This window comes from Bombyx mandarina, chromosome 01, assembly GCF_030267445.1.
Source record: "Bombyx mandarina strain Sakado chromosome 01, ASM3026744v2".
NCBI classification, from domain to species: domain Eukaryota; kingdom Metazoa; phylum Arthropoda; class Insecta; order Lepidoptera; family Bombycidae; genus Bombyx; species Bombyx mandarina.
This window is the reverse complement of record NC_143208.1, coordinates 4,129,308-4,689,757: the sequence shown is the minus strand read 5'-3', so window position 1 is coordinate 4,689,757 and position 560,450 is coordinate 4,129,308. Positions and strand designations below refer to the sequence as shown.

General features: G+C 35.9%; 13 protein-coding genes, 3 long non-coding RNA genes, 4 other non-coding genes and 1 pseudogene across 27 annotated transcripts; 10 read left to right on the top strand and 11 right to left on the bottom strand.

The window, feature by feature from the left end:
* Positions 1-912: 912 nt before the first annotated feature.
* Coq8 (ubiquinone biosynthesis protein COQ8, mitochondrial) lies at positions 913-9,312 on the bottom strand. 2 transcript variants are annotated; one of them, XM_028179661.2, is made up of 9 exons: positions 9,090-9,312; positions 6,812-7,384; positions 6,516-6,732; positions 6,195-6,404; positions 5,945-6,060; positions 4,874-5,036; positions 4,573-4,775; positions 3,982-4,134; positions 913-3,370 (listed from the first exon to the last, which is right to left on the bottom strand). In XM_028179661.2, exons 2-9 carry the CDS (start codon positions 7,379-7,381, stop codon positions 3,083-3,085), a joined length of 1,920 nt encoding a protein of 639 aa, XP_028035462.2. In that variant the 5' UTR covers positions 7,382-7,384; positions 9,090-9,312; the 3' UTR covers positions 913-3,082. The 2 variants fall into 2 exon arrangements, with proteins under 2 accessions (XP_028035462.2, XP_089583795.1); XM_089727669.1 differs by having other exon boundaries at positions 6,812-7,110; positions 9,090-9,237.
* A 3,399-nt stretch (positions 9,313-12,711) lies between these two features.
* On the bottom strand, positions 12,712-22,196 carry LOC114246220 (phosphatidylserine lipase ABHD16A). 2 transcript variants are annotated; one of them, XM_028178673.2, is made up of 10 exons: positions 21,792-22,196; positions 21,602-21,698; positions 17,943-17,996; positions 17,542-17,849; positions 16,818-16,981; positions 16,041-16,294; positions 15,810-15,971; positions 15,397-15,581; positions 14,122-14,311; positions 12,712-13,725 (listed from the first exon to the last, which is right to left on the bottom strand). In XM_028178673.2, the coding sequence occupies exons 2-10, from the start codon at positions 21,689-21,691 to the stop codon at positions 13,603-13,605; spliced, it is 1,530 nt and encodes a 509-aa protein (XP_028034474.2). In that variant the 5' UTR covers positions 21,692-21,698; positions 21,792-22,196; the 3' UTR covers positions 12,712-13,602. The 2 variants fall into 2 exon arrangements, with proteins under 2 accessions (XP_028034474.2, XP_028034481.2); XM_028178680.2 differs by having other exon boundaries at positions 21,843-21,988.
* Positions 22,197-24,355: 2,159 nt separating this feature from the next.
* On the top strand, positions 24,356-37,127 carry LOC114246346 (protein GPR107). The gene is made up of 12 exons (XM_028178825.2): positions 24,356-24,569; positions 27,390-27,497; positions 28,265-28,413; positions 28,809-28,873; positions 29,798-29,889; positions 30,261-30,365; positions 31,371-31,654; positions 32,006-32,123; positions 33,651-33,781; positions 34,580-34,721; positions 35,305-35,456; positions 36,870-37,127. Exons 1-12 carry the CDS (start codon positions 24,483-24,485, stop codon positions 36,979-36,981), a joined length of 1,545 nt encoding a protein of 514 aa, XP_028034626.2. The 5' UTR covers positions 24,356-24,482; the 3' UTR covers positions 36,982-37,127.
* Positions 37,128-47,212: 10,085 nt separating this feature from the next.
* LOC114246672 (ras-related and estrogen-regulated growth inhibitor) lies at positions 47,213-67,162 on the top strand. Its single transcript, XM_028179338.2, has 5 exons — positions 47,213-47,373; positions 62,946-63,002; positions 63,109-63,182; positions 63,991-64,167; positions 64,892-67,162. Exons 1-5 carry the CDS (start codon positions 47,286-47,288, stop codon positions 65,123-65,125), a joined length of 630 nt encoding a protein of 209 aa, XP_028035139.1. The 5' UTR covers positions 47,213-47,285; the 3' UTR covers positions 65,126-67,162.
* Positions 67,163-69,754: 2,592 nt separating this feature from the next.
* LOC114247076 (nuclear receptor subfamily 2 group E member 1) lies at positions 69,755-82,363 on the top strand. 3 transcript variants are annotated; one of them, XM_028179914.2, is made up of 5 exons: positions 69,755-69,872; positions 76,018-76,089; positions 78,939-79,175; positions 79,257-79,975; positions 81,821-82,363. In XM_028179914.2, exons 2-5 carry the CDS (start codon positions 76,059-76,061, stop codon positions 82,001-82,003), a joined length of 1,170 nt encoding a protein of 389 aa, XP_028035715.2. In that variant the 5' UTR covers positions 69,755-69,872; positions 76,018-76,058; the 3' UTR covers positions 82,004-82,363. The 3 variants fall into 3 exon arrangements, with proteins under 3 accessions (XP_028035715.2, XP_089583738.1, XP_089583747.1); XM_089727612.1 differs by lacking the exons at positions 69,755-69,872; positions 76,018-76,089 and adding an exon at positions 77,944-78,292; XM_089727621.1 differs by lacking the exons at positions 69,755-69,872; positions 76,018-76,089 and adding an exon at positions 77,944-78,425.
* Positions 82,364-87,789: 5,426 nt separating this feature from the next.
* On the top strand, positions 87,790-151,182 carry SCaMC (Short Calcium-binding Mitochondrial Carrier). The gene is made up of 7 exons (XM_028177220.2): positions 87,790-88,190; positions 94,515-94,641; positions 95,857-95,944; positions 100,227-100,338; positions 145,649-145,807; positions 147,133-147,709; positions 150,324-151,182. Exons 1-7 carry the CDS (start codon positions 88,017-88,019, stop codon positions 150,506-150,508), a joined length of 1,422 nt encoding a protein of 473 aa, XP_028033021.1. The 5' UTR covers positions 87,790-88,016; the 3' UTR covers positions 150,509-151,182.
* On the bottom strand, positions 111,503-112,429 carry LOC149503464 (uncharacterized). The gene is made up of 2 exons (XR_016323163.1): positions 112,069-112,429; positions 111,503-111,959 (listed from the first exon to the last, which is right to left on the bottom strand). It is a non-coding gene; the product is annotated as an uncharacterized LOC149503464 (long non-coding RNA).
* Positions 151,183-156,150: 4,968 nt separating the features above from the next.
* Positions 156,151-167,581, top strand: LOC114245142 (ATP-binding cassette sub-family F member 2). The gene is made up of 12 exons (XM_028177180.2): positions 156,151-156,310; positions 156,453-156,614; positions 159,691-159,897; positions 160,916-161,104; positions 161,273-161,416; positions 161,684-161,807; positions 161,920-162,118; positions 162,750-162,929; positions 163,391-163,531; positions 163,928-164,119; positions 164,797-165,000; positions 165,656-167,581. The coding sequence occupies exons 2-12, from the start codon at positions 156,461-156,463 to the stop codon at positions 165,788-165,790; spliced, it is 1,869 nt and encodes a 622-aa protein (XP_028032981.2). The 5' UTR covers positions 156,151-156,310; positions 156,453-156,460; the 3' UTR covers positions 165,791-167,581.
* A 1,197-nt stretch (positions 167,582-168,778) lies between these two features.
* LOC114245188 (ADP/ATP translocase) lies at positions 168,779-172,473 on the top strand. The gene is made up of 4 exons (XM_028177250.2): positions 168,779-169,371; positions 169,474-169,735; positions 171,333-171,564; positions 172,003-172,473. The coding sequence occupies exons 1-4, from the start codon at positions 169,179-169,181 to the stop codon at positions 172,243-172,245; spliced, it is 930 nt and encodes a 309-aa protein (XP_028033051.2). The 5' UTR covers positions 168,779-169,178; the 3' UTR covers positions 172,246-172,473.
* A 272-nt stretch (positions 172,474-172,745) lies between these two features.
* Positions 172,746-423,357, bottom strand: Dhc1 (dynein axonemal heavy chain 1). The gene is given in 51 exon segments (XM_089727553.1): positions 172,746-173,132; positions 174,341-174,473; positions 175,284-175,436; positions 176,369-176,525; positions 176,605-177,580; positions 177,647-177,799; positions 177,918-178,086; positions 178,271-179,839; positions 179,937-180,185; positions 180,254-181,048; positions 181,233-181,503; positions 181,576-181,947; positions 182,120-182,612; positions 182,692-183,678; positions 183,754-184,115; positions 184,193-184,311; positions 184,401-184,697; positions 185,337-185,531; positions 185,997-186,207; positions 188,866-189,021; positions 191,980-192,152; positions 193,912-194,136; positions 196,256-196,467; positions 196,856-197,331; positions 197,423-197,622; positions 296,300-296,519; positions 297,119-297,378; positions 297,452-297,733; positions 298,038-298,237; positions 298,820-299,048; positions 300,294-300,442; positions 300,445-300,502; positions 301,446-301,492; positions 301,495-301,611; positions 394,065-394,203; positions 395,298-395,443; positions 396,159-396,298; positions 396,419-396,473; positions 397,190-397,463; positions 397,893-398,096; positions 398,388-398,569; positions 399,593-399,740; positions 399,877-400,100; positions 400,513-400,837; positions 401,476-401,757; positions 401,832-401,948; positions 402,803-402,963; positions 403,145-403,329; positions 403,410-403,675; positions 404,036-404,173; positions 422,949-423,357. Coding segments are annotated over 51 exon segments (14,019 nt in total). The 5' UTR covers positions 423,063-423,357; the 3' UTR covers positions 172,746-172,878.
* On the top strand, positions 197,717-292,504 carry LOC149503463 (uncharacterized). 4 transcript variants are annotated; one of them, XR_016323121.1, is made up of 6 exons: positions 197,717-197,755; positions 208,800-208,984; positions 246,485-246,527; positions 253,896-254,049; positions 265,461-265,592; positions 266,930-267,305. XR_016323121.1 is itself a non-coding variant. In XM_089727585.1 (4 exons), the coding sequence occupies exons 1-2, from the start codon at positions 264,172-264,174 to the stop codon at positions 265,484-265,486; spliced, it is 381 nt and encodes a 126-aa protein (XP_089583711.1). In that variant the 5' UTR covers positions 263,025-264,171; the 3' UTR covers positions 265,487-265,592; positions 274,246-274,425; positions 292,144-292,504. The 4 variants fall into 4 exon arrangements, 3 of the variants coding, with proteins under 3 accessions (XP_089583716.1, XP_089583711.1, XP_089583707.1); XM_089727585.1 differs by lacking the exons at positions 197,717-197,755; positions 208,800-208,984; positions 246,485-246,527; positions 253,896-254,049; positions 266,930-267,305 and adding exons at positions 263,025-264,526; positions 274,246-274,425; positions 292,144-292,504; XM_089727590.1 differs by lacking the exons at positions 197,717-197,755; positions 208,800-208,984; positions 246,485-246,527; positions 253,896-254,049; positions 266,930-267,305 and adding exons at positions 263,024-264,526; positions 280,415-281,591.
* Positions 319,272-322,143, top strand: LOC149503462 (uncharacterized). Its single transcript, XR_016323129.1, has 3 exons — positions 319,272-319,569; positions 319,945-320,037; positions 320,679-322,143. It is a non-coding gene; the product is annotated as an uncharacterized LOC149503462 (long non-coding RNA).
* Positions 325,864-327,384, bottom strand: LOC149503461 (uncharacterized). Its single transcript, XR_016323127.1, has 2 exons — positions 327,035-327,384; positions 325,864-326,660 (listed from the first exon to the last, which is right to left on the bottom strand). It is a non-coding gene; the product is annotated as an uncharacterized LOC149503461 (long non-coding RNA).
* Positions 346,380-346,451, bottom strand: TRNAD-GUC (transfer RNA aspartic acid (anticodon GUC)). Its single transcript has one exon. It is a non-coding gene; the product is annotated as a tRNA-Asp (tRNA).
* TRNAD-GUC (transfer RNA aspartic acid (anticodon GUC)) lies at positions 350,318-350,389 on the bottom strand. The gene has a single exon. It is a non-coding gene; the product is annotated as a tRNA-Asp (tRNA).
* On the bottom strand, positions 354,901-354,972 carry TRNAD-GUC (transfer RNA aspartic acid (anticodon GUC)). Its single transcript has one exon. It is a non-coding gene; the product is annotated as a tRNA-Asp (tRNA).
* Positions 361,190-361,261, bottom strand: TRNAD-GUC (transfer RNA aspartic acid (anticodon GUC)). The gene has a single exon. It is a non-coding gene; the product is annotated as a tRNA-Asp (tRNA).
* Positions 386,193-388,561, top strand: LOC114245762 (uncharacterized). The gene is made up of 2 exons (XM_089727596.1): positions 386,193-386,555; positions 387,301-388,561. The coding sequence occupies exons 1-2, from the start codon at positions 386,498-386,500 to the stop codon at positions 387,573-387,575; spliced, it is 333 nt and encodes a 110-aa protein (XP_089583722.1). The 5' UTR covers positions 386,193-386,497; the 3' UTR covers positions 387,576-388,561.
* A 5,864-nt stretch (positions 423,358-429,221) lies between the features above and the next one.
* RhoGAP15B (RhoGAP_ARAP and RA_ARAPs domain-containing protein RhoGAP15B) lies at positions 429,222-515,487 on the bottom strand. Its single transcript, XM_028178548.2, has 11 exons — positions 513,683-515,487; positions 512,909-513,107; positions 486,120-486,237; positions 458,587-458,708; positions 454,581-454,704; positions 450,656-450,868; positions 447,193-447,383; positions 446,566-446,802; positions 440,777-441,136; positions 439,654-439,775; positions 429,222-437,784 (listed from the first exon to the last, which is right to left on the bottom strand). Exons 1-11 carry the CDS (start codon positions 515,176-515,178, stop codon positions 437,652-437,654), a joined length of 3,315 nt encoding a protein of 1,104 aa, XP_028034349.2. The 5' UTR covers positions 515,179-515,487; the 3' UTR covers positions 429,222-437,651.
* Positions 515,488-531,033: 15,546 nt separating this feature from the next.
* LOC149503459 (U2 small nuclear ribonucleoprotein B''-like) lies at positions 531,034-534,604 on the top strand. The gene is made up of 3 exons (XM_089736143.1): positions 531,034-531,123; positions 532,708-532,940; positions 533,734-534,604. Exons 1-3 carry the CDS (start codon positions 531,117-531,119, stop codon positions 533,794-533,796), a joined length of 303 nt encoding a protein of 100 aa, XP_089592269.1. The 5' UTR covers positions 531,034-531,116; the 3' UTR covers positions 533,797-534,604.
* A 17,966-nt stretch (positions 534,605-552,570) lies between these two features.
* Positions 552,571-553,514, bottom strand: LOC149503458 (uncharacterized; annotated as a pseudogene).
* Positions 553,515-560,450: the final 6,936 nt, after the last annotated feature.

The window sequence follows — 560,450 nt, the reverse complement described above, 5'->3', positions numbered from 1 at the left end:
TGTTTACAACGGAAATAAGACATTAGATTTTAATGATATATTTTCTACGTTTTGCTACTACCTTTATGAGTAATTAAACTTAAAAAGTCTCGTCGTCTGTTCAATCCAGACAGTCTACACGCTTAAAATATCTGTCAGATAATATGGTCGATGCGGTAAACTAAGCATTGGGGCTCAGAAAAAACAGTGTAAGTATGATCCAGATACATTAATTACGACTTCTTCTTTTCGTGACATACAAAATAAGGATTACATAGAGATCATTTGATTAGAAAAATATATTTTACCGCTTTTTTCAAGTAGTTTTAATGTGTAAGATCTGACAATACTTAGGGTACCTATGGTAGGTTTAGAGACGATTAAAATATTATCTGGCAACACTAAACTCGTTCTAGATAATTCCAGCCTATAGTGTAATACTATTTAGAATGAAAATTGTACAGGCCATTTTAGGTACTCTGCAGAACTTATATTTATGAGTAGTATTATTTACCAAGAAATAATGGCAGCCCCCTCACTTCATATAAGGAACAGTGCTTAATACATTTTTTCAATCGGTAATTGGAGCTGTCATGGTTTATGTGCTATTGTTACTAACGTCAACGGGTTCTTTTATCTTTGGGGTTGCCGTGAATAATCTATAGAGTACCTAATCTCGGCGGCAGTTTAAATATATATTTAAGTGTTATCAATACTATTTAGTTTTCAAAATCAATGTACTATCGCTTTATTAATGTTCTATAATGCCTTTTTGATCTATAATATAGTTTCTGTGTAATAATTCGACTTTTATTGCACTGTCCTCCTTTCTCCTTCTCGCTCCTTTATGAATAACAAAGAATATAAGATGAATATATAATAACTTTAAAAATAATTTTAAATTAAAATTGGGTTTATAATAAAAAACAGTTAGTTTCCACAAAGCTGATTTTATTGAACTTAATTAATTTTACTCTTACAAGCTTAATAAAATACACATAAATTATATGATAATATTAACGCGCACTATGTACTATATTGTTCAACCACTACAATGTTCTTTGAAAAACATTTTAGGTAGGTACCTAAAATCTTTATTATTGTTGAGGTTGGCATTTGAAAAGATAGCACCGTACAAATGTTATAGACACAGGTATTTTAGAGTCACACTCATCACGTGTCAAATATTTATTGTTATTAAATCGAATGATGCACTTATAAGGATAGGGTATCCAAAGATTTAGGTTACAAGGATTTTATTTACACATAACTAAATATAACTAAGTCACTACATTTCAATGTTGTTTACATTTTGATATTACATTAAAGTCCTAATGAAATATACGATCTATTACGAAATAAAGATGATCTCTATATTCGACGTCGACTTTCAGAATAAAAAAACAATCATATTATGAAAATATATGTTTTTTAAATTATCTTCAGTAAAGAAATAGTGATTTTAGTATTTATTATAAATTTTATTGCAGTTCCTATAACTCTAATTTATTTAGCACCGTGCAATTGTTTATTTTTCATTTACATATTTGTATAAAACACTAACTGGAAAGTCTCTCATATGAAATTAAAGCCTTCTCGAATAACATGTACATCAGTTGCGCACATAATATTATCAGTACAATAATTCGTTTTCACTAATATTAAGTAATTATGCACATTAGTATCACAAGGCCCAATCTGTTAAAACTTTGAATAAAATCATTATCACTCATTATAATTGGTATATTACCCTGTCAAATAAGATATTTGTTACGACTAATAACTTTAAAATAATTTTCGTGTTATTGTGACCACTTCTCAAAAAGAAAATTTTAAATTATTGATAATTAATAAATTACTTTTCAAGATACATAAACAGTCTAGTTACAAATTATATTATTAGTTTGTAGCTTGCACTTAAAACTGTTATAGTCAGGAAAATCATATATATGTATGTAATATAATTACAACTTAAACCCACCCATCACTCATATTTGTATAGAATTAGTAACTTTTGATCAGCACGTTGAAAGTCTTAATTATAAGCATTTGTTTAAACTACCACACTATTGGCATTTAAAAAAAATCTTGAAATGCAAATAGCAGCTGTTTCAATTCAATTGGATAAACAATGAATAGTCAAAGACTTATTTAAAAATTATAAATATATAATTTTATCGACAAGTTTTTCCTCAACACTCTTAACTGTGACATTCAATTTGACTATTAGAATTCGTGTTAGTTCTATAAAAATTTATTCTAAGTATGCAACAAAATGCAAGAAATGCAACAAAATTAACATTATGATTGAAATCTATTAATAAAAATTAATAGTTTTGATCTCTATGTTAAATTCAATTGGTTTTTAATAAAATAGCTACTGAAAATAATTATCATGAAGTTGATTGTTCGATTTATAGTGAAAAACTTTTTATTCACCATGGTATATTGTTCTCGTTTTGTCGTAGAAAAAAGCAACTCTTCGAAAGCATGACAGTTAAAATACATTTTATAAAATAAACCAAAAATCTTATTGCCGAATCAAAAACTCTTTCCACCAACAACTTGTTGTGACATACTTGTTTTTATTTTTCTCATATTTTCGAATTTAAGAAAAGTAGCTTCGTTTTCAATAATACTCTTTAACACTACACCGTCGTTGTCAAATCAATATGCTATGTCCTAAATGTATTTTTTTTATTGCTTAGGTGTGTGGACGAGCTCACAGCCCACCTGGTGTGAAGCGGTTACTGGAACCCATAGACATCTACGACGTAAATGCACCACCCACTTGTGATATAAGTTTTAAGGTCTTAAGTATAGTTACAACGGCTGCCCCGCCTTTTAAACCGAAACGGATTACTGCTTCACGGCAGAAATAGGCAGGGCGGTGGTACCTACCCGCGCGGACTCACAAGAGGTCCTACCACCACCTACCATTACTTTGTGATGCTGAATAAAAATTTAACTTTAACCAAATTTCTTTACTTCTGTCTTATATAGCGTGGTTATAATGGTGCAAATGTTGAAATTACCAAAGTGTGCACACAACAAATATTAGTTTGACAACGACAATTTTGCTATGTAGATTTCATAACAACAATTACCTGAGGCTGTTGCTCTTATATTGATCGTAAATCTCATTGAACATATCCCTGCAGTTCATTTTAATTTTCATCTTCGAGCATAGCAGAAAGACGCCTGAGAGCTTCCTGTGCAATGAATATATTTCCTCCGGGGGCGGACAGAGTCTATGCGTTAGTATCGTCGGCACTAAGGCTTGTATCCGTCTGGTTGTTTGTTGGGTTCCGAAGTCGAAATCGCCGGAGCCTTCACTGGTGAATACTTCGCCCATTATCATGACAGTGTCAACGTGCGTTTCTTCCATGATCTGTAACATGAAACTGTATTATAGACCTAACGAATAACTGGTGAGGTAATGCGCAGTACTGCAGGCATGTGATAGTGTTAACACGATAATAGTAATTGAATATGAATTAGTCCATCTAATGTTTCGATTTTATTTTTCTAACTATTTAGTGAAGAAATGGTCAAAACCGAATTGAAATAGGAAACAATTGACGCCAAGACGACGGGTATAAAGAGATCCTGAATGTTGTTTCAAAAATAATTTACTTAATATTAAGATGCTTTTTCAATCGCATTGTATATTTTCAAAAAACGACAGATGGAAGTACGTATTGGTATCAGAAAAGCCCGCTTTTACATTAAGAAAAGTCTCAACAATATTTTTTTATGTTTTAAATTTTAATATATTTTTGATGCGTTTTATAAACGAAAGAAATCAACGTACCATTTTAATTATTAAAACCTTGTAGAGCAGGTGGTTAATGACAACAAGGGATTTAGACTTTATTTCAAGTTGGAGTCAATATTCTTGTTTAATATATATATTCGGTTTGGATTTGCTTGTCTCATGCGTTTCCAGGATACTAAATTCTAAAGCTCTTTATTTGTATTACGAACGATTATCGTACTCACTTTAGATTCATAGCCAGTCAAGAATTTCATCTCACGCGACATTCTCAATATAGCAGCGCGATCGCCCAATGAGGCTGCCTTAATTATCTCAATGTACTGATCCATGAATTCCTTGGAGTACTCTCTTGTAGCTCCAAAATCTAACAATATTACCTAAAAGCAAGAAAATATATGCGGTAACACACGTAAAAGTGAAATATTATTACTCACTTAAGATTAATTTACCTTTCAAGTGAGTACAAATTAATAATTTAAAGAATATGTATACTTATTTTAATGATTGTTTTTTTTTTTTTTTTTATTGCCTTTGTAGACAGACGAGCATACGGCCCACCTGATGGTGAGTGGTTACCGTTGCCCATGGACTTCAGCAATGCCAGGGGTAGAACCAAGCCGCTGCCTACCGCTTGTTTTTTTTATTGTTTAGATGAGTGGACGAGTTCACGGCCCACCTGGTGTTAAGTGATTACTGGAGGCCATAGACATGCGTGGGTGGGTGGCCACGTAAATGCGCCACCCACCTTGAGATACAAGTTCTAAGGTCTCAAGTATAGTTATTTCAATGAAACGCTATTTCTTATAAGCATCTACCTGTTTCGTATTAGTATTGTAGAAGAAATTGGCCCAATTCGGATCTGTTTGCATACATCTTAGTACGAACATTTCTCTGAGGCACAGCTTCATGATCTTGGACGCGATATCGACGCGTGTCTCATAGGATGCGTCGAATAGCTTATCGAGAGGTACGCCGTCTATCAGTTCTGTTGTTATCACTTCCTGTGCGCACAATTCGTCTGAAAAAATAAAGTATGCTGAAGATTATACGGTAAAAAAAAACTAATTTTATTGCCAATATATTATTATTATTATTTTAATATTTAAAGTTTCATACCTATGACGTCAGGAACGAAGTATTCAGGATACTGTGCCAATAGAGTCTTGAACTTTCTAGTACATTCCGCTTCGCGTATATAATCGACTTCCCAGGCTAGTTCTTTTTTCGCCACTTCCACAACGTTATCTATGAACATGCCTTTAGGAAACATGTTCCATACCTGTAATTATCAGTTTTAAGATAAATTATTATTTATCCTTGTACATATATATATTTGAAGGCCACAATTTATATATACATTCGTTTCATTATAATACGACAATGTGTGGTTTTGATACTTAATTACTGTGTGAGATGCAAAAACTTAAAAAAAATTAAATACTTTTTCTTCGAATTTTTTACACAGAGTTAATCAAAATTATTTCAATATGAGGTGCATAGAACATCGGGCCGAGAAAGCATAATTTGAAAACTCATTATCAAAACTTTCGCATTTTGGCCACTTTGGCCTGTATTGGCCTTCTAATTTTTGATGAATATCGCTATTGATATAAAATAGTGACACAAGTAACTTCTTTTGATTCCTAACTATAGTAGATCATAACATATTATGCACAGAGTAAAAGTATTTTTTATTGTGCACCAAAATTAAATTGATTACAGATCTTTTTCCACCAATAAAATAAAATGATTGATCTAATGTGTTCTAGATGTAAATCAAGAGTAATGAAAAGAACGAACCTAGACTGAAAAATAGGTACAGTGTTAGAGATTCACACAAAACATAAATGATACCTTTACATATCCAATAAAACAGGTACAATAAAACAAACATGATTTTACAACGGCTGGATAAACTTATATAATTTTTAACTGTTATCATATCGACGCTTAAAAGGCAAACGTGACTAAGCAACAATGCGTGAACTTTACAGTAGGCTAATTTAAAGTTAAAATATCTGAAAAAAAAATATTATAACGAATCTAGCTAGCGAATGAAAAGATTTTAATAGACCTAGAAATATTTTTTTTTTGCGGATCGAATATGGTTATTGCCTATCATTTATGCACAAAGCAGTTATCGCTTAGTCACGTTGCCTTTCAAGCGTCGATATATTCATTATTTACCTTCATAACTCCTACAAGGTTGTCAATGTCACTGTTGATCCCTTTCGCGACTCCGGGATATTGAACCTTCATTGCGACCTCCCGACCATTATGCAGTACAGCCAAGTGCACTTGACCTATTCAACAATAATTTGAGAAAATAGGCATAAAAGAGTAACAACTTTAAGATTTTAATACAATTTTTTTAAACTATGCCTTTATTTAAATTTCATTTAAAACATATCAGTACGATGCAACACATAAGATTTACCTATAGAAGCTGCAGCAAAAGGTTTCTCTTCGAAGCTTTGTAGTTTACTTCTCCAGTCGGGTCCAAGTTGCGAACTCATCACCTTTTCTACCTGCCATGCTGGCATGAAATCGGCAGACTGCCGTACTCTCTCGAATATTCGTTGAAGTTCCGGGGATATCACGGATTCGTCTTGTATACTTAATAATTGACCTAGTTTCAGTGCTGCTCCTGTAACCAGTTAATAAAATTTTATACTTTTTGTTTAGCTTAACTAGCAATTTAAGCTAATTTACTAGCAAAAAGGTTTTTTAATCATATTTGTATTAATCTTCTACACACCTCTGACTTTACACAGCGTGTCAACAATTCTTTCAGCATTAGCTGGAGACAAAAATGAATTAGCGGCTTCATCGGCTTGTCCTGTGACTGACTGCAAAGTATTGCGTGCATACTGTGCTATAGTGCCGACTCCGAGTCCAGCTGCTAGTGAACCAAACGAAATCATACGACCTATTCTCGACGATGGTACTACACGAGCTTTGGAATTTTCACTAAGCTGAAAATAAATTCAAATTTTTCAGTTTCGTATCGTAATAAATGAATAAATGATAAAAAAAACACCAAGCAAAACTTACAGATACACGTATTTTCTTTTTAGCAACTGGTTTTGGTATTGTTTGTGTTGCAAATTGTGTTGTGTTGCTCAAAGTTTCAAACTTAGGTTTAACACTTTCAAACTTGGGTATTTCTGTTTTAACTTCATCTTTCTCAATTCTGGATGGCTCAGGTTGCATTTTAATATTTTCTAGTGGTGATACAAATTCAGCTGGGCTATCTTTATTCTGAACTTGTTCTAAGGTGGCAAATGTTCTGTTGAATTCTCGATTCAACTCTTCAATCTCCTGTTGCAATTTGGGGTCCATTTCTACCTTGCCTTCGATATCAGGGTTTAAATTAGGCACATTCATTACAACATATTTCCTTAAGCCATGAGCAACAACCACTGCTCTTTCGATTACATCTTTTGCAGTATCAGCACTAGGTTTATAAGCTGTGAGTGGGTTAGTTGGGCATTGTTGTAGGAGTGGCCTAATGCTAGAGTTATTCCACATAATACTACATGCTTCCTGCTGCATCTTTGTACTGGCTTCAACAACTAGCCGTAAGCCACGGGCTACACCTATCAAATCATTAATGTGTGACATGATCTGAAATATGTTTAGTATTATAAGTTACACATAATAATAAAATATATAAATGGAATTAAACATTAAAACAATACAATATACTATATATTTACATATAAAACACACAGCAACAGCATTACATATAAAATGATATTTACAATATTTATTTATGTATTATAATAATATTAAGATATACCAGGTGTAATATATAATATACATATAAATATGCAATGTGTAACTCTAGTGCAATTGCAAGAGATTTCTAACATTTGAGATTTATACCACAACCATTTGTTTTGCTTGTTTTAGGTTTTTATGTTTTTGTTTTCTTACACAGCATGTAATACAGTAGATTTAAAAATCAACTATCTAGATCCATGACTATTAGATGAGGGCACACTTAACTTTGGATAGCAAGCTTGTAAAGTATAAGCTTACTAAAGCAACAAGTATTCATATTCACTTAGCTAGTAAATATTGAATTCTTGTTACATGTATTAAGGCAGTGATTCTCAACCACTGTTCCGCGGCACTTTTGTGTGCCGCCAAATTTCAAAAGTGTGCCGCCAAATTTTGCGAATACATATATAATAATGTTAATATTATTAAATTATATCATTTTAAAAGAAAAATATTTTAAACATGAAAATATTTAAATCCGCAAAAAAATATATTATAGTATATTTTAGTTTATTTCGTATATTAAAATTTTTTGATAAACTATTTATGCAGTGTGTTGTAGTAAGTAAATAATTTTTATCTTTTTTTTGTGTGCTGCCAAATTTTGAAATCATTAAATATGTGCCGCAACAAAAAAAAGGTTGAGAATCACTGTATTAAGGTATTATTTTTCCTTAGTAGTTTTCAAGATCGATTATGTTATACCCAGTATATTTCTAGTGCATTATTCAATGTAAAATAATATTCATTTTATTTTAATATACAATTACTTACACTACTAAAAATTTATATAACAAATACTAGATTAATTAATTCAAAGTTATATTCGAAGGTTTAATTAATAAAACTTATTTTATATAAGTAATTAAGTACCTATCAAGCAGACCATTCAAAACGGTTTTGCATCACTCAGTCATTTTTTATCATAAAGAGTCATGTAAGTCTCAAAGAGTCATGTAAGTCATAAATAGTCATAATGAAACCTCAACAATGTTATTAAAAATACGAATAATAATTTATGGCTCTAGAAGCAAATACACCAGGTAGGAAATTCAATTACTAGACCATAAAAAGCTCAATATGAGAATGCCAGTCCCTGCTATGTGAGATACAGTTTTAGTTGACAGTAGAATTTACACTTTGAATAGCTAACTAGATAATATGGTCCAAATGCAATATTATATTATTATATAATAATATAAATTCTGAGATATATGTATTTTAACTTTTTGGTTTTAAATTGGTATTAAATTTTTAAGCTGTAAGGATGACATCATGTGAGAACTGGGCGTAAGCATGTTTCCATGAATTTAACTCTGAATGGTGTAGTGGGTGTGCAATGAAAGAATTCAAAAAATAGTATTCAAGGCTAATGAAATTATTGCATAATAAAACAAATATTTTATAGGGTTTAATGAAAAAATGTTTATATTTGTAATTTTACCAATATTATTTAGTTTTTTAAATACGTAGGTAAACTTTAAATAAAACATAAAAAAACAAAATAGTATTAGTGAGGTTTATTAAAACTTCGAAATGTACTCACTGAAATTTTGTACTATTGTTATTTCAAGTTGTGAACCTAAGCTTTATATTTTTCAGTTTAAAAGAAAAGAAAATAATTACAAATCACTAATTTTAAAAAAAGATTCATCTCAATTTGTAGCCTAGTGCATAGACCATAGATTATACACTTAATATATTAGGCATAGACTATACACTTAATATTTGAGAACACAGCACAATCTCTATTCCAATTACGAAGTCTCATTTGACAGGTGTCAATAATCAAGTACTAGTAAAGTACCGCTCTAATCGATACTTGACGATATTGATATTCGATTACTATAACGAACACATTAAAATCGTATTCAGGTTCAGGTTACGGTTCCAAAGTTTAAATGAACAAAAATAATAAAAATTAACCAAAATAACCGAAAAATGGTTATAGTTTGACCAAATTTCTAGGTTTTTCTTAAATGCCCATAATTTCTAAACTGAATGGGATAGATTTTTTTCTCACGATTGTTATGCCGGCCACTCACATGCGCGCAAATATTTGTACATTGTACGAATGTTTGCGCGCATGTGAAGGGCCGTCAAACATTTGCGAACCCGTTTGCGCTTCCTCCTACACTTGTTTACGAATGTCTCACGAATTTCTCCTCCTTTTTAATTCGTCAATAGAACATTGAAGAGAAAAAGAGTTTTGAATTATTTCCCAGACATCATTAACAGCCATGCTGTTTTTATGGGATTTCTTTTGATGAAGATACGCTACACAGTAGACGTCACGATCTATGAAAATAGCGAAACGTCCGTTGCCTTCGCAATCCTGGGCGCAACTGGTCACACGAATGTGTGGGAGACTACGCGAAGGATCGCGGTTCGCGCGCTTTGATGTCTGTTAAAAAACCGACACAGCTTGGAATACCACGAATGCAGCGAAAACTTTGCATAATCATTTGCAAATGTCGTCCTACGCTTGCGGGTTTGTGTATTCGTGCGAATGTAAGTGACCGGTATTACAATCAATCCTGTCACCCGGTTTCGGCTTGACGTTAAATTCTGGGACACCCTGTAAAAATAGATATGAAGCAAAATGAGCTGAAGTTGATTAGTTTGAGGCTTTAATAAAATTGGAATGAAATTTAATGAAACGAGATGCAATCGGGTGAAATAAAGTCTCAGTAAGACGGTGGTTATTCACTGAGACCTTTGTGGACTTTTTGAAAGAGCCTGAAAGAAGCTATGCCTTTATTTCATTTCCCTATATTCCTGCCCTTTCGCAGATGTTCAACAGTTAATGCCACCGTTATTACACATTTAAATTTGAACAAAATCCCTAAGTGTTACTCCCAATAGTCATAGATAAACAGTAATATTTTGTGCCCTAATTTCCTATTTAATTTCGTATACCTACCTACATAGCCACACCATACACGGCGGTTTTCTCGATTGACATCTTCGATCAATAATAGTACTAGATTAAGGATCAGGAACAAAAATAAGACGCTCCAGTGGCCACGTTTGCAGACACGAAAACATCTTCATTTCTTAGAAAAAAGTTTAATAATGTTAACGACTTCAGTTTATTATAAACCTTAATACTTAAGCATAAAGTTTAATTACCATTGCAAAATATATGTATTTAGGTCCTTTCGTCAGAAAAAGAATATTATGGAATAAATTTAAAATGTCACTTGAACATAAAAAGTCATCAGTACAAAAATATTTATTCTAAAATGATACTTAAAGCCTAATTTATAAGGTTAAAAATGTTTGTTTAAAATTTCGTGCTTATTGTATTGTGGAACTAGATGTAGTTCTTGGTATTACATTTCAATGCTCAGAACACAGTAAGTATTGAAAGACATAGAGTTGCAGAATATACATATTTGTTTTAGGTTTGTTTTGTATGGTCGCAACTATTTTTGACCGATTCGAAAAAGTAGTAGATAATATTTTACATTGCCGCTATTACAACAAATAGGTGATAAAAAATAAAATTGAATAAAGTAAAAAAAATATGAAAGGAAACACGAAACATGTTTTCCACGTACTCTTTATACAGAAGTAATTAAAACAATAATGTAGGTTTAATTACCTTTAAACAGATTCAGTTTGTTATAAAGCTGTCTTTTAGAAGTAATTTTTATTTGAGCGGTTTCTTTTTTACAAATTTAATGTAATCTTATATCAATGAATTTTTCTATAATCAGTTTAATTTAGGCTTATTTTATGGCTGTGTTCGTTTCCCCCAGAAAACAAATCCTTTTCAGCATATACGCTCAGAATATTTACACATACATATAAAGTTTTTTTAATACTTTTTTGCATTGATTTGCCACCACCATTGAACAATTCTAGAATTTTTATAAGGGTTCTATATTTCTTCTCTTTCTTTCGCGATAATATATATCCATTGTGCACAGCGACAAAGGGCTACTAGGAAATCTACAAACAAAAATAACATTATAAAATAACAAAACTACTCTATGCATTCCCTGTCCAAGCATAGGTGATGTTTGTTACAATAGTTGGTGCCTTGTTACAAACATTGGCCAAACAATTACAATATTCGTAAATTGTGTTTTATTTACAATATAATTGTGTTTATTATTTTATGAAAAACACTTAATAATATAAATTTACCAAAAAAAGATATTCCTTCCAAAACCTTGGTGTTACGGTGGTTTTTTACTCAGTTTTTGAACGCGCATTGCAGCGTTTTGACGTCTTAGTGTTGGCTATGATTGGACCTCTATGGATTGGACCATACTAATTTGAAATAAGACCACAAATTTATTTGTGGTCTTATTTTTCGGGCCGTTTTTGAAGCGCTAATCGCGAATCTAGTGGTATTATTGATCGAAGATTGACATATCGAAATCTTTGAACAAAGGATCTATTTTTTATCGAAGCGAACCATTAACTGATCTCAGGGAAGAAAATCGAGATCAATTGTTCCGCGTGAGTCGTAAACGCAACTTTATAATATAATATGATTACGTGTATTATTTGGTTTCTCATGCTATAAACATAAATTCCTACTTCCCGAAAAGCAAATTTAATAAATCATTAAATAAACTACTCGAATAGATACTTATAATAATTATATTTTCACCCTAAGTAATGACAAACTCGACAGATAGCTTTACGGCTTATGTCTGTGAAAAGTCTGTTTAGGCATTTTTATATAAAATTTAATATTGAATACTCTTTGTATTAATCATTTTGGTTAGAGTTACTTTACAATTTAGAATACTCTCCGTAGAACATACGGTTTAAAACACCGAAAATATTTTTTTAAACCCAAAGATTTTAAACGATCTCTCCAAAGCTGACTGCCTCCACCTCTGACTTTCGTCTATAGCATAGTACGAAATCTTATTCAACATCTGCCTATTAGGAGACATGAGATACGGTACTTACCATAAAGAAGAACAATATCAGGCGGCGACCAAAAATTTAACTCACTCGAAATCATGATTTTAAAGAGTTTTGCGCAATATCGCTTAATGAAATTAAATTTTTTTGTAAAGACATCTGCGATATACCTAAGTTATTGAAACGTATAAGAGTTGACAGAAAAATACTACGTTACTAAAATAATTTAACTGATATTAATTAATTAGTTTAAGGAAATGGCTTGAATAAAAGACTAATTTGTTCTATTTGAACTTTAATTCTTCTAATACATATTAGACGTCCAGTCATTGGATTAAAATAGCATAATATCATGCAACACACTTATTATCTAAAACTAACTACAACACCAATTTCATTGACGAATATTAAAATACAGTAAATTCAATAGTCTTAAATATGTGATATTTTAAAATATTAAAACAAATGAGCGAGAACAATTGGATAATTGGATCCTTCTAAAATAAATAGTTGCTTATAAATTAATAAATACAAACTTATTTAATTTGAGAAAAGTTCTAAATTATCTAGTTACGTTTACTTCGTATATAACGTGTATATGTATCAGACAGTCTTAACTGCCACTCCATTTTGAGCTTGAATTTAAAATCAGAAATGTTAAAAATATTTGAAATTATCCATTATACTCCATCCATAATTATCCATTATACTGGTGATTAAATAAAACGAAAGATATTGCACATAATACGCCATATTTCGGCCGTATACACGAAGTCGTGTATATTAAATAGACACCTATTATTTATTAAACACCTCGAACCCTCTACCAGATTACGAATATCAATTAAGATTGACAAACTTGGAGTAATACTTTCAAAAACACATTAAAATCTACCACATCAACGGAACTCGTGAGCCTGTGTCACAAGCAGTATGAATAAATTAAGTTAGACATTAATCACCCTAAGGGTGTCACATGATTATGATTCAATGTGATAAAATATACGGGAAACATTTTAAATTTCATTTAAGACCTGAAACTTTATACCGATCCTTGCTGCGTTAGCAGACTACGCACCATAAATACCCAATTTCAAAATTACCATTCCTAGTAAAAGTTCCAAGAATAGTTATTAAACAATTACTGCAAAAGAGATATTGTAATAAGCTTAAGAATTAAGTTCTCGCTGCACACCTGGGGCTACCTCGAGCAACTCCATGATCATGTCAAAGTGGGTCTCCGGCAGGGCGGTGCAGTGGTTCGAAGCGAAGTCACGCATGTACAGCGACACCTAAATATTAAAGAGTAATGAGACATGACATACTAAACAGATTGATCAAAACATTATTGAGAGTACATTTAATACGTGAAGCAGAAACTTTGGACCCCTTTTTACGAAAATTGCACAGACAAAAGAGTATGAAATTTCTCACACTTATAGACAGTATAGAGAAGGAGTGCCGAATGTTAATATTTTTGTAAAATATGCATAAAAAAATCATTCAATCAGTAAAGAAATCATTAAACACACTACCATGTATTTGACACAACATATATACATATACTCTGTGTTTATTTGTTATTGTTGTTTTACTTTGTTTTACTTGTTGTGTTAACTTTTGTTATTGTTGAAAGTCTGAGAATAGATTATTAGTTAAAATTTAATACTTTAGCGTACATAACTTACCACATCCAGCACAGTACGTTCGTTGGAAGTGATATCAGTTTCATAGGCCTCCACGCGCTCATTCTCGGTCATGGCAACGCAGTTCACGAAAAGCCTCATATAGTCCTCATCTTTGGCGAGTTTCGGATGGCGATGGCTTATTACTTTCAACGCTAGGTTGTTGCAACGATTAGTGGTGATGTCGCCAGACCTTAAATTTTAAGATATCAGTACCCAATTTAATATAACAGTTTATTCAACTGAATTGTTTAACGAACTAACAAACGGGTAAAAGCATTTATATAATACGCGGTATGGTAAGGGGGTTAAGGGCCACCGATGCAAAGATGAGAAGTGTCCCCTTTTAATAATGATGAAATATGTATGTATATATATACAACTTTTTTTTTTATGATTGAATATTTACTGGTGGCCCGGAGGCCTTTCCAGTTTCACCAGAACAGGTGGGCGAGCAAAGGCTCAGCCAGGAGGGGTGGGACAGCTACCCGAGCGCCTCCGAACGAGACCTAACAGCTCAAGAGCAGCTGCTTCGCGAATGAATCTACTACTGGATCGGAATCGCGACCCGCTGAGAAGATCCGGCGAGAAACTCAGCGAGCTGATTCATGGGTTAGGTTGTACGGCGAACTCTTTGTCGAGTTCGACGAGTACGGTTATATACAACTATGAGGATTGTCGACCGTTGAATTAGAAGATGTCTAATCCGCACTAGACACACGTAAACCTAGTTTCAAACGCTTAGTAGAAAAGAACAGAGTTCAGAAGACCATTCAGCGTTTTTAAAATCTTAGGTACCTACTACCTAGTAACCTGGTTCGGCGAATGCTGTTGGAAAAGTTAGCAGAATCTCATGAACGTATTAAGATAAATTTATTTGTTAAGGAAATTTATTAATATATTCCTTTAATACTGTATAAACTATTTTAAGTATGTATGTATGTATGTATGTGTGTGTATATGTGATTGTGGATATATGTATATATATATATATACTTTTTTTGTGTATGTATTCGTAACTTAATATTTTCATTGCACCTACCACTATTTACTCTGTACTACCTTTGGTTGACTGGTAGAGAATGCCTTAGGCATTAACTCTGCTAATGTAAATTTTACATGAAGTGTAATAAATAAATAAATAAACGAAGACAGTCAACTTTTCTTTAATTTCATCATCATCATCATCATGGCTATCATCGGGTTGACCTTGTCTTTCAGTTTAATAAATAATAATTGAAGTTCCAAGAATAAGACTATCGTGTAACTAATAAGTACCTCAAGCAAATAATCTCATCGTCACCCCTCCTGATCAATTGAAGAGGTCCTTCGTACAGGTTGACTAGTTCGCCAATGTTCAGGTCCGCATAAGAGCGAATTACTTCCTTCACCAGACGAGACCACGAGGAAGGCATCTGATTCTTGGCCAGCGGCAAAAGGTCATCGAAGGTCGCGTCCAGGATCTATTCGAAGTTTACAATTTTTATGAATGGCTTATTACCGTATTTTTCTGTACGGTGGAACGAAATAAATATTATATCATCCTTTAAAGTAGAAGCATATATGTTCATAATATGTATAACATTGAATTAATTTAAAATTACTTAAGATTGTATGCACCCCTTTTGTGAATAATAGGTATATTTATGACTCAAATTGAAATTGGGAATTAATAATAGTGTGTATTTTACCAATGCTTTAATCGGATAGTTAGCGGCACCATATGCGGCTGTGAAACCACCGATGCTCCATCCGTAAATCACTATGTCTTCAGGGGCAAAGAAAAGCTCGTAAATGGCATACTGGATTACAGCGTCCATGGCACGCTTTTCCTGATCCGGGAATGGTGTTCCCTAAAAACAACATAATCATGAGTACAATAAATGCTATTTCCTTAGCGAATCTGACGTTTTTTTACTCACAGTGCTTCCGCCGAAGCCAGGGTGATTCCAGCCGAGAACGGAAAATCCACCTTTGACTGGTGTCGTCATAACGCCAATCTCATAGTAACCAGAGTTTCCCTCGCAGCAGATGATCAGGGTCCTACCTTTGAATGACTTGTGTCGGCTTTCTACGAACATTGTCTCGATATGGTTTCCGTCGGAAGTGCAGATCTTGGCACGCTCACCGTTGTAGTACTCGACGAGTTGAGTGCGTCCACTGAGCAGACCGCTCCCTTGACACGCACCAATTGATTAATAATAAATTGTAGAGATGAAACGGATAGTGGTTTGGCCGGATACCGGATACCGAATATTCGGCAAACTGCGAGACCGGAGAGCCGGATATTCGGCCCTTTCGGAAATATTCATGCGCGTTCGGATGTTATCGCACGTACGCAGAGATCGCGACGACTCGGTACGACGATTTGGTATTCATTCACTACAATTTTCCACTTGTTAATTTTGAGTATTAAACAAACTAATTGATAAAACAATCACTTTTGACGTACGATTATAAAAATAAAAGTTATCCACAGCCTATTGTGGTACTATACAAAATCGGATCGAGATCGGATAGTGAAAACATGGCCGTATATCGGATAGTTACCGGATATCCGTTTCATCTCTAATAAATTACGTACGTTATATAAAAGAACACAATGGCCGCACCGTATACAGACCCACTACCGGAGATCGAATATATAAACATAATAATTGAATTATAATTAAATAGTTACTCAATCATTCCACACTTACATAACAGATTATGTATCAAGAACAATGATCCTGGGTAGATGAGACGAATACCGAAGGTATGGGCCGCAATAAAAGCCAAAATTTGGATTATAACCCTCTGATAAACAGGTAAGTCCATGTTCGCGCATTTCGCAAAAGGGTGGTTCTGCAGCCAGCTCTCTTGCCTGTCAGAATAAAATGTTAGTAGTTAATGATACTATATAGTCCTTACGCGTTTTATTTAAATCTATATTTCCTATTGTAATCTGCAACAGAGATGTGCTTGAACATTAAACTTTACAGACGTCAACAACATTTCAGCAGCCAGTGCGGCTTAGAAGAGGACTAACTCCACCACTTCTCGTAGGTTTCGTAAAAAAAGAAATTAACAAGTTCCTAGGAATTAATCTGGTATTCAATCAGTCTATATTATTACCATCAAGAATTCATATTTACTGGCATTAGGTCGTGGTATGAACCGACACAGTTAAGTACCACAGCCCTATTCATTTACACCGCGAAGATAGCACGCGATCCGGTTTGAAGTGTGGGATGGCCATTCAACCACTGAGTCAGATTCCATGGTTCAAGGTAGAGGACATTCAGGATATGTCCGCTAGATCGTATGTACGGCCATCAAAAATTAAATACTGATATTATCGTAATCAGATAGCGAATACGAGGCCAAATACAACTATACAACACTCCTAGATATTTAGAACACTCCTATACTTAGAACACTGACCTTTCTTCGGGATCAGCGGTAAAGGTTACAGGCCAAGCGGAGAAGTCGAAATCGTATTTCCTGATCGCCTTCAGATACGCATTCTTGTCGTCCATGGGAGAGTCCAAAGTGTCAATGAATTTCAAATATTTCGGACTGTAAGATCTTCCATATGCTCGCATTACGAAGAAAACAGTAGCTATACAGCCGATGCCTCCGAAGAAGCGCATTAAAGTTTTTACTTCTTCCATTGAAAGAAAGCCACGTTGGATTATGTATAGGCAGATCAATGGAGTTGCATAATAACCGATTCTGATAGCGGTATAGGCCTGTAAATATTATAATAAACCAATGAATAAAAAAAAACCTTTCAGTGGTGTCTCTTTAAATTTATTAAAAATATATTTCGAGACGATAGATACCGTTGCAAGGGTCCTTTCACCAATCTTTTCAACTCCGACCGGGCGATACGGATCCTAAAAAAAAATTAATTTTATATGATTGAAAGATTACTGGTGGCCCGGAGGCCTTTCCAGTTTCACCAGGACAGGTGGGCGAGCAAAGGCTCAGCCAGGAGGGGTGGGATTTGCTAACAGCTACCCGAGCGCCTCCGAAGGAGACCTAACAGCTCAAGAGTAGCTGCTTCGCGAATGAATCTACTACCGGATCGGAATCGCGACCCGCTGAGAAGATCCGGCGAGAAACTCAGCGAGCTGATTCATGGGTTAGGTTGCACGGCGAACTCTTTGTCGAGTTCGACGAGTACAGTTACCGAGGTCCCTAAGCCTGCTCCTAATGTTAGAGCTGAAGGCGTCTAATGCAAAGGTTATTGGATCTGATGGATCCGTAAGGACGTGTCTAGGGCGGCGACGGTGACTGGCTCCTGCGTGATCAGGATTCGGGGAGTAGTCAGCGGCGGCAACGATAAGGCGATTATCATGACGCATAGCCTTATCGAAGTACCGTTCCGACGCTGACTTCATGTATTTCTGGATAGATTCGAGGCCCAGGTCGTCGTGTAGGTCAACGTTCCTCACGAACCACGGAGCTCCGACGGCTAACCTGCAAAAGCGGGATTGTAGAGATTGGAGGGTGTCTATGTGTGTGCGGGCCGCGTGAGCGAACACCACACTCGCGTAAGTCATGACGGGAGAAATTTAATATTAACGCAATACTGGTACGTACGGCGCAGCGTGTACGTTTATTTAAAAAATGTTAAAAAAGGTTCATGCTACTAGTCATCAAAAACTCGTACCAGACATAACGTTATGATTTCACTCATCAAAAACATTTTGAACTTGATACTGTCGAATAAGGTTTGAATACAATTGTGATATAATAAAAAAAACCCTAAGCCCAATAGCAGCAGTATAAGAGTTGTACTTTAAGTCTTGTGCTTCTATTATTTTTATTGCTATGATAAAATCAAAATATGCTAAATGATTAATTGCTATTAGAAAGAAATTTGAACTCCAATCTAGTTCATGACATGTAAAACGTATAATAGTTTTATCTTTTATTACGTGCGTTAAAGCTATAAATAAATTTATAAGTGTTTTTTTTTTCGGTTTTCGCCAATCTTAGACGTAATTAAAATAAACAAAATTCCATATTAAGCCTCAACGTAGTTTGAGTACTTTGAGTGTAAAGTAGAAGGAACATTAGTTTACGTTCCGGAATAATAATGTTTCAAAATGTTTTGTCATTTAGGCTCCTTCTTTTTGGCTTAGTTACAACTTCTGAGTGAGCGAAATGTGTTTATTGTTTTCGTAAAAAACAAATACATTTTTATTATTCAGCAGCGCATCATTTTTCGATCAGTAATTATGAAGTTAAAAAATCGGTCGTTATTTAAGTGAATAGATTTAAATAAATTTTACAAGTTTTTATAAATATAAAAAAAGTTGTTGAAAAACAAAATTAAATAATATTCGCAATGCAAATATCGATCAATATGAACTGCAGGATGCTTGCAACGCATACTCCTGAAATACGGCTGCAGTCAGAGAGTTGAAAAATCAATGGCTGCAGTGCGCCGACGCGACCGTCCAGGTCAATCGATCATTCAATTATATACCTTTAGCAGTTTACATAGTAGCTGTTTCTGTAGAGTGAAATTAAACCTACCCCTACCTAGATAAAGTTTATGAAATACTTCTTTTTTCGAAACTAAAATGACATCGCCGTTGTATAAAATTTGTAATTCCGAAATGATACACGGACTCTTTTATTTAATTCTATGTATGTATTTCTTTCAATCTTATACATACATGTCAACGTTTCATGTTTTTTTTTTATTTGTTTTTACCATGTTTATCATCGAGGTGGTACCATTGTTACATTTAATGAATGTATTGAACACTATTGAATCGGATTTTTTTCTTTTATTATACTTTTGCATTTACATATGTCAAATAAGAACTATTACTTCTAGATATAATTTTGAAATATCCTTCCTTAACTCTACACTCTTCTCGTTACAAAGTTAGCTTTCCTATTCAATAAAAAAATGCACCAGTGTTTTCACAGAAAGCTGCATCTGTTTAGTGTAATAAAAAAAATGCACCTATCTATTTATCTTATTGGGAGCTTCCAACTCACCAAACTTTTTTATTATTATAAAAACTTAGTTTAACTGGGGATTATAGACACAACATAAATACCATAAAGGTGGCTGGCATCTTGGTGTATCTTGTTGCATTTTTGACACCTTTTTACCTAAAAGATCTGTGTAAGTACATCACCAATTGTCCCTGAAATCTGCATTACAATTGTTTCACAATGTTTTCTTAAATTGATTCTTCTCAATTTTAAAGTTGATTATTCTTTTGTTTTAGACTCAAGGTAGATTCAAAAACAACTCTGATAAATACATAGACTTCTTTTGAAGTATCAATCATTTTCCAAATAAAAGATTCTCGACTTCCTCAAGTCGTTTATTTATTGCTTAGTATTCTGATAATTAACCTGTACTACTGCACCTAAATCTGTTCAGGGAAAGTTTTTCTGACAAAAAATATTGGCTTTTTTCAGTTTCCTATTAATGCTAGCATGGATGGAGTGTGAATGACGATATGAAAGAAAGAAAGAGAGAGAGAGAGAGAGAGAGAGAGAGAGAGAGAGAGAGAGAGAGAGAGAGAGAGAGAGAGAGAGAGAGAGAGAGAGAGAGAGAGAGAGAGAGAGAGAGAGAGTGAGGAGTGAGTGTTGACATGACACCTGATAGAAGAGAATGGAAGAGAAAAATCAGCTGTGCCGACCCCAGCTAGTGGAATAAGATGGAGAAAAAGAAGAAGCTAGCGTGGATATGAAACAGTAATTATAATAAAATATTTAAATAGTTGTGATTAAATTTTAATCAATCATTTCATATTCACATCAGACTTGACTGACTCAGTGGTGCAGTAGTTAGTACCCTTGACGGTTGGGCAGAGAGTTGTAGGTTCAGTGCCAGCACAGGGCAAACATTAGTGTGATGGTCAGGTTTGTTTGCTCTTTGTTTAGGTGTTTATTATCTATATATGTATATGTTTAAATTTAAATGTAGTACGAATGACAGTCTCTGATACCCACAATATAGAGAATCCTAATTTGGGGCCAGATGACAGTATGTGATTTGTTCCCAGTTATTTATTTATAAGAAAAAACTTACTTTATATAACAACTGTTTTCTCTAACTAAAATCATTAAGTTCATCTAACTTAGAAATTGTTTTCTATATAATAGTAAAATCATCCGCCATTACATAGTTGCCAAACATTTTTTTGATTAATAATTTGTTGCTTAATATTTCAGTTAAGAAAATCTGTAGTATGTCTTCTTCAATAGCTATTTCAATTCTCATTTTGTTTTTAAAAGACACATGGTCTATTTTTCTACTATTTTCATAAAATGTGTGGATATTGATTGGTAATATTTTCACCTACTGGTGCATTCAGACTTAGTATGAGGAAAGGGATTTGTCAAGGATATTGCACCCGGGCAAGGCCCTTAACAATGAATAGCAGTTCTCCAGCAAATACTTGAGTAAGTACTTGAATATGAAAGATTGAATGTAAATGTTTATCTTCATTGGTACACTTACCTCTTGTCGTCCATCGAAGTAAATCTTGTAGAGTCGAGGAGAAAACATGCACCGCCACATACGCCTCATTCTAGCCACAGTAGACCCCATGATGATGCTATATGTAGAAGTGAATGTAAAATTTAGAAATATCGATTGATAAAATTTTTTAGTTTTCTTAACGTTTAACAGTAATTTATTGTTATAATACCGTTTATAATAACTTCGTGTCACGTTGAATAATTAAGAAGTCACTATATACCGTTATAAGCAGAGTAATATTGAATTTTCCTTTTAACTCTGCTTAATTGAAACAAAAAAATTCGAGGTGCAGCCGTCCTACCCCGTAGGTATCTTGCCCCTCCATAAACCCCTCATATCGACTATTATCGACCGTCGCAAACACAATGCCACAGACTAGTAAGAGATATTTTCTTTTATTTTTTTAAAGGGATTTTATGACCCGGTAACTAAGGTACTTTAAGTAAGGTATTATTTTAATTAATATTCATAGTATTATGAAAAATTGTAATATGGAGTGAAATGAAATGAAATGAAATGAACCATGCACTAAATACACACACACACACACAAGCCAGACAGCTTAAACTTGCTAAAGGTTGCTAGCTTTGTAGTTTATTGAATACAGGTCCGACTAAGTGCCTATTAATGTTACGATGGCGTAAGTCCTTTTAACATCTGATTAACATGAAACTGGAAGGTTAGTGCATCCAGCGCGAATTTATTCTCCTCTGAACATGGAGTTGCTCCGAATACTTTGGACTTAGATCCTACAAATATGAGCGATAAGAGCAATTGTATGTGCGATCAAGCACTCTTGTCGTATACTGAACTTGTACAAGCAGCCGTAGACTTGGATAGTGGCTTGAAAATATACCAGAAATCGAGTATAAATTGGAGTTTAGATATGAAGAATACATTATATTTAAATAACATACATGAGTCGTCTATGATCGAAGGTGGCAATCTGTGCATTTGGACAAAAAAATGTTATTGATATGTCAATACAGATTGATTTGAATATAATGGTCTCCTTCAAAGAATACGGTTCAAAACCTGCATTAAATAAAGGTTAATACTTAACCTGTTATTTATCTAAGATGTCGTTCAGAAGAGTTTTGTGACTGCCAATGGAATACAAAGTCAATAATTCGTTTTTCTGATTTACCAATAATTGTCCAAAAGTCACATTGCCGGCTTTGATAATAGTCGACTCACATACAGATAGATTACATTAGAATAGAAGAAATCAGGCAAAAATGTGAATCACCATAATAAGTATTTAAAGGAATGAAGAACACCTAAAGAATGAAAAAAGTCTATAAATTAATTCTTCAATTAACTTCCATTATTTAATTTTGAATACCACTGTCGTGTACTTTTTTATTTAAATGTATTTTGTTTAAGTTCACTCTCCACATACAGTTATTTGAGATTAGGTATCCTTTAAAATTTTTTTTTACATAACATTTCAAAACGATATTTTGATAATATGAGTAAATTAATTATTTCAACTATATTTGGTGATGTACTTACATCATTCAGATCTTCCATCAAGCTGGTAATATTTCTCGGTAGATCAACAGTCTGAATGCTGTTGTTCGGAACTTGAGCTTAATAAGAAAATGTTATTATCTAGTAGTAGTCTGATAAATTAGTATCTATTCGTTATTGTTGTAGATGTATATCAGATGTTAGTCGTGGTAATTCCTGGTAATTTTCTAATGTAATTTGCACTGTAAGCAATTTTATTCAAAAACTAGCTGGGACGCTGAGGTCAGCGGTCCGCGGGATGCCCTATAAGAAACCTACGGTTAAGGTTACACATTTTAATAATAATAAAAAGATGATAAAACTCATTTTTACAAAAGGTTATTTACGATTTTTCATGATTTAGATGAGTTGGTAAGTCAAGTTTTAAGATGAAGTCTAAATACATAACAATGTATTGATTGGGATATCCACTTATTTAATCCAAGGAATAAAGGCCACACCTAATCTCTTAACCCAGTTAAAAATATCAGCCCCTAAGTACTTACTAAGAACGAAGAAATATAAACCGCTTATAAGAAAGCTCACTCTTTCGAATTTAGGTGCTTACTCTCTCTTAAATAGAATCCTTTGGGACTACATTAATGTGCACGGGAGTGCGGTCTCCGTCAACGTTTATTCGGAGTTGTCCGATTGCGCTGAACTAATTTTAAGTGATGAAATAGGTGTTTTTTCTAATTGTCTCACAGCTTATAGGAAAAATCTGCTGCGGATAATTTCCCAAGTAAATATAAATTAATCATAATTAATTAAATGTACTCAAGTTTTAGTTATATATTTTTTATTTTTGTTGTCAATGCACTGTCGATTGCACTTATAATTGAGGTGACATCTGCCATGTACTTTTGTCAGTTTTTCAATGTTTTTATTGATGATCACTTTGTTAGTGCAACTAAATTAATTAATTAATTAAAACCAAGGTGTGGCAGCCCTAGCAAATTTCTCTATTAACACTAATTTTGTCCCCAATAACCACTATTTTTGGGTAAATAGGGATAGCACCTATTTTTGTTCTTTTTTGCTTAAACTGGAATGGTAATTGCATAGCTTTAAATTGGATAACAAAGATACCCCCAAGACTCAATCATTTCGATCATGATATGGCATTTTAAACATCAACAAGTACCTTAAAATTGTCCATCAAGTTGGAATTTGTCCCTAATCACCCCATTTTCTGTACCTAATCTATGTGTATGCCTATTGCACTGAATGCTCTGTAATCTGTAGTTAAAATACATAATACCAGAAGTCAAAATTAAGATTTTCTTATTTTTTATCAAATTTGCGTAAATAATTTCGTTGTGCGCTATTTATATTTTAGAAATGAAACATGTTTCGCGTAATGAAAACAACTTTCCTGTACATCCTGATGGTTGTGGCTTCAGTTTCATGCAGAATACACAAACTGCTTCTTACGGTAAGGATATTACTGAAATGCTTACAGTTTTAATATTTTTGACAAATCACACAAAAATGTGTAACTTAATTGCTTTTACTTTTTAAAAGAACCATATGGAGTTTTCCCACCTTTTTTCTAATCTTTAGCTAAAAAGGACGTCAGGTTGTGTGCGTTGCTAAAACTTAGTACAAAATACATCTTGGTGATATCTAAATGTTAAAAATGTTTTGATAAACTTGAAAAACATTTTTTTAAACTATAAATGTCTAAAAACAACCTAAATAGAATGTTATATTTTTATTTATCTTCTCTTATACTTTAATGTCCTGAAATGACTGAGGCTGTACTCTGTAGGTTTTCTTGTGATTTGATCAGCAGTTTCTTTTTTGGGAAATTTTACAACAATATTTCAGTAAATCATTTTCCTTATCAACAACCAACCAATAAACCAACCAACCTACCATATTGTAAGACAATGACAAGCTATCCAATTGTGACAGTTTCATTGTGATATTTTTCTTTGCACCTATCCCCTCTTTACACTGATAATAAGTACCCATCAAAACCTTGTAAAATAAAATCTGATATTTTTATGAAAAACCTTGTAAAACAAAATAAATTTTTAATACAGGCTAATTACAGTTATTTATTTAAGTAAAGCATCTTATAAAACCTGTCTGTTAAACGTATATATATTCTGGTATATATTGTGGTTTTATTAATGGAAAAAGTGACATCTCTTAATGACCTAAATATTTTCATTTTTGTTTCCAAACATAATTTTGATCTTCGTTTCATTTTTTGTTAATGGTTTTTGACACAAACTACACATAAATACACTAACAAGCTATAAAATTAAAAACTTATCAGTACTAATATATAGAATCACTTTCACAGTAAACTTTTCGAACTTTTATTTGCTTGCTTTCACTTGAACTTCTTTGTTACATTACATTGCTCCATTAATTGGTACATAAAATCAAGATACACTTTCATCAGTTTGCATTGTGGTGGGTAGCCAACATACAAGACAAGATATTCAGCAATTCAGAAGGTTGCTTGTTCAAATCACATCGGGGTCATCAGTTTGTCAGGAGAAAGGAAAGATCTTCCACTGGGCGGGTGATATTGTTTGGTAGACTGGCACTCTGAATGTTGTCGTTCAGAACTTGTATATATGCAAGCTTATCTTGTTTAAAACATTGTGCGATTCAGGCAACTGTCAAATGCCTTGTGTTGTGTGATGGCTACCCACCACAGCATCATTAACACGTTGACTGCCTTGTAGGTCATTGGCGTGCCATATGTGGCAAATTGAAGTAATTATGTTGATTTCTCTTACTGAGTGCCTGGATTGCCTAATTTTGGATACTTTTGTTTTTAATTGATGTTTTAAACTTTTTGGTCTCTTAGAAATAGTTTCATTCTCAGTATCTTCGGATTCGTCTTTCATAAGTCTACTATATATTCCAGTGCCTCAGTAAGAAGATTGAACACAGAAATCGATATGATTATTCCAGTGTGCCAAGTAGGGCACTTAACTATGACAGTCAACGTGTTAAGCATGATATATTATCTCATAATGGGAAATGTCATTCAAATCAGTCCAGCTCTTTTAATTTAATAATAATTTTTAAATATTTTTTATATCTAAAAATAATTTTTACTTTTCTAATATATAGCACATTTCCACCCAGAACTTCCATATCTTAAAATTTTTATGTGCATGCACCAAGCTGTATTTTTGCTAAAAATGCTCAAGCGAACTTCAAATGTATTTTACAGTTCTCGTAAAATAGATCATCAATATGAAACAGCCATGCTATTGCTGTGACTTGCGAAGTGTAAGTGAAACACCATTTTGTAAAATACCATGTGTTATATTTAATGTTGAATTTACTATATGATGTACCAACTACTGCAAATTTTAAGGCAATCATATAAATTACTAGCTGACCCGGCAAACTATGTTTTGCCATATATAAGATTTCTAGGGAATTTCTAGTGTAGAAAAAAAAACTAATTTATTGTAAGTGTGTAAGGATGTGGTAAATGAGTGAAAGAGGTATGTAGTTCTGTGAACGATGAGGGAATATATAATAAAAATAACAAAACCTCATTCAACCACATAATACCTTAATATAACAAAAAAAATGTCCAAATAAAAAAAAAATGTTAGGGGTGGACAACCCTAATCATTTAGGGGTATGAAAAATAGATAGTAGCCGATTCTCAGGCTTACTGAATATGCATAAAAAATTTCATGAGAATCGGTCAAGCGGTTTCGGAGGAGTATGGGAACGAACATTGTGACACGAGAATTTTATATATTAGATTTAGGATTGGATTGGATTAAATACAATGGAAGCCAAAATTCCTCACCTTTATATTAAATGAACTGTAAGATATGGATATATGATACTGACTCCCTCAAAGTATTGCAACCCATAAAGTTTCTGTATCCACAGTGTTTTTACCCATTTTACTTGCCAAATTGTAATTATACAATATTATATAATAGCACTGATAGGCCAAGTTAAGTATGCACAGGATAGGATTACTATCCTGCTACATTTATACATTCCACTGTGACTTTCTATATATTGAGGGCTTTCACAACTGCTACAGTTTTTGTTGGTCAAAGGTTCTGGCCACAGTACTATTAATGTGGACTGAAGCGGAACCTTAGCGCTTGAGTCTTTTGATAAAATGTATTTTTAACCATTTATTTAAGTACTTACAAAGACTTAAAAGACAGCATTAAATGTAATCATTTCCGTCAAGAAATAATATCACCTTACAAATGATCTTCCTAAAAAATATTTTTTTTGTTCTCAGGATGATCAACGGAAGTATGTGGACATCACGACTTTCGGATTCCTTGAGCGTGGTATCCTAGAAGTCAATTTAGTTAACTTTATGATGCCTTCAGGACCTTTCGGGGAGGTAAGTCAATTGTTTAGAGTGTAAATTAAGTTTCAAAATAAGTTCCATAGAATATACTTCCATAGATTAGTTTTAATTTATCTATTGAGATGATAAAATTAACTATATATTGTCATTTAAAGTATATTAAGTACTAAAATGAAAATAGTACTTTTAGAGAGTTCATATTTCTTCTATTTTGTGTAATAAAAATGGATAACTGTATATACATGAAGTCAGACTAATAGTTAATGTGGAAGTCAGTGTATATTATAAACTTTTGGCTGTCAGTTTTGACTTTCCATACTTCTAAGGAAACAGTTCTCTCAAGCTTATTTTATCTTATGCCACTGGAACAAAAGCTCCAGTACTTTCTTAGTGCTGAAATCTGTTGAGGGTTTCGTAACCAGTACAATTACTGTTTCCTCTATTTTACAATGAATACTGATATATGGATCCCATCTTGAGTGGGATGATAGGAAAATGTTTTCGTGTATGTATGTATGTATGTATGTATGTATGTATGTATGTATGTATGTATGTATGTATGTATGTATGCAATATATTTATTCATAAAAAGTTACACTTTCATTTAAACCAAGCCCAGCAAAACTACTTATGCAGTTTGACTGCAGGCTTTATATAAACATAGCTTATAAATTAATAAATTAGGTTAAATTAATACAATTAATTTACGTAAATGGTTACAACGTATTTAACAAGTGTTTTTTCAATAAACTTTTAACTTAAAGTATATAATTTAATGTAAATACAAAATTTTCTTACAGTACGGCTTCACATTGGACCGAACAATAAATGACGCGATTAGTCCGTATTTAGCTCAAGGAAATTCCAATTCATGTTTCCTGAAAGAAAATGTAATTACTCCACAACACCCAGCCATAGTTTTCCTTAAAATGGATTTCGAAAACTTAAGGTAAACTTACAATGTAAAATTAAAATGGACGCAAAAAAATGTATTTAACAATCCTTCAAAGACAAACAACTTCATGGACGATGAGCGGTTACTGTTTCTCATCGACATACGGCTGCCCTAGCCGTTATCTAAACATAATATTATACATTTGAATTATATATTGCTTTGTATTATGTATTGTATGTAAAGACAGTCTTTTTTTCACAATTCGACAATTGTCTTTCTAAGGTATCCAAGGAATTTATTACTAAACACATATTGATAAAATAATACTTCTACATTCTGTTTGTGTTAAGTACGGGCACCTCTTAACATATATTCATTTTTGTGATAAAGATACTAATATCATAGATTTATAAGGTCATTCAAATAATAATATTTATTTTGTTTTTAAGGTTAAACGTTACATGCCGAGCGGCAAGCCAGCATATATATAGAAACAAAAGCGTCATTCCAAGAGGTATGCCTTCGATAAATCCAATCACAAATTCAGTGCTATTATCAATCATATTTTAATAGAGTGAATACGCAGGCGTGTTCACAGTCTGTAGCTCTGAACTTTTTAACACACTTACATTAGTTAGGCATGTAACAGTATATTTTAACGTGATTTTCACTTACTTTAAGCGTCGAATTGAATTGAAGAAGTTTCAATTTTATTAAGGACTAATAACAATATAATAATTTATTGAAATTGTCCAATTATCCTGATTAGAATATTTAAAATTAACGACGGTACGGATGGCTTAAACGATAGGGTCTTGGGCCACGTACTAAGGATTACTTATTTATTTGTGTTTTAATCTTTCTTGGTATGAATAAATAATATGGCAAAAAAAAGCACGGGATTGTGTAATAATGTTTGACTGCCTAATGCTGAATCTTATATTATTATGGTGCACAGTGTAATAGAAAATACCTGCGCCCGATCATAAATGCTATAAAAATATATATATATATATATATCTTTAGAGTAATGACAAGTAAATGATTTAGTAATTAAGCTTTATATAGTTTCAAAGGTGCCCCAGTTTTAAATGATATGTTACTTTAACATAATATTAATAAGTAAATATTACCAGATATGATATAGCAATTTTAATAATTAAGCTTGCCAAGTTCTTCGTCGAAATTTAATAAAAATAAATATATACATAACTTATTGAACTAGACACCTTTCATTAGTTACATTAAAAAAAAACAATCGATAGGTTTAGTTCTGTCAAGTAGACGCGACAGTAGCTCGGACGCGAGTTTCTAATCGAATTAATGAACAAACAGACAAAACTGCTAAAATATGTCCTGAGACACTTCTCAGAGTTCTATAAATAGGTACATGGTTGTTTGAACAATTACATACAGTGTTGCCTTATTTATTTTTCAGTTTTCCCTAACGATGTAGAAGAAAAATGTTCATATGATTTGCTACCTATTCAAAGGGAAACCAGAAATCAAATAGACTACTATAATACAAGTGTGAGCATATAATAGTATTATATTATCAATCTAAACCCACTATCAGCTTGGTACTTCTTTTGCCTTACATGCAACTAGTGCTCTGTCTGAAGTCACCTTTAAAATATATTTAAGTCTATTATTGGCGTAAGTTACAAAACACTCATTAATTTTTTTTTTTTGCTTAGATGGGTAGATGATTTTCTAGCCCGCTTGGTGTTAATTGGTTACTGGAGTTCACAGGCTTCAACTAACGTAACTGCCCAAACTTTAAGACATGCACAAAAATACGTTTTCAATAGACAGAATCGGGCTGCCTAATCAAGAACAAATTTTTATTTAAAGTATGTAGGTATGTAAATTGTTAATCCGTTACATTTTTTTTGTTACAGTTTGCTCTGTACATAACCTCTAAGAAGGAAGAAGGTCTGTACAACTTGTACTTCAATAACTGTCCCTATAAAGGCGAAGGGAACCCGACACCTGTTAATGCAATAGTGAGTAATGATCTAAAATTTTTCTTCAGGAATTGTTCTAAAAATGAGGACTAAATGTAGTTTGTACGTCATCATCATTATCCTGCCCTTCTCCCAGTCACCTGGGGTCGGCGCAACATGTTTTCTCCTTCCATACTCTTCTATCATATACCATTTCTTCGCTCACTCCCCTCCTACCCATATCGTCTTTCACACAATCCATCCATTTCTTCTTAGGTCTACCTCTTCCTCTAAATCCTTCCACATTCATAGTTAACACTCTCTTAACAACCTCATTTTCATTTCGTCTCATCACATGTCCATACCATCCCAAACGTACACTCCTCAGCTTCTCTGTCACAGGTGCCACTTTCAGAATATTTTTTATTATTATAAATTATTTCACGTATAGGAACATAATAAAAATACAAATACCAAAGTACATTTTAAAGTTATATAATATACTCATTTTATATTATATAGCGGCCCGCTCCGGCTCCGCTCGGGTCTTTAACAAAAATTTCAACGACGTTGTTTTATTTTTTTAAATAAATGAACACTTATTGCGGCATAACTATAATAGTACATATTATGCTGTCGCGACACTTTTTGTAAATAATGATGTGTTCTACAAAATCGTAGTAGATTATGTTATTCTATCATCAATAGTTTTCGCAGCGCACGCGATGTAAAGAATATTTTAGGTAATTTTTTTACGCCTTGGAATACATTATTGGAGTTTTAGTAAGGATCCCTAATTTTTTTCAAAAAAGATATAGCCTATGTCACTCGGGAATAGTGTAGCTTCCAAACAGTGAAAGAAAGTTTAAAATCGGTTCAGTAGTTTCGGAGCCTATTCAATACAAACAAACAAACAAATCTTTCCTCTTTATACTATTAGTATAGATTCATATTTATTCATTTCTTTTATTGCAATGATACAGTTCAATAAATTGAGTACTGCATCGAAGAATGCTATCGAGGATTGATTCTTAGAATTCACCTAAACAAGTAAATAATTTGCAGATTGAAATCTTCGAGAGCAACGAAGGAAACTACCTGTCCGCTGGTGAGATCCCGCTGCCTCTATTATATGCAGTGACGTCATCGATATTCTTGTTCTGCGCTATATTGTGGACGTACATTCTGAAGACGAGCAGACAGACCGTATTCCGCATACACATAATAATGTGCATCCTGGTGTATCTGAAGGCAGCCTCGCTTGCCTTCCACGGGATAAACTATCACTTCATACAGATAAGGGGCGAGCACGTGACGGCCTGGGCGATATTGTATTATATCACACATCTGTAAGTAAACGCAACGTTTATTTCACATTTCTCGACTTTGATATTATTTGTATTCAATTAATAATTACAATCAATTAAGTGTACTAGTACTAATTACGCAAATTATAATTTTGCGGGTTTGATTTTTATTACACGATGCTATTCTTTAACCGTGGAAGTCAATCGTGAACATTAAAGGTTCTTTTGATTGATTCATGTGAGTTTCAGTAAAATGTGATGTCTGAATCACCTTACGTCGACAACATGCGTAATGGAATTCGTACAGATTAGGTTGCATTATTACACAATAAAAAAATTAAAACACAAATTTTCATAGACAACATTTTGTATTATAGTTTTTTTTACTTGCAGGCTTAAAGGGGCAGTTCTGTTCGTGACTATAGTTCTTGTCGGCACCGGATGGAATTTCATCAAGCATATACTGTCCGATCGCGATAAGAAACTGTTCATGATCGTTATACCATTGCAGGCAGGTTAAAATTAAAATTGACTAGATTGTATTTTAAGACAAGAACTGGTGGTAGGACCTCTTGGGAGTCCGCACGGGTAGGTACCACCACCCCATCTAGTTCCGCCGTGAAGCAGTAATGCGTTTCGGTTCGAAGGGTGGGGTAGCCGTTGTAACTATACTGAGATTTTAGAACTTATATCTCGAGGTGGGTGCCGCATTTACGTTGTAGATGTCTATGGGCTCCAGTAACCACTTAACATCAGGTGGGCTGTGAGCTCGTCCATCCATCTAAGCAATAAAAAAAAACATATTTCGCCACGGACTACTACCATATAGGATACTTATGTTCCTATACTACCATCGTTCTAGATATTTATAAATCCGGTAAAGCAGTTCAGTGCCAATCCAATTGAGACTTCGATATTTCAAGGGTAATGTTTACTGCATGCGCCATCAGCACGTACCGTACATATACGCTAATAATAGAAGTATTATAACACAAGATGTATTTTAAAGCAATTAATCTGGCCAATATATTAGCTGTTAGTAAAAAATAGCTGCTGATATTTTCAATATCTGTAGTATCAACCTTATTTTAATTATAATATTTAAAATTATTGGATATATATTTTCGAGGAAAAAACAAAGTTTTGAACAATTTAGTCAGTAAAATATATGGGAGCACAGTTATTATTGCGCTCTTCTATCTAGTTATGTTAAGAAATAAATTTTATGTTCGATTAAGAGTCTGATATATAACAAGAAAAAATAATAAAAATACAAAAGCGCTGAAATACGTATTAATAGATAACAATTGCCGAAAATGAAACAACTGTAAAGGAGAGCCAATGAAAGTATGTCGACAAAATACTACATAGGTTCGACAGATATATTTTTTTTCAACGGACGCATGCAGAGAACTGTTTTTAAGTTCCCCATCGATGACATTCACTTGACTATTGATAAAAACAAGATCCGCGTATAGCACCTTTAGAATTGAAGGGACTTATTTTATTTTATATTTTTCCTACCCAAGCTAATTGTCTAGAGAGACCATATCAGCGTACCCTTAAGTAGTAGGTGAGCTCACAGGGCTCAAACCTAAAGATGTTGCTAACACGAACCCTAGCAAGTGCAGTGCTTCGCAGAATTGGGTTTTATACTTTCGTCGTCTTATAAACATGTATTCTATTAGTTTATAAAATTAAATTTTTAAATTAAATTCAAATTATAGTCTAGAAAGGGACAAAATACTGTAAGGAAAGTGTACTTTATAGATACACTTTCCGTCTCTATTAAAGCTTACAGTATTAAAATCGAAATTGAAAAATGACTATTATTTTATTATATTTCTGGCATTTACAAAAAAACAAGAATTTTGGATTAAGCCCCTTCAATTCTAATGGTGCGATATATTCTGTGCTTGGTTAATTTAAATTCGTTACTGAACGATTACTTTAGTCGATTAGAACTATTTAGTCGATTAGATTTAAGAGTGCTATAAGATTGGAATAATAAATAATGATATTTATTTTGTTGTTTCAGGTGCTAGCTAATGTTGCAGAGATAATATTAGCGGAAAGCGAGGAAGGCGCAGTCGAACACAACGCCTGGCGCGATATCTTCATAGTTGTCGAGCTAGTTTGTTGCGTCGCTATTGTTTTCCCTGTTGTCTGGTGAGTTCATGTTTATATATGAGGCCGTCAGCGCAAAAGTAGCCTAAGCTTACCATAGTCAGTATGGAGATAATGAGATTCGAATTTATCTCTACAATACTTCGTAGGCAAAAAAATGGGCCCTAAAATGGTGTTTACAAAGAAGAAAAGAAGGTGTCATCTGTTATCTACGGATGAATATAGGGATACGCCGATTTTGCATCATAATTTATTATATTTTAAATAAATTTCAATACATACGCACGAATATGAATTGTGGGTTCGGCCACTTTGGCGCTGATGGCCTCATATATAATTCTACTGTACGTGTGTATGTCACTGAACTCCACCTAAACGGCTGAACCAATTTGAATGAATTTCTTTGTATACGTTTGGGTGGCGCCCTGGATGGTTTAAATTTACTAATCAGCCCGGCAGATAGCGCTGCAGTCGGTATCTAGATTATTTATCTATACTGCAACTAAACGGCCTGATCGACATGAATGAATTTTTGTGTATGTATTCGTTCATTCATTTTATGTATGCAACGTCTGTCGGGTCCGCTAGTTCAAATATAAGATTAGAGTAAAGAACTAGCTTACCGCCCGAAGCTGCGTCCGTATGGATCGCTTTCCATATTACTGTGTTTACAATTATTATTACAATTGTCGACAAAAACATGAGGTCGGATCAAAGTTTTTGCTGAAAATGATTTTAAACGAAATTATTATTATTTTTTGTCACAATATTTGGCCTGTAACTAGATAGTGTTGATTGTAGTATGATTATTTATAGTTTACTCGTCACGTTTTGTTTTAGGTCGATACGACATTTACAAGACGCATCGACGACTGACGGCAAAGCGGCCATCAATCTTCGTAAACTGAAACTATTCCAGCATTTCTACGTGATGGTCGCCTGTTACATATACTTTACGAGGATTGTGGTCTTCATATTGAAGGTACTTGCTTACTAAATGTGATATCGGACCCAAGCGAACGATCCACTCACGGTGCTTTTAAGCTCTTCAAGCATCAATCAAGGTGCAAGCACCAAAAATGCCACTGTCAAAACAAAAGAGGAAAAGTTTGGTTAAAATAAATTTATGTCTGGAGGTGCGAAATGATTATCGAATCTCGATCAGTAGGAGAACAGTGATAGTAATAATAAAAAAAGATGTGTGGTGTCGTGGGACACCGGATAGAAACGAAGTTCTTTATTATAAAAATATTAATTTTAAGTTCTATTCGAGGTATAGAGAAAAATATTGATAAAAAAAAACTACTTTACAAAGTTATCAACTTTATTTTATTCACAATGATTTATAAAATATATATTATAATAATAACATACAAAGAAACAGCTATTTATATGAATAATAATAATAACCGTCATCACGTAGACTATACATTAGATAATGTATAGCCATCATACTAAGACTATACATAAATAATAAAAATCTTACGTTACGGACATTTTTTCCCGGATAGGGAACTTCGTTCCAAAAATCTGTCATAGTAAAATACAAAAGATTTCATCAACAGAAAACAGTGCGGTTCCAATACTCGTGGATGGACGAGATGTTCCGCGAGCTGGCCACACTCGTGTTCTTCCTGATGACAGGCTACAAGTTCAGGCCGGCGGCCGCTAACCCGTACTTCACGCCGACCCACTTCGATGACGTCAAACCCGAAGTGTACGTTTCCAATTGTCAAATAATAAAAAATGGTGCACGTGAATGAAGTGAAACTTCTTTTTCGATGTTCATTTTTTCAGATTAAATCAGATTGCTCTTGTAATAGGGAATGCTGTGTATAAGAGATGCGACATTTTCATCATTTATATTATATATAATTTAAATTATAGATAGAATTTTATTTTTTGTTTTTAAATGCTTCATTAAAATATTGAACGCTACTCGTTGCTAACGCTCGCGCTGGCCTGTAACAGGTATAATACGCGCATACGTTCGAGTGCCGCGCATTCATTCTCGCTCTGTCTCTTTCTAATATGGTTGCGTTAAACGTTTAACGCTACCTTGTTGGAAGTCGCATTAGAAGTTTCACTTCAATAATATTAATATGTATGTTGCTTTAAAAACAAACAGACGCGCTGACGGCCTTGAGATAATGCCTCGATTAAAAAAGCATTTACATTTTATAAATTAAAATACATGTGACCCTCCCATAACACGGTAGATGCGTTCCTACAAAGTCCCGTTTTGTGCGAAACCGTGTTATATGAGATTAGAAGCCAGTACAAAAAGGAAAATATTTTTTCTAAATGCAACATCTCAACTGTTCTTGGATATATATTTTTACCTATTATACATAAAAAAATAAGCAGTAAAATTTCATTTATTCCCTTAAATTGTGTGTTCATAGTGCACAATGTAATTTTCTAAATAATTTTAAACAAAAATCTCGTTATCGTGTTGTGAAAATACCATGTTGAAAGAGGGTTTTTGGGGAATATTTCTTTTGTTGTTAGAATGGAAATGTGTTCTAAAATACCGTGTTATAGGTGGGTTAATTGTATTCAAGACATCAAAATTGCATTTGAGAGCTCAACTTAATTAAATTATAAGGTACCAATTAGAGGTGTCGGTCTGACTTTATTGTTTTCTCTTGTGTCATCCTAATAATTTTTACCATGATTGTAAGTACATAGAGTTCACAATAGAGTCCCCATACCCAGTTAAGGTCATAAATATCAAAACAATTCGAAATTAAAATCGTGCCACATTTTCTTTAAGCTTGGTTTACATCATCTCATGTTGGGTCCGGTTTACATTCTCTTAGATTCCTTAGGATATCTTAGTCACTGAAAATATTATAAGTAACGTATGAACGGTTTTTTTTTAAATTTTATTTCATATATACCGCTGTGTAAACTAAATAAGGAGATAATTAACAATAAATTTCATGGTAATGATGTGATGAGCCAAAAATAATTATACAGTTTTTTAGTGAATATATTACTTATTTTGCGTATTCTTCTGATGGTTGAGATAATATAAACTGATCATACAATAACCTAAATAATAAATAAATACCTATACAATAGGGTCATCAAGAAAAAAATTAAAAATATATTTTGTTTTATTTAGATTATCGGATATCGGTATACTGGAAGGCGTGACACGAATACCGAATCGGGGCGAAAGAAGACGGGAAGACCTCCAGCCTTTAATGCAGGACGCTGACTACAACTCTGATTAAGCCTAGTTCATAAGTAGACACTTTTATTATTATTATTAATTTAACACTAATCATACCAACACTTACTGGTACCTTTTCTACCATAGCGGTTAGATAAATTTATACGACAAATATTACTCAAAATAAACAAAACAAAACAAAAAAAATGGTATAATAACTGTAGATTAATCGGTAAGAAAAAGTCATGAAGTCAGTACAAAAGCAATAAGATCATACGTGCATTTTCAATGCAAAAGTTCAAAATGGGTCATTTGACCCGTTATGGTATGTTTAGTGTTAAATTTCAAACCGATACATTGGTCGGATGATGGCCAAATTCAATACTGCTTCCATAGTGCGGCGTAATTCTTATGAGCGCGGCTTGTCAGTGTTCATATAAGATTTGAATCTTACTCGATACTTAATGTTATAATATCTGGTGGGTCATATGTTTTATTTATTAATTTTTGCAACATAACTAAATTGTGTATTATTCACGGAGAGAGCGGGCAGTTCGTTAGGCGTATGACGTTGAAAACAGTAATAAAAGTATTTTAAACACACCTAGTTCAATAGGAATTATATAGTCAAATTCGAATATTTCATCGAGGGCCAGCTTGACTCATCTTTTGTTTCTAATTAATAGCTGAGTTATACATAAAAAAAACAAGACTTTTCCGTCGCTTAGATTCCAAATTCAAAGTCTAATAGGAAAATATTATTTTTCAATTCAATTAAATATAATTGAATCAATTAATAATACTATTATTATATTAAGTTTAGGAACACTTCGGGGAATTTACATTGTTGTTTGCTATTTACAGTTTACCTAAATTAAATCTTCACATCTGATTTATGTTAATTGTATTCAGTATTATATTTTCAGTATATAAAAATAGTAGCTCAGTTTTTTTTTATGTTGTAGTGCTCGCTATTCAAGGGCAAGAAGAATTAATTTTCTTCGCGATACGTAATAGGGTCGCAAGTAACAATTTTTGCTACGAATTATAATTAAAATATCTAAAATAATCTTGTTGTTCTCCAAAAGTTGTAGTGTAGTTTCAAAATAATGATGAAAACGAATTATAATGAGAAAGCTTACAAAAAAAACAATGAAGCTTTTACTACATACTTTAAATCTTATAGAGCGGTAACCCTATATAATAATGCAGCCAATGTCAAAACGCAACTGACTACGAGACAATGGTATCTAATATCGAATACGGAGTCCGCTTTTGCGAAGCGAAATCGTTGAAATCACCTGTGGCGGGTAGCCATCATACAACGCAAGATAATTGACAGATGCCTGAATCTCGCTTACGACATTTTCAAGATAAAGTGCATATATACAAGTTCCGAACAACAACATTCGGACTGCACGTCATCACGGATCCTCCTGATCCATTAACGGTGCTTTTAGGCAATACAAGCACCGGTCACCGTCCTCGTCGAACCCGTCGCTTGCGACGAAGGGCTCCACGAGCGAATTAACCCACAGACACAGCCCACTGAGTTTCTCGCCGGATCTTCTCAGTGGGTCGCGCTTCCGACCCGGTGGTAGATTCTGCGAAGCACTGCTCTTGCTAGGGCGGTGTTAGCAATTCTCCGGTTTGAGCCCCGTGAGCTCACCTACACAAGCTAGGGTAAGCTGAAATAGCCTCTCAAGGCTATCAGCATAGGTAGGAAAAAAAAAAAAAACATTCGGACCGTCGGTCTACCGAGCAATATCACCCGCTCGGTGGAAGATCTTCGCTTTGTCGTATATCTGTACACACCCAATAAATGGATATTAAGATTCATTTTAAGGAAGACGAAAATAATTCAATGTTATATATCTCGGCAAATGGAAGCTTGAACTAAGTCGAATAAGACCTTTTCCTCGTAAAGAACAAGCACTTGACAAAAACCGTCACCTACATTGTAGTGATGATCGTATAATAAAATCAGTTCCAAAATACATTCAAAAGACAGACTTTGAATTGAAACGAAAGCTAATAGCGCCCTTTAGAAGGAAAACTTTAAGAAAAAGTCGACGGAAATAGGGAATTATAAAAAGAGGTACAATTCAAAAGTATGATTCGACATTATTGTATAATTAAACAGACTTTTTTCTTAAGTAAATGTGCTCAAAAGCGCTTTTAGTTAAAGATTCGGGGAAGCCAAATTAGTCCAGTTTTCTTGACAGCATAAACTCGATTCACGATAGGTGTTTGTGGTAACAGTAACTCTGTTTTGAGATAGTTTTTTGTTCGTTGATAAAATTTTAAATGTTGAGCTGATACTGCGACCCACGCCGAGTAAATAACGTTTAGTAAAAATATCATTAGCTTTAGAAGAACAAAGCCAGATACAGGGTGTCCCATAAATTAATCATAAGATGGCAACAGATTGCTCGAACACTGTCTTCTTATTTATTTTTTGGCTCCAGCACGGTTTGTGCATTAGCCATCGTCAAGTAATAAGATTTTTATAATTCGCCGTTTTAATTATTTACAGTAGGTAATAAAAAACGAAGGAAACTTAATCAATGGGCATGAAATGAAATGAAATGAGATGAGATGATATGGAATGTCATTTACTGAGACTTTTTCAGTGGACTTTTTGAAGGAATCCGAGAAGCTACCACCTGGTGTTAATTAGTTACTGGAGCCCATAGACATCTACAACGTAAATGTGCCACCCATTTTGAGATATAAGTTCTAAGGTATCAGTAGGTATAGTTACAACGGCTGCCCCACCCTTCAAACCGAAACGCATTACTGCTTCACGGCAGAAATACGCAGGGCGTTGGTACCTACCCGTGCGGACTCACCCTTTAGGCCACGACTTTTTAATTTTACTGTATAAAATTTAACGAGATATTTCTCGAAACCGAAACGATAACTTGTATTAAAAAAAAAAAGAGGATTGAAGCTCGATTGAAAAATGTCATTACTTAACTAAAAAATAACTAAATCTGAAATGTTGTTTTTATTAAAGTAACGTTTTTCATGCCTACTAAATTATGACGTCATCTGTCTTTCTATCTCGCTCTCTCGAGAGAACGTAGCATTTTTTGATTATTATTAATTCGTTGATTGCGTGGAATGCAAAATGCATTAATGAAATATGTATATTATTATACACACGGATTTTTAGTTCTAGCCTGCTAGTAATCGCTACTACAAACACCAATGGTCATAGTTTACGGGAATGATATCAATACAGCTTGTATATTAATGGGCTTTTTGTTAATAAGTGCTACAACAAGACATCTCTTTTCGAATCAAGTCGAATTTCTCATTATTGCCAGCTTTTTCAAGAAGTTATTATAAATTAGGCAGTAAAGTTGGTCAGTCCCTTAATTAATGTTGTCAACAACTTCAGGGAACAATTTCTGGTTTACTAAGTTATTTCACGTCGTAGTCCGAAAATCCGTTATGACAACGACCAATAATAATAATTCAATACACAAATTTCATAACAAAAATACCTATTCAGCTATTTTAATGGGGTAAACTTAATTGAAATACAATTAAAACAAATAATTTAATTGCAAAGTTAAATGTCGCTTAAACCAAATCACTTTTTCAACACTCGAATTCAAGATAAATTTTTTTAATTAAAGTAAACTTTAGTCACGTTTTCTTCTTATAGTCGGTTAGTAATTGAAAATGAATAATAAGTACGAAAACAAATAATAAATCAGCTAAACCGACAACGTTTATTGAAACGTTTCAGAAACAATACAGCGTTTCGTTTTACACAATGTGCTAATTGTCCATAGCCCACGTAAAACGAGTGCTTTCGTGTATGCTCGAATATTACATATATACACAGTTCAGTTGCGATTAAAGTCGGTTCACGACCACATCAGACTGTTCGAACACGTCATTTCGGATCGTCCCGATCCACTAACGTTGCTTTTAGGTACCTCAAGCACCGGTCATCGTTCTCGTCGAACCCGTCGCTTGCGACGAAGGGCTTGACGAGTGAATTAACCCACAGACACAGTCCACAGTGTTGATCCGATGGTAGATTCTGCGAAGCACGGCTCTTGCTAGGGTTCGTGTTAGCAACGTCGTCAGGTTTGAGCCCCGTGAGCTCACCTGCTGGGCGAATCTAGAATAACCCTTCGAGGTTACTAAAATAGGTAGGATTTTTTTTTTGTTCGAACGCATTATAAACTAACCTCCTCATATTCATTCAGATTATCCTAATAGTATTGAAATTGATTTCGAATTCGTTTATACTCGTAATCCAACCAACCAACAAAATGAAACTTTAATTATTTTCAGTCAATCGTCGTATTTATGTTCACGAATCAATAATAACGAAGACAATTAGTTTTCTTTTTGTTTGTTTTTGAGAGTAATCCGCAATGGTTTTTAAACAGACGAGGCTTTGAGATTGCCCGAGTTTACTTAATGAACGATTTACAAAGGACTTGATGTTAAGTTGTCGTGTGTGTTATATATGAAATGTGATCTTGAGAATGTAATATAAAATAAATAAATAATAATACACTCCTTTTTCTTCCTTCTTTACTCTTAGCTGTTTCTTTACTTAGATGTTACGTACGTAGGTAGTTTAAATTAAGTACCATAAAATATTTTTGATTACTTATTGAGAATTTATATGTCAGTGCTTTGCACTCGATACGTAGACGGCAGGATGGCAGTTCGTTACATTAAATTAATTACGGCTAGATTTTTGTAATTAGATTTGTGTATTTAGTCTTGTTTTCCCTTTCATAATAGTAATAAGATTTAAATAAATAGTAATACTGTTTTAATAGGTTATAATCTCCAAACGTTTTTATTTAAATATATTGTCATTTAACTTTTCGAATCAAGTAGATCAAAATTCACGAAATAGTATTAAACAGATTTATTACTAGTTAATAAAAATATATTTTGTTACATAAATATCGAAAATTAGCGTATTAATAATAAAACGTTTAAAAAATATAAGATTTTGTATCAAAATGGAAAAACAAACGTATGGAGTTTTGTTAATTGAGTAACCCTGAAGGCGATTTGAATACCAATAAAGATGCAACGTTTAAAAAAAAAAGTTTCCAAATCGAAAAAGGTTACTGAATTTCCAAAGGTTATACGAAAATAGTTTGAATTTCTTTTTCTTTTTTTAAATAATAAAACCGCATTCTTGTGTTTTAATTGTTTATTGTTATTCAGGTTGTGATTTGTACATTTGGGAATCGCGGTATTGAAATCTGTGTTTACTGAAAGCGGGCTGCACTCGATACGGTGACCTCGGTTCATCGGTTACGTCATTCAGCATGTAAAGCGAAACTTCAATGTGAACGTTTTAATTCGCGTGCGTAGTGAGCGACCTCTGTGAACGCATTGTAAGCCAAGGATTTAAAACAAATCGTCAAATGCGGAGGATGCTAAGCGATGCGATCATCCATATTTGAAATTGTACTTTTTTTTATTTTGAAGTAATTTTACGCATCGGTTTTTGAGTTTGGTTCAATTCGTAAAATTATTTTCTGTAAATTTATTTTTTTATTGGTGTCGTGTCATCGTTCGAAACGAAAGATTCAAAACGAATCATATGATTACGTAACTCAAAGCAATATTTAAACAGGAATAATACGTGTTTACAACGATAATAGATATTTATATTAACAAATAATAGATTAAATATTTAAAATAAAATTAATATTTACTATTATATTCACTAGGCACGTCCTCGCAACACCATAATTTTTGTAGAAACCTATTACTACTAATAATGATGTACCTACCGCTAGAAAGTGAGAATACCAAATGTTTACGTATATTTATAGCGTTTTAATAAAATCTATTCCAATTGAAGTTGTTTTCATTACTTTTTATTTTATTTGTATTGCTAAGATTGGATTAGCTCACGGCTTATCTGGTGTTGATTGGGTACCGGAGCTCATAGCCATCGACAACGTAAATACCGTCACATATCTTAAGATATGAGTTCTAAGTCTTAGTTCTATAGTACAACGGCCGATCTACCTTTAAAGCCTTATTGCTTCACGGCAGAAATAGGAAGTGTGTACCTGCCGCCCTACCCGGCCGTCTCACAAGACGCCCTACCACTAGTAATTAGTAACATTATTTATCATGGAATTAATTCGTGATTATATGCAGTGCGTATTTCATTAGAAAATTTGGTACCTGTCTATGGGAGTGACGCACTTTATCTATAAAGCTATATCTTGGAAAACTAGGAATGAAATACGAGTATTACAAATTGAGTTGCGCACATCGATAGCCGATATAATAGACATACATTGTACAGAAATGTTGGCTGTTTATTAGAGGCGGAAATCTAAGTGGAAGAAATGATTGTTCTGCCCTTCGAACTAGCACGCGCATTACTCAGTGGTAGAAATAGGTTGGATGGTCCATTGGATATGGAATTCCACACAAAGTTAGCACAACACTGTTTATTCACGGAACGATTATCGAACGAGCACTATGCGAAGGACTAGAAATCAACGGTACTACAAAGTGTAAATTTAGAGGCATCTATCCAATAAGCATGAATTTTAGTAGTCTCGTAGTTTCGCGTCAATTTAGTTTTCTTCATAAATACATTGCGTTACTAAAGACCAGTGATGATTAGCCCACTTAGTTTCTCGCCGGATCTTCTCAGTGGGTCGCGTTTCCGATCCGGTGGTAGATTCTGCGAAGCACCGCTCTTGTTAGGGTCAGTGTTAGCATCACTCCGGCTTGAGCCCCGTTAGCTCACCTACTAGTTATGGTTACGCTGAAATAGCCTCTCAAGGCTATCTATCAGCTTAGGTAGGAAAAAAAAGAAAAAAAAAGTGAAGGCAGCAAAAGTAATCATTGAATCCCATTATATCTACATAACTATCACTGGTTCCTCGGAAGATCAATGCAATTGTATTTATTGGAACAGCCCCGGACGAAAAGCAATCGTAAAATCTTTAAATTTGAACATAATACGATTGTTCTTACAGAATCACCAAACAATAAAAGCATTAAAACAAAAGACTAATTTAATTGTATTTGGAAGGTAAGTGATTGGCTCAACGCCAGGAAATGAAATCAAATGTAAGAATAGGGTTACTCTGATTTTTGCAAATGCAAAGTATGAAATTTAAGACATAATTGAGTTGACCCCTTTAAATTTACGTTAAAGCAATCCCGGTATTTTTAGGTATATACTTACGTCTTGAAAAGGACAGTTAAATTAATTATAAAGTCTTTCATTGTTTAGCTCACGGCTCGCCTGGTGCTAAGTGGTTACCAGATCTCATAGATCTCACAGACAACAATTGAATGCTGGCCACGCACATCGAAACACAACTCTTTAATTTGATTTTATAACACGAAGTTATTTCATCGTTGAAATAATTCGCGAACATTTTTTTTTTTATATCTTAGTTGGGTGGACGAGCTCACAGCCCACCTGGTGTTAAGTGGTTACTGGAGCCCATAGACATCTACAACGTAAATGCGCCACCCACCTTGAGATACAAGTTCTAAGGTCTCAAGTATAGTTATAACGGCTGCTCCACCCTTCAAACCGAAAGGCATTAATTACTGCTTCAAGGACAGAAATAGGCAGGGTGGTGGTACCCACCCGCGCGGATTCGCAAGAGGTCCTACCACCAGTAAAAATATTTTTTTTATTTGTACGTATATTTCATTAGAAATATTTGTAACTGTCTGCAGGATTTGAACACCATTCACCGTCACAGTCGCATCATTTCATACGAGTTCGCTGGACGTTTCATCCTTTAGGCCAAGAGGACTTCAACTTAATAATTTTCTAAATTTACTTATTGTTAAAATGAATAAATTTAACTTAAACTTCTAATTTTATGCTCGTTTAATGCAACTTTGTAATTTCCTTTTAGACAAAAAAGGATTATACCTAATATTGAATACTAAGTAGGCTGTTGTTTGATCATTTTTAATTAATATTATAAAAACAGAGAATCTCGGGCCCAGATTTTACGTAGAAGGCAGTAACACGTTTAATCGATTTTTATTGAATATAGATGTTTCTTGAATAAAAACTTCATTTAAATCTAATTTTATGTAAATTATTTAATTTTTTACTAAATTGTACTAAATTTTATTCACAATTAGGTCAAAGACTATACCTTCTTTAAAGGTAGCAACTATATTTTAAAATACATTATATGTGGATACCTTACACATGCTTGTGGCAGCTGGCACTAGATATTATCGATCTCACATTGCGGCGCCGGCTAACGACCACCGTGTATGATTGTATGAATTCAATTATATCCAACAGCTATAAACCGGAATACTAAGCAGCTCTCTAGGATGTTAACGAGGAATGGTAACCGTAAAATTATATTTACATTGCCTCATGTTGCTGAAGAATAGGTTAGTTGCTGTAGGATTCGGCAGAATGTTTTATTTGTTACAGCTGGCTTCGAACAAACGATGAGCCGATAGGAAATAAATAGTGTGGAGCCCAGAAACTTAACACTGCCACTAGGTCCACCTGTCTTACGACAACGAACGCCGAAGTCTAAATTGTATTGTATAGCGGCTGAAAGAACGCATGACTGCTCCACGGCACAAATAGAGAGACTTTTACTTATTATTTTTTAACATAATAGTTTTATAGATATTTTGAAACGTTTAGGTACTTAATTATGCATCTTAACGGCAAGTGTGTTCAGTATGCAGTACCTGCATACCCTGAGTCGACACTATTTCTGCCGCGAAGAAGTCAAGGTTTCTGTGTAAAGGATGGAACAGCCTCGGCCTTTTATGAAGTCGTCGTGGCCTAAAGGATAAGACGTCCGGTGCATTCGTGTTGAGCGATGCACCGGTGTTCGAATCCCGCAGGCGGGTACCAATTTTTCTAATAAAATACGTACTTAACAAATGTTCACGATTGACTTCCACGGTAAAGGAATAACATCGTGTAATAAAAATCAAACCCACAAAATTTATAATTTACGTAATTACTGGTGGTTTAGCGCCGCGCAGCGCCTCGCGCGCCTTTCTCAAGGCGTAGTCTCCCGGTAGGAATTGGAAGAAGAGGAGGACTTTGGCCTTCCTCTTCTCCCTCTTCTTCTCTGGAGGCGCCGGAGTCCGACATAACCCGGTCTGTTATCCCTCTCGACCGGGTATCGGCAAATGGATACCCCAGCGTTAAAAAAAAAAAAGGACCGGTTGTGAGTCCGCGCGGGTAGGTAGCACCGCTCTGCCTGTTCCTGCTGTGAAGCAGTAATGCGTTTCGGTTTGAAGGGTAGGGCAGCCGTTGTAACTATACTGAGACTTTAGAACTGTTATCTCAAGGCGGGATGCATGGTTCAATAGTTATAACGGAACATCCGTAAAAACCATTGTAGATATATTAGTATAGATATATTACAATTGCACGAATAACTTTGCTGAAAACGAGGGACAGATATTATTAATTTTATTGACACTTCACGCGGAAGGTCGATCGGAAATACAACTGAACACATTTATAAAGGTCGTCTTTCGTTGCTAATAGCGGGTGAAGTGGTCAATGCCAGCATCCGCATTATGAGACCGACTATTATAATTAGCCGTTGAGATGAGCCACATTGTAACGCTTTTATTAAAGTGTGCTTATAACAGTTAACACACTTTTTTATTTTTAAATATAGTTTTACTGTTATGAATCTTGACATTAATTTTAACTTCAACTTTTAATATGAAATTCTAAATCGTCTAGGTACGTTTATCCTCACAAAACTTAATGAAATACGGGTTTGATTTATGAAACCTCAAATCTATTTAATAATTATAGTTTTAGAACAACTGTAACACTGAATGAAACATTCTAGTATTCAATAATGAATCATAATGTTGCAATGAGGTGCTGGCGAGTCAGACGCCTCTTTGAAAATAAATCGCCTTAAATATTGGGACGAATGCCCAACATTTAATGTTTCAAATTTCGTTTCGAATTAACTAAACGTCTAAACTGATGTCCGTTGACGTCGACGAAGCGAATCGGGCAGGGTCGACGGGTGTAGCGAGTGCGGCGCGCGACATGCTCTCGATGGGCCGAGCGTGGTGAGCGGTGGGCGCCCGCGGTGGCGCGCTGGTGTTGGCCAAAAGCCACAGGCACGTGGCGTCGCGCGACGCGCTCTCCGTCGCCTCCACGTAAACATGCCTATTTGCAAGACTGATCTTGGCCAGATCTTGACCCATTAACACCGGTACCGATGTCAGAGCTGTCGCTTGATATATTTTTAGACGGGCGGGCGGGTGAGGGGGCTTTGTTTCGTGTTTACGTCGGCCGTTCCACGGGCAGCATTCGACCGACGCGCGTTACGGGACCATGATCGGGAGAAAATGTCCACGAGAGGGATAAGGCGGAAGAAGTCGTCGTTATCAGAAGTGAAAGTGGCGGTGATCGGTGCGCCCTCGGTCGGCAAAAGCGGTACGTGTAGTTAGTTCCAGTGCTCTCGTTGTGTCTGTGCGATCTTCGGTACTTATCTAGTGAGTGATTACAGATTAGTCTCATCGGAGTTATTTACAATTTTGTACGGTATCAAGAGCGACGTTGACTGTTTGCCTTTTGGAATAGATGTTCCACATCCGCGTGCTACTCAGAAAATTAGTACTTATGCCGTTAATATAAATTACAATCATGATTACAACTTTATTATTTAATTCGGAAAGGGTTAAGTATGCTCTAAATTTCGATCGTGACTCGTGGTGAATCACAGCATGGTGTTTTTAGATAATATAAAAATAATCTCGTATGCATAGTCGGTAAAGCGACAGACATTTCGGATATTAGAATAGCTCCTTTATATAAATAAATTCGATGAGGTACAAGTGTTGTCTCAAGGTTTGAATATTTTCAGATCGTGAACGTTTCCCGTCAATAAAACGAACGGATTCGATAAGCAATAAAACGCGGAATTTATTATCAATCATAATAATGTTCGGATCAGAGTTGGCTAAGTTCAGTTGGCCGCGTTGCTCCCGCCAATAATCGCAGTTGATACACAATACTGCGTCGTAAACACGCACGTAATAAATTAAAAAGCATCTGTTAATGATTAGAGTGAAAATCGAAATTTGGATATTCTATTTACCATTTTCTTATAGGTTATTGAAATGTTTATGTGATGATTTGAATACAAGAACCTTTGGATCGCTAAGGAGAATGCATTATCATTATTACGTACAGAATAAGTTTTAACGTTTTATAATTTTACTGTTTCAGAAAATTTGCTCGTTGCGTTGTGTTGAAATACTAGAAAGCTTTGCGAGCTACGCGATTGAATGCTTTATTTGTATGAAAAATGCATTTGGGGTTTTCTTTTGATTGGTATTTCAATATGTATATTTGTGTAGATACACCATACGCATAATAAAATATAAAAATAATGTATTTACGTTGACTGGCGTAGGATGCGGCTTACATTTTTAAATGTAACCCATATTTTTACTAATAGGGAATATAAATACTTTACTTTAAAATACTTATTAATATGTGTCCTATAAAATGTGAACAGAAAGGAAACGACATTTTCTAAACTAAAATCGTATATTGAAACGCAAATATTTTTTCAGTTTTGTCTTAAATCAAAGAATTTAACTAACGAACTCTTTGGGCAGAGGTAGCAATAGATTTGTTAATATAAAAAGGTCACGGTTGATTAAATTTTAAAGAAAATAGGCATATTTTAAGGAATACATACGTATAACGTAAACTCGGAGAAAGTTAAAAAAGGCTTTAAAATAATTAGATATTCGTAAAACGTATAGAGAAAACTGTTAGGTAGTACCTACTTAAAGAGGAGTACGGTTTGGGCTGGGATTAGGCTTTTTCAGAGCCACTGGAAGAGCTGAAATGAAGATGCTCAGGTACAGTTAAATATGAAGTGGCGGAGTATAATAAACAAAGCGGACCTTACAGCAACGTGGAGTAAATAACTAGGAAAAGAGATAGAGAGAGAGAGAGAGAGAGAGCCACAAAAATATTACACTATTAGAATCTTATCAGCAGATCAATCACTACATATTTGTTAACATAATGTCTCTTTGGTCATTATAATTATACAATATCATTGGATCATATAAAGCACCGAATACATCAACAATTGGCACGAACAAGGTCATGAAATAAGTGGCATCCCTTAGATGAAGAACACTTAATGACGTCTAAACGACGTCCCAACGAATTGATCGAGCATCCATCACAGGCGATAATCTTTTTAATTAAAAAAATACTGCTATTTAGAAATTTGGAACTCAGAAATAGAAGAATGAATAAATTAGATGTTATTATAGGCTGATAGTGAAATAGACCGACAACTGGTGTAGGTTTTCTTCGGATATATAATAACTATTTCGTTATCGTAGCATTGGCCAAATTAATATACTTATATATCTGGCTGCTTATATAGATACCACAGTCACAAGAAGATCCAAATGTCCATCGTTCTATCACTCCCATGCAGCCCACATTTTGCTTTTTTATTGCTTATGTGGATGGATGAGGTCATGACCCACCTGGTGTTTAATGGTCACTGGATGGTGTGGTAGTTGTACCTACACTTGCCGGCTCCCAAAACGCCCTACCACCAGGAATTAATTACGCAAATACGATTTTTTACGGGTTAGATTTTTATTACACGATGTTATTCCTTCACCGTGGAAATCGTGGATTCGTGAACATTTGTTAAGTACGTATATCATCAGAAAAATTGATACCTGTCTGCGAGATTCGAATATCGGAACCGTTGCATCGCAAGATACGAATGCAACGGGCCTCTTATCGTTTAGACCACGTGACGTTTTCAAAACGGACAGACGAAGACTGTCCGATTACCAACATCTGCACGTCAGCCCAATATTAGCCAAGTCCCAACAATCAACGCATGATAATGCGATATACATCAATTACTTATAAAAGGGATCTGTTTTACTCAGCATAACACCAACGTGTTCCTACCTGCTATAACTGCAGGCTTTAATATAGTGACAAGTTCATTTCTTCTCGTATTACACCGACTGTGCAGTAAATGCGTTACCTGAATGGTGTCTTATCAGACACACCTTGTTTCAGACAGTTCAGCTCAAATTTCCCCGGCATCGACTCATTTACTTAACGAACACCAATCTACTTCGTTCTAGAAAATTTAAGAAAATACAACTCAAAATTCAAATTAGCACATATTAAAAAAATCCTTGGAAATGTGTTATTTACATCGGCAATTAGTGCAGAAGAGAATTTACTCAACAAACCGTATAAACAGCCCTACCGTAAATAATTAACTCAAGGGACGGATTTGGAAACGTTATTAGGTATGCAATACGAAAACTAGCTAGAACATATATTTATAGTTATACTCGTATTTATGACAATATTAGACAATAAACTGGTAGATTGTAACTAACGGTTTTTAATATTTGGGTACATGATTGGAATTATTATTTAAATTTACGGATGCTCTAAGGAGTTATTTGAGATGATCCTAACGTTTATATTTTATACACTAAGCCGCGCCAAAACAGAGGAAGCCCTTTTTTTAACGCTGGGGAATCCATTTACGGATACCCAGTCGAGGGGGGTAACGGACTGGGTTATGTCGGACTCCGGCGCCTCCTGAGAGGAAGAAGGGGAGAAGAGAAGGGCCGAGGTCCTTCACCTCCCCCAATTTCTCACAGGAGACTACGCCTTAAAAAAGGCGCGCAAAGCACTTGCCCCGCAGAACCGACTATCAACTAAACCCAAACATAGAGGAAGCCCTGGATCTATCTGTAACTACCAGGAACCTTCGCGTTCATACATTGTCCTTTTAATAAATTTCTGCAGGGCCAAAATATTTGCTTTAATCGTGGTTCAAAAAAAGTTCTTCACCATTGATGGCAGGGCTGTGTCCTTGACTTTGGTTCTGACTCAATTGTTTTCAAGATTTTTGTTATAAAACCGACACTATATTTGAACCCTAACAATTAATTTTAATAATGGCAAGACATCTAGTTTTTTCGTTCCAGGACCATTTCTATTCGGGCATGGTCAACTCTGCCAATGATAGTATAAACACATAAATAAATTGACACATTGACACACATAAATCAATTTTCTTTTTACTAGTGGTTCCCCGGTAGTCGAAATTCGACTATAATTAATTGAAATTATAAGTTTGTACACTATTATGATTCTATTGTCAAAGACTATTAATATACTTCTACAATCACAGATTTCGCCAAGTCTATATGTACTATAGACAAATATTAATAAAGATAAACGATATTTAATCTATTCTCAATTTGACCATAGACATAAGCAATAAGAAAAGTTTTAAAAGAATAAATTTGCAATATGGAATCGTGTGTGTTTTAAATACATGTTAGTGTGTGTAATGTATTTTTTATTCTTTTAATGTAAAGGGGTACAAAGTTTTTGCTTAACTTATTAATATATATAGATAATTCTTGTTACTAAAATTATATAAGTAGTAGGTACTGTCAAAAATAACAGGGTCGCTGCTTAGCATGCGATTTACAGCCCCCTGCATTGTGACTTGGGTACGCGCCAGTTTAATTTTAAACCCCCATCATTATTTCGGTCCCAATGACGTACACATCGAGAAAAAAATAATTGTATAAACGTATTATGGTCGGTATTTATAATGTGACTGAAATTGCAGGAATTAATCAGTGCATAGCGTTAAAATTATCTAAAAATATCATTATTTATATAGTATATTATTCGGTTTTCGCGAATCGTAGAGTCAATAATCGTAAATGTAATAACGTTTAAGTAGTTTTAACTATGTTTTTTTTTTTAGAAACTCACTATACGCGTTCATAAAACTACATTACATTTTCCACTCAACGAGGTGAAAATATACTCAAGGTTGATCCCATTTCGTTTGTTTTAAATTCTAACTCACATCTGTATTTAAATAGCCAAAGACAAAACAGCTAAGCGCCCTTATATCCTCCGTTTGTCAGCCGATTTTTTATTTGCCTAATAGCTACTGAAAGGTTAGGTATCTATTAAAATAATTTTGATGTATGTAGTTTATTTTTTTAATACCAATAACAATGAAGAAAATGTGTCGATAAATGAATCTAAGTATTGAGGTGTCAATGAATATATTAGAATTTCTGCGAATTACAATCGAACATTAAATTTAATAATTGGATGTTGAAAATATGTATGTATCATGCAATTTTGAAATAGCAAATCTGCATACGTATGTAGTATGTACGTCATAATGAGTCAATGACATTTGAATAATACCTAGTTACTTTATTGGTGGAGGATACCTTCTTATTTTGGTTAAGCTTATGAATTCAAGCCTCATTTCCATTTGCGTTTATAATTTGTATTAAAATTTATGAAACACGAAACATATACAATGTAACATAATGTATTTTTTTATCATGTACTCAAGAGTAGTCTTTTAAACGAGTTTATTGACTTAAATATTTTTGAATTCAGTATAATAATATAATGATAATCATTTTATTATAGGGAATTCCTCAGTTTATACTAAATAACAACCGATTTGCGATTGAAAACAAATCAATATTTCATGATGATTAGTCTGGGAATGAGGTTGAGTTATATTCAAGCCTATTAATAAAACATTACATTACATAGAAACAAGCAATACTAATCGGCTTACGTAAAAACATACATATGTTTGGAATATTAAATACAATAAATTGTATACAACACGTAGCTACGTTGTTTATATATATTTACGTACTAAATACGTGGATTGTGGAATTCTTAGCCATTGACCTACATATGTATACGTACCATATGTAGATTGTACGCATCGGTAACATTGTTGACTGAATTATCGGAATTGCGAAATCTGGTTATTTTTGTCCGGAAACATTCGGGGGTACCTCAAAGACTTCGATCGTTTAGTGGAGACGAATTTCGAATACAAAGTTGGGTTCGGTTATCCGAAATAATCGTTCACTGTGAAATTACAGTTTTACTATATAGTATTTCAGTTACATTGCCTATTATTGTTGTCATGTAGGGTAGGTACCACCGTCCCGCCTATTTCTGCCGTGAAGCAATAATGCGTTTCGGCTTGAAGGGTGGGGCAGCCGTTGTAACTATACTGAGATCTTAGAACTTATATCTCAAGGTGTGTGGCACATTTACGCTGTAGATGTCTATGGGCTCCAGTAACCACTTAACACCAGGTGGGCTGTGAGCTCGTCCACACATCTAAGCAATAAAATAAAATAAAAAAAGTTATAGTAAATCATAGCGTCTCGTTGTATGTTGTATTCTAATACACGGATACTATGTATTATTAACTACATTTTAGTTATTAAATACAATGCATTCGTCCACGAAATTAGTTAAAAAATACGAACAATGAAATTCGCCCATTACGATCATCACTGAAATATTCAAAATATTTTCTTGAACGTCCTAATAAAAGCCCACGCTGTTTTACACTTCCGTGTGTAATATAAAAACATCTAAGACGGATTTTACTAAGCATTACCAGTTAATTAACCTACATAAATAAATGATGATGTCTTTTTTTTTCTATCTTTTCATCTTCTGAACTATAACTACTATTATGTACCCATCAATTTATTTTCTGTTTATTTCAATATTGAGATATCAGATAGACGCCCAGAATAGATCATTTACAGTTAAATGTTTAATTTTCAACAGATAAATTTATTTACAATTCTTTTCGGTTTCTGAGCTGGGGTACATCAAGACGTTTTGTTTTATCTCGAAAACGTGTTGCGAAAACATACGATATTTAGAAAGAAATAAGCCATCCTTTCGCTGTTTCTAACGAGGTTATTAAGGTGAAACAAACATAAGCCTGGTGCTCTGTCGACTAAGACTGAAAGTGAAATGACAATTTCTTCCTATCATATGGCATCCATGTTTATACGTGTATACCGAAGTTTAACTGACAATACTTTTACGCTTGTCGAAAGCGAAAAATAAATATTGTTTTCTTTAATCACGAATATGTACTTTTAGATTTAGTAAATATAAAATTTGTGAACCCGTTATTTAAAGCGTAGACAGCAGACGGATGTCTCTCAAAACCGTAGATCACACGCGTCAGCCAACTGAAATTATGTATATTACGTGCGACGTAAGAAACTTTAGGTAATTATATTATAAAGTGTGTTCTTTTCCTTCTTTATTTTTATTTTTTTATTGCTTAGATAGGTGGACGAGCTCACAGCCCACCTGGTGTTAAGTGGTTACTGGAGCCTATAGACATCCACAACGTAAATGCGCCACCCACCTTGAGATATAAGTTCTAAGGTCTCAAGTAAGTTACGTCTTATTACATATCGACGCTTGAAAGGCAAACGTGACTAAGCGACAATGCGTAAACTTTATAGTAGACTAATTTAAAGTGGAAATTACTGACAAAAATTCTATTTTAACGAATCTAGCTGTAGGATTGAAATGATTTTAATAGACCTAGAAATATATTTTTTTTGCGCATCGAATATAGTTATTGCCTATCATTTATGTATAAAGCAGTTATTGTCGCTTAGTCACGTTTGCCTTTCAAGCGTCGAATTATCTTCTTCATTTTCCAGAGCGATCATAAACACCCCTGTATATAGATGTAAGGAAGGCACTTAAAACGTTAATAAGAACACTTTCAACGACAGTGGGCTTTATTACGATTTTACCTCAGTCAGACTAATATTTTTTTAGTTGTTAGTTTAGTTTAGCCGTTGAGCTATTATGCACCGAAGTGAAAATGTATAAATCTTCAAAGAGTGCACGTACCTATCAGATATTTTTTTACTAAGCGTTCTTACTAACGACAATACGTTATGTTTTTTTGAGATAATTAAGATAACGACAAGAATTCCTTTTGTACTGTGATCACGGACCCTCCATCGCCCTCTTGCTTGGCGGCCTAAATTGCACATTAAAATGGCACATCAGATTGACTCGTAGGTGTCCACAATTTCTGAATAATATGTATTAGGTATGCCAGACGCTACTATCAAGTAATGGTTTTTTTGTGCTATGTATATTTTAGTCTTATAGTATGTATATTTAAAATAAATAATTTCTCATGACTATTTCATTTCGGAATGCGGTTGACTAAACAATTGTACATATACGAGTATAAGTGGACTAAAATAAAACATTTCAATACTTTTTTCTCTCTCGTGCTTGTCAATCGATTTTCTTGCTTACAATTTTAATTGTATATATTTTACTGAAGAATTTCAGTCTTTTATACCTTTATTCTTTTTCTCTATGTTTGTCTGCCTTAAAGTGTTAATAACAAAACAAATAAAAAAAACATATACATACACATAATTAAAACAAGTTTAAATCTTGAGGCGTAAAATTCATAATCTATGTTTTTATAAGAATAATTCAAAAAAAAAAAACTATATATAAATACGTATCTATATATTAATACGTGAAGCAAAAACTTTGTATCCCTTTTTACAAAAATTGCGCGGACGGAGGAGTATGAAATTTTCCACACTTACAGAGAATATAGAGAATAAGTGCACAATGCTAATTTTTTTATTAAATAATGCATAAAAGATACATTAAATCAATAAAGAAAACATTACACACACTACATACCATGTCTTTGACGCATACACGCATGCATACTATTTATTGTCAAACTTTTGTTCTTGACGTCTGTTGTCAAATTGAGATTAAATTAAATATTGTTTGCCTTTGTTAATATTTTATAAAGTGTAAGTCTTGGCGAAATTTGTGATTATAGAAGTATAAATTACAATCATAATAGTGTACAAATTTACAATTCCAATTAATTATAGTCGAATTTCGACTACTGCGGGACCACTAGTTTACTATAAATATGTTTCAATCGTAGAATCGTAATTCGGCATTCGATGGGCAATTAGGTATTTTACTCTCCCTCCAAATAATTACACGTGCAAGATTAAATATAAATTTTCAATTTCTTGGCATTTGATTCGAAATATAAATACCCCACAAAATAAAACATAAATAGAAAGCCGTTAATAGGATGATCAATGAAATTTATGTCACTGACCATCGTGTTTATGTGCTGATTTTCATACAAACTATTTCTATTCGAGACAAATTGAATAATGAACATTAATTTCGTAATTAAAGTATCTTAATATTACTTACGAAGGAAATTTAAGCTGTCCGAGTTTTTGAATGCATTCGAAGGAGTATGTAGGTAAATTGATATTGTTAGACGAGTAAAATTTAAATTAAATGGAACATAATCCATTTGCACTAGAAAAATCAATGCGCATTTGATATCAAGTAGGTATAGTCGTTTAACGAGCAACGAAGTATTTCTCAGGAAATTCGCGATAAACAAGAAAACTTTTCGAATTGTAAAATTGTTTATTCAGTTAGCTTATTATTAATTAAGACTTGTCAGTTAAACAAGCACCATATCCTGATCAAGTAGATCTAAAATTACGAAATACGTATGACTAACCCAAAAGTTAAACCTTGACTCCATATTAACTATATCCATCATTCGTTTTGTTGCGTTGGCGCCAACAACATTTAATTTAACATATTTTGAATGAATGCGTACATATTTTGTAAATTATTGTTATTTTATTCATTGCAAACGTGTTTAACTCTTGCATATTACAAATTCGCTTCTAGTAAGATGTTTGCTTATATTTCCCGTGCAATTATTAATCTCAATACGAATTTGAACTCCAATTCTGACTTCCGTTTCATTATTCTAATTTTTTATTTAAAATTAAAGTCACTGCGGTTTGGTTTGAAATTTATATTATATTTTATTTTAAAAACGTTGTTTTACGACGGAAACTAGACTAAAATTTAAAGATGGAATCTCGGATGAGTTCCGCAGTATCACCAGCGCTGCGGCTGCAATTCAAATAATCAAAGACATGGTGAGGTCATCCCCTGATAATGATCGGACAGTATTTTTTCCAAAATCAACATTTGGGAAATTTTGAATAAAGGTCCATTGGTCTGATACGCAAATATGTAGAAATGAAGAACATATTGGACGGAGATTCATTTGAATTGGCGTCAGAGTAAGAAGATATTCGTGAAGTGACATAATACTAAACACTTATATCGGATTGTGAAAAAAGAAATTTCTAAAACGTGTAGTTACTGTATGATTCGGTGAATCTAAATAACGAAAACACGTACCTACAAGTTGCGAGGTTACTCAACCGACACAGTACCTACTCAGCGGAAATCGAGTCACATCGTCATTTGTGATTAAAATTTTATTCCTAGGATAATCTGAAACACTCAACATGGCGATTAATCATTTAAACTTATTTCTGAAATTAGATAATTTTTTGTCAGTAATAAAATACCTTCTGGCTTACAATAAAGCAACAAATAAACGAGATTATCGAAAATAAAATTTAAAAGTGGAAATTTGACCATCTTAAATTCATATTAGAACAAGAGCGCAAACTTTTGTACACTGACGTCATCATTTAAAATTTTAATTCTATAACAACAAATGTGTTGCGGAAAAGGGATAGAGGGTCTCTTAATCCGAACCATTTCAAAGTCGTCACTTCTCAGAACTATACGAACCGATTTCAGTTCGTTTTTGAAAGCAAGTACGATTTATTTTATATTCCTTACTAAGCTTTAGAATTTAATAAACAATACAATAATACAATAGAGTTATTATACTAACAATACAATTATTAAACAAGTTAATAATGATTAGTACAAACATTCTATATCAATTGTAAATTTTCAATGTTTAAATTTTTTGGATACGAAATCAAAAAATTTAGTTGAATCTATCATAGGTGCGTTGTTATATGTGCAGAGCTAAAATAAGTTGATAAATTTCAATATCACAGTTAATAATTTAACGGTCATAGCGGTGTTGAAACATTAATACAGAAAACGAATTGAAATGATTTATTTTAAGATATCCAGTACCCGAGTTACGCATCAGCCTTGATGAAATCTGTCATTACGGTTTTTACAATATATCACGGCCAGTAGAGTACGCTATAAATTACGCCGCAACTATTAATCTTTTACGAGATTTTACATGTTCCGTGGAAACAACGTGTAGGGTTGACGCACAGGATTTTATCTCGAAAATATTAATTAAGCATCGATGTGTGTCTTATACACTTTTCTTGTCCGCAATGAAGTGTAAATAAAGTAAAATTACACAGTTAGCACATTGATTTAATGACAATATGAAAGAGTTTGTTGGAGCTTGCGAGAAAAGTTGCGAGGGTTGACCATAAGGAAGATGGGATGCCTGCCTGCGGTATGGACATAGGTAAAGTTGCATTGCTTGAGATGAGTATAGTGGGTAATACAGTAATGTCAACCACTTATAAACATAAACATTGTAATTCACCAAAAGTATTCATTCGTAAGTAACTACATACCTATTTATTGTCATTACACATCTCTCACTCTATCATCTCAGATGACACAAGTAACTAATCTTATACACGAAGCTACTACTAATGTAATAGTTGTAAATGCTCGTAAACGACACGATGTAAATAATTCATTTTATAATGTCCGTTTCATTTTATCATGGTATAGCAAAAATGAGCCGGCCTATGATTGACGATATAAGAAAAATAAAAATGTGCAGAATTACGACTTCACTAAAATAATACATTTTTATTGGCATAGAGGCGATAGTCGGATAATTATACGGCTGCGTAGGAAAGGAGAATCGAAGTGTGACGTCATAGATCGGCAGCCCCGAAGTCAATGTCACACTTGTAACTGGCATTTGAATAATAGCTTGTCCTTACAAACGTCGCGACTTGTAAGCTTCGATAGGTACATGGTGATGTAATTTTATTTCATAAACAAACGTACTTACTGTCGAAATTTAATATAAGAGAAGCGTTCGTTTTGTATATTTAATTAATACATCTATACTCTTAATATGTGATTATTTGCTCGAAGGCCGACCCACGTGCGCGCGGGTCTACCAGCTCGGAGAACTTGGAAAAGCACCTGAAGGCTACCAGCTATTAGGTAGAAAAGAAAAACGATTATTCCGTAGATTGATCCAAGGCGACCTGGCTACCTACCATATGTTTCAATGAATGCATACTCATTAACGATTCTCATAATGAACTAATGAAAGGAAATACGAAAAGCTTATATTCTCGCGTAGTGGGACATGCTCTAGTAAAACAATAGGTTCATTACGTCAGTCGTTTTAGGTGAAAATTGAGCAACATGGGCTTATCTGGTCTTATATAATTGCCGTAGCCCATAGGTATAGTATACAATACCATAGAGCCGGAAAAACAATACTGAATACCGAAATCGTTGTTTGTACGTTTGTTTGTTCGTATTTGTATAATAAGTACAGTAAAAGCTCCTTATTCGCTCTTCCTTCAGCCGCATTTTTACTATTCGCGGGTTAACAAAATGCGATCCAATCCCTATATTCGCGCCTAAAGATTTCTTTATTCGCGAATCTAATCGGTATATACACATTGATAAAAAGGATTCTAATATGTAGGTACCTATCCAACCGAATAACCTTTGTAAACATGTCGTCCTTAATCAATATGGTCAAAAACTGCAATTAAATTCATTTTCTTATAAACATATGTACTTGTTTTTTATTTTGTTATCTAGGAAGGTATCCTCTATTTTAGCCCATATATTATGTAAATTAGCATTGCATATTTACGGTTTCTGTATTCGCGGCATATTTACAAAACATATACGGAACATCTAAAAGCTCTATAATCGCGATCTTTTACTGTAGTCTAAAATATACACGCCTGCCGCAAATTTTATAAAATAGTGTTTAACTAGTCAATTTGAATATTTCTTTTTATTTTGTTAGAAATTACTATTTTTGTTTTATATGAATACTCATAGTAGAAGTACTTCGTATTCGATGCGCAAGTACTTTACAAGTACATATTACTTACTAGTACCTTTGTACTTGGGTACAGACATGTCAATCTATTTGAATATAGCTATCATTTTACCAATCAATCCTCAGATTTTTCGCGTAATAAATTAATAATAATCCTTTTAAAAACAAATATAATTACACATAGTAGCAATTACAAAGTTTTAACATGAACTCATACGCATAGCGGTTTCTGTAAATTTTGTACACAATGAAACAAACAAGCTACTCATATTCCTAAACTTCCGGGCAAGTACTTCCTCTCCCAAGCGCAGTATAATCGGAAACAGTGCATTAGTAACTTTATATGCAAAACAAACGTGACTTAAGAAGCGTCAGAGTTCGATTACTTTCAATAAATCATATGACTGAGTAGGATGTTTACGTTATTCGCATTCTCTACGATCGAATAGGTAATCTTAGTAGCTTTCGTTTCTGATCCGTAAATAGTATTACTTCAAATGCTGAATGTGAGAGTTAGCGTTTACAGTAGGTATTAGGAAATTGCGTTTGGCGTCATTTGGATAAATTAGAACGATATTGTGGTTTTCAAACGCATATGTATATTTAAAAATTGCATATTTCAAACAATGATGGAACAATTGTAGTAGTAGTAGCAGAGACCGACATTCGCCTACACGTATCCAAATTCAAATCGTTGATTCAATTTTCGACTTCATACGTTAAACTTCTGGAAATTTCAAAATAAACTTAACCATCGGTGTCAAATATATCAATAATCTCTACTCCTGAGAAGACCCGAAGGGGGATTCATACGTATTTAAAACATATTCTGACAGATCTGGGTCAAGGGATCGTATACCTACCGCCCCCGCCTGATGCATCAGCTCGCTGAGTTTCTCGCCGGATCTTCTCAGCGGGTCGCGATTCCGATCCGGTAGTAGATTCATTCGCAAATCAGTTGCTCTTGAGTTGTTAGGTTTCCTTCGGAAGCGCTCGGATTGCTGTTAGCAAATCCCACCCCTCCTGGTGAAACTGGAAAGGTTAGGCCTCTGGGCCACCAGTAATCCTTCAATCACAAAAAAAAGGAAAGTGTTATAGGGTCCCTTTTGCATTGGAATAACGGCTACCTAACTATTCATATTCATGCGTTCCGATGTGAATGGGGAAGAAATCTTTACTATAATACACAGAGCAATTGATATTGACACATATCATTTTCTCATCATCATCATCATCGTCTCGAGAGTCATTTTATTATCTGTGGCGGCATTTCATTCAGAGATCTATGTTAACATGGATAACAATACAGTTTGGTGAATTGTTTTATATTATTAATTTTATGTCTCATCAGGTTTAAGTATATAATAATGGTGGGTTTTTATTATATGTTTGGTATCTGTGAAACTGCACAAATGTAGAAAAATGAAACAAAGCCGCTGGACGTAGCGTCTCGGGTTCTCCAAAATGTGGATTGAGAAAGCTTTAGTAAATAACTATCATTTTGCTGAGACCTTATTTCATCCTATATTATTTTATTTCTTTTAATTCCATCCGAATTAATTACAATATTAAATTAATCAACTTTATCTCATTTTGCTTTGTATAATTTTCATATTATAACAGAATTTAAGAACATAATGTAATAAAAATATGTAACTTGGCTTAAAGGTCTCGTGCCCAGTGCGATCTTAAAAAAATACATGGAATACTAGGTGGACCATGAGCCTGTTCAGTTACCTAATAGAGGCTAGAGCGTTGAAATGATGAATGTTGAAATAATAAATTAGTATGATTTATTTTTTAATTTAAGCTATGTTTTGTTATAAGATACAAAATATATTCGCCAAACGTACCGATCTTGTTGTTTATTAGCAGGAAATTCAAATATCCTAAAATATTACACATACGTCTATCGATCGTAAAAATAAAATTATTCCAAGACCATACATTTCAAACTATTCATCGACTCGGACAGTTCATAAGTAAACATTAAATGTTACAGTTATATAACACATTTGTTCACTGTTTGTTAATTGATTTATTACTACCAAACATTATTATTAGAAAAATGACGTGAGAACAGCTAATGACATGATTTCAAAGTGAAGTTTACCCGGTTACCCTTTTCGGGTTTTGAACATTCCAGTTTTAGTCTTGTTCGGAATTTTGAAAATTATATAATTTTTCATGAAGCTTTTTATTAGCTTTGAAAAGAGCGTATTATGCACTTGATCGTGAGTGGACATATACAATGTCAGGGGCACAATTAACCCGCTGCGGGTTGATACCGTAACCTGTTTTTCATACATATTCTCTCTGTAGGCTTATTATCCTATTCTTTCGCCCCGTTTTGGTCATTTCTCCTACGCAGCGGTGGGCCACGGGACTCAAGTGGGAAGACCGTAAAAATTGTTTTTCGAACCGATTTAGCTTACTGGTCGGCTGTATTTGCGTCATAACGTGTTGGTATAGGATACATTCGGAACGATTTCATTAAATTATATGAGAATTTTAATAAGAGGAAGTGTGAAAGTAGACCCAGTAATCAACAAATTAAAGAGCGAACGGTTAGCGTGATATGGACATGTGATACGTAGAGAGAGGATGCATGTGACTAGGAGATGTATGGAAATGGTAGTGCAAGGTAGAGGGGGAAGAGGTTGACCGAAAAAGACATGGATAGAGTTTTTTTTCCCTACCTATGCTGATAGCCTTGAGAGGCTATTTCAGCTTCTCCTTGACGTGTAGGTGACCTCATGGGGCTCAAGCCGGGAGTGTTGCTAATACTGGGCCTAACAAGAACAATGCTTCACAGAATCTACCACCAGATCGAAAACGCGACCCACTGAGAAGATCCAGCGAGAAACTCAGTGAGCTGTGTCGATGGGTTAATTTATTCATCGAGCCCTTCGTCGCAAGCGACGGGTTCGGCGTGGACGGTGATCGGTGGATGGAGTATGTGAATGACGATATGAGAGAAAGAGGAGTGAGTGTTGAGATTATGGCTGATAGAAGAGAATGGAAGAGATATTAGCTCTGCCGACCCCACCTAGTGGGACAAGGTGGAGAAAAAGAAGAAGACATGGGAATTTTAATGAATAACAAAACTAAATAGTTATTTGTACTTTTTTTATAGCGCTCACGGTTCGCTTCCTCACGAAGCGGTACATCGGGGAATACGACCATCAACAAGGTATTATGTGATTTAACCTCAATTATACGACATGCTGGCGACAATAATACTGTAATATGAATACATGATTTCGCAATGTATTAAACTTACCTGTTGTTATTTTTAGACAGCAAATACAAACACGAGGCGTTGCTAGACGGAGAACCCATACTTTTCGAAATATTAGACACATGTCCAAAGGTAAGGAAATTTAAGTAACCGAGCTAATAATTCGCAGTTAATAATAATCGGTTTTAGGACAGGAGAAAATTTTAAGAAGGTGAATTTAATAAATTCGCCTTGTAAAATACATTTACTTAATTACTGTGGCGGCTCAGCTACCTGAAACCTTTTTTTTATCCTACCTTTGCCGGTAGCCTTATAGTGCTATGTCAGCGCTACCGAACGAATAGGTGAGCTCACGGAGCTCTAACCTGGTGACGTTGCTAACATTAGCCCTTGCTAGAGCAGTGCTTCGCAGAATCTACCATTGGATCGGAAACGCGACCCACTGAGAAGATCCGGAGAGAAACTCAGTGGGCTGTGTCTGTGGGTTAATTTACCGTTGCCGGACCCTTTGTCGCAAGCTGCCAAAAATAGTAACCGGTGCTTGAGGCAACTAAAAGCACCATTAGTAGATCTAGAAGATCCGAAATGACGTGCTTAGGGAGACGTCGCCTGTTCACCATTACGAGTATAAACAATCTTGTCCATTGGAAGGAAAGTTGCTACCGTTTTTCGCTTTAGTATATGCAACTTACGGGTTTACAGAGGACGATTGATTTTTTCACCTTACTGAGCTACCGAAACCTGTGTAGGATTGATAAGGGATCTTTTCTGTAGATTAATGGAGTAGCATGCTTCTCAGTACATGAACAAAGAAAACTAAATTACCCAATGTCCTATTTTCCTATTTAATTTGATGTCTTAAATGTTCACTGTATTCATTTGAACACATCATATTTCTGTATGTGTACCTAAATGAAGTTTTCTCTTTCTTAAATTTCAGAGTCTAAATGAAATACCTGGGAACGAGATAGCACAATGGGCGGACGGTCTATTCTTGGTGTATTCAATCACGGACCGGGAGTCCTTCAACTACGTCCGGAGAGCCAAACAGAGCCTTCAACCGGAGATACCTCTGACCTTGGTCGGAAATAAAGCCGATATGGTACATCTGAGGCAGGTGTGTAGTTAATTTCCTTTCTAACGAAGAATTAACGATACAGATCGCGGTCTGTGGTGACGTATTCACGGATTGATCTGTCTCTCTCTTATCTATACTAATATATAAATTTGCAGTGGTTTTTACGGATGTTCCGTTATAACTTCTGAACCATGCATCCGATTGATTTAAAATACATGTACTTAATGGATAGGCTAATATTTATATGAGTGTTGGACTTCCTAATAATAATGACAATAAATAATAATGTTAATTTTAAATACCCAGCAAAGAGAGAGTAGAGGGCGAGGGCGAGTACAGTTAGTAATTTATAATTTCAGGAACTTAAAATAAGTGCTTTTTTTACTTGGTTAGTACGTTTTAGCATCGTTTATCCGAATCAAGCTTTGTATTGCTGTCTTTGTTATTCCGTTTAAGTAACTAACATTAATGGAATCTGAGGGTATTTTAAAAATTATAGTCTAGCGAAAACTACAACCCTACAGTTTATTTACCCAGTATTAACAAATGTGAAAATTTGGAATGAACTCCCCTCCACGGTGTTTTCCGAGCGCTATGACATGTCCTTCTTCAAACGAGGCTTGCGGAGAGTACTTAATGATAGGCAGCGGCTTGGCTCTGCCCCTGGCATTGCTGACGTCAATGAGCGACGGTGATCACTTACCACCAGGCGGGCCGTATGCTCGTCTGCTTATAAAGGCAATAAAAAAATATGTGTTTTTAGGTGAGTCCAGAAGAAGGGGAGATCCTAGCTAAAGATTTCGAGTGTAGCTTCGCAGAGGTGGCTGCTGCTGAGCAAGTCAATCAAGTTGGTGAAGTGTTCCACGAGCTTTGCCGTGAAGTCCTCACGCTCCGGCGAAGGGCCAAGCACAGTTTATTGGACAGAATGCTGGGTTCAAAGTCAGCGTGCAGAGTCTATTGTAGAGGCAAAAGCGACAGCGCTTTACCCAAAGACTAGTACCGCATTTAGTTCTAGAAGGTTCTTACAGGAATGATGCTGGATAAGAGAGTTTAATGATCGTTTGATGGTTTTGTGTTTTGTTTGTTATGGCCATAAATGTGATAGTAAATGAATAATTGTGTTCACTTACGTCAAAATGTATTCGGATAACAAGTTCACGAGCGATCACACAATATGGTATAGTAACATATTGTGTGATCGCGTGAAAATCTTTAAAATTCAAAATTAATCGGTTTTTGCATTAATTTTCGCATTATTACAAGGTATTTTTATCAAATACTTCAGAAAAGCACGTAATTTTATAATAACTGATTTAAACTTAGATAAATAAATTGTAGATTTACAATAAATTAAACATTATTATTTAGAAAGTGTTTCTGTTGCGTTGATAATAGTACAATTTGCAGTGTGAGTATCTACGCTATTGTATTGAACTTGCGCACATGCTCTTGCACTGTGATCACAGTGATCAAAAAATGTAAATCAAACATTACAAAACTGATAGCTCTGTATTACCTGTGGTTTATCTTAAATTTTAAAAACTATTTTTTCATTTTCTTTGACAAAATTGCACCGTTTTTATAAGCTTCTTAATTGTTGTGTTTTTTTGAAAACTCTGGATATAGTATATAGCGGGCTTAATAGCTGGCATCAATATGATAAACAAAATATTAAGTAACGACTTCAGATGTCTTCCACCTTTTTTTCAAGTAGCACATAAGTGAGTAGCCAGATATTAAACCAGACGTATGTTCGTAATCATCTAAATTATACAGCACTCCCTAGTTTTATTAAGTGAACGCGCAATCTCATTCAAAGCGAAACAGTTTCGCGTCTCAGGATACACTTGACCTTGCGCGTATCTGTTAGTTTTTATTTGTACACAGATACAGTTACAGTTACAGACGAAAACACATTAGCAAATTGTATTTATTTTCATTTCACCGGCCATACCTGTATTCGTGGTTTTAATGTTATGTATTTTTCTATCACTGGTATTTTTAGACAGTGACTGTGAAGACAAAACGTTATTTGCAAAAACAACCGTACCTTTCGAAATTTGGGACATTGTCATCTAAGGAGAAGAAATTAGCATAATTCAATTAGCCAAGTCGAACCACTAATACTACTATATTATGTTTTTTTTTTTCTGGAATGTTTGCCTTGCACCAGACAAACTACATGGTATCTATAAATTATAATGGTTTTTTTTACATTTGATAATATTATTTATTAAAACATAGTTTTTTTTCTTAATGCAAACAATAAAAATATTTTCCTCAAACATTCACTGACATTACAATTGGTACAAACCCCTACTCTTTTTATTCTGGCTGTACCCATGGCTCTGACTTGACATGAAGAATTTATTTCGATTTAATATGAATTGCCGGTAGAAGTTAATATAGTAGTGACACAGTTTTGGTATGAACTATCGTTTCCTCTTCTTTATTTATAGTGTATTTTCAATTTATATTTCAACCAATCACTTTCTTTAATGAATTATGGACAAATTTAAATATAAAACTTTTAAATTCCACACACTGACACATTGACAGCTCGAACACAGAAATAATGCTAACCAATCATTGTTCTGTTATATTAATTTCATTTAATAAAATCATTTTTGTCTAATAAAACCGCACGTAGTAGTCAGGCCGATCCCAAATAAATTGCGATTATAGCCGGGAGAAACAAGATTATTGTGTGTTGAATTCCTATTCAAGAGATATATATATATATATATATAACAGTTTTGAATTGTTCTAGATAGTTAAAGATTAAAATTTATTACATAAGTAACTTCTATTTTATTTTTTTAAATCTTTTTGAATGTTATTGGAGTTAAGTACCCTCGATTTTAATTATTGAAGTTTACATCTTTACAATTGGTCACTGTGCTTGTATTTTTAAAAGTATCAATATTCAAGTAAGATCTCTAATTCGGAAGCCTTCGCTCCGTACATTGTGGTCGGATGTGTATCTGTACGGAGTGTTTTTTGTACTTAATAATAAACTGTTTTAAAAGTGGAATTGGTTGTTTTATTTTTATCTTTGTCGCCTTTGTGCGCATAGTTACGAGCATATAGATCATTACAACAAAATCCCACAAGATATTCAGAACCTACATATACATACGTTTAAGAAAACTATTAAAGAACATCTGTGCAATAAAGCTTACTATAAAGTCAATGATTATCTAGAAGATTGCACAAAGTGGGAATAAGTTGCTCGCTCCAGGAATTTCAATATTGTAATAATTGTTACATTATAATACTCATTGTAAAAATGAATATTTAAAAAAAATCTAATATTAAAAAAAAATCTAATTTAAAAAAAAATACATGCCCGCTGACTTTCTTGCCAACTCTTCTCAGGACGGAGGCTAGTTCTTGTGAATTGGCGGTAGTTCTTTTGACGTTCAACAAGTATGTACTTTCATTTATGTTCAATAAAAATGTTTTGATTTGATTTTATTTGATGGTGTGTGGTTACCGTCGCTTATGGACTTCGACAATAACACAGCGGAAACGCTGCCCATTGTACAATTTGTTTTCCGTTATACTTACCCGTGTTTGTTTGTTGTTTAGTAAACGGGCAGACCGACTGCGACAAGGCTTGGAGTATTACAAAATGGATAGTTTTTAAGTACGGTGTGCAGGGCCGAATTTAAACTTAATGCTGCTTCTGGGCGCCGGAAAAAAGTCCCCCCAATACTGAAATTTTACTTATAGTTTATATATTTTCTTCTTCAATTTTACTAGAAACTTCATTATAATATGTTATGTATTCCAAAAATATAAATATATATATGTGTTTTTTTAACAATTATAAATTTGGCACTAAGGCTGAATCATAATTACACATGAAAAATAATTAAATTTCCCTAATTCTGTTAAATAAAAATATCGATTATTATTTTAAATCTCCAAGGAAATAAATTGATTAAATCATTTTGATTATTAATTTTACCAAAAGTGCCAAAATTATAATTCACAAATAAGGGATGAATTGAATTTCTTGAATTATCAATTAAACAGAAAATTATTAATTATAGAATTAATTAATTACATAGAGCAATCTTGATAAGAAAAAAAATCACTTTCAAAATTTTGCCGCCCTAAAAAATTTAACGCCCTGGGCACTTACCCCGACTGCCCATAGTGTAAATTCACCACTGACGGTGTGACTGGCTACCCTTGCTCGTGGACTCAAGCTGTTAGTTAGCGGTCAGATTTCTGTTCAAGTCTCGTTAGACAGATATGTCAATGCACCAAAAAATTTAATGTTCACTGGAAATTCACCGGTCATGAATGCAACTGTAATGCAGTTTTAGTTCAGAACTCAACATTTCAGTGTCACCATGAAATTTAGTTAAATTTAATTTCTATAGATTAATTTTATAAATACTCCATAAAATAAGGAAAGTGCCCATTGTATGGTAATATATCAATTATCATAAGATATACATTTGTCTGTTCTGTTCAAATTAAACATTTTGAAGGAAGCAATATGGTAATAATGAGCTGCTATTTAAAAGTGACTAACTATCACCATCAGAAACCCAGTGTCAATGACAATAGGGTATCTGCACAAAGTGGCCCTAAAATTCTAAATAAAAGCGCCACCCTTCACCGCAGGGGTGACAGCTAAAGCACCAATCACTGGTCTGCATTTTGGTTACGTCACGACACGCCGTTTGACAGCTGTCAAATGACACAGATTTAAAGATGGCACCCTGATTATGGGGATGCGGTTATTGTCTAGTAGATTATTGATGCACTCATTATTATTGCGTAGCATCTCCCTTTGCAAGGGCTATTATTGATGTTTAAGTAAATACTTGTGTATTTTGACTGACAAAAATAATAGTAGTTCCGTATATTTCTGATGCGAATTTTACGTTTTACATTATATCTGCTTTACGAGTTAGTACATTATCGGTACACTAGGTATAATCAATAATTTAAGAAATTAGATATAAATACTACGGGCATATCAAAATATCATATTTTTAAAGAAACTTTGGTTATAAAAATAAAGAGAATGGGTATCATTTTATTACAATAAGATTATTTTTATTCAATAAAAATAATTATTTGATTGATTACATAATTCATAAATAAATGAAATAAAAATTTATTCTAATAAAATTGTATATCAGTACAATGTGTAGTAGTTAATTAATTAATATAATATAATATAATTTTAAGGCCATTTGTTAATATAATTTTATTACCATAAATTTAATTACTACATAGTTGTACAAATTATTTATTGTTAGTTAATTATTTAGTGGTTAGAAAATATTTAATAAGACTTGTAAAATTTTAGACAAAAAAAAATATGACTTAAATATCGAGATTCGCAGATTGAAAAGCGAGAAATGTAAAGTCACATTACCAAGAAGCTATGCTTTTAATGTCTATCAATATTGTTTATGTCATTGTTTCAAAATCAGATAAAACAAAAACTCCTTCGTAGTTCACTATCACGTTAACATCGCTTTATTGAATGGGCTTATCAATGGCTCAAATATGGGGGCTAATCAACCCCGTCGCCCCTCCCATGGCGTACAACCCCCGAGCGAGATCTGCGCGTGCGTCACTTCGCAATCAACCATCCCTGCGATGTAAACACTAATGTACCACTTCGAAAATAATTTAAAGTACCGTTTTAGAAATCTTAGTTTATAGTTTTTGTGTGTGCGCACCAAGGAACGTTTTGTTTTAAGGATATCACAGTGAGTTATTTTCATTTTAATCTTTAATTATTTACCTCTCTTTATTGATCTAAATTTGAAATCCATTTTGATTGGTAGGATTAATGTATGTAAGTAATTACACAATGCGAAATTAAATAGGAAATTAATCAGCTGTTGCGAATTTTGCTTTTGTGCATCGTTGAGAAAAGTCCACTTATGTAAGAAAATAAAAAATGTCTCCGGCAAAGAGATATGTTAATGAAAAAAAATATTTTAAAATTTCACGTTAAATATTGACGAATTAAACGTTATGAACGATTTGATGAAAGGCGTGTAAATAGAAAAAATCAATAGTTAATTTTACTATTCTGATTAAACAGATATGCTTACGCATTTTAATATGAAACTTAAGTAAGGTTCTGAATGTAAAATATTTGTAGCATTACTATGTTTAAATTATTCATTTCGTTGTTGTTTTTTCACATAAGCAAATCTGTTTAAAAAAAAATTGCTTAAATTGTTTATTATAAATAACGTCTGTATATGAACACTTTTAGATAGACATTGCATTGTTCTAAAACATTGTTGTGTTTCTTTGAAGTGCATTTAATTATTTGTTGATTTATTTTGAAGATGATTACATCATCAGATTATCATATGTTATATTTTTAAATATTTAAAGAAGCAACGGACAAATATGTAACTATACGCTATTTGGATAATATAGTATTTGGCTAATAAATATATTACCGAATTTTTCCTATTACATATACGACTATTATCAAACCAATAGATATCGCTGTTTCCTGCAGGATCTATTTACACATATAAACTTGTAACTTTCAATATGAATCTGCAATAATTTACCTGTTAACAAAATATATTGTTATATGTTTAATTTAAGAATAAATCCTACACTATTAACTACATGGCTTATAAGCTTCATAAATTAAACGTGCTTGTTAATATTTCAATTTTAGGAAAAACAATTATAGCTTAATCGGTGATATTTCTTCATAATGCGGTTACTCGTCTTGAAACTAAATTGACTATTGTAAACTTGATGGAGCAGACGGATACAGACGCGGACTTATAGTTCAATTCATTGCATAATATATTTAGAGAATTGGAAAGATGTTTTTAGAAAAAAAAAACCTTCTAGAATATTTTTATTTAGGATTGACAAACGAGGTCACAGTCCATCTGAGGCTGAACGGTTAGCGGAACCCCTGGAAAACACGATATGGATGTTGCTGTCTGCTTCGAAATATCTGTCTCTGATGAGTTTGTATATTGTTCTACACTTCAAACCGTTATGCTTTAACTTTCTTTCGTGACAGGAATAGGCAGGATGTTTTAAGATAACAACTAAGGGTTTTAATATATGTAAGACGAAGAAGACCCCTATACATTTCTCTTCAATCATCCATCTAGTCTATCACACTTAAAAGCTTGGAAATTACTACGTGGGTAAGTACATAAGATAGCTTCACCCTAGTGTTTCTATCATGAGTGCATCAGAATAGTTCCTTAAATTAATATTAGTCAATATAACCTCTTCGCATCTCGCACTTCGTATATGACTTTTAAAAATAATTTATTACAGTGTGGCGAGTGATATTGCTAGGTAGACCGACGGTCCGAATGTTGTTGTTCGGAACTTGTATATATTATATGCAAGCTTATCTTGAAAATGTCGTGAGCGAGATTCAGGCTTTGTCAAATATCTCGTGTTATATTATGATAGCTGCCCACCACATTACTACTAGTCAAAAGAAGACTAATACGTGGGATTATTAATTATCTAGGAATTTACTTCCCGATTCATAAAAATATCTCTATCAAAGTTCCTTGGTACATACAGTATACAACCACGACATGAGTAAAACAACACAAATACCTACCTAGAAGTAGTACCAGTAGGAACTGTTAATAGGAAGTACTAGAAGAGCTAGATTGTCGCATAGTACCGTATATCACAAGATAATATGTATCAAGTAACTCCAGAATAGTAATAGTTTTAGTGTAAAATCTGATTGAAGTTGGATCTGATTGAAGCAGTTAACTAGATTTTTTCAAAATGTTGGAGAGGATGCGAAAATATTTAATAAAATTAACATTATGAGTATTCTAATAACGTAGAAGACCTCCTTATAGACGCTGTGGTGGGTCGACAATTGATACGACTGGGAGTATGCGGGTGATACTTCAGATTACGACGTGTTACTTGCTCACTTATATTATTATTACATTATTATTAGATAAGCGATAAGAACAAACTTTTTTTGTTAAGTATGCATGTAAATTCATCGTCAGCGCTCAATAATACAAACTTATTTCTTCTAGTTTTAGTCATACTTATTATACGTGGCTATCGATTTATAGTAATTTATAATTTTTCTGTGTACAATTATTTGAAAAAAAGTAAACCAGCTTAATTTCAGTGATTAATAGTGAAACTATATTTAGAATCGGTATTAAAATCTTTGCGGCTTAGACTCTTGCGTTACGTACACACCTATTAAATTAATTACTCAATTTATATTTTGGAAATGAATGGATTAGCTCAGTATTTTTATTTTGTTAAAGCTTTCTGTTATTATGTAAGCCTAAATGAGTATTTACATGTGTGACCTGCTTTATAAAGGTAACCGGTGGCTTTGGGATTGGGAGAGATTGCGGGCGGCTCAAGGAGGCAGCTTTTCTCCTTCCTGAGGTTAGGTGCGCGATGATATTTGCGATTGCGGTTACTACAAATTTAAAAGTGAACATCTCTGATAGTTTTGAATAACTCTTTAACGGACATAACAAATCAAGAGTAAATATATATTTTTTGAAAAATAAAAAAAATCCCTTTTAATTTAAGTACAAGATTAAATTAAAGGAACATAATATTTTCTTTATCATTGATTGTATTTAGTTTATTTATTTATTGCCAACATAGAAGTAGAAAATCAATCATAATTTGCATCTGCGCTTAAACTAGGCGATAAAACCTGTATCTCAAGCAGCAGTGATCCTTTTTTGTTTTTTTATTGCTTCGATGGGTGGACGAGCTCACAGCCCACCTGGTGTTAAGTGGCTACTGGAACCTATAAACATCCACAACGTGAATGCGCCACCCACCTTGAGATATAAATTATAAGGTCTCAAGTATAGTTACAACGGCTGCCCCACCCTTCAAACCGAAACGCATTACTGCTTCACGGCAGAAATAGGCAGGGTGGTGGTTGGTACCCACAAGCGCGGACTCACAAGATGTCCTATCACCAGTAAAAAAGAATACAACAGCTTTAGTTCAGATACAAAAAAAAATAGAAAATTATTAGACAAAAATAAATCAGTAGACAATTAGACAATAATAAAACAAAATTGCATGTGCAATCGCAATTGATAAATCAATGAGTTGCGTTTTTAACTTTTAAGATGTTTAATCGAAAACGAATTCGGTAATTATGAGATAAGTACGTTTTGAACAAGTTGGTAAGCAACGTCTTTAACTGTACCCTGGTGTTACCAACGTTTTTCGAGTGACATTAACCTGCTCTACGAGATGTACGCTCATCAGCAATTTGTCTCGCTAAAACTTGAGAACGGCTGGACCGATTTGGCTAATTTTGGTCTTGAATTATTTGTGTAAGTCCAGATAAGGTTTAAAAGGTAGATAAATATAAAAATGCTCGGAATTAAATAAAAATAACAGTTTTGTTTTTCCTTTGATGTGTCGTCCCCGTCGGACGGATTACTTTTGTTTGTTTTAAGTTTATTTTATACAAAAGTTTTCGGTCACCGTTCTCGTCGAACCCGTCGCTGGCGACGAAGGGCTCGACGAGTAAATTAACTCTCAGACACAGCCCACTGAGTTTCTCGCCAGATCTTCTCAGTGGGTCGCGTTTCCGATCCGGTAGTAGATTCTGCGAAGCACGACTCTTGCTAGGGTTCGTGTTAGCGTCGTCGTCAGGTTTGAGCCCCGTGAGCTCACCTACTAGTTACGGTTACGCTGGAATAGCCTCTCTAGGCTACAAGCTTAGGTAGGAAAAAAAAAAGAAGAAGTTTAGGTCTTTTATTTATCGATTGAGGCACTACGAAGTCTGCTGGGTCAGCTAGTTGGGATAAAAAACCCTCAAAACAATTGATGAACTCGTTCCTCTTTCAAAAATGAGCTGCGATAAATTCAATACGATAAAACTGGTACCTACGTAACGATGTCCGTAATAAAAATGTTTCATTGACTGCTAGCGTTAAATGAATTTTACAAATGAAAAACGATAAAAGTCGTAATAAACGCGCTGAATTAAAATAGGATTTGTCAACTCGTTAAAATCAAAAATAACGGTGTGCCGCCACGGTAGTTGGAAGTTAATTTTAATTAACAACATAGCAAGTAACAAGTGGTTGTACAATTTAATATTAAAAAGAAAACCTTTGGTGTAATATGTGTACGTTTTTTTTATGTGTATAAATTATTGCATAAAAGTCTATATTAACCCCAGTTGCATTGAGAATAAATATGTTGTATATAAATTAGTTAGCTATCTGTTTGGTAGCACTAGATAGATAGAAGGAGCTCTTAGTACGTAGGTATAGTCTTTGTAAGCTTGTTAATAAAATTTTGGAATACATTTTCTTCATTATTTGCATTGATTTCAAAAAAAATACGGATTCATTTTTAATTATATACAATTTATTTGTGCCTCGTGTTCAATCTGTGTTTCCCCACTGTTAGATGTAGGCTTCTCTCATAGTCCTCCAATATGAAAGGTCCCTACTACGATTATATTTGTGCCTACTGTTCTCATTATGTGTTTTACAGTTTTAGTGCTAATGAGACATATCTTAGTTTGTAAAAACTGCGATTAACAGTTCACTTTCATCATTGAACTCAATCATGTAACTAAGCCGAATAATTGGTCTGCGTTGTAAAACGAAATCTGAATAAAACTGCATTTAAATGTAATTGAAAGTTTTAATTTGTGTTTGTTATAACAACATCTGCCATTAAGTCATTGCAGTACAAAAGGATTCCGCCGCAAAAGCTCTGCACGTTGAAAGCACAAACAGATCCATCGAAAAAAATTACGAACACTTTTTTGGCTTTTCGATTTTGAAAGCAAGAAGCTACCGACTTTCGGATGTTATTATTGGTATGGCTTTTGTTGTGAACCCTCCAGTGCGCACCCGGCCCGTTGGACTCGGCCGAGACTCATCCGTTCTATTGTCCAAACGTACTTACCGGGATTATCCCTACCTAATTACCTGTTTTTCGGAATTGTAATTATTTACAAAAAAAATACGCAATCCGAACGTCTGAAGTGACCGACTCAGTCTCGCTACTGTTGTTGAGTCGGCCCGATGCTTTTGTTTACATGAATACAATGACTTATGTAATAGATTATGTACAATTTTCCGGATTTAGATTTTCTATATTATCTTAGAAATCGATAGTTTATACGGTTTATAATTCTGATAAAACACATAATCGCGGTAGTTATTACCTATAACGTTTATTCCGACACTAGCTTTGACCTTAAATCACAATTGTCTGATGACTGAAAATGTCTCTGGTATTCTTTTAACAGCAGACGACGAGCAAATATCTAGTCAGTCCATCTATAATAGTATTCAAATGAATATCGTGCTTGTTTTGTATGATATTCAATTTCAATTTTTTGATGATTGATTTCAATAATTTTGATTTTATTGTTCAGTACAAACATGTAATAAACAGTTATATGACATAAAATAGGCATTCGAATTAAAAATGTTCTTTCACACGACATGTAAAATACAATTTACAATATACGTATAATACTATGAGAATTGTAAGTATTTTAAAATTAAATGCTTTACACTCAGGAACTCTCGACTCAACTACCATTAAATCGTGTTTAGAACAAAGCGAGCTATGAATAAAAAACAAGTGCCACTCGGCTTTGTTGCAAAAAAGATGTCAGCCAAGTTAGTTTTAGCACAAAAGCTCTTTATTTTCTTACATTTGTTACGATTATTCTCGATCGATTCTTTTCACTATAGGCATTTTTGTGTTGGTTTCTTAAGTACCATTAAGAAACCGCGACGATACTTGATTATTTATAAAATTGAATTCAATTCTTTACGATTGTACCTTATACAAAACCGTGGGATAATTTACTGACACTAATTTGTTATTTCATTTATGTTACAGGTAATCAGTATATTATAATATGAATTATTACTGCTGACAACATGGAAATGCAATCTATCCCTGCATCGTCTAGTAAGAACGCTAAACTCTATTTTACTATTTATAACACAACTGTTTTTTCAGATGAGACACTTTGTAGGATTACATTCTCAAAGCCATATTATTTTTGTTGTTCTGGCGTGGCCGCGAAAGTTGACGTTACTTAACAATAAATAATGTTTTTGATGAACAAGAAATTCCACAATGTAACGATACCATAATAGCCATAACCCTATAGCTAATTTACCGTGAGATGTGCGGGATGACGTGTAGTAAGTACCTAATTTGGAGGATGAATTTCCCACGACTGCACCGGCGCATCTGTCACCGCTCTCATTGCCGTAACTATCCGCCAACACACGACACGATATCCAACTATTAATTAAAATTATACTACATCGCGATATTGAATTTTTTATGTTAAACATTTGTTTTTCACTTCACTAAAGAACAGAGTTTTGATAAAATTTGACAATGCTATATTTGTTAACTTTTATTAAAACTAAAGAAAAACCATTACAGAAAGAATACTTACAGGAATATTAAAAATAATCTTTAAAATTGTTTGCTTGTTGTGTATTAGCAATTTATTATTATTTATTATTATTATTTATTTACCTAAAGATCGTTGATAAATGAAGATATGGATTGTCACGTTAATGGGATAAATTGACTTGAAAAATTTGCATATTAGAATTTACTAATATAATTGAACAGTTCTTTTGATTTTTTATGAACTAATCTAACACCTACATGGTACACTTCATATACACAACTTTTATTACTTCTAAATTAAGGGACGGACATACCCGTTGATGCGTGGGAAAATATCAACACATATATCTGTTACCAAATGGCTACTTACAAAGTGCTCTTTTTCCCATCGACGATCGTAATTAATAACCAGTCGTTTTGTTTTCCCCGGATAAACGTCACGCGACGGGATGAAACAACCCCGCAGGTGAACATTCGCACGGTTAAAACTGATAAGCGTCGTTAGGGCTCATTTAAAATGGGATACTTTTTTTATATTGGATGTAAATATTAAAGTTGTGATATTGTTAGACTAATTGAGGCCATTAGCGCAAAAGTGGCCTAACCCACATTTTTTTTATATTCAAGCTTATATGACGTATATTCGAATTTATTTAAAATATAATAAATTTTGATGCAAAACCGGCCTATGCATAATTTCACCCATAGATAATAGATAGCTTTGTAAACATAATTTTTGCGCGTATTGTTTTTTTGCTTACTCAATTTCAAATTCATGAAAATTCAAACCTAATTGCCTCCATACTATGGTAAGCTTAGGCCACTTTTGCGCTGACGGCCTCAATTATCTTCTGACGATGAGATCTTTCTCATAGTTCATCCAATCTTACGAGCAATACCACCAGTATCGTCATTTTATTCGTCTACCCCAATTCTCACCTAATATTGAGTGTGCGTTTTGGAATTCAGTGTGTGTGTGTGTGTGTGTGTGTCCGGGCCAACCGTTGTTACTGTACTTTTTTGTTGCTTAAATGGGTGATCGAGCTCACGACCCGCCTGGTGTTAAGTGGTTACTGGAACTCATAGACATCAAGAACGTAAATACCGCCATCCACCTGACACGTGAATCCTAAGTCTCAGTTTTACGTCTGCCTCACCCTTCAAAACGAGATCATCTCACCGACCCATGTGGGTACTCTGATAACAAATATCAAAATGTATCCGTTATCCTTATCAAATTATTTTTGAGGTTTGAAGCAAAACAATACTAATTCGTAGGTAGTCAAGTATTTTAATTGACTCGCAAACCTATAATTAATCATACATTTAAAATTATTACTACGTGTAAAACTACCCTAATTATTTAAAATACGAAAACTGTCATTATCTATGACCGTTTTATTGAGACATTCCCAAGCTCTTTGCTGTAGTGAACTGCATTGTCTCGTATTTTTGTATAGTAATAGTTTTTGTCGACCTTTTCATTCGACACCGCGTTTCCTGCCATGCTCGCAAGTGCTTACGTTAATACAAAACCGCTCTGACTGAATGCCTTTATGCCTTTTTGACTACGGCCGTGTTTGGAGGTGTATTAAAAGATGTATTATCTTATAAATGCTAAACATCTATCGTGGGACCGTTTCGAACAAATTATGAAGTGCAAAAAACATGCGTATTGTTAAACATGAATCAGAGCATTTGCTGCGTTGTGTGTTTAGACAATTTTATTTCATTACTATAGGTAATGTTCGTTTTGGTGTATCAGTAATATTGGATTTTTGTACAAAACAAGTTTAAGTTAAGTGTTTGAACAAGTGAGCGTGTATTGTCAAGAAAGAAAATCTTTAGATTGCGCCAAATGGATTCAATGACAGGTCATCATCATACATACATATACAAGGTCCGGAATCCGATGAACCTTTTTGTTGACCCTTCATAATTAACGATAAAACCAACCGCAAATCATTGACGATAATTACTTTGCTCATTTGACAGCTTCAAGGGCACCGATAGCTATAAATTACAGGCACCTCCCCTAGTGGGGCGGAGCCCTAGCCCACCCTGCCCCGGACGTCGATCTCATTGTCCTCAAATCATATAATTGTGACGTTGATTTATTAATCTTTAAAACTTTTTTTTTGTACCGTTTAGAATATAGATTTCTGATATATGTAACAATTTAAGATTAAATTATAATTTTCGGTGTGATGAGACAAGATTAGATGAGTGCCTTAAATATAATTCCACTTCCTGCAGGTTTAACTTTTTAACGTCATCTTAATTATCATTGTAAATTTTTGGCGTTGTTCTTCAGAACAAATACTACTAATTATTGTTTGTTGGTTCAGGTTAATTTTCACAAAATCGTAATTTTTTTGTTCAATTAGGTCGCATTCTGTACGATGTGCCATGTGCCGTGTGCCGCGATCACTCCTCGGGAAAGCATTACGGCGTATTTGCATGTGACGGGTGCGCTGGCTTTTTCAAAAGGTCCGTCAGGCGAGACCGTCGCTACACCTGCAAGGCACGCAACCCTGGCGGGTGTGTAGTTGATAAAGCGCATCGAAATCAGTGTCGAGCGTGTAGACTTGCCAAATGCCTGGACGCTGGAATGAATAAAGACGGTAGGCGTCAAAAACAAACAGAATATAAATTAACTATAAGGGTCCCCTAGCTTTGATAATTTATATGCAGATTTTTTTCAGCTGTTCAACATGAAAGAGGTCCTAGAAACTCTACGATTAGACGACAAATGGCATTATTTTTGAAGGATCCTGCGTTACCTACACCAGAAATGGGACTCACAGTTCCACCTCCATTAGATTTAGCGGTACCCAAGCACAACTTTATGTCCCCGCCGCAAAATTCCTTATTCCAACATCCGTACCCGTTCAATAGAATTCATATGATTAATCCTTCCGTAGTCAACATATCACTGAAAGCGCCTTCGCCTCCACCTATCACAGCTGCCTTGTTATCCCCAAAGGATCCAGAAGCGATGTGCGAAGCTGCAGCTAGATTACTGTTCATGAACGTTAAATGGGCAAAGAATGTTCCAGCGTTCGCATCATTATCATTACCAGACAGGCTACTGTTATTGGAAGAATCTTGGAAGGATTTGTTCATAATCGGTTCAGCTCAGTTTTTGTACCCATTGGACCTCAAGATTCTATCTGAAGGAAACGCCAGAATAGATAGCCGAGACGTGGAAATGTTCGAAACTTCATTAGCCGAAATTGTTAAAGTCCATCCAGATAGTAACGAGTATGCCTGTTTAAGAGCAATTGTACTGTTCAAAACGAGCTTCGTAGATGTTAATATATTATGCAGAGGTCAGTCACAGATAGGCTCTGAATATAAGAGGCTTCAAGATCTCCCCGCGGTTGCAGCGTTACAAGACCATTCGCAATTAGTACTAAATGAGGTGAGTTTTGAATTCGAAATGGTTTTTAATCTATATTAATATATAAATCTACAGTTGTTTTTACGGATGTTCCCTTATAACTACTGAACCATGCATTCGATTGACTTGAAACTTGGTATCCATGTAGAAAATACATGTACTTAATGAATAGATAGGCTAATATTTATATGAGTGTTGACGTCCTCATAATAATGAAAATAAATAATAATATTAATTTTAAATGCCCAGTGAAGCGCGCGAGTACGGCTAGTACAATATAATAACACAAACATTTAAAGATATTGAAATAATAATGACCACTATTTAAACTGTATAATTGGATGATTTTTTTATTGCTTTGTTTAGTGGACGATGTCATGGCTCACATAGAATTAACACGTTGACTGCCATGTAGGTCACCGGTGCCCTACGTGGTGCAGTAATGGTGGTGAAGTAATTATGTCGATTTCTCTCTTCGATTTTCTTCCTTAGGCGCCGTAATAATAATATGTACTCTAAGTAGACGAATCCGAAGATACTGAGAATGAATCCATATTAAATGAATCCATATCCAAATGAAAACATATTAGAAAAGGAAAGAAGGCAATGTTGACGCTTATCTTTAAATTAATATGTGAAGCAAAAACTTTATACCCCTTTTTACGAACATTGCGCGGACGGAGGAGTATGAAATTTCCCACACTTATAGAGAACATAGAGAGAAGTACAGAACGCTAATACTTTTTTAAAATTATGCATTAAAAATACATTAAATCAATAAAGAAATACATACATACATATAAATATACTCTTTGTGTATAGTCAATTATGAATGAAACTTTTGTTATTCTTTAAAGTCTGTGTTCAAATTGATAATAGATTAATATTGTTTGTCTTTAATATTATTTATCTATAGTGAGTCTTGGCGAAATCTAATATTATATATAATAGAATATATTAATATCTGTATTATTATAGAAGTATAATAGTGTTTGACAATAGAACCATAGTAATGTTTAAACTTTTAATTTCAATTGATTATAGTCGAATTTTGACTACTGCCGGGACCACTAGTTAAAAGAAATCGACATAATTACTAGAGTGTGCCACGTAGGGGACCGGTAATCAACATGGCAGTCAACATGTTAAGTAGTTAGCAGAGCCCATAGACATCAATAACGTAAATACCGCCACTATCCTTGATACATGAGTTCTGAATGAACACATAAGGTCTAGTTTTACAGTACAACGGCTGCCCCACCCTTCAAACCGGAAGGCGTTTCTGTTTCACGAAATGCAGCAGAAATTATCAGGGTGGTATTACCTACTTGTACCGCACCTGACCACCAGTAAAGTAGTCAATAATAATTTAAGCCGTCATCGAATAAAATTCTTACCTTATAAGATGTTTTGTTTGACAAATGTTCCTTGGTTATTCCTTGGTGTTAAATATACAAATTGTTAGTAACTAAATGTTTAGTAAGGACTTATAGAAATTCTACTAAATAATGAGCCTAAAAGAGTACTTCACTAATTTTATAAAATAAAAGCCGTACTCGCCCGCTTCGCTGGGCTTTTAAAATTAACATTATTATTTATTGTTATTATCATTAGGGAGTCCAACACTCATATAAATATTAGCCTATCCATTAAATACATGTATTTTCTACATGGATACCAAGTTTCAAGTCAATCGGATGCATGGTTCAGTAGTTATAACGGAACATCCGTAAAAACCAATGTAGATTTATATATTAGTATAGATAGCCGCTGAAAATGAAAGCTCGTGTTTGTTGTCTCTGTTAGGGAGACCTCATGGAATTTCTGATTTTTATAAATCAAAACTTAAATATGATTTTTTTTCAGTATACGACAAGGACCTATCCGCTGGACCCATCTAGACTGAGTCAAATCCTACAGCTGCTGCCGGTTATTAAGAGAGTCTCTAATCTCATTATAGTCGAGTTGTTTTTCCGTGCGACTATTGGGGAGATACCTATCGAAAGAATAATCGGTGACATGTATCGTACTACCAAAGATACGATTTAATTATTTATAAGGCTGTGAATTCATTGAGAGACTTAACTGCTTTTTGTTTCCAATACTAAAAATAAAGTTGGCCAATCAATTGTCTTAAATAAAATCCGCAAAATAAATTGACTCACAATACATAAGGCTTAAAATATCGGTTAACATATTATATAATGTGAATTCTTCATTATTCAGTGCCAGTTTTGTGTTTGTGTTGTCTTTTTTTTAATATTTCTATGTACCAAGAGTAGTAGTGTAGTAGTAATTGTAGTAGTAGTTGTAGTAATAAGTAGTAAAATTAATTTATAATTGTTCGGTACTCTAACTCTCTTGTACTTTAAGGATTTAAAGTTAATTTGAGTGTGTAATTAATGTACAGTGTAGTCTAATCATTTAATCTAGGAAGGTATTGAACAGTAAAATATAGTTATAATCTAAGGATTGGAACAGATTATCATACATGTTTGTTTAAAGATTTTAGAAAACAATGTGTGTCGGTATTCGAAGTGATTAGACATATCTATCTACCGTGAAATATTGATGTCGAAGTATCGCAAATCATATTTCTTTCTTGTGACAGAATTAGACGAATAATCCATCATAGTTTTACTCGTAAAATTATAAAAATAAATGTGATGTATCTATTTATATTAAGGAGAATCAACGATAATAGAATCTATAAATATTTATGATGGCTAGATATTAGAGATGTATCCTATATTTTAATGTATCATGATTTACTCAAACTTGTTTACTTCATAAGCCGATGTGGTGCTAATAAGAATAATTAAATATAAAATTAAGTAGATTATATAATATGTAAATTATTGTAAATAGATAAGTTGTTGAAATATGTGTCATTGAGGAAGTAATAGTTGTAGGTTTAATTCTAGTTTACATGGTTCTTTAATTCGCTTCATTACTGATTAATATGACATTTGATAATAGCCTACAATTAAGTTCATATGACGCAAATACTGTAATGTCCCAAGACAAAAGTTTGTGACCAGTGTGTTTTCATTAGTGAGACGTGTTCTTTCATAATGGGCCCAATTAAAAGGCTCAAAGTCACCCAAAGAGCAATGGAGAAGGTCACGGAATAGATATTCCGTGGAGAAGGTTATGCTCGAAGTTTCCCTGCGAGATTTAATGAACAGATTTGCAATAGAGCCATGATAACTACTATATCCCGAAGGATGGCGAGGTTGAAGTGACAGTTTGGGCCAAAAAGTTTTCAAACGTCCACTACCCCCCGGAAGACAGCGTGGGTAGCTCTCCCATAATGTGGCCCGGCGAACTGCGGAAGATCGCTTTGAATCCGCTGAATCCGAGCAGCCCAAGATCGGTAATTATCGCGAATTGTAGGCAGCGGCTTGGCTCTGGCCCTGGCATTACTGAAGTCCATGGGCGACGGTAACCACTCACCATCAGGTAGGCCGTGTGCTCGTCTGCCTTTAAGGGCAATATAAAAATAAGAACTCTGCGCCTGTCTGTCAAGTCAAAAATAGGCTTATGAAAATGATGAAAATCGTGTATTGTTCTATAAAAATATAAATCGATTGTTACTGTTACCGAAGTGTAAGTAATAAGTTCTAGTTGAAGTTGTGTAACATATTACATTCAACATGAAACATTTTGTAACATTTTAATAGCGTTTCTATTTAAGTAAAATTTAATAATATATCAACACGCTTGACTATAATACAGAACATGAGCTATGATGTAACGATTCTAGTGATTTAATCCTTTTCGTGGCACAATTCGAGTACGGTCCTCGGCCTGAGTCAGTCAGCCAACCTTTGTTGCAGATTTCGGTCAGGGATTTTATCTCGAATCAAAATTTTTAATCGGCCTGTTGTCTCTACATCATAAATGCTCTCATAAAAATTATTCTTACTTTGCTAAAGTGTAAATTTATGGTGATTCGTGTACATACATTAAATTACTACATTCATTACCTAATTTTGCGTTTTTATTTATTACAAACACTAACTAATAAATTGAACATAAAAACAATACGAACGTTTTTTTCTTAGTTACTTTTAATACTGTCTATCCGTCTGCAGTTACAACTATTTCTACGATAGTGATGTGCAATGTACAAGCCTGTGAAATGGCTTTATGACACCACAAGCGGGCCGCTCCGGCTCCGCTCGGGTCTATAACAAAAATTTCAACGATATTTGACGTTGTTTTAATTTTTAAAATAAAATAACACTTATTGCGGCATAACTATAATATAGACATACGGCGTCGCGACACTTTTTGTAAATAATAATATGTTCTACAAAGTCGTAGTACATTATTTTATTCTATCATCAATAGTTTTCGCAGGGCACGCGAAGTAAGGAGTATTTTAGGTAATTTTTTTACACCTTGGGTTACATTATTGGAGTTTTAGTAAGGATCCCTAATTTTTTTCAAAAAATATATTGGCCTATGTCACTCGAGAATAGTGTAGCTTCCAAACAGTGAATTTTTCAAATCGGTTTAGTAGTTTCGGAGCCTATTCGAAACAAACAAACAAACAAACAAATCTTTCCTCTTTATAATATTAGTATAAGTAGATAACATTACGTAAATGTTTTTAAGGGTTGCCCGCTACTGATTTAGAGCATCAGATTATCAGATTCAGGTGTGTCACTCAAATCTTGCTCATTGGGATGCAAACAAAAATTATACATTATGTTTGCGATATAAGCTAACTCAAATGCGAGGTGAAATTCAGCGTTTCACTACGTGGTCTACCGTAAATGCGCAGGTACGATAGAAAATAAAAATGAATAAACTGCAATCGAGAGTAACGCATCCATTTAAATGACTGCTTTATTTGCCGGGAGTGTCGTCGCGTCCCCATGTCACAATGTCATTGACAAACAACAGACTCCTGCTCGTCTGCCGTGACATGTGTGCGTCGCGGACGTATTGTGTCCAAATCCCCGATTAATCTCTAACTTTATGAGCCTTTGTTCACTCCCTTTCAAAGACTTTTCAATGGTCCCGAATTCACAATGTAATTTCGGTTGTACAGAAATGCACTCTGCGCCGATAATGATAGATATCGTTTTCTTAAATTGAAATCTAAAAAAAGGAGTGTACGGAATTTCGACCTTACCACAGAGCGCGAAAGTCTTTTTTCAGTCCATTCATAAATAAAGCTCCGTACAGCTCTGTCCGTATTAACTTCTAGAGTTTATAGTCTTTCGGTCGCGTCAATTTGTGTATTGTCATTTTGACATAATAGCCATGCCATCCCCATGGGCTTATTGGTTGAAATCTGAGGACAGTTACCATGAGCTTTTATTGCTGTCCTTGTCGCGAACCAGATCTATATAAAGAGAGAAAGGGATGGAAATTTGAATTGTGACGATTTGAAAAACCTACTTAGCAAAATATGGCTCGGTTATTGAGTGAATTTAATGAAGTACAATAGAGCGAGTCTATTATGCGTATGTCATCGTGATGCTGACTGTACGTGATTGTATTTCCAAATGTGACTTTTTTGTCATAGGATTAATGCGCCCCAAAATATCTTGTAAATAACTTTATGAGTCATTTTTTTCGTTTGAATTTCTCTTGCTCCGTTTTTCCATTCGAATTATGAATATCTGAGTTAGCTAAGATATGTTACGTGTGGATACTTATTGTGATACGGTCCTTTAAAATAATTAACGTAACACCATTTATTTTTTTCTCATGTGATTTTTCGACGGCAGAAACAGCATTGATAATGCTATATTCTACCCACTCGTTTTCGTAACACGCCATACCACTCAAACACTAGGGAGCATTTCAGCAAGGGAAATTAATAGAATTTCGGTCGGACAATTGGAGTATAGTATTAGTATAGTATTAGTATAGTATTAGTATAGTATTAGTATAGTATTAGTATAGTATTAGTATAGTATTAGTATAGTATTAGTATAGTATTAGTATAGTATTAGTATAGTATTAGTATAGTATTAGTATAGTATTAGTATAGTATTAGTATAGTATTAGTATAGTATTAGTATAGTATTAGTATAGTATTAGTATAGTATTAGTATAGTATTAGTATAGTATTAGTATAGTATTAGTATAGTATTAGTATAGTATTAGTATAGTATTAGTATAGTATTAGTATAGTATTAGTATAGTATTAGTATAGTATTAGTATAGTATTAGTCTAGTATTAGTCTAGTATTAGTCTAGTATTAGTCTAGTATTAGTATAGTATTAGTCTAGTATTAGTATAGTATTAGCATCTAGGTGAGGAGGTCCTACGATAACGAACGAATCTGAAACTGAAATTTTTAATTAGTAAAAAAAAAGATTAAAAAAAATATATTTATGCTACTTTGGGAGATACGTAAGTCCCCAAAATGTAGTAATAAAACAGTTCAATGCGCTAATTTAGATTGTAACTCATAGCATGGCTGTGGTTTTTTCCCCTACCTATTAGCTGGAAGCCTAAGGAGGGGGCTATTCCAGCTACGCCCGGACTAATCGAAATCCTGTAGAAAGATTGAATTATGAAATATTATTTTGGAAGGGATGAATTACAGGTAGAGAGGGTGGGGCTTAGTAACAGCTGCCCCAACGTCTCCTAAGAAGACCGTAAGGACGGTAAGTAGGACGGTAGAAACTCAGCGCGCTGATTTATGGGTTAGGTTTCACGACGATCTCTTCGATGAGTATACCGTACTCGCCGTAACCACTACAAGGGTTCCTATGTTAGCTCCTAATGATAGAGTGTAGGGATGTAATAATTGTGTTAGTGGGTCGGGTGGTTCCGTAAGAGCGTATAGGGGAAGGTAGGGTATCAAGGGTAATTGGCTCGTAAATTAGCCTGATTCGGATAGTAGTCAATGGCGGCCACGATAAATCAGTTTGCATGACACTTCGCCTTAGTGTAGGTATATTTTCAACGCTTAGGTAGGTACTTTAGGTGTTTTTTGGCGGTTTGGAGGCCCAGATCGTCTTACAAATATACGTTTCTCGCGAACGACGGAGCTCGGACTTCATTTAACGTCTCTCAATATTCGACATCTTCCAACAATCGAATTAAACTCAAAACCGCGATGATGGAAATGCAAGCGGTCTTCACAATTTAATGCCACAGTTCGAAAATTTGTGTAGCAGCGACATCTATAAATAAATTTAAAAACTATGTTCAGTTCTACATAGCTTTTCGACTTCAAATTCTTAAATTTCAATATTGAATGGTAAACTAACGCCACCTACAATCACTTAACAAAATTAACAGTTTAAAAATAACAGGATGGAACATTATTAAATTTGTAAGTTTTATGACTTCTTAAAATTTCCAAAAAAAAGTTCGTTAAAAATAAAAATTATTTGGTTAATATTCCAATATATTTAAAAACTATAAAGCTAATTTTGTCTCTTATTCTTAACTTTATTAAATATAACATACACTAAATATCAAATAACGTAACTACTCAAAAAACTTTTGTAGAAATTACTAAAATTTTAAACCACACAGGCAGCTTTAGTTGGCTACTAATACATTTATCTGTGGCCTAATTTTTCTATTGAAAATAATAGGGCTGAGAATTACGTAATTTTAAATCAATAAGTAAATGCCTTGTCACGGTTTTTTCAGCTTCGTACAGATGGCGCTAACAGTCGTTGCTGGCAAGAACCATAAAACGCACACATTCACACAAATGAACAATTTTAGTCAGTGTAATATAAGCTCACGGCCCTTGCGTTACAGTATACATTACAGAAATTTTAAATATTTCACTTAGCATATTGGGGAAATTTCTGCCTGGTGATGTCATAATTTAGTGTATGACACAATTACCACACAGCGCTCGTTCGCCGTGGTTTGCGCGTATCTCTGTGTGCGGCAGTGCGGCAGCGAGTAGCTGTCAAAGACTACTCAGCGCGAATCGAGTGCGAATTTCTAAAATGTTTCTGACCACGTATTTAAGTTAGACTAAAGTTATGTATGCCCACACGAATACTCATGCAATAATATTGTTGTGTTCATTAAAAAAACGTACTTACGCCGATAATAGAGATCATGGTACAGTGTCATCCGCCGTTGGAAATAGAAGAATTACCAAAAGAAGACGAAGAAAGGCTTGAAAAACTTTTTTCTAAATTAGACCATGATGGAAACGGGAAGATTGATATACATGATCTGTCTGTCGCCCTCAAGGAGCTGGCCCCCCACATCAATCGCAGCTATGCAGAGGTTAGAATGGTCATTTCCTTAGCTTGAACTAACGGTATCTTCTACCGATGAATTGTTCGTCAAGTCGATGACACGACACGTGTTCCTTCAAGCATCACCAATTATAAATTTAATTTTAATCACTAAGGTGCCCATTACCTGGCTTACCTACTGACATTGTATTCTATCTTCATATACTTTTTTTTAAATTACGACTAAGAAATAATCACCAACTAACATGATCTTTATCAAAACTATCAAAGATATTTTACAGAATACACTGTCGCAATTTCTTGTAAAAATTATATTAACACCAGTTAGGTACTTATAAAAAATGTACTATTTGACTTTTTTGAAAATGTAACTTACTCTTTATATATTCAAAACTACAATACACCACAGATAAATCATTGATATGTCAAGATTTAACTCTTATGGATAGGAATATATTATCTCTATTATATTTACCTTGTCACGGTATTATGTAAAGTAGTTGCATTATCTGTTTAATCTACTTGTATGTTTTCTGAAGGGTTAGACGATCAAGAATAAACTAGTCTTACGACCTTGACAATAGTATGACAGCAATAATATAAATATATAAATTTACAAATTCCCTAAAACAAAAACTCAGAATAAGATTCAATTAGAGTTAAAGTTTTATATTGCAAAACTGATATCAATTCTTATTTATGATAGTAACATGGTCCTGAAGAGTACAAAATTTATTCAAGAATCTTTATGCTAACCTGTAGCAGTCGAACAAGCATCCACCCTAAAATTTGTTTTATACAGGATGAATGAATATGTATGCTCAAATTCAAAGCTATAGAAATTGTTCAATTATTGCTATTATATCAAACTCGGGATATGCCTTGCACGGTGAAGAAAATGGGATGAATGAATATGTATGACCAAATTAAATGCTATAGAAATTGTTCAATTATTGCTATTATATCAGACTCTATATATGCCTTGCACGATGAAGAAACTGTAATATTCAAATGTTGATTTAATTTTAATAACAAACGAACAACACACATTACATATTATGTTGTTACATATTGTCATAATTTATAGTTACGCATTCAATTGAGAGTTTCCTGAATGCAGTTGTACAATGTTCAAGGTTATTTCTGTGTATGTTTGAATAAGTGGTTGGATAAGGGCATGATCCACCTAATGTTGAGAAGCTACAAGGCACCTAGTAACTATCCGAAGGCCGCTATGTACTTGAACAGTAACCAAAATAGAAAAGGGCGAGATTTTTCGTAAATATTACATCATGTCCCTACATTGCAATAAGAGCAAGGCTAAAAATGAACATAGATAAGTAACTTCACATTACTAGTACGTAATATTGCTTTAACTGCTTAGTAAAAAGAAAACGAAACCATTAGAATTAGAGTAAAAATTTATGATTAAAAGTGGTATGTTGCTGGTCTGATGAGTGTATTCATATAAATGATGCGATTTTATAATTTTTTCTGAGTATCACATGTTCATGAACGAATTTTATTTTTGCCTAAGGCCTAAGCCTAAGGGGCTATTTTAGCTACGCCCGGACGGGTAGGTGTGCTCACGGGCCCAACCTGAGAGTATTCGCTAACACTAGCCCTAGCAAGAGCAATGCTTCGCAGAATCTACCACCGGATCGGAATTGCGACCTACTGAGAAGATCCGGCGAGAAACTCAGTGGGCTGTATCTATGGGTTACTTCACTCGTCGAACTCTTCTCGAGTTCGACAAAGACGGTGACTGGAGCTTGAGAGGCCTAAAAGCACCGAGAGTGAATCCGGGGGATCCGACAAGACATGATTCGGGCGACGGCGGCTTTGCGTTGCCCCGTCGCGGTCGGATAAGTAATAAGTGGCGGCCACGATAACAGGGTATTCGTGCCGCGCTGCATTGTCGAAGTAGCGTTCTGACGCTTCCTTAAGATACTTACATATCGGTACTAGACTTAGGTCGTCGTGAAGATCCGACGGGTATCCTGCAAAAACGGGATTGGGTGACCTGGAGATAGTGGATGTGTGTACGGGCCACGTGAGCGAACACTACACTTGCACAGGTCATGACAGAACGTATGGAAGTTTTGTAGAGTGTCACCTTATAATCAAGGGACAATTTACTTCGTTTGCAAATCATGTGGTAGAGTCGACCGAGAAAGAATGCGCCTCAGTTGCGCACTGACTTAATGTAAAGCCCGAATGTCATCCCCTGTCGAGAGTGACGCCTAAGCCCACGGTCTTCGAAGCCCACGGTATGGGCTGGCAAAGATTTTTATGGCGGGAATGAAGCTACCGCGCCTAATTGGCGAAGAGGTACTAGCAGTAGTATCGAGAGGGCGACCGCTTTGCAAGAGCACGTCTGTGCATTTCGTGGGGTCAATGCGCCACTTCCGGAACCATTGTTCTAAATCTGTGGCCGCGATCTGGGCACGAATGATTTCAAGGAACCACGTGCAACAAAAAACCCCCACAAATTCGTTGACCTTGCGTAAATATTCGTAAGAGGGCGTACTGTGAGCACGCACTGGCGTTCCTGTTTGAAGCTTGGGGTACAGCCGTACCCAATAAAATCGTGATTTCGACCTCAAGTCTAAAGACCGATGGCGGCATTGATATTGGTTGATCTAATAACTAATTAATCGTTGGTGGATCTAGTTAAACTTAGTATTCTATTGCTATAGATTTTTATTTTCATTTTTGCGGATATCTGTCGTCGATTCGTGGAAACATCAACAACCTTACAAGGAAAATTATTACATTTTTCTAAACATTGTAATCAATTGCCAAGATTCAACTAAACTTCAAAACAAATTGATGTGTTATTTAAAAAAATCACAACAAAGTTAATTAATTATTAAGAAAATTCAAAGGCTTTTAATATTAAAAAAAAAAACTAAAATTAAAAAAAACGAACACGTTCAATCCTAGTAGGTAATTATTTATTTAAAACTTATCGTTAAAAATATTTTCAAAGTATCTAACATTTTTGTAAGAAAAAATATTGTACGCTCGGATTATCAGAACACAGAAGGATTAAAATTTCCAAGGAATAATTTAAAAGTATAATGCGGTTTAAAATTCTAAACTTTATAAAATCCTTTTATTTGAGTTTCCTGTCGAGTAAGGTCAGTGACCGCTGAATCTATTTTAAATGAAGCCTAGGGTGCAACAAAGATCTTTGCGTGTAGCCGGGGGAATTCATATAATTAGGTTTTTTCGTGTTGTCTTAAATAAGTTAGAATGCTTGTTTAAAATGATATCAAATAAATAAAGTTTTACTTAAAGCTAATTTTAGAACTTTTTCTGTTAGGCGAAGTATTTTGAAACGTTCTATTTGAGGAAAATTATCATTATAACCCAGTGATATCAGCTTACAAGTCACTTTCCGCCCCTTATTCAAGATGTATAATAAGTATAAAAATAGGCCAAACAAATGTGTGGGCACAGAACTCTGCGAAACTTAACTATAATTACGCACAATAAAGTCAAACCACGCGAGTTTATTTTTAATACAGCGTCGTATACCTTTTATTGAACACCCAGTCGCAATTTATTTTTACGTTGCAAAACTTCAATTAATGCATTCGTGGGGTTAAATAAAATAAAATTAGTTACCTTAGTCATTAACAAAATGATATTGATAAAAGCTAGGTGGGGACAGGATAATATGTCTCAGTATAGTAGTATCATTAGGATTACAGTTTTCGAAATACCTTTCAACAGGAGATAACCCTCCTCCGGAACCTAACGTATCCTTATAGTCAATTTCAATGATAAGCACCCTATACTCTATTCCAATTACGAAGTCCTTTTGATACTTCTGAGGACGTAACTCTTCACGTTCAATCTAAATCATTTACAATTAATTCACACACACAATAACATAATAACATCTGTTAAATAGAACTTCGTAATTGTTATAGAGTATAATGTGAACGGAAGATGTGGAAACGTAACTCGCCAAGCACGAATACCCGTACCTTTTGAAAATACTTCACTACGTTCGATACAATTTCTAATTAAAAAAACTTCGAGTTAGCATACATATTCATAGCCTAATAAACTGTAAGTTAGCTTAACCATGCATGGGTCATGTGAATGTCAAATTAAGAGTTCAGCGCCATCTACATTAACGCTAATCTCTTCCGAAACCCAGACATACTTAGCGTCCCATTTGTATTGTAATATATTTTAAACGTTGAAGTGGAAACGTTAACAATAATCCATAAAACAAAATATTAGAGGGTAAAGTATGAAATTGCCGATTTGTACTGAAAAATTGAAAATTTTTTTTTTTCATTTCCCATATTTATTTAATCAAAATATCTACCATTTACCTATAGGTACATTGCTGTCATCTAATAGGAAAGTCATTTATGCTTTTGCGATAGAGCTCTGATGATGTATATTCTACAAACTGTGTGACAGCATTTTGTACTGCCGCCTGGGAAGAAGAACACTTTTTATCACGTAGAAAGTTGTCCAAATCACGAAAAAAACGGTAGTCCATTAGAGCTAGGTCTGGCGAATACGGGGAGTGACGAATGGTTTCAAATTGCAGTTCCTGTAGTGTTAAAACGGTCTCTCGTGCTGTATAAGAGGTCTCGCGTTATTATGGAGCAATAATGGTGAAGATCGATTCATGAGTCGGGGCTGTTTCACTGCAAGCTTTGCTATCAATTTTCGGAGTTCAGCACAGTAGACATCTGCTGTTATTGCTTGACCAGATTGGAGAAAGCTGTAGTGAATAACACCATGCTGAGACCGCCAAACAGTTACCATTACCTTTTTATTAGTAAGCTTTGCTTTAGGACACTGTTGCGGCGGTTGATCTGGGGTCAGCCATTGCTATTTTCGCTTACGGCACTCTCCCAAAGTGGGCGATAACGCCCCCTTGTGGGCGCTGCAGGCCTAATGGGGGGCGGTAAGAGACCCAGACAAAAATAGGGGGCGTTGTGTAGAGGCTTGGGAGGCGATTTTTAATTTCATTTACAAGGACTCTTAGACACTACTAAGCTCTCGCTATAGTGGTTTTTAAGTAGGTAGAAAAAATTGGGGGCGCTAAATAATAATTTATTCTTAAAGTGGGCAGTAGACAAAATAAGTTTGGGAACCACTGGCTTACGGCTATCGTAAAGAATCCACTTTTCATCACATGTCAGAATTCGATCCAATATTCTTTCATTTCTGTATCGATTCAACAAGGCAACACAAGTTTCGACACGCGTTTCTTTCTGCGGATCAGTTAAATCATGAGGCACCCATTTTTCATATTTTTTTATTTTATTGATTTGACGCAAATGAGTCAATACTGTTGGTATGGTAACGTTAAACTGCCGCTAATTCCTGGGTAGTTTGGCTCGGATCGGCTTCCACCATCTCTTTCAATTCATTGGTATTCGAATGTGTGAGCGGTCTTCCACGTGGTTCGTTCTTCAAATAAAATTTGCATAACGAAAGCGTTTAAATCAAAATCACTCGGTGCGTTCATTAGCAGTCCCCTCTCCAAACACTACATTGATATTGCGAGCTGTTTCCGCAGCGTTAGGTCCGCGTCGGAACTCGTATTCAAAAATCACTCGAATTTTCGAAGTATCGCATCTTTTTTGTCTAAGCTAAATAAAAATAACTGAAATCCGATAATCGAATGTTGCACATTTTTTGAAAGAAGAACCTCATAGGTACCATTTGGAGAAAGTTTCACTCAAAAATGTTGAAAATGACCATGAAGTTACTATTACCTATTACAATGGAACGGCAATTTCATACTTTAACCCCTATTATATGCCGTCTTCGTTTTTGGTCTTTTTCTATTAAATGAGATTTTTGTTATGAAACTGTATCCTCGTCAATTGTTGAAATGTATAATGATGATGTCATATAGTAAGTAGATGTTACGACTTTCAATTGTAAAGATTTCAAAGGCATAGTGTAGGACTAGACTATTTTGGAAGAATGTATTGGTTTTGGAAAGGACAACCAGTGACAACTTAGCTAAAGTAGGACTGTTATACTAATATACATTTGTACAAAAATATTTTTTACATAATCGATCCGGACCAGTGTGCTTAGTGCGTTTTTTTAAAGTTCTCGATAGCGTAAAAGTTAACTCAAATTTGTATGGAGTTGGAACGTTTGCTTACTTTTGCCGCTTGAGGTACTCCTCCAACTAAGCACACAGCACAACATATTTGCACAGAGTTACAGTAAAAGCACAAAAAAACACCTCATATAAGAAGTTTTGTATTTTAAATATATAGCCTTATAATACCACACGTTTGTAATAATACACACACAAAATAAAACCAAATTATAATACTAAATGATATTTCAGAAATTTCTGGCCAAGTCGGGATGGAAGGTGGCTGGGGACGTGACACTATCCGAATTCATCCACTACGTCAGAGAGCACGAGAAGAACTTGCGGCTGCAGTTCAAACACCTTGACAGAAATCAAGACGGTAAGAACCTTTATATATAACTAGCGACCCGCCCTCGCTTCGCTTCGGAAACATTAAAACACACATGAAACCAAAAAAATAAAATAAAAAAAATTTAAAAAAAGTAGCCTATGTTCATCAGGGACAATGTCGGCTTCTAATGGAAAAATAATTTTTCAAATCGGTCCAGTAGTTTCGGAGCCTATTCGAAACAAACAAACAAACAAATTTTTCTCTTTATAATATTAGTATAGACTTAACAATTCAGTTTCTTCGAACCCTCAGACACAGCCCACTGAGTTTCTCGCTGGATCTTCTCAGTGGGTCGTGTTTCCGATCCGATGGTAGATTCAGCGAAGCACGGCTCTTGCTAGGGTTCGTGTTAGCAACGTCGTCAGGTTTGAGCCCCGCGAGCTCACCTAGTAGCTTAGGTTACGCTGGAGTAGCCTGTCAAGGCTCTCAGCTTAAGTAGGGAAAAAAAAAGTTTCTTCAGTATCTTAAAACAGCTCAAAGGCCAATGTGTAATCTTGTAAGCAAGAAGACGCTTGAATTATGAAATACGTATATGTAAGAACTCAATCGATATTGAGAAAGATAGAGCGACTAACTTGTCGTAACCATTAGAGGCTTTGTTATTTAACGTGTCTTTACCATGATTTTTAATATCAATGTGATTTCGATATATCGAGCTGTTAAATGCGCCATGATCTCAGGTTAACTGGGAATTGCGGGTAAGGTATTAGGAGCAGACAAATTGATACCATAAGTGGATACCACAAGTCTACTGTCGGGGCGAATTATCGAGTTCTATTAGTACCACCCAAAAACGGACAAGGAAGAGGGTTGACTAATTGGTCCGCTCCTAAGATTCTAACCGCAGTCTTCGGTCTATCTACCGTTGACAACATTTCCCCGTTTCCTCTTTTACAAATGGGTTCATTAAAATATATATGTAAAAAAATTTAGTAATTTCAGGAGATTCCTATTTTTGGGTTCCTATCATAATACATATAAATATTTTAAAACAAAATAAGTGAGATATATATTTCGTATGGTATAAACAAATTTGCTCTAATTTCATTATCCATGGAGGAAACAGGAGAATGTATATATGTGGATCAAACGCTGCCCGTCCCTCCTCTAATTATTGTTTGGCTGATAATTTTTGTGTTAAGTGGCCTTTGGGAAGCTTAGAAAATAATTCGTATTTAAAGCGTAAACGTATGTATTTTTCAGGCAAAGTGGACTTGGAGGAGCTTATATCGGCTTTTGCAGATTTGGGAATAGCGATAGGAAGAAACGAGGCGATGAATCTGTTAAAAAGGTACCTTTAATTTTATGATCATTATTTTGTTGCAATGCGCGAACGTTTTGGTAAAAGAATATATCCTGTGCACCGCGAATTTTTTACCCCAAAAGATTAACGAAGTACTTAAGGTTATCGAATTCGAAGGCTGCGTGTGTTCGAGACTTAAAAAAAAAACAGTAATTGAATAAGTAACATGTTTCAGAAAAGCGGTTTGGCCTTACATTTGGTAAGTCGAGAGTGAGAAATATAAATCATGTAGTCTCTCGCTTCGATCGCTATATACGCTATGGCCCCGGTTCTGTATTGTCTAACTTTACGATCGGTCCCAAGTCCTTTCGTAGCTCGTCGCAAGAAATTTTGATGATCGTTTGAAACAACTGAACCAAATAACTTTTGGGTACACGGCAATCCAAAGGACCGATCGACATTAACGTTAGACTACGGGCGCCGATTACACGACGCTAACTCAATGTTACATCGTCAGAATTTCTCAAAAATAATTAACAAAGATCATAGCGAAAAATAATTGTTACGTGGCCGTGTGAACAGTCCGTTTTGATAACACAGTGTGCATACAAAGTGTCCTCCAACGCTTGCCTTGTGTACGTCCAAATTAATAATAATGTGACGTGTCTTATAACGTTAAGTAAATTCCGTTCATTGGATTGTTTCGCTTGTCATAGCCACGTGCTCGTCCCCTTTTGGTTCGAACGAGTCATCCATCCTGTACCACATAAAAACTTTTGTATCCAACTATACTAATTCATAGCCGGAATCGCAAAATTTCAATGGAAAGTAGATGTTTTTATTCATTGCCACTAAAACTTGTTTACATTTTTTTTTTAAACTTGTTATATCTGTCTGGTAGGAATTGAAATTTTTGTTTCCTCCCTATCTCAAGGGACAACCACGAGACAAGTGCATTAACCTGTTTTTCGTAAATACAAGCCGGTGTGTTTTTGATACAATATGTTTTTTTATTATCAAGGTGTAAATATAATTGTATTGCATAATTGGTAATTTATTTTTATTTTTATTCTGAATCGACACATTTCGTGAAGGAAAGTATCTAGTGTGATGACTGTTCTATTACTTTTGACCAACGGATAGGTGATCGACTAGGTGGTCTTTGTTGACATGACCTACTCATCAGTTTTTCGAGGTTATCAGGATTTCTGCGAGCAATGTTTCCAAAGTAATTAAGTGTAAGTTGATAAGAAATTGTAGACAGTTTAGTTGTTATGGCGAGCCTCACGGCCCCCTCTTTTCGATTCACTCTTATTCTCCACTCTAGGTGGAAATTCAGCCAGTTCAGGTTCTGACGATGCGAAAAGTGTTGTGTTTTCTTCCTAAGTTACTACTCACACTTTTGCCACCAATTCCGCCATATTATTATTATTAAATGAGAACGCATAAAATTTTAAAATTATGTTAATTCTTTGTGCTTTACATATACCTATACTGTTATTGATAAAGCAATTTCAACACAAATAACATTTTTTCATTTGGTTCTTCTAGAACTTTCTGTACTAACTAAAATTTAATCAAGTAGAACACAAAATGACAACGTAATAATGTGATATTAACAAAATTGAATTTCACTCAAATGATTTGTATCGATGATGAACCCGCTCGTATTATTTCGCCGGTCGAGTCAAAGTTCATTGCTTTTTAACAATACGCCATGTAAATACATATTACATCATCTGTTGAAAGCAATTTGGCAAGTTAATTCCCATTAGCATATTGAAAAATACGAATAATTTCGTGCTATTTACTGCTTTTTCATGACTTATAAGTATTACGTTTTTTGGAGTATCAAAAGTTTATTTAAACTAATTTTACTCTTCAAACTCGGCTGTATTAATTTCATTTTATAATTTTTAAGTGTAAGTTGACGAAAACCACAGTATTGGAAACTTCGGGAACAGTAGATTGAAAATAATCAACGCGAGATTAAACCGTTATAGTAGTTTTATGTCTACAAGTCACGATAACACACAGAAAAAAAACTGCTATTAAAGTTCGTTCATGATACATAATTAAATTATTAAAACAGCCTTCATTTCACCTACGTTTGTGTAGAAGCGAATGGTAGTGTGGTGTCGACGATGTTGAAAAATGATAGCATCACTATTGACAGCGACAGGTGCAATTACATATAACTGTCTTAACAATACACAAAAACTAGGTATCTATAGTTCAAAATCTACAATGCTTCTATTAAATATAATATGACCGTACACAATAATTATTGTTGCAATACAATTGCAATTGTAACGGTATCGGAGGTCGCCATTGCGGTGGACTGACCAAATTAAAATCACAGTGGGAGCTCTCCTAAATGAGTGCAGTAGAATGGCCTCGAATAGGGTCAAGTCTGCCCCCTCCAACGTGACGATTACGAGCACTCGGTCAAGAGTGACACGATTGAGGAGAATTGTAGAGAAATATTCTTGCGACTTGAACAAGTTACGTAATATACATTACATGGAGACGTAGGTCGGAATATTGTGACCGGAAAACCTTAAATTCGTAAATGTGTACGGAAAACGATTTTAATGCGAACGAAAGTGAACTTTCACTTAATCCGATAACGCCTTAGGAAATTGGGTACGTTGACAAAGGAAACGGCATTCGTCGGTTTGATAATTGATAAAAAATATATCGTAGATTATAGAACAAAAATATCTTTCGATTAGTACAGGTTAACTTCTGTATATGTTTAGATTATCCATAATTATGAATGAAGCAAATCAATTTCACCGACCTCTCGAATGTAGGACAAGGTCGAGATATAGATGAACTTACACTAATTTGAGTAACAGCACAACACGTGTTTGGCATTTTGCATTCGTTTCAATAGAGATGATTACAAATTTAGAATTCTAACTAGTTCAAGTTCATTAATTGAGTGAAAGAGACACAGAAAGCTAGAGAGTAACTACGGAATTTAATGTTATTGTTAACATAGGGTAATCGTGCGTCTGTATTAACTAATCTGCGCATTAGCTGAACAAAGCTTTCGTTTTAATTGGTTGACAAAAGAAATTCCCGAGCGCTATGACATGTCCTTCTTCAAACGAGGCTTGTGGAGAGTATTAAGCGGTAGGCAGCGGCTTGGCTCTGCCCCTGGCATTGCTGAAGTCCATGGGCGACGGTAACCACTCACAATCAGGTGGGCCGTATGCTCGTCTGCCTACAAGGGTAATAAAAAAAAAAAAAAAAAATATATATATATAGCAACCTTGAAGTGCCTCTGAAACTTGACGGTCTCTATGCCTATGTTAATAGGGAAAGATAATACATTTCAGTAACGGTTAATGCTCTGTGTGTCAAGCGTTTTTGTTTATTTAATGAGATTTCGTTACGTAGTCATTCGTTTTTTTTTTTCGAAAATGTGGATAAGTATACAAAAGAGTAATAATTATAACACATAAAATTAATTATAACCTTAAAGTGTCAGTGAATATGGTTGCATTTCGTTCATTTAGCGAATACTATTTTAAATAATTGGCTCAACTTCACTGTCGCACAGCTGACTCGATCACACTGGCCTTACGCACTTGCGGGCATTTTATTGATGTTTTTCACCTTGAAACCCTACATTGTATAGCATCTGTGAGTAAAATGCATTGCAATTCATGAACGTTTCTTTGAAAACTTTTATAATTATTCAGATAATTTTTTTCCACGTTCATATTTGTGACACAATAAGACTAATGGATATTGCATTAACACCTCCCGAAAGCTGTTTCATGTTTCCTGTATATATTATGCATACAGTAAGCATACAACAGATAACTATTTCTGCGAAAAATTATGTGTTCATAATCATCGTAAATGAGATAATTATGGCGGTTAATTAATTGTGAGACACATCTTATTAATTAAAAAGCATTAATTAATCAAAACAAACTCGTAGTAAATAAATAATAATTATTAAAGAAAAGAAATATGTATAATTAAAATATAAATATCGGAACGCTTGTTTGTCATTACTCTCGTAAACAGATTCGTTGTAATTGAATATTATTACTCATGGACATTGCAATAAAGTCATAAAGCCAATATTGTAAGTTTCCTTTTTAAAACACTCTTTACATAAATTTTGACGAAGAACATATTTTATAACAGAAGTAAACCTATTCGTTTTTTTGACAAATAATATATCTGTTGTTGGATTAAATCATTGTCTATTCTCTAAGTAACGCCATCTATCCGTCATAGTTTGCAACTTTGAATGGAAATAATAGTATTTGTTCCCCTGTCTCTCAGTGCGCAAGTTTGTCCCCAGGATGGACCAGGATGGCAGCCTCAACATCAGCTACGATGAATGGCGAGATTACCTGTTACTCGCTCCGGCCACCGATATCCACGCTCTCATACACTTTTGGAGGCATTCCACGGTAAGTGTAGACATATAAGATTTTTTACTGTTGATTACTTCGACGCTTGAAAGGCAAACATGACTGAGCGACAATGCGTGAACTTTACAGTAGACTAATTTAAAGTTGAAATACCTGAAAAACATTCTATTTTAACGAATCTAGCTGTAAGTAGGATTGAAATGATTTTAATAGACCTAGAAATATATATTTTTTTCGCATCGAATATCGTTATTGCCTATCATTTATGTATAAAGCAGTTATTGTCGCTTAGTCACGATTGCCTTTCAAGCGTCGACATATTTTGTTATAATTGGAATTTCTTTATACAAGTAAAGTATAACGGTCTCCTGGTATACCTTTAATAAAAAATCAAAATCGATAAACTGATAACGGTACTAATGTTTCACTATGAATGACGACAGATGGCAGTTTTAACAAATTTTCGCCCAGAATAAAACAAGCATTGTTTGCTTCAAATTTGGCAAATGATTCGTACATATTTTTAGGCATATAGCAAATTACAAAATAACTTGCTATCTAATTTCGTATTTTTTTCCAAGCAATTTATTGACAATAATTTGACAATAGCAATTGATAAAAGAGTGTCCTGATAAAATGTAATTTTATCATTAATCAATGTTCACTATAGGACCAAAAATAGGGTCTTTCATGTCAACTCATAACTTGGCGCGGGTGTGAGGGGTCTGGTAAGCGTGGCCTTATCTAGGCATCTTCGGAGGCTTTCGCTACCTCGTTTCGTAGGTCTCTAGATCGACGATCGTTGTCGACAGTATCGTTATATCACGTTGACGAAGAATCAGCATGCATTGATGAGCTGGATCTGCCACCACCCACCTTTTTACTGTCACACTGCTTTTTTTTTATGTAGAAGATTCTCACTCGCCGTTTCCCAAATTAGAATATTTATTCTAAAATAATTAAGGGATCTTTTTTTTATTTTATTGCTTAGATGGATGGACGAGCTCACAGCCCACCTGGTGTTAAGTGGTTACTGGAGCCCATAGACATCTACAACGTAAATGCGCCACCCACCTCGAGATATAAGTTCTAAGATCTCAGTATAGTTACAACGGCTACCCCACCCTTCGAACCGAAACGCATTACTGCTTCACGGCGGAAAATAGGCGGGGTGGTGGTATCTACCCGTGCGGACTCCCAAGAGGTCCTACCACCAGTAAAGTTCAAAAAAATCAAAATACAGACTAGATTACTATCTGATCTCGTTCTCGATGGCGACGGGTTAGTGCGGATAGAAAGGAGCCGCCTCACGCTTGCCGTTTCCTACTGCAAGCTGTTGCACTTGCGGAAGTCACGCGCCAGCCACGACTCTCAATATCGACAAGTCTGTACTTGTACGAGGAGAACACGGCGCCACCCCTCTCATGTAGTGCTGATTGCGTAGCGGTACAATGTATTCCTGTTAGATGTAGAAATCTGCTCGATTCTGCATTTCCACCATCGCAGAAATCGGACATCGTTTTTCACAAAACGTCACAACAAAGCCACGATTATCTTATATGATATTCTACTCGAGCGATGAGGACATCGGTGTCCCATATGAGATATGGTAAAACTAGCCCACATATACCAGCCTCTGTCTACGAAGTTGTAGTGCATAATGGTGGCACTTCATCATAGACTTTCTTGCGGTCATACGATCTAGGCGTTTATCGAAATAGATTTACCTGGTGTGCACCGGGGTAAGTAGGACGGATAAGCGTTTCCGGTCGCAATTCAACAAGTCCGTGAGAACCTAGCGACCTACTTAAATGGCCCATAGATCTGCCGTGGGATCAGCTGTCAGCCAAAATCACGACTCTAGCATGGAGGTTGATTTTGGAGCAATTGGTTCCGTATAACATGAAGAGTCTCCCGATCGGATAGCAATGTACCTGGAATCTACTAATATTCCTCTTAAGGATCCAATCCGAAAATCTCTTAGTTATTCCTTTCCATGAGCAACTACTCTTGTCTGTGCGCCTGTACAACAAAATCCCACAAGATGTTCAGAACCTACATATACATAGGTTTAAGAAAACTATTAAAGAACATCTGTGCAATAAAGCTTACTATAAAGTCAATGATTATCTAGAAGATTGCACAAAGTGGGAATGAGTTGCTCGCTCCGGGAATTTCAATATTGTAAAATTGTTATGTTATAATTACTTATTGTAATATGAATATTAAAAAAAAAAAAAAAATATTTAAAATAAAAATAAAAACCTATATTTAAAAAAAAAAAAAAAAAAAAACATGCCCGCTGAGTTTCTTGCCAATTCTTCTCAGGACGGAGGCTAATTCTTGTGAATTGGCGGTAATTCTTTTGACGTTCAACAAGTATGTACTTTCATTTATGTTGAATAAAACTTTTTTTGATTTGATTTGATTTGATTTATTGTTTGAAAATTAAGCACGACTTTTGAAAAAGCCATTTTCAAACGCCTGTATAATCTAGGTCAATTCGAATCGTAATATAGTCATTTCCTTTTGCAATGTCGACGCCCCTCGTGATCAAAAACACTCGTGAATTGAGATTTATTTGTTGAGATACAATGGGTAATTCGAATGCGTTGTTCGAAAACAATGAAAATGTAGACGAATCTAGATTATTAGAAGTCCGTAGACTTGATTAATAAACATTATTTAGTGTTTTATTTCTGATTCTATCGATAATTTTAGAAGTCGTCGTGGCCCAAAGGATACGTCGCCCGGTGCATTCGTATGTAGCGATGCACCGGTGTTCGAATCCCGCAGGCGGGTATCAATTTTTCTGATGAAATACGTACATAACAAATGTTCACGATTGACTTCCACGGTGAAGGAATAACATCGTGTAATAAAAGTCAAACCCGCAAAATTATAATTTGCGTAATTACTGGTGGTAGGACCTCTTGTGAGTCCGCAAGGGTAGGTACCACCGCCCTGCCTATTTCTGCCGTGAAGCAGTAATGCGTTTCGGTTTGAAGGGTGGGGCAGCCGTTGTAATTATACTGAGACCTTAGAACTTATATCTCAAGGTGAGTGGCGCATTTACGTTGTAGATATCTATGGGCTCCAGTAACCACTTAAGACCAGGTGGGCTGCTACCCATAAAAGCCATAAAAAAAAAAACTCTTTTCTTTTTTTTATTGCCCTTGTAGGCAGACAAGCATACGGCCCACCTGATGGTGAGTGGTTACCGTCGCCCATGGCGCCAAGCCATGGCCCAAAGCCAAGCCGCTGCCTACCGCTTAATACTCTACACAAGCCTCGTTTTTTTATTTTATGATTGAAGGATTACTGGTGGCCCGGAGGCCTTTCCAGTAATCCTTCAATCATAAAAAAAAAAAAAAAAAAAAAAAACAAGCCTCGTTTGAAGAAGGACATGTCATAGCGCTCGGGAAACACCGTGGAGGGGAGCTCGTTCCATAGCCGGATGGTACGTGGCAAAAAAGATAAAAAGATCTCTGGAAACGCACTGTGGATGACCGCAGTGGCTCCAGGCTTCCTTCCCTCCTTTCTACTTTTCTGTGAGATTATTCGGAAATGTGACAATGTTACGCACTTGAACGCATGACAGCCGAGATAAGCAAGATTAAACGCACATATTTACCTACGTACCTCGCTGTATGTACTAATAGTAAAGGAGAGCGTGGGAGATCGACCTTCACCCATCAGCTAATTTGATGAGACATACCTTTTATCAAATATAATCTATTAACAAACATGCCTATGATGACTTGTCTATCGAAAAGTTTACATAGCTATTTTTAATTGAATTAATTTTAATCAATTTCTTTCATCATGTTCACTCTTTTTATAACCGAATGAATTTCATCTACACTGATAGTTTTTAACACACGGAATATGTCTAGGTAGGCTTACTGGTGGTAGGACCTCATGTGAGTCCGCACGGGTACCACCACCCCGCCTATCGCCGAGACCTTAGAACTTATATCTCAAGGTGGGTAGCGCATTTACGTTGTAAATGTCTATAGGCTCCAGTTACCACTTAACACCAGGTGGACTGTGAGCTCGTCCACCCATATGAGCAATAAAAAAAATATAGAAAGACCGGCATGGTGGCTAAATGTTCGAGTCATAACTTTTTACTTTTTTTCGAAAAGTGCTCATTATCTGCTTTCGCAGAATAAAATGTATTTTCATAGAAACGCAATACCTTGCGTTATTCATACTAGTGCAAGTTTTTATACGCTACCTATCAGCTAAACAGTACAGTAAACTCCTGAACGACCTACGTTTTTTCATTTATAAAAATGTCAGCTTCATCTAATAATGACGCAAATATGGTTTGGTATGATTTATTTTCAATACGCTTTTATTAGCTTCAGACGTATGTATGTTTGTAACGGAATCTTCGAATATGATTTTGACCCCTAAAAAACGTCGAATTAACTCGAAATTTGGTATAAACATTAAGGACCGATGACATATCAATATTTAAAAAAAATATTGAAAAAATTGAAATTCAACTAAAAAATGAATAATGAATAGTAGTTTAAAAAAACTTACAAATAAAAAAAAATAGTGTAAGAAAAAATGATTTTATTGTAAAAAAGCGTAGAGTGCATTTCAGGATATTATCAAATTAACCCTTCTACTCATATCTGTTAATAAAATATTTATAACTACTGATACCATGCACCCCACGCTTTTTTTTTACAATAAAATCATTTTTTCGTACACTATTTTTAATTCAAATTTATTAAAATTTATTATCTATTTTTTAGTTGGATTTTCTATAAAAGCGTATTTTGTTAGTTTTTTTTTAACTATTATTTATTTTTGGAGAACAGTTTAAACGGCCGAACTTTATTGCAAATTGCACTAAACTGCGCGGATATACAGATAATTTGTTTTGGAAATGTCAATCCTTTTTGAAATTTCGTTACATGACATTGAGTTGAACGTCTTTCAGCGGAAGCCGTCACTAGACACAGTAAATGACAAATTGTCTTCTGATTGACTAACGACTGCGATAGCAATGCCATTAATGCTACGAGTATATGACACGTTGAATCAGGACCGCATTAAGAAGATTGTATTCGCTTGATCATTTCTATTATTTAAGATAGAAAGTCAGATTAGGAAACCGTAACGCTCTCTATCATAGAATAGAAGAAAGCCGAAAAAGTCCTAAATAGCGCTAACGACATTTCAATAATTAGCTTGCACGGGTTTTTTTTATTGCTTATATGAGTGGACGAGCTCACAGCCCACCTGGTGTTAAGTGGTTACTGGAGCCCATAGACATCTATAACGTAAATGCGCCACCCACCTTGAGATAAGTTCTAAGGTCTCAGTATAGTTACAACGGCTGCCCCACCCTTCAAACCGAAACGCATAACTGCTTCACGACAGAAATAGGCGGGGTGGTAGTACCTACCCGTGCGGACTCCGAAGAGGTCCTACCACCAGTAAATAATGTGGTACCAGGTACGTTCTGAATAACTTCAACACCGGCCAAGCCCTCGAGTTTCCTCTAATAAATAGCCAGCCAGTTCAACGTCATTGTCTATAATAATATTTGCCAAAATACTACATATCTATATAATTTATCATGCAATAAAAACGATACTAATACTTAAATATTAATAAAATTGAGAAGATCCATTGTTGTTTATGAAATGAAAGTCGGTTGGGTAAGAAATTAGCCTAAGGGATTATTCCAATTACACGCGAACCGGTAGGCGAGCTCACGGGCTTAACGGGAGAGAATTGCTAACAGTAGCCCTACCAAGAGCAGTGCTTCGTTGAATCTACTATCGGATCGGAAACGCGATTCACCGAGAAGATCCGGTGAGAAACTCAGTAGGTTGTGTCTATAGGCTAGTTCATACGTCGAACTCTTCGTCGACGAGTTCGAGTTTACACTAGAGTAAATCTGTATTTGATAAAAAAAATATGACGTTTGACAGGCAAACGTGACTAAGCGACAATAACTGCTTTTGTACATAAATGATAAGCAACAACCGTATTCGATGCGCAAAAAATATATATTTCTAGGTCTATTAAAATAATTTCAATCCTACAGCTAGATTCGTTAAAATTTAATTTTTTTCAGGTATTTCAACTTTAAATTAGTCTACTGTAAAGTTCACGCGTTGTCGCTCAGTCATGTTTGCCTTTCAAGCGTCGAATATAGAAACACATCTATTAAATTAAAAACTTACTTCGTCCCTTGGTATAAGTAGGTGTGTCTGTCATTATATTGTTACAGCGTTTATCGGCTTATTGCGTCGTCGCGACGTGGACAATCCCCTACTATGTGACCTTAGTATGTGACACACAGTACTATCATATTGTACTATGCAGCGAACGTTCCGTCCTTAAGTAATGCGATTACGTTTCGATACGAGCAACTCATTCAATTAACCGGTTGCAGGGGCGGTTAACAAAGTTAAACCGGTGTTTGTTTCATCCACTTATTGAACAATATTGAGGGATTAATGCACATCGTACACCGAAACCGTGTGCAAAATTATACAAAACTTTGCCTTAAAAAATAAATACGTTACTGAAGCTTATAATAATAATGTTATTGATTTTAAAGATTCATCATGTTATGTATATGTTGAATTAAGAAAATTATAAATTATATTTATATGTATATATATATCGACGCTTGAAAGGCAAAAGTAACTAATCGACAATAACTGCTTTGTACATAAATGATAGGCAATAACCATTTTCGATGTGCAAAAAAATAATATTTCTAGGTCTATTAAAATCATTGCAATCCTACAGCTACTAGCTAGATTCTACTACAGCTGGATTCGTTAAAATAAATTTTGTTTTCAGGTATTTCAACTTTAAATTAGTCTACTGTAAAGTTCACGCATAGTCGCTTAGTCACGTTTGCCTTTCAAGCGTCGATATGTTATTAGTAAACATGCATAATGGTCCAAAGTTTCCGAGCGACACTAGATTATTTTCCCTGTAACAAAACTTGTTCTGAGAATGAAATTGTACATTTCCTCAATTAATCAAAATTGATACGTTTTCTTTGCGCAGTGGAATATTTGCAAAGGGTTCATTTCTACAACGCATTGAGTGTACGACGCCACTTCCACTTGTAGCCGTAGTGGGGTGATCAATCAAAATTGTGGGTGCGGTCTGCGACCTACAAACTATTCGTCGTTCCTAACGAGCCCATTTTGGTATTGTTTGGACAGTTTCGTTTTGAAACTGACGATTGCCCTATATTGATTTTACGGAACAAATCCTTATTTGTATCTTCTTATGAGCACTGTTATGTATCGGGATATTGTAATGTAACCAAGATTGCTGCGTTTCTGACGACACTGAAAAGTGTTTGGAGAAAACTTTAAATATCGAAAATATATTGTTTGGACGAGTCATCGAATTCCAGTGGTAACAAGTAGATAGGTCTGCTCCTAACTTGTTATCCGCAGTCCGGAGCGCTTGCAACATTGCAGAAAAATCAGGAAATGATATTAAATGTAAAAATCATTATAAGAACCCGTTAAATTATCTTTACAATGTCGATAGCCGCGAAAGTATAAAACAACGTTCATCTTTAGTCATTTATAGCCATACTAGGAATACAATTAAATACATCTCAGAAGGAAAAACAAAATAATGATCAAACGCTTTGAAATCAATTAAAAATGGAATAGCATGCATTTCCAGGGTTATCTAAAACAATGCTCCCAGATGCCATTTTGCCCGAGGTCATGATCCAATGACAGAATGGTTTTTTTTTATGATTGGAAGATTACTGGTGGCCCGGAGGCCTTACCAGTTTCACTAGGACATGTGGGCGAGCAAAAGCTCAGCCAGGAGGCTAACAGAATGTTACGGACCGCGTTTTCGTAGTAAAGTATGTATAGTAAAATATTTTCAAACAACAAAATTTATTCGCTTATAATTCACCCAAATAAATATATTGGTAAGGTTTTAAAAGAGAACATGACGTGTTCTGTTGAAAGGTTTCTTGAGAAGAGTGCATTTATCCTTTGAAACGGTGAAATGGTTTGTGTAATTGTGAACCGAAAACTCGAAAGGCTGACTCATTGCGGCAGAAATAGATAGAATGTTGGTACCTGAGTCGTATGGGTCGGTAATGCGTTTTATTACACATCTACAGAAACGTAAGTTATTTGTTGGTTTTATTTCATTGTCCAATGCAATTACTGTATGTCGTGTACTTCCGAAAAGAAATTACTTATTATTAAAAAGTCTTAATTAGTTAAAAAAAAAAAGACACTGTATTAAGTTATAAAACACCCTTTACACTATGTAGGCCGTGAGTTCGTCCCCATATCGATTCAATAATGATAATTAAAAAAAGTGGTTCCTGGAAACGTGTACCAGCCATGTAATAAAGATTCAAATCTAGTTAGCATGGCATCGCAGCTATAGCATTTCAGTCTCAAGCAGAGAGTTCGTCATATTTTATTCTACACCATATACCTAATCGCTGAATTGCGGTCGAAGTCAGCATTTTATTAACACACTAGCGATCCGCCCTCGCTTCGCTTCGGAAACTGTAATTTATTATTGATTTCTCCACTATTTAATGAATGTTATTATACATATAAACCTTCCTCTTCAATCACTCTATTTATTAAAAAAAACCGCATCAAAACCCGTTGCGTAGTTTTAAAGATTTAAGCATACATAGGGACAGAGAAAGCGACTTTGTTTTATACTATGTAGTGATTACATTTTGGTCTAAATTTAAATGTATTTGTTCCGTATACGCAAGTTTTTGGCACTCATAACATAAGGAACTACTACTTCTCGAGCTAGATTTGGACCGTTGAGTATTGAACGTGTTTTATTATTCATGTTAACGTATTTAAATTGATTATTCAGGAGTACTGCGTATATTTTTACTTTTCAAATTAAACCTTATTTACTATTGACACTAATGCCCTTCTTTATCTGAACTAAGAGTCGGCTTTCTCAACATTAAGTAAATTTTCGAGGGATATACACGAACAATGATACAGGTAAAAAAAAATTAAATTATTTGTAAAAATGTCGCTATATTTCCGATGTTTCGAATACATTACATTTTCCGTGTTCACTGTCGTACAGTAAAAGTCGTTTTAATTATGTCTACTACGACCTGCGAAAACTGAGAACAATAATACTAACTAGAGGTCCCGCAGTAGTCGAAATTCAACTATAATTAATTGGAATTGTAAGTATTTTTTTAACAATCATGATTGTATTTTATACTTCTATAATCACAAAATTCGCCAAGACTACAATATAAAAAATATTAACAAGGACAAACAATATTTAATCTCAATTTGACAACAGACGTCAAGAACAAAAGTTTTGCAATAAATAGTATGCATGCGTGTGTGCGTCAAATACATGGTATGTAGTGTGTGTAATGTTTTCTTTATTGATTTAATGTATCTTTTATGCATTATTTAAAAAAAAAATTAGCATTGTGCACTTCTTCTCTATTTTCTCTCTAAGTGTGGAAATTTTCATACTCCTCCGTCAGCGCAATTTTCGTAAAAAGGGATACAATGTTTTTGCTTCACGTATTAATATATAGATAATGTTATTATTAAAAATCACTAAGAAAATCAATCGTCTTGTTATTGAAACAAGACTCACATGCCCACCGTTTCATGATTGATTCAACGTGAGTAAAGCAATGTTTGCACTTTGTTCCGTTATACCGCGTGACCCTCACATTGCACGCTCAGAATTGATAGTGTAAAATGATAAAGGCTACACACACATAGAATTAAAAGACTCGTTTTAAATGAAAATAATATGAACAGTATTTGATTTTGTTTTTCATATTATTTGTAAGGTTTCCTAATTCATTAGCTAATTACCTATTTATTTGTATTTTTTTTATAATATAGTTGTAGTTTTTTGAGGAATAACTTATGATAAGCCGTCATCTGGCTTTTTTTTTATTGTCCTTGTAGGCAGACGAGCATACGGCCCACCTGATGGTAAGTGGTTACCGTCGCCCATGGACTTCAGCAATGCCAGGGGCAGAGCTAAGCCGCTGGCGACCGCTTAATACTATCCACAAGCCTCGTTTGAAGAAGTTAACCTCGTTTAACCATCCCACCGCCCGATACCGGAGTAAGATTCGTCACTCCAATCTAAAACTACTCCTGTTTATCCACTGTGTGTTTTGAGTGATCGTTTTTTCCACGTACTGTCCCTTTCTGGACCGGACTTCGCTCTATGTGTTCTCCCGAGCATTAAGACATTTCCTTCAATCCAAGTTTGAAGAAAGCCTTTAATGGCAGACAACTACTTGACTGTGCCCCTGTAATTATTAATTGTATGAGGGACGGGGATCAGTCACCAGTATAATACCATACCATACAATACCATATTGCAGTACGATACATTATCTATTCAGATATTCGAATTGGTAGAATTAATGAATGAAGCAAAGCAAATAAGTTCAGTGCACATTTATTCGTCTATCTAATCAACCATATTTACTTGCACACTTCTCAAAAACTATATCACCGATTAGACAGTGACTTTACTTGTTGTTGGATGTATTAAGAGCCCAAACGAATAGGTACGACCACACTGCCGCACAGTGGGTCGATTCTATGATTTTAGTGACTTAGGGACCAACTTTGTTTTTTTATAAAAAATTTTATGTAGATAGATAGAGCTCGTTAATCTCAATAATAATTGTTTTGGGCAAAAATTACAAAAACTTTATAGTTTGGTCAGAAAAATGTGTTTTGTGATTTTTTTGTATGGAGCGGGTCACATTAAATTAAATTCCTGCTAAGTACCGCGAGGTCCCGCTTTGAAACTTTATTTTCCTTATACCTTGTCTAGTCTACTATCATTTGATGCTATGAACATGTGCATAAAGTTGCAACTCTGCCAAATAAATGGATCGAAAAAAATTAATAAATACATAGAATAAAAACCTTTATATTTTTTTTCGTAAGTGCTTTTAAGTTAAATTTGATATGGATTAGTAACTAAAAGCACGTAATGATACCCATAATTACATAATACCTAACAACAATACATTTAGTATGTCTCTAATGAAGCAATCTCTCTAAATATTATATATTTTGTTTCACCTTTCGATCTTTGGGTCAGAAGACGAAAGAAGATTTTGTAAAATATCCTCATTAGTCGACGTCCTACTTCTCATTCTTGAATAACAACTCTCTGTATATTTCCGAAAATCTTTATTGGGAGCTTCCGCTGCCTCTTCCGAGAGTTTACCTATACGAATGGCACCAAAGTTCTTCATTATTGTATATCACTGCCATGTGCCAACAATTTATGAATACTGGAAGGTATACAATATAATACCAGGGATATAAATTAACATACAATACTGCAGTATATCTAAAAAATTCGGAAAAATTGGAAACGCGCTCTCCAGATGCAACAGAGTGAAGAATTACGTGAAACCTCTCTATTAAATCTTTACGTATTCCTTTATGCGGGCTGTTTCTTCTGCATCCCTGAAAAATCTTCTGGCAGTATTGCCATCATTGGTTATTCTTACTCCTTGCTTGACAACATCTATAAGTAAACCGCATTCCTTTTTAAACGCTTGCTGTATAGCACTTTTTCTGGTTGTTATTTTTTCTTTGTCATCGCCCCTTGCAACTCCATTTCTTGAAGTCCAAACGATAAGACGTAAACAAAAAAAGTGTCATTTTAAAAATTATCTCACAGGAAACTACATACGATGAAAAAATTGTGAAGTAATAAAATTATATTTACCGATATGAAGTAAGCACTCCATGCATCTTATCCAGGTATGTAAAGATGGCATTCCATACTGGAATATTTCTTCATTATTTTCTCTTTGATAAGCAAGTCACTCCAAAAAACTCTGACGGTTTTGCTTTGCAAATATCACAGACAGCAGAAAATGTTTCTGACAAATATGAGGTTATTTTGCCGTCTATCATCATCATGTGCAATTGATGCTTAACTTCAACTTGTTTGATTTTTGATGGCTGAAGTCTTTCTATTTCTTCTGTTATGCTAGCTTTTATAATTGTCACTGTTGACTGCGTTTCTTTTGTAAATTTAAACATTATTGGACGGCAATAAAAAGTTGATGAGGGTAGGTCGTTTTCCCAAAAAATTGTTCTATCAAATTTCTGAAGCCTTATAGGAACTAGACTGACCATGAAAATAGATGAATCATCAAACTCTGTTTCAGTTTTTTGTTTATAATTACTTTGACCTAGGGCTCTATCAAAGCCTATTTGCTTATAAGCAGTAGCTCTCTTGCAGAGTTCAAATCCGAAGTAATCACATCTAAAAGCCTATATAGCGCCAAGTTTAGTAATGCTTGCATTTTAATAGCAGCTCCTTCTTCAGTAATAATTACCTCGTCTTTCCCTGGATAACATTTGGTCTTTTCTTGCTTAATTTTATATTAAGAAGGGTATAAATCAGACCTATTTTCACTTGCTGCTTCTCTTAGGTTTATATACTGCCACTTAATTTAAGTGAAACTAATATTGCCTCATCGGTAGAATATGTACTACTTTTCACTTTACTTGTAATTAAATACTCCTTAACTTTTTCTAGATCTTCGGGGTGATTTGACAAGTGGTTCATTATTTCTCCTACATCTTCATTTCTAGTGTTTCTCAAACTAGCAATTGTAGTAGCTTTCATTTCATCCGGGGATAACGAAAGCGATTGGTAAATTTGTTCAATGCGTCTTCGTTTTTGCCTGGATCCCAATTCTTCAAAAGGTTTTCGAGGTGCAAAAATAGATGTCGAGGCTTCTGTAGTACATTTGAGGGTGGTACATTTTGAACATCTTCAGTATTAGAAATCTCGAGCCTTTCATGTGCAGTGTTGATAGCTTCAGATATCATTCCTTCGGGCCAGTTTATTGCACATTCTAACCAATCACATTTTTTTCTTATAAACTGTGCTAACATGCGACTACTTCGTTTCCATATTGCACTTATATTTGAACAAAATTGCGTACAGAATTTTTAGAGCTCAACATTTTTCTCTTCGGTCACGTTTATTTGATTTTGTAGGAATTGAAAGAGTTTTTTATTATCAGACAGCGACTGTAGTTGCTCTCTTAAAATCTTAATTCTAAATTGTTAACAAAATTATCAATTATAACGGAAACAGCAAGATCACAACGACAATCACGAGATGTTAGTAGTAGTACGAATAAACGAACACTAGTTAGTATATAATAAGCATAGTCACTTTATACTTCCAGTGACAAACAAATGTTTACTATATTTTCTACTACCCAGTAATGGCTGCTTAAATAATTATCCTCATTAAATAATGTTAACTATCCTAATAATTAGAGAGATTGCTTAATTAGAGACCTACTAAATGTATTGTTGTTAGGTATTATGTAATTATGGGTATCATTACTTGCTTTTACTTACTAATCCATATCAAATTTAACTTAAAAGCACTTACGAAAAAAAAAAAAGGTTTTTATTCTATGTATTTATTAATTTTTTTCGATCCATTTATTTGGCAGAGTTGCAACTTTATGCACATGTTCATAGCATCAAATGATAGTAGACTAAGCAAGGTATAAGGAAAATAAAGTTTCAAAGCGGGACCTCGCGGTACTTAGCAGGAATTTAATTTAATGTGACCCGCTCCATACAAAAAAATCACAAAACACATTTTTCTGACCAAACTATAAAGTTATTGTAATTTTTGCCCAAAACAATTATTATTGAGATTAACGAGCTCTATCTATCTACATAAAAAAAATTATAAAAAAACAAAGTTAGTCCCTAAGTCACTAAAATCACAGTATCGACCCACTGTGTGCCGCTTACGATCGAAAAGCAATCACGACTTTTAGTTTGAACAGTGGGACCGTCGTCACACAATACAATAGAGACTATCAATATCTCCATTGTATCGTATCTCGGCGGTGTTTACGCAGTGATGATCATGGCCTTTGGTAACGTTCAACTCAAGGAGAGCTATTAGATCGTATATCTTGTGCAACATAAAATTATGTCGATTTGAAAACTACAGTACTACGGCCGAGTAGCGAATCGGACCAAAATTTAAGTTAACCATTTATAATTCTGGTTATTTTCTTCAGACTTAATATGACATTGTTAGGTCAAAGTGACAAAATTATTGTGCTGTTATCAGTTTGCTTAGTGCGAGTTTTTAAACTTCTCGATCGCGTAAAAGCTAACTCAAATTTGCATGGAGTTGGAACAGCGGCCCTAGCAGCAAATGAAGGTAAGCTGAAGCTAAAGAAAGAAGCAGCCGGAAGCTGAGAAGTTAAAAACTTGCACTAAGCACACAGGTCTCGATACGTGTACAAATCTTCAAATTAATCACACGTCCTGAACTTTATGAAAATATTTCGTTGAAAGATTTCTTTGCACAGATACGGGTCAGGATAATAAACTCCAGTAATATACTCGTACTAGCCGTACTCGCCCGCTTCGCTGAGCATTTAAAATTAGCATTATTATTTATTATCATTATTATTAGGGAGTCCAACACCCATATAAATATTAGCCTATCCATTACGTACATCTATTTTCTACATGGGTACCAAGTTTCAAGTCAATCGGATGCATGGTTCAGTAGTTATAACGGAACATCCGTAAAAACCATTGTAGATTTATATATTAACATAGATAAATTTTCTGATAATATTAAGGAGATCACGTGAGACCACTTCGATGCCTCCAATGAACACTACTCTAACTCGAAGTTTTAAAATTTTCGTTTTTCACGAAAATCGCTTCACTATTTTAAAAGTATTACAAATTCATTATTGATGGTGTTCGAAGCAAGAGTAAATCAGCTAGTTACACAAGAATAAACCATAAATATATCTGCAATAATAAAGATTTTATCAACTTTTTTCGTTTAAACGTTCCTCCTGTAAACCTACGAAGTGTAGTGTAGAGTAGTGTTCATTGGAGGCATCGACTTGATAATGACACGTTGTGACGTATGTCAGATCCGAGCATGAGTCTCCCGGCGTGTCAATAAACAACACGAGACAAAATCAATTGGTCGTGAATCGAATTAGGAATGAAGATGATGAGGTTGTGACCCTTAATGTGTGCTTACAAACGTGCTCCATTACATTTCTTCAAATTGAGTGGGGTTTTCTTACATTTGTTGATTGGAAATGACTACGTGCTTGAGAATTACGGTTTGTTTCGTGACAGTATTGCTTTAAAAACCCAAAAAAAAAAAACGCACTTAAATAGCCAGCCAGAAATTATAACATACATTGTTTGACTATCTTGACTGTAATCAGATTATTAGGCCAGAGTAAAATAAAATGTATAGAACAAATTAACATATATCTTTTTTCTTTTTTTTTATTGGTTAGATGTGTGGACGAGCTCACAGCCCACCTGGTGTTAAGTGGTTACTGGAGCCCATAGACATCTACAACGTAAATGCGCCACACACCTTGAGATATAGTTCTAAGGTCTCAGCATAGTCACAACGGCTGCCCCACCCTTCAAACCGAAACGCATTACTGCTTCACGGCACGTATCTGAAATTTAAAAGTTTCAATATAAACACCTTCAATTAAATGATTACGTTGTCCCCGCCTGCGATACCTTTATTTTATAATAATAATTCCTTTTTTTATTTTTTTTATTTAGTATTTAAAATGAAATCGGAAAATTTGTTACATTTTACATAATTACTGCATATTTATTAGTTAAATGATACAATAAAATATAATTGCTATAAAACTAAATTAATTAATTTATAATTAAGTAACTCATAAGTTTGCAAGAAATAGGTTAGGCAATAATACAATTAATAAGTAGATACTATTATATCTTCATCCTTTTTTTTGTTGGTACACTTAAGAAACAAAAAACACATGTATACGATCGAAAAACATTTCCGTCTGCAGTCTGGGGCAATACAAAATCGTCTGATAATAAAATTAATGATCAATACGAGAGATTTTAAAAAAAATGTTAAAATAGATCGACAAACAATGAGACTTTACTACTTTGTCTTTGCCTATTTATATATAGATAACGAAGTCTTAATAACAGCTAAATAACTGATAAGCTCCCAATGTTATATGGTATCGTATATTGAAATACCGTTTTCAGTTAACATTGATTCTTTTATCCTAATCCATCATAGGATTATGTTGGCAAAGTCAAAATTCGACGGGACGATAAGGAATTTAATGAAGCCCAATTTTGTATTTATTTAATATTTTTTATTAGCTATTCACGAACTTTAATGTTAGCTATGTTAGTCAAAATGTAATGCGTACAAATCTTCATGTGTCAGTGGCGATCATTGGGTGAACTCTAATGAAATAATTGTAAATAGACATGCTTTAACAAAAACCGACTTCAAATAGAAAAAAAAAAGATACTCCAAAACACATTAATATACACTAAAAACAATAATCATCGGAATCGGTTGGCGTGATATTGAGTTATTCATTTATTTGTCGCGCACGTACTTAATGCAAATTTAAGACTTATATGGTTTTCTCATGGACACCACTATCAGAACTGTACTAAATTGAAATGGGACCACACGGGAAGCGTCAGCTTTCTAACAAAAAAAAGTATCATCAAAATCGATTCACCCATTCAAAAGTTATGAGGTAACAACAAAGATAAAAAAATAGTCGAATTGAGAACCTCCTCTTTTTTGAAGTCGGTTAATTAAATCGACTAAATTATAGAATTTTATTGAATTAAATATAAATGTTTCTATTAAATGTAGAATCAACTTGGTTTTGGGTTATATATTGACGGGTACTTGATGGGTCGCTAGTTACTACAATATCCTGCTTATTTTTTTTGTAAAGCAATACGATTTGAGGAGTTAATAATAATTGTTATTGCAATGCATATCTAAACGCCCATGTTTCGACAGCTGGAGGCATTCGCTTTGTGATAACTGCGGTTCCCGGCAATCGATTCAACGCCAGCCATCTAAGACAATCACACACAAAACCTCCGGGTACTATGTTCTATTGATAGTACAAGAGAAACTGATTACTATGCTAGTGTTTCCGATAAACTATCTAATGTTCCAATTTCCGTCGATTAATTCCCTACCGCACGATGCGGTCTGCATCCGGATTCTAGCAATATCAGAAATACACAATAGTATTATCAGTATTATCACGCAGTAACAACTAAAAATACTGGTAAATAGGTTTCAGGTGTAAAGCACCTTCTTATAAATTTTGTCAGAGGCAAATACGAAAAATAAATTGTTTCCTCAAACTAATGGATCTTATCAAAATATAACCCCTTGCGTTTCTCGCTGACTCTTTTTAGTGGTTTACATTTACAATTAGCATCCGATGGTAGATTCAACGCAGCACTGTTTTTGCTAGGGCAGATGTAAGCAAATTATTTTCAGCTGAGCTGCGTAAGCTGAAGTCGGATTAGACCCTACAAGCTAATGGTAGAGAGCTAGGCAAAAAAGAGTAGAAAAAATCACTGCTCATCTTTTATTAAGCTATACGAAAACTCCTGCATTCGGATTTAATTAAATCCCATATTTATAAAAAGTTTTTCATAGTTAAGGCCCGGTACTGAAATATGACCATAATTAATTTGAATTATAAGTTTGAGCATTATTATGATTCTACTGTCAAAGACAATAATCTTCTTTAAAATCTTCCATAATCACAGATTGCGTCAAGGCTACACTAACTAATACTAACACTAACACACAAGGCTAAATTCAGAAACGGGAAAATTTGGACTGCACTGCTTCGTTTTCGTAAATTGGAATCACTTTAATAATTTAGTACTCAACGAAAAGAATCATATATATATAAATTAAGTATTTTTATATTATGATGTGTGTCATACACGAATAGCTAAAGTCCTGTAAAGCGCAGAGCGAGACGGGCAGAAATAGGCCATGTTGCATCCTAGCGAAGGGTGCAAGGGATGCGGTAGTCAGTGCTTCGAAATTGAAGAGAGCGCGCTAGGTCCTGAAACAGGCTAAAAGTACTACTTTTCAGTGATTAAAATTTTTAATTTAAATTCATTTTTCGTTTTGCCTATGACTTTAAATAAATAAGATGTGATTTTCGTTCAACGAATATTTTGGACGTATTCTCGTGAACATGAATCCATTAAACTTTGTGGTGAGGTGTTCTACTTTCGAATCCGATTCAGATGTGAGTTTTAGCATTATTAATTGTTTTTTTTAAACATATATTATGAGAATTCAACCAGCACATTTATCAAATCAAATGCGTACTTTGGCGGACTAAACAACTTTAAACGAGATGGTTTTAATATGGACTAAAGTAAAAACGCAGTAAGGGTTGAATTCAATAAAATATATATTCGTTTTGTTGTACTATATTAACTATATTAATAATAAAAAAAGAATGAATGATGTCACTGAAAGATGTGGAGTCTTCTTTCCTGCTACGAAAATTCGTTGATGAGTAAAAATTTATAACATTAAACTCATTACAAAAAATTACAAGAATTTCAATTTACCACCGTTAGCGGCGAGTGCTGTATAATTAATCTTGAAAGTGAATTGGTATTATATTTTTAACGTAAATTGCTAGTAGGTATAATAGACATATTTTTCCATATGCAAGTTTTATCCAATACCAAACTATGATGGCCTGTAATCAATATTAGAAGGCATTTCCGCGGAGTTGAGTCAAACAATAGTAACGAATGTTAAGTTTCCTGAAGGATAGGATATAAGGCTTGAAGCATTGCGTAGTTATCACCATATTGAGAATGAATGCATCGATTTCACGCGCTTATGTTTTTATTGTTATAATATATAGTGCAAAAATATATTTTTCGAAATAGTTTGTGGATGCTATAAAACGATTGTCAACTTTTTAATATCATGAGGTGTATCGAACGTGCTCGGTGTAACAACAACAATATAACTTCTATATATTAATACGTGAAGCAAAAACTTTGTATCCCTTTTTACGAAAATTGCGCGGAGGAGTATGAAATTTTCCACACTTATAGAGAATATAGAGAAGAAGTGCACAATGCTAATATTTTTTTAAAATAATGCATAAAAGATACATTAAATCAATAAAGAAAACATTACACACACTACATACCATGTATTTGACGCACACACGCATGCATACTGTTTATTGTCAAACTTTTGTTCTTGACGTCGGCTGTCAAATTGAGATTAAATATTGTTTGTCTTTGTTAATATTTTTTATAGTGTAGCCTTGGCAAAATTTGTGATTATAGAAGTATAAAATACAATCATAATAGTGTACAAACTTACAATTCCAATTAATTATAGTGGAATTTCGACTACTGCGGGACCTCTAGTATAAATAAAATGGAATAATTTCTTACATGTCTATTTTACTAGGTCGTTCAATTAAAATTACCCATTGGTGCATCTCTTAGTACGTTTCCATGATTACATTCTTCGGTGAAATGTCTAATCAATAGCCACCTGATGGAATTGGCGTTCGACGAGATTCATTTAACCGTTAACTTATTTACGGAATCCTCTAGAGAGTACATCAGTGCTAGAAGATTTTGAAATTGTCTTTAATAAGTTTATGTAATAACTATAACTAGAGGGCCCGTAGTTGTCAAAATTCGACTATAATTAATTGGAATTGTAAGTTTGTACACTATTATGATTGTATTTTATACTTCTATAATCACAAATTTTGCCACATATTAAAAAAATATTATCATTGTGCACTTCTTCTTTATATTCTCTATAAGTGTGGAAAATTTCATACTCATCCGTGCGCGCAATTTTCGTAAACAGGGATACAAAGTTTTTGCTTCACCTATTAATATATAGATTGGTGATAACCAATAATTTGTGTACTGCGAAGTTGTTGAACGTCTTAGTATATATATAGTAAGTAATCAATTACGACGAATCCAATTACATTAATTTGAGTGGAATAATTACTAACGAGGGTATTAAACAAGCTTTCTGAGACCATAGTAGAATTTGCCGTATTTAAATTTACACGTTTCTCGTTGTTTTATTATAATTTCATGCATATTATAAACTGATCAATAAAGACGTGCTGTTGATGATTTATCGAAATTTCTTTATTAACAAGAACAGACTAAAGTGGTTCGGAAATTTCTTTCCTTTCGCTGTTCGAAGAAATTGCCTTACGGTTCCGTTGACTAATAATAATCACGTTTAAGCTTTTGATATTTAATTATTTCAACTTGAAGCGGAATTCCGATTTCTGCAGGCAATTGCATAAAGTTTCTTGAGTAAGGCCTCTATTCATTTTAGATTCATTTAATAGAATATCGCGGCTTAGTGAGGAATAAATTAAAATAAACGCCATAAAGTGTGAAAAACGTTTCCTTGTGTGTGTTTTGTTCTGATTTTCTTCAAATTATAGTTTATATGCGTTGTTATTCCTAGATCGTTAGTCATTTGTGAACATGTGCTAATTACGTATTATATTTAAAAAAAAAATACCAGTCTCCAGTATTCGAACACCAGGTGTCTTATCCTTTAGGCTACGACAACTTATAATATTATAATGTTCTTTCATTTTGTAATAATAAATATGTGGCTTTAAATGTAAAAATTTACTTGGTGGTGGTAGGACCTCTTGTCAGTCCGCGCGGCTAGGTACCACCACACTGCCTATTTCTGCCGTGAAGCAATAATACGTTTCGGTTTGAAGGGTGGGGCAGCCGTTGTAACTATACTTGAGACCTAAGAACTTATATCTCAAGGTGGGTGGCGCATGTACGTTGTAGATGTCTATGGGCTCCAGTGACCACTTAACACCAGGTGGGCTGTGAGCTCGTCCACCCATCTAAGCAATAAAAAAAAAAGAATTATATTCAAACTGAAATATAAATGGTTCTTTAAATTACATACATCACATTTAGTTAGATTTTTATATCATTTACTGATTTTAAGAGAACTTATGAACATAAAATATAATCGAGTCTGTCCCGTGTAACTGTTGCGTTGGCGTGCCACCTGCTGATGCAACGCTGGTCCGGGAATCGAAACACGGACCGCAGCAACCGCGACGTCAGTCATCAGATAGCCATTACTATCAGACGATCGAATGTTTTTCAGAAACTTCGGATAATAGTTTTAGACGAGAAGCCTACAATTTGGCTCAATGAGCTTTTTCAATTCAGTAATAACGTATTTGGTAGTAAATGTGTAATAATGTAAGGTTTTCATGGTTATTTACAGGTTTTTTTTACACAGCGAACCGCTTTTTTTTATCAATGTTTGTAGTCAATACCAGTAATTGTGTTAGCATTTAATGTGAGATCAATGTATATGATACCTGTAATGTTCTATGCTGATGTATAACATGTTGGTACCCAATAAATAAAATAAAAATATATACACGAACATCATTGAATATTTTGTTACACTCTACATTGTTCCGTACAAAAATAGTCATTTTATTCATACTTTGAACATAGTAAGAAAATTTAATTCATATTAAATTTGAATGCTATTTTCAGATTACACTATAAAATTATAATTCAAGCTTAGTATCAAAATAAACTTTACAAATTAACGTTAGGTAACGAAAAATAAATATGAGCATTAAAATCACTTGACAACTAATTTGAAACACTTTTAACTCATCCAACATTAAAATTTTCTATAAACATTTTTATTCATTTAACTTTAATAATGATACATTGTGGGCTTGAGGCATCCTCTATCAATCGACCAAGGGTGGTGTAGAGAGGTATTTTGTAGGTGCATTGCGTTATTGACAAAAATTATCGTATGTGTATTGTTATATATTATTATTATACAGAAGATACAGCGCCGTATATACCTACATACCAATTTTATACTAAACTTTCAAAAAATTATCTACTATCGGTTATAACCAAAATCATACATGACAACGAAGTATGAAAAATAGCTCTTAAAATAGTTATCGAACTTCGACATCGACATAGTTACATTTCAATTTAAAATAACGTCAAAGTAAAAATGAACTTTCACCTTTACCTTTATAACTTCAAACGGGTCGAAGTCTGTAACACGTATGAGTTCATACTTCATTAGTTTCATATGCATAATAATGTATTTATATCACATGCGTCAGACTTTACTTCTAAGGAAAAGGGATATACGACAGGTTTTATAACAAATCTATCTATCTATATATATATAAAAATGTATTGCTGTTCGTTAGTCTCGCTAAAACTCGAGAACGGCTGGACCGGTTTGGCTAATTTTGGTCTTGAATTACTTGGGAAGTCCAGAGAAGGCTTAAAAGGTAAATAAATATGAAAATGCTCGGAATTAAATAAAAATAACAATTTTGTTTTTCCTTTGATGTGTCTCCCATCGGGCGGACTCCTTTTGTTTGTTTTAAGTTTATTTTATACAAAAGTTTAGGTCTTTTATTTATCGATTGAGGCACTACGAAGTCTGCCGGGACAGCTAGTAAGATAATAAAAATATATGAAAAAAACATGAAAACTAAATATGTGGATTTTACTATCGCGCTAAAATACACTGAGCAGTAGCCTCGTAGGTTGTGGCCTGGCATACCCTTGACATTACTAATGACCGGTAATAAGCGATTTCCTATACGCGTGATCCTTAACATTCGTATTGTCAGGAAAATGTTTCCCTAGCTCAATAAGATAAAATAACCGCATACAATCCGGTGGATTATGAGCTAGTATGCCTTCGATATCAAGATAAACTTGTTGGAAAAGGAAAAATCAAAAGAATAGTCATAATATTAAATATTACCGACATATCATAGGAATAGAATTAATGATGTAAAGATTTATACATATATAGATTTGAAAAGGAAATATAATGCTATTACCGTATTCAAATTAAAAGATAAAAAATACACTAAACTAATGGATTGATCAACATAAAGCAAATAAATAGAACATCACTAACAAAGTACTTAAAATATTTCAAGGAAGAAGAAAACTTTAAATTATTAACCTTTTTTACTTTCGTAACCACAAAGTTTTAATATCATTAAACAAGGCTCGATTGACTCAATTTTACATACATATCTATCTAAATTAACTCCATTGACACTATTGACTCACAGCATCTCATCGCAATTTTAGACTAAAAAAACAACGAATTTCGTTTTAGGAACTATCGTTATGTACCCTTTTCGTCTTGAAGACCAAGTTTTTTTTTACATCATACTTACATGGCAACCCGTTATCGTGCTATTTTGAAATAAATATTTAAATAGAATTGACTCGAGTCTTGATAAAAACAAAACCTGCACACATATACATCACTTTATAATCTAGTACGTTAAAACTTAAATCCTATTTAATTGAAATCGAAGCCAATTTGACAAGTAGCATCAAACGCTAACTCTATCAGCTGCTTTTTTTTTAATTAACCATAATTGCCGTGATTCGCAACAGAGTATCTCGAATCATTCACAACTCGTTAAACAGTTTCGATACTTCGATACATTTACCAATCGAAAAGAATCGATATTAGAATTAATTGTCAAACTTATAATTAGATTGTAGGTGGTGATTGATACATCACTTTATAATATTGTACGCTAAAACATAAATCCTATATAATTAAAAACGAAGTCAATTTGACAATTAGCATCAAACGCTAACTCTATCAGCTGCTTTTTTTTTAATTAACCATAATTGCCGTGATTCGCAACAGAATATCTCGAATCATTAACAATTCGTTAAACAGTTTCGATACATTTACCAATCGAAAAGAATCGATATTAGAATTAATTGTCAAACTTATAATTAGATTGTAGGTGGTGATTGATACATCACTTTATAATATTGTACGCTAAAACATAAATCCTATATAATTAAAAACGAAGCAATTTGACAAGTAGCATCAAACGCTAACTCTATCAGCTGCTTTTTTTTTTTAATTAACCATAATTGCCGTGATTCGCAACAGAATATCTCGAATCATTAACAATTCGTTAAACAGTTTCGATACATTTACCAATCGAAAAGAATCGATATTAGAATTAATTGTCAAACCTATAATTAGATTGTAGGTGGTGAGTGAGGCCGTTGTTCCCAGTTCCGCAGTGTTCGTAGGCGACTAAAGCCGTGCGGATATGCCTGAACTGATACTGTTGCGGTCGCCAACGTCACACGACCTTCGGCACACGACCTAGTTTGCTGTTCAAACGTTCTCTGATGCCGGCACCGACAATCTCCTTGTACATACATACATTTGTTGCTTTCGTCACTATGCTTTGTATGCAAACTTTTCCTGTTCGAATCGATCACAATAAATGTTAGGTATCGATATTTCGCATAGATAATTTTTTTTTACGTAATAGCACCATGCCACTTTCTTGCAAATATTTTTTTTTGTAACTTAGTTGTGTGGACGAGCTCACAGCCCACCTGGTGTTAAGTGGTTACTGGAGCCCATAGACATTTACAACGTAAATGCGCCACACACCTTGAGATATATGTTCTAAGGTCTGAGTATAGTCACAACGGCTGCCCCACCCTTTAAACCAAAACGCATTACTGCTTCACGGCAGTAATAGGCGGGGCGGTGATACCTACCCGTGCGGACTCACTCACAAGAGGTCTTACCACCAGTAAAGGATGAAAATTGTAAATTGAAGTAAACGTAAGATTAAACCGTAAATTATTTTACTAAAAGTGAAGCCTGACAAGCATAGTTCATGAAAGCAATAAATGACAACGGATTTAATATTTAGATTCCACATTCACATTTTTTGTTTTATCATTAATTAAAATATCGACATTCCAAAATCCTAACCGTAAGTTTTTGTTTTTTTTATTTTTCAATGCTACCACGAAAACACTTTCGCGCAACCCAAGCACAAGTACACTCAGACTCCGAATGCAAAGGTCTTTAACGAGAATACTTCAACCGTGACTCGTGCCGTACTCCGTGCAGTGGTCAGGGTTATAAAACCAACGAGGCGATAATTAAAAGTTACCGGCGACCCATTGAATGTCGCGGCTACTCGACGTCATTAGTCCAGTTCAGTAACCGCTCTCACCTGACGCAATGATATGATAATTACTAGATGGTGACCGCTTGATTCGTATCTGCAATTTTATATCAGCTACTGTTTTTAGTAAATATTATGAGTTTATAAATCCAAGAAATTGCAGTATAACATCAGAATATTACATCATTAAAATAATAATGGATTTACATATATGAAAAGGTCGTAACCTATTATGTTTATTTTTATATTGCCCCCAAATTCACAATTGAATAATATGTTTTTGTGTTATTTGATAATATAAACAATTTTACTAATAAAATTCCATGAAAATACATATATCCTGTAAACACGACAAGTCAAATTCTAACAACATTTAATCTATTTTGGTAATTACCATGTTTTAAAAATAATTTCAGAAGCTTTTAACTGTCAGCAAGGGTTCGACAACGATTCAAATATTATTGAACTTTATCTCGTTTTCTGCAAATTACAAAATTATCCTTCAGTTTCAGTTCAGCGGTTTCGATTAATTCGGTAAAATTTCGTTCAATTAACTTTAATGATCAGTCGCTGTGTTCGCAGTTTTGTTCGAGTGGACCTCTCGTGTGTAAAGCGGTGTTATATTTTTTTCACCTACTCAATTATAGTAAAAACTAGCCGCACTCGCCCGCTTAGCTGGGCATTTAAAATTAACACTATTATTTATTGTCATTATTATTAGGGAGTCCAACACTTATATAAATATTAGCCTATCCATTAAGTACATGTATTTTCTACATGGATACCAAGTTTCAAGTCAATCGGATGCATGGTTCAGTAGTTATAACGGCACATCCGTAAAAACCACTGTAGATTTATACCTAGTCAGGTCATAAATTCTGTCACATGTTTAATGTAAAATAATTAAAACAAGTATATTCATTATGTATGGTATATGAATGGATACCAAAATGAACTTAACAAAACATAGATTCTTATGACACTAAAGTTTATTCAAAATGACCTCCGTGATTTTGAATACAGGCCTTCAATCTGCGCGGCCAGTCGTCTATCGCAGCACGAACGAGGTCCATGTCAATATCGGCGGCTGCCTTAATCAAGGATGTTTTGAGTGACTCCAAATTGGGATGAGGCTTTGAGCACGCCTTTTCCTCCAAGTGTTGCCATATCTTGTAATCTAACGGATTCAAATCTGGACTGGAGGAGGGCCAGTCTTCGTGTCGGATGAAGTCGATTTCACGCGCCGCCAGCCAGTCTTGTGTGCTCTTCGCTCTATGAGCTGGCGCCGAATCTTGTTGGAATACCTAGTGCCTGTTATTGAACATGGTATGAGAAACAGGTTCCACAAGGTTCGTCAGGACTGTATTTTAATACACAACTGCATTCGTTTTTACACCTTTCTCACAAAAATGTACCTCTGTTAAGCCCCAATAAGAAACTCCCAACCATACCATGAGCGAGGATGGAAAATGACCTCGTTGGACACGCGGAATACGTTTGCTCGCTTCTTCACTACTGTGTACACCTTATCATTTTGTTTGTTGTAGCTCTCTTCTACGGTAAAAATTTTTTCATCCGAAAAAAGAATTTCCCGATATTTTTTTCCCGCGTACCGCTTCAACAAAGCGCGGCATCTCTTCAGTCTCAGGTCCATTAGACGAGCATTCAAACGATGTCCTGTTTTTCTTCGATATGCCCGAAGCCCTAAGTCTTCATTTAACACCCTTTTCACCGTGGTTCTGCTTAACCCCATCTGAAGAGCCAACAGTTTCTGCTTACGTTTGGGATTTCTTTGAATTCGCGCCTTCACAGCTTTTATCACTGCTGGAGTCCTAACAGACCGAGGGCGACCACTTCTTGACCTGTCATCTACACTAGAGTCTTCATTGTATCGTTTGATGGTACGATAAACGAATCTTTTGGTTATATTCAAATTTTTCAGTATGTTAAAAATTTTAATTGGCGCGTAACCGCAACGATGCAACGCAATAACTGCAACACGGTCTTCTTTAAGCGTCCACTCCATATTTAAAAATGAGTAAAATTCTAAAAGTATACATTTTTATTTTCATGAACAATTCGGAATTCGAATTCAATAAACTTTTTTGTGGCCAGCATTCTAAAAGAAAAGTTTTTACTGTGTGACAATACTTATGACCTGACTAGTTATATTAGTATAGATTTGAAAGAAAAAAAAAACGAACACAGGGTCTACCAATCAAAAACTGACTGAAATTTCACTAACTACACTTAAATTGCCATACGTTTCTGAACTAGGCTCAGTACTTCCAGTCTCTGGCTCATCAAAAATTAACAAAAGAGAGCTGCTTATAAATAATGAATATACCGAACGTTTCTAAAAACAATCTCAAATAAATTTACGATGCTCTTTCATTAGGAGCGCTCGTTTATAAATTCGAATTATTTAATGTAGCTCACAAACGTAAAAACAATACAGTAATTTCTTTACATGACATCCTTCTTACTACATAAAAAAATATATTTTGTTATATGCATAATTTTGCTTGTGAAATCAGTCGAATACTTTTTATCTTACAACCTATAGAATAAGGTTCAAAATTGTATTTACAAAATAAACATACTTTTTGTCTTAAAACCTATAGTATAAGGTTCATAATTGTATTTACAAAATAAACGAATTCCGTCCTTGCGTCGTCCGTCCTTGCGCTGCTGACACGTGTATATACTATCCACGTGATAGTGGATTCAATATGCAATGTGCAACACTGAAGTGATGCTTCATTAATTTATAATAATAACATAAATACTCGGTGATTTAATGAACGCATTATACTGCTGTTGAATAAACATCGCATAGAAAAAGTGTTTTGGAAAAAGCGAACTAGGTCTTTCTTAATGTTTTACAGACAATTAAATTTCTATTCATATAAAAGTCGATGTCTGCATGTATGTACATATATACCTAGTCAGGTCATAAATTCTGTCACATGTTTAATGTAAAATAATTGAAACAAGTTTATTCATTATGTAACCATTCATATACCAAAATGAACTTAACAAAACATAGATTCTTATGACACTAAAATTTATTCAAAATAACCTCCGTGATTTTGAATACAGGCCTTCAATCTGCGCGGCCAGTCGTCTATCGCAGCACGAACGAGGTCCATGTCAATATCGGCGGCTGCCTTAATCAAGGATGTCTTGAGTGACTCCAAATTAGGATGAGGCTTTGAGCACGCCTTTTCCTCCAAGTGTTGCCATATCTTGTAATCTAACGGATTCAAATCTGGACTGGAGGAGGGCCAGTCTTCGTGCCGGATGAAGTCGATTTCACGCGCCGCCAGCCAGTCTTGTGTGCTCTTCGCTCTATGAGCTGGCGCCGAATCTTGTTGGAATACCCAGTGCCTGTTATTGAAGATGGTATGAGAAACAGGTTCCACAAGGTTCGTCAGGACTGTATTTTGATACACAACTGCATTCGTTTTTACACCTTTCTCACAAAAATATACCTCTGTTAAGCCCCAATAAGAAACTCACAACCATACCATGAGCGAGGATGGAAAATTACCTCGTTGGACACGCGGAATACGGTTGCTCGCTTCTTCACTACTGTGTGCGTACACCTTATCATTTTGTTTGTTGTAGCTCTCTTCTAGGGTAAAAAATTTTTCATCCGAAAAAAGAATTTCCCGATATTTTTTTCCCGCGTACCGCTTCAACAAAGCACGGCATCTCTTCAGTCTCAGGTCCATTAGACGAGCATTCAAACGATGTCCTGTTTTTCTTCGATATGCCCGAAGCGCTAAGTCTTCATTTAACACCCTTTTCACCGTGGTTCTGCTTAACCCCATCTGAAGGGCCAACCATTTCTGCTTACGTTTGGGATTTCTTTGAATTCGCGCCTTCACAGCTTTTATCGCTGCTGGAGTCCTAACAGACCGAGGGCGACCACTTCTTGACCTGTCATCTACACTAGAGTCTTCATTGTATCGTTTGATGGTACGATAAACGAATCTTTTGGTTATATTCAAAATTTTCAGTATGTTAAAAATTTGAATTGGCGCGTAACCGCAACGATGCAACGCAATAACTGCAACACGGTCTTCTTTAAGCGTCCACTCCATATTTAAAAATGAGTAAAATTCTAAAAGTATACATTTTTATTTTCATGAACAATTCGACATTCGAATTCAATAAACTTTTTTGTGGCCAGCATTCTAAAAGAAAAGTTTTTACTGTGTGACAATACTTATGACCTGACTAGGTATGATGATTTCGATGAAATTTGAAGGACTTTTTCAAGTGACCCAGCGATGTGAAATTTGGTAGCAACGGGACGAAATTCGGAATACGGTCCACCTGATGGTAAGTGGTTACCGTCGCTCATGGACGTCAGCAATTTCAGGGGCAGACCCAAGCCGCTGCCTACCAAACACTATATAGACGGTTTTCGTTGTTAAAGAAAACTCGTCCATTGTAAAAATAGAATAATAATATGTATTGAAATAGCACTCTTTAAGTTATTTTTGACGGCAACGAATTGCTTGAAAATTCAGCTGAAACCGTATCTTTGCGATGTAACATAGCAATAATAGAATGCCCAACGTAACGTTAAAACAATAGCAAATCTTTGAATCTTATTGTAAATTACCTAGACCTCATTAGAGTAAAATAAAATTGAATGCTGCACTGAAAATACCTCCAGTATCTATTTGTTTGTCTATTAAAGATATTATTGTATTGCATGTTAAAACTCTTCGTGTTGCATATAAATATTTTTTTCTCTATTTAGGTTGGATATGATGCTATTTTGAGACACAGAAACGAAAAACTGCTTATAAAGCATAATAATAATTAGTAACAATATGCTGTGTGTATCCAATTGCGTACGCATTTTTTTTTGCCTAAACGTAATACAAATAATAAACGTATCAATGGCATGTTTTTTTTTTATTAATCCTATTAACTTTATTCGAGCTTGCGTAACAATTAATGACTGCAGGGCTTTTGTTACTCAACTTTGTGCTAAATATGGTTTCAATTTAAGAAATTGGTAAAATTAATTTCGATGATTTTATCAATATTTACGGTGGTACCGTACCGTACTTAAACCTAGCATTGTTCCAGTTAAACTATCTGGAAAATAACTCCGTAAATAAGAAGTTGTGAGGAATATGAGTTAAGGCGCCTAATCTCTAATTGTTATTTCGACAACACAGGTAGCACAAGGATTTTTTTAAGTCCAAGGATTTTTTATTTGTAAAACTATTAAAAGAGTGTTAAGCCTGCCATAGTCACGAATAATGTGTTTTAAAAAATCAATCAAACAAACAGGTGATGAGACCATAAATCTGTATTCAGATAAAAAGTTCAAAAGTTTAACTTTAAGGAAGCTCAGCAACTTAAACGATCTTTGAAAATGAGCACCTATGAACAGTCGAAAGCAATTTAATGGACTATGACTTTCATTCTTGACGTCACGTCTGTCTATTTCTTCATTTAATTATAAAAGTAAGCCCTTGTCTCTCTCGATCATATTTTCCGACGTTTTTAATTTAAAACTTTGTATAGCGTAAACCCGGATAAGAGCGTCTTCGATTGTAACGTTTAACCAGCCTTGTCTTGTGTTCCCGTTTCCAGCATTCTCTATTCCGTCGTTTCATACTTTCTTTTGAGTGGATGGATTTATTTATATGTACAACTAAAGAGCAACTGCTTCGAGTGTGTTGTCTCGTCAGCATCAATATCAAATAGCACCTGTACGTCTTTTCCACATACTGAAATCGTTTATTGCTTCACATTCACAACAATTATTTAAATATTTGATCACCTGTTTTATTTTCGAGTTACTAACTAGATCAGAAATTACAAATTTATATTATAGTATTTCGGGTATTTTTTGTTAACGTAAACATTTACAGGAAAACATTCAAATGTGTAATTTACAAGGTAAAAATGTGTGTGGAATATTGGTTTTCCAAATATTGCTTTATGATATAATAATATGGATGCAAATTTAAACCACAAGGCAAAGTCACACACACGAGTACTATAGTCGTAAATATCTGTAGACATTCGTCTGATCGATGACTGATAAAACGAATAAAATTTCTATTTTCATTCTTTCGTTTCCTACGTAATCTGTCAAGATTGAGTGAGGATAAGATTTCATAACACCCGAAGAATTTTATCAAAATTGTTCCACAGGTACTTTCAATAAAACGACATTATCCGAAATTTTGCAAAGCGACAAAAGATTGTTATTCATTGCAACGAACAGCCCATCAAAACAATCAAATGGATTCTTTTCTTGAAGTAAATCCAAAAAGAGAACTTAAAAACGAATTGATTACGCGATCATGTCAATTTTTTGTCCTATCTAGTTTAGCTACGCCTGGACAGGTAGGTGAGCTCACGGGCTCAACCTGAGAGAATTTGCTAATATTAGTCCCTAGCAAGCATTGAGAAGATCCGGCGAGAAACTCAGTAGGCGATATCAACTTAGTCTCAATTAAAATAACCACTATTAGAAGACTAACACTTTCACCGCTGACACGTGTTGCGAATAACATGTTGTGCTTTACACGTGTTGCTATGTCGCCATCGGACATCGTTACGACCTCAAGTGCAGCGTACAATTATAATTAATATTTGTTGTAGGCATTAACGTATTTACTGCACGTTTTGTCTGTTAACGAATTCTGTGTATTTTGTCACTGAAATGGCCAACTTTAAAGCATGTACCTAATTAATTTAAAACTTTAACTATAATATTTATTTGATGGTAACAAATGTGCGATTAAACCGTCAAAGTTTAAATTAAGTCTATTATTCGCGAGAACGGAAGAAAATATTAATTCATTTAATTTTTGTAGCCTATAACTAAATCTAAATCTAATGTATTGTTAGCGCTTATTAAATTTCACTGTAAAAATTACTGTTGATGAAGACTGTACCGAGAATTACATAGTTCATACGGTCGAGCCCCCAAACTAGTCTTTCGCCTCAAACGTGCCTTCTTTATCAAATGCGCCCTTTGCCCTTCATCAATGTACGGATAATGGAAACATATCGTTGACTGATAACGCTATACCGCTCGACTGCGAAGCGGATCTTGCTTTGTACTTTGTAGAGAGGGGTTTCGCATTTAGTCTTGTTGGGCCACCCAGAACTGGTACCGCGCGGTTTTACGTCCCAGCCATTATGACGAACCAAAAAACGTCCGGACGCGCTTACTGACTCAGCCAGTCAGTTGTCAGTTGTGTGATGTGTCAGTGTGATACAGTTCGCTGAGGAGGTCTGACGTGTGTCCGTTATCGCGTCTGTCTTACGCAAACTCGAATATCACTAGTATTCTGCGATCTGATATTTAGTTCCAAAGAAATAATTCTGTGATTTAATTTATTTTATTTATATAGCAATTTTTCAAACATTAAATAAAATGTCTCTGGAATTGGAAGATTACACGGGAGCGACGGGAGACGTCTTTGAAGATTTTCTCATCATCTTTCGCAGATGTTTGGCAAAGGTAAATGGCAATCTAAATTTGGGTTAGCTAATAGCTAGTCTCTGTCCGGTTAACGAAGCCAACAGTCTACTACAGTTGACGTACATACGTTATTGATTTTATCGATACCTAGTGTGATTGCTTAATTTAAAAATGGATATGAACTCTTATTTAGACTTCTGGGATTACATGTTAAAGGTACATAAAACTCACAATAACCTTTGCGTAATAATTAAATTAATTGGAACGTTTTCAAAAACTACAAAGATTAAAATCTATTTTGATCCGGACACGTGAAATTTCGTAAAGCCGCCAAACTCTCCTACGACATTGAAATACACGTCATCAGCCTTTTACGTTTGTTGCCTGATTAAAAAATCCCACGTGTTTGATTTTTCCATAATTGAGAGTGACAGTTTAAGCGGTGCCGAACTATGCTAAACGAATGCCGATAGTAACGTTATCGTGAAACGTATTTATGTTAATTTTGTAATAGTGACCTTGCGTGGCTGTTACCTAGGCGACCGCAGTGGGTATGCTTGTTAGCTCTGCGAAATTCGGAACACTTGTGAACACTTCCTATTTTAAATTTCTCAAGTGAAATTCGTTGATCAGAAATTTATCATACACATTCCACCATATACATTTACACAAAAAGCTGAGCGTCTATCCGGCAGCATTGCGAATAACTTTCTTAGTTTAATTAGAACTTTCACTTTTACATTTTGCTCGAATATCGAACTCTGTGTAAAATTCACAGTAAACGAAAATTTCGAAAGTGTGCCATCACAGTCTTTTAAATATAAATCAGCTTACTTCAATGCTGGAAACAGTTAAATATCGACATCGAATATATTTATTTGGCAAAATAACACATTATTAAATGTAATAATGTATTATTTAGAAAAATACTAATACATGAGAGTTTTTGGTCAGTGTCAGATAAATTCATTGAGTTAAACACCACGCACAACTGCACACAGCTAGTTTCAATGTCATAACCGTAATATTGTAATGAATTATTAGAACTGAAACGGCACGAACTAAGCGAATTTCTGCGATTCTCCAACACAGAACGTTTTAATTGTTAAAAACATCGAATATATCGATGGTTAAAAAAGCTATTTCAAAAGGTACCACGTTCTCTTAATACCTTAAGACTTCAGGTAATAATAAAATGAAATTAAACTTCATACAAAAAGGCAAGAAAATATTTTCGTTTCTATTAATTATTTAAAATTGCAAGCATTTAGAAATTAGTCTGAATTAATTTAAAGATACAAATACTCCATTATGTCAAATATTGTTCAGTTAATTGCTTGGAAACTATTGATTTTAGAAAAATAAAAATGTACGAAGTGCTTGTATGAGTAGATCCAAAAAAAAGCAAGCACATTCATTCATGAAAGGAATGACTCCTTTCATAAAATGAACTCATTAGTTGAGTTCGGAAACATGAAACTGTCTGGAAATTTGAAAGGTTTATTTAAACGATGAGACGATTTATGTTTTAATTGAAGCAATTAAGTATGTATACTTAGTCTGGACATAAATACTGTTACAATTAAAAATAAACAAAATATTACGTTTGAATTTGGAATCTGTCATTTTTATATGATTGCTCATTGAGTTTTCTCATTTTGGCGCCAATACATTGTACAATATTTTGCGATATTAAAATGGAGTGGGGTGATAAAGAGAACCGAATCACTGTGATTGCATTACACAGAGCAGGTGTGGAGCCAAATGCAATTTTTAAAACTCTCCATACGCTTGGTATTAGTAAAATGTTTGTGTACCGGGCTATTAATAGGTGGAATGAGACCTCCTCTGTTTGTGACAGAAAAAGATCTGGCCGTCCACGTAGTGTTCGTTCGAAAAAGGTGGTGAAAGCAGTAAGGGAAAGAATTCGAAGAAATCCTGTCCGAAAGCAAAAGATTTTATCTCGGGAGATGAAGATAGCACCTACAACCATGTCGTGTATTTTAAAAGATGACTTAGGACTTGCAGCCTATAAGACACGTACTGGTCATTTCTTAACTGATAGTTTAAAAGAGAATAGGGTGGTAAAATCGAAACAACTACTGAAGCGGTACGCAAAGGGAGGTCATAGAAATTTTTTGTTTACGGATGAGAAATTTTTTACAATTGAGCAACATTTTAACAAACAAAATGACCGTATTTATGCTCAAATCTCTAAGGAAGCTTCCCAATTAGTCCACAGAGTGCAACGTGGGCACTATCCGACTCCAGTGATGGTTTGGTGGGGTATTAGCTATGAAGAAGTGACTGAGCCATACTTTTGTGAAAAAGGTATCAAAAGATCGGCACAAGTGTATCAAGATACCATTCTTAAGAAGGTAGTGAAACCCCTTAACAACATCATGTTCCATAATCAAGAATGGTCCTTCCAGCAAAACTCGGCGCCAGGTCATAAAGCTCGGTCTACGCAGTCTTGGTTGGAAACGAACGTTTCGGACTTCATCAGAGCTGAAGACTGGCCGTCGTCTGGTTCCGATTTTAATCCGCTCAATTATGATTTATGGTCAGTTTTAGAGAGTACGGCTTGCTCTAAACGCCATGATAATTTGGAGTCCCTAAAACAATCCGTACGATTGGCAGTGAAATTTTTTCCCATGGAAAGAGTGCGTGCTTCTATTGATAACTAGCCTCAACGTTTAAAGGACTGTATTGCAGCCAAAGGAGACCACTTCGAATAAGCTTTTTATACTTTAAATTGTTTTATATTTATGTATTAAATTAACACACTGTTTTTACAGTGTGTTAGTTATATATGTTATTATGTTATATATGTTATATATGTGTTAGTAATAAATGTTATTTGTAATAGATTTTTTTTTCCTTTGTCTCAGTATTTATGGCAAGACTAGGTAGTAATAACAAATATTGTTAATAAGAAACAATAAAAAAAGATCAGATTGAATATTAAATTTTTAAAGTTAAGCTATATTCTATATCAGCGAAAATTAAATATTTAATTTCCAAATAACGCAACGAAATTTAGTCCAATGCTTATAGTTGACTTTGCACTTGATGACAATGGCAGTCTTTTTGACGAAGAAAATTTTGCATCAATCGACATCTTTCAATGAATCTATAAATTCCAAATACACGTATGTTGGGTGTGCCGGCTAAAATGTTTTTGCAAAACGTATAATTTGCAAGATTTGACAGACATAAAGTTCTTTTTTTGCACTTTCGTATGCTAAAATTTAAATATAAATTTAACATCCATACAAATATTTATAAAAACTGCTGAAATTGATATTATTAAATGTAAAAGAAGTAACATGCCGCCCTATGCGAATTTACAAAATCGCACGCACAATACGTCCACTGCTGTCGAAATATCGAGGCTAAGCAAACATTAGTAAGTGCATCACTGATATACATTTTAACATCTTATCAGAACAAGAAAGATAGGCAGTCTGATATCGTAATTTTATTGGCTTATTTTAAGTGTCTACAAAGATCAATTTGTTCATTTTGAACCTTGAGTAGGTATACTTTTATTTTATTTTATTTTTATTGCTTAGATAGGTGGACGAGTTCACAGCCCACCTGGTGTTAAGTGGTTACTGGAGCCCATAGACATCTACGACGTAAATGCGCCACCCACCTTGAGATATCAATTCTATGGTCTCAGTATAGTTACAACGGCTGCTCCGCCCTTCAAACCGAAACGCCATACTGCTTCATGGCAGAAATAAGCAGGGCGGTGGTACCTACCCGCGCGGATTCACCAGAGATCCTACCACCAGTAAATCATACTTGCAATTAAATGTGTAACAACGACACCTTTTACCGGATTTCATCTTTGCTCGATTAATATTCCAAACTTTCAAAATAGGCAGATATTACATGCGTACCAAAGTTGACAATTACTTTTAATCTTTAATCTTCCTCTTTTACAATAACAATTGCCCATTACCATGATTCTACAACGTATAACGTCATTGCTGTCAGCTGTGACGTATTCAGCACTACATATTCAGGTCGATAAACGTTGACGGCTTAAAACGCCACTTTATTATAACTCTTATCGCCTTAACTAACCAGTAATAATATTCGTTATCATCCCAAAAAGTATTTTATTTAATAAACTTATACTGCTCCCAAAATGTCTGATGACGTTAAATTTTTGTAATTGAATTTGGGTCTTGCAGTGAAACATCATTTATTATAATGAATGATCATGAATGAAACATCATTTATGAATGATGTTATAAAAAAATTTATTAGAATTAACATAAAATGAGGAAATTTAAAAAAAAATATACGGCAATAAAGGGAAATTTGCGTGAATCATCATAAAATATAATATAATAGCGTCATAGATTAAAATTTGAATTAATTATAATTTACTGGGAAGTCCGCAGAATGCGTTGCTATATAAAGGTAACAAACAACACTTGTTATCGAAAAATGTTTCGTCAATATTCTGTGAAATGATAAAAAATCGTTGTAAAATAAATGCGAAACGAAATGCGTGTTACATACATTATAGAATGAAGTATGAGCTAGTCTTTCAAATAAAAAAATAAATAAACTTAAATACATATTATGTTGATTATATGAATTTCTAATTTATTATTGCTGTCTCTATTCTTTTTTTTTTCTATTATTTTGTCTCATTCTCTTTTTTTTCCTTCCTATGCTGATAGCTTTGTGTGGCTATATCAGCGTTACCCTGGCATGTAGGTGAGCTCTCGGGGCTCAAACCGGAGGTGTTGCTAAACACTGGCCCTAGCAAGAGCAGTGCTTCGCAGAATCTACCACCAGATCGGAAACGCGACCCACTGAGAAGATCCGGCGAGAAACTCAGTGGGCTGATTCTGTTTAAGGGACGTAAAAAAATTAAATAAATAAAAATAAAGACTTCAGTACAATACTTCATTCAAATCGTAGCCAACGCAGCAGACGTATGACGCGGCGTGCTCGCGTGTTGCGTCATCATCGTGACATTCCAACCTCTATATCTGTGACCGGTACAGAGCGTGCCGGAATATATCCTCGGCTAAAATTAACTATGTAAAATCTTTATTGTTTTGATTAAATAAAACGTGACTTATGCAATTTTGTTGGATAATTTGTGACAAGAACGACGTTTTATAGGACTTGACTGAAAGTTTTAAGTAATGCTCGTAGAATAAATATAAAAGTTTCTCAATTCAAATATTTAGTACTTAGATAAATCGATTTCAAGATAATTTCTATGGTTTTGAAATGATGGAATGCTTGTATACTCGTGTTTTCTTTTGTTGCGTCAAGTAGTGATTTTAAAACAGCTATGAAAATAACATAAAAAAAATTTTTTAATGTTGTAATGACTATCTCAAGGCTACCTCCGCGAATTTGCATTCAAGATTTTTAACAAATTCTTTAATGTTGTGAATCGAAGAGTATTTTCCTATATTCTTTGCAACACTTAAAATGTTTTAGAAAATAGGTACATGTTGTTTTGTAAATTTTAATGCTACAAGTCACAAGACGATAAGTGGGGGAAAATAAAACAACTATATAGATATGTAATTAAGATTTCAGACGAAAAGATAAAAACACACGTCGGAAAAATACGTTAAAACGCGAAAACCACGACGCAATTAGCATCGTGATAAGCGAATTAAAAAAAAGAGACGATTTTATTTATAAATTGAATTTGTTAAAAACTTAACCTACATTAAATACGTTCTTAACAAAAAATGATAATATTATTATAATAACTTATGGTCCAATATTCGATAATATAAAGGAATCGGCAACGGTGAGCTGCGGCTGGGTTGTGCCCCTGAGGTTAATGGGGTATTATTGGTATCCATGAGTGGTAACAACTTACCAGGTGGGCCGTTGACATTGCTGCCCATTATGGAATCATTATGGAAGACCGGGCTCAGTGGTGTAGATTGGGAGAGGCCTATGTCCAGCAGTGGACGACTGTGGGCTGATGATGATGATGGAATCAAGAATCTAATCAATATCAATACTGAGACCTTAGAACTTATATCTCAAAGTGGGTGGCGCATTTACATTGTAGATGTCTATGGGCTCCAGTAACCACTTAACACACCAGGTGGGCTGTGAGCTCGTCCACCCATCTAAGCAATAAATAAAAACTAGAAAGTAAACTTATAAGTTTCCAAACTAGAAGGAAATCGAAAAAACTCAGAACGATTACCATCTGCTTGAATTAAATTATACATTATGAAACTTTAAACATTGTTTAATAAGTGTATTATATAATAATTAACGCGCAATAATGATATAATTATTACGGCAGTAGTATTTGTAGTAAGTACATGTTCACATAATACCAAAATTAAAGCTTAAGTTTTATTTTCATACGTTGTTTTAAATTTTCATAAACAAACTTCGTAACGGACAAGTTCACGGATGTTTAATTTATAAACATATTGTTTTAGATTCGCATTTTTTTCTCGGCTCAAAATTAAAAACGATTACATTGATGAAGCGTTGAGCTCACGTGGTATTACTATTAATAGCATCGTTCTGAAGCAGAATGTTCGTGAAATACGCAATTTTCTCTATACTCAATGTTAAACTGGTGAAACACGAACAGGCTTAGGTATAATAATATGCGATTCAATGAAATACTGATAGAAAGTAGATAAATTAAAAGTTTTATTTGACGTAGACGATATTAATTATTCCTCGTCCATACAAAGTCAGTTGATTTATAGGTAACGTTTGCATATTCATAAAAAGAGTACTGAAATAACAGACAACCCTGCGATTTGTATGTTATCTATATATAAAAAAAATTATTGCTGTTCGTTAGTCTCGCTAAAACTCGAGAACGGCTGGACCGATTTGGCTAATTTTGGTCTTGAATTATTTGTGGAAGTCCAGAGAAGGTTTAAAAGGTAGGTAGATAAATATGAAAATGCTCGGAATTAAATAAGAATAACAATTTTGTTTTTCCTTTGATGTGTCTCCTTGATGTGTCTTTTATTTATCGATTGAGGCACTACGAAGTCTGCCGGGTCAGCTAGTCAAATATATTTTCGTATTTTGTATATTACCAAACAGTTTTCTGTTCGAGCGAATTCAATTCGGAGCTAAACACAATAATGTTATGTTTACCTCATGCTCGCACTTTAACACTGTCGTTTTCAGTTCCCTAGTGATCGCGTGCTTCACCTTATTGCATTTTCTTATCTTACGGGTCCAGCCCTAAGCTGTTGATTTCAATTATTGCTCAAGGAAAGGAATAGTGCCGTAAAATGCGAAATCAATTTAATGTCTGGTATTTTTTTATTATTATCTGAATTGTTTTTTTTTTTTTATATTCCAGTATTTAATACCAATTCAATACTGGATTCATGTGAATAACGATATGAGAGAGAGAGGAGTGAGTGTTGAGATGACGGCTGATAGAAGAGAACGTGGAAGAGAAAAATTAGCGGTACCGACTCCACTTAGTGGGATAAGGTGAAAAAGAAGAAAAAGAATATTTAATACAAATTCAAAAACATCTGTATTTAATATGTATAAAGTGTTCCCTTATTTGATACCGGGTGATGATAAGAGCTGCAGAGAGCTAAGAGAAGATTAGCATCTTCTAGAAATGGCTAAACTGCCCATATTTTTCGTATTCATAAAACAATACTTTTGAGACAACTAAAACCGGCAAAAAGGCTGTACACCGTGCCACAGCCTCATTCGGGTGTAAGATAGAAAGGTCCATTACACAAAAAAGTTAAAAAAAATACATATTTGTTTGTTCGGGCTTTTCATAATAAATGTAGTTCTTACTGAAATTGTTTTCGGTAGATTACAAATATTTTACTCTTATAACCTCGTCCTCTTGATAAACTGTTTACTTTTAATAAAAAGATTCATGCAAGTGTTAGCGACCGTTCATGTTCGCCAGATCACGGTCAAAACGGCTCATAAATGTGTCACGATCTGTGTGTTCGAATATTCGAACGCTACGTAATAATTACGTAAACATGTGACTTCAGAATTTTGTTGCGAACGTAGAAACATGCGAGACTATTTACGTACGGGTACGGCTTTTTGTTTGCTGACTGACGAATTTGTGATGTCACTTTAGTTTTAATATGTCTGCTTTATATTTGAGACACTCAGCGCAAAAATGGCCTAAGCTTACCATAGTTACCGCTGTGAGCGGCATGAGTTTTTAGTGAGGTTCAACTCTCACATACGGGATCTGGCTATCTTCTCCTGTAAAAAAAAAGCTTACCATAGTTAGTATGGAGGTTTCCTTGGGCCCGCGGTCTGCTCCCAACACCTTGCAGATCGTCAAGTCCCACATACCCTGCGCGCCCCCTAGGCGCGGGGACCTCGTAGGAGGTTAGGCACCAGGCCGAAAAAATAATTTAGTATGGAGGCAATTAGGTCTGAATTTTCATGAATTTTAATTTGAGTAGGCAAAAAACAATACGCGCAAGAATAATGCTTACAAAGCTATCTGTTATCTATGGGTGAAACTATGGATAGGCCGGTTTTGCATCAAAATGTATTATATTTTAAATAAATACCAATGTACCTACGTCATATAAGCTGGAATATAAAAAAATTATGGGTTAGGCCACTTTTGCGCTGATCGCCTCATTTCTACAATTTTGTGGTAAATATAGTATTTAATTTATGCTTTATATTGACGATGCGCTCACGGCTCACTTTTTTAAAGTGGTTTCTGAAGTCAATAGATGTCAGAACGTAAATACCGCCACTCACTTTGAAACATTACAACGAAATCTCAATTGTATTGTACAGCAACATTAGTACTGACAGTAACGTACGGTATTTGGCTCCGTAGTATTACCGTTGACTAATGGTCGTTAAAAAATCGACCACAATATACGGAATAGACATATTGTGGAATAATTATTTCATTTATGTCGGAAATAAAGGGAGAAATGGCCTGAGTAAATTGGTTAGGTTAACCAATTTAATATCACCAAACTGCAGACTTAATTGAATTGTGAATTTCCCAACAGTGCACCGAAGTGATCTGTAGCACGGATGATGTTGACCGCCTTAGAATAATACCTAAGGTCTTCAAAATGATAGTGAAAATTCGACTCTATTATTGGGTGTTACGAGTAAAATAATATTTATTTATGATGGAGTGGAGTTGGGTCTATTTGTATATTATTAATAAATTAATAGCAAAATACTAACATAAAAAAGGCTTCATAAAAATTCCACTATATAATGAAAAGTAAAGTTTTTGAACGTCATCATACACACACATACACATTGTCATATCTTACCAATGATAACAAATAATGACTAGTTTTTAGTCAGACCTCTTTAAATTTTTATCAAATCCAAAACGTAAATTTCTAATTAGTTAGCGTATATGCATACGGTAGAGGAAAAATAAATAGTAAAGTCTTTTTTATTAAAAACCTTGTCGCGATACCAAACTTTGGAATGTCAAATAGCTAAGGTCCGGTACCGTGGCCTTGACATGGTTGATGAGCGTGGAGGCGTGGTGAAAGAGCAATATATGCCAATTCATAATAAATTACCGCTTACAATTGCTGGCGTTTTAATGTCAGCAAAATTGTAAACATAATATCATAAATTTTATATTGATTATCACAGCATCTTTCACAAATGTTTGTACATTAAAAAGTAGACAGTGTTTGTCGCCAGACCTTGTTATCTATGTATATTTAATTAATCCGTCTAATACTACATGTGATTAAGTGTAATTTTCAATGGTAGAACAAAAAAAGACTGTTGTATAGAGCGTAACTATGAGGTTTTTTTTTTACAAACTTTGGATGCAAATTAAGAGATTTATGAAAATTAATAAAAATTATTAATTCGGATATAATACTTAAACAAAATTGTAACGTACGCATCTTGGAATACGGGGGGTCACTAAACATTACACTAAAATGTAGATAAGTACGAATAAATGTAAATCAGCTATAATTCATCCTATAAAACGAGGAGTTGAGACACAAACTTATTGGTGTCTATGAATCACTTTGTAAGGTTAATAAATCTGTCACATTATGTCACGTGTAATGTAAAAACCACCAAAATTGATATGCGATTTTTCAGCCCTGTAAACTTAAAATTTTACATGTAAAATGTATAGAACCTCGGTATTTTTTGTAAAATTTTTCGTTTACATGGGTCTACTGAAAAATACGCTGTTTTGGAACGTTTATTTTCCTTTCGCCACCGCTATTATGGGCTGGTGGGACTACAAGATGCCAAGCAATTTTAAATACACCACGGTAATTTCATTTTGATTCATAGTGTACTTTTGGTCTTTTAGATTCTTATCAGTTACGATTAATAATAACAATTCCATAATGTTTAGATTTTTACTATGTATTGTATATTGAATAGAAATTACATTCAAAATGTAAAGCAGACGCGATGCATGACATTTTCGCAGATTGCCTTCCGCGTGATTATTCCGTTCAACCCATTTAAGTACAATCGCTAACGCTGACGTCATGAGTTGAATCATAGTTTATCGAGTTTGTTCCGGATAGCACCAAGTCTCGTGCAGAATATTTAAATTATACCCGAATTATAATATACTAACATTAATATATATTTTTTTGAAACTCTTTAGGAATAATTAAACGCCAATTCTTCCTTTTGATTTAAAACATCCTTAAGTTCTATAAGGTTCTTTGTTTAACTATCAAACGCGCATTATTAATTATTGCTGCACTTTATGAGTTTGTTGGTTTAAATGTCATTATTTCAACTAAATAACTATGATGTGGTTTAATCCTGAAAATCATAATTTAAGTCTTCTATATTTGAGATTAGATTCAAAATAAATATCGTATAATCGATTTTAAAAGATATTTCTTAGTTATCTTAATAATTCGTCAAATTTTGCAGCGTGGAATGGAAAAATTGTCCCGTGTCATCGTCATCATGTTATCATTAATCCATAGCTGTCCGCTGTAGTAACGCATGGGCTCTCCTAATTTAAACCAGTGAGCCCGGTCTTCGACTCTCATCAGTTTCTTACCGGCTACCCCCAAATACTGGTCTCCGTCCTCGTCGAACTCTTCGATTACAACAAAAAGTTCGACGAGCGAACTTATAGTACACAGACCATGGAGATTCTCGCCGGATCTTCTCAGTCCGGTCACGATTCCGATCCGGTGGTAGATTCAGCGAAGCACTGCTCTTGCTAGGGCGAAGCACTACTTTTGTTAGCAAATATTCTCAAGTTGAGCCCATGAGCTGACGTAACTATCCTGACGTAGCTGGAATAGCTGGTTAGGCTACGAACGAATAAGTATAGGAATTTTTAAAGGCAAATTGAGAATAGGCGATTGGGATATCCATGTCCTGTCTTTTTTATAAAGTATATAGAATGAAGAGTAAACTTCTAATTTTAATATTATGATGTTAACAGGCGGACCAATTTAAATTCACAACTAAAATATGGATACAAAAAATGAATCGGAAGAAATTATACAAAGACGATCAGGACGAGGATGATCTAAACGACACAGTGTAGTACCAGTAACCATATATTCGTATATTTTAACTAGAAAACTTTTATTTTTTCTTTATAAAATCCGCTTCCATGACGTATGCGTCTATAATTCGAAACCACAATATAAATATGTTCATAGTACTAATCAGAACGTAATTTAAAAACGTCTTTGTCTATTTGCTACGTACATACATAATTTCGTAAGTTAACATTACAATATAAATATTGCTTTAAATTTCGCGACCCACCTGGTATTAAATGTCTACGGAAGCTCATATACATCACAAAATATTTCGCTTGATAAAAGAGATCGTCGTAGTCTCAATAAGATTGTACAAAAGCTGTCGCATCCTTTAAACTGGAATGTATGATTACGCTTTCTTCTCTCTTCTTAAACCTATGCCCACTCAACGCTGAGTGAGGTCTCTTCATATGCATTCGCATTCTTTTCGGTCTCTTGCCTTGCGCATCCAGTCCCTTACAGCTACTTTGACCAGGTCTTCTGCCCACATTACGACGTCCAGTACAAGGTTTTCACTTCAGTACTTTTCTGCTCCACCGATTGTCAATGCGATGGCATATGTCGTTAGCCCAATTCTAGTTTCTCCGAGAAACTATTTTGGCTATGTCAGTCAAACCAGTTCTTGTGTATATTTCGGTGTTTTGTACCGTGTCCGGTAGAGAAATGACCAACATAGCCCGTCGATGGCTCTTTGCGTGACTTTTATTTTGGTAATAATTTGCTTTGTGGTCGTACATTTCTCGACCCCATATACCATCACACGGAGAGCACACTGACAATTTCATAGGTATCTCTAGTATATCTTTAGTATCTCTGATTACGCTACTTAGCAAAAATATGGAAGGATTGCTGGTACGTACCCATGCTGTCCCAATACGTGCTACCAATATAATATGACATAGCCAGATAATATATAAATATATTATCAATAAATTATTATTAATGAAATTACACGTTAATAGGACACCGTTATTGGGTCGACTCGCCACTCCATATTTAGATCGTCGTTCGAGAAAATAGGACTTTTTATATAAAACCAACCTGCAAATTATAATACGAGTAATATCCATTGAAAGATGTCGATTGTAATCGATTTGAAAAGCAGATTGTATGACGGATACAACAAGTTGCAAGATAATTGTTTATAATATATAAATTTATTCATACCTATTTACTATTATTTATGTTAATGCAATTTTTAAATTGACCTTTAACCATAATACATTCTTACAATAGACTTATCCACATACTTAAAAAAATGTGAAAGGATATGTGTAAACTAGTGACGAAATGCAAGAAATTAAATTCAATTCAATTTGTGGCTGCTTGTAACGGGTTTTTATTTATTTATTTCAGTATCTAGACATCGGCGAGGATATGAACGTTCCCGATGACTTCACACAGAGTGAACTACAAACGGGTAAATGGTGGAGACATCTCTTGGCTGGAGGCATAGCGGGCGCAGTCAGCAGGACCTGCACGGCTCCACTGGACAGACTAAAAGTGTTTTTACAAGTAGGTTCCGTGTCTTATTAAATTCAAATCGTCGTGGCCTAAAGGATAAGACATCCGGTGCATTCGTATCTAGCGATGCAAGCCTCTAAAACACGTCATTACGGATCCTCCCGATCCATTAACGGTGCTTTTAGGTATCACAAGCACCGATCACCGTCCTCGTCGAACCCGTCAATTGCGACGAAGGGCTCGACGAGCGAATTAACCCATAGACACAGTCCACCGAGTATTTCGCCGGATCTTCTCGGGGTCGCGTTTCCGATCCGATAGTAGATTCTGCGAAGCACTGCTCTTGCTAGGGTCAGTGTTAGCATCAATCCCGTTTGAGTCCGTGAGCTCACCTACTAGTTAAGGTAACGCTGAAATAGCCTCTCAAGGCTATCAGCTTAGGTAGGAAAAAAAAACTGTGTTCGAATCCCGCTGGCACGTACCAATTGTCTTAATGAAATACGTATTTAAGAACTGTTCAACGATTTACTTCCATAGTGAAGCAATACCATCGTGTAAAAAAAATTAAACTCGCAAAATTATAATTTACGTAATTACTGGTAGTAGGACGTCTTGTCAGTCCGCACGGGTAGGTACCACCACCATGCTTATTTCTCCCCTGAAGTAATGCGTTTCGGTTTGAAGGGGCGGGTAGACGTTGTAACTATACTGATATACCTTAGAACTCATATCTCAAGGTGGGTGGCGCATTTACGTTGTAGATGTCTATGGGCTCCGGTAACCACTTAACACTAGGTGGGTTGTGAGCTCGACCACCCATCTAAGCAATAAAAAAAATCTTCTTGTCAATATCAGATGATTTATTTAAAGAAAATAATACATCTCAGTTGGATCCTGTGCTGAGTAAAATTACAATATTGTGTAGCATAAAGTCTGTGTATTATTAAAGTCTTAATTCATAGATATAAAACCGTTAACACGGTTATGAGGCTGATTGTACAAATATATGTGTAATACTTATCTATCTTAAATTTAATTAACCTCGCGGAAGATGGTAATGTATTATAAATACAAATAGCAATTTTGCCTCTCCGGAAACAGGCCCTTGCCAAATAAACGACAGTGATGGCTTGCAAATGGGAAGAATTCAGACGACCAATATTGGCCTGTTTATTAAATTAGACAAAACACATTAACGTTTGCCCGCGGTGACCGGAGTCAATTAGAAAACTGAATAAAATTTCGCTCTTCAATAAAGGCGATGTAAAATTTTCTTTGGTAACGAACGTTAATTCGTTTGGCTTTTTATTGAATTGTTTTCAGTCAAAGCGGAGTTGCAATTCGACAGTTTATAAGTTTGATTTTGCGTTTTCTAGGTGAACACAACTAGAGAAAATATGAGAAAATGCTTAGCGAAAATGTTAAACGAAGGTGGTATAACCGGAATGTGGAGGGGGAACGGAATTAATGTAATCAAAATCGCTCCGGAATCGGCGATCAAGTTCGCGGCTTATGAACAAGTTAAAAGGCTAATCAAAGGGGAGAGGAGTAACCACCCGTTGGAGATACACGAGAGGTTCATAGCCGGCGCGACGGCCGGGGCGATCAGCCAAACTGTGATCTACCCACTAGAGGTGCTAAAGACGAGATTAGCGTTAAGGAAAACAGGGCAGTACAGCGGCATAGCTGACGCCGCCAGGAAGATATACGCGAGGGAGGGTCTCCGGTGCTTCTACAAGGGATACATTCCAAACATACTGGGGATCGTACCCTATGCGGGCATCGACCTGGCGGTTTACGAAACGTTGAAGAAGAAATACATTAGTAAATATCAGGCGCACAACGAGCAGCCGGGTATCTTGCTGCTGCTAGCGTGTGGCAGTATCTCGTGCACGCTGGGGCAGGTGTGCTCCTACCCGCTCGCGCTAGTCAGGACCAGACTGCAGGCACGAGGTTTGTCAATTATTCATATCAGTAGCGTTAGTGATTTGTGAGGACAACAGGCGTGCCAGTATTACCAAACCCGGAATCAAGGCATATAGTTGAAACCGGAGCTTTATTACTGGCTAATTTAATTGTAAAAACAAGAGATTTTCAAGTTTAATCATTGTTAAGTGAGCGATATGTGCCTTATAAGCAAAATAAAGTAAGCAAAGGCGTCTCTGGCACATGTAGCGCCCGCGTGCAATCTTCACCCTAGCGTCTTCTAGTAAGCGCGCCTTCAAAATGAAATACCGACTACTGTATAACAGGTTCGTTAAAAGTGCCGAGGTCGACGCCCTCTAAACCCATTGCGTCCAAGTGAAACGCGCACCCTGAACCATAGGTAAAGCCGCCTCTGAAAGGAAGTCCTTCGGTTACGCTGGCATAACCTTTGTAGTTCCTTAGTAAGGGAAAAAAGTATGTCTAATACACAAAAAGGTTTCATTAAATCAGGTCCTGTATTTTTTGCATGATGTTGGAACTAAAGATCAAAGGAATTTACAAAATCGGTAATTTAGATTCGCCTACACCTACGTGTACATACAATACCGTGATATTTTTTTATGTATTTAAAACACTCCTCGATAAGATTTCTATAAAATATAGTTGACGCTATATTATTATATAGAAATTCATAATCATGCTCTGATACCTTTCTGATATCAGCTTTGTAATAAACAAAAATAGCATTGATATAGCGCAATAGACTTACTTTCGCTCGTGAGATATAGTATAATACGTTAATGACCCTTATTTGTGCAGCTCAAACTGAAAAACTAGAACAATAAATAACACACAGAAAAAGAATCTTAGACCATAAAACGCTTAGTTCCATTGTTATGACGGCTAGTCGCGTCTTTAGTTAAAAACAAAATTATCACAAAGAATAAATAAAAGGTATTTATCAAGAAAGGTTATTGATGTACTATAAAAGTCAAACGAAAACACGCGTCTTTTGAGACTTGATGACATACCTACTTCAGCTACCACAAACGATTGATATTTAAATAGAAGCAAAATAAAATACGTATATTTAAAAGGGGAACGTACTCGGAAGCTCTACCATAACATTGTTATAATACGATAAATGTTTTTAATCACAATTAAAAATAGTCATAAAAAGTATTTGCAGGCATATTCACAAAACAAATGAGGGATCTAGAATTTTACAACAACATTTTGCGCACTGGAAAAAAACGGTATTTGTGTTCGATTTAGTTGCGTTAATATTTTTATTTTGCCTAATCTCATAGTATACTCTTTAGTATTAACTTATATGATACCCCATACGGACTTGTTTATTAGCATTTAAAATAGTCTGTGTCGGAAGATTATAGTCTTTCAAACTAAAAATTACGAGATATGTGATTAAGTGCGGGTCCAGACCACCTTTTGCTTCCACACTTATATTTCTCTATTTAACATTCAGTTTATGTAATAAAACTTTATTCCCCTGAACAATTGGCACGACATTTAGATCCAGCTTAAAAAAAATTATATTAATTATTGAACGATTTGGAAACTATTTTTTTAAAATTCCGATAATCGTTTTAATCTATATTTTGCAAGCCATAATCAGCAGGCAACTTCATATCTCTAATACCCCCCGTGTTGTAAGGCATCACTAGCTCGTATCGCCAATCTGATTAAACCGCGAAGTAATTATGCATTCCCATTTTCCTCAAATGGATTGGATAGTTTGTCATTGAAATTGAGGGTTCAATATTATGTATGACGGTGAATATCGTTGTGGTGTCTAGGTATTTTTTTAATTCAGTTAATTACTAAATGTAAATTGGACTTTGAGATCGTACTCTAAACTAATCTTGTAGAAAATAAAAAATAAACTGTTGCGTAATGATTTTACGCGTTTTATTATAATAGTCTCGGATTATTTAATTATCTATTGCGACCAAAGGGCACCCATTATCTTCTTCTGTCACGAATTATTTCGACTGAACTTTCAACACATTTATGTACTACTTGTATTGTACTGCCTTACCTTGCCACTCTTCGTATTAATAATCAACATATCTGTGCAACAACTTCGTGCGAGCTCTTTAACGTTCTCGATAGCGTAAAAGTTAGCTCATATTTATATGGAATGGGATCGTTTGCCTACGTTTGCCGTTAGGGGCGCTGTTCCAACTGCATACATAATTGGCTTAACACTATCGAGGACGGTGACCTTCCTAGTCGAACCCGTCGCTTGCGACGACGGGCTCGACGAGCGAATTAACCCACATACACAGCCCACTGAGTTTCTCGCCGGATCTTCTCAGTGGGTTGCGTTTCCGATCCGGTGGTAGATTCTGCGAAGCATTGCTCTTGCTAGGGTCAGTGTTACCAACACTCCGGTTTGAGCCCCGTGAGCTCACCTACACACGTTAGGGCGAAGCTGAAATAGCCTCTCAAGGCTATCAGCATAGGTAGGAAAAAAAAACTGTCGAGAACGTTTAAAAACTCGCACTAAGCACACTGTTTGTTGAAACGACTTCTTTGCCATTGGTATCAATTTGTCGGTATCATCTCGAAAAAAATTAACAACACCGAAATATGTATATAGATTTGATAAATTTTCCAGAAAATGCAGCCAGAGGCGCGGAGGGTACAATGAGAGGCGTGTTCAGAGAGATCGTTCAACGTGAGGGCATCCGTGGCCTGTACCGCGGCATCACACCGAACTTCATCAAAGTGATTCCGGCCGTCTCGATTTCGTACGTCGTGTACGAGTACGCGAGTCGGTCTCTCGGCGTGAACATGACGTGATCAGGTTGCGGACCGTGTTTGTGGCTGACGACAATTCGCGGACACGCGGATGACACGTCACAGACACGACAACGACACGACACGACACCGCCGGGCGGGGAACGCCCGCGGTCAACACACTCTCTCGCAGTTATTTATTTACACACACACACACACATCACATCCTGAACTAAAAGCGTTGCCATGCATTTGTTTTACGATAAAAGAAAACGTGTACGCTGTAGCAGCTTATATGCGAATGTGAACTTTATTTCCAAGCCGTGTTTTTGATTTGTGGTCGTGAATACGTTGTAAGTTACCCCGTGGAAAGTACGAAATGGCGTTGAAAAGTATGAAAATAAATGCAAGTTTGTTCGCAATGGACTTATCGGTCAGGCCCAGACCGGTCAATTATTGTTTACAGCGTTCACGTTTTCTTAGCTCGTTTGTACCATAGCTCTCGTGCGTTATTTGTCTATTAATTTATTTTGTTATTGTAATGTTCCATTTTAAGTATTGATATGTAAAGAAAAATCTGACACTTGTTATATTTATAAGCTTGACATTTAAAATAAATTGTGTTGAAGTGAACAATTGGTTGCGACTTTGTTAAAATTTTGAGCCTGGTGTTAATAGTTGGTCAAAACGTGACAGGACGAGCATCTGTGATTATAATAAATTATGCATTTTTTTAATGTTTTCTTTTTATTTTGTTTACCTTTTCTTTTGGTTAGGATTTAGGTATGTAAGTGGTTGATTTAAGGGAGCTGTGATAGTATAAGCGTGATGTTCGTGACTACTTTATTTAATTGTCAATGTGTGAGCTCCTTGCCTTTTGTACACATGAGGTATTCAATTTAAAAAAAAAATTAGAAAAATCTACATTTGCATTCTCGTACGGCTGATCGTTGAAAAGGCTGCATTTTTAATTTGTATTTCAATTGATTAATATGCTTGAATTCTTCAATACTATTTCTTAATCGAGTGCTACTGACATGTGTTATAGTAAGAATTAATAAAATTAGTATATTATATACATATTATAGTATATTATAGTGGAATATATTTTGAAAAAATATTTATAATCGCAATACATACAGATTTATATATAAAAATAAATTAAAATTAATTGATATTTATGTCTACAGCAATAATAATTATATGTATTAACATGTTATAGTAAAATGCAAAGTTTAATATACGGAAGGGTTCGTGCTTTTAAAATGTATCTAGAAAAAATTAGTTTAGTAATTTCAATTAAATCAATGATAATTACTGTTAATCAATAATAAATCCAATTACGACATATATAAAATCTTCGATCTACCTTCTACTGTCTTTCTATTTCTATTGATCAGATCATCTGTCTTTCTGCTCTCTTATCATTATAATAAACCTAAAAAAAATATTTAAAAAATCTAATAAAAATACAAAATAAGGTAACGGAACGTAGTCAACCAGTGAACTAGTGATCCCATCCACCTGTTAAAAATATTTAATAAAAAGTTTAAATTCCAATGTCTATTAATCTATTTAAAAATATATTATATAGTTATGTCAAATGCCTTTAAATAAGTTATTTATGTACCTTGTTAGGCAATTACTACTATAAATAGTTCATGATATTATTATAATGTATTATAAAAGACGTATCTTCCTTCTAGCCTCATTACCGCGTTTAGAGTAAAAGTGTGATTGAAAAATTAAAGCAATTTGAAAGATCATAATAATCTATTTTATCGTGTTTTATAAACATGATTTTAGATTTTAGATAATGAATCTCGACGAAAATTTGTTATTCCAATAGATTATATTTTAATAGCCAACTTACAATGTGAAATTATAGAAGGCAGTGGTTTTTTTAATCTGCCAATGTCAACACAAAAGTTCAAAGTAAGTAATTTGTTAGGATTATATCCCAGAAGAAATATTGTCCGTAGATAAGTAAAGATTTAACTATATAGATGAATAATTACCACAAATTTTCTGTCCACTTTGAAATATTTTCAGCTATGACAAAATAATGAAAAAATATTCAAATTTCGATTTATAAAACTATGTACTTAAACAAATAGTCATTGTATGTTTCTTGAGTCTTGTAGGACAAATACATTAGATGATTTCTTTTAAATTAAAAAGGTGGCCTGTAGTTTTTAATATAAAACTGAATAAATGTTGTGCTTTAAAAAAAAACATCTTAGTTATTTTATTTCCTGCAGACTCAAGGGACATCCTCGTTACCTAATTCGATTATAGGTATAATTATTGATTCAAATTATAAAATTAACCTTACCGTCTTTAGAATATTATGCCTTACAATAAATAATATGAAAAAGTTGTGTACTTTTTGCGCTTGCATATTTTATTAGTGAAATATTTTCTGTTAAATATCACTGAATTATTGTTCGTTGATATTTTATTGAAGAAAATAAAGTTTAAACTCATATTATTAAAGATGTTTCATTTCATGAAAGTCCCAGTTGTTGCTTTAAGAAAAAAACATTTTTAGATGAGAATATTAAGAACACAGAAATAAAGACCTATAGTAGAGTTATTTTGTCCGTGCAGTTTGGGTCATAAAATATAGCCCGGCTAGGGTGGTGAGGTGGTGAGCATGTTGCGCGGGCGCAACGCCATTATCAATAAATACAAATGAGTCATCGAAGACAAGTACACGGCGGCGGGGTGGTATACGAAGGGTGGTGAGACATTGTTGTTATGTTATGAGTCATTTGTACTTAGAGTACGCGTCACTTAAAAAGAACGCTGGCGGTCAAGCTGCGCAGTAGGCTATTTATCGATGTATTTGGTGGTATGAGGTGCGGCGCGGGGCGGGCGGGTCACCTGCCGCATGCTTGCCGGTGTGCTATTGGTTCGTCAGTCGACCTTTGCTTTCCGCGCTGGGTTCACGTTACGTTCGTTCACAAAATACTATCGCGCACATAAGTTTTAATTACAAAATGGTTTTACATAGAAAAGTGAGAAAAATGATTTATGACGTATATTGTTTTATGAAGAAAGAGGCTGATAATAATGCAGTTGATAATTTGAAATAATGTATGAAACGGACCGCAGTGGCAACAAAATGTTCCGAGTCTAATTTAATTTTTAGGGTTCCGTACCTCAATAGGAAAAAAACGGAACCCTTTGATCGCTTTGTTGTCCGTCCTTCCGTCCGTCTGTCTGTTTGTCTGTTCGTATTCAGATTAAACATTTTACGCAGAAATTAAACATGTTTTTAATTCTATTTCATAAAATTCTATCTAATATATTATTTTTAATGTACCTACCATGTACGATCTTACCACCGTACAATTTTATTATAGTTACGGAATGCCGACCACCAACAGTACCAGAACGTCATGCTTACTCGCGACGCGATCCACTTTTTGCCGCGAATATGAATTTAATTACAGTCAAGAAAGTGCATCACTAACTATCGTACAATTCACATCAAGAGAAATTATCATCTTTATAACTTTACCTAAACTTTAACTTCAAACTTATGATACCTTTCTACGCTCTCCTGTAACATGTAACTGCACACAGTTACAAGAGTACAGAACTACTAAACTGTACATACCTATCATACCTATAACCAATATACGAAGCCGCGAGCGAAAGATTACTTCAAAAATAAAACAAAATTACTTAGTATTTTCGTGCGCGAGTGTATCCATGCGCAAACACACCCCCTCCACTTTCTTCCAGCGTTCTTTTTACGCGACGCGCGCTCTACCTGCAAATTATAGTACATTATGTCGAAGATAAATGTGTTTTTATGCATTCGTTCTCTGAATTTCTTTAGTGACACAATGGCTACTCCTTTGTTTTGTATCAAAACGGCAGAATTCATTCAAAATAATATTTGCACGTGTTGTTATCAACAATGTGTTAAAATTATTAGCTGAAATAAGAATAGATCCCGAAAAGTTACAAAGTGTTAATTTCTGCCGTTCTCGTTAACTTGCTGCGGCGATATGTGATGTAGCTGTTCGATTAGTGATTTTTTCTTTCATTTTAATCACTAACCCACAAAATGACAAAACTAAATACACTATCGATAACGCTTATCGACAACAATAATGCGCATCACTATGCTCGTCCATAACCCGGCAGGCTGGTTCTGGCCCAGCGGGGTATTCCAGAACACCAGCGGCATTGCCCGGGCGGCCTGGTAGGGCCGCTGTATTGCGGAGATCGGCGTCGTTGGTCGCCGACCATCGCTGCCTCGCTTCGACGAGCCGTCGATCGGGCGTTCTCGGGGTAGCGCCGCCCGCGTGTCTGGTTGTAGTGTTAACCGCGGGAACCGCCATACTCTGACCGGGTTCTGACCCCGGACGGAGATCGAACGTCGGGTGTAAGAGTGCAGGGGAGTCGTTTATTGCGGTAGGGCCCTAAAATTCCTTGGGCTCGCGGTCTGCTTCCAACACCTTGCAGATCGTCAAGTGCCACATACCCCGCGCGCTCCCTAGGTGCGGGGACCTCGTAGGGGGTTAGGCCCCCGGCCCGATAAAAAAGTAACACTTCTGATTAGTAATTGCACAACTATATAAAAAAAAAGAGATCGTTTTTAATTTATTTTCTTATTCCGTTAAAAGGTGCCCATCATCAAAGTTTGGAGACAAAAGAAATTTCTATTTAGAGTTAATGTAACAGATTTAATATCTAACGAATATTTTTACCCTATAAGGTTAATGCGAAAATATTATATTGCGGTATCGTTGCAAAACAATTGTTTTAAAACTTAAGTACCTATGCATATTTAAAGACCTAAAAAAACCGCGCAAATGAAACTATAAAGTAATTTTTTCATCATTACCCCTGTAATAAGCTACCGCTGAATCCCCAAAGACATTTACAATTACTAGTCTTCTAGTCCATTATGAATCAAGAAACAAATTTCAAATAGTTTGACTTTTAAATAATATAAACTATTTCGGCCCACCCAGATACACTAGTATATGTAGTAGTAAAAAGAGATAATATTGGAACAATATTTGCGTCTAAATAGGTACAAAATCTACTAATCACATTTTTTATTAACAAGAACATTATATTGCTGAAATTTCAACATAGAATGGATTTTTTAAATTTCATGATGATAGTGTAGAAATGCAAGTGGACACATTAATATTTCTTTTGTAGCCTATTATTATTTTTACCATTTGATTACTGCCCCATTCCTTATTCACTTTTGAGCACATATTCATATATGTTTATTTAACGGACAAAAACTATGAATCAACGTATCTACTGCATCCCATGCTAGCAAAGCGAATAAGGAATGAAGGTAATCGTTATATATATTTTTTAATAATATTTAAGATATATTTATTATATATATTTAAGGGATATTGGTTTCAAATATATTTATTGGTAAAATAAATTGTTTTCTATGAAACACAGTAGGATCTCACAAGGCACATTCGGACCATTGAAATTGTTTGAAAGGTAATCAACCTCAGAACTTGAATCCGGAGTCAATTATGCCATTGATTCTATTTTAAAAGTATGTATAAGTATGCATCACCATTGTGACTTAATTCCATAGAAATACTCAGATTAGTAGTAGGGTCATTCCAGCAAGCACAAGTGAAATAAATTTCATAATTTCTGATCGGACATTTTTCATACTTAGCGCCATAGCGTCAAAGTTCCGAGAAATATATTGTCTATGGTGTATGACGACGTACGAGTTGAAAATGATGTCAAGAACTACTCTATTCTGACTGAATTACTCTGTGATTTTGAATATATCTTTCTTTTCAATGCAGCACGTGTAGAAAAGAGGACGCCCGATTTATCTTAAAATATAGTTAGGTAAATATCGCTCATTGATTAATTCCCGATTTAATAATGTTTAGTAAACATAAGCAACTTATTTTTTTGGAGGTGTTGTGTCATTTTTTCGTGATTTTCCTTTTGTCGGTGAACTGAAAAAAGTGGAAAATTTGTATTGCAGGCCTAAGGATGCCGTCGGACGCGAAGAAAAGGGCTCAGCAGAAGAAGAAGGAGCAAGCTAGCGGCAGAAACAAGAAGCCGGTGGTTCGTGTGACGAACGAAGATGAAAATGGTATCGGAACTAATGGCATATCCAAGGAAGACCGTGAGCTGACGGCAGAAGGTAATATTATTTGACAATGCGAGGAATCTGTTCAATGTTTGTATTTTTTATACCTAGGTCATATGCTCTTTTAATATGTATCAACTTCTAACTATTTTCGTGTTTTCTTTATTGTGAACTAATTGCTGTGAACATAATACCTCAAATTTGTATTAATGTTCTATACCATAGAACAAAGTATATAATAAAAAATATATCTCACCATTTTGGACAGATTATGTATCAACACATACTTTTATTTTATATAATCAACAAGCTTATTTTTTTTAAGAATACAGTTCCGACTTCATTTCATAAATTATGTGCAATCAGATTGTTAAGAGAATTGCAATAGCTTTACTGACGAAATTAGTGAATGGAAACTGTAATTGTTGCTGGCAAGATTGTGACAATTTTCATCACTACCATACCATAATGCGAGCTTAGATTTTGTAATATTTTAACAGCAGTATAAAATGCTTTAAGAACTATTATTGGTTATAGTTTGGTAATTTAGACATTTTAGTCATTGTAAGATTAAGTAATATAGACCAGAGCCAACAAAAGTACTGTTTTCAAATAACCATGATTCATAATTTTAAGAGACATGAGGTTAAATGTTGATTTTTTGTCGAGGATTGCTAACCTCATCTTTCAATATACTCCCCTAACCCTGAAGAAACTTGATAAGACGATGAGAACAAGCTCATCTCAGCAACACGACATAAAGGCACTATACTGTGCAAATGGTCGAAATTCTAGCACTTGCCACTTCATTTTAATTAGCACCAAAAGTTATTGCTTTCAGGCAGTGACCAAAGTATTCCTCACAGTAGTTTGCAACCTCTTCATACTTACAAAAGATGTTAGTTGTAGATGTTTGTTAAAAGTACCATAATAAGTAACAAGGGCTAGCTATCCTCTATATAATCTGTAGCTGTATTTTTTTTAATTTACCAATGACTTTTATAGATCCAATCTTGTTCAGTGTAAATGTTGTTGTTTTTGAATGCTATCGAATAGATACATTTGACATGTTTGAACTTTTTCTTGCTAATCTATTTATTAATCTATCATTGTCTGGTAGGCATTGTGGTCATTGATTTATTAAAGAGAAATCGTAATCTGTTTTAAAACCTTCCTTAGCGATTGATTTAATACAAGACAAGTTCTTGAATTAAATTAGGTAGTGCTCTGCCTTTATATAGCTTGCAGGATAAGGTTTCAGCCACAAGACGATAAATGCCTTTAACTGTTTCTTGAGTATCGACGTATTTGTATTAGCATGAGCATCTTTATACATATATTTCTTCTGTTTGTGTGTTTGTCCCTGAACTCTTCCTAAACGGCTGGACTGATTATTAAATTAAATGATTTTTTTTTGTATTTGTTTGGGTGGCACCCTAGATGATTTAGATTCAAAAATCAGCCCGGCAGATGGCGTGGCAGCCGGTATCTAGGTTAATTATCTATGCTACTACTAAACGGTTGGATTGATTTGAATTAATTTTTGCAGGACAAAGTCTGTGGGGTCCGCTAGTAGTATTATAACAGTATAACACTAATGGATTTAATACAAATTTACCAATGTTAAAATGTACAATTTAAAATGTTACTAATTATATTAACACAATCTGAAATCAAATAATCTTTCATACTTGATATATAGCATAAGATTTTATTTTCAGTATGAATTATTTTTCTCACATTACTGGATTACACAGCACAATTGAAGTTAAAATTTCCAAACTTAGTTAAATACATAACAAGGCTACATAATGCGGTATTGTTTAGAAAGATAGACATAATTTGACTGTAAACTGACATTAATTCTGTTATGACTGAATGTGTTGTATTTTCAAGCAGTGAAATATCCATACTTATAGTAAGGATATTGCATTTTCAAACAATCAAATTACAGTGAAGGTGATAGATAGATGAGCGTCTTCCGTTCTTGACCCTAAATGAAATAGGCTACATCCTTTGTGTCTTGATGCAAATGTTTGTCAATAAAAACATATTAGATTGGTTTAGTAATGATTTATTAATGTTTTATATTTATGTGTGTATTTTATGTGGTGTATATTACTCACAACAACATTTATGTTTTTGTCTACTTTATTATAACAAAGTTCGGATTTTCATGTATATTACAATTATCCTCTAATAATGTATTAAATTTATCTTGGTGCCTATCTTGAAGGCGTTTTAGCAATAAATAGTAACTTTACAAAATTTTGAGTGTAAGTATTCTAAGGTTTAATAGTTTGCATACTTGTCATTTGGAAGTTGTATCCAAAATGAGTCCAATAGTGTAATTTATGAGTGCTTGATTGAATGCTGGTCAAATACTTATTCTTTACAAAACACAGATTCGGCTTCATGTGGAGTACTTCTCTCGTACTTGACGGCTCATAGGTGCCACCCATTCCCATTTGACTTTTTTTTTTTTTTTTGCTTAGATGGGTGGACGAGCTCACAGCCCACCTGGTGTTAAGTGGTTACTGGAGCCCATAGACATCTACAACGTAAATGCGCCACCCACCTTGAGATATAAGTTCTAAGGTCTCAGTATAGTTACAACGGCTACCCCACCCTTCAAACCGAAACGCATTACTGCTTCACGGCAGAAATAGGCAGGGCGGTGGTACCTACCCGTGCGGACTCACAATAGGTCCTACCACCAGTGAAAACCATTGACTCCATTTAGATAAATGTCATTTAAGCTATTGCAGTCTCACAATAATGCTCATCGTTTCAAACACTAGGTCTTTATTGTCTGTTTTTTTTAAAGCTATGTGTCAACTCAATATTAACATTACAACTCTGGATATCAGGGTTGTTTCTAATTTTACCCAGAAATTTATCTATAATATGCAATATAATTATAAATATAATTATTTTGGCAAATACATATATCTTTTGACGAATGTTTTTGTTTGCAAAGACCTCTCTCTACTTACAGTTAGGAGCAGGTGATGTCTTAAGGATACTGATGATGTAGTGAGTGATGGGTTAATAAAAAAATGTTGAAATTAACAAGGTGTCAGTAAACTCTAGTTTTTACTATCATACTTAAAACTTTTTTGTATTGCAGAGGCATTGTGCCTTAAGCTAGAAGCTGAAGCGAAAATGAATTCTGAAGCTCGTTCTTGTACTGGGTCACTGGCTGTGCACCCTCGTTCTAGAGATATCAAGATAGCTAACTTTTCAATTACTTTCTATGGGAGTGAGCTACTTCAAGATACTCTCCTGGAGTTGAATTGTGGGCGAAGATATGGGCTAGTCGGACTTAATGGGTGTGGTAAGTATTATTTTTTCTTAAAATCTAGCAAAACTAATAGCCTTAGAGGTTAAGCAGAGTATACCCATGAAAAGGGCAGAAGCATATCTTGATACTATTTCATAACAAGTTCATTCATGACAATGAATTTATCTAAAAATCAGCCCTGTGGAATTATTGTTGCAGTTTTATGAATAAAATCAAGATATTACGAGTTCTCTCCAGTTTTGCAATTTTGTAATTTAGTCTAAGGGGTAGGTCATGTTCTGTAACCAAGACAACTAAATATTATATAATATCGAACATTACACTTATAGTTTCTTATAATGAGAAGATTGTAAATATACTGTTAAAGATGATACCAAAGATTCCCTATGCGTTATATGAATTGAAGAAAAAGATATACCTTTAGTTGCGAGAAATGAGGTTATATTTCGCGTTTTGTATTGTAATTCTTTTTTTACTATGTTTCGTATAACTTACAGTTTTTGTGGTCACAGATGAGCTACTTCCATTTATTTAGTACGATATAAGACTATGCTTTTTTTCTTCTTAAATCAACATGTTATTTATATTTTTTATAAACAATATCAATAAATGTAAATCTTTTGCTTTACTGTGGTTCTTGAAGTTATATGCTACATTTAAAACCCATCATCATACAAAAATCTATTTTGACAAAATTATATGATGTTCCTAATTGCTTTCTAAGAATAAAGGAATTACAATATATATGTAGTAGCATATTGATAAACATTATATTGTTACTGGAGGAACTACTATATTAGTTTAGTGCTATAATTATAAAATTACTAAAGGGAACCAATATAAATTGTTCAGGTGTATTTACTACAAATTGACTATAGATTTACTATAACACAAAGTGACATTGTTAGAACTAATTATTCAATATGACTTTCCTTAACATTGAGTTTTATTTCCTAGTTGCTGCCTAGGTCATCAAGAAACATAGTCTATCAAACTGATATGTGTTAAAATCAATGTTGATAAGTCAATAATTGTCATTTTTTCACAACAGGAAAATCATCATTGCTTGCTGCCTTAGGACGCCGTGAGGTTCCTATTCCGGAACACATTGACATATTCCACCTGACTCGAGAAATGCCGGCTTCAGATAAGACTGCACTCCAGTGCGTCATGGAGGTTGACGAGGAGAGAGTCAAACTCGAGAAGCTCGCAGAAATGCTAGCCCACTGTGAAGATGATGGTTAGTAATGAATCACCAAAATCTTTCCATTTGTCTATGCCGTTGCATTAATACTATACTACTGCAATCTTGTAATAATAATATTAAGTTAATCATATTAATATCTAGTCTCAACAAAAAAGTGTTGGTTAAGTAAATGTTAAATTATCCAAATGGTTTTTTGTATAGAATCACAGGAGCAATTGATGGATGTATACGATCGTCTGGACGATTTGAGCGCCGACACGGCAGAGGCGCGTGCTGCTAATATCCTGCATGGTCTTGGCTTCACCAAGGAAATGCAGCAGAAGGCAACGAAAGACTTCTCCGGAGGTTTGTTACTGAATATTTCTACTTAAGTGCATTTAGATGTGGGAATGATTTTTTTTGTACTGTCAATTATGTTCAGTTTTATCTTGCGTTTGTTTTATGTTTATTTTAAACTACCGATCTAATCTTTCTTATTCTAAATAGTTCTCAATCTATCGTTCATTTACTCTTGATTTAAATTCTAAACTTGTAGGCGTTTTTTTCTCCCCTATATCCTGAATGTTACTTTTGGTTTAAATTCAATATATATTTACATTGTTATCTGAATAGGTTGGCGTATGCGTATAGCTCTGGCACGAGCGCTATATGTTAAGCCGCACTTACTGCTGCTGGACGAGCCAACAAACCATCTCGATTTGGACGCCTGTGTGTGGCTTGAAGAAGAACTTAAACAGTAAAATTCATTTTTTGTTTTTTAGTTTTGTAAATCCAATGTAAAGCCTCTTCGCAGTTTGTGACAAGTTTTATTTTTTTATGTAGTAATTTTTTTTTGTTTATTTCAACAGCTACAAAAGAATTTTAGTGTTGATCTCGCATTCGCAAGACTTCTTGAACGGTGTATGCACGAATATCGTTCATATGAGTAAGCGCCGTTTGAAGTATTACACTGGTAACTATGAAGCCTTCGTTAGGACGCGCATGGAATTGCTAGAGAATCAGATGAAACAGTACAACTGGGAACAAGACCAGATTGCACATATGAAAGTAAGTACAAACGAATAGTCCTGTAATCATGTATAACAGTTGCAAAACAATTCGAGTTTATATCACGAAATAGGTGGCAGCATACACGTTGCGGCTTCTTTTTGGTCGCCAGTAACAACTTGAAAGTAACTAGTACGAAAACAATTTACTGCTTACCAAGAAGCAAGAGGCAATCCTGTCATAAGGAGACGCGGCCGCTAACCGATCCATAATTATTAATCAACAGATATGTCCGAATAATTAGCGCAATTAACCATGTGTATATTATTATACAATGTAAAAGACCAACAAACACTTGCACAAAAAAGCGTACGAGGTAATCCGCATGAAGGCAATATAGTCTCTCATATACAATTAGAGCCATTGAGATAGCTGGTTACCTCCTATCCTAAACTAAAATAGACATGATCAGACCACATTGATGCACAAAACAATGCAGCGGTAGGCAGCGGCTTGGCTCTGCCCCTGGCATTGCTGAAGTCCATGGGCGACGGTAACCACTCACCATCAGGTGGGCCGTATGCTCGCCTGCCTACGAGGGCAATAAAAAAAGGCTATGTGCTAATTCGAAAGAAAAAAAAAACCACGTATATTTAATTATATGATTTCAATGAATATTAATTTTCCACAGAACTACATAGCGAGATTCGGTCATGGTTCCGCCAAATTGGCGCGTCAAGCACAGTCCAAAGAAAAGACGTTAGCCAAAATGGTGGCACAGGGTCTCACCGAGAAGGTGGTTGATGACAAGATACTCAATTTCTACTTTCCGTCTTGTGGGAAAGTACCGCCACCCGTCATCATGGTGCAGGTACAAAGTTTTATATGCTATTTGCTTTATTTATAGATGTGTGATTTGTCTAACATGGCGAAAGCTGTATATAACTATAAATAAAGCCTAGGTTTTTCAAAACAAGCCAATTAAGAAAAATCAGTTGATTTGAATCCAGGGACATCAAATCGTTTTTTTTTTATATTAACAATCACCATTAGTTTGTCTTATGTTATAAATAAATTTGCATTAATATAAAAATACACTTACATAATAATACACAATCAAACATAATCTTAAATAATTAAAATAATATTAGAAAACTAAGGTGTCTGTCTGTCAATGTGTGTGAATAAAGTTCCTTTAGTTTTTTAGGCTAGTTTTTATTGTTAATACTAATTGACTTTACCAGCTTTGGTATCACAACCTCTATTGTGTAGTGGACAATTTTTTTTTACATCCAAATACATCTTTACTGTACAGCTTGTATTTTGTTTCAGAATGTATCATTCAGATACACTGATTCTGGGCCGTGGATATACAAGAATTTGGAATTTGGCATTGACCTTGATACAAGACTTGCTTTGGTTGGACCCAATGGAGCAGGCAAGTCAACGCTACTCAAGCTGCTTTATGGAGATGTAAGTATCAAGTTTGTTGTAATTCACGTGTTTAAATTGTTTCAAGTGCTTTACACATTCAAAATTATATTTTAAATAACTTAAGTACATGTTTTTTGGTGGCAGCATACCAACAAACAAACTCATGATTTAGCTGATGCTATTGAGTAACTACCAGAGCCCATAGATTACAAAATACACATCGCTGTCCACTTTTACAGATGAACATGTCAAATGTCTTGTAATATAGCTAACCTATCCTTACCTTAATGCCTGGAAATGGTTAGTTGAATGGTCTCTATTGGTAAAAACTGAAATAAGCAGGACACGAATTCCCACTGCCATATCTGAACTGCTATTATATTCCTATATTAAAATCAATCCCAAAGTGTTTATGATATTTATATTGTTTTACAGTTAGTGCCTTCGACTGGTATGATCCGTAAAAACTCACATCTTCGTATTGGTCGTTACCACCAACACTTGCACGAGTTGTTGGATCTCGATCTTTCTCCACTCGATTACATGATGAAAGAGTTTCCCGAGGTTCGTGAGCGTGAAGAAATGAGAAAAATCATCGGTCGGTATGGTCTCACTGGGAGGCAGCAGGTTTGTTATTCAAGTATTTATTGTTAGTCAGCTATTTATTGTAGTAATTTTACTCCTGATAAGTTCGACATCAATTTAGTGTGAACGAATTCTATACAAATTGCAACTATAACCTATCATTATTTAGATAGTTTTCTAATTTATGAGAGAAAATTTATAATTTTAGTTCAGAAAATATTGGACAGAGCACTTTCTGAAATGCCATATGCTGTTACTGCTTACTGCTCAAAATTCTTTTGAAACTTTGAAGAAATAGTGTTCATAGCACTCAGGAATCACTGGAATGTAGTCTGTAAGAGATGAATACTGTGCTAAATTAGTGCAAGTTCACAATTCTATAAACCCTTTTAGAAATTAGCATGACTGAGATTTTCGATTGGTCAAACAAGATATATTTTTTGTCTGGCTGCAGTATAAGATTTGTGCTCACGGCCCATCTGTTGTTAGTTGGTTACCAGAGCACATAGACATCAACCACGTAAATACCTCCATCCATCTTGAGACATAGATTCTAAGTCTTAGTTTTTATAGTACAAAGACTGCCCCACCGTTCAAGCTGAAACGCATTACTGGTTCACGTCTGAAATAGGCAGGTTGGATTTGCCTCACATTGTGGGCTCACTCGTACCTACATGAGCAGACTTAAGACAACGATTCTAATTATATATTTCGATCAGGTGTGTCCCATGCGTCAGTTATCCGACGGGCAGCGTTGTCGTGTTGTATTCGCGTGGTTGGCCTGGCAGACTCCGCACCTGCTGTTATTGGACGAGCCCACTAACCATCTTGATATGGAAACCATCGATGCACTCGCAGACGCCATTAACGACTTTGACGGCGGCATGGTGCTCGTTAGTCACGACTTTAGACTTATTAATCAGGTTTGTATTGATATATTATATTTTATAATGTCCTCCTTGAGGGAATCGAAATCGATACCGAATATAAATTATAGTACTGAGTATTCTGACGCTCACTGGTCTTCCCCTAAAATAAAATTGGTAATTGAATTAGATACATTAGACCAAAAAATATAAGTTACTGTTCATCTAATATTAAGTACCTACTTATAATTTTTTTTTATAATTAATAGGATATAAAATTACCTTAAGACCGATTAAAGTCTCATGATTTGTATAATGGCTGTCCCACCTATCAAACTGTAACATGACTGCTTTGCGGCAGAAGTGGGCAAGATGATGGTACCTTCCCATGTGGGCTCGCAGCTTTATGTAAGCCTTGCTTGTTATCAAGTTATTTAAGTGCAATTGTATCCATATTGAAATTTCACATTTCACTGTGAGCATCCATGACCGCACTTCACATTACTTTAAAAAACAAGCAAGCCCGATTACGTTGCTCGTCTGAGCGGAACGTATCATACTAGTAAGATACAAGGGCTTTTTTTATTGTACATATCCCGTAATACATATTATGTATAAATTCTAGTTTGAGTCGAGATAAGTTTGTGATTTATCCCCGGTTATTAATTATTATTCAAGTGACATTGTAACAATCACACAATTGTTTTAACAGGTGGCGAATGAAATTTGGATCTGTGAGAACGGTACTACCACAAAATGGGAGGGTGGTATCCTCAAATACAAAGATCACCTGAAATCTAAGATATTGAAGGATAATGCGGATAGCGCCGCTAAAATACGCAAATAGTGACTACACAATAGTATAATTAACCCACGTCGCCTCTGTATCTTTAATATACTTGCTGGCTTTTCCTGCAGCTAAATATAAAAAAAAACTGATAAAAACAAATTAAATACAAACAGCCCTTGCTCTTCCTCATATATTCAAATTTGCTGGTTTATGTGTGCTGTCTTTTGCAATAACCATATTATAATTCTACATTTATTAGTTACTCTGTAATTAAAAGGGAATTAAAGAGTTATATTTTCTCAGAAAGGATCTAGTTTTCAAATTAACTATTGACAATTGGTATTTCTAATTACAATTATATGACATCATAATATTAGTATTGTGATAATAGGTATTTTGATTATAATGTTATTTATCTGTATTGATTATAAAATTAAAAAGATATCTTACTAAGAAATCTATCATTTTAGGTTATCGCAACCGCAGTAGATCGATAAATATAGTAATTTTTTTCTACCTTCCCGTTAAGGTTAGCCAGCAGGGATCACGTTTACGGAAATTGGTAAAAAATGCCTATTGCATTTTGTTACCTTGACGTAGTTTCCAACTAGGCTGTTACTTGTGTATTAGTAGTTTTTGATATTCGTATTCGCGTTTATGCTGTCGCGTCTGTACAGCAAGCACTTCGTCGTTGCAAATTTGAAATCTCCTATGCGTATAAATATATAATAGTTTTCGACATGATCCAATAAAACTACCTCTAGAAAAATAATTTAATCAAATATTTTTTTAGCACATAGGATACTTGATCTAAAATAAAATGCAAACCGACACTAAGGATTTTTAAAGATTGAGGCGTAATAAAGTAAAATATTGAGATATGGACATGGGAGTTTTTGCTGAGTTTTCAAAATAACTTTCATAATATATGAAAACATCATTTTGGCCCAAAATGTCACATAGGAGATTTTAAATTTGCAACGACGTCTTGTAGTTTTTTACTGGCACACAATTGTAGCAATAATAACGATAATAATAAAATTATTACATTACATTAATGGGCACTATACTGTAATATACTTTTGCATATTAATATTTATTTATAATATATTATTATATTTGAATTTTTGCAGACGTGACATAAATAATTTTGTGATACATGTAATTATTGATGGTAATAGCAAATTTTGCAAGTTTTATACAATTTGATACATTTGAGAAATAATTGTGATACATTTAAACCCGGACGAAACAATTGTGAAGATTTTGTTTAGAATGTCATTTCAAGATCTGTTCGACACGCTATCGGAGTATAGTAAGTAGTATAGCCGTTGTAATTATACTGAGACCTTAGAACTTATACCTCAAGGTGGGTGGCGCATTTACGTTGTAGATGTCTATGGGCTCCAGTAACCACTTAACATCAGGTGGGCTGTGAGCTCGTCCACCCATCTAAACAATAAAATAAATAAAAAATAGTATTAATATCCGGGTTTTACTGTATATAATAAGTACTAACTAGCATTTCTCTAATTATGACGATTTACTGTGATTTTTGTACCAATGTTGGCACAGCAATTGTTAATCAATGCTTAGAGATGTAATTGACTTTATAATGAAACGAAATTAGCATGTGTAATTGCAGTGTCAACTTTAAAGTCAACATTTTGACGATAAAATATTACTAAAGTATTTATTTTGTAATAATGATGAATTTTTGTTTTAAACAATTCCAAGTCACACAATAGGTTTAGTCGAGTGAACTTGTTAGAATATCATCCCATATGTATAATATCTGTAAGCTTGATCTGAGGCAAATTAATAAAATCAATAAAATGTCAAAACTAATTTGGTTTACTTTGTCTTTGTCACTTATTTAAGAAGATAATCGATCTCTCGTAGCCCAATTAACTTTGAAATTGCCAACCTTTCGTCTTTTGCTTTCGTCAGTCCTGTCACTGTCGATGTCTTAGACACGCCCATATCGATCCACCCTTCCCAGTGCTTTTGGACGCTTCTACCTTTAAAACTAGGAGCAACCATAATACAGGTCACTGTACTCTTAAGAAGACATCGACTTGAAACATCGCCAATAACAGCCCGCTTAGGCCTCACTGGAACTTTTTGTGATTGAGAGATAACTGGTGGCGACAGATGGGCGAGCAAGGGCTCAGCAAGGAGGGGCGGGATTTGCTAACAGCTCCCCGAGCGTTTCGAAAGGAGACTTAACAACTCAAGAGCAGCTGCTTCGCGAATGAATCTACTACCGGATCGGAATCGCGACCCGCTGAGAAGATCCGGCGAGGAACTCAGTGGGTTTAGGTTAGATTGCATGCACGTCGGTCTCTTTTGAGTTCGACAAGTACGGTTACAAGGATCCCTAAACTTATTCCTACTCCCAGTGTTAGAGCTGAAGGCGTCTAATGCTAAGGTTATTGAATCTGATGAATCCGTAAAGACGTGTCTAGGGCTTCGACGATAATTGGCTCCTACGTGATCTCTCGATCAGTCGCCAAGCAGCTGTCCTTGAACTGTTAGGCCTCCTTTGGAGGTGATCGCGCAATTAGCGAACCCACCCATATTTGTTGATTTGATTCCGTATATCGTTCCGTATATACCAAGATTAAAATTCAGAAAAAATCTAGCTTTTAACCCGATTCAGGAAATTATAACATCGCCGTCTATTACGCATGGATTTGAACTATTTGGTTTTAACAAAAAGGTTTGTCTTAGGAATTTATGCATCAGTTTGTCAGTTACGAACAAATAGGTAGGTAATTTTATTCATTTAATACTAATCAATATTTTAATATTCATAATCTAGGAGGCTTTTAACCTATTGCAAAATGGTCTAAGAACTCTTACTTGAAACGTGTGATTAAACGCATGATATTTCAAAAGTTTTAATTGATTTTATACGTAGAAGTAAGGATTTAAACAATTTAAAGCCATACTTTTAACTTTTCGTCTGTGTAAGCGTACGTGTGTGCATATTTTGTTGACAAATAATTTATTATCGCACCATGAATTTGACGTAACCATTGAATCAATTTCTCCTCGATTCTTAGTCCACTGAAATGTGATATGAAAAGTTAAAGTTCCTGAATAGCGTAATTTAATTAATTAATTGACAAATCCTCTACGTGCATGCAAACTTCCTGTGGTAAATTCTGAATTTAAAATTTTCTCCCATCGGATGCACGATGACAGTTTGAATGAAAGTGTCAATAAGTAAAGTTTTTGGTGAAATATCGACTTGAAATTATTTTGAAACAGTGGCTTAATTCGAAGAATGCTTAATCTTTCATCCGACACTCCTAAACGCTGATAATAATCCGTGGTAAGTTTATTCAAAATAATTCTATGGGTGTTGTGTGAGAAAATTTATCCTTATTTAATTTCAGCTTATTTCTAGGGTAATTTCTTATTGGTCAGTGTTTAGAGAATGTCGGATAAAGATAAAAAGAAGGGTCCAAAGAAAGAGGATGAAGCAAGCTATGGTTTTTTAAAGGATTTTTTAGCCGGTGGAATTTCTGCTGCTATATCGAAAACAGCAGTTGCTCCAATTGAAAGAGTTAAACTTATTTTACAAGTTCAACATGTGTCCAAACAGATATCAGAAGACAAAAGATATAAAGGTAAAAAAATCTGATGTTTTCAATGAAATTACATTTATGCACATAAAAGAAATGCATTGAATTAATTCTTTAATTTAAAATCTATCATTTATCATTTCACAGGCATGGTGGACGCATTTGTCCGAATACCTAAAGAACAAGGTTTTTTGTCTTTCTGGCGAGGAAACTTGGCTAACGTAATACGGTACTTTCCGACACAAGCGCTGAATTTTGCTTTCAAAGACGTGTACAAAGGCATATTTTTAGAGGGAGTAGATAAGAACAAGCAGTTTTGGCGTCATTTTGCTGGAAATTTAGCTTCAGGAGGTGCTGCTGGAGCAACATCGCTATGCTTCGTATATCCGTTGGATTTTGCTAGAACAAGGTAATATAGCTGATGGTGCATATTTTGAAGAATAATGTAGGTCGTCCTGACTAGCGTCGTTGGCTAGTCAGCGCTTGGCAGCGATAGGCAGCGGCTCGGTTCTGTCTTTGGCATTGCTGACGTCCATGAGGGATGGCAACCACTTACCATCAGGTGGGCCGTGTATGCTCATCTGCCTGCTCAGGCAATAAAAAAGAACGTAATGGATTAGACGCCCTGAGAACTAATAATTTTTATAAAGAAATTCGTACTTAATACATGCTCACGAATAAATTCTAAGATCAAGGGATTGTAGTGTTTTGTGAGCCTGCACGAGTAGTTCCCACCACGCTTTGGTTATTTCTGCCACGAAGCTGTAATGCGTTCTGGTATGAAGGGTGGGGCGGCCGTTATAGCTGTGCAATTCATACTTAGACCTCATGTACCAAGCTGGATGACTGCATTCACATAGTCTAGTCTTAGGGTCCCGGTAGCCACTTAATATCAAATGGGTCGTGAGTCCAGTCATCCATCTATGTAAAAAAAGCAAATGCATCTATGCAACTATCTGTGGCGAAATGTGCCAATCCAAATATAGACTGCTCTCAGTTTATTGGATATATTATGGGCAACCAATTCAACCCTTCCAGTTTTTTTTTCCTACCTTTGCTATGGATAGAGGCTTTTTCAGCGTCACCCTAACGTGTAGGTGAGCTCACGGGGCTCAAACCGGAGTGATGCTAACGCTGGTCCTAGCAAGAGCAGTGCTTCGCAGAATCTACCACCGGATCGGAAAAGCGACCCACTGAGAAGATCCGGCGAGAAACTCAGTGGGCTGTGTCTATGGGCTAATTCGCTCGTCGAGCCAATTAACCCATAGACAAACTTAGCACTAATATTATTAATTTCAAAAATCACAATAAAATGTCATTATACAAATAACGAACAGTTAAGTTCTATTAGGGAACGTACCCATACTACGTGACCAAGTTTTTTTGTTTTTTTTTTTTTTCGACCTCTCCCTCCCCTCGGTGATCACTCGTAGTATATGCTAAGACCCCCCTCTCCCTCTTTAGTTTTCACGTAGTAATTCATTATTATGATTTTTAATCGTTTCACACGCAAAAAAAAAAAAAAAATTGGTTTATACTCGTCTTTATTGCATACTAGCGACCCGCCCTCGCTTCGCTTCGGAAACATTAAAACACACATGAAACCAAAAAAAATTAAATATTTTTTTTTTTTTAAAAAGTAGCCTATGTTCATCAGGGACAATGTCGGCTTCTAATGGAAAAAGAATTTTTCAAATCGGTCCAGTAGTTTCGGAGCCTATTCGAAACAAACAAACAAACAAATCTTTCCTCTTTATAATATTAGTATAGAAGACTGCATACACACTTAAATTACTAGTGAATTATGTAGTGTGAGTTTACAAAGCGCTAAACACTGCGCGCTATATTCGAATATAGGTCGAAAAATTATGGATGAAAATTATTAAAAGGATGCGTCTTTCTTTAGAAAGGGCAGAATGCGGAGTTGGAAATGAAACCGGCTAAATAGGGTTGACAGTATTTTATTCGTCTTAAGTAATAATTTGAGTGTGTTTAACGCGTTACAGATTAGCAGCTGACGTGGGAAAGGGCAAGGACAAGGAATTTACAGGGCTGGTGAACTGTCTGATCAAGACACTCAAGTCCGACGGTCCTATGGGGCTTTATCGAGGCTTCGTAGTGTCCGTTCAGGGCATCATCATCTACCGCGCCACATACTTCGGATGCTTTGATACGGCGCGCGACATGTTACCCGATCCTAAGAATACATCGCTTCTTATTACTTGGATGATTGCTCAGGTCAGTTCTAGTTGCGAATTAGTTGAAAAGCATTGCAGGGGTATTAAGAAATAGCTTCCGATGTAGCTTGGTGGTGGTAGGTCTTCTTGTGGAGTTTACTGGTGGTAGGACCTCTTGTGAGTCCGCACGGGTAGATACCACCACCCTACCTATTTCTGCCGAGAAGCAGTAATGCGTTTCGGTTTGAAGGGCGGGGCAGCCGTTGTATACTGAGACCTTAGAACTTATATCTCAAAATGGGTGGCGCATTTACATTGTAAATGTCTATGGGCTCCAGTAACCACCTAACAGCAGTTGGGCTGTGAGCTCGTCCACTACGACTATGGAATATTACCGTTGAATTCAATGATATTTTGTTTACATATTAAATTATAGGCCTACCTAATATAATAGGTCATTAAGGTCATCATAATGGCTAGTTTATTTTGTGTTGAACAGACTGTAACTACAGTGGCCGGTATTGCGTCGTATCCCTTGGACACTGTCCGTCGTCGAATGATGATGCAGTCCGGACGACCACTCAATGAGCGCCAGTACAAGAGCACAGCGCATTGTTGGGCGACCATCCTAAAAACGGAGGGAGCCGGTGCTTTCTTTAAGGGCGCCTTCTCGAATGTCCTGAGAGGCACGGGAGGAGCGTTTGTGCTTGTCTTGTATGATGAAATAAAAAAAGTATTATAGATTTTATTACGGTTTCTATTTTTATAAAAAAAAATACAGCCAATATCCCATTTAGTTCTATCTATCGACTAATTCTATCGACCTAGCCATTCCTGCTTGTGTAGTAGGATGTGGGTGCGGATAATTAGCTGCAGTGGATGTACCTTTATCAAGTCGTGAAAAAACTTGCTGTTAAGCTAACTAGTTGGGAAAAGTATGTAATCTCTCGAAAATAAAACTGATTGAAATCTTATGCCTTTTTCTGCGCCCCTGACAACTTGTCTTCAAAATTTCATGGTCGGTTGAGTAGTAGTCAGACGTGATACCGTAACAAAAAAAAGCAATAGAAAAAATCAGCTCACTATCGGAATACTATCGACTAGGTTTATTTTAGTTGCCTTTGTAGGGAGACGAGCATTCGGCCCATCTGATGGTGAATGGTTACCGTCGCCTATGGACGTCGGCAATGCCAGGGCAGAGCCAAGCTGCCTACTGTTTAATACTCTCCACAAGCCTCGTCTTTAAGTTATTTTCTATACTTGTACTTTTGTTAATAGATTTTCTAAAATAAACAGTATTGATCTATTTTAAAACAAAAAGTATTTTCATGTAAGCAAACATTTTATTGAGGATTGTTTTGTGACATTCGTGAATTTATTTGATATCACACAGCAACGCTACTCCTCTGAGGGTCCAGTGTCGCGGATTACTATCGGTTTCAAAATCTATGGACCCGACATATTTGGCGTCAGTTCTCTGAGGCTTTCTGTATATAGGACATTCGTAGAGTCTAGGATCTTTTCCGGCAGTCGTGTTGATCGCGAATATATAGATTACTGGCATCTGTTCGTATAGAACTTTGGGTTTAGACTCGATCAGTTTCCCAGATTTTCGGTCCAGCGAGGCGCCTGCAATTATACACATAGTTAAATACATATCCAGTGGTAAAGTCTGTTCATATGTTTCTTTCTTAGCGCTGCTCTACGATATTATCTACCTTCAACAGTTCCTTTAATTTATAGAAACGTCTTTTTCATCTGTCCCAAAACAATGAAACAACCACAAGCGAATATGTTTGCAATGCTTATTTAAATATGTATGGCAAAAATCGTACTAGTTGCTTAAGTCTTTCGTCGCCACCTTTTCAATTGGCCTCGAACTTGAATATTGCAATAGTGAACTTGATCTTATCGATCAGACAAGTTCAGGACTATTCTCGTCAAATTGCTATTTTAAGAAATAATATCGCGCGAGGAGGTTATCGCTGGTTATGAGAACTGTGGCACGATAGAAATTGAGTCAGTTGCGACTGTTAACCTTATTAACGGGTCTGCCGAACCACAACTATAAAGCTACGTTGTGATACATATTGTTCTATACTTGTATTTTTATTGCTTTAATTAGCAATTAATCCATACTTCTATACTAATATATAAATCTACAGTGGTTTTTACGGATGTTTTTTTTATTTATTTTTTATTGCCCTTATAGGCAGACGATCATACGGCCCACCTGATGGTGAGTGGTTACCGTCGCCCATGGACTTCAGCAATACCAGGGGCAGAGCCAAGCCGCTGCCTACCGCAACCGTTATAACCACTGAACCATGCATCCCATTGACTTGAAACTTGGCATCTATGTAGAAAATATATGTAGTTAATGGATAGTCTAATATTTATATGAGTGTTGGACTCTAATAATAATGACAATGAATAATAATGTTAATTTTAAGCGGGCGAGTACGGCTAGTTTATTATATAGGTAGTTTGATTTTGATACTTCACCGAATAATTACGTTTTCATTTTGTAGTAGGTATGTAGGTTTTTACTGGTGGTAGGACCTTCTGTGAGTCCGCACGGGTAGGTACCACCACCCCGCCTATTTCTGCCGTGAAGCAGTAATGCGTTTCGGTTTGAAGGGTGGGGCAGCCGTTGTGACTATACTGAGACCTTAGAACTATATCTCAAGGTGTGTGGCGCATTTACGTTGTAGATGTCTATGGGCTCCAGTAACCACTTAACATCAGGTGGGCTGTGAGCTCGTCCACAGAGATAAGCAATAAAAAAAAAAAAAAACTTGTATGTTTATATATTACAATAAAGTTTCAACATTTACCTTCTAGAAACAGACCGTAGACGTAGACGCCTTCTGCTGGCCCTTCATGTACATCTTCTTTATTTAATTTGGTTATGTGGTTCTGAAGCACGACAGAGTCTAAAGCCCAACCTTTGTGGCTTCGTGTTACTTCCTGGGAAAGCGTATTTGAGATCATACACTTATGGTAATATTCCTACTTCTATTATCAGCCCACATACATCTATTGGTGGATTTAGTATACCACCAAGGCTCGCTATATCGACCGATCTTGCGCTGTCCGCATTTAGCGAGTTCCAGAGACCTGCCACAACTCGTAGGTGCACCTTACGGGAGGCTTACCCACGTTATGACAGTACGCTACCTAATAATTCTTATAATAAGACGTTATCTATATATTAATACGTGAAGCAAAAGCTTTGTACCACTTTTACGAAAAATGCGCGAACGCAGAAGTATGAAATTTCACGCGCTTAAAGAGATAATTTAGAGGAGTGCAGATGTTTATATTTCTTTTATTATGCACAAAAAAAATACAGTAAATCAATAAAAAAAAATTACACACACTACCATATATTTGACACACACGCTTATATCCTCTTTTGTTTATCGTTTAAGTCTGTGGTCAAATAGATTATAGTTACCTATAGCCTTGTAGTAGTAGCCTTGGCGATATCTGTGATCATAAAAGAATAGTCCTTGACAAGAGACCTTAACAATGTTCAAACTTATAATTTAAATCAATAATTATAGTCGAATTTCGACTACTTGGCGGCCACTAGTTCTAATAATAAGAGGTATAAGTTTAAAAATTAAAATATTATTTACTAGTATAAAAGGTGGGTAGTGTAAATATGCTGAGAGAATTATTGAAAGATTGAAAATAATTTTCTGTTTGAAATTAGGCTAGACGTAGACTAGATTTACTTTTTGAGGAAAAGTATTATTATTAAATGACAATTACCTGTCTCATAGCGGTGAGGAAGCCTTGAGGGTTAAAGAAGCCGGTCATCCAGAAAGCGTTTGGTCGTCCATTCTTCAGCCAAATGCGGTATTGTTGTTCCCGTTCCAACAGCTCGGTATACCAGAAACCAAGAGTAGCCGATTCCCATGAAACCTTAACAAAGGAGTCGCTTGGAAGACAAAGAATAGTTAGTCGCTCTAATAAAATAGCCTAATCGAAATACACGTGATATAGAGCGACAGTGGTAGCGTAGTCTATATTTATAAAAGTTGATATTAATACCCTACTGCCGATGCTTAAAATAACACTGGCTAGGTATTAGTTAAATAGGGAAATAGATGAACTGAATATAGCAACGAAATAATCGGGGGTTAATCGTCGTGGCCTAAAGGATAAGACGTTCGGTGCATTCGTATGTAGCGATGCAACGATGTTCCAATCCCGCAGGCGGTACAATTTTTTCTAATGAAATACGTACTTAACAAAAGTTCACGATTAACTTCCATTGTGAAGGAATGGCATCGTGTAATAAAATCAAACCCGCAAAAATTATAATTTGCGTAATTACTGGTGGTACCTCTTGTGAATCCGCGCGGTGGGTACCACCACCCTGCCTATTTCTGCCGTGAAGCAGTAATGCGTTTCGGACTGAAGGGTAGGACAGCTGTTGTAACTATATTTGAACTTATATTCTTATCGAACTTATATCTCAAGGTGGGTGGCGCATTTGCGTTGTAAATGTTTATGGGCTCCAGTAACCACTTAACACCAGGATGGCTGTGAGCTCGTCCATACAGCTAAGCATGGAGTAACTAAATATTTACGAAGGCGTACTTTCTGATCAAAAACCAAATTATCTGTATTTGTTCAAGTCCTCAAACAATTTCAATATATAAATATGAATTTGTTTAGTAGCTATCGACGAGCTTCACTATTATATTCACTATTATATCAGTAAAATATTTTGGAAATAATTTTCTTGAAAACGAAACAACAGCATAAATGTAATGAATCCTGAATTCAATCTAAATCTTTAAGTATTCATGATTATGGTCGAATTTCTCTGAAGCGTTTGTGTTTCTAACCTTTAACCAATTTTGAGGGATCCTCGCATCGTACATCGCGTCAAGGGATTCACGTAACCCTTGACTCATGATTATGGTGCCGTCTATGGCTAGCTTCAAGTCACAGAGTGTGGAGTGAACAGTCTTGATGACGCGTTGAATTCTATCGATCTCCTGTCTAAAACATCATGCGCGTTTAATTGTGTTGTAAACGAACTGATAATGTGTATAAGTATTAAAAACTTTTTTAAACTCACCTCAAAAAAATATTCATCGGAAGAAACGCGCCCATTTTTTGTAATGATTCGCGCACTTCGAATGACACATACTGTTTTGGTAGTTTCTCAAGCATGTCTTCAGCCAAACGGTACACAATACTTTCCCTGGTTTCACCACCCTGACTGCCTCCTTCTTTTGGTTGAACGTTCAATATTGTATCGAGAATATCTTTAGCGCTATTGATTTGATAAGTAATATCAGCGTTGCCGTGTAAGCCGAATACTTCCGGAGTGTCCGTCAATGGTAATTGATTTATATAATCGACGTATCCGTGTAAGTTCCTTGTTTGCGGGACTTTGTAGCCTTTGTAGAATTCAAAACCTGGTCGTAGTAGAACATCGCAAAACCATACGTTTGTGAAGGTAGTAAGTAAACGTTTATCAAAATCGTCTGTCACTCTCCCGCCGTACTGCACCTCACCGAGCATGTAACATATCGTGGGCCATGATATCCCTTTCTTAGGGTCGATTTCATCTAAATGGTTCTGAATAAATTGAACACTTGCAGCGTAGTCTGCTTGGTTGAATTCGTAAGGAATGTTCCACCCTAAAGGTCCGAATTTTCTTCTTTCCTGTACTATCGTGTGCAAAAATGCTACAGCATATAAAAGCGGTGGCCACTGCGATAAGGAGGAGTAGTCTAAAGTATCTTGAGTTATATTCTGGTATGTTCTTTTCATACTGGCTCTTATCCCTTGAGGCGGTTCATTTGTGAATTTAATGGCCATCTGTAGCAGACCAATCGGAAATTCTGTATGTACTTCTGTTGTTAGCCATAATCTGAATGATTCTTGAATGTGTTCGGTTTCGATCAGAGCATCCATGGCCTCGACACAGAAAGGCAATGATAAGTGAATGTTTTGTAGTAGAACCCATCCTCCTTCGTTCATAGAATCCGAGATCATTTTTCTAGCAACAATTTCTTGACCTTGACCCATCGATACTGCTTTTAAAACTGAAACGGAAAAAGACATATTAAAAATCCCTGATTAATTAATGAGATTTTATTGTTACTACTTACTTATTTCTTTCGATTTTGCTAGTGAAGCAATTTGAGTGGAGGGGTCAGAGCCGATTGAAAGAATACAAATCAAAGGCGTCCTCGGTTCTGATTCTTCCCATGTTGTTTCCAAGTTTAAAATCCGTCCTTCTCCATATTCCGGACCCAACGAATCTAAACAATATCAATATAAATAACGATTTAGTTTACATTAATTAACATTTTAAATTCTAGAAAATGAATTAATTTGTATTTTGTATTTATTGTCATGATGATAAGACTGTTTACAGACCCACAATGTATTTTCGAGCTTGCGATAAAGTTCGATCTGGACTCCAGGATCTAATGAGCAGGAGTTTTCGGAAAACATCGAGGCTGTCGTTGTATCCACTTGGAATTACTTCTTCCTCTGGCTTGGCTTTTTCGTACCACACTCTCCATTCTTTCTCATTTGTCGAAATCTGTAAGCGGTTCGATTCTAAATATCTTCGACGTTGTCTCGATATAATAGAAACTTCATGAATTTTGTGTTTGAGGGTGGGTAATGCTTTTATAATGTGATATATCTCTGGGTAGTGATATAGTCTGCTCATAAAAATCAAGTCAAGTTGAACAATAAATTGAGAAAAATAAGCAATATCATACCTTGGATAGAACGTCCGAAAATGTCTTCAGTTTACTAATTTCAACCAAATTCAGCCACGTTATATCCAATATCCACCTGAATGGCTTAGGAGTAACAGCGTTCAAATCTAAAGACGCTCCGCCTTTGATGAATGCCATAAATTCGTCGTGCGATATCAATTCACGCTGGTAATCAATCTTCATTGCCAACATTAATGTGAACAAAGCCTTGTGTCGCTCATATAAACTACGTAATGTGAATGCCCAAACCTCATGAGTCAAATATTTCAATATAATATTGATACGTTCCTCTGTAATATTACTCTTTGTAGATTTGGTGATAGAATTGTCGAATATAGTAAGAAATTGTTTCAGTGAATTTTGGTACATTAAATTGACATTGCTCATTTCTACAATTAAGAAGTAAAGAATGGATCCACGGGCGGCCACTGCTCTAAATTCTTCTCTGGCTTTAATTATTTTCTTTTCTGTTACTTCAGCGACTTTCAACTTTTCGTTTACTTCTTCGGCTGTTGTTTTGGTTATCTGTAATACTTGAATCAAAGCTTCATCATCGACTAGGGAGCCTTCAGAAGAAGTTAAACGACAAAGCAAATTGCTTTCTAGCTCTTTCATACTTCTTTGGTTCTTCATAACAGATTCGAATAGAGCCACCCTTTCTTCTTCAAGATCAGATTTTTCCATGAGAATAACTCTTCCTAGTAGTTGGTCTTCCAAGCCTTGCATTGTAACTGTGAAGTCGATAATTGAAGTTTTAGCACTTATTTCAGGTGAGTATGCTGGATTAGGTAATTTTGTTGTAATGTACAGCATGAATCCAGGCATCACATCACATTCTTTGTCACCTACAATGACTTTTTCTATCGAACCGGACTTTATAAAGTTTTTTTCCAAAACATTATCAATGACTGGGTCTAATTCCACACCAACGTCTTCTATGAGCAGAGGTCTGCCGAGTGATAGGCTATCTTCCAAATGAGTCCTAAAATATTTATGATTCAACGATGTGATTTGTAATTCATTTGAGCCTTCTTTGTTTTTAATCCAATTTTTGCCTTGACTTTGAGGATCTACTAGTAAAGGATAAGAACTAGATTTAGTGACAATCAAAGCGTTTTGTACCGATAAATCATCGTTAGGAAGTCCTTGTAGCGTCCATTCTGATATGGTTGCATTTTCCACTAACATATTTGTAATGTTCAAATCATGCGTGACGGGTATTTGTTTGCTTTTCAGTATTCCCATCCATGTGTTAAGAAGACTATTCCTGAATTCCTGGTTATATGGTCCACAGTAAGATAAGAATCCCGTTGCAAGAACTACATCTCCGACTAATCTTCCCAATTGCTCTTTGAAATCTTTGCTCTGCTGTGTCCATCTAATTTTCTCACCGCCGAGACCATTTATAAGGGCCGTAGCAGCCGTCATTTTTCTTAAACAAACGTTAGCAGCATCTGTCAGTTGTTGCTTCTCCGATACGGCCGATTCATATTGTTCTTTCACCTTCCTTAGGGACATCTCCCGTTCTTCTAATTGTCTTTCTGCTGATGCTAAATCATCCATAGCTACCTATAATGATATACATCAAGTAAGTTTTTTTGTTGTATTCTTAAATAAGATACAAAATAAAATTAACCTAGGATTTATTTTTAATTTAACAACATACCTTCAATCTTGCTTCTTGAAGCATGAGGTTTGCTTTTAATGGTAATACTTCTTTATTAACACTATGAAAGAAAGCCATGGCTTTAGTCCAAGAAAGTAAGCCAGCAACATCACCGCAAACACGTTTCGCTGTATCCATATTGTAATCTTCCATCTCGAAATATGGTACAAGATGTTCAACCATCTCATTATTTATAATATCTTTGGGATAGTTTTGAAGTTGTAACAAAAATGTCGTACTCGCCATCATCTGTTAATTACAAGAAAATTCATTTAATCACAAATCTTACATTGCGTGCATTGTTATCTCAATTGTACCTTCAAAGATTCAGCCCAGGATGGTTTCGGACAAGGTGCTGCAGTATCAGAAATAACTGGATGCAATCGCCTTTGAAATAAAATTAAAACGCAGTCCATGATACGCATGATCAAATGTGGCGGTCGACCGAGTTTCCTGACTGTAGCTATATGAGCTGGCTTAATGGTGTTCAATGCAGCTTCAGCTTCTTCTAGAGCTGGTTTTGCTGCCTCTAATTTTAGTTCAGCTTTTTCTTTTTCTTCAGCGATATATGCCACTAAAGCTTCAGCCTTTTCTTTAACAATCTGTACTTGATTTTTAACAATTTCTGCTTGCATAGCTCTTTCTGTTACTTCGGTCAAAACACGATCTGCTTTTTCAGACGCCAAAGCCAAATCTTGTTCCATCACGGCTAAATCCTTTTTCAAAACCTCCACAGAAATCGATGCTTCCCTTAATTTTTCTAAACCTGTGTCCATTCGTAAGGCACCGTCACCTAATTCTTTCTGTTTCATTTGATAGATCGTTTTGTATCCACCGATGAAGCTCAAGTACGATTTTGGAGTGACGTGAGATGATCTGCGGAATCTTTGGAAGTATTCTACGGACACATTTGAGACGACATCTTGAATAGTACCCAAGACTGTAACGAGTTCCTTTTTGACTTCTTTGGTGCATTCTATTTCGAATTCAGCAAGAAAATGGTCAGCTACAGAAACAAGGGCATCTTTCGGCCAAGGTTGAAACCAGTCAATCGTGCATCCAGATATTAATGCAGGAAAACGAAGGGCGCGATACCTGAAGGCTTCGCTCACCTAAAGATAATAGAGTAAACAAAACTTACCTAAGGAATTATATACTTCAAACGCTGGTAATCTTATTTTTCTATACTAAACAAATAAATAATCATGGAGATGAAACTTTAGAACGTGATTTTTTTATAATCACTTCACATATTAAAGTTAGTTTCTTATATTATCAATTCAAAAGTTAACTTACTGGCGAAAAGCATAGTACAACATGAAGATTCTGACAGGTTCTATTCAGGAAGTACTCCATAACGAGTTCGTTGGTGAGTGATCGTTTCTGATTTTCTCTCTTCATTATAGGAGTAAGTTCAGATATAATTTCTTGTTGCTCATCTTTGGTAAATAAATTAGAAATAACACCAGATGAAAGAATATTATTTAAATATTCCAGAAAACCTTCTTCTTTGATATCTAAATCTGTGAAGATAAATGTTGTTCCTTTGCCTTGAACACCACATGATCTGAAATATTATGAATTTTAGACAACATTTTCTTATTGAATTTTGAAATCATAATTTTTTTCGCAAATTTACCTGTAGAGTAGTTTTAAATCTTCCAAAAAGTTGCCAACATTATAGGATCTGGTTAAAGCAATTTGAAAGGATCTGTATCCAGCAATGAATGTTGATAACTTAGTCAAAGACTGTTTACCAGATCCTCCTACTCCAACGAGCATAACGTTTCCTCTGGGATGCCTTATAACTCTAGATATTTTGACTAGATGAAACATAGCGTCTGGAAAAAATACCAAGTCCATACCAGACCCTCGCACCATTTCATTGAATTGCGACAAGAACATTTCAAGTCGTTCTCTTAGTTCATTATAATCAAAAACAGGTTCGTAAACCTTCGGAAGTTCCATATCTGCATCTTCACCTTCTTCCCCGGTTGGCTCTGGAGCATCTCTACAAGAAAATATTCCTTTGATGACTGAATTTTTAAATATCAATTAAGATTGCATATATTTATAATTTAAAGTATAAACAAATTACATGAAAGCTAAGTAAGTTGTAAAGTAATTAATGGAAACTTTTATATAATGATTCAGTCGGTAAATAGATTGTTTTAAAGAATCACCTCATAAAATCAACAAAAACGGGTTCTCGTTCCATCATTTTTCGGTATTCCATACCCAGAATCTCTTCAGCAACTCCGTACAAGGCCTTATTGAACCAATCTTTGTCTGACTGATGCGTAAATCTGTCCGAGAAAACTCGGGAGCATTCGTGTTTCCACAGTAACATGAGACATTTTTCAGATTCGATAACTGTCGGCAACGTACCCACCATACCTTGCCACACTCTCGATAAGTCTCTCAAAGAAAATACATAGTGAAATTTCGCTGGCGTAGGTAATAAATTTTGTCTTGTTCGCATCCAAAGTTCTCTTGTTAGTGGAATAATTTTCTTAATCAAAGACCGAACTTCCATCGCAAAACCACGTTTGGCGTTGTAGTGACCTTCACCAATCACTTTGAAAATCTTATCTATTGACTCGTTATTTGGCAAAGGGCAGTTAAATATGGCAAATTGTCGTTTTAACCTCGATGGTATATCGTTTCTACCGCCACCTGCAGTTTAATCACATAAAATAATTAACAAAAAACAAAGATTAGATAACATTAAAAATATTATTAAAATGCCACAGACCCGGTTGTCCCATTGCTCCTAAGAATTGAATATCTACTATAGTAGTAAAATCGCCTGGTTTCTCCAAACTATAGAATCCTCCCATGCTCATAGTTTGTCTAACTATTTCATTGGTAATTTGATCGCCCCATTCATTAATTTGCGGTAAATTTATGTCATCAATAAAAACCAACATTTTTTTTCCACCCGGGGGACCGAATGTCATTCCACTACGTTTTTCTACATAACTTTCAATTGTTTTTTGGAATTGGTACGGACTCGTAGCTGAAGAGAAATTGAAGGACCGACCCATAAACTGTTCAGGGTTCGCGTTTTTCATATACGCTTTCATCATAACCGTTTTTGCAGATCCTTGTTCGCCCAATAATAGAACTGCTTTTCCCTGTTTGGCTATACAGTGAATGAGATAATTAATTCGAACGTTATCAACTATAGGAACGAGAATCGTTGAATAATCTGGTGTTGCAGTATCTGGGTATTGGTAATTCATCACTAAATCATCCCAAAGTTCCCATTTACCAGGTTGTTTGACGTAAAAATCGAAAACCACAAAAGGTTTATTGTTCGGATGTTTTGGAAGTTCGAGTATTTCACGGAAGTTACTTTTCAAGTATCCATCAAATTTGATTCTGTCGTTCGTTTCGAAAAGGGATCCAAAACCCCAAATTAAAACGAAAACATAAATTTTATGTAAATGTTCAGGCGTGAACAAAACAATTTCTTCGGTCTTTTCTTTTTCTTCATCGTCCTCAATGTCTCCGTTTACAGATTTGCTAGCCGAAGTTTCCTCTGTTTCAACAATTTGTGGCGGTACTAGACCTTCGAGGAGATTAAGCATTTGTAAAATGATATTGCTCTGCAATACTCGCATACTGAAATTTAGATTCTGAGTGCACCAAGTATACACAATAGGGAAAGTTTGTTCGAAAAGAGAACAGAAAACTTCTGCTTCTCTAGTCGAACGTGTCATCAACCAGGCGCGGAAAACTGTGAACGAAACATATCCATGTGGTTACTTACGAAGCCACGTAATAAAAAAAACCATCAGAAATACTATTATACCTGGATCCCAATCCAGTCCGGATGAGCTCATGTACACCATTCCATTTCTAGATACAGTGGCTGGTGAAGCGTTGTCTATGTTTTCAGGTTCAAATAACACTTTCGAAGTAGGGGACATAGTGAGACGATCTCCGTTGGCCAATGTCAAAGTTTTATTATCATCTAGCACAGAGTTCAAATTTTCTATCCAAATGCTGTCCACAGGGCCATCCAATACCAACCAGATATTCTCTCCAGTTTTAATTTTGAGAGTTTTCCTCCATAGGGCGGAAAATATTCCATCGGTCCAATCATTGGTTGCAACGTCGAGGCGACCAAACATTTGCGCTGCCGTAATTGCTTTTGGGTTCATCCGCATCTCTCTACAAATAGGTTTCTTATAACTTAATATGTAATTTTAGGTTTGTTGATTGTAAGAAATTAATTTAAAGTTACAAACCTATGTGGATTTTCGATTTCTGATAGTGCGCTCATGAGAGTGTGGATACACGTAGTTTTCCCGGCTCCGGGTGGACCCAATGTCATTATTCCATGACGTACACGCTGTGTCTCGTATAGCTAAGAATTAAAATTTATAGTATTTAAAACGAAAGCATCTTCGAATTATTTATTGACAAAAATTACTTTTACCGACCGACAATAATTACCTGTATTATTTTCAAAATCCATGGTGGATGGTTTATCAAACCAGACAAATCCACCTGTTTCTTTATTGCTTCTTCTAATTCTATATAAGTAGTCTTTTCTAACATCTGATTCGGGAAAAGGTCGGCCACTAAAGATATGAACAGGGGCTCATCTTCGTCTATCAACTTGGACAGATTCATGTCTCTGAGCACTCTCATGACAATTGTACTTTCATTATCCTTCGAGTTTACTCGTTTGACTGCGCCTAAAGTACGTAGAACCGATAGAATGTTCCGGAGGCCGAAATCGTAATGGACCTACGCAAGAAGAGATGCAGTAAAATTTTTGGTAAATAAGATCGCAAACTTAGCGATCTTTTGAAGAGATTGGAATTTTTTCGTTGTTAATTTTGAAGTCGTCGTGGCCTAAAGGATAAGACGTCAAGTGCATTCGTATCGAGCGATGCAACGGTGTTCGAATCACGCAGGCGGGTACCAATATTTGCATTGAAATACGTGCTTAACAAATGTTCACGATTGACTTCCATGGTGAAGGAATAACATCGTGTAATAAAAATCAAACCCGCAAAATTATAATTTGCGTAATTACTGGTGGTAGGACCTCATTTGAGTCCGCACTGGTAGGTACTACCACCCCGCCTATTTCCGCCGTGAAGCAGTAATGCGTTTCGGTTCGAAGGGTGGACTAGCCGTTGTAACTATACTGAGCCCTTAGAACTTATATCTCGAGGTGGATGGCGCATTTACGTTGAAGATGTTTATGGGCTCCGGTAACCACTCAACACTAGGTGGACTGTGAGCTCGTCCATCCATCAAAGCAATAAAAAAAAATTATACATAATTTAATATTACTAAATATAAAACAACAACAACAAAAAATGTAGTAAAAATATAGTAATTACAATTGAATTGATTTACAGTAAAACAAAATCTTACTTGTTTTGTTAATTGTTCTTCACACAATTTGTATAGCGTGTAAAACTTTCTGGCAAGAGTAATATTCTCTAAGAAGCCACAAGAGGCTAATTTTACTCTAATGATAATTTGTCTGTCCGGGACCATCATGGCTACAGTGCGAAATTGGATCTTGAGGTTTTCTGGGAGCTCTTTGCGACCGGCGTACCCTGGGTTCTGTTTGTTTTCGAAATGTACTTTTGTGAAATTAATTAAAAATTAAATTAAATTTAAATTACTGCACATGGATTTTATTCGTCTGTTTTATAGTGTCACAATCAAGAAAGCAACTTTTACAACAACCTAAGACAGTTAATTGTTATTAACACCTAGTTACAGCTGACGTAAATTTTATTAGCTCATATGGATATTTGAGTTTGTGTTACATCAAGTGTTGAAGACATGAGCTATTTTATAAGTCTCAGCTGCTTTTGGAATAACGTCTGGCATATCCTTCAAATTCGTGCTTAAAGGCTATTAGCATAGCATTAAGGAAGGAAACCACTCTTCATAGGAATTTAGATCACAATTACACTAACATGAGTATATAATAATAGTTTAGTTTTTAATAACGATTCAAACGATTTCTTCGCTAAATCAGGTATAAAATCAACCAACTCCAATCCGACTATTACAACTAACCATAGTTATGAATATCCCGAATTCGGGACACATGTCTGACGTGTCGCCATCAGTAAATATGAAGGATTTCTTTTTCTCCTTTTTAGCTGCGAGCACCACGGCTACCTGTTGTGCGGCCACTGATAGCACCGGCAGTTCGATGCGATTAAATTCATCAAAACATCCCCAGGAACCGGATTGCGCCAAACCTTTATATATCCGACCGAGGCCTCTGAAATGGAGCAAATTGGAAAATGCCTGTAGGATATACAGCTTTAGGAACACTCGATAGAAGCAATCGAAGAGTGTTCGGCTATGGAAAAGGATTTTATTATAAACAAAAAATGTGTTAGATATCGTATATGATCGAAATTCATTTTATTATTTCAAATTATAATTAATTAATTGGAACCAAAATACAATAGATTAGTATTAGGTAGAAAAATATTCGAACATTGATAGGATGTTATGATAAAACTCTGTAGGTACATATTTGGCTTCGTTAGAATAATTTAATATCATGTGGTGTGTCACAAGCTATAATAATTTTTCCCAGGCGTTCGTGCTCTTAATTTTTTACATATTATTACAATATTTGGATAATTGATCTTTTTTTAATTGCTCTTACAGGCAGACGAGCCACCCATGGACGTCAGCAATGCCAGGGGCAGAGCTAAGTGGCTGGCTACCAAATGATCTAGAAACGGTTAGTAGATTAGTGGTTCAGGACTCAAGAAAAAGGGAATAATTTTTCACATAAATACGAAAGCGAGTTTTGCAGAAATGTTAACCCCGACCTTTGTACTTTTAAACTAGAGAAACAACTGTATAATATCAATGGACAATAAACACTTAATGCTATTAAAACGAAAAGTTTCGCAGTATTGAAATGTTAGCAGTATTGAAATGAAAATGAAACAAAAAAAAATAAAAGTAAATACGGTTCACTGAAGATAATGCTTCTGGTCACAAAATTAGTTACAAATTAAATACAGATTTCTCGTGAAATATCCGTTTAGTGAGGACAGAAACGGAAGGTAATTATTATTTCACAAATATCGCTCAACAAACGCGTGAAGGTTCTTTAGAAGGTCGGGCAGTTCAATTCTCGTAATTGCTTTTATCTATATAATGTATTATTTTATTTACATCAAAATAAAGTTTAGCTTAGTAAAACTATAGCACAAATTGTATTGCTCTATAAAGAGAAAGAACATTTAAAGCTATTGCTTCCCCACTATTTTTGTATTTCAATATTCCAAAAAGCTTTTATATTTCTACTGTTCCTTCTTCTAATGTTTCAATATTCGAAATTATATTTATGTCATCTTTATAACATATATTAACCTCTTTTAAGATAAATCGTATAGAGGTTACATCTATTTGTTTTTTTAAAACTTAAACGTTCCATGTTCAACTGTCCAAAGACTTTTCTGCTTTGTAATGAACATAGGAAATTTATGTGGGACGAGATTTTAATACTAAGTATGTTTAATAGAGATATTTAGTTCAGTTAATCCGGACTCCGTGTTAAAGGGAAAGAAATTAATTCTCACTCTAAAATATTTTTTCGGTGCAAAAAAAAAACTTCTCGTTAACTTGCATACCTTTTTTCTACCAAGTAAAAATATACGACATGCTAATATAAAACGAAACTAATATTATATTATAAATGGCAAAGTTTGTATGATTGTTATTCAATGAAAAAAAATCAACTTGTACTGGTGGTAGGACCTTGTGTCAGTCCGCACGGGTAGGTACCACTGCCCCGCCTATTTCTGCCGTGAAGCAGTAATGCGTTTCGGTTTGAAGGGTGGGGTAGCCGTTGTAACTATACTGAGACCTTAGAAATTATATCTCGAGGTGGGTGGGGCATTTACGTTGTAGATGTCTATGGGCTCCAGTAACCACTTAATACAGGTGGGCTGTGAGTTCGTCCATACATCTAAGCAAAAAAAACAATCAAATAAAAAAAAAAACTCAAGGGCTGTGGACGAAATTTCATACACAACGATAATTTTTGCAAACAGCACATCTTTTTAACCAGTGCAAATGACGTGCCCAGGTCTACACCGGGTATATCTGGTACAGTTAGTACACCAACGTGCTTGTTAGATCATATGTATTACAAGTGTATCTACAGATTTACTGGTAGTTTATGGACTAGAAAGTGACCAATCAACTCTTTATCCAGGGAAAACGCAAAGCGTGGTTTTTTTTTTCTTTTTATTTTTTTTTATTGCCCTTGTATGCAAACGAGCATACGGCCCACCTGATGGTGAGTGGTTACGTTGCCCATGGACTTCAGCAATGCCAGGATATAAATAATAAAAATAATAAATATCTATTTAAAATTATTAAATTTTTAATAATTTTAAATAGACTCTTTCTATGCGGTTGAAACCACGGGGCATTTCTAGTTAAATTCAAAAATATGTTGTTTTTTTAATAAATAATGCAAAAGACAATGTCTCTTTAATAAAGCGTTAGCATTGAAAAAACAATAATGCGAATGAATGCGTTTATATCTGAATGTGGATAGAGGTTATTCCAATTTCCGTGGATGACTCAGCTACTTCGTGGCGTAGAAGTGTTCAGGCAAACACTTAACATTCGGTGGTTTGTAATCGTAGCTGTTCACCATGCTAGTTAAATATTTGTAAGATAAATATTAATTTTATTAAATACGGACCTACAGTATTTATATACTTTTTTATTAATCTCAATTTCACTAAAGGGTTTGTGTACCTGAATATATAATATTGAATGATTACGGCCGCTCTGACAAGAGTCATACGACAAAGGAGAAATACCTTTGGAATAGATGAAATAAATGAAATAAAAGAGTAACTCATTGAAACATGAAACATACGTTGATAACTAATGGTACCTGTAATCCATTTGATCCGAACAGTTGAAGACGACGACGTATTTGGCCAGAGTTTTCCCCATGTCTTTGACGGTTTCCGTTTTGCCGGTCCCCGCAGGGCCGCATGGAGCCCCGCCCATGCTCATGGCGAGGGCTTGGGCTAATGTAATGTAACATCTGTGGAATTTCGTGATTTTAATAAAAACAAAATCAAAGAAATGCTTTTATGAGTACAAATCCTTCGATACAAAATAAAAATAATGGATTTTACGTTAAGCTTTTATATTTATTTGTTATTTTCTTTTAACGGATCAGCTTGGATTATAATTTAGAGAAATATGAAAGTCGAGCAAGACAAAAGCCGGTTCGTTTTCTTTGCGACAGCAATTTTCTTAACTTTATATTATTATTTTTTAGCTTAAACGGAACATTATATATCATAAACTGGCTCGTCTAAACTTTTCTTATGGCGTCATCGAAAGCATAACCGATGAGGCACGGCGCCCTCTCATACAATATCATCTGAGACTTTGAAAGAGCTTAACCGACCAAGTTATTTTACAAAACAATGGAGATACCGTGTATGAGCACACATGAAAAGGCACTTATTAAATATAGCGGCGCGTTCTGGCTCCGCTCGGGTCTTTAACAAAAATTTCACGATATTTGACGTTGTTTTATTTTTTAAATAAAAGAATACTTATTGCGACATAATTATAATAGTTAGACATATGTTGTCGCGACACTTTATGTAAATAGTAACGTGTTCTACAAAGTCGTAGTACATGATTTTATTCTATCATTAATAGTTTTCGCAGGGCACGTGAGTACAGAATATTTTAGGTAATTTTTTTACACCTTGGGTTACATTATTGGAGTTTTAGTAAACATCCCTAATTTTTTTCAAACAATGTCACTCGGGAATACTGTAGCTTCCAAGCAGTGAAAGAATTTTTCAAATCGGTTCAGTAGTTTCGGAGCCTATTTAATACAAACAAATAAACAAATCTTTCCTCTTTATAATATAGATAGATAGTCAGATAGTATAGATAGTCATTGTAGGGACTAGTGTTGATTTTTGACTGGCAGAGTTCCTCAGAACGTCAACCTGAGGTGTACGCCTTAATCATATTGTATGATGTTTATTTCAAGTTTCAAATCGGAACGCTTGACTGCTATATATAGGTAAAACCTACTCGCGTGAGCTCACATTACTACTAATAGCAAAAGCTTGATTTAACAAACAAGAGTTCTATGCAAGTTTCTTACATTACTTATGTCCGATTTTGTTCACAAAGTTAAGTTATTAATTATGATTTGTGAGCTGGATAAAATTAATGATTTGTCGCATGTGTCGAGATCAGTATTGATTTATTATTATTATTGTGTGTTGTACAAATTAATTGGCAGGAAGCTGTTATTGGACAAATATATTTGTTCATAAAGCCGTTTTGTGTTTGACTGGGAAGATATTATATTACATTGTTATAAGTTGATCACTACGCTTCAGTGGAGAAGTAAGAATGAACTGATAAACAAAAGGTGTTCATTAGCAAACGAAAGCGCCCTTAGGTTGAAATCGAAGGCGTATTTTTTGTAAATTACAAAAAAAGAAACACTTTTTTTTTCTATGGGTAATGTTGCTTTTATTTTTACTTTACATCAAACGCTACGAAGGTCTAACAATGTTTTAGGCTCGGTCAACTGCGTAAACCTGTGAGACTAATGAAATAATAGTTACCTTCAGGTTAAGTTTTCATGTCAAACCTGGGTAACTGAGAACTGGATAAGTGAGAAAACTCTATAAGTGAAAGTAATAGCCAGGAAACGTCATTTTAAGCTCCCAAAACCTCTATTAGCGAGAAAGAGAAACCTCTGTAAGAGAGTCGTTTTTCCCTCATGGACCTCCGTAAGTGAGACTGCTACTTATCGCTATCTCTATAAGCGACAGTCGAGCTTTATTTATTTATATTATTTAGGAGGAACAAATGAAAAAACAAATTACAAATTTAACATCTGCTATTTTATGACGCATTCTTAACTTTTGTGGAACTTCCTTCCATTGTTTTTGTATTGTTTCCTCGTCAATATTGAACCTATCTATTTCGTGGAATTAAATAACGTTGTTATTTTATCGCGTTCTTTTCGAATGGACACGTGTGCCTGTGTACCCTCCTGTTTGTCGGACTTACTCAGTTTATCGTTAATCAATTGCGAAGGAAAGTTCTGTTCTGCATCATGTCAAAACGGAAAATTAAAGTACTGTCGTTAAGTGATAAACATAAAATAGTGAATGCGTTTGAATTCGGAAAATCGCGAATGAAATTCAGAGGGAGCATTAGCGAGAAACTCGGGTTAGTGCGAAGCACTAGAAAATTAAAAACCTCTTAAAAATTAGAAACCTCTATAAGCGAGAATGAGATTGTGCTCCCTTATCCAGGTTTGACTGTAATTAGTATTTCGTCAAAGCGGATCAGGGCCGTATTTCTCTATAATATATAAAAAAAAAAAATATGTATACAGGGTGTCCCACAAGGGTACAATTATTTATATGTCGTGGGCGGCGCCAGGGATGGCTGAGCGGTAGTTTCGTCATCACTCGTATTTGGTTGAACTCAGTTTATAAAAAGTCAATAAAACCTTCTGAATAATAATTATTGAAACTCAATACACACATCTTTCACAATGACAGGATAAACCGACAGTTTCGTTGCACATACCGACAGACCGACTGACTGACTGACTGCCAGAGACTCACTGACTGAGACGGACCGACCGTCTAATACGGACTGAATGACTGTCTGACACGGAATGCCACGACTCTGTCCACGTACCGCCATTTTATACTGTGGCGTTACGGAGTCTACCCTTCATTTTGTGATATTTATCAAAACAACATTTCATCATTTAAAATAATAATCAAAACCACCGTCTTAGTATTACTAAAAGTCGTTATCCACGACATATATATGTATATAAGTAAACCCGAGAATTTATCATAATGCTCCAATGCTTACTAAATATTATTTGATAGTATTTTATGAAATCTGACTTAAAATTTTTGGAAGCGTTCGTGTCTGAATTTTTATACTCACGACTACGTTATTACGGATTAACTTTTGATGTTAATCTCACCTGTCAGTTAAGGGAGTAATAACAAGCCTCTCGGTACATCCCAGATATTCGTTCTGGTAAGTGAACGTGACGTCTGTCACCGATATCCAGGTCTTGTCCGTGTCCTCTTTGAAGTAGAACCGGCATTGCTTCAGCCATTCGAAGTCGTTTGCAGAACGTACATTAAGACGGCACTGTTAATGATGATTCATGATCAAAATACGGTACATACACGGAAAAAAGTCCCCTTTCAAACGTAGATCATTGAACGTGTGGTGGTACTGGTGGTAGGACCTCTTGGGAGTCCGCACGGGTAGGTACCACCACTCCGCCTATTTCCGCCGTGAAGCAGTAATGCGTTTCGGTTCGAAGGGTGGGGTAGCCGTTGTAACTATACTGAGATCTTAGAACTTATATCTCGAAGTGGGTGGCGCATTTACGTTGTAGATGTCTATGGGCTCCAGTAACCACTTAACACCAGGTGGGCTGTGAGCTCGTCCATCCATCTAAGCAATAAAAAAAAAAACTTGTGATGTTGTTTGCCTAATGATTTTCACAATCGAAACTTTTTACTTATTATTTATTACTCGTATATTTAGAGAAGCTGCTGGTAACAGGCAAGGTACGCGGAAGAGGCCCAGAGGAAGAAGTCCAATGCGCTGGTGGGACCAAATACGCTCCACACAGCCGATAATAGGCAGAAGTGGCGCAGGAGAATCCAGAAGAAAGCTGTTAGAAGAGGCCACGACCCTCAGCATTGAGGATTATCGATGCAAGGACGAGGATATAATCGCAAACGTCAATTGCAGTCCTTACAAATTTTCGATAGTTAATAAATAAGAACGCTTTATACGCTCCAAAATGATAAATAATTTAAGATCCAATTTGAACTTTATGTATTACTAAATAGTTATCATTTATGAATAACGAAAACATTTTATGGAGCCATTTCAAATAATTTCTTAGGAAATATTACGAGTCTATTTTACAAAAAAAATTTATACATTTGAAAAAAAATAAAAAAATTAACAGCGTATTTTCTTTTTCCACCCAATGAACAATACAAATTCTGTTTTCAGATTCTTTTGTCTATTGTCCTTGCTCTTATTATAGATCACACAGGCCATTGTAACGCCAATAAACATTTTCCTGATTTTACTACTGTAATTTGAGATCCAAAGCTTTCTCAGCATTACTCATGATTTGTATGAAATTGTGTTTAAATTTAAATCTTTTACATTTTATTTTATCGATATTACACATAATAATATTCGGAAATTGTGTTTTTGTAATCAACAAGATTAGAGGGGTTATATTTTAAACATTTTTAGACATCTGAAAACACTTAAATATCAATAGGTAACCTAGATCAATAGTGGGTGACCACACTACACATTTAAGTAAAAGGACTGTTACGGCTACGACCACGAAAACTGTAAGGTTGTGTTCACACGGTATTGTCCTGCACGTTCGGAATGAATATCGCATAAATTCGGTAAATGTATTTTATGTATTATTTATAGGTACAGGTAGGATATTTAACTATTTCACTTAATCTTCTTTTTCTCCAGCTTATCCCACAATTTTTCTATTCCATTCTCTTCTATCAGCCGTCATCTTAACACTCACACCTCTCTATCTCTCATATCGTCATTCACACACTCCATCCATGTCTTCTTCGGTCGACCTCTTTCCCCACTACTTTGCGCTACCATTCATACATCTCCTAGTCACATGCATCTCCTCTCTCCCATCGCATGTTCATACCACGCTAACCGTCCGCTCTTTAATTTGGCAATAATTCAATAATGTCAATTTGAAATTAAATTTCATATATCATAACAGACATATGTTAACATAATAATATATCTATTAACAGTAGAACAGTCTGAGATTCGCGTGTATTCATAAAGGTGGCATACAACAGTCAGTCTTCATATCACGATAACTTACCAGCATATCAAAGATATCTCGCTGATGCACGTGAATGGTGATCAATGTTTCAAATTTGATCCTTTCGATCTTGAGCAGATCTCTCGTCGTCTGATCTATGAGGGTGTTAAGAAGTTCCAGGAATTTGTTATTGGTATCAGACATGATCTTCTTGTCTTGACGGGCCTGCATGAGGGCGGCCTCCGCGTCTCTTGTCCATATTATTTGGATCCCTAAAAGCCCGATCTGTGGATTGACGTATTCGACAAGTTTTAAAAGAAGAACTAAGGTATTATTGACCCTAAGTTATTTTGGTATTATCTAGCTAAAGTATGAAAGAGTCTCATAATGACGTAAACTTCTATTCATTCTAATAACAGCTCATAGAAGTTGTCTTTGCTATGGCATGGCTAACGATCACACTAGTCCGCGCGTAGCTGGAATAACCTCTTAAGATACAAACAAAAGGTAGGTAGGGGAAAGGTAGGGGGATAACACTTTGTATCTGTTAATGTAAAACTATTATATTGTTATCGAACCAGAAATTATTTAATATTTTTTATCGAGAATCTAGTGATTTGTTTAGACTTTTCGATAGGCATTTGAGCGGCAGTGTTATTAATAGAATAGCTATTTTAAAACAATAATGAATACAACCATATTACGAGCTCTATTTTGCAAAACGCAATTGTTTTCAATTTTAATATGATTTTGGAGAAACTGACAAGGGAAGATCTTCCACCGAGCGGGTGAAATTGTTCGGGAGACCGATGGTCCAATTGTTCGACACATGTATATTTACAACCTTACTTGAAATTGTCGTTAGCGAGATTCAGGCACCCGTCAAATATCTTGTGTTCTATGATAGCTACCGCCAAATAACATTACTTGTTTATGTTAATAGTATGTCTTAATTTTAATTCGTACCACATAGAAATTAAATAGTGTCAATTCTCGTATCTGCATTCGATTAGTCATTATTGGCTGGATAAAGCGCGAGTAGCATGTAAATAATTAAAAAAAAACGGTTTCTTGTCGGTTTGTTTTCTGTACGTAACAACTTATAGCATTTCGTTGGGGTGCGATACGACCTAGATCGATATTCTCATTCTGTCTCTTTCTACATTATATTCCATCCATAATTCAGAATTCCCGGGTTGACCCTTTAGGCTTCCCTTCGGTGATGTCATCTTAGATCTAAGCCACAGTAAAATAAGGTTCAATTCAAATTTACTAATAATGTAAGGGTATGACAAAATACATTTCTAAAATAGCGGCCTTGAAAATTTGTAAAATGTTGTATCTTTTGGATTAATGAATTTTTGAATTTTTGGATTAATTAATTTTTTGTTTATGTTGAAACTTAACGTTATTGTTTGTTAATTTTTTAATTTATATTTAATTAATGTGTTCTATTCTATAAGCCCACAGACTTTCACTGCTGGACATAGGCTTCCCACAATTCATAATATGTATAGGCATTCCCCCAAGCCTCGCCACAAAAATCGGTCCTGCGCTGCTTGTATTTAGCGGATTCCCGAGAACTTCAATAGGTCGTCGGTGCATTGTGCGGGAGGCTAGCCATTATGTATTTTTTTTATTGCCCTTGTAGGCAGATTTACGGCCCGCCTGATAGTGAGTGATTACCGTCGCCCATGGACGTCAGCAATGCCAGGGGCAGAGCCAAGCCGCTGACTACTACAAATCTTATATATAAAATTCTCGTGTCATAATGTTAGCTACCATATTCCTCTGAAACGGTTTGACTGATTATTATGAAATTTTATATGCATGTTCAGTAGGTCTGAGAATCGGTTACTATCTATGATACCCATAAGTGATAAGGTTTGTCCATCCCTAACATTTTATTTTTTATTTTTTGGACAATTTTTTCCTTTGTTATTGGCATTATTTGGTAATGAGGTTTTGTTATTTTTATATTCCCTCATCGTTCACAGCGCTACATGCCTCTTTCACTCATTTACCACATCCTTACACACTTACAATAGGTTAGTTTTTTTTTCTACACTAGAAATTCCCTGGAAGTCTTTCTTATATATGGTAAAACAACGTTTGCCGGGTCAGATAGTAATAGATATAATATAATAAATAATTATCTATCATTGAAGTAGTCGTGGGGGAGGGTGATGGGAGAGATGTGCTCCGCACTAAACGCTTCAATTTTCCCCCTTTGCCTTTTCATGAGTTCTGTCTCATGCGAGGTTTGGACGTTGGTTGTTGAGCGACAGAAGGTTTTAGTCAGTTCGACTCTGACATGCTCCGCCCTCTATCCGCAGTGGACGGCGGAAATCCGGCGATTTCGTCCTGACCAAAAAAAAAAACATTGAAGTAATCGTAAGCGTACTTGGGCAGGCATTTTGTCTAAAAATAATAGTAGGTTGAAAGCCGGGTCATTGATGAGCGATACGGCATTGCGAATGATCGAGTGTAGGCTACTCTGAGCGGATTGAAGTAGCGAGGTCAGCCACGTCTCCACCGAGCCTTCAGCCCTCACGGGACGTTCCAACTTTATCTCTTCACCCTCCGATGATATTATAGCTATCATTTTGTTGTACTCTGAAAAAAATAAAACTTTAAATTTTGATTGGAAACTTTTTAGGATTTGTTATAATATGATACGATTATGATGATATACTGGCGGTAGGACCTCTTGTGAGTCCGCACGGGTAGGTATCACCACCCTACCTATTTCTGCCGTGAAGCAGTAATGCGTTTCGGTTTGAAGGTTGGGGCAGCCGTTGTAACTATACTGAGACTTTAGAACTTGTATCTCAAGGTGTGTGGCGCGTCTACGTTATAGATGTCTATGGGATCCAGTAACCACTTAACACCAGGTGGGCTGTGGGAGCTTCGTTCATGCATCTAAGCAATAAATAAAAAGAGTAAAGCAGACAGAAAAAAACATTTTGAGCTAAAAAAGTAATTATCAATCTGAAATTATTACCGATATCGTGAAATTTTACATATCGAATGTTATCAAATATTGACAACAGATGATTCTGTATAGTGTGAGAGTCTGACGCTTGTCCTAATATTTCGAGTAAAGCAGGATCTGATACGAAAAAAAACCTCGGAAACATAGTACGTTTCCTTTCCAAGTACCCGCTGAGACTCTTTTGACACAACTCGAGCTGCTCTTGTAGATGTGGCAGCAGTTGCCGAAGTAGGTCATCGCCAACACAGCACGAGACCACACCGGGAGTTTCGTGAGCTCGCTGCATAATTTTCTGCCACGATTTATCTATTTTCGAAAATCGCTTAGCTTCTTTAGGCAATTGCTTTGCAATGTCACCCCCCACGAACACTGCTTCCAAATAAACCCACATGTTCTGCACGAGAAGCCACCGCTCTAAGATTTCGTTCGTGCTTTGCAAATCGTAAAGCCATTGTTGGATTTGCTTCCTGAACGGAGCATTGTATCTGTCGAAATAGAACATCATTTAATACGACGAAATCAAAATCAACCAATACTTTTTATACAGAACATTTTTTTCAAACACAAAACCCAGACCTGTTTGATAGCAAAGAGCCAAGGATCATGAGGCTATCTTCGAGCTGACCGATAGTTTCGGCAGTAGTGTCGCCTCGTAGAAGAAGTTCGCCGCGGTTGTTAAACGTTTGAAACGTAAGTTCGTGAACAGACCATTCGTTTGTCACTTGACGTAGCTTTGCCTCTATGTCCTTCTCCTTCATGGCTGAAATACAAATGTCCTGCGGGAAAGAGATAGCGATTACATTGCGAGGAAAACTAAGAGGGCGCGTGGGTGTATGTAGGGAGCTGTAGTAGCACGGTGTTCGTGTAAAACGTTAATCGAGGAGTGAACGGTGACTAGAACTGACTTACGTAAGTACCTCCTTCACGGGTTGTATTGTGAACAGTGTCAGCTCTGCGAATGTTTCTAACAAAGTATGTTCAAAGTTACCAATGACCCTGAGTGTGATGTGTCATAAAAATATCACTCACTAAACTAAACAATGTTATATGGAATTTAAGTGTCTCTGTGCGATAAATCTCTCTGCTAAAATTTGAGACTTAAGCACTTGATTACGATGAAAAACTTTTTTGATCGTTTTTATTCGTGATTAACGCAGGACATGAATTGCAAAATTATGCCCTTTCTTGCGTGACAAAATTTTAATGTTCAAAAACTACATAGAATAACAATCATGTGATTTTTAATCACGGAATAATGAGTATTTTTTTTTAAATTCGTAGTCTATATTACGTTACCTTTTTTGAAAATTATTACCACAAGAAGAAATAACAAAATGAAATTACATAAAAAAAATTCTTTTCCTCTATTTCGATATTATGATAATTTAATCTGTGAGTTTCTAATTATGGAACAGGATTATGGAATTTTGTTTCTGAAACAATCTCGAACACACAGAGAATGCCTACCATATCAAGCTTTTTAGAATACTCTTACGGGTCTGACGAGAATTTTATGGATTTAAATCGAATTATGAACTAGTAGCAATTAAAATCATGAGTAAATAGTTTTTATGTTTTAATTACGTACACACGTACTATCCGTAAGTGCCGATTAGTGCTGAAACTTGAACGTAAACTTTTATTGGAACTTCTGAACAGTTTTAGACTATAGTAACATCGAGATATCAATTACAATACTAATAGGTAGGTACCACCACCCTGCCTGTTTCTGCCGTGAAGCAGTAATGCGTTTCGGTTTGAAGGGTGGGGCAGCCGTTGTAACTATACTGAGACCTTAGAACTTATATCTCAAGGTGGGTGGCGCATTTACGTTGTAGATGTCTATGGGCTCCTGTAACAACTTAACGACAAGTGGGCTGTGAGCTCGTCCACTCATATATGCAATAAAAAAATAAAAAATAATAATAAGCGGCATGCAAATTGTAGAAACGGATGTATTTTATATAAATTAAGAGAATATAAAAACTGAACTTGTAAATTTTATTTAGTTAGAACTTGTAGAATTGAACGAGAAAATATAAAACACGTTTAATAACACTGATAAACGCAATATCTACGCTACTTTATAAAACTTGAAACAGACGTGTACACGATTCTCCTACGTTAAAGAGCCAAGTTAAATCAGATTAAGGTCGATTTAAATTCTTTAACGAGTTTTCAAACGACCGGTCTACCGTTTTGGCGAGCCTTGAATATTTGAATAATTGAAAACGGTAATTGTCTAAATGTACTTGACATTTTATTGGGTAATACCGAGAGCGCTCAGAAATAAACGTACAGTAATGCAAAATAATCAAATCCGAAGTAAGACTGGTTGGTAGCTACGGACACTCAATTACACATTTTCAAATCATTCAAACGTTGACAAGCGTACGAGCCACTCGATGAATGCTAATTCTGAATAACCAAATTTTCACACATAATTTTCTATTAATGTGTACCTGCCGAACATTAAAGTATTTCAACTACTAAGAAATGTTGAGTCATGGTTTTTTACTTATTTAATTAAACAAATAAATATAACATTTCAGAATTGAATCTATTACGTTTTCAATGACTTTCGTCATTACGGTTATACAAAATCAATCCTCTACTAAGACGTAAATACAGTTAAGCCTTCGTCAAACAGAACGCGTACTTAACGTCGCGCTCTTTTCATGTCACACCAATTGACTAGATGAGCCTAACGCTCCTTGACGCAACGTAACGCCAAATCATAGTGCCTTTTGATAGCAGTGTGAAAATTTAAAAGTATTAAGAATTCGAGTGATTCAGTATATGCATGGGTATTTTCTAACTATTTATATCATTTTTTCGGGCATTATCCAGTATTTTAATACACATTCACTCGGACGCTAAAATAAAATTTGTAAAAAATTACAACGCCTGACGTCGAAGCGTCCTAACGCCGCGACAGAGCGCTGCGTATTTATAGCGCTGGGGCTCTGTTTGACGGTATGTTTCTATATTAGTACAACACATCTCGGCGTCATAGCGCGGCGTCAGTTTAGCGCTCTGACGCGCGCTAATTACGCGTTCTGTTTGACGAAGGCTTTAAGGTTTATTAAAATTAATTTTTTATAACATGGTCTTGTTAAAGTGACATGTATGTACTACTACGAGTATTTCTATATCGTAGGCGTAGATGAAAATTTACATTCGCCTTTACGGACATTTCGGAATCTGTCAAAATTAATAAATTGATATTTAATATACTTAAAATTTCTCATAATTGCATCTAGCTGGCGCTCGTCACTAAGCCCGAATACGTTAGACATATTTGATTATCTATTAAATATGATGATCTAAATTATAAGAGTACCGTAAATTGGGGAAAATAGGGACTAGGGCTAGAATAGGGATAAATCCTGGTTGTCACAATGCTTTTGTGAGATTTTAATTTGTTGAATAGAAAAGGACTTTTATTTAGTGTTTAAGAATATTAAATAGTTTAATTTAGTCATCAGAGTTATGTAACTGATATTGAAAAGTTAATTATCTAAAGGTAAGTACGTACCTAACAACTAAACAGTGCCATCCCTATCGAAAACTCTGTTGTCCTCATACGTAGCCCGATTCACCGCAAAAGCCAAGGTGAATCAGGTTAAGCTAGTTTTTTAAGTTTTGTGTATATTTTTCAATGAACTATGTCTAATAATGCATAGTGTATGAAAATTTAAGCCTTCGGAACTATTTTAATCTCAATTTTATTGGTATTACCCTAAGAAAAATTGCTGACAATTTGTGTTGGAATTGGAAAGCGTCCCGATTGCCCTCAATCTATTGTAGTGCTATGTTACACTTTTTCACTTGATAGGGAATCTGTCAAAAGGCTTCAAACCATGAATATTGTTTTTTTTTTTTTTTTTGCCTTTGTAGGCAGACGGGCATACGGCCCACCTGATGGTGAGTGGTTACCGTCGCCCATGGACTTCAGCAATGCCAGGGGCAGAGCCAAGCCGCTGCCTACCGCTGTTTTGGGTCATTTATAATGTATAGTCGTATGAACGATTTCACGGGCTACCACCTACGCTTAAGTTATCGGATAGCATAGACAAAGCTAATCACGTCTTGAGAAATGAGGTCTAAATCTCAATATAGTACAATGGCTGACTCAAACCTTTTAAGTCGGAACGTATATCTAATTCGTGGTATAAATAGGTGGTATTGTGGTACTTAGCATCGCTTTGTGATGGGTACCTGCTCCGGTAGCCGGTTAACGCTATGTGAATCGTGAGCTGATCCAAACGTTGAGCACAAAAGCTCTTACTTAAGTATAGAACGATAAAGCGATGATACCTTAAAGCAAGCGTGTTTAACGTTCGGAAAGTTTATAATATCTTTGATACATTCCCTTTGTATATCCGAGATGTCTGCATCTATCTTTGTAGACTCTAACAACAAAGTATTTGATATTTAAGGAACAACATGCGGGATTTAATGGTAACAAAATTGTGCTTACGATTTAACGTTTATATTTTCGAAAACGTTATTTCGTCTGAGATGGTTTTAATTAAATAAAATAAAAAAAGAATTTCTCTATCTAATTACTAATGTACTAATGTTTAGGAGTGGAAAAGGGAATTATGTCTTGTGATCGACCGATATATGCCTTTGTCTAATGGAATAATAAATAGGTTTATTATAAAGTAGCTGACCCGGCAGACTTCGTAGTGCCTCAATCGATAAATAAAAGACGTAAACTTTTGTATAATATACGAGGGCGGGATGATAAGTAACTAGCCTCTGCTATTTAAAAAATTAAAAAAAAAAAATTATATGTCATTTTTAAATTCGTATCTCTGGCCACCTGCGTTCTAAATTTGAATTTCGTGGCGTGAAAATTTTATTGATTTTTTGTCACTTGAAAATATATTTCGTCAAGTGTTTTCAAAATCGATAAAACTGAACAAAGAGTGGTGATAAAGTTTCTTTACATGAAGGGCATGAAGGGGAAGATATCTATGACGAGTTAAAGAATGTTTTGGGTGAATGTGCTCCTTTTTATGCCACAGTAAAAAACTGGGTGGATGAGTTTAAGCGCGGTCGTACATGTGTCCAAAATGAAGCCCGCCCCGGACGTCCAAAAATCGTCACGACTCCGGAAATGGTTGTGAAAGTACATGATATGGTTTTAACAGATCGACGATTGAAGTTATATGAAATAGCTGACACTACCGGTATCTCGAAAAAACGGATACATCATATCCTAAGTGAGGAATTAAATATGAAAAAGTTATCGGCCCGTTGGGTGCCGCGATTGCTTACTCAAAAAAGAAGTCGGGTGCAAAACTCAAAAGAATTTCTGGAGCGTTTCAGAATAATAAAGCCGATTTTTTACGTCGGTTTGTAACAACAGATGAAAGGGTTCATTATACACGCCAGAATCAAAAATTTAATCAAAACAGTGGACGCAGTCGGGATGCCCGGCTCCAAAAAAGCCATGGCTGTAAAGTTGGCGAGGAAAGTGATGGCTTCCATCTTTTGGGATGCAGATGGGATCTTGATGATAGATTACCTTCCTAAAGGTCAAAAAATTAATGGAGAATTCTACGCTAATCTTCTAGATAATCTTAATCAATGTATTTAGCAAAAACGACTCGGTTTGGCGGAAAAAAAAACATCTTCCACCAAGACAACGCTAGGGTTCACACATGTGTTAGAGCTATGGCAAAAATCAACGAATTGAAGTATGATTTGCTGCCCCACCCACCTTATTCGCCTGATCTAGCGCCATCAGACTTCCACTTATTCCCTAAGCTCAAAACTTTTTTGGGTGGACAGACATTTGCCACAAATGATGAAGTCGTAGCCACTGTAGAGGAGTATTTTGTAGGCCCCGAAAGAAATCATTTTATGGAAGGCATAACTGCTTTAGAACGAAGATGGAATAAGTGCGTAGAGGTTCACGGAGACTATGTCGAAAAATAAAATTAATTTTATCATGGAAAGTTAAGTGTTTCATTATTAGGCTAGTTACTTATCATCCCGCCCTTGAAAACTTAAAACAAACAAAAGGAATCCGTCCGACGGGAGACACATCAAAGGGAAAACGAAATTGTTATTTTCATTTAATTCCGAGTATTTTCATATTTATCTACCATTTAAACCTTCTCTGAATTTCCACAAATAATTCAAGACCAAAATTAGCCAAATCGGTCCAGCCGTTCTCGAGTTTTAGCGAGACTAACGAACAGCAATTCATTTTTATATATATAGATTCTTCTTCTTCTTGCCTCTTCACATTATGTCAGGTTGGCGCAGCATGACCTCATATCAGGCGGCATAAGGCTTCGCATAAGCTTTACCACCGGCCGCCTAGCTGACGTCAATCCTTCAGTTATATCTGTTTGCTGAAGTCGTCGTGGCCTAAAGGATAAGACGTCCGGTGCATTCGTATCTAGCGATGCAACGGTGTTCGAATCCCGCAGGCGGGTACCAATTTTTCTAATCAAATACGTACTTATAAAACGTACGGGTAGGTACCACCGCCCTGCCTATTTCTGTCGTGAAGCAGTAATGCGTTTCGGTTTGAAGGGTGGGGCAGCCGTTGTAACTATACAGATCTTAGAACTTATATCTCAAGGTGGGTGGCGCATTTACGTTGTAGATGTCTATGGGCTCCAGTAACCACTTAACACCAGGTTAATCGTCTATCTAAACAATAAAATAATCTCCAGTGGTATATCCATTGCAAAGGGAAAAGGGACTTTTTCTGTTTATTATTATTCGCTTTTGGTTTTATCATTTGTATTTAATTATTAACACGTTCACAATGAAATACCAAAAGCTAAAACTGAATGCTTTTCTGCATTATAGGAGAAGATTTTTAGGATGTTATGACGGCTTCAATATCATGATTCAACGTTGTTTGAATTGTAAATCTTCACGAAAATTTTACGCTTGCTTAAAACGGATTCATTGCCAATAAAAATCCAAAAAATTGAATACTACTTTACAGTTAGGAGAGGAGTTTGTTAGGCAAGCGAGAGAGTCACAGAGCACCATTACATAATGTTCTGCATTCACTAACAGAATTTTTTAGTTTTGGGTGTTTTAACGTGTTAATATCTCAGGAAAGATCCACTTTAATGAACAGATTTACCCTAGATAAGACCACAACAGGTCTTAGTTAGTATCATACAACAGGCATAGCAATACTATACAATTATATATAACTAGTAATCAGGCAGTAGTCGAAATTCGGCTATAATTAATTGAAATTTTATTTATAAACATTATTATGGTTCTATTGTCAAACACTATTACTCGTAGACTTATTTAATATAATCACAGATTTCGCCAAAACTACACTATAGATAAATAATATTGAAGACAAAAAATATTAATTTATTTTTTGGCACAGACTTTCAACAATAACAAAAGTTTGACAATAAACACAGAGTTTAAGTGTATGGATGTGTTGTGTCAAATACATGGTAGTGTGTGTAATGTTTCTTTTATTGATTTAATGATTTTTTTATGCATAATAAAAAAAAAGTACTAACATTCTGCACTCCTTCTCTATATTTTCTATAAGTGTGGGAAATTTCATATTTCTCCGTCCCCGCAATTTTTGTAAAAAGGGGTACAAAGTTTTTGCTTCACGTATTAATATATAGATTACAGAAGTTGAGAGGATTTGCGGTTGAAAGGGATTTTTAGGTTACTTTTTGCTATAGGTTACCGTACGTGTGCGTAATACCAGATCGATACTCGGTTGGGGTAGCGGCCGTGAACCCAAATGAACTCGAACATATCCCCTCACGATCACGGAACATAAACACAATTGTTCTTTCCAATTTTATAGGTGTATTTAAAATATGATAAAACCATTGTCCGTTAATGTGAAATAGGAAAATCAGCACCTGCAAAATGTAAGCAAACGATAGTGTCAAAATTATTTTCTTAATACAAATAGTTTGACGCACCAGGCGAGCATAGAGTCGTAAAAGTCTGCTTGGCCACTTAGATAAAGTTGTGGTGAGATAGCGCGCTCTATTTAGAGTTACGTTAATGCAAATAAATTAGAATATATATAGATCGTAGATCCGTTGAAATTACAAAAGCACGTAAACGTGCTGTAATAAGTTCATGAAAACTAATTAGATTGCCTTGATATAATTTAAGTAAATAAATAAAATTGAAGTGTCTGAAAAGTTTATTATATTTACATATTATACCTATATTTACATTAACAAAAACAAAAAGAGTGCTTAAGTTTTTTGTCTGGCCTTTTGGTCTAACTAATCTTTGAAACGGCTTCCCCGTTTTGACGGGACTTTCACTGGTACATGGCTGGTACTAACAACTTTATAAGCTTTTTTTAGTTTAGAGAAAGAATTAGAGCTTCGCAGAAAAAAGTAACTAATATATAAACGATTAAACTCTAACTAATATGAGACTAAATAATTTGAGAAGTCAAATAGGGAATTATTTATTATTCTATATATTATTATGTGTATTTATTTATTTACAGTTATGATCTGCGGATTGTTAGAAGAGCTTATTCGAAGAGTTCGTCATCCTGCCTATTCTTTTTTCCGCTGTCATACAATACAGTTGAGACTTTGACATCAAGTCAAACGACTTACTACATTCATATTCTCTTGTTTATGGACCCTGGTAATCACATATCACCGGGAGCTTACGAGACAGATCACGCACTTAACAGTGCTAACTTTCAAGGAAGAATGCACTCACTATAAAATAAAAAAAAATATTTATAACATCACTGTAAATTTTACGTTTCACGGAGACAGTAAAAATTTGTTATAAAATATCTCTTGCATTGAATACTAAGACGGGCTAAAAGGCCGAGCTACCAGAGATATACGAATTTAAAAAAATCATCTTCTCGAAAGCTAAGTTCGTATAAGTGGTTACTAGGGCGTACCAGGACTTCATAACCGCGAAGAACTTCGTACGGATACGCCACACTTAGCCGCACTTAGACTTAGCTAGTTGCAAGGGAAGTAAGCTTAAGCATTTTGCATGAATTACCATTAGTATATTGAGATTTTTTTATATATTTTTTCCGAGCGAATAGTTCAGTAGACCTGTGTAACCCTGCTTAAATTGGTAAAAGGAAAATTCTACTATATTCTTGTACATGTTTTGTTGATGAAATTTCTTAGATTAAAGTTTCATTACGATGCATTTTCGCTGATAGTTCACGGAAACTTTACCTTTAAGACAATAAATTATTGTCCAGATATGGATTCTTCTACGTTCTAAGATCGTAGAAGTAAGTATCCATCTCGTTTTATTTTTCTAACTTTGCGACACAAAATTGCGTAAAATCTCAAATTGTGTATTTAATTGAGTTATGTGCTATAATTTTTTAATAGTTTTTGGAATCATTATCATATTTACCGACTTTTCCAAACGTAGCCCTTCTTTCTGACTATTAGCGGGAACAATTTCTGTAAATCAAAATGTTTTACGTGGGCGCGTTCAACGATAGACATAACCAGGACTTTAGAATGACTGAGGAGTTTTTTTTCATATTACTTCTATGAAATCTGTTAAGAGCCATTAGATTACATTATATTGTATCGTACATGGATGTCATTAGTGATTCAGCTTATGCTCTTAGTCAAAAACGAAAGGCACTTTAAGGGATTTATAAGCATAAAAATCATACAACGCACAAAGCGGCCTTTTCACTCATATTTAAATTAAACAGATGCTTACAGCATCTTTGTCTCGCTGACATCTCTTTCACGCATCGAGGGGTGGATACTTAGCCGTGTTTTTCTTCAACTACATCGAAGGAAATGGCTTTCCTACAGCTAAAAGCTATATAATACAGCTAGCCTTGTCGCACACCATCGATTTGTATCTTTTATCCCCTACGTTTCGGTTGCTTAACGGCCACAGCTTTTGTTAGTTCATTATGTCCTAGTGCAATCGGTAGTTTTCAGCCCACGTAAAGGTTATATATAATATTTCTTCTAAATGTCTGCCAACCAACTACTGACTATTTCAGAATGATAAGGAGCTTGAGTTTTTCGTATGGATTTAATGAAGCTGTCAATGCTGTAAAATCATCGAAACGAAATTTAAAATACACAGAATTTTACCTTGCTACTGTTTTGTGCTTTGACGGTAAATTGATTCGTTTCAATTGCCTCTTATTTTCATTTATTAGGTATTTGTAGGGTTTTTGTCGGCTAACCTAAATAATGCAAAAAATCAGTAGAGAACAGAGTATACGTAGCTACTCGATAATATAAACGTTTTAGAGTCCGGATAGAGTGGCTCCTGCGTGATCAGGATTCGGGGAGTAGTCAGCGGCGGCAACGATAAGGCGATTATCATGACGCATAGCCTTATCGAAGTACTTTCGTGTTTCTGAAGTCCCGGTACAGTTTGATACATTTCTGTACCGGTGCAGTTTGATCGACGATGGGGGTTGGAGAGAGTTAGTTGATATTTTTACCAAATTAAATTAATATAAATCAAATATTATTTTACCGTTTTCTTTTGGTTATTTATTAATAAATATTAACTCCACTCGGAGAAATAAACTTTTTTAATACGAAGAACCTAGCCTATTTAAGAGCTTTGCCTAGCCTTTAAGAATAATCTAGCCTAACATTTTTTCCTTACCTACACTCTGGTATCCTAAGGGACTATTCTGGCTTCACCGGGTTGGAAAGCGAGCTCAAGGCTCAGTTTGAGAGAGTTTCCTAACCACAATCCATTACCAATTATCACATCTTCAAGATTTTTGTAACTACGATGATATGCTATCCTGATATATTTTCTTAGTTTTTCTCCGAAGAATTTCAGAGAGAAGTTTGTGATGTGTATACATACCACAGTGTATCATCACAATTTATTTCTAGTGTTACAAATAAACTGCTTTATTGTGATGATATCTTAAGAATAATCTAAGATTCATGGCATTCTTTGTTGAAGTTATACTTCTTTCTTCAAAGCTTCAAATAATGACGAAGATTTTTAAAAGTTATCTATCACCTTACCCAGTTGGGTAAAAGCTGATGATATAAAATAATAATATATTAATCAATAATAACCTAAAATATATTGTTTTGAAAACTTGCCTTGTCCTCTCGTTCTACTAATTAATAAGTACCTATCTAGTTTTCATCAAATTTATTAAATATTACTTAGTAAATTATTGTTGTTGGAAGTGAAAAGTTATGTTGGACATTAAATAAACCTAAATGATGTGATATTGTGGATGTGGATGCCCTTAATAGTTACTCTACTAGGACAACATAAATGCGCGGTGGTAAAAATAGTTGCTTACTTACTATTGGCATTAACATTACAATGTTACAGCTATATTTAGGAAAAACATTGGTTGGGCACAAAAAGTCGCAGATACGTTTACACCAAATTCTTGAACTTCGTGTATCGAATGTATACTTCGAAATTATGACAATGTATTCATGTTGTTTAAGTGTTAGTTCCAACTTGTATTGTGAGCTGTTTATATAAAAACCCTAGTTTTATAATTAATTAGAAATGAATATGATTTTAATTGAATTTATTAACATAAATAGTATTAAAAAAAAAATTAAAATATTTGTTTGTACAGTAGTAGAATTTTATGGGGGCGTAGATGACTGTATCAGTTACTAGGACAACATAGACGCAAGGATACAAAACAGACAGATTATTCAAAGATGTATGAATATAAGAAACTTATGTTTCTAAGATTTTGATTGTTTACTTGAGTCACAGAATCGAAAGTTAAAGTAAATTCTGGGATTACTATGTTTTCTATGCTTTCTCATCTACTTGGATATGTGTTTTTACAAATTACTTTCATTACAAAAAAAAAAAAACGATAGCAACGACGATATTAAGAGCTCACCTGATTTTCTGTAAATAAAAAAGAAAACATTTTGTTTTTTAAATACATAAAATGTAAACTCATGGTTAATTTTCATTTCAGACAAGGTTTGAATGAAGCGAGTACTTCTTACTACACACACACATAATAAGAACAAGACACAATAAGAAAAACATCGATTATATCTACAAGTTCTGCCTTATGCCTATAATCGAATAAAAATACAGCGTTGCCTTAGTTGCAATTTCATAATTAAGAAATAAAGGACAGCGGTGGTTCAAAGTTCGGTAAGTTATTGATCTGTATAATTGTTTGAAGTTGTAGATTAATCTTAATGTGCTGTGTTATTAAGTGATAATGGGTTTTCTTTAAAAATATTTTAATGTATTTCTTATATTGTAAATCATAGTAGAACATATCAACGCTTGAAAGGCAAACGTGACTAAGCGACAATTACTGCTTGGTACATAAATGATAGGCAATAACCATATTCGATGCCCAAAAAAATATTTTTCTAGGTCTATTAAAATCATTTCAATCCTACAGCTACTAGCTAGATACTACCACATCTAGATTCGTTAAAATAAATTTTGTTTTCAGGTATTTCAATTTTAAATTAGTGTACTGTAAAGTTCACGCATTGTCGCTTAGTCACGTTTGCCTTTCAAGCGTCGATATGTTAAGTTTAGGAAATCGATCAACAGTGCTAATGGATTTTGTTAATTCATAAAAAGGTACGTTGACTTAATGATATTCGCTTCTAGTTGATGTTTCGTCAGGAGGTTTTATGTTATTCCTTCAGCGTGGAAGTCAATCGTGAAAATATGTTAAGTACGTATTTCATTAGAAAAATTGGTACCCGCCTGCGGTATTCGAACACCGGTGCATCGCTCGATACGAATGCACCAGCGTCTTATCCTTTACGCCACGACGACTTCAAAATCAGGTTGAAATGAAACAATAGAAAGTTACATGTTTCTGTTTTTTTCTAAAAAAGTAGTTTGGTTACGTAAGAAACTATCGAATTTAATTAAGTTTTAGATAGTTTAGCTCACTTAATCATTTCTAGCACCTATAATATAGATTCATTCTTTTAGCTGTAAAATAATTTTATATGTTTTAAATACCAATAAATATCCACTGGTAGTACCTCTTGTGAGTCCGCACGGGTACCACCGCCCCGCCTATTTCTGCCGTGAAGCAGTAATGCGTTTCGGTTTGAAGGGTGGGGCAGCCGTTGTAACTATACTGAGACCTTAGAACTTATATCTCAAGGTGTGTGGCGCATTTACGTTGTAGATGTCTATAGGTTCCAGTAACCACTTAACATCAGGTGGGCTGTGAGCTCGTCCACATATATATGCAAAAAAAAAAAAATTTTTTTTCCTATTTTCAAAGTCCAGGCTAAGCGTAAAATACTACGTACTTGTATTTCACTAGGGTGACGTTCATAATAATTCACAATGTTGATTAAAACTGACCTTTTAATAATTTTTTGTGAATATAAGTTGTGATGAAATTATTACCAAGACTCTCTTACGAGTTCTAACTTTCATAAATATACTTGGCAAGCATCAAGCAGAACACTGGGCGTCAGCTTCAGTAAAAGGCACCTTTATATATGCGAAGGAAACAATGTAAAATATACCATAGTTGGACAGAGATGACTTTTAAGTTTATAACCGCAGTTATGATAAAATAAACAGAATAAGTCAAAATGATGAAGCTAATGTGGCGCATGGTGTCAACGCAAACTGAAAAATGTTCCAACAAACAAATTAAAAAGTTTAATCTAACGTAAACAGTTCCCCTAGCAACGATTAACTGTATATCTACAGTAGTTACTATACTTTCGTTGCTAACTTGCTAAGGGATACTAGGAGTCCATAGACAGGAGGAATTTATACAGCTTCCTCTTATAAACACGGTGTTAAAGGAGAATTCTATGCACTCTTCGCATCAATAGTTGTCTCTAGTTGATTTTAAGTTAATTCTGTGGCTTATGCAAATGCTTGAAATGCTCAAAGCGGAATTTCAATTAATATAAATAAGTCAATTTGTGTCTAGTTTTCTCTGTGTAGTTCGTAAACAATAAGCCATTTTTGCATGTGATATAGCTTTAATTAAATAATCTATGTAAGTAAAAATATAAATTATCTTATTCTTATCATAATACTATTTATCTTATAGAGCGGGTATTTACAGTAGCAGATACTGAATGTTTAAGTATCTTTACACACAGATATTGGATAGATTAATAATACATAGCTCAGATATCGAAAGATACCGTTTTTTTTTTTTTTTTTTTTCCTACCTAAGCTGAGAGCCTTGAGAGGCTATGTCAGCGTAACCCTAACTTTTGTAGGTGAGCTCACGGGGCTCAAACCTGATGACGTTGCTAACACGAACCCTAGCAAGAGTCGTGCTTCGCAGAATCTACCACCGGATCGGAAACGCGACCCACTGAGAAGATCCGGCGAGAAACTCAGTGGGCTGTGTCTGAGAGTTAATTTACTCGTCGAGCCCTTCGTCGCAAGCGACGGGTTCGACGAGAACGGTGACCGGTGCTTGAATTACCTAAAAGCACCGTTAGTGGATCGGGCGGATCCGAGATGACGTGTTTTGGGCGACGTCGACTGCTTTCCATTCTGTCCGCAGGATCGGGAATGTAGTTACCGGCGGCCACGATGAGAGGGTTCTCGTGTCGTGCCGCTTTATCGAAGTGGCGCATGGACGCCGACTGCAGATACTTACTGATGGACTCTAAGTCCAGGTCGTCATGGAGGTCGACGTTCCTGACGAACCACGGGGCTCCGACGGCTATCCTGCAAAAACGGGATTGAATAATTTGGAATGACTTTAAGTGAGTGCGGGCCGCGTGAGCGAACACTACACTTGCATAGGTCATGACGGGGCGTACGCAAGTTTTGTAGAGTGTCACCTTATTTCTAAGGGACATTTTACTTCGCCTACATATCATCGGGTAGAGACGTCCTAGAATGAAGGCGGCACGATCGCGTACCGTCTTGATGTGGGGGCGGAATGTCATCCTACTGTCGAGGGTGACGCCTAAATATTTGACCTTCGGGGCCCACGGTATGGGCTGGTCGAACATCGTGATTGGGCGAACGGCGGGGGCGGGGGTATTGACGCGCCTAGTCGGGAGGGGGATGCTCAGCGTGGTGTTCGGAGGGCGACCCCTTTTGAAGAGCACCGCTGTGCTTTTCGTGGGGTTAATGTCGATGCGCCACTTCCGGAACCACTGTCCCATGGTGGTAGCTGCGGTCTGAAGTCGTCGATGAAGCAACGCCTTCTTCCTACACGAGTAGTAGATGGCGGTGTCATCGGCGAAGAGCGCCAGATGGGTCTCCGGAGACCGGGGTATATCGTTGATATACAAACTGAATAGTAACGGGGAGAGGGCGGAGCCTTGCGGGACTCCGGCTGTGACGTGACGGGGCCGGGAACGCGTTCCCTCGACTCGATATCGGAACGAACGGTTCGACAAGTAGTCTCGTATGATGAGCACGAGTCTGTCTGGCACTCCCATGTTATACAGTTTGAATATCAAACCGTTGTGCCAGACTTTGTCGAACGCCTTCGCTATATCGAAGAAGAGGGCTCCTGTCGGAATGGAAAGATACCGTAAAAATACTGTAGTTTTTATATAGATCATTAAATAAACTCGAACGGTTTTTTTATGCATATTGTTGTTCACTAACAGGATTCAGATAGCTTACATCGGTTAGAATGCTTCATTTACTGAATGGAAATAAAAAAATTATTGCAGTATTTCATAAAATTTAAACGTTAATAAAATTCGAATAATTTGTTTCATTCATATTCAATTCAATAAGTATTAGCGACTGGGTATATGTAATTTTTTGGCATAAATAGGTAGGAAAGAATTATTCGTGCTTACAACTCAGCCAAGATAGGCTGCCGGTTAGTGTGTCAGTCAAAATGGGGCATTTTTTTATTTTTATTTATATACTCTTCATTGTAAATAGCAGAGAATAAGGGCGTTAATGAATGATGTAGACTAGATTCAAAACACTTATACATATATAAGACGGAATTTGCGTAAGTTGATAATGCGATAATACCTTTAATGGAGTAAGCGATAAATTACAATGAATACCAAAAAAAGTATCACATTTTAAGTTTGTGGTTGCGGATAATCAAAACCGAAGTTTTGTTGCTAAACGACAAAGAAATTAAAGCACGTAAAATATAATTCAAAATTCAGTGGCAAGAAAACTTAAGGCGCTTCTCAAGAGAACAACAATAAGAAGTAACTGTGAAAGTTTTAATAACTTACGTTGACACTTTGTTGTCTAATGTATCTATCATCATTCACGTATCGACCACGTGGATTGTATCAGTTAAAATACGTACATACGTGGGCGCGTTCATTCATAGGCACAACTAGGACTCCAGAAGTATAGCGCAGTTCTATTTGAGGGGTGAAGGGAAATTTTGATGTGCATGTAGTAAAGGGGGTGGTACCAAGTTTTATAGCTGTGTGCATCGTATTGGTATTAATTGGAACATTAATTTTGAAATATGTTTTAGAAGTTAGATATTAAATATTATATTTTAAGTTACGATTGTGGCATCAATAATTTTGTTTCACTATACTAGTCCTTTATTAAATAGAATTTGAACTCCTCAGTGGGAGATATTGACTTAGGTAATTTTCGCAATTATTAGGCTCATGGAGAGCAATTTTAATCACTTCATTTAATCAGGTGAACTGTTATCTCGTTTGTATTCAAAAGAAAAAAATCAAAAAAAATTCAAAAATCATACCCGCAAAATTATTATTTGCGTAATGCCGTGAAGCAGTAATGCGTTTCGATTTGAAGGGTGGGGCAGCCGTTGTGACTATACTGAGACCTTAGAACTTATATCTTAAGGTGGGTGGCGCATCTAGTTTGTAGATGTCGATGGGCTTCAGTAACCACTTAACACCAGGTGGGCTGTGAGCTAGTCCACACACCTAAGCAATAAAAAACAAGAAAGAAATAAAAAAAATATTGATGGAGGCTCCTACTGGCTTATGATTCCCTAGTGCCCTGTACTAAGATATCAACCCACGCGGCAAGCAATGAGTCGCTAGAACGATCCCGCCGGGCCATAAAGAATTTGCTTGCATTTGATGATTGCTGAATTGGCTTGACAGCTCTTTTGATAAGCAGTCACCCAGACAGGCATGAATGTAATTGAACGCCGTCTTGAGACATGAGTCGTAATATTCGAACCAAAGTTATTCTACCAAAGGGGTCACGTTACTATTTAGCGGTAAAACGGTAAACGGCAGGCAGATGGCGATAGTGAGGCTTATGACTTAAATTAAAATGGGAAAAGGCATTCTAGATTAAGCTGCATTGTATTTGAATGTAATGTTTAATGAAAAAATTGACTGTTATAGCTATTACGAGTACATGCTACTTAGGTAATTATTATTGATTGTAATTCATTAGTGATGTACGTACCCCCTAGCTAGACCAAACCAGCGTATTTTGAAACTACCTCACTTTAAGCGGGTTATTATTTAGATAAAATAAACTCTAAGCTGATAAGCTGTTCTAAGCGTGTAAAAAATATTAAAATTTCAAGTAGATTTAAAAAAAATAACTTGTAGTTAGAGGTAAATTATAGGATTTAATGTTCATTAAAATATTTTGTAAAAACATTTTAATTTTATTCGTTACAAAAGATGATGAACAAAATAGTAAATGCATGTGCCATGTCGACTCTGTCCCAGAGCTCTGATACTTACAGCAGCTCTAAATTAACTCCTTCAATCTTTGTTGCCCTGGTAGTTTTTTATTGATGTTTCCCACGATAGTTCCCGTGGTGTCAACTTCGATAACCCGTATCGCGATAAAGTTCTTAGTCTCAATTATGGATGATAAGTGTCATATTCACGCCTTTATGGTAATCTATAGGTTTATACTATAGAGTGGTAGGTTGAGAGAGTAGGTTTATACTATACACCTTAGTTTAGTGGTTGAGTTTAGCGGTTTAGTATATTAAGGTAGATTTTTGTGGAAACGAAGATAGGTGGTGTTTGTACTCTTACACAGTTATTTACATCGATACGCGCTATAGAAAAATTACTATTATTGCCGTGGCACCGAAGATATCTTTGTTGTTTTTTCACAAAATAAGCAACTTACCGAAACGATAAGGATTTTTTCAGTTTAAGCCCGTAAAATCTCGTTGTTTGTTTACGTTGTGGGATTATGTCGGTCTGTAGAGCCTAATAATGAAATAAAAACTTCTAAAGGAACATTTACTGGTGGTAGAACCTCTTGTGAGTCCGCGTAGGTACCACCACTCCGCCTGTTTCTGCCGGTACGTAATACGTTTCGGTTTGGAGGGTGAGGCAGCCGTTTTAACTATACTTGAGACCTTAGAACTTATATCTTAAGGTGGGTGGCGCATCTAGTTTGTAGATGTCTATGGGCTTCAGTTACTATTTAACACAAGGTGGGCTGTGAGCTCGTCCACCCAGCAATAAATAAAAAATGCTCGCATTCGATCATATTTTTTACATAATTCTCTACTCACACTGTTATACATTTTTGTGAGATAGGTGTGACTTTTTCAGTCTATCGGTTTCTAGTACACCGTAGCAATGAAAATGTTGTAGTTACTTTTCTAAAGAAATTACAAGTAATTTAATTGTCCTTACAATGAAAGCAATTTTCTTTGAATTTTTTGTTCAAATCGAAGTAATCAAAATTAATTGATAAGTATTTCATATTTTCTATACTTTCATTAAAAACCATTCTACCCGTTTGAATATATAATAAGCGTGGTCTATATTAAGTAAAGTACATAGTTTTGTATATGTAGATTCTCGTATAAAAAAGGTGAAGTCTTTGATTACATTTTGCATTATGAAACCTAATGCTTCGATGTTCGTGACCACGTGCTAGTGTGTTTTGATATTAAACTTATTTTGCTTGCCGTGTATACGGTTACATTAGCAGACCAGACCGATTAAATATGTTGGTCTTTATCTAACTTGTATTAGATTCATTTACTATCTTTCTTGCACATTAGTAACAGATAACTCCAATGTAGGCTGACGCCCTAGTGTTCCAGTTGCCGTAGCAGCCAGCAAAATTAATAATAATTTGTATATTTCAATCAACACATTCATTCTGTCGATCATTAATTAGCGAATCACATTATCTTGGATGTGTTATGAATGAACCTGGCACCGGAGTATTTGTGTTTTATGTCGGTATATTTGGTAGTCCTATTAAAATTGTTTTTTTTAAGGGATTTTATGACCTGGTTACTTAGACCTTTAAGTCATGTCTTATTTTAATTTATATTCATATTTTTATGAAAAATGATATTATGGAGTGAAATGAAATGAAGATGATTAATTTGAGACATTAATCAACTGGGATGAAATTAAATGAAATGAAATGAGATGATATGGGATGAAATATAATCTCAGTAAAATGATGGTCATTTACTAAGATTTTTTCAGTGGACTTTTTTCAGGATCCTGAGAAGTTACGTCCAGCGGCTTTGTTTCATTTTCCCACATTTGTGCACTTTCACAGATATTAAACAGTTAATAAACCACCATTATTACACATTTAAACCCGAAGAAACACTAAACAGACAAAATAAAACAAATCACAAAACTTCACTCCTCGCGTTTCCGCCAAAAAGTCCTATTAAAATTGTATTGAAATTTTTTGAAGCTATCCACGAAGCTAGAATTGTCATCTATATTAAGACATATACATAGTCAGGTCATAAATTCTGTCACATGTTTAATGTAAAATAATTGAAACAAGTTTATTCATTATGTAACCATTCATATACCAAAATGAACTTAACAAAACATAGATTCTTATGATACTAAACTTTTTCAAAATGACCTCCGTGATTTTGAATACAGGCCTTCAATCTGCGCGGCCAGTCGTCTATCGCAGCACGAACGAGGTCCATGTCAATATCGGCGGCTGCCTTAATCAAGGATGTCTTGAGTGAGTCCAAATTGGGATGAGGCTTTGAGCACGCCTTTTCCTCCAAGTGTTGCCATATCTTGTAATGTAACGGATTCAAATCTGGACTGGAGAAGGGCCAGTCTTCGTGCCGGATGAAGTCGATTTCACGCGCCGCCAGCCAGTCTTGTGTGCTCTTCGCTCTATGAGCTGGCGCCGAATCTTGTTGGAATACCCAGTGCCTGTTATTGAACATGGTATGAGAAACAGGTACCACAAGGTTCGTCAGGACTGTATTTTGATACACAACTGCATTCGTTTTTACACCTTTCTCACAAAAATGTACCTCAGTTAAGCCCCAATAAGAAACTCCCAACCATACCATGAGCGAGGATGGAAAATGACCTCATTGGACACGCGGAATACGGTTGCTCGCTTCTTCACTACTGTGTGCGTACACCTTATCATTTTGTTTGTTGTAGCTCTCTTCTACGGTAAAAAATTTTTCATCCGAAAAAAGAATTTCCCGATATTTTTTTCCCGCGTACCGCTTCAACAAAGCGCGGCATCTCTTCAGTCTCAGGTCCATTAGACGAGCATTCAAACGATGTCCTGTTTTTCTTCGATATGCCCGAAGCCCTAAGTCTTCATTTAACACCCTTTTCACCGTGGTTCTGCTTAACCCCATCTGAAGGGCCAACAGTTTCTGCTTACGTTTGGGATTTCTTTGAATTCGTGCCTTCACAGCTTTTATCACTGCTGGAGTCCTAACAGACCGAAGGCGACCACTTCTTGACCTGTCATCTACACTAGAGTCTTCATTGTATCGTTTGATGGTACGATAAACGAATCTTTTGGTTATATTCAAATTTTTCAGTACGTTAAAAATTTGAATTGGCGCGTAACCGCAACGATGCAACGTAATAACTGCAACACGGTCTTCTTTAAGCGTCCACTCCATATTTAAAAATGAGTAAAATTCTAAATGTATACTATTTTTATTTTCATGAACAATTCGAAATTCGAATTCAATAAACTTTTTTGTGGCCAGCATTCTAATAGAAAAGTTTTTACTGTGTGACAATACTTATGACCTGACTAGGTATATACATAGGTGCTGAAGACATACACATATAAAACAATTATACCTGATACATAGGTAGGTAGATTTTTTTATGAATCTTTCATTTTACTGTGGTAGTCGGGCCCATTCCGACAGGAGCCCTCTTCTTCGATATAGCGAAGGCGTTCGACAAAGTCTGGCACAACGGTTTGATATACAAACTGTATAACATGGGAGTGCCAGACAGACTCGTGCTCATCATACGAGACTACTTGTCGAACCGTTCGTTCCGATATCGAGTCGAGGGAACGCGTTCCCGGCCCCGTCACGTCACAGCCGGAGTCCCGCAAGGCTCCGCCCTCTCCCCGTTACTATTTAGTTTGTATATCAATGATATACCCCGGTCTCCGGAGACCCATCTGGCGCTCTTTGCCGATGACACCGCCATCTACTACTCGTGTAGGAAGAAGGCGTTGCTTCATCGACGACTTCAGACCGCAGCTACCACCATGGGACAGTGGTTCCGGAAATGGCGCATCGACATCAACCCCACGAAAAGCACAGCGGTGCTCTTCAAAAGGGGTTGCCCTCCGAACACCACGCTGAGCATCCCCCTCCCGACTAGGCGCGTCAATACCCCCGCCCCCGCCGTTCGCCCGATCACGATGTTCGACCAGCCCATACCGTGGGCCCCGAAGGTCAAATACTTAGGCGTCACCCTCGACAGTAGGATGACATTCCGCCCCCACATTAAGACGGTACGCGACCGTGCCGCCTTCATTCTAGGACGTCTCTACCCGATGATATGTAGGCGAAGTAAAATGTCCCTTAGAAATAAGGTGACACTCTACAAAACTTGCATACGCCCCGTCATGACCTATGCAAGTGTAGTGTTCGCTCACGCGGCCCGCATACACTTAAAATCATTTCAAATCATTCAATCCCGTTTTTGCAGGATAGCCGTCGGAGCCCCGTGGTTCGTCAGGAACGTCGACCTCCATGACGACCTGGACTTAGAGTCCATCAGTAAGTATCTGCAGTCGGCGTCCATGCGCCACTTCGATAAAGCGGCACGACACGAGAACCCTCTCATCGTGGCCGCCGGTAACTACATTCCCGATCCTGCGGACAGAATGGAAAGCAGTCGACGTCGCCCAAAACACGTCATCTCGGATCCTCCCGATCCACTAACGGTGCTTTTAGGTACTTCAAGCACCGGTCACCGTTCCCGTCGAACCCGTCGCTTGCAACGAAGGGCTCGACGAGTAAATTAACTCTCAGACACAGCCCACTGAGTTTCTCGCCGGATCTTCTCAGTGGGTCGCGTTTCCGATCCGGTGGTAGATTCTGCGAAGCACGGCTCTTGCTAGGGTTCGTGTTAGCAACATCGTCAGGTTGAGCCCCGTGAGCTCACCTACTAAAGTTAGGGTTACGCTGACATAGCCTCTCAAGGCTAACAGCTTAGGTAGGAAAAAAAAAAAAAAAAAAAAAAAAATGTAGTCGGGCGCTTAGCCGGTTCTGTTTGGTGGTTAACAGAATTCTGCTTATCCTGGCCGCCAAGCAGTTATATGCATTCCGGTTTTAAGGGTGGGTGAGACAGCCGTAGTTTATTTGATTATTTGAGTAGATATTTTTAATAAATCAAATCCCAAAAGTTACAGATTCTAATTACTGCACTACCAGAATAAGGGCTTAACAATTTAGTTAATAATATTTTTTTAAATTACGTTTTCTACTATATGTAAACAGTTAACATAATAAGTATCTCAATAACAGTGTACTATTCTTTTTTTAATTTAGTTTGGGCTAGTGGCAGCTTGGAAATTTTTGGAAACAATTTTAAAAATGGAATGCCACATAAAACGACGGTGCGTTATCAAAATGAAATTAGATAAATGAGTAATCGGATTACGAAGACAGCACGAAAACTTTCCTGAATTTTTGGTCGAGACAGCGACCGTCATCAATTTGAAAAGTGCTCATACATTTTGAAACTGATTCGATCGTAGACTGTAAGTCTCCTTAAACAAACGTAATGGTCTCTTAAGCAATGCTGCTGTATACGAGAGGGCCGCTGGAAACTCCAAAATATCAATTCGGTATAGTTCCTATAAAGTTTTAACTTCACAAAGCACTGCTCAGCGATTTTTCACGAAAGGCCTTCACCAGTATTAGGTTCAGCTTACTCAAACCAGGAGACTATATAAGTATAAAGTGCCGGCAATTCGTTCAATTTGGAAAATTGGGTGGCGATCGAAAATACCATCCTAACCGATGAGGCGCATTTTCAACTGTATATTTTCGTGAATAAACAAAACCGTCGAATTCGGAGCTCAGAAAATCTTTACCCGATCCAGATTTAGGGCATAATTTGGTTGAGCGGCATGAACAGCAAGACGGCGCCATCTGCTATATTACGCATGAAACAATTGATTTAACCGAGAGTGATTTCTTCTCTTTGGGGGTTTTGTTAAATCGCGGGCTTGTGCGAAAATACTAGAAATAGCTCATAAGCTTAAAGCCGAAATTCGACGCGTCACCGATGAGATACAGCCAGATATTTGTGAAAAAATCAGATATTATTGGATATTGTATCCATACTGAATCAGGATATACTTTTTAATTACAGTAACAGTACTAAAACTCGTAAACAAAACGTACGGTTCTTTCTAAATTTAAAATAGTGCAACTCTGTACTATAATATACTATAAATAAACTACACTACACTTTATATATACTGTAAGACCATATAGATTTTATTATGTTCGCATTTTAATGTTCGTTTCATGTTTCATTACTGGCTCTTCAAAATAAATAGTGGAAACCAACGGAGCCTCCTCACAAGCTCTCACCTCTACCGATTCATGGGCTCCTAGTAAGTCAGAATGGAAATTTATGCCTACGTTAATCGATCGGACCCGCGTCCACGTTTATTCATAGGATCAGGTTTTTTATTTATTAAATGACCGACAGACTTCGTAGTGCTTCAATCGATAAATAAAAGACTTAAACTATTGTATAAAATAAACTTAAAACAAACAAAAGGAATCCGTACGACGGGGGACACATCAAAGGGAAAACGAAATTGTTATTTTCATTTAATTCCGAGCATTTTCATATTTATCTACCATTTAAACCTTCTCAGGATTTCCACAAATAATTCAAGAGCAAAATTAGCCAAATCGGTCCAGCCGTTCTCGAGTTTTAGCGAGACTAGCGAACAGCAATTCATTTTATATATATAGATTGTAGCATTTTAGCATAGTATTTATTGGTAATTAATTTTCTGAGCGTCATCTATCATTAAAAGCCTAACAAAAGCTGGTGGTTTTCCTTAATTTCTTAGTTTGTTTTAATCAAAAAGCTGATTAAAATTAAAAGTTTAATTTCGGCCGAGCCGATTCTAAAAGTATGTCACATTGCAAACAACATAGACCTCGACAAAAGTAATGAACTTAGGAAAAGTCTGCCTTAACGGCACCACAGACTGCTTTTCTTTTGAATTTCATCTAAACAGGCCAATGGTATTAGAATAAAATGGCTAAGGACACATACACTTGTGACTACATTTTTTTTCGTTTTCTTCTATTCTGCGGGCTTATAAGTAGGTACTTGCTTAAATTTACGATTCGCATCACGACTTTTATGTTGGTAGCATAAGTCAATGAATACGGGGGCGTGTTTATAGTCAGAGACAACCAGGAGTTCAGAATTATGAGGAAATCTGACCTTGTAAGCGTTACGGCTTGGGGTTGAGGGAAAACTTCGATAGGAAAGTAGGCGGTAGTACTTATGGCTGTGTGCGTTGCAATCCTGTGCCAGCACATTGGTAGTTAGTTCTGTTGTGATGTGTGCTACTCGTGTGAGAGTTATCAGGCGTCCACTTAGTTATGTTTCGTAAGTGATGACGATGAAAAATGCAAAAATATATCTTGTCACATTGCCAGTATATACATATGAATTCTATTAAATTGGTAGCTGAAATATTTAAGCGGATTCACAACTCATCTAGAGTTAAGTAGTTACCAGAACTAAGTATCTTGTCATGTGTGATTAATATCTTTTTCGTCATAGTAACAGCTGTTTTAAATTCTTAAAACAAAAAAAAAACTGTGGAAATAATTGTATTTTTTTATTCACAATTAGAATGTTACAATTACTTGTCGCTTGGGGAGCTTGACGTGTACAATAAGCGAATTCTTTTAATCTTTGATGTCCTGGTACTTTTTGTTGAATTTTTCCACGGTAGTTCCCACGGTTTTAATTGAGAATAAATAACCCGTACCTCCTAGTGCAGTGAGGTTGTAATAAATATAATGGTGTAATTAAATATAAATGAAATAAAATGAAATTTGTTTAAGTGTTCCTTTCTTGTCTTACTACGTCATTCGAAATACTCGAAATACTCACATGAGTTTTTTTATTAATTCGCCATATACGTACGTGCTGAAATATTTTTAGCACTCATTTATGAATTATTACATTTATTAAGCACTCATTTATGAATACCTAGATATTGGAGACAACTTGTCTGTGCCCTATGTACCAGCGGAATACCCTAGGACAACAAAAACAACAACAACAAAATCTTATAAGAGCAATCGTGGACATTTTCTGCGTAAAAAGAAGGATATAATGTTCTCTAAAAACTGAAAATGAAAATCAAGTGGGAAACAATTTAGCTACTTTGGAAGGAAGCAAGGGAAATTACATCCAAGAAAAAAAAAAACGATTTTTATTGAACGATGTTTTAAAAACCAGAATGTTTCGAAATTACTTTAAGAAATTGCAGCGTAATTAATTTGTATAGTGGACATAGATGTATGTGAATAGAGATTAATACAGATATATATATACATTTCTCAATCTTTCTTACTATTTTAGTAGTGAAGTCTTATTATAACAACATTTCAAACTATGAGTAGTTTGCCTTACCAGGCGTGCAGAAATCAGCAAAAGTGCGGGTTGAACAAATAAATTGATGTTTCTAGGTCATCAACATCATTGTGTTTTTAATTTTTTATTGGTTTAACAACAAAAAGAAGATAATTAAGGTTATATAATATTATATAATAGTATAATATATTAATTAAATACAATAGTAATAAATATTGTAACAACTTATATAATTAAAAGGTATAATATATTTGAAATATAAAATTTATTTTAAAGCTTACTGTTTTTTTGGTGGAACGGATTGGTCATGGTATAGGCAGCTGGTTGATCTACCTGCATTGTGGCAACTGACTACGTTACTTTAAAATGTACATGTTATTTGCAAGGAATAATTTAAGGTTACTTTACGGAAGAAAGAGTAAACGCTTCCGGAGATAACCCTTCTATGAGATTCTTGAATTAGAATGTTATACTTTTATATTATGAGACAAATTTAACAGATAGAACGCTTAGTATCATCATCATCATTTCACGCAAGATCATGTCAAGAGAACTGATTGTCTAATATCTAAGGGGTATCCAGATGATCCCTCGTCTGCCACGCGTTTCTTGCATTTCGATTAGATTTTCTTTTGGACGAATCAGAATATATTGTGTTAAAATCAAAATTTCTAATAATAATTAACGCCCCAGACAATTTTCTAATAAATATTTTTAATACTAATTATATTGATTTTAATTCAAGGTGAAAACTGCTAAAGAACCTAAATTATTATCAAACAAATAAGAGGCTTCCCTAGCATTTATGCTCTTATCGTTGAATGTTACTAGTTAAAATGGTCTTGTTAGAGTACACCGAGAATACATAGATATCTGCGGTTATATCCTAAAAGCAAATAAAAATAGGCTAGGAAAAGTTATATTAAATATGAATAGGTCGATGTTTTAAATGCATTTTTTTTTATTTTATTCAATTATAATTTCACTAATTACAGTTCTTGTGTATGCTAGCCTAATTTGGGACAATCATAAATTAAGGATTGTAAAATTCAATAAAGTTTATGAAGAAACGTGAATGCTCTAAGTCATTGTACTAGAGGCTAAGAACTAAAAAAAGGTTACATACTGATTTCTTTATGTCATTATTTATTTAAATGAACGCCGGAAAGGTACATATCATATTTTTATTTTATTTTATTGTTACTTATTATTTATATTCTATTCTATACTTATTATTATTTTATATTATTATTTTCTACTTATTTTATATATCTTTTTTGTACAAATCAGAAATTAGCCTAAAAAATATGATGTATGTTTGACAATCAGGGGCTCTTGGAGTTTTACGAAGTGTAAGAACTTTGAAGACTTCTGTGACCTCTATTTTGCTATAGATCCATTTGTAAAACACACAAACCATTTTCTTAGAAGTTGATCAAAACGATAGTGGTTTCAAATATCATGCATAAGTATTACACATTAACAGTCCGTAAAGTTATCAGCATACAGTGTTAATTACATTATTTAAACATATGCAGTAATTTATTATGCAAATCTCTTCCATTTATATGTTACCCTGGTAAGCAAAGAAAACAATCTGTTTATGTTTATTGTTTTTAACGATAAAGTGATGATTACAAGTTTTCGTTGGTTAGGTTAGCGACCTGTATGTATTTTATGTGTCATGGTCGTGTACTATTGCAGTAATTTGAATTGAGATTATGAAAAACGACCTACAATTAAAACGCTCGAATGTTGAAAGAGTCAATTATGTACGGGTATATTATTCGATTAAAGTTCAGGTACATTCTTCAATTTTCTTATTATAGATATATTACATTTACTTTTTAGAGAACTACCTTTGTTAACTAATTTTCAAAGTTAATACAAAATTTTACAGGAAAGTTTAATGTTATTTTATCGTTAACAAAAATGCCGCATCGTATACATTCGACTTTTAATATTGCTATTGCAAAATTGCAAACAAAAACATACAACCTAATTTTACTTCCATTAGATTATGCCATCCTGGTGCTCCCTTGCCATTTCCATATTACGGAGTTGTGCACGAAATTGTTGGTAGCGTCATTTCCTGTTCATTCATTCCATTAAGTTGGCAGCCCAGTTGAAGATACCTAACAATGATGGTAAGCAGTTCGTCCTAGTTCTTCGCTAAGCCGGTAGATGAGCTATGTATCTCAAAAATCCATGGTTTGGGTCATACAAGAAATACAGAAATGGATTGTCGATTTGCTTGTTGCGATTAACTTCTCAACCTATCGTCGCGAAATTTTGCATACAAGTTTTCAGGGGCACAGAAAACTGCGTATTTCATCATAGATTCAATCAGCAAAGAAGTTTTATATTCTGCGGGATTTATTATACTCGGAATCTAAAAGTAACTTTTAGCCTGTTGTGTGGCAAAAGGGTCCGAACGTGAATAATTTGCTACATGATACCTGAAGTAGAGAAAATGGAAATGGAGGCAGTTAAATCCCGCAAGAAAGTTAGTATCTGCTAAAACGGTCAACAAAGTCGTGCTTCATCCAGCTTTACATGGAATCTTTGTGTATGTCCAATAACCAGAAGTTCTACTTCAACCTCCATTAGATTATAGCACCCTGGTGTTTCTTTGCTGATGCCGTACAGTTTGATACTAGTTCGGATTTAATCTAACTAATTTAACCTTCATGAGCTTTATGGCATCCTGGTATTCCCTTGTCCATGCAGTACAGCTTGATACGGTTTCGAATTCAACCAACTAAGTCCACTTCCACTAGATTTATAATACCCTGGTGTTTTCTTGCTCATGCCGTACAGTTTGATACTAGTTCGGATTTAATCTAACTAATTTAACCTTCATGAGCTTTATGGCACCCTGGTATTCCCTTGTTTATGCAGTACAGCTTGATACGATTTCGAATTCAACCAACTAAGTCCACCTCTACTAGATTTATGGCACCCTGGTGTTTTTTTTGCCTGTGCCGTAGTTCAATACACATCCGTGCATAGAATCCGAGTACTAGGACATAATGACAGCATTGAAGTTCTTTTTTACTGATAGCGTCATCTTCTGTACATCTAATACATTAAGTTGCCCAGTTGAAGATACCTAACGATGTTTGCAAGCAGTTCGTCCTAGTTCTTTGCTTAGCCGGTAGATGCCTAACGATGATTGCAAGCCGTTCGTCCTAGTTCTTCGTTAAGCCGATAGATGAGCTATGTATCTAAAAAATCCATGGTTTAGGACATACAAGAAGAACAGAAATGTTTTTGTTGATTTGCTTGTTGCGATTAACTTCTCTACCTATCGTCACGAAATTTTGCATACAAGTTTTCAGGGGCACAGAAAACTGCGTAGGGTAAGATTCAATTAGGAAATAAGTTTTATATTCTGCGGGATTTATTATACTCGGAATCTAAAAGTAACTTTTAGCCTGTTGTGTGGCAAAAGGGTCCGAACGTGAATAATTTGCTACATGAAACCTGGAGTAGAGAAAATGGAAATGGAGGCAGTTAAATCCCGCAAGAAAGTTAGTATCTGCTAAAACGGTCAACAAAGTCGTGCTTCATCCAGCTTTACATGGAATCTTTGTGTATGTCCAATAACCAGAAGTTCTACTTCAACCTCCATTAGATTATAGCACCCTGGTGTTTCTTTGCTGATGCCGTACAGTTTGATACTAGTTCGGATTTAATCTAACTAATTTAACCTTCATGAGCTTTATGGCACCCTGGTATTCCCGTGTCCATGCAGTACAGCTTGATACGGTTTCGAATTCAACCAACTAACTAAGTCCACTTCCACTAGATTTATAATACCCTGGTATTTTCTTGCTCATGCCGTACAGTTTGATACTAGTTCGGATTTAATCTAACTAATTTAACCTTCATGAGCTTTATGGCACCCTGGTATTCCCTTGTTTATGCAGTACAGCTTGATACGATTTCGAATTCAACCAACTAAGTCCACCTCTACTAGATTTATGGCACCCTGGTGTTTTTTTGCCTGTGCCGTAGTTCAATACGGATCCGTGCATAGAATCCGAGTACTAGGTAGGACATAATGACAGCATTGAAGTTCTTTTTTACTGATAGCGTCATCTTCTGTACATCTAATACATTAAGTTGGCAGCCCAGTTGAAGATACCTAACGATGTTGCAAGCAGTTCGTCCTAGTTCTTTGCTTAGCCGGTAGATGCTTAACGATGATTGCAAGCCGTTCGTCCTAGTTCTTCGTTAAGCCGATAGATGAGCTATGTATCTAAAGAATCCATGGTTTAGGACATACAAGAAGAACAGAAATGTTTTTGTTGATTTGCTTGTTGCGATTAACTACTCTATTTATTGTCACGAAATTGTGAATACAAGTTTTCGAAGCTACAGAAAAGTGCGCAGGGTACATACAATTCAAATAAGAAAGAAGTATTAATCCCTCGGTGCTTATCTCCTTCCGAATCTAACAGTAGCTTTAAGACTGTCGTGTGGCAAAATGGGCTACGGACGTGAATAATTTGCTACATGATACCTGGAGTAGAGAAAATGGAAATGGAGGCAGTTAAATCCCACAAGAAAGTTAGTATCTGCTAAAGCGGTCAACAAAGTCGTGCTTCATCCAGTTTTACATGGAATCTTTGTGTATGTCCAATAACCAGAAGTTCTACTTCAACCTCCATTAGATTATAGCACCCTGGTGTTTCTTTGCTGATGCCGTACAGTTTGATACTAGTTCGGATTTAATCTAACTAATTTAACCTTCATGAGCTTTATAGCATCCTGGTATTCCCTTGTCTATGCAGTACAGCTTGATACGATTTCGAATTCAACCAACTAAGTCCACCTCTACTAGATTTATGACACCCTAGTGTTTTTCTTGCCCGTGCCGTAGTTCAATACACATCCGTGCATAGAATCCGAGTACTAGGACATAATGACAGCATTGAAGTTCTTTTTTACTGATAGCGTCATCTTCTGTACATCTAATACATTAAGTTGCCCAGTTGAAGATACCTAACGATGTTTGCAAGCAGTTCGTCCTAGTTCTTTGCTTAGCCGGTAGATGCCTAACGATGATTGCAAGCCGTTCGTCCTAGTTCTTCGTTAAGCCGGTAGATGAGATATGTATCTAAAAAATCCATGGTTTAGGACATACAAGAAGAACAGAAATGTTTTTATTGATTTGCTTGTTGCGATTAACTACTCTATTTATTGTCACGAAATTGTGAATACAAGTTTTCGAAGGTACAGAAAAGTGCATAGGGTAACATTCAATCAGGAAAGAAGTTTTATATTCTTCGGGATTTATCTTCCTCGGAATCTAAAAGTAACTTTTAGCCTGTCATGTAGCAAAAGGGTCCGAACGTGAATAATTTGCTACATGAAACGTGGAGTAGAGAAAATTGAAATGACGGCCGCCATAACCCGCAAGAAAAAGAGGATCTGGTAAAACGGTCACCAAAGTCGTGCTTCATCCAGCTTTACATGGAATCTTTGTGTATGTCCAATGACTACAAGTTCTGCTCTATATCCAGTAGGTTATGATAGCCTTATGTTCCCTTGCCCGTGCCGTGCAGCTCAATACGGGTTCGGATTCAACCTAATTCAGTCTTCACTAGATTTATGGAATTGTGGTGTTCCCTTACCCGTGGCGCAGCGTTTGATACAGGTTCGGTTTCAACCTAATTCCACCTACATTAGACTTATGGAACCCTGGTGTTTTACATGCCCGTGCCGTAGTTCAATACGGTTTCGGATTGAACATAGCTAATTCCACCTCCATTAGATGTATGGTACCCTGGTGTTTCCTTGCTCATGCTGTACAGCTTGATACGGTTTCCGAGTTAAACTAATTAATTCCACCTCCACTACACTACACTACATTTCTGGCACCCTTGTATTCCCTTATCCGTCGTACCTTACAGCTTAATACCGCTTCGGATTCAACCAACTAAGTCCACCTCCACTAGATAGAAGTTTATGTGTCTCCAATTACTAGTAGTTCTAATTCCAGCTTCATTTGATTATGGCATCACACGTGTGGTGTTCTCTTGCCCGTACCGTAGTTTAATACGGTTTTGGATTCAACCTAATTCTGGGACCGCGGAAGCCTACCATCGCAAATAGGACGGTGTCTAGAACTAAAGACTTTAGTAGCTTGGGTTCTAGAGTGAGAGGCTTCCTTACGGTACTTGTCAGGAATGTTTAAAATTTTATCAATTTATCCTTTTTTGCCTTAAGGAATGGGTATATCAACTAGCATTACACTACGCGCAGACCTGATCATTATCAAAATATTAGGGGTTAAAGTATCAAATTGTCGATTTGTACTGAAAAATTGAAATTCATTTTTTTGTCATTTAACATATTTGTTTAATCAAAATATCTACCATTATTATCTATACATTGCTACTATCTAATAGGAAGGTCATTTATGCCATTACGTTAGGGCTCTGGTGATCTAGATTCTACAAACTGTGTGAAATCATTTTGTACTGCCTCCTAGGAAGAAATTTTTTTATCATGTAGAAAATTGTCCAAATCACGAAAAAAATGGTAGTCCGTTGGAGCAAGGTCTGGCAAATATGGAGGGTGACGAATGGTTTCTAATTGCAGTTCCTGTAGAGTTAAAACGGTTTCTCGTGCTGTATGGGGTCTCGAGTTATCATGGAGCAATAATGGTGAAGATCGATTCATGAGTCGGGGCTGTTTCACTGCAAGTTTTGCTATCATTGTTCGGAGCTCGGCACAGCAGACATCTGCCCTTATTGCTTGACCAGATCGGAGAAAGCTATAGTGAATAACACCATGCTTAGACCACCAAACAATTACCTACCATTACCTATTTACTGGTAAGCTTTAGGACACTGCTGTGGCGTTTGACCTAAGGTCAACCATAACATTTTTCGCTCACGCTTATCGTAAAGAATCCACTTTTCATCACATGTCACAATTCGATCAAATATTCCTCGTATCGTACCGATTCAACAAGGCAACACAAGTTTCAACATGTGTTTTTTTCTGTAGATCAGTCAAATCATGAAGCACCCATTTTTCATATCTTGTCTAAGCTGAATAAAAAAAAAACAACTGAAAGTCGATAATCGAATGTTGCACATTTTTTAAAAGAAGAACCTCATAGGTACCATTTGGAGAAAGTTTCACTCAAAAATGTTGAAAATGACCATGAAGTTACTATTACCTATTACAATGGAACGGCAATTTCATACTTTAACCCCTATTATCAGGCTTATTTGGTGACAATGGACTTGTCCATAACAATTGACCGGTTCTAAGGGTGCGTCAAACGACCATTCTCATACACTGATTGAGTTTGGTAATATTCGTATTAAATTTCACTAGAGTGATTGAATCACAACTAATTATTTTTTTAACAAGACCCATTAACAGATTTTTTTAACGAGGTAGAGCCCTGCACAGTTTTAACTAAACGTGTTTTTGTACTCCAACGTGACATGGTAGCCTGGTGTATTATCTCAGTTTTCTGCCCACGCAGTATTCAGTATTCAGTCAGTGAAAACTTCAAAACCACATAAATATTGTAATCAATAATAACTTAGCAAAAACTAGCAAAGACAGATAAGTGTCTTTCTTCTGTTTGTCAATCGATTTCTTTTTATAAAATTCTTAATAGCCGATCTGTTGTTAGTAATTTGATGTTAGTATCTAATAGGTAAATAATTTTATTTACAAATTTTGAATAAGATCTCAATATATTTTTTGAAGAGATGAAAATATATTTTAAAGAATTAATTACAAATTCGATAAAAATTTAAATTAATAACGACTGTGCGCAGTAGTTGCCTGCTCGAATTTCAGTATTTGCTGCACACACACTTTCGAATATAATAGAACGAGAAAGAGAGAGAGAGAGAGAGAGATAGAGAGGTATACAGGATGAGTGAGATAGAGAAACAGATTGAGAGAGAGGGAGAGAGAAAAACGCTCAAAGGGGCGTGGCGCTTTTTCCACATGTGATGATTTTTACCACTTCGTTTGTAAATTAGTATTGGAACTTCGTTCTAAGAGATAAATTATAAAATAATAAAGTCGTCGGGGCCTAAAGGATAAAACGGCCGATCCATTCGTATCGAGCGATGTGCCTGTACCGGCTTTTGAATACCAGGGAATAATATACATAGAACGATAATAATAATTTGGCTAATTACTAGTGGTAGGGCGTCTTGTGGGCCCGCAGAGGTAGGTATAATAGCACCGCTCTGTATATTTCTGCCGTGAAGCAATAATGCGTTTCAGTACGGAGGGTGAGGCAGCCGTTGTATTGTAAAACTGGGACTTAGAACTGGTGCTTCAAGGTGGTTCGCGTCGTTTACGTTGTTGATGTCTACGGGCCCTAGTAACCACTTAATACTAGTTGGGATGGGAGCTCGTCCACTCATCTAGAAAAAAAAGTAGTAAACAAAGTAAAATTTGCAAATATATATATATTAATTTAGGAAACTCAGAGTGTAATACATCAATATAGTAAGTTAAAGCTAGAAAGAATATTACATTTGTAGTCTAATTCATATTTTCAGAGGTTGTTCTCATTTCTACTTCTCTCTTTTCTCATATCCTCTATCTAGTGAGATGCTGTCAAGACTAAGCATAGAACTACGACAATTCCAATTTAAAACTTACTTAAACTGTCTCACAATGTCGTACTACCTACATAATATTGTTCTTGCATCCGCTTTGTGTCATCTATACTAATATTATAAAGAGGAAGGATTTGTTTGTTTGCTTGTATTGAATAGGCTTCGAAACTACTGAACGAATTTGAAAAATTATTTCACTGTTTGGAAGCTACACTATTCCCGAGTGATATGGGTATAATCTTTTTTTGAATAAATTCAGGGATCCTTACTAAAACTGCAATAATGTAACCCAAGGTGTAAAAAAGTTACCTAAAATATTCTTTACATTACGTGCCCTGCGAAAACTATTGATGATAGAATAAAATAATGTACTACAACTTTGTACAATACATTATTATTTACACAAAGTGTCGCGACAGCATATGTCTAACTATTATAGTTATGCCGCAATAAGTGTTCTTGTTTTAAATAGATGTGCAAACAAATACAATATGTTGTTATAAAATGTCAAAAGTTATCGGTATTCAACGAGAAAGCAATTTTATACGATAGCGATGTAATGTTGTTCGGAATATACCTACTGGCTTTTTATTCTGTCCTGGTACAAAATGAAAGTAAATGCATTCACTCTTCTCTCTAGATGACCAAGCACAACATGCAGAGTTGTTTGTGACTTTGTTTTTTTTACTTTTTAAATTGTTACATATTATTATAGTAGAGATAATTTCGGAGTAAAAATGGTTTTAACATAGTTGTAGATGAACGCGGCGAGTGATTTTTTAACAGGAGTGTGATGAGCAAAAGTGAGTGTTTGTTATCTTGTTATTGTTTGTTTTTGTATTGTTATTGTTTGTATTTAGTGAAGTTTAGACGTGTAAATAAATAAACGGCAGATTATTGAGTATCTGTGAATGTGCACAAGAGCCGGGAAATGTAATAAAAAGCTTGTCGTGTCTTTTCGGGTTCTTTTAAAAGGTTATTTCAAAAGTCTCAGTTAATTCCCGTCATTTTACTGGAAGATTATAGATATACTTTTAAGCTTTTGTGTGTTTCTCCTTGGCAAGGATTTTTTTAAGCGTTCATGTCTTCGACGTTGATCGAAGGTTCATATGGTCAAAGTTTCGTTCAATCCACTAAGTTTCTTGCCGGATCTTTAAAGCGGGTCGTCATTAGGTTGCGGTGGTAGATTCAGAATTGTTCTTTGTAGAAACGATGAGCAAGCTTTTTCATGCTGAGCTCGCTACAGGGTAAGATTTAGCTAGCGCAAACGGAACAGATCTATGCAACCTACGCATACGTCAGAGAAGCTACCAGAGTCGCATAACTTTGAAGAGTTTTATTCATAATTCCTACACTAATCGATAAGTTAACTCAAATTAGGGTGTCTATAAAGTAAAGTAAGAAATATAGCTTCAAAGTGAAACTGCAGGGACACCAATTAATAAATAATACAGTTACTCAATGGTGTTCAGCTGGTACCTACGTAATTTTTTTTGTCATCGCATCGGTATGTATATTGTACTTTATGTACGTCATCAATACCGGGGGTACAGCTAGCAACTTCGCACTATTTTAGTTCAAGCGTAGCTGGAATAGCCCTCAATCTTTTTTTTTCCTACTTAAGCTGAGTGAGAGCACTGATGATAATCTATGGCTCAATGGCTATCAATGAATAGGTAGGGAAACAAGCACTACTTATAGCAGTAACGGATCGGTTATGCTCTTGGCATTGTGCATTCTTATGAGCGACGATGACTTTTTACCATCAGGTGCAATAAAAAAGTTTGAAAATGATCCCTTGCACTGTAAACTCAGGGCATCAGGGCAGGTAGGCAAATCGTATGTGCTATTCACATGGTGTGGGCGTTTTCAATCATAGCTACAACCAGGACGTAAGAAATGTTACAGAGATGTTTCTTAGTAAGGGCGGAGTTGTTTGAAAAGTCAATGTAGTGGAGAAGGCGTTACCGATTTTACTGTTGTGTGCATTATTATTTACATAGCGACCAATCAAAATCTGATATTTGCGATGAATATTACAATATCAGATTTATTATCTATACGACAGACGAACAGATATTGTAGTAGAAAGCAAGTTTATTCTGCCAGTAGCAAAATTAAAAAAAGGAAAGGTAAAATTATAAAACATGCAGTCGAGTTTTTGCGGTTTATGATATGAAAACTATTAAAATAATAACGAATTTTAATCCAAATTTTGAAGGGCTAATTCTATAAATTATCTCTAATAATAAGTTTAGAAAAGGTCATCACAATTGTAGTTCTTTGCTAAGTGTTGTCAGTAAACATCAGACTGCTTAATTTCTAGCTCAGACAGAAGTGAAGTCATGAAGGGAGAATAAAACATATTTACTATATATTTACAGATGTATACTTAGTCTGGCCATAAATACTGTAACAATTAAAAATAAACAAAATATTACATTTGAATTTGGAATCTGTCATTTTTATATGATTGCTCATTGAGTTTTCTCATTTTGGCGCCAATAAATTGTACAATATTTTGCGATATTAAAATGGAGTCGGGTGATAAAGAGAACCGAATCGCTTTGATTGCATTACACAAAGTAGATATGGAGCCAAATGCAATTTTTAAAACTCTCCATACGCTTGGTATTAGTAAAATGTTTGTGTACCGGGCTATTAATAGGTGGAATGAGACCTCCTCTGTTTGTGACAGAAAAAGATCTGGTCGTCCACGTAATGTTCGTACGAAAAAGGTGGTCAAAGCAGTAAGGGAATGAATTTGAAGAAATCCTGTCCGAAAGCTAAAGATTTTATCTCGGGAGATGAAGATAGCACCTAGAACCATGTCGCGTATTTTAAAAGATGACTTAGGACTTGCAGCCTAAGAGACGTACTGGTCATTTCTTAACTGATAATTTAAAAGAGAATAGGTTGGTATAATCGAAACAACTACTGAACCGGTACGCAAAGGGAGGTCATAGAAAAATTTTGTTTACGGATGAGAATTTATTTACAATCGAGCAACATTTTAAGAAACAAAATGACCGTATTTATGCTCAAAGCTCTAAGGAAGCTTCCCAATAAGTCGACAGACTGCAACGTGGGCACTATCCGACTTCAGTGATGGTTTGGTTTGGATAATTTGGAGTCCCTAAAACAATCCGTACGATTGGCAGTGAAAAATTTTCCCATTCAAAGAGTGCGTGCTTCTATTGATAACTGGCCTCAACGTTTAAAGGACTGTATTGGAGCCAATGGAGACCACTTCGAATAAGCTTTTTATACTTTAAATTGTTTTATATTTATGTATTAAACTAACACACTGTAAAAGTAATAAATGTTATTTGCCATAAAAAAAATTGTTTTCCTTTGTAACAGTATTTATGGCCAGACTAAGTATAATATAACATATTCTGTTTGGAACAAAGTTCATTAATTGATAATTGCATTCGTAAAACTAATTAGCTTATCCATCTTTATAATAATATAATTATTTACATATTTGTATGTGATAAATTTAATTTTGTTATCACAGAAAGATGCTCTTGTATACGCGTATCTGTGTGTGCGTACGGCTCTCGTCTTTTAACTCTTTCATTACCTGAAGCCCTGGTACATGTTGCATCCAGTATTCCCACGGTAGTTGTGTTTAAATAAGAATTAAAATTTCTTTGTTATTATTTATTATTAATTAATTAATTAATTAATTAAATAAAATTAAGTATGTTTTGTATGTTTGCCACCATGATTTTTTTTTGCTTTGATATGTGGACGCGTTCACGGCCCATCAAGCGTTAAGTGGTCACCAGCTATAGACATCAACAAGGTAAATGCCGTCACCCATATTGAGACATACGTTCTAAGCTCTCAGTTTTTAGTACAACGGCCGCCCCACCCTTAAAGTCGAAACGCATTACTGCTTCACGGCTAAAATAGGCATAGTCGCCCATGCGAGCTCCCAATTTTCTCTACCATCAGTAAACTGTGATTGACTTTTTATTTATTGGTTGTTACTCCAGTTTCTGAGGTGTCTGTTATTAGTGTCATCAGTGCATATTATCGTAATAGCGAACGAGTAGTTTCAAGAAATCGAGATATTTCTTGAAATTACCGATAGCTTACTACTAGTTCGGTTTAAAATATATACTGATGGTAGAATGTATGTGAACCCGCACGTGTCGGTTTCGCCGTTCAGCCTGATTCAGAACTCATATCTCAAAATTTGTGTTGGCATTTACGTTGTTAATATTTACGAGTTCTGGTAGCTACTTATCATCAGGTGTGCCATGTGTTCGTTCATCGGTTAAAGCAATAAAAGAAACTCCAAGCAACGAGTACAGTTTAACTGCAATCGATAGAAATTATTAGTGATAAACATTGACGACATTCTAAGTAAAGATACATTTTCGTATTTCATGATTTAATCGCGACATGATAACGTTATTATCTGCATGTAGTGGCCGTCTCTAACTACAAACCGGACCCAGACTACCGGGAAACGCGCAGGTGTCGTCGCCTTAAATACATCATTTCGGATCCTTCCGTCTCACTATCGGTGCTTTTAGGCATCCCGAGCATCGATCACCGTTCTCGTCGAAGACATTCGACGTGGAACTTATTCTATAGATATCCACTGAGCATCATTTCGGATCTTCTCAGTGGATCGTCATTTCGGTCCGGTGGAACATTCAGGGAAGAACTGCTATTGCTAGGGCACATGTTAGCCAGGTTGAGCCCCGTGAGCGTCTACACACCCGGTGAAGCCAGAATAGCCCTTCTGTTGGTAATTAAACAAGAAAAAAAAAAGTTTTCTGTAAAGTTATGCTGTTTCGTATAGTAACAGCTATCTTTCCACTATTTCTAGGTGTTTGTATTTCCCCCTCGACCGGGTATACGTAAATGGATTCCCCAGCGTTAAAAAAAAAAAAGGTGTTTGTATTTGTAGTTTACTTGACAAACACACACACAAAATTAATAAACAAATTCACAAACACATGGTTTGTAGTGGAATATTAAAAAAAATACAGTTCGCAATTTGGCTGTTAGATAGAATTATAATATAACAAGGGAGTCAATATGTGCATATTAGTGTTACAAATTTTACGTACTGATGTTGCGTGCAAAAATAAAACGCGCACAAATTTAAAATTGTTGGTGATAGGGTGTATCACGGTGTCTCACTATGGACTACCACCTTGAGCCGTATTATCCGTTCCGGTTTGTAGATGGTAACCCAGAAAATAGCTGGAAACTCATTTTATTTATAAACTACTACTATTAACTAGAACTACTCTTTTAGTAAATAATCCACTATAAAGTTTTCTCGAACTTAATGTTAAATAGACTTCAACTTATGTAACGAATTTAATTAATTTATTTCACTAAAAGTTATTATATTTTTTACGTTGACCTGGGTTAACAAATTTTTGATCGAAGACTCCAGCGGACTATGCCGCCCTGGTATGTTAACTCAGTTTTCAGCCCACGCAATACGCGGAACGATCTAAAAAACATTAAAACCTCAAAAAACTACTGTGATTCTTCAATGGAATGTTTGTTACTTTTATCTTCAAACAAAAGTTTTATTTCTAGTAGGTACCACTTCTATTTTATGTGTGTATATGTGTAATAATACTTCAAAACTTAATACACATCGGACCTAGCTCACCTTATAAAGTCGTTCTATACGAATGAAATAAATTGTTTTAATCACGATTTTAAATGCTTTTGTATCGAATGTTTCGATAAAATAAAAAAACATTTTTAGATATACTTTTTGAGACACCTTAATGTACTTTATGTGTGTACTTATTTTTTTCTGCATTTGCCAGTTGTAGACTCGAACCGAAAACGGTTATCCGTGACCACAAAACTATCGAACTCGAAAATCGCAAAGCCGCAAAAACAGTAGGTAGTATATTGTTCGAAGTCGTGTGTGACCACGAAAACTGTAATTATTTGCAAATAATTTAATGGCAATAATAAACGCGAGCATAAACCGTTAAAGTAGGTTTAAATCGCAACAATAGTTTTAATTATATCTTTACTTACTTTTTAACAACTTTCTACCGGAGGACTATGTGTGTTTTTTTATAATGTAGGTTACTATTACAAATTTGTTTTTTTTACAACACCAACAGCATCTTTTATTAGCTTCTAAGCTTTAACATTCTGACAGTCGCGAGAACCGTTTTATATACCTTTTTTTTAGCGTTTAGGAATTCGTTTATGGATACCCGGTCGAACCGTCTATATACCTTGTATAATATATGTATAACCGCCTGTATACTAGTTTACCGAGCAATTTCGCTTGCTCGGTGGAAGATCTTCCCTATATCGTTATTCCAAAGATACTTTCAGGAATCCAGAATTATTCAGTCTTGGTATTTTTGTATTATATAATTAGTATAATTAGTATTAGCAGTAGATCTAAACACCTACATAATATATAATAGTTATTATTTCAAAATATTTTCTTTTGCATAAAAGCGTGTACGAGCTGACTGTCAAGTGCTTAGTGAGCGGGAAATCTAGACATCATGCTCTGAAAGCTGATATCCATCTAGAAACATGAGCTCCTCTTTGTATTTTGGAAAACACAGGCTTACTTACAAATAACATTAAAGAGTAGCTACTCAATTTCACATTGTGAATTTATAAAGTTTTATTTTTTATTTTCTTTTAAAAATAAAATCAAAATTTCATGACCGCTTCAAAATTAATTTTGTCATAGAAATTGGCATTTAAAATGACGCATGATAATAAACATATTATGCATTATTTATTCATTGTGTTTTATTATGTAATTGAATTGCGAGTAATCAAATATTGCTTGTTGATGAAAACCGAGACGTGTTTATTGTATACAAACTCGTTGCTAAGCAGATAATACTAAGTAAGCCAAACGTTACTAAACGATACCAGGGCTTTATAATGAGCAGGAAGCTTCCCTAAAGACAGAAAATTCTTTGTATATATTTTTTATATTTGGCCAGCTCAACCATTCTGCGTACCTAATATTTAATTTATTATGCTATAAATGAATCTATCATATTTGTTGTTTATTGAATAATTTCTTTCATGCTTGACATTGGATCTTTTTTTTAATGTTTTTTGGTGACGATATTCTTTTTAAATTTTTTTGGTCACTCGATTAACAGTGCGGTTGATCAACGTTTTGACCCTACGGCTAATAATTACGAAGAAAACTAAAAGTTTCTAACTAAAGTTAAATTAACAAACAAAGGAGTTCTCATTTGTGAATGCTTTAGGTATTTGACAAAATGTGGAGGGGAATGTAAATTAAAGAAAAATAAATTTTTCTATACGAGTGCAAAGGCGAAGCTGTCGACTCTGTGATAGTTAATAGTGACCAGCGGTCATGGACAACATGACATGAACGTCCTGCCCACCTTGAGATAAAAATCTCCATTATATTTTAATAACGACTGTCCATTTTTTTTCTTCACACAGGATCGTTAGGATACTACGCGTGTATTGTTTCACCATGTGTGAATTCTACACTGAAATTAAGTTTCAAGATTAAAGTTAATCGATGAAGTTTTAAGTTATAAGTTTGAATTTTTTTAATTTTTTTTATTGCCCTTGTAGGCAGACGAGCATACAGCCCACCTGGTGATGAGTGGTTACCGTCGCCCATGGACTTCAGCAATGCCAGGGGCAGAGCCAAGCCGCTGCCTACAAATTGGAACAACACCACAACATAACCTACTTTAACTAACTAATAAATTCTAATGTGAATTATACGTGGGCGCGCATACTCAACGATACAACCAAGACTACAGAACTGACAGAGAGGTTTTACCTGGTAAGATTCAGAGGGCGGTTTCACTGTACTGACAGTTAAACGCGCATGTAGGGAAGAAGGCGTGGTCAATTTATAGACTATAATATGCACTGTTTTAGCATCTATAATATCATTATCCTTGTAAATACTTTGGCCAATTAGGATACGAAAAAGTACTGAGGACACAGATACATTCTTATAGCTCTGAGCAAATGGATTATTAAGTTTTATGGGAAATTTATTATATTAAGTTTTTTTTTATGTTCAAGAAGTTTTATGAAGTTTTTTTTTATGTTCAAGAAGTTTTCTATGTCTGTTTTTGAGTAAAACTTACTTTTGTCTTTAAATTTATTGTTGTAAACGATCGTAGAAATCGAATGCTTTAGAAACGTTGAACACGATACGGTGTGTCCCGAAAAGAATAAATTATTTATTAAATACTAGCTGACCCGGCAGACTTCGTAGTGCCTCAATCGATATATAAAAGACCTAAACCTTTGTATAAAATCAACTTAAAACAAACAAAAGAAAACAAAAGAAAATTGTTATTTTTATTTAATTCCGAGCATTTCCATATTTATTCACCTTTTAAACCTTCTCTGGACTTCCACGAATAATTCAAGACCAAAATTAGCCAAATCGGTCCAGCCGTTCTCATGTTTTAGCGAGACTAACGAACATCAATTCATTTTTATATATATAGATTGTAATAGTTTTGACGTCAGTTTCTTGAGTTGTCAAAATATCGGTTCTATGTAGTGGATAATATATTGTTGTATTAAAGAAGAAAATTGTAACTAACTATACATCTCTTTATTTTTGGAACAAAGCACCATAATTTGATTTCTGGCGGGCTCACAATTACATCACGTAAAGGAACTAAAAGCTAAAGCAATATGTCCCTTGTTCTTCACAACTTAACCTTTTTTTTTAACGTTGGAGAATCCATTTACGGATACCCGGTCGAGGGGGGCAACGAACCGGGTTATGTCGGCTTCCGGAGCCTCCCGAGAGGAAGAGGGAGACGAGGAGGGCCAAGGTCCTCCACCTCCTGAATTCCTCGCAGGAGACTACGCCTTGAAAAACAATAAAAACAACCTAACCTAACCAATAAGATAATGTGACGGTTGAAACAAATGTTTAAAGATTAAAGTCTAATGCACTATTTATTGTAAACCTAAATCTATAAGCCTAAAATCGTGGTGATATGCACGAACTTTTAAAACTCACAATCACATGTTTTTCAATAGAAGTTTAGTTTTTGACCTAGGCAGGCGATTTGAAGATAATTAGAATTCTTATAAGTTAAAGCAGATTACGATATATAACACTTAATGTGGGACTTAATGGGCGATTTTTGGTTTTGGTTGGTTTTGTATTTGTCGCGCGATAATGAATTTAAATGAACATTAAAAAGGTTTGTAGGCAAGAAACTTTGTTCACGACGGGGGTTTACGGTCGCACGCGTTTTTTAATGATATAACTAATGTCCCACCCTCCAAATCGCTATAGTCATTTCAAACCGAACCACTTTGTGGCATTACATTGAATTATTTTATTCCCATAGAAAAGCAGATGACGTTCCATTCCATTTTTATAACCTACTAATAGGGATGAATGATTTCATCGCGGCAGAAATATCAGAAGGACGAACAACCATCACTCGAAGGCTGATATTACGCGTTCCGATCATGCAATTATTATCTTTCAGGCCAGGTACGGTCAGTTATTTCTTTGTTGCAAAAAAAAAAACTATAAACAAAAACAAGATTTCATTTAGTAAATATATCTGTAAGTATAAAAAAGGTTTAATCAATCACCCATTTTTTTGAATACAGTACCGGGGATACCTATGTGTAAAATCGTTCAAGTTGTAACAGAATTACTCTTTGGTACTCCTGATTCCCTAGTAGCTGCTATGCGTTACAACGCCCACGTGCGTTTATTTACAAACAGGTATGATTGCTATCCTACTACTTAAATATTGCAATGAATAATTTCTGCATCTCTACCTATCTAAAGTATTCTAAAGTAAAAACAAATACATATAAACTCTAAATTTTAATTCATTATTTATTTAACATAGGTATATGTCGGCGTTACACCAGGATTTACACACATAAGTTCTTTTACAATGAAAATACAATACAATTCTATAAAACTTTAACATTACTTGTTTACAACAAAAAGCCACGCCTGAGTTATTCAGTGGTTTTTACACAATTAGCCATTTTGTGTTGGTTATAGCAACTACAACTTCTTTTATACAAACAAATGTAATTACTGCGAAACAATTCACAAAACATAGCTTAATATTCAAAATACATATTTTAGTGATTTTACATGACTCACATTTAATTTATTTTACATGAATTACTTTTAAGTAATATTAACTAACATTGTTATTATCCAGCCTAATAATAGATGGCGCCAACAACATCATTGCAAAACAATTACAATACTTAATTAAATTATTAGTACTGTTAATTATAATATAAATTATTATTAATATTTATGCTTTATTCATATTTAATCATTTATACAGTCATTTGTGTTTTTAAACAATAATATAAACATTAAACATATTCTGAACATTTTCACATCAAAACAGTGTCTGCTAATTATTAAATATGGTAGAATAACAGTTTTGTTGCTAATAATAAATAAATGTTAATATAGAATAAACTAATCTATATATTATTATGTTAATTATTGCCAACAGTGGCGTTTGCGCCCATACGGCCATACTGATTCCAGCGCGTCCCTTGCGCTGTTTTAGCATTTCACATAACAGTAAACAAGTCATATCCCCTACTGGGATCTACCCAATACACAAGGCACCATTCACCCTTACGAGATCTAGCTAACACACAAGAGGATCACCCAACGGGATTTACCCAACACACAAAGCATCACTCATACAGGTCTAGTTAACTCGCAAGCCATCACCCTTACAGTATCTAGCCAACTTACCAGGCATCACCCTTACGGGATCTAGCCAACACACTCGGCATCACCCATTCGGGATCTAGCCAACTCACAAGGCATCACACATTTGGGATCTAGCCAACCCACAAGGCATCACCCTCTCGGGATCTAGCCAACCCAAAAGGCATCACCCATTCGGGATCTAGCCAACTCATAAGGCATCACCCATTCGGGATCTAGCCAACTCACAAGGCATCACCCATTTGGGATCTAGCCAACCCACAAGGCATCACCCTCTCGGGATCTAGCCAACCCAAAAGGCATCACCCATTCGGGATCTAGCCAACTCATAAGGCATCACCCATTCGGGATCTAGCCAACTCATAAGGCATCACCCATTCGGGATCTAGCCAACTCATAAGGCATCACCCATACGGGATCTAGCCAACTCATAAGGCATCACCCATACGGGATCTAGCCAACTCATAAGGCATCACCCATACGGGATCTAGCCAACAAGACCAGGTTTAAGGATTCGCATGGTGGCCCGCCAGCGTTTTAGGAAGGATAATTGGATAGGAAAATAAAAGTAGATACCATAACAAATTATAAATCATTTTACAGCAGAACAAATCTCTTTGCCCATACGGTCAATCAGAATCCTCTGACATTAAGAGGATAGATTTACCTATATCAAACCGTTACCATTACCAAACCTTTACCTTTACCAAAACACATTAGATGACAGAGACCGCTCGTCCATCCGTTTTTTACCAGCTGATTCAACTTCCCCTAATTCATCATTCAGCGGACCATTTTCAATTTGCTTTATTTTAATGACTGGTAGGGAACATCATCCTTCTAATGCCTCTGCATTTTTGTTTTATTGTTGTGCTGCAGATTTTAATCAACTGTAATTCTTAAAGCTGCCTGTCAGATCTTATTAATTGATATTTTACAAACATGTGACATTTATGACCCATCAATAGTTCAGCATGCCTGTTGACCATGCTCGCTCTCTTTGCAATAATGTGGTACTGAATTTCATATTGTTCACAAGTTTTTGAAACTCCTGAATTATCTTTTATCTTGGTGAATTTTTAAAAGTGACAGGTTTCCAAAAATGGAACTAAGATTTTAAAAACAGAAATCACATAGAGATCTGTGCCATCCTTTTTCTTGACTAATAATAAAGCAGCACCCCCACTAGAAACCTAGGGTGCAGAGAGTTAATCACTCATCCAAAAATAAATAATTATGAAAGGAAAAGTAATAATATGGAGCTGCTGAACAGGGATGAGCTGTCTCTTATTATGGCATATTATTAAAAGTTTATTTTTATTTTTATTGTAATATGCTTGAACTCCTCACAATAAACAGGAGACATACAGTATGTACAGCGTTGTACTATCCTATCCAAATTAATTATTTCAAATCCAACTTTTATCTGCCTGATCACCATCTATGAGACATGATTTGCAAAAGTTACATGATGATTGAATAATGACTCCAAACTTGAGCATTCACTGGATAGAAACTTATAAAAATAGATAAGTTCTCCTCAAAGAGTGCAACACTGAGAAGTTATTTTTAAAAGATTAAAACCTATTAGGATGTCAGCAAGACTGTCAGTATTACCATATGATTATGATTACCATATGAAATTCTATAATAGTTCTAGTATTTTTCTCCATTAAAAGTCACAATGCTTTGTTTTGAAATCAGTTGACTCCTTATGCTCAAAAACTTTACATGAAGTTGTTTAGCTTACTAAACTAGATCTGCAATGATTTAAGTCTTAATTGTGGTGATACGTTTGTCATCTTGACGGCGGTAACAAGTTTTCTCGAAATGACGCAAGTGACGCAGTAACCACATTTAAAACCTTAGTGTTACTAAAAGTGCCACGAAAACTGAAGGAATCATTATGTGATTGTGATAAAACTGAGTTATGTTTAGATTATTAACATTATATTTACAGTATATTTTCAATTTGACGCTTTCGGAACGTTTTTAGAATCGATATTATTTAGGAAGCGAAATACATACCACAGCGTATTTCTCAATAACTTGGATCGAATAAATTTAAGATAAATACCTGAAATCAGTATTTTTACCATCTCAGCGTCAGTAGCTTTTCCAAAACATCCACGGTCTAGAACTCATTTTAAATATCCACAACTTTACTGAATGCATGGATCAGTTCGTCCCTCACTTGCTCCAATGCGGTTCAATACAAAGACCAGATATCGGCTTATGTCTTGCTTGCTCTTTTGAACTCGATGTTCATGCGATGAAACAATTAGCTTCATGATAGTTTCGTCCACATTTCCGCATCGGTCTTGATGTCACGCCCTCATCGGAGTTGAACGGCGGCAAATAAAAGTTATAATGCCACTACAAGGGTACAGCATTTGCAGCTATCATCACTTTTCGCCTTTTTAATACAGGTTGAGAGACCCATCACTTGTTCAACAGTGGGCTACTTCATTCGGAGGCTTACGATTAATTTTGGGGCTGTGATCCCACTTCTGATGTCGGCGTTACACCAGGATTTACACACATAAGTTCTTTTACAATGAAAATACAATACAATTCTATAAAACTTTAACATTACTTGTTTACAACAAAAAGCCACGCCTGAGTTATTCAGTGGTTTTTACACAATTAGCCATTTTGTGTTGGTTATAGCAACTACAACTTCTTTTATACAAACAAATGTAATTACTGCGAAACAATTCACAAAACATAGCTTAATATTCAAAATACATATTTTAGTGATTTTACATGACTCACATTTAATTTATTTTACATGAATTACTTTTAAGTAATATTAACTAACATTGTTATTATCCAGCCTAATAATAGATGGCGCCAACAACATCATTGCAAAACAATTACAATACTTAATTAAATTATTAGTACTGTTAATTATAATATAAATTATTATTAATATTTATGCTTTATTCATATTTAATCATTTATACAGTCATTTGTGTTTTTAAACAATAATATAAACATTAAACATATTCTGAACATTTTCACATCAAAACAGTGTCTGCTAATTATTAAATATGGTAGAATAACAGTTTTGTTGCTAATAATAAATAAATGTTAATATAGAATAAACTAATCTATATATTATTATGTTAATTATTGCCAACAGTGGCGTTTGCGCCCATATATATTATATACGGTTAATATATTCTATAATTAGGTTCTTTGAAACTAGCCATAAACTATTTGGCATCCAGCAAGCCCGTTGCTAGGCTACGCAACCGCAGCTTACCAGGACTTCATAAAGCCATATCGTCATTGTTACCATCATAAAGTCGTTCCAAAGGACAAAGTCATGATGATTGTTACAAAAGTTAGCTAACTAGAAAGTTGTAGTAGGTATTTGTATATATTAAAATTAAATAAACTCGAAGGTTTTTGGCGATTTATTTATTTATTAAATTTTCATTGGCTGAGCTGCAAGTCACTCAGTTCAAACTAGGACAACCGAGTCTAGTTTCATTTTTTATCTTTTGATAACAGTTAAAAATATAATATGATAAATAAATATATTAGATCCTTCAGAATTAACAAAACATGTTAATGACAAATCCATTCAAAATGCTTATTGTCTTCTAAGACGTTATTCTATTTATATCTATTTATTTCTGTGATAGACCACAGAAATAAATTATCTGTCCGTCATTTCCAGTATCAAAAGCTACGACGTTAAATTACATTAAGCTAAAAAATAACTAGCTAGTTAAGTAGCTGTTCATGAAGCAGCGAAACTTAAAGTGGCTATATTTCGCTCTACGAATAGTTTCATCTACTAGGCGCGCAGATAGTCGTACAGGTTGTTTATCAATATAATCAGTTTAATTAAATCCACCAACCGCCAAACTGCACCTAGTTCTTTGACGTCACAATAAACTGCAGCTTCAACGGAATAAAGCAGCACAGCAAATAAATTGATTAGTCTCATATAATAGGCATAAAATAATTATAAAGGTGATTGACCTTTTAGAATCAGTTTCGTATGTTTTAGTGGCAGAGGTATTCACATTATGACTTGAGATTCCGGTAACTACTTAATACTAGATTGGGTCACGTGCTCATCCATCCCCCTGTGCAATAAAAATGTTTGGAGTGTGATCTAGACGTCGTTGACGCATTGAGAGACGACCGCAAGTAAGTATAACTGAGTCCATCACCTCATGTCTCAAGGATGGTAGTCAAGTTGCACTGTCAATGGACAACAGTAACGGCATAACAGCAGATAAGCTCTGAACACGTTTGCTCTATAAGAAATCAATTCATTATTTGTAGTTCATAAGAATGCCTGCTTTCTTACGTATGTATGTCCTTAGTAAATTGTTTTCCTATTTCTGGTATTTGAATTTCGCTATAGCTACGATAATAACCAAAATGACTACACATTAGAACACCACGAAAATTTCAATGATTTTTTTCCAAATTAGATTTATAATGATATAATTATTTTAAATTTCAGGCGAACGATCGAGACGAGATAAGAGACAAGTCTACAATTCAGGGTACGGAAATGTTTATTATTACTACATTGATTGTTTCGATAATATTCATGAACTTATGCAATGATAGTTTGTAGAGCTATTAGTTCTGCTTTGGCTTTTTAAGAGAAAATTTGAGAGCTGCTTAATTTATAAAGTTGCCAGCCACTATTGACGAGGATTAGTAGAGTGAATTAGTTGAGGAGATTAGTGCAAGATTAGAGGAAGGAATGCGATTAGAGCGTGTCTATACTGAATTAAATATAATTATTTGTTATATAATTTAAATCGCTTTGAATAATCGCTCTCAAACCACAAAAATTATATTTAGGAACTAAAAAAACACGCCTAAATAATGAACCGAACTAGCAATTAATTTGTTTTGTAATTAATTCATTTTGTGCCACTGTTGATGTTCGTCGGGATTCTAAAGGGAAGTTATTTTATTATCACCGGTTTTGTATTCGTTAGCAAATTTTTAAGTTAATCAAAAGTCTTGTCAGTGAAAATGACATTTAAAAAATACCCTCAAATACAAACAAACATACACATACAAAGCAAATAAAAGCGTGTTAAAAAGAATCACTCCCCGTGCTTATTATTATTTTCTGAAGATTTTATATACAGTTGTTCTAAATCAAATGTAAATACTTTTTTTAATATAACTAGTCAAACCCAACCTGCCTTGCTGGTCAGTCCTTGATTTGATTTCGATCCAGTTGCTACCAAACTTCACAGGATCTCCCGTGAGGCTAGCTAATGTAACGATTTCCTGAAAATTTCATTGAAAGCGGACCAGCCCTTTCGCAGTCTATAGGGAACACACACAGATCGACTATTACACGAATGGATTGTCATAATTGTTATTTAGTGTACTAATAATTTAGAAGGTGTTATTTTGTTCATTAATAATTTGGTTCTTTTTTGAGTTTTGTGCTATAAGACGTCGTTTAGACGTAAATTAAGGAATAAATGATTTGATATGCAATATTGTTTTACCTACTGTCATTTCTGTATTAAACATAATCAACAAATACTTGGTATAATTTGACGTAAGTAATATAGTGCGTACTTTTTTCGTACATCACGAAATAATAATAACATCAGAGCATGTCGCCACGTATCTTGAGATGAGATCGACATATCACTCGAGTGTTTGACGGCAGTCAAAAACGAAGAAGAAGGCAGAATGTCTCCTTTATAATCTTGATTCCTTCATAATTGATCTTATCTGATGCTCTGTTATAAAACAGTTAAACATTTAGAGGGTAAAAAAAGTGTACCTTAATTATGATTCCTGTTTATGTAAAAATATGTATGACTATTTTTAATTCCAAATTTTGTCTAAATTAAAGTTACGAAATTATGTGCCCAAAAATTATTTGTAAAGAAGAAGAAGCTTGAATTTGATAAAGATAGCTCGTCTTATCGAGACGTTGTAAAATCGATGGAACTAGCTACGTGGGCGGGTTTCATCGCAGGGAATACCAGGATTTCATATGTACTATGGAGATCTTTACTACAAACTTGGGTGGGGTGTATTAAAATATCAATGTAGTGAAAGTAAAGTGGTTAGAGAAATCATTATTTATTAAAAGAATGTTTATTTATTAAAGAACCTATTAAAACATTATTACCAAAATCATATCAAATAATGTGATTTAAGTGAAATATTTGTACTCTTTAGAACTGAATAGAAATGAATCTAGAAACTTTTTAGAAATGAAACTGGTATCTCTCTATAGTAAAAAAATAGACATATTAACATAAACATAAACATGCATTGAAAAAAAAAAGTTTGACCACACTCCCTCTTCAGCCTCGCTCTGGTTTTGTCGTATATAAACAAAGGGCGACTATTTAAAATAACTATTAAAATCAGTGTTTTTGTAATATTTATTTGGTATAAACTAAACAGATCACAATAATTCAATGACGTCTAATATATTATATTATATTACCCTTATATGCATATTTCTTTTGTATGTGTGTCTCAACTGCTGGACCGACTTTATTGAGATATTTAAATTACAATTACCCTTCGCATTTCACACACAACATTTCCCCTCAATATTTGAATTCTAACTATCGATTGAATAGTGGGGTGTTATCGCGGTGGGAAACCATCTATGTTAATTTATTTCACACACGAGAAATATTGTTTATGAAATTCATTTGTCATCTGACATTAAAAGGAAAATAAATTAATGGTTAAATGTGATTTTGAAAATTAATTTTTTTTCGTGGCACAAGCTACATCCATCTGTTACTTTATAAAAAACGTAACGAATAAAAGTACAATTAAGATAATCCTAAGTTTTCTGTTATTAAAAAGCTTATACGAAACTTATATGATGAAAACTAAATCTAGCTAGAAAGTAAGTGTTTGAAATTGCATACCCCGTTGCTAAGCACTAAGTACCAGGTCGGGCGTTGCTAAGCCGTACCAGGACACCATAAAAGCCTAGAGGCTAAGTTAGACACCCCTTCGCAAATGGTACTGATCAAAATTTTACTCTGAGCACAGATTCAAATAAATAGTTATGTACTCTTCGTAGATCAGAATAAAATGTTGCAACTCATTTAATTGTATCATAGTTGAAAAGATATAATATTTAGATGTTGACCCCACTGGATCGCGTTACAAATATTGTCATTGAATTTTTCGGAACCAAACTATTCCTTTTTTGTTGAAATTATTTTAGTTTAATATAGAAATGTGACTGAGTTTGAATGCTTAAATAAAATGAGGTTATAGATTGTGCAATCAAGGCATTATTAACATTGTCAGTTTTTTATTTTTTATTTTTAATCTATTCACTATTCATTGGTATTTTGGATACGAAATATTAATATCATTCCTTTGCGTTCAATGTAGAAGGCTTTAATAAAATTATTTTACTTATAACTCGATTTTTAGCTTTGCTAAATTTATAACTTTAATTAATTCCACCAGCTGTCTTCCATTTTGTGATTTTACATTTTTAGTATTGGTGGTGGACCTCTTGTGAGTCCGCGCGGGCAGGTATCACCACCCTGCCTATTTCTGCCGTGAAGCAGTAATGCGTTTCAGTTTGAAGGGTGGGGCAGCCGTTGTAACTATACCGATATCTTAGAACTTATATCTCAAGGTGGGTAGCGCATTTCCGTTGTAGATGTCGATGGGCTCCAGTAACCACTCAACACCAAGTGGGCTGTGAGCTCGTCCAACCATCAAAGCAAAAAAAAAATACACAACAATTATAAATAAATTAAACTAAATTAAAAAATATCAAAAATTCCCTGTGACCACCATATTACGATTGTATTGTATTGTAATTGTATTCCCAAATTCGGGATGGAATCCACCAGGGCACGTGGGCGGCTGTACTGTTTTTCGCTACCAGGAAAACATAAGCATTCAGATGTGGCCATAACTTAATATATTTCTGACATTATATTCTAAATAAAATTAATACAAAAAAATATACTTTTATATCGATACGTATAAAGATTTATGAACAATTAATCACTAGAATATTACCTGGTAGTTAATTGTGAAACCGGGTCACATTTGGTTAAGAATTTTCACATACGTCAGTGTAGTCTAAATATTATTGACTAAGACTATAAGAAAATGCGTACCTAACAGGTATTTCTCAGGATGGTGCCCTGGTTGGAGAATTTGCAGAAAATATAGAATCAACACTAATTAATCTAGAAAATTGACGTAGAAAAATAAATAAATCATCATCAGTCTATTCTTCTACCTCAATTCCTACTGAGGCCACCACATACACACAAAAAAGTCTTAGAAAATTCGTTCCGAGTCCACTTTTGAATTAAAGCAAATGATTATTGGTAACGCATTTTTTTTTATTCCTTAGATGTGTGGACGAGCTTACAGTCCACCTGATGTTAAGAGGTTACTGGAGCCCATAAACATCTACAACGTAAATGCGCCACCCACCTTGAGATATCAGTTCTAAGGTCTCAAGTATATTTACAACGGCTGCCCCACCCTTCAAACCGAAACGCATTACTGTTTCACGGCAGAAATAGGCAGGGTGGTGGTACCTACCCGCGCGGATCCACAAGAGATCCTACGATCAGCAATTACGCAAATTATAATTTTGCGAGTTTGATATTTATTACACGATGTTATTCCTTCACCGTGGAAGTCAATCGTGAACATTTGTTGAGTACGTATTTCATTAGAAAAATTGGTACCCCCGCCTGGGATTCGAACACCGGTGCATCGCTCAACACTAATGTACCTGAACTCTTATCCTTTAGGCCTCGACCACATGACGGCAGGAATGTAAGGCACGGTGAATGGTTTTGTTTTGTTACTTTAGTGTTTTTTCATGTTGGAACACTCAATAGTGGTGGTTTATTAACCGTTTAGCATCTGTGAAAGTGTGTAAGTGTAGGAAAATGAAACAAAGTAGCTGGACGTAGCTTCTTGCGTTCGTCTAAAAAGCCTACTGAAGTTTCAGTAAATTCGGACCATTTTATTAAGAAGCTATTTAATTTCATATTATCTATAATAATTTCCTTCAATTTCAGGTTAATAGAAAACTATGTAAAAGATAAAAATACTTAATTTCATAATATTCCATTTTTAACTTTAAGTATTTATAAAATGATTGTATATTTTCATAAACACGACATAATGACAATAATGGGATCGCAAGTCAGCTAATTGTAATATTGGAAAAAGAAGAATAAATAGATAATACCCGTGTTGAAATTGCAATGAACGCATTTTATTTTTATTCTAAAAACGACGCGCAAAATGTATAAAAACATAAAAATAAAAAATCTTATCGATTATAACGCAACGGCTTACTTTTATATTTAGCATTGACCATGGTCAGCGTGCGAATATCTCAAGATAAACTTACAAGGGCTCTAAAACACCAAAGAGTTAGATATTACATGCACGTATAAAACGCATTGTCTAGTTGTAAAATGATCTTACATTATACAAGCTAATTATTATTGTAAACAAGTACTCCAGATAAGCTGAGTTTACATTGTAGTCCGACTGCGATAAGAGTTTTCCTTAGCAACAAGTTAATTTTGCAGACTGCGATTACTAGGAGATCATAAATGCAAAGGGGTTGATTTTAAAAGATACTAAGGCTATCTCTTTTTAATTATCGAAATCGCATTTATAATTTGACCGTGTTTTAAGCATCCATACTGTTCTTGTCTTACAATGTACTCGATCATATCAACACTCTCAATTATGATTGCGTAGGGCTCGCGTCCCGTTCGTTGCTTAGAAATCAATAAGCAACCTCACCTCATTAAGCTGGATAGGATGAAATCTTTTACATTATCATATTATCATAACTTTGGACTACTTTCTATATGCGCACATAGTGTACAAAGTCTATTTGAGACGACCAAATGCATGGCCACAGGTGTTGCCAAGTATACTAGGATATCATGACAGCTAAGAAGGCTTCTACGACTAACTGTGAAAATGGGATGGCTTGTTTAACTTACAATGAGTGTGATAAAGACAAAAACAAAGTAATACAGAATCTAAAATTTATATTATCTACAACGCGTGATGCTAAACGGTTAAGTTTGAACATTCAAAAGCAGTACAGATTTAAAACTTATCTTAAACAAATTACATAAATTTAAAGTGAAAAAAGAAACACATTAAATAACAAAATCTGGGCCATTCCTTAGTTTTCTCTAAATTGTTGAGTTAAGAAACAAATATCGACTCAATGTGGAATTCGGTTGATAAGAAATTTCTAAAGTTAAATATAATAGATAGATGATTTAATTACATTTTAACATTAGGCTAATGAAAAAAACTGTCTGAACAGACACGTTTATGTAGGAATATTTAAAAAAACTTTTACGCTTTAATCTCGTTTTTGTTATTTTAATTTCAAATTCATTTAAAATTATCGAAACATCGGAGGTACCATAGAAATATAATAATAATATATTATGTTATAATATATTATGTTATATATTATTATTATGTTATAACGAAATCGTTCTAAAAACCTTGTAGCATCGGTCAATTCATACTTTTCTAGAGAACGTTTTCGGTAATTTCTGATGTCACATTAATTCCACATTGTCTTGTACGAGAAATGTATCTTTCCGAAAGTATATCTTATTTATTTAATTCTAGATAGTTGATCACTGTTTATAACGTATACCTTTAAACCAATATACTGTGTTGTCAGGATACTTTTTTTGTTATCGCTTGGAGACATTGTGTCGTATAGACATTATTAACATTTTTAATTTCCGTCTTCTTCTGTTTTAATACGCTTTTATTAGCTTCAGACGTATGTAACGGAATCTTTGAACATGATTTTGACCCCGTTCAAAACGTTGGATTAACTCGAAATTTGGTATACTTATTAACCGATTCAATATTAAAAACAATTGAAAAAAAGATATATTGAAAAAATTAAAGTTTAATTAAAAAATGATAAATAAATAATAGTTTAAAAAAACTAACAAAATACGCTTTTATAGAAAATGGGGTGCATGGTATCAGTAGTTATAAATATTTTATGAACAGGTATGAGTAGAAGGGTTATTTTGATAATATCCTGAAAAGCGCCCTACGCTTTTTTTACAATAAAATAATTTTTTCTTTCACTATTTTTATTTTTTAATTCAATATTATTAAGATTTATTTTTTAGTTGGATTTTCTATAAAAGCGTATTTTGTTAGTATTTTTAAAATACTATTTTTCGGTATGGCAATTGGCTTCTTGCGAAACCATTGTTCCCGGCGTTACGTTCATAACATTCCCCAATTGTTATTTAATTATTGAAATGAAAATTGAAGCAGAATAAAACGAGATGAGATGAGAAATTTTGGAGTTGATAAAAATGTGAATTCTAATTGATAAGAAGTATTTAATAGTGCGTAGACAGATGCTTTTTTGGCCACTTATAATTTTTTTATTTGATAAGTCCTCTTGTACGATGCTCATGTAAAATATAGTGTGATTAGTGTGTTGAATGTTGATTGATAGGCGCAAAAATTTATAATGATTCGTAATTTTTTGCATTTTATTTTAATCATCAAAATATGTATAATCTATAGAGAACTTAGTTAGATCATAAATGTAATTTTTATAAAAATCGTAACACTTTATATAAAATAAAAACCAGCATAATTTTTTGAAAGGAATTCTCAATCACCTAAAACATGTGAATAATCTATCAGCAGCTTCGTTTTTTTTTTCTTGTTGTGCAAATCGACCATATTTTTTGGTTGCAATCACAATTGATAATGATGGGTACTGTTATTGCCATTGCATTCAAATAACGGTAATAAATGGAGTTTTGAAAATTACCTCTAGTTCGTTACAGACAAAAACGCTTATAATACATTAAGGGTGAAAATATTTCTAGGGTCTTATAATGCTGAGGCGGTAGAAGTTAGTTCCTGTGCGCCGCCCGCGGTGTGTCTTCCGAAATGACATCCTTCGGGATATTTCCGGAGATGAAATCTCGTCATATCATCAGAACGGGTACCGGCGAAAGCGGACTTTCGGCGCGCACTGCGGTACCGTAGGTTTGGCGTAGCTGGTGTGGTGGAGTTCGATGGGGTTTAGTCGGTAGTTGGTTTAGCGTGGCGAGCGCCTCGCGCGCCCTTTTCAAGGCGTAGTCTCCTGCGAGGAATTGGGGGAGGAGGAGGACCTTGGCCCTCCTCCTCCCCCAATTCCTCCCTCTTCCTCTCTGGAAGCGCCGGAGTCCGACATAACCCGGTCCAACCCTCGCCCAGATATCCTTGAATGGATTACCAAGCGTTAAAATAAAACAATTTGTTCTCATAATTCAATACAGATTTTACTTGGGCTAGCTTAATGACAATATAAATGAGCACCATTTTAACTGTTGCTTCTTTTGGGGGTGACAAGTTCCGAACTCTATTCCTGCGGCCCGTACCCTCTTCTGATTAAGTTAGCTATGGGTTCTAAGCTGTTTGTTGTTTGTAAAGTGGGACAATAATTCTACTGAGACTTAGAGTTCATGTCTCAAGGTGGCTTCAGTCACTTTGGGATTTCTATGGGTTGCGGTCACCACGTAATGAGCTCGTACCCTCCACTGCGCTAAGAATAAATAAATAATACATTGGAAAACCTGTCCTGCAATTACAAATTTTAATAAGGACGGACCCTTTTTTGATAATTTGTAAAGTTTATATAACTTGTAGTTGACTTGATCAACGAATAGTTAATTTTTCTATTTGTCCGGGAAGGTTCCAAAACTGGTGTACTGAGTTTAATAGAACCTTCAAGAACTGTTTTGTACAGCTTTTCCAACATACATTCTTCTTCTTCTTCTTCCAGTGCCTCTTCAATCCTGAAGGTTGGCCGTTAGCTTCCTGTATTCCTTTCTGTCAGCAGCCAGCCGGAACAGCTGTTCGACGGAGGCAATACCGGTCCACTCCCAGATATTCCGGAGCCATGACTTTTTCCTTCGCCCAACACGTCTCTTTCCGTCCACTTTGCCCATAATTATCAGCTGCAGCAAGCATGTATCGATCGTTCCTGAGCACGTGGCCATTGCGTGGGTGTAACTATTGCATGCGATACTAGGAGATCATAATCTAAGAGAAAGTTTCAGAATGAACGAATGAGCAAAAGAGACAACATGTGGCGTATTGAACGTAGATGAAAAAGAAGCTTGAAATGTTTTTCCCCGAAATCAAACATCGACCATTCACATATTCTGGAATGACCAATTATTTTTTCCACAAATATTTTAAAGACACGCAAAATAAATGATTAAGTAAATTTTAATAATTTTCGGGTCCAAACTTAAAATTTATTTAGTGAGTTATCTCTTTTTACTCGTGATAGAGTGATCGTGGTTGATGACAGTGTATTTACATTGACTATAGGCAGCCTCCGCAATGCACCTAAACTTGTTACGGTCTTCAGCATCTCTGGAACTTCGGACCAAAGAGATCTGTGTCATAGCTTTGATAAGGTCTGTCCAACACGTAGATCAGCGCGTGAATGCTTGCCTTTCAACTGCCCATGGACAACAAGTCGCTCGTCCAGTGGCGTGTGTTCGTCTCAAACAATGTGACCGAAATATTTTATTGCTGTCGACGATAATCTCTGCTCGATGTCTCCATTAGGATCCGTCAGCATCGAGACGCTGGTCTTAAGCTCTGTGTAAGGGATGTGGAGCAGTCGTTATCAGCACCACATCTGGAGTGCATTGATTTTGCGCCGGTCTTTCTTCATGTTTCCCATAAAGAAATATCGGAAAGATAAAGGTTTCCTTTAGGCGGAACTTCGTGGCTTTTGCCATAATAAGGTTGAATATACTCTACAGCTTGTTTCAAGTTTTTCTTGGACTTTTCTTTCATTTGGATATTACAAACATGTAATTAATTTCATTTATAATATAACTGAGGATCTTGTTAAATAGTAGAAGCCGATCGCTGATTAGAAAATAAATAATCTGCTTAGAATTCGAATAACAGCGAGGGTCAATAATAGATACGACCTTTTGTCTCTGATCTCGAGTGTCGCGGATGATAAGTGGGCGGCGATCTCATTTGTCGATACCAGAACAACAGAATCTTACAAAAGTAGTCGTATCCTCTTCAACGAAAGTAATACGTTTTATTATATTTGGAGCAAAGTAAAAGTAATGTATAAATGTTTAATTTATTATGTCGAGCCGAATTTTACTGACGCTTTTACTAACAATGACGATAGGAATCGCTCAGAGCAGTAGCTTATCGCGGAGAAGCAGTAGAAGTAGCGAGGCTAGGTTTGAGTAAGCAGCTCATTCATCAATCGATCTTTTGACATTTTTTTTTTTTTTTTTTTTTTTTTTTTTTTTTTTTTTTTTTTTTTTATGATTGAAGGATTACTGGTGGCCCGGAGGCCTTTCCAGTTTCACCAGGACAGGTGGGCGAGCAAAGGCTCAGCCAGGAGGGGTGGGATTTGCTAACAGCTACCCGAGCGCCTCCGAAGGAGGCCTAACAACTCAAGAGTAGCTGCTTCGCGAATGAATCTACTACCGGATCGGAATCGCGACCCGCTGAGAAGATCCGGCGAGAAACTCAGCGAGCTGATTCATGGGTTAGGTTGCACGGCGAACTCTTTGTCGAGTTCGACGAGTACGGTTACCGAGGTCCCTAAGCCTGCTCCTAGAGCTGAAGGCGTCTAGTGCAAACGTTATTGGATCTGAGGGATCCGTAAGGACGTGTCTAGGGCGTCGACGGTGACTGGCTCCTGCATGATCAGGATTCGGGGAGTAGTCAGCGGCGGCTACGATAAGGCGATTATCATGACGCATAGCCTTATCGAAGTACCGTTCCGAGGCTGACTTCATGTATTTCTGGATAGATTCGAGGCCCAGGTCGTCGTGTAGGTCAACGTTCCTCACGAACCACGGAGCTCCGACGGCTAACCTGCAAAAGCGGGATTGTAGAGATTGAAGGGTGTCTATGTGTGTGCGGGCCGCGTGAGCGAACACCACACTCGCGTAAGTCATGACGGGCCTTATGCAAGTTTTGTAAAGTGTCACCTTGTTCCGAAGGGACATTTTACTCCGCTTACAGATCATGGGGTAGAGTCTACCGAGAATAAACGCGGCACGGTCACGGACTGATTTTATATGCGGGCGGAATGTCATCGATGCATCCAGGGTAACGCCCAGGTACTTGACCTTCCTGGCCCAGGGTATGGATTGACTAAAGAGAGTAATCGGGGGTGTGAGATTCCTCCTCCTAATACGGGAGGAAATCCGTGTGGAGCTTCCCCTCTGAAATAGCACCGCAGTACTTTTCGCTGGGTTGATGTCTATGCGCCATTTTCGGAACCACTGTCCTAGGGCTAGGGCTGCGCTCTGAAGCTTCTTCGCGATTAGGGACTTGTTTCTACTGGAATAGTAAACAGTCGTGTCGTCGGCGAATAAAGCTAAATGGGTCGGCGGCGACCGGGGAATATCGTTAACGAATAAGCTAAATAGGAGGGGTGAGAGGACAGAGCCTTGCGGGACTCCAGCTGTGAGAGATCGTGGGGAGGAGCGGGTTCCCTCGACTCGATATCGAAAAGAGCGGTTCGACAAGAAGTCCCGTATGATGAGCACGAGACTATCCGGCACGCCCATGTTGAATAGTTTGAAAATCAAACCGTTGTGCCAGACTTTGTCGAACGCTTTTGCGACGTCGAAGAAGAGAGCTCCCGTGTATAACGGTTTTGGTCGATTAAGCCCCACAAGAATGTGCTCCGTGAGGCGGTGCACCTGTTGAACGCATGAGTGATTTGTACGGAATCCGAATTGTTCATCGATGAGAATGCCCTTGGATGAGACGAAGTCTCTGAGGCGTTTGTAGAGCAGACGCTCATACAGTTTGCCTAAAGACATGAGGAGGCTAATCGGGCGGTAGCTCGTCGGATGATTTTTTGGTTTACCGGGTTTATGTATGCCGATAACGTCCGCTTCTTTCCACACCGCGGGAAAGATACAGTTCGCCATAGCGGCATTGAAAATAGATGCCAACATCACGATGAGTTGGACGGGTAGAAGTTTAATAACGCGGTTCGATATACCGTCGGAACCGGGAGCCTTGCGAGGACGTAGGTCTTTGATCAAGTCTTTAACTTCCATCGGGGTGACGGGTGGTAACGCGTCCGAGGGTGGCAAGGAGACTCTGCGTTCTACCTCACTGTCTACTAATTCTACATGAACAGGGTCCACGGATTGAGTGCTGGGCGTGCACTGGGTTTGCAATGTATCGGCCAGCAGCTCTGCTTTTTCATCATCATCGAACGCCGCGAGTCGGCCTGAGGGGCCTACGAGGGGGGGCATAGTTACTACCGTATCCGATTTGAGAGTACGAGCTAAGCGGTAGTAAGACCTTTGAGAGGGCGCGAGTCTTTCTAAGAAATCAGACCATCTGGCATCTCGGACTTCGGCGATGCGAGACTTTACGTCGCGTTGTAGGGCACGCATTCGAATTCGATTTTCCGCGGTAGGATACCTGTCGTAGGCGCGTATCGAGGCGTTCTTAGCTCTAAGGAGTTCCCTAATATCGTCGGACAATTTGAAGCGGTGAAGGAAGTCCTCCGCTACAACTTGTTTCGATGACCTATCTAATGTCGAGGTGATGTGTGACGTTAAGATGTCTATGGCTTCAGCGGTATCCTGAGGAGACGGGGTAGAGTCCGGGCTAAACGGGAGCGATGGTGGATCGGATTCAGCCAGGCTGATGCCCAGCGTGTGCCAATCCACCACAGTCCTCGTGACGGGAACGGAATCGGGAGCGCGACCGAGCTTCATAACGACGGGACGGTGGTCTGAATCTAACTCTGAAACTACTTCGATCGAGTGTAAGCGCAGAGTTACGTTTTTTAATAACGCTATGTCGAGTATATCCGGGCGATGCGCGATATTTAGCGGGTAGTGAGTCGGGGTTAGCGGAGCGACGATATCGAAGGCGAGATCATCGACTAACGCGTCAAGCCGCCTGCCATTCGGGGTTGTAGTGTGTGAGTTCCACCTGATGTGTTTACAATTTAGGTCGCCCGCCAGAATGACAGAGCTCCCCATGCCGAGCAGCGCCTCGATATCACTGCTTAGAACGATCTTATCCGGTGGAAGATAAACGGACGCGATAACGATCGGCGCGTGTCCCGTCAGTGAGATTCGGCACACTGATGCTTCGATATTAGCGAGCGCGGGAGGATCGAGCGGGACGCAATGCAGGGCTCTTCTATAGTAAATGACGGTACCACCACCACGAGCAGAGAGCCTGTCGTTCCTGACCATGTTATAGTTCGCGATTTTAGGGTCACGGCGCGCGGGCTTAAGTAGGGTCTCCTGCACTAAAAATATATCAATTTGATGGTCACGCAAAAAGTCAGAAACCTGATCACGTTGATTTGCGAGACCGTAAGCGTTAAAAAATCCTATCGTTACGGATAGGGGCTTTATTCTACTTATATACGCCATTGATTACCGGCGGAGTGAGGGGAGGACGTACGTATTTAATGACGCGTATACGTCGGCGTATTCTTGCACAACGGCGATAAAGTGTTGTGCAGTGGAGGCAGCGCGAATGGCGTCGCCCAAAGCGTTAACGCGCTCAAAGTTGATCGACTGAAAGAAGTCGATCGCTAAAGCGAGATTGTCGGACGCGGTCGGAGGGCAAGTCGCGGGAGAGGGACGAGTCGCGGGGGCGGGACGAATTGCGGAGGAGGGAGTTGTAGCCGTGTTCGTGTACGGCAGCGGTTTCGCCCAGGCCGAGACACTGGGCACCGGCGCCGGAACGAACGCTGGCTTAGCCTGCGACATAGAGGGTGCCGAGGCTTTGATGTCTGGGCCGGAAGCTCGGAGGCGGTTTTGGCGGGCGACGCGTCGATTTATTTTAGGGGCTCGGGGGCATCCGCGGTAATTTGCGGGGTGACCCTGTGTTCGACACAGGACGCAGCTAGGCGGTTCCGTCGCGGTTTTTTGATCGCGAGTGCATAGGGCCGTGGCGTGATCGCCTAAGCACTTGACGCATCGGGGGCGCGCGTGACAGTTACGGGAAGAATGCCCGTATAATTGGCAGTTATGGCACTGGCTAGGTGTGCCTTTCTTGTGTGGGGTTTCGACTGCGATTCCGGAAAGGCTACAGACCGTTCGGATGTTGAATATTTGCTTACCCTCGGGGGTAGGCTGGAGGGCGACGAGAACCATATTATATGGCTCCCTTCCGCGGCCTGTATGCATGCGGTGTACGGAGTTAACCGGTAGGCCTTGTTCGAGAAGGTCGGCCTTAACGAGCTCGGCATCCAACTCTTTAGGGATGCCACGTATAACGGCACGGAGTTCGCGCTCCTCCTGGAGCGTATACGTGTGGAAACTTATACGCTCCTTACGGAGGTAAGAAGAGAGGGCCCTATGGTCGTCGGGTGTTCGAACCTTAATTTGAATGCCGTTCGCGAGGTTACGGGCATTCGTGAAATTGATATTTTTGGCCTTAAGGGCCAGGGAAACTCGTTCCCAAGCTGCCTTCTCTTGAAGGATTACCGGGGGAGGGGTCTGGGTTTTATTTTGTGCCACCGGACGCGGCGACGGAGTGGCACGGGCTGGAGGCGCAACGGGAGTCTGAGGGCGGGGGCGCGACGCGTTCGCGGCTTTGCTAATTTTAGCGGCCGCGGGAGCTCGAGACTCCGCGGCACGCTTCTTACCCTTTTGCACCAGGGTGAATCCATCCGTCGATGAGGCGGGGGCGAGGTCGACCTCCATCTCCGAGTCAGAGTCGGAGGACGAGGAGGCGGGCGCAGGTGACCTACGAGTAGGTGTTTTGGAGGGTGCGACGGAGGCCGCGGATGATCGCGCTGCTGGAACGGTGACCACGGCGGACGACGCAGCAGTTTTACTCGCCAGTATAGGCGACGCGGGAACGGCAGGCACGACGGAGGCTGCGGTGCTCGATGCAGAAGCTTTGCACGCAGGTACAGGCGACGCAGGAGCAGCGAGCTCGGCGGAGTCCACGAGAGGGCTCGCGGTGTGATCGGCCTTGAAGGCCTGAAACTCGGAAGTGAGCTTTGGGTAGCGAAGCCGGAGAAATTCCGCAAATACAGCGTCCATGATGGATCTTTTGACATTCAAGTCGGTGAGTTCCACTAATAACTAGACGTCAGGTGTGCTGTGAACGCGTTTGCTAATTTAGTACATTAAAACTCCCTCCTGGCTGAGCCTTTGCTCGCCCACCAGTCCTGGTGAAACTGGAAAGGCCTCCGAAAAAAAAACATTAAAACATTTATTATTATCAAAGGCAAAAAATTAAAAAGGACTTCTACCGGAACAAACCAACTAGAAGTTTTCTAATGTCCTAGTGACAAGCTATAGATTGGACCTGCCTTTTGTGTTCGAAGACCTTTTAATAGCGTAGCTCGGGAAAATTCGGAGTCAGACCGGACCGAGATGCTCAGACACACACATAAACGTATTTAAATATTGGTACCGAATATTTCGACTCAAAATAGAAGTCTCTTCAGCCGATCACCAAACACGAAAGCGTGGAAATATCCAGCCCGCGTGGGAAATGAGGTTAAAGTCACAATTTTATTGCCAAAAACTTCATTCACTATACCTACCTCTAAATCCAACCAAAGGAGATCATAAGCTATTAGTGGTTACGGTGTCATTTTAATTTTATTAACCGTAGTTTGTTAATACTTTCAGTAACTGCTGCCCTCTGTTGTTTCGATATAAAAACTGACTAGCACTAGACTAGAAGCACTTATTCAGTTTTATGATATCCTGGTGGCATCTTGAAGAGTTGACGCGTGTTCGGAGTATCGAGTGTGCGCCCAACGAGGTTGGCATATTGCGCATGTATTTTATTTACATAACGAGAAATACGTTTCCGCTACTTTATTGTGTTTAATAAATTGTATTTGACACAAAAAATGTTGAGTATATATTAACTACTATACTTTCTATTACTTATTTGATGATTTTTTTGGTGGAAGGAAGTCCTCAACGTTTGTCATTAACACATAAGTTTTACGACTCACATCATTAAGTAATAAATAATTCGTTTCAAAGGTCATCTTACATAAATCGTTATCTTAAGTGAAATTTGATAAATAAAGAGTCTGTTTTCGACCCGAAAGGACAAACAGGCGAGAATCGATACTTCAGAATAGTATAAGATTTGATGTCTGTCTTGTGATTACGAATAAGGACTTCTTTTGAAAGCATATAAAGCTAAATTCACTATAGTTGACTTGACCAAAATAATCACTTTTCTCTTTCTCTATGTCTCTCCGTCTCTCTTTTTTATTTCGTCCATACTTAATTTCTGTACTAGCTTCTGTTTTTACCCACACTGCTGTACTGTTTCTGAGCGGACCTCCAGTAAAGTCCAGTAGCTATCTGTATCCAATCATATACATGGCGTGGGTGTAACGGTTACATGCGACACTAGGAGACCATAATCAAAGGGAAAGTTTCACAATGTATGAATAAGCAAAAGAGATAGCATCTTACGACATATCCAACGTAAATGAAAAAGAGGCATGAAATATTTTCCCTCCAAATCAAACAATAACATCGCCAACATCTCGAAGATTCTTTCTATTGTGAAAAAAATTACGTGAATGAATTTAAATAAATTTAATGATTTATCAACTCGTAATTTTGCATAAAGATACTACTAGCTACTATGGAGTGGAGGAGAAGCTTTCTATGTTCAAATTCGAAGCTTTTTCTGTGGAAAGATGTTCGGCTTGCTCTGAATTTGGACCTGGACAACGATATCGCATACTTAGAGTTTTTTATTGAGCTACCCTATAAAATATCAAGCGGCAAAGAATTGGCATTATGTTAAAACCATAGCAGAGTATTATGATAGTGAGTTTATTTGTTGGTTCCATGTCCTAACCATCAAAAATATTCAGAAATAAAAGTTTGATTCTCGAAGGACTCATTTTTTTTCTATTAACTTATGCGAAGCCGCGACTAAAATTTATTTCCTAACATTGTCATTTAATGTCACATGTAAATATAAAATAGCTTATTTTGTTTTCATTGTACTGATAAATTTCTTTGAACAGGTTCATTTGTGAAGCAGCTGCTCTTGAGTTGTTAGGTCTCCTTTGGAGACGCTCGGGCAGCTGTTAGCAAATCCTACCCCTCCCGTGAGTGAGCCTTTGCTCGCCCACCTATCCTGGTGAAACTAGAAAGGCCTTTGGGTCACTAGTGATCTCTCATTCATAAAATAATAATAATATAAAAAAAAAGCATTTGCTTGGCAATAGTCCATTTCTAATCAAACTAAATCATGAGTTAACCTTAATTAAGGTCGAATTTTGATCACTGGTTAAACCTTAAAATAACAGTTAAATTTACAATTATATAAATTCACGACCAAGTTGGGATATCCGTGACTTCAACTTGTGTATTTATTACATTTAATTCATTTCGTTTAAAATATAATTGAGGATTTTTTTAATTAGTAGAAGTTGATCACTGAATAGAAAATAAATGAACGTCTTAGAATTGTAATAACGGCTATTGTAAACAATAGATGAAACTTTTTGTCTCTGATCTCGAGTATCACAGATGATATGTGGGCGGCGATCTTGTTTGTTGGTACTAGAATAGCAGAATCTTACAGAAGTAGTCGCGTCCCTCCTGAACAAAGGTACTGCGTTTTCTTACTGTAAATTTTCTTGTATTGTTGGTATGGAATGGAAAAATGATGAATGAAAAATCCAATCTATAAGTATTATCAGAATGATATAAAATATTTATTTCATTATCGAGTGTGCGCCCAATTGGCATATTGCGCATGTTTTTTGTTTTTTTTTTGTTTTTCGGGTCAATTCGGGGTTGAACCGACTAAAACCTCCTGCCGCTCAACAACCAGCATCCAAACCTCGCATGAGACAGAACTCATGAAAAGGCAAAGGAAAGAAAGTGAAGCGTTTAGTGCGGAGCACATCTCTCCCACCACCCTCCCACTCGGGACGCCGGACTGGCGGTCGTCGGCGCCACGACCACCATCCCTCTCGGTCAGCAGGCTATCCGAAGCCCGCCTAATATTGCGCATGTAGTAAATAAATACAACAAGTGTCCATAAATACATTTTCTTTACATAAATAATCTTTATCATTTTACTCAAAGAAAGGTTTTCTTGACAATATGCCATTTACAGATGAGCCTCATGGCTCACATCATAATAATATGTGTGCCATGTGTGCAACGCTTATTTCGGCCGATACCTCAACCGTGTCGCCTAGACGGAACCGATGACGCATTACCACTCTGGAGAGGAGAACTCTCCGGAGCACACGCTCACGCCCTCGTCGCGGTCATAGGAGAGGACCTGTCGCTGCTAGCCGCCGTGGCTACGAAGTCCGGCAGCAACGAGTCCCCGAATGCAATGTTTGACTTTTGTGAATCCATCATCTCACAGAAGGAGGCGGCGGAACAAGAGAGAGAGAGGTCTGCAGCGATCTTCGTCGTCGAGCCGGAGGCCGGAGGAGACATCATGAACCTACGTATGAGGCGTAGGTATACCCCCTGTATGAGGCGGCCTCTCCCGGAATAGTTCACGAGACGAACTGAGGGGTGAAGGTCACGCGGCGCGTTACCATTATTCCAGCGCGCCGTTCAAGAGTAACAGCATAAGAGTGACGAGTTGGTGGTGTATCGCGTCTAAACCCGGCAGGCTGATTCCGATCCAGCGGGGTATCCGGTACTGGGCGTCCTTGAGGTCAACCGTACGTTTTTTTGCAGGCTTGACCACAATAGCCCCCTTATCTCGCCAGGTTCTGATCTCGGGGGGATCGGGGAATCGTTTAATGCTCGTTAGGCTCGGCGAGTACATTAACCCACGGAGGCAGCCCACTGAGTTTCTCGCCGGATCTTCTCTGCGGGTCGCGTTTCCAATCCGGTGGTAGATTCTGCGAAGCACTGCTCTTGCTAGGGCCAGTATTAGCAATACCTCCGGTTTGAGCCCCGAGATCTCACCTATTACGCTACGCTAGGGTAACGCTGATATAGCCTGTTAAGGATATCAGCATAGGTGAAAAAAGTTTTTACTTGAATGGTAGGTGAATCCATTTTGTGACATATATTATTATGATGATAGCTGAAATATTTTAAACTCACGGCCTATTTCGTGATATGTTTCGCATTAGAGTCATTGAGTCGTTAGCTATTAGAACGTGAGCATCATCTGGATGAGCCCCTTTTTATCATCAGCACAATTGTGAATTTAGAGTTAAGACGGCTGTTCGCCGCCTCTTTGGGATCCAATGAATCCTTCTTGAAAGTGTAGAATTAAAAAAAATGGATTACTAAAGAATGTAATTTTGGAAATGAAAATTTGAAACTCACGCACGATCATTCGCGCTTCTTTACGCGCATGACGTAATATTAAACAAAATATTTTAATCTGAACTAAATCCGGTTTTTTTTAATGCTATCGCATCATTCCAGGTCTTTCAATTAACATTGTGAAGTGATCACTCCCGTTGGCCTCTTAGAAACCATTAAGGGACCCTACTGCTGGAGAGGATGAGGACTTGGAGAACTTGGATCTAAATAAGCAAATAATTATCGAATCCAAAAGTAAGTCTATTGGAATTTTTACATAAGAATAAGAGATAGAATATACTCACAAAATATAAACCAGTTCCATTGAAAATTGGAACTTGTAACAAAACTACCAAACGCAATTTATTTTTCTCTTACAGTAGAAAGAGACGAGAAAGTCGACTTCCTAAGGCATGATTCACTTTGCAAAACGCATTTATACACCTCCATAGGGGTTATAAGATCCCAGTGCTATTCGGTCTGTAAACTAGGTTCTTTGAGGTTGTGCAGAAATATGTAGTACTAGGACATAATGAGCACGTTAGAGTTCGTTTTTCATGTAAACTCCATCTCGTGTTCATGGTTCAAATTGCGATGAATCGAGGTTCGAGTAGAGAGCCGCTCATGAACCCAGTTCTTTAGTAAGTCGACAGATGGGACCTGTAGCTCAAAATCGTCCTTAAATTCTGACAATATTATAGTAATAAAATTAAAAAGAATTTAAAATATATCGCTCGAATTTTCACCGTGGTCACGCATTATCTTATCTGAGTTAATAATGAAGTTTTTCAGAAGAGTATGGTCGCCCTACAACTGCCGACCCGAAAGAACATTACTCGAGACTTCAATTTTTTTGCCTCAAATAGAGCAACACCTTAATTTAATAAATTTAGGCTAGAAAATCTTACGAGCTGTTAATTTTGATGATTGACTTCAATGCTTCAGAAAATTCGCGTCAGGATTCTCTGAATACCACCATCTATCCCATCATTAATGTCACTCGATTTCTCATACGAATTGACTTAGTGTCCACGGGGTATTTTTACCGCATAGCATTTGCGGATGCATGTTTGTTTGAAGTAGTAAATTTATATTTTTCTAGAGAACGTTTTCGGTTTCATTTTGAAGTCACATTAATTCAAATTCTCTTGTATACAAAAATTATGTTTGCGAAAGTATCTTAATTTATTTTTTCTAGAGAGTAAGTAGAGCAAAGCTTATGAAGTTTATCTTTAAACGAATAAATACAGTGCGTTGTTAGAAAATTTTATGTTGTTATTGCTTAGATATATGTTGTATAAACGTCATAAGAACGTGAGCCATTTTAATTTTTGCCTGTTCTGGGAGCGACAGGTCGTAACTCTGTTCCTCCGGCCCTCACCCTCTTCTGATTAAATCAGTTGCGGGATCCAAGACACGTAGATTTTCCCTCTGGTTACCAGGACCTCATCGTTCAGTTCACAAGGAATTATCATTAACAAATACATAGTTTCCAATGGTGTAAAGCCGTAATGTGAATGTGTCCGAACCGGTCATGTGAAGAGAGGGCAAGCGTTGTGCAATTCCATTGAGACTGAGTTTTCACGTTCAAGGTGGCTTCATTCATGTTGTGACTCCTATGGGTTCCGGCCGCCACTTAATAAACTCGTTCTCTCCACTCCGCAAAGAATAAATAAATAAATAAATAATAAATTGGAAAACCGGTCTTGTGAGTACGAATAAGTACACTTTTTGATAATTTGTAAAGTTAATTTAATTATATTTGACTTTGACCAACATATATTTTATTTTAATTTTAACTCTCTGGTTTTCAATCTGTGCAAGCTTCGAAAATTTATTGTAACTTAAGTCAGTCTGATCGAGCTTTCAGTAGCTGTCATACATTGCGTGGGTGTAACTTTTGCATGTGATACTAGGAGGTCATAATCTAAGGGAAAGTTTTACAATGAACGAAAGAGTAAAAGAGACAACATATGGCCTATTCAACGTAGATGACAAAGAAGAATGACATGTTTTACGCCGATATCAAATATGTACTCATCATCAACATCTGGAATGGCCAATAATTTTTTTACACAAATGTCTGGTTTCGGAGACATTTAAAATAACACTAGAAGTCGATCAGTACTACAAAATAAATAGCCAGAACAGTTGCTTAGAATAAAAATAAGAGCGATGGTAAACAGTAGACTTGTCTTGATCTCGAGTGTTGCGAATAATAAGTAGGCGGCGATCTCATTTCTCTATACCAGAACAACAGAAGCTTACAGAAGTAGTCGGATTCCTCTTCAACGAAGGTACTATGTTTTATTACTATAACTATTCTTGTATTATTGGTATGATATGTGATCAAAATGATTGCAAGTAAAATTATTAGAGCTTAATAAATTTGTTGAATGTCACAGTTCGAAACAATTTACCTCCAGGAACGACAATCAGAGATAAAACCAGCGACCTTCTCTTTTTAATATCAAATGCAAATTGTCATAGCATAATTTGGAGCACAGTAAAAATAAAGTTTAAATGTTTATTTTTTTGGTTTGAGCCGAATTTTACTGGTGCTTTTACTAATAATGACGAATCATGACGAATTGGAACCGCGCATAATACAGTAGTTCATCGCGGAGAAGCAGTAGAAATAATAGGGCCAAATTTGAGTAAACGGCTTATTTGTCAATCAATTGACATTCATGTCTGTCAATTCTACGAATAACTTGACATCAGGTGCATCGTGAACTCGCTCGCCGATTTATTGCAATAAAACATATTTATTATTATTATCTTCTTCTTCTTCTTCTTTCTAGCGTTTTCCCGGTCTAGTACCGGGGCCCGCTTTTCTACTTAAGCTCCTCCACTTTGCCCGGTCTTCGGCATTCTTCTGGGTGAGGCTATTCTCCTCCATACCACATCCGACCAGCGCTTCTTGGGTTTATTTAATTATCTTAACAACTAGCCGTACTCGCCCGCTTCGCTGGGCATTTAATATTTATTGTCATTATTATTAGGGAGTCCAACACTCATATAAATATTAGCCTATTCATTAAGTACATGTATTTTCTACATGGATACGAAGTTTCAAGTTAATCGGATGCATGGTTCAGTAGTTACAATGGAACATCCGTAAAAACCACTCTTGATTTATATATTGGTATAGATATAGATAAATAAAAACATTTATTATTATCGAAGGTAAAAACTAAAAAGGATCTCTACTGGAACTAACCAACTATAGAAATTTTCTAATCTCCTAGTAAGAAGCTACCTGACCTGCCCTCTGTGTTCGAAGACCATTAAATGGCGTAGCTCCGTATAATTCGTAGCCAGACTAGAACAAGATGCACACACACACATAAACGTTTTCCCTTGACTGACTCGAGTTCCCGCTTTGTAAGAACACGATTTAGTTTTTCGTTTGGTTAACATCCAACGTTTCCGGAACCACTGTCACGGCTTCGATCTGGAGTTTATTTGCGATTAGAGACTTGTTTCTATACAAATAGTAAGCGAACGTGTTATCGGCGTAGCGTGAATTTAAATAGCCCACGTGAGATATGAGGTAGAAGTCACAATTTTATGGCAAAATTAAATTCAACCAGTAACAGTTCAAAAAAAGTTTTCAACCTATTATTGCTCATAATAACATTTTAATTTTATTCTCCGTAGTTTTGTTAATACTTTCATGGGCTGCTGCCATCTGTTGTTTCGATATGAAAACTGACTAGAACTAGACTAGAAGCACTTATTCAGTTCTATGATATCCTGGTGGCATCTTGAAGAGTTGACGCGTGTTCGGAGTATCGAGTGTGCGCCCAAGGAGGTTGGCATATTGCGCATGTATTTTATTTACATAACAAGAAATACGTTTCCGCTACTTTATTGTGTTTAATAAATTGTATTTGACACAAAAAATGTTGAGTATATATTAACTACTATACTTTCTATTACTTATTTGATGATTTTTTTGGTGGAAGGAAGTCCTCAACATTTGTCATTAACACATACATGAGTTTTACGGCTCACATCATTAAGTAATAAACTAATTCGTTTCAAAAGGTCATCTTACATAAATCGTTATCATAAGTAAAATTTGATAAATAAAGAGTTTGTTTTCGACCCGAAAGGACAAACAGAAGACAATTGAAACTTCAGAATAGTATAAGATTTGATGTGTCTGTCTTGTGATTACGAATAAGAACTTCTTTTGAAAGCATATAAAGCTAAATTCACTATAGTTGACTTGACCAAAAGAATCACTTCTCTATTTCTCTATGTCTCTCCGTCTCTCTTTTTTATTTTGTCCATACTAAATTTCTGTACTAGCTTCTGTTTTTCCCCACACTGCTGTACTGTTTCTGAGCGGACCTCCAGTAAAGTCCAGTAGCTAGCTAGCTAGCTGTATCCAATCAATATACATGGCGTGGGTGTAACGGCTACATGCGACACCAGGAGACCATAATCGAAGGGAAAGTTTCACAATATATGAATAAGCAAAAGAGATAGCATCTTACGACATATCCAACGTAAATGAAAAAGAGGCATGAAATATTTTCCCTCCAAATCAAACAATAATATCGCCAACATCTCGAAGATTCTTTCTATTGTGAAAAAAATGACGTGAATGAATTTTTAATTAATTTAATGATTTATCAACTCGTAATTTCGCATCTGTGAAGCCTCAGGGAGAAGATATCTGAGATGTTCAAATTGGAAATGTTTTTCGGTGGAAAGATTCGGCTTGCTCTGAATTTGGGACCGGGACAACGATATCAAATACTTAGAGTTTTTTATTGAGCTACCCCATAAAATATCAAGCAGCTAAGAATTGGCATTATGTTAAAACCATATCAGAGTATTATGATAGTGAGTTTATTTGTTGGTTCCATGTCCTAATCATCAAAAAAATTCAGAAATAAAAGTTTGATTCTCGAAGGACTCATTCTTTTTCTATTAACTTAAGCGAAGCCGCGACTAAAATTTATTTCCTAAAATTGTCATTTAATATCACATTGTAAATATAAAATAGCTTATTTTGTTTCAATTTTACTGATAAATTTCTTTGAGCAGGCTCATTTGCGAAGCAGCTGCTCTTGAGTTGTTAGGTCTGCTTTGGAGACGCTCGGGCAGCTGTTAGCAAATCCCACCCCTCCCGTGAGTGAGCCTTTGCTCGCCCACCTATCCTGGTGAAACTGGAAAGGCCTCTGGGTTACTAGTGATCTCTCATTCATAAAATAATAATAATACAAAAAATAGCATTTGCTTGGCAATAGTCCGTTTCTAATCAAACCATATCATGAGCTAACCTTAATTAGGGTCGAATTTTGATCACTGGTTAAACCTTAAAATAACAGTTAAATTCACAATTATATAAATTCACGACCAAGTTGGGATATCCGTGACTTCAACTTGTGTGTTTATTATTATTACATTTAATTCATTTCGTTTAAAATACAATTGAGGATTTTTTTAATTAGTAGAAGTTGATCACTGAATAGAAAATAAATGAACGTCTTAGAATTGTAATAACGGCTATTGTAAACAATAGATGCAACTTTTTGTCTCTGATCTTGAGTATCGCGGATGATATGTGGGCGGCGATTCTGTTTGTTGGTACTAGAACAACATAATCTTACAGAAGTAGTCACGTACTTCCTGAACAAAGGTTCTGCGTTTTCTTACTGTAAATTTCTTGTATCGTTGGTATGGAATGGAAAAATGATGAATGAAAAATCCAATCTATTAGTATTATCAGAATGATATATTTATTTCATTAACCGTCTGCTGTCATCTGTGATTTCATTATAAAAATAGACCATAAATATAATACTTTTTTAGTTTTATGATATCCTGGTGGCATGTTGAAGAGTTGACGCGTGTTCGAGTATCGAGTGTGCGCCCAATTGGCATATTGCGCATGTAGTAAGTACATATATAACAAGTGTCCATAAATACATTTTCTTTACATAAATAACCTTTATCATTTTACTCAAAGAAAGGTTTTCTTGACAATATGCCATTTACAGATGAGCCTCATGACTCACATCATATGTGTGCCATGTGTGCAACGCTTATTTCGGCCGATATCTCAACCGTGTCGCCTAGAGGGCACCGATGACGCAGTACCACTCTGGAGAGGAGAACTCTCCGGAGCACACGCTCACGCCCTCGTCGCGGTCATAAGAGAGGACCTGACGCTGCTAACCGCCGTGGCTACGAAGTCCGGCAGCGATGAGTCCCCGAATGCAATTTTTGACTGTTGTGAATCCATCATCACACAGAAGGAGGCGGCGGAACAAGAGAGAGAGAGAGAGAGAGAGGTCTGCAGCGATCTTCGTCGTCGAGCCAGAGGCTGGAGGAGACATCATGAACCTACGTATGAGGCGCAGGTATACCCCCTGTATGAGGCGGCCTCTCCCGGAAAAGTTCACGAGACGAACTGAGGGGTGGAGGTCACGCGGTGCGTTATTCCAGCGCGCCGTTCAAGAGTAACAGCATAAGAGTGACCAGTTGGTGGTGTATCGCGTCTAGACCCGGCAGGCTGATTCCGACCCAGCGGGGTATCCGGTACTGGGCGTCCTTGAGGTCAACCGCACGTTTTGTTGCAGGCTTGACCGCAATAGCCCCCTTATTTCGCCAGGTTCTGATCTCGGGGGATCGGGGAATCGTTTAGTGCTCGTTAGGCTCGGCGAGTTAATTAACCCACAGAGACAGCCCACTGAGTTTCTCGCCGGATCTTCTCTGTGGGTCGCGTTTCTGAATCGGTGGTAGAAGCACTGCTCTTACTAGGGCCAGGGTTAACAACACCTCCGGATTGAGCCCCGAGATCTCACCTATTACGCTACGCTAGGGTAACGCTGATATAGCCTGTGAAGGATATCACTATAGATGAAAAAAAAAAAGTTTTTACTTGAATGGTAAGTGAATCCAATTTGTGACATATAGGATGATAGCTGAAATATTTTAAACTCACTGCCTATTTCGTGATATGTTTCGCACTAGAGTCATTGAGTCGTTAGCTATTAGAACGTAAGCATCATCGGTTGTTCGCCGCCTCTTTGGGATCCAATGAATCCTTTTTGAAAGTGTAGAATTAAAAAAAATGGATTAAAAGAATGAAATTTTGGAAATGAAAATTTGAAACTCACGCACGATCATTCTCGCTTCTTTACGCGCATGACGTAATATTAACAAAAATATTTTAATCTGAACTAAATCCGTTTTTTTAAGACTATCGCATCATTCCAGAACTTTCAACTAACATTGTCAAGCGATCACTCCCGTTGGCCTCTTAAAAACCATTAAGGGACCCTACTGCTGGAGAGGACGAGGACTTGGACAACTTGGATCTAAATAACCAAATTAATTATCGAATCCAAAAGTAAGTCTATTGGAATTTTTACATAAGAATAAGAGATAGAACATACTCACAAAATATAAACCAGTTCCATTAAAAATTGGAACTTGTAACAAAACTACCAAACGCAATTTCTTTTTCTCTTACAGTAGAAAGAGACGAAAAAGTCGACTTCCTAAGGCATGATTCACTTTGCAAAACGCATATATACACCTCCATAGGGGTTATAAGATCCCAGTGCTATCCGGTCTGTAAACTAGGTTCTTTGAGGTTGTGCAGAAATATGTAGTACCAGGACATAATGAGCACGTTAGAGTTAGTTTTTCATGTAAACTCCATCTCGTGTTCATGGTCCAAATTGCGATGAATGTAGGTTCGAATAGAGAGCCGCTCATGAACCCAGTTCTTTAGTAAGTCGACAGATGGGATCTGTAGCTCAAAATCGTCCTTAAATATTATATTAATACAAATACAATATTAAAGTAATAAAATTTAAAATAATTTTAAATATATCGCTCGATTTTCATCGTGGTCACGCATTATCTTGTCTGAGTTAATAATGAAATTTTTCAGTAGAGTATGTTCGCCCTAAAACTGTCGACACGAAAGAACATTACTCGAGACTTCAATTTTTTTGCCTCAAATAGAGCAACACCTTAATTTAATAAATTTAGGCTAGAAAATCTTACGAGCTGTTAATTTTGATGATTGAATTCAATTCTTCAGAAAATTCGCGTCAGGATTCTCGAAATACCACTATCTATCTCATCATTGGTGTCACTCGATTTCTCATACGAATTGACTTAGTGTCCACGGGGTATTTATACCGCATAGCATTTGCGGATGCATGTTTGTTTGAAGTAGTAAATTTATATTTTTATAGAGAACGTTTTCGGTTTCATTTTGAAGTCACATTAATTCAAATTGTCTTGTATACGAAAAGTTGTTGCGAAAGCATCTTAATTTATTTTTTCTAGAGAGTAAGTAGAGCAAAGCTTATGAAGTTTATCTTTAAACTAGCGACCCGCCCTCGCTTCGCTTCGGAAACATTAAAACATATATTAAAAACAAAAAAAAAAATAATAAAAAAATAAAAAAAAGTAGCCTATGTTCATCAGGGACAATGTCAGCTTCTAATGGCAAAAGAATTTTTCAAATCGGTCCAGTAGTTTCGGAGCCTATTCGAAACAAACAAACAAACAAATCTTTCCTCTTTATAATATTAGTATAGACGAATAAATACAGTGCGTTGTTAGAAAATGTTATGTTGTTATTGCTTAGATATTGCATATTGTATAAACGTAATAAGAATGCGAGCCGTTTTAATTTTTGCCTGTTCTGGGAGCGACAGGTCGTAACTCTGTTCCTCCGGCCCTCACCTCTTCTGATTACGTGAGTTGCTGGATCCAAGACACGTAGATTTTCCCTCTGGTTACCAGGGCCTCATTGTTTAATTCACAAGGAATAATCATTAACAAATACATAGTTTCCAATGGTGTAAAGCCGTAATGTGAATGTATATACGTCTCAGTACCACCACTTTGGCTATATCTGCAGCGAACCGGTCATGTGAAGGGAGGGCAAGCGTTGTGCAATTCCATTGAGACTGTGTCTTCACGTTCAAGGTGGCTTCATTCATGTTGTGACTCCTATGGGTTCCGGCTGCCACTTAATGAACTCGTTCTCTCCACTCCGCAAAGAATAAATAAATAAATAATAAATTGGAAAACCTGTCTTGTGAGTACGAATAAGGACACTTTTTGATAATTTGTAAAGTTAATTTAATTATATTTGACTTTGACCAACATATATTTTATTTTAATTTTAACCAGCTGTTTTGTGCAAGCTTCGAAAATTGATTGTAACTTAGTCAGTCTGTCTGTCTGATCGAGCTTTCAGTAGCTGTCATACATTGCGTGGGTGTAACTTTTGCATGTGATACTAGGAGATCATAATTTAAGGGAAAGTTTTACAATGAACGAAAGAGTAAAAGTGACAACATATGGCGTATTCAACGTAGATGAAAAAGAAGAATAAAATGTTTTACCCGACACCAAATATATACTCATCATTGACATCTGGAATGGTTAATATAATTTTTTTACACAAATGTCTGGTTTCGGAGACATTTAAAATAACACTAGAAGTCGATCAGTACTACAAAATAAATAGCCAGAACAGTTGCTTAGAATAAAATTATGAGCAGTAGATTTGTCTTGTCTTTTGTCTCTGATCTCGAGTGTTGCGAATAATAAGTAGGCGGCGATCTCATTTCTCGATACCAGAACAACAGAAGCTTACAGAAGTAGTCGAACTCCTCTTCAACGAAGGTACTACGTTTTATTACTATAACTATTCTTGTATTATTAGTATGATATGTAATCAAAATTATTGCAAGTAAAATTATTAGAGCTTAATAAATATGTTGAATGTCACAGTTCGAAATAATTTACCTCCAGGAACAATAATCAGAGATAAAACCAGCGACCTTCTCTTTTTAATGTCAAATGCAAATTGTCATAGCATAATTTGGAGCACAGTAAAAATAAAGTTTAAATGTTTATTTTTTTGGTTAGAGCTGAATTTTACTGGTGCTTTTACTAATAATGACGAATCATGACGAATTGGAACCGCTCATAACACAGTAGTTCATCGCGGAGAAGCAGTAGAAATAAAAGGGCCAAATTTGAGTAAACGGCTTATTTGTCAATCAATTGACATTCATGTCTGTCAATTCTACGAATAACTTGACATCAGGTGTATCGTGAACACGTTCGCCGATTTATTGCAATAAAATATATTTATTATTATCTTCTTCTTCTTCTTCCTAGTGTTTTCCCGGTCTAGTACCAGGGCCCGCTTTTCTACTCCTAAGCTCCTACACTTTGCCTGGTCTTCGGCCTCCTTCTGGGTGAGGTTATTCTCCTCCATACCACATCCGACCAGCGCTTCTTGGGTTTATTTAATTATCTTAACAACTAGCCGTACCCGCCCGCTTCGCTGGGCATTTAAAACTAACATAATTATTTATTGTCATTATTATTAGGGAGTCCAACACTCATATAAATATTAGCCTATTCATTAAGTACATGTATTTTCTATATGAATACGAAGTTTCAAGTTAATCGGATGCATGGTTCAGTAGTTACAACGGAACATCCGTAAAAACCACTGTAGATTTATATATTGGTATAGATATAGATAAATAAAAACATTTATTAATATCGAAGGTAAAAATTTAAATGGATCTCTACGGGAACTAACCAACTATAGAAATTTTCTAATGTCCTAGTAAGAAGCTACCTGACCTGCCCTCTGTGTTCGAAGACCATTAAATGGCGTAGCTCCGTATAATTCGTAGCCAGACTAGAACAAGATGCACACACACACATATAAACGTTTTCCCTTGACTGACTCGAGTTTCCGCTTTGATTTTTTTTTTTCTACCTAAGCTGGTAGCCTGGAGTGGCTATTTCAGCGTAACCGTAACTAGTAGGTGAGCTCACGGGGCTCAAACCTGACGACGATGCTAACACGAACCCTAGCAAGAGTCGTGCTTCGCAGAATCTACCACCGGATCGGAAACGCGACCCACTGAGAAGATCCGGCGAGAAACTCAGTGGGCTGTGTCTGAGAGTAAATTTACTCGACGAGAACGGTGACCGGTGCTTGAAGTACCTAGAAGCACCGTTAGTGGATCGGGAGGATCCAAGATGACGTGTTTTGGGCGACGTCGACTGTTTTCCATTCTGTCCGCAAGATCGGGAATGTAGTTACCTGCGGCCACGATGAGAGGATTCTCGTGTCATGCCGCTTTATCGAAGTGGCGCATCGACGCCGACTGTAGATACTTACCGATGGACTCTTAGTCCAGGTCGTCATGGAGGTCGACGTTCCTGACAAACCACGGGGCTCCGACGGCTATCCTGCAAAAACGGGATTGAATGATTTGGAAGGATTTTAAGTGAGTGCGGGCCGCGTGAGCGAACACTACACTTGCATAGGTCATGACGGGGCGTATGCAAGTTTTGTAGAGTGTCACCTTATTTCTAAGGGACATTTTACTTCGCCTGCATATCGTCGGGTAGAGACGTCCTAGAATGAAGGCGGCACGGTCGCGTACCGTCTTAATATGAGGGCGGAATGTCATCCTTCTGTCGAGGGTGACGCCTAAATATTTGACCTTCGGGGCCCACGGTATGGGCTGGTCGAACATCGTGATTGGGCGAATGGCGGAGGCGGAGGTGTCGACGCGCCTAGACGGGAGAGGGATGCTCAACGTGGTGTTCGGAGGGCGACCCCTTTTGAAGAGCACCGCTGTGCTTTTCGTGGGGTTGATGTCGATGCGCTACTTTCGGAACCACTGTCCCATGGTGGTAGCTGCGGTCTGAAGTCGCCGATGAAGCAACGCCTTCTTCCTACACGAGTAGTAGATGGCGGTGTCATCGGCGAAGAGCGCCACATGGGTCTCCGAAGACCGGGGTATATCATTGATATACAAACTGAATAGTAACGGGGAGAGGGCGGAGCCTTGCGGGACTCCGGCTGTGACGTGACGGGGGCGGGATCGCGTTCACTCGACTCGATATCGGAACGAACGGTTCGACAAGTAGTCTCGTATGATGAGCACGAGTCTGTCTGGCACTCCCATGTTATACAGTTTGTATATCAAACCGTTGTGCCAGACTTTGTCGAACGCCTTCGCTATATCGAAGAAGAGGGCTCCTGTCGGGATGGACCCGCTTTGTACGAACACGATTTAGTTTTTCGGTTGGTTAACATCCAACGTTTCCGGAACCAATGTCACGGCTACGATCTGGAGTTTATTTGCGATTAGAGACTTGTTTCTATACAAATAGTAAGCGAATGTGTTATCGGCGAAGCGTGAATTTAAATAGCCCACGTGAGATATGAGGTAGAAGTCACAATTTTATGGCAAAATTAAATTCAACCAGTAACAGTTCAAAAGAAGTAGTTTTCAACCTATTATTGCTCATAATAACATTTTAATTTTATTCTCCGTAGTTTTGTTAATACTTTCATGAACTGCTGCCATCTGTTGTTTCGTTAAAAAAACTGACTAGAACTAGACTAGAACCACTTATTCAGTTCTATGATATCCTGGTGGCATCTTGAAGAGTTGACGCGTGTTCGGAGTATCGAGTGTGCGCCCAACGAGGTTGGCATATTGCGCATGTATTTTATTTACATAACGAGAAATACGTATCCGCTACTTTATTGTGTTTAATAAATTGTATTTGATACAAAAAATGTTGAACATAGATTAACTACTATACTGTCTATTACTTATTTGATGATTTTTTTGGTGGAAAGAAGTCCTCAACATTTGTCATTAACACATGAGTTTTACGACTCACATCATTAAGTAATAAATAATTCGTTTCAAAAGGTCATCTTACATAAATCGTTATCTTAAGTGAAATTTGATAAATAAAGAGTCTGTTTTCGACCCGAAAGGACAAACAGAAGACTATCGAAACTTCAGAATAGTATAAGATTTGATTTGTCTGTCTTGTGATTACGAATAAGGACTTCTTTTGAAAGCATATAAAGCTAAATTAACTAATAGGTGACTTGACCAAAAGAATCACTTTTCTCTTTCTCTATGTCTCTCCGTCTCTCTTTTTTATTTCGTCCATACTAAATTTCTGTACTAGCTTCTGTTTTTACCCACACTGCTGTACTGTTTCTGAGCCGACCTCCAGTAAAGTCCAGTAGCTAGCTGTATCCAATCCATGGCGTGGGTGTAACGGTTACATGCGACACCAGGAGACCATAATCAAAGGGAAAGTTTCACAATGTATGAATAAGCAAAAGAGATAGCATCTTACGACATATCCAACATAAATGAAAAAGAGGCATGAAATATTTTCCCTCCAAATCAAACAATAACATCGCCAACATCTCGAAGATTCTTTCTATTGTGAAAAAAATGACGTGAATGAATTTAAATTAATTTAATGATTTATCAACTCCTAATTTCGCATAAAGCTACCACTAGCTACTGTGAAGCCTCAGGGAGAAGATATATATGTTCAAATTGGAAATGTTTTTCGGTGGAAAGATTCGGCTTGCTCTGAATTTGGGACCGGGACAACGATATCGAATACTTAGAGTTTTTTATTGAGCTACCCCATAAAATATCAAGCAGCTAAGAATTGGCATTATGTTAAAACCATATCAGAGTATTATGATAGTGAGTTTATTTGTTGGTTCCATGTCCTAATCATCAAAAAAATTCAGAAATAAAAGTTTGATTCTCGAAGGACTCATTCTTTTTCTATTAACTTAAGCGAAGCCGCGACTAAAATTTATTTCCTAAAATTGTCATTTAGTGCCACATTGTAAATATAAAATAGTTTATTTTGTTTTAATTTTACCCATAAATTTCTTTGAGCAGGCTCATTTGCGAAGCAGCTGCTCTTAAGTTGTTAGGTCTCCTTTGGAGACGCTCGGGCAGCTGTTAGCAAATCCCACCCCTCCCGTGAGTGAGCCTTTGCTCGCCCACCTATCCTGGTGAAACTGGAAAGGCCTCTGGGTCGTTAGTGATCTCTCATTCATAAAATAATAATAATAAAAAAAAACATTTGCTTGGCAATAGTCCGTTTCTAATCAAACTAAATCATGAGCTAACCTTAATTAGGGTCGAATTTTGATCACTGAATTTAACCTAAAAATAACAGTTAAATTCACAATTATATAAATTCAGGACCAAGTTGGGATATCCGTGACTACAACTTGTGTATTTATTACATTTAATTCATTTCGTTTAAAATACAATTGAGGATTTTTTTAATTAGTAGAAGTTGATCACTGAATAGAAAATAAATAAACGTCTTAGAATTGTAATAACGGCTATTGTAAACAATAGATGCAAATTTTTGTCTCTGATCTCGAGTATCGCAGATGATATGTGGGCGGCCAGCGTACTGAGACGGCTAAAGTTCCAAAGTCATTGTTTCGCCTCGAAGATTTCGTTGGCCGGGCGTCCTTGAGGTCAACCGCACGTCTTGTTGCAGGGTTGACTGCAGTAGTCCCCTTATCCTCCCAGGTTCTGATCTCGGGGGGATCGAGGAATCGTTTAGTGCTCGTTAGGCTCAGCGAGTTAATTAACCGACAGAAACAGCCTACTGAGTTTCTCGCCGGATCTTCTCTGCGGGTCGCGTTTCCGATCCGGTGGTAGATTCTGCGAAGCACTGCTCTTGCTAGGGCCAGTATTAGCAACACCTCCGGTTTGAGCTCCGAGATCTCACCTATCACGCTACGCTTGGGTAACGCTGATATAGCCTGTTAAGGATATCAGCATAGGTGAAAAAAGTTTTTACTTGAATGGTAGGTGAATCAATTTTGTGACATATATGATGATAACCGAAATATTTTAAACTCACGGCCTATTTCGTGATATGTTTCCCACTAGAGTCGTTGAGTCGTTAGCTATTAGAACGTGAGCACCATCTGAATGAGACCCTTTTTATCATCAGCACAATTATTATTGTGAATTTAGAGTTAAGACGGTTGTTCGCCGCCTCTTTGGGATCCAATGAATCCTTCTTGAAAGTGTAGGATTTTCAAAAATGCATTACTAAAGAATGTAATTTTGGAAATAAAAATTTGAAACTCACGCACGATCATTTCCGCTTCTTTACGTGCATGACGTAATATTAACAAAAATATTTTAATCTGAACTAAATCCGTTTTTTTTAAGGCTATCGCATCATACCAGACCTTTCAATTAACGTTGTGAAGTGACCATTCCCGTTGGCCTCTTAAAAACCATTAAGGGAGCCTACTGCTGGAGAGGACGAGGACTTGGAGAACTTGGATCTAAAGAAGCAAATTATCTATCGAATCCAAAAGTAGGTCTATTGGAATTTTTACAGAAGAATAAGAGATAGAATACAGTCACAAAATATAAAACACTTCCATTGAAAATTGGAACTTATAACAAAACTACTACTAAGCGCAATTAATTTTTTTCTTACATTAGAAAGAGACGAGAAAGTCGACTTCCTAAGGCATGATTCACTTTGCAAAACGCATTATATACACCTCCATAGGGGTTATAAGATCCCAGTGCTATTCGGTCTGTAAGCTAGGTTCTTTGAGGTTGTGCAGAAATATGTAGTACCAGGACATAATGAGCACGTTAGAGTTAGTTTTTCATGTAAACTCCATCTCGTGTTCATGGTCCAAATTGCGATGAATCGAGGTTCGAGTTGAGAGCCGCTTATGAACCCAGTTCTTTAGTAAACCATCAGATGGGTTCCTTAGCTCAACATCGTCCTTATATTATATACTGACAATATTACGAGTAGTTATAGTAATAAAATAAAAAGAATTTACAATATATCGCTCGAATTTTCAGCGTGGTCATGCATTAGATTAACTGAGCTTTGTTTGAAGTAAATTCATATTTTTCTAGAGAACGTTTTTGGTTTCATTTTGTAGTCACATTAATTCATATTCTCTTTTATACAAAAATTATGTTTGCGAAATTATCTTAAATCATTTTTTCTAGAGAGCAAGTAGATCAAAGTTTATGAAGTTAATCTTCAAACGAATACAATGCGTTGTTAGAAAATTTTATGTTGCTATTGTTGCTTGGAGATTACGTGTTGTATAAACGTTATATTACAATCCAAATTTTTTACTTGTTATTTATTGTGTACCTATATTTTCTTTTTTAGCTTGTAATGTGTATTGTGTGGCTAGTAAATAAATAAATAAGAACGCGTGCCATTTTAACTGTTGCCTGTTTTGGTCAGGTTGTCAACAGGCCAGGCTGCCAGGTTGGTCGTAACAAACTAGTTCGACGGGTCGTAACTCTGTTCCTCCGGCCCTCACTCTCTTCTGATTAAGTCAGTTGCAAGATCCAAGACACGTGGATTTTTCCTCTGGTTACCAGGACCTCATCGTTCAGTTCACAAGGAATTATCATTAACAAATACATAGTTTCCAATGGTGTAAAGCCGTAATGTGAATGTGTCCGAACCGGTCATGTGAAGGGAGGGCAAGCGCTGTGCAATTCCATTGAGACTGAGTCTTCACGTTCAAGGTGGCTTCATTCATGTTGTGACTCCTATGGGTTCCGGTCACCACTTAATAAGCTCGTTCCCTCCACTGCGCAAAGAAAAAGAATAAATAAATAATAAATTGGAAAATCTGTCCTGTGAATATGAATAAGGATACTTTTTGATAGTTTGTAAAGTTAATTTAATTATACTAGTGGTCCCCCGGTAGTCGAAATTCGACTATAACTAATGGAAATTATAAGTTTGTACACTATTATGATTCTGTTGTCAAAGACTATTATATAAAATACTTCTTTAATCACAGATTTCGTCAAAAATACATTTTAGACAAATATGAATAAAGAGAAAACAATATTTAATCTATTCTCAGTTTGTTAGCCTATAACTGACAGACAGCAAAGAAAAGTTTGACAATAAACAAAACATATGCATGCGTGTGTGCGTCAAATACATGGTAGTGTGTGTAATAATTTTTTTATTGAATTAATGTATATTTTAGGCATAATTAAAAAAAATATTAGCATTCTGCACTCATTCTCTATATTCTCTATAAGTGTGGAAAATTTCATATTCCTCCGTCCGCGCAATTTTCGTAAAAAGCGATACAGTTTTCCTTCACTTATTAATATATATAGATTTGACTTGACCAACATATATTTTATTTTTATTTTAACTCTCTGTTTTTCTATTTGCCTGTGCAAGCTTCCAAAACTGAGATTGTACTTAGTTTGATCGAGCTTTCAGTAGCTGTTTTATACAACCTCCAATCAATCATACATTGCGTGGGTGTAACCATTGCATGCGATACTAGGAGATCATAATCTAAGGGAAAGTTTCACAATGAACGAAAGAGTAAAAGAGACAACATATGGCGTATTCAACGTAGATGACAAAGAAGAATGAAATGTTTTACCCCGATATCAAATATGTACTCATCATCAACATCTCGAATGGCCAATAATTTTTTTACACAAATGTCTGGTGGTTTCGGAGACATTTAAAATAACAGTAGTAGTCGATCAGTACTAGAAAATAAATAGCCAGAACAGTTGCAAAAATAAGAGCGATGGTAAACAGTAGATACGATCCTTTGTTTCTGTTCTCGAGTGGACTTTTTGGCGGGAACGGGAGGAGTGAAGTTGTGTGATTTGTTTTAATTTGGTGTTGCTTCAGGTTTAAATGTGTAAGAACGGTGGTTTATTATCTATTTAGTATCTATGCACAAATGTGGGAAAATGAAAAAAAACCGCTAAACATAACTTCTCGGAATCCCCCAAAAAGTCAACTGAAATAGTGTCAGTAAATGACCACCATTTTACTGAGATTATATTTCATCCTATATCATCTCATCTCATTTCATTTCATTTCATGCCATGTTTCATATTAATCAACTTCATTTCATTTCGTAAAATCATTTTTCATTTATAAAAGTTTTCATTAATATTATAAATTAAAATATGACATGACTTAAAGGTCTTAGTTACCAAGTCATAAAATCCCTTAAAACAAAAAAAAATGATCTCGAGTGTTGCGAATAATAAGTAGGCGGCGTCTCATTTCTCGATACCAGAACAACAGAAGCTTACAGAAGTAGTCGGATTCCTCTTCAACGAAGGTAGTACGTTTTATTACTATAACTATTCTTGTATTATTGGTATGATATGTTATCAAAATTATTGCAAGTAAAATTATTAGAGCTTAATAAATTTGTTGAATGTCACAGTTCGAAACAATTTACCTCCAGGAACGACAATCAGAGATAAAACCAGCGACCTTCTCTTTTTAATATCAAATGCAAATTGTCATAGCATAATTTGGAGCACAGTAAAAATAAAGTTTAAATGTTTATTTTTTTGGTTTGAGCCGAATTTTGCTGGTGCTTTTACTAATAATGACGAATCATGACGAATTGGAACCGCTCATAATGCAGTAATTCATCGCGGAGAAGCAGTAGAAATAATAGGGCCAAATTTGAGTAAACGCCTTATTTGTCAATCAATTGACATTCATGTCTGTCAATTCTACGAATAACTTGACATCAGGTGTATCGTGAACACGTTCGCCGATTTATTGCAATAAAATATATTTATTATTATCTTCTTGTTCTTCTTCTTTCTAGCGTTTTCCCGGTCTAGTACCAGGGCCCGCTTTCCTACTCCTCCACTTTGCCCGGTATTCGGCATTCTTCTGGGTGAAGCTATTCTCCTCCATACCACATCCGACCAGCGCTTCTTGGGTTTATTTAATTATCTTAACAACTAGCCGTACTCGCCCGCTTCGCTGGGCATTTAAAATTAACATTATTATTTATTGTCATTATTATTAGGGAGTCCAACACTCATATAAATATTAGCCTATTCATTAAGTACATGTATTTTCTACATGGATACGAAGTTTCAAGTTAATCGGATGCATGATTCAATAGTTACAACGGAACATCTGTAAAAACCACTGTAGATTTATATATTGGTATAGATATAGATAAATAAAAACATTTCTTGTTATCGAAGGTAAAAATTAAAAAGGATCTCTACCAGGACCTAGAACTAACCAACTAGAAATCTTTTAATGTCCTAGTGAGAAGCTATAGAGTGGACCTGCCCTCTGTGTTCGAAGATCATTAAACGGCGTAGCTCCGTATAATTCGTAGCCAGACAAGAGCAAGATGCACAGACACACATATGAACGTTTTCCTTTGACCGACTCTAGCTCCCGCTTTGTAAGAACAGGATTGTGTTTTTCGTTTGGTTAACATCCAACATTTCCGGAACCACTGTCACGGCTACGGTCTGGAGCTTATTTGCGATTAGAGACTTGTTTCTATACGAATAGTAAGCAGACGTGTTATCGGCGAAGCGTGAATTTAAATAGCCCACGTGAGATATGAGGTAGAAGTCACAATTTTATGACAAAAATATAATTCAGCCAGTAACAGTTCAAAGGAGAGTTCAACCTATTATTGCTCATAATAATATTTTAATTTTATTCTCCGTAGTTTTGTAAATACTTTTATGGGCTGCTGCCATCTGTTGTTTCGTTATAAAAACAGACTAGAAGTACTTTTTCAGGTTTATGATAACCTGGTGGCATTTTGAACACTTGACACGTGTTCAGAGTATCGAGTGTGCGCCCAAAGAGGATGACTTAAGCGCATGTGCAGAATACAACAAGTGTCCATAAATACATAACCACTATTTATTTTTAAATAGTTCATAAATTGTAGTCGACACAAAAAATATATATTTTTCATTAATTGTTTGATCATTTTACTCAAAGAACTTTAAATTAACAGAAAGTTACTCTACAAAGAGCAACATCCGTCATGTACAGCAATATCCGTCAACTTGATGTACATAGCTTGGCTTATATCTAAATAGATGGGTAACGGAAACTTATAAAGCAAAATTCACTAGCTTCAAAAATTTCCGCACGTATCAAAGGCCGATGACAACACAATAACTGTATTACTATCGTAGTGCAGTCTTATATCTATCTAGTCCAGAGCCATCAGGTCTATAAAATTAGTGTTTTATTTGATATTTCAGTATTAGAGTAGAAACTGTATTTATTAAAACTAAAATCTATTAAATTCATAACCTGCGTTTTGCAAGTAGACAAAACAAATCCGTAATGGGGATTTTTTCCCTGTAGTCACAAAGCACCCTAAAGAGGTTATGTACGACGACGACATACTAGGATCTCATGATGATATTGGAGTCTTATTTAACGCTATATTTTATTTATATTTATAATGACATCTCGCGTGTTTTATACTAATATAGGATCACCGAGAACTCTCAACTTAACCGGTAGGTGGATCTGATCAATGATTTCTATAATGGTTACCAATTTTTTTTGATTAAACTCACGGCCTCTCTCGTGATATGAGTCGCACCAGAATTGTTATTAGAAGGTGAGTCCACTTTTTTTATATTTTTTTTATTGCCCGTGTAGGCAGACAAACATACAGCTCACCCCATGGTGAGTGGTTACCGTCACTCATGAACTTAGTCAAGCTGCTGCCTACCGCTTAATACTCTCCTCAAGCTTCTTCTCGTTTGAAGAAGGATATGTCGTTACGTTCGGGAAACACCGTGAGGGGAGCTCATTCCAAAGCCGGATGGTACGTGGCAAAAAGGTCTCTCGAAACGCACTTTGGCTAGCCCCTTTTTATCTTCAACACAATTGTAAATTTAGAGTTTACGCGCTTGTTCGTCGCCTCTTTGTAATCCAATGAATCTTTCTTAAAGGTGTAATATTTTAAAAAATTGATTATTTTAAAACTTAATTTTAAATTTGGAACTCGTCTACGCCCCAGTAACATTCCTGCTTCTTTATGCACGCAAAATAAACTATATTTTAATACAAATTAAATTCGCTTTTTCCATGATTATCGCATCATACCAGAATTTTGTGAAGTGCTTTTTTTGTCTTACTTAGATGTGTGGACGAGCTCACAGCCCACCTGGTGTTAAGTGGCTACTGGAGAGCCCATAGACATCTACAACGTAAATGCACCACCCATCTTGAGGTAATAAGTTCAATAATAAGATATAATTTCTTTTCAAGATCTCGTCAAATATTCTAGAACGCTCCTTAAATAATTTGAATTACATATAAATGCGTCCAAGCGGTGCGCTTTGTGCACAATAGTAGTATTATGCCTAATTATTAATAATAATAATAATTTGATGGGAAATAGTTAAAGAACTTCAAAACGTTAACATGACAGGCTGTGGTATACGTAGTAAAGGGTCGACTAAACCAACCCACCATTACATTCTCGCCTAACCGGGTAGCTTACAAAACTTAACTGTATAGACGGCACCACAAGCGTCTAGTTCGAAGAGCTTCTAGCGTAAGTATCCTCGAGCAAGCATTGTCTTCATATGCACTTTTGATCTATGTAAATATGCAAATTAATTATCTAGTCCAAAAGAGCAGTATATAAATAAGAATAATAAGTAGAATATAGTCACAAAATATAAATCACTTCCATTGAAAATTTGAACTTGTAATAAAACTACTAAAGGCAATTTATCTTTCTCTTACATTAGAAAGAGACAGGAAAAGTCGACTTCCCAAAGCATGATTCTCTTTGCTTGCAAAACGCATTTATACACCTCCGTAGGGTTATAAAATCCCAGTGCTCACTCAGTCTGTGGTGAGGCCCTTTGAGGTTGTACAGAAATATGTACTACCAGGACATAATGAGCACGTTAGAGTTAGTTTTTCAAGTAAACTCCATCTCGTGTTCACGGTCCAAATTGCGATGAATCGAGGTTCGAGTAGAGAGCCGCTTATGAACCCAGTTCTTCAATTAACCAACAGATGGACTCGGTAACTCATAAGCGTCCTGATAAAAATTTCAAAATGAAAGAGGTATAACTCAACCTTTTAAAAAATTTCGTCGTGATCACTCTATACTAAATCTACGTCAACGGTTTTATTTTTCAGTGTGCCTGGCAGCTGTTGAAAGGACAAACGGAAAATGATCGAAACTTCAGATTTCATGTGTCTGTCCTATGATTATGAATAAGGGCTTCTTTTAAAAACACAAAAAATTAAATTAACTGTAGTTGACTTGACAAAAAAAAACATTTTTTATTTTGCCTCTCTGTCTTTTTGTTTGTCTATACTAAGTTTCTGTACTAGCTAGCTTCTGTTCTTTACCCACACTGCTGTACTGTACTCTTTCTGAGCGGACCTCCAGTCCTAGTTACCTGTAATCTGTATCTAATCATAAACATGGCGTGGGTGTAACGGTTGCATGCGACACCAGGAGACCATAATCGAATGGAAAGTTTCACAATGAATGAATGAGCAAAAGAGATAGCATATTACGACGTACCCAACGTAAATGAAAAAGAGGCATGAAATATTTTTCCTCGAAAAACATTGACCATTACAATCTGGAATGGCTCGTTCTTTTTCTCCTCAAATGTTTGATTTCGGTGATATGTGAAACAACGAACGTTAATGAATTTAAATTAATTTAATGATTTATCAATGAGTTAAGTTTTTGTACGTAATTCGACTTCTTCATTTTATCGATACAGCGATCGGACTCTTACGCTACCATTGTTACCAGTGTCAAATTAACAAAAAATATCAATTTGTTAAATGAAGAACGTTGTAGAGCGGAATGTAATGATGATGATGATCTATTTTAATCAGAGAAGCCACGTCCAGTGATTTTGTTTCATTTTTCGACACTTGTGCTTTTTTTTTTTCCTACCTAAGCTGGTAGCCTAGAGAGGCTATTCCAGCGTAACCGTAACTAGTAGGTGAGCTCATGGGGTTCAAACCTGACGACGATGCTAACACAAACCCTAGCAAGAGCCGTGCTTCGCAGAATCTACCACCGGATCGGAAACGCGACCCACTGAGAAGATCCGGCGAGAAACTCAGTGGGCTGTGTCTGAGAGTAACTTGTGCACTTTCACGGAGGCTAAACGGTTCATAAGTCATCGTTAATTCATGTTTCAACATGAATAGTGTTTCTTCAACTAACAAAACAAAACAATTCCTGTAACTTTTCTCCCAAACAGATGAATGTGTATTGTTATTATATCTTCTATTAGTATGGTGTATTTTCTTCTTGTTTATTTCTTTAAATGAACAGAGGAGGCTGTATGAATAAGTTAGAGATGTAACAAACAAACACATCCATATGCTATTGATGTAAGCTACCATTAAATTTAGCTACTGTGGAGCGGAGGGATAAGCTGTCTATGTTCAAATTGAAAATATTTTTCTATGGAAAGTTGCCCTGTATTTGGACTTGGATAATGATATCGAATACTTAAAGCTTTTTAAAGAGCTACACCACAAAATATCAAACAGCAAAGAATTGTCATCTTATTAAAACCGTATCACACTAATGTGATAGTGAGATTGTTTATTTATTGGTTTTACGTCCTAACCACTCAACCGGTCATTGTGAAATTTTTACAAATTGTCAGGGCTACAGAAAATACAGAAATAAAACTTTGATATTCGAGTGATATATCATTTTTCCACTAACGCAAGTGAAGCCGTGGCTAAATGCCAACTTATACATAAATATAAATTGGCTTTCTTAGTGTTACTGGTGCATTTGTTTGGGAATAATCTTTTTTTAAATAAATCTATATCATGAGGCAACATTAAGTAGGATCGAATTTCGATCGCTTGGTTACAACTAACAGCTACTAAATTCAAAATTAAAAAATTTTTGAGACTAAGTTTAAATATCCGTGACTTCAACTTGGATATTACATACTAGCTTTTGCCCGCGACTCCGTCCGTGTAGAATAGCTACTTTGGCATAATGCTAAATTTTACCCCCACTTCATTTACGTATAAAGTGAAAATATTTTTGAATTATAGAATGTTATGGAGCTATTTAAGCCCCTATTTTGAAACATTATTTATTGGTGCTCCACTTGTATTAGCCTTACCGTGATGTTATATAGCATACATATATAGCCTTCCTCAATAAATGTGTTATCTAATACTGAAATAATTTTTCAAATCGGACCAGTAGTTCCTAAGATTAGCGCGTTCAAACAAAAAAACTCTTCAGCTTTATAATATTAGTATAGATAATTAATTTCATTTAAAAGAATTCATTTTAAATGGTAGAACTCGATCACTGACTAATAAATATATTATAAAATACTGTTTAGAATTAGAATACTCGTAGCTTCGACTGTAAGCAATAGATACGACCTTTTTTTGTCTGTGATCTCGAGTATCGCGGATGAAAAGTGGGCGGCGACTTCGTTTCTCGATATCAGGACAACAGAATCTTACAGAAGTATACGCGTACCTCTTGAACGAAGGTACTATTTTTTACTATAATTTTTCGTGTTTTGCTTGTTTGAAATTGGAATGTCACAGTTCCAAATACTTTACCCCACTCAGGAGTTACAATCAGAGACAAAATCAAAAACCTTCACTTTTGAATGTCAAACGTAAATTGACAAAGCATTACTGACAGGCTTAATTTAGAGCAATATAAATAAATGAATGTACAAATATTTTAATTTTTTATGTTTCGAGCGGAATTTTACTCTCGCTTTTACTAATAATGACTGACGATTGGAACCGCTCAGAGTACAGTAGTTCATTGCGGAGTAGCAGTAGAAGTAGTTAGGGAAGAATTGAGTAAGCAGCTTCTTTATCAATCGATTTCTTGACATTCAAGTAGGTCAGTTCCACTAATCACTAGACATCAGGTGTACTGTAAGCGCGTTCGCCGATTTGGTTAGTTATTATTATCATTATAATTAAGGAAAAACAAAAAAATTGGCCCTCTGCTCGAAGTAACTAACTGGAAACTTCTAAAGTCCTAGTGAAAGCCGACATTGTTGGTGGGTTGGATCAAAGTGGATCACACGGAGGGGATGTGTATTCTGTGCTTGAAGACTATTTAACAGCGTAGCTCCGTAGAGTTCGCAACCAGATCGGACCCACACATAAATGTTATTTTGTGCCTTATAAATACATATAAGTGTAACAAGTGAAAATCAACGCTGTTCAGGAGAGCAAAAATAAAATTTAAAAAAGAATTATAATACGTACAATACAGCACAATTAACAGCTGTCCACTTCTCTACAATTGTACAAAAATATTAAAAAAATACGTACTTACATAAATCAAGATAAAAACCTTTTAAATAATCTACGGACGTGTAGGTAGACTAACGTTATAACATAACAAATAAATGAAAATAACAAAACCTTATGAGATCTTAGTAAACTAGAAATTAATCTTCATCAGAATCATCATGGTCATTATCCGGAAGGGTGTTGAAAGAAAATTGAGATCATTCATATATGAAGCACTAAAAACAATGTGTGGAGAAATTATTTGAAGATGTTACAACTTGACATAATATATTTTAATTCACAGGTAATACAGGTCGCGGTCATAATTTTATTAATATTTTAATTTCATTAACAGTAATTTTGTTGATCCTTCATGGGCTGCTGCCATCTGTTGCTTCATTATATAAACAGACTAGAAGCACTTTTTCAGGTTTATGATATCCTGGTGATATTTTTAAGACTCGACGCGTATTCGGAGTATCGAGTATGCGCCCAACAATATGCCAATATTGCGCATGTGCGAAATGCAGCAAGTGTCCAGAAATACATTTTCACTGTTTTATTTATTTATTTATATTTTTTTATATTTGTTAGTATAAAGGCGAACTTAATGCCATAGGCATCTACCTTAGGGGAGTGCAGAGATGAACCTTGATAGGCTTAGTGTGATGATAGTGATAGTTTTTAGTTTAGTGTTCTCGATAAATTGTAATCTATCTCTATATATAAAAATGAATTGCTGCTCGTTAGTCTCGCTAAAACTCGCGAGCGGCTGGACCGATTTGGTCTTGAATTATTCGTGGAAGTCCAGAGAAGGTTTAAAAGGTAGATAAATATGAAAATGATCAGATTTAAATAAAAATAACAATTTTGTTTTTCCTTTCATGTGTCCCCCTCGGACGAATTACTTTTGTTTGTTTTAAGTTTATTTTATACAAAAGTTTAGGTCTTTTATTTATCGATTGAGGCACTACAAAGTCTGCCGGATCAGCTAGATATTTATAAAAATTTGAACACACGTTAATAATATGCTTTCAATTACTTCAGTGAATTTTTTTGTTGAAAGAAAAATTTTCAGACAACAATTCATTAAACACACGTGTTTCACGACTCACATTATTTATTAAGTACTCGTAGTTATTTATTTCAAAAGGAATGAAGCTTAAATAAATCGAAAAATACTATGAAAATAGTTATGCACAGTTAAACCCGTCAATTTGATGAAGTTACCGTGCAGTTTATCTATATATGATTTTGTTAGATATTTATATAATATGTTTGTTGTTTTGATAGATTGGCCTAAATCTATAATATTATCTATGTAGCGAAATATTTCATCGTAGTGTGTAGAGTTAAATGATCCTCTGTTACTGTTTCGCTATAGGGGATATATGAGTGCTGCCGCAGGTTTGAGTCCCAGTCAGCCCCGCACTTGGCTACGGTTCTCTTTTAGAGGACCGCGAAAGCACCATAAGGAGCTACATAGATACTAGATTCTCTCGTCAAACTCGGGGATAGGCTTTTTGCCCCGATACAACCCTTCCTCCTAATATAATGTTGTATTGGGGACAAGGGCGAAGGCTCTAGAGCCGATATGTGTCACGTTGCCACTCTCGTTAATTTTAGGTACAATTAGGAATAGGTATAGTTTCGTTAGGTACTTAAATTTGTAGTTATATCAAACCGCTTTTGTATTCTTGCACCAATGCACCAGCAATATCACCACTAGTAGTTAAGCTAGTTAGAGTATTTGTAGTCTAAGTAAGTACACTTGTAGTCATATATAAGTAATTGTTAATTTTTAAAGGAAGACGGCGAGGGTAGAACGAAGAAAGAAGATACATTGAATTGCTTCGTGCTTTGGCGTAGAAGACCTGCTTCACCAGGTTTCTGCTACTTTAAGCTCCCATCAATCAACAATCAAGTATCAAACAATACACAAAATTTGCAAGCTACAAAAACAACAGCAGCAACAACACCTTTGCGTTGTAAGGCAAGAGTGACTATATCCCGGGCAGACGGGGTTCCCCGAGACCCTGCTTTTGCCACTGCAAGCGGAACATTACGACCAATGCAATTTTCAACATCTTTAAGGCGTCCTATTAATTTGAAAATTTGCATACGATGGTGATGATAATACAGTAATAGTTTTCTTAATACAGTCTAATCCTGACAAAAAAGTGTTTTACTTATTTTAGTGTTTAAAAAAGAGCTGCGAGTTTGACTTTTTTTCCTATAGGTCACAAGGCGCACTGCAAGGGGTTATATACCATATACTACATGACGAAATTGCCATTTGTAAAACTATTTATATTTATGATTAGCCGTACTCGCCCGCTTCGCTGGGCATTTAAAATTAACATTATTATTTATTGTCATTATTATTAGGGAGTCCAACACTCATATAAATATTATTTGCCTATCCATTAAGTACATGTATTTTCTACATGGATACTTCAATCGGATGCATGGTTCAGTAGTTATAACGGATCATCCGTAAAAACCTCTGTAGGTTTATATATTTAGTATATAAGTACACTCGTAGATATAGATGACATCTCACGCGTTTTGTACAATGTAGGATCACCGAGAGTTCATTACTTGACTGGTATGTGATAGATGTTGTAGAATAGAAAGAAACCGGAAAAGTTGATTTCCGAAGCCATATTACCAATACTCCAATGAGGTTATAAGATCCTAGTGCTTCTCGGGTCTCTGACGTGGTTTTGTGAGGTTGTACAGAAATATGTACTACTAGGATATAATGACCACTTGAGAGTTCGTTTTTATGTAAACTCCATCTCGTGTTTATGGTCCAAATTGCAATGAATCGAGGTTCGTATAGAGAGCCGCTCATGAACCTAGTTCTTCAGTTAAACGACAGATGGATCTCGTAGCTCATAATCGTCCTTAATACGGATAAAATGAAATAAAAATACCTAGTCTTCTGTCTTGCCATAAATACTGAGACAAAGGAAAAAAAAAATCTATTGCAAACAACATTTATTATTTTTACAGTGTGTTAGTTTAATACATAAATATAAAACAATTTAAAGTATAAAAAGTTTATTCGAAGTGGTCTCCATTGGCTGTGCAATACAGTCCTTTAAACGTTGAGGCCAGTTATCAATAGAAGCACGCACTCTTTCCATGGGAAAATTTTTCACTGCCAATCGTACATATTGTTTTAGGGACTCCAAATTATCTCGACTCTCGACTATATCTCGACTTTTTGGAAATTTTCGTCGTGGTTACTCAATATTAAAACTGTGTCAATAGTTTGATTTTTCAGTGGGCTTAAATTAAAAGCCTCCTAGCATTTTCCGAGTTAGATCGATAATATCTTATGTGTGGTGGTGTGGTTGTTTAATGTTTTATTAATATTTTTATGTAAACATCAAACTACGGTGTAATAATAATAAAAGAGGACATCCACGAGTCCCAATTTTTTATTTTCAAAAGATCAGTAATTAATCCAGGACACTCGTTTAAAAAAAGCTTCATTATTAAAATAATCTGCTGCTTACGAAAAAAATAAGTAGTAAGTAAGTTAAGTTAGTTAGTAGTTTGATTAACAAGTAGTCATCAGATTTGGTTGACAATAAAATAAAAACACATTTTTGAAATAACAGGTGTTGCCAAATGTACTAGGACAACATAACAACTAAGAAGTTAATTGAAAAAAGGGTGGGCTATCTTAAAACCATATATAACATACGAGTATAAACATGTTCTATTGATGAATGTTCCATTCAAAATTAAAGCTGTTGTGGCGCAAAATAATTTTATTAAATGTGTCCGTGGGAATATTCATTCCACACAATACTAGGACATCAAGCTACATAGGAGCTTAAGATCCGTAACAAGTACATTTTGAGGCGTAAACAGCAGAATCAGCTTAGTACCTGGATTTGTAAGTTATTATTATGTGAATGTAGAGACCTTATAAATTTACAGAAGTGTATGAAATTTTCAATATCTATCTGTAAACAAATTTTGAAAATTTCGTTCCTCCCTAGCTTTTTTTAGGCAGGCCACATGTACCAGGGCAACATAAAGAAGAAGAGGGTTGATATCAAGAAGTTTAATCGCTATTTATCTGTGCTGTTTTTATTTAGACCGAAAATATGTCGTAAAACTTCCAAAATGCAGTAAGTGCGAGTATGAAACAAAAATACTAAGAAGAATATTAACAGTTGCGAGTAGTTCAGCAAGTCGAGAATTACTTACTTCAAGAGTACTAGATTCACCAGGTTATGTTGAAAACAATCTCAGCAACTATTTCATAATTTTAAAACTATTTCTTTGTCATAGGTTTGATTTTAAAATTTTGTATGCATTGGGTTATATATATCTCAATGTTAATTCGACGAGTGGTAATGTTTATGATTGTTATGTCTATGAGATCCAGTAATCAGTTAACATCGAATGAATAATTAGTTAACTTTCTACACACATTATTAGCGCACTAAAAATATCCAACAATGATGTGCATCTCTGTAAGAATAGAATATGCAGATACCAGGAAGATAGAGGATCGAGGAGGTCTTTGAGGTACGGAGTTAGTATATGTGTGTGTAACGTGCATGTAGTGAGTTTGTGAACAACGAAGGTAATGGGACAGTCCTTTTTGGTTTGACAGGTAAACGGAACAGAAACTGAAGTCTTATGATTTTATATTCTTGTTTTTTCCGTGTTTCATTGTTTATAAAATATATATAAAATTTTTCAATGGATGATTGCGATACAATAGTAATTCACCTTAATTTCAAGGAGATAAAAATGAATCGCCACTCTACGCGCACATTTGAATTCTGAAATGTGGAGGTCCCGGTCCTTAAATCCATAGGATTTTTTAAAAGTGATGGATGAACAAAACAATCAAAAATATAGCGAGCATTTTAACTTTGTATTTTTTTCTAGTTTTCATCCATAACTACGGAATCGATTTGATCACTGTACTTTCCGACAAACACTTACCCAATTTTTTATGTTTTAATTACCACAATTAGATACACAGATGGTAGGCTCACCGTGCGTTAAGCGGTCATCAAAGTCTATAATCGCCTGATTTATTGCCAAACTATAAAAAAATACCTTAAAAACTAGTGTGCCGGGTAGCCATCATACATACAAGATATTTGACAGATGCCTGATATCTCCCCTACGATATTTTCAAGATAAGCTTGCATGTATACAAGTTACGAACAACAACATTCGGACCGTCGGTTTACCGAGCAATATCACCCGCTCAGCGGAAGATCTTCCATTTTGTCGTTAACTTCCACACTAGTATTCGATTCGAGATATTAGTATTACTTAGATTAAAAGATTACGCCATTCTCAGCTTAAAATACACAGTTTAATAACCTTTTAGAGTTGAAATTTAAAAACACGTATGAAAACATGAAACATATTACAAACTTCGTCAACATTTTTCGTCGATATGTTTATTTGGCTACCTGTAATGTAGCTTTGTGGTTTAAATTCAAAAACGACCTTGATGATCGGGAAGTCATGTCTGGGCTGTATCATGTCGTACCGCTATGATTAAAAAAGATTCAGGACCATTATTGCCCACTGAGTTTCTGTGGGTCGTGATTCTGACCCGACGATAGATTCTGAGAAGCACTGCTCTTGCTAGGACCAGTGTTAGCAACACCTCCGGTTTGAAGTCCGAGAGCTCACCTACACGCTCAGGTAACGCTGATATAGCCTCTCAAGACTATCAGTATAGGTAGAGAAAAATGACCGTTATTACGATGTAGACATGCAATAAAAAAGGAAAAAATTCGACTCGCTTCTTAAAATTTGAATTTATTTTTAATTTCAAAACCAAATTCAAATTCTACGGGTCCGTACGTGTTTTTCTGGTACCTAATATTATTATTAAAAACTGAATTTAGTACTTATGCACGATGTCATAAGTGAATCGATTGTTCAAAGCCACTTCTACCACTTACCTCGATATCCTCCTTGTTCTGCAGCAGGGGCGCTTCTAGTATATTTTTCAAGCAGAAGTCCTCGTTGTCTAATTCAAAAACGTATTTCGTGACCTCCATGATCCTCTGCCAATGGCGAGGCTTCATAGCTTTGTTGGCCATCAGCTCAAGGAGAGGACACATATCGTTGAAATCGTCGATGGTCTTCTTAAGGGCAAAGAATGCCGGCCACTCTTTGAGACTGAAAAAGTAGTACATTTCTTTATTCTTTATTGTACACACAGTTAATACAATACAATAACTGCAAAACCTTATAAAATGGCGAGCTTAACTCAACAATTGAGTTATCTACCAGCTAACCGTTCTTAAAGAGGGAGAGCTTTATATAAGTGGGTAGAAGAGTACAATGTAATCAATTTACTTATTGATACAATATACAATAAAAATAATATTAATAATAATAAAAAACACTAATACATATTATAATATATCAGACTTTATACATACACAATTACACACATAAATAACATAAACATATACATACACGTACATATATAATGTAATACATTAAATAAATACTTATAAGTAATACTAAATCGATATTATATCGAATAGTTTAACTACGCAAAAACATACTTAAACTAGAGCGAGAGATAACCGTTAAACTATACAATTGAAATTTAGACTTCATATCTTAAGTAGGGTGGTGGTATTCGCGTGGTGACGTTCACAGATTCCGATATTCGTTTGTTCCGATATTCACATCAGGTGGGTCATGAACTAGTTCACTAGTCGATGCACCAAAAAAGAAGAACTCTGTAAATAAAACTTATAAATTACCCTTTCGGCAACTTTCGGCATCTGTTCTGAAACTCCATCAGTTCATTGTTGATCTCTTCAATATTAACTTCTCCCCAGGGTATGTCGTAGTAACTACTGACCCTGTCAATAACATCGTTGTAAAGCTTATACAGCTTCTGGAGTAAGTTCAGTTCTTTTCTTATTTGGGCTAATTCAGGGTATTCTGTATGGGGAAGACCAAAAAGCTCTTCACCGTTCTGGTAGGTCTGAAGCTTTCGCCACATTCCGTCGAACCGATTCTGTTGGAATATTTTAATAAGAACAAAGACACGCTCATATCAATTTAAAAGTATATAAATATAGAGCAAGTACTTGAAAAAGTATCAATCTATCGGATGCTTCTCGTGGGGTCAACCCTGGCTGCATCGGTCCAGCGTGTCTATACTCGTGACAGTATTCGGCGTTGTCATCCCTAAATTTGTCCAAATTGTTTTTCAAATCCTCTTCAAACTGCGGTTGCATCTTCAATAGCTGCACATGAGAAGCGAGTGCCGTCGCCTGCAGCTGTTGCCAAGTGTATCGAAGATTATCAACTTGCTCCAAATCTTCTTTACTAACTGGCAGCTCGTAACGAGTTATAACGTTAAACGCTTCCTGTAACCAAAGTTAATTTATTTAACGTCAATTTTATAAAGCTACTAGACGTACTCGTCCGCTTCGCTGGGCATTTAAAATTAGTATTATTATTTATTATCATTATTATTGGGGAGTCCAACACCCATATAAATATTAACCTATCCATTAAGTACATGTATTTTCTACATCGATACCAAGTTTCAAGTCAATCGGATGCATGGTTCAGTAGTTATAACGGAACATCCGTAAAAACCACTGTAGATTTATATATTAGTATAGATAACTAATGTTAAAAACATATAAATGAAATTATTATAATCACCTCAACGGGGTCAATTTTTAATTCCATATCAACTTCTTGCTCTCGTATTTTTTTGAGAGTTTCCATGACGGTTCTGACGTCATCGAGATCACGGATAGGGCGTTCCAATTTCCGTTCCAAATCGTTCATAATAGCATAGACATAGTCCATCTCCCGTTTGTATTTTTTACGCATCGCCTGGCTAATTCTATGGGTTCCATCTGCAAAATGTTAATAAAGACTCTGGGGATTTGTCAGATGTGTGAAGGATATCCTATTTAACAATGGCTAGTTATAATTTGCTAATATTTATAATTTGAATTGTGTTTTCAATAGCCAAAGCTATGCACATTAATATGGATTTCCTGAGTGCACATACTATTTAGATTGCAATCCAGATTATATCTAGGTACTACTTGTACGATTTAGCTAATATGTACTGTAATTATGGTAAATGGTTTTGTGCATTAATAAAATAATAAAAAAGTACATTATTTTGAATTTAATTAAGTAGGAGGAGATTTTGAATTTTCAATCTATATACAATTTATTAAAATGTGCTAGATTGTATTCGTTCCTATTCTTAGTTATGGCTAAAGACATATAGTTTCCCAAAAAAATTTAACACTTATATTTATAGGAATTAAAAAAAAATACACTACAAAATTTAAGTCACTCCAAACCCATACCTATAAATACAAAAATATCAAATTCTGTACAGCCTTATAGAAAAAAATTCAATGACCTTCGTACAGAAGACTTGGAAAATATTATATATAGAAATAAAGATATATGTGACTTACTTTTAAGCTCCGTGTTTAATCCCAATTTCAGTTTTTCTGTAGAAACGGCAAGACAATTACCAATAATAAGCAGGTCAGGCTCTGTTGCTAATTTTGATTCTAATTCGCTGTGTCTTTTCAGTGCTAATTCAAAGTCATTTAAGTTCCAAGCTAGCAGCTGCCGTAGTGTCTTCTCGCATTTCCACAAATAATGGTAGGGACGCCATCGCTTAACTAATGTATTCAATTCCTGTTCAGTGAATATTAATTAGAGATGATCTGCTGATGGTAGGGAGTTTTGTGTGCCCGCACCGATATCACCGCCCCTGTCTATTTCTGCCGTGAAGCAGTAATGCGTTTCGGTTTGAAAGGCGGGCCAACCGCTGTAACTATTAAGACCTTAGAAGTCATATCTCAGGGTAGGTGGCAGTATTTACGTTGTAAATGTCTATGGGCTCCGGTAACCACTTAACATCAGGTGGGCCGTGAGCTCGTCCAGCCAACTAAGCAATAAAAAAAAGGTCTTTGCTCGCTCCGGTAACCACTTAATATCATTTGGACAATGAGCTAGTTCCCCCATATATGCAACGATATTTATCATTTAACACATAGTAGACATTTGCTTATTACAGTGTAGGTACATGCAAAAAAATTCAAGGATCTGTCGTGCTATTACGGATAAGGACTTTTTTTAAAGCATTTTGTTTGGTTGCAGTTGACTTGTAGTGAATAAAACTATTTTTAATTTGTCTCCCTGTCTTTTGTTTGTTCAGATTAGCATCCAAAACTGTTGTACTGATTCTGATCGGACTTTCAGTACCTGTTTTATATGTCCTCCTACCAATCATATACCGATATTGCGTCGGTGTAAATGTTGCATTGGACACCAGGAGACCATAATCCTAGGGAAAGTTTCATAATGAACGAAAGGGCAAAAGAGAAAGCATATGACGACGTATCCGACTTAAATGAATTGCCCTTGATTTAGTGAACTTTAAGGCTTCGAATTGATCTTAAAGTTATTCAGTAGAGTTATGCATATTGTCTGCAAGACACTTTAACCACAGTATTCGGTCAACCCCGAGCTTGTGTCAACCGTACAACAACGTGTCTACAATCTATTTTTCAAATGAAATCGAAACTGAAGGCTATATTAAATTGATAAACATGTTTCGAATTGTTACAGTTTTTGTAACAATTTGCCATTAATGTGTATGTACCTGTGAAGTATTATTATTAAACTAATTTATCCCGGCCCGCTTTGCCGGTCAATATTTCGTATGACTTCGATTCAGTCGCTACTAATTACGAGGATCACTCGGCAAGATAATCTGAAGATTTTCTAAAAAAATTCATCGTAATAATTTTAGAGTATATAGGAGACAAACACATACATCGATTTTTATATTTATGGATTATATTATTAAATCAGGGCGTGTCAAATAATACTATAATATGGTTTTTTATTACAATATCTATTGAAACAAAAAAATACCGTCTTAATATTCTGCGTGCACATTGACAGCAACGATAGTGTTTTGATTATCTCTTTGTTTTCCATCACGTGACTGTAAAAATTCTTCTGTTGGAACGGAAACACTGGCTTCTCCTCGGATTCAAGGCGGTAGTGCTTTTTTCTCCTGCCTTCGTCGAATCGATCAGCTTCATTGGCTTGTTCATGTTCATGGGAGTTCCGGATTGGACCTGTTCGTCAAGCTTCGTGACAACGTCTAGCAGCTGGTTCGAATGAGGACCGGCTATTTTCTTCCAGCTCACCTGTACACGCATGCGGGAAGGGGCACGCAAAACATACGGAGGGGAGTGTGTTCGGTTTGGGCACCACGCGTCGTGGTAAAAGCCGGGATTTAAGAAGCGACACCGATTGCGTGGCAAATCATACAAAGGTTCAAGTGTAGAAGCACATTTGGTGGGATGCAGACGCGAACACAGTCGAATGCACATGTGCGAAGTGAACAAGTAGACGTAACACAAAACAGTTGACAACACACAAAGAAACAAATGCAATTGCTATATTAAAACAATGGTATATTTAAACAAATTAAAATGATCTCAATTTAAATGTAAGTACGTCTTAGTACCCAACCTTTTAATTAGATTAAGTACAAAATATTATTAGAAACTGGTAAACAAGGATTTTATTAAATATTTCCTTATAATTTCAGTTCGAGTGAAATTTTACTGCTGATTCAATCGTAGTTTCCTAAAAGAGGAAATTTTGAAGATTCCTCGAGCCGATTTCTTATATTGCATATAAGAAAATACGTAGAATAAAAAGATTTTAGATGTTTATTAATATGATTATTTTTAATATTTACTGGTTCATCATAAGAGTTTTGTGAAACAATTGAATACAAAATATTTATTGCAAAAAAAATCAAATAAATTGAAACTTCACAACCAATGATTTGATTGTATTTGAAAATCCATTTTAACTGACTTGTCCTGGTCATCAAAGAATATGTACGAACTTCGATTGCGAGTACATTGAATTTTCTAGACATATTCAGTACAAACAAAAAACTTTTTTTTTAGTACTCAATAGGAATTCAAAGAGACTAAAACGAAATTAATTGGTCTAAATTCGAATACGAACTGATTAATAAGCTGTTTACAACTAATTTCATACCCTTGATGTTTTTCCTCCACTCCATTGAGCGACTCCTTTAGACAGGCGGAAATGTGTTTTCCTGCTAAAACTAATACTTCTTGTATTTCATCTAACGTCGGAGCAACCGAAACATTCGGTATCATCAAAGCGGTGTGGAGAAGAAAAATTGGTTTCTTCTGAGCACCTGTAACAAATAAAAAAACAATTATCTAACTGAAAGCAGTAATTAAATGTTTGCAAATGAACTTTATGAACTCGTATTGCCGTTTGAATATTTTCCTTGAACAGTTTACTAAATTTGAAATATGCATTCCAATTTTGTTTTTTTTTACTCGACTTTAAATTTTTGTTTTTAATTTTGTTAGGTAACATTAAGACTATCGACGAATAATTTTCCGTATAATTCATGCACGAAAAGGACCACAAAAAAGACCGTTTATATGTGGTCATCCATTCATCTATGCCTTCATACACATTATACATACCAAGCTAAAACAAGTGTGTTAAAAGAAGAAAGATAAGAGGGCACATAATTTTTCATTCATTTATCTTTAATGCAAAATACTAAACCGCTTACAAGATCATAAGGCACAGAAACCGTTTTAAAGTTCGTATTTTAATTAATCATTACTTCGACTCATACAGCGATTAATATTAGATCTACTTGTAAATTATATCTGTAAAATGCCAATAGTCTTCAAGTTAATTGCTTGTGACATCCGAGGAAACAAAATCTCTGAAATTATTAAGGTACTCGTCTTACCGAATGGCTACGCTGCCTTTACCTAACTACTAATGGAAGTCAGTCCGTTTTTTTTATTGCCTTTGTAGGCAGACGAGAATACGGTTCACCTGATGGTGAGTGGCTACCGTCGCCTGGGGACGTGCAGCAATACCAGGGGCAGAGCCAAGCCGCTGCCTACCGCTGTTGTTTTTTAAATACTTACCCACGAGATTTCCAGTAATACCTTGTTTATCAGAAACTTTACATGGTAGAGTAACTGTGCACGTCTAAAAGTAGGTATCCTTGCGATGTCAGTGTTCAAGTGACGGTGATCACCTTTCATCATGCACGGTGGAAACTTTAAGTCGGAACTGACTTTTGGCAAAATAGGCGAGATTGAAATTCACGTCATTTACTTTGTTGAAAGAACTTATTGTCCAAATAAAAGAATGCACAAATTACATAATGAGAACAAATTGGAAACTCGTTACTATTTATTAAAAAAAAAAAAAACCAGGCAGTCATCATTTTTTTATTTTTTATGTAAGATGTTCAAGTAAGATGCGTTTCTTTCTTCTGTGTGTAAAAATTTACGCAGCAGGTGAATTTTCCCGCAACTGTACTAGGATAGCAGATTCACGAGAAGTTGGTTAAAACTACCCGATACGAGCCAAACGATCTTATTTGTAGCCACGTAAAGTATTAAATCGCTTCCAAACCAAATTCGATTAACAGCGCATGTCAACGTTTGTGCGAGGTACATTCGAAGAGTGCAGACGTAAGAATTGTACCACGTGACAAATTCTTTTTAAACATTTAATTTAGAGCTCTTCAAATTTTCTCCATAAATTTTAAAACAATATTTGTAAGTAGCTATAGCTTGCGAAGGCAGAGAGAAATCGATGATGAATCACTTCGCGGTCTTATATAGTTTCTCATTGATGATTACCGCTTAGGAGTGTTCTGTTAGCTGTTATGTGCTTAGATTTTTCTAAAGCAAATAGTGCTCAATGATGATAAACCCTGGTAATGTGCTCATCATTTAACAGCTTCTTTAGCGTGCACTCAGAGGTGTAGAGATGAATTATATTTTTATCAATTTGCCAACAGCAGCAGACATTGAGACAATCAATATAGAAGTAATAGCGACCGCCCTCGCTTCGCTTCGGAAACATTAAAACACATGAAAACAAAAAATAATAAAAAAAAATAAAAAAAGTAGCCTATGTTCATCAGGGACATGTCGGCTTCTAATGGAAAAAGAATTTTTCAAATCGGTCCAGTAGTTTCGGAGCCTATTCGAAACAAACAAACAAACAAATCTTTCCTCTTTATAATATTAGTATAGATTATTATTGTAGTCACGAAACTACTAATAAAGTTATTTTAATAACTTTCAAGCCCATGAGACGCTTAACTAGTCAGTGACATATAAACGCATTTCTGATATGTTTCTTAGCCATACATATATGTATGTATACCTAGTTGCTTCCAACAGCAATGGTAGACATTTATACTAGGACAATATGAATCTGAAGTGGTGATAAGAGGAGTGGTTATCCACATATCTACTACGTTTATTCAATCGTAGCCAATTGTGATGTGTTGATGTAACCAATCAAAGCCAACACATTGTAATCTAAGAGCTAGTAGCTACTATTTCGCGAGACCGTTTAAATATTTGATTGCCATGTCTTTAAACGGCTTCAAAGTTCTCAGATTGAACAACTTAATATACGCTTAAGTTCACCAAAGTATAAAAAAGTAGACAAAAAGTTACAAACCAAACTGCGTAAAATCTGTACAAACTATCAATAATTATGAAATATTTTTATTAAACGAGTATGTTATTCATTCATTCATCGTGGAGTGAATAAAATTTTTGTTAATTTTATTCATCAGAAATTGTTGAAGTGAAACTTCTTTAGGTGCGTTGAGAGTAAAATATAACTCGCAACAGATTCGTTACGGCTAGGGAGAAAATATGTAATTTAGTACGAACGAGAGTGAGAAAATAGACAGAGAGTCTCGCAAACCACTCGAACGTGGAGAGAGGGAGAAAGCGAGCTTTTTTTTTTTTTGGTCAGGAGGAAATCGCCGGACTTCCGCCCTCCACTGGGGACGGCGGGCGGAGCATGTCGGAGTCGAACCGACTAAAACCTCCTGTCGCTCAACAACCAACGTCCAAACCTCACATGAGACAGAACTCATGAAAACGCAAAGGGGGGAAAGTGAAGTGTTTAGTGCGGAGCACATCTCTCCCTTCACCCTCCCCCTCGGGATGCCGGACTGGCGGTCGTCGGCGCCACGACCACCAGCCCTCTCGGTCGGCAGGCTATCTGGAGCCCGCCTAGATGGCGCCGGTTAGAGTGAGCTATCCTACGGAATACCCCGCTGGGTCAGAACCAGCGTGGGTCGAGGATAGCCGGCCTTCCATCACCCGGATGCTCTTGCGTAAAACGCGTGCAGAGCAGCTTGCACGACGTCTTCTTAGGTCCCCCTCGCCGGTCCCCAGACCGACATATGAGGGGGACCCGAAACACTTAGAGGGCCAGGGCTTGGGCGATCCGCCTCCCTGGCCCCCGCTCGACGGCGGCGGCTTGCGCGTTTCTAACGCGCCCCGCCGCCTCCTTCTGCGAGATGGTGCACTCGCAGAAGTCGAGCATCGCCTTCCACGACTCGTCGTCGCCGAGCATCGATGCCACAACACTCGGCAACGACAAGTCGTTTCCTATTTTTGCGACGAGGACACGGCGCCACCCCTCCCATGCGGGGCAGGCGACGAGCGTATGCTCTGCCGTGTCCAAGTCGCAATCACAATGGTGGCACTCTGCCGTCGGCTCGGCTCTGATCCGGTGCAGGAACTCACCGAAGCAACCATGCCCAGTGAGAACCTGCGTGAGCCGGAAAGTGAGGCGTCCTCTGTCACGATTGACCCATCCACGGACTAGGCGAATCGCCTCGACGGTCCTACGACCAGCCGAAGGATCGGCCAGCCGCCTGGACCATGATTCCAGCACGGACCGCCGAGATTGGGCCCTCCGCGCTCTGACCACACTGGGCTGGGACGCGCCACGCCCCGGGCACGAAGGTCAGCCCGCCACTGATAGTCAGCGGCGAGCGCCTCCGCTTCCAGAACCCAAGCGGCGTCCCAGCCAGTACACAGCCACCTCGAAGGAGATGGTGCGATAACCACGAATGACCTGACCGCGATGGTGTGTTGCGGCTTTTGCAGCAGCCTCGCCACCCCCACGGCCAGGGAGAAAGCGAGCTAGGTCGTTTCTCATAAACACATTCCATTTACGGACGTCGATCACTAGATGGCTTGTTGTTTCTTATTGCCTTTGTAGATGGCAGTAACATATTAACTATCTTATGTTTATTTTAATTTAATCTTTATTATTTATCCCATACAACATTCAACAAGAGAACAACAACAACAACATTCAAACAAGAGAAATTTGATTTAAGGATGAAATGAAGCTGTAAAGTTTTTTTCACGTGCACCAAGTTGCAACGTACTTTTTCTTTAATCCTCCATAGAGTGACTATTTTAATCGTTATATACAGCTGAATCGAAAATTTACATTGTTTTAAAATTAATATAAATAGAAGATTGCGTATTATATTTTGCTAGTAATCATCGTCGTTTTATAATATTTTATACCCTTAGTGAATTGAACAATTCGGAATCGTGCCAACGAGCTTGTCAAAATGAGCTTGATACATACAAGTTTCGCACTAAAAGTACGGAGCGTCAGTGCGTAAGTCGATGGAGTTCTTCCCTTTGTCGTTTACTAAATCTGTGACCACGAACAACCATGATCTTCATGATATAACTACTATTAGCGCCTCATTATCGTTGACAGTCATAGCTCAACAAGTCATCGCGAGCAGTGGTCCCGCTCAAGTTAGCGTCGCAGCGTAAACCAGGTACATCGATGCCAGCGCAGTGCACTTTCTGGATTGTGGCTTGCATCGTCAGTGCCTAAAATATACTACTTGCGGTGGTCGTAGTAGTGCCCTACTACAACAAACTTCCGCAAGTAGTACACCATCAGCTTCATAAGTTGATGCGTGTGTATCTTAAAGCAAATAAATTGGTGGTGCATGTCAATTTTAAGACAAGACGTCCTACCTCCAGTAGTACGAGTGACCTTGTTTACGCTCAAAGCTCTATAGAAACTTTTCAGTTAGTCGGTAGAGTATGCAACGTGTACCAAAACAACAAAATGTTCAGCTTCAGTAAGGGTTTGACGTTAGCTGTTATAACCCATAGACGTTAGCTGTGAAGGAGTGCTTCAGACATTTTTCATGAAAAGATTATAAAAAACGGTCTGGAACATCATTATATGATACATGGGAGAGTTTTTTAGAATCATTATGCTCCATGAACAAGAATGGTCCCTTCAGCAAGACACAGCGCATCATAAAGATTAGTTACAGCTGTTAAAGCGTGGCAGGGAAGAAAAAAAATGTGTGGAAAAAAAAAACGAGGAATTTGTGATGGCTCCTTCGCAGAATCGTTAGCACTCTATCATCAAATAAGCTACCGTGAAAGTCATACTCCATTATTCTATATTTTCTATTCAAATTTCGTTGTAAATGACGATGCAACGCTGTACCAGGAAAGCATAACTCAAAAGAAATGGGTTTTATGTAATTAAATTCCCAGTGTGCATGTATGGTTTAATTAATAGCAGCCACCAACACAACGCTACGGCTAACACCAATGTAATGTAATGTATTACTAAAAAAATCCAAAAGCTTGTTGCAAGGCGTTCTTTTATATCAGTGTTATAAGTCCAGATTATGGTCAGTAAATTTAATTCTGACTCGAGGTTAACCTCTGCTTCAGTCCGGAAGGTAAATGTCTAAAAATGGATAGAGCAGTGGTCTCAAACGATTTAAGGCGTATATTCAACGTTAATCAAAATCTTAATATATTCTTTAGATCTTTTGCGCATCGAATATGGTTATTGCCTATCATTTATGTACAAAGCAGTTATTGTCGCTTAGTCACGTTTGCCTTGAAGCGTCGATATGTATATGTATATATTTAAATATGTGTATGTATGTAAATACAGCTGGAGCTATTAAGATTTTCTGGAAATCTTCAGGTTGCCTAGAAAGATTGGTAGCGACCGGATCGAACTCAAATCAAAGATCGACCGGACCGGATTAGATTATTTCTTATTATAATTTTTTTTTATTGCCTTTGTAGGTAGACGTGCATACTGTCCACCTGGTAGTGAGTGGTTACCGTCGCTCATGATTGTCAGCAATGCCAGGGGCACAGCCAAGTCGCTGCCTACCATATAGTTATGTATTTATTGTTAAGAAAATATTTTTACACAGTACAATACCTTTTTTATTTATTTATTGCATAGATAGGTGAACAAACTTACAGCCCAGCTGGTGTTAAGTGGTTGCCGGAGCCCATAGACATCTACAGCGTAAATGCCGCTACCCACCTTGAGATATGAGTCCTAAAATCTCAGTATAGTTACATCGGCTGCCCGACCCTTCAACCGAAACGCATTACTGCTTCACGGTTGAAATAGGCAGGGTACCTACCCGTGCGGACTCACAAGAGGTCCCACCACCAGTAAATACTATACCTTGTGTAATAATAATCTAATTAGTTATTATAATTGGTCAGCAAACACAAATTATGAATTTGCCTACTTTCCAAAATGTTAAGCCGTGTTTAATATAAATTTGGCATTAGCTTAGTGTATCAAATCTTTTTTTTAATTTTTTTTATTGCCTTTGTAGGCGACGGGCATACGGCCCACCTGATGGTGAGTGGTTACCGTCCCAGTCAGCATTCATGCAGGGCAGAGCCAAGCCGCTGCCTACCGCTTAATACTCTCCACAAGCCTCGTTTGAAGAAGGACATGTCATAGCGCTCAGGAAACACCGTGGAGGGGAGCTCATTCCATAGCCGGATGGTACGTGGCAAAAAAGATCTCTGGAAACGCACTGTGGATGACCGCAGTGGTTCCAGGTAGTATGGATGAACTCTACTCCGGTGGCGGGCAGTGCGATGGTAAAAACGAGATGCTGGTATCATCTCGAACAATTCCTCAGAGCACTCCCCATGGAACATACGGTATAAATACAGAGGGAACCGAAGTCCCTCCGCAGACCCAGAGGCTCCAAACGATCCGAGAGAATGGGATTATCGACAATCCGAACGGCCCTCCTCTGTATGGAGTCAAATGAAGAAGCTGGTATTTGGGAGCCCCGGCCCAGAGATGGGAGCAGTACTCCACGCGAGGCCGGACTTGTGCTTTATAAAGCAAAAGTCTTTGTCCAGGCGTGAAGTACCGCTTCGCTCTGTTGAGGACTCCCAGCATTTTGGACGCCAACTTGGCTTCGCCTTCCAATGACTCCGAACTGGGACATCGCTCGAAATTGTCGACCCAAGTATCCCGATACTCTCGGAAGGTTGCAGGGATACTCCTTGGAATTGCGGCGCCATGACAAAGGGGTCCTTCTTCGCAGTGAACGCGCAAACTTGTGTCTTTATCGGGTTGAATTGAACCAAGTTCAATTGACCCCATTCGGAGACTCGCCCCAGAGAGTTCTCCACTTCAGACACAAGTTTTGATTGTCTGTCTTGCACCATGCTCCGAGAGAGACTCTGATGGCCGATATATCGCGCATCCCCCGTGCTATCATCTGCATAGCAATGCATGCCATCAATAGACAGCATGTCATTGATATACAGGATGAAAAGCGTGGGGGAGAGCACCGAACCTTGTGGAACGCCAGCGTTAATGGTCATGGTATCAGAACAGTCACCGTCTACACCGTCTACAATCGCAGAGATTAGTGCAAAATAACGAACATATATTTATTAAATAATATTTAAAATTATAAATCCCTAAATAATATTTGTAATTTGGGTATTTTCGTCAATTTATACCTATAATTATAGTATGATAATAAAGTAATAAAATAAGAAGTATCATATTGGTAGCCACCAGAAATGATTTAAATTATAATTCATAGGGCTTGTAACGTTCAACTACTAAATGCTAGAATATTAAACAGTAACCAACAGTAAAACATATTAAGCGACAAATTCTCCACTGTTAAAAAATTAGATTTTGCCCATGACGGCTCCTATTCAAGTTTATTCACATAAAAAAGATATTATATATTTTATCTTTAATTTAATTCGCAATTCAATTCAAGCATATTTAATTATTAATATAATAAATATTTGGATCATTGATTTACGTTCTAAGTACGTGGTTCATTATTTTAAAAAAATTAAAGAAACTGGGCTGTTTTGATGTTTAAGATGAACAAAAAGGTATGAGAGCTACCGAAAATGAGAGATAGATTAGGTGCGCTCAGTTTAAAAAATATATATATATTTTAAGTGACTGCAAATTTTATTTTATTCATATGCATTTTTTTTATTCTACTATTTCACTTTGGGCATCACATCAAGTGCGCATGTCACCATTTTGGTTAGGTATGTCGACTGTGTTGACGTTATCCGAGCGCATGCATGTACAGTGAGCCATAGCATACATCCGGTCAGATTCGTGTATATATTTTTACTATAGTCAAACCCAAGTATCGTTGAAAGTTTGTCGAAAATACAAAATAACTTGTGGGCTTTTTTTAAATTTTAATATTTCTATTTGAGCGTCGGCATTACGTGTGCATGTGTGAAAGGGCTTAAGCGACTCAACTGTATTGACTTTATCCGAGCGCATGCGTATACAGTCGTACAGCCAGGCAACATTACCTTCGCAGCGGCCTGGTACAGGTCGGCTGCTTCGAGAATTAATTTAAATTCATATAAATTCCTCATAAAGCAAGCTTTGAATGAGGCGCAAAGCATCTTGGAGTTCGTGTAGCAAGTTATTATGAACGGACTGACTGCGAGCTTCTCCGAGTATTCACAACGCATCATTCAATACACCACTTCAGTGTTTACCGGTATGTACGAGAGCGTGGTGACATTCGTCAACGATTTGGCCGCCATACACTTTGTGACCGCAGAATTGATGAGAAGGAGACGCTACCATTAAACGTACGCCGAAGAATTTATAACGTTGTATCTTTCCAACAAGCGAACCTTCAAGATGTGGACTTCAAGAATATCTGTCGATATCTCGATAAGCGTCATTGAACCGAAAAACATTACATGGAAAGATAGCTGTGCTTTTGAGATTTCAACTGTACATTGGGGAAATGAGAATAATCCTAACAGAAGGAACAACGATATGTCCATTCGCCACGGACCTATAGAGATCGAAGATGGGTTTTTACATTGTGAGTGTATCTAACGAAAAATTCAGTAATTTAAACATCGCGAATGATTTAATGTAAACAATGCATTTAGTCATTAAGACAGTATCTTTGTAATAACTATTTGTTGTTCATGTGACAACGATGATTTAATTCCTTGTAGAAGCAATGTAGTGATGACTGTTTTTTATATATAACTATCGAAGTCAAAAAAAAAACTCATTACTATAGTATGTATATCTATAGCAATAAGATATTAATCTGTATTGATAATAATTACTCTCCTTCGGTTGTTGTAAAATGTAGGTAATACATAATAAATTGTGGAATAAAAATAAATAAAATGTAAATGTGTTCTTTCAATAACCCCTAAAAGTAGTTACTCATTATGTTCATAATCAAAACATACACAGAGGTAAGGAATATTAAAATTCGTTTCGTTTAAAAATAATAAGAATGCGTTCTTTAAGTGCTAAATTTCACTGAAACACAAACAAACACCCAACATTTAGGCTACCTTAGACACGTCCTTACGACCCACTAACACTTTTATTTGACGCCTGCAGCTATAGCAAAAGGATCAGACATAGGGACCCTGGTAACCATGCTTATCGAGCTCAACCTAGCCAGCGGGTTACGATTACAATCTGGTAGTAGATGCATTCGCGAAGCATCTGCCCTGAATCTGTTAAGTCTTTGTCGGAAGCATTTGAGCAGCTGTTGGCAAATTCTACTACTCAGGCATGAGTCCGCGCTCACCCACATGTCCTGGCGAAGCTGCAAAAGCCTTAAAAGCTACCATCATTCGACCTCCCAAAAAAGAAAACAACATTTAGAGCATAAAATTAAGGACAAGATCTGGTCAGTCGGTCAAGGTGATAAAAGTATTATATTAACAAACGTGTGAGACGGTTTTCGTATATTAAAGTTGTAATACAGAGTAATGCATTTTCCTGGGATAAAGGTTTCCTTGAGTTCATAAACTAATAGTTGATTGATTTGTCTATAGCAAATATACACTGGACGTTTGCCTGGATCTTATTATTTACCATTAGAAAATGTTAACAGGTCGTAAACTATTTTTCTGCAGAATTTCATCTTTAATAATTTTTGCCCCACGATAGAACAAAAATAACAAACATACAAAGATACATAATAATGCATATGTGTTTGTTACATATTTTATTTCAGTAACATTTAAAATAACATATTAATAATATACACTGGTTGGATCAGATGAAACTTATCTTTTCAGAAGTTATTCTTTGTGATGAAAAAGACAGTAAATTAATTTTGGATTTAAAATCAGTAATTGTGGTCCCTCTATAAATAAAGAAAAAATGACAAGCTAACTAACTAACTAACTCATTTTCTTTCTCCCCTCCTATCAATAAAAATTGTAACCTCGACACGGGTTGCAAACTTCATATTGTGTACTAGGATCACATGACAGAGAAGAAGGTCGATCTCAATGGCAAACGCACACTAACATGAATAATACATATGAAGACGTGGCCCTAATGTGACCAATACAGACCAATACGACATGGAGGGAAATTAGAACAGTTACACTGTTGAAAATCACACTAGAATATTTTTTGTGTGAGTGTTTACAAGAAAATTTTAAATATAATGGAAATATGCACAAAAGATGAGGTAATCCTTTTTTGGGAAAAACGTACAGAAAATTATGCACAGTTCATATTTATTTATTTATTTAATATGACTGAAATTGAAAGATGGGCTACTGCCCATAATTGTTCAACAACAATTATTCTTACATTTACCGAAATATACATAATATACGTTAATCTATTTGAAATTTTCCTCCATTTGCATTTGCCGCTTTGTAAATATAAAAAAAACTATTAAAATAATTTTCACAAGTCGCAGTCGACATTTAGAGTATAATGTCGCTTTTATTATTTTAATTTTTTCATTGAACAATTAAATATTAATTAAATTAAATGAAACTTACGCACTTAGTGGTCAGGCGTTGTATTATACCATTACATTATTGATATGTATGGGGTTCGGTGACAACTTAACACCAGGTGTGCCGAGAGCTTGGTAACAAATCTAAGCTATGAAAAAAATAAGTATCATTCATTTCCAAATAAATTGTTGTCTGCAAACGAAAGTATGACAGAATGGTAAATTATATCTTAAAAAAAAATGAAACTTCAACTTAAGGTATCCAGTTTTCGTATCATCTTTCAGCGATGTTAGATAGAAAAGAACAGTAATAAAACTCAAGTCACCAGAATTCGCGCTGAATGATAGTACATAATTACAAAGTAGCTAATTCAGAATTAAAATATTTTAATAGAATACATTCAGAATTTAGTTTGTCTTAGAAACTATTGTTACACTCCATTATGTCCGTGCGATTGGATTTTAGCATAATCTTAATCAAGCAAAATTTTATGAAAAATAAGTACATATTAAGTAAGCATATGTGCCGTAGCACGGGAGTCCATCTGTCGGTTAATTGGTAAACTATATCACAAAAATTGTGTTACGTTGCTCCGTGGTTCTATTTCGTCAACGATAGATGCCGCAGTATTTCTGGAGCAATCGGGAATAACCAATTTCTCTGTGGTCATGCGATCCTAATACTTAAGCGACGTAGCCCAGTGTCACTTAGCTTCTGTCACTAGCGTAGGGAGAAGGCAAACGGGCTCATTGGCTCGACTTGTGGGCAGAATTGACTAGAGCTTGTAATTCGGACTTGAAGCTGTTGTACCGGTACCCAATCTTACTCCTACAGGGCCGGTAACCGGTTAACCGGGCCCATAGTCGCCACAACGTAAATCCGGCTTGAGACGCGAGGACGAATTCATTGTAAATAATCAGGACTGAAAATAATACACGCCTCGAGCAGCCGCGAGTTTGGTAAGAAAACAGATTCGGATACTGGCAGAAAACTCAACAATTTATTCAGATTTCTTTAAGAATATGGACGAGGAAAACTCATTGCGTTCTAAATATTAGCCGGTAAAATCGTGTTAGCTTCCCTCTGGTTTGAATTATAGTTAATGTCTACCTAATTCAAATATGTCGTTTCATTATCATTTTTATTATAAAAAAACCATTCGATTTTATGTATTTTTTAAAGGGTGTTTCTACGCTACTAATGCGCATTTTAACTGTACTGAATTGAGCAATGCTCGTTCAAGTAACCTCGACTCGGGTCACGTACTTCGCTTTATTGTACCAGGATCACATGCTCACAGAAAAGTAATACTTCATGCATTGCGCAGTGCACACACCTGCATTTAACTACAGACCCACTAACACAGCAATATTGTTTTCTCCCTATTTCATTCTGTAGACGGACAAATTTAAACAGGACCGATGTTCGAATATTTAGCATAGAATAAAATTTGAATATAAATGTAATGCTTCTACAACGACAACGTACTTAGTAAAAATTGATATATTTTAAAACTAGAATTTTTATATTCTACTAAGATTTTCCATACCTAATTTCTACAAAATGATAATTCTAATAAAATTTAGTATGTAGAGTTAAGTTAAGCTTGATCCATCGCGAAGATAAAATGTCAACAAACTACTGCCGCATATAATATAATGTGACCTTTTTTACTTTTGCATCTTAAAAAATTATCTCAGAAACGATTTTGGAGTTTGAACACATAATTGAAAACAAGCTGAATAATGTATGTTACTGTTAGGAATTCAGCAGTTTCGTATTTATGTAAAATTACGCGTTGTTTATAACTATCAAGTATCAACATTTAAGGCGTCAAATAGTATCGTCGCGACGCCAAGCGTCCTTACTCCTTAGCTTGACCTTTCAATTTTCATACGCCAGATGGCGACGGGGTCGTGGAATTCAGCGTGTTTAAAACAGGAAGAGCTACTCGGCGTTTATGTGATCCCAGTATACGAGCGACGTATAAAAAACTTAAAGCCGCTCAGTGATGAATTCTCCGTCTCTATCCACACACGCTTTCCACAATATTATTGATCAGGATTAATCTGAAGTATTTCTATTTCTCGGACAACTCAAATAATATACTTAGCGATCGAGCTTACATTTTGTATTTTGTTATACAGATACATTAGGAATTGTTTTTTTCACAATTTTAATAGTTAAAATCAAGAACATCCTCCGGACTTGTAACATCTAGATTTATTCCAAAATTGAACTAAATTTCAAACATAACAAAAAAAAATCTTGATAATCTAAAGTTAATTTAATTGATTAGTGAATTAAATCTCTGACTTACTCTGTTTTTTCGCTCCTGTAACTAACTAACAGTTTTGCGTATAAAGCACACAAAGATATGAATTTTTAGAATCTAAAAAATTAGACATATTATTAAAATATTGGACACCCCTGACCCAGTACATTTTTATACACAATTAATGGTTAAAACATGACTTCATTAAAAAATAATATAGAAACATGCTCAAATCCATCGTTTTAATAATATTTTACATTAATAAAGGTCTACATAGTAATTTCATAAAATTATACTCAAATTAAGTGTCAGATTCAGAAAGGCCTACATACATAAGCATCCTAAATTGTTAAAATAGTGAGACAGAAGACCGAAAAAATTACCTAAATATAAAAATTCCCATTTACGAGCAAAAACACAATAAGCTAACGCAACAAGAATGCGAGGAACTTTTGTACTAGGAGAGAATAAGCTCAGTGGAGGTTCGGTGTCTTATTACGCATGCCATGCATGATTGATGCTCGATTGTACACACGTAAGAAATGGCACACGAATAAACATTTTAAAATAGATGTACATTATCATAATGTGCAAATTATTTGATATCAATAAGTACAAAAGAGGATTGTGTCAGAAATGTGCTTAAATAGAAAAAAATGTGGATAATTTTTACGCTCGGTTAATAAAAAAACTTTCAGTATCATTAATATTCCATAGTCTTCATGTTTTTGTTTTAATGTAATTTTATACCGAAAAAGGTTTTTTTTTATTTAGTCTTGAAATTATACCTTCACGAATTAATTTTTATCATTTCCACCCCCGTCATGACGTACGCAAGCGTAGTGTTCGCTCACGCGGCCCGCACCAACTTGAAACCCCTTCAGGTTATACAATCCCGATTCTGCAGGATAGCCGTCGGAGCACCATGGTTCCAGAGGAACGTGGACCTCCACGATGACCTGGAGCTCGACCCCGTCAGTAAGTATCTACAGTCGGCATCGCTGCGCCATTTTGAGAAGGCGGCACGACATGAGAACCCTCTCATCGTAGCCGCTGGAAATTACATACCCGATCCTGTAGACCGATTGGTAAACCGTCGACGTCGTCCAAAGCACGTCATCACGGATCCTCCTGATCCATTAACGGTGCTTTTAGGCAATACAAGCACCGGTCACCGTCCTCGTCGAACCCGTCGCTTGCGACGAAGGGCTCGACGAGCGAACTAACCCACAGACACAGCCCACTGAGTTTCTCGCCGGATCTTCTCAGTGGGTCGCGCTTCCGATCCGGTGGTAGATTCTGCGAAGCACTGCTCTTGCTAGGGCGGTGTTAGCAATTCTCCGGTTTGAGCCCCGCGAGCTCACCTACACAAGCTAGGGTACGCTGAAATAGCCTCTCAAGGCTATCAGCATAGGTAGGAAAAAAAAAAAAAAATCATTTCCACACATCCGAAAATATAGACTCTACAATTATTTATTCACCGTAAAGGACATTAAGGTACTTTAATATTCAAATGAATTTATAAGAAATACAAACAGATACGTAGATCGTACATGACTTCCACAGTACACACGACAAGTCCGTCAGAAAAATTCATTGATAATTTTCGATCAGAAAAGTTTCATTTGTCAAGTTGGAATTTTATTGGTCATTGAAACGAAACTGTAAAGTTAGAGTTACAGTTCTGAAGAAACTAGAAACTTAGTCTTCTTCTCACTTTCCGAACATTTTATTTGTATTTTACGTATGTACTGATAGCGCTATACCATATTGGTCTTATTAATCTTCTAACATTTATGTTAACCTAGTAGACGACTTGAGACTTCGATGATGACTATACCGGGATAAAAACAGCTCCAAAACGCACATGACGAAGAAATTTATTATATGCGTGTTGTTGACGTGGTTTGTTTCTCAATCACACAATCAACGTTTTTACAAACTGACGATTTAAATAAACATGATTTTATAAAGTTTAAAGTAGTAAAACTAGGTATTATTTAAAATTTTCGCGAATGATAGAAACATAAAACTATTTTTTACGGCTTAATTTCGCATTTATTGTTATCATTATGTGTATTATTTCAGACGTTTCGAATTCATTACAGGACTGTAAATTATCCGAGGCTTGAGACTATACTGTAAAAGTTCTTATAATTTAAATAATGATTTTTTGTTACCGCGCCATCCTGCGGTGCGCTAGCTGCAACAAACTCGGTCGGTGACTTACGACAAACTCAAATCGCAAGCACTGGTTCTAACACTAGGACATCATGAAATATAGAAAATTTTAATGCTGCTATGTTCTTAAAATTAATTACTCACTGTGCTCCCAAAAATTATTGCTTATTAAGAATGTAGATTTAACCTAGTAAGAGAAGTAAATTATAAGAACTGATGTAATGTATGTAACCTTTCAAATTTTATAAATAAGTAGCCGTACTCGCTGGGCATTTCAAATTAACATTAATAATCATAGTCATTATTATTAGGGAGTCCAACACTCATATAAATATTAGCCTATCCATTGAGTACATGTATTTTCTACATGGATACCAAGTTTTAAGTCAATCGGATGCATGGTTCAGTAGTTATAAAGGAACATCCGTAAAAACCAGTGTAGATTAGATATTAGTATAGATTTGATTCACAAATCATAAATACAGTGTGTATGATTTTTATTATTTATTATTACTAAAATACCTAACCTCGTCATGAGTCACGTTTTTCATACTGTGTACTAGGATCATATGATTGCAAAGATGTTCTTTCTACACCTAAGTATTGTATCCCGTACGGAGATACACACACGGTCACGACATGTAAGACGTAAGTCGACAGCACACTACCAAATCCACTATTGAGACCGGAATAATATCAAAATCAAAACAAAGGGCAATGCAGTCAAATTTGAATAACTCATGAATTTCGCACCAAACTCCACGAAATGTTTTGATTGACGATAGGAATATCATTTTGCGGTTTTATAATAATATTATTGTGTATTTATTTCTTTAGTTTTTTGCCGATGGATTCTACTTACATTGCATACAATGCAATAAGAAGAAAAAAATGCCTGACGAAAATTATTGTTAACACTAAATGCATCTTAACTGCAGCCTGTAAGATCGAATTTTTAGTAGATTATTCGATTATTTTCATATTTGAAGAGTCTAGCTATTCTGAGGCGAACTGTATCCCTGTATATCCCAAATCATGGTAAGTTAAGTGGCCCAGCCGAACCAGTCGTACGGTTTCTAACGACCGAGGCCTCCTTTCAAACTTGGTTTGACGAAGGAGTTTTCAGTTAAGCCGAATCTAATTCAATAAGTTTTAATACAAATTACCGCAATTTCTCCTGCGGTAATATGATGAAAGCCTCAAGCTCATACATATATGACATTTTGTCTTAAAATTGAAAAGTCAACAAAAATTTCAAATTTAGTACAATTATTTTAAAAATACGGGTTATAATTTAATTAATTTTAAAGTTAAAGATTTATAAAGATGATCCGTTTCATTAGACGTGACGATGCTGCAGTGTTATAATAAAGTTTCATCAAATTATGTTCTCCTGGTAAGCGAGCGGATGAAAATTTCCGCATCCAGTTACGTAGGTTCTGTTTAACTGACGCTTTTTACTGTCAACCCACACGGTGGTACTTACTACCGTACCGTCATGTGTTCTGATCTGAGGTGTAGGTACACCATTTTTACAATAAATTAAGATCGCGACCGTTGTCAGCTCAAATAAGCTAATTTTTATTTAATATTTTAACAGGAATTATACTCGTTTATTTTTTTATATTATGTGGTTTACACAAAGCGAATAAGTTACGAATGTTGCTGAGCTCAAAACGACGATACTTTTAGCTTTTTTTTTTTAATTCAATATTTGTCTTTCCGCAGGACTGCATGTCTGGTCTTGGTTGTACGAGTAATAGGACTACATAAATACAACGCAAGCTCTTCCAATATAGATGAATATGACATTGAAACGCCATCTATCGCCCTTCAATGAAACCATGCTTTCAAAAATGGTTCCCTCTAGTTGCTATTGTCTGACCGATTTCACAGGTGTAGGTATGTAATAAAACCCCAAAATGGCTTTTTAATTTTTATTGTTGTGTATTAAATGAACTAATATCTGAAGATAAAATGTTGTAGGTATTTTAATAATGACATCTAACAAGAACAATGTGAATTTGAGTTGCTTGAATTTTAAGCTTGAATTTGAGCTTGAATTTTATTAATGTCTATTGAATTATGCTTTTGCAGTCTTTCCCAATGAATGTAACTATAAGACAGTAAGCTCCCTGGAGCTCTTTTAAAAAACGTATTGTCAGCTATATTAGTTCGTTTGCAGATAATCTTTCGGATCGATTCAGATCAGCGCCTAACGCAAGCTATGACGTGTGATCTTCAATACACCTATCAATTAAAAGATAAGTAGGTATGTAGATAAATTAAAGTTTTTTTTTCGATTACTCTAAATGATCACAGTAAATAAATGGGAATGAAACAAAACAATTTTCAAACTCTGTTCACTTGAACCACTACGTTTTCATGGTACCCTGGTAGTATTGACGTTATCAAAAATCGAGTGTGCGCCTCACATTGTACAAAGTGCGCATGTTCGGGTTTTGAACAGATTGAGACGACGACACCTTTTACTGATCCAAAACGTAGTGAGATTTCGCCGTTCCCACTTCGTAGAAGCGGATTTCTGAATCAAATCTCCCAGAGAATTTGATAATAAGCGAACAAAACATCTAATTATGCAAAGTGTTGCGCTGCCAATAAACTTTTAATGTTTTTCGTCTGAAACTGTTTAGTGCGTCTTCTGATTACTTCGGAGTACGATACTCTCTCATTGGAAGCAGAGTCTAAGTTCTGAGTCGATTTTCAGCCTATTGAAACTGCTCATACCGTAAGTTTAGAATTTTATAAATAAAATTGTAAAATACAACTAATTACACTTTTATCGAGGAGGATAGCTATCTGAGATGATGTTAAATAGCTGCATGCAACATACAAAAACCAACCGCAGTCTGAATTTTAAAATTTAATAACATAAAAGAAGTTGTTTATCAGAAGACTATCAAGAGTGTTATCAAAATAGCTTCTTGATGTCAAAAAGGTCTAGAAAAGTTATAAAATTAAAATAAAGACAACCTTTTATTGTTGTTTGGATAGTGAGCTTGTATTTATCGCTGTTCCGAAAAGCATAAATATGACACATATTATTTTTTATATCTGCAGTGAATAAATGGCGTTACTCATTAATACTTAATTTTCATTCCAGTTTTCCAAATTCCGTATGAACAAACCTAAGAACTGAATGTTATATGTTTGTAAAACAACGGACTGGGAGTCACAACATCTGTTCATAAACTGGGTAAGTCTAATTTTTTTTTATGATAGTACAAAAATGAGAATCTTGAAAAGAAACTGAACAAAAAAATTTTCCACTGAACAGAAGCCTATTAAATTCATAACCTTGTGTTTTTTTTTAATTGCTTAAGCTGGCGGACGAGCTTACGGCCCTCCTAGTGTTAGTATTTTTTATTTTATTGCTTTGATGGGTGGACGAGCTTTCGGCCCACCTGGTGTTAAGTGGTTACCGGAACCCATAGACATCTACAACGTAAATAAAGCCACCCACCTTCAGATTTGAGTTCTAAGGTATCAAGTCTCAGTATAGTTACAACAGCTGCCCCACCCTTCAAACCGAAACGCATTACTGCTTCACGGTAGAAACAGGCAGGGTGGTGGTACCTACCCGTGCGGACTCATGAGAGGTCGCACCACCAGTAAAAATTACTGGAAGCTTATGATTACTGGAAGCTATAGACATTAACGCAACCGGCACCCACCTTGGTAACTGAGTTTTTATTATCAGTTTTTATAGTACAATGGTTGTTCCATTCTTCAAACCGAAACGCATTACAATAAAATTGGTTTTAAGTCCATTTGTAGCCATTAACATTATAAGTGTCTTATAAAAATAAAGTACCTTTTTTCACAAATTATTTTCAGTATTTAAGAAGGAAATAGACCCAAGAAAAAGAACACTAGAAACATTAGAAATCTTCAGAAGAAAATCAGGGAAATGCTGTCAGCAAGGACTAAACATCTATAAGTTATAATTGATTCTTGGAGTTCTTAAAAAAGAAGAAACAGCAAGCACATTTTCATTTTAGTTTTCAAAAAAACTTCAACCCATTTTCGAACAGTTGGAAGAATGTTTTCATTGTTCTATGTCAAATTGTTCTTTTGTTTCGTTTTCGTAAAATATAAGTGCCACGAATATTCAAACGGAGCTGAAAGGCCGATAATTTATCGTAATAGCGCTTTAGATGAAACTGTAAACGAAAAACAATGTTTGGCATCATAATTACAGTTGACGTTAAAAAAGACTAGACTTTCATCTATATTATTCGAATATACATATACTTGCACTTAGCTAAAAGGAGATTTGTTTGTAAAATAATATAAAAAGAGTGTTCGTTCTTGAAAAAGGACCATCGTCGATTGTGCTACTTACTTTCTATTACAAGCTCTCAAATCCTTTAAAAATGATTCGAAATCAAAATTGTGTGGAGAGAATTGTAATTCAAGCTAAAGTCGAATCTAAGCGCCCACGCGGTCATTCCCCATTGCGTTGGACGGATCTTGTTAAGAGCGGTACGCAAAGTAGCGTACCGGAATGTCCCCACACCGCTAGGAACCGCATTAGATGGAGAAACATCGCAAGAGCTGCAATAATGGAACAAAGTAATGAGACCCAAGAACCATCATCTTAATACTGCATGGTTATTGCGCATCTTTATCTTATCTGTTTCTGTATTTAGCAATTGTCTATGCCTTACGGCTGACGATAATGTTAATCGAAATGTAATCAGCACTGTAGATTTTTTTCCTACCTATGCTGATAGCCTTAGAGGCTATTTCAGCTTCACCTTAAGGTGTAGGCGAGCTCATGGGCTCAAACTGGAAGAGTTGCTAACACTGGCCCTAGGAAGAGCAGTGCTTCGCAGAATCTACCACCGGATCGGAAACGCGACCCACTGAGAAACTCTGTGTGCTGTGTCTATGGGTTAATTTACTCGTCGAGCCCTTAGTCGCAAGCGAGGAGTTCGGCGAGGACGGTGACCGGTACCTGAGGTACCTAAAAGCACCGTGAATGGTTCGGGAGGATCCATAATAACATGCTTAGGGCGACGGTACTGTAGTAATAAAGTATTTACTATATTATAGTATCACGACCATTCTGTCAAGAGTGTCACGACTGAGGAGAAGAAGAAGTATGGGTATAAGAAAACAGTTTGTGAAGCCGACCGGTCACAGTGGTTAGTATTATGACGGATAACATTAATGGAAAATCGTCGAAAATCGTTAGCATTTCGTGACACGACGCGCTGTCAATAGTGAAGGTGATTCGATGACGTCACCTCGGAACGTGTGTAGTAACGTGAACCGCGCGGACGCTGTTTGTTACATTGCGTGCAAAAAGCATTAGTATTAACTTTATTGATTTGCCTCGTTTTCAGGAACGATTCTCGATCAAATGTATCAAAGCAACGCAAATTCTATATTCGTTTTTGTTACGTATCCGTTTTCTCAGATAGTAGGAAATAGCGGAGGAACTGCAAACGCCTGTCATCGACGCACTCCACCAAGCTACAGAACGGGATCGATGGAGACTGCTGGTTGACGGAATCGGACGGAGTCACGATCCTCAGCAATGAGGGACCGATTGAAGAGAGAGAGAGAGAGAGAGAGAGATGTCATAAAAGGAAAAATATGAATACAATTCCGTATTATTTTTTTATCAATTAATATGCTGTAACATCTTTTCATTTTATCAACTTTCGTTCATTCATTTCGACGTCTATATTATTAATAACTGATAGGATCATGTATCGGAAACATGGGAGGGAGTACATGTGATACATAAATAAAACATAGGCAAGTTTTAAATGATTTTGAAATTTTAATATAATAGATTACTGTTCTATCTACTCTATTAACAAAATATAATGTACTTGGTGTTTAGATGTACCTAGTTAAGCCCAAATTAACGAGTATTACTTAGGTGTTTTAGATGTTTGTTTGACTTCGAGCATACTCTAAATTTTTTGGATTAGCTTAATCATTTTTTTTTTGTTTAAAGATGAATTTAACAAAGAGACGGTGGTTAATTTTCGATTTATTACAACAAAAATCTCATTTGGCACATTTTCAGTAGAACAGTTATATGTGTGCTATTAAATTAATATTACTTATTGGCAAAGTAAAGTAGAATTGCAGCACATTTAAATTAAGAAACATATTATAAAGCAATAATCAAACAAAACAATTTTTATTAGTTCTGATTATTTTACTAATAAATACCTAGTAACATGTGCATTTACTTTGGAAGTAGTTTATAAATGTTAGAGAAATAAAAATATAGATGTTTATTCTGAAAAAAAAAAAATCATTATAAATTTTAAGACTAGCTGTTTAGAATGTATACGATTAACAAATATGTAACTTCTTATTTAATATACGTATAATAAAACAATGAACCACAATACTTTACGATTATTCCCATTTATACACAAACTAAATGGTAATGTAAACAAAACGTTTATGAAAAACATAACTCATAAATCTAATTTGTAAAATAATAGGAACTTAATGTTATTATTGTTCATGAATGGGTTTTATTTTTATATCGACGCCAGGCGATCCTGCAGCCGACTAGAAGGTAAGTCAATTTTCTACTAAGGAATAGTTCAATATAATTTTTTAAAACAATGTGGCGTGGTGGTACCTTTTAAAAATGTATCAATTCAGTGAATTTCAGTAGTTTAGCACATACGGTAAAAAGAACGAAGGTGTTCGACATTGAAAAATAAAAAAAGATCACTGAGATTACGTCTATCGACGATGCGACTTTATGGCCGTTCGTTTTTTTTTATGTTGTCAAATAAATGACGCTGGGATGTATAAATTATGACCCAACTATAGGACTGGAACGTACGCAGACGTGTTCTTGCTAGATATTTTATATCAATCAAGCAGTAGGTAGCTATCGTTAGGGGCCATCCATAAAGTACGTCACACGAATTTTAGGACTTTTGAACCCCTCCCCCCTCCTTGTCACAGGTTGTCACATTTTTATAACCCCCCCCTCCTGATGTGACGTCACACATTTTTTAAATTTATGTATGTATTTAAAAATAATCGAGAGAAAACAGCTATTTTCATTTTTTACTTATTTTTATTAAATAATAATCTAATAAAATCAACATAAAGTCCAACATTTCATAAAACCGAAAAAACAAACGACTAGTTAGATAATAATAAACGATTAATTATATTAATTAAAGATAAAAAACTTAATTATCGAGTGTCCATGGACTTTGGATCCACTCTTTTATATCAGCTATTACTGGTAAATCAGGCACTTCATTTTCGTTCTGAATTTGAACGTCAGGAACATCCTTAGTGTCGACATCATTCTCTTCCATCCATAAAGCATCGTCATCATTCATTAAACAGAGAATTTCTCGGGCACGTCTAGCCGCAATTCTTTGAGGACGAATTTTCGCTAAATTATTAATAAATATAGATCAATAAATATATATCAAAAAATTATTAATAAATATAGATCAAGTTTGTAAATTTTTAAAATTTTTAATTCACATACAAACTTTGCGTTTTAGTATTTTAAATTTTAACATGTGACGTCACAAAAGTATTGACCCCCCCATGCCCCTTGTCACACGATGTCACACTTCGGTGATACCCCCCCTCCCCATTAACGTGTGACGTACTTTATGGATTGCCCCTTACTTTGTACTATGGACTCCCGAGATATTTCAAGTCGTCGTGACCTAAAGAATGAAACGTCCAGTGCATTCGTATATAGCGATGCATCGGTGTTGGTATCCCGCTAGCTGGTACCAATTTTTCCAATAAAATACGTACTTAACACATATGTTCACGATTGACTCACACGGTGAAGGAACAACATCGTGTAATAAAAATCAAATCCACAAAATTATAATTTGCGTTATTATTGGTGGAAGGACGTCTTCTGAGTTTTTTTTTTATGATTGAAAGATTACTAGTGGCCCGAAGGCCTTTCCAGTTTCACCAGGACATGTGACCGTCTTGTGAGTCTGCAAGGGTGGGTACCACTACCCTATTTCTGCCGTGAAGCCGTTGTATTGTTAAAAGTGAGACTTTAGAACTCATGTTTCAAAGTAGGTGGCAGCATTTATGTTGTAGATGTCTATGGGCTCCGGTAACCACTCAATACCAGGTGGGCCGTGGGCTCATCCAACAATACAAGAAAAAGAAAAAAGGAAATAATAAGATAATAAGTTCAATTACCGCTACTCTACCTCCCTACCCAGTACACTCTGAAACATCAGCTCCCAAGTAGCTCAAGTCTAAAAGTTAGTAGGGCAACCAAGGCAGCTTCGTGCTGTATTAACTATAAAAGAAGTGCTAAAATATAGATATAAAAACTCCCAGAGCCAGATTGGTTAGTGAGGTAAGTGTATGGTTGCCAGCTGAACAATCTTGATGGAAACTATTCTGACACTGACAAGTGAGTAGGTATTTTAGAATATCATTAATAAACAGCTGCATATTTTAGGAATGCATGCATGTAATTGTGCTAGGTCCTTGAGTTATGACTTATCAATATGGTGGACAGGGATGGTCTTCCATGGTGATAGTCCTATTAATTGTTGATTTGAATTGCAATTTAAATATATTAAAGAGGGGGTTCGTTCATTAAGAGGATTATATAATCATTGTAATGGTTGATCCACCCATTCTACCTATTAAGTAAGCTACAGTTCCCAATGCCTATGAGTTACTTTCGTGAATACTTCAGATGAATTATAAAATATTGCTCAGTGTTTATGGCTGTTCTACCGTTCATTATTCAGTAAAAGTCTTCACGCTATGACCAATGCTATCATCAGATTAAGATGTTAGATGACTGGAATGGCAAATATTAAGATTCTGACACCCACAGACGCTCTTCAAGCTTGCCATTAGATTTCGATAGATTTGTTGTGGTGAGTACTTAAAAAAGGTTTCAGATATCTGTTTCCACTTTTTATGTACTTGTTAAGGGACATGTCACTACCACTACAAGCAAACATCCTATTTTATGTAGAACAAAGATCACTATACCAATTGAATAAAAAAGTGATGATTATAACATTGATTACTTTATTTAATTATTTATAGATATGTAGATCATAATGTTTTAGAAATTAATACAAACGAGTATTACATCTCTCATAATAAGTTACACACAAGTTCGTGCCTTAGTACAGTAAGAGTTTACAGTGCTATATGAACTATCTAATATTTTGGCATTGTTTTATTTGGCTTTAGTATTATTAATGATACATATTAAGAAAGTTGTTCCCTACATTACACCAACACAAACAGTAAAGTGAAAAGTAAGAAAATAAATTTGACATGTAAACATCATTTTGAGATCAATTGTTGGACTTTCAATTTACTGCTTTGTTTTAATTTATTTCTATAGTCTCATTCTAACTTGTCATATGAATACACACATATACAAAATAAACAGATTGTAAATCTGTACTAACAATAAAAGTTGTGACAACAATTATTTTAAGTACTTGATAAGACATGCTACATGAAGTTATTATTATGTATAGACAAATAAGTAATTATGGAATGCATCATATTTGTAGTTACATTTCATTCAAGGATAATCAATTAAAAGACAGCTAGTTAAATAGTTATAATTTTTTTTCCGATCCTTTTGGATGAGGAAGTCAATAAACCACAGAACATATGACTCACACTCAACAGCTTCAATGATCTTAATGCAAAGTATATCAGCCTCTGTCAAGTAACCTTGTATTGCAATCACTTCAGATTGATTCCCAATCGGATTGTTTATATTTACTTCATCAATAGATCCTTTAATGTCAATTTGGCCTGCAGCATTTTCAGGAATGTAATTTACTGAAAGATTGATTTGTAATATATTAGTATTAATTAGCAAGGATTCTAATGACCTAACAATATAAACTATCAACATTTAATCTAAGTATGTACTAGATGCATAAAGTTTAATATATCACTTGTATGCAGTTTTATACTATGGATCCATAGTGATCTAATTATTATTTATTATTATTATTAAAGCAATAAACGTAATTGTGATTTTATTATATTGTGATATAATTTTTTATGTTTTCGATTATTTTTTTATTAGCTGTATCCGGCTGCAGGCGTCTTTCAACCGATGATGATTAGCTACATGAAATGGATTGTATGAATTAGTTGTCGATATTCCATAATATTTTTTTAGATTTAATAAAAAAATTATAGTCTACCTGGCAGTTCATCTTTCTTCTCTAATATGGCCATAATTATTTGATTTTAATATGTGCGCTTTTAATATATTCTCCTTTTGTTCCTAACAAGGTTTATCAATTCACTGTAAATAATCAATACCAATAACTCCGTGTGTTGAGCGGCGTTTTTTTGTTCTTAGAACCACAATGGGGCTCCGGCCTCTACTCTCACGCCTTTGGAAATTCTAATATTAATAATAAATTGTTTGTGACCGTAGCTTTCTCCGTACTTCTGCCGACAATTTTTTAAAAATTACTCGCTTTATTCTAGTCTTGATAGCCAGTATGTAGGTAGTCAAGTTAGCAACTTTTTCATATATTGATTTTGAAATTTTGAGAAATTTGACAGTTGACACAGGTGTCAAACTTTAATCGTTTAAATTTCTGTACGACCATTACCTACTCGACTTTTTGGCCATTGTACGAGGGCGGCACTGAAAATTTCGGGAATTAACGAAGTGACACAATATTACTATTTGAAAATGTATTTATTGCTTTTCGAAGTATTCTCCGCGAAATTTGACACATTTTTCCATACGATGAAACCAATCATTGAAGCAACCATTTTTGTAGGCGTCGACAGCTTTTTCAGGTGATGAAAATCTCTGTCCACGCAATTTATTCTTTATTTAAGGGGAAAGTATAGAAATCATTAGGGTTTAGGTTGGGGCTGTACGGCGGATGCTCTAATAATTCTATGTTTTCTTGGTCTAAAAACTCTTTTGTTCTGTGCGCGGTGTGAGAACTCGCATTGTCGTGATGGAGGATGATGCGGCGGTTGCAGTTCTCTTTACGGAGTTCAGAAACGACCTGTGGCAAACAAATGCTAGCATACCATTCTGCATTAACCGTTCTTTGTCCCTCAAGAGGAATAGTCGTAACATGGCCGGTTTTGGAGACAAACGTGGCCACCATTTTTTTTGGAACACTCCGTGAACGAATAATTTTTGTTGGCTTTAACTCATTTTCGAACACCCAAACTCGTGACTGGTTTTTTGTTTCGGGTTCGTACGCGTATATCCAGGATTCGTCACCTGATACAATGTTGTATACAGCATTTGAGGATCCTGCGTGGAATCTTTCGAGAGTTCTGACGCACCAAGTAACGCGAGCCGCTTTTTACTCTTCACAGAGCGAATGCGGTATCCGTCGGGAAAACAACTTTTTTTACACCTGATTGTTCATGCAAGATTATTTGTATTTGACTCATGCCAATGTCTAAAGTTGCCTGAATTTCGCGGTATGTCACATGTCGATCTTCCTCAATCAGCTTACGCACAGCATCAACGTTTTCTTGGGTGACTGCAGTTTTTGGACGACCTTGACGGGGATCATCACTGAGCTTGACACGTCCACGTTGAAACTCAGCAAACCAGCGATAAATTGTGGCTTTGGATGGGGCTTCATCACCAAATGCAGAAATCATCTGGTCAACACACTGTTTTTGTGTTAAACCACTTCGAAAGTCATAATAAATCATCGCTCTTGAATTTTCTCGAGTCAATTCCATTTTCTCAACGACTAAACAAGTTTGACAAAACCTCGTGACAAGACCGAGAATCTTTTTTTAAATAAATAAATGGTATTCGATTTTTAAAACCAAGGAGTTTTCAATTAAAAAGATTTAATATGACAGGAACAGTGGAAATATTCAATTCCTGATACTTTTAGTGCAGCCTAGTAATAATTTTCAGAGCGGTCGTGGTCGTCATTCAGTATCATTATATTATTATATTATCATTATCCGCTTGGACAAGCGTGATACGATTGAGGAAGAAAGTAGTTTTCAATAATATTCTCAGTAAAATGCTAGGCATTGTCCGAGGAGTGTCCTAGTTGAAGAGGGCGTGTCCTAAAAGATAAGTAAGTCGCGTGGTATACTTTTATGAAGCAATGCGACGTGCTGGTGTTAAAATCTCGCAGACCGAGTCTAGTTTTTTTGACTGATTTCTGAATGGCTTAGATTTACATTCAAATATAATACTTGCAGCTGGAATCAGGTTCTCTGTTTTGTTTTCCTTGGCACGAGAAGGTATGTCGGACCCACCATTGTGTACTAAAAAATCGTTAAGATACTTTTAGAGTTTAACATTTTAAATTGTAATTGTTTTTTTTTTATAAAATACAACAGTTTCAGAAAAACTAAATTTAATCTCTAGGGTAGTAGAAATATTATGTAGCATGGCACGAACGAAATCGAGCGGCTGTTATTTATGTGATCCTGGTACTCTCACACAGCGAATACGTTATGTATTCCATAAATTAAGGTCAGGGTTGAGGAGCAAGCAACGGTTCGCTTTAGCTCGTACATTCGTTTCTTCGAGCATCACTCAAGGACTATTGGATTGATTTCAATAATTTTTAAGGCCTGCTAACTCAATGATTGCTTTTTAAATTTATTGTTTCTTTTGACGGGAGGCGCACAACAGCTACAAAATAATAATAATACCACCACATTTTTCTTCTTTTTTTGCTTGTCGCGAAATCTACTTTTACGATCTTTTTTGTTGTCATTATACTATTTCCGGGGTTCCGAATAATATTTAAAGTTTCGGGTCACAGACGCCGGAAAATATTTTTTTCATCTTATCTCGCTATTTTATTCTAATGACACTTTAGCAATGAGGGCCAATTAAAATAACACGGGATTTTTTTTCTTTGGAATTTTATTGTATCTCAACGAATTATCGTGTAGTAATAATAATACATATTTTTGTAGGGAATTAAATGGCCTACAAAAAAGGTTTGAAATAATTTTTTGCTAAGTCAACTCGGTTAAAAGTTATTCGCAGTTAAAGTTTAACTTAAAATAATACGAGTATATGATGACTTTCACAATTTTGTATACTTTTTACAAAAAAATGGCTTAAAAACGTACAACAAGATTTTTTTTCGTTTTACTTTCCATATTTATTGAAGATGCAGGCTTTGAAAATTGAACAAATTATAAAAATAATGTTTATTATTTTTATTAAATAATTAGAACACAACTTTTATTATTTTACATTACCTAATAATCAACTTTAAATAAGACATTATTGATTTTCGAAAAATGATTCTTGCCATTATTCAGGTGAAGAGAAAGTAAGTAGTATTTCACTATTTATTACTTTTATTATTTAATTCTCTTGAGGCGGGACGGGTTTTCATGCCTGTGTACTAGGAGAACATGATTATAAGAAGTTTAGTCCAGTCGTAGAGCATAGTTTGCACAGGCGCAGTACTCAGTTTCCTAGAGAAAGGAAAGTTGTCACATTTTGAATCGCGGCCAGGGCGTAGCGAGTAAAATTTCTAACTCAAAGAAAAAAACTATTATAATTACCTACTCTAAAGTCACGAATATGAAAAGAAAAATAATGTTATGAAACATTTTTTTAAATTTAAATAGGCCCTTACTTAATTTCGAGTAGTTATGACTATACCTGGCATGCATGAGTTGACCGCAAACTCTTAATGTTGAAATCGTATTGCAATATTATCTTACTTTTCTAAATTACTTTGCTCTTGTAAGAGATTTTTCACCGGAAAACCACAAGGAGATAATCGATTTTGATAGTCGATTTTAATTTAGGTCACTATGTAATAATTCGGATGATTACAGCTCACGGCTGAATTTTGCAGCGTGTATTGTTATGTAATCGTCTAAACTAAAATTGGCTGGTGATTTAAACAAGTTTGAGAACTCTATTGGATATTGATGCCCTGGGAGTGATGGTAAACTGGTGGTTTTACTTGTGGTAGGACCTCTTGTGAGTCCGCACGCGTAGGCACCACCACCCCGCCTATTTCTGCCGTGAAGCAGTAATGCGTTTCGGTTCGAAGGGTGGGGTAGACGTTGTGCTTTAAAAACTAAGACATTAGAATCTCATATGTCAAGGTGGGTGGTAGATGTCTATGGGTTCCGGTAATCACTCAACACCAGGTAGGCTTTGAGCTCGCCCCACCCATCTATGATATGAAAAAAATTAAAAAAATTGTAGAAAAATCAATGACCTTCTATTAATATATTATGTACTTTTTAGTATTTTTGACTTTAGATAATTGCTTTATTTACCACAAGTTGAATTTCGAACATGAACCTCACATTATTAGGTACGTGCAAAAGTATTCTTCTATTTTTATGATTTCCTGGTATATATAAATAAAAATAATCTCTACGTTAAAAAACACAGTAAAGCTTTGTGTTTGATAATAATCTATACTAATATTATAAAGAGGAAAGATTTGTTTGTTTGTTTGTTTTTTTTGAATAGGCTTCCAAACTACTGAACCGATTCGAAAAATTCTTTCACTGCTTAGGAGCTATATTATTTCCGAGTGATTTTTTTTTTTTTTTTTTTTTTTTTTTTTTTTTTTTTTTTTTTTTTTTTTTTTTTTTTTTTTTTTTTTTTTTTTTTTTTTTTTTTTTTGTTCAGGAGGAAATCGCCGGACTTCCGCCCTTTTCTGGGGATACTGGGCGGGGTATGTCAGAGTCGAACTGACTAAAACCTCCTGTCGCTCAACAACCAACGTCCAAACCACGCATGAGACAGAACTCATGACAAGGCAAAGGGGGGAAAGTGAAGCGTTTAGTGCGGAGCACATCTCTCCCATCACCCTCCCCCTCGGGACGCCGGACTGGCGGTCGTCGGCGCCACGACCACTAGCCCTCTCGGTCGGCAGACTGTCCGAAGCCCGCCTAGATGGCGCCGGTTACAGTGGGTTACCCTACGGAATACCCCGCTGGGCCAGAATCAGCGTGGGTCGAGGATAGCCGGCCTTCCATCACCCGGATGATCTTGCGTAAAACGCGTGCAGAGCAGCTTGCACGTCGTCTTCTTAGGCCCCCCTCGCCGGTCCCCAGACCGACATGTGAGGGGGACCCGAAACACTTAGAGGGCCAGGGCTTGGGCGAGATCCGCCTCCCTGGCCCCCGCTCGACGGCGGCGGGATTGTGCGTCTCTCACGCGCCCCGCCGCCTCCTTCTGCGAGATGGTGCACTCGCAGAAGTCGAGCATCGCCTTCCACGACTCGTCGTCGCCGAGCATCGATGCCACAACACTCGGCAACGACAAGTCGGTTCCTATTTTTGCGACGAGGACACGGCGCCACCCCTCCCATGCGGGGCAGGCGACGAGCGTATGCTCTGCCGTGTCCAAGTCGCAACCACAATGGTGGCACTCTGCCGTCGGCTCGGCTGTGATCCGGTGCAGGAACTCACCGAAACAACCATGCCCAGTGAGCACCTGCGTGAGCCGGAAAGTGAGGCGTCCTCTGTCACGATTCACCCAATCTACAAGGACCGGGCGAATCGCCTCGACGGTCCTACGACCAGCCGAAGGATCAGCCAGCCGTCTGGACCATGACTCCAGCACGGACCGCCGAGATTGGGCCCTCCGCGCTCTGACCACACTGGGGCTGGGACGCGCCACGCCCCGGGCACGAAGTTCAGCCCGCCACTTATAGTCAGTTCCGAGTGACATAGGCTATATTCTTTTTTTTAAATTAGGGATCCTTACTAAAGCTTCAATAATGTAACCCAAGGTGTAAAAAAATCACCTAAAATATTCTTTAAATCGCGTGCCCTGCGAAAACTATTGATGATAGAATAAAGTAATCTATACTAATATTATAAAGAGGAAAGATTTGTTTGTTTGTTTGTTTTTTTATAAAACTAATGTTCGATGATGTTAATGGTTGATAGATCATAATGGCTAAGACGCCGACACTATATTTACACGTTTTGTTTTTTTATTGAAATTATGATAATTAAATTAATTTTAAATGGAAAAAAAAATCTGTTGAAAACTGAAAAAGAAAACAAATAAATGTTTTGTTCGTATAAAAACAACGAACATGTCCCTCTGCTTATTTCTAAAGCTCGTCAATAGCAATTAAGCAGAATAACGGTATTAAAAAATATAAAATAGTACATTCTTTAGACCCTTTTTATTGAGAAAAATAGAGTATATCAACAATGTATATTGACAACTGGCAAATGAACTGGCAAATTGTATAAAGAAATAAAAAATTACGTGCAACTTAACCCACAGAACCCACTAATTTTCTTGCCGAATCATTTCGATGGGTCGTGATTCTGATCTAGTGGTAGATTCAGTGAAGCACTGTTCCTAAGGCAGATGCTAGCAAAGTTTTTCAGGCTGAGTCCCGTGAGCTCGCCTACACACCTGGTGAGGCCAGGATAGCCCCTCGAGGCTACAGGCTAGGTAGGTAAAAAAAGTAACTAAACTAAACAACAAAAAGCTTGTTAATGAATAGAGAAGAAAATTTTACTAAACTGGTTTTGTAGAGACTTTTTGACAAAGATACAATCAAAATTAAGTTCGTTAAATTAATGTACTATGTAATCATCACGTCAGATCATATTGAGGTGTTGGTAAATTTTAGCCCTATTTGAATTGGTAAATTTTATAGCTCTATTTAAATTTAATTAGCTATGTATTGAATATGAATATCCTATATTTCTATATAATTAATATACGAAAATGAACCCTTGGTCTCATAAAATGGTCAGGTTTTTCAAATATTTATCTACCAGGCTCACAGAACGCGATGAAAGTATTTTGCTCCAATTTATATGTGCGTGTAGACATATTGTGCCAACATCTGACAAAGGGAACGGAAAAGGAATATGACGACGAGTAAGAAAACTCTAGAGTACAATGTATTCTCTTATCTTACAAACATAGTTTTACACTTTAAATTTTAATAAAGACAGGGATATAATTGATAATAATTCAAAGTACCTAGCTGAATTACTACATAGATAAACAAACACTTATAACAAAACATAACCAAGACGCTTTGACTCATAAAATCATTTTTAAATATCACTTCACGGAATCCAAATAAATAATCAAAGTTTGTTTTTATTCAAGATTTCCCCCAAAACAGATAAAGGAGGAGGATTAAAGTTTTGTTATTTTAAATTCTAGCCGTTTACGTCAACGTCACGTGTTCTCGATAACTTTCTACCAGGCTGACATAAAGCTAAGAAAGTTAATGCCAACGTATTCATCACACGATTTAAACTACAAGTTTTCAATAAGTTCAATAAGAATTGCGGTATTCTTTTATATTATTAAAATACAAACAGAACTGTTTATAATTGATCCTAAATAATACGGACCAACACAATAATTCAACGATTCAACAGTCCTGAATTTAGTATTTAGGAGCGCACACACGTCACTGGTAAAGGCTACCAACTCTGTGTAATCTAATAAACTCGTCTTTGCGGAGCGTAGAATTTCGAATGTCATAAGTCTCAAGAAAAATTTAATGAGTTTTTTTGTTGATTGTTTTTGTTCCGATTTTATCACTAAATTTATTAAAAAAATAATGATAATACGCCTACCCTACTAGTACTCATAGCTAATATACTGAATTGAAAATACTCATGAAATGTTTACGTATGTACTGGTAATCCAAGTATCATTATTTCTATTTTCTTTTTTTCCATACTCCGAAATTAGATGTTTCTGACAGTAGCCTTAATGATTAATATTTATATTTATTTGATTTGATATTTTCACAATAAAAATTCACAATTAAACATAGTTACATGACGTAAATTGTTAACTAAAAACTGTGTGTAAATATTTTTCGAAGCCGTTGACCTGTTTACTTTAAAAATCTAAGTTGTGAATTTTTATTTTTATCTTTTATATAAACGCATATAATTAATTACAACGAACATCTATCGTACCTGAGTTAGACTTGGAACAAATAAGAAGTTCCTAGTTGTTATATTGGCCTCGTACAAAAACTCATAATCTCACCTACACTGAGTTCTCGTTGGCTTTTTGTGCTTAAAGGAAACATATAAGTTTTACATTATCGTCCTTTAATATACTAGGACTTTTAACTTGAATGAAGTTACCCTTTAGTATACAGAAAGTTTTCATATATTTTTTTGTTTTTTCTATCAATTAAAACATTCATACTCATGATATCAATGCATCTCTGCCAGCGTAATGATAATTGTTCAAAGACTTTGTTGAAGAAGTCAGTGGAACAGCATAAACCAACTATAGTGAGGGCTTAGTAATAAATAGCGGGAAGCTGAACTAAGATCCACGTCCAACCGGATATGGTAACCATGACAACGGGCTAGACTAGAATATTCCTGTACGCATACCAGGATCGTATAAGTCAAAAGAGCTTAAGGTGACAAGAGTTTCTCTTTTCGTATCGCAAAATATGGTTCCGATTGATATTGGGTTTTCAATCGTATAGGTCCTTGGAAATGATTACTGGTGATTAGATGGGTATTGAAAATAAAAAATTGAGAGTATGAACGAGCACAAGCTTGTGCGTTTTTATTTAAATTAATAGTTTCTGAGTGCTACGCGAAAAAAATCCAATCTAAAGATTTCAGCTATGAGGTGGAAAATTCTCAAAAAAAACAGTTCTTCATACTTAATTTAAAATATTATTTTTGTTCTGTTTTGAAAAAGAGAGAGACACATGAGTAGTTATTTAAAAGTAGAATCTATATCTTAGTTAATACGTGTAGTACAAACTTTATACCCCTTTTACGGAAATTGCGCGGACAGAGAAGTATGAAATTTCCCACACTTATAGAGAATATTATATAGAATTGCAGAATGGTATTTTTTCTTTAATTATGCATATAACATATAGTAAAATAATAAAAAAACGTTACACACACTACCGTGTATTTAACATTTAACACACGCACGCTTAAGTACTATTTTGTTTATTTTTAAATTCTGGGGTCTAATTTAAAATAGATTAATATTATTTGTCTATAGTGTAGCCTTGGCGAAATTTGTGATTATAGAAGTATAATAAATAGTCTTTGACAATAAAACCATAATAATGTTCAAACTTATAATTTCAATTAACTATAGTCGAATTTCGACTACTGGGGGACTACTTGTATTTTTAATTACTTTATGTTTACAGTTACAGACAATTTATAATTCGGGAAATATGAAACAGCATCCCTGTTTCAAACTTATAAGGGAGGCAACGGTAGTTCAGTGGTAGAACACTCGCTTGCCAAGCGGGTAGCTCGGGTTCGATTCCCGGCCGTTGCAACTATTTTTGCTTTGAATTTTGTCCTAGTCTATCTAAATATTAATAATAGTAATTTTTAATGACTAAGTGTGCTTATTGCAGCACATATTTTCAAGAGTGACGGATTTCCATTGTCTAGTTTTAAGGTTTCGTAAGGTATATTTTTTAATGATGCAGGTGGGTTGATTATGTCTCGTATAACTTATTTATGTATAACCTAGACCAATATTTTAATCACAACATAAATGCTGTCACCCCCGAATATGGAAGGGGTAAATGTTGTGTAATACTAACATGTCTAAAATAAATACTTGAAATAGTTTTAAGTTTTTAAGACAGACAGACAGATTTTCAGAATGAACCTTGACTATTAGAATTTGAAATAGATGGTCGCTAATCAGAGCGAGATATTTGAAAATTAGAACATTTCTTTCAAGACTTTCAAGAAGGCTTTCTTATTTTGTCATTTTTTCGTGGTAAGGATTCGTCTTATAAGTTTTGTTAATTCAAAAGTAGGCCTCACTTAAAAGCATTCACATGACTATATTTCAAAAGCTAAATATTTTAAACAATAAAAATCTTTAATGAATGTAATATACACGTGATTTTTTTTACTTTCGGAATTATGTAACTTTGATGTACTTATTATATATAAACAAAAGATTAGCAAATCGTAACTATTATAGGGCTTACAAAAAAAAATCATGAGTTACAACAAACAAGAAATTAAATATAATAATAGTATTTTCCTAAATCAATTATTATTAATCCAGAAAAAATTAAAATCTGCATTACTCGTAATTCTTTGAAAAAAGTAATATTTAAATCAGTAATGTGTAGTCTTGATAAAGATAGATTTTTTTTATTTACAAAAGGCATTCATTTTATATCGCGAAATGCCAGAGGTGAACCCATCAGGTGACAGGCAGGGGGATGAGATATTATTGACGAATTTTTAACGCATGCGTTACAGAGATAGCCAATAGAGAAACATTTAGCAATTATCTATCATCTTGTTATTTATCTCTTTTGAGCATCATTTAAATAAAGATGTCAAGCGCGATGATATATTTTAAGATGATTTTTCATTCGTCCAATTTTCCGTTCTTAGTACTAGGAGCTTATGACAAAGAGGAGGACGAGAAATGCTTATTGACTTCTGTAATGCGCATGCGTAAGCTAAAGGCGTTTCCGCTCTCGTTGTCCTTGCAGTTAGACTGCACTTGCTGCGAGACTGCATTTGTTGTGTGATTATTACATCTAGTATTTTTTCTAAACTTCGCTTTACTAGAGTGACTGAAAGCCAAACACGAGAAGCCTACGGGCTTGTAAAGGCGGTCATGAAACGATTTTCCGAAAGCATTTCCAAGTATTCTCAACGCGTTGCAAAATACACTACTTCATTGTTAGTAAATATGTACGATAGCGTGATCACGTTCGTGAACGATTTAGCTGCTATTCACTTCGTGACCGCCGAGCTGATGAGGAGGAGGCGCTGGCACTAAACGAAAGCAACGTAAGATGAAGACTTTTTATTGGAGGTTTTTGAAAATTTATTTGGGAGCTGTCCAATTATAATTTTGATGTGAAACCCCCGTAAGCCCCGTAGAATAGATTGCAATGGAAACGATGAACACGAACAGTGAGAGGACAACTGCGCTGTTGGAGTTTCAGCGAGACAACACGATGAAGGCGCGAACATCTTGTTTGTGCGTTTACAATCATTGCGTACATTTAAAAATCCACATTTATACATTATTGTATTCGTGAATATATACGTAATAAAAATAATTGTCATATTATCTTTTATTTGTCCTATAGGTAAAACTAATTCAAAAAAACATGCGAGACTTTCGTTTTTATAACGGCTTTTACAAAAATAACAATCATATCTTAAAAAGTTATTATTATGTATATTAATTACAAATAATTATATCATACAGACTTGTAAAGTGAACGTAGTTTTAAACTGTTTTATACAGTAGGGAAACAAGTAATTTTTGGAGGCAACGTGAGAGTGATGTCGTGAGATTATTTTGTTTTACACGTTCAACTAATATTTTTTCAGATGTAAATAAATGATGGCAGCCTGTTAATTGTTTCGTGCTTGAGGTAATGCAGGATATTTGAGAAAAGGAATGTCACCGAAGTTTTTGTGTTAATTAAAAAAGCTATATACTATTTCTGTCTTCAAATTCACATGTTTTTACATAAAGCATTATTAAAGATTATTAAAATAGCCAAGACAGTTCAAAAGTCCAGTTAACAGGGGTCGCGAATACTTTGGTGAAAATAGGAAACGAATCCTCAAATATTGTTAATTCTCTAAGAAAATAAAATTGAATCATACATTTTCTGTTTTGTATTGTGAATATAAGCAATTTGGATGTATTTGGACGAAAGATATGAGTACTAATAAAAGAAGAACATAAAAAATTAAATTTACATCGCTATTGATAACAATAATTAAAAAAAATTAATTGTCAACAACATTTAAATGGAATTTATTTTTATTACATAAAAACATTAATTCATTCTACAAAAAAGGAAACTTGTTCAATGGACATTGAAATATTATTGCAATAGCATTGGATCGTCAAAGATTACCTTACTGTTGTAGCAGAATGTTTTTCAATAAAATACATAATTCAATATTTCGATTTGTTTTTCAAAACTCTTAATTCTTTTGAAGCAAATGGAATCATCATTAGCTAAATTTGTTTCATTAGATAAATTAATACATATTTTATATCTTCTTCGTGTTTATGGTAACCTGGTAGAAACTTGTACTCCAGGCCGTAAGATCTTTAAAAAAGAAAAATAAACTTTATTGCAACGGAAAAAGGTAATTATTCATCTTTTGTCGTTTTCCTTCATATTTAATTTAAAATCATCATTTAAATTTCTTAATAATGAAATATAAACTAATAACAACAGAAACTCAAACAATACCTCTTATTCAAAATAGGCATAGGATACTATTAATGTTTAAGTGTGCTATGTTTTGTTTCTTTCGATAACGCTTAAAAATTAGCCATTAATGAAAAAGGCACAATGATGAGTAATTATTTCTCACTATTAAAAGCCCTATTTATCTTTAAATCTATTGAAAGTAATGATTTTGGCATTTACCTTAAGCTTTTTTAACTATAAATATGAAATAATGTTTTTATTTTAAATTAATAAATCATGAAACGTGTTACCCAAACATATTTGTAAACAGATTACATTTACAGTTTCGTTAGATTTGTTTTTTACGACCTTGAATTGAGATATTGTGATTGATTTATATTATCTCTTAAAGCCATAGCCATAGACAAAATACGAATATATAAAAAATAATTAAAATCGCTTAATCATTAACATATTATGTTCTTATGTCTCAACAAAATAAAGAAACACTTCTTCAGTTTTATGATATCCTGGTAATTCACTGAAAGTCTTGACGAGGTTAACGTATTTTTACAACAATTTATTTGATTGTAATTTTGAGGATTGAAGGATTGGGATTGAATAAAACAAGAGCTCGTTCATTCGTAACATAATTAAAGCCTAATCAAATCACAAAATGTAAGCCGCGGTTTGTTTATTTTTAAAAAGAATATAATAAAACTGAAATATCTAGTTATATTCTAGATTTATTGAGTTTATGTAACTATAGCCTACTACACTATGCTAATAAAAGAAAACGTTGCCAACATAAAATACAATATATTGTAGCTTAATGTAGATTCATAAAAGAAATGGTTAAATAATCATTTGTATATTCTCAAACATAAATCATGACATTCTTTTTACCTAAATACGGTTTTTGCTAAATCCACAGAGGTATCATAGTAATTGTATAAATGTGTATTATAAATTAGAAAAATGTATACTATAAATAGTTAATTGATGCGAACAGCATTCGTTTCCGATTTCTGTGCTTCGAAAAGCTAGATGCATTTTATGTGAAAATTTACGTGTGTTGGCAACATTTTGGTTGCCTGGTTGGTTTGGTTAAGGTAGAACTTTTTTGGCGCGAGTATCGAAGGAGTTAACTTTTCGCTTTTGAATTTCATTTAGTTGTACGTGGAAATGGTGAATTATTCTATATATATTTCATATTTTAGAGGGTATACAACTATAGGGGAACTGGTTGAAACCGCCGAGTTTGGATTCTTCTTCGATTCTTCCAACAATCCGTCTAATTCTTAGACAATTTTCGCACTTCGTCTAAAATAGGCTCAAAGGTCAAATAACGAAGGGTTGTTGCAATAAAAATGAAAGACAATTAGTTAGCTTTTAAAATCAGTGCTGCCATTTATAGGGCCCAGAAGAAACTTCTGTAAACAAAAGCTATCAGATACTAATGTAATCAGATTATAATGTATTTGTATTAAGCCCAATTCAATTCTGTAACGCTTTTTGTTAATGATGATGAAATTGTAACGCAGGGACGTAGCTCTACAAACAAAAGCTACAGCTTAATACGAGCTGAACACCTGACATATGAACTGATCTTGAAATTGAGTAATCTCATAAAGCTCAGTCAGGTCTAATATAACTGCGTTTTATTTTAATAAAGAGCATAGTTGGTTATTGTATTATTAATCAATTATTATTTTAGTGTAGGTGTCGCCCGTTTTTTGTTTTGTATCATGCAAACCTTTTTTGCAAAATCTATAATCAATGATCTATAAAAAACAAAAAATAGTGATCAATAAGTTAAACATAAAAGTATTAAATTTTTAGTTTTAACCATCCCAGAACTGTGTTAAAATGACCACTAGATGTCACTAGATGCCAACCTTCGGTTAAACATCATATCAATCTTCTTTCATTTAAACCTACAAATGGATATCGCATTTTATTGGCAGAAAGAGATAAAACCTGATGTAAATGATCATGATAATTAGAAAAGCTCATCATTTCGAATAAAATATTCATTTTAACAAATTACAGGAAAAAAATGAGGAATGACAATACATTAAATTTTTTTTTTATTTCACACAGAATTGTAAATAATAAATACATTGATATCTTAATCAACGCAATGATGGTAAACGCACAAACAAGATGTTCGCGCCTTCCTTATGTTATCTCGCTGAAACTCCAACAGCGCAGTTGTCCTCTTACTGTTCGTGTTCATCGTTTCCATTGCGTCTTCCGACGGCCTCCAGATATTCTATTCTACGGGATTTAGGGTTTCACATCAAAATTATAATTGGACGATAAAATTCCTTCACCGCTCTTCGTTTAACGGTAGTGTCTCCTCCTCCTCATCAGTTCCGCTGTGGTGAAGTGTATAGCGGCCAGGTCGTTCAAGAACGTGACGACACTCTCGTAGATGTTCACGAATATCGAAGCGGTGCATCTCGCAGCGCGCTTTGACAGCTTCGTAACGTTCTCAGGGAGACGCTCCATGATCGGAGCCTTTACGGGCCCCTTGGGTTCTTGGGCGCTCATAAATTTAACAGCAAACAAAGCAACAAGTGACTTGTATGGAAGTGGCTCGTAGACGAACTAATGCACGCATGCGCGCCATTTACGTCAATATAATCCCTCATGTTCCTAGTTGTTTTATTTTCATTGGCGACCGGAACGAAGTTTGGCACGATCCACCTTTGAAATTTCACCTGCGCCAGTAAATCTCTCGCTGGATTGGCTAGTTTCACTGACTGATTGCTTCTACGTTCATTACAAACGTCTTTGTGCATTTTTTTTCCTGTATGAAAATCACTGTCACCAGTAAATTATTCTTATGTTCGGTATGAAAATGACATTTGTGTCAAGAGTTTTTCTATTTTATATTTCGCAGGTTTTTTTATTATTTTTATTATTTATTATTTATATATTATTAACACACTCTAAAATGCGTACTAAAAGAATAGGTACTCAATATTAAATGGCGCTTAGCTAGTAAGCCTCAAAACCACAAAACACTGTCAGTCCTTTCCGTGAAACAAAGAACAAGGTTTATCGAAAATTACTGTTTAACAAAAATTTTAGAGGGCAGTATAGCTAACAGAATATGGTAGTTCATAGGTTTTTTTTACTTGCAGCCGCCCACAATTCATCGCCATATGTAATACATTTATTTTTATTCAGTTTGAGACGTGTGTTCAATCTCTGAATTATATTCAACTACAGCCAGTCCATTGTTCAAATCGGAACCCATGACACATTCGTGGCAAAGATACGGAGAACCGTAAGGTAATATCTATCCGTGCAACATGAGATATACAAGTGACAATACAGGACGTATTGTCACTTGTATATCTCATGTCTCACTGCCATTATTTCTAATGAGTCCAGCGTTATTTGTGGCGTTATATTATTATAAAAATTACGTAATAAGAAAAACGCAAGATCAATGTCTTATTCCGCTAATCTTGCGATCGCCCGAGCCACGATTGTGTATCCTATCACCTGATTCCTGATGAATAGAACAATTCAATCAAAGATATTAATTTCTTCATGCCAGATTATTTAAATATCGAAAGTTTTTTTTTACAAAAACATTCTTCTTAAACAATTAATCCTACTACGAGTAGTAGTTCGTAAGTTGTTAATAATAATACCTCAATGGATATTTGTAGAATATAGGCTATTATACTATCTAGTAATAACCTAGGCAAAGTATGATTTTATTTTCGGGTTCAATTAACATTTTTATAGTGTTTTTGCTTTAAAGGTTTAGGATTTCTATCCTATCTCACTATTAACTCCTGTTGTACTAAGAGTATCATCAAATTTGGAAGATGCCCGATCAAAGGTCTTACTGTATTGATATACCATGATCAGATAATTCTAGAAGTGGTTTGTGATTTGAGTTATATTTAACTCAGTATTATTATTTACATATTATAATTATTTTCTAGATGATTACACTCTTCCACAGAGCTACGGTGCTACGAAGCTACGGAGTTACGGAGCTACGAAACGTAGGACTCTACAGTGATACGTGATTATTTTACAAACACGGCAGCAGCCTGATTCTGCCATTCTGGCATTGCTGAAATCCATGGGCGACGGTAACCACTCATTACAGTGGTTAGACAGACAGTATTGATTTAGAAATATCAGTAATTGCCATTATGTATTTCTTCTTCTTCTTCTTGCCCTTATCACATATGATGTGGGGTCAGTGCAGATTGTAATTTTGTGATGATGCTTAAAAGAATTCGGCATGATTTTTAACGACCAGCTACCTGCCTGATTTCAACTCTCCTTGAGTAATATCTCCAGTAGCATAATAATATCGATTGTAATTTATTACTATCATAGAGGAACTTTTTCTTTGCTTTTTGGCATTTCTTTTACTTTATTCGTTTTTGAATATTCAATTTATATTTTATTATTATAAACAATTACCCTAAATACCATTCTATACTAAGTATTTTTGGTATTAAATTAATATTTTTTAAACATAGCAAATTTTTTTATTATTATAAACAATTACCCTAAATACCATTCTATACTAAGTATTTTTGGTATTAAATTAATATTTTTTAAACATAGCAAATTTAAAACCATTATTTGTGGGGCACCGATGTTGAGGCGATGGAGTTACATTTATATGTATGTACATATTATTATATCATAGTGATCATATGCACATCCTCATTTCATCCTATTCTGGTGTTTTGTTGCAAAGTATCCTTACAAAGTATCTTACAAAGCGAGTTTCGTGAAAACTTATTCTTATCTTTTTATGTTCATGTTGTCTCAGAAAGCATTTTACGTCCAATAGCTATACCTTTCTAGCGAAGGGGGAGATATATTATAACTATTTATTTCATATTTGATTCAAATCTTAAAATATATGCTGTGGATATGCAGACTACTTTACGATCCGTCTGATGTGAATTGACAGAGTGCATAGGGACTCAGAACGCGAGTACCACCATCTCGAGGCGAGAGTTTGAAATGTAAACTGTGCCATGAAGACGGTTGTTGAATCATTTTTGAATCCACGATCACATCGGGACGGAAATGGTCAGGATAGTGGATACCATCCCTACCAGCTCACAATACATTCTACTGCTGTTATTTCAATACTAACATTTTTTTAAAGAATATTTTTTGTAACTAAAATAAGAATTGTTTTCTAAAGATTGTTAAGAAATCTAAATGGAGTAGTATAATACAACGAAAAACTCAATCTTATCATCGAAAAAAGATAATAAAATTTTAGTAGAAACTGTCTCAGGGGTTTTTGACTTTGTTTATTAGTAAACTAAACGTTTCTGAGAATATGCACATATGTAAATTTCAATTGTTAATTAATATATTGTGATAAAATTAAACAATAGTAAGTTTATAGTTTCATGTGTGAACTATTAATATTCCTTCATAGTTTATAGATTAAAAAAAACACAAAAAAATGTTCTACTCCGCTACTCTGGCGATCGACCGAGCCACGTTTGAGTATCATAGGATCCTATCACCTTAGCCGTTGGGCCAGGCGGGTTCCCGACGGAGAGAACAAATACATCCAACATATTCATCTCTTCAGATATTCATACCAGAGTATTTAGACATAGAATGAGTTTTTTAAGACATAAAAACGTTCTTCATATACGTCGTTCTGCAAATTCATTAATACGTCATTAATAATGCCTCACTAGATATTTCTAGAATATTAGCCATAACAATCAGCAATAAACAAGACAAAAAAGTATTGTTTGATTTCCGGGGGTTCAATTTTTTTTTTTTTTTTTTTTTTTTTATTGCTTAGATGGGTGGACGAGCTCACAGCCCACCTGATATTAAGTGGTTACTGGAGCCCATAGACATCTACAACGTAGACGCGCCACCCACCTTGAGATACAAGTTCTAAAGTCTCAGTATAGTTACAACGGCTACCCCACCCTTCAAACCGAAACGCATTACTGCTTCACGGCAGAAATAAGCAGGGCGGTGGTACCTATCTGCGCGGACTCACAAGAGGTCCTACCACCAGTAATTACGCAAATTATAATTTTTGCGGGTTTGATTTTTATTACACGATGTTATTCCTTCACCGTGGAAGTCAATCGTGAACATTTGTTGAGTACATATTTCATTAGAAAAATTGGTACCCGCCTGCGGGATTCGAACACCGTTGCATCGCTTCAACACGAATGCACCGGACGTCTTATCCTTTAGGCCACGACGACTTCAAATAACTTCAATTAACATTTGTAAATTGTGCTCTAAATATATTGAGTTTTCAAAAATAAATTTTCAGGTATCCTTTTCTTATATTACTATAATCTAACTCACTGTTAGTAGGAAAACAAGGGCATTATGTTTGTCACAAAATTTTGCAAATCCCCCGAACATAGGTCTCTGTTTACTTAATTGATTTTATCACCACGGTTAAGGAATTTTAATACTGGTTTGAAATATTTAATTTAAGGCGGTAGAATACTTTTTATTTTGACCAAGTTTCATATTGTGCTTCAAACAGCTATTTGCCTTTTAACTCTATACAAGTACAATTTTATTATATATTATATATTCATTTGGGTCTTACAAACTATTTTCAAATAAGTTTTAAACATTGACAATCAATTTAAAATTCATACATCCGTATTTATAAACTATGTTCTAAGTGATTAAATATATTAAGTATTACTAATATATATTTAGTAATAATTAGTAAGCAATTGTATACGATATTTTTTGATTATATTTAAATGTAACATAACTGCGGGGTTCATGAATAATTTAAAGTGCTACAGCAGCTGCTACGAAGCTACGGTTGCTACGAAACGATTATCACTATGAAGCTACGACCTGTGTTTGTGCCATTGTATTGTGCAACGGTGGTACCCATCTGTAAGATCCTTAAACGTCTATCACGAATGAATGTTTACGCAAATTAAAAGTGATGTCTATTTGATCGACACATACGAGACAATGAGTCTATAAAATTACAAGAAATGTTTTCGTTAATATGGAATCTTTTACCTAATTTAAATACAATGCTTTTCTGAAAATGCACTATATAAGTAAACCATTTAATTATAATGGATTTTGTTGTGATAAAATGAATGCAAAGTAGAATTACTAAATATTATACGATTGATTAACCTGCTTTTGTCCTGTCATTCGACGGTGGGCAAGCAATGCGTATAATTAAGAAGTTGTGATTGATTTCTTAGTGAAATTCGAAACTTTAACTGCAGTTATCTTTGATATTTATTGTATCACATTAAAGTCTTTATCAGTATGTTAAATCAGTCAGTATGTTAAATCAGCCTGGTGATGTTTCATATAATAATAAACATTCATAAATCGAAAAAAAAATCTCCCCGGCGGGGAATCGAACCCCGGTCTCACGCGTGACAGGCGTGCATACTCACCACTATACTACCGAGGATCTTAAGATACGAATTAAATATTTTAAACGTATACAATCTTTTCAAAACTTTTCTTCATTGTACACAAATGATTCCGACACATTATTTACATAAGATCTTGGAACTATATACGAGTGTAGATTAGCAAAAAACACTAAAATTGTTTCCGAATTCCGGTAAATGATTAAAGAATTTGATTTTGATTTAAAAAAAATTCTTTTCATAAACTAAAACTTATCAAAGTTATCTTCGTTTAAACAAAAAATAAAATAACAGTTCGCAATACATCTCCAACTTGATGCTACTCTAGTACTTTGTTGCTCAATATCGACGTTTTACCAGCTTCGAGTCTGCGCAAAGCTCTTCTATCGAATCTTATCTTTCTAACGCATCACCTCTTCACATTGATGTGAACCTAGTGATTGCGTGATTATTATTTTAAGGCTTTTAAGACTTCCGCATTTTATAGACAGACTTTTTATTTTATACCTACCTACAATAAAGTAGACAATATGACAATAAAATTAACTACATAGAAATCTGCATATTGTTAGGTCCTGAGTGAGCTCGTTGACACAAACACGATAGATCCACAAAAACTAATTTATAATATTTATTAAAATGTATATTTGGCAAAATGTTGCCAGTAAACTTATTAGTAAGTACGTATTTTTTGTATTGAATAAAAATGTTTTTTAATATTGAAGATTTAAATAAGCATTATTTATAGAGAACCGAGGTTGTTGAGGTGATGAAGTTAAACCTATACTTAATAACTTATCGGTCATAATATTAGCTTCTTTATCTTCATGTTACTCTGGTGTTTTGTTGCAAAGTATCGACCTATTTTCAGATTTAAGTCTGCGCAACAAAACTAAAAAGGTGTTTTGTTTGACCACAAAAATTACTTAACTAAAAAAGTTTGTATGTGTGATCAATCAACAGTTTTATTGGGCCAAATGGAATAAAGGATCCTAAAATTGTAGGGGCTCGGGTCAACAGCGGTGTCAATAAAAATTTGATTAACGTGGCTGGCGCGGAGTATTTCGTCTGTAGAACAAAGATAGTGTGACTGATAGACTGTGGCATGAAAACAACTGTCGTATCACACTGAAATTCAAAAGCACATCGCGATAGAAATGGACAGTTTGGTGGTTACCATCCCTAACAGCTCATAGTACATTCAACTGCTGTTTAATTCAGTGTAAACTTAGTTGTTTTTAGAAATCGCGAAAACATCTTTCGGAATTAAAATAATATTTGTTTTTTTAAACATTGTTACAAAACATAAACGGAGCGCTATAATGTAACAAAAAAATAATTTAAGTTTATTATCGAAAAAAGGGGAATTAAGATAACTAAGACATATGTTGTGGTAAAAATAACATGTGCAAATAATTAATATTTCTTCACAGCTAAAAGATTAAAAAAAGCAAAAAACTGTTCTACTCCGCTACTCTGGCGATCGACCGAGCCACGTTTGAGTATCATAGGATCCTATCACCTTAGCCGTTGGGCCAGGCGGGTTCCCGACGGAGAGAACGAATACATCAAACATACTCATCTCTTCAGATATTTATACTAATGTATTTAGACGTATAATGAGTTTTGAGACATAAAAACATTCTTTATATACTATAATACATCATACCAAAAATTTGTTAATAAGTTATTAATAATGCTTCAATGAATATTTCTAGAGCGTTGGCAATAATAACTATCAATAATCTAGGTAAAGTCTTATTTTTCCGGTACAAATGCTTTGGTTTCCAAAAAGATTTTTTCTAGTTTCAGTTTCTTATATTACGATAAACTATATTACTAATAAACATAAAAGAAGATAAAACACAATTTTTATCACGAAATTTAACAACTAAGACGACTAAGACGTAAGTTGTGGTAAAAATAACATGTGCAAATAATTAATATTTCGTCACAAATAATAGATTAAAAATAAAGCAAAAAAATGTTCTACTCCGCTACTCTGGCGATCGACCGAGCCACGTTTGAGTATCATAGGATCCTATCACCTTAGCCGTTGGGCCAGGCGGGTTCCCGACGGAGAGAACAAATACATCAAACATACTCATCTCTTCAGATATTTATACTAGAGTATTTAGACGTATAATGAGTTTTAAGACATAAAAACATTCTTTATATACTATACATCATACCAAAAATTTGTTAATAAGTTATTAATAATGATTCAATGAATATTTCTAGAACGTTGGCAATAATAACTATCAATAATTTAGGTAAAGTCTTCTTTTTCGGGTACAAATGTTTTGGTTTTCAAAAAGAAATTTTCTAGTCTCAGTTTCTTATATTAGAATAACCTATCTTACTAATAAAAGTAAAAGAAGATAAAATACAAGTTTTTTTCGAAATATTCCAGATAGCTCTATCAAAGGTCTCACCATGTTACCACCACGATCAAAGTGCTTAAAGACTGGTTTGAAATACTAAATATAAGGCGTGTAGAATAGCTCAGTGTGATTATTTACGTAATATAATTTTATCTAGATAGCTAAATGTTTCCGTAGAGCTGCAGTGCTACGTCGCTACGACAATTTAGGAAGCTACGGTGCTACGTGGATATGTTACGAAGCTATAACAGACATCTTTCAAATCGATTACCTTATCCTATATATTTTACGGAGTTTTCAAAGTAATTTTCACTAGGCTCAAGACAACCGATTCACAAAATTTATATTTACACGTATCAAGAACCGATGATAGTAGTACACAATAATTTTATTACTTTGGTCAAGCGTAATTTTGTGACTAATTTATTAAGTACATTTACATATTTTAAAACGTTATTGGTTTCTATTTTTTATACATCCAGGCTAGCTAATCGACCGAAGAAGACATGGATGGAGTGTGTGAATGACGATATGAGAGAGAGAGGAGTGAGTGTTGAGATGACGGCTGATAGAAGAGAATGGAAGAGAAAAATTAGCTGGGCTGACCCCACCTAGTGGGATAAGGTGGAGAAAAAGCAGAAGAAGAAGCTGAACCTAGTGAAGGTTTGACACGTTAATTTCACAAAATGGTATTATTATATAGAAGTACAATTATTATTTTCACTACTTCATTCGTTCATTCACAGCAGAAAATTTTTTTACCAGCCAAGGTTCTAAAACTAAACTAGATTTACTTTTCTTTAGAAAATTATGTCAGAATTTTCATAAACAATTAATGGTTTTCTTAAAATAAAATGAACATACTACTACTCTTTAAAATCTGTAGAAATAGACAAATTGACTACACAAAAAAATATTTAAACACATTATAACAATATAGGTAATCGTAGGTACAATGTTATCATATTTATAAATCTTTCACATTTCCACTTTCATGCTAACCAGGTGTTTTGTTAACACTAATGACGTTAATGAATAATTTGACGTGCTACAGCAGCAGCTACGAAGCTACGGTTGCTACGAAACGATTATCACTATGAAGCTACGACCTGTGTTTGTGCCATTGTATTGTGCAACGGTGGTACCCATCTGTAAGATCCTTAAACGTCTATCACGAATGAATGTTTACGCAAATTTAAAGTGATGTCTATTTGATCGACACATACGAGACAATGAGTCTATAAAATTACGAGAAATGTTTTCGTTAATATGAAATCTTTTACCTAATTCAAATACAATTATTTTCTGATAATACATAAGTAAACCATTTAATTTTAAATGCATATGTTGTGGTCATGGGCAAGCATTATGTGTAATTAAATAAATATGGTTATTTATTAGTAAAATTCGTAACTTTGATCTGCATTTCTCTTGAAGTTCATTGAACTACTTTAAAATCTATGTTAAAACAGCCTGGTGATATTTCACATAAAACAAACAGTCGTGAATCGAAAAAAAACCTCCCCGGCGGGGAATCGAACCCCGGTCTCACGCGTGACAGGCGTGCATACTCACCACTATACTACCGAGGATCCCAAAATATCATTTCAATATTCTAAACGTATGATATATTTTCAAAATCTTTCTTCATTTCAGACAAATCATTCCAATTTCTTTGTTTACATAAAATCTTGGAACTACCTATATATACGAGTGTAGGCTAGCAAAAAAATAGAAAAATATTGAATTCTGGTAAATTATTATATTCACGATATGAAAGACTTGTTTTTTATTTTAAAAGGTTTCCTTTCCATAAACAGAAATGTATCTTTGGTTAAACAAAATAATGAAATAACCGTTCGCATACATCTCCGAATTCATGCTACACTGGTACTTTGTTGCTCAGTATCGACGTTCTGCCAGCTTCGAGTCTGCGCAAAGCTCTATTGAATCTTATCCTCCTAACGCCTCTTCACAGTCATGTGAACCTAGTGATTGCGTGTTTATTATTTTAAGGCTTATAAGAAAGACTTCAGAATTTTGTAGACTTTATTTACCACCTAGGACCTACATTAAAATAGACAATATGACTACTGTTTCATGTTAATTTAATTAATTATACGGACATCTGCCTATTGTTAGTTACTGAATGAGCTAATTCACACACAAACACGCAAAATACCCCAAAATTTTTTTTATTTATTAATGTGTGTGTTTGCAGTTTTTTTTTTAAATTGAGGGTTACAGTTTGTAAAAATGATTATGCGGAGAATAAAGTATTAAAAAATGTGTTTAATCCGGTAATCGTAACTCGGTAGGGGTGAGAATTGACTTTACTTCAAACTACAATTACTACGAAGGTTAAAGTACTACAAGTTATATGACGTGATTTTTAACTATAATACAGTTACTGTACATGCTTGTCTGGTAAGGGGTTGGAACTATCAAAAATGTCTGGCTAATGAGGGAATATCATTTACTTACAACCCAAGTATTGTATATAACAGCTTTTATACTATTACGTAAGTAGAATTATAATTTCATGAACGTTAAGGGTGTCTGGCAAGGAGTTTGCCACGATGTTAAGACTCTGGCAATGAAAAAACTGATTTTTAATAATATTCTGAAGTTAATACCAAATAATCGCACTTTATCATTTGATGAATTAAAAACGATATTTTACACACCTGTAGTACCGTTTACCTGCCACGGTAATCCAAACTTCGTAATGGTCCATCGTTCTTACCTGTGTTGGGAGCATACGCTGATAACTTTCAGCTTAAAGTAATGAAGGTCTGGAGTTCACGGGCTCTTAGACTACAATATAGTATATAGTATAGTAATATAGTACCAATATAGTATCGTAAAACGAGTATGTAGAAATGTAAAACGATCTACTGGTGTTAGGACCTCTTGTGAGTCCGCGCGGGTAGGTACCACCACCCTGCCTATTTCTGCCGTGAAGCAGTAATGCGTTTCGGTTTGAAGGGTGGGGCAGCCGTTGTAACTATACTTGAGACCTTAGAACTTATAGCTCAAAGGTGGGTGGCGCATTTACGTTGTGGATGTCTATGGGCTCCAGTAACCACTTAACACCAGGTGGGCTGTGAGCTCGTTTACCCATCTAAGCAATAAAAAAAAAGAGTATGATGTATACGTAATAAGCTAACATCTCAATCACTAAATATCTTTTCAGCACATTTTTGTACAAGCTGGCCACAAATCTACACATGCTACATTGGTACAGTGGATATCAAGATAAAACCCTACGAGGAACGTCTTTTATTGAAAGAATAAAAGTATTTTAACCTCACCCATATTTTCATTTACATTAAAAAAAAAGTACTTCTTTAATAACAGCATTTTTGTTATTATAATTGTGTATTTAAGTTAGGGGATACAATTGTATTGTCTTATCGGTCTTGTAGTGTTTAAAAATCATGTATATGAATAGAGAATTGTTTCGCGCCGGCATTAATTCACATCAATTGGAGAATTATTAAAAAAAGGAAATATTATTTTTTAATATTGTAGAGTTAATTTCCATTTTGTATAGGTAACTAACTAATGTTGAGTTGATGGAGTTACATCTATATTTACCTATTATTAAATCATAGCAGTCATATGGACATCCTCATCTTCATGCTACTCTGGTATTTTATTGCAAAGTATCGACGTATATTTTCAGATTTGATTCTGCGCATCAAAACTATAAAGGTGGCTTTCGTGGCAAATTATATAATCTCTTTACGTTTATGTTATCCCAGTGAATGTTTTACATCAAATAGTTATAAGTTTCTAGCGTATCTATTGTGAAGGATATACATACATACATACTCATATTTCAAGCGTATCCCAATTTGAAGCATATAATAAATATGCAAACCATTTCTTTCATGAATGTAGTATTTTTGTCTATAGATCTAGCGTGGTTTTTAGAAACTCTAATTCATTTACTAATGCTAGTGTACTTATTTCAAATCGTCAAATAATGATAAACCAGCTTACGACCCGTTTGATGTGAAGTAGCGGAAGTAGCGAAAACACGAATATGGCCATCTTGAGGCAGAGATTTATATAGTGAACTGTCGCGTGAAAACAGTTGTTTTTTGTTGAATCCATGATTACTTCACGACAGAAATGTATAGGTTGATGATTACCATCCCTAACAGTCCTTTGTTTTTGGATATTGCAAAAACACCTTCCTAGAACTAAAATAGTACTAGTTTTTTAAATATTGCCGCAAAGTCATGTTAAGAAAGGTTAAAATTTTAATGAAACTAAATCAAGGTAAGAGCAGAAAATAAATATTACCAAAAACATTTTCGACGATTGATTTTTATTTATTTGTATGCAAAAAAAACACAAAATAAAATGGTCTACTCCGCTACTCTGGCGATCGACCGAGCCACGTTTGAGTATCATAGGATCCTATCACCTTAGCCGTTGGGCCAGGCGGGTTCCCGACGGAGAGAACAAATACATCAAACATATTCATCTCTTCACATATGAGAATAGCTTATAGTTAAAGGATTTTGAAAGAACAATTAAAATGAAATATGCTTAACAACTTAGTGATGTATAATGTATTAGTTAATAAATTCACACCCACTCATTTAGAAAGAATTGCGGAGATAAATAAATAGGTTTGCAATCGCTTGTCTATGCTTCTAGCTTTACTGGTCTCTGTTAGCGATGTCAAGTACTTACCAATAGGTAGGCTCTTTTATTTTTAATAAAAAAAGATAAATATATTAGAAAAGAAAATTTTTAAATTGGTTATTACGCGTCAACATCAGTATACGCAATTACATTTTTTTTATTGCCCTTGTAGGCAGACGAGCATACGGCCCACCTGATGGTGAGTGGTTACCGTCACCCATGGACACAAGCAATGCCAAGGGCAGAGCTAAGCCGCTGCCTACCGATTTTACATATGTAAAACTCTATACTTTATTTAAACAAAAACGCTTTCATGAAAACACAAAATGTAAGTAAGTCAAGTAGATTTTCTAAATCCTAATTCTAGATTCTAAGCAGTAAGTAGAGAACTAAGTGATTATAAATAGATTTGTTGGATTAGCATAAATGCAGTGATGTGGCTTGTACTTAGCTACACCAGTGGCGTTATAAAACGGCTGTAAATTATGCGATCTGATGTGCCGTAGGGATGTTTGGATGGCGCGATGAAGCTGAGGAACCACAGGCCGAGTTTTATTTTATTTTATTTTTTTGCTTAGATGGGTGGACGAGCCAAACAGTACAACGCAGGACTCACATGATGCTCTCCAGTCCTAGTTCTCTACAGTGGACGGGAGGCGAACACTTCACAATGCTAAGTGAAAGGTCTCATATGACGCGAGAGCCGTCAAAAAGCGGTACACACATTACCGGAGCGTGTCGAGCGGATCCTTACCGCAATTTTCACTTAAAATCAGTTCCTGATATTTTAATTACGTTTTAGGATTTGATTTAGATTAAATTATATTTGTTAATTTTACGTGTTGAGCGTAAAGATGGCGGGATGCAAATGGCGCGTCCGTAAGTTCCAAATTCAAAGATATATTATTTAGTAATGTATTTTTGAAATCACTTCAAGTAGATTCTATTGGAGCCCAATGAGACGGCGTCACATGCTCTAAATTTAAAACGTTGTTGAAAATAAGAAGCCGCTTATTCCAAAAATAGGATTAATGGATTTAATTCAATTAACGAGTGATTAACTTGCTTTTGCCGTGTAGATCGGTGATGCACAAGAATTAAATAATTATATCGACGCTTGAAAGGCAAGCGTGACTAAGCGACAATAACTATTTTGTACATAAATGATAAGCAATAACTATATTCGATGCGCAAAAAAAATATATTTCTAGGTCTATTAAAATCATTTCAATCCTACAGCTAGATTCGTTAAAATATTTTTTTTTTCAGGTATTTCAACTTTAAATTAGTCTATTGTAAAGTTCACGCATTGTCACTTAGTCACGTTTGCCTTTCAAGTGTCGATATGTATTTGATTACGACTTAGTTAAATTGAAAAAAAAATATCAGTAGTCCGTGATATTTCATATGATAATAAACATTCGTGAATAGAAAAAAAAAACTCCCCGGCGGGGAATCGAACCCCGGTCTCACGCGTGACAGGCGTGCATACTCACCACTATACTACCGAGGATCCCGAAACGTTAACTCAATACTTTAAAGGTATAAATTCTTTCAAAATCCTTCTTCATTTCAGACAAATTATTCCAATTTCTTTGTTTACATAAAATATTGGTTCTATATATGAGCGTAGACTAGCAAAAACCACTAAAAATCCTTCCGAATTCCGGTAAATGATTATATTCATGAGGTAAAGGAATGGTTCTAATTTTAAAAGATTTCTTTTTCACAAACAGAAAATTAACTTATTTTAAACAAAAAAGTGTAATATGATGACTTACTCTCGTATTTGATATAAGAAAAAACTTTTTTTCTTTAAAATATTGAGTTAGTGCCCAGATTATATAATTCTACTTTAATTATTTAAGCCCAGTTCACACACATCTTCGACTTCATGCTACTCTGGTACTTTGTTGCACAGTATCGACGTTTTACCAGCTTCGAGTATGCGCATAAAGTTTTAAACGGGAGCCCTATTTTGAAACTTATCCTCCTAACGCATCACCTCTTTTCGTTTATGTCAACCTAGTGAATACCTGATTATTATTTTAAAGACTTGAGAAAATGCCATAAAATAAAAGATTAAAAAACTAAAAAGCGTTATACTAAAATAATAACTAGAGGTCCCACAGTAGTCGAAATTCGACTATAATTAATTGGAATCGTAAGTTTGTACACATAATATAATCACAAATTTCGCCAAGGCTACACTATAAAAAACTATTAATAAAGACAAATAATATTTAATCTATTCTCAATTTGACCACAGACGTCAAGAACAAAAGTTTGACAATAAATAGTATGCATGCGTGTGTGCGTCAAATACATGGTATGTGGTGTGTGTAATGTTTTCTTTATTAATTTAATGTATCTTTTATGCATTATTTTTAAAAAAATATTAGCTTTGTGCACTTCTTCTCTATATTCTCTATAAGTGTGGAAAATTTCAGCCTCCTCCGTCAGCGCAATTATCGTAAAAAGGGAAAAAAAATTTTTGCTTCACGTATTAATATATAGATAATATAGAGTGAGAAACAATCTTTTTGTAATAAAAATACGTGTGGGTGCTATATGTCAGCTATTATAAATATTAGGCCATTACCGATGAAGTTTCTGTTTTATAATAGGTACTGGCCATTTGGAAAGTAATTTATGTATGACTATAAATTTTAAATTAAAATGAATTTTATTAAAAAGTTTAGTGTTTTGTTTCATTGTATTTGTATATTTTGTACATGCCACTATAAAAATCTATATATTAATACGTGAAGCAAAAAATTTGTATCCCTTTTTACGAAAATTACGCGGACGGAGGTGTATGAAATTTGCCACACTTATAGAAAATATAGAGAAGAAGTGCACAATGCTATTTTTTTTTTAATAATGCATAAAATATACATTAAATCAATAAATAAAACATTACACACACTACATACCATGTATTTGACGCACACACGCATGCATACTATTTATTGTCAAACTTTTGTTCTTGACGTCTGTTGTCAAATTGAGAATAAATTAAATATTCTTTGTCTTTGTTAATATTTTTATAGTGTAGTCTTGGCGAATTTTGTGATTATAGAAGTATAAAATACAATCATAATAGTGTACAAACTTACAATTCCAATTAATTATAGTCGAATTTCGACTACTACGAGACCTCTAGTATGAGTAATTATGGAATACAAGTTCCGTCACTGTAACAATGCCACACAAACCGTTCACAACATACATAAAATGTATGGAATGAACACAACAAACTAATTTACTACTCGTTATTGGTTGGAACGCTTCAGATATGGAAATTTTTATCTTTATCCTAAATGGCAACTTCATCGGTAAAAATCTTTTTTTTCTGGGCCAGGGTCGCATCTCCTACGAGGTCCCCGCGCCTAGGGGGCGCGCATGTAGACTGGTCCGCGACTGCGAGACCACGGGCCTAAGGATGTTTGCAGGGCCCTACCCACTAAACGACTCCCCTGCACTCTTCTCCCAAGCGTCTGATCCCCTCCGAGGTCAGAACCCGGAAGAGGTAAGGGCCTTACCGCGGTCAACACTACAACCAGACAGTGCAGCTCACCCCAAGGATGCCCAGCCTTCGAGGCGAATCGAAGGTTCTAAAACGCTGGCCGTCTCGGTACGGCCCGTCGGGCCACCCAGACATTGCCGCTGGTGTCCTGGAATACCCCGCTGGACCAGAACCAGCCTGCCGGGCGGAACGCGATACAACGCAAACCGGTTGCTTTTTAATCCTCGGCAACGCGCTAGAGTGCTCTAGAGTGCGCCAGAGGTCAACCCGTGACCTTCATAGGTAAACACCTAATATATCCGCTTTTATTTTAATTATAATTACAATATACAAACTATTAAAAATTTATTTAAATAATCGACATTTATTTAAATAATAAAAAAAAAGACGTGTGGCACTCGGAGACTGACGCGGTTAAGCTATTGCATAGCATTTTTTATCAACTTATGCAATTATAAATCGACAATAATAATTTAATATTAAAACAACAATAAAATAAGATCCGAGAAACTCAGTGGGCTAACTTTCAATGAATCTGCTACATTGTGAGTATTCCATTTTGACCGCGCACTCACTAGAGGGCGCTACATGAGATAGAGACACGCCTTTGGGCGCTAGTTCTAACTCTCATTCGCTCAGAATCAACGGTTTAGCTAGTTTATTTTTAATGCCACTCCAATCACTGAATGAGTAGTAGTAGTAATAAAATTCTTCGAGTAAGCGATAGAAAATGGCACGCCCAACACATTGTAATGTGATATAATTTTCTATTTTACAATTCTGTTTGTCGCCGACAGATGGCTCTTGACGCAAAAGCTGAATTGCACTATCGTTGTGTTACCCACGAAATTATTTCACATATTTTGATAGTATATAAATCGGTGTTTAGACTTTTTACTTTAAACACTACACAAGCGCAACGTGTGAATGTGTTGAACGCGAGCTACATAGTAGGCGTAGTGAGGGGTGGAAGGTTTTTTTCGTAACGGAATTTCATGATTCCGCTCTCAAGCCGCGCTCAAGGCCCGCGATAAAATCTATGCAATAGTTTAAAAAAACTATGATTCTTTACAAAAACGTTTGTGTCTTACATATTGGGGACTGAATTTAAATGGGTATTGCATGGTTTAAAAAAAACCATGTATATCCACCAAACCACCAAAAAGTGTTATTTTTATTAATGATGATTTAATTAGCATTAGGTATTTATATAGGTAGGTAACTAACTGAAGTTGAGTTGATGGAGTTACATCTATATGTACCTATTATTAAGTCATAGCGGTCATATGGACATCCTCATCTTCATGCTACTCTGGTATTTTGTTGCAAAGTATCGACATATTTTCAGATTCGAGTCTGCGCATCCAAACTTTAAAAGCGGACTTCGTGGAAAATGAAACGCATAGCTCTTTACATTTATGTTATCCTAGTGAATGCTTTATACCTTTCTAGCGTATCTGCTCCAATATGCAGTAGATGTGTCAACCATTTCCTTCAGCAGTTAGTTAAGTGCTAAGCTAAGATCTAGCGTGGATTTTCGAAGCTCACATTTTTTACAAATATTACACGACATATTAAACTCAAATATTCCAAGAATGTGGTGGTGGTAGATCATGATCATGTGCAACCCGTATGATGTGAAGCGGCATGGAAACTAAAACGTGAATACCGCCATCTCTAGTTTGTAGTGTGATCTGTGGCGTGAAAACGGTGTTCCATTACATTGGAAGCGTTTGACTACTACGGGACAGAAACAGTCAGGGTGGCGGCTTAGAAATTGAAAAAACACTTTTTAGAGCTAAAATAATAATAGTTTTCAAACTTTGCTATAAAGTCTAAATAATAGGTAATATGTGATATTGTGTGAATTTTCTTATGTGTGATCTTGTGAGTCCGCACAGGTACCACCACCCTGCCTATTTCTGCTGTGAAGCAGTAATGCGTTTCGGTTTGAAGGGCGGGGCAGCCGTTGCCACTGTAAAAACGGAGACCTAAGAACTCATGTCTCGTGGTGGGTGGCGGAATTTATGTCGTAAGTGTGTAAGGACTCTGTTAACCATTTAACCACAGGTGAGCTGTGAGCTCGTCCACCCATCTAAGCAATAAAAATAATAATAATATTAATCTATTAGGAAGATTAAAATTTTATTGAAGCAATTCAATTAAAGTAAAAGTAGAGATAACATTTTAATACAAACAGTTTCGGTGGTTGGTTTTTATATAACAATCGTATGCAAAAAAAATGTACTTACATAAGTATACGATTTTTTTTATTGCCCTTGTAGGCAGACGAGCATACGGCCCACCTGATGGTGAGTTGTTACCGTCGCCCATGGACTTCAGCAATGCCAGGGGCAGAGCCAAGCCGCTGCCTACCGTTGAATATTCTCCACAAGCCTCGTTTGAAGAAGGACATATCATATTCAAATTGTTAATAAATAATATATATTGGGATAAAAATAAACAGTGATTTGTGGATATATAATTACATGTACCAATAAATAATATTCCATCGCAGTTTTCAGATAAAAGAAAACACAAAAAAATGTTCTACTCCGCTACTCTGGCGATCGACCGAGCCACGTTTGAGTATCATAGGATCCTATCACCTTAGCCGTTGGGCCAGGCGGGTTCCCGACGAAGAGAACGAATACATCAACCATTATCATCTCTTCAGTTATAAAAACACCCTATTAGCATCATACTTTGAAAGATAATGTTAAATGAATATTTTTTAATTAATTAGTGATGCATACTATACCCGTTGAAAAATTAACATACACTCGCTTACAAAGATATATTATATTACTGGTGGTAGGACCTCTTGTGAGTCCGCACGGGTAGGTACCACCGCCCCGCCTATTTCTGCCGTGAAGCAGTAATGCGTTTCGGTTTGAAGGGTGGGGCAGCCGTTGTGACTATACTGAGACCTTAGAACTATATCTCAAGGTGTGTGGCGCATTTACGTTGTAGATGTATATGGGCTCCAGTAACCACTTAACACCAGGTGGGCTGTGAGCTCGTCCACACATCTAAGCAATAAAAAAAAAAAAAAAAAACAAAGAATTACAAAGTTAAGCAGGTTTGTACTGACTTGACTGCGTGTGTAGCTTTCCTGATGTCTATGAGCTACAATGACTATTTAGCGTTAGGTGGACCGTAAGCTTGTCTGCCTAGAATGGTAATAAGAAAGATATTAGAAATGAACAGACGTGATTGTTGCAAAAAGACATCACGTTGCTTCCTAAAGTATGTGAGGACGGTCTGGATTTCAATTTATAATCTATAAATCTTGTTTGCAATCGTTTGTCCTGTCGTTTTTTGTTTTAAATTGTTTTTTTTCTGTAAACACTACTAATTATAAGTGTAAATGCTCTTAAGAGAAAAATTATCAGATGATATAATCGTACGCTTTATCTCTTACTGGTTGGAAAGTATATTGTGAGACCTCATATTCCTGCCAATTATTGTCTACCCTGGAAGAGATCAAACATTAGGTACGGCTTAAAGTATCTGTTATACGCATACAAGAAAAGTGAGTATGTAAGTAATGTCAGTTAGACCCCGATATTGTAGGGTTTTGTCTCGATAATTTTACGTTTTTTTATTTTTTTTATTGCTTAGATGGGCGGACGAGCGCACGCCCACCTGATGTTAAGTGGTTACCGGGGCCCATAGACATCTACAACGTAAATGGCGCCACCCAACTTGAAATAAGAGTTCTGAGGTCTGAGTATAGTTAGAACGGCAGAAAATTTTAAAATGTTACAGTGGGGTATGGCACGAAAATGTATTCTCGGGTATCGATTTTTTTACCGTACAAAGAATTTGTTCAAGCTTTGGAAAAAGAAGAAGCCTGTTGGAGGTAAGTACGGTGAATGGTGTAAAACTTCCAAACGTTCATCGGTTGTGCCATGGAAGAGTACTGTCTTGTAGGAGTAGCGGAAACGGGCAATAAATTAAGGTTTGCCTTTGAGACTCACGAGGTTCTTCATCATTGTGTCCAGTTCTTTAGAGCACACATCCGCAGTAAAGCTGGTGCCATTTGGTAAGGAGAAGAATTATACCGACACTAGAAAATCAAACAGTGACCATGACTTAATAAGGGTAATTTTTGTTTGGGGCATTGCGTCTTTAATTTAGGGATTATATTATAAATGGTGTATTTATGACGAGAAAATTACAAAAATATTCAAAAAATCTCCCCGGCGGGGAATCGAACCCCGGTCTCACGCGTGACAGGCGTGCATACTCACCACTATACTACCGAGGATCCTGAAATGTAGTTTCAATATTCTAAACATATAAAATCCTTTTAAAAAACTTTTTTCGTTTTAAACAAACAACTCATAATACATACATTATTTACATATTAAAAGATATTCGAACTATATGTATACTAGCAAAAAAAAACTACAAATTCTTCCGAATTCCAGTAAATAATTGTATTCATGATGTAAAAGAATTGTTTGTTATTTTAAAATATTTACTTTTCATAAGTAGGAACAGCATTGTTTAAATAAAACACTGAAATAACGGTTTGGATACATCTCCGACTTCATGCTGCTCTGGTACTCTGTTGCTCAGTATCGACGTTTTACCAGCTTCGAGTTTGCGCAAAGCTTTACTGAAACTTATCCTCCTAACGCATCACCTCTTCACATTTATGTGAATCTAGTGATTGCGTGATTATTATTTTAAGGCCTATAAGAACTTCAGAATTTGTAGCCCGTTTTATATATACCACTTACCTACATTAAAATAGACAATATGGCTACTGTTTCATATAAATTTAATAATTATACGGACATCTGCCTATTGTTAAGTAATGAGTGAGCTCGTTCACACCAAAATGTAAAAAAAAAAACAAAAAAATTATAATGTCGAAATGTTGTTGAATTTTGCTAGGATTTTTTTCTTTTTTTAGGCATGGCAGTTTTCCTGGGTGATCCCCGCGCGCCTTTGGGTTTATGGGACTGGACGATATGCAGATGTCGGGTGCGGACCGTGGGCTCAGAAATGGTATTTAGAATCCCGCCCATTAAATTATTCTCCTGCACTCTGGCCCAAGAGTCTGAGCTGCCCCGAGATGAGACCGCGATTAGGGTGAGAGGCTTATTGTGATCAACGCTGATAACAAACATTGCAGCTCATCCCAAAGAAGTCTGGGTGATGCAGCCTTCGAGGTGATTAGACGATGCGCTATAGTGATAGTAGGACGCCGCGCAACCACGACCCCCCTCAGATCACCTAATAACTTTCACCGGGGGATAAAGTAAATTTATCCATGATTCAAGTTCTTTTTAATGTAGAGTTACAAATATGTAAAAAACCTTTTATGGATGTATTTTTTTAAAAAATACGTATACTTCTAATGCGGTGTTCAAGCGGATCACGATTGACTTTACTTATATAAAAGCTGCTACGAACATAAAAGTGCTACGAAGGTTGAACTCTTACTCAAATAATAAAAGTTCAGGCGTATTTTATTTACTTCTTTATCTTCATGTTACTTTGGTGTTTTGTTTCGAAATATCAACGTATTTTAAGATGCGAGTCTGCGCATGAAAACTAAAAAGGTGGATTTCGTAAAATACTTTTCTATCTCACTTTTATGTTATCCTAGTGAATGTTTTACAACGATTGGTTTATAGCCTTCTAGCATATCTGCTCTAATGTGGAGGATAATTCATCCATTTCTTTCGTAAATGTCGTCATTGAGATTTAACGAAGCTTTTCAAAGCTCAAATCTATAGGGTAATACTAGATAATTCAAATCTTCTAAAAATATGGTGTAGATAGACAAACCAGCTTACAGCCCGTTCGATATGAAATCACAGAGTACGTAGGGGTCCAAAACGTGAATACCGCCATCTTGAGGCAAGGGTTTGAAGTGTAAACTTTGGCATTAAAACCACATAACCATAAATAGGCCACATTACCATCCCCAGCCTATAGTCCATTCTATTCCTATTAATTTTAGTATAATCTCTGTTTTTTTAGAAATGGCAAATACATATTTCCGAACTAAAATAATAATTGGTTTTTAAAGCATTGTTACAAAATCTAAACAGACCACTATTAATACAAAAAAAATACTTATACTATATAACTTAGATTCAGACATCGAAAAAAGAGAACCAAATTTTAGTAGACATTGTTCGACAGTGGAATTTTGCGTCATGATAATCGCCTTATCGTAGCCGCCGCTGACTACTCCCCGAATCCTGATCATGCAGGAGCCAGTCACCGTCGATGCCCTAGACACGTCCTTACGGATCCCTCAGATCCAATAACCTTTGCACTAGACGCCTTCAGCTCTAGGAGCAGGCTTAGGGACCTCGGTAACCGTACTCGTCAAACTCGACAAAGAGTTCGCCGTGCAACCTAACCCATGAATCAGCTCGCTGAGTTTCTCGCCGGATCTTCTCAGCGGGTCGCGATTCCGATCCGGTAGTAGATTCATTCGCGAAGCAGCTACTCTTGAGTTGTTAGGTCTCCTTCGGAGGCGCTCGGGTAGCTGTTAGCAAATCCCACCCCTCCTGGCTGAGCCTTTGCTCGCCCACCTGTCCTGGTGAAACTGGAAAGGCCTCCGGGCCACCAGTAATCCTTCAATCATAAAAAAAAAAAAAAAGTGGAATTTTGATTATTCATATACAACATGTCTTTGAATCGCAAGTTATTAAATATATTATAGTCAAAATAAACAATGTTCCTTCAAACAATATTCCAAATTAATAATATTCATACAAAGTTTATAGATAAAAAAAAAAAAAAATGTTCTACTCCGCTACTCTGGCGATCGACCGAGCCACGTTTGAGTATCATAGGATCCTATCACCTTAGCCGTTGGGCCAGGCGGGTTCCCGACGGAGAGAACAAATACATCAAACATACTCATCTCTTCAGATATTTATACTAGAGTATTTAGATGTATAATGAGTTTTGAGACATAAAAACATTCTTTATATACTATACATCATACCAAAAATTTGTTAATAAGTTATTAATAATGCTTCAATGAATATTTCTAGAACGTTGGCAATAATAACTATCAATAATCTAGGTAAAGTCTTATTTTTCCGGTACAAATGCTTTGGTTTCCAAAAAGATTTTTTCTAGTTTCAGTTTCTTTTATTACAATAAACTATATTACTAATAAAAATAAAAGAAGATAAAACATAATATTTGTCACGAAATTTAACAACTAAGACGACTAAGACATAAGTTGTGGTAAAAATAACATGTGCAAATAATTAATATTTCTTCACAGCTAATAGATTTAAAAAAGCAAAAAAATGTTCTACTCCGCTACTCTGGCGATTGACCGAGCCACGTTCGAGTATCATAGGATCCTATCACCTTAGCCGTTGGGCCAGGCGGGTTCCCGACGGAGAGAACAAATACATCAAACGTATTCATCTCTTTATACTATACTATTAAGATATATAAGTAGAACGATTTTTTATGACGAAAACATTGTTCATAAACAATTGATCCTATTACGAGCTTATTCATAATATTTCAATGGATATTTCTAGAACATTAGCAATAATAACTATTAATAATTAAGTCAAAATAATATTTGAATTTCTGGTTCAATAAAACTTTGATTTTATTATGCTTAAAATGTTTTGGGTTTTCAAAAAATAATTTGCAAGTATCAGTATTTTATATTATAGTGGTATAACTTATTACCGTATTGATAGGAAAACAAGATCATTACATACGTTTGTCACAAAATTTTGCAGATCACCCGATCGCAGTACGTTATTGATGTTATCACCATGATCATATAATTTTAGAAGTAGTTTGATATTTTAAATATAAGTAGAGTTTAAGTTAATAATTAGTTTTATTAAATATAATAATATTTTAAATGTAAGTGTACAATAGCTCAGTGTAATTATTTACATAGTAAATTTTGTTCTAGACGGTTACATGCGTCCACATATCTACTATGCTACGAAGCTACGAAGCTACGAGAGTTACGGTGCTACAACATTTAGGTAACTGGAGTGCTACGACGACGTGGACTTGTTACTGAAGTAGATCGCACATATGAAATTAATTTTAATTTGGATACACTCTTTCTAAAAACAATTTTACTAGCTCGACCTATATCTATTTATGTAACGGAATCATTAACAGAATCGAACCCCCGTCTCCCCATTGACAGACGTTTTTACTAACCACTATACTACTGAAGATTATGCGCAACTGACATATTCAATGTCTAAATGTAGTGAAGCTTTTACACCTTAATTTCACAAAATAATATTATTATTATATGTAAAACTTTAAGAGAGCTTTGTTTCTGAAACTAAACTAGTTTTACTTATCGTTAGCAAATATTGTCGGATTATTTTAAAATTACTGTTGGTTTTGTTAAAATTAAATGAAAATTACGAGTATACTCGTAATATTATTTAAAAATATGTCAAAATTTACATATTAACTATCAATAAAAATTCTTTAAGCAAGTTACAATCATATCAGTACTGGTGGTAGGACCTCTTGTGAGTCCGCGCGGGTAGGTACCACCACCCTGCCTATTTCTACCGTGAAGCAGTAATGCGTTTCGGTTTGAAGGGTGGAGTAGCCGTTATAACTATACTGAGACCTATAAAAGGTGGGTGGCGCATTTACATTGTAGATGTCTATGGGCTCCAGTAACCACTTAACACTAGGTGGGCTGTGAGCTCGTCCACCCATTTAAGCAATAAAAAAAAAAAAAAAAAAAATCCGAATTCTTACAACGTTTTCATGTTAATACGTCGTTCACATCCCCACCCTCATGCTATCCTGGTGTTTTGTTGTAAGTATTAATATTTCTGTATACGAGGCGGTTGCCAAGTATTTTCGCATGTAGACCAACTAGACCTTACGTCTTAGACCTTATTTATGTCTTCAGGTGTTCGGCGGGATTCACGTTGGGATGTTTATGAGTTATGAGTTTAAGTGGATGTTCACAACCACTTAAAACCAGGCGGATCTTGAATCCGGCTGGCTGACTTTTACGGACTGTTTCATGAATCAAATTTTCAACCGGCTATAAATAATATTTTTAATAAATTAATTATTTGTTTTACCGAATTGGATTTCCCAACCTTGTTTCAATTCATAATTGTTGCTTTAAATACTAATTTTTAGAAGAAAAAACAACTGGAAAATTATTCTGGGAAATAGCAAAAAATTATTACAAAGAAAATGACTGACTATCAGTGGCGGGCTGACCTTCGTATCCGGGGCGTGGCACGTCCCAGCCCCAGTGTGGTCAGAGCGCGGAGGGCCCAATCTCGGCGGTCCGTGCTGGAGGCATGGTCCAGACGGCTGGCCGATCCTTCGGCTGGTCGTAGGACCGTCGAGGCGATTCGCCCGGTTCTTGTGAATTGGGTGAATCGTGACAGAGGACGCCTCACTTTCCGGCTCACGCAGGTGCTCACTGGGCATGGTTGCTTCGGTGAGTTCCTGCACCGGATCGGAGCCGAGCCGACGGCAGAGTGCCACCATTGTGGTTGCGGCTTGGACACGGCGGAGCACACGCTCGTCGCCTGCCCCACATGGGAGGGGTGGCGCCGTGTCCTCGTCGCAAAAATAGGAAACGACTTGTCGTTGCCGAGTGTTGTGGCATCGATGCTCGGCGACGACGAGTCGTGGAAGGCGATGCTCGACTTCTGCGAGTGCACCATCTCGCAGAAGGAGGCGGCGGGGCGCGTGAGAGACACGCAAGCCCGCCGCCGTCGAGCGGGGGCCAGGGAGGCGGATCTCGCCCAAGCCCTGGCCCTCTAAGTGTTTCGGGTCCCCTTCATATGTCGGTCTGGGGACAGGCGAAGGGGGCCTAAGAAGACGACGTGCAAGCTGCTCTGCACGCGTTTTACGCAAGAGCATCCGGGTGATGGAAGGCCGGCTATCCTCGACCCACGCTGGTTCTGACCCAGCGGGGTATTCCGTAGGATAGACCATTCTAACCGGCGCCATCTAGGCGGGCTCCGGATAGCCTGCCGACCGAGAGGGCTGGTGGTCGTGGCGCCGACGACCGCCGGTCCGGCGTCCCGAGGGGGAGGGTGATGGGAGAGATGTGCTCTGCACTAAACGCTTCACTTTCCCCCCTTTGCCTTTTCATGGGTTCTGTCTCATGCGAGGTTCGGACGCGGGTTGTTGAGCGACAGGAGGTTTTAGTCAGTTCGACTCCGACATGCCCCGCCTTCCATCCCCAGGGGAGGGCGGAAGTCCGGCGATTTCCTCCTGACCAAAAAAAAAAAAAAAACAAAGAAAATGAATATATTCGCACAAGAGTGTTTCTATAAAAACAGCGAATTGTAAATTGATACATACAACTCGATTATTACATTTAGGTGGATTTTCACTTGTTTGTGTCCACCATCAAATCCACCAAGTCACCATCACTTATAGATACTGGTATTGCCAGAGGTTACAGCTTTGCCCTTCCCTACTAAATATCTCTTCATTATATTTGTACGCAAGCTGGGCTGAATCTAAAAATGCTACTTTTATACAACTGCTACGAAAATAAAAGCGCTACGAGCTACGACTATTTTTCAAATATTAAACGTTTTTTAAGGTCACGCATATTTTTAGTTATATTAAGAACAAAAGTCACGTTCATTACAAAACGTTTTTGATACAGGCGATAAAATTTACTTGAGTCTTGTAGTGTTTCAAATTATGCAAATTTATAAAAAATGGTACCACACAATTTTTAGTATTTTTTGTATTCAATTAATATTTTTTGTTCATAGCAGATTACATAGAGTTACTACACCTATGAATACATATTATTTTCTTATAGTGGTCATGTACACATCCTCATCTTCATGCTACTCTGGTGTTTTGTTGCGAAGTATCGACGTATTTTCAGAGTCGAGTCTGCGCATCAAAACTTACAAAGCGGTTATCGTGAAAACTTATTCGTATCTCTTTATGTTCATGTTGTCCTAGAAAGTATTTTACGTCCAACAGCTATACCTTTCTAGCGAAGGTGGAGATATATTACAACTATTTATGTTGTATTTTATTCAAATCTTTAAAAAATTGCTATGGATATGTAGACTAGTTCACGACCCATTTCCTGTGAATTGTCGCAGTGCACAGGGGGACCCAGAACGCGAATAGCGCCATCTTGAGACGGGAATTTGAAGTGTGTGCTGTAGCATGAAGGCGATTGTAGTATCATTTTGGAATCTCAAAGTACATTGCGACGAAAATGGGCAGGCTGGTGGTTACCATCCCTACCAGCTCACAGTACATTCTACTGCTATTGTTTACAGTATAAGCTTCATTTTTTTAGAAACATCTTTTATAACTAAACTAATAATTATTTTATTGAATAATGTTAAAAAATCTAATCAGAGCACTATAATGCAACAAAAATATAATTTAAATTTATCACCGAAAAAAGAAGGGATAAATCTTTTGTTTGTCTGTTTATTCGCACACAAAATGTTTTTGAAAATACTTAGTCTGGCAATAAATACTGTTACAATTAAAAATAAATAAAATTCTATTTCAAATAACATTTATTACTATTACAGTGTGTTAGTTTAATACATAAATATAAAACAATTTAAAGTATAAAAAGCGTATTCGAAGTGGTCTCCATTGGCTGCAATACAGTCCTTATACGTTGAGGCCAGTTATCAATAGAAGCACGCACTCTTTTCATGGGAAAATTGTTCACTGCCAATCGTACGGATTGTTTTAGGGACTCCAAATTATCATGGCGTTTAGAGCAAGCCATACTCTCTAAAACTGACCATAAATCATAATCCAGCGAATTAAGATTGGGACTAGACGACGGCCAGTCTTCAGCTCTGATGAAGTCCGAAACGTTCGTTTCCAACCAAGACTGCGTAGACCGAGCTTTATGACTTGGCGCCGAGTCTTGCTGGAAGGACCATTATTGATTATTGCACATGATGTTGTTAAGGGGCTTCACTACCTTCTCAAGAATGGTATCTTGATACACTTGTGCCGATGTTTTGATACCTTTTTCACAAAAGTATGGCTCAGTCACTCCTTCATAACTAATACCCCACCAAACCATCACTGAAGACGGATAGTACCCACGTTGCACTCTGTCGACTAATTGAGAAGCTTCTTTAGAGCTTTGAGCATAAATACGGACATTTTGTTTTTTAAAATGTTGCTCAATTGTAAAAAAATTCTCAGTCGTACACAACATTTTTCTATGACCTCCCTTTGCGTACCGCTTCATTTCGATTTTACCACCCTATTCTCTTTTAAATTATCAGTTAAGAAATGACCAGTATGTCTCTTATAGGCTGCAAGTACTAACTCATCTTTTAAAATACGTGACATGGTTCTAGGTGCTATCTTCATCTCCCGAGATAAAATCTTTTGCTTTCGGACAGGATTTCTTCGAATTCTTTCCCTTACCGCTTTGACCACCTTTTTCGTACAAACACTAGGTGGACGGTCAGATCTTTTTCTGTCACAAACAGAGGAGGTCTCATTGCACCTATTAATAGCCCGGTACACAAACATTTTACTAATACCAAGCGTATGGAGAGTTTTAAAAATTGCATTTGGCTCCATACCTACTTCGTGTAATGCAATCACAGCGATTCGGTTCTCTTTATCACCCCACTCTATTTTAATATCACAAAATATTGTACAATGTATTGGCACCAAAATGAGAAAACTCAATGAGCAATCATATAAAAATGACAAATTCCAAATTCAAATGTAATATTTTGTTTATTTTAATTGTAACAGTCTTTAAGGCCAGACTAAGTACATACATAAATTTAAATCGTAAGTGATAGAATGAAATAGAATGTTGAGTATATAATATGTAATAGATTGTGTTAAGAATAAGCAATAATTAGTTTATTATTAGTTAAATTAATAATATTATTCCTTTATAGTTTATAGATTTAAAACAAAAACACAAAAAAAATGTTCTACTCCGCTACTCTGGCGATCGACCGAGCCACGTTCGAGTATCATAGGATCCTATCACCTTAGCCGTTGGGCCAGGCGGGTTCCCGACGGAGAGAACAAATCCATCAAAGGTATTCATCTCTTCAGATATTCATACCAGAGTATTTAGACGTAGAATGGGTTTTTTAAGACATAAAAACGTTGTTCGTATACTATAGGTATATTATGTGGTTTTACAAATATGTTAATATTAATAATGCCTCAATTGATATTTTTAGAAAATTGGCAATAATAACTAGCAATAATGAGGGCAAAGTATTGTTTGATTTCCGGAAGTTCAATTAACATTTGTAAATTGTTTGTTCTAAATATTTCTGATATTCAAAAATAAATTTTCTAGTATTCGTTTCTTATATTACTATAATCTAACTCACTGTTAGTAGGAAACCACGACCATTATGTTTGTCACGAAATTTTGCAAATCGCCCGATCATAGGTGTCTCTGTTTACCTTATTGATGTTATCACCAAGATCAACAAATTTTAATACTGGTTTGAAATATTTAATATAAGGCATGAAAAATAGTTCAGTGTAAATATTTATGTATTATAATATAATTATTTTCTAGACGGTTACATGCTTCCGTAGAGCTATGGTGCTACGTCGCTACGTTGATACGATATTTAGAAAGCTACGGTGCTACGTCGATATGTTTCAAAGCTAGAACACACATCATCTGCTCTTAATCAGGCTGCCTTTTCAAATCCACTAGCTTAACTCATTTATCGATTATCAAATAACTTAGGTACGGTGTCTATACAACAAGAATTTACCTCGTTTTTAATTCCTATTTAACTTAGAGATTAGATTTAGAGTTATAAATGGCGTATTTACGAAGATAAAATTACAAAAATTTTCAAAAAATTTCGGGAATCGAACCCTGGTCTCACTTGTGATAGGCGTTTATACTAACCATTACACTACTGAGAATTGTGCTTGTCGAACACAATATCTGAACCTAGTAAAGCCTTTATGCGTTAATTTCACAAAACACTATTATTATGTAGAAAAGAACAATTATTGTTTTGACCACTTCGGTGTTCGTCAACAGCGGAAAATACATTTTAAAGGCCAAGGATCTAAAACAAGTTTTACTTATCGTTAGAGAATTACGTCAGAATTTTTTTAAGTAATAGTTGGTTTTGTTAAAATAAAATGAACATTATAATATTATTTAAAGATATTTAGCAATTAACAAGTAGACTGTTAAAAAAAACTTAAGCACGTTGTTACCACAAATTGGAATTCGTATGGCGTTTTCATGTTTATACGTCGTTCACATCCCCACCTTCATGCTATCCTGGTATTTTGTTGTAAGTATTCACATCGGTATACGAGGCGGTTGCCATAGTATTTTTGGCGCAATTTGCGGAAAATGATTCAGACAATTTAGACCTTTTTAGATTTATGGAAACCTGGTAACCGTTTGTAGCGTTTCATGTAACCTTGATACATCATCCCATGTAGACAGATAGACAGACACAGTTGGATGGTTTTTACGGTCTATTTTATGAAACACGGTTTTCAACCGGCTATAAAACATAGTTTTAATAAATTATTTAATTGTTTTATCGAATTGAATTTCACAATCTTGTTTCAATTCCAAGCTGTTGTTTTAAATATCGATTACATTTTCTGGAGAAAGGAAAATGGAAAAATTATACCCGGAAAACTCAAAAAAAAACAATTACAAAAAACCGGATATACGCACATGAGCATATCTATAAGAAGAACAGCGAATTGTAAATTGATACATTTAATTATACATATATTTAGGTAGTTTTTCTTGATTTTTGCTGTCGGCAGTCAAATGTGAGTTTTATATTATTATAAGTAGCCACTATCATTTAAGGATACTTTCAATTTTGAAACTTTAATATAGTGATATATGTTTCATTATTGAATTTTTTTTTAACCGCGAAATTTCAATTTTATTCACAATTTGACATTGACAAGAGCTCACCCTTTCAACCTTAAGAAACAATTTTACAAGACGGTCCACACATATTATTATGTAAACTCAGTATTCGTTTAAATCTTAGTTTAAGAAAACATGAATAGAAAGAATAATAAGTGTGAAACAAAATATCTAAACACAGAATAAATTGGATTACATTATGTAGCTTTTATGTATTTCATTTTATTACATTAAGAATAAAATTTGAGGTAGTATAACGACTTGATTTCGAATTGAATTACGTAATACACACGTCTTCGCGTTTATGCTATTCTAGTATTTTGTTGTAAGAATATCGACGTTTCTCTGAATTCGAGTCTGCGCAACAATGATATTAAAAAAGGCGCCCTTGGCTTTGGCTTCTTCTTATATTTCGTAAGCTCTGTACGTTTATGTCAGCCTGGTAATCATTTACAACGATATAGGTTAAATTTATTTATTACATTTCCAATTAATTCAATAAATATTTTCTCGCGTACATTTCCATGTGTGTTTAGAATAGGTCTAGAATAGAACCATTACATATTTTCCCATGTGTGCCGTGAAATCTGTAGTCACCTACTAAGGAACTTGTTCAGAAAATAGCAACATTGTTCTATTTCCCGTTGGTAGAATGTATTGTAATAATACATTTTTAGTTACCATCATTCTGGTTAGTACTATCGCGAAACATTTTCGCGTCCCTGTTTGAAAGGTGAAACAGTCGTTATACGCTATATTTAGAATTGAGACTGGAATCTCTCTGGTGTGATTTTTATAGGCTTCAATAACAATTCAACAAGTGAGCTATAAATTATTTTATTTGTGTGGGCAACAAAATATTATTGGCGGACGGTATTCACGTTTTGTTGCAATGAGATGCTATAATCACTTAAGACTCACTGAGCCGTAAGCGATACACCGGTGGTCGAATCCCACCGACGAGTTTCGGTTTGAAGGACGGAGCAGCCGTAGTACTGTTAAAAGTGAGACCTTACAACTCATGTCTCGAGGTGGGAGGCGGCATTTATGTTGTAGATGTCTATGGGCTCCGGTAACCGCTAAACATCAAGTGGGCCGTGAGCTCGTCCTCCCATCTAAGTAATAAAAAAAGGAGCAATCGGCGTTGATGAGTTTTTTTCCGTAGTTGTAAATCATTTCGAGGAATAGCCTAGATGTTTACCGAAAATCATTTTTTATTTTTTGTAAAATAATGATAAACCAAGAATATTTTAAATAAAATATATTTGATTTTTGTTCGTCGTCAATTGACGTCATCATTAACATTTTTAAACAGAGAGGTACTTTTACCTTATATTTTTAAACAGTACTCTTTGTGCGACTTAAATGTCAATTTTTTTTTATGATTTTATTGATAACCACAAAACGCGTATTTATATTTATGTATATAATTTTAACTCAAATCAACAATTCCTAACCTAGACGTAACAATTCCAATATTCTTTTAGATATATTAATATTGTACTTAGATCGTGGAAATAATACAAATTATTTACTAAGTGAACGGATGACATTAATAGAAGAATGAAAGGAATACCAAGTCAAGGCTTTTAAGGTTTTTGAGGCTCAAAAGTTATGTAATGTAATGCTACTAGTGATATCATCATCACCAAAAAATTGATGGCATTTTGAAATTGAATATAAAAAATGGCTACAATAAAATTACTTAAAAAATGTTTGAATTATTTTCTTACATTGTGCTATTTTTTTTTATAATCAAGGCCCATTGTGTGTTTGTCCAATATATCCACATTTCAAAATATATGACGTTAAAGATTTTTAAAACATAATAATATGATTTAGTATTGAAGTATTTTTATTTTATTTTATTGTATTTTATTTATTGGGTACCAACATGTTATACATTAGCATAGAATATTACAAGTACTATATAAATCGATGTCAAATTAAATGCTTTGTAGGGTACTAGAAAAATAAAAATATAACATTACCAGACAATTTTACATTATTACACATTATCGCGTCTTGAAAGATCATCAAAATTTTTGTTTTTTTGAGCACATTTACGTTTTCCGCGCCATCTAGCCGTGAATGAAACAAGCGTTAAAACGAAAGAACCAGAAATAATTCGAAGTCAAATGAAAAATCTCTTTATCTTTATGCTAACCTGGTACATTCGTTGTAAGTATCGACATTTCTTTAATTTCGAGCGTGCGCACCGGCGAAAAGCCCCCTTATTCCGTAAATATATAAACTTCTGTGCATTTATGTATGCCTAGTAACCGTCTTGTAACGAACTAGTTATTCTAGATTTTCATTCATTGGATCCCAAATTCCAAGGAGACGAGACAATTCTACAAACTAAAAGGTATCACGGATCATTTGAATATTTCTTACCAACCAATTAAAATTAAAAATATTTTTGAAATATTTTGTAATGAAAAATTACCAATAACCCAAAAAACCATTTATCCTTGTTATGTAGTAAGAAAGAATTTTTTGTAAGAAAGAATTATATTTATACAATTTGTTTTATATAGAGCAACATAAGAGAACATTAGTCTCAAATTTCAAAAATAATTTTACTTCTATAATTTTACTTTGTTTTGTATCTAAACAGACTATAATTATTTTAATTAAATTGCATTTTACTTTTGTGTTCTCATTCACAATAAGTTATCGCAGCTTTACAAACCCGTTACAAGAAGTGTTATTCATATTACAGTATTCATCACTTTTAGAATAATAACAGATTCTAGTCATCTAATAACGAACGGGCTTATAAAACTCAGATAAACCATTATGAATAATAAAGTTTTCATTTTGTGTCTCACGAATATTCTGCCGAAAATTGTTGATTTTTCATGAAGGACGTTTTAAACGATTCTAATAACTATATAATAAAAAATGAAAAGATGCCATCCATTTTTTTTGGATGTGAGTAGAATATTATGTATTCAAATATATCATCATAGAGAATAAGATATTTGAGAAATTAAAAATAATTTACAAATATTATTTATTCTGTTCAATAAAACGAAGACAACTCTTCTATTTTATGTTCTCCTGGTAGAGTTGTCCGCGATTTGACGACATTCTCAAATATCGAGTGTGCGCGTCGCTGTCATTGCCCCAGTGCGCATGCATGTTTATAGCCCGCACAGAGAAAGAACATTTTCATTTGTAAATAATACATGGAATGTCTCGACTATGCGAATTTCGTTATCATAAAAAATAACACAATGCTCGGATTGCGCAATTTTTTTTTTCTATTTTCAGCAGACAAACAGCTTTTCTCTGCCCTTGGCATCGGTGAAATCCTAGAGAAACGATGATTAGAAATTAAATAATAAAACGATATACTTTATATGTATATTCAATTCTGACGTCTTATGTGAGACCTGATTTTAACTGATCGCCATATCAAGTAGTTTGAACCGATTATTTAGATGTTCTTCTGTAATAAGTCGATAACTTTCATTTAGCCTTGTTATTGCTTAAAATTTTATTTAATTGGATTTCTTACTAACTTATGTCGGGATATCTTACACATTATTAGCTGGGCCACGCTCAGCCATGTTCCATGACCATGCATTCCTGTTTTAATCATACTGTTTGTTAATTCAATATTTTTTTCCAACTAAAACTCGCCGTAGTTCTTGACTTGCCAAACAAGGTCTATAAGTTGACGTATAGGAGGCCAATAGCAATGAGGATAGGCAGGGTTGTGGTATCTACCCGTGCGAGCTCTCAAGACGTCCTACTATCAGTAATCACGTAAATTACAATTTTTGCAGGATTGAGTTTTATTACATGGCGTTATTCTTTCACTGTGGAAGTCACTCGTAAAATTTCATGAGTACGTATTATATTTCATTACGAAAATTCGTATCTGCCTGCGAGATTCGAACGCCGCACAGCTGTATCGCTGGATACGAATGCATCGGACATCTTAATCTTTTAGGCCACAACAACTTCTTTCTTTAAAGTTTTCGTAGTCATAGACGAATAAAGCGTTACTCGCCGACGTCTATATATTGTGCTAACTATCGTCAAATTTCCTATAAAAATATTCCTATTACTATAGGACAGTTCTATTTTAACGTTTTTCTATGAAACGTCATATTAAGCCGTAAAAGTAGCTTTAGATATGTTTACAAGTCGCGAAGAAAAAACAAAAAAAAACGGTGCACGTGCAACTTGGTGCACGTGAATGAAGTGAAACTTCTTTTTCGATGTGTAGTATTGATTGTGGTTCTCTTCGTTTTTCATTCTTAAGTAAGATTGCTCTTGTAATAGGGAACGCTATGTATAAGAGATGCGACATCTTCAACATTTATATTATACACAGATAACCCCCTATGTGTGATATTATACTAGCGACCCGCTCTCACTTCGCTTCGGAAACTGTAATTTATTGTAGAGTTCTCCACTATTTAATGGATGTTATTATAAATATAAACCTTCCTCTTCAATCATTCTATCTATTAAAAAAACCGCATCAAAATCCGTTGCGTAGTTTTAAGGCTTTAAGCATACATAGGGACAGAGAAAGCGACTTTGTTTTATACTATGTAGTGATATATTTTATATTATAGAAAGAAAAATAAATATATATGTATTTTTAAATACTTCATTAAAATATTGGATGCTACTCGTTGCTAACGCTCGCGCTGACCTGTAACAGGTACCTATACTACTCGCATGCGTTCGAGTGCCACGCATTCACTCTCGCTCTCTTCACTGTCTCTTTCTATTTTCCCTCCTCAGGAGCGTTGAAGGTTTAACGCAACAGTGATTTCATACCCCCTCCATGGTAGCGTTTTAACGCAACCTTGTTGAAAATCGCATTAGAAGTTTTACTTCAAAAACTAGTAAATGAAGACTGTAGTTTGCTACACCCTTAGGCTTACGAGTTACGAATACGTAACTTTAGGTACTGTTCCCTCAGAAATTACCGCGTCTCTCGGAATGTATTTCATAAATTTAGTTTTATGAGTGCATAAACATTTTACGCTTTTAAATAAATATCATTGATATAGATATGTAAATTATTGTATTTTTATTATAATATTAGTTGTAAAATATAGGAAGCTTCCCGTTCAGTTCGAGGCGTTTTAAAATAGTGACCTACCCTCACCCACTGGGTTTTTAACTGGGTCTTCTCAGTGGATCGCGATTCCAATCTGGTAGTAGATTCAACGAATTCCCATTCGCTTATTGAATATTCATGATAAATGTATCCATTTTCGTTCCACTTCTTCCCTGCTTAAAAGAAGCGGAAGAAAAAATACGTAGCTCACGTTAATATCTAATTCACAACATCCCAGATAATTTTGTTATAAGCGTTTTTTTACTGTCCATCTAGACAGACGAGCTTACAGCTCACCCGATGGTGAGTGGTTACCGTCGCCCGTGGACTTCAGCAATGCCAGGGGCAAAGCCAAACCGCTGCCTACCATTAAGTACTCTCTACAAGCCTCGATTGAAGAAGAACATTTCATAGCACTCGGGAAACACCGTGGAGGGGAGCTCACTCCAAGCCGGATGGTACGTGGCAAAAAATATCTCTGAAAATGCACTGCGCTTGAACGCAGTGGCTCTAGGTAGTATGGATGAACTCTACTCCGGTACCGGGCGGTGCGATTGTAAATGCCGAATAACAGCGCTATAGAGCTACCCAAAACGTAAAAAACGGACAATTTTTTTTTATTGCTTATATGGGTGGACGTACTCACAGCCCACCTGGTGTTAAAGTGGTTACTGGAGCCCATAGACATCTACAACGTAAACGCGCCGCCCACCTCGAGATATAAGTTCTAAGGTCTCAGTATAGTTACAACGGCTACCCCACCTTTCGAACCGAAACGCATTACTGCTTCACGGCGGCAATAGGCGGGGTGGTGGTACCTACACGTGCGGACTCCCAAGAGGTCCTACCACCAGTGAATTTTAAAATAATGCTTCTTTTTAAGGTTTAAACGTTAACTGGTACTCAAGTGAGCGAATGCCCCTACCCACTTGATGACACTAAAATTTCATTTTCATTAGCCACGCCCTTCATATTGAAACTTAAAATTGCTTCATAGCAGAAATTTTGTGAACAACTCGTGCGTGCTTGTAACATGCCCTACTTAGTTAACTTGCTTAGGTAAACTTAAAAAGTTTCAGAAATAATGCTATAGCATACGTAAGACGTAGTTTATCGGTAACTCCATAGAGATCATGCGCCCTAACCGTGGTACATATACACAAAATAAATAGGAAAAGAAAAATTTAGGTTTGCCTATATTTTTCCAACCGCTATAGAAGGGTGATGTTTTTGTAAATGTGATCTGAAAACTGAATACATCTTTGTTCTATCAAATATTTTGTTTATCATATTATTCAAATATTACTTTTTTTCGATCGATTTTAATTAGTTTATGAGGTAGCTGCTTTCACAACCAATCTGTAGATATTCGAAATATCCAAAATTCAAATTGTTAATATTCAGATTGGAAAGCTAAAATTTACCGAATCGATTCTGGGTGTTAATAAATATCAGTAGTATAAAATGAACTTATCAAAACAAAATGGCCGACTTCCAATATAATGTAATTTTATCTGTCATGTATATTTTTTATGTAATAGCAAAGCGACTAAAGCTAAAGATAATTATTTCGGAAAAGAAAGGACATCATAACTAGATTAGTTTTAACTGTGAACAATTATTCAAAATGAGAAAATAGAAACAAAATTTCTAACGCACAGATCACACGAAAAATCAGAGACAGAAAAAAAAGTGAATGGAATCAGAAAATAAATAAAAAAATTGAAAATGTTCAGTGGCATCGCGTAACAATGTAGTATTATTTAATAACGCAAGGCATGTTACACAGTCAACGCAGAGCATTACGTTCGACGATGATCATCGGCTGGGTCATTCGCATTTTGCACGTGGCATCAGTTATCACCTTCAAACGAGTGATGCTCCCCCGGTTTGTGAGCTCCTCCTCCCAACTCCACAACGATTTAGCGGTATTACCGGCAGGCTTCCCATTTAAATTTAGAATATAATAAATTTACTGACGGGTATAGATGACAGTTCATACATTTAGAACCAGAGTTTAATTTATCATCGTTACATTAGTGCTTGTACATTCTGCGTGTATTTAGTTCCCGAAGTCGTTCATTGCACATTATAATCATTCAACATCAATGATTGCCTTGAACAGCTTCTAAAACTAGTTCTCAACACGCCAAAACAAAATCCACAACCATTCTCTGCGGTTCCTGCCAAAAACTAACAACGGTTCCATCAGCTTAGTCCCCTCTGCGTTTATGTAATTCTGTTTACAGACCTTTTTCACCAATCATTACAAGTTTTTATTTTTAACTTATTTAATCACCATTTCGAAACATTAAAAGTTTTATTTTAATTTTAATTATCATCGATAATCTGTTTATTTATAGAACAAAACTATTTCACGCTAAAGATTACTTTATGTTTGTTTAAAAATCAAGTGATGGTGCCGAACGTGGTGGAAATTTCCAGTGAAAAGTCTCTCTTAGTAGAGTACCATCGAATATTAAGTGGATTGAGGCTCTATGTTTAGTGTTTTTTATCAGGCCATTTACCATGTCGTATTTCCATCAGCTTTCCGAGAGAATACAATTTTTTGGTCCAGAGAGATCCACCTGCATTATACCTTACCAACACAATCTATAGATATAGGACATTAAGGAATATTATTGATACATATTAAAATAAAGACACGAGCAATCCATTTTCTCTCGGCTAAATCATTTGTAATGATATTTTACTTTCCAAATTACATTAGGTAGGTGTAACATTTAAAAAAATCTCAATAAGCGCTATTCTATAACATATTTTGGTAACAGTTTTACAAAAGCCCCAAAATTTTACGTTTCAAAAACGCGTAAAATTACGTTTTTAGAGGAAATCCTGTATAGATAAAATTAATGAACCAAACCATAACACATAAACTGTAAATAGACTGAATGATTAGATGGTGTAGTAGTTAGCGCCTCTGACTATTGTGCCGAGGGTCGTGCGTTCGATTCCCACACCGGAGAAATATTCGGGTGATTAATAAGTTTGTTTGCTCGTTGTCTGAGTGTTTATTATAAAGGGTTTTTGATTAAGAGCGCCGAACTTAAAAATACAATTAAAAAACCTGTTTAAGTAATATTGCCACAATTTATTATTTTATTTTAAAGGGAATTCGATGATATTATGTATGGAAATAATGGAAATCATTGCCGTAGATAGGCCATAGGTAGTTCAATTTTTTTTTCTTTATGGCAATAGTTATAACTTTATGCCAGTTTCCAGTAAAACAATTTTAAATTATTTGTCAGTTTAGTGAAATGGCACCTTAAAATTTATTTAGGACGCGCTGCAGTATTACTCTATTGGTTGCCGGTTTGCGCATGCTCTTTATATAGGTCGATACTATTCTTCTAGTTCCTCGCCGTTATTTTCTCCTGGTACATGGAATACGATGTGAAAAAAATATGAATCACTAAATAGCACTCCGTTGAGGGATGGCTCTTTTCGTTTTTTTTTTTAATAAAAGAGAAAATAATAAATAAGGCAACCCACACCCAAAACAACAAAGCACACACAATGTGAATACGCTAATCACGTTGAGGCATGAGGTCTAAGTCTCAATTGTAATTGCTGGTCCCTCCTTCAAACCACTAGTTAGGGTGTTTTTTTTTTTTTTTTTTGTCAGGAGGAAATCACCGGACTTCCGCCCTCCGCTGGGGATGGAGGGCGGGGCATGTCGGAGTTGAACCGACTAAAACCTCCTGTCGCTCAACAACCAACGTCCAAACCTCGCATGAGACAGAACTCATGAAAAGGCAAAGGGGGGAAAGTGAAGCGATTAGTGCGGAGCACATCTCTCCCATCACCCTCCCCCTCGGGACGCCGGACTGGCGGTCGTCGGCGCCACGACCACCAGTCCTCTCGGTCGGCAGGATATCCGAAGCCCGCCTAGATGGCGCCGGTTAGAATGGTCTACCCTCGGAATACCCCGCTGGGTCAGAACCAGCGTGGGTTGAGGATAGCCGGCCTTCCATCACCCGGACGCTCTTGCATAAAACACGTGCAGAGCAGCTTGCACGTCGTCTTCTTAGGTCCCCTTCGTCGGTCCCCAGGCCGACATGTGAGAGAGACCCGAAACACTTAGAGGGCCAGGGCTTGGGCGAAATCCGCCTCCTTGGCCCCCGCTCGACGGCGGCGGGCCTGTGCGTCTCGCACGCGCCCCGCCGCCTCCTTCTGCGAGATAGTGCACTCGCAGAAGTCGAGCATCGCCTTCCACGACTCGTCGTCACCGAGCATTGATGCCACAACACCCGGCAACGACAAGTCGTTTCCTATTTTTGCGACAAGGACACGGCGCCACCCCTCCAATTAGGGTGTAATTAATAACTTCAGTAAGTAATAAAGGTAAAAGTTACTACGGATTAAGTTGATTCTTTGTTAAGTTTATTTGTGGGAAAACCCACAGAAAATCATAGCCTTAGAGAAGGCTATTCCTTTACTGGATCACCGTTGGTAGAGCCATTCAAAATAACATTAGCATCGCTAAATGCCCATTAAGTAGAAAAAAAATATGTAAGATGCTATATAAGAACTCTAATTAATAGACGCATAGTTATAACCTTTTCCACATTTCGAAGTGCAATTTTTTGTTTGGTGGTAAACCTTTACTTAGCTTTTTTACTCGACATACAAGAGAGTAGAGTAGAGAATACTGATATTGTAATAATATGAATATTACATGAATAATTTTACCAGGATAACATATTCGAATAGAGCTTGCATTTAAACATTGATACGATAACTAAGGTTCAGAGTTGTGTTTATGAGTGATTTGATCGATGTTTAAATAAATAAAATATATTATATATAAAATATAAAATAAAATAATGTTCTATGAAATTAAAATAATATTTAGTTTTTGATATTTACAAAAACATTTCCAGCGCTGATACTTTATCTTAGTTTTAAAGTTCATTCGTATTCGTTCTATAATACGAGGACAAGGGCATATTACCCGAAAGACCATCACCACCTACTGGCACCCTGTTGCAAAATCGTTTATCTCCCGCCTTTGAATGTTTGCAACTCTTTCGTTTCATGACGATCTGGTACTTAGTCGATACTAAAAGACCCGATACAAGGTTATTTATTAACCACAGATAAAACATACGTTATGAGAAGCAATGACTGAGTATGGGAGGGCTCTCTCTTTGTATTTAAGTCGTATGAAAAAATGACATTTTAAATAATTTAGATGTTTCTCTCTCCTTTCTAATTTATATTATCGACATATTGTCAATTTGTAGTGCTAGTGCAATTTTTGTTATTGATTGTAGGGCCCGCTAATTGTAAAATAAAATTTATATTCCACTTTTACTTCTTATAAAAATATGTAACTATGATAGTTTTACTTTTAATAAGTTATTCAAAACAATTGTTCATTGCTGCTTATGGTTCAATGTACAGTGTACAATAATTTGAATTTTATGGTAATTAAAATTGGATTCTATTTTTTGGACTTGGGTTAGAACGTCTGTACTTATTTGTCAATTTTAAAATCACTCGACTAGGTTTTTAGGAAAAAAAGGATATATTGTATTTTTGGAAAATTCACAAAATGATAAGTCGCCTTGTATATGAACTTTTAAAAATGGATCAAACTGTTTTAAAGAAGATTTTTTTACATTAATTATATTAATTACTTTTAAATAAAGCTCCTAAATACACTTTTCATGTATCCTTTAATATATTACACAAGGGCGACAGAAGATCTGACAGAGTGCCAAATAATTAAATTATATTATTATGTGCCTACAACATTCTAATTCGTACGATCGCTGCTATTTTATTAACATTATATGCAAACACTCAAGTAGCTAACATAATCTCGAATAATTAAAGACGGCAATTCATTATATATTTGATTGATGGGAACCGAATCTGACCATAAACGGACTATACCTATTCATATTTTTTAATGTGCACGCCATCTATCCAATTTAGGCAACATGTTTCTTTCAAACACTGACAAGATGTAAACCAGAATCTACTACGACTATTGTAACATGTAACACTTCCAGTTTATGCTATCCTGGTGAATAAAACATGTAACAGGTGTTTTTTGACATTTCGAGCCGGAACTTCGTACATATAATAATGTATATTTGCCTCTTTGTCTTTATGCTATCCTGTTATGATCATTCTTTGCATACCCAGGAAAAATTTGTATTGTGAGGGTACCCTCATTTTTTCACGTCTTAACCTTTCACGAGCCCATAGAAATTACACATTGTAGCGGCATTCTGCTTGTGATGTTAAAGACAGGACAATATACTGACCTACTAATTGTACTTGCAGTAATCGACAGTTTTAGATTTTTTTTTTCTTTTTTGTAGAGATAGTGACCCCAAGGACCCATTTAATCTATTCATAAAGACTTAAACTTATTGATTTTATTATTTTACAGTATGTATTTATTTGACAAGAAACGTAGTTGAGATTATTAATTTTGCTAGGCAAATCTACTGAGAATATCGCAGCACTTTCTGATATTATTTTATATAAGTTTGCCGCTAATTTGCAAGTACTGCGTTTGTGAATGCCAGTATATCAGTAGGTAGCGTAAAATCAGAAGTATTCAGCCCGTCATTCAAACCAAACGAAACTTTTCAACATGCTTTCAAAGCACTTGTAAAAATGAATAATACAGGTAAAGAATACTTACTGAAATGAATTTCTCTTAAATTTTATGGTACCCTAGTAAACGAGTAGATACGAGTATTAACTACGAATGCGGTATGTAGAACAGAGTTATGGCAAAGGAAAACGAAACGAACCTACTCGCATTCTCCAGATTGGTCTTTAATATTATTTTAAAATATAATATTCAATAAATGTAATTAACTACTAGAGTATTAGGGGTAACCTACATTTTCCCCCATCGCTGATAGCCTAAGGGTCTATACTAGCTACTCTTGGAGCGGTAGGCAAAATCACGGGTTCGACCTGAGTGAATTGCTAACACTGACCCCAGCAAGAGCAGCGCTTCGCTAAATCCACCACCGGATCAGAATCGCGACCCACCGAGAACATCTGATGAGAAACTCAAATGGTTGGAGAGCTTAAAAGCACCGAGATCGGATGCGGAGGATCCAACAAGACACGCGGTCCCCTACCGCCGAACAAACAAATAATACACTAATATTCTACTGGCCGCAGTACTATTCACATTGAGAAATATGTATTACTACATAAACTATTAATAAAAATTTAAAAAAAGTTGAATAGAACGTTTGTCTACAATTTCTGAGTTTGACCTTAAATGTAAAAAAACAATTCACTGAGACACAACAATAGATGGCGTTATACAGTTTTCTTAAATCGCGCTATTGACTTGTGCCCAGGTTTATATAAGCGCATTGTGTGACCACTAACCGTTGAGATATAAAGTTGAAAGTCACACAGTCCTAAGACTGTGCTTGTTTTTGGAAGTAGCCTTTTCGCGTACCAGCCCAGCGTTCAGGTCTACTGCTTAGAACTGATCTCCTAGAATGTCTATCTACATGTCCCTAAGAATGAATCTGTAGGCAGCGGCTTGACTCTGCCCTAGCATTGCTGAAGTCCATGGGCGACGGTAACCGCTCACCATTAGGTGGGCCGTGCGCTCGTCTGCCTACAAGGGCAATAAAAAAAAAATCCGGAAAATATATCTAAATAGTATGTATGACAGCGAAATATGTTCATTCGTTGATATTGGCAACTTCATTATTATTATAATTTTTAAGTTCCACACATGGAAGAGGAAGAGAGGCCGCACAACTTGGCGTCGCTCGGTGGAGCAGGAACTAGGGGTCTTGGATATGACGTGGGAGGAGCTAAAACAGACTACCCAAGACCGATGTAAATGGAAAAATTTGATTCGAGCCCTACACCCCAGCAGAGGGTAATAAGAAAGAATGATGATGATGATGACACATGGGACACTGAAAAGGAAGCCAACTGTAAATTGCCAGTCATCGTAAGATGATTTTGTCCATATTATATGGAAGAGCTATGGCAACGGATATTTTTGTTATTATATGAGATAAGGGTAATAATATAACGATTAAAGAGATAACAACAGTAGATTGACTTTTTCCAAAAATAATATACTATGAAAATTATACGCATAATTTTGTGCTCTAATGTCTATTTCAAATATGCATACTCTATGAAGATGATGTAGCGCTCATCGATAGCATTTCGTATTATTTTCGTTCTTTGCAATGTCGTCCCCATTATGGGATATTTTTGTTTATTTAAAAAAAAGAAAATTTGTGCTGATACATAGTTTAAATGTAATAATTAAAGCGCACAGCCCTTGACGAAAAACATCTACATTACAATTAAAGAATGCTTCATTTCCGATGAAAATACAGAAGTGAGAGAGAAAATAGAGAATTAACAATATACTTCAAAAATCAATTTTTTCATTTCAGATAGCACTGATCAATTTGGAATTCTACTAGCTTAACTACAAATCTAACAATTGTTATATGGTTTACTCAATATTTTTTGGACATGATTCTGCCAGTTTTTTTTCGGTTAAATATTTTTAGATAAATAACTTACTGTGTTATTAAATTAGGAACAATAAATGTGTGGCGTTGAAGAACGCACCTTTTTATGATGCGTAAGCCGGAATGCACGAGAGGTGGAAATAAGGATAGTCTGTGCCACGAGACCTTTTTACCGCAAAATCCAATTTCATTTTCATTTCATTTCACTCCATATTATCATTTTTCATAAAAATAAGAATATAAATTAAAATAAGACATGACTTAAAGGTCTTAGTTACCAGGTCATAAAATCACTTACCGCAAAATATTTAAAACGTAAAAATAATTTATAATGTGTTAAATAACAGTGGAAGGTCCCCTAAATGAGTGCAGTAGAATGGCCTCGAGCAGGGAGAGATGGCGCGACATCGTGAGACGCATCAAGTCTGCCCCTTCCAACATTACATGACGATCACGACCACTCTGTCAAGAGTGACACGACTGAGAAGAAGAAGAAATAACTAATATAATATAATTAGCTAGAATTGTTTAAGCTGCTACATATAAAATTTATATTGTTTCAACTGTGGTGTTAATTACATAAAACACGACTTTACGGCGAAATAAAGATGGGACTATATATGAACTCCCTCAAATATAACTAGGGTTAGTATGTTTCTATTTAAAACATTGGCAGCACCGATGTATTGATTTGGTAGAAATTTTGACTGAGACTAATGAAAAGGAATTCGTTTCTGAAAACCGAGTTTTGATCCATGACTGAAATTTGAATTATATTAACATTAACTATTAGCCCTTGATCACATATTTCTTAATTAAAACATGATAACTTTGTGAATTATTCTAAGTTCTATAGCCCGTAGCTAATCGTTTTATGAAGCTGCTCAAGTCATCGCAGTTGTAATGTAAGATAACTTTGTTTTGTTCAACGACCAGTGAAAAATAAATTAACAAGTTGATTATTGGTTTTGTACAAATCAAATAAACACAATGTTAACATACAGTGAAGTCGTTGCAATGTTGGACAGCGACGATGAAGAAGCCGCAAGTAAGCCCGATCAATTCCTCTATTAGATTCAATGATTCCACTCCCCAGAACCAGTAGGCAGAATACAAACTTTAATTGGTTACGGTAAATAGGCCGCTTACAGAAAATCTATGTCTGTATATTGCGAACATTTGTGTGTGGCAGGGAGGGGTTTTAAGAGCACTATCCCCGCTTATCCAAGAAGTCAGCCAGCAGTGTCCGAGATCAACCTCGGCGACTTGAGATGTTGAACCCTGTTAGATAATGACTCCGGTGTTCCCCAAGTATATTATAGACAGCTACCTCCATAAAAAGGCCAGGGATTACACCAGCATTTAAATAGGCTTTCTATCTATCCAAATAATTGCCGAAGAGCTAATCTTGATGGTTGAAACAATTTATGATACATAATTCTGATTTAAAACATCACATTTACATTCTGCTCGAATAAAGCTATTTTATAAAATTACACACTATTAATCAAATTTATTTTTGCACAGATTTGTCTTTTTCAAGCTGAGGATTTTTGTTTTCCATGGGGCTTCCATTATGAAAAAATAATTTGGAAATAAAAATTTCACCACTTAAAGAATGCCAATCCTTATGTTGATACCAACTAAAAGGCTCAAAGTGTGAAATGATTATACTAAGCTCTGTAAACTACAATAGACACTACTTTCACATGATATTTTCAGTGGCCTTTTACTAGTTGTTGCATTGATGTTAAAATATAAAAAAAGCAATTTAAATTATATTAATTTTACAGCGATTGAACAACCTGATCTTGCTGCCAAGAAGCCAACATTTCATAGTGCAACAGAAGTGAAACCATACATTATATATGAATTTAAAAAGGATGAAAACACGCTGTACATCCACACAGGATTCCTGGGTGAAGCCGATGTAATATGCATAAGGAGAATTGATGCCACCTGCGACAATGAATACTCACTATGGTTCCTTGAATATACCATAAAAAAAGATATAATGCAATTTCAGTGTAAACATTTGATTGCCTGTCTTGTACCTAAGTATCCTTAGGTCAACAGTTAAATTAAAATAAAAAAATATATATTAGCTGATAGAACATTTAGATCTGATGTAACCTAAAAATTACTAGTCTTTAAACATCTTCATTGCTGAACATAAAACTACTTGTCTGAAAACATTCATAGTTATATAATTAAACTATTTTCATCAGTAACAGAAACACTAACAAGTAACTATTACATTGGAATTTATAAATTCTATAGTTTCACATTATTATCATCTAAAAATGTAACAACTAACTTATAATATTAAAAACAAAAATTATTGTGTCCTTTTATAAATATTTTTCTTAATTAAATACATTCTGATAAATATAGTAGATATAATGCTATACTTTCAAACTATCCATCACAATAAAAGCTAATATTATAAACATAGTTAGGCTTGTGGAGAGTACTTAACGGTAGACAGCAGCTTTGCTCTGCCCCTGGCATTGCTGAAGTCCATGGGCAACGGTAACCACTCACTCACTTACTGGTGGTAGGGCCTCTTGTGAGTCTGCGCGGGTAGGTACCACCGCCCGGCCTATTTCTGCCGTGAAGCAGTAATGCGTTTCAATTTGAAGGGTGGGGCAGCCGTTGTAACTATACTGAGACCTTAGAACTTATCCCTCAAGGTGGGTGGCGCATTTACGTTGTAGATGTCTATGGGCTCCAGTAACCACTTAACACCAGGTGGGCTGTGAGCTCGTCCACACATATAAGCAATAAAAAAATAAATAAAAAAAACCATCAGGTGCAATAAAAAATATCAATGTTAGGTACATTAATTAATATTTCTTTAAAATTATTGTATATTTGTGTTTTGTCCTAAGTTATATTTTATTTTAGATTATACTCGTGTTGTAAGTTATGCCTTATTATTTTAATGTGGTTACTTTAATATACAACAGTCATAGTTTTAAGGTATATCTTGAACTATTTATGAATATGTCTAGTAGTAAGTAGTGTTTTATGATAAACAATATACAAATCAAAGTTGTTTTTTTTATATATATATTGATAACATAATGATTACTGACGATAGACCTCTGGTCAAAACTTAGTTTCCTTTTATTGCTCTTTTGCTGAAACCAAAACTAATAATACCAAAACAATTTAATAGTAACTGAATCATAAAGACAGTATAAGTCGGACCGATTTGAAGAATCGTCATTTTATTGGATTCCATTTTTTTTTCTGAGTTCTCAACTCCTGAACTAACAAGTTTAATTTTTTTAAAGACCCGTTCCTAAAATATTCTCCTCTATCTATAATTAATTAGAAGCAATTATAACTATTTTACAAAACTACAGATATCGAGATCATAAGAGAAACATCACTATCGATGGTGCCGATTAAGGCTAATAATCCTTTTCTACTTGAAAAACACAAAAAACTACTCTGGAACTTTAGACGCAGGGATGAACCAACTCAGGGCCAGTCTAGTGTTAAGTGCCCAGACATCAAAACGTGAATGCCGCCACCAATCTTAGGAAGCAACAAGGAGGATGCCCAAAGTAGGTATAGCGCGCCCTTTTTTTTTCTACCTATGCTGACAGCCTTGAGAGGCTATTTCAGCTTCTCCTTGATGTGTAGATGAGCTCACGGGTCTCAAACTGGAGTGTTGCTAACACTGGCCCTAGCAAGAGCAGTGCTTCGCAGAATTTACCACCGGATTGGAAACGCGATCCACTGAGAAGATGCGGCGAGAATCTAAGTGGCCTGTGTCTATGGATTAATTTACTCGTTGAGCCCTTCGTCGCAAGTGATGGGTTCGGCGAGGACGGTGCCCGGTATTTGAGGTACCTAAAATCACCGTTAGTGGATTGGTAGGATCCGTAATGACGTGCTGATGGACTCTTAAGTCCTGGTCGTCATGGAGGTCGACGACCATGCCGACTGTAAGTACTTACTGACTGAGTCAAGCTCCAGGTCATCACGGACATCCACGCTCCTTAGGAATCATGGTGCTCCGACGGCTATCCTACAAAAACGGGATTGAATAACCTGAAGGGGTTTTAAGCTGGGCGGGCCGCGTGAGCCAACACTACACTTGCATAGGTCATGACAGGGCGTATGCAAGTTTTGTAGAGTGTCATCTTATTACGACGAGACAATTTACTTCGCTTACAAATCATGGGATAGAAGCGTCTTAATATGAAGGCGGCACGGTCGCGTACCGTTTTATTGTGGGATCGGAATGTCATTCCTCTGTCGAGGGTGACGCCTAGATATTTGACCTTCAAGGCCCACGGTATGGGCTGACCAGAGAGAGTGATGGGGCTAATGGCGGAGGCGTTAACGCATCTATTAGGGAGTGCGCTGCTCGAAGTGGTATTCGGAGGGCGATTCCTTTTGAAGAGCACCGCTGTGCTTTTCGAGTTTCAATCTCGACGTGTACGTGACGTCTTTAGAAACTAAATCTACAATAATCTAATCCTAACATATAAACGTCGATGTGTGTATGTATATTCTCTATAGATTACAAAACGGGTAGGTAACTTTCCAGGTAATGTTCAGATTGGTCTAAATGGTGATCCTGTGAGGTTTGGTAGTGAACGGATCAAAGTAAAGTTAATGATCGGCCAAAAATCGGCTGATCTGATTTCACGAGTTGTTTAATTACATATGTATGTTATTATCAAAAACATGTGGGTTTGGTTCTTTAACCTACTACTCTTACCTTACTTCCAAATGCGCAAACTCCGAAAAGCAAAGTAGTCGATACTCTGTACAAAAGTACTAGGATCCTATGAAATCAGAAAAGTGTTTTAAACGCCCCTTACCTACTTATATCAGGGTGGCTACTTGAAATGAGTTGATTCAAATGAACAGTTTGGTAGCCTTTTTTTTTTATTAGAAACCGAATTGAAAGAAATTAATTTAGACGATTTTAAGTCCGGCTTTTCAAATCTATAAAATTTATTAAAAAACGTCACAAAAAGTAAGCATAATAAAATTAATAGCAGGTATTTAATCTCATAAGAGTTTGTGTTCGGAAACTTTTAAAATTAATCACAAATCTTCGGTACCTACCTAACTTCGAGGAGGGATCAAAAAGTAGTGAGAACGACATACTCCTTGGTAAGAAAAAGAAAAAAAAAACTGGCAGGCATAGCTCAGATACATATTTGTAATGTCAATAAAGAAAAAAATCTTCGATTTTTTTTTGTTTTCTTCTGAATGTAGGCATTTGTTTGCTTCGTGTCGGAACGTGTTCTCTAAAATGGAGAAAAACGAAGTGCGAGCCGTTATTAAATACCTATGTTTAAAAAAGTTAACGATTCAAGATATTCATTGCGATTTGGAGGCAACATTAGGAGAGTATGCTCCGTCGTATTCCACTGTTGCAAGGTGGGCTTCTCAATTTCGAGTAGGGAGAACGAGCACGGAAGACGAACATGCTTGCGGCCGTCCATCGACGTCAGTCACCCATGAAAATGTTGCGAAAGTCGAGAAAATTGTATTAAGCGATCGATACTTAATACATCCGATACTTAATAAAAGAAAGAGGCATTTTATGTGGAAGTATTCAATCCATATTGAAACAATGTTTGAAAATGAGAAAAGTCTCCGCAAGATGGGTGCCGAGAATGTTAACTGACAGTCAGAAACAAAATCGACTTGACATTTCGAAGACATTGTTGGACAAGTTTCAAGAAGATTCCGAAAACTTTTTGTCTCGTTTCATAACAATGGACGAAACATGGGTCCATAATTTTGATCCCGAGACAAAACAGTAATCTTCGCTATGGAAAGGGCCATCATCACCGACCCCGAAGAAGTTTCGTGTCGCGGCATCGGCTGGCAAGGTTATGGCCTCAATATTTTTGGACTCAGAAGGGATATTGTTGATTGAGTACCTGGAGCGTGGCCAATATTATGCAGCTTTAATTTCCAAGTTGAGGAATGCCATCAAAGAGAAAACGAGAAGGAAACTTCGAAGGGGCGTGTTGTTTTATCACTACAATACACCCGCGCACAGGTCGGCTGTTGCAATAGTTGACATTCAGCAAGCTGGCTTCGAATTGGTTGACCACCCCCCTTATTCACCAGATCTGGCGCCTGGCGATTTTTATTTGTTCTCCAAATTGAAAGAATACTTAATGGTAAACAGGTACGAAGACGACAACGAGGTAATGGATGCCGTGGAGAGCTTTTTGCAGGACCAAGACATACTTTTTTTTTTGAAAGGGATTGAAGCCTTGGAAAAGCACTGGACTCGGTGTGTAGAGAGACTCGGAGACTATGTAGAAAAATAAATTATTAAGTTATCAATAGTTATTATATTCTATCTCATTCTTACTACTTTTCCATCTTCCTAGTATACATATATCAACCTGATGAAAATAACATTTAACATTAGCATTTAGAAGTTCAACAAAAAGTTTACTCTAGACGTTTACACTAATTTTCGGAACAAATGTTTTTACCATTGACCAAATATAAAAAGGTCATTGACAAGCTGAATAAGCGACAAAATAAAAATAGTTTTTTTGGTGCTTAAGATTTTCAAACCTTCACACACCAAAACGCCCTTGTCGTGACGTGCAACCTCTTTGACAGGACGTAAGACCTACAACGACTAGACATAGACACAGACTAAGACCGACATTTGACAAGAATTCAAAAATAAAGAGAGAAATGAAACAAGGGCGTACGGTACGTTTTTTCATGCGTTCCGTTCTTACCAATCCTACATATACATACGTATGTATATAAGTACTCGATAAAAATTAATAATAAGTACATAGCCGACCGCTGATTTAGAACGAACGATGATAATGGGAAATTAAACAAAATGTGAAAGCGATTAATTATATTATGATTAACAATTTGATGCGTTTTCAGAACACGTGAACATTTCTGTTACTCTTGTTTTCTTACCTTATCATGGTTAGTTATAAAGACTCACATTCATTCGGAAACTTAAACCCTAAAACAGCTTTTTTGTCTGTTGGGCCGTGATGTCTTAGCTATAACGATAAAAAAATTAAAAGTAAAACTTATTCTTCGAGTAACGCTCTTTCATAACCTCTGTGGGCATTTACAATCTCGGATATTGAAATAATATGAATGTATATCATATTTTATTTATTAAATAACAATTTCTATAATACAATTTATAAGTAAATAAAAAAATCTCACTGCGAAAACTTGGAATACCGTTTTGCTGGGCCAAGGCTAAATGAACTGATCCGCTTTTCATTACGTACTATACTCTTACTTACTAGATCGAAATCATCAAGATTAATACTTCAAAATATAACGAATCATCAATATACTAACGCTTTTTCATGTCTATTAAGTCTACTATGCGCGAAAGTAGGTTGCGGATGACTTTAAACTCTTTAGACTTATGCGCGCCTGGTGCGAGCATACTGAGGTGACCAGATGCTGGAAATTCTTAATAAGCTCTTTTTTACTGTTGCAGATACTGTTTGCAACAATAATACCATCCTGTTTCTAAATTTTACGTTTATCTTGTTTCCTTTAATGTTTCCAGCTTTTTCTTCAAGTAAAAACATCCTCAAACCGGAGTGATGCTAACACTGATCCTAGCAAGAGCAGTACTTCGCAGAATCTACCACCGAATCGGAAACGCGACCCACTGAGAAGATCCGGTGAGAAAACTCAGTGGGCTGTGTCTGTGGGTTAATTCGCTCGTCGAGCCCTTCGTCGCAGGCGACGGGTTCGACGAGGACGGAGACCGGGACAGGCATAAGATGTGTTTTTTAGAAGAGTAATGTTAAATGGTCGTGTTTAACAAAAAAAAAACATGGCCCTGCTTTTTATTATTATTAATAAATAAAGATGATTATAAAATGTTGATCAGTAATTACTGTGTCACATGTTTTCACTTAGCTTATTCGTGATTTAAAATTAAATTCATTATTTCTGTGGGGTAGTAACCATCACGTCTGCCTGAGACAAAAAGTTCCCCAGTTCGATTCCCGGTGAAAATATTTTTGTTTTAAAAAACACGGAAGCACTGCTAAAGTTAATAATGATATGTAATATTGAACAAAACGGATTCGTCTAAGTAGTAATAATGAAAACTATTCACGCGAATCTTATATATATATTTCTTCTGTGCGTGTGTTTGTGAACCCCTTCTAAGCGGCTGGACCGATTTGAATGACTTTTTTGGCACTCTGGATGGCTTAGATTCACAAATCAGCCCGGCAGATGGCACTGCAGTCGATATATAGGTTAATTTATCTTTCCGAGAAATAGTTTATATGGCAAAACAACGTTTGCCAGGTCAGCTAGTTTAAATATAAATATGGTTTAAAAAATACCAGCTAATAATAACTCATTACATTTTCTGCACGCAAACACCGTTATGAGTGTGACGTCATCAACGTTAAAAAACTCGCACCAAGCACACTGCAAACTTCCGTAAGGTGTTAAGTCCTTATTCGAAACGGCTATATCTATTGCAGATTCACGTGCGACAATCAAAGTTATTTGAATATGGAACAGAATAAGTACTCACCATCGTCTGCTGCAAGCGCGTCGGAGGAGAACTGCTTGATGATGACGTCGAGAGTTCTCCTCTTGACCCTGATGAGCACGTCGACCACCTTGCGACTGTAGTAACGACGCATTTCGTTCACTGCATTCTTCACCATTTCCTACAGCAATTGCAACTTTGTGAATGAATGCTTAGTTACTATTCTGCTGTTTACCGAGTTTTTCAATTCCGTTCGCCTTTATATCTAAGGAGCTGTTAATATGGAGCGAAGTAAACACGCTAAGTCGACGCTTGTGAATTTAATTTTCGCAAGTCGTAGGCACAATCAGAAATACTTTTACGGTTTGATTTAGCTAAAAGTGATTTTAATTAAATGCCTAGCGTATCCCCTATTTCTTTAGGTTAGCTCTACACCTATACTCTCTGGCCTCGATGGTCTGACAAATCGAAAAATATTATCAAGAACGATCAATAAATGTCTTAACTTTGTTTATTGCAAAATAAACAGAAAACTTTGCAACACTAGGTTTCGCAACATTATGTGTCAATTCAAGAAAGGAAATGATTTAAATTATTTCCAATTATTATGATTATGTTATTTCCAATATATCAGGTTGGCCGTATGTATTTCAAAACAAAAAAAAACCTGATCATTCTCTCTCATACGCCTTTTTTATTTCATTGCTGAGTGGACGAGCTCAAGGCCCACCTGATGTTAAATGGTTACCGGAGCCCATAGACATCTACAAAGTAAATGCCGCCACTTATCTTGAGACATGCGTTCTAAGGTCTCCGTTTTTACAGTACAACGGCTGCCTTCAAACCGAAACGCATTACTGCTTCACGGCAGAAATACGCAGGGTGGTAGTAACTACCCGTGTGGACTTACAAGATGTCCTACCACCAATAAAAAGTGTACATAAATATAGGCATGGACTTTAATAGAATATTGTAGTGCTTAAAATTATGTAAACTAATAGAAAATTTTGTCGCATTGCATTGGCGTGATTTCAAAACAGTTATCGACCATGACAGTATTGATTTAGTAATATCAGTAATTGCCACTATGTATTCCTTGTATTCATCTTGCCCTTATTTCATATTATGTGGGATCAGTGCAGAGTGTAATTTTGTCATGACGCTTAAAGGAATGCGCCATGATTTTTAACGACCGCCCACCTTCCTCATTTCAACCCTCCTTGAGTAATATCTCCAGTAGCATAATAGAGAACAAGTTAATATTCACAGCATTACCTGCATGCTTTTGGAAAGGCCTCCGGCCGGTGTCGACAGTAGACGATGAGGACTTTCGAAGCACTCCCAAACGGCGGACCAGTCTTGTTGTCCACTAGACGTAGACTCATTCGTGGACGACGCCGCGCCGCTGCTCTGGGGATCGTCTAAGCAAGATAATTATTTTTTAGTCAAGTTGATAGTATTTATCTATACTAATATTATAAAGAGGAAAGATTTGTTTGGTTGCTTGTATTGAATAGGCTCCGAAACTACTGAACCGATTTTAAAAATTCTTTCACTGTTTGGAAGCTACACTATTCCCGAGTGACAGGCTATATTATTATTTTTTTAAATAAATTGGGATTCTGACTAATACTCCAATAATGTAACCCAAGGTGTAAAAAAATTACCTAAAATCTTCTTTACATCGCGTGCCCTGCGAAAACTATGGATGATAGAATAAAATAATGTACTACGACTTTGTAGAACACATTATTATTTACAAAAAGTGTCGCGACAGCATATGTCTAACTATTCTAGCTATGCCGTAATAAGTGTTATTTTATTTAAAAAAATAAAACAACGTCAAATATCGTTGAAATTTTTGTTAAAGTTCCGAGCGGAGCCGAAGCGGGCCGCTAGTATCATATAATATAACGTCACGATAGCAAATCCGTACCTTCATGGGTAAGACGACCGGCTTATCTGTATAGAGTGGATGTAAGTTATGCCGGAGTACGAAATCTGCTTGTTTTACTGATTGGTTATGCTTTGCCAAAGTAGCTACATGCTCCAACTACTTCCACAACGAAGTGTATAACAATGCGTAATAGAAAATGAAGTCCAATTTTTTGATAGCGTAAATACTGTACAGGTTACCTTCAGCTATGAGAAATTCAAAATCTGGATTGATCTCTGTCGGTCTTATTTGTTGGGCTGCCTTCTTTACGAGATCCAATACTTCTTCCACAGCCTCTTCAACCATCAGACTCTTTCGATTTAGCTCAACGCATGCGTTACTAGAACACAAGAAAAATGTTACGACTTTCTGATTTACAGCAACATTTACAACATACTAAAAATGTTTATTACAAATGTTTGACTATTTTTGAATAATTCAAAGAGAGCTTAGTACGTACCGACAGCCAGACTCGACCTTCTCTACGAATTCTTGTACGGACCATGGTGTATCTTCTGAGAAAAAAAAATTTAATATATATTCATGACGAATCAGTAACGCGGCTGTGCCTCAATTTAAATCTGTATCGATTTCAAATTTGACGCCCAATCTCTCATACCTAGTTTAATAGTAGTTCTCTAGCAGGTATCAGGGGTCAAATGAAAAACACAGCTGGATCAAGCAGTCACCCAGCAAACAAAGAAACACAATGAAAAGGAATCAGAAAAAAAAGGGAATGAAAAAAAACCGTATTGGACTTTTACTAATGAGCAAATAAACGAGAAAATCAAACATTGAGATGCAGTCTTTATTTATTACTGAATCACTGACCGGTACTATCACTTTACTTATACATATAAATAGATCTATCAACAATCCCTACGTGTAACTATTCAAATACAGCCTGCTTTATTGGCCGATCTTTTTTTTTGCGTATTTCATTTTCATCCGGTCGTTACCAAACTACATAAACAAACGGGAACTCACATGCGAGGCCAATCTGAAAACTTCCTGAAAATCTCATCGAAACCGGTAGACCTTGTAACTATACTGAGACCTTAGAACTCATATCTCAAGGCGACATTTACGTTATAGATGTTTATGAGCTCTGGTAACCACTTAACATCAAGTGGGCTGTCTTCGGAGTCTATAGCGAACATACGCACCTACTTTAGTCTACTATATATATAGTTATAAAAGTATTCTTTTACAAATAAAAAATTGTAATCACCCGGCAATGTAATCAGGGTAACCTCTTGCATGCCGGACAACATGTAAATAATTCTATTGGTGTAAATATCATGTACTCTCGTCACTAGAACATCGAAGCTCTTGATGGCTGCGTTGGCGCGGTCGATGAACTCTTTCCAGTCCTCGCTGGTCCAGCACACGCTGCGTAGTCCGGGCAGGAGAAGAGAGGACAGGCGTACTACTTGAGGCAGAAATAGAGGACGAACCTCTAGTTTTACACGGCGGACCGTACGTAAATAGTCTTCAAGCAGAAACTGTGGATAGGTTTTACATTAGTAAAAATATACATGCCAACTGTGATCAATTTTAGCTTGTTATCAGATCGTATCACTAAGAATTCAAAAACTTCGATGTGGAATATCAATTCTTATATAGCTCAATGCTCATTAAGGTAATTCGAGGTCACAGGCATGTTCTATCTTGTCGTTTCTATCGTGAGCTCATGCGGATGTATGTAAAAATAATTGCTAAATTTTACGTATTTTTTTTTTATCCTACAGTCACTAAAACAAATTTTTATGATATTTTTGGTGTTAATTTAAAATGTACTTGTGCTAACATTTATATATTTGTCAAAATCTGTGGACTTACAAATCAAAAATATACAAGCAAATATTTCTGCTCATTATGAAGTTTATTATGTTATTAAAATTTAATTAAGGAGATATAAAGAAACATCGTACCTGCAAGGAGTCGTTGACGAGGGTAAAATAATATTTCTTAGCGTACAAGGAGTGACAGACGATTGGTAGCGGAACGCCCATTTTCACGAGACAATCCGATTCGCGGATCAACAATTTGATATTTTTGTCCAAGTTCACGGCCACACATCCGGTTTCATCAATCTTCAACAAGGAGTTGTTCAGACTCTCGTCTACGTCCCATAGCTGGAAGGTAAAACGATTATGCAGTGAACAAAAACATCTGACCGCTTCGTTCACCGGTTTGCTAGCAACGAGCTATATAATTGTTTTGCAATTAGAATAATTACAAGCAGCCTATGTAACGACGTTTTCCCACGTTCAAATGTCTACGTCATAGTGAAATGCGGTAAGAACTCTGCTGTATTTCTGTGTGCCATTCACTTATGGAATAACTGAATACACTGAGCACTGATTTAAGCAGATGAGGCTTCTCCTTGTCTATGTTTACATTTGAGAAACATTAAAATCAATTACATTCTGGTTCATCCAAACAGCTTTCATCATATCTTCATAGTTGTTCATTAACGTTCGAGTGTTAGTATACTTCCGCATCATATCGGCGGATGCGGGTAATCCTCTTAAGACAGGATGAGCACAGACGCTTTCCACAATCTCGGTCATGTTTTGCATTAGGCATCTAGACCATTTGATACGCCCTAAAACGAGAAAGAATTAATTATTAAGTCATCCTGCATTTATACGTTATGACACTTGCATTAAATATATTCATAATAATGCCAGAGCTAAGGAACGAAGACAGGTGTTACTGTCGGTGATTATTGACACGCTTATATAAAAATTAATTTGATAGGAATATTGGATTTTATTGTTTTTTTTTGCACTATACATAACATAGACAATCAAAAAGGTCTCGTGTGACGGAGAGCGGGCACTTATCTTCACTTTAAATTAAGATCCTGACAAGATATTAATTGTTATACAATTGAGAATCATTTACTTACTCTGTTTGCCAGTTGTTTTTTTTTGTTATTGTAAATATTGCTAAGTGGTCTAAGAACAAAGAAGACTATGAATAGGCGTTAATTGAAGAATAATCGAATCCATTTTTACTTTTGTTACCGTACAACCCAACCCCAGAGCACATGATTTCCATCTATTTTGGATAATGTAACATTAGCTATAACTGGTGGTAGGACCTCTTGTGAGTCTGCGCGGGTAGGTACCACCACCCTACCTATTTCTGCCGTGAAGCAGTAATGCGTTTCGGTTTGAAGGGTAAGGCAGCCGTTGTAACTATACTGAGACCTTAGAACTTATATCTCAAGGTGGGTGGCGCATTTACGTTGTAGATGTCTATGGGCTCCAGTAACCACTTAACACCAAGTGGGCTGTGAGCTCTTCCGCCCACCCAAGCAATAATAAAATATATAACGACATAAATATCGACGCTTGAAACGCAAAAGTGACTAAGCGACAATAACTGCTTTGTACATAAATGATAAACAATAACCAGATTCGATGCGCAAAAAATATATATTTCCAGGTCTATTAAAATCATTTCAATCCTACAGCTGCTAGCTAGATTCTACTACAGCTAGATTCGTTAAAATAAATTTTGTTTTCAGGTATTTCAACTTTAATTTAATCTACTGTAAAGTACACGCATTGTCGCTTAGTCACGTTTGCCTTTCAAGCGTCGATATGTTATTTAGACTAACCAGCCACAGGAGAATAGTTCCTTGGTAGAGGCGGGTCGTCCTTCTGTCTCTTGAACATTTTCATAATTTTGTCAACTTCCTTTTCGCTGTATTTTAAAACACGATCGTACTTCTCACTAAGTTTCGTTATTTGAATCTTTTGGCTCACCTGAAAATAAAGCGGTAGCTATAGTTAGTAAGACCTTTTATACAATATCAACTTTACTGTACTTACCTTACCTTTATTTTACTTACCTTTCCTTTACTTTACTTTACTTTACTTTACCTTACCTTACTTTATTTACCTTTTCGAATCTAGTTAAGAATTTTATCCCTTGCGGTGTTTCCCAAACGCTAGAAAAATTATCCTCAATAGTACATCCAATAGATTCTTTTAAAGCGTTTATCTTATCTTCAAATGCGTGATAGTCTTTGTCAAACTCATTATTGCGGTAATCAAGGTAATCATATTGGCATGTGGTAACAGCTTTCTTTGCTTCTTCGAAAGTATGTACGGCTTCTTCAAGGTCTAGATATTGTTTGACAATGGTCAATTTGCGTAAATATTGTACGAACGTACAGTTGACGTGTAAGCGTCAATAAATGAATTATTTTTTGTTATTTATCTGTATGTATATATTAAGCAAATAGTATGTGCGTATTGATTATTCTTTGCGCAAATATAATATTCGAAAAACGAATTTAAATTTCGATTTATGTATTGAAAGACTACTTAGACTCATACGGCTTAATCTCGCATTTTTTATTTTCATAACCGACTTTTTAAAATAAATTACGGTTCTCGTGATCAGGGACGGTCACGATCGTTCGTACGAAATTAAATCGTAAAAGTATATTTCATTATACATATTTACAACTCGCAAAAACTTTCAAATTATAAGATGGAATTGATTCCATAGAGTTAATCTCAGCGTACTAACCTTCACCCAGCAGTAATCCCTCCATTCTCTTCTCAAACAGATAATTATAGTCGTCCGTTAGATCGAACATTGCGATAATTTTATTGAGACGCTTACAGAACGTGTCAAATTTTCCGAACACGTAATTCTCCGAGAAGCTGAACTGCTCGGTATTAGGCAAGAAAGGTTGATTCTTAACAAAGATATATGTCTCTCGGTAGGTTCTGTTCAAATTGATACAGTGTATTAGTTTATCGCGTACAAGGGAACGCTCTTGCGACCATATCGTATCCTTGAACCGGCATGTTATGTATTGTTTGCAGGTTTCGATCATCTGATTTGTAATCTAAAATTAATTAATATGTATGTTTATATTTACATGACAGAAACACATGGAGAAAAATCGTGCAAGAGAAATAAATACAAAATGGTAGTCACGACCTTTGAAGAATACTACACAAAGAGGAGAAGATATACCTGTATTGAGATATAAAGTACTTTCTTCAATTTTTGCCTCTCGTAGACGATAATTAACGTAAACGGCTTGATCTCACATTTTTTTTAAATTTTCGCTATATTTATATATTTTCGAAGTTTTTAATATACTTTACGTGGTCAGGCGTTATTCGCAGACACTTGAATATTTTGTGAACTTAATATTCGAAAATGATATCATGACAAAAAAAATGCCACTAAAAATGTCAAAGTAATTTTAATGATATCTTATCAATCGACTTCGTAAAGCACTAAAATATTGTTTTTGGGTGTAGATATACATCATCATCATCATCATTATTATCATCATCATTATCATCATCATCATCAGCCTATAGCAGTCCACTGTTGGACATAGGCATCTCTAATTGCTCGCCGTTCAGCACGATACATATGAAGACATAAACCACCGATATACTTAGATAAGTATTCAAGGATTCAAGATATTAGAATAGAACCCGCAAAAAGCTATAAATATTTTTTACATACTTTCACCATTAACGAAGATATTCTCTCGGACGTGTTGTAGAACTGAGATACGCTGTGTATCAGTCTCACTGTCTGCAGTAAACTCAGTATGGAGTCCTTAATTTTGACTGGATCGTCCAAATACAGGGAGTGACAGCATTTTTCCATGGCTTGAACGAATTTAGCATTGTCTTTGGCCTCGTTATAACAGAAAGTTATTTTGTGATCAGTATCTCGCCACTGTTTGATCACTTTGGAATTGGCAAGTTGCAGGCATGAAAGTGTTAATTGTACTTCGTTTTCCTGTGAGAAAATGCGATTTTAAAAGTCTATTTATTATGGGATATGGTTTTTTTCTTTCGGCTCTTAAAATATACCTGCAAATATGACACAAGCTGAGAGAACTGCGCCCCTCTCTTCTTCCAATATTCCAATTCGTCTTGCGGTCCGCTCGAATCAACTTCTCTGCGTAGTTGCTCACTTTCACTCAATATCTGTGAAGCGTTTGGATTTATTTACAAGTTAACATATGATAAATATCGAATACCAGACGAATAATCTATACATATAAATAAAATTAGAGTGTCTGTTTGTAATATTGAAATAACCGCTTTTAACTACTGTCTGTCTGTTTGTTCCGGCTAATCTCTGGAACGGCTGGACCGATTTTGATGAGACTTTCACTAATAGGTAGCTGATGATATAAGGAATAACTTAGGCTACTTTTTTTAGACTAGCTTCGCCCCGTGGCGTCACCGGCGATACGACAATAACCGAGGGACTCAGCTATCAATAATAAAATTTAATGTTTTCGAAGCGAAGCGAGGGCGGGTCGCTAGTCTTTACATATAAATAAAATTGGAGTGTCTGTTTGTAATATTGAAATAGCCTCTTATTACTACACGCATATGAATATATATACGGTAGTAAATAAACCAAAATAACATTTTTTACAATTTTTGTCTGTCTGTCTATCTGTCTGTCTGTCTGTTCGTTCCGGCTAATCTCTGGAACGGCTGGACCGATTTTGACGGAACTTTCACTGATAGGTAGCTGATGATATAAGGAGTAACTTAGGCTACTTTTTTTAGAATAGCTTCGCCCCGCGGCGTCACCCGCAGTTATTGTCGTACCGCGCGCAACATGGCGGGCTTCGCCTATCAACAATAAAATTTAATGTTTCCGAAGCGAAGCGAGGGCGGGTAGCTAGTTTAAAAATATAAATCTACACATCGATAACATCTATTCTATAAACGAATATTAGTTAATACTTGCAGATAGTTTTTGAATGATTTAATCTTACTTGGTCGTTAAATGCATGATTTGGAAATATTAATAAGGATGCTACCTCCATGACTTTTTTTATCCATTCAGTAACGCGTTCCTCCAACATAGTAATGGTGTTTGGATTTTTCGCCATGTCCTTCAACTGTGTATGGTCTTGGATAGGTGCCATGAGCGCTAGACCGTCTTCAAAAAGATTCACTTGATTGCACACGTCTTCACACACTAAATAAGAAATTGAAACAAAAATCATATTCAACGGATTGTCCTGGCCTGTTTTTTTTTTCATTTTAAGTTAATATTTTTACTATTTTTAATAATCATTGATTAATTAATTTTAAATTCAATCACCTTAAATGAAGGCTTCAAATAGGAGCTTTAAACAGTTACACTATATGCTGCTTACCTTTGAGGGCGCTACAAAAAGATCTTAGTCCCGGCAGTAGTTGATTTTTAACGATGGGAAATCTTGTTTCGTCCTCGTCACCATCACTACTAGGATGAGCTAATGCACTCATGTACACGTGCTCCATTACACGTTCTATAGCTGTTACCATTCCCACTTTTTCAGCATTAAGAATTCCGCAGAATCTGTACTTGCAAAAAAAAAACATAGATATTTACAAAAATGTAAACGTGGATGTTAAATAAAACCTTGAATAGGCACTTACAAATCTTTATGAAAGCCCTCCTCAGGTAACTGTTTGCTGACATTAATACGGAACATATAAATGCACACTCCAGTAAACTTTACATCCCAACCATCGGACAGGAATAATTTCCTTTTCCAAGTTACTTGAGGCGGGGGCTGTTTCCCTTGTTGGCGTGACTTTGTGTTCTCCGGTACTGGTCGTTGTTCGATTTCTTCCACATCTTGGTAATACCACAGAAGTTTATTCCTCATGTGCGGAAGAAACAACTGATTGATGTCATCCAGCTGAAATGTTGTAAGGATGAAATGAATTATTTTAACAACCTAAGAAAAATCCGCTTAAATAGCAAACCGAACTAACAAGTGATTTCTTCGGTTTTTCACGCTGTTTGTCGCTGATCAGTGTTAGCAGGATAATGCAAACGAAGTTATAAAGTTGTATTGTTAAAGTTAATCGATTTTTTAGTTCAGTGAAAACGACTAACAAATATTCTGTTACAAGCAAACAAGTTTATAAGCAATTTAATAAAAACACGATAAAAATAAAAGCTTATACGAAAGATATATACAGCGTTACAGATTTTTATCCCTAAGGAACCTTAAACATACCATATTTAATCCATTAAGAAATCCATTTAAACATACCATATTTCCTTCGAACACGTGGTCCATGATGGCGTGTCTTGGTAATCCGGTGCCGTCTATCAAAAGCTGGAAGGTGAACTCCAGACGGGGGTCCATCTCCCCCCTTCTTGCTTTGCGCTCGCATTCTTCTCGTCTTTTCTGAAATACAATTAACTTCATCTAACTTTCATAATATTACAGTGACCAAATCGATTTTCGCATGAGATAAATCGTTTGAACACTTTAATGTTGTAAGGAAAAAGAAATCTATCTGAAAAGACCTGTAAAATATCCATAACATCTTCCTCTTCTTCTTCATCACTAGACCCTGGCTTGATCCCGTGAACAAACATTTTTTGACTAGAGCCTCGATCAGTGGCAACCTCGAAACTAACTAATTTTCCGGAAAACTTCCCACAATGTTCTTAGCGTGCCGATTGATTGAACTTTAGTTAATTTAGGTATAAGCTACATTTTGCTAGTTCTGTCAATTCATCTGCCTTTGTTTGAGTCCTGCCTTCAACTATAATCGCAGCCCGTTTGAAGATAGGCGAAACTATTATTGTAATATGCAAATTAATCGGACTAGTATACAGTGTCATTATAAGGGTGGGGGTTGGTACGGCGTCGCACTTGCCTGTACAAATGATGTTGGCAGCACGCTATGTTTTAAAATTGATTACTCTTTGTTGTAAGTTTTAATGACAGTGTGAAGAAGAACGAGAATAGAAATTGAATATACGTTTACATATCCATGTATATATAAGCCGATGTGTACGCTATATACTCCCAAACGGCTAGACTTATTTCGATAACGATTTCACGAAATCTTCAGATTGGCCAAGGCTCTGAAGTTTGATGGAGATCGAATGAAAAGTCAAATAAAAATTCGCGGTTGGATTTTCTCTCGTTTATTACAGAAAAAATATAGTCATATGTTCAGAATTTATCATATTGGATATTGCAGTCCAGTGATCTAACCACTTTAACTGCTTATGAAATGCTTACTCTGAAATGGATACTGATATCTGACCTTTTTTTTATTTCTATTCTCTCAAAACACTTTTATTTCGTTCAAAACAATTGTTAAATTATCCATCATCTAAAATTTGTTGAAGTTTTAATTCTAAATATTATAGGTTAGAATAGTCAACTATCTTTTGAGACAATAATATGGATCTTTAAAATGCCTTTACGAGTAATATTATCCAGTCATATTTCTTGATCGAATTCCTTGCTTTTAGACCAGCGATTGTCAACCACTGCGCCGCGGCATTTTTGTATATCACCAAATTTTTTGTGTGCTACTAAATTTTGGAAATGTTTGGTCAATGATAGATATTTCTCATTAAAAGTATTCTTATAATTATTCTATTAACATACGTAGCATTTTTTGATACATATCATTTTATTTTTCTATCAAAATTTTAATAATAAACTATACTAGAGGTCCCCGCAGTAGTCGAAATTCGACTATAATTAATTGGAATTGTAAGTTTGTACACTATTATGATTGTATTTTATACTTCTATAATCACTAATTTCGCCAAGATTACACTATAAAAAATATTAACAAACGCAAACAATATTTAATCTATTCTCAATTTGACAACAAACGCCAAGAACAAAAGTTTGACAATAAATAGTATGCATGTGTGTGTGCGTCAAATACATGGTATGTAGTGTGTGTAATGTTTTCTTTATTGATTTAATGTATCTTTGTATCGCGCAATTTTCGTAAAAAGGGATACAAAGTTTTTGCTTCACGTATTAATATATAGATTACACATTTTACACATTATATTATTATATTTTTTTAGATATGTAATCAACTTCAAAATTTATCTTTATCTATGTGTGCCGTCAAATTTTGAAATCGTTGATCCACGATAAAAAGGTCACTGCCTACGTTGCCTACACAATTAATGCACAAACTCTTTATTTCGGATAATGCCTTTCTAAATGATTATTAATATAAAGAAACATATGTACAAGTATTATGTTTTCTTAATACAGAACATTTCCACATACTCGTATTATGTGTATTATCTATGATTTCTACATAAAGTCTTTGTGTTGACATCCCCTGTCAGTTATTATATACTTCTTAATTATTGTGTAGGCCATTTAGAAAAAAAGTCTCAAACCTTGTGAAACGAATCTCTTGATAAGCTTTGAGTGAATTGGACTGAAATGGTTATTGCGCCTTTATGAACTCGAGCGTACAACATATTTGTTTTTATGTCCAAAAACTACCAGGGCCAAAAAAGACCAGGGTCCTAAAAAAAAGCCAATGTAACATATTCAACGAGTTTTTAAAAAAAAATTATACTCTAGTTATTTGGGTTATTTTTAAAAGACCACGTACATTTTTTACGATAAATAATACAAAAGAAAAAAAACAATACATAAACTAAATACTAAAATCGAGACACCTCATTCAGAACTCACGACAATCTTCAATTAAAATCTACGATTGACTCTCAGCTCTTTGTGATGCTGTCCACGGGCAGAAGACGACTTCATGGTTCGTATGTATACGATCATCACAGTCTTCAGGAATACGCGTAATTACTGGTGGTAGGACGTCTTGTGAGTCCGCACGGGTAGGTACCACCACCCCGCCTATTTCTGCCGTGAAGCAGTAATGCTTTTCGGCTTGAAGGGTGGGGCAGCCGTTGTAACTATAGAGACCTTAGAACTCATACCTCAAGGCGAGTGGCGGCAATACGATACGATACGCGGAGGAGGAGGATGCGTCGTTTTTGTACTAGGAAAATATAAAATTAAAGCGCTTCGTGGATGCTAGTATAATTTATTCATCCTTTCGGTTTCATGTTTTCCTAGTAAAAAAGTTAAAGACATACCTTGCCCAGGTTGCAGGGAGGGGGGGGGGTGTTTTTTATTTGTTACTCTTAATTTCTATCTTTCAAGTGTTTTTACAAAATTATGAGTAAAAACAGAACTTTGGTTATATTTGTGTGTTAGGAGATTTGCATTAGTGGAATATCGATTGTTTCTGATACTGTTTGTTGTGTTCCTGATACAATCCATATAAGTTTATATAAAAATTATGTTGTATGTGCTAGCCTCGCCTCTGCGAACCGACTATCCATCTGCAGTCTCATCTCATTTCCCACGCAACTCACAATCGCTCCTTTGTTGGGTATCATGTGTGGTATAATATAATTGAAACTTCAATCTCAAATTTTAGAATGTCTAGATCTAGAAAAAACCATTAAATGATTAATTAATTATCAACGGACAGATGACAGCAACAATGGACAACGTTTCGTGAACGTTTCTGATTCTTATCACTTATGTTTCATACTTCAGTGTTTTTATGTCAATATTTTTTTTTTTTTTTTTTTTTTTTTTTTTTTTTTTTTTTTTTTTTTTTTTTTTTTTTTTTTTTTTATGATTGAAACTTTACTGGTGGCCCGAAGGCCTTTCCAGTTTCACCAGGACAGGTGGGCGAGCAAAGGCTCAGCCAAGAGGGGTGGGATTTGCTAACAACTGCCCGAGCGCCTCCGAAGGAGACCTAACAACTCAAGAGCAATTGTTTCGCGAATGAATCTACTACCGGATCGGAATCGCGACCCGCTGAGAAGATCCGGCGAGAAACTCAGCGGGCTGATGCATGGGTTAGGTTGCACGTCGACCTCTTTGTCGAGTTCGACGAGTACGGTTACCGGGGTCCCTAAGCCTGCCCCTAGTATTAGAGCTGAAGGCATCTAATGCAAAGGTTATTGGATCTGATGGATCCGTAAGGACGTGTCTAGGACGTCGACGGTGACTGGCTCCTGCATGATCAGGATTCGGGAAGTAGTCAGCGGCGGCAACGATAAGGCGATTATCATGACGCATAGCCTTATCGAAGTATCGTTCCGACGCTGACTTCATGTATTTCCGAATTGATTCGAGGCCCAGGTCGTCGTGTAGGTCAACGTTCCTCACGAACCACGGAGCCCCGACAGCTAACCTGCAAAAGCGGGATTGTAGGGATTGGAGGGTGTCTATGTGTGTGCGGGCCGCGTGAGCGAACACCACACTCGCGTAAGTCATGACGGGCCTTATGCAAGTTTTGTAAAGTGTCACCTTGTTCCGAAGGGACATTTTACTCCGCTTACAGATCATGGGGTAGAGTCTACCGAGAATAAACGCGGCACGGTCACGGACTGATTTTATATGCGGGCGGAATGTCATCGATGCATCCAGGGTAACGCCCAGGTACTTGACCTTCCTGGCCCAGGGTATGGGTTGTCTAAAGAGAGTAATCGGGGGTGTGAGATTCCTCCTCCTAATCCGGGAGGAAATCCGTGTGGAGCTTCCCCTCTGAAATAGCACCGCAGTACTTTTCGCTGGGTTGATGTCTATGCGCCATTTTCGGAACCACTGTCCTAGGGCTAGGGCTGCGCTCTGAAGCTTCTTCGCGATTAGGGACTTATTTCTACTAGAATAGTAAACAGTCGTGTCGTCGGCGAATAAAGCTAAATGGGTCGGCGGCGACCGGGGAATATCGTTGACGAATAAGCTAAATAGGAGGGGTGAGAGGACAGAGCCTTGCGGGACTCCAGCTGTGAGAGGTCGTGGGGAGGAGCGGGTTCCCTCGACTCGATATCGAAAAGAGCGGTTCGACAAGAAGTCCCGTATGATGAGCACGAGACTATCCGGCACGCCCATGTTGAATAGTTTGAAAATCAAACCATTGTGCCAGACTTTGTCGAACGCTTTTGCGACGTCGAAGAAGAGAGCTCCCGTGTATAACGGTTTTGGTCGATTAAGCCCCACAAGAATGTGCTCCGTGAGGCGGTGCACCTGTTGAACGCATGAGTGATTTGTACGGAATCCGAATTGTTCATCGATGAGAATGCCCTTGGATGAGACGAAGTCTCTGAGGCGTTTGTAGAGCAGACGCTCATACAGTTTGCCTAGAGACATGAGGAGGCTAATCGGGCGGTAATGTCAATATTATTGTGTTAATGTCACTATGGCAATTTGAAATTGCGCTTAGCAGCTCTGAGCACTGCGCATGTGTTAAAATGAACTTCTTTCCGATCATGTCACCCTAGTACAACATTATGAATTGCGCGACCCGCTTCGAGGTTATTTCACCGACGATGACAAACAAACAAACAAACAACTGTTTTGATAATAAAGTAGTAAAACAACAAATTTAAAAAATAAAATTTATAAAAACGATTTTGATTTAAATTAAACAAAAAAGACGAATTACGCAAATAGAAATTTGAAAGGTATTTTCATTTTTTATTTTTAGTTTCACTTTTTTAGGAATATACGAATTATAATTTCGTGTCTTTCAATTTTCTAATATTAATAATTATATTATTGTTGTACCTATACTAATATTCTAATATTATTATTTGTTTGTTTGTTTGAACGCGCTAATCTCAGGAATTACTGGTTTTTAACTAATTTTTAATAATAAAAAAAAATTAAATTTCTCTTTCATGTAAATAGGCCATGAAGCAACGGAGCTTTTAAAAAACGCAAGAATCATTTAACATTATTTATTTTTTGTTTTACGAGATTGGAGAGTTTTTTGGCTGAGCAAAAATTCAATGGAGATTTTTATAAAGAATGTCGTTTGGACACACCATTGGAACGGAGTTTCTTTTGCTAGGTTTATCTTTCACGTGTTTGTTTGTATTAAGTAATGGATAAATAAAAAATTCTTGAGTCAGTATAAAATAATTAAACTAATCACGAAATGTGAATAAACGCATTAAGGTATTGCAAATAAATTTCTCGAATATTACGTTTTCGAAAAAGCAACGGGACACGATAACCATCTTATCGTGGCCGCCTCTAATTACATAACCCACCCAAACAAAGGGGCAAGGCGTAGCTGCCGTCGTCCTAAGTATATCTTATCGGTTCCTCCCAATGCAATCTCGGTGCTTTCAGGTTCTCCAAGCAGCGGCTACCGTTCTCGTCTAAGTCGTCAAATGTGACACAGCCCATTGAGTTTCTCGCGGGACCTTTCTCAGTGGGTCGCGATTCCGATCCGGTGGTAGACTCAGAGAAGCAGTGCTCTTGCTAGAGATAGCGTTAGCAAGTTTTTCTTTGGTTGAGATCCTTTAGTTTACCTACCCGTCCGCGCTTAGTTGGAATAGCCAACGGTTAGGTAGGACGATAGGTAAAAAAAGTATAATAAATATATAAAGTACATTTTCATATTCTGATATTTAATTGCTGGCAAGTAGGCGATCCGGAAGTGCCTCAAAAATCACTGCAAAAAAATATCAGTTTTTGGTGTGTCGTTTTTCATTGTTACTCCCCCTCTGCCTGAGTTATAAGCAATTTAGTAAACGCGTGTGTACATGCGCCACTACAAGCACTACGTTCCACATAGATGATGCTATCCTAGTATGTCAAGGTAGTTTAAAAATGCGTCAGTCCTGGTATATATATACCTGTACTGTAGAAAGAAAATTTGGTTAAATGACTGCTGCTTAGGTTAGTTAAAAGTTATACTTGTAGTAAAAGTTTATCATATACTCGTAGTATCTGCTCTAATGAAATCTAACTACCTATTTCAAAAATATCTTAATTGATGGAAAGTAGTTAAACGCAGGCCGCACATTCTAGAGGGTAGGTATTCGAATGGCGTTCAGTAATACGCGTAGTGGATTGCGTATAGAGTTCCGATATATCTTTATAAATTAGAAAATAAAACGTTATATTACATGTTATTGTTAAATTTATTGATTAAGAAAATTTATTTATATTTTTATTTATTTTGATTATAAAATTAAAAAATCTCGTTAATGAACGAAGTCACGGACAACTAACTGGTTATCTCTAACGATATTTATAGAAAATATTTATATCTATTTTCAAATTGACAAAATTGCTTTTGTTTGGAAGCGAGTTTCAGTGTAAGCTCTTGAGTTTTGCCGTTTTTTCGTGTCGCAAAAAACATTCAATCGTTTTTTACGAAAAAAAGAAGAGTATTTTAAATATAATAAGAAAGTCCCTCGCAATTTTAGAAGCATAGACACAAATCGTCCTCAACCGCACTAGGAGAACATAAGCCCGGAGAACAATCTGGTAAATTTCACTATCACGGGAACATAATCAAATCTTCAATCTCGTAAACTTAAAAATTACAAGAAGTCGATGTAATGTTACTAAGGTTCGTTGTTGTATTGATAGCGAAATTTGTAAACTTGTTTTTTTTTCTGTATGCCTGTTCGATTATGTAAAAATACTCACATTCAAAGTGGTGGTTGTGATATTGCCATTATTAAAATGGATTATTTAAACGGCTGCCCCACCCTTCAAACCGAAACGCATTACATACTACTTCACGGCAGAAATAGGCGGTGACGGTGTCATGACGTGATTGTCGCCGCCCGCCGAGAGAGAGACCATCATCACCGCTGGACACAGGTCTCCTGCATTATCATCCAGGTTTGCCCTGTCGTTCTGGCTATATCCATATTCCCCCCTCCCCCCATTAATATGAAGGTTTTCTTTGTTTTTTTGATAATTATTGGAAAACCTCATGGGGGTGATTACGCAGCTTATTAATTCATATTTTTAGTGCATAAAATAACTGGAAAGTTTGTTCAACAAGCACGTTCTTTTAATGGAAAAGATAGATTTTGGTAACTGATATCTTTTTTTACCTTACATTAAAAATTCATTACTATTGTAATTTAGAAAGTAAGCCAGTTGTCTTGGTGTCAGTGTCCTTCTCGAATATATTCATCCCCCATTTCTCCACGTTTTACAATTTGAATTTTATATATTTATTTTTTAATTTACCTACCTATTTGCTGGTAACCTCGAGGGGCAGCTACGCCCGGTCTGGTAGGTCGCGAGGTCTCGCTTGAAAGAAAATGCTAACACTAGCCCTAGCAAGAGCAGTGCTTCGCGGAATCTACCACCGAAATCAGGACCCACTGAGAAGATCTGGCGAGAAACTCAGTGTGTTTTGTCTGTGGATTAAGTCAGTTGCACTTCAAACCATTGGTCGCATTCAACGAGTTCCGGGGTACCGGAAATGACAAGTTTAGGGCAACGGTGAACCGTCTGCATATTTACTGGTGGTAGGACCTCTTGTGAGTCCGCATGGGTGGGTACCACCACCCTGCCTATTTCTACCGTGAAGCAGTAATGCGTTTCGGTTTGAAGGGTGGGGCAGCCGTTGTAACTATACGTGAGACCTTAGAACTTATATCTTAAGGTGGGTGGCGCATTTACGTTGTGGATGTCTATGGGCTCCAGTAACCACTTAACACTAGGTGGGCTGTGAGTTCGTCCAACCATCTAAGCAATAAATAAAAAATAAAAAAATTAGAGGGAGGCACTTTTTTTTTCCTACTTATGCTTACAGCTTTGAGAGGCTATATCAGCGTTACCCTAGCGTGCAGATGAGCTCTCGGGGCTCAAACCAGGAGGTGTTGCTAACACTGGCCCTAGCAAGAACAATGCTTCGCAGAATCTACCACCCGATCAGAAACGCGAGTCACTGAGAAGATCCGGAGAGAAACTCAGTGGGCTGTGTCTGTGGGTTCATTTACTCGCCGAGCCCTACGTCGCAAGCGACGGGTTCGGCGAGGACGGTGACCGCTGCTTGAGGTACCTAAAAGCACCGTTAATGGATCGATGCTTAGGGCGACGTCGACTGTTTACCATTCGGTCCACAGGATCGGGTATGGAGGCGGCCACGATAAGGAGGCTATCGTATCGGACTGCTTTCTATAACAAAATTTAGATGTATTTTCTATGAATAATGATAAAATAAAGTACCATTGAAGTAAATTTTCATTTCGCACCATTGTGATTTAATCTCAATCAAAAAAAAAGTGACACTAAAAAGAGACAAACACGTACATCTAAAAGTTTATAAAAGAATGCGATAGAGTACATCTAAAGGTTTCGCTTCTATCGCGTGTGTTCGCGCACCTGTTTTCATTTTAACATTAATCCATTACTATTTAAACCTAATATTTATATTTATTTTACTATTTAGTTGCGGTAAAGGACTTAGTTCGCGTCAAAGAACTGTATAATTGTTTATTGCTGCAAATGTTTTAAAGGAGCTCCCGGCTTACCCGACATCAATTAGTTCCTGGAATCTATAGGCATACTAACATTATTAATGCTCTACCTGTTTACCTGTCACCTACTTTGGGAAAGGAGGCTTATATTTAAATTCTAGTTTACCAATTTATCGTAAACGAGTAAAATATGCAGTGAATATTTTCAATCTCTTTTGACTTATTCAATCCTAGTATAGGCCGATAGAGCATTCTATAGGCGACGCCGCGATTATCGGAGTCCTTAACGCTCATAAATTACGCGGATAATTTAAATTACCACCAAATAATTTAAAACGAAGGCCCCGTAACAACTTACTTACATTTAGAAAGACTGTTGTTCCAATTAAGGTAAAAAAATAATTATAATGAATGTTTGATTTCTTCGTCATATAAAATTTATCTTTTTTCTTTTCAATTTACCATATAAAATTAACTTCACGAAGTTTTGGCTATGCATTTATTTACTGGATGAGCAAAATAATTATAATAACTTCCGTTTCCGAAGTAAATTTAAATTTTATTTCCTACTAATGGATAAATAGATAACTAATCGCATTAACTATATACATAATAAACCAGTGCTCTTGACATACGCAGGCATTAAATTAATGTAACTTACAGTTGATCCGTCGCCAGCGTAATTTTAAAATTATTTTTTTATATTTCTGTCTTTGAAAGAAATTCTTTTACAGACACAATTGTTGGGCTTGAGTACTAGGATTTCATAGACACAAAAAGTAAGTACAGTCGGAGTCTGAAGAAAATACCGCATTCCGAATACGCCGTTTCCGAAGTCAAAACACAGCAACTGACTATGTTATGTTTCTTATTTTGATTGCATAGTTTACCTTTTGTTCGAAAATTTGGCATAGTCAGTGATTAAGGTATAGCATGAATAATTAACAAATTTTAAAATATTATTTTAAGGCGATTTTTATTCTCAGCGTTGTCTATCACCTTTGTCTGACAATAGATGGCAGCACATGTATTATTAGTGTAATTTTTTTTTATCGGATGAATATAAATGCGAATTAATAAATATTTAAATGATTTCAGTGTTTTCGAGACGCTTTTATTTACTTATTTTAATTTTAATTTTATAATGAATACCAATAGCGCTTAAAGACTACATATATTTTGAACGATATGTAGTATGGAATTTCTGGCCTAACTCGCCTAGAATACAAGTGATTCATATCCTGAATTTATGAACGATAGTAAATTAATGATTAAAATTCTCAAAGTTTAGAGTTTTTATCTTTTCTTTTAATTCACTAACTCAATTATCAACCGAATATAGCTTTAAATCAATTCAATACTTTTTCGTGACAGAAATAATATTTAGCAAAATCTATAATCCGCCTAAGTCTATTCGTATTTCCTCTGATTTTATCGTTATTCATGACAAATTATTGAACGGGGCATGAGACTGACATTTATTATTTTGTATGCACAGTCATATTTCTATGAATTAGGGTGGCTGCGTTTAACCTTCTTTCCTTTCTGATAGCCTGGTCTGTGCGTCTGGCTATCGGAGACCCTTTTATGAAGTTTTGTAATAAGTAAGTAAGTAAAGTAAGTTAGTTAGTTAATTGCATTTTTCTGCTAAGTCCTCTGACAAACGAGCTTTTTGTGCTTGCTTCTTATGTAATGAGAAAGACCGCCCCCGAAGACAATATATATGCGGAACTAAACTCAAGGAAATTTGGTATATAATATGTGTATCTTGTATCTACGTATTTTATCAATACAAAAAGTTTTTTTTTGTTAATCAACATATTTTATGTTATTATTATTATTATTTTATATATTATTATTTTATATATTATATATTATTATTTTATATATTATATATTATTATTTTATATTATTTGCTCGTATATGTTATTTGCTTAATGTTCAAATGGTGACTTTCCATTTATATAATTTTTACTGTTCCCTTATTGTCAGCTACAAGTCTGACAGACAATGACGAATTTATCGATCCTAGAATAAAAATAATCATTCAATTTCAAATGCTTATCTTCTCTAAGTACGAGTATAAAATCAACAATCAACAAACTTCTTTCGTTTATATAGTCCTGGTAGTCCTCAACAGAGAAGAATGCGTCACGCAACAACTCTATATTTAGATTTATGTTGAGATTTAAAAGTAAAGTGAAGCCGAACGAAGGTGGATTTCACAAGTTTTGCGGTACCAAGTAACTTACTTTGGAAACTTTCTCTTATTTATAATACCCTAGTACTCTCTTACAACGACACGCATCGTTTTCCCCTTAATAATTCCTTTAATAATAATAAAATTTGACGAGTTTGAGACAGTTTTTGTAGCAAAACTCCACTTAAATCTTTAACTCAAAATAAATAAGACCGTTTAATGACAAAAACTAATTAATGTTTATGTGTAATGTGAGAATTTTCAAATAATATTTTTTTTTTCTATTCGAATAATCAAAAAAACCATAAACATAAATAATTTTGCATAGTAAACTTTTTGAACACAATTTTTTGTTCTTTTATTATTAATCTTTATATGTTATCGCGATTTCACCAAGGCCGTATTCAAAATCTGGAACATAAATATCCCTTCTCAATAAACGAATGAATTTACTACCGTAAAATATTTTACCGACAAGTGCTTTTCTGCCGTGTAGCGAGCGCGAGTGTAATTAATGCGGTTTGGCGGCCGTTATTGTGAAACTAACTACTAATATGGGACGATTTAAAAAAAATAGATATTTTTAAACGAAACCTTTGAATTGTCATTGTTATTATTTATAAATCTAAAATTACAAAAAAAAAAAATCACATTAGTTTTATTTTTTGCGTTTCGCTGCCTCGTCGCCGCGACATCCTGGACCTCACAGACGGTCCCCGGGGACTGCGAAGGCGGCTGCAAGCGCATCGGATATTACTACAATTTTAATTCAAATCTTATGTTAATACGCCTTTGTCCTTGTTTATTCTAAGTACACAAATGTAGAAGTAAATAATAGTAGTAGTAAGTTTTATAAAAAAAAACCGTAGGTTCTTCCACATATAAAAAGATTGTCTGTACGTTTATGAGATCCTGGTAGAAAAGCTGCGTGTGCTAAATCAAAAAATTTAGCTATTCTGGATTGAAAAGCCGTTTTTGTGTTTATTTGGTTTGACTTTTCGTAATCAACAATTTTCAAGAACAAATTTATTCTATTCTAGGCGCATAGTAAAAGTGATTACTATCAACAACAATTTATAAAGTTTGGTTCTTGTTTAGAAATAGTACACATTTTGTTTGTCTAGCTTTCTTATGATACTGATTTGGAATATCAGATAGTTTATATTTTTTTTAGATTACCTTACTTTCGTCCATACATTTTTTTACACCACAGTTAGTGAAAGTGGAGTGGAACAACTAGAGGAATTCTGGAATTTTTATAGGTTGTGGTAGATAGCAGCGGTGCTTAAGTTGATGATACAAAAAAAAAAACAGAAATATTTGAAAAAATGTGGTCATGGTAATTAAAAATATGTTAAGAGGTGTCTGTTATCTAAAGAACTCATTTATTTCTAAAATTAAAAAAATATGAGATATGTTTTTTTAAGTAGTTATGAGCAAGCCCACTCTTTGAGGCCCGCTTATCGTTAAATTGTCGAAATAAGAATATGTCACTGTCCCAGTCATGGCTACCTTTTTTCCATTTTAGCAAGCAATTTTGTTCCTATTTCGTCCCTGGTAATTAAAAAAAATCTACATTGATATTTTTATGTGTAACTAAAGAGATTTTAAGAAATATACTTAAAATATGCTTTAATACAACTTACAAAATTACTAATAATCCTTCCGAGCACCGTGAGATCCATATCCATTTGAACAGTATCACAAATCAATTAACAGAAACAAATAATGTGAGACTCTATACTCTTCAGTAATCAAATTCCCTCCTCATGAAGTGACATGATTCGTGAATCGTCACGAAAATAAATCTACTTCCTTATGACGACCCATCATAAAAATATCCGGTACACTTGAATGTGGACGTAATCGGTTCGATACGTTGCGAAAATTCGTTGAATTCGTGCGAAAGGAATCGTGAGACTAACAATGCTACGTGACAAACGTAAAAATGCCGTATTCGTATTTCAACTGTTTTATGCTTACATGTCGACGATCAACAATTTTTAGAGTCGGCTGTCCCCTCACGAGGGCCGTAAGTCAAAAACTTTCATAATATGATGCTGGTAGTTTTTACACACGAAAGGGAATGTGTAATGTGAGATTCGCACGAAGGTATCTTCAGTCTGTTTTTTATCGAGACAATGTACTACTTACTGGGCTACACGGGTTAAGCGGACATCTTGTTAACGCAAAATAGTAGGCAATACTCAAATTAATGTCACTAGATTGTGTTAGGAAAATTATTTCTCAGCTTTGAAATCGGAAACATAATCTGACCAAGCTTACTGACCGAATGTCGCCGATCGCGGTTTTAAACTATTTGCTATGAAAAGCGAAACATATATTTATGTAGTTATTGGGGGTTTCGCATTATCATGGAGCAATAATGGTGAATACCGATTCATGAGTCGGGGCTGTTTCACTGCAAATTTTGCTATCATTGTTCAGAGTTTGACACAGTAGACATCTGCCGTTATTGCTTGACCAGATCAGAGAAAGCTGTAGTGAATAGCACCATGCTGGGACCACCAAACATTTACCTTTTTATCGGTAAGCTTTGCTTTAGGACACCGTTGCGACGATTGACCTGGAGTCAGGCATTGCATTTTTCGCTTTCGGTTATCGTAAAGAATTCACTTTTCATCACATGTCACAATTCAATCCAATATTTCTTCATTTCTGTATCGATTCAACAAGGCAACACAAGTTTCTACACGCGTTTCTTTCTGCAGATCAAACTAATCATGAGGCACCCATTTTTCATATTTTTTTATTTTATTGATTTGACGCAAATGAGTCAATATTGTTGGTAAGGTAACGTTAAACCATGCCGCTAACTCCTGGGTAGTTTGGCTCAGATCGGCATTCACCATCTCTTTCAATTTATTATTATTAACATGTGCGGGCGACCTTCCACGTGTTCGTTCTTCAAATCAAAATTTTCATCACAAAAGCGTTTAAACCATAATCGCACGGTGCGTTCATTAGCAGTCCCCTCTCCAAATGCAACATTGATATTGCGAGCTGTTTCTGCAGCGTTAGTTCCGCCTCGGAACGTCGATAATTAAATGTTGCACATTTTTCAAAAGAAGAACCTCATAGGTACCATTTGACAAAAAAGATCACTCAAAAATCAAAAACCATGAAGATTCTATGTCAATTTGAAGTACTTATTACAATAAAACGGCAATTTCATACTTTAACCCCTATTATTTAAGCATAAAAACAGAATAACTAATATAAGATAATAACAAAATGGTTCATGTAGTATCAATATAGTAATAATGCTGAGTTTCGTTTACGTATCTTACTATCAAAATTCAGTTTAAGTAAAGAATTTTACGTCAAAAATATTATTAGGTGGTAAGTCTGTTACACTGTTGAAACCAGCAGGCCAATCTCGGGGATCTTTCACTATTCATGGTATAGCTTCGCATTAAAACCAACTGTTAACTGACTCTTCGTGATACATTAGTTATGATGCTTTCAGGAAATATTTAATGGACCTGGCAGGTAAGCTATACTATCAATGAGTAGCATCTTATCTTTAACGCAAATAATGATATATTTAAGTATATAATCTATAATTCTTATGAAAACAGTGAGCACAATATTAACTGTATTCTGTCTCTGTTACGCACTACGAGTTCTATAGGCGCTCCTCTTTCAATTTATGTTGTCCTGGTCGCAGCGTATGCAAATATTTCCGTAGGCCTAGTTGAAATCTTGCTGCTAGCCTCGAAAGTCCCTCTATCAAAGTGTCACGACCTCATGCATGAGTCAAATACGGAGTTCTCTCTAATACGTACATACGGTAATATTTTTTTTGTAATGTTGTCCAATCCCTCTTTAATGTCTGTCGGTTTCCCGCTAAGCCGATATGTGAAAGTTTTGTTGTTACTCTTAGGATTTATGGAATTCTGGTAGTGAATAACGAAACGTATTAGGTATGTTGTAGGATGACGCATACATTTTGCGTCTTGTATGAGCGTTATTTTTTTTTGTCGCCCCTGTTAGCAGACGAGCACACGGCCCACCTGATGGCCGAGTGAGTGGTGAGTGGTTACTGTCGCCCATGGACGTCAGCAATGCCAGGGGCAGAGCTAAGCCATTGCGTACCGTAAAATACCGTAAACCATGTATTTTTTGTAAGCCCTTGACATTTGGTGGTATGCTAGACACTACTAGCTTATCAGTCTTTATGGTAGGTTTTTACCAAAAAAATGTTTAAAACTTTAATTATTGAATATAGGTCAATACAATATATATTTTTTCCTTTCATTTTTTGGTATTGTTTACGCAAAAGAACCCAACAGCTGCGGAAATTTGGTACTAAAAGAAATAAATGTGAACTAATCAACACATGGTTTCAAATCAAATTACTTATTTTTTCGCGCTGCACCTAACATTTTTCTGTGAATCAACGTACTAAAAGCGCTTCTATATTTCTTGATATCCTGGTACCAATAGACTGAAAATGTTACGTAGGCATCTAGAATTATCTGAATTTATTCCGAAGTATTTGTTACTTACTATAAAAACACTTATTACATACGAAAGTATTTTATATAATTTATTTCAAAATGTGAAGACAAGACGTGAAAAGTGCTCATTATTTTCCGTGAACCAGATTTTAATAATTAATACCCTGTAGTTTATTTAGTTAACTAGTTATAAGCAGATGTAGCAAGCTCTTTGAAACAGTGTCGTATTATTCGTATATCAATTTCGTGGAAAAATTACAAATATTTGTTTAAAAAAACGAAAAAGACACGTCCGGACGAAAGTATAAATTAATTTAAAAATAATAATAATAACACCGAGTTAAGTTTGTACCGACGTTACTGGTTTAAAAAAAAGTTTGCAACAAAATAATGAATTTCATTGATATATTATTATGCCATCAATGTTAAAAACATTCTTAATTGAATTATTACCGAAACAGTCTGAATCTGACAAAAAAAATGTTCTTAGCTTTTCCAGGTTTTTCTCAAATAACTTTTATTCTAAGATATTTTTAATTTTTTTTTCTATAATTAAAAAAATGATTTTCTGTTCGAAATTCCGAGCCAAAGGTACATTCAGCCAAGCACAGCTCTTGCAAAAGAAGTGCAATATTTCACAGCTCCGTGACTAAATTGTATTTTTTAGATAATCAGACAGACACCTTTGATCCCTCGGTACTAGGATATTATACAACAAAGGGGATAATTTTGTACTTTGATACAGAATTCTGTAGATTTATTTTGATCAAGTTGCATTTTTTTAACTATTATTTATTTTTATGTATGGACTAGCGGAAACCAGATAAAATCCGAACTTAATTACTTGTTTGTAGTAAGTACTATGAAGGTACATCGTCTTATATTGATACTAGGACATCAGAACACGAAAAAGATCGATCGCCTTACCAACTGCCATTACGTGAGCGATAAATTTATTCAACGATAAATGAAGCTTATTTACCTGTATCACAGAATCATCCATGTTGTCTGATGTAACTATTTCATTATAAATACATAATTATTCAGTTACCATTAATCTAGTTTAGAATTCAACAAACATAATTTAACGTAGTTTTGTTTTAAGTTTTTAATCCGCTTCACTTCCAATTAGTCGGGGATATAGAAGAAATGATATAGATGTGTGTAAATGAGCTAATATTTACTGCACATGAAAACGATAATAATCCGTTAATATAACCACAGTCTATTGTTCACAGGTAAATGTTATTGATGCACAGAGATCGCGCCTAGATTCTACAGTATCTTTCCCGCAGCATGTCGCGTTCCGAACGATATATTTTTTGACTGAGTAGCGAGTATTTTGATTGTTCCATGTCATATAGAACGATAAAACATATGGATCAGGGTGATTTGTATTGGTTGTTGAAACGTTGCGTGGCGCGTAATGAGGACTTAGAGGGTATTCGTCAAACACGAATGAATATAAAACGAATCATGAATTATGTATTTTCCAGATTCCGCATGATCGTTGCCATATTTACGTATCCGTGAGTATCAGAGTCTGCGGAAGGCCGACCATAATAGCATCGACGGTAATTGCAAGGTGCGGAACATGTGACATCCATGTCAATACATAGATAGTGTTACTGTGTTACTTATAATATTTTGTACTCAAGTTTAACAATATTAGGTATGTGTGTGTGCATTACTATAATTCTCATGTTGTATTTGTTATTTTAGTTATGTGTTATCTGTTCTACACACACTTATCACTTTTTATTATTATTCTCATTATCCCCTCGCAGGTCTGCTGGAAGAGATTTCTTAAATAAATAAGCAGTGCCTTTGTACATAATTTTCCTATTACTCTGTACTATGTCTTTTTTTCTGTGTGTACATAAATAAATAAATAAAAAATAGTGCTCTCTTAATTAACCAATAAGAAATACTTAATTGATTATGCACTTCAATCAGTTACTGCGAAATAATTATAACAACAACTTCAATGCATACGGTGTTGGATTTAGATTAGGAGCCCGAGATGGTGAAATATCAAAGGCAAATAGTATTTTTTTCTCGTTTGAAGTATGATCGCATTTTAAAATAATTATAAAGAAGACAGACATAATATGTTCGATCAATTTCTGTTTTTAAAAATAAACTCTTGGCTTTTACTTGGCTTTATCCTCCCAAAACGTGGGCTGGGCGCAACGTATTCTCTTTTTCAATTCAGGCCTATCTCTGCACTAACACCCTTTCCTGGCACATCCTCTTTCACACACTTTCTGTTTTTAAAATAAACATTATTATTTTATTTTCATGAAACGGTGTTCCATGCACTGTTTGAATTTTTGGAGGATGTAGATGATGGGGTGACATTTTTAATGATTCGGTGGACGGTAAGTTCGGCCCTGAATACAGACTTTCAAATGCCACATGACATCAGTGCATTGCCGTACCTTTAGAAATGTCTTATTTGAATACATTTTAAAGATAAAATTTTCATGCAAACATAAAGGAGTAATTATTAGATTTTCAATGACAAATAAACAGGGCAAGTGGTCTAGTTGTAATACTGATGAATGTGAGTAAAGTTTTGAGTGTAACCTTTCGCTGTAAACTTTCGCTACAGCCACAAAAGAACTTTAAGAGGCTAATGTTGGCTTTTATATAACTCTTTAATGTTGTAATCAAACTAATCAGTTTTGTGTTTCCGCACTTTGTATGAATCCATTGCGATCTAGCATAGCCAAGTTCAATCCATGGGTGTAGCTCCAAAATTGAAATAGAAACCGTTTTTTTTTTTCAAAAATTACACATGTGCACATTAATGCATCACAGACAATGTGCTAATTACAAAACAACTAATCCACTCAAATCTAAGTATGGACTTTAATTATATGAATTAACAAAAATATATTTCCTTGTATAATACATATAATAATCTTGTATTACTTTGAGCCTGATGTGACGTCGTAGAGGTGATGAGACGTTACATATGCATATGTAAAAATTGGATACATCTAGCTTAAATAAATTTGGAAAAATAAGAAATAGCGAAAGAATCGTTTCGAGTGTCAAAACATGTCATTTTCACAATGAGGTTTGAGGTGGGTACTAAGTGGCAGGTAGCGGTTCATGAGTGACGGTAACCATATCAGATGGGCCTCATATTCTCGTCTAGGACACTATTCTTTGCAGCGCTAATTTGGACGACATAGCTTTTGCATAATTACCTCCGGATTCTCTTCGTCGTCGTCCAAATTATCATACTTCACGAATGCGTATCGCAACTGGTTCTCGAAATACTCCCGAGCCTCGGCCTTTTCTACGTCACTTAATTTATTCATCGCAACACTATTTCAACACTGAACATTCTTAATTGCACAATTAAATTAGGGCTCTAGAGATATATATTTTGAAGTTCTTGTTACGTCGAACGAAGTCGTTGCTATAATGCTAATGGCGAAGGTGTAAATAGAGTATCGATAAAACGAACGAGGGGCCTGCATGAGAACGGCGTGAGAACACCGTGTGTGATGACCGGCTGTGCGGCACACGACCGGGCATGACGTGATGCTAAGCGACAAACATAAAAGATCATTGACAGACATGCTTTAATTTTCACGTTGAAATCAAAATCATGCTAATGATACTCAAATAAAATAGTAAATGAAAAAAAAAGGCTTTTATTTCTCGCATTTAAAAAAAAAAGTGACATTACAAAACTTATACAAATTGTTAATAATACATTAATAATAATATATACTAATTAGAATTCTTAATAAATAATGTGTATAATATTAGTCGGATCGCTTAAGTTAATAAAATTATAGTAAAATATATAAAAAAAAAGTTATATTAATTTAGCGTGCAGGCGTGCAAGAACCTCCAAATAAACTAGTATAACACTTTAATAAATTGTTAGTTAGTCGAATGTTGACAAATATTTAATTGTATTTATTAAAATAGTATACATTGTAATGTACTAAGATACATCGACTCACAATTTTGCTTCGAAGCAACGCAACTGAACGAAGTGCGTCCGACACATACATAAGCTTAACATTTCTTGTTCATACGAGAGCTCATGAACGTATCACGTGATCTAGACACTGCCGTAGACTTCAGCTCTGTATTATTTAGACTGAATACATATATAGATGACCTACATGACACTTTCGTGTGAATCGTGTAAGGAGCGAGACTGTACATTTACCTACATTTTATATAATATGTCATACACAAATATTAGTAGCAATGATAATTTGGCAAAAGGCGAAATGATTTTAGATTTTCAGTTTATTTTAATTCGAGTGTTTTTGTTAATCATTTTAAACATAGATTCCTTTAAATGGTCAATAATAAATGTTTATTTGTCCTCGTTATGTTCCTAAATTTCACCAATTTATCCATTTTTAACATTATGGTAAAATTGTTTTTCACTCGTCGGAAAGCTTTTGTCGCAGTACTATCAAGAATCGACAGGTGGCGCGGGAGCTGTTTCAGAAAGTCAATTAGCGATAGTAAATTTCTAACTGTATGAAACACTTGAACTGGTTTCGATACAATATAATACTCGTGGAACAGTAATTGGAATGAGTTTTTTTTATTACTACCAGAAAACCCGGCCTGCTTTGCTTTGCGGCTTTGCTGGTCGTTCTTTGTTTTGACTTCGATCCAGTAACCGACTATGATGATGGGTTCGTCCAACCATCGCTTACAACGGTTCTGGTGTTAAGTGGTTACCGGAGCGACTAGACATCGCCGATATCAATTTCCTACACAAGCTTTGATATTGAAGTCACAATTGTATTGTGCAGCGGCTGTTCCTCTATTCATACGCCTACAATCTTCGCGAAATATGCAGAGTAATGACACTTACGCGTAGCTAGTAGCACGGGACCTTCTCGGTCAAAACATGGCACTTGAAGTAGAACATGCTATTTGATAGAGATTTCTAAATATTCCATAGAAGTAAAGTTTAGCCTATAAATAAGATTTTTTTTTTTTTATTCCTAGAAGGAACGGTGGTTCTTTTTCACATTCTTTTCACTTTTTTGATTACTCGTAAGGCGCATAACATCTGCCCACAGCAATGATACTGCATGACGACCACGACCGCTCTGACAAGAGTGATACGACGATAAAGAAAAAAAATGCTTAACTGGGCGATCCAAGTCACGGGTTACCTGTTGTTAAGTAGTTATCGGAGTACATATACATTAATTACAACGTGAAAGCCGCCCAAATGTATACCCACCTTGAAGTTTATGTCGCAATTAGTATAGTAATTACGCAAATTATATTTTAGGCGAGTTTTACGATGGGTTAGAATATACTTTACAGTTTTGGCAAACGGAAAATGAGGATAATAAACACGAGATTAAATCGTAAAATTTGGTTTTAATAATCAAATTTTATCACTCAGTCACGTTTCTTATCAATGATGTAGCTTACAATATACTTAGTCTGGCCATAAATACTGTTACAATTAAAAAATAAACAAATATTACATTTGAATTTGGAATCCGTAAATTTTATATGATTGCTCATTGAGTTTTCTCATTTTGGCGCCAATACATTTTACAATATTTTGTGATATTAAAATAGTGTGGGGTGATAAAGAGAACCGAATCGCTGTGATTGTATTACACAAAGTAGGTATGGAGCCAAATGCAATTTTTAAAACTCTCCATACGCTTGGTATTAGTAAAATGTTTGTGTACCGGGCTATTAATAGGTGCAAGGAGACCTCCTCTGTTTGTGACAGAAAAAGATCTGGCCGTCCACGTAGTGTTCGTACGAAAAAGGTGGTCAAAGCAATAAGGGAAAGAATTCGAAGAAATCCTGTCCGAAAGCAAAATATTTTATCTCGGGAGATGAAGATAGCACCTAGAACTATGTCGCGTATTGATAATTTAAAAGAGAATAGGGTGGTAAAATCGAAACAACTACTGAAGCGGTACGCAAAGGGAGGTCATAGAAATTTTTTGTTTAAAGATGAGAATTTTTTTATAATTGAGCAACATTTTAACAAACAAAATGACCGTATTTATGCTCAAAGCTCTAAGGAAGCTTCCCAATTAGTCGACAGAGTGCAACGTGGGCACTATCCGACTTCAGTGATGGTTTGGTGGGGTATTAGCTATGAAGGAGTGACTGAGCCATACTTTTGTGAAAAATGTATCAAAACATCGGCACAAGTGTATCAAGATACCATTCTTGAGAAGGTAGTGCAGCCCTTAACAACGCCATGTTCAATAATCAAGAATGGTCCTTCCAGCAAGACTCGGCGCCAGGTCATAAAGCTCGGTCTACGCAGTCTTGGTTGGAAACGAACGTTGCGGACTTCTTCAGAGCTGAAGACTGGCCGTTTTCTAGTCCCGATCTTAATCCGCTGGATTATGATTTATGGTCAGTTTTAGAGAGTACGGCTTGCTCTAAACGCCATGATAATTTGCAGTCCCTAAAACAATCCGTACGATTGGCAGGGAAAATTTTTCCCATGGAAAGAGTGCGTGCTTCTATTGATAACTGGCCTCCGCGTTTAAAGGACTGTATTGCAGCCAATGGAGACCACTTCGAATAAGCTTTTTATACTTTAAATTGTTTTATATTTATGTATTAAACTAACACACTGTAAAAGTAATAAATGTTACTTGCAACAGATTTTTTTTAATTTTTAATAGTAACAGTATTTATGGCCAGACTAAGTATTCAATGGATGTGCATATCAGTTTGATAATTAACGCCAAATATGTTCGTGTATATCAATGTGGTCTTTGAAGTATAAAGAATAAGAGGCGTACTCTTATCGAATTATCCTACGCGAAGAATAATTTTTGTAATAAAATACGAATGTAGCAGATGTTCACAAATCACTTACACAATGAACGAATGATATAGTGTAATAAAAATGAAATCTGTTAAATATGCAATTTTCGTCATTTATAAGGAAGAAAGAAAGAAAGAATATATAGTAGAGCATATTACAAGCCAGTACAGGGAAGTATCGCTATCCTGCCTATTTCTGCAGCGGAGCAATCATTCATTCCAGTTTGAGGGCTTTTACCTCATGTCTCAAGTGGAGTATCGATGTTCACAATCTGATGTCTTCCGAGTTCCGGTAACTATTTACCATCGGACGGCCGAGAGTTGGTTACTGGCCTAACCATAAAAAACGCATAACAATATTCAGTTTCATGTATGTTTCTAAAATAATTTCAAATAGTTTACGATCAAAACCAACTGCCTTATTTATGACATAAACTAAGGCATAAACTCATTTAACACAATCTTATATTGGTTGCGACACAGCCCCGTCCAAGGTTCCCGTTCAAAATACTAAAACATTTATGTTAAGGTGAAACTTTGTCGGGTATTTATTACCCACGCCGTTGTTACGAGTAGTAGCGTGCACACATGGCATTCACATAACACGTAGGTACCACAATAACGTACCCTATTGATCTCGTCTTCAGCCAGTTGATTCGACTTGTTTCTGTCTCTGTCTTCCATGACGAACGTCCTCAAAATGTCAACCAATTAGTTAAAACGTCACAAGTTAATTAGAACAAAAATAATAAAAAGAGTTCACAAAAAGTAAAACAAAAGTCATCCGACGTCAAACGCATTTATAGTACAACTGGTATACATTGGTGGGGACGTTTTCTTCGGGGCTTATTAAAAGAAACGGAAAGTATGGAAAATTAGAGAAATATGGCTTATTAATGTAAAAAGTAATTTAGTTTTGTTGTGGGGTCGCAGTGCGGTGGCATGCGGTCACGCGCGCCCGCGACGTCGCCGCCCGCCACGGACCTCGCTATCGTGTACAGTCTACGTCTATTGCTTTCCCCGGAGATTTACTTTTCGTATAAACGCCTCCCAATAACAATAGGCTCCGATAACCATCAAGATCTATCGGCCAAACAAAATCAACATCAACATCAATCAACCAGGCTAGATCGATCGTAAGTTCATTCGTATCTGCAGCAGTTCACAAAATAAAAATAACTACGTAATACGGAACGACATTTTTATCGACTTGAGACATCCGATTAATTTGAAAATTTGCAAACTCATCAATGGCTGATGACTTCTTCTTCGTCGCTTTCTTCATTACTGAAGGTCGTGTCCCTGAAACTTGACCGTGGCCTGTTTCGTGAGCTGTTTCCACCTCGTCCGGTCCTCAGCTTCTCGAATGGCGGTTGCCACTGCTGATGACTATACGAGTACTGAGTAGGGATCAACAGTATAAAAAATATGATATTAAGTGGTAGTTTAGTTGGTTATGTAAACGTTTTTAATAGACTTCAAAAATGAAGTAGTTCTCAATTCCACTTTTTTTTAAGTGTTATGTCAATTTGATTCAATTTGTTTGAGAGTGATATTGAATTGAGTTCTACATAGATAATATCTCATTTTATTTTATTGAAGTTGGTTTTCTTTTTCTATATTTTTTTAGTTTTTACGCGACATACATACTGGTGGACAATTAATAATTGTTTGTATTTATTGTGTGCTAATTATTCAAATTAAATAATGCATTTTTAAATTAAACAACTTAATTTTTTCAGCAATACACAAGAAAAACAAAAAATCAAAGAAAAAATTACAACTCCACATTTCTTTATTGTGAGATATTACTTCCTCTAGCTTAATAGCACATACCATACATTTTTTCATAGATTTTTGCAATTTCAATGGTACATTGTATGTTTTCGCATACATTTCGCAATAAAGCCGCTTTCAGGCGTTGCTCATTCTCCGGGGCTTGTTGCTTTTAGTAGCTTCTTCCAGAAAGGCAACTCTGAAGAGTGTTTCTTCGAACTACCCAGAGTCGGGCTTGTATTTCGAGGGGCGTTCATTACGAAATTACCCCAAAGTGTTGCCTTATTCAAGCGTTGGGAGCCCAAAACAGAAAAACAAACTAATTATCAAACCGGTCTGACTTTTCCTCTACAAATCTGAGTCCACTATGCTTATCTGATTGACTTGTGATATTCCAGCTCCTTTGTATCAGGAGAGATACAAAACTGTCTCCCTTATAGGAGGGAAAGCACTTCGACATGCGTATATTTGTAACAGATAAACGTACTGTAGGTTTTCTCTTAATCTCAGCCATAGGCAATAGGATGGACAGATTAAGTTATACTGTAAAAGCTTCTTGTTCGCGCTTACTTCAATCGTGTTTTCACCATTCGCAGATAAAAAATGCGACCCTATTTCTATATTTGCAGCTGAAGATTTCTTTATTCGCGGATCAAATCGATACATCGGTACATACATTTTGAAAAAAAGGATTCCAATATGTAGATTTTCAACCGAACATCGTTTTTAAACGCGCTTTTCCATATTCACGAAACAATAAAGAGCTTTTACGTATGCATAAGCGTGCACAATTAAAAGCAGTTAATAATGAAAATATTACTTTCATTGCAGTTTTAGGATGTGTAAACATCGAAATAAATTAATGATGACATGCCGCAAATTAAATTTCATTTCAATCGGTTTCATTGTTTTATTGTAAATAATAGGATTTTTACAATATGAAACATAGCATAGATTCTAGTAGAATTTTTTTTTTTTTTTTATAACTCCCAAGAGGCAAACGAGCAAGACGGGACACCAGTTTAATAGAATAGTCGTAATTATAGTACTTATCGCTAGTATTAATGATTTGATATGATCAAACTAAATCCATTACTAGGATTTTTTTATGTTGACAACCTTAAAATTATATATTTCTAGTAAATTTACTTGGCAATTTAGTAATCTAGTACACTTATTGATATGCGAGCAATAAAATACAATGAACATTTTGTCACCAATTTTCAGTCCATATTTTTCAGTTTGTTCAATAAAAATATATTACAAATCCATATTGTACCTGCTACTATATTATGGAAAGTATGTTTGTTTGTTTGTTACAGTTTCAAGTATTAACTACTCAACCGATCATCATGAAACTTTGCTTACAAGTTGTCAGTGGCAAAGTAAAAGATATACGGGGATGATCGATCACCTTTCGTTCAAAAAAATATATTCCATTCACGAGAGATAGATTATTATTATCCACCGTCACGTGAGTGCAAGCCTCAATGAATAATATTTTACAGAGTTTATAAAATTACTACGAGCAGATAAACAAACAGAATTTCAATTACTGAATTAAAATTCAAGTAATTAAATCCGTTTTTAATGTTAGTTATTACATTTATATAATAAGAATTTATTGATCGTGGAGATATATTTATTAAATAAATTACGCAAGTTTTATATATGTATAAAAATCAAAACGTTTGTCAAATGTAAATAAGTCCACTAAACGTTCGCATTTATAATATTCAGATTTATCGTTGACACATGATTTTCTATTTCGTTAATCTTAATTTTATTTACCTAATTATTTTACATTCTTCACTCGACGCTGTGTTGAAACTATTTAAAAATGAATAGCCTAATATAAATGAATAGTGAAATAATTACAGTTGATTTTGATTAAGTTAAATCAACTTGAATTATCAGGTATAAATATAATAAATGAATTGATTCAAACGATAAAAAATTCATCACTCCGAACTATTTGTTAAGAAACAGTAGCTGTTTAGAGAAATTTAAAAACTATTAAACTGCTTAGAGTCCTAAGCTTACAGTTGTAAACCAGGCAACAAATAACTGTTTGTTTTTCTTCATGTATCTTACATGTATTCATTTATATTTCTCATTCATCTCGCGGCACGGAAGTCGACATTGAAGCAAATCAATAATAATGAAACCAATTATATGCACAGCGACTACATACACGATTATTATTTACCAATCAGCCAACCATGTGTAACTAGACTTAGGGCATGTACGATAAACACTAAATATTTTTAGTAACTCAGGAAATCAAGTGTTTACGGTATTTTCGTTTTCCCGCGACACCTACTTTTACAGTTGCCAAATAAAAACCTAGAAGAGGTCTAGTTAAACAATTCCTGTCTATACTCTCAGACTACATGTCCCGCATGGTAGTGGGAACATTTATAAACATGTTCTCATTGTTATAAAATAAAATAAAACTACAACAATACAATCAAAAATCCTTAAGATCTATTAGTTAATGACATTTACAAACACCTATGCAATCTCTCGTAAAATGATCAAATTCTCTAATAAAATACAGGATTTCTATGATTATAAGCCGCCGAAATCAAAGATACACTCCCCCTTCTCACCTCAAAAGGCTGCAGACGTGATCCCGATGTTTTCAAGACTGTCGATCGCTCTTATCAATTTATTTCTTATCACCTAACCGATTTTAACAGTTGCCAATGATGCCATAAAGATTTTTTGGAGAGGAATCCGATATATCTAGTATATAATATATAAATCTAAAGTGGTTTTTACGGATGTTCCGTTATAACTACTGAACCACGCATCCGATTGACTTGAAACTTGGCATTCATGTAGAAAATACATGTACTTAATGGTTTGACTAATATTTATTTGAGAGTTGGACTCCCTACAACAGTTGCGGGGGCGTTAATAATGAGAATCTTTGTGGGGGTGAGAAATAATATTGTTAATTTTAAATGCCCAGCTAAGCGGACGAGTACAGCTAGTCTAGTTTATGATCGAATTATCCGTCACAATGTTATCCAATAGATCATTTCAGCAACGTACGTTCCGTCTCTTTGGTGTTTTATGAGCGCTACAATATATCCCCTCTAAAGTAATTAAAGTAAAATAAAATTAAGTAAAATAATATTTTATCACACCGAACCCATAGACAGCAAAGTTGTCTCCTACAATTCTAAAGTAATATATTATTATATATTCTAAGAGTATATATATATCAAGAATTCAATAACAAAATAGATTATGATACTATATTTTGCTAAAAGTGAATATTATAAAAACGTATTCAAATATTATATGAACTTTTGTTAATATGTTATTAAATTAAGCATTGCTTTTCCGATTTCACATCAACATTCTATATTAAAATAACAATATTTGAAAAAAATATTTACAGTAGAGTACAGTAATATATATTATGATTTACAGTTATATGATTAATTACAATTCTAATATTACACTACAACAGTACCTACATTTGTGAATATTTCTATTTGACTTGGGAATTTATTGATCATTCCAAAGAAGGGCAAAAGGGCACGTGAGTCATGCCGCATTAAACTATGCCACTAACTCACTAATATGCTCAACGAAAACAATACAAGAAAATAAATTTAAAATCTTTTGCCAGTTTCTATTACAATATTACAAACAATATTGCAACATAATTAATTCAAACTTCGAAAACATCTCACTAAATTAAATAAATGTGTATTAATAATAATAATAATAAACCTGCGAAAACTTCTGTAAAATAGATAGAAATAATATATTATGGACCGATATTAGTAAATAATATTTTAGAGTACATACAACATTACCCGGTATTATTTTAAAAATTAGGTTTTAAATAGAGAATCGTTTTTTTTCCTACCTAAGCTGATAGCCTTGAGAGGCTATATCAGCGTAAACGGTCGACAAGCAAAGCGGTTTATTTGTAGAATAAGCATTTTTATTTACTTTCATTTACCCTGCGTTACTATATGTATATGTATTTGATGGTACGATAAACGAATCTTTTGGTTATATTCAAATTTTTCAGTATGTTAAAAATTTGAATTGGCGCGTAACCACAACGATGCAACGCAATAACTGCAACACGGTCTTCTTTAAGCGTCCACTCCATATTTAAAAATGAGTAAAAATTCTAAAAGTATACATTTTTATTTTCATGAACAATTCGAAATTCGAATTCAATAAACTTTTTTGTGGCCAGCATTCTAAAAGAAAAGTTTTTACTGTGTGACAATACTTATGACCTGACTAGGTATATACTATAAAGTTTTTAGGAAACATGCGAAGCAATTTATTTAACTACATAATTACATTGTTACAACGAAACGTATCTCAATAATTCGTTTAAATACTCAGTCTATTTCGAATGGAAATGCTTTAACTTAATACAGTTTATTCAGTAACAATAACGATAATATATTATAATATATATGTTAGTATGGATGGTAAGATATGTGCATTATAGATGGTCTAATTGATGGACTAAGCATTTCTGAAGAACTACACTATGATATTTTTTTTTAAATTTTTAACTATAAAGGCACTTGATAATTGATTGTCGGTAGCTATTCGCAACGTTTCCCCGACTTCCGATTTATAGGGAGTAAATTCTATTTTACAACACTAATTATAATAATACATAATGCATATTTCTAAAAGCAACTTTTTTTTTCTTCATTTATGCAATCGATTTTTGATGTACTATGTTTTACCTAATACATTACAGTAGATCAACATATGACCGGCATTAAGAATCGCGTAAACTATATTATATTTTTAACAAAGCCGGTGTTTAAATTAAAAAATAAATCGCATTTTAATGTTAACTAGCGCGGCTTAACGAACTTCCGAACGCATTAAAATTACAATTTAATTCTTCAAAATGATATGGATTTGTTTTTTGTTTTTGATTAAACAGAACACCGCCGCTCACCCTTCTGTCTTGAGGCATAAGGTCGAAATCTGAATTATATTATCCACTCACTAACCCCACCCTTCAAATTGTAACGCATTACGGTTCTGGGCACAAATAAACAGGCCGGTGGTACTTACCCACATAATTTTATTTCTAACGTTTATATATTATGGGCTTCCTGAGTGGAAGATTCCCTTACACCCTGTATAACATAAAAGTTCTCAACAAGAACAATCGAAGTGTCCATCCGAGCTATAATACAGCCGGTTCGGTGGAAGACCTTCCCTTTTATCAACTAGACTACAATTAATATATTACAAAGGTAAAATCTTTTATCCTATTTATTATATTATCTCTACCATAATTTTATTTTTATATACTATATCTTACATAGTGATATACAAAATGCATACGTTATGTATGTATCAATACACGAAAATATTTGTATTAAAATCAAAATGGAATTTATATAGTTTTTTTTTATTTTCAGTATAAAATACCCGATATACATCGCTATGCCGTTGTTTCCAAAGTAGGGTAAAATTTATTGACACTTTAATGTTCTGTAATAATTGATAATACAGCATGCTTGACGTATGTAATAAATTTATTAATAGTAGTACATAACGTATTTTTTTACACATAGTTCACATAAAACTAAACACTACACTTTTTCTAAGCATGTATGTATGTAATTTTGGGACCATTTTCAGGGATCTCAGAGTTTAGTGTTGCCACTTGTAATATTAAAATATTCTACCATGTAATTAATATATTTTGGTAACATCTCATCGTTGAATATTCGCGTTGCAGCGCTAACCACTGCGATGTACGTAGCCCTAAATACATTGTTATTATTATTGTTATTGCGACGGGCTTGCTAATCGCGAGCGGGATGCTTTCAATATTGTATTTATGATGGAATTTAAATAAAAGTAAAATTTCCAATTAAATGTAATGATTTTAGAGAATATGTATATTGCTGATTTTATAGATACAGTAATCCCCCTTATAAAACATTTTCTTATAACGCATTTCAAACACGAGTATTCCCACATACAACGCGGGGATTTCATACGCTAACTGGTCATTGTTCTCGTCAAACCAGTCGCTTGCGACTAAGGGCTCGGCGAGTAAATTAACCTACAGACACAGCCCATTGAGTTTCTCGCCGGATCTTCTCAGTGGGTCGCGTTTCCGATTCGGTGGTAGATTCTGCGAAGCACGGCTCTTGCTAGGATTAGTGTTAGCATAACTCCGGTTTGAGCCCCGTGAGCTCACCTACACGTTAGAGTGAATCTGATATAGTCTCTCAAAGCTATATGAGCATAGGTAGAAAATAACATATTTTTATTTGATATCTATACTATCTATACTAATATTATAAAGAGGAAAGATTTGTTTGTTTGTTTGTTTCGAATAGGCTCCGAAACTACTGGACCGATTTGAAAAATTATTTTTCCATTAGAAGCCGACATTGTCCCTGATGAACATAGGCTACTTTTTTTATTTTTTATTTTTGGTTTCATGTGTGTTTTAATGTTTCCGAAGCGAAGCGAGGGCGGGTCGCTAGTTTGTTATATTTTTGTACTATAAAGTTTATAATGATTTGTAAGATTCATAATTCAATTTGTGTACCTTTTCACTTTGTGTCAATTGTGTTGTTATAAAATTAAATAAATTAATTTTTTTAAATTTGTGTTCCCAATTTTTGAATTGTAAAATGTAAAAACATTGATTATATTGTATTATATTTGTATGTAAATGTATAAATATGTGATTTATATTATATTTGTGCATAACGCGTTATATGGGATTACACAAGCGCGTTATGTGAGAATACTCCTACAACGCGTTTTCTATAACGGGGAACCATCTACCGTGTCATAGAGGGGATTACTATACATCATTTTAACGTTATTATCAAAACAAATATTTATAATAATAAAATATGCGTCGCCAGATCTACTTCACAGTTCCCTTAAAGGAAACTATCCTTCGTTTTAATTAAAAACTGTTTATATAATTAATTCAAAACACTTGATTTCCTAAATCACTTTATAAGAGAGACAATAAATGTCTTGTAAAATTAAAATGCTCTATTTTCATTACATTGTTGACTGCTAACCGTGAATACTAGGGATGACACTACATTAATTACTTATCTATTACTAGCGCTTCGGAAACTGTAATTTATTATTGATTTCTCCAATGGATGTTATTATACATATAAACCTTTCTCTTCAATCACTCTATCTATTAAAAAAACGCATCAAAATCCGTTGCGTAGTTTTAAAGATTTAAGCATACATAGGGATATAGGGACAGAGAAAGCGACTTTGTTTTTATACTATGTAGTGATTATTATGAATTTTGCTAAAAGCACACTAGATATCGCTCACAAGTACATAATTAATTTATTACCATTTGTATTTATTTAATTATTCAGTTTAATACACATAATATATGAATAAGTATGTACATCATTATGCAATTAATACGGAAAACGTTCAAAAGTTAAGTGAGTCTTGTTTCCAGTCTATCGATATAAACAAAAATGTATTTGCTTGTTTCGCTTATATGCGTTTCTAAACCTGAGCAATAGTGAATTAGTTTCATACATCACTTCAGTGTGCTTAGTGTGAGCTTTTTAACGTTTTCGATACTAATAGTCGGAAAGTTTCCCTACGTTTGCCGCTAGGGGCGCTGTTCCAACTCCATACAAATTTGAGTTAAGTTTTACGCTATCGATAGCGTTAAACAACTCGCACTAAGCACACTAGTAAGGTTTGTGGCATTGAGCCGTAAACGTACGGTAGGTGGCGCGCGAATCGTTTCAAGATATCTATATATTCCACTAGATCATTTTAAAGCGAGATTGAAACACATCGACTCAGGCGCCATGCCTTACCAAAATCATGTAAAAATCCACGTATTATAAATACACGTGATTTTCCGAAATACATCTGTCGCACTTCGACTATAAGCGAAGCTAATATTCAACAAACGGCAAGTCTGTAATATTATCTTTAATCAATAAAGATATATAACATGCATACAAAAAAATATAAGTAATCTTATACCGCTCAATGGGAAAATTGAATATATTATTTTATATATTGACCAAATAAAACTATTAATATAAAACTAAAAACCAACACGAATAGAAAATTTTCATTTCGAATTACATATTCCGTAATAGATTTATAGAACTTAATGACTAACTATATATAAAATATATTATAACTATGACATAACTATTTTACAATATAATACGTATTAATTAAAAAGAAAAAACATTAAAGATAGTTCTTTAAAAAAATTATTACAAAATCATAAGGAATTTGATAACTCTTGTGACGTTCGAAATAAACATAATTACATTTATGATTATTTTATGTACTGATAATTTTTCTTATTCATATTATGTAGTTATACTCTATGTTTACTATGTTTACATAAAACACACATTAAAAAAAAGATGCTGTCATAGTTGAGTCAATCGACAGTTTTATAATAATGTAGTGGCCCTTTTAGGAGGAATAGTAATGGAAACCTAGCTCGAGCGACAGCTGACAGATGACAGCTGACAGCCGAGATGCTAAAGTCATAGTAGACAAGATTTATATGACGATGGCCAATAACAGGACTGCAAGGTTTTTTTGTGGTAATTTTACTAAAATCACTTGAATAATTTAAAAAGCCGTTTCGATGATTGTCTTTCTAGTTCAATAATATTCATGGTGTTCTTTGTGGGATAAATTATGTTTTTTTTACCATCTAATTCACATTTTTTTATCACCAGTCTATCGTATGCGATATTGGACATAGTCGATGGAATCCCCGATTTGAAGCTGTTACAAAACAATACGGAATCTTTTAAAGGCAACGTATCATTGCCAGCGATAAAATCGTGACGTTTTAATAAAATAAAAATGTAAAAAAAGTTACATGATTTAATAAAATATTGACGAATCAATGCATCACATAGTGGTACCTTTGATTATGACGTTCAAATACGTGTTTAATTAAGAATCGTTTAACGATAAATCGCAGGACCGATCTCGGATTGTTAATACCACGTGCATTTCAAATATGTGACGTCACTATTCGTCTCGATAAGCAGCTAGCTCAGACACGGGCCAAACAATATACTTATTTATTTACAAGAGTAAAATTTCTTATTTTCATTCAACATTAGTTGCACAAGGTCGGAACGATTCAGACCAAAAACTAATATTTTAAATTATAATTAAAGAAATATTTAAAAAGGCCAAGAAAAATATACACTGAATCACAAGTACTTTGGAAATGGAAATATATCCGACCTGGTACATCTTTTTGATAATCCATGCTTAAAAGGTATTTTATGAAACATTGACTATGTTATAACCAGTCGAGGCGTTGGTAGTATGCTCGTGTGCTCGGCGAACATCAGTGCCGACATCCACTTTAGTTGATCTTCCGTTACCGCGCCGGCTATTGTCTTACCGAACCACGGTTTCTCTTTGCTCCTGAAATTATTTATAAAGCAACCGGTCAAATGGCCGAAAAACTATTTATTTATCGGTCAACGATCACACGAATCGCTCGTGTAAGCTGCTTTCAGGAGTCCATGAACAACATAAAGTGAAAGCCGCGACCCATCTTGAGACATGAGGTCGGAGTGTCAATTTTATCGTATAACGACTGTTTCGCTCTTCAAACCGGAACAAATGAGTGCTACGCGGCAGAAATAGGCAAAATGGTGACACATATCAAACACTAATATTATAATTTCTTAGGAATATTAACGCAACTAATTCAAATTCACATCGCAATAGTGATTATAAAAAGTAAATTTTAGTACACGATGTTACTATTTCATCGTGGATACTATCTTAACGTGATGGATTTATATTTGTGTTGGTTCTGATGATATTCTTCTCTTTCAGGCGAACATCGGTTCAATGCGAAAATGCGTGAAACGAAATATAATAAAAAAAATTATATTAAAAAACACACGGCAATGTACATTCAATCAAAAAAGTAACGCGAATGGATGATTTGTTTATGGTTCCAAGCTGAATTTTTTTTTTTTTTGTTGTTGTTAGATTGGCACCACTGTTTTACATTTTGGCGCGGAGTTTGAGTTGCATCTGTCGTTTAGGTGAAATACAGTGCTGTTTTTAGTTATATCATGACTAATGTGTATTTTAAATTTCAGAATGGAAAACATCGAACAAAGGGTTTGTCTTAAATTTTGCAGCACCAATGGTATTTTTGAAAGTATTACAGGAGGCTTACAGTAAATTGACTTTATCAGAAACACGTGCTGATGAATGGTACACAGCTTTCAAAGCCGGGCGAGATGTGATGAAAAATTTGCTTAGCTCTGGTAAGTCATCTGCGTCCGGAACTGAAGTTAACATCGTAAAAGTGAAGGAAATAGTGACTGAAAATCCTTGTTCAAGTTTGAGATAAAACTACCGCTGAAATTTTTGTGTCTTTCGAGACGTTTCCTACAATTTTAATCACTTCGGTATGCCTTGCAGCTCGGCAACGCCCACAAAACCTGAATTTTCTCCAAAGACTCGCTGAGAACATACTAGAACGTATCAATTCCGACCCATCATTCAAGGAACGCATCGTTACTGGTGACGAGACGTGGATATCCGAGTTTGAAATGCAAACTAGTCAAGAAGCTTTGGAGTGGCGACTTTCAACAAAAACGAAACCGAACCCAAACTTTTGATCGACGTCAAAAGTTGGTCATGTTAACTATTTATTGTCTTTTACTAATGCACCTTTCCATAACACCATCGGTGAACGAATTTTAGACCAAAAACTCAACAAACACCATCAAGCAACAACTTTATTCACGAGTTATGGTTCCAGGCGACTTCTCCCTTTTTCCTAAACTCAAATTACCTCTTCGTCACACTCGTTTCCATTTGGCAGAAGATATAAAGGAGAATTCGCGGCGAGAACTGAACTCAATTCCGGAAAAAAGGTTTTCATAAACATTTTTATTATTAAATTATTCATGGCGTAAGCGTAAGTGGCGTAATCGTTTCGGAAGGAGCATATTTTGAAATTGATAAAATAAATTATGATAATGAATGACTAAATATTTTGTGTAGCTTTTTGACAAAGTAATATGATGTTAAAACTAAGTTTGTTGGTTTATTTGTTACGATTTCACGTCTTAACTATTCAATCTATCATCATGAGACTTTTTCATAAAAGTTGACAAGGATAATTAAGAAGACATGATTACCTGGAAAAGGTACCTTGCCCTAGGGTTATAATTTTTAGTGCAAATTCACGCGAGCGAAATCTCATGTAATAGCTAGTCCACAAAGCATGTACACATTGACTGCATGTAACAATTTTAAGCTGACCTTTTTTCTTTATTCCTCGGTATAAAGGTGATCGCCCAACGGGTTTGTGGATTACGTTTCGGTTCGTGGCCGATGTACCATAGGATATCTTTGACGTTCCATTCTTCGATTTTCTGCGAACCCTGGAAAATATTAACTCCAAATAAGGCCTACGGTTATATACCTATTTGGTTGTGTGGTGTCGTGAAAGGTGACTAATGAATTCACCGGAGAATGAGCAGCTGCGTTCTCGGTATGCGATCGCTCCCAGCATCTATTGGTGGTAGATTATATCGATTGGTGAAAGGCTATTTGGTTTAAGCGACATTTCGGTTAAAACGCGTCAAGGGTTATCTTTGTAATTAAAGGTCTGTTTTATTTGGTATTGGTATCGACGAACGATGTTTTTAATTGAACTTCAATTATATTTAACACATTCAAATAGCTTTTTTTTATTGCTTATATGGGTGGACGCGCTCAGAGCCCACCTGGTGTTAAGTGGTTACTGGAGCCCATAGATATCTACAACGTTAATGCGCCACCCACCTTGAGATATAAGTTCTAAGGTCTCAAGTATAGTTACAACGGCTGCTCCACCCTTCAAACCGAAACGCATTACTGCTTCACGGCAGAAATAGGCAGGGCGGTGGTACCTACCCGTGCGCACTCACAAGACGTCCTGCCACCAGTAGTAAACCAGTTTAAATACAACTGACATTACCACCTTGTCTCAGGGCGGACTTACCAAACGGTGCCCGAAAACTCTGGTAGGCGCTTAGCGTTAAAAGGTCAAAAACAGTATACTTTCTTTTTTGTAGTATTTTCCATAATAAATGCAGCTATTTGTGTATAGAAATATAATATTTAACTTAGTGTTTGTTTATTCCTATTCATTATCAAGAATTTAATAAGTGATAATAACATTCAATTTTACATATTTACAATTTTAAAATCTAAAAAAGGAATAATTGTACAAATATGTTCAAAAGGAAACCAATCTGTTGTTGTTGTGAAGTAAAAAAAAAATCACCATTGTGGTTTATGACGTCATCGCCATTAGGTGCGAGAGAGATGGCGCGATTTATTATTCATTGTTACGTTTGAAGTATTGGACGAAATAGAGCACAAAAAAAAAACTCATTACCTGTTTATCTTTGAAGTAACACAAACATCTATTCTGCAGTTCGAACATGTGCTGTTTGAATGTCTTCATCGATTCATTTGCGAACCTCATTTCGCCGCAAACAAGCGACGTGGTCTGTCTCAACGAATCCATATCTTGAAGCGTTTTATTATCTCTCACCAGCAAATAATTATCCTTTCTGTCGTCCTCGTCCCAATATCCCCACCTGAGCACCACGTCTAGTACGATCTCGTCGATGTGCACTATACGACGCATCGACTCGTTACACACAACCTCTTCGAGCATCAGCAGATGCGATTCAGTTTTGGCCTTCTCGCATAACTCTATGCATACGTCGGAGCTTGTCTTGTTAGGGGTGAGCTAAAGAAAAAAAAAACAATTTCTGAGAATGCTCATTATCCTGCGTACAATGCTAGTTGGAATACAAGAATTATATACAAGAAATCGATGGTTTTACGTATAATAGCCACAGCAGAACGTTTTTTTCTTTTTTTTATTATTTCTCAAATGGGCGGACGAGCTCACAGCCCATCTGGTGTTAAGTGATTACTGGAGCCCATAGACATCTACAACGTAAATGCGCCACCCACCTTGAGATATAAGTTCGAAGGTCTTAAGTATAGTTACAACGGCTGCCCTACCCTTCAAACCGAAACGCATTACTGCTTCGCGGCAGAAATAAGCAGGTTGGTGGTACCTACCCGCGCGGACCCTTAAGAGGTCAGAGTCATGAGTCCAGAGCCACTCCGAGACACGAGGTCACTCAGCTGTACGGTACAACGACTGTATCACGCTCCGAATGAGGTAAACGATACTTCAAGACATAATATGGCAGATGTCGTTGTGAACTCACAGTATGCCCTTGATCACTATTGAGAACTATTGACGCTTAGTTCGTCAACAGAGTATTGTTTCGCGTTACGTGTGATTATTATCGTTTCGACATCGAGAATAGTTCCCTTCTACTCTGTAATTTCATCGCCACACAAGTTCACTGCATATTGTAATTACATTCCACTCCCCCCTTTTACGCCTAAAAGCTCTATCATTTAGGGTTAGCCCTCGCCGTATCGTTAATTAACTTTTTGCGGGTAACACTGAACGGTCTGTTCTCACTACGGGCGCGTTTGAATATGGAATTTAAAATGAATAAAACTGATTTAATTCATTTTACATTTAAAAAATTTCCGATTTTGAACGAATATTTGGAAAAATTACAACAAAGAATAACAACAAGTAAATAAGTCATATTCAAAAATAACGGTATGGACACTTTTATATTAGGCCTTCTTATTATTAAATTGTCGTTTAGTACAAAAAATTGAAGATTTTTTTTTAATATATCTGTTTTTATCAATCATAACGTGCACCCCTCGAGGTATCTCAAGTCAGGCGTACAAGAGCTAACAACCTCTATAAAGGCATCTTGCATTGCCTCTAGGGTTTTGTTTTTTTTTCCCTGACAAGTTGTCCAAGCTTTGGAAAAATAAAAGTTTGTCAGCACAAGTTCAGGTATGAGAAGCAGGGATGTAGGAGCAGCCGGACGAGCGATTAACTAAGGCTGACCGGAGATTTGAAAGCTTCTCCATCATTGTGTCCAGTTCTTCACAAAACACATTCGAAGTAATGCTGGTGCCATTTGGCAAGAAGTTGCGGTCAATCATAACGGTACTAGATGACCAAACAATCATCTACTTATCAAGTATTTTTGCCAATTTGATGCAAATGGACCAAAATTGTTTTGATGCTAATTTTGAAAGCTGCTCAGCGGTAGATTGAGTATCGTCAGCTTCCACTATTGCCATTAATTCTTCGTTGTTCTTTTAGTTTTCGGCTGACCTACGGGGTTAATTTTTTTAGATCAACTTTTCAATATCGGAAGCGTTCAAACCAATAACTAGTCGTGCGTTCGTTTTGTAGTGTTCCCTCCGTACACTTCATTAATGTTGTGAGCCGTTTGTGCGGCATTGCTACCGCGACGACACCGGTATTCCATAATTAATCGCCTTTTTTGTGACCATTTTGATGAAAAAGATAAAAGTGTTGTGAAAACAAAACACCAATCAATAATAATTGACCAAATTTGAAAATAGAATACCATATCTTTAAAAAAACATTCAATTTTGATTTAGAATTCATTGCCAGTCATACACAAATAACGTTTTGAAATGGCCAGTAATGTGAAATAAAAACTTTATAGGTCCAAACACTGATATTGAAACCGATTATATAGTTGTATTTGTATTTCAAGCCTTGAAATCATAGGTTCGAAAACCAATCGGTTGGAAATTTAATGAAACATAACTGACATTTATAATAATAATGGGGAAGAAATCACGCACGGTCATCAGTCCCAAGTGAGGATTCCCGGTGTTATGACTGCCAGAGACTGACATGTGTACATACTTACACACCTTTAAATATGTAAATACATATATACTTAATAAACAACCGGACAAAGAGCAAATAAGCCTGTTCATCACACAAATGTTTGCTCGACGTGGGAATCGAAACTATGACTTTTTAAAATTCCGTAAACTTTATTTTACGATTTAATTTCGTGTTCATTATTTCCAACATTTCGAATACTTTATTTTTGGGAGTCACAGACGACGACATTTGAATATTTTGCTAAATACCGTCTAGTTTTGCCAATTTTATGGGCAACTCCCTTCATATACGTCAGTAACGCGACACCCGTTCCAGTGTGACTGGTTTTAGTTCGAAATGACACCGACGAAGGGGACGAAAATCAGGGTGTTCTCGCTTAAAACGCGATTTGTACACAAATACGTGAAACATTTATATGACACGACAAAGACTTTAAATCGCCGTTCTAAATTTTGTAAAATTTCGTGGCCTTTGACAGAACGCTTTCTCCTTTTCGCATGCCGTCAATATTAAATACTGCGTGTTCTGTAACAGCAAATACCGATCACCGTCTTCGCCGAACCCGTCGCTTGCGGCGAAGGGCTCGATGACTAAAGTAACCCATAGACCCACTGAATTTTTCGCCGGATCTTCTCAGTGGGTCGCGTTTCCGATCCGGTGGTAGACTCTGCGAAACACTGCTCTTGCTAGGGCCAGTGTTAGCAACACTCCGGTTTGAGCCCCGTGAGTTCACCTAGAAGTCAAGGAGAAGCCGAAATAGCTTCTAGACTCTAGGCTATCAGCATATGTAGTAGTAAAAAAACCGCAAATTAAAACACTTACTTCACAATTATCTTGTGATTTGCTATATTTGTGGTCGTTTACATCTATATATATAAAAGAAAGTCGTGTTAGTTATACTATTTATAACTCAAGAATGGCTGAACTGATTTGGCTGAAAATTGGTGGGGAGATAGCTTAGAACCAGGAGAAGGACATAGAATACTTTTTATCACGTTCCCGTGGGACGTGACATAAAACGTGGTATAAAAAAAGGCAGTTGATATGGAATAACAAAACGCAACTGACAGCTAAACGTAATATAGTCTATGGTTAATTATAGTAGAATTTTGAAGTTGACGTGTTTAAAACAAACTGTGTGACGGAACAAAGTTCGCTAGGTCCGCTAGTTTATTATAAAAAATAAATTTTAATCAAGAAGTTGATTATAAATTCGTAAATTTGTCAGTTTTAATTAGTTATCTACAGCGGAAGTTACGCGATATAGCCAGATTTTTGTTTTAATTTGTTTGTAAAGATAATCGAGTCTGCACATTGAAGTTCCACAAAAAAAATATTACGATGCTATATAATAAAGTGCACCATGATGGTTTTTTTTTCGTATTCGCTAATATAACGACTTCTTCGCAGCTTAGTTAGTGCAATACACTGGGGTTTTGCATATTGTTTTCAAAGATTCTGTTTACAAATGTTAAAATCAAGGTCTTAAAAATCTTAGTTGTTTATCGCTAGCAAATATCCATACGGATATTTTTCAGACCGATCGAGTCGTTTCTATTTTCACATGCAGATAAGGAAGGAACATAGGGTAATCTCATCCTGGATATATCTAGGATTTCCGTTTTAATTTAAAACTACAGCGTGGGGGAGAGCGTGCGCGTCGAACGTTTGGATCACGTGCATTGCCGCCGGAACACTATATATACCACTCTGTATATTGCAGGCACGGTACGTACATTCCATGACATTAAAGTGCGGTATTCGGATACGTGATGATTTAAAGTAATGAATTTTATATTACATTACGTTACGCTGTAACGATGTCTGTACGAAAATCATCACGTCTTTACGGATCCATCAGATCCAATAACCTTTGCATTAGATACCTTCAGCTCTAACACTAGGAGCAGCCTTAGGGACCCTGGTAGCCCTACTCGTCGAACCCTGCAAAGAGTTCGACGTGCAACCTAACCCATGCATCAGCCCGCTGAGTATCTCGCCAGATCTTCTCAGCGTTAGGTCTCTTTCGGAGACACTCGGGCAGCTGTTAGTAAATCCCACCCCTTCTGGCTGAGCCTTTGCTCGACCAACTGTCCCGGAGAAACTGGAAAGCCCTCAGGCCACCAGTAATCACACATTAAAAAAAATCGACCATTTCTTGAAACTACGCGGGCATCACCTATTGTGCCCTGATGTTAGTGTAACATCAACCTTCCTTGGACTATCAATAAATTGCGTTACTAAACTAATTCACCGTAAACGGTCGAATGGTTTAATAATAAAGAGAGGACAAACATACAAACACTAATTTTCATTTATATATAACACAAATAAATAAGCGATACTTTTTAATGAACTTCTTTTAACGAGCGTATAAAGCTCCAATAACTAATTATGAATAATAACAGCATCGTTTACATTGTCGCTAATTTGTTCCCTGTTAAAGTTTTCTTTAAATCTGTCTATTGCCGACCGAGAGGGCTGGTGGTTGTGGCCGACGATCGCTGTTCCGGCGTCCCGGGAGGGGGGGGGGGATGTGAACGCTTCACTCTCCCCCCTTTGCCTTTTCATGAGTTTTGTCTCATGCGAGGCTCGGACGTGGGTTGTTGAGCGCCATCTCCACTAGAGGGTGGGAGTCCGGCGATTTCCTCCGGACCAAAAAAGAAAGCGTCTCAAGCACAACGTTCGGTTTCCGTTCTATTAAACGAAATTAGACGATACGATAGTGTTTTTTCTTGGTATTATTTTTGTAAATTGCTTGGACTTAGTTCATTGGGCCTTTAACGACGGTTTTTGCATCTAACCTTATATTTTCAATTGTCTGTATGTATTACTTTCGGCAAAATCCTCTTACACCACACCATACCTAATTATATTAAACGGACCACAGACTTTAACAATAAACAAAAGAGTGTATATGCGTGTGTCTAGTCAACAGTGCGCACATGGTTTATGTTGCAAGCCAGATATTTTTTTTCACCTGTTCTTATTTTTTATTTATATTTTTAGCTAGTGGTGTGTATTGTGTGCCTAATAAAAAAAAACAGACATGAGCTCTAAAGTCTCATTATAGTTACAACGGCTGCCCCGCCCTTCAAACCGAAACGCATTACTGCTTCACGGCTAATCCAAGAGCAAGTAGCGTACGGTACGTGCGTGTAGACATCGACTTCAGGAGACACTTGAAGAACGACAAACACGTCACACTGCCGATCGCGAGGCGCATGCACTATCGCTTGACTCTGAGACCTATACTGATAGGGAAATCCTTCTGAGCTCTCAGAGGGTTCGGACAGCAAAAGCCCGGTCTCAGGAGACACTTGAAGAACGAGAAACACGTCTCACTGCCGATTCCAGAGCGAGTAGCGTACGGTACGTGCGTGTAGACATCGACTTACCGCCACTTGATAGCACTGACTCCTGTCGTTCACGTGGATCCAGGCCTTGAGGTCGCCGGCGGCCCTGTGCGGCGCCGGGGCTGAATTACTCAACACCCTCATCAGTACCCTCCTGACGGCCGCCTCGCGTCTCTTCTCCGCATCAGTAGGCTCCCATATCGCTTCGAAGTTCGCGATCAGATCTCTAACGACCAGCACCTCTTTCGACGACCAGGCCGTTTGCAAATTGTTGCTGGTCTACATAAAAAAAAAAACAATTTAAATTTAATTCGTTGAGACAATCATTCTTTCGAAGAACAGATTAGTGGCTAAATTTTAAATTAATTAGAACAATGTTTTCGACTGTTTCTTTAGGTGAATGTGACCAATATTGCCATTAAATTTAGACATTCCGATATATTTGAGATATCGTAAAAAACACTTAAAACATGGCACGGGTGGCTAAAGCAAATCTGTTTTTAATTTAAATCAGAAAAATGGACATTAAAGTTCACGTGGGATGAATGTGCACCAATATTTTCAGATATTTCAGAAACATAAAAATCGAGATTATTAACAAACAAAAAATTATGTATCAGATGGTTCTCGTAAACTATTCAATAAATAAATCGATTCGCGTCTAATTACCAAAGCGGTCGGCATTATTGTGGGCGCCCAAACGGAAGCCAAATTTTCTGCGCCCATTTTATTCGCGTGCGACATCGTGTGCAGGAAATGTAGATGAGCGAACAACTTCCGGGCCGTGTTCCGAGGGACCAGGGATAGGGACGACATCACACGGCGGTACTCCGCGTGGCGGGACGTCTCATCTTTCATTTCTAATAAACAGTTACAGACACATCGTGAACATTGTCATAGACGTAATTAAAATATCTTTTACGGTTTAATCCCGATCGATAGTCGTAAGGTATGCGTCAGAAACAATCGTCAGCATGAAAATAAGAACGCAAGATTAAACCGTAACAGTATTTTTATTATATCGTAAATAGGTAAAAAAATAATTATTATGACACGTTGAACTCAAATTGCATTAATTTATTTTTATCAATTACGACGTCGGTCGAGCTGCATACGTTTCAAAATGTATTACGCAAGATTAAACCGTAAAAGTATTTTTATTACATCGTAAATAGAAAAAAAAAATATTATTATAAAAAAGCGTTACTGAAATTCCATTAATTTATTTTTATCAATTACGAAGCCGTTGCCGCCGCACGCCTTTCGAGCTGCCTACGTTACAAAATGTAGACATGTATTACTAACATAACTTATACTTCATAACGATCAAGTTGAGTGGTCGACGTTTGATATTTCGCCCGAGACCCGTCTCGACTCGCCCTCTGTGATCGCCGGGAGACATACACTACATATAATACGCACAACATTACACTGTGCACGGACGTATTATGTCTATGTCGACATTTCATAAATAAACTGCCGACATACAACAGCCCGAAGGGCTCATCGATTGTGGGGGATGCACGTATGTGTGCGATAAAATATTTTTCACATCTTTCGTAATGATACGGAATGATCCAGTGCCACTAAACCACTAATCATGTATACAATAACGGACAACTTCTATAATGTACATATTTGGATATTCAATTATGATCGTTTTTTTTCTAAATAGCAAACTGTTTTCTGCTCATCATCATCAGCCTGCGGCAGTCCACTGCTGGACATAGACCTCCCCCAAAGCTCGCCACTGACCCCGATCTTCGGTTCTACGCATCCAGTTACTGCCAGCTGCCTTGCGCAGGTCGTCGCTCCATCTAGCAGGAGGGCGTCCTACACTACGTTTGTCGGTTCGTGGTCTCCACTCCAGAACGCGTCTACCCCAACGATTACTGATCAGTTCTGCGACATATGTGACCAGTCCACTGCCACTTGAGCTTACTACAACTGTTTTCTGTTAACGATACTTAATCGTTACAAGCTAAGCTAAAGCTAAAAATAGATAAATGAATAGCTAAAGAAAAGCATAAATATGTACATAATTAAAGCTAAAAATAAATTTAAAGTATTTATAATTACATACTTTATAAGTAATTTAAAATATATATATATATATAAGTTCACATCATATATAAATCACAAACACCTCAAGAATTACCTTCAGTTTAACTTCTATATAACAAACAATATGTCTTTTCTTTTGTTATTGACTTTTTTATAAAGGATTTTTTTTTGCTTTCACCGAACAAAGGACAAAGAATTCGAAAATAGTACTTAAGTCTTTTAGGCCTATTCATAAATTTATAAGTAGTCCTATTGAATAGGTACTTGCAAAAATAAATAATTTTGTTAGTTTAAAAATATTTTTGTTACCTTAATAATATTAACATGTAAATATTTAACATTTCGAAAATGGATAAAGCATTGTACCAGAATAAATTGTCAGACGAACCTTCAAATTTAAATTAGAAAAAGCTCCAAATGTAAGCCTTTTTATTATAAAGTAATAATAGCCATGATCCAAGATCACTGAAAACCGATACGTTTGCCGCCTTATTATCCGGACAATAATCCGATAAAGAATATTTGATCTATACTATAATATTATAAAGAGGAAATATTTGTTTGTTTGTTTGTTTCGAATAGGCTCCGAAACTACTGGACCGATTTGAAAAATTCTTTTTCCATTAGAAGCCGACATTGTCGCTGATGAACATAGGCTACTATTTTTTTTTTTTTTTTTGGTCATGTGTTTTTTAATGTTTCCGAAGCGAAGCGAGGGCGGGTCGCTAGTCTCAAATAAAAAAGAAGGAGAGTGAGAACAGAACCTAACGCTCTGACTCAGTTATGTCAGATATTCACGTGATTTCAGATTTTGTGTAATCACTCTATTAGTTTATCCCTTTGAGCGCGAACTGTCGATAGATCGACTCTGTTAATGGGTAAAAAGTGCGGAGCGTCGGAATACCGACTGTTACGCAGTTTGATTATAGGTATTAGGTATCGACCTTTACGTATGTATAACGTTTTTGATAAGTTAATAACATTTTTGTTAACCATTTAAATAAAAAATATTTTACTGTGAATTTAGCATTGATTGTTATGTTCTTTTTAATTTAAAGTTTCAAATAACGTTCTTTTTTCAAAAATGCTCTAACAATTTCTGCGAATATGTGAAAATAAGCTCAACATTAAAAGGGTTAAGTTTATTTTTACTTGTCTTGTATCTCGTAATGCTAACAAGCGGGAGACGTTCATTCTCTCGTTAAAAAAAAGCGCTACTCCAATTATGTAAGAACAGCCTCTATATTGTTTTAGTTGTCTTCGATCGTGTTCGGAAATACTAAGTTTGCCGATACAACAATAATAATTATTATTTCCGAATTAAAAAAACCAAAATAACTTTGTTTCGCTTCATAGTCTCCGACGTCAGACGAACAGCAGAGCGAGCCGTATTGCTATTGCTTTTTTCGTCCAAAAATATTGCGATATCTTTGTTTTGTAGCAAAACTTTTTAGACTAGAACCGCCGACGGCGTACGGACACGTATTTATATCTCCGCGAAAGAGATGGCTAGCACGTCATGGTCGCGGCTTTAAACTTGTAATGCATAAAATCAATAAGCGCCGGTGGGCGTACGCTTACAGGATTCAGTGTAGGTAGACATGTATGAACGTCACAACAATATTTCCGAGAATTCGACGATGCATCGACAATCGAGTTACTCGTGTTTCCACAGGTAATACGAAGCGAAATTACCTAAGCAGGTACACTGAAATATTTTTTTGTAAACACATCACTCACTGTAATAAAATGGTTATTGTTAATTAAAACGTGAGGTATACAAATAAAAAATATAAACTTATAAAAAACAAATATTGCTTAGGTGGGGGGACGAGCTCACGGCCCACCTGATGTTAGACGGTTACCGGAGCCCATAGACATCTACAATGTAAATACCGCCACCCACATTGAGATTATAAGTTCTCAGTATAGTTAAAACGGCTTTCCCACACTTTAAACCGAAACGCATTACTGCTTCACACGGTTCAATAGGCAGGGTGGTGGTACCTACCCGGGCGGACTCATAAGAGGTCCTACCACTAGTAGTAAATATAAAAAGATAACTCACCGAGCGCGCCGATCAGAACCTGATGATTGTCCTTAGGTATAAGTGACTCTGGTAGATCCCTGAAGAATCTTTTTAGTACACCGGCGACGTCGTGCTCCGAATGTTGACCGGGACTCAACTGGACCGACCACGAGTCTCTCCTGAACCTGGCGAGCAGCTCAGACAATACTGAACTGCTACCCGCTCGACGGTATATGCCCTCAGTGAGACTTCCTGTACAAAGATTAGACAGTTTATAGATTATCTATACATTATTAAGTGACGGAAAAACGCTTTGGACCCTTTTTACGAAAATTGTGCGGACGGAGGAGTATGAAATTATAAATGAATATAGAGAAGGAGTGCAGAATGCTAATACATTAAATCAATAAAAAAAACATTACACACACTACCGTGTATTTGACACACCCACGCATGCATACTATTTGTTTATTGTCAAACTTTTCTTATTGCTTATAGTCTGTGGTCGAATTGAGAATAGATAAATATTGTTTGTCTTTATTAATACTAGTGGTCCCGCAGTAGTCGAAATTCGACTATAATTAATTGGAATTATAAGTTTGAATATTATTATGGGTATATTATCAAAAACAGATTTCGCCAAGACTACACTATAGACAAATAATATTAAAGATAAACAATATTAACCTATTTTCAATTTGACCACAGAGTTTAAGCGTTAACTAAAGCTTGACAATAAACAAAGAGTATATGTGTGTGTGTCAAATACACGGTAGTGTGTGAAATGTTTTATTTATTGATTTAATGTCTTTTTTAAGCATTATTTAAAAAAATATTAGCATTGTGCACTCCTTCTCTATATTTTTTGGGGAATTGGAAAGTGGGAAATTTCATACTCCTCCGTCCGCGCAATTTTCGTATAAAGGGGTACAAAGTTTTGCTTCACGCATTAATATATAGATGTGTCTAAAGTGCAGTTTTGGTGAAAGAAGTTTGTGATTCCAGAAGTAGTCTATGACAATAGAATCATCAGTGTACAAACTTACAATTTCAATTAATTACAGTCGAATTTCGACTACCGGGGGACCGAGGCGAACCGAGCTGCGCTCCGATCAATTGTACGGTGATCAGTGTGAATTTAAATTACGCCATACCCGGACATGAATGCTGTTATGTGGAATGTGGTTATGCGTGTAATTCCTAACATGACACAACTAAAGTAATCACGTTCCGAACATTTATAACTTAACACCATGTTCTGTAATGAAATTAAAACAAGGATTTAATGTCGCCACGGAACAATTATATTACTTAACTAGCTGACCCGGCAGACTTCGTAGTGCCTCAATCGATAAATAAAAGACCTAAACTTTTGTATAAACTTAAAACATACAAAAGGAATCCTTCCGACGGGGGACACATCAAAGGAAAAACAAAATTGTTATTTTTATTTAATTTCGGGCATTTTTATATTTATCTACCTTTTAAACCTTCTCTGGACTTCCACAAATAATTCAAGACCCAAAATTAGCCAAATCGGTCCAGCCGTTCTCGAGTTTTAGCGAGACTAATGAACAGCAATTCATTTTTATATACCTATAAGTATATAGATAGAGATAGAATCTTTACCACGATTGTTACCATAAGATTTGTTAAGAACTTAATCGAATTATTAAAATTAAAGTTGATATTCTAAATAAAATACGACATATTCAGATTATGTTCACGAGTGCCTTCCGCGATGAAGGAATACCATCGTGTAATAAAAATCGTACGGCCGAAAATTGTAACATACGTGATTATTAAATAATTGAGACATAGATAGATCTCTAGTTGTGGTGTCTGTGAGCTCCGGCACCCACTTAACACCAGATGGACCGAGAAGGCGTTCACCGGTTTGCGCAAAAAATAAAAACTTACCCTAAGGGTCGTTTTCAATTTTGCGGCCAAAAAGTAACGATTTCATGAATTTAAAATTTCTCTAATTTTCCATTTTTTTGTATTTAGGCGTGTTCTGAATAAAAAATGCTTCATCACAATCAAGTCAATAACTCATTTATTGATAATTTTATATAATATTCATTTATATTTTTAATTTTACGCATTTCATAACGCCAATTACTTTATTATTGTATTATACCTATACAGAACGAAATAAATAGTACATAGTAAACATGTCAATCTAAAATTACTGCAACACAAAAGTTTACATGCCAATAAAAATATTCATATAAAAATATCAGTAACAAGCAAAGGAATATACCTAATAGTGAGTGGGATTGATGAAAGATGGAAAATCTTGATTTTTTATTTGCAACTGAAAATAGACTAGCGAAGTTCATTGTGATCTGACAACGAATACCACCGCCTCAGCGCGTGCGTAGTACTGGAGAATATAAATTGTGTTCAAGCTCTTAAGGAACACAATTGATTAATTTGATATTTGCGTATACGACCGATTGCATCTCTGACAGCCAGGTTAATGAAGGCTGCGAGCAAACGCTTTTCGCCTTGCTGGTAGACCGTCTGCTGAGCCCGCACGAATAGGCAGCATCACCTTGTCTATTTCTGCCGTGAATTTTTAATGCGGTCCGGTATGAAGGGTGGAGCAGTCGTTATAATACAGAACTGAGGCTTAGACCTCATATCACGAGGTGCGTAACCACTTAACATCGGGTGGACGTTCAACCGCAACAGAGTCAAAAAAACACGATAAATATTGTAGGTTATTTTATTTATTTATTATAGCCTAGCGACCCACTTTCGCTTCGCTTCGCTTCGGAAACATTAAATTTTATTATTGACTAGCTGACCCGGCAGACTTCGTAGTAGCTCAATCGATAAATAAAAGACCTAAAATTTTGTATAAAATAAATTTAAAACAAACAAAAGGAATCCGTCCGACGAGGGACACATTAAAGGAAAAACAAAATTGTTTGTTTTCATATAATTCCGAGCATTTTCATATTTATTCACCTTTTAAACCTTCTCTGGACTTCCACGAATAATTCAAGACCAAAATTAGCCAAATCGGTCCAGCCGTTCTCGAGTTTTAGCGAGACTAACGAACAGCAATTCATTTTTATATATATAGACAAAGACAATCAATAAAAAATCTAGCAAAATTTGTGAAAACAGATTCTATTTAAAACGGCCGCGACGGCTAAGATATTATCGGGTGTAGCCGGAAGCATCTCGGAACACGAACACAAAGACCAAATACCCTCCCGCAAAGCTAATTAAGGTAATTAGAATCACTAAAATATCGAGACGATAAATATAAATGTATACGAAAATATAATTTGAACTTGTTTATCAAAAATAATATCATCGAGGACATATCATACACGGTCACTGTCCCCAACCTAGGATTGTACAATATGACTGAAATATATATATTGCATATATTCATTTGCATTATGTTATAAATATACCTTTGTACACAAATACTGTCATACTGTCTATTTAGACAGCCAGACAGAGGTGACCTTATTCGTCACGCAAATGTTTATCTGAAATCGGCATTAAGCCCACGACCCTTGCCCTAGCAGCGTTAACCATTGCGTAACTCGTTTTAATACCACGTTAATAGAATAGTTATCCTTAACTGAATTTAAAAACCACTAGTTCAGCAATGCTAACCTATAGTCACAATGAACACCGACACGAATATAATTGATATGATTGGTAGGACCTCTTGTGAGTCCGCGCGGGTAGGTACCACCGCCCCGCCTATTTCTGCCGTGAAGCAGTAATGTGTTTCGGTTTGAAGGGTGGGGCAGCCGTTGTAAGTGTACTGAGACCTTAAAATTTATATCTCAAGGTGGGTGGCCCATTTACGTTGTAGATGTCTATGGGCTCCAGTAACCACTTAACAACCAGGTTGGCTGTGAGATCGATGAATCGAGAAAAAAAACGATGAATTGAGAAATTGATGAAATAAGGAAATAAACAATGCACTCACCGTGAGCGTAAATAAAACTTAGGCATTTGTCGACGACGGCCGGCACGTCCTCTTTGGTGAGCTGCTGGTGATGTATATGTGAACCGTTATTGTAAGACGCCAACTTGATCATGTATCGCCAGCCCTGCGAGAAATTTACATACAACACAAACAATTAATTTATATATTCTAACGATACGAATTTTGTTGAACATATATTATGTATATACAACTTAAAAATATTAATAAAACGAAGTGGAAGGGATAAAATACATAGTACACAATACATACTGCATAAGAATTAAAAGGAAGGTAATGTTGAGTAATTAGAGAAGGCGCAATAATAACACAAAAAAATACACACACATATACATATATAGAACGTTTATAATAATACGTATCATCATCATCATCATCATGCTTTCCTATTACCCTCTGCTGGGGTGTAGGGCTCGAATCAAATTTTTCCATTAATACGTATACAATTACATAATTAGAGGAGACGATAATGGTACAGCAAATAAAAAAGGCCTGATGAAACAACGCGGATAACTTTTTTTTTTTGTTAGGAGGAATTCGACGGACTTCCGCCCTTCTCTGGGGATACTGGGCGGGGTATGTCAGAGTCGAACTGACTAAAACCTCCTGTCGCTCAATAACCAACGTCCAAACCTCGCATGAGACAGAACTCATGACAAGGCAAAGGGGGGAAAGTGAAGCGTTTAGTGCGGAGCACATTTCTCCCATCACCCTCCCCCTCGGGACGCCGGACTGGCGGTCGTCGGCGCCACGACCACCAGCCCTCTCGATCGGCAGACTGTCCGAAGCCCGCTTAGATGGCGCCGGTTAGAGTGGGTTTGCGACGAGTACACGGCGCCACCCCTCCCATGCGGGGCAGGCGACGAGCGTATGCTCTGCCGTGTTCAAGCCGCGATCACAATGGTGGCACTCTGCCATCGGCTCGGCTGTGATCCGGTGCAGGAACTCACCGAAACAACCATGCCCAGTGAGCACCTGCGTGAGCCGGAAAGTGAGGCGTTCTCTGTCACGATTCACTCAATCCACAAGGACCGGGCGAATCGCCTCGACGGTCCTACGACCAGCCGAAGGATCAGCCAGCCGTCTGGACCATGACTCCAGCACGGACCGCCGAGATTGGGCTCTCCGCGCTCTGACCACACTGGGGCTGAGACGCGCCACGCCCCGGGCACGAAGGTTAGCCTGCCACTTATAGTCAGCGGCGAACGCCTCCGCTTCCAGAACCCAAGGCGGCGTCCCAGCCAGTACACACGCCGCCTCAAAGGAGATGGTGTGATAACCACGGATGACCCTGACTGCGATGGTGCGTTGTGGCCGTTGTTGCAGCTATGCCACCCCCACGGCCAGGGACTCGCCCCACACGGGCGCCCCGTATAGGGCCATTGATCGCACCACCCCCGTATAGAGACGGCGCGTCACCTGGTCAGGCCCCCCGACGTTGGGCAGAAGCCGGCTTAACGCGCCGGCACCCCCAACAAACGAGGGACCAGGTTCTGAAAGTGAGCACGGAAGGGCCAACGACTGTCCAGAATGAGGCCGAGGTACTTCAACTGCACCCCGACCCCGATACGGACGCCTCCAACCACGATATGGGCATCGACAGGTGGCACTCTCCGGGGCCTGTGGAACCACATGGCTTCGGATTTACTGAGCGCCACTTCGAGGCCCAATCTCCTGATTTTGCCGATGACATGCGCCACCCCAGCCGGGCAAGACTGGCAGCAAGTAGACTGTAGCAAGACGGGCAAACTCAGCAAAACTCCCCCCCCCTCCCCCTCCCCCCCCGGCCACGACCAACGTGTCGTCTGCGTAACAGATTACGCTCAGGCCCGGGAGGAGGGCACCTCTCAGCCTCTCAGCACCCAGTCATACCCGATATCCCACAAAAGGGAGCCGAGCATCGACCCCTGTGGAACACCGCGCACGACCGGAAACCGGTGCAGGATCCCACCGTGTCCGGTACACGTGACCGATCTGTCCTCTAAGTAGGAACCCACCAGCCGACGAAGGTAGGGGGCACATGTCGTTCCAGCGCCCCCCTATCACGAAGCAGGGCAGGGCGTTAAAAGCATTGGCGATATCAAGCGACACCGCCAAAGCCACCCCACGGAGACGGCCTCCTCCGAGAGGACCCGCACGCGAAGGATCGCGTCTACCGTTGAGCGGCCCTCTCGGAAGCCATACTGTTCCGCCGACAGATCGGGTCCCACCCTGACCAGATGCTGGATGATGCGGGCTGCCAGAATGCGTTCCAGCAGCTTGCCCACCTCATCCAGCATCACGATGGGACGGTACCTGGCGGCAGAATCCGCCGGGCGCCCCTCCTTTCTCAACAGCACGAGTCTGCCCGTCCTCCACGATGAAGGAAACCGTCCCGACTCGAGGCAGGAGTTGTTAAGTCTCAAGAGTCGGTCCCCTAGGGCACCAAGAGCCAAGGTCCAAACCCGGCCATGGACACCATCCGGGCCGGGTGCAGTGTCCTTCGCGCACATTTTGCGCACGGCCACACAGAGCTCCGCCCCCGTTGTATGGGGCACCTCAGCAGAGGCTTCGCCTTCGTAGTCCGGCGGCGCGTCCATAGCGGGAGCGACAAATCCCTCCCGCTCCTGCGGGAACAGCGCCGAGACGATGTCCCGCAGCTGCTCAGGTTGGAGACGCTCCGTGATCGGGGGACGCGGATAACTAACGAATAAGTATACAAGGGTATTGACGATGGCTGAAGAAAATTTGTAATATGTTTGTAATAAAAATAAAAGAGGTCGTGACCTCGTCTGTTGACCTAGAGCAAATGAAAAAGAAAACTGGACGCTGATGAGATGTCCATGGGCGAATTCCCGCAACGTGAGTCGGCTATTGTTACCTAAAAAAACTTTCTAAAAAATAACTTCTATTTAACAGGTTATATGATTGTACTAGCCGTAGTCGCTCGCTTTGCTGGGCATTTAAAATTGGCATTATTATTAGGGAGTCCAACATTTATATAAATATAAGCCTTATCCATTAAATACATGTATTTTCTACACGGATACCAAGTTTCAAGTCAATCGGATGCATGGTTCAGTAGTTATAACGGAACATCCGGAAAAACCACTGTAGATTTATATATTAGTATAGATAAAAGATATACAAAATCATGGAACGACGAGGTAAAAAATCTGCCAACTATTTGTAAACATGACCAAAAAAGCAATCCGACGTCACAAAACAACCAAACACGAACCCTTAGCCAACTAGGGTTAAATCTGGCGCAAAAAATCGCGTACAAACCCCGAGGTGTTGCCTAATTGGTGATGTTGCACTCCCAGTAGCCACTCAATTATTGGCTGCTCATATGTCACTCGTTAAATTATTAGTATGTAGCAATATCAAAGCATACAAGAATATTTTTTTCTATTCATAAAGTTTTTATTACTTTGTTTTTCTTGAGACTAATAAAATTATAGCGAAAATCATAATCCCCTAATAGATTTCTCAGTATATTTAATTGCCCTCTTTGATATTCACTTCAATATTTCAAGCGTTCGTAGTATGCGAAGCAACGGCTGTTGCTATGGAAATTAATTCTAGGAAATTATGTCCGTAATGGCCGACCTAGTAAATGTATTGATTTTTATCTACAGGCAGCGTCATCGGACGGGAGTGCTTCCCTACCCCCGCGAGCGGGTCTGTGCATAATCTAGGCTCGCGTTATTTTATCTCATTCAGAGCTAGCTTGCAACATCCCATAGTTTAAATTGAATTTTATTCACAAAGTATACGGCTCAAAGCTGCATGTATGCAAACTAGGTTACCTGGGAGAGCCCGGACAGACAGGTCGACCTGAATTTTCATTTAATTTTCAACCATAGTTAAGGGACTTAACACAGGTAATGAACTGAGGTTTCGTATCTGTTGCATAAGTCGAATTTATTAGGTCACAGTACATTTTTAAAGCAGCTAATTAATAAATACTAAATAGTTATTCATTATTGTTTTATTCGTGACTCACCTTTAACTCTCGATCGTGCGGGAATCTTAAATAAAGAGTTGTGTGGGGACAATCCAGCAACAGATTGCTGCTGCAATCCGCCGGACACAACTGTTTGCTCTCATCATCGGCATCTTGAGTTACTACAAACATTTTTTTTGATAAGACTAGTCTACAATTGCGTCTACAATTATAGTTTAACAATATATATTTTCAAACTGATTATATTAACATACATATCTTTTAATCGATTCACGAATATTTTTTTAAACAAAAGAATTAGTATTACGGTCTGAGATTACTTAATCTTGTCTAGCATTAATTGAATTTAGAAAGTTTAAAATGTTAACACTCAAAAGTAAGCGACTTCCATTGTTATTTTCTCCTCACCTTCGTTTTGTAGTTAGAACTAAGCCAAAATAAAACGCATGTACATTTATTTATTTATTTCGTTTTAGTAACGGATTCGAGTTAGTAAACTTTAATGCACAAAGGACAATAAAGGAGATAGCCATTCATTTCTCAACGGTCTTTTTAAATGAGACTTCAATACGTCTGACACCTGAGCTATTTTGAAATATTGTCTTCATCCGAAACACACACTGACAACGATCTTAACTGAATTGAACACTATGATTGGTGTTATGTCCGACTAATCGGGTCTCCGTCTAGTAAATTTGTCTAAACATTCAACGTTAGGAAAATGTAAATCAACATCAATCACATGCCACTAAACAAAGCGTCACCCCTCCGCCAGATATCCCAGACGCCGGAACAAAGGCGAACATCACCCCATCGAGAGGGGCATTAGGTTACCTAGCAACTGTAATTGCTGTCTGGGACCGATCCGTTTATTTTGTAGCCCTACCTAAGCCTAAGCGATAAAACGTACTCTAGACTGAATTTGACGAGTACGTATCGATAAAGGATTTATCACGCAGGTAGCGCTGTTTTCGTTATCACGTCAGTTATTTTGCAGTTTACAGTTTGCTTACTTATTAATTTTTATGAATATTTTTTTAGCTATGCCTTAGATGAGTAGAGCTCACGTAATATAAGTTAAGCAATTTGGAATGTCATTTCAAAACGTGGTGTTTTCGTATCGAGCTAGGCGACTATGCCGGTGTTCGAATTCCAGACAAGTACTAATTTAATGATATGCGAACTTAATAAATGTTCACTCACGATTGACTTCCACGGTGTAGAAATAACATCGTATATTATAAATCAGACCCGCAAAAATTATAATTCGCGTAATTACTGGTTATAGGGCGGCTTGTGAGTCCCCATGGCTACCACCACTCTGCCTATTACTGCTGTTTGGCAGTAATCGGTATCGATTTGCCGGTGGCGCAGCTGCGGTATAGTTAAAGTTGAGACTTAGAACTCATGTCTAAAGATGGGTAGCGGTATTTACGTTGGTGATGACTATGGACCCCGGTAGCCACAACACCAGGTGGGCCATGAGATCATCCACCCATCATAGCAATAAAAAAACAACTCGATTCGTTTTTGGTAACAAATTAAGCAAGTCAACCACATATACGAACTTCTCGATTAAAATTGTTTTTAACGAAAACCAAGATGCCAAAAGATGCAAGATGCCAAAATTCTAAGCCGGTCATATAACTTTTTTTCCTTCGTATTAATTGCTTTTTCAAAGCTACTTGCACCTAATAATAATTATTTGATTGTCCTTTTTCGCAGTTTTAATTATTCGTCGAAGTGAATATTACAATTATGTACCATTTATGCGGCTAATGATCGGAGGCGCTGGCGGGACATTACAAGGAGCAAAATCTTGTCGACATATAATGGTCACGACCCTTAGCAGTGCGGAAACGACGCGAGGAGAAGGAGAATGGAAAAGAAGAGGTTGACGTTTACTTGATAAGTTTTTCGGGAAGTTTATCACGGAAATATACAGTGCACGCCTGTTTATATAAATAATAAACTGAACAATATGATCTCTTTATTATTGCCAAGGCGGAAAACAATCAGAGGATCAGATTTCCGCTAATCCCGGATTGTTTGGAACCTAGGAGGCTCTGTGTTTTCAACCATATATTTTTTACGTGGAAAATTGTTTGATATGATCCCATGGTGTCCTTATAACAATCTCACCTCCCGCCTCTGGAGCATAAGTTCATCCTAGAATCACGGTATTCATTCATAGTACGCGTTCACAGATCTTTTTTTACCACGTACCGTCCAGATTTACAATAAAACTACTCCCCACGGTGTTTACCGGTAGGTAATTAATGGTATGACTGTGGCATTGCTGGCTTCCACGAGCGAAAATGACCCCTCACAATCAAGTGGGCCGTACGTTCACCTGTCTACAAAGGCAATAAAAATACAGCCTTTCCACACAAAAATATATGTCTAAAAGAAACAGTGTAATTTTTTTTCCGTCTATTTCTTTGTGTCGAATAACGGGAAATTTCCGTTCGGCAGTATTGTGTATCTCTTTTCATTTATGGTGAAAATACTCTTCATATTCGACAGCCATTATTGTGAGAACGAAACATTTTGTAAAGGAGGCTTAGTGCTGGATCACGTTGACGCAAATTCTCGGAAAAAAATATTTTTAAACAATGTCATGAAAGTGTTTATGCACAAAATGTGTATAAATGTAATTTTATATTCAATTATTTAATTTTATAAGAGAAAACTGGTAGACAAACTGAAAACTCACCCTTGTTTTTTTTCGGGAAGAGCATCACTCACTTTTTTTTTATTGCTTAGATGGGTGCACGAGCTCACAGCCTACCTGGCATTAAGTGGTTACTGGAGCCCATAGACATCCACAACGTAAATGCGCCACGCACCTTGAGGTATAAGTTCTAAGGTCTCAAGTATAGTTACATATTTAGACATAAGGCGACTTGGTCATGTCGCGCGTCATGAATCCAGATCACGCAATTAAGAGACTATCTGTAGAAATATAGTGGAGCTCCAAATAGGTAGTAGGAAAGGTGAATCCAAACGTGAAGTATAGTTTTTGAGACCAAATGGAAAAAAGAGACAAGGAAGTTGGTTAATTTAATTCCATAGTCAACTGAGATTTTAAACAATAATTCGTCATTAAAAGTAAAAAGCCTTTTTATTTTTAAACTTTACAAATAACTCACATTCGCGTTTACATGAATGCTTACCCACCGAATATTCAGTATGGTAACTACCTATACAAAAACTTGCTTAATGTAATTTTAAATAAGAACCAATACTAGAAAATATAGTCCAGATTTAAATATACACAATTTAAAAATAATCGAATAAGTGTTTTAAAACGAATAAAACATTTAATTAAACATTGAACTTTCAACAAAAAGGGTGTTAGGTAATTCATTAATGAAATAAGTTTAATAAACAACCTGACAATGCAAGGTGTCTCGTTCAAAAGCATTTCCAAGACATAGGCGACGCATCCAATTACCGACTTTCAAGTTCTGTAGATATGAAGTTAACAAAGCCTTAGCGGGTCTGGCCTCAGTGATACTGATAGGTCTGCAGTTAGGTGCCCTCGAGCAAGTCTGCATTCTCTTACGTAATTACGCTTTGTACTCTGATTTTTACTTTATAGTGAAATTTGTTATTGGTCATTATTAAAACAGCTGCCCGAGATCAGATGAATCGTTGTGGTCCGATATGTAGTTATAAACGGTGTAAATACAATACGACTATGCCAAAATTCAAATCCCGGAGATAATATTTTTTTTAAGGCAAAAGCGTACTTAATGCGTGTCCAGACAGGACTTCCAAGTTGAACGAATGATATTGTGTAATAAAGATCAAACCCGAAAAATTTTACATAAAAGACGCAACTACAAAGGAGCGTCGGTAGCCCGCACGGGTAGGTATTATAGGCTGCTTATTTCTGCCGTGAAACCTTTGTGTGGCCCGGCCCGGTTTTAAATGTGGAACAACCGTTTTAAAATACAATCAAGACTTCGAATCTATGCCTGAAGATCGGTAGCAACATTCATTGTATCGTTTAGGGGCTCCACGAAATGGACCGTGAAGTCACTCACCTATGCAGTACGAAATATAAAAATGTATTATTATATTTCAATCACAACGTTCTCCGCAGCGGAGATTAAGTAATTTGACGCAATATTTAAACGTTAAAACAGTTACGTTAAAAAACAGTTTTAATTTTAGTAATATACATTAGTGAAATACAAATAAATTCATTGAATATTTTCGCATAAATTGAACTGCTAAAAGTAGTAGCTAGTAAACACGCTAAACAATTTCATACGTGTTTTACGCTATCCTGCCGTCCCAATTTCTAAGTATTTATTTTAAAATGAAATATAAAGTACTGATTTACTGAAGTATTCATTAAATATCCATATCTATTTTTGTACGGTATTCACACAATTTCTAAAACGTAGTAACGAAATTATATGTAAATCAGGATTTAGACGATTGATGACAAATTTCTAAGAATGCATACGAATGATTAATTACATGAGCAGATCGTGTCACGCACACGGGACGCACACAGAATCGTGCATGACTCAACATTATCGCACTCTCTGTGCATATTGACCTAAATGATTAAGTAATGTTTTATTTTTTATCACTATCAAAACAATTCTTCGAAGAAGCCGAAAATCATTTGAAGTGCATTTTTTTAATTTTTGCCGTTCTATGCCAATGGCTTAAGCGAAACCATCGCAGCATCAGTATGCTTCAGTAACCACTTAAGATCAAACGCACGTTATAAAAAAGATAGAAGGCATTTACGTCTGGTGTAGTGGTAAGTGACATGGTCACTACACAAAGGGGTCGCGGGTTCGAATCCTGCCAAGGGAAGATATTTGTCTTCTCCAGGGTTATGGATGCATATTAAATATGTGTATGTGTATAATAAAAATCTTATATTTATTTCCGTTATCTGGTACCTGTAACACAAGTTCTTTACGAACTTATCACGGGACCAGTTAACGTGGCGTGACTGTTAGTAAATATTTATTTATTATTATTTATTATTTGTCGCTTACAGTATTAAGTTTTATAAACTCAATAGAATTTTCTTTAAAAGGGTACAATTGATAATGAGTATTATGTAATATACTGGAGATAACATAATAAAAATCAAATCATGATAAATGTATCAAAACATTTATCATAATTTTCAACATTAAATCGTGCGATCATAATACAACTCGCCATTGTAATCCTTATCGATTGACGCTTAATTAATTGGACAGTAAAATTTTCACTCTACAAAGAGCAGTTCGAAGAGGGGAAAAATGTGAAGTGATCTTTTATTTCCCCTTTCGTGATATTGAATAATTCTTTTTAACGTTTTAAGATAAACTAGCAATGAATGGTTGCGGTAGGCTCAAGAAACGCTGGTTGATGTGGTAAAAGCGGATATGGAGGAGAATAACCTCACTCAGAAGGATGCCGAAGACCGGGCGTAGGAGTTTAAGTAGGAAAGCGGACCCTGACACTAGACCGGGAAAAGGCCCGGAAGAAGAAGATAAATTAGCAATGAACACGAGAATATTAATGATTTATAATTAAAATTATTTTTACGTTATAATTTCGCGTTTTCATTATCATTATAGTATTTCCACAATATTCATATACAGGGTGTTCCACAATGGGTATATCAAGCTGAAACATGGTTATAGTATCAACAATTTAGATCACTTTAAGTTTTAAGTCTAATTTCATCTTATCTACATAAGCCTGAAAAACTTCTGCACGTTTCAAACCTACATATTACGACGAATGGTACTAAAGTTCAGTTTATTGTAAAGACAAAAAAAAGCTGTTTCATACGCCGACACAGTCGGGACGGACTAACGGAGTGTTTATGTCATGTGTATTTCAATCAGCTGACATTTAGAGTGAGAATTTTTACAATTATTCGAGTTTTACTCTTTCGTGCATTGAACATAAACTAGAAGATACAGATTGATATCACATGTCAAAAAGGGCTTAACGAAATCGATATCAAAGGGACAGCCCGCACCTGTTTGGCGGAGAAAAACGTACTCAATGTGCCCACACAATTCGTGGAATCAGTATCATTACTTTAACTCCCTGTTGGTACTGATTGGTGCTAGGACGTCATGTGAGTTCGCACGGGTAGTTAGCGTCTCCCTTACCGTCGCCCTTTTTTATAGTTTATAAAGGTATGATCGTCCTGCCAATTTCTGATATGAAGCATTAATACGTTTCACTTTGCACGATCTAATCGATAATTTTAATTCTATCTTAAATAACAACTTAACCATCCGTGACCACGAAAACTATAATAGTGTAAAAGTATTCGAAGCGTCGGATTTGGTACCATTTTTGGTACAATTTCACGCCCCGGGCACGAAGGTCAACCCGCCACTGATAGGCAGCAGCGAGCGCCTTCGCTTCCAGAATCCAAGGCGGCGTCCCCAGCCAGTACACACGCCGCCTTAAAGGAGATGGTGCGATAACCACGGATGACCCTGACCGTGATGGTACGTTGCGGCCGTTGCAGCAGCTTCGCCATCCCCGCGGCCAGAGACTGGCCCCACACAGGTGCCCCGTATAGGGCCATTGATCGTACCACCCCCGTCGGATTTGGTACAATAACAATAAAAAACCCGAGATTATTCCGTATAGTTTTAGCTGTGTATACGACACGCGAAAACTGAAAAAAGCACTGGTTATTAGTTTATTCGTCTCTTTTGCACTAAGTGATTTAAAAACATACAAAACAAATAAAATTATAGATGTAAATAAAAAACCATTTATTTACTCTTTAAATCAAAAGCAGCTTTTTAAATAACTATTTTTTTTCGTTTAGGTTGTTGAGCTCACATGTTCAACATGAGAGAATTAACACCCAGACCTGACAAGCGCAGTGCTTTGCAAAATCTACCACCGGATCGGAACCGCGACCGATCCGGTGAGGAAATCCGGCGAAAAACTCAGTGGGCTCTATGTCTATGGTGAATAAAATGTCAGGACAAATTAAATAAAGAGAGGAGAGGTAGTACATGCGATTTTCCTTTGACACAAAAATACACATTTATATCATTCTTTTTGAATAAAGAGGTAATTAGGTTTAAGTAGTTTTGGGTTCAAAAACCAGACTATAGGTGCTAATAAAAGTATACTTACATACAAAAGAAACACTAACGTACTTCATCACTTGAATAAGGTGCACAATGGTTTGTTTTCTTTACACGTGGCCATCGATATTCCAAATATCCCATCGTCATGGAAACGCCTTAGAAGCGTCCTTCAACTGTTGCTAACGCCTTCACGGTTCGCCCGACAATAGCCCGGTTCTGCTTAGCGTTATCAAAGGTTATAAAAGAAATAACTTTTTTGTTACTTAAATAACAAGATCCGAAATACTTTTACAAATAAGTTGTCAATGTTTGACGAAACTAACAGATAGTGAGCGGTAATCAATGTATTAACTATTTTGTAGATTCGGTACCCGATATTTTCGTTATTCGCATGTTTTATTTAATTTTTCATATTTTATTAAATTCGTTACCGATGGTGGGATATCTTGTGAGGACGCTGAGGTAGGTACCACCAGCCTGCTTATTTGTGCCGAGAAGCAGTAATGCAATCCGGTTTGAAGGATAGCGGGTAGCTGTTATACAATTGAAACTTAGGACTTCATGTCTCAAGATGGGTGGCGTTATTCACGTGTTTATGTGTATAAGCTCCGGTTGTCACTTGAAGGATGAAACGAGAACTCGTAGGGGAAAGTGAGGGAATTGGGAACACTTAACTTCAAATGTTCAAAACTAATAGAAAAAAGTCATAAACATAATCAACTTTCATTGAAACATAAGCTTTGCTTACCTATCTACTTATTAATAAATAAATAAAATCTCCAAAATCAACGTTTTATTAAAAATATTAATAAACTAAAAAAACAATAGCGTTCCTTTTTACCCGATACCATATGGGGTAATTGGGATCGTCCCACGGGGGAAATGGGAACGGTACGGGGTAAATAGGATCGACACAATTAAATCCCGATAATAACTACAAATTGTTTTATCAGCACATATCTCATATTAACTTTGACTAGTCTCGCCTGTAGTGCATTTTTCAAGTGCCCAGGGTTTATGTATATAGTGCACATGATCCAATCTTCTGTCGGTGGTGACTCATATTTTTCGTTACAAATTATGGAGTAAAACTCTTTTTTTTATTGCTTAGATGGGTGGACGAGCTCACAGCCCAACTGGTGTTAAGTGGTTACTGGGCCTATGGACATCTACAACGTAAATGCGCCACACATCTTGAGATATAAGTTCTGAGATCTCAGTATAGTTACAACGGCTGCCCCACCCTTCAAACCGAACCGCATTACTGCTTCACGGCAGAAATAGGCAGGGCGGTGGTACCTACCCGCGCGGACTCACAAGAAGTCCTACCACCAGTAATTACGCAAATTATAATTTCGCGGGTTTCACTTTTATTACACGATGTTATTCCTTCACCGTGGAAGTCAATCGTGAACATTTGTTGAGTACGTAATTCCCGTACCCGGGCCTGGGATTCGAACACAGGTGCATCGCTCAACACGAATGCACCGGATGTCTTATCTCTTAGGCCACGACGACTTCAACTCCTCTTAATTTTCATTTTCTAAAGCCTTCTTCAAATTTCTTGATTTTTAGCTTCTTCTTTGTAGTATATTGCAAGATCTTCAATTTTGTATTTAGTTTCAGTCTTACGTACATAATTTCGAGACATTGCGGGTAATTAAGAACGCAAGGGGTAATTAGAAATGTTCCCAATTACCCGCCTGATGCCGTTCCCCATTGTCCGAAGTAGTCAATATAAATCAAAATGGCCGCCATGCTCAGTAGAATTGTTGGCGAACTTCAAGTCGCATAAGGTTTGAAAACATATAGTACGTACATGATAGTAACTAAATAGTGTGCCTTTTGAACTCAAAAATATTATAGTAACATCAATTGTAACACGTGACAAAAATTACTTCATAAACGTAATAAAAATTGTTTGATTTATTGTGACAGCATGCGTGCAGCCTTTCACACTCTATTGCTTACGAACTGAAGGGCGCTGGAAGTCTGCCTTGAAAAATATCGGGATGATCTAGTATAAGGGGAAGTAGTACTTCCCTAGGTGTTCCCAATTACCCGCCGTTCTCAATTCCTCCACTCTCCCCTACATTCGACTACGCAAAAATAATAATAATAAAGGATTTATTCAATTGTACACCGTTTTCTTTCTCTTTATATGTCGAAGTCCCGCAGTAGTCGAAATTCGACCATAATAAATTTAAATTATAAGTTTATACATTACTATGGTTCTATTGTCAAACACTATTATACTTCTATAATATAGTCACAGATCACGCCAAAACTACACTATAGATAAATAATATTAAAGACAAAGAATATTATTTAACCTATTCTCAGTTTGACCACAGACTTTAAACAATAACCAAAGGTTTGACAATTGACAATAAACAAAGATTATATTTATATGTACAATGCGTTGAGTCAAATACACGGTAGTGGGTGTAATGCTTTTTTTAATTGATTTAATGTATTTTATATGCATAATTTTCAAAAAATATTAGCATTCTGCACTCCTTCTCTATATTTTCTATAAGTGTGGGAAATTTCATATTTCTACGTCCGCGCAATTTCCGTATAAGGGGGTACAAAGTTTTTGCTTCGTGTATTAACATAAATAAATAGGATGGTAGTATCTAACTCACACATTATATTGGGATTCTTGGGGTCAATATCAAGAGTGACACATAGTGTCGATGTCCCTGCTCCCATCTCTAGGTCGATGTCTCAAATAACAGCTATTTCCATTTGACTTCTGATAAAAGGCCTTTCCACCGGCTATTTAAAATAAAAATGAGTTTGAATATCATTTTCATAATTCTACTATTCAAATATTTGATTAATAATACATTTTGCTTTCCAAAGGAATAAGATTTACTTTCTGAGTTAAGATAATTAATTTGTATTTCTAGTAGGTGTAGATTAAAAAATACCATAAATCCCAAAGGCGACTTCATTTGATAGCGGTATTCGCTTTCAAAAACAAGATGTTCTTTATTTTTTACCCGTCACTAAAACGGAGCGTTGGTACGTTGCTTTGAGCTATCCCACGCTCTCCTTCTCGTTGAGCGTATTACAAGGATTTTTCTTATTTTTATTCGTTCGTTCGATGAGATATTCGAATAATGTCATATGAAATTTTCCAATTAGAATAAGTTAAAAAAAGAAATTCGAATATTCATTTTCCCAATAGGCAAACGACTGTATTTGAAGTATTACAAAGTTTAATAGTATGCTGAATTTAATTGACACCATATTTTCTACTCTATTTTATCAGCCAACAGACGTTCACTGCTGGACATAGGTCTCCCCCGAAAAAAAAACCAGACATGTGGCACTCGGGGACTGCCGCGGTAAAGCTATTGCAAAGCATTTTTTATCAACTTATGCAATTACAATTAGACAATAATAATTTAATATTAAAACAATAATAAAAATAAGACCACGCTATATTTATAAACATTAACTTAAGCAAAACATTAACTGTCCTCTTCACACTCATAAGCTAGACCGCGTGAGAGAGACGGGCAGACTTTTCATGATGCGTATGCAGTGCGACGTCACGCCACGCGCTTATTCACAAACACTACACCAGCGCAACGTGTGAATGTGTTGAACGCGAGCTACATAGTAGGCGTAGTGAGGGTGTCAGGTTATTTTTGTTACGTAATTTCTTGAATCAGTCGCCGCGCTCAAGGCCCGCGATAGAAGCTATGCAATAGCTTAAAAAAAAACCCAAAGCCATGCCACAAAGATCGAGCGAACCTGAATAGGTCGTCGTTCCATTTTGTAGGAATGTGTGAGGCCATATTCATAATTAAAACAATTTTTACTGTTTAATCTCGTGTTTTATTGTAATTATGTTATTTCCGCTTTTCCGATTATTCAACAGTTTTCATAAAACGCGAGATTAAGTCGTATGTTTCAATAATGTCTACGAGTCGCGAAAACTGAAGAATATATTTCAGTTTTTTTTATTCGAGTGGGCCTTCAAAGACGCTTTTATACCTTCGTGATTTTACCACCCATGCGAAATGCAGTTTCATCACTCAGAAATTTCGTAAATAAGCTCAGGGCTTGCTCTTATTTACAGAGCTGATACAATAAATTTATTAATAAATTTTTACCTATAAAAAAGCCCTTTTAAAGTACGGGCTATTTGAAATGTAATTTATCATCATCATCATCATCAACAGCCCACAGTCGTCCACTGCTGGACATAGGCCTCTCCCAATCTACACCACTGAGCCCGGTCTGCTGCTCTCCTCATCCACTTTATATATTAATATTAATTAATGTAATTTATATATGGCAAAAAATACTAAATACAAATATTTTTTTTTATTTTAAATATGAAATTTTATTTACAAATTCTGTCATTTGTTTATTGATTAGTGTCTTATTTTCACTACATTTGTATCTTTTTCATCAAAATGAACACGATAAAAATACGAATAATAAATAGTCCCTTCGGGGCAGGGTAACAATGCGCACAAACTGCTCAAAACATTAATGAAGTGTACGGAGTGCAAATATTTATTCGACTTGTAATATAAAATCATTCCGATAAACTAATTACGGTCGTCGATTCGGCGTTTACATGAAGTTCACGCAAAACGAGGCACTCATTCGCACGGCATAATTGCTATGAATTGGCTCTTGGTTAAAATTTAATGTACGTCAAATTATTCGCATCAAGATCATCGTTGTGAAATGCAATAACGCAAACGGTGGCTATAATTCGAAAATTAAGTGCGTTGCATATAGCAACTATCGTGAATGCACCCGATATTCACCCCGTTCCGATTAATTTAACACACAAAGGACTGATCAACGTGCCGGCGAATATGTCATCAACGAAACGACAATCCCATCGATATATCGGTAATTACCATTTCACAAGACTACGTGATACGCATATATGACGTCATCAGATAGACTTAAAGCTTTATAAACTCTGTTATTTAAGATGTTTTCACCACGATTTTCACTTTTAATGAATTCCCCATACTTCGGCCCTGTAATAAGATTACGGATTACGAGTAGACTAGAGCTTGCGAGTAGAATGTTAAGAGCAGACAAACTTCTTAACAGTTCGGTTTTGGGTGTTAATACCGAAACTCGATGACTTGCCCTGACATTATACACGTATATAGTACGAGTATATAATACTGATTTTTTCTGGACACTGAGAGCGCATTGCTCTTACTAAGCCTAACAAGTCCAATATCCATTAACCCGATAGCCCGAAGCCATCATCCCTGTTGAAGTTTTTATATTTCAATTGTTTCTTTGACCAGTACCGGCTTATAGCGACGTTCAGCAGATTATACATGCGGTTGGTGAAACTCAATCTAATAATTAGGTTCGGACTCCAGCTCGTTTAAGCCGTAGCATATTTACGTTTTTTATTTTATTTTTTATTTTACTCTGATATAATTTATCCGGACTGAGATGGTTTCTTTAGTTAGTCCAATTTAAGACTCGCCACAGCTGTAAGTAGTCTAGATACTAGATTGCTTCAGAAAAAAGTTATCCTTCACTGAGCGTTGGTGCTGTGCAATTTTCTTGGAAATGTTGAAGACAGCCTTTACGTCATATACATTTCGGGGTGTGACCAAGGCTATTTGGTTTAAGCGACATTTCGCTTAACACGCGACATTTATCTTTGTAATTAAAGGTCCGTTGTATTTGTTATTAGTATCAACAATTCAATGTTTTTAATTGAACGACAATTATTTTTAACACGTTCAAATACCTGGCTGAAGAAGGTTTTTTGTCACGATATTTTTTCCAAGTTTAAAACTTTAAATGGCTCTCCTGTAATGCTGCAAAAGTTTTCGCTTAAACCAAATAGTCTTTCACCCCTCGATATATTTACTATTTTTTGTATCTTATTCGCTATACCTTTAAAATGCAGCAAGAAAAGCGATCGACTTTCTACATGATATTCTAAGGGACGGCTGCTGTTTCGTCGGAGCTTAGAAACGTTCACGGGATAGCCACTGTGCTGTAGTACATGTTTAACATGCTTAGGTTCTAGGCTTAGGTTCATTAGCTACATCGTTACCTAAGTCATCTCCTCATCTCTTTTTTATCATCGCACCTCCCGCCATCGGAGCAGAGTCCATCCATATTATCTGGAACCGCTGCGTTCATCGACAGTGCGTTTCCAAAGCTCTTTTTTGCCACGTACCATCGGGCTTTGGAATGAACTCCCTTCCACGGTGTTTTCCGAGCGCTATGACATGTCCTTCTTCAAACGAGGTTTGCGGAAGTACTTAACGGTAGGCAGCGGCTTGGCTCTGCCCCTGGCATTGCTGACGTCCATGAGCGACGGTGACCACTTACCATCAGGTGGGCCGTATACTCATCTGCCTACAAAGACAATAAAAAAAATCATGAATAAGCCTACGAACCGTTCGTAAGCAATATAACAAGCACTCATTATAAGTGAAAATCGTGATAAATAAGCTCTATAATGTAGGTGGCCGCGAACGTTTATAAATAACTTGTTATATTTGTTAGGAATATAAACCTAGCTTACCTTACATGTAACGTTTATAAGGACGCTATTTTAAGTTTGTCTGGTCTATTAATATACTTAAGTACAAAAAAAATTCTCAAAATTCGTATGAACAGACGGTACGTAGAACTGCTCGAACACATTTTTGAGTAGGATGGCGTATTCTTTATTGTACAGCAATATGAAATGAAATCAATGCAAAAGATAAAAAAATATATAAGGCGAGCGAATTTTTATGGAAAACGTAAGGATGTGTTGTCACGCTCATGAAGTGAAAGATTATTCTTCTCATAATGTTCAGAAATCGATAATATAAACGGTTTATTGTACTGTACTGAATTTTTATTTATTTAATAATGTTGTACTGCATTACAATTTGTTCGTTTTTGACGTTCGATGGAGCCGGCTGCACGCACGAAAAAACATGACTCATGAGGCGTTCCATTTAAGACTTGAAGTGCAAGCGAGAGCGCGCAACGAGCGACAAAGAGGCATAATCGGCCTCCGCGTTCAGGAACGTTTGACATATGTCTCCCTCCTACTTGAGTGAGCGATGCATCCGCGTGGACGGTTGCTATACAATAATACTGTTCAATCAAAATATGAACATTAGAATTATATTGTAATATTGTAATGGTAACACCTAAGTTCTAAGTTGCTAATTTTAAGTTTGGCGCTTGGCAACACTCTCTTCCGTTCCCGCCTTTTACACCCGTGCATGTCAAGTTGTAATTTAGATTAATAAAATAAGAATAAACGCAAATATTCAATATACGAGCTTGTATTTTACTTATACATGGCTCAGTGGTCCTTCAGACATAATAACCAGCAAGTTGGCTGTTTTTTCTGTGCAAATTCCGATTTTCACGTGTGAAGTGTTGGCGTGGCATCCATTTTTTCCGGCCCCCAACTCTGCGATATTTCGCATAAATCCTGGTTGCTGGCTGTAATAAAGCTAACAGTGCATGAAAAAACACAGTTCTACAAAAATATCGAAAGATTCCTCCACATTCCAGATCCAAATTTGCAATTTTATTGCACGATCATATTTTGGTGCGCGGGTAATTTTGAAAATACTTCATTGTCTACCTACAACGGTTGGTCGAGCCCGAACGACGAGCTACGTTCCGAAGTACGAAGCAAAGTGAGGCCGTGAGCTCAGCGCTGCCATAGAGCGCGAGCGTTTTGTTTCATCTGCGAGTGGTTGTCAACGGTGACAGCTATACGATCGTCAGTGGGTAGAAACAAACAACGCAAATCTCGTTACGTTTGTATTTTTGTCTTCAAACTTCGATAAAATACTGCTCGGTCAGCGACCAAATTACGAAGTGCGTGTGTGTGTCTACGTGGTTCAACGGTAACCATGGCAGAAGACCTAAGAAGGCTTTGCCTGAAGCGTGGACAACTTAAGGGTACTGTAGCACGGATTGAAAATTTTGTTAACGATCCGTTGAATCTTACTTCCTCAACTGTAGAAATGATTACTGCCCGTAAGGACAAATTAGTCAGTACCACGAAAGATTATAAGAGAGTGCAGTCAGATATTCTATCCCTTGATCCGAATGACGGGGAGAGTGTTGAGCAATGGGAAGAGAAGTATTATCTTATAATATCCAAACTTGATTCAAATTTAAAGAGTTTAACACAAACAGAAATTTCTAAGTGTCCAAATATTACATCTTCCAAGTTGCCTAATATTGATATTCCAGTTTTTTCTGGCAAAGATTTTACAAAATACACTCCCTTCATGGAAATATTTACTGCAGTTTTTCATAGCAACAATTCACTTTCTGATGTTCAAAGATTATTTTATTTGTGGAAGTACTTAACAAATGATGCTTTAGCAGTCATAATTAATTTACCACTTGTTAACGATTCATACAAGGAAGCCATTGGGTTATGAAAGAAGAGGTTTGATAATAAAGCACGCTTGATAAGTAACCATATTAATATAATTTTAGAAATGCCATCTATGCAACAGGGTACTGCGATCTCTATAAGATCTTTTGTTACGGAAGTGCAGGAACAAGTTTATGCTCTTAAAAATCTTAAGCAGCCCATCGATCAATGGGACATGTTGCTTATATCAATATTATAAAAAAATTGGATCAATATACTAATCGAGCTTTCCAATTAGATAGGGATCCTGAAAAACTACCTACATTTGCTGAGTTTATCTCATTTTTAGAGAAGCGTGCTATAGCGCTTGAAGAAAGCGGAGACAAAATTATTCACGAGAATATCTCCAAAAGGGCTTTCAAGGTGAGCAATGTTGCCACTAAACCTACTTTCAATAAAGTATGTAAACATTGTGATAAGGCTGGTTATTTGTTGTATGAAGGCCCAAAGTTTAAGATGGCAGCGGTTGCTGATAGGCGACGGTTCATTGTCAATCACAAATTGCGTTCAGTTTGTCTCAATGAACACACAGGATGCTGCAGATATCACTTTAAGTGTAAAATTTGTAAACTGGGTCACAATACGCTGTTGCATAAAGATGGTAATGCAGATCTGGAGCCTATAGTGGCTCTGCACTCAAATAGTTCCTTTATTCAGGTACTTTTACTACTATTAAAGTTAAATTAGTTAATCTTAGGGGACATCACCTATTTCTGAGGGCATTCCTTGACAACGGTAGCCAAGCCTCTTTTATCACCACTTCTTTAATGAAGAAATTATCCTTGATTCCTATGACTCAAGAAACCAATATAATAGGTATTGGTAATAAAAGCAATAAAATAAATAAATATGTGAATATTGCTATTCAGTCTCCAGTGCAAGACATTAGTCTTAATATGAGGTGTAGTGTTGTGAACACAATTACCACAGTTACCACAACAACAATTTAATCTTGCAGGTTACGATTTACCACGAGGTACTTATTTAGCTGATGACAATTTCAATGTGCCTGGTAAAATTTCCCTCCTTTTAGGTGCTGACATCTATTTTAGCATTCTACTAGACGGTCACATTCGGTTTTCAATTGGTTTAATTTTACAGAGCACCTTATTTGGTTATGTTGTTGGGGGAACTGTGTCTAAATTTTGTTATCTGTGATTCTCAAAAATTTGAAAATGTCATGGAGCAGTTTTGGTTGACTGAAAAGGTTCTTGAGATACCTGAAACGTGTGATAGGATTTCTGCTGAAATGGAAAGGGCTGAGAGTAGATACATTTATTCAATCAGTACAAGTTAAAAATCAACATTTTTATGTTGATATGCCTCTTACAGATAATTTATATAACCTGCTGTTAGGTGATTTCTTTTTAGCAGCGTTACAGAGATTTCTTGCACTGGAGAGAAAACTGAAAAAAGATTCAAAGTGTTTTGAACTATACAAAGCATTTATAGATGAATAGATTGCAATGGGACATGCCAAAAAAGTTGATATTAGTAATTATGATATTCAAAATGGCCCTGTTTATTTCCTACCCCATCATGCTGTTTTAAACAAGAACAGTAAGACAACAAAGCTTCGCGTTGTATTTAATGGTAGCATGAAGTCAAAAAATAAGCTTTCTCTTAAATATGTTATGCTAAATGGGCCCTAAATGTTCAAAGTAAACTTTTTGATATTCTTATCTTACTTAGGACATATATTTACACTTTAATAAGTGATATCACAAAAATGTTTAGAGCAGTCTATATCAATGAACATCAACTATCTCTTCAAAACATTTTATGGAGACAATCCATGTGATCCCATAAGTTGTCTGCAGCTGCAAACCGTCACTTACGGACTTAAAGCTTCCATCTTCTTAGCTACAAGATGTTTAATTGAGTTGGCGAAAAAACACGGAAATACCTACCCTCTTGCGGCTCAGGCTATGCGCTCAAATACCTATGTCGATGAACATTTTAACTGGTGCAGATGATTTCAACCAACTGGTTGAACTTAAAAGGCAATTGGTAGAGTTTTTAAGTAAGCGTAGCTTCTTATTACACAAATTGTGTTCCAACGCGCCCGAAGTTCTTGATGACATCACTAGTGAACACAAGTATTTTGAGGAAATTGATATAAACAAGAATCATATTATCAAAACCCTCGGTTTGAAATATAATATCATGGCCGATCAGTTTACTTTTACAAATCCTATGAGTAACCTAAAAGATTTAAATACTAAAAGAAAAGTTCTAAGCTACATTGGCAAAATGTTTGATCCATTGGGGTTGATCGGTCCAATTATAGTAGTTGCAAAGCTTTTTGTTTGTTTTATTACAAAAGCAATTCATGTTGAAATAGTCACTGATCTTACCACTGAGGCTTTCTTGGCATCTCTCAAAAGATTTATAGCGAGACGTGGTTTACCTTTTTTGTGACAATGCTATGACATTTAAAGGAGCATGTAATACTTTAAAGGACTTATATGAGCTGTTCAATTCACAAACACATAAAAGTGCTGTGGAAAATTATTGTGCACAAAATTATATAAAATTTAAATTCATACCTATTTCATTCTATTCATAGCTATTCACCTGGATTTGGTGGGCTATGGGAGGCAGGGGCGAAGAGTTTAAAATTCAATTTAAAGAGAGTTGTTGGTAATCTTTCTTACCTATGAAGGTTAGTAATTATTGAAATTGAAGCAATTCTTAATTCAAGACCTCTGCTTTCCATGTCCTCAGATGTTTTTGATACAAGCTACTTGACCCCTGGTCCTTTTCTTATTGGCTCGGCAATGACTTCCTATCCTGAAGTAGACCTCTCTAATGAGAATGTTAATTGCTTAAAATTTTGGAATGCTTTAACAAAGCTTAAACAAGATTTCTGGAAGGCTAGACCCAGAGACTATCTCACTCTACTACAAAACAGACCAAAGTGGACAAATGTTCATTTAGATTTTAAGGTAGGAGATCTGGTTATAGTAAGATGAGACAATACTGCTCCATTAAGCTCCATTACTATGGCCCGAATTGTTAAAATTTTCCCTGGCTCTGACGGTAGAGTGAGAGTGGCCGAAGTCAGGATAGGCAATAAAACTTATACAAGGTCTTATAGAAAATTAGGTCCTCTGCCTATTAATTAATATTATATTTTCAAAACTGTATACTCAGTCTGGCCATAAATACTGTTACAAAGGAAAACAAAAAAAAAATCTATGGCAAACAACATTTATTACTTTTACAGTGTGTTAGTTTAATACATAAATATAAAATAATTTAAATTATAAAAAGCTTATTCGAAGTGGTCTCCATTGGCTGCAATACAGTCCTTTAAATGTTGAGGCCAGTTTTCAATAGAAGCACGCACTCTTTCCATGGGAAAATTTTTCACAGCCAATCGTATGGATTGTTTTAGGGACTCCAAATTATCATGGCGTTTAGAGCAAGCCGTACTCTCTAAAACTGACCATAAATCATAATCCGGCGGATTAAGATCGGGACTAGACGACGACCAGTCTTCAGCTCTGATGAAGTCCGAAACATTCGTTTCCAACCAAGACTGCGTAGACCGAGCTTTATGACCTGGCGCCGAGTCTTGCTGGAAGGACCATTCTTGATTATTGAACATGGTGTTGTTAAGGGGCTTCACTACCTTCTCAAGCATGGTATCTTGAGACACTTGTACCGATGTTTTGATACCTTTTTCACAAAAGTATGGCCCAGTCACTCCTTCATAGCTAATACCCCATCAAACCATCACTGAAGTCGGATAGTGCCCACGTTGCACTCTGTCGACTAATTGAAAAGCTTCCTTAGAGCTTTGAGCATAAATACTGTCATTTTGTTTGTTAAAATGTTGTTCAATTGTAAAAAATTTCTCATCCGTAAACTTTTTTCTATGACCTCCCTTTGCGTACCGCTTCAGTAGTTGTTTCGATTTTACCACCCTATTCTCTTTTAAATTATCAGTTAAGAAATGACCAGTACGTCTCTTATAGGCTGCAAGTCCTAAGTCATCTTTTAAAATACGCGACACGGTTCTAAGTGCTATCTTCATCTCCCGAGATAAAATATTTTGCTTTCGGACAGGATTTCTTCGAATTCTTTCCCTTACTGCTTTGACCACCTTTTTCGTACGAACACTACGTGGACGGCCAGATCTTTTTCTGTCACAAGCAGAGGAGGTCTCAATGCACCTATTAATAGCCCGGTACACAAACATTTTACTAATACCAAGCGTATGGAGAGTTTTAAAAATTGCATTTGGGTCCATACCTACTTTGGGTAATGCAATCACAGCAATTCGGTTCTCTTTATCACCCCACTCCATTTTAATATCGCAAAATATTGTACAATGTATTGGCGCTAAAATGAGAAAACTCAATGAGCAATCATATAAAAATGACAGATTCCAAATTCAAATGTAATATTTTGTTTATTTTTAATTGTAACAGTATTTATGGCTAGACTAAGTATTTACCAAACTAACTAGTCAGGTCATAAGTATTGTCACACAGTAAAAACTTTTCTTTTAGAATGCTGGCCACAAAAAAGTTTATTGAATTCGAATTTCGAATTGTTCATGAAAATAAAAATGTATACTTTTAGAATTTTACTCATTTTTAAATATGGAGAAGACCGCTTAAAGAAGACCGTGTTGCAGTTATTGCGTTGCATCGTTGCGGTTACGCGCCAATTCAAATTTTTAACATACTGAAAAATTTGAATATAACCAAAGGATTCGTTTATCGTACCATCAAACGATACAATGAAGACTCTAGTGTAGATGACAGGTCAAGAAGTGGTCGCCCTGGGTATGTTAGGACTCCAGCAGTGATAAAAGCTGTGAAGGCGCGAATTCAAAGAAATCACAAACGTAAGCAGAAACTGTTGGCCCTTCAGATGGGGTTAAGCAGAACCACGGTGAAAAGGTTGTTAAATGAAGACTTAGGGCTTCGGGCATGTCGAAGAAAAACAGGAAATCGTTTGAATGCTCGTCTAATGGACCTGAGACTGAAGAGATGCCGCGCTTTGTTGAAGCGGTACGCGGGAAAAAATATCGGGAAATTCTTTTTTCGGATGAAAAATTTTTTACCGTAGAAGAGAGCTACAACAAACAAAATGATAAGGTGTACGCACACAGTAGTGAAGAAGCGAGCAACCGTATTCCGCGTGTCCAACGAGGTCATTTTCCATCCTCGCTCATGGTATGGTTGGGAGTTTCTTATTGGGGCTTAACAGAGGTACATTTTTGTGAGAAAGGTGTAAAAACGAATGCAGTTGTGTATCAAAATACAGTCCTGAAGAACCTTGTGGAACCTGTTTCTCATACCATGTTCAATAACAGGCACTGGGTATTCCAACAAGATTCGGCGCCAGCTCATAGAGCGAAGAGCACACAAGACTGGCTGGCGGCGCATGAAATCGACTTCATCCGGCACGAAGATTGGCCCTCCTCCAGTCCAGATTTGAATCCGTTAGATTACAAGATATGGCAACACTTGGAGGAAAAGGCGTGCTCAAAGCCTCATCCCAATTTGGAGTCACTCAAGACATCCTTGATTAAGGCAGCCGTCGATATTGACATGGACCTCGTTCGTGCTGCGATAGACGACTGGCCGCGCAGATTGAAGGTCCGTATTCAAAATCACGGAGGTCATTTTGAATAAACTTTAGTGTCATAAGAATATATGTTTTGTTAAGTTCATTTTGGTATATGAATGGTTATATAATGAATAAACTTGTTTCAATTATTTTACATTAAACATGTGACAGAACTTATGACCTGACTAGGTATATATAATCCACTCTGTTTAAAGGCAAACTTGATTGTGTTTCTTTGTTAAGAAATCTTAATATATGTAAACATATATATATAAATTCCCTCTTATTTTAAGAGATTTAAATGTACTTATATTCTATCTTGAGAATAATTTCAGGATGTACTTTTTATAATAATTACATTATTGTAATTAAGTGCCTAATTAATTTCCATCCTAAACTAGATTTCATTTATCTAGAAATGTATTCTCTTGCTCTACTGGACTTACCCTTCTTCAATATAGTCCTTAATATTTAGTTATATATCTCTGTTGTTTTAAGCTTTAGTTTAAAATAGATTTCATTAACTACCATACAGTGCTGGTACTTATTACTTATTATTGTACTTACTTGTTATACTTACTATTGTACTTATTGTTTCATTCCTTCATTTGTCTGGATCTGGCCCTGGCCCAATGATGTTCAATCAAAATATGAACATTAGAATTACGTTATAATATTGTAATGGTAACACCTAAGTTCTAAGTTGCTAATTTTAAGTTTGGCGCTTGGCAACACTCTCTTCCGTTCCAACCTTTTACACCCGTGCATGGCAAGTTGTAATTTAAATTAATAAAATAAGAATAAACGCAAATATTCAATATACGAGCCCGTATTTTGTTTATACAATAACATTTATATGCTTTCGTCAAGAATGAAGTTCAGTGAAAAGTGAATGTGTTGTCAATTGTTTATAGCAACGATAATTGCGATAATTGAGAAATGAAACCAGTCCATCAGTATTTTCTTATGACGTTGTCACGTTCAACTATCGTCAGTAAGCCGATTTTTTGGTACGAAAATTAGGTATAATAGCCGGCAAACTTCTTGAGCATTTGTTGACGTAGTGGGGGTAAGTTCGCGCATGGTACACTCACGTGCAAAAACATTATTATAATGCAATTAAATTATTAAAATCAACTAATTTGTATTTATTTATATATTTATTAGAACATCAACAAAAAATATAGGTTAATAATTGTAATAATTTAATCTTGGGGTACAATAGATATTCCTTCTATTAAGTCAAAACTAGAGCTGTTGCCAGGTCTTGGTTCAGTTGAAGCGAAGCTGGTATTTGTAATTTTTTTTTCGTTATCATAATCTTGACCATCATCATCATCACTGTTTTCATTACCCGAGTCGCTATCATCGTGATGAGTCGACATAGGGCTCATCGGTGTAGTTTACAACTCGGTCGGTTCGGTCTACTTTTTTGTCTATAATTAATTATTTTTTGAAGATATTCGATTCGTAGTAATCGAATGTAACTTTTTTCAATTACATAACATTAACATTCTTCTTCCCTGATCTTTTCTTACCCGGAGTCCGAAACACGGCGAGCAAGCCAGAGCCTTTAGCTTCGTTAATAATGCACCTAACAGTACTCACGGATGTTTTTGTTGCTTCGGAAGTCTGTTTTACTTTTTCCATATAATTCTTCCCCTGTTTTATAATGAAGCAATATACGTCGTACACAATTTTTCTACCCTTTCTTTTGAATACTACACCAGTTAGTCGCGGCATAGTGTATTTTTTATAAAAAATCAAAAAACACTCAACATATAGCAATGGCAACAAAGTCAACAAGCAATTATAACAAATAACTTAACGATTAATAACGATAGACTTTTCACTGTACGCAAGCGTACTTTTGGGAGCAAGCGGAACGAGGGCGCGGTGCGGGACGCAAGGTTCGACTGATCTACCAATAACGCGCTCGATACGATTTCCCCTGCCGTCGCGCCTCACCCTCACCACCAAAGTGATCTAAAATTCGGTTCTGCGCAGTCAAGGTCATTTGCTCAAGAAGTTTGCCGGTTACTATACCTGTTATTGTTACCGTTTCGAAGTACAGTCGTTTACTAATTCGTATAATAATACTAGCTGAAAAGGAAAAAAAATGTGGACATTTTTGGGACAAAAAACAATTTAATCTCTCTCTCTCGTGTCGGCTTACAAGACGACCTACCACCATCAACGATTTACGATATTCACCTTCGTTGATGGCATGAATAAATTGAAGTATAGTAGGCACTTATGCGCGGGCTCTCCTACAATTTAGTCGCAAATTGAAGGTTTCTCAGATTATTCCAATAAGTCAATTTAATTTTGCCTCGTCTCGTTTCATTGCGTTGCATTATTACATTTAATTAAATTTCATCCCAAAATCAATCTATATATTAATACGTGAAGCAAAAACTTTGTATCCCTTTTTACGAAAATTGCGCGGACGGAGGAGTATGAAATTTTCCACACTTATAGAGAATATAGAGAAGAAGTGCACAATGCTAATATTTTTTTTAAATAATGCATAAAAGATACATTAAATCAATAAAGAAAACATTACACACACTACATACCATGTATTTGACGCACACACGCATGCTTACTATTTATTGTCAAATTTTGTTCTTAGCGTCTGTTGTCAAATTGAGAATAGATTAAATATTGTTTGTCCTTTGTTAATATTTTTATAGTGTAGTCTTGGCGAAATTTTTGATTATAGAAGTATAAAATACAATCATAATAATGTACAAACTTACAATTCCAATTAATTATAGTCGAATTTTGACTACTGCGGGACCTCTAGTTTCAAATAAATTGCTTTATATAATATTAGGTCCTTTCATATGAAATTGGCGTTTTTACGGGAGGAATATAGTCAATTATTTTTTTGTGAAATATATTTAATTAATCAAAGTATGCACCGTTATTATCTATGCACTTTTGCCATCTTATAGGTTTCTTCATAGTTCATTGACTCATTTACTAAAAGAAACTATGGGGGCGAGAATCAATAAGCTCTTTGAAGGCGGTTTGGACTGCCGCATCAGAGTTGATTTTTTTCCTTGTAAGAAGTTGTCCTGAAATTCCTGAAAAAATTGTAATCAGTTGGAGCAAGGTCGGGGGAGTACGGTGGATATCCATGATGATTCCAATTATAGCTCATCTAACTTATTTGTTGTGCAGTGTGTGGTTTTACCTTGTCGTGAAACAGCAGTGGCATTTTTTTTTTTGTTAACGCTGGGGAATCCATTTACGGATACCCGGTCGAGGGGGGTAAGAGACCGGGTTATATCGGACTCCGGCGCCTCCAGAGAAGTACAGGGAGAAGAAGAAGACAGGGGTCCTTCTCTTCTCCCAATTTCTGCCGGGAGACTACGCCTTGAGAAAGGCGCGCGAGGCACTGCACGGCGTCAGCCACGCAAGAGCTACCCCGCAAAACCGACTACCAACTAAACCCCATCGAGCCGCACCACTCCGACTTCACGAAACCCACGGTACCGCACAGTGCGCGCCGAAGGCTCGCCGTCGCCGGTACTAATCCTGATAATAGGACGGCACTCCATCCCCGGGAAAATCCCGCAGGACGTCGTCTCGGAGACACACCGTGAGCGGTGCACAGGAGCCACCTTGCGCCGCCTCACCACCGGACCGACAGCCGGGTACCGGGCACCCCCGCACCCAGCACCCGACAGCCCCTACGGGAGATGAACGGGAGCTTCGCGCCCGTGCCGCCCACTCCGCCTTCTTCGCTGAGAATGAGAGAGGGATTGACTAATTTCGGTTGTTTAGCAGCTAGTTCTTCCTTCATGGTTTACAGTTACTGACAATATATATCTGCCGTAATTGTTTGGCTAGATTTTAGAAAGCTGTAGTGAATGACACCGGCGCTAGTCCACCAAACACTCACAAATAACTTTTTCTGAGTCAATTTTCGTCAAATCTCTAATTTTCCTTTCTCTCTTCTTCCTCGTTCCCTCACTGCTAAGGATCGCGATCACATGTGACTTTTCTCCAGCGTTCGGTCATGGGTGGCATGGACCTCACAGTATAGACTACTACCAACCGCTTTCTTAACCAGATCTGGCCATCTGCATGGTGTTCTGCCCACAGCGCGCTTGCCTTCTACGGGAGCCAAAATGATGAACTTCTCAAATTCATGTCTGGGAGACCGCATGATGTGTCCGAAGAATCTCTTGGCAGATTGTAGAGAATATTTTTTGGATGTTTACCTCAATTAAATTTTTAATTTAAATAACCAGAACCTAAACGCCTAAACAATAAAAAAGCAACCTTTTTGTTTAGGTGGGTTAGATAAGCTTAAATTTTGCTTTGAGCAGTATCGGTACCTTCGATTAACGTTTTCAAATCTGAATCGCGATTTATGCCACAATAACAAAAAAATAACTATATTTTTACAAAACGTTTCATGGAACAATTTAACATCGCAGATAAAACAAATCAATATTTAAGTTATCTAGCTCTATTGTGTTGTAGGAGGCACCTCGCGCCCTTATAACGCCTGAAAGGCACGCCACATTCACGTGACAATATCTCGAGCTAGAAAAATATGAAAAATGTGAATGTGGAGGCGATTCGAATGTTGTTCAAAGGCTCCCAACTCTACGTTTAATAAATAAATACAATATCGTCTTGTTGTCGTGGAAGTGAACTAGCACTGCATCTTTTGCTTTTGCCGGCCGTTGGGTGCCATGTCCCAGGTTCAGCTACAGGGGACGGCATTAGGGATTTGGGGGCTACCGATTAGGCGTCGTGGTTTTGCACTCGGTCGACTGTCGGCCAAGCCTGTCATTCTTTCAGCCATATTTTGAGCACCGGGGGTCTTACCTTGACCAGCCGAGACCGCGAAAAGTAAACCTATATCATAAATTATCGATCCCAAGCAGCGGCACACCGTGAAGGGATAAGTGGCTGCAGGGAGTGCAGTCGTTAGTGCGTACTCTGTCGGAATACCGGTCAACCGTCTGATGGATAGTACTCCCCAATCATTTCTGCGATGAGCACTGAGGCACCTGTGCAAGGTGCTCGTAGTAGGGACGTCGACGATGGCCGCGTGGGCGCCGATACTCGCGCGTCTCGTGAACGTAGAATCGTAGGCCAACTGGTCCCGGGGCACTATGCTTCGCGTCTTCGAAATCACGATGGCCCGGGTAGACAGTCAAGCTTCGCATGGCAGGGCGCACTGGTGGATACATAAGATTACGCTCCTTCGAGAGGAAAGAGCACGCCGAAGCGCCCGGCACCACCCCGCCACCTTCGCTATGTGGCCTTCGCCGAGACGGCGACCTGGCTGTATTTATACACAAACTGCCGTCAGAAGCAGGACGCCCTGAGGCTGACCATCAGGGAGGCCAAGTCTCAGAGCATGAAAACGCTCCTGAAGATTCTCGACCAGGACCGCTGGGATCGCCTATACAAAAAAGTCCACAAGAAAATACGGCCATGGGCACTCCTGGTGACTGAGCGTCTCAAGGCTCGGCAGCTGCGAGATATTGTCAGAGAGCACTTTTATTCGGACTATGTTCCTCCATTCATTCCTGTCTTCGCGCAGTACATAGCGACACTTAGGACGTTGGAGTCCAATGTCGTTTTCATTTAATCAAACCTGCCCGTGGGACTACACTCACTTGTCCCCTTTTCTTCCACCCACCCCCAAAATATGGAAATTGGTTAATATTGTCGATGTTGATTCTGGAAGTATCAGGTATAATGACTCGTCTGCAAGACTTCTTTTAGATACTTTTTTATATTTTTTATATTTTATATACTTTTTTAAAATATTGGTTTTAATAAATTTTAATAACTTAATAAAAATTGTTAAAAAAAATATTGAGGTATCCTCAAATAGTCGTAGATAATTAATTAGTTACGAGTATACTCATAATAATTCGAATTGATTACAATTTATAATACTTAATGTTAGGGTTTTTCTTTTGCATTATACACAAACACACGCATATGACAAGGAACATTACACTCAGACGCCAAATATGATATATTTGAATTAAATATACTGATTCCAAGCGGGAACCTATCTCAGACCCGCGGTATAGTGGTCAGGGACACCATTGCAGGAACAGGGAGTACTAGAACAACGACGCGATCGGACTTAGTTTTCCATTTTCTATTTCGAAGTTTCGTATTAACTTTGCAAGCATTTCGTATATTGTTTTTATTTTTTATTTTATTTATAACTTCTTCTTCTATACTAGAAAGTATAAAGGCGGACTTAATGCCATAGGCATTCTCTAACAGTCTAACGTCAACAGTGCAGAGATGAAGCTTGGTAGGTGTATGTAGGTATTATCCTTTATGTCTAGTCATAATTACTTGGTCTGCTTCGGAAAGAATAGCACGAGGAATGTCATGTGTTTTCGTTGTTCCGTATTTTGTTTCAAAATCTTGTAAGTTCAGTATTGTATATACGCACTTACCGACACATCTTGTCTTCCTAAGATCTACGGTGCATACATTAGAGTCTTTGGTCGTGTAGACTAAGACACGTCGTACAAGTATCAGCCAAGCGCCACGCCATTCTCCGGATACCCCTTCCTGTAGACAAGCATACACTGTTTATTTCTAGTAAGTTAATATAATTAATCAATGAACTTGGATTAGATCTGTAGTCTAAAAACATAATTTAACCTAAACCATCCCGACGAAGATGTTGAATACTACAAAAATAACATTTAATGTATTATGTACTAGATAACCCGGTGAACTTCATATCAACCACATGTTTTGAATAAAATGTGGTGTGTATAAAATTAATATAATTCTTTTATCTACATTATTAAATGCAACACAGTTAGGTATACACTTAACAAATTTAAAGCTTCTTTTTTATCTTTTTTTTATAATTATATAAAGATGAACTCCGAGTCGAGAACATGCGACATATAATTAATTGCCCATGGGCGAAATAAGGAAATTTCAAGTTGATTCCGCAAACGAGTAACGACTGGTCTTGCGATTTATATATGGTCATCGCAAAGGCCAGATGCACGGGAAATTGCAGACGCTTAAAATCAAATAACAAATATGTTAGAATTGTCGGTAATGGTATACGCGGAATCAAGACATCTCCTTTGTATTTTGTCTTGAAGATCTTGTCCTCGATGACATTACTCATTAGTTTTTTCACAGCCAGTCTCGTTCCATTTATTCCACAGTCGAGGGTGATTAATGTTACGCAATATAACCAAAACTGATCCTACTTTTAATTGTAATTTGTGAGGTAGTAGTAGTGCAGGTAAATTCAGGAGATTCAAAACTCTGTGGGATAGTTTACTACGTCATCCTAATTTAGGACTGCGTTAACTGATTTGTCAGAAAACAACTCTTCTGGAAGAAAGTTCTGCTGGTCGCATTGAAATCATCGACATCTTTGTTTTTGGCCGCCAATATTGCTCGTACACTCTGCCTATTTAGCTGGAATAGCCAGTTAGGCTGTCAGCGAATAGGTAAGAAAAAAACTGCGTATTATGGTTTCTGAACAACAGTTTAGTTGTTGTTCTATGTCCGCTAGAACACGCTGAATAAGCTCTTTTGCTTTTTTGAGTCTTTTAATCTGTTTAGCCACGAATCTATGGATTTACGCCCTGTTTCCAAGGAAAATTTCGCCACTGCTTGCTCCAAAGATTTTTAAGAACAGAACTGAGAGCAGGCCATGTCCACTATAGCTGACCATAATTCAGTCCATAATGAAGTCTAAAGGGTTGAAGTCCGGGATAGATGAGGGTCAGTCTTCAGCTCTTATAAAGCCCTGAATTTTGGTTTCAAGCCAGGCTTGGGTTGTTCGTGCCTTGTAACCAGGTGCAGAAGCCTGCTGGAAAGTCCACTGTATATTTTTAAAAAGTGTATTGCTGAGAGGTTTCATAACATGATCTAAGATTTTATCTTGATACACTTTGGCTGAAGTTTTCACTCCTGTATCACTAGTTTTGTGAATCCTTGATAAGACACTGCCCACCAAACCATCACTGACGCAGGATGATGACCACGTTGTACGTTTCCGACCACTTGAGCAGCTCCTTTAGAACTATGAGCGTACACTTTATCATTTTGCTTATTGTGGTGTTCTTCAATCGTGAAATTTTTTTTATCGGTAAACAGGATATTTCTGTTTCTTTCACCTGCGTATCACGACAGAAGTTTTGATTGATCCACTCTCTTTAATTGAAAAGATTTGTTTAGGACATTTCCTGTATATCGACGATAAGCACCAAGCTTCAGGTCTTGTTTTATAAAACGCGACAGAGTCCTAGCGGGAATCTTCAATTCTTCCGATAAGATTTTTTGCTTCCTGATGGGGTTTTGACGAATTCTGGCTTTAACAGCACTAACAGCCTTTTTAGTTCTGACAGCACCCGGCCGCCCCGATCTTTTCTGGTCTTCGACAGACTAAGTGTTGTTGTATTTTATGATGGTACGATATAGGAACATACGGCTGATAACAAGCTTTTGAATTGTCTAGAATATGACCGACGGCTCCACACTCACTTTGTGCAAGGCGATCACTGCGATACTATTTTCTTTAACACCCCATTCCATAATTCATTGTAATTTGATAATGAACACGAAAAACTATGTGAAATGGCCCAAAATCTAAAGAAGTTTTTAAAATAATATACATGTTCCAAATTAAAATAGTTAAAAATTTGAAAAAAAAAAGAAAAGTTTTAATGTAACAGAATTTATGGCCAGACTAGTTACATTTGTGTTTAATATTGAAATTTATAACTCCATTTATTTACAAAATTTAAACATAATATTAAGTTAAATACTTAAGTAGCATGATTATTTATTCATTGATCCCTATTTTTACGACAAAAAAAAATACTGTCTAGATATTTACTATATTTCCTTAGTGCTATTGTTTTAGAGAAATTCAAAATTAAATAATGCATTCCAAAAAATTTTTGGTGATGTATCAGCAATTGGTAATACTAAAAAGTTTGCAGCGAGACCCGGGACCAAAACGATATCTCGGATGCCGTTTGGTCAAAAACGGTGACGCAGAAGAGATGGTCGCCTGGTCGAAGTGTCCGCGGCTACTTTCTGCGATGTTTGGTTATTCACGTTATAAATTATAAAACATTGTAGGAAAGCAATAGGAGGAGAATATTACTTAGAGGCTTATAACATTAATCTTACGTTCTATCGCATCTTGGGTCTGTTTTCAAGTTAATTAACTACACAAAGAAAATATATTATAGACTAAGCTTTTTGCACTCCGCTCCTCGAATTACTAAGAGCCAGACTAAATCAAAATTGCATATTAGATCAAATTCCTTTTGCGCGTCATTCGCTCCAGCCAAATTAAATTATGTCTTATTTCTAAATTAAAAGGTCGAAATATTGTGAAATTGTTAACGCGAATGAAATGAAATATGAATTTGCTTATGTGCTATGAACTTATATGCTATTTACTTTTTTGTTATAGTTACTATTACACTACAAAAGTATGAATAAATAGCCGGTCATAAAAGTGGCGAAAAAAAAAAAAAAAGACCTGTAACGTACTGATATCATTCATAGCCACTAAGTCTACTACTTCGTTATAACATGATATGAAAATAATTTATTGGTATCTAGAGAAGGGAACTAACTATACATCGAAAGAGTGAGTAGGATAGCGATGAGTCACCCTCATCACTGTTCTACTCTGTCGCTTGAATGCTTAAAATGCAAATTAAAAAAACCGATCACGGACGGTGCGCCTTCATTCGCATGCGCATAAACATAAATATTCAGTTTCAGCGTTGTTGCGGGAAAGTAAATCTGACGCAGCCATGTGTCAAAAAAAATGTTTGTGGAAAATCTGGTGGAAAAAATAATTGGTGGAAGGACCTCTTGTGAGTGCGCGCAGGTAGGTCGCCACCACCCTGCCTATTTCTGCCGTGAAGCAGTAATGCGTTTCGGTTTGAATGGTGGGGCAGCCGTTGTAACTATACTTGAAACCTTAGAACTTATATCTCAAGGTGGGTGGCTCATTTACGTATAGATGTCTATGGGCTCCAGTAACCACTTAACACCAGGTTTTTTTTCTTTTTTTTTTATTGTACTTGTAGGCAGACGAGCATACGGCCCACCTGATGGTGAGTGGTTACCGTCGCCCATGGACTTCAGCAATGCCAGGGGCAGAGCCAAGCCGCTGCCTACCGTTTAATACTCTCCACAAGCCTCGTTTGAAGAAGGACATGTCATAGCGCTCGGGAAACACCGTGGAGGGGAGCTCATTCCATAGCCGGATGGTATGTGGCAAAAAAGACCTCTGGAAACGCACTGTGGATGACCGCAGTGGTGGGCTGTGAGCTCGTCCATTCATCTAAGCAATTAAAAAATCTATGAAGTAGATGATACCATTGCAAGCAGACTAGTTTACTCCGGTGAGTAGTTTAACTAATAAAAGGCACGCTTCTTGAACCACCACAACGCTACCACGACCCGCTATAACTAACTGTACAGAGGTTTTCATTACACGAACAATGGTTGAACTTCGTCTCTGAACATTTGTTTTAGATTCGACAGTTTCAACGGAAACTTACAAAATTCACCGACAATTTATTCAGTGTGTGTATGTTGGATTTACGTATTTCCCTAGCGTTAACTTGCGAGAACGGATTTCGTTTAGTAAACAGATGGGTTGGCTTTAATTTGTCAGCATCAGAGTAGCGTTGCACCTGGCGATATACGTATACTTGATTATGCGCACCATTTTCTAGAATTACACGCAAACATACAAATGTTTTCAAAGTATGTGTGATTTATAAAACCAACATACTCATATAAAATCTACTCATAGTGCCCATTTGATTCAAGGATCTGACATAGATCGCGGGTTCGCAAAATATAAACTTGTATCGAATTCACAAAGTATTTTTGCTTATCGCTAAGTACTTTTTAGAGTGTGAGAAAGCAGTCAATAAAACAACAATCTGAAAACAGTGCGACGCGACGATATTGAACAATAGGGGACTTAAAAAAATCATTACATTGTTCGATTTAAAAGAAAAAGTTGTTCAAGCAACTATAATACATTTTTGCTTTAAATATTCTTTGCACGTGGGTATCTCATTCTGTTTATTGTTTACTTTTGAATTTGCCTTAATAACTCAATCCGCCGGAATGAGGAACGATTAAGTCCATTTGAGTAATAAGTTAAAAAATTGGTGCGCTAAATTTTAAAACACATTTGCATTTTCCAGTTGCATACAACTACACAGTTGAACAACAAATTAATTGGACTTCAGTTACGTGGCGTTGCACGGCTTAAATTCGGTAGAACGCTATTTCTATTCAATTCCACTTTTAATTAAAATTCGGTAAACGACTCTGTCCGCGTTGTACAGGTGAAAATTTGAGAATGAATTGCGAGGTTTCTTTTTTTGTTCATGGATTGAAGCTGGAACAGGTCATGCCTTTAAAACAGGTTTGTAATTTCGTGAGTTTTTGATTATTTTGAAAAATGTTTGACATTTAATCTCACCGAATTATTATCAAATTGGCAAACAAAAATGTGAATCATGTAAATCGTGAAACTGTCTATATTAGTAGGCAATATTAAAATAAAACGCAAAAATAATGAGAAATCCTGTATGCATCAACTTTGTTACAGGACATATTGTAAGCTCACACGCGTGGGTAGCACCACCTTTGCCAAATGCGGAGGCGCAGCGTGGTGCGCCACCCACGGTGTGCGTCCCGAGACGACGTCCTTAGGGATTTTCTCGGAGATGAAATCTCGCCCTGTCATCAGGACGGGTACGAATGGGCGGTGTTTTGGTGAGCACTATGCAGTACCGTAGGTTTCGTCTAGCCGGTAGGGAGGCATATACGCCTCTGAGAAATTGGAAGAAAACCTCGGTCTTCTTCTTCTCCCTCTTATTTTCTTGAGGCGCCGGAGTCCGACTAACCCGGTTAACCTCTCGATCGGATATTCGTAAACGGATTCTCCAACGGTAAAAAATTAATAAAAGGTAGCACCATCCTGCATATTTTGACCACGAGACGTTCCGGTTGTGGATAGAACAACCGCGTTATAATACAATTGAGGCTTCAAACTTAAGGTGCACAACAGAATTCACGTACATAACGTATCTATAGACACTACGGGAGCCTATGCTCTAATAATCATTTAACACTAGATGGGCCGTGAGCAAGTTAAAAAATCTACGCAATAAGTTGCGGAAACAACATCGAACGTGTCAAAAAACAGCAAATGACTTATTGCGTTCAGCGTAAACAGCCAACACTAACAAGTTAGACATGTAATTTAAAATACGTGTATAAAACATAAGCATTATTGTTTGAAGTCGAGTTCGATTCTCACGTTAAATAATTATTAATGTTCCAGCGGTATAACTGAACACTGTTAATAAGGTGAATGACATTGCAATTTTTTACGGCTTCAGATTTTTACTCTTTTGCACAAATAGTAACTGAATTTTCTAAGAGTTTTCATCTCATTTTATCGACTCTCTGGCTGGTGTTTGGACCACGGCGCGCTTGCCTTTCATGCGACCCGCAATTATGAGCTTCTCTAATTCATGTCTGGAGATCGCACGATGTTTTATATATGGGATAATAAAATATACAAATAGGGTTCATTACAAAACAACGTACTGTGAGTTGAGAGAAAATTTAACGTAATCCTATTTAATGAAGTCCAAAACAGAGGGAGACTAAAGCAGTTTACGCAGTGAAACACTCACTGTTCTACTTTACTTAAAATTAAATTATTACTTCTTTCTTGTGAAATTATCTGGAACTCGAGTTCTTAATTTTTAAAGAGATTAGTTTATAAGAATCAATGAGCAACTAAAAAAGATGCAAAATGCAGACTAAGGTTATTAAGACGTTAAATTGTTTTTCAATTAACCAATATACTGTTTCCTGATGGGAATGCGGCCGTGTCTATCTGTCGATTTCAATTATTACTCGACGCTATGCAATTAGGGGATCCATACCTAGACACTACTATATGTATATGTCACCTCTTATTGTGTCTGCGTATGTCTGAACACCGCGGAGTCACTTTAACGAAATCATTGTATTTCGAAGCCCCGAACAAAGCATGTAACGTGGTAAATAAGTAATACGTTTGTAATTAAGCGTTAATTTTATTATACTTAAGTTTTATTATGTTAGCTTACCACGCCGTATTGTGACATACATATTATGATGTTAAGCTAAACGCTTTGATAAATGCCTTTTTTTGGTTAAACGAATACAGAAATGAAATATGTGTAAACGAGCAATTCTTTTATCTATCATCCTCTATTTTATCCTCGGTTTCTCAGATTATATTATTTTCGTCTTTGTTTAGTAGCCATTAACGGGATATCAATAAAATAATTGAGAATGTTCAGTTCTTCTTTTTAAAATGTTATACTAACAACACAAAAGAGAAAATACCTAAATCTTTACGTCTGGCATACCAGTGTATACGTCTCAAAAAAGGTTTTAGCAATTGGGATACATTTTGTATTTAGCCATGGTTTGTTTTTAGATTTATTTATTTATCATCCCTGCAAAACAAAATGCACACACCAGCAACACTTTTATAACGCCATCTCGTAAATCCCTGATATACTTATATTGTTGCTATTAAATGTCGGCATAGTGTCCCGCAAAACTTTACGAGATGCCATTACAAAACAATGTTAACTAGGTACTAGAATTTATAGGTTGTTTCCGGATCAGTATTCTTATTTCTTGTATGAGATTATGTGAAACTAGCTTAAAATAATTTAAAGTATACGTTTACAATTTATTTACAAGGGATTTAAGATAATATCATTACCAATATTTAAAAGCACTGTATGTAGATAATATGTGTGCACATTGCAGTTATTTAACAGTTATATTTTATATTGTGTTTTGGTATTGAAGATTATTTACATGCTTTGCATGTGCACATTTTATTTTGACACTTTGACTAATTTTTTTTGGCAAATTCGGTGCATATAACTTCTTCGCGAATAAAATTTAAATTTTCCATTCTGCTTTCGCTTTCGATATATCTGCCGGTTGATTGTAGTTTATATTTTCTCATTTTTATTAAAACTTTTCGATACGTTTTCTGCACTTTTGGCTGGTTTATTTTTACAAAATAGGTCGTGAAAACGCACGCTACCGGAGCTGTGCGCCAATTAAAAGTAACTCTAGCAAACGCGCAACTTGCATCCCGACTAACACCGGAGTCAAGGCAACTAATTAAATTATTCAGAAGCTTCAGAGTCCGCTGTATTTAATGTATGGGAATTTCTATGTTGGGTATGGAGCTCAAGTTTTCAATCGAATTAAATTTTTTACGTACGCATATTATCAGTTATATGAAATTTATGAAGGAATCCGAAAATAGCGACGATTATAAGGTAACGTTACGAGAACATACTCAGGTCATAGAATTATTTATAAATAACTTGTTGGTTTAAACATAATAAACTATTGGTTTGTTCTAGAACGCTCAAGATTTTACTCTGAATTCAGAAATTAATGACACGATGCTCTGGATAATTTTACCTTTTAGCCTTTGTACACGCGACGCAGCTTATTCGCTATGCATGATCAATTTTGTTCAGTACTAATTCGCAATTCGCTTTGGCTCAGCAGCTTAAAACGTATTAAAGTTTGATCCCTTTGTGAATTTTTCAACGTTATATTGAAATATTGAATTATTATGGTCATCTCCTATTGACAAAGGGATTCAATGATGAACGAACACTAGTGACAGCAGATCATTATTTATACAATGCAAGATGAATATTTTTTGGGTTTAGAGAAATGGAACATACCGTTAATACTTTCAAATGAAATTAGTTAATTAATTACGCGTATTACAGTATTACATTGGAAATCATTTACATTTACGAGTGTGGCAACGAACTGTCACCACGTGACCGCGAAATCGATAAGACATTCCCCATCTTTACGTTCTGTTTATTTCCCGGTGATCCCTAGACACGGTACGAATATAGTAGCAACAAGTAACTTAAGAGATCGAGCAACAAGTCGAATGAAACGTACTTGTTGCCTTGTGGAAATGTTGTATAAAAGTACACAATGGCGTATTCGAGCGCGGTCCAAACGATATATTTTTTCCGTCGAATTAATCGTCAGCTGAGTTCAGAAACGCTTATGATTATAATTGGACATCATATAATTTCGAATTTTAAACTGAATCCATGAGAAACTTTCAAAAACACACAACTAGAAACAAAATGTTTGTAATTTTTTTTTTTATTGCTAGTAGTGTGGACGAGCTCACAGCCCACCTGGTGTTAAGTGGTTACTGGAGTCCATAGACATCTACGACGTAAATGCGCCACCCACCTTGAGATATAAGTTCTAAGGTCTCAAGTACAGTTACAACGGCAGCCCCACCCTTCAAACCGAAACGCATTAACTGCTTCACGGCAGAAATAGGCAGGGCGGTGGTACCTACCCGCGCGGACTCACAAGAGGTCCTACCATCAGTAATTACGCAAATTATAATTTTGCAGGTTTCATTTTTATTACACGACGTTATTCCTTCAACGTGGAAGTCAATCGTGAACATTTGTTGAGTACGTATTTCATTAGAAAAATTGGTACCCGCCTGAGATTCGAACACCGGTGCATCGGTCAACATGAATGCACCGGACGTTTCTGTCCATATGTGTGTTACTCATAATAATATCTGAGTATATGATAAAATAAATAGCATTTTTTAGCAACAGGTTTGTTGCTTCAAATTAATAAAGCTACTAGCCCTATTTTACAATTTGCCTGTGGGCGGGTATTGGACGATCGAGGCAAAATAGTTCAATTCCCTGATACCAAAGGCACAGCCCTAATACGATATTTCCGGAACGATGATGATCTGGCGACTTGACCGCTCCCAGGGAAATGTGTGTAATACATGACAACAAGAAATATTTATGGTAAACTAATCTTTTTTTTAATAAACAATCTTTTTTTTTCAGATTAATTGGAATGAAGAAAATTCAAGACACGATGCACGAGTTACCTTATGTGAGGATTATTTTGAAGGAAATCCACGAAAAAACCAAACAATCCTAATTTTATAAGAGGTTTCGCCATATACCTACACTGTTTAATGCAATTAACCACAGCAGGAGAAACTTTACAAGAAGGCCGAGAGATAAAGTTGAGCAAATAACAATAATATTTGCTTAGGTTCAAATCCTTCCCTTCTGCACCGGTACGCTATGATGGCCGTTTTGACGTTTGTCCACTCATGAAGTTTCTTATTAATAGTAATTATATTTGAAGAAGCAAATTACTGTTCTTTATTGTCAATAGTGACGTGCAGTTAGTCATAAAATTTATCGAATGAATTAGTCACAAAATTTACTTATTACATTGATTTCTAAAGTATTAGGGTCCCGCGAACATTTTTTTTTATAAGATTATAATTATTGGTGTACTTATTTACCACACAACAACACGGAATCTGCTTTTCGAAATTAAAATTAAAAAAAAATACATTTATTACGATCGTCATAAATCGTCCGTCGTGAATCTCAAAACGGAGGGCCAATTTTACCTATAACGTCAGTGGTTGAACGCGTAGCTGATGCTCTTAATATTGGATAATGAACTGTTAGACTAATAACTAAAGAAAAATATGGCGAGACTGGCACAGAAAAAAATAAACTTCACACACCAAAAAAAAAAAAGAGCAAAACCAGTCGTAGGCATCGATAGCTTTGATGCCGATGCCATTCGAAGACACGTGTACGACTACTATTTACGAGAGGAGTATCCAACAAGAAAAAAGTTAGTGCAATCACTGAAGGAAGCTGGATTATTCTTCGGTGGGGAAAGTTCTTTAACGAAGATTTTGAAGACCGTGGGATTTCGATACAAACAATGTAACAAACGCAAAAAATTGACGGAAAGATTTGGTATCATAATGGCAAGATATACTTTTTTACGGCAAGTGAAAGACATTGAAAATTGGTAAAATGTTGTGTTTTTGGATGAAACATGGCTTAATGCTAACTATACTGTAAGCCCTTCTTGAATCGATGACACTGCAGCATCTACATCCATAGTTCCTGTTGGAAAAGGATCGCGATTTATAATTTGTCACGCCGGAACCATCAACGGGTTTGTCAGAGGTTCTCTCATAGCTTTTGATTCAAAGACCACTGGAGACTTGAAGAAATGAAAGCAGAAAAGTTTACGAAATGGTTTACTTCAATGTTGTGTAGCCTCCCTGAACCATCTATTATAATTATGGACAGCGCCCCATACCACTCGATGCAAAGTGACAAGTCGCCTGCACTATCGCAAAAGAAAGCTGACACCGTCGCATGGCTTCAAAAAAATGGCGTAGAGGCAAACTTAAATATGTTAAAAGCGGAATTAGTACGTCTTTTAAAAGAAAACAAATCAACCAAGATACGATACATCATTGACAAAATAGCGTTAGAACATGGGCACAGAGTTATACGATTACCGCTTTACCATTGTGAATATAATGCAATTGAGTCGGTGTCGTCTCGAATTAAGGGACACGCTGCAAGACACAATACAAAACCTCCATTTACCACAACAAAAATGCTAAAAATACTAGAAGAAGCTTGTGAACATGTGACTAAAAGAGACTGGGAAAAGCTTATGAATAGAACCGTTAAATTAATAAGAGAAGATTATGAAAGAGATGTGAATATCAACAAATAATATTTTAGAAAACGAACTTATACTTAATGTAGGTGATGATAGCAGTGACGACAGTGAAAATAGGAGTATATATATATAGCCTTTTGTGACACCTTCTTTTGGTATCTTTTTATATTAATTTGTTTCTTGTGTGCATATAAAGTATGTTTATTCATTTTCATTCCAATATTCAGATCGTTAAAGGGTGATTTTTTAGCTATTTTCTTTTTGGCAACACTGATTTTGAAAGCTAACGCATGTTTCGTGTTTTGTGTTATTGTCAAACATCTTCAGTTTGGTATATAATTTAACCATGAATCGTCTTACAAACGAACAACGCTTATAATTCATTAAATTTGATTACCAAATGCATGCTCTGTTAAGAAAGTTCATCTCGCGTGGTTCTTCCATTTTATGGTCAGTTTAATCGACCCACTGAAGCGGCTATTCGGGCTATTGTGACAAAATTTCGCATCAAATTTACATTGTTGGACATTAAACCACCATCACGCTTACGTACAGTGCGAACTGAAGAAAATACCGCAGCTGTATCGGCCAGTGTTAGCGATGACCATCAATTATCGACTCAACGACGTTCGCAGCAATTGGGCCTCTGTTACTCAACAACGTGGAAAATTTTGTGAAAGGATTTAGGTGTGAAGCCTTTCAAAATACAGCTGGTGCAAGAATTGAAGCCGAAAGACCTACCACAACGCAGAATTTTTGGTGAATGGGCTCTTGAAAAGTTGACGGAAGATCCACTTTTTTATTTCACGTTTGGAACCGGTCAATTGGTCGCCTAGATCGTGCGATTTAACGCCTTTAGACTATTTTTTGTGGGGCTATGCTGACAAGCTCGCTTCGATCAACGCATGGGAAGACAACATTGAATCATTTATTCGTGAGAAATCAGCCGAAATGTTGGAAAGAGTATGGACTAAGCGGATGGACCGTTTGAGGCGCAGCCGTGGTCAACAATTTCATGAAATAATCTACAAACATTAAATTATACGAACCGTACTATCGATTCAAATAAAGATTTCATGATTTTTTCAAAATTTTATATGTTTTTTTTTAAATCATTTCCTATATCTACTAAAAAATCACCCTTTATTAAGTAAGCATTTATATTTTTGTTTAATTAAACCTTCTTAATTAGTTACTACTTGCAATAAAAACTTTATAGATTTCATTATATTTTTTTCGAGATTAAAACGAAATTTTACATCACTATTGTAATATGTCAAAACGGCCATCATAGCGTGCCGATAGTGTAGGAATCTATTGAGTTCCAATGCCCTCACGTCGTTCTGTCTTGTAAAGGAAACTCCAGTACCATGGTAGCCTCTTCGATGAAACTAGGACCTGAGTACTCAAGACTTTGTAGTTGCCCACACGTAAGTAGGGCACGCACTGAATGGGATAGATGGATGTGGATCTTCAGATCATCTTACGAATCACACACTGGTAAGCGCACGGTACAATGTTTCCCTGTGAGCGCTGCCTTATACTAAATACTCGGCCTTGGAATGGAACTTCATCATTTTGCTTTCTGATGGGTATAAAACCTCTCGTGGATGTTGAAGCTTCCAGGGGGTCGATAAGACAGGATATATCTATTTTAAATCCGCCGGAGGGATATAGGCCTTACTTTGCCATTCATCTCGTATAGTTCTGATCGATATTTGATCAATTACGTTCTCAAAACTACTAGGCATACCGAGATGTTTCAAGAATCGGATTGAGGGTCAAACTACGGGGTGAGGCCCACTGGTTATCCCATAACCCGGCTATAATCTGCAATCGTGTAGTCAATGCAAATCACGCTATCATTTTATTTCTAATGACACAATAAAGGACAGCATACGTTTTTAATGGGATAAAGTTCCACATGCCGTCTCGGAGAACCCATCAAACGCAACCTACTTCGATCCTCTTCCTTCGACCCGGCTGTGGGAGGGGTACTCTTTAATTGACTTTTTTCCCTATTAAAATTTAAAATAAAGTATTTCTACACTATATAACAAGTTGAAAAAAGTGTTATAAAACACTGAAGTATACACTGAGACAGGTCGGCTCTTCCCGTGGTTGTCGTAAAAGGCGACTAAGGGTTCACCAGAGAATACACAGCAGCGTTCTTTGAATATGGCATACTGCGAACGCCAAACTTCCTTCAATTGTAGTAGGGCGTATTATATTATAAAGTCGAACGGGTAGATACCACCATTATGCCAATTTCTCTCGTGAAGTAATCAGTATGTATATATATAATAATAGTAATGAAACACTTAACTTTCCATGATAAAATTAATTTTATTTTTCGACATAGTCTCCGTGAACCTCTACGCACTTATTCCATCTTTGTTCTAAAGCAGTAATGCCTTCCATAAAATGAATTCTTTCGGGGCCTGCAAAATACTCCTCTACAGCGGCTATGACTTCATCATTTGTGGCAAATGTCTGTCCGCCCAAAAAAGTTTTGAGCTTAGGGAATAAGTGGAAGTCTGATGGCGCTAGATCAGGTAAATAAGGTGGGTGGGGCAGCAAATCACACTTCAATTCGTTGATTTTTGCCATAGCTTTAACACATGTGTCAACCCTAGCGTTGTCTTGGTGAAGATGTTTTTTTTTTCGCCAAACCTGGTCGTTTTTGCTGAATACATTGATTAAGATTATCTAGAAGATTAGCGTAGTATTCTCCATTAATTGTTTGACCTTTAGGAAGGTAATCTATCATCAAGATCCCATCTGCATCCCAAAAGACGGAAGCCATCACTTTTCCCGCCGACTTTAGCCATGGCTTTTTTAAAGCCGGGCATCCCGATTGCGTCCAGTGTTTTGATTGAATTTTTGATTCTGGCGTGTATAATGAACCCATGTTTCATCTGTTGTTACAAATCGTCGTAAAAAATAGGCTTTATTACTCTGAAACGGTCCAGACATTCTTTTGAGTTTTGCACCCGACTCCTTTTTTGATCGTGCGGGCCGATAACTTTTTCATATTTAATTCCTCACTTAGGATATGATGTACCCGTTCTTTTGAGATACCTGTAGTGTCAGCTATTGCATATAACTTCAATCGTCGATCTGTTAAAACCATATCATGTACTTTTACGACCATTTCCGGAGTCGTGACGCTTTTTGGACGTCCGGGGCGGGCTTCATGTTGGACACATGTACGACCGCGTTTAAATTGATCCACCCAGTTTTTTACTGTGGCATAAGAAGGAGCACATTCACCCAAAACATTCTTTAACTCGTCATAGATATCTTTCCTCTTCATGCCCGTCATATGAAGAAACTTTATCATCGCTCTTTGTTAAATTTTATCCATTTTGAAAACACTTGGCGAAATATATTTTCAAATGACAAAAAATCAATAAAATTTTCACGCCACCAAATTTATAACACGAGGCCAGAGATACGAATTTAAAAATGACATTTCTATTTTTTTAATTGTAACTTTTTAAATAGCAGAGGCTAGTTACTTATCATCCCGCCCTCGTACAATAAAATTGAGACTTTGGCGCATGTCTCACCATAGGTGACGGCATTCATACTGTGATATCTATTAGTTCTGGTAACGACAAAGCAAAGGTGGGCCGTGAGCTTATCTGCTTAACTAGTACAGTAAAAAGTTACTTGGTCGAAATTTACACGACTCGAAGAGAAGTGGTTATACTTTTTAAGGCCGGCTTCGGGCAGTCTTCCACAGTAAAAAGCCTGTAACTTCCTACGTCCTTTATGAATTTGTATGTGTCTTTAAGGCCATAGACGTCATAACTTGATCACTTTATACGATATAAGTTATGAGCTCGCTCAGATCACTGCGTAGTTCGCATTAAATAAATAAACATACGTCTAAAATCTAGTTACATTGCTTTTAGATCACATGTTTACTTTCTCGCAGAGGGCTCTTTGTAAAAGCAAAGTCAAAGTTAATAAAACTAGGATTGGAAATATTTCGCAGCAGCGAAGGGGAGAGGAGTCCTTGTATGCAACGAGGACCACCCACCACCCCCAGCCACCCTATACACAGCTATGTAGCTCTCCTGGCAAAACATTAGCTCGCTTCACTTCGATTCCCCGGAAAATTGGAATACTATAATATTATTATGTCATCGCGTACATATATTATGTCTGCCTTTTTCAGATATTTCTGGCATCTACACATTGCCTGGATATTAATCATAATATACGAACATGCGTTTTTGACTTCCACTCTATTTCTGCAATATTATTCCCACCCTATACTTGTTGCTTAACTAATTTTTTTAATTCCCATCTTGTGTACTAACTTTGAACCTACACGAGTTCGTACAACAGTGCCGCCAATTTTTGCCTCAAAGTATTTATGTGGTCCGTTCAGAAGGTAAAATTTTGAAGGTAAAATAACTGTTATATTTAATTCATTACGTCGTCAGGAATCGCTTAAAGTGACGTAAGTGCCGTAAACACATCTGCCCATCAATGTCAGTAAATAAAAAAGTTCGTCTTAGTCTCAGTATTCAATAACACATTCGTATCTGTAAAAATAATTTAAAATTATACTACGTTACCCGAATGAGACACCCTTCCTTGTTTTAAATTTACAAAAAAGGAAATAGTAAAACATACATGTAATGTCTGTGTCCTGAAATTTGTATTTTATTATAACTAGTCAGGTCATAAGTATTGTCACACAGTAAAAACTTTTCTTTTAGAATGCTGGCCACAAAAAAGTTTACTGAATTCGAATTTCAAATTGTTCATGAAAATAAAAATGTATACTTTTAGAATTTTACTCATTTTTAAATATGGAGTGGACGCTTAAAGAAGACCGTGTTGCAGTTATTGCGTTGCATCGTTGCGGTTACGCGCCAATTCAAATTTTTAACGTACTGAAAAATTTGAATATAACCAAAAGATTCGTTTATCGTACCATCAAACGATACAATGAAGACTCTAGTGTAGATGACAGGTCAAGAAGTGGTAGCCCTCGGTCTGTTAGGACTCCAGCAGTGATAAAAGCTGTGAAGGCGCGAATTCAAAGAAATCCCAAACGTAAGCAGAAACTGCTGGCCCTTCAGATGGGGTTAAGCAGAACCACGGTGAAAAGGGTGTTAAATGAAGACTTAGGGCTTCGGGCATATCGAAGAAAAACAGGACATCGTTTGAATGCTCGTCTAATGAACCTGAGACTGAAGAGATGCCGCGCTTTGTTGAAGCGGTACGCGGGAAGAAAATATCGGGAAATTCTTTTTTCGGATGAAAAAATTTTTACCGTAGAAGAGAGCTACAACAAACAAAATGATAAGGTGTACGCACACAGTAGTGAAGAAGCGAGCAACCGTATTCCGCGTGTCCAACGAGGTCATTTTCCATCCTCGCTCATGGTATGGTTGGGAGTTTCTTATTGGGGCTTAACAGAGGTACATTTTTGTGAGAAAGGTGTAAAAACGAATGCAGTTGTGTATCAAAATACAGTCCTGACGAACCTTGTGGAACCTGTTTCTCATACCATGTTCAATAACAGGCACTGGGTATTCCAACAAGATTCGGCGCCAGCTCATAGAGCGAAGAGCACACAAGACTGGCTGGCGGCGCGTGAAATCGACTTCATCCGGCACGAAGACTGGCCCTCCTCCAGTCCAGATTTGAATCCGTTAGATTACAAGATATGGCAACACTTGGAGGAAAAGGCGTGCTCAAAGCCTCATCCCAATTTGGAGTCACTCAAGACATCCTTGATTAAGGCAGCTGCCGATATTGACATGGACCTTGTTCGTGCTGCGATAGACGACTGGCCGCGCAGATTGAAGGCCTGTATTCAAAATCACGGAGGTCATTTTGAATAAACTTTAGTGTCATTAACTAGACATTTTGGTATATGAATGGTTACATAATGAATAAACTTGTTTCAATTATTTTACATTAAACATGTGACAGAATTTATGACCTGACTAGGTATGATTGACTTTTATTTATTTTTTGAGGTATTTTTTATTATTTATTTATTTTATTTATACTTATTGTACACAAAAGAAAATACAATTAAAACAGATTTAAAGAATGTCTAAATACTATGCACAAAGGCGAGCTTAACTCATTCATGAGTTTTCTTCCAGCAAACCATTAGCAGAGAGAAATACGATGTATAAGAGGGGAATAGTGTACAATATAAGAGCTATTAAAGCATGCTTTTGAAACTAAGTATTAAAGAAAAAAAAAAAAACCTAATATTAAATGAAAAATACATATAAATAAAAATACATAAAACAATAACTTAAATACGATTAAAGTGACAGGAAATGTTTCTTCATTTGACTATTTATATTTTATAAGCAATTGTATTTTTAGGCAAATCAATTTTTTAAGTAACTAAACACTTTTTATGAGGCAAAGTCGTAATATTGATTTAGTGAAATCGATCAATTTATATAATTTCCCGCTTTCGTATAAAATAAAAAGGGAATGACTCCCAGTGATAGAATAGTTCCAAGTGTATAATTAATTTTAGAAAGCGAATCCAATGGATCTGTCGTCAATGGCCCGTTTCGTAATCATGAATTATATCTAGCACGCGCGATATCACTGAATCGGGAGGTAGATAAAACACATAAAGCGATATTTTACAATGCACGTTGACGCAACCGCAACTACGAGTATACACTAACATATACGTCTTGTATTTCTCAAGCATTATCGATAACGTAATGGAAACCTACTCTTTCTCGAAACAAATGCAAGCGATTCGAAATTGATACTTCAACAGAATGCACTTGCAACATAATACCGTTCACAGCTAATACATATTTGAATAGTATATAATAATCAAAGTATATATTTGTTTTCAAAAACAAAAAATATGTTTAGCATGCTAATAGGCAACCTACTTGCTGGGAACTGCTATAGTCAACGATCATTCTGCACATAATGCTTACATTCCTAAACACATATCACGAACACTATTGATGTTTTGCAAAATTTAAATGTTATTACTACATGCGTTGATGTGTTTTCTAGTCACAACATAGCACGTATAGTACTATTAGCACTATAGCACTATGTATGTGTACGTCAGCACAGACTCGTAAAGTTTCAGTCCACATATTTAAATTTCACTAGTGAAACCCAGTCACGCTCCGCTGTAAAATTACCTGCGGGTCACATACTGTAAGTTACAGGTAGTTTATGTACTGCATTAACTTTTTACCCCTACCTATTCGCTGATAGCCTAAGGATCTATTTCAGCTCTATTTCGCGTTGACAGGCAGATGTGCTAACGCACTCAAACTGAGAAAATTTGCTAACACCAGTTCTGGCAAGAGCAGTGCTTCATAGACTCTACTACTGGATCGGAGTCAGGACTCGCTGAGAAGATCCGGCGAGAATCTATGGCTTAGTTCGCTCGTCGTAAATCGTGACCATAGAGTTCGACTGGGACGGTAACCGGTGCTTGAGGAGCCTAAGAGCACCGAGAGTGAATCCAGGGGACCCGACAAGACATGTTTCTGGAGACGGCGGCTTTGCGTTGCCCCGTCGCATGGGTCGGATATGTAATTAGCAGCGGCCATGATAAGAGGCTTTTCAGGACGTGCATCTTTGTCGAAGTAGCGTTCTGACGCTAATTTATGATACTTACGTATCGGTTCTAATGCATTTACTAAATTAAATAGCGTATTCTGAATTAATTACAACAAAACAAAATTTACTTAAATTAGTATATTTATTATTATACTCTGTACTTTTATTAGTGAGCAGCGCACATTGGCTATATCATTATTGGATTTTACTGCGTGTAACAACATCATTCATTGTCGGAGGTGAATAACACGACAATGACAAACCCAAAACGAGAACGTATTTTATTAGTAAATCGAGTGTACTGTTAATACGGAAACAGGAAAAGTATTGTGACATGTTGTGATCGTTTTCAATGTTCCAAAACAACATAATCACATCTAAATTGACAAAACAATTTTATTACAAAAAAGGACTTAAGGCTATTAACAGTGGGCTCGCGACAAACCTATCCCATCCATAACTAGTTCTTATGTCTTTTGAAATCTGATAATCTGTACTTTATTTATTTTTATACTTGCTGTGTATTTACAAAATAACATTCAATTGAGAATGTTCTCGAAATGAATTTGGTCATGCCCAAAAATCAAAGCTCTTGTAGCAAAAATAAGTAAAATTTCTCGAAATCAGAATTAAAATGCTAATCAAAATAACTGATTGGAGTACGACTCCAGTGTTGCGTTGATATCCAGTGCTCTGTAGAGCGTTTGTTGCAGATGTTAGTTAGTACCCTGACGTGAATAGATTTTCGGCGAGCGATTTTCTTTGCTTTGCCGAAGGTTCCGTCCTCGAGGGACTTGCTGAAGTTCGACAGAGTGCTTCCATAAGTAGTGGATTACGGGCCTCTGGGCACCATTCCTAGGGTATCGCTCAGTTTCTCTCGTCGTTTCGTGACGAGAAAGAATGGGCGACGCGGACCAATGCCAGCAGAAGGACCGGGCTCTCTGGGCTCTGCAACTAGTTGAAAGATGTTTCTTTCTGGGATGATCGGGTCGCTGACTTTTTCCTTTATTATTTTGCGTTTTTTTGTTTGCTTCATTTTGGTTTTCGTTTGTTTTGAGTTTGTCTGTCCTTCTCTTCGTTGTTATTGTTTTGTTTATTAATTATCCTTCGTCTTCTTCTATTGTTATATTCTTTGGTTTATTTCGTTTACTTTCTTATTCCTTTTATATCTTGCAAAGGGCAAAGGGTTGAGTGGCTGATGGGAGACCCGTCCCAAGGGTGTCCTAGGGGACCGCACTCTTGGCTAATAAAAACAGGGAGCAAGAACAATGAATTAAGTAAGTTGGGGTGGTGTGCCTGAAGAACAGTGGTCAGTGGAGATGACGCGTGTAACACCACGTCGGATGGCAGCATGGCCACTCTTGACAGAACCAACTAAACCGAAGTATACTGAGACCCAGTATACCGATACTGAGACGAACTATACTGAACCCTTAGAACTCATATTTTAAGTTGGGTGACGGCATTTACGTTGTAGATGTCTATAAGCTCCGGTAACCACTTAAAAACAGGTGGCTCGTGAGCTCGTCTATCCATCTACGCCATACATAAATCCTCGTTCTCTCTTGCTCCAAAGAGGCTCAAGATTTCGACATCGCCAGACCTGTTACCTCCCATGGCCGGGTACCCGTAAACAGTGATTCCACAGGGATAAAAATCATACGTACTTAGTTGTGATCAGTTAAAAATCCTCAAGATACAACCTAATATGGCACTACACACAAACAAACACAAATATCAACTCCCAAGTATCTCAACGCTCTTGTAAAGTTGCTAACAGAAAAAACAAACACTGACACATTTAAATTTTATTATTGTTGGGGTTCGGGATAAATAAAAATTCTACCGAAGTATAAATAAGAAACTGTATTTATCACTTAGAATACTCGCAGAACACTTTAAAATTCTTAATTCACTTCTTCCGCTTCGCTTCAGGTGATCCGTTCGCTGTTTCGCTTCGAGTAGTTCCGATTACTAGCTGCGTGCCATCTCTGTGGCGGGTAGCCATCATACAACGCAAGATAATTGACAGGTGCCTGAATCTCGCTTACGACATTTTCAAGATAAGCTCGCATATGTACAAGTTCCGAAACAACAACATTCGGACCGTCGGTCTACCGAGCAATATCACCCACTCGGTGGAAGATCTTCCCTTTGTCGTTGGCATGGCATATAATAGGAGCTTTAAGCTTTCTGTGGAATCGCTCGTACTTCCCATTGGCTGGAGGATTGGTGATGATATCCTCCACTGTCGAAGCGTAGGCTTCATCCAACTGGCTGCAGATATAGTGGAATTTTGTCGAGTCAGCGGTGATGCTCGACAACAGGAACTGGCTCTCCAGCTGTGCAAACCAGAGCGCAGGTTTTTCCGGGTAGAACGGTGGTACCCTTACACCCACACGACCAAGGTCACTACTGCCACTTGCAATTGTTTTTTCCACACTCATATTGCGTTCTGTATGAGAGGTCACCAATAAAGTGTTGTAAAATTAAACAACAGCACAGTTTAAAACACTATCAGTTTATTGTCAAATGAAAGCACAAACACAAAGAAGAAGTTAGTGGAGATATTATGAGAAACGATAACATGAAGCGACAGTATACACTATTACAAACTTATAAGTATTTTATAATCACTGTCGTAAGCCAAAGTTATTCAGAAAGCGCAAGCGTCTCGCATTAAATCGACCAGCTGACTGCAACACTTTTATAATCGATACGACATCCCTAGATTCGTCGAGAACATTCCTCATAAGTCGAGTATCTTCGATGTGTGTTTCCGCTATCTGACAATAAACAGATGGCGTTGTACTTTGCCTATGTCCAGCAGTGGGTAGATAAAGGCTGATGATGATGATGATGATGTTGTACTTCTCGAGCGTTCTAGCATCCTTCAAATCGATTTTGCCCAAAACACGTGATTACGGATCCTCTCGATCCATTAACATGTTGAACATTGCCAGGAGCACAGCCATGCGCTTACCAATCACCAAACGCTATTGTAATAATAGATATAATGCCCTACAGTCACATGAATGCTTCTCGGTCAAAAACGGCAAAAAAGGCTAACACCCGCGCTTGTAGACTCCGCATAATTTAGGTAAAGTAAACCAATTCTTATCCTACCCAAACAATACTACCAATTATTTAACAAGTTTGAGAGCTACGTTTTTATTCTACGAATATACTCTTTAATTTTGAACAAAATTGGTCGCTGGTATGGTCCATTCACCCGAGAAGTCTTATTGGTCTTCTTACTTAATAGGCAATGGACGACTATTTAGATTAAAGCAGTTGCTGTTTGAGCACGCGTGACATACACTAAAGTATTTGTGTAGAAAAAGCGTTGAAACCAGAAAAGATACATTTAATTTATATTATCGCGAATAATTTTTTTTTTCAAGTTATTCGAATTTCGTCTAATTAATATACTTTTTATTCCAGATAAAAAATTTGTAAAGCTCAAAGACACGAGTAAAAGAAACATTTCGAAACTAACGATGCTATTTGAATAAGCAGTATCGAAATAGTTATTATAATTATATTGAAAGTTGTGCAAACAGCAAATATAGCTGTGATTTTCAATTTTATTTAGAAAATTCGATTCAAAAATCTTACATTTTTCACGAACGTCTGAAGTGCGCCCGACAATTACGTATAAAATGAAACATTATTAAATCTCGCTGTTCGACCGTGCGGAACAGCATTATTAATCCCTAGGAAAAATTTTCTTTCACTTCACTGACTTTAAAATATATTTTATTGGAAGCAACTAGTAAGGACTGTAAACTCTGCAATACTTCGTCTATTTGTAGCGATGCGCGCCGAGCTTCTACATCATAACAAATAAACTCATACCTATAAATTGTGTATTAAAAAATCTGTTCATCGTGTACGTTTTTATTTGATTTACACCTGTAACTTAAAGTTTTGGTATATTTTGATAGATAGGAAAGAATAATTTTAATCTTGTACGAAAAAAAATACTCAGTATTTTTATCATAATATTTACAATTATTCTTACGTTTGGATGATCTTAATTTAATCAAAAATGTTAAGCTTCTCGTTTTATTCTTCATTTACATTTGTGATCCTTTCTATTATGAAATGCACTATTGAAAGGAATCCCGCGCCAACGTATGTTTAACCCTTTAAGGTCCAGTGTCCACACGTATTGAACATATACTCGTAGTCTTGCATTACATTAGTCTTAGGACCGCCAAGTGGTAATGGCGCTACACGTGTAAGTATCACTGAATTAAAATGTGCAAAGTATCTATCTGATAAACAATGCGCGATACAACAAAAACTAAATGAATCCGTTACAATAGCTCGTGTCATAGCCGTATAGGAGGTATAAAATTGTTTTTTTAAAGTCATAGAAACGCAGGTAAGACGAGGTAGTTGCTTCTGTTCATCTTGTCTCTCTGTCACACACCGACGTGTGCATTCTAGTCTAAATTGCCTTCCCGTCGAATGCAAGCAAACATATCACGTCCCACCTGATAGCAACTGATTGTAGTCGTTAATAGATGTCAATGCCCAGCGCACAACCACGCCACTGCGTAACCAAAGAGATCGAAGTTCCAATTATTTGCAATAATGGTTCTCCTAGCCTGCAAATTGCTTTGCGGGGGATACACGCAAATACGTAAGCTGTACAATTAACAAAAGGCTATATGCACTATTTCAGTAAATAAACGGAGTGAGATTATTTTTGAATTTGGAGCATGTTAATATTCAAATTTTCGCGGGAATCTTATTTACTTCAAAATTTTTGTAATATTAAAATGATGTGAGGTAAGAGAGATCCGAATTGCTTTGATACCGTTATACAAAGTAAGTATGAAGCCAAATACAATTTACTAAACTGCCCATTCGAACTCGAAGACTAATGTTTGTGAAACGGATTATTGATAGGCTTAATGAATGGTCTTTGATTTATTACAGGAAACTATTTGGACGTCCACGTAAGTTTTATTAAAATACAATCACAGCTACGGCAAGACGGTGACCGGTGCTTGCGAGCCTAAAAGCACCGAGAGTGGATACAGGGAATCCGACAAGACATGTTTTGGGGGACGGCAGCTTTGCTTTGCCCCGTCGCCTGGATCGAATATGTAGTTAGCAGTGGCCACGATAAGAGAGTTATTGTGCCGCGGTGCTTTTTCAAAGTAGTGTTCTAATGCTTCCCTAAGAAACTTACATATCGATTTTAGATTTAGGTCGTCGTGAAAATCTACATTTCTCACATACCACGGTGCTTCGACGGCTATCCTGCACAAGCGGGATTGGATGACATATGCAAGTTTTGTTGAATGTCACCTTATTTGACAATTTACCTCGCTAGCAGATTATGGAGTAGAGTGGACCCAGTAGGAACGCGGCTCGATCGCGTACTGACTTAATGTGCGGACTGAATGTCATCCCCCTGTCGAGGGTGACGCCACGGCATGAACTGGCCAAAAATTTTGATGGCAAGAATGGAGATACCGCGCCTAATTCGAGACGAGATATTCGCAGTGGCGTCGGGAGGGCGCTCCCTTTTGAAGAGCAAGGCTGTGTTTTTCGTAATGTTGATGTCAATGCGCCACGTCCGAAACCAGTTCTAAATTGGTGGCTGCAATCTGGAATTTACTGTGGATGAACGACATCTTCTTACTCGAGTATTAAAGCCCTATCATCGGCGAAGGGAGCTAACTAGGTTGCCGGCGACCGGGGTATGTCGCGTTAATGTATAAGCCACGAAGCGGTAAGAGACCGGAGCCTTGCGGGACTAAGGCCGAGATCTGACGCGGGAGTGAGCCGATTCCCTCCCTCTACTCGATATCGAAACGAACGGTTCGACAAGAAGTCTCGTATGATGAGCTCGTTTCTGTCTGGCACTCCCATCTGGTATAGTTTGTAAATTAAGCCGTTGTGTCAGACTTTATCGAATAACTTCGCGATATCGAAGAGCGCTCCCGAGGAGATGGGTCTAAGACTATTTAGTCCTACTAAGATGTGCTCCGTGAAGCAGTGCATTGTTGGATGCACGAATGTTTGACGCGGAATCCAATATATTCGTTTATGAGGATGCCTTTTCAGGCGAGAAAGTCCCAAAGTAGTTTACGAATCAGTCGTTCATACAGTTTGCCTATCGTTAGGAGGAGGCTAATTGGGCGGTAATTTTTGGGTTCGTTTTTAGTATTTCCAGGTTTGTGTATGCCGATAACGTCCACTTCTTTCCACACCGCGGGAAAGATACAGTTCGTTATAGCATCATTTAACCATGAGGTGGACAAGGATTATTTGGAAACGAATTTCCAAAAATAGAGGCCAACATGTTATTATAGGGGAAATGAGTCGGAGTTGGAGGGCCGACGATTTCGAAGGCGTCTAGTCGCCTACCGTTCAAGTTTGTGGTTGGGCAGTTCCACCAAGTATTGTGACAGTTAGTCTCCTGCCAGAATGACGGGGGGTGGGGGTGATTTCTCGTCAGTGAGATGCAGCACATTGTTGTTTCGACGTGAGAGAGCGAGGGGGATCGAGTAGGGCAGTGCGGGGCCTGCCCATAGTAAATAATAGTGCTACCCTTAGGGGCGGGAATTCTGTCATTCCTAACCATGACATAATTCGCGATTTGAGCCTTACTGTAACAATTCGCTATAATTCCGTTATATTAAACCTGTCCGTTTTCATACTCGCATAAACGCGATTCGCAACTTTGTGTAATACTATACAGATATTTACGTTAAAATGTACCTATATTTTTTGTACTTAAAAGAGAAGTCTGTATATGCATTTTATGAAACCTCACATAGTATATATCTATACATTGACAAAACATTTGACAAATATTTAAATTTCGTAATCTCAAAGGAAAATCTTGTAATCTCAAAGGCAAATTTTTAAGATGTCCTACTTTCTGTTCCCGATGTCGAAATCTACACATACGTCTTAACAGGATCTTACGAGAAGCATTCCAGATTTCTCCAGAAGAGACCGTCAGCTCAAAGCAAAACGTATTTTATATTAGTAAATTGGAGTAGGTACTATTGTTAATACGCAAGCAAGTATTGTGACACAATGTCATCATTTATAATGTACTGAAGCATTTCAACTGTCAATAAACTGAATTAAAAAGTTGAACTCCTCTCGCAAATTATTTGGTTTTAGTTTAGTAAAAGAATTACTTAACGTTTATTCAACTCTGTTTGAGTTTGCTCAAAATAATAGCGGTCGCGTACTATTATATCTTCGTAGATGAATCTAGAATATTCCAACCTGTAATATTTCCACGCGTAGTTAGAAGGCAGGGGAAACGAACTAATTCCGGGAACGTTCCGCCTACAATTTCATCTTGGAAATAGGAAGCTTAAGCGTCGCATAATAAGATAAGTTCGTAATCTTTCTTGAGTAAAATCCTTATTCAAGAAAAGATTCTTCAAAGCTAGTCGTCTAAAAATAACATGTTTATGAAGGCACAGACAACGCAATAGAAATAATAACTCGTAGTCAAGTATTAGTTTTAGATTATAGTTAGTGTTAGTTATACAGTAAAGTATTAATTACTATTATGAACTTTTCTAACACTTCTATTTTAAATATAATATGTATTTGCAATGTATCGTGAAACTTGGTGACGCTCCGCTGTGATCACTAATTGTATGAAAAAACTTTACGTTACTTCAAGTTATTACAAGAGTTGTTATGACAATTATGAACACTAAAAAAAAATGACTAAAGCCAATCTCAAGTGATAGTCTGATATAGATTGAGCGGTTTGTGGAATGTCGCCGCAAGCGCTATAGCAGTGCCACTTTTTGAGGCAAATGCATTTGCGACACTTGCATTTAAAATTTAATTATTATTGTGTTTGGATATACATTTTATTGGTAATTAATATATATACTTCTTGTACTTTGATGCTACTTTTCCTTGAAATTATGGAGTCTCATAACATTTTGTTTATCGATGTCTCAATTCAAATAAAACTCACCTTAAGATAACACCATCCGCATCTTGTAATCTCCGAGGTGTGGTTTGTTGAAAAGTTGTTTGTGAGATGCTCTACAAATTTTTGTGCCCAATGTCGACGTTCAGAAGCACTCGCACAGCTGAACAGGATCTTGCGCGGTGTGTTCCGGATCCCTCCAGATGAGACAGACAACTCGAAGCAATATGAGTTGCTGGTAGTGCTATGTAACAAAGAAAAATAATATCATATTCACATATTCTTATTTTAATGAATTAAATTGATATGCATATGAATAGTGGCTTATTTCAATTATACAAGATGTGTCTTATTTCAGCATAATTGGCCTTTGGTACTGTGTAGTTACTTGTAGCTGCAGTTTAGTGGGTTTAAGAAATCCATGAAATCTTTATAAAATATTCTAAAACTACTAATCTTAATTGGCTTTCATATTTAAACTTCTGAGCCAGAGCATTATTGTGTAACTTGTTGTTCAGGCCATGTGACATTTTGACTTAAGATTGTTATATTATCACACAAAATTACTAAATATTTATTTTTAAAAATTAAATAGATTTGTGTTTTGTTCCACATTGTCTTCTGTATAGTGCTTTACTTTTTTAGGTATAAACATATTTTACAAAATACATTTGTTTTAAAATAATTTTCTGAGTTGAGTCAGTTCTGAGTACACGGCTTGAAGATTAAGTTCGACATGTCCCACAAATGGTATACATGGTATAAAATATATTGAACAAAAACTTAAGAAAATATAAGCAAATCTATAACTGAACTTACCTAGAAGATAGTGGCAAGACTATTTGAATTGAATAAATGTTATCGAGTGTGTATGCCTCTTTAAGGATTGAATTTGTAGGATCTGTGTAACACATTAACTTCTGATCAGATAAAACACAATACCGAGATTGTGAATTTTTAAATAAGTCTTCTACTACTCCAGACACTATCTTCATAAGGATGCCACTGAAGTATGGCACAGGCTGAGTGTGAACAGGAGGCCTTTCGACCACTTCTATCTTTGGTGGTGTTTGTTTAGTTGATTTGTTAAGAACATTGTCTAACTTCAGCCTTCTTGAGAATCTTTGTATAACTGAATTTGATTGCTTTGTTTCGTCTTCTGTAATTGATTTAGAATCAGAATCTGACACAAACCAATTTGAGTTTTTATCTCTATTTTGCACCCTTTCAGTTGGCTTTTCTTCAGGGAATAAACTATCAAATCTCTCAGGTGGTGTTGGAGGATTAAAATAATCACTCTCATCAAAATTAAACTTATCATCATTAGTATCGTTAGAGACTATGGTACCATATGTATCTCCAGTGAGAAATGACTCAAGAAGCAAAAGTTCATTACTAACTCCTTGGTACTTTGAGCTTGTACTACTTTTATGCAAAGGATCAAATTCATATATTGTACTTTTACTTGGTCTTGATGTATTTTCTGTAACCAATTCAACATCTTTTGTTTTATTTTCCTTTTTAGCTTGAAATGGAAGAGTCCAATTTTCATACATGGAGTTTTGTCTCATTACTTCAACAGACTCTCTATTTTTTCTTCTTTCTGGTATTTCTGGGAATGATCCAAAACTCACAATACTGTTAGTTCTTGAAGGTTTGGGAGTATCATAGGTTAGATGCTCATTGGAATTGTCATCTAATTCTCTGCTATCATGAGAAAAGTTACTGACAGTATCTGTATTAGTGTCAGAATGATTAGAAAATAACGACAGATCATCTAAATGTGTAGCATTCAGCTGAATAGGAGGTATGTCTGCCGTTTCAGTGTCATCTTCATTTTTATATCTCTTCTGTTCTAACAAAGGTGAATGAAACTGAATATTATCAAATAAACTCACATCTACAACAGGCATGGACACACATCTCTGATCTGGTTCTTCTATACTGTCAGGTTTCGTTGAGCGTCGTAACTTGAGGCCGGCAGACCGTGTGCCCTCAATCACAGACTTAGTAACGGAATCTCTCACAGCGCGAGATGTTGTAATGGTTTTTTCTAATGTACCTCTGGCGAACCTCGACCCGTCTATTATCGATTTTTCTATCTTCTCATTAGCGGACTTTGCGGAGCTGCTAAGCTTCGAGGCCACATCTTCTGTTAATTGTTTTGAAACTGAACTTATCGATCGAAGAATTTCTGAAGCCGAACCTCGATCATTGGGAGGTACTTTAGTACGAGGCAGTGGAACGGGTTGTTTTAGTGGATCATTTTGAGGTAAAAATGCGCTTCTAGGCTTAGGAATAGGCGGGGTATCCATTGGTAAAGATTTCGCAAACCCACAATCACAAAATAATATTATAGAGACCCATGTTATCACTTAAAACGATTGATTTATACACACTGCACAAACAAAAACTATGGTGACTCACAATAACTCACTTATTTAACACAATGACCTCAATTCAACAACACGCTTTTAGTATAGGCTGTCTTAAACAAAAGAAAATTTAGGTTTCTAAAAGTAAAGAATTAAAAACGAATATGTAAAATGAAAACAAAGAAAATAAATAAAACCAAAAAACGTTGCACACACGAAAGAACAAAACGAAGGGTGGTAGTAACGGTGTTGCCAGCCACCACTCTGTTTTATTACCACTGAATCACTGAACTAAACTATTGCTAAGCTATCTTCCCATAATACTAGTACATACTTAGATAATAACAATTTAATACTTCTAATCGTTTAAATATTGGTTTGGTCCTTACACACAGGTACTTTACATTAGGCTACAATTTTACAAAGAAGCTTGAATTTGAAATCTCTAGTATTTCCTTATTGTGTGTGAATCGTTGATCGAAGGTCTGTATTTTTATTAAAGCGCTGAAATTATTATAGAATTGAGACATGAGAGCTCAAATCTCGAGATCTCCTCTCGGGTTCCTGTAGCTCAGGTGGGCTGGTTTTTTTTCCTACCTAAGCTGGTAGCCTAGAGAGGCTATTCCAGCGTAACCGTAACTAGTAGGTGAGCTCACGGGGCTCAAACCTGACGACGATGCTAACACGAACCCTAGCAACAGCCGTGCTTCGCAGAATCTACCACCGGATCGGAAAGGTGGGCTGTGAGCACGCTCCCCGTATATGAAATAAATTCTTAAAGCTTATCATACATACATTAGGCTACAATTTTACAAAGAAGCTTGAATTTGAAATCTCTAGTATTTCCTTACTGTGTGTGAATCGTTGATCGAAGGTCTGTATTTTTATTAAAGCGCTGAAATTATTATAGAATTGAGACATGAGAGCTCAAATCTCGAGATCTCCTCTCGGGTTCCTGTAGCTCAGGTGGGCTGTGAGCACGCTCTCCGTCTATGAAATAAATTCTTAAAGCTTATCATACATACATTACATAGTTTATAGACAACAAATTATATATAGAATGTTCATAATATAGAGACAAATCATACGTATGAATGTAGGTACACTCTAAATAAGGTTCCTTGTACTGCATTCGGCTATTAAATAGCATAAAGTAGCAGATAAGCCAACAGCCTAACCTATGTTAACGTGGATACACACCAAAAACTTATAAAAATCAATTTATTAGATGTTTCAAATAATTTGAATGTTGAAAATATTTACGACAAACAAAGTTTGCAAAATAATAAAATATTTTCTGATAGAATAGGAAATTAATTTAATTAGTTACCTTGAATTTCATATTCCGGAGATTAGTTTACTTTGGAATTTAATAAACCACAACTCTTACTCAGATTGTCTGCTGAATTTTGAATGTGTAGAGCAAAATAATGTACTTGCAACTTTGCTAATACATTCTTGAAAGTAATTTCTTATAAAATTCAAAGAAACCATTTTATGCAGCTTAGACCAAACTCTCAATGTTTTTTTTCATTAGAAATTCTATGTAGCTATTCCAGCTACGTAAAGACGGGTAGGTGAGCTCATAGGGCTCAACATGAGAAAGTTTTATAACTTTAGCCGTATCAAGAGCACTGCTTCACTGAATCTAACACCGGATCCGAATCGCGATCCACTGAGAAGATCCGTCGAGAAACTCTTCATCGCATTCGATGAATACAACGAGAACGCTGACCGGTGCTTCGAGAGACTAAAAGGTTCGAGAGTGGATTGGAGATTATGAGTGTGGACCGCGACACTACACTTGCTTAGGCTACGTAAGTAAGTTTTGTAAAATGACACTTTATAATGAAAGGACAACTTACTTCACTTGCAGATCATGGGGTACAGACGGTCGAGTAAGAATGTGGCTCGGTTGCACACTAACTTTAACTCGGTATGAAATGTCATCACTCTGTCGACGGTGACATCTATGTATTTGAATATGTATGTATCCAACCGAATATCCATTGATACCACGCGCCGTCAAATGGACTAATAAAAAAGGAAAATAGATCTTATTACTAACCTGCTATAAGTATGCTGTTAAATGGTATCGCCGCTGTATTGATTCCGCCTTTGCACAAGCCCGCTTCGCCGCGCCATATACATACCTATCTAAATTACCCTTCCATATATACCTAGTCAGGTCATAAATTCTGTCACATGTTTAATGTAAAATAATTGAAACAAGTTTATTCATTATGTAACAATTCATATACCAAAATGAACTTAACAAAACATAGATTCTTATGACACTAAAGTTTATTCAAAATGACCTCCGTGATTTTCAATACAGGCCTTCAATCTGCGCAGCCAGTCGTCTATCGCAGCACGAACGAGGTCCATGTCAATATCGGCGGCTGCCTTAATCAAGGATGTCTTGAGTGACTCCAAATTGGGATGAGGCTTTAAGCACGCCTTTTCCTCCAAGTGTTGCCATATCTTGTAATCTAACGGATTCAAATCTGGACTGGAGGACGGTCAGTCTTCGTGCCGGATGAAGTCGATTTCACTCGCCGCCAGCCAGTCTTGTGTGCTCTTCGCCGCCGCCGCTATGAGCTGGCGCCGAATCTTGTTGGAATACCCAGTGCCTGTTATTGGACATGGTATGAGAAACAGGCTCTACAAGGTTCGTCAGGACTGTATTTTGATACACAACTGCATTCGTTTTTACACCATTCTCACAAAAATGTACCTCTGTTAAGCCCCAATAAGAAACTCCCAACCATACCATGAGCGAGGATGGAAAATGACCTCGTTGGACACGCGGAATACGGTTGCTCGCTTCTTCACTACTGTGTGCATACACCTTATCATTTTGTTTGTTGTAGCTCTCTTCTACGGTAAAAATTTTTTCATCCAAAAAAAGAATTTCCCGATATTTTTTTCCCGCGTACCGCTTCAACAAATCGCGGCATCTCTTCAGTCTCAGGTCCATTAGACGAGCATTCAAACGCTGTCCTGTTTTTCTTCGATATGCCCGAAGCCCTAAGTCTTCATTTAACACCCTTTTCGCCGTGGTTCTGCTTAACCCCATCTGAAGGGCCAACAGTTTCTGCTTACGTTTGGGATTTCTTTGAATTCGCGCCTTCACAGCTTTTATCACTGCTGGAGTCCTAACAGACCTAGGGCGACCACTTCTTGACCTGTCATCTACACTAGAGTCTTCATTGTATCGTTTGATGGTACGATAAAAGAATCTTTTGGTTATATTCAAATTTTTCAGTATGTTAAAAATTTTAATTGGCGCGTAACCGCAACGATGCAACGCAATAACTGCAACACGGTCTTCTTTAAGCGTCCACTCCATATTTAAAAATGAGTAAAATTCTAAAAGTATACATTTTTATTTTTCATGAACAATTCGAAATTCGAATTCAATAAACTTTTTTGTGGCCAGCATTCTAAAAGAAAAGTTTTTACTGTGTGACAATACTTATGACCTGACTAGTTATTTACGGAATATTCACGCGGTATATTTACATATACCCCACAAATAAAAAGCTTTTACTGTATCGCAGTTCTTATTATATTTATCAAATTAGTTATTCTTTATAATCTTATTATTATATAAGATTATAAAGAATAACTATATATAATAATAATTATATTATTATATATCTTTGTAATTAGTTTTCTAAAATTCGTATCTGAAATAGAGAAACATACAAATCAGAAGGAGAGGCTGTTGTGGTTCTAACAAGTATCGAGAGAGTATCGTGCATAGGTGACTGACTGCCTTACTGACCGAGATTTTCACATAATAAAACATTTTCAGTTTTTACGAGTCGTAGTCATTATTAAGACTACTTAGACGACCGCAACTTCGAAAAAAGTAAAATAGTCATAAAAATAGATATAATATCAGTACAAACCAGAGTTTAAGCCTAAAAAGTAGCTTTATTTCTGCTATATTGCATTAAAATGCATCAAATATCTTAACATCAATCCCGGTGCACATTAAAAATTGCTATCTTGTACACTACTAGGCTGCACTAAAAGTATCGGGAATGGAATATTTCCACTGTTCCTGTCATATTAAAATCTTTTTAATTGAAAACTCCTTGGTTTTAAAAATCGAATACCATTTATTTATTTAAAAAAAGATTCTCGGTCTTGTCCCAGGTTTTGTCAAACCTGTTTAGTCGTTGAGAAAATGGAATTGATTCGAGAAAATTCAAGAGTGATGATTTATTATGACTTTCGAAATGGTTTAACACAAAAACAGTGTGTTGACCGGATGATTTCTGCATTTGGTGATGAAGCCCCATCCAAAACCACAATTTATCGCTGGTTTGCTTAGTTTCAACGTGGACGTGTCAAGCTCAGTGATGATCCCCGTCAAGGTCGTCCAAAAACTGCAGTCACCCAAGAAAACGTTGATGCTGTGCGTAAACTGATTGAGGAAGATCGACATGTGACATACCGCGAAATTCAGGCAACTTTAGACATTGGCATGAGTCAAATACAAATAATCTTGCATGAACAATTAGGTGTAAAAAAGTTGTTTTCCCGATGGATACCGCATTCGCTCTGTGAAGAGCAAAAAGCGGCTCGCGTTACTTGGTGCGTCAGAACTCTCGAAAGATTCCACGCAGGATCCTCAAATGCTGTATACAACATTGTATCAGGTGACGAATCCTGGATATACGCGTACGAACCCGAAACAAAAAACCAGTCACGAGTTTGGGTGTTCGAAAATGAGTTAAAGCCAACAAAAATTGTTCGTTCACGGAGTGTTGCAAAAAAAATGGTGGCCACGTTTGTCTCCAAAACCGGCCATGTTACGACTATTCCTCTTGAGGGAAAAAGAACGGTTAATGCAGAATGATATGCTAGCATTTGTTTGCCACAGGTCGTTTCTGAACTCCGTAAAGAGAACTGCAACCGCCGCATCATCCTCCATCACGACAATGCGAGTTCTCACACCGCACACAGAACAAAAGAGTTTTTAGAGCAAGAAAACATAGAATTATTAGACCATCCGCCGTACAGCCCCGACCTAAGCCCTAATGATTTCTATACTTTCCCTAAAATAAAGAATAAATTGCGTGGACAGAGATTTTCATCACCTGAAGAAGCTGTGGACGCCTACAAAACGGCCATTTTGGAGACCCCAACTTCCGAATGGAATGGTTGCTTCAATGATTAGTTCCATCGTATGGAAAAATGTGTCAAATTTCGCGGAGAATACTTCGAAAAGCAATAAATACATTTTTAAATAGTAATGTTGTGTCACTTCGTTAATTCCCGAAATTTTCAGTGCCGACCTCGTATATCAACTCATTTTGCCAGATGCGATGTAGGTTAGTCGCTTTTGAATTAAGATTTTTATTGTTTCGCTCGTAACGGTAGTTAATAATCAAATCTGTTATACTCGTCTAAGTGACGACGTAAAATGTGGTGGAGCAGTAGACACCACACGCTGCCCATAATTAAATGAAAAACTGACGCATGTCAACTGTGACTTAATCGATGTTCGCATCGGAACACACGGAGCTAAATATATTCTTTGAATTTCTGTATGTACGTGTATTGCATGCATCAAATTGCCCTCAAAGTTATTATGCGAATATTCTTTCTACAATCGAATGCATAATCGGTCCTATATTTCGATTATTTTATATATGTTCTATTATAACAATGCGTTAAAAGAAAATTAAAAAGAAACAAAATTAAATGTTCCTTAAATTTCGATCACTGAACGAACATTCGCGATCATGATCGTAATTCAAACAATAATCACTAAATTCTCTTTTTTTTTCCCTACCTAATCTGGTAGCCTTGAGGCTATTCCAGCGTAACCTTAACTAGTAGGTGAGCTCACGGGGCTCAAACCTGACGACGCTGCTAACACGAACTCTAGCAAGAGCCGTGCTTCGCAGAATCTACCACCGGATCAGAAACGCGACCCACTGAGAAGATCCGGCGAGAAACTCAGTGGGCTGTGTCTGAGGGTATAAACTCTCAGGAATTTGTTTTTTTAATCCTTTTTTTTATTATACATATAAAAGTAGGTGAAAAAATTTTTTGTTTCAAACCTGACCAAAATTTTCTATAAAGGCAAAACAAAAAAACAAGAAGAGAAAGGGGTCCACAAGCAAAGAAGAAAAATATAGTGAGCTGGTTTTTAAAGCCACAAGATACGCGTGCAATTAAGTTTCAAGTACATAATCTCTTTGTATGTACGTACCTACTTGTAAATCTATTTTGAACGGCGTGGTTGTCGACGCAAACCGCAAACACGTCATCTTGTACAATGTTACACCCCTGTGCTTAGAATAAAGCCAAGGCCCTGTAGTAATAATCGATTATTTATACAAGCTTCGCTGTTGTCTTCACCTACACATAAATTTATGTTAAACCTCAAAATATAAATTTAAATTGTTACAACATTCTTACATTGCAAAAACTAAAGTAGATCCTAACTACAGCTGCCAATATTCACTCTAACTGAAATGCCCATAACAATTGGGATCCATTGATTAAACTACCTAAAAGATCGTGATAGCTTGTGAATATCGACACTACTTTTACTTTTCAATACAATTCGTATATTGATAAAACAGCTAAATAATATACATAAAAGAAATTCCAATCTAGTCAGTTACGCATTTATTCACATTTAATAATAAGCGAATGAAAGCAATAAGAAATCAATGGGAACGTAAGTATCGCAAGTTAATTTAATTAAAGGCAATTGACAAATTATGTTAAAAATCTAGTTGAACGTAATTTACAATACTCTTGCTTGCTTCTACGAAACTTCCTTTGAGATTAATGGACTGGCGTTCAGAGGTAGGGTGGTTAAAACATTGTTGAAAGCTGTTGAAAATGAGTATTACAGCAGCCGACTACCCTCAATACGGTTCGGAGTGACCGAAGAGAATAGGACCGCGGGCCGCGCTAACACGCAATAGCATGTCGCTTTCAGTTTAAAGTAAAGAGTGGGCGGATAGTGGTTGGCAGGCGGGTTCTGATCCAGTGGAGTATCCCGGAACATAAGCGACAACGTTTGGGCGGACAGATAATCGCCGAGCGCCACTGCCGACTTCGAATCGTTTTTGCTAAAAACTCAGTCAAACGTCCTTAGGGTTGCCTCGCGTCTAGTTGCAATATCGACCGCGGTCGCACCTCCTACCTCTCATAGTCTCCATCTTGGGCGAGGCTCGAACGAATGCAGGAAACTCGTTTAGTGGGTCACTTAAATCACCTTCACCTATATACGAAGCGAGCGCGTGCAGCGCAAGAAACTCGTTTTGATGTGATTCGGTCACTGAGCTAAAAAAGCAGAACTACTGCTTTTACTACGTTAGATGAATGGAAGATAAATATTAAATAGTTAGTTGTTATCATACTTCGAGTTTATCGAAATCACGAGCCACTTACCATTGGCTACATGAATTGTATATATGAATTTGTACTAAGTCGTTGAATTTATGTCTAAAATTAAAACTTTGAAATCACTACTTCATAGAGTATATTTTTATTCAGCTTTAGCTAATTTTTAAATAAAAACAAAAATTCTACTAACTACATTAATTACGAAAACGTGGAAACGTTAAAAGGTCATTATCGCGAGGTGTCTTCGTGAAGTTCAACTTCCAGAAACGAAATTAGAAGCTCATCGCGCGTTTCAATCTTCGTAGAATTAAATTCTGTGGAAATGAGATATCCACGAAGTAGACAAAGCGTAGCGTTTCCTCATACGTAGCATCGTATAGAGCGTTGCTACGGACTACAGCTAGACGTCTGGGAACTCGATTTATTTTCTCAACTTTGTTAGGAATAGTTATAGCTGCGATGGTATAAATAATTTAGTAATACGTTATGAAAGACAAGTTTAAAGGGTAAATATCACCATAATCCTACCCAACTATGTAGTAATTCTTTGCTTTCATAGATAAGCGTCTTTCTTTTAAGTACACCAACATAATATAATAAAAGCAGTAGTTAAACAAGATAAACAAAAAGAGATAAACACTCAATACATAAATATGGTAAAAATAATGCAATAAATATAGGATTAACAGAATATAAAAACTACACCGATGCTGAAATTAAGAAAGCAGCAATAGAGACGGGCATCAGTAAATAGAGAGTGAAACCGCTACATGGACAATTTCTTAGGTCCGTTATAGAGAAGGGTAATATAGATCGAGAGTATTCGTTCCGCTGGCCTAAGAAACAAATCGTGTCTCCCACGTTAGAATTTTCGGTATTCGCTATACAAGATCAGGCAGTAATTACGAGACACACAGAAAGGGATATTCTAAAGAAGTCTGTCGATGGTAGGTGTCACCTATGCCTAGCAAAAGACGATACCATAGAGTACGTAATCTCGGGATTATGCGTCGACAGTGTTGACTATCTGAGAGGTAAACCTTACGATCTGAATTCCTGGGGTTCATATGTCTAGATATGTTTGTAATCTATACACGCGTTCGAAGGCCTGGAAGCAAATTGCCTACAGTTTCTCGTTGATAGCACCAGGAGTACTAATGCACTGTATTTCATATAGTTTAAAATAAATAAACTATTTACCAAAATTTTTACAATACTTTTTTGATTGGTTAAATGGATCGCTTCGTTGGTGTAAAGCTAAATAAGCCCTATTTTTCTTAGTAGAACAATATGGATTCGATTCGAGTCCTTATTTGTGTGTGTAGTTTTTTTTTCCGGCGACGAGAATATTTAGAGTGAATTCAAGTATATGGAAAATTTTAAGTTCAATAATAGATTTTATTTGTCTCCCAAGATAAGGTTCGTAGAAACCACGGTCTAGATATCACACAAATTGAATTCTTGCGCCGCAGTTTTCCGCCCACGGGCTTTGTACTTTCTCCGAGAGCAAAACAAACTTTTGCTTTCGTATAACATATTTTTTTACTTACGGTACACGGGAAACAGATTCACCGAGAGATTTTTTTTTAAATCAACTAGTTAGTGGCACACTGTCCTGGACCTTATTGATTCATTCAAATTAAGCACATTAAGAAAAAGTTCGGTAGATGGCACGTAGTAACACAAAAGTAAATTGCATCGCGGGCAAGAACAAGTTTAATTAAATCAGTAAGCGGCATCATCATCAACATCATTCGAGAGATATGCGTCACCGAGGTTGTGAATAAAGAAATAGATAAAGATTTAAGATCAAGCTAAGGTTTCGTAGTTGATTATTTCAATAAACTGCACACCCTCATCCAATATAATAACATTATCTATTTATTAATATGTGAAGCAAAAATTTTGTATCCCTTTTTACGAAAATTGCGCGGACGGAGGAGTATGAAATTTTCCACACTTATAGAGAATATAGAGAAGCAGTGCACAATGCTAATATTTTTTTGAAATAATGCGTAAAAGATACATTAAATCAATAAAGAAAACATTACACACACTACCATGTATTTGACATACACACATACATAAATTATACTCTTTGTTTATTGACAATTGTCAAACTTTTGTTAATGTTTAAAGTCTGTGGTAAAATTCCGAATAGATGAATATTGTTTGTCTTTAATGTTATTTATCTATAGTGTAAGTTTTGGTGAAATCTATTATATAAGTAAAACATTATTTGACAATAGAACCATAATAATGTTTAAACATAAAATTTCATTTGATTAAAGTCGAATTTCGACTCCTGCGGGACAACTAGCAATAACATAATACACATTAATTTCGATTCCAATAATGGCGTTTGAAGTTTTTAAATAGCGAGGGGAATCTCTGCATCGAGCAGCGGCTGTCGTAAATGAAATGCCGGGCGCCCGCGGCGTCGTCCATTACTATACCTAGTACCTATAGAAAATTTAATAAAGCAGTAAAATTGTTTGCGTAATTTACAGTAAAAATCAGAACAACGGAGAACAATTCTATTAAAACGCTATATGCTGCCCCGCAATGTTTCAATTCGATGTGAATCACTCCAAAAAATGAGGTCGGAAAATAAACTTTACGATATGACGAAAGGTTAGGTGGTAGGCAGCGGCTTGGATCTGCCCCTGGCATTGCTGAAGTCCATAAGCGACGGTAACCACTCACCATCAGGTGGGCCGTATGCTCGTCTGTCTACTAGGAGAATAAAAAAAAAGGTTCGTATAAAAAGGTTCTTGATGATTTATATTAAGCGAAGAAATGTATTCGGTACAATAGAAGTTGTGAGAGCATATGCCTATAACGCTTAAAAACATATCAAATTGTATACAATATTTTAATTGATGCGACGATGAACGCCAAAAATTCTTATACGTTCAGCATATTAATACCAGGCGAAGTCTTGACCCGACTCACCCTAATTGTTTAAGAATATCCAACGTGAACGACGCAAATAGTTTTAAGACATATGACCGAAATATCACTTACATGCAGACCAACCAGGAATGAAAGGTTCACACAGTACTTTCACATTACAATTAAGACTTGACTTAATAAATACCAAATAAGCCCTGAATATGTCGACAAGAAATCGTAATCAGAACAACGCGAGCACACCCCTAACGGAACTACTAATACACTTTCCACATCAACCCCTCTCTGGCCTAGAATAATTTAAAGAGAGCGTATAAAGTATTTTAACAAATTGACACAGAAGTTTTTTGTAAGATGTGAAGATAAGATATATTAAAAAAAAGATGATAAACAAGAAATCCATCTAAACAAAGATTTAACAAAAAAGATGTGTGGTATCGTGGGACACCGGATAGGAACGATGTTCCATATTATGAAAATATTAATTTTAAGTTATATTCGAGGTATAAAGAAAATAATTATTCGATATTTATTATTACGATTTTACTATTCATAAAAATAAGAATAATCGCAAGGGTCAACCACTCCGCAGTGCAGTAGAGCAGCCTCGCCCTGGGGGAACCGCCTGCATGATCACGATATCTTTCTACGCCAGGTAAGTATGATTCAGCAAGAGAAATACGAGAACGTCTATCAACTGTGTATCATCTCGTTACCGCGATTTAGGAATTGTTGAATTTACGTGCAGCGACATCTGTCGATAACAAACTAAAAAGAAAAAATCTTACGTTACGGACGTTTTTGCCCGGTTAGGGTACCCCTCGGCATCGTCCCATAAGGAACTTCGTTCCAATACTGTCGGTAATTATAATATACAAGAAGAGCATCTGAGGAAAATGCGGAAGTAATAGTATTCATTAGAGAAGACTTTGTTTGTTATCGCTAAATTAACAATATAACTTATTTGAAGTATCTTTTTTTGCGGCTCTGTCTACTGATTTTTCGAAGCGCGCAGTAAGCCATTCACAATTTCATGTGAGGGAGCGAACGCCGACCGCCTCCCGCCACCGTCTTACGGCCCCGTCAACACAGCTAATGCCACTTAGACGTAAATACCATTAATATATCAAAGACAAAACAAATATTGTTCTGATTAAAATACGTACGTATAGTCATAGTTTATCTGGATATGGCTTGATACACATTTCATTTTAAAGGTATAATATTTGCAAACCAAATTTAAAAATGTCGGGAGGAACTTTATGGGATTTAAATTGAAACGTTGTTTGAGAAAAATCGGAGAGCTTTGAGTGCGTGCTCGTCGTACAACCGAAGAGTTTCGAATTTTATTTTAAAATCTGATGTATATTTATTAATGTTTCATGGTTTACTAACAGATTCCTGACAACATTTTTAATGTTGTTTGAAAGAACAGAACGCAACAGTACACTACTATGAAGTAGTGTCACCTTTTAACTGAACTTCATTTCGCTCGGAATTTAAAATTATTTAATTCATAGCAAATTTAGTAAGAGTCAAAATAAGTTCAAACAATATGTCGTCATCATTATCATTAGCCCATTATATTATATATATTAGCTATAAGTAATTATTGAAGTAATACTCTAAGCGCTAAAATCAGACAATTCATTCACCACGAACCTGCTGTCCCCTACGATGAAAACAAAAATAAAAAAAATATTGAAACGTATTCGCTAATCCTATTGTGCTTCAAACGTGAATTTTCTTTTGTATCCATATCACTTTGAGCGGATTTATCGGGTTTTCATGTATACGCGTATGCGTACATACATATTATTTATTATAAGCACGAAAAATCCAAAAATAATTTGATCTCCAATCCTCTTTCGAGATTCGTTACTCCTTCAAATCATATCGAGCTAGTCCACTATTTTAGTTTTGACTTTTCTCAAATAGAAGATAATCACCTCATTTGAAATACGCAATTTTCGTTCATTTACAATTTATTTTTACTACATCTGTTTAACAGGATGAGTCTCCGATCAACAGTTACTATTATTGATCGAAGGGATAAGTCGTAAAAAAGCTGCGCATAAACTGATATCATCATCATCATCATCAGCCCACAGTCGTCCACTGCTGGACATAGGCCTCTTCCAATCCACACCACTGAACCCGGTCATCGACTCTCCTCAACCACCTCTGGCCGGCCTGATAAATTACAAACCAATGAAATATTCAAGGAAGAAACTACAAAAGCAACTAGCATCTAAATTTGAATAAATCTCTTTGCTCAGATCTCATTACAAATAAACTTAAAAGCACTACATACATTACTCAATTACATTGGTCAAGGTCAAGGATAAGGCCAGGGTCAAGCCACCTTGTGGGTCCGTCGGGCCCCTCACAATAGTGGAGTAGAGAGGCGGAAGAAGTCTCCAGTTGCAGATCTAGCCTAATGTAACATAGGGCCGGCAGCCGACGAACCCATTACGCTCACATAGCGTTATCGGGGTTCCCGCCTAGCTGGAGTGGAGGTGCTCGATAGGTTTAGTTGGTAGTCGTTCTGTGGGGTGGGTCTTCCGGGACTTATGCTGCAAGCCTTGTCGCGCCTTTCTTAAGGCGTAGTCTCCTAAAATAAATTTTAAGAGAACGAGGACTTCAGTCCTCGCCCTCGCCCTCTTCTCCTCTCGAGGCGCTGAAGTCCGATATAACCCTGCCCGTCACCTCTCGTGGCAGGGTATAAGAAAAGCTTAAAGAGAGATTCAAAGTAGCAAAGAGCATAAGGTATTACAATACTCGTACAAGAAATGTATACAAGAAATCGATGGTTTTACGTATAATAGCCACAGCGGAACGTGAGCCGGCTTCACTAATTTTCTAATATTTATAAAGTCGCAATGAAATTAATAGTAAAAGTATAACTAGGCTAAACCCAAAGGATGTTTTGTACAAATTTTGTAACAAACAATAGTAATACCGACCTTTTAGATGCAGCTTCGTTGAAGGGGAGGGCCACCCGTGATCATGAAATAGAAATAATCCCCATCGACTTTCCTGACAGGTCAATGTCAAGGGCGGTAATGTCATACGAGAATCGGTTTTTGTTATGTTATCTTATTCAATGAATATAGAATGGAATGGATCATACCTTTCATTCAAGAATTTACTTTTGTTTCCCTAATTAAACTTAATTAACAGTTATACCATGACACTCCAACGAACTAATTATATTAATTTTGTGTAAGAAACTTGTTATTCCCGGTTTTTATATTTACTTTAAATTTAACGTAAAGTAAATTAATGAATTTTATTTGAAAGCTCAAAATTTATTTTTTGGTTGTAAATATTACTATATTATTAGTGTGATTTTTGAGCGAGATTTTCTATCTGTATACATTTTTTTTTATATTCTGTGCAAATTTTTCATTAAATTTGATAGGGTAATTTTCAAATATCAGTGCAATACACTAAAATACTCCTAAATGGAATACTGTGCTAGTACACTCACTAATGTACTACGTGTCTTATTTCTTATTAATGTATTTAATTTACTTAAACTCTTTTGTTGCACTTTCATAATAGAAAGATTGTAATAGAAATTGCTTTTACCTCAAGCGGATAAGCGACGCATGCTACAAAACCAAGTAACTAATATTATTAAATTGAAACCTTTCAAATTTGATTGGATGCGCGATGGTGCTCAAACTATGCTATAAAATTCTGCAAAGATATGAAATAATCTGTATGAACTAAATTCACGGAGCTACAAGATTCTTTTTTGATATATATATTTTTAAACGCTTCATTGGAGATTTTACAATTATCGTGTCCATGTTTGATAATATTAGCACGGAATTTGCCACGAACTAAAAACGTTATAATGATTATATCATTACTTAACTTCTTTTTTTATTTTATTGCATAGATGTGTGGATGAGCTCACAGCCCACCTGGTGTTAAGGGCAGAGCCCATATACATCTACAACGTAAATGCGCCACCCACCTTGAGATATAAGTTGTAAGGTCTCAATATAGTTACAACGACTGCCTCACCCTTCACACCGAAACGCATTACTGCTTCACGGCAAAATTAGGCTGGGTGGTGGTACCTACCCGTGCGGTCTCACAAGAGGTCCTACCACCAGTAAAGTTCGGCTATTTTCAATGTTTTTTCATTGCGTAGATGGGTGGACGAGCTCCACCTGCTGTTAAGTGGTTACCGGAACCCGAGGACTTCAACAGCGTTTGTAAATGCCGCCACCCACCTCATGACATGAGTACTAAGTCTCAGTTTTATTAAACGGATTACTTGACGTAAGACGCATTACTGTTTCACGGCAGAAAGAGGCAGAATGGTGGTACTTACCCTCACAAGCCGCGCTACAACCAGTAATTACGCAAATAATTATTTTTGCGCGTTTTACTTAGAACTCATATCTCAAGGTAGGTGGCGGAACTTACGTTGTGGATGTCTATAAGTGCCGGTAACCCTTAACACTAGGGGGACCTTGAAATCGTCCGCCCATCTAAGCAATAAAAAAAAAAATCGTGGAAGTCATCCGTGAACATGTGCTAAGTGCGTATTCCATTAGAAAAATTGGTACTTGCCTGTGGGATTCTAACACTGACAGACGCATCGCTCGGTAAGAATGCATCTTATCCTTTTAGGCCACGATGACTTATGTATATTTTACGAGTATATTATACAAAGATTAAACACGACAAAATTAACCCTTTGCGGTCCTAAAACTAATGCAATGCCAATGCTATAATATGCCCAATACGCGTGGACATTAGTGGACAATGTCAGTCAAAGGGTTAAAATAAAAAAAGTTAGCTTTGTCACTCAATAAATTGGCGATTAAATCTGTAGAAGCTTACAATAGTAGTACTAGTTAAAAATAATAATTAGAAATTATTGAACATCTCGAAATTATTCCACATCAAAACGAATATTTAAGGTATTAAATGTGAAAACGAATGATGAAAAATGTTGAATATCGTCGCTGTCAACCCAAAATCTGCTATGTGCAAAAACTCAATTTTGAATTAACGAGTAAAAACATTTTCGTATATAATTTTTATATGAAAGTGAATTTTCAAGAACTATATCATATGAAAGCTATAGATAAATATTAAAACTATAGACACATAACAGTTTTTTTTATACGGTAGATAGGGCTGTGAACTATACGAAAAGGTCAAAAAGCAAAAATCTCCAAAAATGCCAATAGCAGATTTTGGTTTGACAACGACGATATGTTACTTGTCCACGAAGAAATCAAGATAACTACTAAAATGTGAGTAAATATCGTAAGTCCATCAAAGTGATTTCAAACATATTGCGTAGGTACTCGGGTGCCTGGGAAAACCTAGAATAGAATTTCTAGAAACCTGCAAAATCCATTCGGTGGTTTCAAATAGTGCTCTGCTGGTGGCAGCTACAGCGCATGCTCGAAACTGAGATTGCCCCGCGTACTGGAGGCTGGCATCATTCCACGTCCAGTCGCCGCGTAAATTTTACGTTTCCATTTTGCTCTGGTCTTACTTACCTTTCGGAAAGTTCATCTCGCGGTGTAAATTCAAACTGCAGAATGTCGGGTAATGAACACATGCTAACGCTACGAAAAAGAAATCGCGCGATTTAATGTCCTATCGAGCATATTACAGCGGCGAATGTGTGCAACAGAAATTCAATTTTAAACCGTCTTGTTGATTCTCGGGATAACTTTACGAAAGAAGTTTGTGAACGCGAACGCGACTAGTTTACGGTTTCATTATTATCTTTCGACAGTTTCGTGTCCACCATGTATATGGAAATCATAGTTTACATCTACTTCACCTTTCTTTTCTTGGATATCGTATTGTGCATAGGACTTCATGTTCTTCTCAAAAAAATATATAAAAAAGGTCGCGATCCGTTCGCACCACGACGATCCGATGATCTCGAACTTAATCTCACTTCCCAAAATGAACAATAAATCCTGTGTTGAAGCGTGTGGCTGGGAAACTTCAATAGATCGGCAAGTACGGTCATATAAGTTATTTTATAATTCGTAATATTTATTATGAAAGGAAGGCTATTTTTTTAGTAATTAACTTACAGTTTTTTTTTTCGTACAATTTTATGAGATTTCGATAATTTAATTAAAAGATAAAATCTGAAATCACAATTAGTGTTATGAAGATTTAGAATTCAATTTAAAGGATCACAATCAGACTCCGATAGAGTTATGCATATGTTGGCACATTATAGCATAGATACGATCATATATACGCCCTCGAATCTTCTATATGTCTTATTTTCATGGGTGCCTAATTTTCTAATTTGCAATTCAAGTTAATTGTTGTTGTGGTTTGTTAGTGATTCTTCTTTTTAGAAGTTTAAAAAAAACAGAAGTATAGCCTTGAAAACGCCTGTTCTAACACGATTTGAACCTCACATTTCCTAGTTGAGACTATTCCAAACTTAAATCATCTATTTCGTTTCATATACGCAACAAACAAACACACTCACCAAAACACCGGCTTTCGCACCGGATGTAACAACATCTTATGCGATGACATCCATTCTGGTTCAGGTTTAGCAGATATATGCCTGATGCTTCGACCCTTTAAGCTTTAGTACTAACGGAAAACAGTATGACAGCGGGTAGTTTCGTTCTTTTTGAGAAACGTCTTCATCTTTTATTCGATGTTTAATGATTATATTATTTATTCAAAAGATCGATGGGTCGTTTGATCTTAAATATCAATGTGTTAAAATAAAACAGAAAACATTGGAATTGAATAAAATTTTAAAATTAGCAGTCCTGCTTTTTTGTAATTTATATTATTACCTATTTGTGATTACAATAAAATAATTCCCATTTCGTAATAGAATCAGGTTATCTCATGGTAAATTAACTTGACGCCTTGCCCATTTCTGAAATTAAAACCAAGTTTTAATTAGGTCAGGATTGCAACGCACATCGCCGCTGTATTCAACTAATTTAACTACTGTAATTCGTTTAAAACAAAACAACAACAACAAAAAAATTGGCATCAAATAAATTTCTCCGTCAGCAAATTGTAAAAGAATTTCTTCAGACGCATTATCGAAAAAAAAATGGAATGCACTAATGGCTTTGAGAATCCAACTTTGTGCTCGAAAATATAATATAAAACTTGTTTTTCTTTTTGTAGATGAAGCTAATAACAAAATCTTATTTATATCAAATTTGAGCCCATTAGTTGGAGCCAAGGAGCATTTAGCCGAATTAATCAGGCTATTTGGCATAATCGGTAAACTTGCTGAAGTGATCGTGCTCGACAATAATCTCGAGCGAGGTGGGGCTTTTGTTATCTATAAAAAAGCTGAAAACGCCCAAAAAGCCATTCGTGTTTTACAAAATTATAACATTCTTGGAAGTGTTATCGTAAGTAATTAGAAACTATTTTGTATTCATTACATAAATTTATCACGACAAATAATATATCTCTAACTACGAAGTTTACCGTTCTATAGTTTGAAATACTCATAAGAACCAAGTTCACTTTTAGGCTAATTAAAGGAAAAATATCTACTTTTTCTTATATGTAATTGTAATACAATTCAACTAATATCTATATTTCGGTGGTGTGACATTGATGAAATATGAGGTCGTGGCGACATTACAGCGCTGACGAATAGTAGCTTCAATGACGTATATATAGAGAGATTACAAGTGAACCCAATTAGCTTAAACGCTATTTTCTCTGGTCTAGATTTTTTCTGTGGACGCCAGAAAACTGTTCGACGACGACGGCGACTTAATAACGATTGTAGAGGCTGATGCGGCTTAATCTGCCTCTAAGATAGCTGCGTATTTAGACTTCAGCATTAAAACAATAATGAAACATATTTATCAATAATGAGAAAGAATTATTCTCGAGATACGTAATTATAGTTTTGCATTAGAGAACTTCTTTTTAAAATCGAGCGCTGGTGGTGCGGCGGAATAATGCTAGCGATGTACGTAATTAGGCGGCATAAAATGTCAATCTAAGTTAAACTGACGATATCCAGCCCTATTCTGGGTTTAAATAAACACTAGAACCAGTATAATTATATTGATTCATACATGTTAACGATTGAATAATATTAGAATAAATTATAATAAAATTTTATTATTATTAAGGAACATTTTTGTGAATATGTTTTTAAATCGTTTTTTTTTCTTTTTGTTTCAGGAAATCCAATATGCTTACCAAAGCAGCGTTGAGTTTACAAGGAAGTCTATGTTTTGTAAATGAAATAAAATCCTCTTCGAGGCGGTTTATAGGCCGGCGATCTCGAAAACATTCGGGAGAGTCCGGTCGCATTTGCCACCAAAACCGCTAACTTCTTCATCGTGGAGCGATTCAGACGAGGAGCCATCATGCTCCCGACCGGTGGCAACAAGGAATCGTCGAAGGCGATACAGACCTTTTGGTAAACGTAGGAGATACTAGAGAAATCTCTAAATTCTCATTAGCGCATCTAAATGTTTTAAAGTTTTTTCTTAGTAGTTGTTGTGGACGACTGACCTGATGATAAGTGATTATCTATACATCAAGTAATTAAACACCTTGGCAACGACAGTAGCATAGCAAGAGGCTTACAAACATAAAATGCAAACCTAAATAATGTGATAATAATAATATTACCTTACTATATATAGTACACTTCTAATATGACAAAAATAAATATGTTACTAATTATGTTTCGTTTTTTGAGTAATTTATTTGTAGAGATTTCTTGTTAAGCTGTTATCTTTTTAATCTTTAATTCTGTTTAAACATATCTTAATAATAATAATCATATATTAATAAATAAGTGACACCCGCGTCAAAATGCTATATTTGATTAATTAATTTAATAATTAGCATGCTATGTATTGTACTTTGTTTTATGTCTATATTTACAATCTATGAAAGCAGATCTATTCAACTAAAATAAAAATACATAATAGACATTGGTTATATAAATGTTTAACTTGTTTGTTGTAGCGGAAGTTTAATATATTAAACAACCAAAAACTCTTTAGAAAATTACGTTTATGTTGTTATGTATTAAATAAATAAAGATTTACAAAACACGTGCGCAGTATAAAAGCGCGAATTTGACATAACATGGATACATCGTTTAAAATAAATACCAAATCAAACTGTTCTTATTCAGCTAGGCCTTTATAGGTCTTTAAATTTGAATTGTCATAACTTTAGCACCCATTCAGAATACAGGACCACCACTGAGAAGAATCGCCAAAAAACAGGACTTAACCTCATCGAATATGACATTTCCCAAATTATGTAAAATAATGACACTGGCCAAAGATCTATTCAGTGTTGTTCTGTTTGTAACATAATTTCAAACACGTGCAGTTTTGTCCTTTGGTAATGCACTGATTTCCCCCCACTTTCATACGACTTTTAAATAAAGAACTCAGCGGTAAGCAGCGTGTCAACTTTGCCAATGGCATTGCTTGAATCGTAAATGATATATACTTACCATCAAGAATATTTCCTACCAAGATAATAAAGTCAGTCCTTTTAGTAGTTGAATGTTAGTCTTAAGGATGTTTAATTACATAAAAATAAGGTTTAAATTCGTTTAAAAAAAGCTCGTTAAAAATAGCCATTTGAAACATATTTTAGAAACAGTATGTACCGATCTTACACTATGAATAAATAGCCTGTACTGAAATGTTAAATTCTGAAAATGTTCCAATACCATTTAAGCAATTTTAGAATCAGTATGTACACTTATAGCTTTCAAGTTAAATATGTGGATTCTGTTATTTATATAGTGACTTTGTACCCCCTTCAGCATGCCCCGTGTGGCCACAAATAATGTTTATGTAATAATTAAATGTGTAGCAGTAAGCAGGAGTTGTTTTTTTCTACATTTAAATTTGAATAATCACCAAAATGTAAACAAACAACAATGAATTGTTAACACATATTTATTGTTTGTTAAGGATAAGTTTTTCTTTATGGCTTAATAAATGTGAGACGTATAAATTATTTCGTGTCAACAACCAAGACCCATCCGACTTGAGACGCCGCTACCGAATTCGATGATTGGCTATGACATATTCAGTATTCAAAGAGCTATTAATATTGATGTCCGTGATCAGCGGCTGAAGCTGAAGAATCTGGTCGTATTATTATAAAAAAAACCTTATCTTTCACGAGAGTTAATATTATGAGTTAACATTACAAATATACAATAAAATAATCGAAAAATCTGATAACACCTCAGCCCTCAAGAATAACAACAACGTCACTTGATCAGTTTTTAGATTAGTTTAGAACTTGGACATTTTCATTGCGACTTACACCGTTGAAATTAAAAAACTGCGCATACTGTATTACTATTTTTTCAAATTTTAAAAGGTAAAGATATTGCTTTATACATAATACTGTATGAAAAACTTAAAGAAAGGATTAATGTTTGTAAACAGAGCTCGAGGACATAGAGTAAGTATTCTAGTCAGTGGTATTTATTTTCATCTCCTTATGAATTAACCTTTAATTCGTTTATATCAATTTGGACGTCATTAACATACTTATTGTAGTTCAAAATATCATCTAACACAAGAGTTATTAATCTAACACAAGAGTCGAATGTCGAGCAAATATCTACTCAAACAGTAACCACTACTCAAACATTCAACCTTACGGCAAGTTCCTCTCCTCCTCCTCCTCGCGTCGTTTCCTCACTGCTGAGGGTCGTGACCATTATAATTCGACATGATTTTACTCCTTGTGATGTCTGATGATGATCGGCAAGTTCCAATAAGAGCTAAATTCCTGACAACATAATAAAGGCAAACCATAGAGTTTTTTTTTTTTAATTAGGTGAGTTAATGTATTTGGGCAAATGGAAAGAGGATTATTAATTTATTAGTCGTGAAATATAATAAAATAAATCCTAAACGAATAGGGGCGGTTCTGAAGAAACGCGCATGCTCCCTGCTGAGTGGCTGCGGGCTGCTGGAGGCAAAACGCGTCTCACTTCACTCTCTGACTTCGGACACGTAGCTGGTCACGGTTCGGCTACTTTACTCAATCTCTTCTTGCGGTAAGTACCTGTTCAACGCTATTAGAGCTTTAAGTTCGAATGAGCCAATTCTGTTACTCGTTTTATTTGATGTTAACAATTGGTGTTACGTGTTTAATATGTGTTTTCGTAAGTGCTAATCTTAAGAGTTAATGTTAATTATTAGAGGCGTAGAATCAATCGAGATTTTTTTTTATTATTAGCTCGAGTGGCTGTCACTGCATGATCTGCCAATTGTACATTTCACTTTTTTTGGTTTTCCGCCTTGTTTCATCTACTCATTATAATCATAAAAATAATGACTCTTATTATCTCACGATACAACATAACTCATTATATTGAAATCGATTTTTTATTATTATTTGATTACTGTACTCATACTTATATTTAAAAATTTAACTTTACTTAGTTAATCTTTTGTCGGAGATTCAATCACAATGACTTTTCTTTTGGAAGTATCAAATGATTTGATGCTATTTTTTGGGTGAAATTAAAAGAATTTCTTCCAACAATCGTATTATCTTGCAATCATAGCTTGATAACTTAATTTTGCTGGCGAAATCAGTTTGAATAATGAATGGAATAATCCTTGCCATTCAGTGAAAAAATCAATCAAATTAAATCGTTCATTGTTTTCTTATTCTACAGTATCAGACTTATGAATTTGCTGACTTATTTTTTTGTTGAGTTGAGTTAATTTTCAATTGTGGGAGGTTCTTAAATAACTTCAGGCACGAATCGTTCGCGTGGGAGTGGCCGAACGCCACTCCCTTAGGCCTATGTTCACGCCTTTCATATTTTCAGAGTAGACAAGTATATTTTTTCAGTCAATCATACATACTATGAAGCTAAGGTATATATAGCCAATGTTTCGCCAGATACAAACGAAACAGAACAACTTCGAAATTCGAAAGTCAAAGATTGATTTTCACTAAACAAATATTTTTCATGTCACCAACGGCATACTGGATTAGTGTTAACTTGTTTCAGGCACTATACACAAGAAAGAGTATTATTTTCGGACCTTCGGCCTTTTGTAATCGGCAGCCGCGTACGAAACGGATTTTCCCCTTCCTGGCCGCCGACATTGTCATCATTTAGATGCTACGCTGAAACGTCTTAAGAGCCTTACAATCTTTATGTTACTCCATTCTCTCTCTAAGTCTTCGATTGGATCGCCGAAGTGCCAATCGTAGTTATATATTATATTTAAGCTGTGTAAAAGATTACATAGACGGTGGATATTCACTAGTTGTAATATTCACGTATAAGAAGATGGTTCTGAATCTTAAATTCTTTGCCTTCGTTGGCTACGAATGTATTGTATTGTATTTTTTTTGTTTTTGTCTATATTTGATGATCCGTTACCTTTATAAATATTTATTTGATCTCAGATCCGAGAGAGAATTTTAAACGTAGCGATGTAAAATTATATTTAAATTTGAAAATGTATTTTTTTTATTTAAACTAACCCTTTTGGTCTACGTATTTAAATTCATTTAAATATTGATCTATTTCATGTGATCTCAGAGGAAATTGTTCCAAATGTAATCACATCTATGCAATCACTGTAGTTTTCCATCAGTAAAGTCTCAGTAAAGTATTTTTCCCAAAGCGATGTTTGAATATATTGAGCAGTAGATTGGATTTATACTTGGCACTGCTGATTTTTGAGCAATGCTAGTTCGTCTGCTATGAAAATTAAAAATAAATTTAACAGACAAGTACCCTCTAATAGAGAGTGCTCATTTGCTTTTCATTTAAAACATCTCAAAGGCAACAAGCTCTTAACAACTAGAAGCTTATTAAAAACGTTTTTGGTCCATCCGTGAACATAATTACAGCTAATTGTATTGCTCGATACAGTGTAAATTACTCAAATCAATTAAATTTTGGTACAGTTTACAGAAGCTTTTCATAAAATTCAATGACAATTAATACACCCATCATTTAGGTTTTTAATATTATGTATATGTATTAGCTATGTACTTATATTAATAATTATATCACACATTAACACAATGTACTTCATCATTCACCACACATTCATAAAATATATTATGTTAATTATAATATTTATGTATAAAAATAATATATGGAAAAATTATTATATGTGATTATGTTTTTAATTAACTACATAGAAATAGATCCCAAAGTAGCCATTAATATTAATTATACAGGTGTACAATTCAAATTTAAAATGAGTTGTAGGAGTATTGAAAATAAGTACTTTTTTTGAGAAATCGATACAGACGTGATTTAATAATGACACACTCAGGCAATCAACATACTAGAATTAAGCAAACCACATCCTGATTACGAACACCGTCTGCTGCACCTCAATTTCCGTAGTCTCACATGTCTATGCAATATTACTGATGTGTGCTTTCTTCACGAAGTCCTGAATGGCTTGCTACGCATGAAATTACTTGTTGTCATTAGTCATAAGTATTCTACGTTCAAAAACAATGTGGGTCGCAAAAGTTAGCTTTACCGCACGTGTCAAAGACATATTTCTATTTTTTTATAAATTGTCGAAACACTACCGACTTGTTTTTCGTGTGATAATTAAATGAAAAAGTATGCATTCTATGAAAAAAAAAAGCGGTTTTATAGCGTGCAATTTAATCGTCACGAAACAGTACAAAAATTCCAAACATAACTAGACTTTACATATATTTTTTCTCCTACCTACGCCGAAAGTTCGGTTTTCGTCCCGCTGTACAGGGAAGAAAGTCTAACTTTTTCTCCCAGGGTACGGACAAGTGCGCATGCGCTTTAGTGTCTACGTCTGCTCTCACGCATCTAAAATTCTCCACCATTGTTGTGCTCTGGTAATTTGCAATATTGTGTTAAGTGTAAAAGTTAAGTAAACAAAAGGCAATAAAATTTAATAGTGAAGTATTAAACAAAGATGAGTTCACCAGACAGTTCTTATTCAAATAGTAGTAGTTTACTTAAAAATAAAAAAACAGTTAAATTGTTTTTTTTTTGAGCCTCGCCTTCGGCTCGGCTGGCAATTTTACACGCGGGGGGAAATGTCCAACTTTTCTCCTTTGGTGCACAATGTACTATTATATCCTATAAATGAATTGAAACATTTTCAACATAATTGGAGTATTTGTTCGCTGCTAATTCTTTTGTACGATGAGACTTTTATCGATACATCGAATAGTTTCTTGAAGCTCATGCGACAGGCCTTACGCACTTTTTATAAGTGACTAGCTTTTGCCCGCGACTTCATCCGCGTGGAATAGTTACTTTGGCATAACGCCAAATTTTACCCGCCCCTTCATTTACGTAGAAAGTGAAAATATTTTTGAATAATAGAATGTTAGAGTTATTTAAGGTATCCAAAATCACGCTTTTTAACCGACTTCAAAAGAGACTCTCATACATTAGACAAATACAGATACAGTGGAAGCTCTCAAAAGGGATTAAAACCCCGAATTTGAAATATTATATATTGGTTCTCCGCTTGCATTAGTCTTAGAAATATTTTTTCAAATCGGACCAGTAGTTCCTGAAATTAGCGCGTTCAAACAAACAAACTCTTCAGCTTTATAATATTAGTATAGATGACTTCGTATGAGTCTTCGTGGACGATACCGCTAGACTCAAGCAGCGACCGTCAAACGATATTAACGACACCCCTGTTATGAAATGACCAGCTTGAAGTCCCGAAAAGGATTGATTTAACATGTATAAATAAAAAATCGAAATCGAGCAAGAGAGACAGCTCTGGAGAATATTAATCAGCGGCAAAATTCAATTGAAGATGATTGGGATAACTTTACACAAATGAAAGCGATTCTCATTGGCTCAATGAAGTGTATGGGAGCTAAAATTTTTTTTTCTTATCTAAGCTGATAGCCTTGAGAGGCTATATCAGCGTATCCTTAACAAGTAGGTGAGCTCACGGGACTCAAACCGGAGTGATACTAACACTGACCCTAGCAAGAGCAGTGCTTCGTAGAATCTACCACCGGATCGGAAACGCGACCCACTGAGAAGGTCCGGCGAGAAACTCAGTGGGCTGTGTCTGTGGGTTAATTCGCTTGTCGAGCCCTTCGTCGCAAGCGACGGGTGCGACCAGGACGGTGACCGGGGCTTTAATAAGAGCCGGGCGAGAACACAAGTTATTAAAAAAAGTACTCTTAAGCATTTTTTCCTTTATGTATATAGCTAGTTCACATAGTAGTATAGGTTCACATTTTCATTATACATACTTGATACCAGGTCAAAGTGACCTACTGAACAGTACGCGCAGCTTAGTTTGAAAAAACCGTGAACGACAAGGATTTTTTTTTATAAAATTATAATATTGATGTTCATTGAAACACGGCTATTTATTACTTTTGAAGTTGTCGTGGCCTAAGCGATAAGACGTCCGGAGCATTCGTGTTGAGCGATGCACCGGTGTTCGAATCTCAGACGGGTACCAATTTTTCTAATGAAATACGTACTCAACAAATGTTCATGATTGACTTCCACGGTGAAGGAATAACATCGTGTAATAAAAATCAAACCCGCAAAATTATAATTAGCGTGGTGGTAGGACTTCTTGTGAGTCCGCGTGGATAAGTACCACCACCCTGCCTTTTTCTGCCGTGAAGCAGTAATGCGTTTCGGTTTGAAGAGTGGGGCAGCCGTTGTAACTAATAAATAATAAACTAAGTAATAACTACGTACGTACGTACGTACGTAACGTAATAAACTAAGGATTTTTTGAAAACGTATTGGATTTTTTCAACAACACAAGAGATTTTCCTCGCTTTTATTTATTCGATTTTAAAACTGATTTAATTCCATGTGATTTTAAATGTCAACTCCCGAAATCGACACGGGAATACTGCTTCTATACTCTCCCAAAGTGAACTGAAAGCAATAAAAAATCATTTAATTAGTTACATCTTACTGGTGGTAGGACTTCTTGAGAGTAGGTACCACCGCCCTGCCTATTTCTGCCGTGAAGCAGTAATGCGTTTCCGTTTAAAGGGTGGGGCAGCCGTTGTGATTATACCTGAGACCTTAGAACTTATGTCTCAAGGTGGGTGGCGCATTTACGTTGTAGATGTCTATGGGCTCCAGTAACCACTTAACACCAGGTGGGCTGTGAGCTCGACCCCTTATCTAAGCAATGAAAAAAAAACTCAAACTTCACAAAACAAAAATCTGGCCACTATTTCAGAATTGTTAGAACGAAACACGCTGGTGATGAAAAGACAATAGGCGTGTTAAATACGAAGAGAAACTCGCAAAGTATGATGTAGGCTTGTCAGAGATTTTGCTTGGGGCTCACCGAACAAAGTTATGAGCTGCTGGCTATTTCAGTGCAAGTTTTTCTCTAAGTACCCAAAAGAGAAACAATATGAGAAAACAATATTCTTCACCAAAAGATAGAGTGTCTGATCTTGTCGAATTATTTAAGATTTAACTCCATTAGACTCATATTATATTCAAAGCTGTTTTAAAGACATCGCTTTGTAACGTTATTTGAAAAAATAGTTAGTTAGTATAGAAAAAAAGGAACGCCCTGAGAGAAGCCGAAAACCGAAGTACATGGAAGCTGAGGGTACAAAGAGCCACGAAGGGCTTTCAAGGACACGACCTTCAGCAATGAAGTATTCGACTAAGAAGAGATAGAAAAAAAAAGTTTTTAGCTTCGCAAGACCAAGTGTCCTACATATATAAGACAGCATCATACAGGATCACAGCATCATATTAGGACATCATACAGAAAGTCCTATTACTTTTCACGCGCTAAACTTGTGATTAGCCTTGTGTATGATCAATATCATAAAATCAGTTTTATTTGTTCAAAGATCTTTAGAAGATTTTGTAATCATTGAGAAGTTATTATTGACAATATATCTTGTTTGTTTTCTGGATTCCGGTAAAAAAATAATACAATTCTGCCATAAATACGCTTTAGAGGCGGTAGGCAGCGGTTTGGCTCTGCCCATGGCATTGCTGAAGTCCATGGGCGACAGTAACCACTCACCATCAGGTGGGCCGTAGGCTCGTCTGCCTACAAGGGGCATAAAAAAAAATTGGATATTCGTGCAATAGTATAAACGATGTTTAGTTAACAAACACGACAACTTGATGGATTGCTTGCTGAGCATTTTGTTGAGTAAAATATAATATCAAATTGAGTTAACGTTCACAAGAATATATAATAATTCAATTTCACTTCTCATTTCAAATACACTTTAGTTCATTTTATTTCTTACAGATTACAAGTGACTCTTTTCATTTAAATATGAAAAAAAGTAAAAAGAAAATGATAAGTCGACGATTAGCACACTTGAAATCAAGTCGCTTAAAAAAAACAGGACGGCGCAATCGAAAGGTACAGAATAAATCAGAAAGTTCTAGTAAGAATAACAATAATACAATACATAATACTTCAATGGAGCAGACCTCGAAGCAAAAAAATCGAACCCGACTTTCACAAAAACAAGAGCCCGACGGCTCATCCTCTTTCTGTTCAGAGGTAAAAGCAAATACAAATTTGAAAAATAAAAATAAAAAGGATAAATCGAACAGTAAGCCAGATACTAAAAAAAAAATCAAGGCATCATCAACCAGTTTAAAAAATGTAAAACAAAAAGGGAAAACGAAAAATGAAACTGAAAAAGCAAAAGCTAAAAAAGAAACAAGTCAAGCCAAGCCAGATCAGGCTAAGCCCAAAAAAAAAAAGAAACGCGGCAAAAAGACATAATTTATTCATCTTACCATTTATTTAAAGTTTTGTTAACATATATTACACAATCATTGCTGCAACGCTTTCCTTGGAATTAATAGTGAATTACCATCTGATTTTTAAGTATATTTTATTAAAATAACATAGAAAAAGGTAAAAAGAAAGCAAGGCTTCCAAATATTTTTCGAGCAATTAATTTATATTAAGATAACATATATGTAAGTAATTCTAATCTAGTCGTATCATACATAAAAGCTTCGCTTTCTTGTTCCTCAATTCAAAGATCGAGAGTGGTCGATGTATTTTGTGTTTATTTATTATTTTATCTTGTAATAAATGATAGGCTTATTGTTGTTACAATCTGGGCAATAAGCTACATTAATATTAGTATATTTAGGGCATTCATCAAAATATTGTTTTAGATATTAAAAATTAACCTATGTGCACATTTTTATCATTTGGAACGAATGATTTTTATTTTTAGCCTCATGGAGGTAACTCTTTGTTGCATTTAAATTTGTTAAAAAACTGCTTTGTTTAATTGCCTGTTCGGAAATTGTATTCATCTCCTGATTAATAAGATATTTTATGACGATGTTTTCATCAGATAAACTATTAAATACATATTATTATCTGTTAGTAGATTTGTATCTAAACGTGACATATCAAAAAACTATCATGTTGTTTACAAATACATGTTAACGGTTGTAAATGAATCTAATTCTATAGTTACCTGAGCATTACTAAAAGTATGAACGCTGTTAAAACATCACATCTCTGTATATGCATTTAATATATGCATTAAAAATATTTTCGTATGTTGTGGATAATATTATAGATAACTGTTAAAATCTATTCAGATTTTTGTTAGTATAGTACTTAAATAATCGTGTATTTCATTCGAATATAAGTATAAGGCATAAGGCAATATAAAAAATGGCGCTGTCTTTAGGTTTTTTTTTTTTTTTTTTTTTTTTTTTTTTTCAGGAGGAAATCGCCGGACTTCCGCCCTTTTCTGGGGATACTGGGCGAGGTATGTCAGAGTCGAACTGACTAAAACCTCCTGTCGCTCAACAACCAACGTCCAAACCTCGCATGAGACAGAACTCATGACAAGGCAAAGGGGGGAAAGTGAAGCGTTTAGTGCGGAGAACATCTCTCCCATCACCATCCCCCTCGGGACGCCGGACTGGCGGTCGTCGGCGCCACGACCACCAGCTCTCTCGTTCGGCAGACTGTCCGAAGCCCGCCTAGATGGCGTTTAGCTTGCACTTGTTCGATCACTCTTTAGTAGCAATAACTCTTGTCATCCTGAGTAGTCTTCCACGAGTGCTCAATTCTCGTTCGGAATTAGTATCTTTATTAAATTTATTTACTATTCATCCTCTAGTGTCTAGGAATCCTAGTAAATGTTTGTTTATGTACCCTTTACACATAGCACAGATGAGAATCCTAGTTTGGAGCATTATTTCTTTATTATATAAAATTTATTTCCTTTCACTTGGACCTTGTTTTAAGGCAGTCGCCACTAAACAAGATCAAGCCTATTATAATCAAAATCTTATTCGCGTAATTTATTCTGTGTCCTAATAGTCGATGCAGTGTAGTAATAACAGTCTCTCCGTCTATAAAATCGAACCATGCATACGCAGTATTCGAATCTAACCCTCAATACTTTTTAGGAAAAGGTTGAATTTCCCCTACACGTTTAGTATAAAATGCTATTAAATAATACCACAATTTCGTCTTTAAACCACCGAAACAGAACCGGGAAAACAAGCAACTTAACTTTGATCATACACTTGAGTACAGCAAGCAGGGTACGACGTGCGTATGTTTGTGCCACGTCCTATTTCTGCCTAAAAGAGACTGTTTTAGGAATGTAGACTGACTTCATGTTTCGGGTTGTAGGTTTTTATATAGTTTCATTTTATATCAGATTTTCATATTGTAGTGCAAGCGTTTCAATCTTTGACTTGTCATATGGCAGTTAAGCTTTAGTAATATGCGTATTTTTATGTATTATAATAATTTCATCACATAATTCATATTCGTAGTATCAAAATTCGAGCCTAATGCGTCATCTCAATAGTCTCAATACTTGGATATATTTGATGTGATACATGTTTGATTTTGTTTGTTAAGGTTTTTTTTTTGCACGTGTTTGTCAAGTTAAGTTGAAACTTAACAAATAATATTGACAACACCAAAGCTCGCCAACAGGTAACAAAAAAGGAGAAAGAAAAGACAAGCAAAGAAAATGATGATTCATTGTTTTCAATTACTTTAAATTACTTTAATATCAAAAAATAATCAATAGCACAGTTCAAACACACACATATTATGTAACTTCATTATCATTATTAAAACATAATTAATTATCATCATCATGTAATCATTATAATGTATTGATCTTCAGTAGATTCGTAATTCTAATGTGTTTCTTAATTTACTATATTTAACCTTAATAAATAAATATCGTATTGTTGTTTAGCATATTATACGTACGAATATTAATGTAATTCTAATTTTATTAAATGTTTTTTGTGATGGTGTTTTGCATTTGTTCATCACCTTTTAAAGAAACATACCATCATATGCAAAGTTCCGTAGGTACTTAGTTATGAAGTTTGAGGATAAATAAGAGCTTAATTTCGAAACTATATTGTTTTTTACACTCATGAATACATAATGACTGGTTTGATACCAAAAATCTACTTGTCAGATGTCATTACAAGATCTGATGATCCAATTAACACGTTGACTGTCATGTAGGTTAGCAGTGCCCTGGTGGCGTACTGAAGTAATGTTGTCGATTTCAGTTATTATGAGTCTGGATAGCCTTTTTTTTTCGGGCCGGGGGCCGATCCTTTTGCTAGGCCTCGCGCCTACGGGGTGCGCTTGGTATGTGGGACTGGACCACGACCGCGGGCCCAGCGATGTTTTCAGAATCCTACTCCCTAAACGACTCCCCTACACTTTTCACCCAAGCGTCCGATCCCCTCCGAGATCAAAACCCGGAAGAAGTAAGTGGGTTACCGCGGTCAACACTCTAGGATATGGTGGACTCGCAGAAGTCAAGTATCGCCTTCCAGGACGCTTCGCTACCGAGCATCGTAGCGACAAGTCCTTTCCTATGACCGCGACGAGGGCGGCGCGTTGCTCGTTGAATTCAGATCAACGCGCCAAGCGTAACTTTGTCTTATTTGAATAATAATAATAATTAAATCATTTATTGTTTTTCGCACTAAATAAGATAAAAGAAAGAAAGGCAAAAGGAGGTGGCTCAGCTAATGCTGTTCAAAGTCGATAAATCGAACAGCGCTGATTTTCAGTCACCCCCGTTTCCTTTTGATTCATTGCGGAAATGAAGGCTAGGTACTTGTGTACAGACTTAGAACGTGTTGTAAACCAATATAAAAATAAGAAAAACAAAACAAAAATCAAATTAAATGATGAACCCAAAATACAAAAAATACATAAGCACACACATTTGATGGTCGTCGTGGCCTAACGGATAAGACGTCCGGTGCATTCGTGTTGAAGCGATGCACCGGTGTTCGAATCCCGCAGGCGGGTACCAATTTTTCTAATGAAATACGTACTCAACAAATGTTCACGATTGACTTCCACGGTGAAGGAATAACATCGTGTAATAAAAATGAAACCCGCAAAATTATAATTTGCGTAATTACTGGTGGTAGGACCTCTTGTGAGTCCGCACGGGTAGGTACCACCGCCCCGCCTATTTCTGCCGTGAAGCAGTAATGCGTTTCGGTTTGAAGGGTGGGGCAGCCGTTGGACTATACTGAGACCTTAGAACTATATCTCAAGGTGTGTGGCGCATTTACGTTGTAGATGTCTATGGGCTCCAGTAACCACTTAACATCAGGTGGGCTGTGAGCTCGACTACACAGCTAAGCAAAAAAAAAAAAAACACAGTACTCGTAATAACAACCTGTAGGCAGTCTACAACGAAACAACAAATAAAATAAAATAAAGCAGGCTAATACTATTACGGGCAAGCAGCACAACATTTACACTTGTACATTATTAAAAAGAATTTTATTAAAAGAAGATTTTGACAAGCAAGGATTAAACTAGTTACTATAAATACTGTAAATTAAATTATTTAATTTTGTTTTTAATGCATGTTTTAGTCGTTTAGGTCTCTAGAAATAGATTCATTCATATCTTCGGATACATCTATCCCACAGTCTACTGGATATCGGCGCCTTACTAAGAAGATCGAAGAGAGAAATCCATATAGTTCTTCAAACAAATTCGTACTTATACCTCAATTGTTCATTATAGTTTTTAAAAATTGCCACGTTGTTGAGCAATACAACTATAAAAAGGGTTAGCAATGGTCACTTCCAGTAACTAAACATCTGAACTTGATCCTTATGATGTATTCATAAGGTATAATATTCTGTGCGTACTTGACCGTTCAGAATTATACCCAGGCTGACGGTTGTGGTTATTAATAGATCATCATGTTCGTAATTTATTACGCCGGGAGTGTAAATTTGATTCTCCTAACTTCCCTCTCTACTTACAGGGGAGAATGTGCCATTTGCACTCTCAGTAAAATGTTTTAATAAATGAGTACCATACTTCAATTATCTTGGTTTATGCGTATTTATCTTTTTTTTTAAATAGCTTAGGAACAATTTACTTATACTAATGGTTAGCGCTGTATAGCCCTAAAGATTAGCAAGCTGAAGTGGCAATGGGCTGGACATACGTGTCGCAGAACCGATGGCCGATGGCGCAGACGTGTTCTGGATTGGAGACTGCGTACCGGTAAGCGCAGTGTTGGGTGTCCCCTTGCCCGTTGGACCGATGACTTGCGGCGATATGCTGGAAAAAATTGGATGCGGAAAGCGGAGGATTCTTCATTGTGGCGGACTATGGGAGAGGCCTACATCCAACAGTGGAGAGATTCAGGCTGATGTTGATAGCGCTGTATATATGCTTATTACATTTTTTCCGTACTAAATATCTGGTAACCTAAAAGGCTATTCCAGCTAATCATTGCTTGGTAGATGTAGTCACCTGACTTTGCTAGTCCTGCAACCTGAAGTGCTTCGCTGAGTCTATCACCGTGATCAGAATCGCGACGCCCTGAGAAGATCCAGCGAATAGCTAAATGGCTTGTGTTGTGTCTATGGGCTAGGCTGAGACGGTGACCGGTGCTTATTCCATGTAACTTGGCAATACTTGGTTTGCAGTATTTGTATATTTTTATATATTAATTTAATTAGCATATTATTGCATTCTATGTTTTATTTCGGGTGAGGGGACTTCGCTACAACCCCAGCAGGGTTTCGCCCCTCTGATCATCAAGACTCCGCCCCTATACCATTTATCTAACATATTCTTTAACACGTTTTTTTTTTGCAAATTTCATTTTCATAGAAACTTTCATTCCTTCGGTGACAACAAATTGTGAACTCACCAAGGGGGAGAAGTGCGACTTCCCCACATCTACCACAATAATAACATTTAATAAGCTGGTTTAAATCTCATACTTTCCTAACTGTGAGTGTTATACGATTGCTTAGGGTTTTTGCTATGCGCACAATCTAACATAATTTAAATTAACTGAAGTGCCGGATCTGCGGTAACCCGAGAACGCAGATTGTGTCTGCCATATTGTATATTATTTTGTTGATTGTGTAGTACCGTAGCGTATTGATTATGAGCTCCTTTTGCTCGAGGTTAAAAAATAACTTACAAAAGCGACAACTAAAATTGTATCATCAACTTTTTTTTTTGTTATTGCTTATATGGGTGGACGAGCTCACAACCCACCTGTTGTTAAGTAGTTACTGGAGCCCATAGACATCTATAACGTATTAATGCGCCACCCACCTTGAGACATAAGTTCTAAAGTCTCAGGTATAGTTACAACGGCTGCCCCACCCTTCAAACCGAAACGCATTACTGCTTCACGGCAGAAATAGGCAGGGCGGTGGTACCTACTCGCGCAAACTCTCAAGAGGTCCTACCACCAGTAAGATGTAACTAATTAAATCATTTTTATTGCTTTCAGTTCACTTTAGGAGAGTATAGAAGCAGTATTCTCGTGTCGATTTCGGGAGTTGACATTTAAAATCACATGGAATTAAATCAGTTTTAAAATCGAATAAATAAAAGCGAGAAAAATCTCTTGTGTTGTTGAAAAAATCCTTAGTTTATTAGTTAGGCATAGGTGATAAATAAAAGTATATCGCTTGACGATTTCCCGCCATTTCTGTCAAATGTCATCTTTCACTTTTTAACAACATGAAACACTCAAAGTCGAAAAATAAATGATAAAAAGCATATCTAAAGCAACAGTTACATAGCTAACCAACACAATTATTGTTTTAAAATCACGATTTAAATCAGAAAAATTACGATTTAAAATCAATCAATCTCAGTTTAACATATATTTGAAATTTCAACTAGATCCAATCCTGAAAATACAAATTAAACTCATTTTCCCCGTAACAAAAAAAAATTAAACTCCAAATTAAAAGCTATCTCGCAAAGTTACGGTATCAAGCTATTTCATAACTATAGGTTAGAATGAACTCGCGTATCGAGCGATCTGTGTTGTCTGTGTCAGTAGAACATGCGTTGACGCGCACACATTATATTTCAACCTTACGGACTATTAACGAGACGGCTGAATTTCGCAAAGCAACCCCAGTGTTGTATATTGTGTTATGGTGATATTTCCAGGCGTCGTCAGATTTACATCACTTAGGACCGATTTTTCAATTTTCGTAAAATGGTATCCAACAAGTTGATTATAAACTGATTGAATATGTGAAAGTTGTTTATTTTTTCATGCGTCTTTTTGTAATCTATATGTAAAAGTTTGCGTGTGTATACTCCGCATAGACTTAGAAACGGTTTAGGATTTTTTTTCACATTTCTAGCTTATATGAATTATTTAACGAGTTAAATCATAATTTTTTTAGATAAACTTAACCCATACTTACATATATTTAAATTTTAATTATCTATCTATATATATATAAATGAATAGCTGTTCGTTAGTCTCGCTAAAACTCGAGAACGTCTGGACCGATTTGGCTAATTTTGGTCTTGAATTGTGTGTGGAAGTCCAGAGAAGTTTTAAAAGGTAGATAAATATGAAATGCTCGGAATTAAACAAAAATAACAATTTTGTTTTTCCATTGATGTGTCCCCCGTCGGACGGATTCCTTTTATTTGTTTTAAGTTTGTTTTATACAAAAGTTTAGGTGTTTTATTTATCGATTGAGGCACTACAAAGTCTGCCGGGTCAGCTAGTTATTCATAAAGTCCTCATACGATTCGCAAACCGAATTATCAAGGAAAAGAATTAAACTCCTCAATGTATTTGAAGGATGTTTTCCTAGTCTAAGTTTTTTATTTGTTTCAACATGAAAACGAATAGATTACGCCAGTCACTTCCCTTATATTCCACTTCTGAAAATGAAGGAAAATGTATACCATGAAATGTTTTTTTTTTTTTGGTAATAAAAGTAAGTTTTTTTAAGAGCCCTTTGTATTCTTTGTAAAAACGTGGATGTATCTAATACACAGCGTTTTATTTGTAAAATGTATGCGAAATTTCGTTGAAGATAATTTTTGGTTAGGATTATGTTAAACCATTTTTTTACATGTTAAAGGTACAATAATATCTAGAAAATAAAAGAGCATAATTTTTTCTATACTATTTGCATAAAACCATGACATTTATTTCCATAGATTTCTTTATATTATACTAGTGACTCGCCCTCGCTTCGCTTCGGAAACTGTAATTTATTATTGATTTCTCCACTATTTAATGGATGTTATTATACATATAAACCTTCCTCTTCAATCACTTTATCTATTAATAAAAACGGCATCAAAATCCGTTGGATAGTTTTAAAGATGCAAGCATACATAGGCTTAGACAGATATAGGGACAGAGAAAGCGACTTTGTTTTATACTATGTAGTGATAAACATTTCTCTATTAATTTATTCTCAATCCACTAAAAGTTTTGCTGGTGGTAGGATGTCTTATAAGCTAACATCATCACCCTGACCGTCTTTGCCGTCAACCACTGTTGCGTTACTATCTGAGGTCTGTAACAAATTCATATTTTCGGGCCCCTGTAATAATCGCTATGTGGTAATTTAATTTTAATTAATCACTACAGTAATTACCTAATAGTATTTACTAACATTATGGGCATTTTTGTTAAAAATTTAATAAATGTGATTTTAATAAATCACTGCAGTTGTTACCCAATAATATTATGTACTTACATTGCTCACATCCTTATGGATCCATCAGATCCAATCACTCTTGCATTAGTAGACGCCTTCAGCTTTAACACTAGAAGCAGGCTTAGGGACCTTGTAACCGTACTCGTCGAACTAGACAAATAGGTCGACGTGCAACCTAACCCATGCATCAGCCCGCTGAGTTTCTCGCCGGATCTTCCCAGCGGGTCGCGATTCCGATCCGGTAGTAGATTCATTTCCGAAGCAGCTGCTTTTAGGCAGCTCGGGCAGCTGTTAGCTAATCCCACCTCTCCTGGATGAGCTTTTGCTCGTCCATCTATCCTGGTGAAACTGGTAGGGCTCCGGGTCACCAATAATCCGCCAATCATTAAAAAAAACTTACATTGCGTAGGTACATTTTTGTTAAACTTCAAATAAACTTAACTTTATTAATTCACTGCGGTAATTATCCAATATTTTTTATATAATGTGGATTTTAGGTAAACATCTCATAAATTTTATAGATATTTATAGGTCTACCAGGATCTGATGGCAAAAAGGGAAAAAGAAATTGACGCTAGCAATACTGGGGAAATTGGAGTAAAACGTTTTGATACTTTTTTTTTTATTTTTATTTCTTAGATGGGTGGACGAGCTCACAGCCCACCTGGTGTTAAGCTACTGCAGCCCATAGACATTTACAGCGTAAATGCGCCACCCGCCTTGAGATATAAGTTCTGAGGTCTCAAGTATAGTTACAACGACTGCCCTACCCTTCAAACCGAAACGCATTACTGCTTCACGGCAGAAATAGGCAAGGTGGTGGTACCTTCTCGCGCGGACTCATAAGAGGTCCTACCACCAGTAAGTAAGTTTTTTTTATATCGGCTGATTCTGTGTGTGATACATGAAAATATAAAAATTTATCAAATGATCAAGGATAATTTTTGAAAATCTTACTGTGGCGAATATGGGGTTCGAAATTTAGATGAAAACTCCAATTATTCTGTTCATGAATTAATTAATTCATTATAGGCTATCAGAACTTGAAAATGGTTCCATATACTGCACATCCATAAAAAAGTCTTCATCGGAAGAGGAAGACGAGGAAGACCCAGTATTTATGATAAACCTTTTCTCTTGCATCTCAATTATTATTAATCGATCTTGTTCTATAAACTGATTTTCAATTTTTATTACATGTTCACAAGATTTTCGCCATTCATCGATCCCTATTTGAGAGAAAGCTTCTTCTGTTAAAAAATTTATAGCACTTGCAGGCCTATTGACGTTTTTACCCGCAACTTTTTGTTTCATTATTCCCCAGATTAATTCTATGTTGTTTAATGTACAATGATATGGTGGGAGCCTCAAGACTTCGTGGCTGTGTGATTTTAAAATCTCATCTATCTGATATTTAGGTTCAGACTTATGATTTTTCACTGCTTCCAGTAATTGACATTTGCGCCAACTATCGTCGTAAAGGACATTGTTTGATTAAAGCCATTCTTTTATAACAGCAATACGGTCGGCTTGTGTAGGCGGTTTGTTTAATTGTACAGAATGGTAGATACTTGGCGTTGTCCATGGCAATTAGAGAAGGTTTTGTAAGATTGGGAATCAACTTCTCCGTAACCCATTTTGTAAAATTATTTTTATTCATATCATGGTGGTAGTCAGCAGATGTACTCTTCGACATATACACCAAACAACAATTTAGTATAAAACCATTTTCTTCACCAGCATGTACAATGATCCATCTAGGCCCTACCGAAATACTTTTAGATGGGCCTGCAATGTTTTTATTTTGCCAGCATTTGTTCACTGAACATGAACCGTGTATGTAGGTTTCATCTGAATAAACCACATCTAGCTTATCATCGGCTTTTCGATTCTTTTGCATACGCTCCAAATACTTAATTCTGTGTATGTTTATGTCATGTCGCTCCAGTAAAATAGTCATTTTTGATTGTGCCACGAATTCGAATCCGATGTCTTTCAAAATAAGTCTGAAGACAAAATGAAATTGTTATTTTCAGATTACTATGTTTTTAGATTATATTCAAACTGAAAAAAATGAAATTCATTTTTGTTACCTTAATGATTCTCTTCCTCCATTGAAATTGATTTCCTCCCGAAGAATTTGTAGCAATTTCATGACAGTGGGTATTTCTTTTCGTACAGTGTAAAACCGATTTATCTTGTTTCTGATCAATTCTAAATCAAAAATATAAACTTTTTACCGGGCGTACTAATTACGCCTCTGTTAGATCTGCCTTCAGCAACAATTCGTCTTATGGTAGTATTAGAAACCCCTGAAATAAACCAAAGTTTAGTATACATACTATAATACACACGAAAAATGAAATAAACCAAAGTATCAAGACGTGTCATTCCTACTAACCAGTCAACGCTTGCACATGGCTCAATATCGATGATTGTGTTTGTTCTGTACCTTGTTCATCAAGTATTCTTTGATAAACATTGAAAAAAAATATTTCTTGCTTGCGATCGAAGAGGTTTCTTCGACATTTTCACTACTTTTTAAGCGAAATTTGAAGCCAAGCCAAAAACAATTCGAGGAATTGTTTCAGTTGACAGATGACTTTTTTTTTGTTGCCATATGAAAATCGCTATTTTTTAAACTTTTTTTGCCATCAGATTCTGGTAGACCTATACATCATCATCATTATCCTGCCCTTCTCCCAGTCACCTGGGGTCGGCGCAACATGTTTTCTCCTTCCATACTCTTCTATCATATACCATTTCTTCGCTCACTCCCCTCTTACCCATATCGTCTTTCACACAATCTATCCATTTCTTCTTAGGTCTACCTCTTCCTCTATATCTTTCCACATTCATAGTTAACACTCTCTTACCAACCTCATTTTCATTTCGTCTCATCACATGTCCATACCATCCCAAACGCGCACTCCTCAGCTTCTCTGTCACAGGTGCCACTTTCAGACTTCCTCTAACATATTCATTCTAACGTATTCTATCCATTCTCGTTACTCCACACATACATCGCAACATTCGCATCTCTGCTGCATGCAATCGCTTTTCCTTTCCTTTGGAGTAAGGTACGGTAAGGTAGTAAGTAAGGTACGCTTAATTTTTGTAGCCGTCGCTAACAATGTCCGGTTCGTATTTCACAATATACGGAAAGGTCTGAAGATACTGGTTCATAATGACCCCGGGGTAACTGCGACTTCTCCCTCTCAGAATAATAAACAATGGCATCTAAACAATAAACAAAAGCAACCATATCGTGAGAACCGTAACAAAAGACCAGACTACATTTTGAAGACTTCAGTCCTCTATATCGACGTTACTCTGTACATAATAACATCATATTGAAGCCGGTGGCTGGTTAATTTTGTTATCATAGCGACTGCAGGGGACGAGTGGATGTCTAATTTAAACGACCCACCGGACGACGTCTTCTCTTTGATAAACGATCGAACCGCTGCTGCAAATGAAATAATTATGATATAACTGTATAAGTTCCTACTTCTTTTGTATTTACTTGTATATTTTTAGTATTTATTTGTATTTAATCGTATGTAAGTTTATCTTATATGGTATTTATTTTTCACATGTGTATTTAAGTATATATTTTTATGTAAGTTTATTAAGATTCCAGTCCAGTTAACGTATTCCTCTCCCTGCAAGGTTGCCTGGAAGAGATCGCTTTCAGCGATAAGGCCGCCGGTTTATATCACCGACTTTTGTTTTATTACTTTACTCTGTACATATTAAGGTGTTAAATAAATAAAGAGTTATAAATAAATAAATAAAAAATAAATATTTAATGCAATAAAACAAAGCAACATAAAGAACATATCCGATGATAATATTTAACGGCGCTTAAAATAATTTAATATAATAATAATAATATAACACTTTATTTATTTAACACCATATGTACAGAGTAAGCTAATAAAAAAATATAGTCGGTGATATAAATTGGCGGCCTTATCGCTAAAAGCGATCTCTTCCAGGCAACCTTGCAGGGAGAGGAATAAGCGAACTGGACGGTGCTTTATCTTATTAAACTTACATACAAATATAAACTTATATACACATGTGAAAAATAAATACAATATAAGATAGACTTACATACGATTAAATACAAATAAATACTAAAAATATGCAAGTAAATACAAAATAAGTATCAATTTGTACAGTTATATCATAATTAATTGTTTATTAAATTACTGAAAGTCTATGCTGCTTAAATAATTCATCTCAATAATGAAAGTATTTTTCACGGTATCCCAAAGACATAAACCGCATGTCACAAACCTTGAAACACGCCGTCCAACCAGGTTTGATCTTTTGAAGGAAAAGATAAAGGGAAGATCTTCCTTCAAGCAGATCCAGATCCAGCAGAGACCAACTATCCAAAGGAAACGGAAAAAATAGATATTATTTTTAATATGAGGCAAAACGATGGTAGGTACCTACCTACCCGTGCGGACCACCATCCGTCTTACAAGTTGTAGGTTATTGTGAAAATTAATACAATAAATTTTGGGCTTTTGTTTTTTTATGATTGAAAGATTACTGGTGGCCCGGAGGCCTTTCCAGTTTCACCAGAACAGGTGGGCGAGCAAAGGCTCAACCAGAAGGGGTGGGAGTTGCTAACAGCTCCCCGAGCGCCTCCAAAGGAGACCTAACAACTCAAGAGCTTGCTTCGCGAATGAATCTACTACCACCGCCCTGCCTATTTCTGCCGTGAAGCAGTAATTCGTTTCGGTGGCTTAAAGGGTGGGGCAGCCGTTGTAACTGTACTGAGACCTTAGAACTTATATCTCAAGGTGCGTGGCGCATTTACTTTGTAGATGTCTATGGGCTCCAGTAACCACTTAACACCGGGTGGGCTGTGAGCTCGTCCACCCAACTAAGCAATAAAAAAATAAAAAAAGACTAAAGCTCACCAATTAAAACATTTTCAAAACTAATTAACTCCGATGGTACCATTAATAGAAAATGGGCTCACCACAGAAAACAATACATTCAGAAACATATTCGTTTGTTAATTAATCAACCAAATGGCAGCATAAGGTTTGCATTCGAATTTCGAATTCGAATTCAAATTCGGAAAATTAAATAATACCTACACACAATATTGATATTTTCATAATGGAACCATCCATCGAGTTAAATTTAGCGAACGCGGCTTAACCAGTTCCTACATATAATTTCGGGACTCGGCAAGTGGCAATTTATACAAAACCCTTTAAAAAAAATTTAAAGCAGTGCAATTAGTGGTGACGTCACAAAACCGTTACACATATGTATATATCAATTTTAATCAAGAACGCTATCTGTTACATTATAACGATGCTAGAAGCAAAATGCAAACATTTTAAAATGACTACTACAAAAACAAGCCAATTACCAATCAACTAGAAAAATATTCAATTTTGTTTATACCGAGCTATGCAGGAGAATACGGGCCGCCCGTAATGCTATTTCTTAACTCCACGACCCGCCGTCATTCTCAGTTTTTATACCGATTTAAAAATTCAAGCTGCAATTTCGATTTACTGTGCTATATTATAATGGTTATAATTGACTGATAGTTTCAATGCCTCATTCGGTTCGTGTATACATATATGGTGGTTTATCTTGAATAAATAATAGTTTAAAAAAACTAACAAAATACGCTTTTATAGAAAATCCAATTAAAAAATAGAAAATGAATTTTAATAAATTTTACGTGGTGTGCTTTTCAGGATATTATCAAAATGATCCTTCTACTCATATTTTTTCATAAAATTTTTTTAAGTACTGATACGATACCTGAGTAGAAGAATAATTTTGATAATATCCTGAAAAGCACCACACGCTTTTTTTACAATACAATTATTTTTTCCTACACTATTTTTAATTCAAATTTCTTAAAATATATTTTCTATTTGTAGTTGGATTTTCTATAAAAGCGTATTTTGCTATAATAGTTTTTTTAAACTATTATTTAAATTTCAATTTTTAGTTGAATATCTATTTTTTCAATATTTTGTTAATATTGAATTGTCATCGAGTCAGTCAATTTCGAGTTAATCTGACGTTTTGAAGGGGGTTAAAATCATGTTCAAAAATTCTGAAGCTAATAAAAGCGTATTAAAAATGAAATCAAAGGGATGCGGACGGATCCTAGACAAAAGTTTTCACTTCTATGAAAGGTAGACGTTGTGTATGTATTTCTCGCTTTTCAGTAAAATTTACTATAATGCAGCATGCTGGGTTCCATTTCGAGACAAACGACGTGGATACGTATTTTAAGCGCCTGTGCAGTTCAGGCTTTCACAATAATAATGACATTACATCACTTATAGATTGCCGACTGCAATCACTCACATACAAAAAAAACGATTGTACATAATAATGAAAACAAGTTATATATTATTGTCTAGCAGATGCATTTTCACGATAACAGGAACTAATCATTCTGAAACTTTCTCAAAACCTTTCCTTTTACTGAACGTTTGTAGGAGAAGAACATTATTTAGGTTCATTACATCCGTGACTTATTACAATTTATCGTCATCATAATTTTTGACAAAAATCTTTCGAACAATCAATACAGCGGTAGACAACCAAAAAAATTAATCCGAACTACTGTACATATTGTGAAAAATATTATTGTGTATATACATAGATTCATAAATAAAAATGAATACTGCTGACCAATGTCAAATGCTTTAAAATTCAATAATAAATATGCGCATGGAAATGTACTAAATGCAACGCCGTTATCAGTATTGACTGCTCACACGTCATGGCGAGCCTTTGTAAAGAATACTTACGTGTTCAGCTCTTCAGGGCGGTCGAATAGTTGATTTAAATCTCAGGTGTTTAATTACGGACGCTTAAGTTTGCTTAGTGCTAGCGATTAACGCTGTATTATTATTGGTCTCACGCGAATTACGTGGTTTGTTAAGTCATCGAATTCTATCTACCTGGCCTTATCTTATTGTGTGTGTGAGGTTCGTGCCACAGTTCTACAAAGTTCTACAAAGTCTCTTATTTCTTGATTCTCATCTTACGCGAATTCGAATTAATGTAAGTGATACGTTTAAGTTATAAGGAACTGTGTATGAGAGTATTTTTTCAAAAAAGTTTGTAAGGGTTCCTTGCAATAAAAATAAATAAAAACGTAGTATTTTTTTAATTGCTTTAGTGGAAGCCGACGACCCAATAGGTGTTCATATGTGTTTACCGAAAACCATAGACACTATAACGTAAACGCAGGGCCCCTGTGTGCGAAGTGTGCGGTGCACACAGGGGCCAAGACAATAAAGACGCCGCCACCGAATTATTTATATTACAATTACAACATGACAAATTCTTTGTAAATAACCAAACATATAATGCATTTATAATACAAGTCTCTCAAGATTTACGTTAAAACAATAAGTCAAAATTAACAATTAATAAAATAAATAATAGTTTTAAAAAAATAACAAAATAGTGCTTTTCAGGATATTATCAAAGTGACCCTTCTACTCATATCTGCTCATAAAATATTTATAACTACTGATGCCATGCAGCCCACGCTTTTTTTACAGTAAAATAATTTTTTCTTACACTATTTTTAATTCAAATTTGTTAAAATTTATTTTCTATTTTTTAGTTGTATTTTCTATAAAAGCGTCTTTTGATAGTTTTTTTCAAATTTTTCAATATTTATTTTTAATATTGAATTGTCATCTGTGCTTAATAAGTATATCAAAATTCGAGTTTTGAAGGGGATTTTGAAGGGGGTCAAAATCATGTTCAAAGATGCCGTTACAAACATACATACTAACATACATACGTCTGAAGCTAATAAAAGCGTATTAAAAAAAAATTTTGTAACATGAGGATTCGTAAAAATAAGAGGCGCACGAGTAGCGCAGGTACTGCCGGGGGTCAGTGAGGTCCTGCATGAATGTTACTACATGCCTTGAGATAAAAAGTCGAAGTATTAATAGTGTTGTGTAACGGCACCGGAAACCCCGCCGATCCAATAAGGCACAACTGCTTCATGGCATTTTCGTTAGAAGGTACCCACCCATGCCGGTTTTTTCCCCTACTTATTCAATGGTAGCCTAAGAGGATATTTTAGCTACGCCCGGACGTATAGGTGAGCTAACGGGCTTAACCTGAGAGAATTTTCTAACACTAGCCCTAATGAGAGCAGTGCTTCGCAGAATCTACTATCGGATCGGAATCGCGACCCACTGAGAAGATCCGGCGAGAAACTCAGTGGGCTATCATGCCAGCTCACAAAAAGCTCGACCACTAACTAGTACAAAAGCATATTCATTTTATTAGTCAGTTCATATTACCGCAATGTAAAAATTAAATTATTAGGAACTGGGCTAGCTGACGCCTTCACACAGCTAATGAGTCAAGATTTTTTACTTTTGACTTTCAGGGAAAGATATTTTTACATCCATCACTGAAAGTTAACTACGGCGGCCGAACAAGCTCCTACGACCGCGCATCAAAAGGCCGACGGCAAAGGGAAAATCAATCAAACCAGCCCTTCAGTGAAACGTTCAGTTATATTAATATACATTAATGTACTTAAGTAAATGTAAATATATGAAATTAAAAGATGAAAAGATGCGAACCGAAACGCATTGCTGCCGTGAAGCAGTAATGCGTTTTGGTTTGAAGGGTGGGGCAGCCGTTGTAACTATACTTGAGACCTTAGAACTTATATCTCAAGGTGGGTGGCGTATTTACGTTGTAGAATTCTATGGGCTCCAGTAACCACTTAACACCAGTTGGGCTGTGAGCTTGTTCACACATCTAAGCAATAAAAAAAGAAGATAATTCAAGGTTGATTGCCCAATGATCATATATAAGTATATAAAAATACGTAACAGTGAGTTTTCTG

Excerpts from the sequence above, each read along its gene's own strand:
- Coq8 (XM_028179661.2), bottom strand. The coding sequence starts at position 7,381 with ATGTCACACATTAATGATTTGATAGGTGTAGCCCGTGGCTTACGGCTA. Across the intron at positions 6,405-6,515 it reads CACGCTGTGTAAAGTCAGAG|GAGCAGCACTGAAACTAGGT; the intron begins GTGTGTAGAAGA and ends AACTGGTTACAG. Across the intron at positions 6,061-6,194 it reads TTTTGCTGCAGCTTCTATAG|GTCAAGTGCACTTGGCTGTA; the intron begins GTAAATCTTATG and ends ATTGTTGAATAG.
- LOC114246220 (XM_028178673.2), bottom strand. The coding sequence starts at position 21,691 with ATGGGGTCTACTGTGGCTAGAATGAGGCGTATGTGGCGGTGCATGTTT. Across the intron at positions 17,997-21,601 it reads ACTTCGATGGACGACAAGAG|GATCCGTATCGCCCGGTCGG; the intron begins GTAAGTGTACCA and ends ATTTTTTTTTAG. Across the intron at positions 15,582-15,809 it reads ACTATCCGATTAAAGCATTG|ATCCTGGACGCGACCTTCGA; the intron begins GTAAAATACACA and ends AACTTCGAATAG.
- LOC114246346 (XM_028178825.2), top strand. The coding sequence starts at position 24,483 with ATGTTTCGCGTAATGAAAACAACTTTCCTGTACATCCTGATGGTTGTG. Across the intron at positions 24,570-27,389 it reads TACACAAACTGCTTCTTACG|GATGATCAACGGAAGTATGT; the intron begins GTAAGGATATTA and ends TTTTGTTCTCAG. Across the intron at positions 31,655-32,005 it reads TTGTATTATATCACACATCT|GCTTAAAGGGGCAGTTCTGT; the intron begins GTAAGTAAACGC and ends TTTTACTTGCAG.
- LOC114246672 (XM_028179338.2), top strand. The coding sequence starts at position 47,286 with ATGTCCACGAGAGGGATAAGGCGGAAGAAGTCGTCGTTATCAGAAGTG. Across the intron at positions 63,003-63,108 it reads GGAATACGACCATCAACAAG|ACAGCAAATACAAACACGAG; the intron begins GTATTATGTGAT and ends TGTTATTTTTAG. Across the intron at positions 64,168-64,891 it reads ATATGGTACATCTGAGGCAG|GTGAGTCCAGAAGAAGGGGA; the intron begins GTGTGTAGTTAA and ends ATGTGTTTTTAG.
- LOC114247076 (XM_089727612.1), top strand. The coding sequence starts at position 78,220 with ATGCGTATTGTTAAACATGAATCAGAGCATTTGCTGCGTTGTGTGTTT. Across the intron at positions 78,293-78,938 it reads ATTTTATTTCATTACTATAG|GTCGCATTCTGTACGATGTG; the intron begins GTAATGTTCGTT and ends TTGTTCAATTAG. Across the intron at positions 79,176-79,256 it reads CGCTGGAATGAATAAAGACG|CTGTTCAACATGAAAGAGGT; the intron begins GTAGGCGTCAAA and ends GATTTTTTTCAG.
- SCaMC (XM_028177220.2), top strand. The coding sequence starts at position 88,017 with ATGGTACAGTGTCATCCGCCGTTGGAAATAGAAGAATTACCAAAAGAA. Across the intron at positions 88,191-94,514 it reads TCAATCGCAGCTATGCAGAG|AAATTTCTGGCCAAGTCGGG; the intron begins GTTAGAATGGTC and ends ATGATATTTCAG. Across the intron at positions 100,339-145,648 it reads ACTTTTGGAGGCATTCCACG|TATCTAGACATCGGCGAGGA; the intron begins GTAAGTGTAGAC and ends TATTTATTTCAG.
- LOC114245142 (XM_028177180.2), top strand. The coding sequence starts at position 156,461 with ATGCCGTCGGACGCGAAGAAAAGGGCTCAGCAGAAGAAGAAGGAGCAA. Across the intron at positions 159,898-160,915 it reads AGTCGGACTTAATGGGTGTG|GAAAATCATCATTGCTTGCT; the intron begins GTAAGTATTATT and ends TTTTCACAACAG. Across the intron at positions 163,532-163,927 it reads TCAAGCTGCTTTATGGAGAT|TTAGTGCCTTCGACTGGTAT; the intron begins GTAAGTATCAAG and ends ATTGTTTTACAG.
- LOC114245188 (XM_028177250.2), top strand. The coding sequence starts at position 169,179 with ATGTCGGATAAAGATAAAAAGAAGGGTCCAAAGAAAGAGGATGAAGCA. Across the intron at positions 169,736-171,332 it reads TTGGATTTTGCTAGAACAAG|ATTAGCAGCTGACGTGGGAA; the intron begins GTAATATAGCTG and ends AACGCGTTACAG. Across the intron at positions 171,565-172,002 it reads TTACTTGGATGATTGCTCAG|ACTGTAACTACAGTGGCCGG; the intron begins GTCAGTTCTAGT and ends TGTGTTGAACAG.
- LOC149503463 (XM_089727585.1), top strand. The coding sequence starts at position 264,172 with ATGAGCCTCATGGCTCACATCATAATAATATGTGTGCCATGTGTGCAA. Across the intron at positions 264,527-265,460 it reads CATGAACCTACGTATGAGGC|GTCTTTCAATTAACATTGTG; the intron begins GTAGGTATACCC and ends GCATCATTCCAG.
- LOC114245762 (XM_089727596.1), top strand. The coding sequence starts at position 386,498 with ATGTTAACATACAGTGAAGTCGTTGCAATGTTGGACAGCGACGATGAA. Across the intron at positions 386,556-387,300 it reads CGACGATGAAGAAGCCGCAA|CGATTGAACAACCTGATCTT; the intron begins GTAAGCCCGATC and ends TTAATTTTACAG.
- RhoGAP15B (XM_028178548.2), bottom strand. The coding sequence starts at position 515,178 with ATGGATACCCCGCCTATTCCTAAGCCTAGAAGCGCATTTTTACCTCAA. Across the intron at positions 450,869-454,580 it reads AAGTTTTATTTACGCTCACG|GAAGTCTCACTGAGGGCATA; the intron begins GTGAGTGCATTG and ends ATCTTTGTACAG. Across the intron at positions 441,137-446,565 it reads GTCAGTGCTATCAAGTGGCG|CTCACCCCTAACAAGACAAG; the intron begins GTAAGTCGATGT and ends TTTTTTCTTTAG.
- LOC149503459 (XM_089736143.1), top strand. Across the intron at positions 532,941-533,733 it reads ACATTCTTGGAAGTGTTATC|GAAATCCAATATGCTTACCA; the intron begins GTAAGTAATTAG and ends TTTTTGTTTCAG.